Here is a 519,789-nt window from a genome sequence, read left to right on the forward strand (position 1 = left end):
TCCCTCAGAGACCCTAAGATAAAGGGTCCCCTGTCCCCCGGGAGCTCTCTCTCTCCCGGGACATCAACCTGGAATAAAGGACTTGCAGCTAAAAGGGTAAGAGAGCCTCTTTTGAATCCTTGTCCTGTCTTTCTTGATATAATCCTGTTAGGCCTGAGAAGGGCTGAGCTAGCTGAGACCCTTGGAGGGATACAGGATTGTGTCAGTTGGCCCCCAAAGTGGGTTTAGTTCTAGAAACCCATGCGGAGCTGGAGACCTTTCATAGTCTTGAAAGCTCTTTGGGAAGTTCAACTACCCTAGGCACTTTGGCCACATTTTGTGGCTATAGGTGGGTAGGGATAAGCTCGTAGCTTGTGGTTGCCCAGTCACGAGTGAGCTAAAGACAGGACCTTCAGTTGCCTCTGACTCAGCATATGATACCACGGACCAGGTAAAGTCCTCCGTTTGATCGGTACCGCAAACTGGGAGGGCGGCATTTTACCTTTGCTAGTAGCAGCGGGTGGGTTTTAGGACCCTGCTGCGGCGATTTTTTTTTCTTTTTTTTTTCTTTCGTTTCTGATTGCCGCAGCCCGCGGACCCGTGGGGCGGCTCCGCACAAGGAGCCCTGCTTTTTGGGGAAACCCCGGCCCGGGCACGTATCCCATCGGCCAAGCACGGCTGCGGGGACCCCCCCGGTGCCACCGGGGCTGGAGAAACGGCGCGGACGCGTGACCGCAGCCCCGGAGTTTTCCCCGCCTGTTCTCTCTGGTTATAGGAGACACAGGAGTTACATACAGCTGACTTTAGCAGCTGGAGGCTGGATTTTGAGCTAATAGCTTTCAATAATATCGAATCATGGGCATGCAGCTATCAGCTCCTCAAAAGAGTATATTAAAACAACTCCAGGACCTTTTAATTAACGTTAAAATTTCCAAAAGGCTGCAAAAACGTTTTGTTCGCTGGTTAGAACATGAATTTACTGAAGCTGAATTACTGCAGATAGATACTGTTTCATTTTGGGATTACGTGGGTACGGTAATCACAGATAAAGTCCAAAATAATGATCACGCCGTTTCTGTATTTATCCCAATATTTTTGCAAGCTCGTAACCATCTGTTAGAGTTAAACAAACCCAGCCAGGAGAAAAAACTTACCCCATGTAATCCCCCCTCTGATCCACCTTTATACCCGGGTTTACCTTTGTCCCGGGATCCTTTTAACAAAGCCAGTTTCTCTCCTCAGGATCACGGCGGGGGGGCAGGGGCGGCCCGGGACTTCTGCGAGGCGGCAGGGTCCCTTAGGGACCCCCTCCACGTGGCTGATAACAATGGCGGCTGCCATGTGCCCCGATCCTCCCCCCACGACCCCTTCCCCTCCCAACCCCCTCCCTCTGCCCCCGCCCCCATCCCATACCCCTGTGCCAACCCCTGCTGGCCTCCGGCAGCCCCACCCCACCCCTCCTCCCCATGCCTCCCTCCCGGCTGCTGCGGCGGCTCAGGGGGGGCCGGCTCCTCCTCCTGCCTCCCCGGCAGCAGGGAGAGGGCCGCCCCCCACACCCTGCACGGCCACGGCGGGGGGTATGATTGCCACACGGCGGGGGGAGGGGGACAGCCTGGGCTGCCCAGCCAGCACGGACAGAGCACGCTTTTCCTTCCCCACCCACAAGGGACTGCTAACACTGTAACCCCGGTATCCCCAGACACGGGGGGTCCGGCAGCAGCTTCCAGACCCTTGGCAAATACAGATGAACCCATTTTCTCTGTAGCTCCAGTAGCATATGTAGGCAAAAGGCAGGGTTCTCGGCAATACCAGCCACTCTCCTACCAAGACAAGAAAGAACTATGTAAAGTACAACGTGAGTTTGGCAGGGACACCCCCATCTTTAAAGGGATGTTTAGAGCCACATTTGATTCTAATGAAATGGTCCCTAATGATATTAAGGACTTATTCAGGTGTCTGTTATCTCCCTCAGAGTATGATCTGTGGGACAATATGTGGAAAAGAGCTTTAAGAACACTTTTACAGGAGATTCAGCAAAACCCTAATATGGCTAAAGACACTGAGAATAATGATATTACATTTGAACATCTGTGTGGTGAGGGTGCATGGGCTTGCCCTGAAAAACAAACCCGAGTATTATCCAAACAAATTTTACTTAGGATTAGCAATGTTGCAGAGAAAATGTTTTATCAGCTACCATCAAGGGAAGGGAAAGGAAGTTATGTCAATGTTAAACAATTTCCTACGGAGAATTTCTTACAGTTTGTTGATCGTCTGAGGACACAGGTGGAACACCAAATACCAGATCCCGTGGTGCAGGCAGAGCTGATCAAAGAGATGGCTCAAAGAAATGCTAATGAGACCTGTCGTAGAATTATCCTCACTTTACCCTTGGACCCACCACCTACTCTGTCCCAGATGATAGAAGCTTGTTCCAGACGGGCAGAATTGTTCTGCACAACTGAAAGACACCCTGGAACAACACACCCACAGCATACAGCCCCTGCTGGACCACACCCCAGCAGGCAGCAGATGCCACCAGACCAGCTGCAGCGCATCATCTGCCTCCGCTGCAAGAAACCAGGACACTTCGCCAGATCCTGCCCTCAGACCCAGAAGCAGAAGAAATCCAACAAACAAAAAAACTGAATTCACAGCGCGTGCCCGCGGTTGATACTACAACGCGCAAAGATATAAATGTAGCGGGACTCACATTGGCAAAAGCTTCTCTCTTAAAGAAAAAGGGGGGGGAGGGCAGGTCACGGGGTGTGGGGGTGCAGAAAAATGTAAATGTTAAATGCTCAACTAACAAGGTTTGGCAGCCACTTGGCCGTTTTAGACTTGTAACTACCAAAGGTTTCCATTTCAGATCTACTGAGTGGATGGTTATAACAGTTGACCTGTCTAACATCTCACAGGACCTGACGGTTTACCACGTGGGATTGGACAGTGAGTATTTTGTTATTGGGGACACAGCACACACACCCTTGGAAATTGAGATAGCTCCCATGACCATAAAGGGAAAAATAATAGGCCTCATGTTGTTGGCTCGTTGTTTGCACCCACCCTTTTATCTGATAGCGGGGCAGATTCTTGCCCAAGCCATTCCGGTTCCAGCAGAGATCACAGCAGACGGTAAATCACCAGAGGTCTACTGGACAGAGGTGGTGGGGGAACCTAAACCCTCTATGATGTGCAACATTACTTGTGGATCAGAGCGCCTCCAAGTGGCGGGAGTACTCGACACCGGAGCTCAGGTCACCGTATTGCCACAAAGCATGTGGCCTTCAAATTGGGAATTAGAGCCGGTGGCAGGCAAACTTCAGGGCATAGGAGGAATCTCAATGGCAAGGATTTCGAAAAACGTGGTGCAAATTGAGGGACCTGATGGAAAGGTGGCGAATGTCCGTCCTTTCGTAGCAGATTATAACGCCCCACTGTGGGGGAGGGACACCATGTCTCAGTGGGGAGTCCGATTGGTCATTCCTAAAACACCCCAGGATTTTTGCAAGTAGCCACTGTGGAGCGCCCTACCCAGAAGTTAAAGTGGTTAGAAAACACCCCCAGATGGGTAGCACAGTGGCCTTTGAGTAAAGAAAAGCTCAAGGCGCTGGAAAAACTCGTGGAAGAGCAATTGGCTCAGGGACACATTGTGGAGACAACTAGCCCCTGGAATTTCCCGATCTTTGTGATAAAGAAACCGGGAAAGGATAAGTGGAGGTTGCTCCATGATCTAAGAGAAATTAACAAAATAGTAGAAGACATGGGACCCCTCCAACCAGGGATGCCCACTCCAACAATGCTCCCCCGAGATTGGAAATTGGCTGTCTTAGACATCAAGGACTGTTTTTTCCAAATTCCATTGCACCCTGAAGATGCCCCTAGGTTTGCCTTCTCAGTTCCCACTGTCAATAGACAGGCCCCAATGAAGCGTTATCACTGGAGGGTCCTTCCCCAGGGTCTCAAATCGAGTCCTTTTATATGCCAACAATATGTAGCCTCATTACTGTCTCCAATACGCGCACAGAGAAAAGAAGCCATCATCCTTCACTACATGGATGATGTGCTAGTGTGTGGCCCCAATGACTCTATACTCCAACACACGCTTGACCTAGTGGTTAAAGTTTTAACCTCTGCTGGATTTCAGTTACAGGAGGACAAGGTTCAAAGGATGCCACCTTGGAAATACCTGGGCTTGCAAATCAGTGCAAGGACTGTAGTTCCACAGAGCTTAGAAATTGGCTGCAATCCAAAAACTCTAGCAGATCTCCACTCCCTGTGTGGGTCCTTGAATTGGGTAAGACCCTGGCTAGGCCTCACAAATCAAGATCTAGAACCCCTCTTCAATTTATTGAAGGGGGAGAAGGAGCTGACGTCTCCCAGGGAGCTGACCCCAGAGGCGAAGACAGCAATCGAAAAGGTACAAAAAGCCTTGTCAGAGAGACAGGCTCACCGGTGTGAGCCAAAGGTGCCTTTCCAGTTTATTGTTCTAGGAAAACTGCCACACCTGCATGGCTTGATCTTTCAGTGGATCGAGGAAGAGAGAGATTCACTGTTGATAATAGAGTGGGTTTTCCTCTCCCACCAAAGATCCAAGACCATCACAGAGCCACAGGAGCTGATAGCACAGCTGATTCGGAAGGCCAGGGTAAGATTGTGTGAATTGGCAGGTTGTGACTTTGCATGCATTCACCTCCCGGTCAGACTTTCAGAGGAGGGAAAGAACTCTCCTGAGAGATTGACCAAAGAGATGTTTGAGCATTTGCTGCAGAGCAATGCCAGTCTCCAATTATCTCTGGACAGCTACAGGGGACAAATATCAGTCCATGCCCCGTCCCACAAGTTGTTCAATGAGGAATTCCACCTTATTCCTCATGAGAAAAGGAGTCGGAGACCACTCAAAGCTCTCACAGTCTTCACAGACGCATCGGGTACTTCAAACAAGTCCGTCGTGACTTGGAGGAACCCACGGACTCAGCATTGGGAAGCTGATGTTGAGTTTGTGGAGGGATCCCCCCAAGTGGCTGAACTGGCCGCAGTGGTAAGAGCTTTTGAGAAGTTCTCAGAACCAATCAATTTGGTAACCGACTCTGCCTATGTGGCGGGAGTAGTGTCCAGAGCGGAGCAGGCTGTGCTCAAGGAAATAGAGAATGAACATCTCTTCAGGTTGCTTTCAAAGCTAATCTATTTGGTTTCTCATCGACAGCACCCGTTTTACGTGATGCATGTGAGGTCACACACTGATTTGCCAGGTGAGATCGCAGAGGGGAATCGCCAGGCAGACTGCCTTGCTGCACCAGTTGAAAAGGCACATCTCCCTGATGTCTTCCAGCAGGCAAAACTGAGTCACCAACATTACCATCAAAATGTGCCAGCCCTGATCCGACAATTCCAACTAACACGGAGCCAGGCTCGAGCCATTGTAGGTACCTGTCCGAACTGCCAGCTCCAGGTCATGCCATCGATGGGCATGGGGGTTAACCCCAGGGGCCTGGGCAGCTGTGAGGTATGGCAAACAGACATCACACACATTCCTAGTTTTGGTCGCCTCAAATATGTTCATGTGAGCATTGACACATATTCAGGTGCAGTGTATGCCTCTGCACACGCAGGAGAAAAATCCATACATGCCAAGCAACACCTAGTGCAAGCCTTTGCAGTGTTGGGAATTCCAAAAACAATCAAAACTGATAATGGCCCAGGGTATGTGTCCAAGGAGTTCCTAGAATTTGTCCAGCAGTGGGGAGTGGAGCATAAAACTGGCATCCCTCACTCCCCCACAGGTCAAGCTGTGATCGAGCGTGCACACCAAACGCTCAAACAGGTTCTGGCTAGGCAGAACTGCTCGGCTTCGTGGATGACACCACAGCAGAAGCTCTGCAAAGCCATGTTCACCATCAATTTTCTAAACTGTTCATTTGAAAACATGAGTCCACCTGTGGTACGTCATTTTAACAGTGGTGATCAGTTTAAATTGTCTCAGCGTCCACCGGTTTTGATTAGGGATCCTGAAACTTGGGAAACCAGAGGTCCCTATGAGCTTGTGACCTGGGGTCGTGGCTATGCATGTGTGGCTACTCCCTCAGGCCCTCGGTGGATTCCCCAGAAGTGGGTGAAACCTTTTGTCCCCAAAAATCCAGCTCCAGCAGAAGGGGACGAGAAGCAAGTGACTGATGCTTCGAAGAGAAGACGCCGCCGGATGGAAGAGAAAGATCCTCCTTAGAGGTGGATTCCTTCTGGCAGAAACAGGAACTTTTAACATGTTTTAAAAATGTTTATTTTTCCCTTCCAGAGAAAACCTACCTCCCACTCAACCCTATGATGAACCCCATCCAAGTTGTCATCCTGCTAATGCTGAACAGTCTGGCAGCTGCATGGATCATCCCTCAGCCACGTCAGAACGTCTGGGTAACCCTGGCACAGACACTTCAGCAAGAAAACATATGTTTGTCCACTGCAGCAGCTAAGAATCCTATGTCTACCTGTCTGGTAGGAATTCCTTTGCAGGCTGGAGAATTTCCAGCAGGCTTGGACAAATACAGGTCCAACGAAATTCCAGAGGCACACACTCCACAACCACACCAAGATCAGCAAAAGCAAGGTGTGTTCACCATGAACCCCTTAGCGGAATGGGTGCAGGGTTTGCCCAGGGTAGCTCATGAACCCCAGGAGTTAGAACTATTGGGTTCCTCCCCTGCCACATACTGCATCCATTTCTCTGTCATCCCAAAACCCTCTAGCACTGACGAGTACCACCTTATAAGGCAGTTCCGGGGAGAATTTACTGCAAAGAGGTGGTGTCATAATATAAGCCACATTGCATCAGACAACCCACCCCACTCCAAACCCAGAAGCCTCCCTAGAGGATTGTTCTTGGTTTGTGGGGATCGGGCATGGGCAGGAATTCCATCCCGGCTTTTCGGAGGGCCATGTACCATAGGGCGATTGTCCGTGTTGACACCCAACCAAACTTTAATTCGTGAATGGACACACAAAAACAAATCGGCTGACAAAATTCAAAAAAGGAGTGCTGACATTTTGGACCCAAATTGTAATTCAGACATTTTTCATTGGGCAAAGTCAAAAAGAGTTGCTGTATCCCTGTTTCTTCCGTGGGTAGCAGCAGCCAAAGCTCTAGGTGAATTGGGCCACCTAGAGTGCTGGGTGGTCAAGCAGGCTAATTTAACATCTATCGCCATCAGCTCCCTCCTAGAAGACGAGGAGATTACCAGACAGGCCACGATCCAGAACCGTGCTGCTATCGATTATCTCTTGCTATTGCATGGACATGAATGCCAGGAATTTGAAGGACTCTGTTGCATGAATTTGTCCTCAAAGGCTCCAAACATCCATGCTGCCCTCCGAAGCATGAACAACATGATCGGACAAGTGAAGCAAGAATCAGAAGATTGGATCAAAGAACTGTTCAAGGGCTGGGGACTCACTGGGTGGTGGACTTCTGTAGTCAAAACAATTTTGTTACTTTTTGTTATCCTTTTCCTTGTAACCATAGCATTCGGAATCCTACGCTGTTTGATTTTCAAGGCTATTAATGGCCTCATATCTTCTACCTCAGAAGTCAACCATATAGAGTTGGCAAATCTAAAGCGGTCCGGTCTCCCTACCAACCATAAGTGGTGGGAAACCCACACTCCATGTTAAACAGAATGTGAGAACTTCTCTCTGTATCTTTTTAAACAAAAAAAGGAGGAGATGTTACATCCCCCTGGGGAAATGGTTTCTTCTCCCTCAGGGACCCCTGGAACTCCTGTCATGTAGTCTGACCCTTCCTTCCCCTTCTGACCCCATTGGCTGTGTGCCAGCTAGCCCCTCCCTCAGAGACCCTAAGATAAAGGGTCCCCTGTCCCCCGGGAGCTCTCTCTCTCCCGGGACATCAACCTGGAATAAAGGACTTGCAGCTAAAAGGGTAAGAGAGCCTCTTTTGAATCCTTGTCCTGTCTTTCTTGATATAATCCTGTTAGGCCTGAGAAGGGCTGAGCTAGCTGAGACCCTTGGAGGGATACAGGATTGTGTCAACAAGTGTTCCCTGACACATGTCCAGTGTCTTTGTTCAGCCTGATGAGAATTTATATGGAACATCTCAACCCCTACCTATGAGTCACAAAACTAACAAAGGAAATGTTCCTATTAGAATTGTTTAAAATTATTCCTGAATTAAGATTAAAGGTCACTGTGAAAGGAGAGCATTTCTAAAATGAAACCTTCTATCTATAACCAGCATTTTTTCCCCAAAACTTTATAATGAGCAGCCTTTAATTTCCATTTTGAAAATGAAAATTAAAATGGAGTTCAAAAATGGAGTTCAAAAAATGGAAATTAAAATGGAGTTCAAAAAAAAGGAAAGTTTTGAAAAACTTACTGAATAGGGAAAAGATGTGGAGGATCTGTCATACCAAACAAACTCAAGCTGACTGACTCCTCTTCACAAACACAAAACTTTGACCACAGCAGAAAGGAACATCAGAAGCTTTCTTCTTGGTTTGGTAATAAGAAATGATGGGGGAGTGAGGGGGTGGGGGAAGATATTATAGTTATGAAAAAATAAAGAATAAATGTTGTCATGGTGCTGGGAGAGCTGGTGGTTCAGGGGCCAGGGGTGTCAGGGCAGCCTGGGCAAGGCAAGGCAGGCAGTGGGACAGACAGGGCAGCCCCAGCCCTGGACTTCAGCAACCTCTGGGAATGAGGGTGGGCTGAGGCTGGGATAGCCAGGACAGGTGGAGACAGAATCCTACAACCTCTGTGGGACAAGACCTGGCAGTCCCTGGGACTGGAGTGGGGTCCTGAGCTATGAGCAGGACAAGGGGAGTGCCAGTGACAGGCAGGGATAGGAGGGCCCTGAGCACAGCCAGGGTCTCAACAGATGTTCCAAGACAAAATAAATCTTGAAAAGTCAGAGACAAAGACAAAACCTGAACACAACTCAAGTAAATTCTAGATTCAATTTAAATGAATTTAAAATTTTAATAGTAGTAAAATCGATGCATATTGATTGCAAAGAACTATTTCAGAATTTATTCTTCCTCTAGAGAGGAACATGTCCTCAAGTTCTTCCATGTGAATCCTCACTTTTCATAAGCATTTGGTTTTAATCCACAAATCTTCCATGCTAGTCTCAAAGCAATTGCCTTGTTTGTAGAAATGTGGAATTGTGCTTTACTAAATGATGTAGAATAACTTCTTGAACATAATTCAGTTGGCTTTGTCAAGCAATTTATGTAACTTAGATATTTTCAGTATTTCAGAAATACTTTTTGAGTCTTTTTAAATCTTCTTTCGTTCCTTCTGAGGATAGACTTGATTTTAATTTATGGAAAAAAAAGTTTGGAAAGCCAAGATGTGGTGCTTTTGCACATAATATTTTATTCTCTGATGTAATCATAAAGGGGTGTTGACCCTGCCACTTGTGAATGTTTTGGGTTTCATTCTGATCCTAGATGAAGCACATATCAGATACAGTTATCATCATATTATAAATATATCTCTATATTCAATCACATAAATGTCAGGCCTGGTATACAATCTGTCATTTGTAATTCTCAATCCTAAGAGATGTGTCTAGACAAGTAATATAGATGCTGAAGAGATATAAAATCTAAATTCAGCTCCAGAGCACAGGCCGGGTATAGGTGTTCCCCACAGATTCTGAAGTAATTGGATGGAATGCCATTAAAATGCAACCATATTAAAATGTTCCTTGCATTTCTTTTCAGCTGCACAAAGACATGAAATAAGGCATCTAAGACTCTGAAGACCAAACCATGGCACCACATGTAATTTCACAGGAGTCTCTCAAACTGTGCTTAAATCAGAAATTAATTTCAATGTGTTCTCTCCCGTATATTTGCCATTGTTGTGCCTTTGAATGTCGTTTTAGGTTTTATTTTGAGAAGAGAAGGGGAATTAAAGGGAACCACTAATATTTTTAATGTCGGTTTTGGAAGCCTTTTTTTATGTTTGTGGTGTTCCTGTCTTAGGCACTGTATAAACAAGTCTCATCCCTAACTGGAGTTCTTGCCCTCATTCAGCCAAAGTCACAATGCTTTATAAATTCACTGGATTATTTGCATCTTCAAAGGCAGGCACTTGTCAATGGATCTTAAGTTTATGCTTGAAGTTAAACATATGTTTAATTATGGTCCCAAATGAGAACATAAGTGCTTTGTTACAGCATAATCTGCTCCTGTTCCTATTATGATGCTAAATAAATAATAATTTACAGTCTATCTGCTATCAGTGATTTTCCACAGGTATATTCAATGTTTAGGAATAATGACTATGCAGGACATTCTTTCTCAGTGCTTTGAACTTTGTGACAGGATTTGAAAATCCTGCACCACCACAGTGAAAATTGCTGATGTGATATGGGGTGGTAATGTGCAGATTCATCTCTTGCTACAAATATGGTTCCTGCTGTGGACTTTAAAGCTTGGGCTAAACCTGTTATTTATCTGGTGGAACTATCTTGCACACTATAAACTGACTTATTTCCTTCATGCAACTACCCTAAAAAGAGTTTTATTAAGATTCACATCAAAGATACCCTGTTAGGGCAAATATCCATGGTTAGAGAAGAAATCCATTTGATTCTTGCCCTCTTCCAGCTATCAAAGCTTTACCCAACTACCAGTCTCTAGGAAAAACATCTTAATTTTTTATTTATCTTCATGGTTTGACAGACTGCACTGCATCTGCCCAGACAGAAGAATTAATCAAATGAAATATCTGTGACAAGATTTGCCATCTGGTTTTGACTGCTACATGGTAGTGGAAAAGTTCTGTAAATACATTAATTAAAGACATTTATGGCAGCTCTGCCTTATCAGAGCCATGTAACAATGACAAAATCCACTGCTGAGCCTGACCTTGGGATATTTCATACTATTTTTATTCTTCACATCATCATGAAACTGTTTTCCACAGTGATCTATCTGTAGAGATCACATTATTATCAGATTGGTAGTAGCCTCCATCCTATGATTCAATTGATTTATCATCCATAACAAGAAGTCCAGAATTGTTTTGAGAGTAGACTTTTATAGATCATCAAATCTTAAGCAAGGTGACAGAAACAGATCCATTCTATTTCATGTTATTTATTTCAATGCAATAAAAATTAATTTTGGAGGGAAAACCAAGCCTAGTGAGTCATATTTTAAATGACTTGTCCTCCTTTGCAGATGTAGTTTTGTACCACATGACAAGCATGAAATCTGTTTCCAAAAAATTCTACAAAATTATGTAAAAAAATACTATCCTCAATAATGTGTAATGTTGGGCAATATCCTTTAGGCTATAAGGTGAAATGTTAGGTACATAAAGATCTTTTTAGTTCCTATAATCTGTGAAATGTTTTCTTTTCCTCAGAGCTCATATTTTATTTGTTTTGAATGTGAGACAAAACATTAGGAAAGGCCTGGAGGGAAGTCTAGCACACAAGTGACTAGTAACAGTCTAATCTCCTTTTACTATTGGAGGAAAATATGTTTTGGTTTCTTTCTTCTTAGTCAAGTAAACAGATAAATATATTTCCCCTGGCTTCCATTACAGCACGTTGGCAGTTACAGAAGAATCCTTTCAGTTTTGATTTCCTGTCAGCTTTGCTAACAAATGACCACAGAGTACAGTGTTCTCTTGGTGTGGTTTTTATAGACTCCATGCCTTAAAAGAAGCATTTTTGAATGAAATTGCTATATGTTCTCCCTTGGAGGGCTTGGCTTGTTTTCTGCATGAGTACATTTCTTCTTTTAATGAATGTGTGAAATTGGGAAAATGATAGGAAGGATGTGGCCTGAAAAAGAACACTAAAAAAAACCCAAACCCTTTTCTTCCCTTGATCTTCGTCTTCTGAGCTGGATTCAAAAGCCTGGCTAAATTCAGATACAGACATAAACTGGTTCAGGCCACTTTTCCAGTTTGTCCATAGCAAACAGAAAAACCAAACCAAACCAAACCAGCTCCATGTGCAAATCATGGGCTGATCTCAGGGAAGTCAGTGGTGTGCTGCTGAGTTTTTCAGCAGAGTTTGCTGAAGTTTTTACCTCAAAATTGAATTTCTTTTCTTAGATTTATCTTTCAAAGAAAGAGGCCTGAAAACAATATGGCTCATGAGTTGTGGTCAGAAGCTCTGTGGGTCTCAAACTTCTCAGTGGCCACTCTTGCAGGCTGGGACCTAAAATTATTGTGCTGCTTTCTCTCACCTAAAATTCCTGGAGGGTAGCCCCTAACCTTTGTGTTTGTCTCTGCAGAATGTCTCTGTTCCAAGCCAGGAATCTATTCACTATTCATGTGCAGGCAGACACACATCTTGAAGAGCAATCAAAAGCCTTCTCTATCAGCAACAGTGTTTTCTAACAATTCTTCTCTCTTCCAGAGTGAGTTTTCTTTGTCTAGTCTCACACCCCATAGCTGTCTTCACAGGGATGGTCTCTGGAGAGAGTGAGGCAAACATAGGAATGCCACTCTGCAAAGTGCTTTTGCTGTATTTTGTTCTTTGATACAAGTTTGCTCAAGTACCCCGTGGGTCAGGGTTTTGCAGAGGGAAAATGTCCTGCAGTGAGTTCTCCGTGCTGTGGCTGAATCGGCACCGAGGGACACAGATAGCGGCGTGGGGCAGGAGAGGGGGGAGAGACAGTGTGACTTCATCACAGAGAAGATAATGAGCAAAGCCCTTTCCAAACAGAGAAAGTGAAGCGTCTTCAGACAGCAAAGGAGGCCGAAAAAACTGCCAAGAGAGGATTGAAGAGAACTTTCCAAAAAGCTGTCCTTAGCAGACCATAAATCTCACCCAGAAGACAGTTCAATCACAACACTTCCACCAGCCCTGCTCTTCCCTGTTTATTTTCTTCCTGTCAGCGTTAAAATAGAATAATAAAGTACCAGACAAACAAACAAGACAAACAAGGAAATAAGCAAGGAAACCCAGTAGAGAAAAAAAAGAATTGGAGACCTTGTTTGTCAGCAGTGCTCTTGGATCACTCTTTAGAGCTGCCTGTGCAAACACCCCTGCCTCACCATGTCCGATCCAAGAAAGGAATTTGCAAACTCTTCTTAAGTGTCTGAAATAACCATTCAGAGGAATATGGGAATGCCAAGACTATATTTAAATATTTAACAAGGAAGCACATCCAGAGGTTTTGCTTTACACTCAAGTGAGGTGTTTCCCTGTAAGATTTGGCTGTCCAAAATCACTTCAGCTTCACTGATTCCTTCCTGCATTTTAGTTGGAAATTGCTTTAAGGGTAAGGAGTATTTTGCTCTCCTGAAGAATTTGACAGGGAAATGGGAAGAAAATTCCACCCTCCACAGGGTAATTTGGGAAAGATAGGAAACTCTGCTGCCAATTTTGAAAGGCAGTGTGCAATACATACACAAACAGGCAGGGAAATACCTCTTTGGAGGAAGCCACACAGAGAGTGAGCCTGGGGAGGTGAGCAAGCATGCTGGAGGGAAAACAAATGGATTTCAGTTGGAAACCAGCCTGGTCTCTGTCAAACATACCAATAAAACTGACATGTTCCTGCAGACTGAGTTGGTAAGATCTGCATGTCGTGATGGCAAAAAGTACTGATAAGAAAATTTAGCAGCATTCATACAAAGGCCAGTTAAAGAAAACAGAAAAGCCTTATTTTTTTTTTTTTTCCTCCTTCTATTTTCCAAACATATGGATAAATCAGGCAGGAAGGTAAGACTTAAAAAACTTACATAGAAAGCTAAAGGAATTAATGCTCTGTTCAGGGATTAGTGTTAGGGAGTTATATGAACTAAAAAGTTGCTAACACTAACTTACATCAGAAGGGATTAAAAAACACAGTGCTTGCAAATACAGACTTGTGTCTCTGCTAAAATAAAAAATAAAATAAAGTGAGAAGTCAGCCTGAAAAACCACAAATTTAGAGGAGACTCCTAACTAAATTATTTAAGATAACAGCCCCAAAAGAGCTCTGGCAAAGAAGCTGGTTTCTACAGGAAGAATATAAGCTTTTAAAGAAGCTTTAAAATTAAGGCCAGCCTCTGGTGATACAAACCAAAAATTAAAGTGTAATAAAAGGAAAGAGAAACTATCTAGAAGGATCTCCAAAGGCCTATGCACTCTTTCAATTAACAGTGTAGATACAAGTGCTTAACACTGATTCTCTAAAATGTTTGAGTATCTTAAGGGCTGAGGCTGAACTTTTTAACTGCTAAATGTCAGGGATTTCACATGCAGGTTACAGTTACAAGGATGTGTAAAAACTAGAACACAGATGGCTGAAAATTAGCCAGGTCTACTTTGTCTGCTTCCAGAACAATAAAAAGCAATCTTAGAGCTTGTACATTGTGCCAAGAAGAGCAGACACAAGACTCTGCACACATGGGCATGCACACACACTCACAAAGACATGTGCAAACATGCAATAGTTTCACAGAACTAAGTGGATTGGTTTGGATCCAGCTAATCCAGAGCATGGCCAAAGGATAAGAGGTACATAGGATTTTATTCCAGCTCAGGCTTACACTTAAATGTTTATCATCACAAATGTGCCAAATCAGGATATCAAAAATTCATGTCTCTGGCTGGCACTATTAAGCTTCTCCCTGTTATTCTTCGTTAGTTGGAAAGTGAGGTAAGTTGTTCCAGTAAGATAACCTCTCTTCTCATACTGTCTTGTTCCTGTACCAAGGCACTTGAGTTGTCACAGCACTGGGACAAGGAGACCTTGAGGCTATAATCCTTTGCCTGAAGTATGTGTGTAGACTGAGAATTTGTTAATTAGTCAGCTAGATACCATTGTGAAGGCGCTTTTGGGTGGGTGTGTTGTGCACTTGTTTCTGTGTCCATGTGTAATTTTTGTGCTTCCAGTGCTCAGCCACCCCAGACCTCTGGCAATGTATGGTTGGTTTGCTACAGAGGGCTGTGGAGCACCTCCCCAGGCTTTGCTGATGGGAGATGTGTAGAAGCCATCTACCCCACTAGAATATTCCTTTCCGTGAGTTAATGTTGATGGCAAGCTGGGAATATCAGGGTAGATAGCTGAAGGCTATGAGTTTTAACCTCCTAAAGGTATTTTGAGGATTTTTTTTCTGAGTATATGCAACAGAAAAAAATGAGGCCATGTGGAGACTTTGCCAACACAGAAAAACATAGAAACAGAGGCTTCAAAGAATTGAAGGATCAGGGAATAATTGGGACTCATCTGCTTTGTGAGGATGCACAGAAATGGAAGGCAGAGGTTTTCAAGTAAATACTTACTGTAAATCTTCCACAATTCACACCACTGTGAATAGCAAATTTTTTTGTGATTTCATTTTAAACATTTAAAAAAAATTTAAAAAGTAAATTAAAAAATGGCGAAGGAGTTCTGTGGTGGCAGTTTTGTAACTGCTCTGTGAAGTGAGAGCCCTGTTAAACACAAGGCTGAACAGCAGATGGCATATTTACTCCCAAGACATGAGACTCTTGTTGACATGGTTTGTAATAGCAATGTTGATGTAAATGCATATTTGCTCATTGTGTGTATAATGCTGACATTAATCCTCAAGAAAAGAAAACCATCTGGAATTTTTTAGGCAGTATAATATGAACTGAATTAAATACTATAAACTCATATATTGCTGAAGGCAAAACTTCTCTCTGTGGAAGAGGAGGGTTATATCCTTATTTGTTTTACACTAGCCTCATCTATTACAATGTATACCTCTAATCCTGTGTTTCTTGCCTTATTTTTGATAAGTTGTTATGAATTGCACTGTCCTACATATAATTTTTCAGTAGAACATATTAAATAACCCAATTGAAGTCAACTCTAGCTTCAACAGACAAAACTTGAGATGTCTCAAGCAAATGACATCTCTTGGACTGAAGTCCTACATTTTTTTGCTCTGGTGGGAAGTTTTTCCCTAAAGAATTTATTCTTTTGTGTATAAAAGCTAGATTAATAGCAACTGCATTCATCATGGGTTTTAAGACTGTTGCTGTTGTTTTTCTTCTTCTTAATAATTTATAATAATAAAATTATTGTTATTTAATGAATAATATTTGAATAGTAAGCAAATTAACCACGTTTCATCTTCAATCAGACTCTGAGCAAATTTGATAGTCTGCAATTGAACTTTGATGCCCAGCTTTGAAATAAAATCTATACTTTCTCCCTCTGACACTCATTAACAGTCTGGAACGTGGCCTGAGCATTTCCGTAAGTCAGGATCTAAAACAATGTCATGACAAGGGCCAAGGGGTTCAGAAGGAAGCTTTGGGACATTTCCATTAGCCCTAGAGTGGGCTAAATATTGTTTTAAAGTAGTGTTTTGACAGTGATTTCAATGCAAGTAGGATCAGGACCTCAGACACAGAAGCACAACCTGTCCTATATCTTCTGTGTCCATATGGAGAAGTCATTGCACCTTCCCAAGTGTTCTCAACACAGTAAAGTAGATTTAGCTATTAAGCTATTTTATTGCAGCCTTTCACACCATATATCCTATGTTTTAAAAACCAAGACAACATGAAAAAAAAATCCTTTTATTTTAGGGCTTATTTTGTTATTAATCTTTTTATGGTCTGCCTTTTTCCTCCCAGCTGGTTCCTTTCCTATTTATTGGGTTTTATTGGGACATAGCTGTCCAGAAATTGGTGCTTTTGAAGGCAGAGTAGATACACAAGTGAACCCTACTAAATGGCCTGCTCTGTTTACAGGAGTTTGTTAAATAACACAGAGAACACAAGCAGTGAGCATCAGTGTGAGTTTCCATCATTTATCATCTGCAGATCACAGTGTTCCTGCAGCTACAAAAGATAAAGCCACAACAGAATGTAATGTGAAGGCAATATCCCTTTAGAGATTTTTCTGGTGCAAATTGCTGTACAAGCAGTTAATTCTCATGGATCCCAGAAGACACACAGGTCACCTGAACATACTGAAAACTGAATGCAAAACTATAGCAAAGTATTGTTTTGACATATGGACTATTTATGGATTTTTATCACTTTGGAAGCATTCTTGCATGGTTGAAGTTATTGCAAGCTTCCCTCTGATTTCAGGAGTTCCCAATAAAATCCATTGATTTTATGGATTGATTAGAAAACCTCCTTTTTTGGAAAACAAAAACAAAAGGAAAGCGATGTTGGCCATGGAAAACCTCAGAACCAGACTTCAAACACTCTTCATATGAGTTTATTTGAAAAATGATTCACTGTGGATATAGCTGGAGAAAATATATACTTAAATCATCAAAATCACAGTGTTACCAGAAATGCTTACAACTTTGAAATTTCAGCTGGATAGTGACAAAGAAGTAGTGAACTTACTGTCCCTTGTTTGAACTCCCCAGAATGCTCTGATGTTATAGGAGCTTGACAGTACTTGGCACTGACCTGGTGGGGTTAGCAAGGGTGTTGCTTATTTCCTTTTCTGGTAGCTGCTGCCTGGTTGTGGTATTAAGTGTAGCAGCAGCACCAAGGTTTGTTGCAAGTTATCGCTCTCCTTTGCATCATCTTTTGTACCATCAGTAGTATTAAGTGATACTGACAGGGGAGCACTTTCCAGAAGTGTAAAGTGTATTTATACAAAGAAGGAAAATTCCAAGCCTCTCACACTGAAATTATAAGGAACTAAAAAGTCTTGGAAAATATATATGTTTAGCTTGAGAATATCCTTTCTACTGCAAATATAGTAATATGTATCTCAGTATAACATTAGAGAGTTCTCAGTGCAGAAATCATTCAGAAAGATATTGGGAAGTCTCGACAAGATCACTATGTATTTGGCTCCTTCTTTCATTTTCACTTCTATTTTCAATTCTGCAATTGGACACAAGAAGATCTTTAAAGCACCATTCCTCCTTACTTTGCACATTAAAATACCTCACTGGGAGACTTGCAGTGTGGTTCTGACCTTGTTCTTTTAATAAGAAATGTAATGCTAATTAAGTTGTTGTTTTTTATAAAATACTTTATTAAGAATAATAAGAGTAAACAAGGTTACAAAAATACCAACTTTATTAACTAATGAAGATGTTAATTACAGAAGATTTGTATTACAAGTTATAACCACAGTGTTCCCTTTTCATTAGGCATTCAGCAAGTTGTACTTAATGAGAGCATTATTTTTCCCACTTAAATAAGAAAAAATACTTTTATCATACCCTAAACTCCACAGGCAGCTCCCTGAAGTTAGATCCCATACAAGAAAACACCATACATAAATGCCCAAGGGTATGTTTAAAAGGAACACTGGAAAATTTTAGGGTGAAAAGCCATGTCAGTTCCTGCCAGCAGCCCCAACATTAAAAAAACCCAGTAATATACCAGTGCACATGAGGGAGGAAGAAAATAATTGATAAGGAGACAAGGCTAAATAAACAATCCAATAGGCTTCATACAGTCTCCATGGGGGTCTACTGGTTTACAACCAGCTTTCCAGAGGGATGATGACAAAGCCTCTACTCCTGCTGAGGTTGCCTTGGAGCTGAGAATCTGTGTACAAGGAACCTTGTGGAAAAGTATTGAACAACTCTTAGGCCCTGCTCTTTTGACAATCACATTCACTGAATTCAAGGGACATTTTGCCTGAGTAGATTTTAACCCCCATAAATATGTTTGGACCCTCATATGAAAAGCTCTAACTCAAGTGAGTAGCTCTGTCAAGTACATTGGCATCACCTGCAGGAAGGGATTGCAGAATGCCTCAGAGAATTTAAATCCTACACTAGAGAAGAAGATTTCAGCAGTAGCAGCAAAAATCTAGACCAGTACATTCCCAATGAGAGCTGTATTTTTCTCTGAGGGTCATGAGGTTAATGAGAGAAAAGAGATAGGGGGAACTTTTTTAAGGGAAAATGTTTTCTTTAACAAAAGGAAGAAGTGTTAGACAGTTCCAATGCCCAAAGAAAATAGTGATTAAATTAGACTAACTTCAATTGCACCAAATCAGCTCTCAGGTTTTAGTTCCAGAATTTTATATCCAGACATTACACCTTTTAGAGATAAAGGATTAGTTACAGCAAGGAGAATGAAAATGAAATTCAGTGAAGTTTAAGAATGTCCTTAGATAAGAATTTCGGTTCTGTACCCCTTATTCTAATCTTATTAAAATCACATTTATGAAGTAAAATTCAAATCCCACTGAGGTTAGTAAGAGGCTTTTCAGCAATTTAGATGGGCACTAGATCAGGTTCCCTTGTTATAACACAGAAAAAAAAAATTAGAACAGTGAAAAAATACCTATAGGGTGTCCTTTCTTAAGAGAGTCCTGTAGTTATAACAGTTGCCTGGTACGGTACCATTGGTACCAACAAGAAATATTCACAGGAATAAATGAAGTACAGATTCATTACCACATGTCATTATTCTTCTCTTCCCTTGCTCTTCAGGATCTCAGGTGCCCTCCATTCTGAGACAGGGAGAGCAAAAGTACCTGGTAAGCAAGTGCATACAAACTTGTTATGTTCTGGAGCATCAACTCAGCAAAATTTATTTTACTGAGGCACTGCCCAGAACAAACAGGTAAAAATCCTTACACACTGTCTAACAAAACCCAGTATTTTTATCATATATATATGTGTGTGTGTGATATATATATATATATATAAAAATCACAGTCTTCTGCACAGCAGAAGCTTATAACTAAAATATTTTAGGATTTGATTTTTTTAGATAGACATAACAAAATGCCTGCAAATATAATACAGTGAGCACATAACAATTCTTAGAATACAAAGAGTGAACATGGAATTGTATATTTTATCCACATTCTACTTGTGGCTGAAAACAAAACTCACTTGGAGTTTTTCAAGTCTTTCTTAAAAATGTAATCCTTTCAATAAGATATGGTCAGTATATACTTCGTAGGAATACACTCTTCACCTACATGACAATAATTAAGTGTAAATACAACAGGCTAAATCCTGCCCTCTTTAGGGCTGCTAAGTAAGAGAGGCCAAAGGTAGCACAAAGCCTTCAGAGGTGGCCAGAATAGATGGAGACAGACTGTCTGTGTAGCATCCACAACCTTGAATCTGCTGTACAGAGAAGTCACATCTTGTCCAAAGAGACTATTTACATCAGGAAGAATTTCAGGAGCTCTGCTTGCTGAAAGACGTCTCTTCCTGCGTGCCAGTAGAATCCGCTGGATATGTGACACAAATCTCAGCAAGCCAAGCCACTTAAGTGTGGGCTGAAACCCATCCCAGCTCACCAGATGTCAGCATACTTGGGTCCCATTGAAGTCAAAGTGCACTGCTGAAGAAAATTTGGTGAGCCAAGACATCTCCCCTGAAGTGGTTGCTTTCTGACAGGGCAGAATTCAAACCTGCATCTTCTGCATGAAATGTCCTTTTGTATGTTACACCATGGGGTCAGCCTCGTGGCTATGCAGTTAGACCAAACACTACTGGAAACATTTACAATTTACACAGTCTCAAGTGAAGCAACAGTGCTGTTACTTATGCAATTATATGTACAGTAGTAAAACTAACAATTGGATATATGTCATATCAATTTTCCAGAAATTAAAGGGTAATCAGTGCCACCTATTACAACATATTTGTACAGTATTTCCAGACATAAAACTAAATGCCTACAGAAGAACAAGCACTTTTTGTAGATGATGATTTTTTGTTCCCTTTCCCTGTCAGCATAAAGGAAAATGATTGTCCTATATATAGGTAGGAAACAAGCAACTAAACTATCCATGATGTTGTCAATATTAAATACAAGATCATAACAATCTCTGTAATTGATTTTTTTATTATCCTGAAAGGAATTATACAAAGGATAGGATTTTTTCCAAATCTAGTTAAAGTTTTATTAAAGTTCCCAACTCTCTGAAAAACTATTAATGTGTAACTTACAGTCTTAAGTCTCTCAGCCAGGTGCTAGGTTGAACTGTTCTTTTTCTTGCTGTAAATGCCGAGTTTCATGAAATAACTAGAACCAAGTGAATTTTTAATATTTGTCTGTTTAGAGAGATTTGGGCACATCTGATTTAAATTTCTTTTAACATCCTAAGTCTTCCAATAGCTAATCAGGATTACCTTTTCAAACTGTACAAGATGCTGTCTTTAGCATTGTAACTCCACAGTTATTTCAGGCTCAGACTTTAAAAAAATTATCAATAGTTTGCTAACCAAAATGGGGTTTGAGATATCTGTTAGAGGCCTACATATACAGGGAAGGAACCAAGTGCAGAACTAGAGTCTGTAAGCACTGAGTAAAAGAAAGTGGTAGTGACATCTACAAGAACTCTGCTTATGGCAGGCTTGTCAAAGTCCAACAAATAATGAAAAGTTTACTTACTAAAGATATGATTTTTTAATAAAATACTGAAATCTTTGACCTCTTATAAGGGGGAAGAGAAATATGATCATAAATGCTGTCAGTGACAGATGCATATATCTCTCAGTAGGGCTTTTGTTATATATGAAGAGAAATATATGGCTCATAGAAAGAATAAGATGTGTTAAGTAGAACTATAATGTGTTTGGCCTTCTAAGATAATCTGAAGAGCAGCATTAAAGAGGTCATATGATCTATTTCTACAAAACCATTTATCATCCAGTAATGTCTTTGCAAAATTGTTTATCCATTCAAGTATCTTCAGGAGATATGTCACCATACTTGCATATACTGTAAGTCACTCCAACATTTATAAAACAACACTGGTAGACAAAAACACCAAAAACATCCATAAATATTAAAAGAAGCTCAACAAACTTGACTATCAAGTACTTAAAAAATTGTTGACCTTTACATTACAGATTAATTACATGCTTTCCAAAGTCTTCCGGTGGGAGTTGTTGACTTTTCAGGGTTTTCTGTAGGTCATCATAATCTTGTGTATCCACCGGGAATAATACGAGACGCGAACAAAAATCCCGGGACGATTTCGAATGGCACATCCACGGCCAGGAACAATGACACCAATTACTATCTTCAGCCTGTTTTGTTCACAAACCAAAGGACCACCATAATCTCGCTAGGAAAAAAATAACACCATGAGTGTCACTTCTCAAAATGCTTCAAGACAGAGCCCCCACCTGTCTGCTACTGAACGGCTTCTTTTGGGGACAGGATGCACCAGGCAATGGTGTTCTTGCCATATGGCATAAACCAACTTCCAATACATTTTTTTTTTCCCCAACCAGAGCTTGTAAGAAACAATGCAGAGTTGGCCTCTGGCCTCTTCTTCCTTTCTATGCAAAGTAAGCTCTGTGATCCATTTTTACATGTCATTCTAGTGACTTCAGACTACCAGATTCTATCCACCTCTTTCAGCTACCTACTAGTCTAATTTGTTTTTATGTGAATATAAACCAGATGAACAGAATACAAGTTGACAGATAAACATCTTTGTTGTGATGACAGGCTTTGCATCAAACACTACTGGCAAAGTCAGGTTAGTATTGTTCTTTCAGTTGATCATCTTGCAAGGCCCTAGGATGAGAATCTGTATGTACTAATAGGCAGGGGGGATAACAAACGTAATAAAGGATTATATGTTTTAAGCTTTATTTTGAGACATAACTTGTTAAAATGATTTTTTTTATTATTTCTGAAAGACACCTATACACTAGTTTATGCATTCTATGAAAACTTGGAGTATGACCCACTGAGATCAGAGTTAGACACAACCACATCGATCTGGGACTTGAACATAGGTGCTGCAGTTTCTACCCAGGCTAAAGGTAGACTGGATCCAACTCACTGCAAAACTAGACAGCAACTGCTCATATCAGATAGTGAGTCATTGTTTCAAAAATGAAAGCTGACAATTAGCATTTCATTCTCTCTGGATCACCAGAGAAACAACAATGCTTGACCTTTATTTGGTTTGGGATTTTTTTCTGACTGACGGCAGACTGGTTCCCACATGAACAATGAACTGTGTCAGCGCCATCAGAGCGGCTCATAAAACACTTTCAGGAGTGGAGTTTCACCTGCCAATCTGATTTTGCTCCTTTGCCTGTTCTCTGCTAAGGAAAGTAGCTTCAAAGGAGAATTTAGGGAGCAGGAAACTGCTCGGTGATTAAGACTGATTGCTTATATTAATTCATTCCATTTCTTCTTGCACGGGAAAACAAAGTGCAGGATCCCCAGCAGACTTCCATGCAGATGTTTCATTTATAAGCCTTGACAAGTCTAAGACCTCATTTACAATTAAATATTTTATTTTGAAGAAAATACTTTGCAACAAAAAACAACTCCATGGAATATTAATAACAAATGGAAGAGGCCTCAGCTTTATGAAGATGACCTCTGTTCCCCATGATTTGGAAGTACCCTTGGGTAGGGAAAATTTTGCTACGTGGTTAATATAGGTATTAGGAAATCAAAAATTCTATTCCAGATAATAAATATTTAATAATGTTCATGAACTCCCTCCTTCTAGACAAATGCAGTCAGATTTTACATAAAAAGAAAGAAAAGAAAAAAAAGTTGTATCTTCCTGTAATAAATTATTTACAGCTTTTCTCTTCAGATGTCTTTTCTCCATCATCAAAACCAGTACAAAGCAAAACAACTGTGCCAAACTATATGATCACTGAAATAGTTCTCCTGTCCTCATCAATGTGTTGCTCAGGCTCAGGAGATCAAAATGCTCTAGCCTCCTAACTCATGAAAACCCTAGTACATTTTTGGATCTTTCTCCCTCCTTATAACTTTATCAACTCTCTTGAGTACTGACAGTTATGTATTTTGCATGTAATACCTAATCTAAATAAGAAGGTAAATTTTCTCCAGCCCTTGATTTCTATACTCAATCAAAACACACAGCTGTTGCTACTACCACAGAACCCAGCTTTGTCCTCAGTATAGAGAACACAAGTATGTCTCAGTCTAGTGAAGTGTTTTAGTATATGAGTATATATAAGATTCCTGTAAATCTTTCAGTGGTGTGGTAACACAGTGAAATTGAAGTAATTTTTGCACTCTGACATAACATAGAACACTTGTAACAAATAATTTTCCAATGCAAAAGTTTAGTGCAATGAGAATAATTATAAAAAATGTCCAGTAATTTATTTTTTGGGAAAGAAATAGCTAGGGTACTATAAATGTATTAGGAAATGCAATATTTACCTCACAAGGCCCAGCACCTATGGTTTCAGCCACAGCACAGATTTCAGACTCATTCACAGTAATCTTCCCTTTCAGATATTGGTTGCATTTCTCATTTCCCAAAATAAACAGGTTTGCTACTTGGAGAAGGCCATCATAATTAGCCACTACAATTGAAAAGAAAACAAAAAAAAATACATTTTAGGGGAAAAAAAAGTGTTTAGAGATACAGTCTAGATAAACTTATTAATATAATTTCATTTATTACACTTTCTCTCCAAAACTCACATTTTTGTCTATCCCCACTGTTATCATGTTTTTGCATTTTGGATTTCTTATATTTTCTGCAAATGAGATTTGCCAGACTTTTGTTTGGTTTTCATGGCTGTTCAGCTCTTGGAGCATATCTGGATAAGTTTTAGCACTAGAATAGAGGGCTGGGTAACTGGTCGTCCTCTGCAGCTCACCACCAGCTTGCCCAGTCATCAAAGAAATCAGAAAAAGAGCCTGAAAATGTTATCACACCCATCAGCAGAGGGAGGATTCTGCTCCCTGCCTTGAACATGAGTTAATGTGTAACAGTGCCTGCCATGGCCTAGGGAAGGACGTGTGACTTGAAAAATACTGTAGCAGAGTGGAGTTTTTCTCATTCTGTGCTGGCTCAGCTACCCTGAATGACTTTGTGCCTGCAAGGGCAGAGCCAAAGCCTTGTGCAATCTCCATTCACCAGTGTGAAGGTCAGGAAGCAGGAGCCCTGTGGAGCTTACTCTTGTTCTACATGACCAAAGACAAGCATGTACAAGCTGCAAAGATAAATGAAGGGCCTGGACCTGCCCATTCTCTGCACAGCCATCAAAAGAAAACGCCAAGCTTGCCCTCCACTGACTTATTATCTTGTTTTCTTGAAAAAAAGAATGGATGTTACACTTCTTCCTTCCCTGACCGGGATTCTGTGGGGATTATAATAAGTAGTGCAAAAAATATAGTACAAAGTCCTTGGATGACAGATGTTATGTATTTACTGTATTACATAACTCCACAACATTGCAAATTCCTTATCAGTTCTCTCAAGCTAAGCTCTCCTGTGGTGCTGTACTGTGCTCCAGCCTGATGTCCCTGTCCCCAGACAGCTGATGCCCCCAGAGGATGGCTAATATGGACATGCTGGGAACATCAAAGGCAGTCATTTGGGAGAGGGCTGGTACAGATTAATTGCCACCCACAAAGAAATGGCAGAGTAGTGGCTACAAGGAAGACAGCCTCAGAATTCCAGCCTATCTTCTGCTCTGCTTCCAGGACAGTGTGAGTACTTTGCTGCTGCTTACTCAGGGTCTGTGGCAAAACAACATTTAAGCACAGTAAATATTGAAGCAATTATTGTCAACTGGCAGCTATTAACTTTTTATCAACACATAATTAGCCAGATATAGCATTTACTAGACTAAATAAATGTCTGTTCTCCCACATATTTGTATTTTCTTCACACAAAACTGTGTTTAATAAACATTAGAAAGGTTGCAAAGTCAAGTACTCAAAAGATAGGAAATGCCAGACTTGAGGTTGCCTTTGCATCCCTAGTTCACTGTCACTGCGTATGTTAATAAAGTCTTTGATTACATGTTTCTGTATTAGTTTTTCTACAGGGGCCTGCTTTGGATTACAGAAAGAGACTGTTCAAGTAGATGAAAAAAGATTTGTCAAAAAACCCTTTTAACATTCTGCAGATCAACTTTGTTTGTCTTTTTTTTAACATGTAGATCAGTATTTTTCTCTAATTCACTCCTAGAAATGTTTGAATCATTTTGTTTGTCCCTGAAACAACAACAACAAAAAGGAGAGACTGGTGGAAAATATTTCATGTTAAATTAACTTGGATAAAAGGCTCAGAGATTTACAAAATTAGAAAACAACACAACAACTCTATTTTTTAACAAGTGTTGGACAACCGTGGCATCAGGCAATACCCACAGCCTCACCTATAATGACAAGAGGAAGTAAGTTGTCAACGTATTCATTTAGTTTTTAAAAATAGTTTCTTACATCCAGTGTATCCCCATCCATAAACACTGCAGCTGGTCTTCTCTGGAATGGTACATCCAGAAATGGGCAGTCGGATTATTTCTACAAAATTTGTCAATATAGCAGGTCTGAAAAGAGGAAAAATAATAATAGATATAACCTTCTAAAATGTATTTTAAAAATTACATTAAGTCTATTATAGACCACAGCAATTAAAAACGGTGCCAATTCTTTTCATGTTCTGTCTTGGAAGAATATGATGGATCCTTCTACCTATTTTTTGTACCACAGCTGCCAGCTGTCAAAAAATTCTTGAGATGCTGTCACCACTTTTATGCTTTTTAACTTGGGTTTTAATCTTAAAAGTAAGTAGCGATGGCATTTCATTTGGACATATAGGTTTGCTAATGTGGAGAAATTTTGAAAGCTTATAGATACACGAGGTTCTCAGCTACAATCTGGTGCTCATTCTATAAATTAAAACCATATACTAGTCCACTACTTTGTGGGTTTTCTTTAAATCTCCCAACAAACCTAACCATGGTTAACAGGAAGAATAATGTAGGTATGATTTCACAGGAGTAACATCTGTTTTCTGAGTGACGTCGATGGACCTGAATTTCTGCATATACCAAAAAAAATTTCTTCCAGTTGGAATTTTACCCCATGAAGACAGCATCTGTGGTACTGGAGATAGTACAGCAATGAACTTGCAAATCTCATTGAGGAAGAACCTCACCCAGGTGATGAGTGTCCCAAAATTCACAATAACCGCTACTAACCTGCTGAGTTTCAGTAAGACCAAATCTGACCCTGGGGGGCCGTACACCAACTGGGAGATATTCCGGACTTGTCTACGCTTCTCCTCTCCCTTTCCTTTGATGTTATGGACTCCAAGCAGGGCTTTGTAGTCTTTCAAATCTTTGTACCTAAATGAGGCAAAGTTGGTTAAGACTTTTCCGACTGAAAATAACTAAAAACTCTGCTTAATATGATTATGCTGGAAGATCTTAACTAACACTCCTTAGCAGAAATGTCTTCGTGCTGCCAACTGCTATTCCAAAATCAACATGCTTGGATGTAAGGTTCTGGCCTGAAGCCATTACATAATTTTATCTTTAACTGTTACTAAAATCTAATTTTTTTTCCTAACAGTATCCAAACATTTAAATCTTTGGATACTGTGAACCTTTGAACTTTTTTACATCTACCCAAGTTTTCTATTTTATTTTGTCCAGTTAAGCAGAAGCATGAGCTAATTCTCATAAAGAGGCAATTGTCTAACAATGACACTTGGAAGATGTATTTATGCTTCTATGTAAAACAGACAGGGCTATTTAGATTTACAGCAATAATAACAGAAAATACCACGGTCCCACAGGCCTTTTATATCAGAAAAGCAGTGTTAAAGCCAAACAGGAGGAAAAACTTCTGCATTCAAGTTGAAGAAGAGTCATGCTGATAAGTTCCCGAAAATAGATGCGTTTTAATATTGCAAAGTTACAAACTACAGTACCGAGAAGGGAAACACTGCCTTGCTGTAAGAACCCACTCTTCTTTTATCAAAGTACCACCACAGATATGCTTATTCCTGGGGGAAAAAAAGAAAAGAAAAAAGGTAAAAAAACCCCAAAAAAACACCAAAACACTAATATTAGTTTTTACATAGTCAAAAAGTTTAAAAAGGGTTTTGCTCCCCACACATGTTTGCTGGTGAAAAGTGGCAGACTGACATGAGGAAACTTGTCTCTGTCCTTTTGCTTTACAGTTTCAACACTTACAGTAACATGACTTTGCAGAGCTTTACTCCAATGTGCAAAAACCAGAAAGAAAGACAAATTCAGTTATTCTGTTCATTTAGTGGTTTCGAAGCTGAATTTGTAATAAGACATCTAATTTTAAATTAAAAAAAAAAAAAGGGCCTATTCTTTGTAACAGGAACTGAACTGAAACTTTCAAGCAAGTCCCCAAACTGCCACCAGATGTAAACAACATTTGGTCATTATTCATGTGAGTATTATTCAAAGCATTGACCTCAAGGTGGAGAGTTCCTATTTGATTACAAGCCCTAGGAGATTTTTGTCCCCACATACTTCAGTTGGAAACAATCTGCAGTGTATGACATCCTACATGTGATTATAGAAAATCTGAAGCATAATACATCAAGTAAAATTAAAGCAATTAAGCATGACAGTTCTTTAAAAAAAAATACTGTGGAATGTAGATTAATTAGTTTCCTTCTCTGAGCCTCCAAAATCACATTTATTTTCTGTAGCTCTTTGGAAAGTGGATGAGAACTGTCAGCAATTTGGGAAAAGCTTAAAATCTCACAATTTATAAATTCAAATCACATAAATGTTCAAAGCTTTGCAAAGAACTACTGGATGGATACCAGACTATATATGGAGTTCACAGACAGCAGGATAACACAGAGCTTTGACTTTTATTATTTTTTTAAACATATTTTCATTGAGGAGCAAAATATCTGGTGCAAAAGTTGGAGTCTACTCAAATGTAGGTTCTAGCTTGTTTTATTATAAAAATATCACATTCAGGAGCATAACTATATTCTTTCATGTTATGTTTTCCTCACTTATTATGTTATACAGAATTTCATCATCTGCATGAGAAGATTCATTAGTACACAGAGAAAGGTTAATTCCTCATTTAAGTGTGGGGAAAATTTGGAGCTGGTTCCATGAAACAAATTAAATTCATTTAAATACACTTAAATAGACTTGGTTACAGAATTTGTATTGGATATACAAGAAAATTTCATTGATCAGTTTAAGATTTAGAGGTGGGCTTTAGTTATCAAATACAAATAGTTTCTAAGTTTCATTTGGCCTTTACCATTCAGATACAGCAATTCCATTTTGGAGTGTATAGTTATGCTTTCTTGTAGAAAGGTCAGAAGTCATTAAAATTTGGTTTCAGACAATATTCTATTTGCTTCCTTGGTAACAATGCAAAATAAAACTACTTTTTTATGCCCACATGTAATACTTCAAGATCTATTTTGCTGCTGTATTATTCCAGGAATCCCTTATTCATAAAAGAATCTGCAATCATTTAAGCACTCATGTTTTATGGAATTTTATTACACAGCAGAAAATCCAGGTTCAACTACCCTAACAATAGCTATTTAAATTTTAGGCACCCAGGCATAATTCACCTTACCTGCCTGAAAGTTCATCAAATATCAAGGCTACTTTTAAAATAGTGCAAAGATTAACTTTCCCAGGGAGTGATGTAGCCCATCCATCTGTTTACTTAGTCTAGGAATTTAGTGATCTTCCTCTAGAAATATCTTTCTGAACCATGCAATGCACTCCCAAAAAGGTTGAGATCTGATGGCTCTCATAAGATGCAAAGGTTACCAGGGATGGGAAACCATCGCCAGCCCAAACTCCTCTAGCAATGAAGAGATGAAGAGAATATACTTTTCTATATTTTCTTTTACTCCCATTTCTCAATTAATACCTCTTTTACAACATAATTTTAAAGGAGATAATGAATCATGAATGATAAAGGAGATAATTTAAAGGAGATAATGAATAATGAAGCTAATAGAATTGAGCTTGACTTTAGTCTGGCCCAGCAGACAAAATGCTTTTTTTACTTCTTTTCAGGATAGAAGATCTAGGGTCGATGCATGAGATATATCCTGTTATAAATTAATGATTCACACTTCCAGCTGATGAGTTATGAACCACAGTAAGGAACATAGGAAACTGCAACTCTGTGTTCTGGCCTTCAAACAGCAGCAAAGATCTGCCATAATGTAATACATGTGTTATACACAAGTTGTACATGTCAGGGTCTTGTTTTACAGAATAAAAAGGATTTCCTTATAGCTCCTGCATTTGTTTTAATTTTTTTTTAATACTGATAAATTTTAATTGCATGCAATGACATAAGGGAAAGCTTAATTTGACACAGGTCAAAATCCTGAATCCTACACTTCACAACGAAATGCTCTGCCATCAAAGTGAAAATATTGTTCTGAAATTCATTTTTTTTCTAAGAGTCTCTAAAATAAATAGTTTAATGCTGAATGTGAAGACAGTGCTATGAAAAGTCCTGCAGTAGTTAATTGAAAGAGCAGAACACTATGAATGCTTTGCAGGTTCATGTGTACAAGTTAGTGATAATGAACATATAAAGTATTTCACTAGCAGAGTGAATACTGTGGCATCACCTGACATTAGAGGAATGCTGATTCTCTGCTTTTACAGAAATAAACTGCAATGTAGAAATATTCTTATTATGGTCAACATTTTCTACAATTTTAAAAAGAATATCCTAGTAGTTGCATTGGCCTTCTAATCAAAGTGATAGTTACCTGTACGTCAAGCTAACCACCCATCCTTCGTTAGTTTGTGTTGGGATTCCATTTACAACTCTCAAATGTTTTGTTGAGGCACAGGGAATGGCAGTATCTGAAAGCAGGTCCAGAGATCACATTTTACTAAAAACAGTGGTAGGAAACCTGCACAGTTGCACATAAGGACCACAAGAAGGTCAATATTTATTATGTATTAACTTTCCTGTGCTAATGGAATATATTTCTAGGCCATCAAAACTAATTCAGTGCAGCTGAGTAGGTCTATTTAAATATCCACAGGGAATATAAAATACATAAATTCAAATAGTTTCCTGAGACCTACATAGTTAAAAAGCAAACGTTGAAACTTGTTACAAAATTTCACCCCTAGCAGGACATGACAGTGTAAATAGATAAAGGAATATAATAAAGCTATTTCCCCTTTTTGTCTTGTAAAATTAATTTTTCTCAGTCTGTATGTTTTGTTTTTTTTTTTTATAGCTTTAACTAATCTTTATTTTGTTTCCCAACTGGAAAGAAATGTCTCGTTTTGGAGGATAGTCATGCACTGCACAAACACAAACTTACTTACCATCGAAGCTGGTTGTAGTAGGAGTTGTATCACCTTCACCTAGACAGACACAAAAGACAGCCATTATACAAAATTAAAATACATTTAAAAATTGAATAAAATTCAACAGCAAATGACATATCGTTAACTTTAATGGTTCACAAAGTTTTAAACTTCAATGGTTTCTTCAATACAGTGCAAAGGCAGTATTCAGTAAGGTTTAACAAGAGGGCAAAACTTTATTCCGATAGAATAAAAAAAGAAGTAAACATTTTGTAACAGGAATGTCAAGCATTTTTCTTCTTGGCTGAATTCTGAAGACATCAGGCTACTTATCATGTTCAATTTGCATATTTCATTCAAACAAGCAAATGCTGAAAAATGAAGTTATCACTTTTAAATAAGCTTCAGGAACTATAGAAGTCATGTGATTAAATCCAAAGACTGAAAGAATTTGTCAATTCCTCAAAAAACTCTGAAAGGCATTTTAAGTTCCTATCAGCAAAAAACTTATTCTCATCAAAACATGTTCCTCAAAATCTAGTTCAGTTCTTCCATCTAGTCCAATTAAAAAATAGTTACAAGTTTGTTTAAACTTGTTTCTAAATGTTTACCTTCAGTGAGATGTACAGATTGATCCAGCATTATGTGCTAGAGGTACAGGGGTAACTGCTGAAAACTTGCACAAGGAGAATTTAAACAGTCTTATCCAACTTGATTTCCATTATTAAGAAAATGTATGTATACACACACACACAAAGAGGTATATTCATTATATAGATACAGTTATATCCATAGGTAAATGTCTATGGGCATGTATACACATATGCATACATCTATGTGCATATATGTATCCATATGTGTGCATACATACATGTGTTTCTATGAATAACTGTATGTAAGTGCATATATATTCATACAGTATTGTAATACTGGTCCATATGAGTTACAATTGTAAAACTGACATAGTTCCACTCTGGTGTTTGATTGCAGAAATGTACCACTCACCACTTCTGGATACCCTACAAAGGTTTGCTGAAAATACAACCTTAGGAATTCACAGATCCAAATAATGAACTCAGAATAAGGGAATAAAAAAGTTTATTTCTTCAGCCTTTATGCTTCATTTTTACTGACACAAATAACCTTTTGCAAGGTTTTGTTTACTCTTCACATAAATGCCAAAATATCACCTGAGACTTCAAATACCACATTTTAGAGATGCTGCAGTTTAGGCTATGAGGAAATGAGCAGATTGCCTCTAGGAGTGACTGTAACATTATCCTTAACCTCTAGAGACCACAGACATGCCTTCAAAAGCCTGATTTACCATTTAAGTGTTCTCCCAGGACATACAGCAAAGTCACTCAGAAATAAGAGCTGAAGAGAAAGATTTTGAACATAAATGTGAATTGCTCATTTTTCAGCACAAAACTATCTTTTTCTTCTTGTCATCAGTTTATTGCTGAATTCCCTAGGATTCTTAATTCTGTTTATTTAAGCTATTTAGATTTAAACATTCAACTTTGGAGGCATGATTTTCCTAATTCTTGCCAGGAGTTAAATCATCTCATAAACATCTGAAAGCAGAATCTAATCTTTATAGCACATATACACTTCAGCATATATAGAGTGAGTTATTCTAACATTACAGAGACAGATCACACAAAGAGTCTCTGAAGTTTGTAGCTCAGAAGATAACTCTGCCTGGGTTTCTTGAGGCCACAGCCAGCATTTTGACCGCTAGACAATTCTTTGTCTCTGTCCAGCCCTCATTCAATAGCCAGATCTGCTGGAAAAATGTTAGACCATCTGTAATAGCCCCTTTGTGCTCCTGCTGCATAAATAAGCCTTGAAATCTCCAAGCTGGTCAAGGAAAAGAACCCCTTGTTCAAATATTGCACAAGCAGCTTCTGTCTGCGCCTCCTCAGTCACGCACAATTGATTCTTGATAGAATCACACATTTTCTGCTGCCACAAGTGACAACAGGAAGGTGTGCACAGGCACGTGGCACCGTGGCCTCACTGGCTGTGCACAGCTGGCAGTGCCAGTGGCACACCGAGTACTCACAGCGAGAAATAGGGCAGTAATCCCAGGGAACAAGAGGATCATCTGTGTAACACCAGAGACCGTGAAAGTCATCATCTGGATTGCGGCAATAGTTCTTCTTCAGTTTACTAACATCTGGTTCTCTGAATATTTGTATATGCCTACAGGGGAAAAAAAATCAAAGTGTTGAAAAGCTTTATACTATAGCCCAAATTTTCAGAGGTTAAATGTTGCTTTGCTCCACACTGTATTATTAGCTGATTGAGAAGCCTACAGGTCAGGGTTTAGGGCTGGTTAAAATCAAAGGGAAGATGAGACCCAAATATTTTCTAGATCTGGGCCCAACTTTCCTCTGGTTGGTATTTTAAGCACCGTGTACAGTGGACAGCTGGGAGGCTTCTAGATCTTCCACTCAAACAAAAATCTCTAGATACCCTCAGGAGGGATCATTATACTGATTAGAACATTGCCTGTGATGCCCTCAGCAAATCTGCAGGCCTCTCTGGGGAGCACAGATACCTTCTCCTCAGGTTAACAGCACAGGGGAGCATTGAATCTACAAAGCTGAATTAAAGGCAAAAGAAAGGTAAACTAAGTGAGCTAGCAAGGATGAGCAGCAGGAAAGGAGAAAGATGAATGGCTCAGACAAATTTGCAACCTAAGCTGCAAGCCTACATGAAGCACTTTAGAGGTGAAATTTTGAGGCCAAAATCTGAAGCGGAGGAAGATGTTTATTTTTGGCTTGTCTGATACAAGGACACAGGCTTCCTTAGTTACAGCTGTACTGCTCCTTCAGTTCATAACTAACCCCACATGCTGCCTCTAGAACACCCATAACCAGAGAAACTGCTGGAGTGAGACAGATAACTCCCCAAAGAAGTTCCCAGATGGAAAATGTGTGGGAGTAAGAAAAGAAAGGCTGATCTGTGCTCTATTAGATGAATGCAATTGCATCAAGCATCCAGTAGGTTTATACTGCCTCATTCACAGCTAAGACTTATCATGCTTCTCAGAAAGCATGAGCTTAAACCTCTGCTTCCCTTACATGGGCAGCACACTGGAATATGTATCCTCTCTATCACCACCTGTAATCCAGGTGATGATACCAGACAGGGCCACTGAAGTCTGCCTTTTGCAACATAGCTTCCCCAAAGGCTCACTTCCTGACTTCTAGAGTCCTCCCAAAGGACAATGGCTTATATGTTCAGCACTGTGACTCTACAACAAGCACCAAAGCAAATATTGTCACATTTGCATCAGCCTCAGAAACTACAGGAAAATGAAGGAGAAACTATTTTCATCACAGCCCCTAGTGTGTGTGGTGTCTCATACACAGCAAAATGTTTTATTTTTTATTATCCCTTATTTTATATATAGTCCTGGTAATTCACTTTGCTTCAACAAATAAATTAACTTGCTATTTCTACTACTTGAATATGAAGCCAAAGTAATGATAAACAACAGAAATTGCAGCTCTTTTTATTGGCATTCGACATCAGTGTCACTAGATTGTAGACTAAGGAGACAATTTCAGGCTGCAAGGGACATTAGGTGGTCTCAAGGTCAACTTCCTCCTTGGAGCAGGATGATCTATGAGATGAGGCTGATGAGACAACCATTTCCCCTCATTTCTGATATCCTCTCATTGTACCAAACTTTTAAGGACAAGGATGGGGTAAAACAGGCCAGTAAACTAAACACTAAGAAATATCTGAAAGCCTGCAATTACTGGTCAGCCCAAGCAAAGTTACATTGTGCAATATATTTAAATGCAAAGAAAAAAACAAAAAGATAAAAATAAAGATTAAGAAAATAAAGATATTAAAGGCTTCGGGGCATAGAGGCTACTTTGGAATCAATGCAGATGAAAAAGAGTTGCCATCTGGAGGCTGTATTTATTCAGGACCCACTGAAATATCTCTTTCTGTTTAATAAGTACACACCTACGTAAGTCTTCAATATTTTTGTCCCATGCAGAGCAAGTGAGCCCAAATCTTGTCTTGGATAGATTCCCCATGTAACTCTTGCCATTGCCACGATAACAATCTGGAAAAAGAATGTTGAGATAAAAGTGGAGGGTGACTGTGCAACACTAAGAAGAAAACTCTTCCTTTCCATCAGTAATCCAAACAAGGGTTCTGTTAACAAATGCTACACACTATTAATCAGACAATTGTATAAATCAGGTGAGAAGAACAATGGAAAATAGTTTTCAAATTCACATACATAATCTCCTGTTTGAGACCTTCATTCCCAACACAGAAGTATTTTAAATTTTGTCTTACTTACATAGACTTGGAAAATTTCTTTCATAAATATTTTGTTTATGATTAATTTAGAGGGGTCACACAGAATAGCCTAAAAGTTGTCAGAAGCTAGTTTATACAAAACCAAGTAAAAATGGTTCCCTACTCCTCCCTCCACAAAAAATAGGCGTTTAGCTTTGCGTAGTTTTCAGATATTGGAAACAGTATATAATTCTAGACTTAAGTACTTCTTCAGCAAAATCAAAAAATCATCATAACTTTAATTTTAATATAATTCAAAAACTTGCCTGTTCGCTCCAGCAGACATCATGTTTAATACATAAGCTTTTGTCACAAGCTTTTCTGAGACTTTTCAAGAGAATTGTTTAAAATGATCAGTACTATAAAGACATTTTGCATAAAGCACTTAATTTCATATTCATCAGTATTTTTAATTTTTGATAATTGATACTTTACAAGAAACACAGAATGACTATGAAAGTTTAATCCTTTCTCTGACATGTCTTGAAACTGCAACTTTTTCAAATTTACAGAAAAATTGTCTAAAATTTAAAGATGGAGATGTTAATGCAGCCTGATATAGGTCTGAGGTCTTAGCCTCAGTTTATGCTGTGATTGGCTTCCATTCAGGATGAAACATTACTCCTTATAGTAATGCCAAAACCTCATGGGAAAAACATTTGGGTGAAGACTCAGAATGAACCTCACAGACAGAGATAAGTAAGAACTCAAAAAGTAAATCCCTTCTAGACAAGGAGAAGAAAGAAAACAAGGACATGAAAGAAAATAAAAAGTGGGAAAAAATCACTGTTGGTAGCCTTAAATGCAATTATGAAAAGATTGTGAAGTAAGGAAATCATCTCAGCTGTGAAAAAAGACCTTTCATACTAAGAAAGGTAAAGACAGTAGAGCAGATACATAGATTGACCTTGTCTAAAAACCAGATCTAATCAAGTATTTGTTGCAGCTTTCCCTGCTGGAATCACAAATAAAACTGCAAAAGGAATCTCATTTACACCACAATGAATCCCAAGTATGCCAATAAAGCCAAAGTGGAACTACGTAGGTGTAATACAGACACAACTTCTCCAGTTTTCAAGGCTGTCTACTTGATGTTTAGAACAGTATGGCATTTACTTAAAACCAGGTTGTCACCCTTTCCTGTTACCTTGCTCGTTTGATACATCGCACTTGGGGATCTGGGAGCAATAAGCAGTGCGGGTTTTTGGGTCAGTGGTAAAGCACCAGGGTGATTCAGATCCATCTGGATTTCGGCAGTAGTTCTCCCTCAAATCCCTATAAAAATAAATATGTTAGCTTGCAGCAGGGATAACCTAAACCCACCAATGTGGTCCATTGTTTTTTTGTTATGAGTTAACAAAAGTAAAGGCTCACTCAGGTCTCTGTGTTACTGATCAGTGTCAAGTGCAAGGAGATAAGCCAGTAAGAACAGTGTCCAGAAAAAAATATTAATGTAATAAGAATATGTTTGTGGGAAATCATTTACAGCAGACATATATTTTGATGGGATATAAGATTTCATTTGAAGGTTAACAATATTTTAATTCAGGATCCTCCATCAAAATTTGCATGCAACTGACATTGGATACACCTGCAATACATTACAAGTGCTTTTAAATACAAACATTACCAGAGTGCTTAAAACTCTCTGTACTTTGAATGGTTTTGCTGAGTTTGGAGAAAGAGAGTGCTTTAGACTATCAGTAACTCATTTAAAAAACGGAATCGTGGAAAATAAAAAAAGCGTATATTGAAATTCTATACAGCTGTTACCTTTAAAGTAAAAGTTAGTCACAAGGGAATACCTTTAAATGTCTTTTGCAGCTTGCATGAAATATTCAAAGCTCTTAAATGTTAAGTTTTATTTCCCTGTCTCCTGACAGTTGTTGCCATGTTCTGTGCATATCCATATTTCACTCTATTTTTTGCATCTGCAGCACTTACTGATAACAGACTATGGAAAGAATGGGCCTAATACTTCAATTTTTACCCATCAATAAAGACATCTAGTAAACACTTGGATGTGGCTCCAATCTGGTCAGCAAGGTTTCCTCTATACTTAGTCATAAAGGACTGAACAAATATCACCAAGGTTTTTGCCTAAAATTAATGGATTTTTCACACCTTGGAAGTTTATGAGCTATACAGAAAGATTTGATGACCAGTGGTCACTCGAGTAAAAGCAGTCCTATTGATGTATGTATATTTAGTAATGAGACTGAAAAAGGATTTAAAATATGAAAAATTAAAGAAGAGCTTTCAAATATCATAAATGTTAATTATTACAAAGAAGATTACACTCAGGTAATATTTAGGACATATGAAATTAAATTCAGCAATCAAGATGAAAATAACTTTTTAGTTCCATGCTAGAGATCCAGTGATAATGTATCAGGACTGTTGGGATTCAGGTCCCAGCCTGGAACACATCCAGACATTTCACCATCAAATTGAAGGAAAAGTTAAAAAAAATCCCTATGATTTCACACAACTTTTTCTAGAACGACAGCTTTGAGATCTGAAGGACTGATTTTCCCAGGCTCAAATGGTTTTGAGCCTCAGCAGGCGGAGTGGATGCATCAGAGCATGGGGCAGGGACAAGGGCCCATGGTCTGCTCCAGCAGCATGAATTGTTGAACGTTCTAAAACTCAGCTCTTTTCCCACAGCAGTAACAATGCACACATGTCTCTACTCACTTGCATTTGAAGTTCTCAGGGGTGACGTTGTGCTTGTGAGGGAACTGGGAGTCCCACCTCTGGCACGGGGTTCCGTTCCAGACGGTGCTGACGGTGCCGCGGTAGCCCTCCCCCTGTCCCCGGACACACGTCGTCGTCTCTGCTGCTGCCTCCGTGCTGTTCACCAAGCTTTCCTCTGCAGACCCAGACAAAAAGTGCTGTTTCACTCTCTTAAGAACAGCTCAGGATGTCAGGTTTGAGCTGCACATAACTGGTGGAGTCGTGGATTACGTGATGCTCAAAACATGGTAATTGCCATTCTTTGGTGAAATTGCCGATGTGATTATGGCATAATTGTCTCCTCTTCACATTTACAACATCCACCAAAAATCCAAAATCAAAATAAGCATCAAACTTTAGGTAGTTTATCTGCTTGTATGCAAAGAGTCTGCAATATTTTCTTTCTGAGACACCTGGCCTGTGCTGTACCATTGGAAGTTAGAAGATATTCGTGGTTACTCTTTCAAGTTCAGCAAGTATCATTCTCTCATCTTTAGAAAACCAAGTGACCACCCACATGCACACTGTTAACATGGTAACACATATTTGTAGGATTAAAATACAATTGGGTTTCTTTAAAGAATTCTCAGAATATCAGGTCACAGGAAAAAAAAATCCAGATTAAAAAAAAGAAAAAATATATATAGATCCTATTTTAAATTAATGTGCTAAATTCTTCAAGAAGGTGTGTTTTGGGGTTTTTTATGCCTCATATGGTTAAAAGAAAGAAAAAAAAGGTCCAGCTTTTGAAATCAAAGATCAGTATTCTCTACAGAGAGAAAAATGTTTTAAAGACTAACAAATTCATCAGACACAAGATCTCTTACAGATGTTGATATACTCTGCACTCACCCTGGTGTGGGCTGTCTTGAACTAAATTCAGAAAAACAGTGGTTTTTAAATGACTCATTCACATAACTTTTAAGTTTCTTTTTATTTCTTATGCAATTTTCATAATTGCAAATTAATGGCACAGATATTGCATCAGATATATACAAAGTAGTACAAAATTAAATACTCTGCAGTAAGAGCAATTCTTCTGCAATATTCTCAAAAGTTTCCAATACAATATTTTAAGAGTAACTGCATATCTGTTGGTAATTGCTACTATTGTTCACAAGACCAATTTTATTAATTATCTTAAAAGTATTAGTTGCCAGCAAAAAGTATGTTAATAAAGATCTTTAATTAGTTTTCTTCACATGGACCAGTGAATAGAACAGTATTTGTGTGTTACTCATAATGTACTTCACTCCTGGTAACTTGAGCCAGTTCCATGAACTCAAAGAAAATATGGATCTTAAGGAAACCAAATGTCATAACAGATGGTTTTGGCTGATTTGCTGACTGATCTTTGACGTTAAAGATCATTTCCCTGTCAGATGATAACATCAAGTTTTGCAGTTGAATTATACATTTATCCATGCATCCCTTTTGCTCTTCATCTGCTTCATGTTTTTAAATGAAGTATTTCATGGTCAAATTAATTTCCTGTCCCTCCTTCCCAAGGCAAATGTTGTCCAGTTTCAATGGGATTTTGAGTTCCAAGCTCATTCCAAAGTCAAAAGGATACGACACTGGAAGTATCACAAGGAGGTTTTCTTCAGGCTGACAAATGCACTCTTTCTAGGGGACTCATCAAACAGTCTTGCAGCTAATTACTTTAGTGTTTATACATCACTTTTCAAATAATCAGATGAATTCATACAGCTTATAGTAATAAATAGCTGCAATATTTGTGTTTTCCATTACAAATAATATATGAAAACAAAAGGAGTTATACTCTAAAATAGCTTCTAAGCTGATTAGAGTGAACATTGATATGCCACATTCAAATGCATATTAGTCTTTTGCAAAAATGCATGCATTTCTTTTTATATAAATGAAAGACATCTGGGGAAAAACCTGGGAGGGCAGGGGAGAAGGGTAACCTAAGATGATAAATTTCAGCATACATTTTGGCTTCATAATATTTCCTAAGTAAATCAGTAAATTAAAACTACGTAACTCTAGCAAAAAGTCTTCTTATATAATACTAATAATATACAAAAAATCAATCTAATATAAGCAAAGACCTTATCTATACACAAGAAATTACTCTTTCAACTGTAATGAACTGTATACAGAACCTACTCTGTACTCAGTCATGCTAAAGAAAAAGTAATTAAGTTGGTGTTTATATATCATTATGTTGGATTTTTTTTTCTTTAAATTACATGCCTGAAATGAAATAAGTAATGCATCAATTGATTCAAGCAAGGCCATAGTAATTTGGAAGAGCATTTCTTCTTGTACGTCTGCAGTTGTATGTGTCTGGACAGTGACCTCTACCTGTAGATCAGATTTTACAACTTGGCCATGTCAAAATATACAATGTAAAGACACCAGAAGAGCTTAACTTTCACATTGTCATGAAACCTGCACACCCAAGCCACTTCTGGAAAAACTTACATTATAATGTCTAAGGGAAATTATTTCAAAATCTTTGATGTGATTATCTGCTACTATTTTGTGGCAGCTCTCAACAAGAATTCTAGTAATGAGAGGGATCACTAAAATATTCTTATTTCACTAATAAAGTGGTTTCATTTTTCCAAAAGGTCCACAAAACCATCCCCAAATTCTTCTTGCTCTACCATCTCCATATACTGCAAATGTCTCATTTTGAAACATGTAAAATGAGACTCCAAAATATTTCTGAAATTTAGTTCTGCAATTCTGAGGGCTTGTGCCCTCAGAACCAATTCCCATTCTGGCTATTGAGTCTCACAGAAAGCTCAAAACTTACCAAAAAAGGCTTGAGAAATCCTTCATTCATCTGTCGATTCCACAAACAGGCATGATGGGAACAGTCTCCCTATTCCTGTTAATGAAAGTTGGGCTGGATGTGCACAGGAACAGGCAAGAGCTTGAGGAGCAGAGCCTGCCTCACCAGACACTGCAGATTATACAGCACTTGCCAAACTAAAGTGCCCAGGATGTCCAAGCCTACAACTTGGTCATCTCCATTCAGTCCTGGTCTTGTTGTTGAGGCTAATTAATTATCACCCACATATCAAATTAACTAAATTCAATAACTCTGGTCATGAACATCAGATGTGCAGAGCATTGGTGAAAGAGCCCTAAGACCACACTCATCAGTTCTCTTACAAGGCAGAATCATGATGAAGATCAAAATCTATAAAATTGAATTCGCTTCCTTATCCCAGTAAATCCTATGAAATATAAATTAAGATCTGAAAATCCAAGGGATTTTTCCAATGAGGAATACAATCTGAATTTAGTTAGATTAATTTAAAATCAACAAACAATCCTTACTTTGTAATACTTACTAATATTGCATAATGGAAGTCCCCAGGATTTTTTTGCTTCAATTCACATTTTTTTAGTTCTGAACTGAGATTAAAAGTTCTATTAAAGAAACATCACACAAAATATCACCTTATAAAAGACAACTATTTAGAAATTATGGATTGGAAGTCACTTCTTACTGCTGTAGGAAAGTTCACTATGAACAGAGGAATTTGGAAATTGTTAGCAGCATTTTCCTACTTTTGAACTTTGTGGGTTTTTGTTTTCTTTTTAAAATTCTGGATGACTAAGATTAAACATGTAATTCAGACAGCCACATGAGGGGATTTCCCATTAGTAGTATTTCCACCTCCACATGTTCACTCTAAAGCCCCCAACCAAAGGGCAATAATGCAAATGCATCCTTTTTTCCCATAAACCTTCATTTTTTTGATACTTCAAAATACATAAGTTTAATAATATGTGCCAGCTCATGCCTTCATAGGTTCTTAAGTAAAAAGATGAAACATTATCCAGAGCCTTATGTGTAAAGCCACAGATAGTCTTCCCAGTTCTGGTTCTCACAGCAACGCCAGCATGAGGGAATCAGCAGGGGCCTTGAGTCATTTGACAGCTGAAGTAACCAGCTAGATACTATTTCTGACTATTTCTACTATTTCTGACCCAGAAGAAAATCCTGCACAAATTTTAGGTCAATGGTGAGAATCATATTGACTTAAAAGAGGGTAAAGATTTTGCTGGAGAAATCATGTTCTTTCATGACAATACAATATATGTATTTGTGGGAAAAGAAGCAGATTCCCAAATTATGTCATGAGGAAAATACCTGTTCTTGCTTATATTCATGCAATGTTTCTTCTACAGTGTCAGTCGACAGAAGGAAAATGTCTCCTGATTTGTAATAAAAGAATTTTAAAAGTTGCTTCTGAATGAAATCCATGCAATTCTGCATATGTTAGTAAGAAAGCTGAGTGATGTTTTGAAGCTGCTCATGCTCAGTTACCATGCTTTCAGGTATCCCTTCCTTGGCACTTCAATGGCACTTACAGTTCTGGGCACTAGTTTATTGGCAGTTCCTTCCTTTCTACATTTTCTTCTATGTATCATGACACAGTACAAGACTGGAAGAAAAAACCCACTGATTTTAAGAGTTTTGCTTTTTATTTTTTTTTTCAGAAAAGCATATGAGAAAGTAAAGAAATCAATTATAGCCAAGCTCAAGAATCACAGCACTGAAGAATTCATTGTTATCTAAAACCTTCACACATACAATTCATTTGTCCATGAGCACAGAGAGATCTTTCCAGGCTGTTTCAGTGTCTACAACAAGGCTTTAAATTCAAACACTTTTTATTTTAAATCTATTAAAAAAAGTCCTCACATTTAGAGTTCTTAAATTTCACTTTCAAATTATCATAGAAATGATGAAAAGAATTTGAGCAGAATCTTTTTTGAGGAAATATGAATTAAGCTGTTGTATAAACAATGAATGCTGGACCTATTCTTAGTCTCCTTGTAAAGCAAGATGGAAGGTAACACTTTATCAACTACTAAATATCAGTCTCTTTTCACTAATTCTTTTCTATAAACATCTTTATCTTACACAAATATTAACGTTAAATGAGTCATACTTTTACTTTGTTGCATACGATGTCTCAACAAGCAACTCTTTAATCACAATTGTGCATTCAAAACTGTGCATTCAAATCTCTATTTCTAAAGCATGAGTAATTTAATATTGGTGAGTTTTTTCTTTTCCAAAAGATGTGTGCACAACATAGTTCATTTTAGATGTAGATTCTCAATTTTGCTGTTTCATTATTTGGTCTTTCCCATCAAACTGAAGCCTATACTGAATTTTCTCAAGGCTTTTCAGGCTCTGGTCACCCCTGACTACTGTCTATGACTACTGGTGGCAAAGGCTAAGTCCATAGTAAAGGCATCTGGGTTGGCTGGACATCAGGTAAGCATCAATGAAACACTGCCCTTAAAAGAGTAATTCCAAAAAGCTCTGCAGTTCTCAAATAATTGACATACATAGTTTCCTTTATGGGCCTCAGCACCTTTCTAAAGCTCATCCATAGAGGAGCTGCTACCCACTGTTTTTTTTTTTTAGAGTAGTATTAGTTCCCTGCTCCTGTGTTCCCTGTAGTCAGTGTTCTCAATCATGTCAAAATAACAGTCATTTTCCTTTTTCATGTTAGCTGGAACTGCTTCCATTTCTTCATTTCATCCTACACTTCTTCATTGCTGTTAGTTGTCCTTTTATCCTCTCTTCTAACTAAAAATTGTCTCAAGCCAAAACCACAGACGCATATGTGAGCAACTTCAAACCAGTCCTGGGGTCCCCAAAGTCTTAATCCAAATCCAGTTTTTGCAGCTTGAGCCATCTCTAATTCCTAATTGCTCCTGTCATCTCTTTCTCACAGCCCTGGCTGTAAGCCACAATGTTTTATGCTTCATTCTGTGCTTGGAAGTAAAATTACAATGCCCTCTCTCTCGTCAGTCTTAAAATCATATTTATTTTCTAAATGCTTCCTTCCACCAACTTTTTTGACGAAAATTTTGTATATGAGCTGTTGTCAGCATTTTGGCTATAGAGCACACTAGCACTCACGACATGTAGCAAAAGCCACAAGCAGCACGCTGCCTTGTGGTCACTCCCCAGAGAGAGGACACCTACATTTTTGTATATGGTTCAAGGACTTGGATTTGCAAAGCATTTTTTCCTAATTAGTATTTCTTGTAAATTAAATAAACAGTCCTCAGCATAGGAATTAAAAATCTGTGTGAGAATCCAAACCACAAAGCTATAAAGACCTATAACTCATGATCTCTTTTTAGTATTCTGGGATTGCAAACAGCCCCAGCTTCAGAAACACAGAGCAGCCACCGAAACCCAGAATAGCCAAGTGTTTTGGGCTCCCTGCTAGGAGGTGGGAAAACAGTTTTTTATGAGCCTCAAGAAAGACAGAAAACTGAAAACAGGGTTTTGATATTTTCTGTTAGTGTTCTGGCCATCAAGATGGTGATTTAACAGTAGCATCAGCAAGAAATTCCCTCACTGGGTTATAAAAGAAAGCATTGAGCACCACTGCATCTTACATAGAAGATAATGTCATATGCCTGTGAGAAAAACACTTTGAAAATATCTGCTGGATTAACCTTTCAAGACCCCTACTTTTGTATTTTTTTCTCATATAGATTGCCTTATTAATTTCAAAAGAGATACAGTATTCTGCAGAGGAAATACAGATTTACATGTGAAATTTCCAGTGATTTAATAGAGTTTCTAACTGAAGGAAAGAAAATCTAGTTCTTTCAGTGAACTTTTGCCTAGAAGTGAGACAAAAGGCTTTCATCACAATAGGAAAATCATTGCACTCTGTTTTGGAGATTTTTAATTTCATTTTGATCTTTACCTTTTCTGCAGGGTTCTGCTCTGACTTGCTAGACAAAGGTGATAATCCAGTAGTTTTCAGGAGATCTCCCACCCAACTATTTTATAAGGCTGAGGCCTGACTGTAGATGCTGGAAGTTGCATGGGGCGTAAGCTTACGTGACCAACAAAGCCAGATGTGAATCCTCAGAACACTGACACATCAGCTCAGGAAATGCCAAAGGATAAAGGTTCATAAAAGTTGCATTTGTGAAACAGTCAGCTGTAACTTAGGAATACTTTTTTTCATAATAGTAACATATTTACCAGGGGAAAAGAACAGTTCTAGTACGCTACACATGATTCATACGTTATCTAATAATTGGAGAAGTGTAGGAAGCACAGTTTAGTTAAAAAAAAAAACCAAACCACAAATCAAAACAAAACCCAAACCAACACAGGCCAAAACTCCAAAGCAACAGCTCCTTACTTAATGGAGCAACTAAAAACTTGGAAGATGTCTCAGTTGCACAGCTAAGCAATCTGTGTTCACAAAGGAGAAAGTCTCAGCTCTCCCCTTTATCAAAGATTATCAGTAAGTCTAGATACAAAGACAGGGATTAGTCCTGTAGTTCACAGGTGAGACTTTCAACATGGGCCTAACCCAAAACAAGTAGTGATCCTGACAAGTTTATTTTGTCTCTGGAGAGCCTCATTAATGTTGCCCAAAGTATCAAAATAACTTTGCCTAGTTTACAGTGGAATAATTTTGATAATTTAACTACCTTGTACTGGAATTACAATGACATAAAATAGAGTAAGATAAATTACATCAGGAGGTACAAAATATTCTTATTCAACCCTTGGATATCAAACTGATTAGACCAGACTGAATCTCTAAGACATTAGATCTGGCCTAAGTTAAGAACAGGCAAGGAGGGAAAATTCTGAATTATTGGTGATTCAGGCAGAAAATGCAGTATAATTTGTTTGATAAGAATTCTAAGTGAAGGTGGAGAATTCCTCTTTGGGCAGCAACTGCTGATAAATAAAGTTTTATGACAGAGCTATTACATACTCTTCCATGCCACCCATCCAATAATAAAAACATGTCTCAACAAAACTGATTCTACTGCCTGCCTTAGCCCCAGTATTACCAGGAAAGTCTAGAAAAATTGCTTTGCACAAGTTGTCAAGGAATGTCCAAGAGTTTTACCTTCCTCATTGTCCCTTTATTTCTCATTTAGGACATCTAATTATCAGTAAAATAGAACTGTCAGAGCTGTCACCAAAATTAAGATGATCTGAGCTTTGTAGACATGCTGCAGTAAGCTGTAAAATTCTAAACAAGATCATCTCAAAGTAAGCATCCAATAACTGTACACCTTAATGTCACTTTGATTCAATTCCTTGTCTCTAAAGTGTGGTTAACAAATGCCACCATCTTGTAGCTGATGCATGAAAAGAAATGCATTGTCTGTGGACTGGTTTGATATGGAGTGCTGAATAACACATGAGAGACCCATGAGGAAATTAATAATTCTATCTTCAGCACAAGAGTGAATAAGGTGCAGGAGCCAAGACCTTGAACTGCAAAGCAGTGAAGGGTTCTTAGCAGAGGACACTGAGGAGGTGTTGTGTGTGTGCACCAAATGATATTTGATACTCTCATATGATAATACAAATGTTCAACCTGGCCAAACTAATACTGTACATGAGATCCTCATGATTTTCTTGCCTCATCTTTTTAGTTCTTGATTTTTGTACATTTTTATGCAATTTACCATACATAAGACATACACATATTCCAGTGGTAAGTAAAACACAACTCTCCTGTCCAGATTAAATATAAAGTGTTTATTGGAGACCCTCTTTGAAAGCTATGCTTTAAAAGCCAATGAAGGGCAATGAATGAACTAGAGGTGGTCCTACACTGCTTGAAATGTCTGTGTCCAGATTTTGGAAAGGAAAAGGAAGTAATAAATTGTGCTTGAACTCACCACACGTTTTAATTGCACAGAACTCCCAGGGGGTGTTAGGGTCAAGAGTGTAGCACCACGGTCTCTGCTTGCCATCAGGATTGCGGCAGTAATTATCATCAAAGCCCTTGTCAGGATATCTGCAAACCACAATGAGAAACGTGTCAGGGAAGTCTTCCTGGCAACACTGCACTGCCTTCTACAAGGTACTTAAAGGACAGACTTCAGCAGAGGCAAATGAGAACCGGTTCCTATTAACCTTGGGTCTGATCCTGCAGGATGGATGCAAATACTCCTTTAGCACTATTAGAAAGTTAATAACATGTAAACACTTTCCAAATCTGCAGCAGAATCAGACCTCCACTGAGGGGACTCCCTGCTGTGCTAATGCACAGGGTACCGGATAGGCTAACTCCACTAATTGCTAAACTCTTGCTCTTGCGTCTGTCAACAGATGACCAGACACTTAAGCCACTCATTTTTTTTTGAAACAGACCAATTAAATGTGGATTATCTAAATACTGCCTGCCATGCAGGACTCATTAAGAAAACAGGTTCTTGAGTGCAACAGCCCTGGGTTCAAACTGGAAGTTATTTTGAGTAGCTATGCTAGTAATGATAGCTCCATTTTTGTAACAGAGCTCATTTTTGGTCATGCCCTCATTTCAAGGATTGGGAGAAAGATGGAGAAATACAAGGAAATAACTTCCGTCTCGCTTTATCTCATTAAGGCTTGATAATATTGTTTTAGTGTGTTATATTTAAATGTTTCCACATTCTTACAGCCATCACTGATGATCAGAAAGACATCCAAGATATATAGGGGTTTTTTGTATAAATACGTGATAGTAACAACTGTAAACTTGAAAGAGATAAATGCATCCGGTTGGGGCTTTCATTCTCTAGTTAATACAAATTGTCTTGGCCTTCCAGGTTTATTGAAATGTGTTTGCAAAAGAAAGAAAAAGTAGATTTGTCTCTGAGGGAAACATGAAAAGTATGTAAGAGAACAATAAAGTTAACTACCTGGGAACCTGAATCCATTTACAACTGCAAGCAGATGTGCTTCACAAAGGCAGAGAAAAATATGATTTACAAGTGTGTGTTTTTCCTAGGATGCTTTTTTCTGCCAAATGATCAACCTAATTTTGACTCATTTGCAACTTGATCTCCCATTTCTTAGGAAAAGTCAGGTTCCTTCAACTATACAAGTGACAAGGATAAGATTTAAGTAGAATTAAAAAAAAAAAAAAAAAAAAAAAAAAAAAAAGACAACAAAATCACCAAGGAGAAACCTCACCAAACTGAGAATTCAATGGCAGTCAAGAGCATGTTAATGTCAGATTTAGCAGCAGTACCTTGTTTTCTTCTAGGTGTAAAACAAACTGTAAAGAACAAGTTGTGTGCAAGGATTTCCAAAAATTAGTTAGTGGGCTAATAATGAAGCAGAAAACGATATGGGTTTGGCCTCCCAGTCAGTGCAGTGAAGAGCCTTGATGTTGTTGGAATATGTTCCATGTCAAATAGTGTGGAAAGTGCATTTCTTAGACCTAAGAAAGAGCCTGAAGAACCAGAGACCTTCCACAACTCTATATATTTCTGTTTCTTCCCCCTTGAAACAGTAGTAGCTGTACTTCACTACCAGAACTGAAATGAAACATCAGGACACGTATCTGGTGTCAAAACCAAGACTTTGTCTCAGTCACTAGAGAAAAGGGAGGAGAGTATTACCCAAAGAGACAAAATTTATTCTTTTTAAAGAGACAGATGCTGATCTGCAGCTCTTCTGGAAATAAACTGAAACAATATCTAAAGCTCTTCACCAATATTTCTTTTCCCCTTTTTTTAAGACATGTAGAACTGGAAACTTGACTTTTTATAAAGTAAATTTTCATGCAAGAGGCATAAAACAGAGTACTAGTAAAAGGATATCTGCAGTTATTCACCTCCTGTGATACACTTTAACCCTACTTTCCTCCACATAATAAATATTTTCACTGGATGTTTGAGTTTGAGCAGAAAAGGACAAAAAGCTTTTCTCTCTTATTCTGCTCTATGCCCAAGACATTATGCTCAGTGGTCTTCCTTCCATCCTGAGGCATAACTGTGCCCAAGAGAAGTACACAAAAGAAATAAAGTTTCAGAATGTAATTCTGCAATGTAATTCTGCATCCACTAATAGCTAAAAAATGGGCCATGCAGGAGCTGTTTGGGGGGATTCCTTCTGCTCACTTTAATGACATCTGAGCACACAGCAATCGTCTTCAGTAACTGATCTCTGAGCGGAGTAAATGTGGAACAATTCATTGAGGTGACAGAAAAGAAAAGTGAGTTGCATTTACCCTGAGCCAAAAACACTGTCCAACCCCAGGTAGACTGGTGCATTTGGAAAGATTACCATCTTTATTCCTTTTCTTCATCACTGCAACTGATGAAAGCTTAAATGAAAATTGGTTTATGTGTCTAGATAATCCTTCCTGGTTTCCAGGTTATTTGCATTACACCTGGACTATATACTATCAGTGTCTCTAGAGACTGCTGTATTTTAATGGGTCATTTGTTCCAGACCTTTTCTCTTATTTTCAACTTACATGACTATAAAAAAACCCCAGCAAACCAAAACTTTCATCATTATAAAAACATGGTTTAATCAAAGTATAATTGTTGCTACTTTTACTGACTGCTCACAGAGCTAATTAACATCAGTATATCAGAAATATGCTGGACTACATTACTCTTCTGAAAGCCCATACAGGTCAATTCAGTCTGGATGGGTTGATTTTTAATTAACAACAACAAAAAAACCATTTTATTACTGTCTGAAAACTCTCAAGAAGATGTTCTCAGGAGGAATTATTTCAAAGAGGAACACGATTGTTAGTAAGACTGTGGTTAGTCTGAAAAGTCATTTTGCAAACCATCAGAAATTAATGGAAAAAAAAGAAATTTCCTCCTGACAGTAAAATTATTATTGTTTGTACCCAGGAGTTCTATAAATGTTTCACTCCCGAGGAACAAAATTGTTTCTGTGACTTATTCTAGAATGCACAGTAAGTGCATGGCAAAACTCAGAAACAGATTATCTTCAGTCCCACTCTGCTAATACAAAATATTTATTATGGAAGAACAATGGGATAGTCTGCTATTATTCATGAAGCAGATCATCCGAGGCAAGGGAAAAAACAGATTATACCACATAAACTCCAAAACTGCAGATCCTCAATAGTTTGCTGAACAATCAGGCGTTCTAAAATCTACCAGTACCCATATTTCTTCGAATAAAAATCATGTTTTATTTGGTGAAACACTTTAACATATAAAAAGATACTTTCAGTGGAAGGTCTTAATCATCCTCGTTTTGTTGATTCTTGCAGTCTTCATCTGGCAGTTTAAATTTATTCAAAACAATATATAGATTGAGTTAATCTATATATTAGAGTTAATCTATAATAATCTATATATTGAGTTAATCAAGAATAAAACTAAAATGAAACTTTAGCCCAGTTTGAGATGAACAGAAACTCCCTTCTGTGTGGCCTAACCTCTGCCCAACCCCTCCCTCACACAATACTTTCAGAAGTGTGTATTATAGGTGACCCTTTGTAGTTGGGTGAATTTGGCCCTGTAAGACGAATCCGAACAGGGATGAAATTTTTCTTGCTATTCATGACTCAACTTTTGGCACTGTGAATCAGTGTCTAAATTAAAAAAAAAAAAAAAGTCTAATAAAGAAATCCATGTTCATAAAATGCTAAACAGAATGAATAAATCCTGTCCCAGGGTGAAAAAACAGATGTAGTGGGCAAACAGTTCGGTCAAACAAACTGGATACTTAAATGTGATTATGATGGAAGGTCACCTATAGCTTCAAGACTGTTCAATATTGCAAAAAGGAGGATACTGTTATTTGACACTACTAGGAGTTTATATTCATTAATTGTGTTAAGAAATCTAACAAAAAATTATGACTTTAAATCATTATTTCCCGTGTGATTATTTTAAGGTATTTAAGTTGATTGCAGCTGCATATCAAGATATACAGAAATACTCAGAGGTTATTTATTTACTGTCAATGAGCTAGGGAAGAAATTTTGATCAATTAAAGTAGTAGCAGCATTAGTACACTAGTCAGGCATGGGATGTAACCAGAACTGTGTCTCCATCGAGTCAGTAGCCAGCCTACACCATGGGCCAGGAGCCCAAGCATCTAAAACTGGTGAACTCCATAAATTTCAGTTGTGCTAATGCTAGTTTTGCTCAACTGGTTCCAGAATGTGTGTAATTTTCAAATTATGACCACATGGTCTTGCCTGGGGGGGAAGGAGAGGTTACCTCTCTGGACGAAATTTGTGCTTGTGTGGTCTCTGAAGATCCCAGCGCTGACACTCCTTGCCTGTCTCGGTGTGATCCATTGGCCCTCTGTAACTCTCTCCATTGCAGGTCATGCATTCAACTAGGAAAAATATAGACACTAGACATTTATTACACTGATGACTAATACAGAAAAAAAACCCCAACAAAAAACCCCCCAAAAAACCCAAAAAAACTCCAAAAAAACAAACTCCAACAAAACAACAAAAACCCAAAAATACCCCCAAAACAAGCAAACATGACCATTAAAGAAATCAATAAAAAATACCTCTTAATGTGTCCCTGCTCTTATATAATGATACCAACCTAAAGAGGTATTAAAAAAGGGTATCTTTCTGTTGGGTTGATAAGTGTAATGCCCTTTGGAATATAATTGTATCTGGTAGAGATAATCCAGATGCTTAAATGTTATATCACTTTATAGGACACTTACAGTTTTGAAGCAGGTAGAGGGAAGCTACTACAGGCCTTCTTGTTCCTATCAGTCTTTTGGTTAGTGAGAGAGAGACACACATAGCTAAGGAAGAAGTATTTTTTAAAGGTGATATTATCGAATTAAACATCATTTTTTTTTCTAAATCACTCTAAGTCACAGTATAATTACAGGACAAATTTAGGTGCAAAATATTTGTGGAATCCCAATTTCAGTGCAGTACAGTATGTCTCTTTATATACCCATCCCTTTCAGCTATGTATGGTACTGTATCTTTTTGATGACAATGGGTTTTGGCAGCTTAAACTAAGATACATTTTCAGTCCTGGTTTGAGAAAGTGGTAGGGGGCATAGAAGGAGAGTGGGCAAAAGTTACCAAAGGAATTTGAAAGCATTGTTGAACAATATTTAGAATGAAAGGTCAGAAAACATAAACTAAATTCACGAGAATTAACTTAGACAAACTTCTCAAGCACTCCCTAATTAGAGTAATTGTAAGGAAGTATCATTTAAAAATTCTATTTTATGGAACTACAGACATCACAAAACTACCAATGTCTTCATCCTAAAGTGAGCTCCAGGTCAAATATCCCATTTGAAGTTCACATAAATTTATCTTTAAGGATAGATTTTAACAAATTCTCAAGCTCTGTGTAAATTATGCTATTCCTCCTTCGCTTCCTCTCTCCCGCCCCATCTCCTTCCCTCTCCTCTTCCTTCCCTAACAACAGCATAGCTATTGCATGTGACACATTAGCAGGAAAATTAAAGGCATCCTATCTTGAAGATTTAAATAGGTTGATTGACTGGAACTGAATTGGCTGATTAGCAAGATATAAAAGCTTAGTTTGGAGGTTAACAGAACTTAAAAGTCAACAAATACAATGCTGCATATAAAGTGTCTTTCAAAATCTGTGACTTGAAAGTCAAATGGGGTTGGATTTGCAAAGAGTTATACTTATTTACGGCATTTATTCAAAAAACAAAATGCATGCTTATCTTAAGCTTTCATTTTGTAATCCAGTATCTATATTTTCATCAAAAAGAAGATGAAAAGCTGATTTTACCATGGAATGGCACTAGATGATTTTATCACACAGTAATACTGAAATTGTTAATGGATTCAATACGGTCTAGACAAGCAAAAAAAAACCCAGGGTCACATTTGTGTGATCAGCACAACTTCATTGTTCAAGCTCCTCCATAACCTGAAAAATGCTGCTGAGCCTGAAGCCTTCCAGTATACTGGAATATCACAAGACCTCCTCTTCCTCCAAGAACTTATTCTCTTGCTGTGTGAGTTGTTCTCACTGAGAAATCACCTATCCTTTCTCTGAAGGCCATGAGCAAGCGATGGCTGGAAGCTGTGTGCAGCTGCTGCCAGCAGAGCAGAGGCAGCAGTGTGCAGAAGCTGTGCTGGGTTACCTTCTGAGCAGAGAGGGATGTCACACACTTCGTGGCGAGTCTCTGGACTGGTGGTGAAACACCAGGGGCCTCCCTCTTCCCCTCGGGGGTTTCGACAGTAGTTTTCCCTCAGGTCTTTTCCCCGATAGCTCGAAGGCAAAAAGCTAGTTTTAAAATGACAATCATTACAGTATAAGAGCATGCAAATGTTGGGGTTAATCATACTATTTTTACAAACAGTTAGAAACAATCACATTTCTGTCTCCTTCTCCCTCCAGCCTGCCTAAGCAAATGCACACACCCAAATATCTGTCCGTTCACAAATACACATCTTCAGTCGGGATTACTCAACCTAAATGGCCTAAATCTGGGACAATTTGTCTAGCCCATAGCGTGCTCTAGAGAGTTTTACTCCCATCCCTCAGCTGTCCAGAGCCAGCTATCTAGGGCAGAGCCAGAGGCAGTCACACACTCCCTGCCAGCCTGCGCTGTATTTTCCATAACAGCTCTGGGTGCACAGGGGTGGATGGGGTCTGTGGCCAGGTGAGACCTGCCTTTCCCGTGTGTGTTGGCACACACAGCAGATCCAGCTGGGCTCAGAGCTCGCCTGCTATGTGAAACCCACAAGCAGAGAAACCTATTTGCATCCCTGGCCAGGCAGCAGCAAGGACTGATCATCAGCAGCATGTGAGCATGACCAAGTCTGTGCTACACCTCTCTGAGAGGTTTCACAGCCTGAAACCAGGGACCGCTTTGCATTTCAGCACAAGAGATTTCCCCAGATGCCACTTTAGCTGTTTTTCCTTCATGTTCTGCCAAAATCCCCCTGTTGTCACCTCAGGGTCTGCTACTTACAGACCCACTCATAATTGCATTGTGTGTGTGTTAGAAATTTAACAGCTGACTTGAAATGTACAGGGTCAAGGTGTTTTCTTCTCAGCTATCTGTAAAAGTATGTGCTTAAATCTAGAGAAACTATGTCATACACAGCGACACACACACAAGTTATATAGAGATATATATATATTATACATAAAAGTAATGCTAGCTTGTTTACCCCAAAAAATAAGGAACAGTTAACCCCATAGTAAGGAGCCCAGCCCCAAATCTGGTCTGTTCAATGCCACCTCAACAGCTCATGACCACATTTAGGTTGCACACTGCAGACAAATCCAGTGGCATTTCTCTACCCGTTACATTGCAGCAATGCTAAACTGCATCTAAATCCCTGGGGTTAGAAACCACCTTAAAATCAGAGATCTGTCCCATTAAGGTTTTTTTGTTAATTGAAATACTGGGCTAACTACATAGGGGATCACATAAGACTTAGAATGTAATTAATTTATTTAATTTTTGAGATTATTAGGATTTGTTCCATTTTTTTTATCAGTATTTAAGTTTTAGTGGAAATATCATAAATAATACACCTTCTATTCTGAAAATATTTAATATTTTATTTTGAGAGTTTTGAGAGAGAGAAACAGGAAGAAAAATTTGACATGTGACATTTATTCCCATTAATGAAATACTTGAACTAACTGAAGTGAAAAATACTTTTTGTAATCACATTGAAGTTCTAGTCAATGCAATGTGGAAGCATTACATGAAGGTGCTTTTTTATTTTTCATGCTAGAAGAGATTAATTTTTATGTCATTCCTGCTGCCTATAAAATTAGTGTTTCTTTTTTTCTTCTGTAGTCTTATAATGTAAGTATCTTAAATTGCCTTTTTTTTAATTAAAGACCCCCAGGCAACCATTTTTGATGGGACATTCCAACCTGCATATGTGTTAAAGTGGTATGTCAGTGCATATTAGAACATTCTATGTAACTTTTCTGCTCATTAGAAAATATAGGGAAAAGACATCTCAAATTACATCAGATATGCTGTAAGAGCATTAAAAAAAGAAGAAGACTAAATGAGTAGCATTAGGGATACAGGATGGGTCAGATATACAAATGGCTTCAGCAGGTACTTAAGCAACATTCTTGAGAGAGAAAAAGATGAGTTGCAGTAAAGATATACCCAGAAATGGTAGAAAGGACCACTCCTAAAACTGATGATTTAGTTCATCTACATTAGGTAAGGCAAAAAAGCCAAAAACTGAAGCCAGTAAGAGTAATGGTAAAAACAGATTCAACCACAGAAAAGCCATGGAGACTAGCCAAAAGTCTATGAAGCACCATTTCTCTTTGAGCCTTTTTCACATTGAATTTTTTAATTTAAAACTCTCTAAGAGTCTTAAAATCTATACTGGGATGGATATGAAAATAATAGAAAGCTGGATTTTGCTGGGAATCTCTGTGTTCTGATGGAATAAAATTAAATAAAATATGACTTGCTAAATTGAAGCAAAAGTCCAAAGTTTCAAGATATTTCAATTCTTCCTAGAAATATAATTAAAATCATAAAATACATTTCTCCCTTAAATATGGAAAAGGGACTTATTTTCTAATGGCACTTTGTGATAATCAGCTGTTAAGAAAAAACTGACCTAAAAAGCTAAGTCTTTTGTACTAATAAGTTCCAAACACACCACTACTGTCTGCTTCTTCCCACCTCCCTCATGTCTCTGATGATGAAACCATATTTTCTGATGTTGAAAAACAAAATTAGCATGCAGCCACCTCATTTATCCGGTGACCTTTGAAAAATTAAACTTATTGCACAAGGCAGGAGGAGAGTCAGTCCCATAAAATTCATCATAGAAGAGTGGCTGTCCAAATGCATTGGACTAAACTGTGTGTATGATAAAACTGTGTATGCTGTGTATTAAAATGCAATTTAGTGATAATGTGTGCTATCCAGACACTTTCCTTTCTCTAATTGTATAAAGTCCCATGTATATTATGTGGAATAAATGCTCATTTTTGCTTAGGTTATAAAGATTTAGAATTCTTTCTTTTCTGAAAGATGTAGATATATACTTCAAGGTGTTGAGTCTCAAGCAGTCATTGCTTTGGGATCTGGTGGTATTTATGGAATGCTCCCAGTTAAGAGCAGGTCTGGTCCCAAACTGAAAAGCAGACATTGCTGTCTATACTGAAATAGCCAAGTCCAGTAAGTCCAAGCCTGAGGCTCAGCTTTGTAACACATCATAAGAGGACAGAACTCAACTACCCTTTGCCTTTTAATGTTGTTCCAAGATATCCTCTTGCACACTGGATTGATTTGGTCAGGACAGGACTGAGCAGTGCACAGCCCAGTTCCTCACCAGTGATCTCCAGTTTGGCTCCTCCTAAACAAATTACTGACCCTGGGTGTCTGGAGCAAAAGGCAGTAATGTGGATAGCAAGCTTATGGGTGAAAGGACATTTTGGTTTTGTCTCTTAAAGTTTTATTATCTGCGTGGCCAGTACAAAGCCAGTACAAAAATGTTTAGAGAAGTGGTTAAAGAGTAGACCAGTACTTTGCAGTCCTTTTACTGGTTTCCGGGAACATTTGCTGGGGATAAATCTGTTTTTGCCATTACTCTTACTGGCTTCAGGTTTTGGCTTTCTTCTCTTTTTCCTTAGCCAATAGAGTTCAACAAGATTTACTCTCAAGGTGTAGGTTTGGCCTCAGTTTCTCACTGTACCAGGTCCTAATCTGAAAAGGTAAGTCCTGTACATGCTCTCTCAGTCTTTAGTTATTGCTTGTATGAGGTGAAGGGAAGGATTTCAAAAGTCTCTTCAGTCCTTTCCATGGATTTGCTGCCTGGCCTAAGTGCTCCACAGAGTTTAACATATTCTATAAATAACAGAGATTTGTCAGTAACTATGCAAAATATACTAACAATATTATACACTAAGCAAATAGGTGGTCTAATATCCCCTGCTTCCTAATAATATGGTTTTCAAAATTGCTCATCCCTAGGGAGTCGATTAGAAAACAGTGATGAACTTCCAGACCCTGGGCTGAAATAATGCAGATGTTTTGTTTCTGCCAGTAGCTAAGAGATCAAAAGGATATAAGCAGCTAAAAAAGAACCTCAGCACAGGAAAGAAAGAGATACAGACACACAGGCTGGCATTAGGAGAGACTTCTTTGGAGAAAGTCCAAAATAAGGATTTTCTGCAATCTGGAGAATGGCATCTTTTGGGGAAAGCAAGAATATACCTGAGAGATTTTGTTGACTAAGGTTAGTTTTCCCATAAATTCTTATGCTTTATGGAAACTGTCTGGGCACTATTCCCACTGTCTCTGCTCCTGAACTCTTACCTGTGCTCATGGGGGATCATTGAATTCCAGGCCTGACACTGGATACCACTTCTGGTAACAGATACAGTTCCTTTATAGTCTGCTCCTTTTCCAATGATACAATTTCTGACATAATCTATTGAAATAAAAGAGAAAAAAATAAGGATTTGGTTAATGTAAAAAAAAAATAAAGCTCATCATCTGTTTTCATATAAAAATAATATATTAATTAGCTTTTACATACTGAATTCTTCAAAATACTGTTTATTTGTTGACATACATGCCTGTCTCTTTTTTTTTTTTACAAATATTGATCACTATCTGACCCCCAAAAAATCCTGGAAATGTTTCCAGTGTATCTGATTGAACAAAACTCCATGTCTGAGGACTTGAGTACCCTACTCATTAACAAGGTAGATAAGAGCAATATTAAGTAATAAATCATATCTCATACAACTGAGATGCTCAGTAGTAAACTGAAGTACAAAACTAAAACTAATATGCATTATGGTAGGCAAATATGTAGATTGGAAAACTGACCAATAGCAACTATGTAGATAAATTTGCATGATAGCAAACCCAGGATATGTGTAAATAAAACTGAAGGGTGCAGCTTTCAAAATGCATAAAGGCATCCATGCCCAGGATGTTCCTACAGCCAAGAAAATCAGACTGACCTCAGGGGTTCTTTTCCCCCTCCCTAGTTGGAAAAATAAAATCAGTAAATAAATCAGTTACCCTTCTTTTCATACAGATCAAACGCATGGTCTTGCTTCTTTCTCACACCATTTGTCAAGCTGTTGAAGGATAACCAATGGCACCGTTTTGTAACTCTGTCATAAGCAAAGGCCCTGCAAAGAAAATCTGGATGAGAAAAAAATCTCTGTGTGGTTTATAATAATGACACATGGCCTGCCAAGGAGCATGCAATGACATCAGATTTATTTTTACTGGGAAAGCCAGAGAAACAGTCCAAATTACTATTTAAACCCACAACTGTGCTGACAAGAGCAAAGAAACAAAGAAATTAAATTGATGTGGTCATTACATTAAATACCAGTTTGGTTGTTCACACTAATCTAAGAGTTCCCTTGTCATTAAAGATCTTTATTTTAAAACTTAGATAAATGTGACTGAGACATCATTTGTGTCCTCAGTTACGCTTCTCTCTGGGAAAAAAAAAAATGAAGACTAAAACATCATCTTTGCTATGCTTACAATATGTCTCTGAAATAGTTTAGTGTCTTACAGTGATGGATTGAGGAAAATTCAAGCACAAGGGATCTGTTTCTTTCCTAGAACAACAGAGCTGTTAAAAACAAGATTATTTTTATTAATAAAATAAACTGTGATAGTGTACCTAAAGTGTGTCCTTGCTCACTTTTTTTTCTTTTTTTTTCCTTTTTTTTTCTTTTTTTTTTCCTTATTTTTAACTGCTTTCCAGGAATGAATACAATGTGTGCTGGTTTGACTAGATATGGGGGAGGTCAAGAAAGACAAAAAAAAAAAAATCCACAGAATAAAAACACTTTCTTTCAGTACTTTAAATTAAAAATGCAGACCTTTTTCTTCTATAACAGTTTTGAAAGGGTATTCTTTAACTATAGGTAAAATATTTTTAAGGATTTTTAAAACACAATTGACCACCTAGGAGGAGGCAATAGTTATTCCATTAAGGAAATTTTAAAAAAAAGAAAAAAAAAATTAAAAACCCAAAACAAAAAAAACCAAAAAAACTCTACAGGTGTTTTTTCCTTTTTTCATTTGAACCAAATAACAAATAGCTGATATTATTTCCTCTAGTCTACCACAAAATCTACATTTTTTTTCACTCATCCCATGCCTTCTGAGATATTTTATTCTGATCTCAGATGGCATTTTAACACTACTTGATAATATCCAAGAGTTACACAGATTTCTTACACTTCATCCATACTTTGGCTCTGCCATATTCTGCAGCACTGCATCCTTCAACGAAAAGTTCCTTGATCTTCATTTAATTCACCACACAAGCTTTCCATGTGAGATCTTGCTGCCTTCAGTTAAAAAAGCTACAAGATCCTGTCCAATCTCCCCAGTCTTCTCTCTTTCAAATATCTTCTTCATTATCGTTTCCATCACCAAACAGATTTTTCATCCAACTGCTCTCTCTACTCTGTTGACTCCAAATGTTTCCAACCTGCTAACCTTCATCCCTCTGCCCTTGTGCAGCCTTCTGTTCTCTTCTGGCTGATTCTCAAATTCTGGCATATCCAAGTGCCTCTAACTCCATCTTCACAAAAATATCCTTGACCTTTCCTGCCTTCCCAATTACATTCTCGTTTCCGCTCCTCCCTCCTAAAGTGGGAATGCAGAATGCAGTGTTTACAAACTTCTTTCAGTTTTTGCCTTTCAGTTGCCTTTTGGTTTCTTTCCAGTTTGGCTTCAACCACTTCTGCATATAAAAGTTTGTAACAATCTTTTCTTGGACCCAAATCTGGAGGGTTTTTATACCTCCAAAGTCAACATATTTGAGCAAATTCTTGGACTTTCTTCTACTGATACTGCCGATCACAACAATTTTTTTTGTTTCTCTTTGTACCGAGATAGTCTGTAGATTTTCTTATCAGGTACTGAAATTCTGTTGTCTATACTGAAATCCCTTCCTGTGTAAATACAGACACTCTGAGCAGATAACAAAGGATAAGACAGATACAGCTTCGCAGCTAAGGAAAGGACACACCTCAAATTAACCTGTATAGCAAATAAAATAGTAACTATATTGACTTTATTTTTTTATCCATAGGAATTGTAGTGGGAAAAACTGCAAGGATGCCTGTAGGAAAACAGAGAGAGTAATGGAATGCAAAGGGTGGTGAAACAACAGAATAGAATAGTTCAACAGCAGCAGCAGCAGCTTGATAAAACTGATAGGGGAAAGCAGAAAAAAAAGGCACAGAGAATTTATGAAGTCAAAAACACAGCGCAAGTGAATCTAAGGAGTTCTTTGATGGAGGATTTTAGGAATAATATTATGAAAAAGAAACAAGTCTAGATAAGGATCTTGTAACTCAGTTGAAAATGAATGAGATCTGTGCAAGCATAACAGCAAGGGAATAAAGGAAATATCTTTTCTGAAAAGTGGCATATATTAGCTTCAACAAAAAAGTGTTGGAGTTAAAGCCAGCAAGGATTAATGATTAACCAGTAAAATACTCAAAATTTACTTGCAAGTGACAGAGGAACTTGCTAGAGAGAAGAAATAGAGAATTGTCTTAATTTCCCCCCGCTCCAGAAAACAAAAAGTTCCTGAACCTTTACAAGTCTGTAGTGCCTGAAATCTGCTACTTTTATCACTTTCTGGCAAAAAAGAAACCTAACACTGTTCCTGCTTGTGTACTTCACAGTGCACAGGCACAGATGTTGTTGGTCCCAGTGCTATTGTCACAAATATGTTACAAATTTTTAATTCTTATATAAAGCTCCTATAGAGAAAATAAAACATCAGTGCTGTGACCCAAGTGATGGAGAACTGCTGCGTGGATATGAAGTATAAGAATCAAGCCATGAAAATGTCAACAAACATAGGGAATTTCAAGTCTCATATTTCAAGCATTTAAAATGTCATTTTGTATTACTTCTTATTTTAGAATGCTCCCACAGCAGGCAGGAAGCTAATTGGTTTTCATTTAAGTTGGCAACAAATTTCACCTTGTAGTAACCATGTGCTGGTATGAAGTTAAAGACTGAGATCCCAGGAATAAATGGGAAACTTTAGTAAACACTGGATCCTTTCAAAGGGAACACATGTAAAATGTGTCTTTTCAGTAGCATCAAAGAACAATTCACACTACTACAGGACCCATATGGGGCCAAAAGCAAAACCACAAGAATGTTCTGAGATCCCAGAAAAGAAAATCCCATGCACTCTGTCATAGTGGTAGCACAGGCAAGACCTCATCACCTACACCTCTACTGCTAAAGCAGGTTTTTAGCACCTTCCATGCTGAAAGCCTGCCAGGGAAAACAGGAATTCAGAGAGGAAGTAATCAGGATCTGCAATTCTTCTCCATATTCAGTGCAAAGTAATTGCACAACAGATTGCCATTCTGTTATCTGTGAGCAGGGCTTTTCCAAGCTGTACTCCCAAAAGGCCCTCATGTCTCCTCTGTGTTGTTGTATTGATTCATTAAAGGAGAAATTGCCCCTTAGGATATCCATCAGATACTGTTTCCAAATAAAATCTTCAAAACATGAAAACATTTTAAAAATTCCGAGAGATTCTAGATTAATTTTTATTTTAGAAGAGAACAGACATATATATTAGCTTGCTTTTTATTTTCAGATAGAAAAAGATAGGATTCAGTGCAACTACAAGTGGCTTGAGAAAGTTTTCCTAAACTGGTGCTAGAATACAGAATTGTTGTTCGCTTTGCGTTATTCAGAGTTTGTTTTATACTGTGATACTAAATTTTGCAATACTCCTTGTTGCTTGCTGCTCATCAGAACTCAAGGATGTCTTGCTGTGTTGAAGACAACCTGATCCTCTTGGCAATGACATCAGTGGAAGCTCTGCCAACAGGGAAAGGTGGGGCTTGTACCACGTGAAATATATTAGTGCCTGGAAAATATTTTCTATCTGAAGAAAGTTAACTCTGCTCATTATTTACACATATAAATAGTCAGAGTACAGAACAATACAAATGAGATCTTGCAACAATGGAATTACACACTTAGGGAAGAATTTAATCACAGTTGAGAACCTTCTCTGCCAAGGAAGAACCTTTGTTGTCACATTTTGTCTAGCTTCAGTTTCTGCCAATTGTCAAAACTGTTTTATGTTTCAAGTTCAGGCTCACATTTAGCCCAGTACTCACCGCTACAGAATTCATCCGCTCTCTCCAAGACCCCTCTGCATTCATGGTGTTTCTAACTGCTAATGGTCTAGACTAAGAGAGGGCAGGGGGATCACATAAGTTTAATACTTCAGAAAAATGACAGTGATTTGTTCCAAAAAATAATAGAGCAACTGTACAAGGCAGATAAGTGATCAGCTGTGTGATGTGTTTCTAAGAGACTGCAGATGCTGAAGGATAGCTCTCCACAGCCCAGGTTTGGTTCCATTGTATCAGATTCCCAGCACTTGCCAGTGAACTTCAGCAGTGCGTGTGTCTGTGCTCCATGTGTGAGGTTCTCATTGATTTCAGCAGGAGTAATGTGCAAAGGATGAATACAGATTATGGCCCAAAGTGGTGCTGAAATTCTGCAGCTGTGATGTGTGACAATAACCATTTTATGATAGACATAAAAATCTCAGAAATGTTCACCTAATGCTATATTGCAGCCCAAGTCATCCACCACTTAACACGAGTACATTTTTTCTGCTATGTTATGGAAAAGATTACATATTGGACAAGCTAAGAAGACAGACAACTCAGATAAAGCCTCGGAAAAGACTGACACTCTCTGGACAGGTAGAGCAAGATGACTGAAATAAAAAATCACAACCTTTAGGTTTTCACGGTACAAGCTACCACTGATGACAATTACAGAGAGACCTTTGATCAAAGGTTGTTATACATGTTTCCTTAGGGAAAACAAACAAACAAACAAACAAATAATGATACATAACTTACTTGCAAGTGAAGGAAAGGCCCTTGTTCCTGCTGCATCTCTTTGCACATTGCTCTGTGGTATTTAACAGCTTCGTTTTTACTTCCAGTGTTTTGTTTACTTTAATGAGCATCAACTCTCCTGTTTTTTTGAAGTCATGAAGAGGATTTCTCTTTTTTCCTTTACCCTCTAAAAAAAGAAGCAAAGAAAAAAAAAAACCAACAACAAAATGAAACATTGTTAAGAAGAATGCTGAAATTAAAGTTGACATTAGATTTGGATAACACTTTTTAGGAATTATAGAATCTTCAGTAACTCACACATAGAGAATCTCACAAAAATAAGATGTAAGCATATACTGCAGGAGAATTGATTATTTAGATGGTGATTTCCATTTTTAAAACCAAAATAGTAGGAAATAGAGCAAAACCAATTTCAAAAAAATTACTTACATAATGCTGTAAAAGGGTAAAAGGAAAGTGTCTCACCCTTTGCAAATTTTTTTCAGAACCTCCAAAATATGCCAAATAATTATCTGAGATCTTGGAAGTATTTCCACAAAAAACTCAAGTGACAAACAGTATCATTTGCTGAATGTGAAAAACTGTTCCTAAAACAATACATTTATCACAAATTGTGAAAAGAAGTGGATTCTGGAAGTGACACAAAACAATCATTTGTCCTCTTGCTGCTCCAGTGAAGTCTCAGTGTGAGTGTTGTGTCCAGTTTAAGTGTGACTGAACTAGTTGCTAGCTCACAGAAAAGATTATAAGGTCAAACAGAGGCCATAGCATGGAAACAGATTCCTGCAAAAATGAACACAGTTATCTCTTTTCCATGTCTCTATTGAAAGGCCCATAGGAAGAGGTATAAAATGGAGGGAGGAAGATTGACTAGAGAAGTTTGGCTAAAGTGCAAGAGGAAAGGTCTTTGATATATGCAAGAAAATTCCTGAATTTTTCCAGTATTTATTTATATTTTTACTTTGCGTTCCATGAAAACCAGTCTCCCAGTGAAGGCTGCTCCATTGTCTGTGAAGGCAGATGAGCACATCTGGAGAATAACTGTCCCTATTCTGTCAGATGAGTAACAGGGAGAATAAATTGCCCTATGGATCTATTTCTCCTATTTCACTCAGTGATCCCAGATGATCTTTTTGGATTAGATGGCTTATCCACGTAAGGTTAGGTGAATAAATTCCTCCTTAGTATACAAAGTGGATAATAGTATTTTCCATAACTTATTTCCACGTAACTGGATTCACAGCTGTCCTTTCATTTTTCTCTACAGACTGCAACAATAATAAAACACAAATGCTCAGGTTAAATTTATTAAAATTTGCCAGAGTTTTTCCAATAGATAAAACCTCAGCCTAGTGCCCTGAACAGATCCTCATGCATGTGCGGAGTGCACTTAGGCCAGTAAAGTTTTGCTTGGTGCACTCTGCAGAAGCTCAGAATAACTGTAAATCGTACTTAGGCCACTAAAGTTTTGCTTGGTGCACTCTGCAGAAGCTCAGAATAACTGTAAATTGCAATAGCTGAGCTTCTGGAGGAGTCACTGACAGCTCCACACACTGAAAACCCAAAGAGGGCTGAGGGGTGTTCCCTTTGCAGAACTCTCATCCTCATCACTGAGTTCACATTTTCACTGGATTCAGCTAAATCACACCTCTCAGTGGTGAGTTATCCCTAAGACACCTAGAAATGCAGCAAAGACTTTTACATTGGATCTCATCAAGCTTCAGCTTTAAAAAAAACAAGAAAAACAAAGGAGCAGAATTTCTCTGCTATAACATTGCTATAAAATAATATTCACTCCATTCTCCTTTCTTTCTTTTTTAACTGATGAAAGTAAATTGTGCTACTCCTCAGCATCTAACAACTCACAATTTTAATAACAATCACAAAAACAAAAAAAAAGAGAAAAAAAGAGAATTTATTTACCTTTAAATATCATTATCATTATATGAAGAAGCTTTTGATTAAAAAAATCAAATGTTAATAATTTTGGTATTGTGTTAGGGACTCATATCATCTCTCAAGCACTTTCAACCTTCTATTTGTGCAGTGCACATGCATCCAAAATGAATCACTGCTCAGAGAAACATTATGATAAAGTTCTCATCTTAAGGATCTGCAATCTGCATCCTGTTACTGGAAATGGTTGTGTCCACATTGAAGCTGCTTTATTTTGTGTTGTACCTGTGATAGAGCCAAAGTGCTTCAAAAAGGATTGCATTTGCCCTTTAAGTCAACCACAGAAAAACAAATCTTCTATAAAGCTTTTGTGGTGTATTTCTCAATCTATTATCTTCCAAGACATACTTGTTAGTTTTATGTTGTCTCAGCCAAGACTTTTATGTCAAGTGATGGTAAGAATCTGTAGAAAAATATCAAAGTCTTTTCTTTCAGTTCCTAACATTTCCCATCTACTGATAAGTGTCATTATCTTAATTCCCAATGATAACAGCTTCTTAAACTCATCAGCCAGCATGCAAGAATATCATTTAAAACATCAAGAAATTCTGTTCTGCCTGAAAAATATGGTACAGAGTTCTGCTTTTTCTTTTTGTCCTTCTTTTCCTAGCAGTTGTCCAAAGAGGATTATGGGTTTGATCTTGCATTTAGCAATTCATAACAGCCTGATTTAGTTTAGCTTTCAAACAACAACATTCTATGTCTTGCCTATAATCCAAGAGGCAATGGGCCAAGTGCATCTGTGGTGTGACTGTTAGAAACATCAGAATAATGCAAAGCACCACTTTAACAATTCTAGCAACAAAACATATAAAAATAATATTCTTTTTGTGTTAAATTAGGTGCTTTTATTAATAAAATGTTGACTCAAATAGTGCCTTAGGCAAGCTCCACATTAAAGTTTAGTATGCTATAACAATGCAACTAATTTGTGATTGCCATTCATTTCAAGTTTTTAAACTTTATCAGGACTTCTGCTCATTTTGTGGGCCGTGTTCTCTGTAGTTTCGTATCACATTACGAAGGAAGTCTGACATTCCACTTAAATTTGAAAATATTAGCAGCTGATTCAAACACAAAGGAATCCAGTCAAATGTGAACCAACACTTTTTTCTTTAACAGAAACAACCACTAACTAAAAATATTTCTTCAGTCAACTTTAAAAAATCCTCCAAAAGGTGAGAGTTGTGCTTTTTTCTGGGTCTTAACATGAAGTTGAACAGAAAAGAGAAGAGCTCAGTCAGTGCCCAAGGAAATGGGAACTGACACATCTGCTCTGGTAGGATGCAGCATTGGACAAGTGCTCAAGTGCTCCATAACTTCATTTGGGAGTTCCACAGTCTCCCTGCTGGTGTTCCCCATTTTCATAAAAGACTTTGAATATTTACTTACAGGGAGTGACATTTATCTTGGAGCTCAAGAACTCACTTTTCAGATCCCTTACAAAATTTTCAAATGAGGTTACTGTACAATCTTGTCACACAAGAATCATTGACTGAGACTGCTCAAACTATAGGGCACCTGGAGGAAAAGATTTCCAACAATACCTACACTTGGAGCAGTTCCAGTCTGGGTCAAATAATCTCAATAATCAGAGATAACGAAAATTGACATTCTGCAGCATTTTCATAAGAAAACTCACCAGCAGCAAGTTGCAGTGCTTGCATTCTAGAACCTGCTCAACTTTAATTTTAATTATATTTACACTAATCAGAATGAGTAACACAGAGAGCTGTGAGCAATGGAGGCCACAGCATGCAATATCATAGAAAGACACATTCTTGATTAACAAGAGAAACAGGTTTGAATTGGCAAAGGTGCTTGTATTTTGATCTCTCTTTCTCTCCAGTTATTCTGTACTCACTGGGCTCATAGAAAAATGACAGCAAAATAACTTATTTTTTCTCTTCTGGCCTCATGTCCCACAGCAAAAAAGGGTTTGGGCTGCCAAACCACCACATCACTCAGTTCTGAAACTACCTGATTACATTCCATATCTCAAATTAAAACTTGCACCTTGCGGAATACAATTGGTCTGATACTCAGCTATGTGAGAGTAGAGAAATTCAGGATAAATCTAGTTTCAGGTTATTTAGAATTCAAACGTCTGAGCAAGTCACATTTTACACCCTCAGGTCTTAGTCTGATCACAGAAAGTACTTGGTTTTGCATTATGTCTTTAGTAGTAGAAAACCTAATACAGCAAATAAAATACTATTGTGGTAATCAAAATAGCACACAGGATGTCACCACAGGGCCCAAAGATCACCTTTGTTCATTATAATGAGATCAAAACATTACTTGGGTTATCTACAACAAAATTTTACAAGGAGATTGCCTGAACTTATCTGCTTCATTGGTAATCCCTTTCTCCTTTCTCCAGCACTCCAGCTTTTTCTAATAAGATGTACATTTTAGACTGTGTTATGGTCTTACACAGCACAACTGGAGCATACTGGCTGCCTTCCCTAGAAAAAATCCCTACTTCCATGGGTTGTTACAAACTCCACAAATCTTTTATTAAATACCAGTTATGATGCACTCAGCATGTCAGCTTCCAGGGTTTCCAAACTTCACTCTATTTTATGCAAAAGTTAGTACTTTCTTAAAGAAACGTATCTTGAAGTTTCATGATAATGTAAGAAAGCTTATTACTTTTGTTTCTTTCTAATTTTGCATCCCACTTTATTATACAGATCAAAACCATCAAAACTTAACACCAGGTTTTCCAAATGGGAAGATAAATACATTTAAAATAAATGTTTATATTTAAATTGAGATTATTAATGAAAACTTGGTGTTTTGTGATTGAGTTTTATTTCCCTTTTTTGTTTAAACTTGTAGAACTTGAGCATTTTACTATTTATTTGCTTTGTTGAGCTAAACTTTCAGCTGTGTGGGGATCTTTTAAAGCTTCCAGTTTTTAAAAGTATATGAACACTCATGTAAAAGTATCACTGTTCTTTGTTTGTCAGATGTCAGCAATAAACTAAATCTATGAGAAAATAAATCAAGAAAATGAAGATACCTGAATTCCTTAGACTAGCAGATGCTGTCAGGGAACTGCAGGAATCTACTGCAGTCCTTCCAAATGGAGAATGAAATACAAAATAACATGGCATGAGGAGAAATATTTGAAAGAGGGAAATTGTCCACATGCTGTGCAAGAAGTGCAAACAGGCTGATGATTCAAAATATATTCCAATGAAGAAAAATGGTCATAAAAAGTGACACAATAATTTCAGAAATGTAAAACAGACATAGGCTCTTTCTTGAGTATCAACTGGCATATTAGATCTCTATTTAATATTTTGCATCATGTTTATAATGAAATTAAGTCACTTGACCTTGAGCAGTTAACAGATGGACTAATTAGAGATTGACTTATTTGTGTTGTAATTGATAACCAGGTCAGAATGCTAAAATGAGATTAGCTATTAATTTAATTTTGCAAACAATCATCACTGTAAGCTAAAGTAAACTGAATTTTCCCGATAATCTAGGGGAAAAAAATGAGAGAGGAATATAATGTGATTTAAAACTTGACTGCAAGGGATGGGAAATCAGAAATCTACCATCATATGAAAAAACATTTAATTAAAAAATAAAGGTAAAAACAAAGAAAAAAATCCCCAAATTTAAACACACCTGAAACAAAAGTTGGAAAGCACAGTTCAACACAGTGAACATATCTAAAATTTTATTGAGGGACACCATATTTGATAAAAAATGCATAGCAACTTATATTCATAAGTAGAAACTAAAATGGGAAAAAAGTATAAAGCAAAAATCTGCAAAACAATGTATTATCACAATGTCTGATATATCAAAGCAGAATGCTTATATCTTAGTATAAACATTGACAATTTAATACAAAAATTAAAAACAAAGTATGTTTATGTTAAGTATGTTTTATGCATAAAATAGCATTTGTCAAAACTTGTGTAAAAAGAAAAAATCAGTGAATGAGGTTTGAAAAAAAGCAAGAGTTCTCGTCATATATGGGTTGACACCAGGATGCAAATACAGTGAGGTGTTTTACTTGTCTATAAAATATGATAGAAAGGATAGTTTTAATTATATTCAATAAAGTATTTCCAAGACAATGCTTTTTAAAGGATATAAAACATCAAGGGTAAACTGTATTCTGGTGTGTGCCTCAGTATGATAGCATAAATATAGTGGCTTCATCAAGAAAAACAGAAAAAATAAACAAACCCAATCTTCACCAGATGCTGAAAGTAGATGTTACTAAACACTTTTGGATACAACGTGCTGAAGTTAACAGTGTGGTCACAGAAATAAAGGTGAGCACACTTTAAAGTGTTAAAGATGAATATTGATACTAAAATCATTGATAGGGTCATCACAGTAAAAAGTGAACACCTTTTCCAAATGACTTCTCATTTAGGGGGGAAAGAGAAAAAAAAAGGAAGAAAAGCAGATCAACATAATGAGAAAATGGAACAATCTGAGTTGTGCCTAAGAAAACAACTTTGCAGATTGGATAGGCTTAAAATGCCAGATTAAGTTTAATGCGGTTATTTATGTAAGACAATAATTTGGCGTAAAAGAAGTTTACCAACCATACACATGAAATCTGCAGTCAGCTGTGTAGATGGAAAGTCACCAAAATAAAACCAGCTGTCCAAGGAGGCATCTCTAGCTTGTCAAAACTAAACAGTTTCTCAGAAGTACCTAGAGGATGATGTGAATATTTTAACTTCTGAAGTTTATTTTCTTGGCACAAGAACTTCATGGGGAAAAAACATACAATTTTTAGAAAGTGGTTTGAAATATGGATAACTATCCATATAATATCTATATATAATAGATAATTATTTCCGTATTTCTACATTGGCTCAGTCTGGTTGTTGAGCAGATTCAGGAAATGCAAAAAGATATTTCTTTTTGGCTTTACGTTACTACTGACACCACACACCCACACCCCCTTATTAGCAACTGCAAAGACTGACATGTAACTGGGAACCCAGCTTCATGTTTATGCTAAGTCCTGCCTTTGGAACCCACTCCCATAGTCAGCATGAAAGCTCAAGGAGCTAAGGATAATGCTAGCAACTGAGAGGATATTCTAAAATTGGATGGTAGCTGCAAATGGACAGCTCTTCTCCTTCCAAGAAAAGGTTATCTGCTCAGCAGGATGCTGGGACCCACTGGTAGAAACAAATGTGCTGCAGTTTGTACTCTGATGTACTGTATCTAACCTCTGGCTAAATTACTGAGAGGATTTTCCCTTGTAAGATTTGTCTTCTTGTGCATTGGGCATAAGTTTTAAACCCCCGCCATTTCCCATTGGGTTCCACAATCTTTACAAGCACTTGGTGTCTCCTTCAAGGCACCCAACGTGTGGTGCCCTTCCTTTGTGATGCTGTCCCAGCCAACTGGAATTCTGGGCATGCAGCAAGGGGTAAGGGGAAAAGCACAAGTAGGTAGGGCAGGGATTGGGCAAAACAAAGAAGAGCAGATGGCTGAGGGCAGCAAAACAGCCCCTGTGAGGAGTGATGAGGGCCTTGCTGCATGTTGTATACATAAAAATAGTGCTGCTGGCCAAGGCAGCGAGTCAGAGGAAAAGCTGGAGCTGAGGGGGGACAGAGGGAGCAGCCAGTCCCCAGCTGGGCCAGCAGCTTCAAGGACTGCCAGGCACGGCTGGGCTCATCAGACAGCACATGGGTGGAGGCCCACAGGCCACTGAAAACTGCAGCAAGATTTTGCCAACACATTTGACTAATCTGGAGCACGATCCCAGCTCTGCTTCGCCACAGTGCTGCTTTGCATGTAGGTACTAACCACATTTGGGAACAGCTGTACAACCCTCTGAGGGCACTGCCACAAAAACCTACAGGAAAAGATGGGGTAACAGTGAGGATGTCCTCACCTCTTCTTCCCAATTCTTTTTAGCTGCCATACTTTCCCCACAGCAAGGTTCAAATTTTGCTTGCATTATGGCAGTTGTCCTACTATCCTTGAAAGCATGGAGATCAATCCTTTCCCACCTTCATGATCAATCCATTCTCACCTCCATGCAGCCTTCCAGTCTCTGCCATTCCACCCCACCTCAATGCCGATGGGGAGAAAGTGAAATTCCAACACTCGTCCAGTACAAGTAATTGTAAAACATTCAGGGCATTGCTTTTATTCTCCACATCATGCTTTTACTCAGAAAGAGGCCCAGTTATCCTGGTTTCAAACCTCCTTGGAAAAGTTTGAAATGCTTTAGTGGCAAACTAATGTTCAGCATAAAGATCCAAAAGGGAGATATTCTGCTCTCCGAGGGAGGCTGCACATTTCCCTTCCAAGCCTGGCCTCAGTTGAAGTATTACAATAATGACAGATGAGCTCCTCCAATAAGAGGCTTTCCTTTCCTTGACTTCAGTGGTCAATTTTCCAGAGTTTTACGCAACATTTTAATCTCATGTCTTTCAACTCTATATTCTCCTGCTATGTTGCTTATGAAAATGGCATTAATAGAAACAGAAAATCTGTTAAGCAGGGTAAGTGCTGTATTACATGTGAGAGCAAAACAAGCAGCCCCTGGCACTGAGCACCAAAAGGATTCCATTAAACAGAAGGAATACACTCTTCCAACTGGCACAGTATCATTTCACTTTGTTGACAGTATATAGCATAATGGTTATCTACAGCTGGGATAGGAAAGTATAAATCACATTACTTTTTAAAAATATACTTAGCTATGCAGACCACAGGAATATGCAATGTTCAAAAATCGATTATGGCTATGGGATTTGATTTTATTTTTCTTAAAGTGATAATTATATATAGGAACTAAGAGCAACTCCCACATCTTCATTATCAACTTCTTCAGATCATCCAAACTACAGAATGTGCTTTAAATAAATTTAAATAAACACATTTTGCTGACAGTCCTCTCACAGAAAAATGTATCTTTAATTTAAATAAATCTTTAACATTCACTCTTTTGCATCATGCCAATCTACCTGTTGTTTTGACTAAAGTTATTTTTAGTTTCACTAGATGAGCATTATTAAAGTGATACTTCCCAAGAATACTGAATAATAAGACTATTTGAACAAGAAAGAAAACTCCTTAATAAAGTTATTAGCTACAGATTAATTTCTTTGTTCAACTGACAGAGACTTACAGGATATTGATAATGACTAGGCAAGCAGTCTATAGGAACCATGCACATTTATCTTTCATCAATCACTCTCTTATCTTTTATATATTAAAAAGAAACTCAGAAAGTGATAGCGTAGACAGCTTGCTGACATTTAAATTTCTTGTGTTTTCTTCACCCTCTTTTTTCTTTACCCGTTAATATAACCCAACTGTATTAGTCAGCAATTTCTGTTACACAGGACATTGTCTTTCCACAGAACTTAGGGCATGGGATTACAAACCCAGAATATTCATTCACAGAAGAAACTATTTTCATCATTATGTACACTTGAAATCAGATTTGGCAAAACAGCACTAGAAGTATGGATGTGCATTAGCAAAAGACTTCTCATGTTTTAATTCTCTTTGCATCATTTAGCTTGCTTTTCATATCAGAAAATAATCATATGTAGGCAAATCCTAATCTTTCCTAAAAACATCCCAGTAAAAAGAATCCAACATCCCAAAGACAACTTGTATGTTTACAAAGCTATCATTGTCAGAAACGATCCAGAAACTTGTATTTTCAAAAAGAAGGAGCACAACTTTCCCTTGTCTACAGTGTAAATATACAGATACTTTTGTTGAAGATGATGTATTTTTAAAAACAAGGTAAGCAAAATGGCAGCATGTGATAAGTGTCATCTTTCTTGCCAATAAGGTAAATAACAGGATTAATTAATATTAAGGAAGGTAGGGAAGAAAAATTAAGAAAGGCAGAGTTGTCAAGAAACTGTCACCATGAGAGCTGGTCAGAAAATAAGTCCTACTCTAAGAAACTCTGAAGTTTTGGAAATCTCCCCATCAAGGTGACCCATTCACTCCTAAACTGGAGAGCCCATTGGTTAAGGCACAACTCTGTTCATCAGCCCCTACTGATGCAGGCAGTACAGAAGGTGTCTCTCAGTCTCCCTCTCAAAACATTAGACAGATCCAACATTCATTGAACTTGGTAAACTACAAACCAGCACTAAGAGCCTACAGTCAGGGACAGCGAGGACTTTCTCTCACTCAAGAAAAGCACCCTGACCTCCCAGGAGAGCAAATCATGACCTATCTTCTTATGAACTTGGCTATAATTGTGTACCTTTGGCCCATGGAATAAAATGCGTGTGTGAGTGTGTCTGCAGTGTTTATTTTGTTTTCTTTTCTAACTATCCCATCAGTTGGTGAGCTTCTGTCACAGGTGAGGGCTTCTCAACAGCAAGTTACCACAAGCTATTGGCAATGTCTCCTGCAGCATACTTCTCTGTCATTTGATTTGAGGGAGACAAACCCAAGAAAGTTTCTCTTTAACAGGAATTATTTTTGTGAAAAGTTTCAATGCATCAGCATTTTCCAGTAAAATAAACCCAAAACATTTCCTCAGAAAATTCCTAACCAGCTCTAGTCATCACTTTTCAGAGAAGCTGCATGTCCAAAAAATGGAAATTCCAGTGTCCATGGAAAAGTAGTTCAGAAAAGTACAGTATCATAGTGTCTGTATCTCTGTGTCACCTGCTAAAGAATGCCTGTGAAAACAATATCCTCAGTGAGCAGACTGAGCACAGAAGCTGTAATGAGATTGTTCAGCATCCTACAGAACCACACTCTTGCTTGCAGGGGGAAAACAACAGGTTTTACTGCACGTGATGCTGCCAGTCTGTTTCTGACTTGCCCACTCAGATCACAAAATATTCCACTTTGAAATTTCAAAATATTATTTTTTTACCAGAAAACATAGCTACATCTTGGAAGCCATCAGCATTCCTTGCCATAATCTGCCTGATGCCCTCAGATATTGCCCCAGAGCCCAGCTGCCACAGTTCCCTGCCCTTGCTTTGCCTGCTCCTGGCAGATTCTTTCCCTGAATTATGCCTGTCCTTTGTTTCTGTCTGTGCAAAGGTCTGACCCTAACAATGTTGCCGGAAGGAAGGAAAGGTTTGTAGAAACCTTTACAAACTTTTTTCCTTAAGCGTCTTCCCAGAGGGCCAATAGAGAGCACAGAGTTGGCTCTTCAGATAACCAGTCCAAGGGGGACACTTCAGGAAAGAAATTCAGCTAAAGAGCATCCAGCACTTGATTACTTATTGTTTCTCCCTTGCCCCCCCTCCATCTCCCGGATTTCAGCGGGAACATCTAATGAAATTACAAGTATTTCAGTCTGGAAACAGCACGTTCATGCTGTTGAACTTCAGCAAGGACGCTCCCGTTCAGCAACGCGCTATCCCGTGCTTTCGGGTATTCCTTGTCAACTTCTGTTATTTAACATTAATCCTACCACTGGAGATTAACGATACACTGTCCTGTCCTGATAACGGCCAGGAGCACCTCCGGGCAATGATGAGATTTCCTTCCCCTCTCTCCCGGTTTCCAGGTCTGCCCGCGCTAGGCGAGCCCCTCGCCCCTCTCAGCGCCCGGCCGGGCCGGGCCGGGCCGGGACCGCCTCCCGCGGGGCAGCGCGGCCGGAGCGCGGCTCGTCCCGACCGCCGCTCGCTGCTCCGGGCTAGGCTGGGCTGGGCTGGGCTGGGCTGGGCTGGGCTGCCCTGGGCTCCGCGGGCGCTGCCTCCCGCCCGGACAGGCAGGGCGAGGCGCGGCGGGGCCAGCCCCACCTGCGGGTGAGACCTGCGGGTGCGACCTGCGACCTGAGGGCTGCGGGCTGAGGGCTGCGGGCTGAGGGCTGCGGGCTGCGGGCTGAGGGCTGAGGGCTGAGGGCTGCGGGCTGAGGGCTGCGGGCTGAGGGCTGAGGGCTGAGGGCTGAGGGCTGCGGGCTGAGGGCTGCTCCCGGCGCGCCGCCCCAGCACCCTCCCTGCCGCGGCGGAGCGGGGAGAGGGGACGTGCTGCGGCTGCGAGGCGGACGGGGGTCGCTGGGGAAGCGATAGAAGGACTGACCTGCCGCGGGGATGGCGGTGGGCAGCAGCAGCAGCTGGTGGAGCAGCAAGGCTGGCAGGAGGTGGGTGGCCCGCATGGTGCCGGCGGCCCCCCCCGGCGGCTGGCGGGGAGGAGAAGGGGAGATGGCTGCTCGGAGGGACCCCGTGCACCGCCGGTCACTCGAGGAGGCAGAGTGAGCCGAGGTTTTTATTGCGATGATCTAAGTTTGTTGTGTGATTAACTGGAAAGATCTGGGTCCCAACTCCCTCTTACGGTAAGAAACTGTTTAACAACATCCCCTCTCTGCCTCTTCTTCTCCTCCCCTCCTCAGGAGCTGCCTCCCTTCCCTCCCACCCCTCAACCAGCCCAGGGAGAGGGCTTCCACCGCCTCATCCCTCCCTCCCTTCCTCCCTCCTCCCCCTCTCTCTGTCTCCATCCCTCAGAGACTCGGGAGGAGCAGCCCGGCCGGGCCGGGTCTCTCAGCTCTTGCTCCGGGGCTGGTGGCTGCTGCTGCCCGGTCCCCTCACAGCCCCCATTGCCACCTCACCTGCAGCCGGAACACACCTCTCGTTCCCTGCAGACATCTCCCTTCACAGCGTCCCGCTTTCTGCACCTGCCCCTTGGCCTCATCCCAAGGCAGCACTTCCATCCATAGCCATTTCACTGGGGTTCTCCCACCCCATGGACAGCTTCACTGTAAGGAAACACCTTTCCTCTGACCTGTCCGTGGCTGCGCCCGGCCACCAGCCTGGCCTTTCCATCACCCTCTTTGGCCATCTGACAAATGCCACTTCCCCAAAATTGTGGCGGCTCTGGGCAATTTAAAGGTCAAGCATCAGCTGCTGTCTGTGCTCCATGGAGACAAGCTTCAGTCCAAAGCGATGCCTGACCTCCCTTCTGTTGGAGGCAAAGTCATTGTAATCCTCAGTTTGCACTTCATTTTAACCTCATGGAAGCAATGACATTGGGTTTTGTTTAAAATCATGAGACCGGCCTTCGTGACATGCAAGTGTTCGAAAATAAACACTTGAGGAAAAGTTTTGCTGTAATTTAAACTGTTCCTTTCTCCCATGCATCCACCTACCATCTATGGCAGGAGAGCGTGACAACAGCGGAAACTGTTTCCCTCCATCTTCCACAAATAAACCAGAGACCTACATGTGGTCCCATGCAACGTGAGTCAGAAAAATGTGTCTCCTTCCCAGCCTAGACTCCTTTGCCCATATTGATGATTAGCACCTTTGAGTGACACAGCTATTCTTAAAAATTAAGTTGTTTCCCAAGCCACAAATAACATTTAATCAAGTATTTCCAACATATATGAGCGGGACGTTTTATCCAGTTTGTGCCCAGTGGCAAAAGTTAAAATTTCCATTTGAAATTATTGCCTTACTAAATGAAAGTAAGGTGACAAAAGCAAGTTGAGAGACAGTCTGTTAAGAAAATATTTTGAACATTTGGTATTAAAGGAAAAACACATTTGTGCGAAAAAAATACTTTCTGTTGCGGAATGAGCATTATTTCTAGGTGTTTTAGTTGATTTCTTTTTGCTGTCCTCGTTTTTCTCCCAAGAGTAAAAGTTAATTTTCAGGAATTTCTTGGAGATGTACAACCTGAGAAACAGAGAACATGTATTCCACTGGCCAACAACCTTGGGTGGAATCCTTGTCCACTGCAACTGATAAAACATGGATTTCTCAGGTTTTGTCTTCTGCTTTTCTCCCTGCCAAAGATAGACATAAGTATAAACAAAAAGCAACAAAAATAATCATATCACCATTCTGAGCCCAAAATAGCCACATTCTGTTAAGCAGATGTATTTGACTTGTTGTCCATGAATGTGTTGAGTGACCTTTTTTGCAGAGGACAGGATCATGCGCCATTAAAGTCAAGCAGAATTTTTTACCACTGGCTTCCCTGAGGGGAATACTTGGCCCGTATTCAGATTCCTCCTAAATTTTAGGAAGATTGCTGTTGTGTCTCCTGAGGACCAGGGTGCTCCTTAATGGAGAAAATATTCTGCTGTATGGATTCATATTATTAATACATAATCTTGTGGGTTATTCATGATGTGTCTCAGTTCTGTAGGAGAGCTCAAGCCTTGGTCATAAGCTTCTTTAGCTGCATGTATTGTGTTGGGCAGGTGTAACTCCGTAGTCCTGCTTCTCCATTTGTCCGATTTTGGGGAGCTGCTTGAGGATGCCTCTCACTTTTACACAGGCCATAAATATCTCCCCTCAGAGGAAGTCAGGGCACACAGACAAGGGGGCCAGGGACAGAAGGTACATTGGAAATGGAAAGATCCCACAGATTCTGTATTCAGATGTTTTATTTGTAGGCAGTCAAGACAAAGATTTGCATCTGGATCTGTGAAAGGAAAATGCTTTTTGGTGTCACATCACATACTGCAAAATGTAGCATGATTCTTTTTTTGTGTCTTCTTGCCCCACATATTTTGAAATAAGAGCATAATAGTTTATCAATTCAATCAAATTTTACCTTGAAATGAATTTTCAATATGAAGGAAAGCTGCAAAAATTGCATTTTCATGCTTAAATTTTCAGAAAGAATTCCATGTTCAGCTTCAGTCTGCACATAGAGTAACTAAAGTTAAAATATAATATTCAAAAGTAGTAGGGTTTATGCCAGAATATTATGTTTTCTGACCTTTTGAGGGCATGTTTTCAGACCTATAAATCTCTGTCTCTATTTCTGTTTTTGGGGCTTATCTGAGAAGTGGGGATTTTTGGGTTGTTGGTTTTTTTTGATTATATTTCCTTTTCTAATATTTTGGCAGCTCTTCAAACTCCCTCTGATAACCTGGCTTTCAAATCAGTGTGGCTCTGTATTTGGAAAGTAGCATAATATTTCTGTAGAAGTTATCTAAAAAAAAAAGTTACTGCACTTTACCAAAGAGTTACACTTTACTAAAGATATATTTGATCTGGACTACCTACATGAGTAAAAAACAAAACAAAACAAAACAACTTTATTTTGGTTGGAAAAGTAAGCAGACATGACCAAACACATAGAAACTGATATTTTTATATTCCCTTTTCTGACTATAACCACATTTGAATCTGTTTTTCAGATGTAACTTGCTATTCAGAAATGCTAGATATTCACAGTTTGGGCAGGAATCCTTATATGTATACAAAATAATATTAAGTCACAATTAACTTCAAAGAAAACTTTTCTAAATGAACCAGCATCTTTTATATGAAGCAACAATTTTGCTCAAAATAAACCTTTTTACTTCTTGATTTATCTGGTAGAGGTATCACTGTGATAAAGTCCTACAGGAGAATAAGCCAAATAAAACAAGTGCTTGCAGTAACAAGAAAAAACACAGAGCTGATTCATGAAAAAGTCTCAGGCTGCCCGAGTAGATTAAACCAAGCAATTGTATTTCACATTTCAAGAAGTATTAAGCTTTATTGTCTTTTTTTTATAACCTGGTCTTGAGATTTGGAACAGAAAAGGCTGTGGCATGGACTGCTAGATTTGGCACTGCTGTGAAAGGCAGAGTTTGAGCAGTTACAGCACATGAGGTGTCAGTACTGCTGAGGCACCTCAGCCAGAGCCCAGCCTCTGGGAGCACGTGGTACTTTCAAAAATGATACTCACATCTTCTTGGTGCAGAAAGAGAAAGGGAAATAAGGCGTGAAAACTGGAAGGAGGAGCAGGAAGAAGTGGATAACAAGATCCACACATGGGAATTAATGTCCAGTTGAGAGCAAAGGCTCAAAAGTTCACGGTCTACTATTGTAGATTCAGTCCAAAGGACTTTGCATGTCATTGTGCTAAATGTTACAGATCTGACCTGCCGGTCCCAGAGGGCAGATTCACCACAGCAGTCAGGGGTGTAGGGCCCTGTGCAGTGAAGCAGGGGATTGTGGCACCTCACAGGTGCCTTTGTGTTGATTCCCCACAGGGAAACCCAAGAATGAAGATGAGCTCTGGAGTGACTTGGTTGGGCTTGGTTCCACCCATTATGGTTTACATGTCTTCATAATATTCCAACACACACAATTTACAATTCTTCCTGCACACAGAGTCCCAGGTGCTCAGGCCTGGCTGCTAAACTTGAGCCAGGTAATCCAGCATTCATCCCTGCAGTCAGGTAATAGCATAAATCCTTTATTCTTTTCCTTCATGGTAATTGCTTTTCTCATATTTTCTATATGCTAACTAAGAAGTGTTAAGATGGATAACCGAACAATTTTAAAGTTCTAGTGTGAAAGTCATTTAAGTCATTTATGGAATGGTACCCAAGGACAGCAGACGACAGTGGAGCCCATCACAAATTACGATTTCTAATATTTGGGAGGAGGGAAAAATAAAAAGAAAGAAAGAAAGAAAATGCAAGAATATATACAGTACATTGTTATTAGTAGAAAATATCTGTTAATTTTTTTATCTGATTGAAATTTAGATATTTGTGCACCTAAATATTTTATCTACATGGAGATGTGCATGCAAAATTATTATTTTCATAAAATTTTCAGTAATATCCTTTTGAAATTTTATGGGACTTGCTACGCCATGGTTATATGCATTTTGAAACATTAAAAATCCCTCACTCAACTCAAAAGAATTTAAGAATTTTGTTCCTTTTACATAATCAGAGTTTAGGTATATTGATGAAGAATGCTAAACTTGTGGTTTAAATTTGTTTTTTTCCTCTGCTATTACTGTCTATGCAAAGAATAAACATCATTGTTAGTACTGGTAAATAGATTCGAATGTACTTTGTATTACTCAAGACCTAATTTGAACTGCAAACCCTTTACATTTTTTTTGGTGCAAGAATGTAAGAAAAAATGAACCTCTCTGTGACCTCGGTCTACTAGAATTAAGTTGTGGTACTGGCCTTTGGGAAAAAAAACAGAAGCGGAATATAAGTTGATATGAAGCAACAGCCCTAGAAACCCTCAGTTTGCATGCCACAGTTAAAGTTATTTCTCTGAGGATGTGTTTTTTTGTTCAGAAAGTCTTCGTTCTTCGCATGTTTAGGTAAAGTACAAAGCTTGACTATGGTCAAGGAAATCTACATTTGTATTTGTACTTTTTTCTTTATTGTTGAAAAGCTTGAAAATATCCACCTAAAACTTTTAACCACTAAGAAAATCTCCAAGTCACGTTGTCTTTAGAATTATGTGACTTTTAAATCAATTAAATGATTTTAGTGCCTGAGGTAAGGTGTGTATATATGTCATTTGGACAGTATATTAAAGCTTTCTTTTATATGTACAAATAATTCACCCTCCTCCATTTTTTTAAGTCAGTGAAAACCAAGTGTGCGCTTAAGTAAAAACACTAAGCATCCCTGACTGGATTTTTTTTTTCATTTACCTGACTAAACCATAAAACCTAAGATAATTTTTCTAAGAACTTTTTACATTAGATCCCAGACTGGATAATACATTCTGAATTTCCTAGAGTATTTTTTATTTTCATTAATTGCTTTTATTTCAAAAACATAATAAATTTTTGATGGATTTCAAATCAGGACATAGTTTCTACTTTGAAATTAAATATATATCTATATATATATAAAATATACAATTAAAAAGTCCAAATAAACTACAATTATTCCAGGAAAATTTTGATAAAAGTGATGCAGACATGTTAATACAGGCCCATGTATTGGTTTGTTCAGCTTAAATGTGTGCTGTTAAATTGGGAAAAGTTTCCAACAGCTTCTCCATAGCATATATTTTATACCTAGAGGAGGTAAAATGGCAGCAAAAAGGAAAGGATCTTTGTCTTCCAATATGGTACTTCTGTAAAAAAGTCATTGTCAGATAAGCTGAGAAAACACTACCCAAACTGATGCTGAGAGATCAGATACAATAAAAAAGGTAACATGAAGTGGCTTAATAAAAGTGAGATATTGCTATAAAAATACTATTAATGTATCTCAGACTGGTATAAATTTTAAGAAGTGTTTTCAGTAAGTTTAGAGTACCAAAGAATAAAATTAAACTGGTCTTTGACTGTGGATTGCACGCTATGGAATAACTTCAGCAATTCAAAAATCCAGAGACAAAAGCCTTAGCTCGTCGAATTCCAGAGACTGAAGGCTTCCAGAACTTGCTGTCAAGAGTAAATTCTCTAGGATTTCATATCAAAGAGGAGAATTTCTACCTAGGGTGCTGTTAAAGGTTTTAGAAAGAAACCTTCACAGGGATTCATCAGTTTCCAAGCAGTGTCTCAGACATGAGGCCATATTAATGACAGCTCAGAAAAAAAACACAAACAAAAAAAGAACTCACAATTCATGGCCATAAAATACTGGTCTTTCCTGGTTTAGGGTTTGTAAGCCCAGAGACAGAAAGCTTGCCAAGATATCAGAAAAGATGTTATTAAATGAGAAATCTCAGCTTGACTTCTTTTAAGGAATAAGTTTTGGGAGCTTTGTTTGAATCAAAGTCTCCTTGTTTGGGATATGAGTTTGTAATGCAGCTACTGGAAAATAGTCAAGTAGGGAAAAGGGACATGTGGCTGCAGAATCAGGACAGGAACTCTCAAAGGAAGACCAGGACAAACTGTTAAATTTCTCTGCTGTGTCATTTCTTTATATCTTAAAGAAAAATCTTTCATCAAGCCAGCTTTCTCCCCTAAGGTCGTACCAGAGGTACTTCAGTTCTGGTAGTGAAATGATGCTGATAACAGTGTGATTGCTCCACATCTGTTATGCCAATAAATCATATTCACTTCTCCAGGCTATTTTTAGTATTCTATACCTCACAAGCATCCACAGTGTTTTTTACAAAGTGTTGGCCAACTTTTTTTCTTATACGTAAAATTTGAACATGCATGACTAGGCTTCACTGCACATTAAACAATGACAGAGTACATCCTTGCCTTACATATTCCTCTGCTGAGGTTTTTGCTACCAATTTATGCAACGAAAATAATACTGAAGCAGAATTTGGATGTCTATGGGCTGAAGCTACAATTCTAAAGCTGTCTCCAACTTTGCTGAACTTTGCTGAAGTTTTGATCCCATTCTTTATAATAAAAATTAAACTTACCAAATGAAAAGGTTTTGAATTTGGAACACTACTGCTAAGCAAGCTGGTATGATGGCCTATTTCAACGTGTTTTATCATATTATTACATAATATTTTCTTATTAATGAAATCATATTGACGTAAACATAGAGAAAACATACAGAAAAAAAGAAAAAAAAATTGCAGTAGTGGCATATAAAAAAACTATAGAAAAGTTATTTGTTTTTTTTCTCCTCTGAATAGCAGTTGTGCTGTGCTCTAAATTGAAACACATTATTTTTGACTTTGTATTATTACTAGAAGTTTTTTGAAGTCTTTCTTACAGTAGTGATATAAAGATTAATACTCACTTTATCACTTAACTCCCCAGATCAGTAACACTGGGTTTTGATTTAACAGTCTGCAGATCAGGTTGAAGGACAAGTCCAAATAGACAAGAAATTTTATCTGACAGTAATCAATGGAGGTTGTCCAGGGAAAAGTATGAAACCAGAACAACTTTTCAGTGATATTTCCTTAGAATGTTTTCCAACTTGCCAATATTTGATGGTCATCCAACTTTCAATGCTATGAAATTAATTATCTTCCCAGTGATTTATGACCTTTTCTCTCTCTGTGTGCAGAGATGTTTCCCATGTAAATAGCTAAGCAAAACTATTAGATAAATCAGCTGAGCAAGGGATTTTCAAATATACAATTTTGTGAGCTTCTTTTTTCTTCTGGTAAAAAATAGTTTTTTCATATACTATGGAGAAATGAATATTCAGAGCTGCAATATTATTACGTTTTCAAAAGAAGAAAAGAAGCCAAACTAAACCAAACCCTAATGACCCTGCTGTCCTTTACTTGTTTTTCATGTGAACCCTTGAATAAACAATTTTTAATAAGGAAGTAAAACCATCAATACAGAAAATATCTAGATTTACATACCACATATCTGATTAGCATTTTTTTCGCCATTCCAATGTATTTCTTCATTTATTCCCAGTAGATAAACCAATGTGGTTTCAATTCATGTATTAATGAGCAATGGCAATACTCTTTATTTTCGTCTGAGATTATTTTATACACATGTCCTTCAGTTATGGAAATACTTCAGATAAACCACTGATAATGTGCATTGAGCACCCACAGGAAATACAGGGATATGTCACTCAGGCTGAGATGAACAATGTTTAAACTATTTTTCTTATAACTGCTCCACAGGAAAAAAATCTGGTATTTGTTTCCCAAAAATAAAATAGCAAACACACTATTGACATTTAAGCTGTATTTTATTACAAGAATATCTGATAAAGTCCTACTGAAAGGGCTTTTGGTATAGAAACCTGTCTCTGTATCTGGAAATAATTTTCCAGTTTTTAACAGGAGGCATAGTTAACCAAAATGTTGAATGCTGTATATCACATTTTTAAATAAGTTGAGTGCTAATTACTGTGGTAAACCACTTTTATGCCTCATTGACAGTAGATACTGACACTGGATATGGAATTTAATATTTTCTCTTTCTTTCTTTCTTTCTTTCTTTCTTTCTTTCTTTCTTTCTTTCTTTCTTTCTTTCTTTCTTTCTTTCTTTCTTTCTTTCTTTCTTTCTTTCTTTCTTTCTTTCTTTCTTTCTTTCTTTCTTTCTTTCTTTCTTTCTTTCTTTCTTTCTTTCTTTCTTTCTTTCTTTCTTTCTTTCTTTCTTTCTTTCTTTCTTTCTTTCTTTCTTTCTTTCTTTCCTTCTTTCCTTCTTTCCTTCTTTCTTTCCTTCTTTCCTTCTTTCCTTCTTTCCTTCTTTCCTTCTTCCTTTCTTTCTCTTTCTCTCCTTCTCTTTTTCTTTCTTTTTCTTTCTCCTTTCCTCTTTCACTTCTTCCTCTTCCTCACTTTCCTTCTCTCTTTTTCCCTTTTCTCTCTTTCTCCATCACAATCTCCTTTTAACTTTCTCCCCACCTTTCTGTTTTTCTTTCCTTCTCCCTTTTTCACTTTCTCTCTTTTTAAACTTTTATTAAAACCCCACAGTCTTCCTGTGTATTCTCAATTTAAAAGTACAGTTATGTGGGCTAAGATTTATGAATTTAATTTTGGCTTATGAAACAAACATTAGAAGAGAAGTTTACAAGAAGAAAAGTTATCATAGAATCATGACTCTGAGGGCAAAATTTAGTGGCTAAATCCCAGACAGTAAGCATTTTAGGTGGCATACTGAGATATGCTGCCTGCCATCCTGTCCATGGTCATCTTTCCTGACTTGGCTCCTATCAGAACAACTGCTGAAATGCAATTACAGTTGAACCAAAGATACCCCTCTATGGTAGATTTTCAAGAAACTTTTTAAGGAGGTAGAAGGATACATAAAGCTCAAAATGTTCTATCACATCAGTCTATCCACCTAATACAGATTAGCACTGTAATTAGTGCCTGTTCAAAAATGGAACTTAACAGCAGAGATCAGCTTTTCTACTGCTCACAACGATCACGACGGAATAACATCACCTAGCTGTTGTTCTGGATGACCCATTTTTAAAGAGATAACAAAATATGGTCACAAATTCGGTTATCTCCCAGTCATATCTATGGGACTACTAATGTTTTTAGATACCTTTCCAAAAGAACTTTCTTGGCTCTAGGAATATGGGACTATTTTTATAAAAAAAGAGGAGGTGCTTCAAAGGGTGTTGATTCCAAAATAACTTAGAAACTATTGATAAAAAACTTTCAGAGTTTTATCCTGACTCAAAACACTCATCAAAAAAATTATATCAAATATAAATATTTGCCTTGTAAAATCGAGTCTGAATGAATAGCAAGCTTTTGTGATGGAATTCAAAGAGAATGTCAGGATGGAAAAATGCACATTCAGACTGAAAATCATAGGTCTGGCCAGCAAAAATTCCAGTGTAGTACTCATAGTGAAACAAGTATTCGGTCTATATGACATGGCTGTAACAGGAAGGAAAATAATTTTTCAGAGGTGTATCACACTGTTTAAGCCAAGACTGATCATATACTTGATGAATATGAAGACAATGATACAACCTTCTAAGTAGGTAAAAATCTCTGCAGTCAAGCAGGAACACCAACTGCAGCAAAGGGATAAAGTCATTTGCTTATTCCTTTTATTAAATAGGTAATGGAGAACAAATATTCTGTTTTAAATAAGAGTCACTGCGTCATTTCCAAATGGATTAAGTCAGTGAGAAAAAAAGTATAGTTACAATAGTCTGTAAAAAGTGTTCCACTTAGCATGTCTAAATAATAAATGCAGATGTACCATCTGTGTTTGGAATGGAAGGTTGCCTACCCACAAATCCATTTTAAAAGACATTTTTATATATACACCAGGGAACCAGAAGTGAAAATAAGAAACATAAGAAAACTTTCAGATATATTCTAGAGTCCAGGAAGCCTAAAAAAATACTACTAGAAGAGAGGAAAATCATTTGCACCTATGATTGTCTCTTACATAGGTGGGAAAATATGTATTTCTGCCTGTCACGCTGTATTTATGCAATGTTATACCCCACGTTTCCTACATAATTCTGCCTTGTAGTCCTCCAGCCCTGCCAAAGGAAGCCCAGCTTCCCGGGTGCACATCTCCTCCTGAGAACACTCCTGTTTGTCCCTGAGCTGCCTTCAGGTATCTGTCACATCCCGCAGCAACAGCTGTGCTGGTGGGAACAGCACACACACCATCTCACCATGTGCCATGGCATGCACGCGTTGAGTGGTCACAAACAAGCAATAAAACACACAATGACTCCCTACTAAAGGATATTTTTCCAATGGAAGTGTTTACATGGGCCTCTCACTTGTACCTAGTTATTAATTGTGGGCTGTATTCATTTCGTCTAACTCTAGATGTCCAGGGTTTGGGCATTTAAATCTGAGGTAATTGCTTAGGTTTCATTGCAGCATTGTTAGAAGTAGGGAAGTATTTGGTGTCACAATCAGTAAGCCTTCATAGGATAAATTTCAGGGCAACTTTCAGATTGCCCTCCAAGTATTCTGGAAGTATTTGCTTCCTCTTAGTCAAATGCCCACCTTTCTGAGTGTCTTCAACTTAAATATTTTTAGTTGAAATTTGCTCATTGATTTTGATTGAAAGAAGATAAGTTCACAGGAAAAATTTCTAAGAATTAAGGAAATATATCTCATGAAACAAAACGTATGTAAAGGACAGAAAATTTGTTGCTTTAATGCACCAGAAGTGAATTAGAAAACCATTCTGAAACCAGTGGAAACACGAGAACTCCATGTCCGTATCTTTGTGATGTAAGACAGAATCAAGAGGAATTTGTAAAAAAATCTAGAAAAATAAAAATAATAAAAATAATTCTTATGATGACGAAAAGCCATTCCCTGTGCAGCTAAGATTCTGATTGGACAAGCCATGAGTCAAGAACTCAAGAAGTCAATGAACTAGTGTTCTGGTCAAGAGGACAGCATCCCAAAGTTATAAATAAATCCACAATTACACATTACCCAATTTTTATGTATGTATTATCTGTCTGATGTTCTGTGATTTGTGTTGTTGGTGTAGGAATCCATATGGGAACATGTGAGCATAATATGTAAATCTGGATATGCATTATGTCCACGAATAAATTTCTTACTGTCATTCGTTTTAGTTACTGGTTCCAACAATTCTAACCCATAACAACCAGAAGGTGTTGTGAGGTTCTGTTCATTCATTAAAAGCATGAAATCTGCTGTGACAGATTTGCATGAGCAGTGCTAGGAGTCTATAACTAAAATTATGTGCTCATAGGATTATAAACCATACAAGGGTTTGCTTTTTTTTTTCTTTCTATTTGCATAATCCTGTTGCATAGATTTAAACCATAATTAGTTAAACTGGGAAATTTCTTGTCAACATTTTAAAGTATTAAAACTATTAATGTTTCCTGCACTAATATTATGACACTCATCCTCTTCATATTCTTTGATTAAATTTTCATATCTGTTGATAGCAATCCAATATTTAGAAGATATAAAAACTAAAAAGTTTCTTATTTCCTTAGAGATGGAATTTCACTCAGAGTATTTGTCTTATTGTACAAGGATTAAAAGATATTTTTCACCTGCTTTTCCACTACTGTTTTTTTTCTTTTCTTTTCTTTTTTTCTTTTCTTTTTTTTTTTTTCCCTCGTATTACTTTGTAAGATATGTTTTCAGAACTTTTTGTTTTGCTAGGTTTTAAGTCTTATGTAGGAGAGGAACTTCTGGGAAAGAGAAAAAAAAAGAGAAAACTGGGATACAAAATAAACACTTCTGAGCTGAACCACCCTCAGCAGACCAGCAAACTCCTCCCTTAAACATTCTGATATATGACTGTACATGAAAATCAGATGGGCATGAGGCAGTGATTCCATTTGCCAAATGCAGTTTTGATCCATATGGCAAACAGCTGCTGCTCAGATGAGCAAACTTCTGAGAAGCTAATTCGTTAAATCCAAACAGAGGATCTTGCAGTCAAAGGTAAATACATCACAGCACCTTGCAGCTTTTATTTGTTCCCATCACCACTGATAATACAGTCTCCTGTGACGTGCTCTTTCTTTCTTTGAGGGTAACCTGCAAGGCAGGCAACAAATACTCAGCACACAGGATCTGAGTGCGTGCCACGGCTGGAACATGCAGTAAATAGCAAAACAGTTCCTTGCAGTCAGCAAATTGCCACAGACATTTTTGGGAATTGTGAGAGTCCTGATCTTAGACAGAACACCACTTAAGAAAGACATGTTTTGGTTTTGTGGTGTTACCACTGCCACTCAATGCTAACCTGTTTCTGCCTCAGTGTATCTAGGGGAAAACTTGCCAATTGATTTTACTGTAAACATTTGCAAGGGCTGTTAAAAATCCCACCCTCAACAACTGAGAGTACCTATGTGAGCTGAGGTCCCTGCAGCTTTTGTATTCTTCTGCATTGCTTTCTGAGTCTGTAGCAATGTTTGCAAATCCCTTAAGGAGTGCTTCCTTTCCTTAGAACAACCATGTCATATTCCTTACCATGCACAGTGCTGCGTCGTGGAGGGCCAGGCTGGAGATGCCCAGCATCATATAAATTTGTGGGGAGTGCTGAGGCAGAAGGTTTGAGTTTTATCCTGAGACCCCTTGCAGACAGCTGAAACCATGAATCGAAGCCAATGAGCCACATGCCTTGTCTCAGGACTTAGGTCTTGAGTGTCCCCAACAACCCAGATTTATGCTATACCTTCCTTATGTAACATATAGAGATAGCTTTTGAAGAGATTGGAGTTACATAGCAGCAGGTTGTCAGGAACACGACTGGAAAACAGCAACTACCCTGATTAGTATGTGTTCCTCTCACTTTGTCTTGTGACAATATTTGATGTGCAATTTTTCTCATCAATTTATGATCACTTAGAGAGTTCATCTCTTTCATAATAAAATTCAATAATGGCGTATATTTTTTTTCTGTAGATGTGATGCAGATATTTTAATTTTAAAAAGTCATAGACTGGATAAAAAAGAAATGATGTTTACTGCCAAATTTGCTTTGGAATAAATCCATAAAAATTAAAGGAGGGATAAAATAGGAAGACTGAAGCCAAAAGGTTAGCTGTAAGGTTTTCCAGTTCTAGTTTGAGCAAGGCAACATCTGAGAAAATGGCTCTGGATACTTATGTAGTTAGGTCAGTAATCACTGCAGTTCATTTTCCTGTTGGTACTTTTTATAAAAAAAGATAAGGTAAGAGGATAAATTTAATTATGTTTAATTTTCATGTACATACTTGTCAAGAATATTTAAAAGTCAAGTTAAATGCCTATTTAGTTTTGCTTACAATTCCACTTAACAAATTGTTTGAATATATTCCTTTATCTTTCATTCTTCAACCAGATATAAATCTGAAGACTTTTAACCTTACAATGCGATAATATTTCTAAGAGTCTTAAATTCAAAAGTGTTTGTAATTTTTGTCTGCTGTGAGAGAATATTGTTCTGTGTATTTTCCTATTATGACTTTCTTAATTATATTTTTGTTTCTTTCAGCCTTTTTATTTTTGCTTTGTAAATTCCATTGCAGGTACAAATCATATTCCCTTCTTCACTTCATTCCTTTGCAGAAAATAACATCCAGGAAATTGGATCAGACCAGAGCAGGTGTTCAACCTTGTTCCCTAATCTGAACAACCAGGAACTGAGATTTTTACTCACATTACATTCACACCCACAATTCAGTTTAGAAACAACCTGTAAGACTGCTGTATTTATTGTAAAGTCTTTGCATCCTTCTAAATATTAGTGGTCTCTTAGAGTTTCTAAGTTGGGGTCAATGACTCCAAATCAGTTTTTATTTTGCCAACTTCCTGTTGCTAATAGACATGGGCTACCAGAGAACAGCAATAGCTCTCTGTCCTTCACCAGAACAAAAGGATTGGGTTTTTTCAAGTAATGTTCATAAAGCCTAAATTTAAGTACTTGATCTTTCTCTGCTTCTGTATTTATGACTGTTGAATTATATGATATTTTTCTGAGATCCACATGTAAGTTTGGGCATGTTGTACTGTTGGATTTTGTTTTATTCCTAACACTTCTAAGTCATCAGTCTTACATTGACAATGTTTGTATTTATTCTGCTTCATGTTAAGTGTTCTCCTAAGACTACCTCAGGGCAAGATCCAGACACACAGCAGCCTCGTCTCTGCCAGATACTCAAATATCTGGGTTAGGAGGAACTGTGATGTGCTCCACGTAGGTCACCAGTGCTCACAATTAAAGAACAGGGACTTCTGGCAGTTACAGAGTATAAAGTGACACCCTGTCTAGCTACACACAACATACTCTAACTATTGAAAAGCTCTATGGAAACATGTCTAGTTTTTATTCTGTAACCCTTATTAGAAATACTGAACAACATTAGTTCTAAAGAGTTACAGTGTCTCTAGCTTGACAGTTACCTTCACTACAATCTATTGTTCTCTTAATTTCACAAATCCTTAATTTTGCTATAGTAAAATTAAAAGCTTCCTATCTGGCATTATATCACAATGCTCTCTGGATGTGTGTACTGTCTGGAAAATCAAAAGTTCTCTGTTGGCAGGCTATGATTAACTTTGAAAAACTCATTGTGTATTATGTCATTTTCTGTTTATTGTGAAATCTTCAATTACATTTTCTCCAGGTGTTCCATATTACAAAGGTTAAACAATTGTTCCTCAACCACCCAAGACCTCATTTTTCTTCTTTTAAATACAACTTTTGTGTTGTACAGCTTCTAGCTATAAAGTAAAATCTTCAACCTGACAGAATCTTTATTATTTCTTGCTCCATTCTGAGTCCGTTTTCTTGAAGGTCTGAAGCGATGCTTTCCAGTCCTCCCAAATTCAAAATATCACTTCACAACACATGAACCAGAAACTGCCCAAAGACCTGTCTATGGAGAGACAAGAATTAGATCTTAGAGAGTTTGAGCTTTTGTTTATAGAGGATTTCTTTCCCTCACTGATTTTAGAGGAGCCCAGGAAAACCAGGCTTCTGATTACTCTCCCTAACTCTTAACACTTGGGAAACTCTGTTTGGAAGCAAATGTAGTGCATGCCGTGGTGCAGGATGGCATTCCAGCCCCTGGAGCTGTCAGTCCCTGCCCCAGAGAGGACAGAGGACACATCTCCAGCCCTGCTACCACCCCGTACCCTGTGGCCCCTGGCGGGCTGTCCCAGCCTGGCCTCAGCACAGCCCTGTCCCCTTGGCCCAGCCCAGCCACCCTGGTCACCCTCGCTGGCCTGGATCTAAACCCCTGCTGCTGGCCACAGCCCCAGCCTGGCCAGGGCTTCTTCTTCTCTCCAAGGAGGTGCCCAAACCCTGAGGCCGGGGGTGATCCCTGTCCCTTCCATCTCCTTGTTCCAACAGTTGCTCAGTTAAATACTGGAGTTTGGCGCCACATTAGGTTTTCTTTTATCTTGATTCCTCACTGAACAGAACTCAGGCTTCCATATTTCAGACTTTTTAGAAGAGCCTTCTGCTCACCTGTTTTACTTTTCTTCATAAAGGCAAACCCAGCTTGGCTTTTCAAAATTTTCACTTTGTTCTTGCACTTTTTGACCTTTAAAGTAAAACTTCCCTAAATTATCACTTGTTTTCCCATTCCAGATAAACTCCCTGTTTATTGCTAATATCCTTTTTATGAGATGGCTGTTTATCCACTTAGGCCTTTAAAAAGCTTTCTTAAAAGTTATTTTCTCTCTGTATGAGATGTGAATCCCAGATAATTTTTTTATGTTTGAGTTAGATAAATTCCAGTTGTGTTCCTTGATGAAGTTTTTGAGCTATTTGGTCCAGCTAACTTCATTAATTAATTTTCTTAATTGTCAAAGTTTGTACTTTGGAAACAAAAACCAAAACATATCCTTAGCTCCTGACCCATCCTGCTGAAGTCATTTAGAGGGGAATGAGCCCGGGATGGTAATGCTTCCCCCTGTTTGCACAATGTATTTGCAAAGTGATTTATACTAGTGCAGTCAGAATGCAAGCACTTCTGTTGATATTGAGTTTAATTGGGCACAGTAATGACTAAAGGCTTTTAAAGGTCACTGCATCCAGATGTTCAGCTATTAGTCACCATCACCCAACAAACTTTCTAAATAAAGATAAATAAAGATAAAATAAAGAAACACTGCAACCTTCAACAAAATTAGTGTCTGAGACTGGTAGGATTATATACTTCTGCTTTCTGGTCAGCTCTGTTCAGTTCCCTCAGAACACAAAACCTTACCAAAAATATTTTTTTTCCCCTTTAAGGAACAATCTTTGCTATATTTAGGCAAGTAGGCAGTACTTTCATGAGTACTGAAATTATAGTTTGAAACTTGCAGAGCTTACAATTCTGACAATTTACCCTTTGAATACTCAAAGTGTTCTGAACACTACAATGGGTGTAAACCCTTGACTTTTATCAACTCCTTACTGCTTCCACAGTGCAGTTTAGGTACTAATATTGAATGTGGGGATTTTTAGGTTTCAAAAATTCATAATTCATCCTAATGGAATGAAAGTTCTTCATATTCTTCATCTTTGGTTTGGTATTAACTAATATATTGATATTTTAAAACTTTTTACAGAAATTTAGTAAATAATTTCTAGCAAGAAGTTTTTATCAACTGACTGTCTAATAAAATTTCATACTTATACATCTTATGTTCATATTTTAATCTAAAATAATTTTCCCAACTTTTTTCTACTCTCTCCCTAAAGATGTACATAGACTTTTTGGATTTCCATAAGCTCTTTATATATCAGTTTCTTGTATTACTCAGGTTTTGAATGAACACAAATAAATTTTAATCACTTAGGAACTATTGCAAGGTTTAGTCTTTGGGGAACTCAAAAAATTCCATTAAAGTTGTTTTAAATTTAGGAGATCTTAAAATGGAATTATTTTAAATGTTCATTCTCAGCCTGCTCTTATAGACAAAAGTTGGTGAAAATTATTCATTTAGAGTGAATGGAAACCAAAGTAAGAGCTGAGGCTCCTGCTGAAAAACCATTCATCATTGAATTCTGTACAAATGCTTTTCATATGCAATTAGAATTCACATAATCAAGTGTCATGAGAAGGCAACATTTTATAGATCTTTTTTGCTTATCATCTCAGAACTTACAGAAATGTTATGAGAAACCTGTAATTTAATCAGACATATAACATGGAACATTCCTACACTGAAGCAGGAAAGCAGCACTATTGAATCTTCCTTTCAGTCCATCTCTACCATGTTTCATCCAAAAGGCTGTGCTCCTTATTTATCAGCACTCTGCTTCCCCAGTGAGATAAACAGCATTCTTTAAAAGATATATTGCCAGAATTTACAGTAGAATTCATTTGCTGAAGTGATAAATTTAGAGCTAAGACAGAATACAGTCTCATTTAATCTGAGAACATTGTCACAATTTATGTAATGGGCTGCTCTAAAGGTTAACAAGAAAGCATCCTATCTCTTTTTTCAAATGTCAGCCAAATATTTTATAGATTTCTCTCCATCCTCTCTTGTAGCCCCTTTAGTTAAATTAGCACAGCTGTCTGAGAGATCAGATTTAAGGCCTTTCAATGTTCCCTTGATCTGAGAACAAATGCCTCAGGAGTATTGCCAGGCAAAAGGTAAAGTGGGCTAGTGAAGTACATTATTTTCTGAGCATATTTTCTAGGAACATTACAAACACAGAATTGATAGGTGGGTAGGTAAGGATACACTTTCTATTAAGAGACTTTTAAAATCCTGGAAACAAGTTTACAGTGTCCAAAAGCAGATCCAGATAAAATACACTGGCTGAATGCTCTCCTTTATTTATAGAAATAACCGGTAGTATTTTGATTGGTTAAAAACCCACCAAAAACTACTTAATTAGGATGAAAAAAATTTAGCATTGATATTGAATGGCAATAAGTGCAATTTACAAAAGAAAAGTTTGTGACTTTGGGGAGCTCATATGAAAATATGCCCTCTAGGCACACAGCAAGGAACCGTTCTCTTGTTATTTTACCTTTGCTGGCTGCTGAAGGAAAGCTTTCTAAAATTACTCTTGTGCTCCAAGATGGAATCCACTGTTGTTCTTTGGGCATGATGATCAAAGATTGTCTGTCTACTGGTGCCTCCACAAACAAGACCCTCCAGCCACTGACAGCTTCACCAACCCGTTTGAAAACAACCAACCACTGAAATAAGGGAGGACAAGTTTTCTTTCCTTGAGCTTATTTCCCATAAAGGCTAGCTGTACTCTAAGCATGGCTCAAGGAACAAATCTGAGTAGGAAATAAGGACTCTTGACTGTCTGGCCACTAGTGTTAATGCACCAAGTGAAATTAAATAAAGGTGATATGAGCACTGCTGACACCACCTCCTGCAGGTGGAGGGGAAATCTGTCCTCAAATCTCAGACCTTTAAATGGAAGATGAGAGGCATTAGTTTCAAAAAAAAAAGTTATCCTCCTCCTAATCCCCAAAGAAGAGATGTAGTATTTCTCAAAATCTTTTTCCATGCCAAGACCCTCCGCATGTGGATCAACAATATTCTTGGTTCTCGTCTAGTCCCAAAAGGGAGTGGTCAGGGAGTCATCAGACTCTTGATCAAAATCTTTGTGTATGTAATCTTCCTATTGAAAATAAGTCAACATAGATGGGACATGTACTGTCAAGTGCAAGGACTGGAACAGATAAGTCTTTGAATTGACAGACCATAACATTTTTAATATGTCACAGATACAGAGCAAAAGAATCTTTAGGATTTTACAAAGGGTTTTGTGGGATCTAAGGTTTACTTGTCCATTTTCACTTGATCAGAGCAACTCAAGGATCAAGAGCCTGTCTATATGTTAAAAAACATGTACCCTTTGTGTTTCAGTTTTTATATTGTAGTATTGTCCCTGTTGAAAAATCAGTATGGATTTCATCTTTAAGGATGACAACTAGTAAAAGTATTTTACAAATTATTAGTATAGGCACAAATGTTTATACAAACATAAGATCTTTATAAATATGAGATTATCCTACCTAAGTAAATATCAAGAGATCAATATCTTAGAGTTGGAGCAGAGAGTGTATCTTGGAGGCACATACTGAAGCACCTACTACACATAAAGCAGTTAAAAATGTTCTACAGTACTGCTGTTGGCATGAGTCAAAATAAATGGAACCTACTGTACTAGGAATTGTCATCAGTTTCCCATTTGTGTTGTAAAATTAGCAACTCCAGCATTGTTGGGAATAGGGAGGAGAAGACACACTACAGTTTAAAGTTTTCTGAGTTTTAAAAATATTTTTTCAAACACTTGGTGTTTTACTACATTAGTTTAAGCATTGTGAAACATCCCATCCACCCTTGTAATTAAGCTACTGTTTATTTGTTTTTATGGAGTTTAAATTAAAACCATGATTTTTCCTACCTAAAGGGAAGCCAGGGTTGAGCAAACATCAAGAAAATCATAAAAGAGAAACTTCTGTATGATGTTGCTTGTTTTTTCCTATAAAATATAAAGGGTGAAATCTAAGCTTATTGAAGTCATTGGGAGATTTGTAATTGGCTTTGAAAGGCCAAGATTTCACCCTTAAGAAACAAGGCTAAATTTTCCAAAAACAGTCCCTGATTTGGAGTGCTTGTATGTGCCTCCTTGATCATTTGGCTGTGCTGAGTTTTAATGCTCTAGATCTCAGACTTGCTGATGCTCAGCACTTCTAAAATAGGATCTCACTTGTCTTAATTTGAATGCTTAAATCATCACTACACCAGGAATTAAATGCTGCCTTTGGAAATTTTTAGCCTACTTCTTTAAAATGAAGTTCAAAAAACCATACTGTGCGTATCAGAAACTTTGTTATTGCTATTAAAATCAGCTGTGTGGAATAAATTGGGAGCAGAAGTGAAAATTGGCAAGAGATATGATCATGCAAATAGCAGTTTTTTAGTGTTGCCCTGTTTTTTGTAACCCTGCTTCATTGGACATGTTGAAAAAGGGGGAAAGAGCTAGTGAGATATTTCCATCAAACTCTATTAAGAGATTAGAAGAGTCTGAAAGTAAAGAAAACAGAAGTGACATATTTACAGCAATTGCAAAAGAGAGGTAGAGAGGATGGATTCATTTAAAGGGCACATTTAAATTTGGCAGTTTCATATTGTTTAAATGGTTTCCTCATCACAGCCTGTTTGTTTTTTTCCTTTCTGAACCCACGTGCTACCACATTGCCATCAATCATTATCACCTATAAGAAGAATCATATGCAATTAGAAATTAAAAATGCTCAGACACTATGGGTTGAATCTTTGAAGTTCCAGAAGCAGTACATATATTTGTTTTGCTGTCTTTAACAGGTGTTACGAGTTTTTTCTCATGTTTCCTCTTTTGCCATAAACACAGGGCATGGCAGATGAGAAAAAGAGAGAATTTTTGAAGAAAGAACAAAAGGGAAAGAAAGTTCACAGTGCAGCTGACTTCTCACTGGGATGGATTTAAATGAAGAAATTTGCCATATCTCCATATCACTGGAAGCAGAAAAGTTCCAGGGCTGTTCAAGTATGTTTTTCTTCTGCTGGGTGTATGGAGTGTTTGGTAAACCAAAAAGTAGCCAATGTTGCTCTTTGTTATTTTGCACTGTGTGAAACATCTACAAAGAAATCAGAAACAGCCATGAGGATGGAACATACTTGACTTAAAATTCAGCTCTTCTCCTTTTGCTAAGTGAAAGAAGACACAGGCCATATACTGGGGTAGGTATATAATGACCAGGATAGTTATAGGGCACCAGATCCATGGGAAAACAAGGATTGATGTGGTTAGCATCACTTTTGATTCCTTCTCTCATACAACTAAGATGTAAGTACAAGTCCAGAGAGAAGCTTAAACTCGTATCTTCAACACCTCAGCAGATGGAACCACTAACTTTCCTATCCAGTCTTTATTACATTCCTATTCTATACTTGAAATGCAAATAGAGTGTTTCTGACATATAAAATGGGATAAATTTCTGGCTTTTCAGATACAGAATACTTCTAGGAGAAAAAGTATACATGTTATGGATGGCCTGACTTGATGAGTGATTCTTCTCATGTATTTTTTTAGTAGACCAGAAGTATTGTTCTGGAAAAACAGACAACAATATGCCTAAGCTGATGTCTCTTTTCTTTTCTGAAACACACTGAAGAAAGTAATTAGTTTCAAAATTATTTTAATTATGATGTCACCTTAGCTTAATGGAATGTCCTCTTGCATATCATTTCTCATCTCTTACACTATAAGTGTTCTGGGTTCTGAAAGGCAAGATTTTATTGACTAGAATGAAAATGCATATACATATACTTTTCATCCCATGTTAAAAATTTCCACGTCTTCTGTATTTTTCTAAAATGATCAGACGAAGAAATAGCTGGAGGTTAAAATTTTCAACATGACATGGAATTAGTAGACACTGTACTGCAATGTACAGTCTCATTCCAGACAAAACCAGATACATGACTTGAAAATTGCCTGATGAGCACTGTTGGGACTGATGTTCTTTTGGTTTTTTTGGTTGGTTGATTTGTTTTGGTATGTTTTTGGTTTTGTTTTTGTGTTTGTTTGTTGTTGGGGTTTTTTTGTTAGTTTTTGTTTTTAATCAACTTATTTAGGGCTTTATTCTTTTCTCGTTAATTTCAGATGGTCTTAAATATACTTGCAAAGAATGAAATTAATCTGGGAGATGATAAACCAGTGTCTTTTCAGCAAACTTTTAAGCAAAGGAAGCAAATCATACAATTAGCTCTAAATTCATTCATCATTAAGATTTATAATTCAGGAATATAGAAACTATAAAGACCCTCTGAAGACACTACTAAAACTTTTTATTGGGCAGTGCCCATTTTTGCACAACATAATCAATAAAAACCAGTTCAAAATGTCCTTATCTTAAAATTCTTTTATGTATGTTTATATCAGTTGCATAAAACTGAAATTTCCAAAAGTAAGTACTAACTTATTTTCTCCTGAAAATGTTGACTTTTTTCAATATTTTTGTTGGTTTTGTTTTTGGTTGTTTTTTTTCTTTTTTTGGAAATAATATTTTAGATGAAGGACAATCCAACAAGAACTAGCAATAATTACTATTGAAAAATGTTTTCCAGTATGCACTACAGAAAGATGTAGAGCTTGTGTATAACTTGAAAAATCATAATCTGTCCAATCAAATACATGCAGCTACAGCATGCTCTTGGTCTAAAGAGAAATGCTATGTAAGATCATTAAAAATGTCTGAAAATGGAAAGTTGACAAAATTGGACCCAGCCACATTACACACTCTGATACATTGGTGTCAGAAAGACCATAGCTTCTACAACAAATCCCCCACATTACTGCAAACCCTGGATGAAAATGAATAGGAGTGAGAATAGAAAAATACACAAATAGCAAAGTATTATGCATAAATATCAGCAACATTAAATGAAAAAATATTTTGTTATAGGAGAGGAATTTTTAAAAGCAACTAAAAATATGAGCCTGCATGCATTGGTTAAAGAAAATCTTTTATTTAATAACACATGATCTATATCCTGATTGCTGAATATGTCTGTCTGTATCTCTATGTTTTATTATGGAATTTTCAAAGGAAAACAGGTAGCAATGTTCAAATAATGCTGACTTTTCCTTCAACTCCTTTGAAAACCCAAAGGAGTTGTGCAATCTGCAACCCTCATTAGCCTGCTAATTAGTTTTGTTGAAGACAGACAGGAATGCTGTACTGGTTTTCCATAAAGGTATGAGAAGATGACATATTTGTGACTACATTCATGTTACCAGAAAGGATTTTCCAACTCAGTTATCACACTGATTGGCCAAACAAAAAACATATCAGCAGTTCATGTCCCAAAAGAGACATATTGCTATGGCTGGATTTTTTTAACAGCTTCATCCCAAAATCTGAGCAACTGGACCAAATTCTGGCCTTCATTATACTGTGGCACACTTAACAAAGGTAAACTCTGTGTGCAATAAGGCATTGTCAAGCCGATAATGGGCCATTCAAACATCTCTGCTTCAGAGATATTCATATATGTATAGGCACATGTTGGATCTTAAGAACTGTGATGATTTTAAGGAATAATATTAGCAAGTGAATAAACAAAATGACAATAATATTTATATCAACATTGTACAAGAGTGGAAGAAATAAAAATTTAGTTTTAAGCCATATTTGGAAAGGATTGGAGTTGGAAAACTCTTATTATGGAGACAGACTGCAGACAACATTTCACTGACATATTATTTTCATATTTGTAAAAACATAGATAGGCAGATATTTTCCTGAGGCCATTACAGATGTCATTAATCATATTTTTAATTGCATTCTTATAAATAAAATAAAATAATTCGCCATGTCAAGAATCATTGAGTGTGAAGATTCTTTTTTATTTTTTTTTGATTTTTGATTTCAATATTAGAATTTTAATTCATGTTCCTACAGCATCACGTGAACAACACTAACGAAACCAACTGATTAGTAAAATAAACAATAGATGACCTAAGCTAAAATGGCACAAAAAATACATATTCTTACTTTGGGTAGGCTATGCAAATTAATTTACTTATGTCTGTTAAAAATGAAGTAAATTCTAGGACTGCACTTGGAGTTAGAATTACAAAGAAATAATGGTGCCTTGCACTTTTAAGAGCACAGTTTCACTATATGTGAGGAAATAGGCTTTTTTTTTTGTGCAGTGGGTTCAAAAATATGTCTGCAGTTGAATAATAATAATAATTAATAGAGCTATTGGACAGATATTTTTAACAGCATAGAAGTTTAGACTTGCTTTGAAGGTCATCTATTCTAAGTAAACATTGTATTCTAGCCTGTCAGTAAATTTCCACTCTTAACTTTGTTTCTCAAGCAAAAAATTCTTCTTAGGCAAGATATTTATTTAAGCAAATCTGTATACTGTATGGTTTGATCTGAAATCAGCCTCAGTTACAATAGCTGTAAAAAAGCATCACATCAGCTGGTTGTGCTTTGTTCATATGTAATGTAGCTTGAGTTTGGCATCAGTCTTCATTCTTCCAGGAAAGTCATGCCAGGCTGTGCTATATCTGAGTGAAACTGGTGTGGTATTTTGCTTTCTGATTATTTTTCTCTTTTCAGTGATTGTGCCTCTATTTTATTGTGAGAACATAAAGACTAGCAGAAATCACAAAGGCAGATAGAGAACCAGTAAAAGGCCACCCATTTCAAAAAAAACCCAAATCAACAGAGAAATAAAAGTAATGGGATCCAGGGTGCCGTTTTTCCCTTCAATTTTCCCCATGACTTGGTATCTCATGAATCATCTCTGTAAGGCACACAGCTGATGTCAGAGGAGAGTGCTCAGTCACTTTTTTTTCAAATGGGACAATGAAAGAAGAGGGTTACATATTTTATATATAAACTTGGAAAGTACAGCAGAGTTGATCTAAATGAAACAATTCAGTGGTACAAAAAAACATCAATAAAAGTATTATCTTCACAGGAAAAAGTACCAAAGGAAAAGAAGTGTCTTCGTGTTCTAATTTCCCTTGGCAATTTCCTCTCCTTTTTCATGCACATCATGAGATTATTGTAATTGAATTGGGTTTAGGAAAGTTTTACACACAATTGGTAAATAGAAAAGAAAAGCAATTAACCAGAGGCCTAACTTTGGCCTAATGTTTAAGCATGTGAGCAGTTCCATAAAAATTCACTTTGAATCATGTGAACCAGTGGGATAGACAAGTAGGGCACTGAAGTCTTGGAGACAGAAAGATTGGACTTCCTCTCCCCCAGATGCATCTGCTGCCAGGATTATATAGTCCTACAGAGATCTCAGATCTCACTAAATGGATTTGCTCTTGATGAGTCCTAGTCTCCATATGCTGCAAGCATATTTTCTCATAGTAGCATCACTGAACTCCATATATAAGACTGTGGACATTAACTAAATGTGCCTACCAATACTATTTAGTCATTCTGTCATGTTCCATGTTTTAATATAAACTTTGGTTCTATAAAAAACCAACTATCTGAGTATTAAGTGAAACAAGTACTCTGTGTACTCCTTCACTAATCATGTACCTCTTCAGAACAATTAGCAGTTGGTACTAATACTTGTTGAAGATGAATATAGAACAACTAAATTTATGTTGTTCTTCCCTGTGTTCTTCCTTCATGTGCATTTTAAAATTCAAGATTTTTGTTTCTGTTTTTGGCATGAATTACATAGGACATTGGTATTTTTAGACTGAGTTACCATTACAATAAATCATTTCAAGGATTTTCAAATCCAAAAATATGAGATATGTGAAATCTGTTAGGCCAAGGAGACACCTTCTACATAATTCATTATTAAATGTAGACCAAATCTAGAGATACATCAAAATCAAGACAAAAACTCAAACAGCAAAGACACATTTTTGTTTGTGAATTTAATTATCCTCCAAGACCTTCCAGTGCCTTTTCTTTCTGCATAGAGTTCTCTGAGATCCTAATATTGTAAATGCAGATTGCCAAAAATAAGCTCAGATGAAGACTTCTATAGTTACGTGAGGTCAAGACCACCAGTCCTTGAGACGAAAGGACCAGGAGGTGAAACAACAAGAAAAAAAAAAGAAAAAAAGAAAAAAGAAGGGTCACTTTCACTCTGTTCCTTTCAATCTTGCAAGTATGATTGTAATAAGAGTTTTCTCTTTCCAGAAAATGTGTTTATTTCTCTTTCAGTAAAAATGTCTTTGGGCTTTCAGATATATTTCTGGCTTTTTGTCAAAGGCAACAAGGGAAACAAGATTTCTGTAGATCAAGTTTGCATCTTCTTCGTTCTCTCATTTTCAGCTTCCCAGTGTTCTGTTATTGTGTCTTTATGAGATTCACAGAATCACCAGGGGTATGGTGCTCTCTCTTTTCCATTTGCTGAACCAGCCACATTATTCTTCCTTCCTCCTTATTCTGCTGTTTCTTCTTTCTCACCATCCTTAAGCAACTATTCTTGTTTTCCCTCCTTAATATATTAATTCTTTACTTATCACTTACCTCCCAGAACTGATACATTTAGGTGATGTTGCAGAAGAAAAGAGATGGTGTGGAAAGGAACACATAGATTTCTGATTATGATCCAGCAGAGCAGTTAAAAAACTTAAAGCCCTTCCTTAAAGAATTGTGGTAAACTGGGCTGAGATTTCAATCATCTATTTTCAAAAAAGATGGAGAAAACATGAAAGGACAGAGAAATGCTTGTAGCTTCCAACCACTGACCTATTGTCTTGTTGGTGGCATTATCCTGTAAAAAGATCCTGGTTCAAGGTCTGGTTTAAAATTTGAGAAACACTGTTTTCTTACTAATTTAGGAGTCTCAAGCTTATAATTATTTGTAAATTTACAGCTGTTCCATCCATCATCAACTTGCTAATAGGCAGTTGTGCAACTCTCAGGAGCCTGCCATAAGATATAGGAGCAGTAGGTACAGCTGGAATTTCTTTCCACCTCAGGAGCTTCTTAACAACATTCTCAGATGTGTAAATGATCCATTAGTAACCAGAGGGAATTGCTACTAGCATAAAAAGCTACCATCACGGAATGAGATGAACCTTTCACATTGTGATGAGAAACTGCTGGAACAGAGAAACCCTGTACACCAAATCAGCACTGCACAGGTCTGCAGAAGAAAATTTGCAAACAATTATCAAAGACAGTTATCAAAAGCCACTGAATTTTGATGAAGGTCTGTTATCTCTGGTTTTTTTCTAAATCTTAGAATCTTTATGACATCTCAGTGTTGCTTTCACTGCAGAACAATCATTCAATCCAGCACATGAGGCATGGTAGCTTCCCTCTGAGTTTCTTTTTCTGGCCTGCCTCAAAGCTTATTTGATCTTCCTGTTGTCTTTAATGCATTTAGTCATTTCTCTTCTTCTTGGCAACCAGCTTCTCCCTGGTCCCCATGATTGCTCTTCACTGCTCATTTTTCTAACTGCTCTCTCAGCTGCCCCTCTGGCAGCTCTGTTTCCTCATTATCAACCACTACACCAAGACTGCCCCTTTTCCATGTTCACTTCTTTATTTATTTGTATGGATTTTTGTCTGCCATGCCTAGACTAACTACTCAGAATTTACATGTCTGTGCTCCAGAGCTTTTAGAATTATGGTCTCATTCATACTCTTCTCCTGTAGAAGATCTCATCTAGAATAATTTGTCCATGAAACCCAGTATAATCAAAGCAAGCTGTCTACAATCTTCCTTTAATAACCATATCCCTCTAAATATTCTGAGATGACTATTTCCTCTAATGCATCCATAATATAATTCCAACATTTCTTCCTGCTTTCCAGTCATACTTCACACAGCCATTGCCACCCTCTCTTTCAAAGTGTACATTCTTTGACAATTTCTTTTAAGTTCTTACACTTTTTTTCAGCCCTATTCACTGTCCCCATGCTTGCTTCTTGAGTTTATAGACACATTGTTGGAAAGTCAGACTTAGTGAAGACAAGAAGAGGAAAAACCAGGATCATTTAATAAGTTCTTCTCCTGAGTTATTGTATGACCTCATTGTCATGCTTTCCTCTCCCCTCATGACTTTCTGGCTTGTGATACATTTAGTATGAATGACTTTGTTTTTTTTTTTTTTAATGAGAATAGTAGAAAAGTCCTGGCCACATAATACAAAAATATGATAGAAGCATATTTTCTGGTTTTAAAATTAAAAGACAAAACTATTTTTAGACACTCAGATGAAAGTTCAGAATTAATTGGTAGACTTCTTGGTCGAGGTTGCACTTGTGCTATGGAATTGGGATTCCTTTGCAGAACCATGTTAAACAGTTATAAATTCTTAAGGACAATTATTGTAAGGAAAAAACCAAACCAAACCAAACAAACAAAAAACCCCCACCAAAACCAAAAAAACTTTTTTTTTTTTTTTTTTTGAGAAGACACAGACATAGTCAGATCATATCACTTGATCTTATCTGGTTGTTATTCTGGCTGGTTGCAATACCCAAGACTGCACTTTCACTTCCTAAACATTCTTCCAGGGGCAGAAATCTGTTGATGACTCAACATCGCCTCCAGAAACTACAACCATTGTTCTCTGAGGGGTTTAGTTCCTGTTCTTTTTCTTTTGGTTAGAAAATTGCAATGTGTTTTTAATCTCTATATCTAACTGATCCAACAATGTTAACAAATATTGCTTTTCAAGCATGAGGTGCAAACATCTCTGATAAAAGAAGATATTTTGGTTTCAAATTTCAAATGCCATTGCTTAACAAGTGTCCACTTTTTTGGTTTTTCTTTTATGTATGGAGTACATAAATTACAGAGGCAGCTTGAGCACCAAATAAATATATACTATGTTAGAAATCTAGGTGAGATTGACTAAATGTTAATGAATGCTTCCAAACTAGTTGCAAGGCCCTGGTCACAGTCAGTGCAAAGGAGCAGTCAAGTTCATTATAAGCTGGATATCTAAAACAGATCAAAGAAATGTGCCCTTTTCCCTCTATTTATAAGTATGGAGGTGTGGATACATTATTTCTGATGTAGATAGCTGTGATATACACATAAACATTTACTGATAAAATCTTATCTTTATAATTTAACCCTTTATTGGCATTGCGGGCCAAACTGTTGGCAAGAAACAATTCCAGAGATAATGGTGGCTTCCTCTGAGATCTTATTTTCTGAATAAAGTCTTTTCTTGAAAAACCAGATGACTAATCAAATGAAAGATGAGCAGTCATGGATTAGGTTCACTTTGAATTCACTAAATTCACTTAGTAATTATGATACAAAATGTAACCAAACCATGAAGAAGTGTCCAAAAGCCACTGCCAAGCAACCATAATAGAACTGTTTCCTCAATCAGAGGACAGAGGGAGAGTTAGATGTACCTGTTTTCCTTTTCTTTAGTAAAACTCACCTTTCTGCTTCACAACCCAGTATCACTACTGACTCAGATCTCAGAAATATATACTTTCCAGGCAGGAGGACTTATTTTAATCTCTCATCTGTAAGTTATTTCCTAAGATGAATTCACAATAGCCATGTAAACATGAATCATAAGTGATTCTGTCATTCAGTGATGAATTATATTCTATATGTTCAACCAAAACCCAAGTAACCTCTGAAACTGAATAAAATAATTGCTTGTAGAAGAATACAGACACATTCTTGTGGTAGGTCCTGCTGGAATGATGTCCAGGTTGCCTAGAAAAGCAGTATTGGCTGAAGGATAAGGCAAACTTTCTTCATCAGTTATCATGGAAAATCTACCTATTGTAGACTCCAAAAGCTGGAAACTACCAAACAAAATTTCTAGAGGTGATTTGCCACTGCACATGCTTAAATCCCTTATCTTTAAATCCCTTAAATATTTATATGTTCTGCTTTTCTTTCCATCTCTACATTCACCTTGACATCACATATAGTGGTGATTTAATGTAGATGCAGTTTGAGTTGAAAATATAGTAAATCATGTTACTGTTCTGAAACTTGTTCAAAAAAGCATGTCTGTTCCACAGACTTAGGGGATTTTTAAAAGGATTTGAAAGGACCTTCTTCTTTGCCATGGTTTATTTCATTCATTTTACCAGAATTGTGGGGTTAATGATGTCTTCTTGAAATGGGGAACAGATGGAGATAGGCTGTCTATGCTATGACAGAGAAAGAAAAAGGAAAAAAAAAAAAAAAAAAAAAAAAAAAAAAGAAAAAAAAAAATAAACTAGGTGGTTCAGTTGTAAAAGTAAACAAGTAAACAGCCTAATTTGCCTCTTCTAGCTGCACAAGGAGCATCGAGCTTCACAAATGATTCTTTCACTTAACTAAGTGTAAGCAAGCTAATTAATTCCATCAATGCAGTGGAAAAGAGAATAGGATTTTGAGTGAAAATCCATGAAAAATATAATATAACACAAAATTGAAGGAATTCTGTTTATGATGGTAAGTACCTTGCTCTTCAGAGTTCAGACACATGGCTAATTCCGAATGCTTTTGTTTTCAAAGTCTGTGTATCAGCATTTTTGTTGTTACTGAAGTCTCCATTTTTAAAGCTTGCACTTCTGAAAACTCAATGAAGTCCTAAATATGAATCTCAGAATCCAGTTCTAGCCATCTGGTTTTGAAAATGTTGGTTCAAAATGTTAGGTTTTTGATTGATATCCAGCTCACAGGAAGATTTGTTTGACAACACAACACTCATTCTCTGAAGGTCCTGTACAATTTTCAAACAGAAAAATGTTTTCAAAATTAATTTAGTAATTGGGCACATAATATCCATTAAAATGAATATGAGCGAGATGGCCAAATGATGTGGCATTCAGTTGCAGGGCACTTCTTTTCTTGTTCTCTTTTATTACAGGCAAGAATATCATACAGTACTATCCATCAACATAACAAAAATATAGGCACATTTCATGTCACCACAATCTCATTAAAGTTATCATAAAATCTCACTGTACTAGCAGTTGAAAACTTTTTTTCATGCCTAACCTGGTCATTTCATATTCACCTATTCTGTGTTCTGTCCACATCTCTTTATAGTATGTTTCTGGTCTCATGATATGCTTAAATGTCAGTTTGTACATAATAAAATAAATTTTAGACAAATTAGAAAAAAAAAATTGCATCAAAACCACTGATTTTAGGGAGCTCAGTCCTTTATTAAAAACACAGTGAGTGACTGTTAAGTTGTTTTCCAGAAAAAAATGACAGTATGAGTTAAGATTTTTTTTAAAAAAGAACTATTTCCATTGTTTTAATCAAAATTCAATTTATTCTTCCATCTAAAACACAGTATCCTTGTGGAATAAAAAGCAAAGCCCTTCTTCAGGCATCACCTACCTCACTAGTAATTCCACAGATTAAGCAAGCTCTGTGTCATTGTTTGGGGCCATTGCGACATCTAGTTTTGTATTCCTAAAGGGAACAAGCAAACTCGATTCTTGAAAACACTCATTTCACTTGAGTCGTAATCACTCAAGTCACACTTACGACCCTCCGCAGTGAAGTACTTTATACTCTGTGTGGGTATCCAAGAGCGAGAGGGAGAGCTGGAGAAATTCAGTGTTATATGGCACATTTTGTATTAAATTTGGAAAAAGCTTGAACTACTTTTTCCACTCAGCATTATGACTCCTCTAAGATGATTTTTTAGTAATTCTGATTACCTTCAGCAAGGATGCTTTTGAAACCAGGTAATCTATTAAAAGGTGTGTCTGATAAGTACTGCACACCATCCTAATGTCAGTCTTTAAAAAGGGTAGAAAATTCAAAAAGAGGTAGTGGCTGTACATGTGGCTATCCAGAGTATCATCCAGCTGGGCTGTGCGTGTCTGTGGGTCAGAACTTACTCCTCTGTGGATGTAAGTCTAGAGCAGGCTGTGCTGGGGGGACTACACCCCCCACATGTGTCTCCTGCCTGATTGGGGCCCTCATATTCCATGTAAATTATATCATTCCTGTCCTGGGGAAGAATGTAAGTCCTTCTACTGCTAATGAAACAACAAAAGAATCCTGCTATGAGGTCAGAAATACACTAATCCTTCCTACTAATGATCATGAGTGGGTCACCAGATAGACTAGATGATCTAATGGTATTTCCCATTCTTAAATGATAGGATCAACATAAAACAACAGTATGGGCCTGGGTTAGCCAGTGGTGCTACCATTAACTAGAGAAGACATAATAAAAGTCTGAAGGATCCAGGAGAAATCTAACTATTGAATTACTCAGCTTCAGAGATGGACTAATTGGTTATAAATAAATTCAAGAACACAAAATACTTCAAGAATTTTTCACATATAGGTATTCTAAAATTACACTTGGTTTTTCCATTTTCAGTGATTTTGCTCATTAGTGTAGGTGAAAGGCCCTTTATATGTAGACATTGAACTATCAGTGATAGTCCCAGAAAACTTGCTTCCTTATGGTCTTCTTATAGGCTGACACCCTGTAAACAGCTAAGAAAAAATAACCCTATTTCCTAATGAGTCCTTTTCAAATAAGAAATCCTGGAGGGATATCTCACAAATATGAAATCCAGGGAAATAATCTACATTTTAATGATATTACCAGAAGCTGCAATAAGTCATTTTCTCAATATGTGTTTCATACTATGATAAAGACTAAAAACTGCACATTTAAGTCATTGCTGGAAATCTTTCCAGAAAATATTATCTGCTTAGAGAAATACAATAGCTACTGCTGCCAGTTTACCTTTGAAAAATAAAGAAAAATTTGAAAGCATGCCTCTACGTTTTCACTCTCCAGTTCACAAGTGATCCCAGCTTTCAAGGTTTCATCTTCTACAGAAGGAGGCAATTTCCCAGAAGTGCCTATCATCCCTGTATCCATCCAAATAATAAAAAAAAGACCCTCATGATGTAAAGATAACTATGCTGGCCAAGTTTGAATTTGCTTCATATAATTAGGGCATTTTTTAAATTTAGTCTTTCACACCATTGTGTAGCATTTAAAAAAAAAAATTAAAAAAGCAGGTTTGTCTATATTGAGCTGAGTTATCATTCAGATAAAACCGCTGAGGAAACTCACCGGAAACCTTCTTCTGTGTGGTTACATCACTGACGTCAGTCCAGAAGTTCTGTGTATTTCAGGAACAGATGTCAGTTTTCAAATGTCTTGTATTATAAATAAATTGACTTTTGACCTGAGTAATGTGATAGCTGTACTTTGGCTGGAACTTATGGCTAAATAACTGCAAACTTCCAGCTCTGAGATGTGTTGACTCACGGAAATGCATGACAAAAAACCCAAAAAGGCATAGACCAAAACTTTTTTTTTTAATGATTCTTTTTAATCATTGTGGTCAGAATCATGACTGCATGTGCTGAGATACAATGAATGAAATCTTAGGGATTTCTTATTTTACCTTACATATTTTAATTCTTAGAAATCTAATCAGTATGCAAAAAACAAAAAAACCCAAACAAACAAAAACCAACCAACCAACCAACCCCCAAAAAAGAAAAGAAAATTAAAAAAAAAAACCACAAAAACAAACAAACAAACAAACAAAAACACATCAACAAAACTCCAACACTTCAAACTTGAAAGGAAGTGATCCAGTCTAGAAAAGTCCCTCTCTAACCAAACACTTTGTCTTGGAGAGCTGAAACAATGCTGCTTTCCTGTCACTTTCAGGTGAGTTTTCCTTTTTCAGAGATCTTAATGGAGTATTTAGTTGGCATAGAAAACTGTAGTTGCCACAGCAGAAGGACCAGTCAAGGGCTCTGGATCAGATTCCCAAAGACTTACTGAAATATGTCAGTCCCACCTCGTAGACTTGCAAGGCAAAATATGGATTAAATTGAGGGACAAAATCCAAAACTGATGTATAGACATTTCACACTTATCAGTGTCAAACTCTGAATGGACCAAAATTGGCCTAACTCCATGTCTGCCATCTCAAAATCAAGTGATTCTGAAAATTTATTGCCATCATTTATTGCCATAAATGATGCTGATACCTCTCTACCAGATGTCAGTCTTTCAAAATGGAGTTGTTCAGTGCTTTCTTTTATTTTGTGCCTTGGACACAGTCATCTGTTCATGAACAGATCATCTGTTCTTAGATTTGATGGTGCAGATGAGAAAACTGCCTCCTGAGTTCATTTGCCTTACAGTCATTATACCAGTTCTGAAGATTTGTACGGATGGGAACAAAACAGTGAGTGAATTTGCACCCTCCTGCTGAGATATTGCTTTTCCACAGTAGACTTGGCTCTTGCAAAAATTTTATCCTGGAAGATGATGAATCTGTTGGTTTTGGAAGTCCTTTGATGTCCTCCTTTTTTCTTTCTTCAGTGACTTCACAAGGGACTATCAGAGAAATGAACCAAATGTTTGTTGAGAAAAGACATTATTCTAAAAGCAATTACATATCTAGATTAAATGCTCTAAATACAATTAATAGATCTACTACAAATATTTAACAAAAAATGTTCTTTCTTTGAAAATAACTGCTTCAAGAAGTTATGTCCGTGGACCTATGCTCTACAATTCTTTTCTAATTTTTCTTTTCGTGGGTGGGTATTTTGTTTCCTATTGAAAGAAAACAAAGCAGAAAGACAGAAAAACTGAAACTGGATAAATCAATAGGAAAGGAATAGGAAAATCTTTGTACATCTGGCTAAAATGTGTTAGCACAGACTTTCAGAGATTTTCTGTCTCTTTCTTGTCCCAGAGACAACTCTCTGTGTGTCAGTTCTCTTTCGGAAGAAAAGTGAAGGAGGATTTATTCCTAAACTCAAGCAGATGTTGATGGGACTGATAGCTAGAGGGTTGCAACAGGCTACAAGAATACTATAATCTGATAAGAGCATCAGCTTGTTGGTACTGGATATCTCAGTTCAAACCCTAAATCCAAACCCACCATCCACTGAAGGTTATTTACTCTGATTCGTTCTGCAGGACCTGAAACTCTTAAGGTGGCTGAGAAGCCAGCTTAATTTCAAAATATCCTGAACACCTTGCACCTCCTACTTATTATGTTCAAAGCCTGAAGCACTGCATGACAAACACTTGATGGAGACACAGAGGCTACATGTACACTATGCCATGAAGAGGCAGAAGGCAGTTCAAAATGTTACAAATTCAGGCTTTATACATAAGAGAAGCTACTTTAGGATAAAACTGATTGTGAAAATTACTATAGAAGGGGAATGTAGGGGTGATTTGCCTGAATCTTTTCCTTGGTCCATGAAAGAGTGTGAACTTCCCTTAACTGTGTATCCACACAGTCTCCCTCTCACAGAAAAGAAGGATCTATAAATTATGAGGTATATATCAGCAGCTCCATTAGTGGAACTTTTTATACCTGAATTCATAGAAAACAATAAGGGAAAGCATAGTGGTGTTTTGTTTTGTTTTGTTTTGTTTTGTTTTGTTTTGTCTGGAAGTTTTTGGTTGCTTTTGGAAGCTACAGCTGGTCCTAAATAAAGGTGCTAGGAAGACTTAGAGGTAAAAAAGAATTAGAGATCTATAAGCTGGGAGTGCCATTTGGACCTTACATCAGTAGAAATGTTGTCTTATTTATATGGAGAAGAAATTAAGAATGACAATACATAATATATATTAACCTTTGGAAAATCCCTTTGCAAGGTATATGGAACTGACATTGATTAAAGGAGAAATCCCACACGTGCTTTTGACCTGTTCTAAATTATTCAGGTCCTGGCAAGACAGCATGTTATGCACATCCAAAAATAAATAAATCTTTGAAATACCAATCCATTTTTGAATGCTGGATTTTGAAAGGGGAAAAGAGAAATTGTATGTCCATCCACAAAAATTAGGAAAATTAATTTATTGTTGGTTGGAAGAAGATTTGTTCCTTTCTGGAAAACAGAAGGATTTGTCTTGTTATCTTAATAAATTCCAAACCTTTTGAAATGTCAGAATCACAGAGAGCTGCACTCTTCTGTTTAAATCAGTTTTAGCTTTCCTGCCTGGACTACCTTTACAGAATTCAATAATTCATATTTTTAAGAATCCAGTCATTTCCACTGAGGAAGGATAAAGATTCTTAGTAGTCAGACACTAGGTAGACCTAAAGCTATTTACCATAAAGCTGGACTAAAAGTGACACTTTTTTGATTAGAGAACTGCACAAGCCCTGACCTCCACTTTCCCAAGACAGTTCTCTCACTGTCCTCTGGTCCACTCATACCTTTTCTTTGTTCTCATTATTTTAACTTTAAATCATTCTCAGTATTTCACCTCTTCAAGGTTGTTTAAAGAAAATTAATGAATAAGTAATATGACATTTAAAATTACTGCAATCAGTGTAACACTTCATAGCTCCAAATAGGATTGTGATTCTTAATAGAAGATGATCACCTGCCCTGGACAACACCCAGTGTGACAGGGCATCAGACAGAGGGTAGCACTGCTGTCGTGTGATCAGTGAAAGGTTTAGACCAGCAGGAAATTATGAGATGTTTTGCCAAAGTTCCTACAGGATATCTGTGACTGAACCAGGCACACTGCACAGGATAGGTCTGAACACAGAGTGCAGCCTGTGCTACTGTGAAAGTGTACAGCTGTCTCTTAGAAGAAGCAAGCATTTTTGGGGTGAATGTCCTCTCATCCTAAAAGAGACATAAATGTCTAAACCTATTACTTTGAACCAAGCAGAAAGCCAAGTATTGAGCTTAACAGCAAACATCTAGATTATAGACACAAATTTGGGGAAAATGGATCTCACCTTCTGCCTTTATATTACAAACCTGCTTTTTGTTGGCTCTTCTTTAAAATTCCCATTTTAAAGATGAGAAATGGGGAGGGAAAGAAAAGGAAAGGAAAAAAAAACCCACAAAAAAAGAAATAATATGGATGCTATTGTAACTTCTTAATAGAAAAGAAATTATTTGAATGAGATCCAGAACCCTGATGGAGCAGTGAAAAGGCACAATTAGATCTCTCAGAAATTATTTACATCAGCTATATGGTATTGGGACATTTTGCATGGAATGCCTTTTCCTTTTCTAGAAAGAGACCCCTATATTCTCAGTGCCTAACTGCTCTCCACAAGGCTTTGGCTTTCTCAAATGCCATTTCCTTTCACTTCCCTTGGACAGTGAGTCTTATATTTGTAATGGCATTAGTGTTCAACCATGGTTGAAATATTTTTCAGAATTCGGAGATCTTTGCAGTGGTAAAATGTGGGCCTTTACAAGTCCCTTCAAGGAAAAAAGTACTCAGTTCCTAAAAAACATCTGTCACCTCCATCACCCTTAACTCTCCGTGGCTCCACAGTTCCCTGCTACAACCACAATCTCATTCTGCCTCATAAAGCTGCTATTTATCTTGCTATTTGCCATCTCTCCCTGTCATTCAAAAGCTTTAGGTAAAGCTGATGTCCTTGGACTGCAGGCTGTTGAGGACGTGGCATCCAATTAAAGCTTTCCATGACACAAGCTGTGGCATTTAATGATTCCACAGAGCAGAAGTGTCATTTACCTGGAACATCTTCATTTTCCTTTCTCAAGCATGAAGGAATAGATTGTGATAGCAGCTGATAGCACGAAAAAAGGAGGTAAATTCCCAAGTACTTCACACAAAATGTGCCCCTTGCTGTGCAGAATTGTTCTGACATAGGTGTTGTCAGGCTGCTGGGGGGAAGGCTCTGCAAAACGTTTCCCAGGACTTCTCTGACAACCTGACACTATATACTGCTTTCCTCTACTCAGATCAGCTTTGGACTGTGTTCATATATGTTCATTGTGTTCAAAATTCCATATGGCTATGGAATATTGGCTTTTGAGTAAATAAAGAGCTGTTAGCAACTTCCAGACATGTGGGCACTGCAGCTACATGGGGAGTCCTAATGACAAAATATTCAGGATTCTCAAGGTTTTCCTTTACTTAGTTTTTAATTAAGTAATTAATTTGAAGAATGAACATGAAAAAGTATTTATTCCAAGGGGTGTTAAATTTTGGAAGACTCTAGAACAAATGCTTTTTTTTAAAAAAAACCAACAAAACCACTAAGGAATTCAGTAGAAACCTGCATGGTTCCTGGCAGAGAAATCAACTTCAGAGCTGAGCTTTATTCACAACTCAAATCAGACCAAATGCTCAGTCTTCCTAACTCTGAGAAAACTTTGGCTAAGTTTCTATTATGTACTTCAATTTTGCCAAAGATGTAGAATACCTGATTTTTTTTTTTTAAACTAAAGATGTTTCTCCAAGACAACAGAAGCCAAAATTCTGTCCTTATGTCATGGCTGAACAACACCCAATTTTCCTTTCTCGTCTTCATGCTATTTGCAACATAAATGGTTAACATTAGAAGCAGCTGCAAACTAAAGTGTGTTTATCTAAACACTGGTTTATTGAATTTGCATTTTAAAAGCTCACAGTCAATTTGAATTCAAAATATGCAGTAAAGCAATTAAATTATCCTTTTAGCTTTCTTCTCCTCAGTCAAAAAACTGCACACATAGAAAACCAATAGCCTAGTTTTAAAAATGGATTTTTTTCCCCAGAGCTTATGGGATGTTTCAATGCCTTTGCAGGCTGGTAATCTGGAATGAGAAAGCCAAAGGATTGCTGAGCTGTGATTTCAAAATCAAAATTGTGAGTAAGAGTCATGAGTGCTGGTGCAGCCAAGCATAGACTTCAACAGAGTTGTAAAGATTTGTACTGAGAGGGGCTGTCTTCCTGTTTAACTGGATCATTGTCAGATAAATTGTCAAGCCTTTTTTTTTTTTCTTTCCCTATCCATCTTTCCTTTTATACCCTCTGGCATAAACACCAAGTTCTCAGAGACACCAAGGCACTGTTTTGGATGAGGGATGTTTCCACTTTTAATGATAGACTCCTCTTCTCTTGATACCGGTACCATGCTGACATTGCTGGAGGATGAGGGTGGATTTGACTTATTAATGGCTTTTGGTTTTTGTATCAAGACTGGAGTACTTGAGGCAAATGAGATGCTAGGCACAGTTTTGGACTTGCATTTTCTTCCAGGAGTGCTGCCTCCACAAGCTAAATTGCTGAGATGCTGCTTTCCAAATCCTGCCTCGTGGCAACCCAAGTCAGTGATTTGCAACAAGAAAGACTTTCTTGTGAGCCTGCACTCGCTCTGGGATGTGGCTGGTCTGCTCATGTGGAGTCCCAGCCTGTGCCAGGCCCAGAGCAGCTCACAGCTCTCATAAACTTGCACTGCAGTTTGCTTGAAGGCAGCAGCTCATCAGTGTGGCTGTCACACTGCTGGTATTTACTCCTGCCATGCACAGCTGAAGTGACTTCCCTGAGCTGCCCTCTTAACCTTTCCTGTTCACAATACCTGGGGGAGAAGGGACTTAGTATGTGCCATCATGGTTTAATATCATCTCTCAGCTCTTGCTGTCTTTTTAGGCAAACTCCAACTTCAGCCTGAGGCCCAAACAGAGCTCCTGGGGAGAGCCCTGCAAGTGCAGTTCACATTTGCTGTACACATTTCTAGCACCAAAATAAAGTAGCCCTGAGCATCCTGCCTGTAGATGAAAGTAGGCAAGCCCTGTGGGCAGGGAGTGCATTGTCTCAGCATTGACTGTGAAATGGGAGAGAAACTACACTCCTATGCAAAATACAAGAAAATACAAAAACCCCAGTAATTAGCTGCGTAGAAATGCCAACAAATTCTCTGACAGAGATATTTTATCCCAGATGAGTTGTGAATATGAACTGGGAGTGTGACCCAGAAATTTTAAGGCCAGAGAGCATATTATAAACCTTTGGGTCAGCCACCTGCACTACCTAGGTTGCACTGGTGCAACATGGTCATGCATATTCACATGGTTGGGTTTGGGCCCATTTTTTATAAGGCTTCTCTTGTTTCTTCCCTTAGGCTGATTGTAATTAGAAATGAGATCAAGGCTCTGAAGAACAGAGTGGAAGTACATCTAATGTACCCTGAGCCCCCATCCACAGGGCTTTGCAATTAGCATTTACAGCTGGATCCATCCACCAGCCTCGTTTTTAAATTCATTCTAACCTCACAGAGTAACTAGAGAATTGTCCCACATTAGGAATTTGGCTGGTGCTACATGCCTGGTGAAACAGCTTTATCCCTGCAGTCCCACTGTGGAGGTGAACTTTCAGCCAAGGCTGTAGCCTGTGGTGAGCCATAGATAATGGCTTAGGGAAATTTGCCTCTAATCTAAGAATTTTTAATTCTTTGCTTTAGTGTGCAAGCTTTTACCTGAACTAGTCTTGCCATTGAATTCCTACTTCCCATTCACTACAATTAAAAGAGCAAAATGTTTTGGTTGTGAGGCCCAGACAAACTGCTTCTGACCTACAGGAACCCTGCAGTGCCTCGGGTTATACACAGAGGACACTGAAGGCACTGGGACCTCCTCTGCTGCTCAGCACAGATGGTATTTTGGTTACAGACAGGATGTGACCATGCTGGGGAATTTCCCTCCTTTCTGATCTGCATGAAGCAGTTGTCTTCTGATACATCCCATAGCAACCACTCCAGCCCAACCTGCAATTATAAAAGTTTGTGTTATGAAACTGCAGAAGTTACTGACATTATGGACAAAGCAGCATCCAATAAACACTGACTTTTTGTTGGTAATAGCTCTTGATAGCTTAGCCATTCACAAATCTCACACCTGTCATTTCTAAGTGCTACACAGGTTCTTCTTCACTGCTAGGAGCAGTTGTCTACACTGCTATAGCTGGGAAAACATAGCAGCAATGTCATAAACCTGTCAGCATAGATGTAAACCAGAAAGGAGATACAAATCTCATCCAAAAGAGAAGAGAAAAATAAAATTTCAAATCTGCACAGTTTAGATTAAACAAAAGTAATTTAAAACACCTTCAAAAGCACTAAGCTAGTGCAAGGATAATAAATATATTTTTATTACATACATGCATACATGTGACTTTTTTTTCTTTCGGTCAACAAGAGAGATCATCAGGACAGGACTGGAAAGGAGAATGAAAGCTGATCCTACACAACAGTTCCCTAAGTAATCTAACAGGAATAAGGTCTCAACAAGGCAGGCAGAATTTACAGCCAGGCCTGGGAAGACAACAAGGGAGGTGAAGGTATCACCATACCCCCAGGAGGCAGGTTTCTACTCTCAGGACCATCATGTAACAGATTAGCTGTGACTGTCCTGCTGAAGAGCTGTCCACAGAAATTGGACAACTCTGGACTGTTACCACAGTTCTTTCAGACTTTAATATAACATCATGTTGGAGTTTGGTGGGTTTGGGGGTGGTTTTGAAGGCTTTTGTTTAGTTCTTAGGAAAGAATGGTCTTTCTCTAGTGTGTTGGAAACCATGAGCAGCAGAGTCCATCCTGGTCTTTGTTAAGTTCTGTGAGAAGAGAGGAGACTCACTGAAGTTCCCATGTTGACTATGGAGCCTTTTCTTTGTTATTTTACCATAAGCAGAGTATCGGCAAAGCTCTGGCATTTTCCAGGGAATGTGTACGAATAACTAAAAAAGGAATGATAAAATGCTGAACTTAGATCAATGATCTCAAAAGTATACAAATGAGTTTAATTTCTTTAAATTTTTATTATTAATATCTCCATGTATGAACTTTTAATAAGGGAGAGTGCTCTGACCTCAGTGTCACTTATGCAAGAACATGCAGAAAATTACGTACTTTAAAGCCATTCCTGTGTCTAATGCAAGAACTTTTGTTTGGATAATTCAAGAAATCACTCGAGCTTTCCACTGAAGTCAGCAGGACAGCTCACATGAGATGATCACGTGCTCTAAGTTTGCAAGATACTGATCTCATATATTCATTACGTATTTATATATTGTTATGACGCTCTTGTTTCCATCTGCTAATTGTGTCTTCCTTGCATTTTAAACAAAGCTTCTCTCCATTTTACGGGATTTTGCAGGGACAGCAAGATGAGTGTAAGGGCAAGGACAAGAGTAAGAAAAATATATCCTTAATCCATTTTCACAGCTCTCGGTAGAAAAAAAGAGACACCAATAAAAAAGAAAATCACATATGTCTTACACTATTCCACATTCATCTTCCTCAGATTGTAAATGCTGCCCTGTGGTTATGAATTATATTAATTTATTTGCAAAAAAAGTGTTCTGAGCACCCTCATGAGTCACTGAACATGGTGACATCTGGTGACATCTGGTGACATCTGGTGACACTGGGGAATTTGTTTTTGTGGCCGGAAACACTTAAACTACCAAACAGAGCTGTTTAAAAAATAGTGTAAAATATGCAGGTGCGTATTAAGGGAAAAAGGAAAAAAGCCCCCACCCCACCCCCAAAATTTTTATTTTCATAGAAGAATAAGAATAAAATTAACTTTCAAGGCTAAGAAACCAGGTTACTGAATGAGAATCTCAAATTTAGCTGATAATATTTTTATTTGTTATTTTATTATTTTATTTGTTAAAAATAAATAAAATCCACTTTGTTTTTATTGGACTAAAGTACTGAACCAGCACTCAGTGTGAGAATGAATTTAACCTTGATAACTACAAATCTGCATAGACAATAGACTATGAGTGTTTATATAAAGATTTGTGTTTTCGAGTTTATTGTATAGGGGTTATTTTCAACTGATTAACTGTCATTCAAACAATTTTTCCTGGTATTTTTCTGTAGTGATTCTGTTCAACAGAGGTTTAACACTACAAATCTCTTATTTATGAATGTGATAGTTTACATTTCCAAACCGAAACTGTCTTCTCTGTTAAGGTGGTGGAGGTCAGGCAGACCCTTCAGGGTGTAACATAGAATAACTCTCTGATACCAGGTCCAGTTAGCACCTCCAAGAAGATCTGCTGATGCTCTTTAAAAACATAGTTTTTATATCCATATATCCATCCTTTCACCTTCCACTGCATCAGGTGCTCAGAGCCCCATCCAACCCGGCTTTGAACTTCCAGGAATGAGGCACCCACAACATCTCTGGGAAAATTATTCTAGTGTCTCTCCACCCTCACAGCAAAGAATTTTACTGTACAATTTTATAAGTCTCTTTCTAAAAACAAACTAATAAGCAAGAAAACTGGAAGAGTTATTTCATAGCCTTTACCTAGCAAGTCACAAATGTGACAGCAGATTTGTTGGATACGTTATCAGCTTTCCTTACACTGTACTCTAATTTCACTTGTTCATCATCGTGCATTTCTGGATTACATCCGACCTCTGTACCCCATGCAAACAAAAATACATTTATTTCTTCAGATGTGTCTTAGTTGGGAAAGACAGGTATCTGTCAGGGAAAACTGGAGTTTCCCTCAGAATGGAGAATGTAAAGCCCCCTCCCTCCAAATTATTACAATTTTGCAATTAGGAGCTTTCAGACAAAAAAAATATGTGCATAGGAGTAATGGTTCTTTACTAGGAATATTAAAAATGCCAATGCAATAATAAAAAAAACCAAAACAAGCAAGCAAACAAACAAAAGTCCTAGAAAACCCTGATGGAGTCAGGAATACAACCTGACACGCTGTCAGCCATGGTGCTGGAAGCAGTCCAAAGCACTACTCCTGGAGTGACAGATGTGGTTCTGTTGGAGTAGAGATGATCCTGTAGTGGTGGCGAGATGAGTCCATTCTTCCTCTGAGAGTCCAGTGGAAAAGAGAATCCCTGTGGTCCCTGTATCCCCATTTTTATCTGGGTAGGGAATGGTTGGCTCCTCCCCACTGGGTGGAGCATCTCACAATGGGATGATGTAATGTGTCATGGCACTGGTGAGCCTTAGTGGCCCATTAACAGAAGATATCTCCTGGAGGGTGGACAGTGGTGGAAGAGATAACAAACACTGCCCCACCTGGTTTTAACAGCTGGCCTATTATCAGAAGGCATCAGCCCTCCCCTCCCTGGAGTTACAAGAGATAAAGAGAAGACAAACAAACAAACATCTCCCCAACTGGTTTCAACAGATGAAATAGAATACACATTTTTTTTTGGTTACATAACCCAAGACAAGATGTTATACAGAAAACACAATTTGCTTTGCAAAGTGATAGGAAGATGACTGGAGCATTTTCTTTACAATCTTTGCAATTGGAATATGGAATTTTCACAAAGAACAAGGCTCACAGTATTTCATCACAATTTTAGTCATTATTTCATTTGCTGATGAAGGTTTGATGTGTCACCAACTCTCACGTAAGTCCTGAGATGTGGTGGGATAATGATTCAAATGGGTTTTTATTGATAATGTTACCATTTGTTGAAATAACTTCAAAAATTCTTGAAAAGAACACACTTTATCCTTTTCATTACTCTTTTTTGGCATAAGGAAAATTGAAATTGAGAGTTTAAGATACCATTCTTAAAACCAGCTTTTAAATTTTTTTTTTTTATTTTTTAAGAATAAATATATGTAACACTAAAAAAAGTTTTTACGACAAAATTAGCGGACATATCTCAAGCATCCAGTAACTTCAAAAAAGAGAGTAACAGAATTCATACTGGAGACAGCAATTTGTAATTTTGTTAAACAATTTTATTCAGTGAAAGTATTCAAACACATACTTGGCTTCATGCATGTGCAGTGTTGCCCCCAGCAATATAGGGAAACAAGTGCTAAATTTAATTCAGAAGTTTCAGTTCTATGGTTTTCAGATAATTGGCTGCAACTTTTGTTTGCTGGAGCAACCAGACAGCCTTACCAGAAACCTCAGAAAACTGTTCTATAAATACCATTTATTCTTTCAGGACAAATATTTCTTGATTTTCTGCCACCAAAAATAAGATGAGAACTTTGTCCTTTAATTGTTATAACATACTACTAGTAATACAAAATGGGGAAAGAGACATATATAGCCTGCTACATATATTCTACCTCTACCAATCCCAGCTGTTTGGTCAAAAATTGTTAGTCTATTTGGCATAGTTTTATCATCCACAGCAGTATATTAAAAGAACAAACTTCTTCAGCTTTACCTTGCTAAAAAAAAAAAAAAAAAGAAGAAACCCACATAGTTTTATTTTAATATCTATAATTTATAAATCTACAGACTTTAATTTATGTTTTACTAATTGAAATATATTCTAAAAAGGCATTCAGCAAGTGATCTTCCTTCTCAAACTCTATCATGCTTTCTTAAGGTTAAATCAACAATAGTGGAACCCAAGACGAAAGATAAATCACCTTTAAAAATATTAATCATGAATTGTAAGAAAATATGAGACAAAATATCAGTGAAGTCATTTAAAAAATATTCAGATCATTTTATTATCTGCATCTGGTTCTATTTCATATAAATGCAAGTCGGACATCTATGACTTTTGGGTTAGTAACATGCTGTCATGAGGTTGATCATTTCTGCATAAGCAAAAGCTAAACAGAATAATTCCAGGCCACCAAATGTTTCCAAAAGGCAATTGCCTGGCACAGCCAAAGATTGCACTGGTCCATGCTAAACTGTATCCAGACACTCCAGACATACTTTTCAAATTTTATCATCTGTGGCTTTAATTATGAATTTAATGTGTCAGGTTTTCTTCTGACCAATGGTGCGAAATGCCTTCAGAGGCAGAGGCTGAGGGTATCTCCCTGTGTGCAGAAATGTTTGAAAGGGGCCTGTAGGTGCTGCTGGGCACAGGGGATGGAGTCTGTGAGCAGCCTGCATGGGCCAGGGAGGAGGAGAAACGAGTCAGGCATGCAGGTGACAGAGAACAATTGCCCTAAATGATGCAGAGAAGCATATGGATGCCAGCCTCCCTGGATATCAGCATGAACCTCAGAGTTCCTGCTTGTGCACTGCCCACTGTGCATCACCCACACAGATGCATCATTCCCTGGCATCTCATGGCTTTGTATTCTTAAGTGGCTCTTGCTGCATGAGCCCAGAGAAAGAGCAGCTATTTTCTCTAGTCTAGTTAGGATTCCCCTCAAAGAATGGTAACCTTAATTATGTCTGCCTTTTAGAAGTGCTCTTGAAGTTTCAAATCAGTCTTTCAATATTCCAAGACCAGTTTTTAATCTGCTCTTTAAGTTTCTGCTCTTGAGGGAAATGCTGGGCAATCTTAAAAATGCAAACTCTTCCTTAAGTGCATTATGATGCACAACAGTGTCAGAAAAACAAACAAACAAACAAACAAAAATAAACCCAAACCAGCAAATCCTCAAAAAAAAAAAAACCCCAAACAGAAAAAACGAACCAGTACAAGCCAACAAGTATTTAAATTTGGACAAGCAGACATTTAAATAGACAGTTCCTCTATCATGAGCAACATTAGAAGAAGAAATGGAGTTTCTACCTACAATTTTCATACAGTCTCCTTGGTACAGAATAATAGAATTTTTCAGGTTGGGAAAGACCTGAAGCTGTTAACCCAGCATCTTCATGCTCACCACTAAGCCATGGCCCCAAGTGCCACTCCCACAAGTCTTTCATATACCTCTAGGGTCAGTGACCCAACCACTTTTCTGGGCAGTCTCTTCCAATGGTTGACAACCTTTTTGATGTAGAAAATTTTCCCAATATCCATCTAAGCCTCTTCTGGTGAAACTTGAGGCCATTTCCCCTCCTTTTGTCACTTGTTACTAAATAGAAAAGACTGATGACCTCTACCTTGCTAAAACCTCCTTTCAGGCAGATGTAAAGTCTGAAATATATAGAGAGAGCAAGATACTACTGATTGAAGCACTTTGTTTTTCTGATTAGATCAGATTTTAAAGTAGCTATTTGGTTCAGCAGATCTGACTTTTATTTTACCAAGAATTAAAGCTGTGTCTAATAACCTATAAAGCTACAGCTATTACGCTCCCTGTTAAAGGAATTTTAAGAAAAGATTCTGTAGCTATTAGAGAAAGCTGCAGCTGTATGAGCTATATGAGTCCTGTATGGCACTCATTTCATGTTGCACTTCGACATGGAAGAGCTGGGCTTTGTTTTGATACAGGTTCATTATACACACGTCACAAACTTTGGAAAAAACCCCACCAATATATAATGCAGAAAGATACTAATATGAAACAATGGCATATATTGTGTTTCCTAATGGCAATCAGTTCAATCATACATATTTTTTCTACCTTTTGAAGGATTTATATTCTGGATGTTCTCGGTGGGTGGGTAGGTTTAGTGGGGAAAAACAAACAAACAAACAAACAAACATACAAACAAAATTATTCCACTGTCACTGCTGTCATCCTCATCTACACTGTTTTGGAACTTGATTTTGGGATCCACTGGATCAACTGAATTGCAGGCAAAAGCCTCAGATATGGTGAAGGTAGTCCAGGGTTAGTTACAGCAGGGTGAATAGAGCTAAGCTATAAAATGGAGCACTCCACACTATTCTGTTATTTTTAAATGGCTATTAAACTATTTAAAAAAAGGAGTTCTCTAGTAACAGGATATCCATTTACATGAGACAAGTTCTTCTGGAAGCAATAAAGGTACCTATCTGCACAGTGCCCAGGGTAGGTTTTCATTCAGAACAGGCCTATTTTCTATTTAAGGCATTTCACTCAACTAGAGATTCTAAAAGATCAAATATCACACTATAGGTTCCCCTTCGTGCTTTGCAAAGGAGGCCTTACATGCAAGCTGCTTTAAAGCACAGTTTTACTCATGTCATCTGCCAGAATAAAGCACAGTGGGCTCTTTGACCTTGGAAAAGCAAAGCACACAGGCAGGTTGATAGAAGCCCATGGGTAGCATCTAAAAGGCATAAAAATATTTATGTCTGTGTGCATAATTCCCCTCAAAGCGTTAATAGCTCAAAATCTTAGTTCAACACCTACATTCCCCAAGAGATGTGGAAGAATTTGAAAGCTATTGTGTCTGACTTACAATTTTTCTCAGTGAAATTTTAGGCGGCTAAAAGCTCAGATATTATGTAGTCTGTTGAATTTCTCGCTGCTAATAAACAGAGACAGGGAAACAGATACACCAGTTTGCTCCACTCAGGTGCAAAGCTCTTCCCAACACCCCCAGAGAATTATCATGCAGTGCTGGCATTGCTCAGCAATCACCTCAGCCTGGTGGGTGCACCTTGGGGAGGGCAGGAAGCTCTCCTGTGGTGCCTGATGTGCTCTCTCTGCAGGATGTTCTAGTAACAATTTACTTTCCTCTTGGCCACATTACCCTCACAGTTCTGGTCACACAGCAGGGCAGGTTCGAGGAAAGGAAACTTTATGAACTGTACCAGAATCTGAGAGTTAAAGCAATGTCCAATACAAACAATCTGTCATCACTGTTCTTCCATGCTACTGACTCAGCTCCAGGCTTATGCAAAGTTGGATACTATCACAAGTGGTCAGAAAATTTTTGGATGAATCAATGAGCAACACATTTTCCAAGCCATAAAATAGTCTACTAAAACCAAATCTGGGGTCAATAATACTTCCTATTCCTAATCCTAAATGCTTAGATTTCAGCACAGTTACTTTCCTTGTGGATGGTTGAGACCATCCATTCACTGAAAATAAAGTGATTTTAAAGATTGACACTGTATGACTTGCTAGATTACAACTGGAAATAAATATAAATAATCAAAAAATTCAAGTGATTAATGACATAAACACCCTTCTCAGAAATGTCTTAGAAACACTGCCTAGTTTCAGAATCCCAAATCACAACATTTATTAACCAAAATGTGACTTAGTGAAGCTTTGGGGCCCCAAACACACAAAACTGTGATATCTTGCACATAGTTACAAATATATAACCTTTCCAGAACTCTCCGGATCTTCAAGCTCTACCTATCCCATCATTTCGTCTCATTCCATAATGAAATAATAATGAAATCATTCTAAAAATCATAATGAAATTCCATTAAAATACTGGGAAACAGATGTTTAAAGGTGATTAGTCATCTTCTTATTGCAGATATATCTTCACCAGCCTGATGGTAAGACCTTCAAGGTACCCATCCAACCTGTAGGCTAGGTGTCATTGCTGCCTGTAAATGTAAGATTCTCTCTCTGTGAGAATAGATATTCTCAGGCTAAAGAAAGACCAGAATCAGACTTTACACTTTTCAGACAAGTATTATACATGGAAGGACATGATGCAATAGATGAGTAACATCCCCTTCACCACCACTACTATCTCCCATCTTCTTTGGAAGGCATTCAGTGTTGGCTCAGGCTGTGCTCCAACCACAAGCACCACAGAAGCTCCTCTCAGAGCCTGGAATTTGGCATCTCTTCCACTATGTCTGCATGGCAATGGCCTTTAAAGCAGATGTAGGGCTGTATCCTTCCCTGGTAGCTATGAGCCTAGATTTCACATCTGCCTTGATTTAAGGGGAATTTACTGAGCCCAGACGTTGATCCCAGGAACTAGGTTGATCCAGCAAAACAGAAGAGTCAAGCTTTGAACAAATGTATCTCTACTGTTTGCTTCTTTGGTTCTAGCACCCTCATGCCTCAATTTCAACAGAAAGGTGTGTATGCAAACTACAATGAGACCCCCAGTGGCTGGTGATTGGGATAGTTCTTCCTATTCCATGTCTATATATCCACTGTCCAGCCCAGGAACACACACACCTGGTGCTCATCTAGTGAATCCCACAATGTAGCCCCAGGTTCTCAAAGTTTCCCTGCCTGTTATTTCCTAAACTGGTATTCCCAAAAGATGTCAAAAGCAAATCCTACCATTATATGGAGTCTTTTCTCTTTTGTACAGGCTACAAACAAACAGGACAGGAGAATGCTCCTAATTTCCAACCCACTTGAAATTAGGTATTACAATATCTTTTTAGACAGAGGGAACCCTCAGTGTCTGCAACTTCTCTTAGAGCTAATTAATTTTTGTGGATTAATTAATTCCTGAAGATCCCAGCACTTACATGACAAACTGACTGACTCGTATTATAATGTGCAGTAAAAGGACTCTCAAAATAGCTAACAGGAATAATACATGCTAACCACACATACCAAAACATTGTGCTGTTAGTCAGTGTTGAAGTATGTTAATTAACATTTCCATAGCGTGTGTATTACAATGCTTAAAGCATGTATTTTTTAATAATCAAGCCACAGAACGGAGGCTGAAGTCACAAGAGTCTGGGTCACAAGAAGAGTCTGGGTTAATGCCACACAAGTTAAAATGGAAATTCTGAGCAAGATTTCATTTCCAACTCCACGTTTTATTTTGTTTATGAAATAACTAATTCAGTAGCTGAAAAAGTAATTGAAAGACACTCTTGGAAAGGAAGAGTGAATACCACTGAAATCCTATATTTCATATTTCCTTCTCAAAACAGCTGTCAGAAAGTAGCAGCACTAAGGACCCATAAAAAAACCCAAACGAAAAAGTAATGGATGAAGTAGAAGATGCAGTTTTTACTTAGTATGTTACCTCCTCTCTTTGAAAAGGCATACAACTGAAATAGCAGCAGAAAAGTCTTTTTTAAAGAATTCAGTTATTAAGGCAGATGGTTAAAGCCTGGCTGGGCCTTGCAGTGTGTCTAACCAGCCCCTAAACTCTGTTCACTGTACAGTAACTCATGAGCAGTTGACAACTACAGCTAGGTGAGACAAATCACAAACGTGTTTATCATTTCCCCAAAGGAAACACTTATTACCAAGTTCAAATACCCGTTCTACACAATATGGGATGCACACTTGAAAAATCTACTTAAGGAGTGATTTGCAGTATCCAGAGGAAAAAAAGGTTCAAAACCCCAAAAGGAAGACAGGGTGATCTATTAAAAGGGAAGACTCCACCAAATAGTGTCTGGGATTCTGAACAAGGTTTCAAAAGGAAACGTCAGCTCCTGAGAATGTCCTATACTCAATCTGACAAAGAGAGAAATTATTAAATATTTTTTAAAAATAGAAGAAATACAGTTAGAATTTAGATTCAATCATTCTCCTGAAAGTCTCATTTTTCTTTCGTCTTCCCCCATATTCATTTTGTGAATAAAAGCTCCTAAGAGGTTATTGGAAAGAGAGACATTGTTCTCAATGTCTTTTGCAACAGACAGAGAAAATGTTATACCATTTAGGTTGGGCATATTTTCAGTCAAGCACTACAAAGAGAACTGGACTATTAGATGCGACAATGAAGGTGTTTTATAATATTTGTGTTATATAATGTCTTGATTTCTGTAGATGGTTAGCAGCAATAGAGCTGCATTGGACAATGTGAAACCATCTCACAAAATAAGACAGTATGACAGGCCCAATCCATTCTGGTTTGATTTGCACAAGGGATGCATGTTGAGTATCTCTGCAGTGCAGCCATTCCCCATATCAAACTGATGAGGTCAAAGATGCTTACCAGTTACAGAAGGGGGGGGAAACCTTGTGTTGTTCAAGAATGTCTTCTTTACTTAATGACTAGTGTATTGCAATACACCAATTAAACCAAACATGCAAAAGAAAGGAATTTTGGGGATTTATCTGTTTCTACATCTCAATGGCAGTCTGCCTACAGAAAACATGACAGAGTTCAGCATGTGGGGATAATCATGTAGTTAGGAAGCAATGTTTAATCTAGTTGAGGCTGGTAATCTCTGGATGTTGATGCACAGTGTCATGCACTACACTGCCTTGTAACATTTCCACATGGGTGATCTATTACTTTGCAGCAGTAGAATCTGCATTTGATTTCTTATTCTCTTATCTAGTCCTCAGGGATTCAGTAAATCCATCACAATTTTACAACTGCCATTCTCTTTGGCCTGTGACACATTCACAGTCAAGGATTAAAATCAGGCTTCTAAAGCATTGCTACTTGCAGCTTTCTGCCCTTCATTTCTGACAGAGATTGCCAGTGCCCCTGCAGGAAGTCTGAAACCCAGCAAAGCACCTCCTGAGCACCCCAAGCCTGTTTGTTAAGGTACATACATCCACTTTAATTATAGTGCTCAGCTAAGAACAGCAGCGTACAGAAGCTGACTGAATCATGACTCAGTTTTGGTCAGAGGTGGGGCCAACAGCTTGGGCTGGACCCATCTGAGCCATCTGATTTTACTCTGCTTCTCCATGTGAATGAATTCTTGGACTCCATCAATGTTTACAAGTTAGCAAATGGCAACCCTTCCAACAGCAATTGTTTCAGGACAACAGGGATACTTCAACTGTCTCACTCTTATTTTATTAAGAGCTTTACAGACCCTCAGTTTTCATTGATTATATTTTTTTGCCTTTTTTTTTTTTTTTTTAATTTTCACAGTCACAAATGAAACAGAAATGAAGGCTGCTGTGCATCCTTCTCTGAACCCCATGAAGACCTGTGTTAAGTCACTGTTTTCACTTTCTTCAGACAGTTAGGTGTAATTATATGAAACTCAGAAGAATTATATAGCAAATAATACAGGCTCTTATTTGCATGTTTTTATTATTCAGAATGAACAATAAAATAGTTGTTAATTTTAAATGATAAACTTTTATTCTGAATATACTGTTTTTGCACAATAATTAACACAACAGTTCTAGGATTATAAATTTTTATAACATTATTGTACAAATTTTTACAAAAAATTATTTTTTTTTCCAGGCTTGTCAAGTTCCACAAAAAGTGTCAAGAGAACACAAGAAAAGGGAGAAAGACCTGCTTGCCTCGTAAGGGCAATCAAGCCTTTTTTTGCAGAAACGCACACTGAGCATTTCAATAAAAATATCCCAGAAAGCATGATCCAGACATTCCATACAACACAAGAAGAGAAGACAGCTTTGTCAGATCACAATCGCAATTTCATGGCATCTGAACAAGACAGTATCCCTTTAGCCTCAGTGAAATAGTTCTTCAAGATGATGTTTTTCTTTTAAACCATAAACAGGACAGATGCAAGTAGCTGGGAAGAGGGTGAGGCTAACTTTTCAAAAGTCTTCAATTGTTTTCAGACGCTTTGTTTTAATCTTTTTACAATAGTGTACAATGAGTATTAACAATATTAACATTGTGGTATGAACAAAATAATAATAAATCTGGCCTTTGTTAAAGGCTTGGATTTCTGATGAAGTTAGGGTAAAATTTATCCTAAGAAAGGGGTTATTAAGATTTCACCTTAGGTTGACATTCCAAAAACACCCGAGTGCATTGCAGTGCCTTCTGGCATTAATATATTTCTCTATAACAATTGTGCTAGCATCTGAATTTTTGGATCAGTGGTACTGAGGTTGTGTTTTGGAATTAGATCACACTAAGCATGTTTTTATGTGTTAATGGGAAAAAAGGTCTTAACGTCTCTTCAGTGACAGCAAAAAGCTCTCAACCACAGCAAGTAACACTTGGGTTGCAAAGGTCACTTAAAGGGATACTTCCTATTTGAAACCAGTAAGGCCAGGTTTTAAGTTAATAAAAGGAATATTGTAGGAAAACTTACAAATGGCAGCAACACTGTTGTTTTTGTCAAGTTAAGCAGTAAAGCCTCAAGCATTAGAAACATGAAAAAAATCATACTAAAGTCTTAAAGGTACAGGACCTAAAAATCTTGTCAATCAGACGTGCTATGTCATGTTAAAAACCTGTTACAAATATGGACCACAGTCAGTGTTTTGGCAGTAATGCTGGTTGTGTAAAAGAAAAAACTAGAAAGAAACCTTTCATGTTAAGTCCTCAGATCATGTTTTGCACAGTACCATGCTGTAACAACTTTAATGGTGGTTACTTGTCAGATGAACAACACACTGCATGACTTCTGTGTGAACTGAGCCAGTCCCAACAGTTCCCTTTGTGCTGCTTAAAGGATTTGAGCAACCATTGACAGAGGCTTTTATCTGGCTTTAAAAAACACAACTTTTTACCATATATCATATTTAAGAATATCTTAATTTGAATTTTAGGATCAAGCTTCTTTCAAAGACAAGAGAAGATGATGCACTGATGCACTGTGAGAGTAAGGATACTCTTCTGCGTGGGAGTTTGAATTTATTTGTGTGAGTTATTTCTATCAGACTGGGATTCAGATTTTGAGTTAGCTAAAGTTCAGACGGCATTTTCAGTCTGTTTTGCATTTTGCAGCTATTGGAGTATTTAAAAAAAAAGTCTTGATGGGCACTTTGATATATTCTAATTTCAAGGTATTTAAAATACTACTTTCTAAAGTATTAATAAGATGGGTATCATGTTGTTTTAATGTTTCTATAGAATGTTATAATGTTAGCTGAAAGGCTAAATGTTTATACAGAAACACATTTCTTCAGGTCATATAGAGGGCCGAGGGAGAGGAGTAAAGGACATTTCCCTGTGTGGATAACCCAGGAGGGATATGTGTCTGCATGGCATGGGCTTCTCCTTCCTTTTGCATTTGAGCACTCTAAGGGAAGTGGGATGAGAGCAAATGCCACAGATATTTCCTGTGGCAGCATGAATTTGTGCCATCTTTCTTTCTTCCTACAAACTCTAATCAAATGCTTATTAAGAAACTCTGAATATGGCCTATGAGCCATATTTAAAACAGAGTGTTTTAAACAGTGCAACTTGTCCATGAAGGGTTTCTTTTGGGAAGCTAAATGAAAACTATAGAGAACTTAATATACTTATATGAAATTAAAAGAGCACAACACAAACCAAGTAACCTCAGAGTAAAAGCATTGAGTGCAGTAATTATTGGCCTAATCCTAGAAAACTTGCTCCTCCCATAAAATGTCAATTGACCACATTAAGGAAAAATACTGGATGCAGTCTTGGCATTAGAAACACTCAAACCAATTTTTCTACAGGCGGTAACTGGTGCTAGGGTGAACAGAATTGCAGCACTATGGCTGGAAGGAAGAGCTCCAAGTTTATCTTCATCCTTATTATCAACATTAGCTCACCTTCCCTGAGGAGGACCTGAAGTCATCCAAAACAGTTAATTGTTCTTTTAACCCCATGACATTGTTAGGTTTATTTTTTCTTTAAATCTAGATTTTATAGATTTTATCACTGAACAAGAGGTCAGGATTTATTTTTTTCACTCACTGTATTCCCAAACATGAGTAAATACATAGCTGGAGCCAAGGTACATGAAAAACAATGAACCAGCCATGAGTACAACTACAGTAGACATCTCATCGTTCAAGCTATGCCATGGCTTTGAGTAGCTTCTTCAGTTTTCATAGGATATTAACGCATGCCCAATCATTTTTTTAAGCTTTTGGCATGATCAAAATTATATCAATCAATTGCCAGCATATACATACCAATGATTTGCATTTTTTTTATTTTTTAAAGAGCTAGTGTATTGTGCCATATTGATATTTGCATATTGCAGTTGTTAGCAGAACTGTACAATACCAGCAGAGTTGCACATTCATTGGTTTAGCTGTCTTGCAATACTGTTTAGTTCTGAAAACTAGAAAAAAAAAAGCGCAAATCATATTTTGCATCAACACTATGCTACACTGTAATATTGTAATTTACTGCACCAACCTGTATCACCAATGAGGTTGTATAAAAACAACTTCTAGAGTTATTATTCACAATCAAGTATCAATGTGCATACATATAGATTCAAGGCTCCCCATTTGCTTATATTTTTTCTAATCGCAGCAACCAGGTCATTTTGCTGTTAAATATGCTATTTTCAATAATAAATAGCAACAGCATAAGTTTTAATATTATGCGTGAGTTCATATGAAGGAAACAAGGGGGAACCTGATATGAACCTTAGAGAACATATACTTCCAAAAATAAATGTGTTAAATCTGATTTTTATATTTTTAAAATATCTGTACACAGATTTTCTTGTGAGATCGCTATTCTGTAAAAAATCCACCTCAACCCTTTTGTTACAATAGCTATATTTACCCTATTTTATCAGCTTTTTCATTGCACAGTATATTCAGAGCTCTGTTTCATAATATAATTTAATATGATTTGATTGCAACACATTTCAATGTTCAATTTCTCACACAATACAAGAATCACTCTGTTATCTTTTCAATGAACTATACTCTACCATCAAAGAAAACAAACTGAAAAACAATAACATAGCATCATCATCATGCAAAATACCCCTGGAAACCAACGTTCAAATATCACAAAGACATTTTTTATTCACAAGCATTTTTGTTTCAGCCTTCAAAGAATTTCTACTAGCTTTATATGTAACTGCATTGTGAAAAGGAGGTGAATATTATACTGAAATTAGCAGATTTTTTCTGACAGAAGATGACACCAAGTGTAAGATGAAAATCACGTTTTTAGTTACACTCTCCAGTACCTTTGTATTTTGAAAAACAGTAGTTTTCTCCCTTCCTTCCTTTCTACATACAGTATCAACCTACCAAAGCTTAGCTGGCTGTATGATTCACTTTGGAAGAATTAACCACTCATCATAAAGCATTCTAATCATGCTGAACATCTGGTGAAGACTGGCCAATATTTTCATTTTACTGAACTAGTTTGGACGAAACTGATGTTAAAAGCAGCCACCGTGGTGCTAGTAATGTATATTGGGGAGAACGTTTTCCTTTTCCTTTTTGGTTTTTAAACAACTGTTCATGTAAAAGAATATAAATCTTCGAGATATCCAAAGCTTAAAAGGAACGAAAACCATATACATAAGCTGTTGTTAGGGGAGCCCTTTTACATGAAGTCATCAAGATTACAACAACGAACAAATGAGCAAACAGAAGGTTGGGTTTCCCCGGCGGGGCACGCACAGAGACCTGTTTGGGTGGCGGGATGATGCAGCATTCACACGCGGGTGAGGATCCGGCGCCCCGGCACGCGCGGCGCCCCGGTGGTCTCACCACGCCGACCACCAGACACCAGCACCGCTCTCCTGCTGCTGTCTCAGGAGCTGACCCTCTCGAAAATGAAACTGAGGCTATCGTTTTGGCCAGGCCTTGGTTAAGTTACGCGGGTTTTGGTTTAGCAAGGTCATAACTGGCAGTGTCTGCTGCCAGGTAACAGCCAGAGCAGGACCAGCTGAGCCGCTGCCATGGGCCACAGGGACGGACTCAGAGCAGAGGCCCCGCCGCAGTCAGCCGAGTCCTCCTGTCGACAAGAAGAGGAGACATCATTTAACACACTGACCACACTGAAGCTGCCTGAGAAGTAATCTACAGCTTAGTTTTCAACGTTTTAAACTATCATTGAGGCAACCTTTTTGGTCTTGTATATGTTATTTAGCTGAAATAACAGTCAAATAATTCCTGGAAGTTCCTCTCATTTTTGATACAAAGAGTGGTACTATTACTTTAATTATAAATTTGGCAGGATTAAATACTTTCGAGGTTTACAGCACACACTTATGAACTACGTGGGATACTTACACCATCAATCAAGAAATGCTATGGAATATACCTGGGGGCCCCAGTAAACACCATCTATATTCCTTAAAATTACATTCATTTTAAGATTCTGAGTATCACATTATTGTGAGAAAAGATAGAAGAACAGATAATTTTGCAAGATTAGAAAACAAATACCACAATATGTATGTCATCAAATGATCACACAATAAAATGAATATGGTCTGCAGGTGAAGATATGATCAAAGAGAATGAAAATCCTTTCTCTACCTCTGGTGCTCTATTCAAGTATAAGAAGGAAAATTTCTATTGCACTACTTGCACATGCTTGATGCAGTTTGAAGCTCCCTCTGAGCTGCACTGCTCTGTCATGCACCAGTAACTATTCCTTATGCCACACATCAATCACACCACTTTTCCTCATTCCTCTCCACCATTAATTTCTGTCCTTTGGTCTCACTTTGCTTATAATGCTTAATACCTGGCACATGATGGACCCATTCATTAGTCTGGCTGAAATACATTTGATACCTGTTATGGAGCCTTAGACCTTGTTTCTTAAGACTGATACAAACTCTGATTAGTACCTAAAACACCAGGAAAATTTTCCCCTCACCACTTTGTGTGACAAGTCTGAGATTCAGGGGTGGCTCTGAAGGCTGAAAATATTTGGTCTTTCTCTTGTTTTCCCTGTATTGTGCATCCATGGTATAAAAAGACACTTTCCATTTTCCAAAAGATTCTAAGCCTCCAAGGGCAAGAAAACCGTGTATGTGAGAAGAAATTTAGGTATATTAGCAACTGGGGAAACTTCTTGAAAAGGAACAATATGTGTAGGGAAGGAACAATAAATGACTCTGAACACTTACAGAGACTAGCTGCTGGCACAGAAATTAAAAAAAAAAAAAAAATATATATAACAGAAAGCAGGGAAAAGCTCCTAGTTCAGACCGACATGCCACTGAGGCATGTGCAATTAAAACTTAATATACCCCAGAAAAGGCTGGTCTGTGTGAGTGTGTACAAAAAGCACAATCAGGATAGGTAAGAAGGAGTTATTAACCTATCTTTAATTTATTAGCAAATTTCCCTAAGCAAATTTGCTTTCCTTAAGCAAAACTTCCCAGCTTTGTAAGAATAGCAGGGCAGGACATCAGGTTTACTCAAATGGGCAAGAACAAGAAAGTACATAAAAATGGCAGATCAGATATAAACAGGAAATAAGGGGTGGGGGGGGGGGAATAAAGTATTTCCATAACCTCCCTGAAGATTGCACTGAAATGATAATAGACATTTTTGACTAAATCAAAAGCACAAAGCCAAATATGTTAGGGCAATTCCTTCATAACAGAAGTGTAAAGACAGAATGTGGAAATTACAGGGCACAGCAAAGGCCTTCAACGAGGTCTTTATACCAGCTTTAATGGGCGAGAATTTTAATGTTATTTATTCTGCACACAATGCATTCTTTAAAGCTGGTAGGTTTCCAAAACAGTTTGGAAAAAATATGGAAAATCAGATAAAGCAGACAAAGTAGACTCAGTACATTATCAGGATTTATAGCAGTCACTAAGAGTCTCCTTTAGAAGCGTGGATGTAAAAAACCCCAAAATCCAATCCCAAGCCCAAAAATCCCCAAAAATCAGCATTCAATTATCTTAGAAAGAAACAAAAATTCATTTTTTCCTAATCCTAAAGCAAATACCTCATGCTGGCTGCCATTCTTTATTAACAGTAGCTTTTTACAGACATATCTCTGTCATGTGTTAGCTTTATAATTTAGCTGTATAGTTTTGGCTTAGGCTTTTGGTTTTGTTTGGTTTTTTGTTGTTGTTGCTGTTGCCGTTTCATTTGGTTTAGTTTTTTGTTTTGTTTCTTTTTGGTTGATTGCACTCTACAAGTTCAAAATTCCTTGGGTTTCTGGTCAACAAGAAGTCCTAAGTGAACTCTGCTGCACCACATTTGGACCAGGATGCTAAGATTTCAAGATGCACTGAACATTCTGGTTTATTTAGTTTGGCTCTGTCACTATTTGCATCTGCATTGTGTCTTGTCATGCAGCTTTATTTCTATTTAAAACACTTAAAAATAACCCTGTTGCTTCTTCCTCACAGTGACTATCATTAAAACCAGAATTATCAGTAAAGGTTTCCTCTCACATGAATTCAGTGAAGCGCACTCAGTGTTACCTCTTGGTATTTGTTATTCTTATCACTGAAATTACTTAGAAGAGTCGTCTTTGAAGAAAGAGTTGAAAGCAAAGCAGGAGATTTAAAATTTCCAACAGACAGGAGAGGTCTGGAGAGTATAAAAGCAGTAAACTGAAGGTCTTAAACAAAATTGTGCTTAATATGAAGGCAAAATACCTTTATAGTGAAAATGGCATCCAGTGCAGATACAAAGCAAGTAGGCTTCCATATATAGAGTTATACAGGACTCAGCTTATGTCATCTTGCATTAGACCAAATATTGCAAATTATGTTGATAAATTAATCCTACCAGCATATGTACTTGAAAACACCCACATTCTGTTGCCCATTTCTATTTGCTCTATGAGAATTTTTTTAACTACACCACAATTTCTCAACTGCTCTTACATTCATCAGTCATACAATGTAATACTCCTTTTGGGTTGAAAGTATTTTAGTATCATTTTTCCTCTCCCTAAGACTACACAGAGAAGTTTTTAAAGGATTCACAATTCACAACAGTAGAGAATTTCTTGGAAGCCTCATGCAGGAGAGGCATCATCTCACTATGAACAACAGCATTAAACTGTACTACACAAAAGTATACAAGGTTTATACACATATTTCAAGGTTAGTGAGATTTTAGCCTCATATTGACCAAAGCCACATTAAATTTCTGAGGTCTGTAGACCAATTTTTAGTGGTAAACTAGCAGTTCTGCCAAGAACAATATCTAAATATTGTCTCTGGAATGAGTTAATTCTTTCATGTCCTAAGCTAAGTCAAAAATAGTAGTGGCAAAGAAGGTACCGTAAATCCCATCTAAATCAATTTTTTTCTCCACAGAATTTCACACTGTAATTTTCTTTTGTGCTTTAACCTGTTGTCAAAACTACAGGAAATGTGAAAATATAAAATAAAAACCAGAGGAGAAAATCTGATTATGTGTCTATTTACACAAATCAAAACAATCAACCGTCCCCTAGAAATAAGTGGGATTCCATCCCCAGTTTAAAACCAAATTGACAAAAATGTCAGTTTTGAATGGTCTTTGAAATGCCCTTTTTGAAAACACTTCCCCTCTTCTTGAACTTTAGGAAAACTTTTCAACTGTTTCATGTTAATGTTATTTTTGAGATTTCTTCTAAAGTATCTTACAACAAAGATATACAGCATCATTTTATCTTCTCTTTACATTATCTTATCTTTACCTCTTCTAGTGCAATTAGACACAGAACTATTTTTAAGCGGTTTCACTGAAATTTTCCAGCCCATGACATTAATCACACAAATCCTGAATAACAATCAGCTGGGGATGTCCTCTCTTTGTGGTCTTCAAAATTATGCCTGTATATTAATTCTCTTTGAAGAGAGAGAGAATTGCAAAAGAAGTTGGAAAGAATTGTTGTAAGTCACTTTCATTTTACCAGAAGTGTATGAGAAATTTCTTGCATTAATCACATCAAATTTCCTTGCATGCTTGAGGTAAAGAAGTGTCAAATCCAAATGTCATCTCCTTTGTGTCATGCCTTACTCTGGCAACTCTAGATAAGGCTGTTTTACAGCATCATATGCTATGAAAATTATTCAGCACTTTCAGAATGGAAATGAATGCTTTTATAAAACCATACCTTCATTTTTAAGTATCAAAACCACATATTCAATATATATTGCTATATATTGGCATTTCCTTAAGACACTGCCAGTCCAAAATTTTAAAAATACATTTGGAACTATAAATACATATATACACATATACCTATAGGCTGTAAACATATCTGTTACTCCTTTAGAAGCGCACTATAACTATTTAACGTACTAAAACTTTGTTTTTAAATTATAATAATTAATCAGAAAGCACTGTTCAACTCTGACTTATGAAAGGGTAAAACAACATCTGCACAAAGAGCTTCTGAGCTGGCCTTTGATATCAACTGATTACCTCAAAGTTATACATTTTATAAGCTTTTATTTTAAATGTTTCATATTACACGGAGAACACCTTTGCTTTTACTCAGGGGTCATTTTCAGTTTCAGTGCATGGTCACTGATAAACTCTGGATTTCCCTCCTTTGTCTGGAGCAGCAGCCAAAGCTGTCAGAGGTGCACAGCTGCCCTGGCACAGGCTGGGCACACGGGCAGTGCCATCAGGATTATCCAGTGCTCTGCACTGCTGATCACCCTCAGAGCTCCCATGACATACCTGCAAGCTGATTGGAGTAAGACATTCCCAGTGGGGGCTAAAAACTTGTACAGTTCTTTTCTTTATTCCCAGGCATGGCAAACAAAACCATTGTGCATGTACAAAGTAAGAGCAAGCCATTGGAGGCAGTGATAATGACTACTTTGTTATCCTTGATGAAAAGTAAAAAAACCTGTCAGGTTACTGAACCTGATCAGCTCGATTGTATCGGTGTTGGCTTCAGTGATTTAATATAACTATACAGATTAATGTCCAGAGAGAACCCCTTTCCAAAATCACAAAGTTATTAAAAAACAAGATGGACGAACAAAATTACCTTTATAACTTTCTGCTGCCAAAAGCTTATCAGCTAAAATTATATTCTGTGTGTTTCTCACCTTAAGTAGAAAGCACATTTTGGGCATAAAGAATACAGTTCAAGGTGAGTCTCTGCTGCTTTATGTACATTGGACAGTAGTTTTTTAATTAAAGAAAGCTATGTGCAGAGCAAATTGCAGGAACATGAGATGTTAATCTAGATTTTAATGTGAAATACTACTGGCTTAAAGAAAGGCCTTTCATATTTTCCTACAACCTTCTGCCATGGCTGTGTGAGTTCCTAGGTTTGCAAGAACCTACATCATTTAAATACAGAATAAGAAACTTCAAAATTACTTAAATAATAAACTGTTTAACAGAATTTAAAGGAGTTTTTTCACTTATGTTCAAGATATACAAATTAAACCTCCCCTTAAGTATAGAGAGCATATCAATTACTGTGAAAATTACTGTTATAAATTTTAATTAATTTCAACATTTCATTAATTTTCTTTTTCATTACACCAACTCTGAAAACGGTCCTGTAAGCTTTCAGTCCTGCCTGTTTGCTTTACTTTGATAGACATGTGAGCATCTCCCTCTAGTGGTTTTCAGAACAATGCTGATCAGAACCCTCTTCAGTCACACATTTTTTTCTCTTTAGCTCAGCAGTTCTCTTGCAGACATGTCACTTCCACAGTAACTCATGACACAGTCCCCCACCATCAAATGCAACACAGTCTAATTGCCAAGGCTTTAGCTGTAAACACCAGAGTCTGCACTTGGTCTTACAGGAACTTATGCAGTCATTTAGAAGGAAAACCTCACCTTCTGCTGTAATCAGGCAATTAATATGTTTAGGTCACCAAAAATTAAGAAGTAAAAAAAAATTACTGAATTCCTTCTTTAACCAAATTAATGCACACCACTATCTTCCATCATTAACTGTTGTGTTCATTTGAATGCAGTGAAAACTCCTTAATCTTCTCAATAACAACACTCACACATAACTCTCATCCTTGCACCCCCCTAAGCAAAACTTTACTTTCACAGGTATGATGTCCCTTCTATTTCTATTTTTATTTGTCTCTGTGAAAAAACTTTCTTCTTCTGCTCATTTTTACAAGGACAAGGGAAAAATGCTTAGAAGTGAAGGATGCAGACTCAGCTGGTACATTGCAATCTCAAAGAGCCAACCATATAAACCCAACAGGTTCCTTTGTCTTTGTATGTTCTGTGGGAGAGGCCCTCGTGTTTATTAATTGTGATTTATAAGGCTACAGACAGGTTTTTTTTTCATATTTAATTCCCCTTAATATTGTGACAGTAATTTACTCCAGATTGTTGCTTTTGGGACTCCCTTCATTCTGTTTTCTGTTGTATGCTCAGTAAGTCAAAAAGTCTGCTAATTTTTTAAGCCAAGAACAAAACAAAAAATTAGAGAAGGTAACTGACCATCCACACCACATGAAAACTTGCAGAAAAATGAAGATAGGAGCGGACGTCATGGCAGAGGCACGACTCGTTGTGCATATAGGCTGATCCTATTAATAACGGGCAAAGTAGCAAGTAGAGGAAAGGAAAGAAAACACAGAAAAAAAGACATACAAGATGAGATATCATGCAGATTGCTGGCAGTTAGCAGAGTTAATGTGAAAGCATCCACCCAAGAGCAAGAGATTCACAGCAAATTTTGCAAATAAACTTAACCAAAACAATCCACTGTTACAAAAAGACATGACTTACACACTGATCAGCACATCAAGCTAGTGAGCAAGAGTTGCACTTTCACACACAATCATACTGGGATGGTTTGGATCATTTACAATGGCTGGATAGATTTTGGATGGGTTTTCAACTTTATTTAATCTTTTTTGGCCAGTAAGAAAACTTCCTTTTTAAAGTAAAATTTGGTTACTAGAAAAATGCATTGAATACCAATTCTCTACACTTTTTAAATACTACTGACATCTCAGTAATTGTGCCTCATTACAAGAAAACTAGAGAACATACTGGAACATTTTGGTATACAGCAGTTATAGCCAACTAAGTGCACTGATTGGGGACAATCTTTCCACTGCAGAAATTGCAGAAATTGCATGAGGCGTTAAAAATGCATTTAAAAAGTATTTATTGTATCTAATACCAGGCACTTCCTTGTTCAGCACTTTTTGTCTTGAAATTTATTCTGAACAACTTGGATACATAATCTCTTTTGTATCTTTGAAAGGTAACCAAAGGTAATATTGAAAGAATATTAAAAATAATTTAGATATGCATCACAGTTATAAATTTTTCTCTTTCAAAACGAATGCATTCAACACAGAAATATCAGACAGCAGAGTTTTGGTGATTTTAGTAAAGCAATGCACTTTTAAACCTGCTGAGAAGATGACCTAAGGGCAGTACAATTTGCAGAATTACAAACAACATCCTAAAAACACATGTAACATTCTTAATAATTTAGAAAAACTTTAAATAAGATTTGGAAACATTATTATAAAAATACGTCTTCTAAGCCAAGATTATCATCTACTTGTGCAAGCCATTTTTGAACTGAATTTCACAGCACCTTACACAGATCAACAATTTTATGCTCACTGATGATATTTTAGTGGGAATCATGTGTGAAAGTGCAATGGTTATAGGAAAGGCAGATAAAAAAGCAGCTGCTAAGTTAATGTTAATTGAAATAAAGTGGCTATGGTCTAGAGTGAACAGTATGTTTTGTGATAAAAAGGTTACCAGGCACCAAGGTACATTTAAACAGTTTTCACTGATTGTCTAAAACTGTTCTACAACTGTTCATAAAGATAGTCCTAAAGTCTTACTACTTCAATTTTACCTGTTTGGCTTCATCAAAACAGATTTCAGGACCTTTTCTGTATCTAGGTTGCTTCACCATTTCACACGGATTTGGGCCTTCGTCTGTTTCTCTGGTTAAGGAGTGTCACTGTTTTTCATGCATCGTACATGAGCAGGATCAACATTTTGTTTTCATTTTCATGGCAGGAGAGAAATCTATGCTAATTCAGATAGTGCTGAAATAAACATCAATATTCACAGTTCTTTGTTTAGATTCAAGAAAACCAACCCAACTACTTAGGTAAAATGAAAATGAAATACCTTTTTTTTACACTGCTATAATCAGAAAGAAAATAAACATCCTGCACAACTTCTTAGAATATTTTCAAAACCATAAAAAGAAATAAAATAAAAGCTGAGTTTTTTAACATTTTCTGCATTTTTTTATTAATTGCATAAATATTTCAGAAAATATTTCATAAAGCAGTAAACTTTCAATGGTGCTGATTAGTTATAGTGTGTTACCACCAAGTTACTCTGCTGTGATGAAGATACACAGTCAAAGCAAGGAAACTTGTTTGGAAAAGTAATGTCATATACAGGCTGAACATAGCAGTGAAAGCCTATAAAAACTACTGGTTGCATTATGGATACACTTGTATTACTCCTAATATAGAAAAGATCACACAACTGTAGGCTTTGTAGTAAATGACAGGAGAACAACTGAGATCCCATTAGCATTTCAGTGATGAAGGCAGACAGAGAAAATGCTGTCCATACCACCAGCAGAACAGCAGGAGAGAAAGAGGAGCAGTTAATTAGCTAACTGAGTATATGAGGCACTGCTTTAGATCACATCTCTGAAATCTCTAATTACTGGTGTTAAAGTGTACTTCACACTGCACTTCACATGTGCCTCTGGCTAATGAGGGGCACAAGTCATTGCAGCAGACTTGAAAGGCTTGGATATGGCAAACTGCAAAACAGCCTTCTGGTGAAACCTGCTTATATTACCATTCAGTATGTTAAGCCTTTTTTATTCCACTCCAGGTAGTACACATGCTAAAGCTATTAAAAGAATCGAGTGCCAGAACTTATCTTAGTAGCTCTAATTTGCACTTGAAGCAACCCTGTTCATGCACTACCATGGAGTAGTGCAGCAGCTTCAGTGCAACAAGTGGAGAGGCCAAAGGGAAGAGAAGGCAAGATGATGGGGAATTTAATCTGCCTTCATTCAGATGTTACCACATTCATCTCCCCTTTTCTCTGCTGTGGCTCAACTGAAAGGGAAGTTGAACATGAAAATATTCTGAGACTGTGCATTAGCAAAGCTGTACCAGCCAAAAGTGAGTAAAGTGTAATAATAATCATCTAAATAGCACCCAAAGGTCATTTTGTCTGCTTGGGTGATGTTACGCTACATCTGCATTTCACTATGTACCTTAGTTATAGAGAAGAGGGAATAGCTTAGTACTGCATAGTTGAATAAAAATAAAATAGTGCCTTTAGTCAATATAAGCCCACCCAGCTGTTCTGACTGCCATTTGAGGTCATTTACTGCTTTCTAGTAGTTTTGGGCTCCACAGGGAAATGCAAGTCATGTGCCCTTTCCCATACATCAAGCTTCATTTTCTATAGTGAGTGCTGTCTATAAATGCAGACAGTGGAAACAGTTAATCAAACTGTCATGGACTGAAGCCAATTAGAATAATAGGCTGTGTTTACATAGTTCTGTGATGACACCCCAATGTAACTTCCTTTTCAGCCCAAGCGTAGACGGAATTCCAGTTTTATTAATGTGGCAATGAATGCATTGCTTGTGCCAAAGAAACAGTCATCTGTACCACCATCTGCTTTTCTTTCAGGAGTGGGAGAGGCTGTCTCAACCAACTTCCTGATGAGGACAGAGGTATTACTAATTGTTTTCTCTGTTCTGTCACAGTAATCCAAACTGTGGTTTGATTTACCACTTCTGGCATGCTGTCCTCAAGCCTACGTAGAAGAGAATGGCTGAGGTGAATTTCTCCTGACTTACAATGTGTATGTTGGTTTTATGTATTTCCATCACCATCACCTACAGATATCTACTGCACTCAACCAGCTAAAGCAGAGATTGGCGTGAAGGTGGTTGTAAATTGAAACAGTCTTTCACATGCTTTTGACTTCAGTGCTTGTTTTGCAAGAACTCTGCCTAACATGTAAGGCACCTGTGTCTCCAGCCAGCTCTGAGGAAATTCTATGCAGCTGGATGAACTCTAGCCTTTGATGGCTAATGCAGTTACCACAAGGAGTAAGCTGGTCTTTGATAATGAGCACACACTAAAGTACCTTCACCAACCAACCAACAGTGCAGCATCTCAAATTTCATGACCAAACACCCCTATCCTGGCCATTTTTTTTTTTTTGTTATTTCTCTAGACAGACATACCCTTGCCTTTTCTAAAGGTTGAACAAACCCAGGACATTCAGACTTTCCTTGCTTGTGCTCCCAGATGCCAACCTCCTTGGTGGCCCTTCACTAGACTTCCTCCTGTGTGCCAGTGTGGTGCTGGGAAGCACACAGCACTCCAGATGTGGTCTCACCAGTGCTGGAGAGTTGGGATGGATCAGTTCTCCAGTCTGCTGACTACACTTTTGCTGTCACAGCCCAGGATGTGATCAGCCCACTTTTCTACAAGGCACAATGCCAACTCATGGTCAGCTTCTTGCCCACCATGAACCTCCAGCTCTTTTCTGCAAATCTTTCTTCACTCTGTCCTTATCAGGTCCAGGTGTGCAATTACTCTTGTAATTGTCCCAGGCCCAAGACTTTGCATTTGCTTTTTTGAAACTTCATTAAAAGTTCCTGTAAGCCCATTTCTTTCTAAATTCTCACAAATAAAAGCTTTGCTCTCTACCTCAATGACTGCTGCTTCACATGATTTGTGATAACATCCACAAATACCTGATACTTCAAGTATTCCAGTGGCAACCATGGTAATAACATAGATAATTACCATGGTTGGGTCATTTCTCCCCAGATATATTCCAGTATCTCATAGCCAAAAATCAATCCACACTACTAAATAACATGATTTTTAAAGGATACCCGGCTTTTCTGCTTGCATCAGTGGCTTTGGGTCACAGGAACGGCACAAAAGTTGGCTGTCACTAATAATGAACACTAGATTGGTGTTTGAAATCTTCTCTGCATGATAAAGTCTGGAAAAAAAGACAACAAAAACCTATGTTTAAATGAAGCAAGGAAAATTGTATTTGAGAAGGACACACGGTATAAAATCATCCAGCCTCACAGATTTAGTCTGCCTGCTACTGCTTATCTTTTTCATTGACAGTAAGAAACATTTATAATAAATTTTGCAATCTTTTTTAAAATTTCCATCGTGCCCTCTTTGAACTAGACTTGTTAGTAGAAAAAATGGAAAAAGCATAAAATGACTTTAATTGAATTAATAGCTAGCTCTGTACTGCTACCACAGTAGCTGTACTGAGAAATAACATCAGTTCAGCATCAATTAACAATGAAAAAACCCCCAACCACAAAAACAAACAAACAAAACCCCAAACCATAAACCTGTCTGTAAGAAGTATGACAGAGAAGCATAGGGTATGCATATCATGTATTGGATGAGTATTTGTTGTATTTTTATGTCCATAAAGTTCTGCAAAAGGTCTTAAGTTAGTAGGGTCATTTTCAGTTTATAAATAAACCCAGTGCACACTAACAACATGGAGGAGGAAATATGGAGGTGGAAAAAATGTCTGCGTGTTTTGGCTGTCTTCACCATCCTACAAAGCTCTCTCTCTTTCCTTCCTGGCTTGAAATATTGTCTTTTTTTTTTTGTTTGAACTCTGGCTATTAATTCTAATTTCTAAGATGATTTCAGAAGCTCAAAATGTATGCAAAACCCCAGTAGGCTCTTGTATGAAACAGAGATCTAGGTTGAAGATGCCATGTTTCTGAAGAATACAGAATTTTCACATATTTTTAAACATCATCTTCAATAGGCCTCCTTATGGTGTCTGGAGAGTAATTCTTTTAATAAATTAAAAAAAAAAAAAGCCTTTGTTTGCTTTATAAGACTCATGGCTCTTAAATCATGAGCACTATCAACTAGAACATAAATTGCATAATCTTCTTGACTGTCAAAAATTTTGGTACATAACCAGATTAGAGAAGATCATATCCCTTAAGATATTGCAGAATGCTCTTAAGTTGACATAATAAATTAAAAAAAAAATTGTGACAAAGGTTAAAATACAATTTTCAAGGAGCAAAGACTATAAAACAAAAAACTGACTAAAGCATTTCTACAATTCCTTAATGATTAAAATTAAAATTAATTCTAAACAAATGAAAAGAGAATGCAATTTGCCTGCCTCTATTCTCCCCTGTCCTGCTTATGTAAGTTTGGTGAAATTAATCCAAAATATATTTTTGCTTCTTATGTAAGTGTCCCTATAGTTTGCAAAATAAATAAAATTCCCAAAGTTATTACTTATATTGAAGAAATTTTACCTGGAGCAGTTTATACAGTCTACAATCCCACCAAAGGATTTATCATTGTTTTCAAAGAAATATTGAGTTTGCTCAGTGATACAGCTTGTTTTAGGCAGGGCAGCACCGAAATCGTCATCTTCCATATCCGCTGACATAAAATAAATAAACAAATGAATAAAACAAACAAACAAAATTTTAAAGTCACAGACATAATGGGGAGGCCCAAATATGTCCCCTGGCCTACATTTTTACCTTCTACTTAGAGCTGACTCTTTAACATTCTTTTGACTTACCTGCTTCAAGGAACCGTGGAAAAGTCAAGCTCAAAAACAGCTGCTGTAAGATAGACCTGAACACAGAAAGACAATATATTTATTTTTAAAGGCTCTTTTTCTTCTTTGTATTTTATAGATACTTAAAAACTACTCATATATTAGTTATTAAAAATATTTTTAATGGTTTTTCCAGTTATCAAAGCTGTGTTTCTTTAAACCTTCTAGTTTGACTCTGGTTTTCTTTTCCCACATTCTCACAGGTCTTTCACACTAATCTTTTATTCTACTGTTCAGATTTGCTGTTTGCTGTGCCCACAACTCACATAATGGAAATGTTATCACACCATCCATGCCCTCCTTTTGTATTTCTGTGGGAGATGGAGGAAGCAGGTTGGTGTTTCTCTACCACTTAAAGCAACTGAACTCCTTTTTAACACACTCAGGGAAAATGCTCCTGAATTAGATACTTTACACTGATTAAGGCTCATTAAATTTCTAAGAAGGAGATCAATGCTGGAATATTATATTATAGAAACCATTACTGTAACTGTTGACTTTTAAAATCATCTCTATTCTCGCTCCTGAGTTATGAACTACATTTTCTTTCTATATGCTGCCAAAATACCTAAGCTTAAAGAGCTCCATTTTTTTCCTTCACTGATGATAGCATGTTTTCCAATCCTATTTACTTAAAGTAGGTGTCAGCTTGCCACACACACACAGACCCTTTCTCCTTTCAGCCTGTCACAACAGGAACTGTAACAGGTATAATCTCTGCCTCCCTGCTTCTCCTTAGCCTTCCTAAGTTGTATTTCCCAGCTGTCAAGTTTTAGGCTTGTTTCTACCCACAAATATTACCCAATCTCTTCTCACCTCCATCTATTCTAACACTTGTTCTGCAGAGAGAAGGGACTGTATAACTTCATTCAACCTGAAAGGCTTTTTCTCCTTTTCTAGTGTGATTCCTGTGTGAAGCAACTGAATGCGCTGTCACCTTCGCCATGGAGGCACTCCCTGAAGGAGTTCTGGATTCACATCCACGACTCTGTGCTTGGAATCATCAGAGGGACAGCACAGAGCAGTTATGGATCAGAAGAGACCTGACTCTATTCTATAGTGATGCAATTTGCTGACAGAAAATAGTAAGCCTTTTTAATGGCTTACCACAGGATTTACAGGGAATTGAACAAAAAGGGCAGCCTGGGAAAACTCCTAAATCTCCTGACTTAAAGGAGCGTGAAGGAGAAATGATACATACTCTCTTAACCAAATGCTGACGTAGCCCGTATAAATTTTGAAAATGATTGCTCACACCTTTATCCGACATTTTTTGCCTGAAACACTATAGCTTTCTTTAATAACCTGGTTTCTCTTATTTCCCTATACTTGTTTTTGCCAGGTGCCTCACAGAATCCATTTTTTGGTCATCCCTATTCACTTGGCTTGCTTAATGGCCTTCTCTGCCTGCTTCTGACCTAGATTCCATTTAAAACATGGCCATAGTAAAGTACTTTAATGTTGTGCTTTCAAGTTAAACATCACACAAAATAAACCTCAGGTCTAAATTGAGACCAGACCACTGACTCTGATTTGAACACTGATAAAGTGAAGTTTCTCTGTTTGAAAAGAACTCAAGTTTCTCTTCTGGATTATTGCCCATCTTCAATTTTTGAGGCTTGCTGTTGCCCAAGAAAACCAAGATTACTTTTCTTCCTGTTAACTAAATGTAACCAACAATAAAAAACAACATACAGTATTCATAGTGCTTCTGTGAGAAAATTACTGTACATTTTTTCAGCTGCTACATATTTTAAGTCTTAGCTTCATAAAGGCGGTAATTTATTCCAGTTTGGTAATTATCATTAGGAAAAGAAAAATAAAAATGAAGCTTTAGAAAAGGACCAGTCTCCAAGGGTGCAAGTCACACCAAAGCAAAAGCACCACATCAGTGCCAGTTACTTATCCCAGTGTGGTGCTGAGGGAAGTAGCTGATGTGAATATCAATCAGCACAGCTCTGAAAAAGGTAAAATACCCCACCCGAGTGTCAGCTCTGGAGTCCTCAGCACAGAAAAACACGGGCCTGTGAGTGGGTCCAGACGAAGGCCACAAAAATGATCAGGGGAATGGAGTAGTGCCATAAGGAAAGGCTGGGAGAGCTGGGGTTAAGTCTGAATAAAAGGCAGCTCCCAGGAGACCTTATTGTGGCCTTTCAGTACTTAGAGGGGGCTTTTAAGAAAGATGAGGGCAAACTTTATAGCAGGGCCTGTTCCAATATGATGAGGGGTGACAGTTTTAAACTAAAAGAGGGAAGATGCAGACTAGATACAAGAAAGGTATTTTTTACAATGAGGATGGTGAAACACTGGCACAGGTTGCCCAGAGAGGTGGAGATGTCTCATCCCTGGGAACATTCAAAGTCAAGTGGGATGGGGCTCTGAGCAACCTGATCTAGTTGAAGATGTGCAGGGGAAGTTGGACTGGATGACCTTTAAAGATCCCTTCCAACCCAAATGATTCTATGATTCATGTGTTTTGTAAAATGATTCACTGAAAAGCAAACATTGATTTTCTTAAGACTTTTTGCTAGAAAATGATGGTATTCTGACATAGGGAACCAAATCATCAATAATTCAAAATGTGATAATTTAGACTTCACTACTGCCATCATATTTAGACCATTAATCCAAACTCTGCTTCCTGAAGCTGATTTTGTGGTCAGAATACACCATTGCAAAACCTGGCAAGAGCAGTTTAGAATTGAACTGTTGACAAAACAGTCATGTTTGGAGACATAGCTAAGAATATTCATGAGGAGAAACTGCAGAAACAAAGGGTCCAGAGAACATTTATGGAGGAAAAAAATTGAAGCCAAATAGAGTTTCAACCTACTGAATAATTAAAGTTTGGATATAGAGATTTCCTACAAACTTGTACTTACCAGGCTGCTGCTGAAGCCCACCATCCAAGCTGCAAAATATCTGTTATTGTAGGCTGGGAAAAAAAAAAAAACAAACCAGAAGAGGTCATTTTATTTGTATAAATATGTGCAGACTTCCATTGGATTTTCAGCCACTGCACATGGGATACTGACCACATAAACAGAACGAAGTCCAGCTCCTTGCTTTGGCTCTTCTTCGGGATCACAGACTGACTGATAGTCGTAAGACTTGTTAAAGGCATACAGGGACATGTTAATCAGGTTCCTCATCAGGCCAGGATCAATTTCACCAAAGAATCTTCCAATCTGACGGGGGGCAACACAGAGAGATAAGGTAAAATATTTCCAAGCATTTTTTTCGTAACGAAGTGCACAGTTCTAAACTCCCCAGTTAGACAGTAGCTGTTAAATGCAGTATCAATGAGACCCTGCCTGGGGAAGAGCAAGAGGAATATGAGAAAGAAGGTGTGTGGGTAACTACTTGTCCTCACCATCTTAAGTCCATTAGTAGCCTACCAGCCTAATGGCAAAGCACAAAGAATGCAAAGAATGAAAGTTTGACATCTTCATCTACAAAGAAAACTGTAAAAAAGACTAACAAACCCCCTAGAATTTCTGATCCAGCAATATTTTTGTTATCTTCAGAGTAAGTTGAGATTTAAATGCTTTTTTTTTCTCTTTAAACTTCTTCCTATTGCTTTCCATGCTCTGTTCCTAAAGAATATACATACCTGTTGTGTATATTCATCTCGATTGGACATCAAAAGAAATCCACCATCATCAAGGATAACACAGTCCACATGCTATTGTAAGAAAGTGAAATATGTTTTACAGGAAAGATTTGTCAATAGAACACTCTGTAAGAAACTACATTTCTTTTAAGACATCAGAAGTATCTTCTAATCACAAACCCATAGCCAAGGGCCAATTTTTAGTTATAATAATTAGCATTATCAGTACAATAAAAATTTGAACAGATCAAAGGCTTATTTGTGGCTTAATTTCATAGAAGTTGTTTTGCAAATTCTTATTTGCTCAATACTTTGCTAGTCTCAAGACTGCTATATCCTTATTAAATCTGATTATAATTGGAATTCAGTTCATTATAAGGGACTACAACTTCTCATGTATTTCAGCCATGCTGAAAATATTTTTCCATTTTCAGCTTTCAATCATAAAAATCTTAAGGGCAGGCTCCCAGCTTGCTAGGCATGATTATTTTCACTTGCCAAGGACTGTAGTGGGATTATTCCAGGTGTCAGGTGCAGGAATGGGAAACCCACTGGTTCCATATGCTTTGCACTTTGTAAAAGATCCTTCTAGCCAGAGACTGGAGAGATAGCAGTGAGGTCAAATAGATAAATCCCCACAGTACCCTTTCTGCTGTAATTCTTGCATTTAATGATCTTCACATTCCTCAAAAGAACTCAGAAGACCTGAGCACAGGAAAGCTTTTAAGCACAGGGCAGAACCTGATATGGTGACAGTCCCTGGATCTGTGCTCTGCTGGGTGCCAGAGAGCCATGGGGTCCCCTAACCCTGAATGTGCTGGGAACCAATGACTGTGGAAAGGCACATTATGGACTCTGGCAATTCTAAATTTGCACTTGCCCTTCTCTGAGGTACTCTTTTTTTTTTTAAATTTTAAAAATTATTCTCTTTTTTCTCAGGATTTGTCTCTTCTTTGCAAATTACTGTTATATCTTTATCACATTTTTCTTCACATCATTCTCTATTGCTTTTCCTGTATATTTTTCTTTACACTTGTCCTCATAACTTCATCACCATAACCACTTCTACTTTTATGCCCCCTTTCCTCCCTTCCCCTCCTAATCTTCATCTTTCTCAAGACACAAACAACTAAGCCACGTTTTCTGTAAAATTAACACTCAAATAATAGTGATAGAATCTTAGATAGGTCTAGAGGGAATGAGTGAATTTCAATACTCTGTCAGATTTTCATAAACTGAACATCTTCTTACCATACTATTTTTTTCACAGCCACAGATTTCACTGTTGCACTAAAAAAGAGAAGTACGGTAATCGTCACAAAAATGTTACAAAATAAATTGTATTTTACAGTTACATTAATCATTCAAGACAAGAACAGATGATTCTATTTTCAATATCTGTATATAAATTTAAATTAATTTTCAGTGTGTGTCATTTATCAGAAATATCTGAAATATCTGAAAACCTGTATTCAGTAATTATCAACAGCACAATCTTGACTGCCTTTCCTAAAGACTCTGACACAGCTCCATTTACAAATATGCTCAATAAAGATAAATAAGTTTGCAGGACTTGTCAGGATGTCAGTGTTGTGAGCATAAAGTAAAACAGAAAGAATAGAAACACTTCCATGCGTTTGGAATTTGGAAGGAAACTCTTCAAAAGTATCTCTTTTGACCACAAAAAGTTTCAAAGCATGTGAATCCTATGTGATAAAGGAAGCCCACCAACCCAGCTGCCTTTTATGGCTTTGAATCCTAACATGTTTTTCTCATGTTCTTCCAACATGTGTACACATACACACACAACTGTGTCCTTGCATTACGTCCTCAGCAAAACAACTACCAGGTGATGCTGGAGTCAACAGCATTCTTTCTGAGATATTCATCTTACTTTCCATTTTTCACTTATGTATTTTTTTTCCTTAACTGTTCTGACACTTAGGCAACGCATTTGACTCCCCACTGAACTACAGCTCTAATATCTAAGCCAGCCAGACTCTTTTACTGATTCCCTAAACATACAACAAACCAAGCAACATTGCCTCACCCAGTAAGAAGCTTATGTTCTATAAGTTTCTTCATTTTGTGCCTTTCTTTTCACAATTCACTATCAATTCCACATTTTCTCTTTCATTTAACCTTTCCTCCTTCCCATTTACACCTCAGATATATTAGACTTTACATGTATGGAATGAAATGGTTAAGCACCTGCTTCATTAGGTTCTGCTACAATGCTGTGATGTTGATTGCAATACAAATCCTTACTGTTCACTGCTTACCCATCCTGGATATTAAATAGAAAAAGATCCACCAATTCTTTTGCAGATTTTATTCACTCCTACAGCACAGCCTTACTACTAGCTAGAATATGTCATTTTTCTTTGTGTCTATCCATGTTTTATAATTATGAAAGCAAGACACGTACAAAATACGGCCTATTTCAACATAGATTTATTTTGTGCATTTGGGTGATTTAAATACCACAACTACTTGGCAACTACGAATCAGTGTGACTCTGGCACAAAGAGACAGCAAACCTATTTGCATCTGAAACTTTGAGAAATGCAAATAAAGTTCAAAAAAGACTTGGTCAATTGCTTACCAGGCTCTTGATTGTGGTTTTTGTGAAATTATCCATCCAGCTGGTTGCATCAATTTTTATTCCAACAACTAACAAGAAATACATGAAAGTCTTTTTTAGTAAAATGAAGGAAAAAAAAAAAAAGGTAACTGTATAATCCTAAAAAAGGCAGGGGAAATTATAATGACATCTAAACCCCTGAACTGGAGAAGGATAAAATACAAGTTTTGTTCAGTTGTCCAATCACCAACATCGTTCATGAGACTAATAAATTACACACTCTTACTCAAATGCAAACAGATTTCCACTAGAAAGATTAAAACTGTCTCAGAGAAAATAATGTTATTATAAAGTGAAGTTCCTTTGAAATCACAATTAAATTTCCAACTCACTGTTGAGCAACAATGAAAGTTGTTGTAAAGTACTTCGAGTGGCAGCATCACTCTATCTTACCTGCTGGCTTTAGAAGCTTCCCATCAACTTGTATTTCCACAGCCTTGCTTACCATAATACCTGATTCATAGCTATTGGCACCACTTTCTGACAGTATAGAAGAGGAAAAAAAAAACAAACAAAAAAAGAAGTTAGGGTGACATAAAAGCCTCTTCCTCTGAAACTTAAATCTAATCTTATTCAAATACCAGAATGATTTTAAAAAATCCTTGTCCAAAAGCACTGACCCAGCTGTAGTACACACTTATCACCTGTGATAGCTCAGATCACTAACACTGGCATAACTAAGAAATATTTGTGTTTACTTTTCCTCTTTTTGTTCCCCGTTTGACTGCTTCATAAACTTACCTTCTCTTCTGCAAACAGAGCCATGAATACCTGTACACATGTGAGCAGCTCTGTTAAAACCAGGATCAGAGCCAAAGATTTTATCCTGATGCTGTCTGTGTATTTTTCAATGTGAGGTATACTGACACCACTCACTAATGCACAATTTCTGCTCTGACAGATTTCAAACTGTTTTCTACACTGCTTAGTATGAAAAGGCAAGTTAAAAGTACATTCCTCAGAGCTAACAGCTAACAGCTCTGACGAGCAAATAAGGCTTCAGGGAATTTTGTTAATTACCATATTTATATTTATATATTTTATATTTATATACTGAGAAAAAAATGCAATAAACAATTATGAAATAAGAGCAATGAAGGATCCCATATGTCTAAGAGAGGAGTATGCCATTTGTGGTAGCATCTGCTTTTCTACAAACTTGAGAAGGTTAATGTTGCTCACATCAATAACAAACACTTGCTTGTGCTTATATAGGTTTTAAATCTCACAATTGCTCAGACCAACTGGTTTTGGTGAATAAGTTCAATTGTAAATAGAATTGAAAAGGGAAGTTTAAATTATGTATGGTGCAGTGGATGCAGTTATGGCCTCTGGACCCTTATGCCTGGTCCCCCAAGTCAGTGCTGGGGGTGTCAAGACAGTATAAAAACTCTGCTCTATTAAGACTCTAGGTTGAGTTATTGTCTGTGAGTGCAATTTTATTTAACTTTCTGTTAAGATAATTCTGCCAAAGTATCTCAGTCAAACAGTGTTTCAATACACTGAATGAACACCAGTACTCTGTATGTTTCCACTTAGGTTGATTCTGAGCACACAGGGCCACCAGAGTAGTTGACAAATTATGATGGCCTTGTTTAATGCCTCCTACCTTTCCTTATTAATGGGTATTATCCCAAGATCTTTCCTTATGAAGTGTCACACTTGCAGTGTCAGTGACCCCATCTGGTATGGGAAACTTCCACTTACATTGGGCTAGCTAGCTCTGACATTTCTAAACTGTGATGACTTACTGTTGTAGTATGGAGCTGTGAAAATATAGTTGTCATTATCTAAACTCCTCTTATAGAAGCTGACTTCATAAGTTTCAGCATTTTCCAACCAATCTTCTCCTGCCCTAAAAAAAAAAAAAAAAAAAAAAGAAAAATAAAAAAAAGAGACCATTTAGAGTCTCATTAAAGCTGTGCTGAGGTTATTTTCTTTCAGTGTTTCACAGTTGAAAAAAATGTGAAGAACAGATTCATTCTTATAGTCCTCAGGCTCTGTCAGTCTTCCCTGGTTAAAAGACAGGTGTAAGCATTAGAAAAAACCCAAATAAACAAATGTTGGGAAAAAAAAGAATTAGTTAGTCTTTTTGGAACACCACTAATTTAATCTCATCACTTTTAGATTTGTTGTGACAAACAGAACTGCAACACTACTTACAACAAAATCTAAATGAACCTTTACAGCATATGTTATGCTTTACACTTAATCCTAGAACATTTAACATCACTAATAATCCCAAAATAGGAAAGAAACTCACTTGGGGAGTAAAATTCATTGCCATTTCCCCATTTTGGGGAAACAGAGAATAACCTAAGAAAATAGATACATTTGCCATTTACCAGTGGGTCTGTACTGGTGCCCTCACTATTCCCAGTCACTTGTGGGGGTGTGTCTAGTTTATTGTATGTCAAATTTCACATTCCCTTTTTGTCCTCTGATAATGATACATTTTTCTCTCTTGAAGTCCCTGGAACTTTAGGTCTGATCTTAGTCTAAAAAAAAAAATAAATCACTCTCTATTTTCCAGTACTTGCAGCCTGCCAACTGAGTGCTTGGGAATAATTAGGAATTAGCATTGCCCCACTGCTTTTACTGCTACTCTTCACTGATTAGAAACTTGTATTACAAGGGCCTGTCATGAAAATAATGGGACAGATTAGTTTCAAGCAGTGCACAGGTGACATTCCATTAATTTCATGGCTATTAGACCCTAGGAGACTGTTAGCTTTTCATTCAATAAAGCCACTCTTTAACAGTCCATCCTTTCAGGCTTGAAAATTACCATATAATATTTATTTTGTAATAATTCTTACCTTTTGGGGAACACCCTAGTGATTCCACCATCTGTAACAACAAATTGTGCAACAACTCCATCGCTGTAAATAAAAATAAGATTTAAAATGAAAACTGACTGAAATTCTCACAAATCCCTATGTCAAGGGTTGCAATTAAAGTGCATAACTGTGAATAAATACCTGTTCTCTGTAACATTAACTGCATATCTGTGTATACACACAGATGCATAAGATTTTGTTTTCAAACTCTGAAATGCATAAAAAAATCACAGTCAATAAAAAGAATACTTACAGAGACAGTTTACTCCAATAATTTTGGGCAAGTTCATTTGTAAATCCTGCATCCAGCAAAAGTCTAAGGACCATATCAGTATTACCTATTAAAAGAGTTAAAATGTAAGTCATCTGAAACCGTATGAGATAGAGTTTCAACAAAAGCCCAAAATGAAATTCTGAGTTGCCAAGCTGCTCCAGCAACATAAGTTGTGGCTGATAATATTAGAAATTCTGCCTAACTTCAAATTATGTCATGTAATTGGAGTTAAATAGATACTCTCACACTGTTGAGTTCATCTAAACATTTTCTTTGTATCCTAAAAACCTATCCTTGTGTCACAGGAATAAGGAAGTTAAGGGTAAAGGCCCCAGCTTTGCAAAGCTCCTAAATCTGCAAATAAACTTATTTTTAAAGCATGTGTTCATTAAAACACATTTTATCTTAGTGTATGCAAAGAAACAATTCCAAATGAAATTCAACTACACTATAAATATATTTAGATCAGTTAAGTGCCAGGCTCTCAGATAAAACACATTTGTCATCTGCAAATGGATACAGGGAAATAAACTAATTTTGAATCAATAGCTTATACAGAGATGCCATACTTAAATTTCTTTGAAAAGATGCTTTGAAATCAGTGCTTCTCAACCATCTTTTGCAGTAACACTTTAGAAGAGTTACTGAAGATTATTTGTGTGGGGCTTTTATTTGTTATTTCTTTTGAAAAGCATTTTTAGCTGAGATAATTTCTACAGCCACTCAGTCCTTTAGTTAACACTGTTTACTTATTAAGGAGACTATTTTTAGAGTAACTTAATTATTTGGAAAAAAAAAGAAAGAAAGAAAGAAAAAAAAGCTGCATATTCCAAACTGAAATACAGCAATAAGTAGATAACATTTTAGAATAATTACTTACTAAGCACTACTGTATACTACAGGAACACTAAATATGTCCTTAATATTTGCTTGTAGTGAATATTACACAAGAATTTTCTTTTTTTTAATTGAATTTAATGAAATTATCATTAATTGCTTTAATCTCTGGAGGTGAATGTTTTCATTTCCAAGACTGAGTCAAGGTACTTAAATGGAAATTCAGTCAGTCAGCAATGTATCAGTGAGTAAGATCACTCTATTAAATGAACACCCACAACATGCACACAAAAATATCCTTTTGTGAGAAGATGTTGTATCTAAGTGGACATTCCTTCAGTTACATGGTCTAGCAGAGATTTTTTTCTTGAGAACAAGGCTTTAATACCTTACTGATTGTAATAACTCTTCATTTATTCTAAATAGGGGTTAAGGCCCAATCTCAAAATATGAATTAATCCCTTCCCAAAGCCCAGTGCTCCACTGCAGCAGTTACATGGATCTGGAGTCTTAAGCTATTCAAGCCCAAGTGAGATCTCTTTAACCAATTTGTGAACCAGCAAAATAACTTCCTTCTCTTCTAATCTTGTTGTTGGTTATTTCGGTCTTGGACATCTTTTCTTTACTTATTTTGGAATAAAATGACAAGAAAGCAGGTTGAAGATTTCATTACAAGGTTTTGAGTATGTTTGAGACTTTGGCTGCTAAGCTCAAGCGAAGGAATATAAACTCAAAAATATTTGGAGTGTATTGAAATGAACCAGTAGTTATTTGATGCTTGAGCAAAATGCTGAGAGGAATTATGAAAAACACGGGATTCATAATGCCCTACATACTTTCTTACATAAAGACAGAAACTTGAAAGCTAATTTTATACTCTCTCCCTTGGATAGAAAATCCCGACATTAGATACATTTCTACTAAAACAAAAACCCATAGAATTTGAGCATGAACTCTCAACCATGAGAAGGAATTTTCCTAAGGTGAGAAGTGTACTTACATGATGAACTGCTTGGAGTATTTCTGTCAATAAATTCAGTGAAATTTAATAGAAATTCAGTGTTGTTTTCTGATTTTTTCACATCAATACAGTACTCTCTGAAAAACAACAAAACATCAGTCTTCTCTTTTTATTCTTGTGCTACTAAAGCAGACAATTTAGAAGTCCGAGCAGGCTTGTACAGCTATTATTAAGTAGCTGGTACTACTGTGTCAATTGGCTGCCACGATCAGTATTTAATGACTACCATATCAATTATTTCACACATTTACAGGAAATAAGGTGTTAAAACACCTGCCTAAGCATTTATTAAGATTCAGACTGTAAGAAAATTGCATGCATGAAATAGGGCATAGATTCCCAGAAAAAAACAGGAGTAGTGTAGGACATGTTAGGAGATCATAGTCTGTACACTAGAAGTATGCTCAGTGAATTTAAATTGCTCCTGGGTTAAACTGTACTGGAAAGTACCTGGACTGCTGGTGAAACACAGCCACTCAACTAGGACCAGATTTATAGATTAAGGTCATATCCTCTGAGAAGTTTTAAATCAATTGCATTAGAGCACAAACCACATGAACATATTAACAAAACCCTTTGTTGTGACATATGCAGAACAGATAAACAGTAAACTCCTGTCCCTTACATAATGTAATAAAGCAATCTGTCATTGGGCAATTCACTGAATGCAAGCAAGCAAAATGAAAGTCACTGGGCATTTTGGAGGCAAATATTATATGGTGAGTGGCATTAAACAACTTTAATTAAAATGTGGAGTGTTTAGCAGTAAAGCAGGGGGCTCTCTTTTTAAAATGAGCTTTTATATAATTTAATTTTACACACAAAAGGAGTCTGTTCAAGTATTTCATATGATTAAGATATCTTATTTCCCTTTATTTACCTTACCATAATCCAGAAATACCACAGGCAGAATTTACCTTACTATATCAATATTCACATTTAAGCTGAGCTACATATCAAACAAACTTTGTTCATGTAGGACAGCAGTGAATTACTGGAAGCTGCTAATTGGTACAATTAATTCTCAATAACTTCAGTCTTTCAGAAATATTAAACAGTTAAGCTAGGATACATTTTAAAAGAAAAGACTTTATATAAATCAATCTATTAATAGAAATAGATTTATTAATCAAAATTAAAAAGTATACAGAAACTTATCAGATAAAAAATAATGCAACAATTCTCAATTGATCCCAACTGTACAGAATTTACTTTATTTATCATAACTATCTTCTAAAGGAATTTAATTTTTCGGAAGTCTTTATCACATCACATTTCCCTTGCAAACATAATTTTAAAAAGGAAGCAAGAACTGCAGAATTTTACATTAAAAACCCTCAGGGAACTAATGAAATTAATAAAATTTCAATGAATTAATACATTTTATGTTCAATTAATTGAAAATTAACTAATACTTAAGTAAGAGAGAGCTTTGAAACCCTTTGTCTTGAACTTGGGAAACATGTTGCAGTAAGTATTATGAAACCTATTTTAAAAATAGCTGTAAAATCTTAGAAGTCAGAACCACAAGAAATGCCTAGACATGAATAAGTTTTCCATTTAAATATCAATATTGGTTTTTACAGTTCTCTGACTAATATGAGCAGAAATCAGAGCCTGAAGATGTTATTTATGTCCCATATCAAAAAAGACTGATAATTTTTTTACCAAATGAAGGTTGATTGGTCAATTCTGTTTTTTTCATGTGCCAATAACCAGATCAGAGGCTGAAACAACACTTATTACTGGGAAATCAACCAACCTGGGTGCTAAAAACGTATAACCAGCTTCATCAGAACGATCAAGCTTCAGTGATTCTGAAACTAAAAAGATGAAGAGTAAACACCGAGTAAATAAACTGGATTTTTTTGCCATTGTTTCTCTTCTCAAAATATTTGACTAACTTTTACATGCATCCATGAATTTAGAAAGAAATGTTTGAGACATTTTCCCCCTAATTAATTCTATGCTTTTCAGTATTTCACAACATAGGAAGAAATTACTTGATTATTATATACAACATACAACTGGCAACAATAAGATAATACCCAATAATTTATTTAAGGGGGACATTTAATTGGTGTAGCAATATGAAAACAAATGAGATACTTTCACTACAAGTAGACTCTGCTGCTAATAAATATTTGTTATGCTGAATTGTTAGAACATGAAGAAAAATGCTCCTAATATTTTCTGCAATAAAGTTCAACAAACTCAATTGTAGTAGCACTGTAAATCCTACTGAAAAAATGGCTTTAATAGCTGATATCATTGAACACTGATAGGAGCAGACAAAGAAGGATTAGAGATTCGCAAATATTGAAATGTGCATGAAAACAGAAAAATACTTCACTTTTGTTTTTCCCTTTCTATTGCTATGGTACCCAATGATCATGAAGAAAATCCTGAGATGAGGAATACAGAGGAGAATATCCAGTAGGAATAGAAATAGAAGTGAAAAATATCAACTGCAGTAAACAGAAGGAAATTGAGCAACAAGAATATACTTGCCCTTTTTGGATGGCGCTATCCATCAGAAAGAGAAAGCAGGGAAACAGAAAAAAACAGGGTAAAGCACAAGGGGTCACAAACCAATATTTTATTCAAACAGCCCCTTGAATAAAAATATTGTACATAGATTCAAAGGTTCAATTTACACACAGCTGTAGTCTGGAAAAAAGAGACAAACATCTCTGAAGACTGAAGAATAGGTTCTTCTCACTTATTTCTCAGTACCTTCTATACACTGTGGCTATTTCAAGGGTCTGTTTTGCAGGTTTTATTGATATAAGTACAAAACTAGATGATCTATTCCATCGAGAGAATCATACTCTCTGCTTAAAAATTTACTTTTAAAGTACTCAGTATTGGGAAAAGTTACAAAATAAATCACTGATTATTAGAAGTTGCTATATTCTTCTTCATGTGGGGGAGCAATGGTAGAAGAGAGTGATGTAGTGCTAACCAAGTTTCTCTAAACAGTATCTATGCTTCTCTGAAGGTTTTTTTGTGTTTTTCAAACTTTCTATTTAACTACATACTTGTTCTAAATTTATCATAAGACCTGGATGAAGTTAAAACACTGTGATTTGTGTACTACTTAGACTAAAGTTAAGCTAATAAACAAAAAACCTTTGAATACTGACAAGTATAATATTCATCTATCACTTTGGAATCAGTAAATGGTTTGAAATCAATCTAATCTAAAAATACCATGCAAACACCCACTAAAACTATTTGTAAAATGCAAAATAAAAACCTAACTGCAACCCAAACCAAACAGGGCTTTCATATTGTTCTAGCAGAAATCATTTGCTAAATATTATAAAGTAACTAAAAAAAAAAAAAAAAAAAAAAAAAAAGAGCTTTACTCTTACAGTCTGTATCACTAGATTTCACTAATAGAATGGAAAAAAATAGTATCCAGACCCTTAAAATGACAGCAATAGAGGATACACAAAGCAATGATTCTACAGGCACAGAGCAAGGGGTAGGGATTGTCAGTGGAACTGACATATTCTATTTTTATAGAATATTTCTCACACCTCAGATGTTACAACGGGTTAGAATCATTGCTGAAGATTTTGGGTACATCATGATAACATCAGGGAATTCCACCAAATTTATGAATTTCAAACATTGCTTTTTAAGTGAATCTGAGACTTGGCAATATCAGACAAAACCAGGGAATCTTTACAGTACTTACATCTGGCTTGAATTATTGGTTCATCTATTTTGGCTTTAATATAATAAAAGCTGTATGATGGTAACACCAGTGCCAAACTGCAACAGAAATGAGAAGAGTAAAGCAATTATATTATTTGCAGCAGCTCTCCAGATTCAGCTTCTTTGTGTTTGGAAAGTCATTAACAATTTTGGAATTTGGACTGTCACGAGATGAGGCAGGCACACAGTGATATACAAGCCTCACACTTAGTAACAGACACAAGTACTTTTTATGTCAATCCTGAGGGTCCCTGTGTTTATTTTGATTCTTATTTACACTTTTAAATACTTTTTTAGTAGATAAGCAAGGAATTTCCAAATAATTGCAAATAAGAAATGCATGATTTTTATGTTTTCCTCTGATACATTTAACATCCCAATACAACATGTCATGGTGATCACTGAATGCAAAAATATCACTCAGCACTGGGCTGATTTGCACACATCATATAATGAAAGACTCTCACTATAAAAACAGTGATCAATATTCTCCAGGAAATCCATCTGGCAATACTTGCATTCACATTACATTCAGGATCCCCCCAAAATTTTTCTTTAATCATGCAGTCACCACTAACAACTATTGAACATAATTGTGCAATAATATTTTTAGATTTGCAGAGCATCTGCAATGTTTTCTTTTATATTATACTTATTTTTGTTCAAAATATGTAGGAATTCTTTTTGCAGCTAAATTCTACACAAATGTGGAAGAGTTCAGTTCTAAAAATGTATGTAAAGGACAGGAGGTATGAGTAATCATTAAATAGGTATCATCAACTCCCAAGTAGCATCCTTAATTTTTACACTTGGATTTCCTCCATGCAGAACTGCAACAGCTCCTAATGAAGAGATGATGAAATTAACGTTAAAAATGTTGTACAGTTGAGCCATAAATGAGCTGACCTTTAATGACACATTTGCCATTTGTACAGAATATGAGTGAGATTGCTGAATATTTAGTAATAGCAGTCTACCAATTCTACTCTAGGGAAATCAGTGGCAGTTTACCTGTCATTAACAGTTACTGCTAGCAGAAATTGCTAATTAAAATCTATAATTTTATGTTTAATAGGTTTTCTGCAAGGATACTCTGAGGATTTATTGCTGTATCTCATGCCAGGAAGCTCAGACAGAATTAAGAAGTTGTGTAAACCAAATGTATTTCTCTAGTGATTGCCAGATGGCAGTTTGATAAAAACTTCCTTTTCTTACAGAGTATAAAGAGAGAGCCAGTTCAGCAGCAAAATGGGATAGTGAATAGAAGACCCTAGGTTTATGTTCTGCTGTTAAAACCAATTTGTTTGGTTTTACACTCAAATTAATGTTTGCATTCTCAGTGACTGTACACCTGTGCAGAAGACAACAGAAACTGGGATCCAACTTGGCTGAGGACTACTGTAATTCACCATAACAGAAATAGACTGTTGGTCAAAATTTGACTCAATATTTACACCATGTAGTTTTGAACTAGAGTAGTTTAACTTTCTGAGACTTGGAAAACTTTTACTTGTTCTGGGTAATGTTAAGGAATGTTTCAACATTCTTTCTAATGCTTCTACAATGCTGTGTGCTTAAATGAATTTGAAATAATATATACACCAGTGTCACCTTAGCTAGTATAGAAAGTGTAATGCTAAAAATATTAACCAAAATTAACCAAAAGGACACTTAGATAAACAAAGGAAGTCAACAAACAGAAATTAGTTACCTGTAATCAGTGCCATTCACAGCAGTCCATGTATACGTTCTGTTTCCTTTATCAATATACCTCTACAAAGAGATATTGGTGAAAAATTAAATTATTAAACTAAGGAGCTTCAATAGTTGTGCCCTGTCTTTGAGAAATCCTGTGTAGAGTCAAGTACAAATCTGTTGGATTTCTATTTATTATTTTGCTAAAGTAATGGGTTGAGCTGCAACTTCTTTCCTTAAATATTTTCCAAACTTATGTTTTGCAAAAGAATCAACCATACATTTTTTCTTGAAAATTAGCAAAATTTAAATTTAAATAAAATCAGACAAACCTGACTTGTAATTTTCACATCAGCCAGACCTATGCAAACCTTTATCTATGTGATTTAAATTTAATACAAAATGCTTTCTCTTTTATGTATCATTTTGCAGGTAAACTATGAAAAGATAAACAAACAAACAAACAAAACCCCCTCTCAGTTACAAAAAAACTTTGTAGGTAAATCTTAAAAAACAAAAACACCCAGAGCCTGTCCTTTCAGGACACAGCACCACTGGCTTAATGCATTTAAATTTGAATCATAACTACAGGCACAGCCTGGTAATTCTGATTGTATAGACACCCCCTGCTAAACTTAACATGTGTTTCTAATCTCATTAGGAAAGTCTTGAATTTGGGAAAAAATTTACCATTGAAATGAATGTTTATTTTTAAATAGCTTAATACATTAGGATAATCTTTACCATTTGTTTTCTTGTGGTATGAAAAATAGCATGATAGGCACAGTCCCACAGTTCCCCACAGATTTAATCATGAATCCACCTGGCTGACATAGTTTTACTCAGTTTTCCACTTTGAAAACGATAAGATTATGCCAGCTGCAACATATTATTGCTTTACAATCAGATCTTTGTAAGTATGCCAGCAATGAAGACTGTATAGCTGCTGCACTGCAACATTGCAAACACTGGTGAAAGGTATCACAGGTATAGCTCTAGGGTCATTCTTTCCCTGTGGTAAAAGCATAGTGGGAAAATTACCATGGCTGTGGAAAAGAGGTGACTCATATGACATTAATAAATTGAAATCTTCTCATTACCTGGCTGCTGCTTTTCAGTACAGCATGACAGTATAAATAATTTAATAGTCATTTTTGAAAGAAAATGAAAAAAAAAGATATAACCAGAAAGAGATGCATATAACAGTATCCAGTACCCTGATATATTTTATATTTAAGGTAAAAAGATCGTTGAAGAGATTTGTATAGAAGCCTATTTATACTTAATGTGTACTTCAGGCTAAAACTAGTCACTTAAACATAGTGCTGTCAGTATCTCCAGTGTTACTGGTCACACATGTCTACCTCCACAAGAGAAAAACAGAGCCCAAGGTGGGAGGGGAGGGAAGAGAAGAACTGGGCTGTAATTAAATCCTGTTGCCACCAGCACTGTCAGAGTGCTTGAAAGCAAATTAGCTGAAAGCTCCCTTTGAAGATCACCCAGCAGATAACACATCCTCAGCTCCCATCTACCTTTGCCTACGTCCTTAGTGGGCGGTCTGAGACCATCCCACCCCCAGCCGATCCCTGCCAAGGAGCTCACACACTACTGCAGCTTTTGTGACCCTCCAATTTGCACTGCTGCCCACCCCTGCTGCCGAATGTGGCAATGCTTTTGTTCCTATGGCATCTCCTCTGTTCCTTGGAAAGCCCCTGAGGCCTTGGGAGACTCCAGTGCACCCCACCCACATTTGCTACAAGTCCAGTCTCTGTGCTGCCGTATGAAGTCATCTCCCAAGACACTGCTGGGGCCAGCTGCAACACAAAAGGAAAGCAATGCAAACCTAAACCAAAAAGCAAAACAAAAAGAGCATAAATTTTAAGCCTGAAGACTGCAACTGTCAGTTCAGAGCAACCGACCACATCAGCCCTTTTCCTAAGAAAATATATGAAGCTATCAAGTGCTAAGTGATGCATGGCTCATGCGTGGCCGTGGTTTAAAGCAGCTTTTGGCTGGTTCCAGCAGCCTGCAGCTGGGAGGGTGCAATGGCTGGAAGCAGTCAGCATAGCCAGCCAGCTCTGGCTGCTCCTTTCTTCTCTCAGAGAGGTCTGGGTAGAGGAAGAAATCTTGGGCCGTGCTTGCAAGGGAAGGTGAGGATAATTAATTTCCTTTGGGATCAAAGGCTTGGGATATTTTATTCCATCACAGATTGTGGTCTGGGCTGTGTGGAACTGGCACATTCTCATGCACCCAGGGATGTGACATCCTCCCTCCTGCCCAGATACTGTAACTGACTTCAGCATTTGCAATACCTCCCTCCCTCTTTCTTTGGGCAAAGAGTTGCATGACCAACTGTTCCAGGTTTTTTGTAGCACAGAACCTGAGAAATGAACAAACAGCCTGAAATCTCTTCAACATTTTTGCCATTAATCCAATTTCTTGTACAACCCTTATCGTGTTACTGCATTTTTGTGACCTTCTAACCCTCCCTCTTCTAACCACCTACACAGAGCCATTTTCATCCACAGACCTGGAAAGGCACTCCTTAAAAAAAAACCAACATAAATCTGAAAATGTCCCAGCATGAAGTCTCTTCCTTCAGTAGCAGTTTATCCTCAACTCAGATGTCAGCAGGACTTTGAACTCTCTGACAGTGGGGCAGGAATGACCCAGTTTCCCTTAAGGGAACAGACTGGTGGCTTTCTAAACAGCATGGGCTCCTGACACAGGTGAGGGGGTAGAACTGGCATCCACTGGGGCTGAGCCTGTCTGCCCCAGAAAACACCTATTTGTGCACCATTCTCCAACAGTGGAACCATTCAGGAAAAAAACAAATTTTTTTTCACACAGTAGGATTTACCCAGAGATTGTAAAGCAGTGTTTTAAAGCTTGGTTTTAGCATTTTACTGTGAGAAAGAACATAACAGTAAATGGGGCAAGGGCACTGCTGATCCAGGTCTCTGGAAGAATATGGGAAGAGGGGAAAGCCAGTATGAATTAAATGTAAGCAATTCTAAGTATTGTTACAGTGAGCTTATCTATATGGGTCGTGCAGTGTCTGCTAAGTCATCAAATTAGATATCTTCAAACTGACATGTTGAGAACAAAAGAGTTTCAAAAAGCTGTTGTGGAACTGTAACTGTGGGGCTTACTCTGGCCAGAACCCCTTCCAGTCATGATTTCTTGTCACTGAGTCCCCAAGAAGGAGAGCACCCATGCAATGACCCATATCAAATCTGAGTCTTTCCTATTGCTAGGAAACATGTCTGCTTATTAGAGAAAACAGTAGCAATGTTTATTAGGAGTAAGTATTTTGGACGAGAAAATAAAGAACTCAACAAGCTGTTCAGAAAGTATGTGATAGAACTGTAAGATGAATTTGGCTATCTGAAAGAGTCTTCATTTATGGCATAAAAATGTTACTTTATTATTTTTTCTCACAACTTTCTTCCCGTTCAACCACAATATAAACTACCAAACCCATTCTCACACATCTCCGCAAGCAAATTAAGCACTTTGTTTTGGAATTCATGCACAGAAGTAGGCTGGGTCCATTTCCTGTTGAACAGAGTGTAAGACCTCATCAACAACTGCCTGATTAATGATGCACCAAAGAAACCGAGAAACAAAACAATTCTTTTTTTTTTCCTAAGTACATTATTTTTTACTATAAGACAGTAAAACTAGCAAATCTAGAGGGAAAAAAATGGTACAAATTGTCATTACAAAATGAACATCCCAGCATTTCACCATTTCACATTATTTTTCTGGTTTGGTTTATTCCTGTAAATGTAACTCTTTGGGTTTGTATCTTACCTCATCTTGAGACTTGACCAGTGTTTCAAATGTTTTTTCTCCACTTTCTCCATCTATCATTTTTTTCCGAATCTATTGGCAAGGAAGAAAAATGTGAAATAAAAAAAGAAAAAGTGTAGGTGTTGCATATAACATGAATAATCATTCAAGTGATCAAAATATTTCATGAAAACACAGAAAAAGCTAATGCAAATGGAAGTCACAACTCTTACAATAATTTTGTTTACAGTTTTCAGATTTTTCCAATTAGAATTTGGTTTATGCAAATATATACTGACTATATAAACTGAATCAGTGGAGTTATGAAGCAACAGTTCTGGTACACTTTGCATGGTAAGAGCATGCCATAAAACTCCTTGATGTTGGGCACTGACAGAGAGAGAATGAATTGTGTGTGCTTGAAAAGGAATTTTGTCTGGCATTTCTTGCGCCTCCCAGCACATCTGTGTGACTCAGGTAGCAGCACTGATTCACAGAAACACTTTTGTACCACTTCAAGAGTAACTCCCCTCTGAAGCAGCCATTTCAAAGAAATTTAAGGCAGAATTAAACAGATGCCAAGGCTGGCTGATTACTGTCACTATAAAAGAACAATTGCAGTGCAGAAATATGTTAAAAATGTGCAATGTTTTACAGGCTTTCATTTGATTTCAGAAAACTAACTAATTATTTTAAAAAGTTATCATTCCGGAATGTATTACAAAATCAGTAACTGAAAAATATACAGAGGAATGAATCTGTTGTCTACACTGAACTTTGTTTCTCAGTTCTCCTTCTCGACACAGGAACAGTTTTGCATTAATAAGAGAAAAGGAAATACTTTTAAAATACTTCAGGTAATTGTTTAATATTCTATTAAAAAGTATTCTATTAAAAAAAATAATTTTGCTTTCTTCACAGGAATTGTTACTTCATGAAGAAGAATTTAAGTAGCAATCACAGTGTTTTTCAAAATGAGAGGAATATAATGCATTGCCCTTTCCTGTAAATAATGCTGGTATTGTATTTGTCTAAATATAACTTCATCTCTATAAAGTCATCATCTTAACAAGTTTAAAATTCAGATTTATATTGAAATAGATTCCAATTGGAAATCTAGAACATTTATTGCTTTGCAGTTATTTGCTGTGGTGAAAGAATAGCAGCAACAGGCACTAAGAAACCAGGTAATCTCACCTCAACTTTAATATCATTTTCCAATTCAGCATCTAGAAAATCCAGCGTAACAGGTTCCTGGGATTTAGGATTCTGAAGCAGAAGATATTAAATGATCAAATAATAAAGACAGAGTACTGTAATACTACAAACCACTCTAATCCCTTAATTTCAAATTAGCCTGCATGACTAGTTTACTTACCCATCTATTTTAATCTCTTGTAGCATTACTAGTGGCCCTTTCTTATTTATTTTATTTTGTTGGATAGAGAGGTTAATTGGGTAAGTGAAAATCTAATTAACACTAATTGCCAGTGTCTGTCCACAGCCTGTCATATATGGGGCTCGTGCTGAGGTGCTGCTTCTCCTTCTCCTGGTATATCACAGACTGTACTGGTTTCAGGGGAATCAGAGGAAGCAGAGGATATGAATCTCTCACTTGATGTCCTGCCTCCAAGAAGGGAGACAGAAATTTGGGAGAGTTTTCCACCCAGTCACTAAGCTGGGCAACTGTACTCTTTGCAAGTTTACCACGAGCAGACAACAGACTTGCTGATATGAGGTGGAATTAACTATGGTTCAAGATTCCAAAAGGAAGCAATTACAGCAATTCATTTGGGGTTTATAAAAAATAAACCTCACTTTTATTGTCAGCATTACAGCACTTCTCTTGACATCAATACTGTTATCTCAGTTTAGAAGATGAAAACCTGTAGCACAGAAATACTGAAACCCAAAAGTTTCCACACCTAAGGAGCACTGAGGATGTCAACCCTCAACTCTGGAGCACAGAGAACTTAGGTGACCTACATCTGTAATAACCCTGGCCCCTCAGGAGTGCTGGAAGTCTGCTGTAGCTCTGCTGAACAAGATCACACCACCCCCCAGCCTCTGCTCCTTTCTCAGTTGCAGTCTGCATTTACTTGGCTCATCTTCCATATGAGTTGTTGGGAACCCAACCGTTTTCCTGGCAATTCTGCCTAAGCCCCATTGACTTTATATTGTGTGTGGTGTAAAAACCATCCATCCTCATCACCCAGTAGTCATTTAATGCACCCCCTAAAAGTGAGTACATTTCTTTAGACAAATGAGTGTGGGGATATATTACTTAAACATTTATATAGTTCAGAGTAGAAAATGAAAAAAAAAAAAGGGGGATTTCAGCAATTCTTTTGTACTAACATATACAGGGTAGACTAAAGTCCCTTCCTTCAAAATTACAATTATATTCCTCCTATTCTAGCACTCCCTGGCAAAGTTACATGATAAATGTACAAGTGACTGCTCTGTCAAGGAATGCAAGCATGTTTCCTCACAATTCACGTATGTACTGGGAGAAAGTAATATCCTGAACAAGCCTTCATACAACAGTCTGGGGTAGTAAAACCTTAACAGTAGCTCTTATTTTCAAGATTGTAATATAGAATAGTTCCAATAAAGAGTAATTTCTTTTCTTGAGGAAAAAAGGTACATGTCTCTGGCTATATGGAATCGTTCTTGTTCTTAACAAGACTTGCTAAGAGGAAAAAACATAAATTTATTCTCAGGAACAGAACATTTCGTGAAAAGATTGCAGGCAAAGATTCTGGATATTTCTTTAAAATATTTACTGAAAACCTCAGGAAAGTTTTTGCATTTCTATTTATATACGATAGATAAAACTAGCACCTTTGATATAATGGCATTAATGCATGCTCTGTACTAATTAAAAATTATCCAATTATTGCTATGCAATTGCTTTTCCCTCCCAACAAATCCACACTCTCAAAATAAATAACGAAAAGCTAAAATGTAAAAATAAATAAAAAATTACATATCTTACATGCAATGGATAATGAATAGCATGGTCAAACCCAAACAGCATGCATGAAGGCATTGGCATGGCAGAGGAGGCATTTATGAAGTTCACATTCCATTCCAACACACAAAGGAACAGAGAAGAAAATAAGTGGTAAAAATGGGAAAAAAAAAAAAAAAAGCCATCACATCAAATCAAGGTCAATATTTCAAATGATAACCTGGGCTAGTCATAGTCAAGGAGTCCCAAAGACAAAAATAGTAAACTTTAATTCTGTTAAAATTCAAATATGAATTAATCATTTGTTCTTCTTTTTAAGACTTGTATCACTTCATATTTCTTATATAATACTTATGAATAACTTTTAGTAGGCAAAAAACCTAACCATCTATAAATACATTCTGAGATGTGCCTGAGGCACAAAGAGAATCACTAAAAATTAGAACAGAAACTTCCTACACCAGTACTTTACATGGAAAACTATTTCCCCCTCAATGTCTCTTTCCAAGAACGTTTTCACCAGTATTTGGGCTCCATAATTTTTATTTCCAAGGTTGCCATTTAGTGTTTTTTTTTTCTAAGTCATGAAGAAACAAACTTACAGTTCAGTTTGCTCTTCTCTTTATCCAGTCATGGGTGTGACATGACTGGAATAAGCACACCATCACCACATTCACCAGCACAACTTAACAAAACAGAACAGAAGTAAATCACTAGCAATGAAGCATGCAAACAAAAGGATTGCAATCCATTTTCAGCAGGACAAATAAAGGCAAGGATCTATAATTTCAATGACAACTCATGAAGGAAACAAAGAAAGAAAGAACTGGTGCAGCAACATTAAAAAAGTTAAATAAATGTTGTTGTGTTTTTGGGAGGTCAGTATTCTCACTAATTCTATGGCTGACTTTCTTTGCTGTGTTGCAGGAGCCTAGTTCCTATTCATACCTGCAGCACTAATGAAGACAAAGGCTATTAGGCCTTTGAAAGAAGTGATGGTAATCACAGCAAAATCCTGGGCCACAGAGGTAAACTCAGGAGCATCTGGAGTGGATGGAAGCCCAGAGCCTTTCCAGTGCTGCACCTCCCTGGGCAGCAAGCACTGCCAGGCAAAGCCAGCAGCAGCCAGAACGCACCATGGCAAGCTGAGGAGCCAGGTGTGCTAAGAAAACTGAGATTTTTTTATGATTCTGTGCTGCTTTCTCCAGTGCACAAACCAAAAACCCAGCCCCAAGGTGGCCTTCTACACGTGTTATAAACACAGCCACCTGACACTTGGTGAAATCACTGACTTGGATCAGGATTTTACATCATGCTTTACTGGTGTTGCTATGCAGGCCACAAGTTTTGTATTATAGATTTCCATATGTGTAAAGAATCAAACTTGATATACTGTGTTTAAGTTTACTGTTTTCTAGTTACATGGTTAATCTATTCCTTTAATGATTTTTAAGTTTTCATTAAGTGTTTTCTTCTCAGGAATTGCATTACACATACAAGACTACTTATCCTGTTCAGGTTAAGGGCAGTTAATTCTGTGCAGTTGGGTCTGCTAAACTGAGAAAAATCCAGGTAAATAGCAGATATTCCCTATATATATATGTATATATATATATACATATATATATAGGGAATATCTATATATGGATAGATATATCTATATATAGATATATCTATATTTAGATATATAGATATATAGATATTGCCTACTCTAACTTCCCTAGGAAAATAAAAAAAAAAAAAAACTGAACAACTCATATTCTGTAGTTTTATACAGCATACACTGTACAATAAAACTTGGCAATAAAGTCACAAGAATTATCTTCTGATCTTTTCTTGACTTTGGGTTTATGCAAGCAAAGCCAGCAAAAGAAGTCTCTTTTTATTTCCAGTCTTCAAATGAATTTCAACATCTGAAGAAGAATTTTTACAGCACGACTCTAATTAGCACCTATTAGTAAAGCACCATAATTTAATGGAATGCCCTTCACTACAGCCAATAGCATGTTTTCTATTATTTAAACAGGAAAGGATGCAACCTTCATGCTTTGGAAGCTGTTTGTCACAATAAACAGATCTCTAGTTAGATTTTTCATAGTAAGCAGGGCAGAAGCTTTCTAATTATATTTCCAGGTCTATGCATTCTAATGCACTAATCACCTCCATCCAAAGTTACCTGTACATGGGGTCTCCTTTTTCTCAATTTAACTTTGGGTATGCCCACACCAATTTGCTGAAGTAACAAAAAAGCAGTAATTTATATTTTACACTATTAGTAAACAGCCTGCTTACAGAATGGAAGTGTTTTCTCGACATCTGTGCTGTCCAGTCCATGTTTACTACTGCAAGCAGAGACAACCCCTCATCCTGATCATGAGCTCTGAGCTCCCTGCCAGAATTACACACAGGTTTTGGACAGGAAAACATAAATCAGGCATAGGTTAATGTGAATAAAATTAAGAGAGAGCCCTCCCTTCCACATATTCTGATGGAATAAAATATAGAATGAGAATAGCTCAGTTTTTGCTTACTTTTATATTTGATCTTAAACCCAGCTCCTCTTAAGTTTCTTAAACAACCCTTAATAGTAAGAAAAAATATTGGGCCCATATGGAGTTTTAGGACTATCATTAAATGGGTTTTGATCAGAAACATATTAAAAATGAAAAAGGATTCTAATCTTTCAAATAGATTGAAAAATAGAACTATTTATTGTTTTCAAAATCTAATCAAGATTAAGCTTGTTGACACATGCTTAATGGACTCACTTCAATGACTATGTTTATTTGGTGGTTCATCCACCTGTTCTCTCCCATAACAGTTGGAAAAATACATCCACATATGCAGACACACACAAAGAAAATTTGCAATAAAACATAAAATGAACCACTTAAAAATGTAACTAATTAAATAAATATAAAAATGGTTTAAGCTGTTTAAATCTATATTAAGCTGCAAAGTAAAAAAATTCTCATTATGCTTTGGCAGAATTTTCATATAGTTCAGTAAATAAGAACATGATGGAGAAGTTTTAAATTATTTTAATATAAGTTCAAGCTTTTGAACTTGTTGTTTGTTAACTTTTCTCAGTTGTGCAAACAACTTAACTTTACAAATTTCAGAACAATTTCTTAAAATATTAATTGTGTTGAACCAGTTGTGATTTGAGGAAACAGATTTGCAGGAGGAAAGCAGAAGACATTCAAAAGAAGGAAGATTTGGAAGTCTAAGAAACCCTCACCTCTTCAAAGGTAAAGATGTAGTTATGTTTTAGTTTACAACTATTGAAAAATTGCTGGTGAAGAGGGTTAAGATGTTGTTTGTTAATAAGTTAACAGCTACTGGGAGGTTCAACTAAAATTAATATGACATGTTATAGAAAGTCCATGAATTCTAAACATATCTGTCTTTGTCATGTACCTTAGTTTTAAACTGTAGTTCTTGTATCAGTCTCAATAGCATGCACCACCCCACACAAACTGGGAGTGAAAGTCTACTCTGTGTAACTGTTGTAAACAACAATAACAATAATGATGCAAATGCTTAATATTACATTTAGACATTATTCTACAACATAAAAGTTATTACTTATAGAACAACCTGTTAAACATACTCTAAATCAAACTTTTGAGCATTAAGGGAAAGCACCTCTGGACTTCCATATCCTTTTAAGAAAACTACACAGAGAAACCATGAGAATTAGTATCCTAATAATCCATCTCAGTTTGCCTACATTTAGTTGGGATGAGCTGAGTTTTAACAAAGGTTTTTATCCTTCAGTGTTGTGAGGCAACACTGCAGGATAACATCTGAGATGAACAGAGTCCATATCCATCAGTTTCTCATAAGGTTAGGTCTAAAATAAGAATATTGCATTCCTTTTTTTACATTACTCCTGTGAATGAAAAGACAGTTTAATTTGCATACATAAGGGAATGATAAATAGGCCAATCACCCTCACCTAATTACTAAGAACCTCTAATTAAGAAAACATTGGGTCAGTAATTATGTGGGTATTTGCCTCTGAAGAATTCACCAAGAAAAATCATCAAATCAAAGCTTCCATTTTTTAAGACATGAAAATCAAATGCAGATATCCAGAAACTGAAGTCCTGCTCAGTTATGAAGACTATATAAAAACCTTCTTTTCCATGGTTTCCTTTTTATTTTTTTAAGTGTCTTTCAAGATAAATCAAAAGGGATATCTCATTAATAGTTCCAGTCAAGGTATTTTTCTCTTCTTCAGAAGCACTTTTTTCATTCTTGTGTTACACACATGGCAAAAGATTTCAAATGTATTAATTACTTCATGAGGAAATTAATTCAAATATTCACATAGCTGACTTCTCGCAGCTTAAGGATTAAATAATCACTAAAATATGTAGATGAACTCTTAATTTCTTTTTCTGTCCTTGAAAATTAAAAAAGTTATTTTAACTTTGTCTTTTGTGTAATATAACCTTAAGAATTCAAGAGACAAAGTTCACTGAAAACATGGAATTAAATTATGAGAATTTTTGAGAAGTCCACTAAACAGAAGATTGTTTCATACGGAGAAACCTTTCATTAAAACCAAGATCAAAGTTCTGATTTAAAAAATAAAAAAAAATCCCTTCATGTTGAAATTTCTCATCAAAGTCGAGGAGGCAAGTTATTTAAGCAGATAGAGACAATGTAAGATTCTCCACAAGGTAAAGACTACAGCTAATGGATAAAGAGCCAAACTGAAATACTTGGTTTCTATTTTCCTGAAATTGGATGAAAGTTGTGTCCTAATCATATTCAGAAAAACAGTTTCGTGTTTAAACATGAAAGACTCTTCTCAAATTAAACTACTAAAAATCTACTGTTCTGGGAAGAGGTGCTCAGCTAAATCCATCCCAACTCTGAGATTAGGTTTCAGATCTGGTAAACAGAAAATAAGTAAACAAATAAATACAAAAATTAAGTAAAATATATTGTTTTCCTCTGATTTCTTTGGTTTTGCAAGTATGAAAATTTCAATCTTTTAAATGAGAAAGCATTACAAAAAAAAATGCGCAAAAACGCCTCAGTTTGCTTCAAGATTTTTCACAATTATTATACTGTTTTCACAATGGTATTACAGCTACCACTAGTTGTTTTTATATTCATATGTGTATTAAAACACTTCACATATACAAATATGCATTTAAATATACTTTTTTAAATAATCAAATTCAATACAAGCCAAAGCTGGTGGATTTGGATGAAGCCATATATACATATATACAGATTTTCCTAACACCCACAAAACTGAGAATTTTCCCTATTTCTGTCTCATACCTTCAGCAATTTTAGTTTCTGATTTTTTCTGACAATATCCCCTTATTACAGAGAACTAAATTAGAAGGTGTTTCATACCTTTGGTTGGAGATTTGGATGCAGTAGCACATACCCATTAGGATCAATTGCAAAATAGTATCCATTTGGACAAAGCTGAAAGAAAGAAATGAAGTTTAGCATTATATGGTATTAAATAAAGAAGAAAGAGCAGTTCATGATTTTCAAGAAATGCTCACATTGTGGAAAACACACACCTCAGGCATCATGAAGTACAGGATTACTAACACAGACAAGATAATTTCTTAATATTTACTCTTTTAGGATCATAGACGTGGAGAATGATTAGGCTGGTGAGACTTCTAAGGTCAGCTGGTACAACCTTTCACTGAAAGCAAAGCTAACATAAAAATAAAGTCCAGCTTCAAAGTTGGACGAGGTTTCAGCAGGTCTTTGAACAACTCCAGTGGCAATTCTAAAACCTCTTTGGGTAGCCTCCTTCTCTCCTTTGGGTGCTCTCCTTCTTCCTTAATTTCCATTGGAATTTCCATTGCCCCATCTATGCTGGTGGCCTTTTTGAGGCAATGTCAAGGTCCATTTCCCACAGAATTCCCACTAGCTGACCCTTAGGCTCCTTCTTCACCCCAAATCTCTCTCTCTCAGCTTCTTCCTGTGTACAGGTACTGCAGACCTTTGTCCAACTCAGTGGCTGTGCACTGGGCCTCAGAGTATTTATTGAACTGAGGAGATCAAATCTGGGCAGTGTACTCCTGATGCGGATGTTTACAGCACAGCTGGTTTTCACTGCCAGGGCACACTGCTACCTTATGTTTTACATGTTCTCCAGCACAACTCCCAGGCCCTCTCCTGCCCTTTGAGGCAGCCTGTCCCAGCCTGAGCTGTGGTGTGGGATTATTCCATTCAAAGTCTAGGATTTTGAGTTTGCCTTCAGTCAAACTTGTGATGTTCCTTTTCTTCCTCAGCTTTTGTTTTCCACAGCACTAGTTATTTTCATAAAAATTCCACTGCTATGCAGCTACATGAATAAGTCAGTTGTACAGAGTAGGGTACAGACAGACACCTATATTAAAGGAATTTTCTATAGAGTGGTCCTAGATAAATGGCAAATATTCTCAGCTGAAATGGTTGTGTGCTCTACATTAAGCACCAAACACTTAAATTAAGAGCAGTGCCTTAAGATACAGGAAGATAATTACTTGTGATATATCCCCCAATGTAAAAGCTGAATTTCACACAGCACATCATGACAGAAACACACATGGCTGGAGAGAAAACCACCAGAAAATGCACAACAATAGAAAAGAATACATGAAAAGAAGCCTGATTTTGACTCAAATCCAGTAATTGCTGTATGACTTATGAAAGAGCATGCACAGAAATCCCACATTAAACATACATTACGAGAAACCTCCACTGCAAGCAGCTTACCGTAAATCGGGGTGTCAGCTTTTTTATGTCCTCCAAAGAGACATCGACCCCCATAACTCCAAGAATCAGCTGATTCTGGTAAAATTCCAAAATGTTACTATGTATTTGACATATTTAGAATGCAGAATAGCTGCAACAGTCAGTAAATTTGTATTTTTGCCTTCATCTCTTGTTTGACATACATTTGAGAAGTTGCCTGTTTAGTTATGTGTCTATTCTGAATATTTTAACAAATGTCCAAGTGATCTAAAATAAAATTTAATAAATTTAGAATTTAGGATACAGTATGAAAATTATTTCTGAAGATGGATAATTTCTGGGATGAATAAACAATATATGTATGAACAAAACAGATGAAAGCAAAAGCGATGCAATAATATTGCCAGTTATGCAGACACTAAACACAGCACTAGCACCAACACAGAGCTACTTTGGGTGCTTAGGTTGCGCAGTTGGTGAGACCTCAAAACAATTAACTCTTTGGGCTATAATATAATGAAGAATGAAAAACATTCCAACACAACCAAAAAACCCAGTGAATATAAGAATCATCAGCATCTGAAATCAGGAACTCAAGCACTACATTTATTTTCCTTATAATTTATTTTCCTACTACAGAAGAGGGGGGCAGTCATTTACATGGTGTCACCTGAATCTCTTCTCCGTATTAAATAAATTTATAAATTTTGTTGGAGGAGGTATCTTGTAGCCTGTTAATAAATTCAAGCAGAGATACAAATTGAACAGATTTGTGTTCTCTTCTTGCTCCTGTGTACTAGATCACGTCTGTTATACTTCTTAGAAAGACATCCTTTGATAATCAGTAGTTTGTCACTTTGAACTAGACTTAGACAATTCCAGGCATTGTCTAGTAGATAAGATTATGCAGCTTTTTTGATTGATTGTTTTGTTTTTAAAAGGAAACTAAGAGAACTATTCTGAAAGTAAACTAAAGAAATGGCAGTGATCAAACCCTGATTGATTCATTCTGAGCCTATGTAATAGCTGAGAAGCTGAACCTAAGAATATTTTGTCTAAATTTCTGTATATTTTGACCTAAATGGAGTACACCAAAGTACAATATTATACCACACATTGTTCAAGCATATCCAGGTCTCTTTTTTGTTTTGTGAAAAGGACATAAATACTATGTCAGACAGTAATAGGGATGGGCAATTGTATTTATTTAACACTTAGAATTTAATCTAAGTATACACTGCTCTTTTCTATTATCAAAACAACCTTTTTACCCTGAAATGTAATAGCCTCAGAGATTTGCTAGAAATTTATCTGAACATTATTTCTCAGAAAGGTCTAAGTAATATAATCATCTACTTGCCATCTATTGAGCACTTAATGCCTTCCCACCACCACTAAGGCACAGGGATAGATAGAGGAATGTCACACCCTAAAACTCAGCATGACAAAAGGGTAAACAATGCACTGCATTTTTTTGTTCCCAGGAGTTTATCAGGTAAGCAGATATGACCCCTTTGTTTCTGATGTACAAGACAATTATATTGCAAAATATTCTATGGAAATACACATTTTTCAAGATATTTAATACTAAATGTAATTTATACTACTGCTGCCTTTTTTTTTTCCCCTTGAAGGAACAGCTTACAATTTTCCCATTTTGTTCCCGTGTGAGATTGAAGACAGGCAGAGTTCCTGTAATCACAAGACCCAGCTCCTAGAAAACAACCAATAAAGAAGGGAGAAAAAGGCTTTTTAGTTAAAAAGCAAATGTTAAGCCATAATATGTTAGAAGAATGGAAGAATGCATGTAGTTAAACAATTACTTTCAGTTTTTGTAAAAACAATTACTCTCAATTTTGTAAAAAAATAAAATAATACTACTGACTTGATGAACATAAATTTGAAATTACAATTCTTTTGTGTTCATATTTTAATGGGATTAATATACTATTTTTAAAAAATAGATGATTGTCAACAACTCAAGATATAGAAATTTCAAAAAACTTAAATGTCATGAAAACATTTGTAGATACAGTATTCACTATGCATAAAACTATAGATAATAGAGAGAGGAAAGGAAAGGAAAGGAAAGGAAAGGAAAGGAAAGGAGAAAGGAAAGGAAAGGAGAAAGGAAAGGAAAGGAAAGGAAAGGAAAGGAAAGGAAAGGAAAGGAAAGGAAGGAAGGAAAGGAAAGGAAAAGGAAAGGAAAGGAAAGGAAAGGAAAAGGAAAGGAAAGGAAAGGAAAGGAAAGGAAAGGAAAGGAAAGAAAGGAAAGGAAAGGAAAGGAAAAGGGAAAGGAAAGGAAAGGAAAGGAAAGGAAAGGAAAGGAAAGGAAAGGAAAGGAAAGGAAAGGAAAGGAAAGGAAGGAAAGGAAAGGAAAGGAAAGGAAAGGAAAGGAAAGGAAAGGAAAGGAAAGGAAAGGAAAGGAAAGGAAAGGAAAGGAAAGGAAAGGAAAGGAAAGGAAAGGAAAGGAAAGGAAAGGAAAGGAAAGGAAAGGAAAGGAAAGGAAAGGAAAGGAAAGGAAAGGAAAGGAAAGGAAAGGAAAGGAAAGGAAAGGAAAACCAAATCAAGCTTAAAAATAGCAAATTTCAATTTGGAATGATGTGCTTGTGATCCCAAGTCATCTTCAGTGTGATGGAGCCCTGCTCTGCTGGAGATGGCTGAACTCCTGTCTGCCCACGGAAAGCAGTGAATTAATTCCTTGTTTTGCTTTGTTTCAGGGCACAGCTTTTGTTTTCTTATTAAACTCTCTTTGTCTCAACCCACAAGTTTTCCAGCTTTTACCCTTCAATTGTCTCTGCAGTCCCAGCAGTGGGGGAGTGAGTGAGGGGCTGCACTGGCTTTGGTTGATGGCTGGGGTTATTCCTCTTCTTTTTCTCTCATCCCTTTTGAGGGGTGTGCAATAATGTCCATCACAGGCTTGGCAAAATCTCAGTCTCCCCTGGTACTGAGGTAACTGAGGCAAGGAATTTGCATTTGTTTGGAAGATATAAGAAATCTGTTTTTCCTTAAGTAACCTTCACAAATCATACTGAAAATAGGATCCAGAACACCATACTTTCAGATAGCCAGGAAAGTTTTGTTTTCCATTCCAAATTGTCCATAGGGAGATTTCTACCTTTTCTCTTTTTTTGACTGGGTTTAATCTCAAACTTTTTCCCTTCATTCATGCTTACTCTCCTTCTATTTAGTTTATTGTGGAGTCATATCCTTTTTCTCTCTTTGCTTCATTTGGAAAAAACAAAACAAAACAAAACAAAAAACTAGAACACTGTAAGAATGTCTGTTTGTATTCTTTGTATAAGAATTACTCTGTTGTAATCTGTTCTCTATTTTCCCAGTCTAGCTGCACCTTTTTCAATTTTAAACCATCTTTCATGAACCTACATTTGTGTATCAGGTGAAAGGTGATGAGGTCAGAGTTAGTAAAGTTACGAGCAAAGTGAAGTGGATTTTGTAGGAAAATAAGAGAAATAGGGATAAATCAGTAGAGAGCACATTATTGAGAAGAAACACTGAAAATATACATAATGAAATAGAAGGGGGAATATACGGGGGATAACACAATCTCCCCCTGCAAAAAATGTAAAGTTAAAGAGGATAACAATTACGAATAAATTACGCCTAACTGGTAAACCTAAAAGTATGTGAATATTCTGGGATTATCTTGAAAATGAAGCCAGAGCGACACAATAATACAATCTGAAGGAACACGGCTAGAAAAGAGGTGTGAATTGCTGCAAATATATCAAATTATTAAAGACAGTCTTGAAAGCCAGACTGAAATGAAATTCCTCTTCAGAATTTTATAACCTGAATTTATGCACTAATGTGGCCTCATTAATACACTTTGCATTACTTTAGTCTTAGCCACAAAACAGCCACTGGACAGTGAGAGCCAAGCGATAGGAACGAGTCCAGTAAGCCACAAGCAGGAGAACTATAAGCTCTAAATTAGGGAATTATTTTAGGGAATTTAAGATAGCAAACCGATGTGACAACTTAGACACACTCCCTTATACAACAAAGAATCAGGAAAAGGCTTCAGAGGGGGTTAGATACACCCATGCCTTTATGGTCTCAACTGTGATGAGAAAGTCCACAAATTTGAGCCTTTACCTCAGTACATTACCTAGTGTGATCCTACTTTATTTACATATAATTATGCACATAAATATATGTGTGTGTGGCTGTACATTCACAAATATATGTATATATAATGCTATACACACAAACACACATATGGAACACATGAATGCAGAAAACCTTGAAGAAAAGACTGAATGAACCCACTGAGTATATAAAGCAACACGAGATGCCTGCAGGTGTCACTTATTTTACTTGACTAAACAGATCTCTATTCCTAGATACAAATTTATCTTTGGTGTTACAGCACGATATGTACAGAGCATAAGAACTTTTGTCAACACATCCTTTATGTTTCCAGTAACTGCAACAGTGACAAACAACACATGGTTATTGAACTTCTGGGCATTGAAATGTTAATGAATAACTAATTCCTCTGTGTCATGCTCAGTTATTTTGACAGTAAAAATGAGATGTGATAAAAATTTCACAGAAATGCTGACTGACGGGAAGATGTGCATTTCGACACGACTTTGTATGACTACGTGAATTTGGATAAATACATGATTCCAAATGACCATTTTGCAGGAATTTTTGCGCTGATGCTTGGAAGTAGGTTATTCAGAGCAAGAGATTAGATTTCTGCTAACAATACTTTTCCTCTTGTAGTTTCCTGAGTATATTTGTTTTACAAGACCAAAGTGATAAATTCAGAAGTAAGGAAGTTTTTCATATATATTTTTGTTTATTTCCTCATTATTCACACTGTCCAATTAAAGGTTAAAGAAATCATTACCTTGAACAAGGAAACAATTACAACAACATAAGCTCAAAATTTATGCAAATACTTAGTAATACTGACAGATTTCATTCTGCCTGGAATGTTCTTTGGAAGGAAAAAAAAAAAAAAAAAGAAGAGGAAAAACTAAGAATTCTAAGAATTCCCCACCAGAAACGTAACAAATGACCTTTGTTGCAGACTGGAAAACTGTTCATTTTTTTCTTTTTTTATTCTTAAGCTGAGAACAGCAGTGACCTACACTTTGAAGTCTGCAGAGAATAAACTGTTTTTCTCTGTTAAATTTCAGGACGCTTAGAAGGATACAAGATATTGATGTGTACAGATGTTAGAAACAAAAGAATACCATGTTTGGAACTGTAAGAAATTGGATTCTTGGGGAAACAGACCCATGTAGTTACCGATTTTCTAAAATTCTTACTTTTAGTAGAGATAAATACAGATCGTACCAGAGCATCCAGATAGACATTTGTCCATTGGACTTGTTTGGCTTGCTCTCCAGCTAAAACCATTGGTCTTCCCAAAACATCTAGGTATTCCTGCCAAAAAGTGTAATAAACTCATCAGAAGGCAATTATTAGATCAAAGAGCATACACAATATTAAAATAAACAATAATTAAATAATAGAATATTAAAATATCAGGGGGAAAACTCACCACTAATACAGGAGAAGCATTTATTTACTTCTTAAAAATTGTACCACAAAAAAATCCAGTCTTCAGTTTGCAGTATTTACTGAAAAGGTAATTCCTGTATCTTACTCCCAGTCATACAGATCTTACACACCCATAACCACCACTCTTTTTGCACAAAACGAGAACCACAACTATTTTTATTCCAAAATTAATTGCTAATGACATAAAGAAATTACAAGCAGATTACAGAACCTTCAACTCAGAAGAAAGAGTGGACAATGGAGGGTGAGTGGTGTAACATTTGGGTATGTTAAGCTCCTACAGCCACAATTTGCCTAATTTCTATTAGAATAACAAAAATCAGAGTTATAAAACCTCTGTTTTCTGCCTTTCTTCATGAGTATGAAGCCATATGTTGTGAGTATGGCTAAAGCGGGTGATCTTAGGAGATGTCAGATTTCTGCACTGATTTGGGAGTGGATGCCATCAAACTTTTTCTACTTGACTGATCTTATTAGGGATACGTCTTGCCAGACACTGTCTGGAAGAGTTTAACAGAATCAAAGGCTCTTATTCAAGCCAAAAAAAGATTCTTATTTTCTGCCAAAAAATGTCATGCCTGGCCTTGGAAGGACAAAGAACTGCTATGATATTTCTCTGCTGCTCTGGACACGTGAGTACCTGGAGTTTCACGTAACTGAAAAGAATAATTGTTCTTCTACCCTGTTCTTCTTCAGTTTGGATCCCATCATATAATCCAGGACTCCTGTGCCTTTATTTATCTACATGCACATCTGCTAAAATGTTCCTGCATCCTTTTTGAAGGAAGGAAGTGCAGTCTCTCCCCACGGGGTTGGATCCATGCAGGTACCTCTCCTATAGAGCAGGACTGCAGTGTGACACCCACATGAGTTCCAAAGCTCTGGCACTGCCATCCCCTCACAGCAATACAAACCCTTTGGATTGTTCAGACAGTACAGCAGAAGGTGAGCTGGGAATGCTGTTGGGGGCTACATTTGTTTCTTTTTTACTTGTAGATTTTTTCCCATAATTTGCTAGGAAACTAACTACTGGGTACTTGTAGGTACTTAAGGAGAAGGGACCAAAGGAGAGGAGTTGTAGCACCTGGCTACGTTTCTTTGGGTCTCGGGGAGTTTCTCTCAGAGGGGGAGATAATGCCAGGTTTTGGGGCAGGTAGGGGGAGGACAGGGCTGGGGGCAGCTTCAGTCTCTTGCTCTGGACATCAGGGAGGATGGTCAGGCTGCTGCTTGCTGTGGGAAGAGTTCACGGTCATCACCTCATCCCATCCTGGGGAATCTACTGTCATCTGCTCGTGTGCCCAGGAATCCTGAGCTCACCTCCTCCTGCCCTCCTGGGCCAGCCCTGCCCCGCTGCTTCCTCAGTGCTGCTTTGAGGCTTTCTGCTCCTCTGTAGCCCAGCACTGCCCAGCCCTGCCGGGACACCCCTGCCAGAGCTCCTCATCTCATCCACCAGCCCGGGACTTTCCTCCCTTCCAGTTCGGCCTCTCGGAGCCCTGCAGGGGCGCTGAGATCAAACTGCTCTGGGCTTTTGTAAAAGAAAGCCCTCAAGTTCCTGGTTCTGTTTATTATTGATGCTGTAGTTGTTGTTTGTTTGTTGTTTTGTCATATATACTAGTAAAGAACTGTTATTCCTACCCCCATATCTCTGCCTGAAAGCCCCTTTAATTTTCTGAATTAGAATAATTTGGAGGGAGGGGATTCAAATTCTCCATCTCTAGGGAGGCCCTGCCCCTCCCTAGCAGATACCTGTCCTTCTAACCAAGACAAGGGCCTCGACACATTATAAAACATTACTGGATTTATAGAACCTTACAATAAAATTGCTGTCATGTCTCAGCATCAAACTTTGAGGGACCATGTAAGGGCCAGAGGAAAACTGAGCCAAAAGCAGAGTGCTTGTGCAGAGGCCTGCAGGACACAGAGCCCTTCAGACACTCCCTGGTGTGCAGGTGGGCAGCCTGCTCTGGAGGATGTTAATAAAATGTTCTACTTCTTCTTTTTAAAAAAAGAGAACAATCCCTTAAAAGTAGAAGAAAGCCTTATTTTTTTTCTCTTTTATTAATGTAGTATATATTAAAATTTAATTTATTTTAGCAGAGGTTTACAGCAAATATATCCAAGTATATATATTACTCCACTTTCTGTGTGTTAAAACTGCATCTGGATTTGGTCAACTCACTTACCTGGGTGTTTATTCTTATGGCTCCAATAGATGGAATTTCATAATAATAACCTAAAATTTGAAATAGAAATAATGTCATTTCACCATAATAGATTGCTGGCCTCTTAATCTTGAGGAATTTAATCTATCTTCCAATTTCTAGTCTAAATTTTATTAGAATTACTGTTTATGAATGAAATACTTTTTAGTAGATGCCACCACAATGCATGGCCATATGATGGGTCACCATGCCATTCAGACCAAGGTAGTTATTCTTAAGCAATGACAGTTATAATTTGTTTATTTTGGCTGTTTTGTTTAAGGCTGTATTAAATACTGAGTTTGTACTCATGAAATCCCAGTTACTATGATGTGTAAGCATATTTAATGTTTATTTTAATATACTATGACAGCAACAGAATTATATGCTGAATGCGTATAGGAATGTAAGAATAGCTATGGTCTGCCACAAGAGTGAATTCATAGTATAAAAGTATAAGGCACTCTGTGGAATGAAAAAAAGCTAATGGGTATTTCTTCCACACAAAGAATGGACATCAGAAATGTCTTTATTTAGCACTGATTTTATTGCTCATTTGTTTTAATTAAAACTATTTAAAATACTGTTCATATAATAAGATTGAAGCCAGGCACTGAGATGCATCTTCGGTCCAAGAAAATTTTAAGTCAGATTGGAAGGAAGAGGCTGAGGATTAGAGAGGTAAAAGTAAGGATATTAGCAATTTCCTTTGCTGTGTGCAAAATTTTTAATTTAGGAAAAATGAAATAAAACTCCTCTGGACATGCAAACAAATAATCACAGGAATTTTGGGCAGAAGATTATGATTATTTTGCCTCAATAATAAGATGACATAGGTGGCTATGCTTTAAACCAGCTGGTCCTCATTTGTTCTAAAACAATGGAGGTAACATGCACACAGTATTTTTGAGATACAAAGATGTTAGTAAAAAAAAAAAAAATCTGTTCAAAACCCAGACGTCAATTTTCTGTTATTATCTGACAATACAAGCTGCTCCTCGTGAAGCTGCAGTATCTTCTGCATGACTTGTCAGCATGCTGAGGGTTTCTGGGGTTGTGATACACGTGTATGCTATTCCTCCAGCCAATGGATTCTGCTAGTATTTATTTTTTCCTTGTATCTATGCCTTTCTCTTATCTCTGTTTTATGTTACTCTTCTGCCTGATCTATCTTTATCACCTTCCCTGGCAGTCCTAATTTTTGAGACCCTTTGTAATCCAGCTCACCTCTCACCTGCTTCTCACCGATTTGTAAAATAGTTTACACAACTATTTGTAAAATAGTTTTACATTTTCAGTCAGGCCTGGAAATTACTCTATTTAAAATACAAACAAATGTTTGACAGATTACATATTTTCTATTTATCTCTATTATTTTCTATTATTTCTTTTATATTTTCTGCTATATCTCTATATCTTATGCCGTGTTGTACGGTTATAAGATGTTTGAGATTCCTCTTTCCCACACTCTTAAAATGTTTCTGAGTACATTTCTCATTTAAAAAATTAATTTGGAAAACATTTTACTTCTTTATTTGCACCTTTTTTACTTTTTCTTTTTGTCTTACATACAGAAAACAGGATAAAAATAGAAAATATAAGATGCTCTCAGAAACTAAGAAATCACAGAAATCACAGAAATCACAGAAAGAATAATTTCGATATTTTCATTTAAAAAGGGAAAAAAAATCTGATCCCTTGTAAGTTTTGGAGAAAAACAGAAAGAAATGTAACCAGCCAACTAACCAAACAAAAATCCCTTTGTCCAGACCGCCTAATTTAAAACAGCTTTGCCTAATTTCTTATCTGTCATCAGTTCCAACTTTATATAGATGGCTATTACAACAAATATTCTCAAAACTGAACCATAATGGCCTATTATTATAAAAACCACTGTGGTAATTTTTATAAAATATAAAGTTTTAAATAAAGTAATGAAAAAGAAACATTCTAGTTTCTTGTTTACATGTGATTTTCTTCATGAATATATTATGTAATAAATTAATTATGGGAACTTTTGATAACAAATACAATAAAGCTAAAAATCAAGCTGGAAAATCTGCCATTTTTAGAGAAGAACAAAGATATCACCAGTCCCAAAGCTGTAGTGAAGATCAGTTTGAAAGGAAGACACAGTACCTTTATTTTCACAGGCCATCCACTGTATGGGTCCCTTGTCATAATTATGTTGGCCAACAGAAAATGTGAACACACGTACCTGTGCAAGCCAAAAACCAATGCATAAAACAATTATAATCAGTTATTAGTTGTGACCCTCAAGTCAATTACACACAAATTTTCCTAGAAAAAGAACACAATGGATTTTCTGGCTTTTGTCACCATAATAGGTATACGAGAGATTAAAAAAAAAATAACAGATTATGGCATTTTATGTATTCCTATTATTTCTTCCATGAAGTAGAATCAAGAATGCTCTTTTACACAGCCTTCATTTTTAAAAGTCTTACATGGGTGACTGCTCATGAAGTATTTAATTTTTTTTTTTCCTGTGGTGGCAATTACAACTCTTCAGGTTTTGTTAAATTAGTTGACAAACCATATCAATATTAGATGCTTACCAATGACTTAAAAAGAATATATGCGTGGCAGTAAAATTCAAAGCAATGCAAACCAGCAGTTTTTTAGGATATAAAATAGGAAATTTTCAGAGAGATACTACACAAAACAAATTCTCGTTTTGCTCAGACTCAGTCTTCTTTATATAAAACCACTAAATTAGCTCAACAGACTTCCATACAGCTTCTGATCTTTCACCTTGAGCTCTTGATAGTAATTTAAATTGTGTGGGTTTTTTTAATCATAATTCCATTATTTTTACACAGTGCTACTCTAATCTGTCTCAGCAACTGTAAGGAGTTATGGCTTCAGAAGAATTCACCAAAATCTCTCCAAGTTTTGGACTGAAAAAAAACTTTTCAGCTGAAATGATTATTCATGCAGATTTTCTGATTTGAATGGGAAAATTTTAAATCCAAAACCTGGTATTGCTTTAAAAATATTAAAAATCCTAACAGACACATAGAAAAATTAGAAATGCTATGTTTCAGTTCCTAGCTGAATATTTTGCTCTAAATTTGAGTGTTTCTGTTCAAAGCTGGGAAAAATGTTTTCCCAACAGTTACAATGAGCTGCTCACTATATTCATATCCCTCTGTTCAAGGGTCAGACAGCTTTTCCTTTTTAGGCATTCTTTCTTTATGGATCTTTACCATTTCAAGGTACAAATCATAGATCACAACATGAAATCAGAATGAAAATTCCTTTCTATGAATTTGATGCTTAAAATTAAAATCCTACAATTAATTTACATGCAGGCTGTGAGTAAGTAATAAGGTAATGTTTTCTTTAAATAATACACTCTAAAAGTGCAGAGACTCATTATAAACTACTGATCATTGCTAAGTTTTTTAATGATTATTTATAAAAATTTTCACCACATTATTTAACATGTGCAATTAGTACCCAAATCTTCACTTCTCACATAGTAAAAAAAAAAAAAGGGACATAATCATAGCTTAAATATTAACCAAGAGCTGTAAGAATGGCTTTACATCATCCATCAGCAGGTAGCAAATGGTGAAACTTTATTAGTGTTGACCCCTATATGCAAGAAGGGCAAACGAAACTGTGCTGGATGCCCTTTTTAATTAACAATATGTTTTGATTTGCTTTATCCATACAACCCCCTTGTTTCTACAGTTAAAAGGAGAATTAAAGCAACTATTCTGCTGCACTGAGCACTGATTAAAGTGATTTTTTGTAGTTTAATATAGGGTAATTCCCCACTAGTAAGTCAGGCCAATTACATTTCTGGTTGCACAGACAGGTATGGGAATCATTATGTCTGCATGGTGGCAATTTTTTTCCTTACAGTTCATATAGATAAAGACAGATGAAAAATACCTTCTATTACCCTGAAAATATCAGTATTGACAGTGCAAAAATGACTTCACCTGGCATGTTTACATCTCATTTATTAATACTGTACCACATTTGCCATATCCCTTTTATTCTTGACATCTTTTAAAAAATGACAGCTATAATTCTTCTAATGCATCTTTCTGCTTCTAGTTAATTAAAATCTGCTTTTTTCTTATCTGATTATCACCATGTTATTTTATATTGGCACCTCTCAGCTCACAGGGTCTCTGCTATACTCCTGCTCTTTTTAAATTCACACAGTTTATTGTCCACTAAACACTTGACTCAGAATAGATTCTCAAAACCTATGGAAAACCCCCACTGATGGTCACTAATTGGACACTTGAGAGACCTGATGTTTTTTTCTGGATTAAAAGCTACCAAGTCATGTGGGTTCTCTTGTGTGTGTAGAAAACACATGAGTCAATTAGACTGGACTGCCTAGCATTTGATCTCAAATGTAAAAATGAAACACTGAATTGGATTCAAGTTGCAAAATGCTATGTAATTTAGGGACAAGCAGCAGTGTGTTAAATCTGCAACAAATCTATAAAGAATTTAGAATTTAAATTATTGACAACAAGCAGGAGACAATATATCTGATTTACTGTTCCTTGGATAATTAACAGAGATAAAGAACTGCAATGAAAATTGGAGGTTTTAATTGTTACTTGGTTTGGCAAGAGGGTGGGATATTCAAAGGAATATTCTTTTTCCTATTGCCTCATCTGGAATTGAGTAGAATGACAGACCAGCTGGAAAAATGAGTCAGCAAGTCAAATTAAACAAGCCAATTTTAGCAAAAAAAAAAAAAAAAAAAAAAAAAAAAAAAGAACAAAAATCAAACCAACAAAAAAACCTCTGTGCTAAAATTATCTGTGACAGGACCCAGAGTCAGCCAAAGTACTGAGATGTATTTGTCTATATGTTTTCCTTATAGACACCTTTCCAAAGAAGACAATAGGCTATTGAATTTTAAAAAGAAAAAAAAGAAAGAAAAAAGAAAAGAAAAAGCACCATAATTTTTATATTACTTTTAAATAGGGAATTTCTGACTACAAATACTTGAAGCAACTAGATCAGACACAATGGGTAAGATCACCTCTCCCTTTGCTTGTCCTTTAAGCTTGTTTTCAACTAAGTGGGTGTACGAGTTGAAGCAAACTGCCAAGTACACTGCCTTTGATCCCCAGAAGTTGTTTTCCATCACCACTGAGGCCTGATTATTTCTTCTCTCTGCAGTCTCTTGGGTTCTGTGCAAAGTGCAGCTCCTGGGTGGTTTTGCCATGATAGTTCCTCTCCACCACCCTCCCTAGAGGATGGACATTTGTGTTCTCCAACCCATTTCCTAGGGAAAGGGCAACCTTGCCTCAAGGCAGATCTATTTATCCTCTTCATAAAGAAACATAACTTCCAAACCAGTAAAAACTAATGGAAAAATAAGATAAACAAATAGGAGCTGTCATGCTTTCTGATTTTCAATGGAACTATTCAAAGTAAAGAGGTTCTAGAAAACTTGCACCCTAAGAATTGGGCACCAGCCTGCCCTGCCAGCCCATCCAGGCACTGTCTTGAAATATATTTTCTGAAATATAACAGTCCTAACTTTTATCAAGGGAGTTCAAAACTAATTCTCTGCATTTTCCTCACTAACCTTAGGGAGAAAAAAAATATTCTTTGTTATAATAATTTACAGAATATAGTAGAGGAATAATTAGCAATAAAACTGAGTGGCACAGGCTGCCCAGGGAGGTTGTAAATCTGTTTTATTGGAGGTTTTAAATACCAGACTGGATATGGTCCTGAGCAACCTGGCCTGATCTTAGACCTGATATTGAACTAGAGACCTCTGCAAGTCACCTGCAACCTGGCTTATCCTAGGAACCTGTGAAGGACATCAAAAGAATACACACAGAAAGCCAACTCCTAATCAGAGTAAACGACAGACAGAAAAGAATGCTACAAAAATAGAGGAAGAAGTACTTTACTGAAGAAAATATAATTGTCAGAGTATAAAACAATGTTATTTATTTGTATTTCTTTCTAGTAGAAGAGGATCATAAGCACCAAGGTGAGTAAAAAGAGATTTTGACTACTACAGATTTCAAGAGATTTGTGATGAAGACAAAAATTAAGAGGAACCTATGAAAAGGCTGCTTTCCCTACAGATCTCATTTGCTTTTTTTCGTATTTTATTTCTTTGTTTTGCTATGAATAAATTTAAGAAAGATTAAATTAGAAGCTTCCTTTGGGTATATCATGTTATGAGTATTACAAAATTTAAGGCTTGATTGAAGTTAATTCAAAAGGGTAATTAAACACAAAGTACTTGCTGTTTAGGCTACTGCCTATACGTGTAGGCAATGTAGAATCACTGAATCATGAGAGATCATCTCATTCTGACCCCCCTGTCACAGGCCTACAAACCCTGCAACCACTCTGCATGCCCCAGTGGAAGAAATGCACATTTTTTGAGTTATTTGTCTTGAATTCTGTGCTACTGGAATGAGGGAGCTCTCAAAACCAATTTCTGTGCATCTCTTCATTTCTCTGTTTAGGAAAAGATTAACTAAATTTTGGAGATATATATGTCTATTTTACTAGACACCGAGAGAGCTATAAAATTAATTCACTCAATTGGATGCAGGCAAGATGAATCCAGTCATTTTATGCCTAGCATGTAAAAAGACAAAGAGTGCATCTTTCTCTACCACTACAAACTATGACCAAAAACTGAGCTCATCAAATCCTTCAACTTTGGTTTTCATGATGACAGTGAGATTTCAGAACATTTTACTCTGGCCTTTATAGCTGCAGGTAAAGATTCACGGATAATCTTTTTTACTACACAACAAGAAAAGCTGTGATAAAGGGGAATAAATAATTCAGTAATTCCAGCATGACCAAGGAAATTATCTTTCCCAGTAATGGGTTTACAGATTATCAGATATGAGGAAAAATTGTTTGCAGTTTATATTTAACTGTGTACTTACACATCTGAAATAAAAGAACAACATAAGAAGCCTATCATTCTGAATAAAATCATAAAACTGCTCTTCTATTTTCCATTATGCATTCTGACTTCTAAATCCCCTGTAAGCACAGCTTGTAAATCACTTAATCATTTTTGTGTTTTGTGCCATAGGCCAGGGAGATGTTATGTGGTTTTCAAGTTGCCCCAGCTAAAACGGAATACATCTTTTTCTTTACATTTTTACATCTGTGGACAGAAATTTGAAGATGATTTTGGATTTTTCTGTGAGTTAAACGAGAACAGAAGATATTTATGACTGATTTGAACTGAGAACAGAACTTCTGAGGACAATCTGAAAACACAATATACTAATTAGGAAACCACTCAGGATTAGCCAATAGGATATACCAAATATAGAGTGTCACCTAAATTCTGGTCAATAATCTGTCATGCTGAACTACTCAGTTCAGGACTTCCAGGGACACAGTTAGGTTGGAGCTGTAAGTGTAAAGCACTTTTTTTTTTCCTTAGAAGAGAAACAGAAGTTCTGAGTTTAACAGCAAGGGCAAGACTCACAACTATGTGCTAGGGGAAAGTTTAAGGATTCCTTAAGCCATCTTTCATGCATTACATAAAATGGGACATAACCCATTTTCCTTCTCAGGCCATGGGGGCAAGTGGCACAGTATGGCTCACATCTCAGTGCCAGCCTCCCTCCCTGCCTTCCCCACCTCAGGTCATCCCATTATGGAATTTATTTGCAATAAGCCCTAGCTCACGCTATTGCTGAGCTGAACACTGGCATTGCTAGAAGAAATGAGTGCCACTGGCCAGGAACCCTACTGCATGGCCTGTTAGCAATTAGAATGATGGATAACTGTGGACATTTCTCCAGCCTGCACCTTGGCCCTGGATCATTTATTAGTATGGGCAGAGCTGTCTGCTTCACTCCTGCAAGTAAGGCTCGCTTGCTTGTGACAGAGCCCTAAGGCTCAGCTTTTCAAAATTACTGGGACAGTGGTGCCTCTAAATTTATAAATGAGAGTTCAGTAGTGGCACAAAAGAGGGATGAGTTCATGATTCTCAGTTGGAGCACATTCACAACTTCCCCAGCTTTGAATGCCAGGCTCAGGAAAGCTCAGAAGCTGGAGATTCAGGCTTTTGTATGTAACTGTCAGGCTGCTGATGCATTTTGCCCTTAATAGAAGTCAAGAAAAGGAAACAGAAATGACCTAAGCAGCAGGGTATGACACCTAATCAGGTGCCAAGGTTCTGAAGTTTGAAAGGTCTAGAACTCAGAAAGTAGAATTCACAATTTTATGTCAAATTAGGAAATAAAAAGAATGTCATCATACACCAGCAGATATGTATCAAGCTATATTTTTGACATTTATGACTACATTAAGGTCTGTCCCTTGCTCTGGATATTCTCAAAAAAAGGTGTACACTTGGGATAACTGGGAAGAAAAACCTACATGAGAAACAATGAGAAGAAGAATATAGCTCTCACATATTTAAATGCAAAGATAATTGCAGTCTGGACATCTTTGAATTTATAGACATGAAGAAAGTGTAAATCCATGTGATTTGAAAATCCATTTGACACTACTTGAGTGTTTCCATAAGTGACCCTCTATATTCTGATTCAGTAAGGCATATAGCTATGTAAGTGTCCCCTTTAAACCAAAGGAAAATCCTTTCAACTGAGACATGTGTTTAAAGAGAAATAGAGCAGGTCCTTGGAAATACTATTTTGGACATTTATCTACAGCAAATAATTTCTTCTAAATTTTCCATGTGTATTTGCAATCTTTCCTATCATTAATATCTTTCATTCACTACAATTCAACCTCAAACTTTAAACTGCAATGCTAGCTTATTAATTCACAGTCTAATTATAGTCTGTGTAATTACAGCCTAATAACAAAAAGAAATAATGACACTCTAAAAATTAGCTCACATTACAATCTAATGCTAATCCTCCTTCTATCTTAAAATAAAAATTATGCTTATTGCATATCAGGAGATTATTGGAGACTCTCACTTTCTTTGGCTATTATTCTATACTGATAATATAAGCCCTGAATCATTTAATGGTCTTAATATATTGCGAAAATAGGATCAAGAACACCGATGCATGGTGTAGTTGTAAGAAATTATTCTAGGACAGGAATTAAAAACTGAGAACTTGCATGTTCATGGAAGCTGTGACTGCCATGAATCCATGAAACATGTTTTGCTAACTGCAAAGTGTTTAAAAAATGACAGAAGGGTTTTGATTTTTTTTCCCAGCTTGTTTCATTCCCTCACAGAGAAAATATACCGACATGAAAATGGGGATATTTTCTACTGCAAACTAATGGTCAAAATACTGTTGTAGTTATACTGAAAAATTTCAGAACTAACGTTCTCACAGAACTAAAAACAATATACTGATTCAGTCACACTGTTCTACAACTTCTTAGTGCCACCTTGTGGAACCACAGCACCTCATTCCTCATAGAAGGGCTGCTGTGAGGTGCCCTCTCCTCTGCTTCCACACAGCTACAATGAAAGGATAAATTCCCTGCTGATGCCTCCTAATCTGCCCCAGGTAAATTGATTGTAATTAGATAGAATGGAGCACTGATTATGTGATTCTTTAACTCTTTACCTAGCTAGTTTAGACACAGTCTTTGATGGGTCTCAAGTATCACAGTTTCCTATGCTCACAGCAACATAATGTTGGACTATTACATAATGACAAGGAGACAGTGCCCTCTGTACTGCACAGTCTTCTCAAGTAAAATGAAGGTTTTGATCTCAACGTTTTCTAGGTGTGGGTATAAATCAGCTCTGTTTTATTAGCTTCATATAACATATTGCTTAAGAACAGCAATAAGAAAGAGAAAGCTGTACTCACAAAAACACCAGCAGGATTTCACATTGATGTGCTTGAATTTTATGTTTGAGAGTCAATTTGCCTACATCAACCCTGGCAAAAAAGTGGGCTTTGGTCCCACTCTCCAGCTTTTAGAGGAGCTGGCAGCAGTGCCCACATACACACACAAATCAAACCACTGCTCCCCTTTCTTTGCTGCCACAGGAGCAGTCCCAGCACTTTGTCTGGGAGTGTGCCAGCTGGCAGAGGCCAAAAACCTCCCAGATTTAACTCAGTTAAACCTATAAATTATTGAATAATTGTGGGTGTAGAACTAGCTCAAAGGCTGTGGACACACTGGTTGCTTCTCCCAGGATTTCCAGCAGAAGGGCTGTCTTCATCACCCCACCCCACCTCACAAATCCCTGAAATCAGGTTATTTTCTAGCTCCTCATCCTGCCTCCCAGACTTCAGATAAAGAACATACTGGCATCTTTTTAACAATGCATCTGTTGAATGTTTTACTTTGACTACCCATGTTCTATTTACTCAGTTGATCTATTTGCTTCTTTGGGGAAATTTTGCCTGTTGTAATGAAAAACAATTAAATTCCTCCTTTCCCTAAGCTGCTTCTCCCTGACGCTCGTCATTTAGCATTCTCTGAAGAAAACAGTTTTTTCTGAGAATTTCTTGTAAATTTGGTGGTCCATATCAGGAACCAGACAAGGGAGTTGACAAAGTAATTCCCACTGTACTCTGGATTAAAAGCATTTTAGGCATTTCTTTGATAGTCAAAACAACATTTGGAGGCAGCTGAGCAGCTGGAAAGGACTGGATTAATTAGAGAGATATTTACAGTTCATATTGTGACACTAAACCCTCTTTTCTTTTTTTTCATTGTCCTTGTAAATCCCACGGAAGAAGTATTACAAATATCATCCAAGTATTTAAAAAAATATTTCAAGATGCCATTTAAAATACTAATTTTAATCACGTACTTTGCCTTCTTCTTTCCCACACAAATAGTCTTGTGTAGTTGATTCCTCAATTTTTGCTCCCATTTACTCTTGTTTTTGTACTACTCAAAGTTCTTGTACAGCATGGAAAAGTGACTGAATCTTAACAGCTGCAAATGCCAAACAGTTATACTAGAAGAGGGAAAAGGGCAGGTGGGAAAAGGAAGGACCCTCAGAAGCCCTCCTTTCCAACAGAATCCATTTATTTACTAGAAGTCTCCCTGTCTGGAATTATCAATTACACAAATCTCATACCTAATTTTATAATTGGCTGATGTTCACAGGAACATGAAAATTCTAAACAAAAATGATTCAGTGAGCTTTAGAAAGGGCATGCCACCCAAACAGGTGAGGGGACTTTGTCCGTGCTCACATACTGTTTCTTGAAGTGACCTGGGAACAGAACGGTGCCTTAGAAAAGGAAGATTAAGGGATGAAAATGCTGCAAGTTTGGCTCCCTTTCCTTTTCTAGGTGGAAAAACCCTATCAGCTACTGCATACTGATGGAAAGTTAGCAGTGCCAGGTAGGGCTGTGCTGGGGCAGCCTGACCTTGCCTCTGCAGCAGGGGGGACGTGCCACCACTGCCACGAGCAGGCAGGGATGCTGCCAGCAGCTGCCAATGCCCGGGCAGGGCTGAAGGAGAGAGGCTCCTGTGCAGGCACGGAGCAGAGAATGTCCTTCACAGGCAGTGATTAATTCAAGCAGCTCATGCCCACTCGGACTTCTTGCCAAGCTGCACCTGAAATCTCAGGGCTGTCTGTGAGAAGCATTGAATATGGACAGGCAGCTGCCACCTATCCCTCGGGCTGTTAACGATAAACATAAATTTAATCATGACACAGTTCACTCATACGCTGAATGATATGCATTTTCATTCCTTTTCTGATCAGCTAAATAAGATAATTTTTCAGAAAGAAAATGCAAGTGATTTTCCCCTGCAATCCACAAGTAAAACCACCTTGAGGGGTTGGGTGTCTATAGCCTTGGTGTATTGAACAGTTTGTACCAGAATGTTCTTAATAAATTTAGATTTAAATTTTGCATTCCCAATGGCTGAAAGAGAAGAGCAGAGAAAACGTACTCCAATAAATCATACTTTATGTGAAAAGGTGTAAGCCATTTCTCAGTCTATAATGTAATATAAATGAATTTTAATAATTTCTGACAAAGTGGTTTGGGTTTTTTTAAAGAAAAGAAATAAGGAAAAAAGAGATCTTCAGCCCTAATTAGAAATATGCTTCTTAGACAGAAATTTATTATAGACAAAACATTGCCTTAGAGGGTTTGTCTTTGTTTATTGTTTTCAAATGAAATAGCAGCTACAGACTAAGTTTGCGACTAAAAGCATTGAGGTTATTTATTTTCCTGTCTACACATAGGATTGAGAATACAGTATTTTCAGACTGCATTATACAATTCAAAGTGATGGCTTCAAAAAAGGATTTGCAAATAAAAATCTTCCCTGTAAAGAAAATCCATATAAAAAAATAAGAATTAATAAAAAAATACATTTGCAGCCAGCACTCCAGGTCTGTGGTCATTATGAATGAGATGTTTTTGTTTGAATGTGATTTAGGATGAGATTATTAAGGACAGAATTCCCATCTAAACCTCAGTAAACACTGAATACATTACTTTGAACTTGATACAAGGCTAACATGCATATGAGTTCAACTGAAATTACTGACATCAAATAAAAGTTGAATATAGAAATAGAGGAATGGAAATACATAATAGCATAAGAATTCAAAGACTGCATATAGGAACTGATTCCCTTCTGAAGAAAAAAAAGAGATTTCTTCTTTTCAGTTTTATATTCTCTATTTTTTAGGACTAAGACCTACAAAACTGTTTGTGAAAACCTCGAAACAATTAGAAATTCATACTTCCCTAATCATGGAAGTACAGGATTATAAAGTAAGTTTCTTATTCTTCTGTTAAAGATAATCTATTCTTATAGCACATTCAATTCTATCCCCTACTATGCAAAAGATTTCAGAATCTAACTGTGCTTCCTGGAGATATGACAGAGCAGATTTTAGCCTTTTCTTTGACACTAATCAGGATTCTGAATCCAAGTCAATTCTAAGTAGAGACTGGGGTATTTTCTATTTACCAGCATACTCATTCCCTACTTGTAAGACTTCACTTTTTTCTTTGCTTTTTTTAAAAAAAATAAAGGGTGTAATTATTTTTTTTTTTTTTTTCAAAATGCTTCAGAAAAAGACCTTCTAAGTGGCATTTAGTAGTTCTTATCCTGGATAAGGCTTCTCAAACAGAGCTCCCCCATCTCTTGCGCTGATGTTCTCTCCTAAAAAGCATCCCCATCTGCATCAGTCTTTAATACTCTACACTGAAGATGCACAAGGTTCCCACTTGCCTGTGTGAAATGCACAGTTCAGCTACACCTGCACTTTAACTTCTCATTTCACATCCCTTTTCTCTGCTATGCTTCTTGCATATACAAGCACATACTTCTTCCTATCCAAATGGACTGTAACTTTATTTTTTGAAATGTTTATTTCCTTCTTAACCTGTCATCTGTTTAGGCTGCTGCATGCATACAGCTTGTGCCACCATCTGCTTGTTTCAGCTGTTCCCTTATTCTCTTGCCCCCTAAAGAGGTTCCTATTCTGTACTTCCCTCTTGGAGCCCAGCTGTAAATTCTCCTTTCTGTCCACTTTTTCCACCTGTGCATTGGCAAACCTTTCCATCTACTAACAGACAAATACTCAACATCTTAGAAACTAAGACTTCTATCAAGTTTTAGAGTCACTAAATGATAACTATTTTAAAAATATTATTCAGTTATGCTACCTTTGTTACATTGTGTATTCTCTGAAGTGGACAAATTCTGCAGTTTCTTCCCAGAAAGCTGCATTTTTAAACCAATGTTGTAAAGTTAACCTTTAGAAAACTCTAGACTCAGTGATCATACAAATGCCAGAATCATGTCAGAAAGGACAATTTTACATGAAAGCATTTCTTAATCCTCATAATCATATTTTTTCTTACATTCTTTTTGTATGCTTCTCTATCTACAGAAAACAATTCTTAACTTTTAAGTATTCTTCACGCTTTGTATTTTTAAATGAAGGGAAAATGTGAGCCTCTTTTATGTGGCTTTTCCAGTAAAACAACTTAAATCTTCTGTCTCTGTTCTCTGTAACTGACTCATCACAGTCAATTTTTACTTACTTATTGCACTTCCCCTAAAAAACACCAGAAGCATAGAAAAATTATTTATAACTGTAAATATACAAGATCATGCAGATAAAACTTATAATGCGAGATATAACTGAATATCTTGTAGCAGGTTAGGAAAATTTCTTATTCTAGAAGATGCCAAGAACAGTTAATTTATTTTTGAATTTTAAGGTAGAATTATCTGTAAGTCTAGGAGAAAGAAAATAATTTGAGTGAAAGTTCAAGAAGTGATTTTTATTACTGGGAAAGGATGGTTTCATAGCAGTAAAAAAAGGTTAACAGATAGACTCCAATACACATAGAGAATTAGCTACCTGAGTGAGTAATGTAGGAAGATAATCTAAAGAATGAAGGATTGAAAGAAAAATGGCAATTCAGGAAGAAGGAAATAATAAGTATACAAGAAGAAACAGTTTAATGTAATGTAGGATTCTAAAGACTTGGAAAATCAAGGATAGATACTGAGACTGAAGACGAACTGTTAAAAAAAACCAACAAAACATACAACCAAACCCCCCAAATATCTAGGGAAAAGAGATTCAGAATAAAGGAAAAACTAGATATGGTTCTATAATATAACACAGTTCTAAAATGGTAAGTTATACTCTTTGATATATTTACCCAAGTGTTGACATGCATAAGAAAAAAAAAATTCTCTTGATACCACTTGAGTTTCTCTCACTGTTCAAGAGTGACAACATGCCTTCATACACAAAAGAAGAAGGGTAAAGAGCACAGAATGAATATAATCTCAGATAAACATTTGATGAATATGAAAGAAATTAGCTTTTTTAGTTGAAAAGATCAAAGCTGGATAGCAAACTTGGATTAAAGTTTCAACATAGAAATTGTTTCCTAAACAATTGTTTAATAATTGTTTCATTATTCTTTATTTGTTTAATAATTGTTTAATTGTTTAATAATTCATTATTATTATTATTTAATTGTTTAATAATTCTTTAATAAGAATACAATTTGTGTATTCTTATTAAAGAATGCAAAATGAAAAGAAAAGAAGAAACCCTAAACCCTCTAAGCCCACTTTGTCTTAAGGAAATCTAGGAAAGTCTTCTAAACAGGTAGCTGTTGAAAGAGAAGAATGTAAATACCTAAGTAAGCTGTGGAACTGGATACTTTAAAGAAGAGGTTACATAAACATCATTAGGCATGGCCTAGCTATTAAAAGGCTCATGGCAGAAAGTCTCAGACCTCCAATTCTTGAATTACAGAAGAACATAATCAAATCATAAGCCATTTCACAGCAATTGCAAATTCCCAGGAATGAATGCACAGTTAATGTATGGGGAGGCTGAGACAGGATGGACCCTCTGATGTCTAGCCTCAGCCAGCTATGCCATATGTAACGTTTTGTTTATATAAATAAGCAAAATGCAGTCTGACTGTCTTGCAGTTGTCCCAAAACAAACATAATGTGCTTTCTATATTAGCTGATATTCTATCCTTGTTGCCTTGATTAATCATTTTATGCCATCTGCAGAATCAGCCTCAATGCGATGCACTGAATCAATCGCTATTAGTACAGTGTTTGGAATTGAAGATCAACAAAAATAGAAGTATCAAATAGCCTTCTCCATGCCAGATTTGAAGGAAACAAGCTGCCAGTTGGGTTTTATGTAACAGATACACATGACTTTATTAAAACTGATAAGGTTACTTTTCAACAAAGCTATATTAAAACTTTCATCAGTCTTCTGCAGCTCTCAACACCTCCACGTGGATTTTTATCTTGCACGGGAGATAAAAATGCCACGTGGCAACCCAGAACCATGCTCATAATGAAACAGCAGCATAAAGAGAAAATCACATCAACAAAGACACATACATGAAAAAGTTCTGCAAGCAGATCTTCTTAAAAGAACCTCCCTCAGCCCCACTGCACTTTCTGCTGCACCTCTTTAAATCTGCAGCAACCCCCCAGGTGTCCACACACAGAACAGCCCAGGGGATGCAATGGCTGAATGGAAAAGTGAAAAAAGTAGAAAAATATAATGGATATTACTTCCTTATTGAAGTAATAAGGCTTCAAGAAAGGCTTGGTGATGTTTGGTGATGTCTAAAGATAAAGGGGTCAGTGGAAGGTGGTGTAGGAAAGATGGGCTGAGTGCTGTACTCAAGAGCGTTGCCAGGCATGGACACATGGTAGCCTGGCAGGTTAGCTGAGAAGATGACTGTTGAAAGAACAGTGTATAGATATTTTTGAAAATGAGTATCTTAAAAAACCTCTGAACTCAGGCTCCTAGTGGAGAAACAGCTTCACAACCATCAGGTAATTGTGGTTCAAAATCTAAGTTTATGGGGAAAAAATGTGTGCCTAATATCATACTGAAAAAGAAAAAAAATCCCACCAACCTCCCCCCCAAACTGTTATTGCGTGGATTTATAGACTCAAGACTTACATAGCTTAGTATTGTGCAGCTTGACTATTACTGAAGCATATTTGGGTAATGAGTGTCAAAGGAGGAAGACTGCTGATATGGTATATTTAAATTCATTATTGTAGTGGAGTTAATTTATGTTAGGAATCCAGAATCTGGGACAGTAGGTATATTGCAAGCCCTTAATTAATAAGCAAAACTAAGAAATAAAAAAAAAGGTAATTTGCCTTTAGAATAAGATGTTTCTTCTGTGAATACTCTAATAACACTTTCCACTTTTTATGTTGAAAGAAAATGTAATGGCTTATAGAATTTTTAAATACTGACCCAAGTTTCACCTAGAATATTTTAGGTTTACCATTTGTGCATATCGTGGCACATACGACAAAGTATAATTAACAGCTGGAAGGTGACACATTCTTAAGGCAGAAGTGACCAGGAAAAGGGCCAGGGAGCCAGTTTAACCAGCTTGCTGAAGCTTTGTTCAACTGTTAATTTAATTACTTTGTGTTATATCCCATGTCACAAGTCTACCACACACTCAGAAATGCAAAACCTGTGGGGATGCTCTCTGACAGCTGCTCAGCTCTATTCAAAGCTGATACTAGTGTTGTGAAAGATGCTGTTTCAATTTTAAGATCTGTAAGCAACCATATAAAGTTACATTTGGTCAGTCTGATCCCTAATGAGATTTCCACAGTGACCCAAAGTGCAAACATCATGGGATTTTTACAATGGTCCTTTGAATTCAGGACCAACATTCACCTGGAACTATAAATACACCACTGCCTAAACTTACATAATTTTTATTTTACTTTAGTGACTTGCAGTTATGTACTATTGGATTGAAACAAAAAAAGAAAATGGTTCCCTCCACTGGTAATGACAGGAGGAGGCTTGTGGTTCTTTTTTTTTTTTTTTTTAATGAAAGATTTACAAGTTCTTTCTCATAAATATTTCATTTTATCACTCTATTGACATGCTGAATGTGTCTCATTTGGAAGAAGTCAGTGGCAGCTGTGAGCTTCCCAGTGGAGTTCCAGCAAGCTGGAGCCTTCTCCCATAGGATCCCTAGCATTGTATAAATTCTATGCCCATCACATACAGATACTCTTACTGGAACTGAGTTGTTAGAAAACTTCACATCATTTCATCCCAAATGATACTGTCAGAAAAATCTACAAAAAATGAGGTTGTACTAATTATGGCAGATAATTCTGTGAGAATGTCTCTAATGTGTAAGATCCTATTTATAGTTCTGCTCCTACCTGAGGGGTCAGACTGATCCTGCCTCTGTGTGTCAGGGCAGTTCATCCAACCCACACAAACCTCTTCCAGTCTACAAAACTTCAAACAACTAAAAACACACGAGGTATGTTTAAGGTCTTTTCCTACTCACATAAATTGAGCAATCTTTCCAAATACAGATTCCAAGGGGAAAATTTGCCCCAAAGATCCGTGGTTTTCTATTTTAAACCCGAATTCAAAATTCTCACGATAAACACGCACGGGGTATACATTTCAATTAAATTTATATTGCTATCTCCAGTGAAGCCATCTGTAGGAGGAGTGCAAATAAAATGAAATTTAGCACCCTCATTCCTGAAATGTAGAGCATGTGTGGTATTTTACACATTTAATGTGAGTGTCCCAAATGTCACCATAAAGGTAAACACACCAGTTTTTAAATATCAGGCTTAGCATGTTGTTGCAATATGTGACAATAAAATCTGGCTTTACAAAGGGAAAAAGGCATGCAAAGGTGAAACACAACTGTGATTTTCCACTTCAAACAAATAAAATGTTCCTCCCCAAATCTGTGTTATATAAGTTTTATAATAACTCTCCTATTCAAACTGTAAATTATTTATATAGACAGAAAACTATTTTCAACATATCTGTATGCTACTTCAAACAGATTAAAACTTCAAATTTAAAAAGACTACTTTTCAGCCTCTAGATTCTAGGCTGCTTTTTTAGTATTTTCCAAGTTTTATTGCATTATTTCACTTAACTTGAAGGTTGCACCAATGACACTGCAAACAAGTATACTAAATCATGTTATTTAATGACCCAAAACTGAAGCTTCTTTCATGGCATGGATTTACAGATTAACTGACATGAAAAAGAAAATACTTATAGAGCTGAGGAAATTTTACATCAGGAAGATGGAAACAAGGATTAAGAGATTTGAATAAATGGTCTTTTGTTAGTGTAAGAAAAAGTAAGTTTAAAACTCAGTGTTGCCTAAGTGACTGTGACAATAAAGATTCATCTTTTATAAGCTTTATGCAAAACACAAAGACAAGTGGTCAAATAAATGCAGAGCAGGCAAGAAGATACATATGATGATACATATTTATACCATGAACTGTTTCTATCTTAAAACACAGACAAGTTTTTAACATCTTGTATTGGATAGTCCCTCTACAAATCATAAATATCAACACAGTCCAAAATTCACTGGATAAATAGCCAGTCCAAAATTCACTGGATATTTATGAACTAAATTATAAATTAACTGCAATAAAGACAATAGAAACTACACCCACACCTCTTTGAAGTCTCACCATTTAATATAAGAAAGCAGCCTACTCTGCAATCTAAGAAGGTAACACAATATTTGTGATTATGACATAGCAAGATTAAAAGTGTATGTGTATTTTTCATGTTGGAATGTGTCCACCAATTATGCTATTTTCTACTGATAATGAACTAACATTGTTACATCCTGAGTCAAAAACAAAAGAGCTCACATGTCACAACTCTGGAATCACGTGTAGCCTTACTAAGGAGAGCAGTATCACAAGCATATTTTGTATAAATCTTATTTTTAAAAATATTAGAATGTTATGAAATATGTTGGAAGATTTCATTGTGACTCCTTAAAAAGAATTTACTGGTCCAGTCTCATTAGATGTTCTCCAACCATGAATTTCTATTCAACACTACAAGGATTGTTACTGATTGAAAGTGATAAGGGGAAAGAGAATGGTTCTTCAAATTACACCTGCATAAACTTGGTACTGCAATTTCAATGTCACCTTGGAGAAAAAAACAGCCAGGACTGATACCTAGCAACCCAGTGTTTCATTATACAAGTGACAAAATATAAGTATTTACTAAGATTTGGACTTGTAGATGCACAGACCATAACGTGTAGAAAATGTGCTTTGCATTGCATTGGGAATGCATTAAATTATATATGATAATATACTGACACACAATGACCATTATTACCATTATATATATATTTGCTGTGTACAATAAAAGCCCCAAACCCTCCTTCACAAGAGGTAACAAGAAAGTGACTGTGAATAGTATTTTATATATTACAGTATACGTAAAACCACCCCAACCCTTGGCACTGAAAATTTACAGTATTAAATTATACAGTAAAATAACTATTTAAAATTAGTAAATACTACATTTCATTTATTATACTTCACAGAATAACCAACCATCAGGCGTGATGTGATTAGGATCACAAATCTCGGCACTCCAAATCTGCTTTGTTGTTGGGACTGAATATTTTATTACACTTTCCTCCTAACACAGCAAATTAAAAAAATAATAAGAAATGAATCATACATCTCCCCCCTTTTAGATATATTTCCTATAGCTGATGGCTGTTGTTGTAATGTGATAAAAGCTACCACATCCAAATTTGAAGAGGAATCACTGCATATATTTTCAGAGTGGAGCCTTGTGTGTCACAAAAGGCTACAACTTCCATTCTCTCTTCTAATTGCCAGTTTAAAAATACTTTCAACTCAGGCATGAAGATTAACTAAACCCCACCATATCATTCTCTGTGAAGCACCACTCTAAAGCAGCCACAGAATGATTATTCAAGGTCAGTGATTGAATCACTGGTCAAGATACAAACTGAGAACTGCATTTCCAGCTCTAGTTTTGAAAGGATTAATTCAAACATATGAGGATTTCCAACAAAATACTTCCACTGCTTCATACAAATACATCCATGGCAACTGCTAAAGTGCCTTCATGAATCATACTCTAACTTTTGTTTCTTTTTTGGAAACAAAACAAAAAAACAACTCACAAAACCCCACAGATGTAGCACATCCCCAGGCACTAAAAAAGCTTAGTTACAGTGTGAATCCAGCTCATATTCTATTTAGAATGTCATTAATCTTCTATTAATAATAAATAATAGTTTGCACTGAAATTTAGTAGGAAACAAAGCTGCTATATTTCATGCACACACTCCTGCATTTTTTAATCTTTAAGTATGCAAAACCCAGATCAGAAATTTGATTAGATTCAAAAATTAAATCCAAAACCAGCAAGCTAATAATCCAATTTAATCTAAAAACCAGAATTCATCCAGGGATTCTCATGTCAAACCCATAATTCTGCTTGAACCAGAGATCAAATTTCATCAGCAGAAAGCCATCCCACTTCTTGCTCAGACATTCAAAGGTATAATTAGCCTCACTGGGAAAAATGTGGGTTTGTTCCAGCCCAAATCTATTCAAATTCTGATTCTAACCCTGAGTTCTCATTTTGCCTTTGCCTGGCAAACAATGAAAGCACATAGAAGATATCTGCAGTGAGGAGACAGATATACACATATATAGCCTGTCATTTAACTACCTATGTTTCTGCTGGATAATTCAGAGATTACAGTAATGCAAGAGAAGTGTCAGTAGAAATTTGAGTTCTTTATGGCTTACAGTATATTTCTGCATCACTTGAGACCAATGAGTCACAAAGTGTAAAACATGAAATATATTTTATGATTTTTTCAAATAAATTATATAGATGGAAAAAGCTTTAAGTGTCCTAAGGATCTGTACCAGTAAGTTGGCTTTTTAAAATACTTTATATATACAACAAATCCTCTTCCACTTCCATATTTAAATGTTTCTCTTTATGCTGTTGTATTTAATACAGTATTTTTTTTTCATATATCACTTACTTTTTTGTCTTCATTATATTTGTGGAATATTTCTTGTGCTCTTTCTTCACCACCATCTGTAAACAGCATAATAATCTTATTGCAGTTAGCTCTGGAGACACTGTGCTGTAGGAGATACAAACAGAAGAGTTTTTATATTTCAGGCTATAAGGAATAACAACTTTTACATCTGATGGCTTTTACAGCAACACACTTGCTACTTTTATATGGTAATGTCAAAACATAAAAAATGTTTTAGAATTACCTTCAATATCCTCTTCTGAATGAAAAACAAAACAAAATAAACCAAACCCACTTTTCTGTTCCATGATACTTAAATATGGGTCATTTCAGATCTGGCCCAAGAGACTGGAACAGGGATTTGGTATTTCCCTTCACCTCCACAAACACGAGGAGAGCTCTTTAGCTCTTACTCATCACATCAACCCCAGTGTTCCTCCACAGACGGTCTGCAGGAGACTTGCACAGTGAGGATCTCTAAATATTCTTTTTTTTCCCCTTATCTTTACTTTCCTTGTGGAAATTGGGGAACAATGAAACTGTAATAAATTACTCAATATGTTTATTCTTTTTCTGTTGGACTCTTATTCACAAAAACTTTCCAGCTCACTGACTGCTTGAATAAAGATTTAATTTAAGTGTCCTATAGAATATCCATCTTATAAGGTTTGAAATATTTGTATCATATATCCTTAAAATGAGCTTCATCTTCCAAATCTTTAATTCTTTCATGTTGTTTTTTAAACTATTAATAATCTCAAGCAAATAGCTAATCTTTAGAAAAGTATTTTAGAATAAGGTCTTCATAATGTATTGTAGCCAAGATATGACCACCTAGATTATTAAAATCTCTCCATCATCTACTTTTCCAATTATGTTGCATCTCAGGGGCGAAAAACAGAGTATGTTCCATTATTTCTGGAGAGTAAGGCTGAAATATAATTAAGAAGTGCCTCTGACTTCTAACTCATCAAAGTAACTATTAAAGCCCCTGAGAAAAGCAGTGTGTTTTGCAAAGAAATAAAAACACTGTTCTATAAGCCAGATCAATAGTGGTGAGCATCAACTTTGGCTTCTCTTTCTTTATTCTCTAGAAGTTAAGAATCTAGTCCAAGAAAATTGCTTTTTTTTTTTTTTTACTTTTGCAGCCATTTCTTGCCCTTTGTGTTGCATACAAACAGTCCCTCACCTTGGTACCTCTGAGTAGTTGGATGTGACAGAGTAAAACCCTTAGAGATCCAGTGAAACAAATACAACTTCTCCTTCCACAAGCCTGAATTTTGCTATGTGAATTTACACTAGAGTCAGGAAGATAAATAGAAGAGTTGTCCTTACAAATTCCCCAGTTCCCCCTGCTTTACTCCTTGTGGCTACAGAGTGATTGTCACCAGGCTGGTCTCCTGTGATGATCCCACTCCCCTCTGCCACTTTTCATTCTAATCACTGGTTTAATTCCTGTCCAATAGTCAGTGAAGAATTACTTCTTTTCTTACTATTACCACTTTCACATTTAATAATTTGGAAAAAAAAAAAAAAAAAAGAAAGAAAACTCAAGGCCAAAGAATCAAGCCTAAAGAATCAAGCCCAAAGATTCCCTTAGATGTAACAATGTATAAAACCTGCTTGAAATCAATACCTTCTGTCCAACCTCATCAGCACACTGTGTTTCAGTTGGAATTAAATAATTTATGACCATTTTTTTACTTGTGAAATATAACTTGCAAGATACTGCTTTGGGCTGCAATTCTCTCGATATTAAAAAAGTAATAAAAGTGGGGTTGGATATATCATAAATAAAGAAATTCACCTAAATTTACAGTGATTTAATATATAGAACAAAATAAGATCAGAGGGACAAGGAAGGTGTCCAAAATTTGCTCATATATGGAACTTTCAAGAGAAGCACTTCTATGGGCAATGGCAACTTGAGCTGGACTTTGCTTTCACTGACTAAAGCAGGACTTTTCTGTGGCTTACTTAGCCACTCTGTCTTGCTTAAACCATGGACATCTAATAAGTGTGAAATTGTAGGTTAACTAAGCATTGCTAGGAGATGATGTGGTAAAATTGAAATAATAGCACAGTAACACAGATCTTTCCATTTTAAAATTAAAGGCAAGTCAGCCACTACCACATGCATGTGTCAACTGTGAATCACACATTAAATGGAACACTAGCTGAATGAATGAAGTAAAACAGTTCAACAGATTGAAAACCAAATTAATTCCAAAGTCTTAGCAACCTGCTGGGGAACCTGCAATGAAAAATTAACACTGTTGAGATAAATTTACTTGCTAAATATAGGTTTGCACTTCTACCACTTAGTTAGACAGTGAAGGAGCATGCAGTGGCCCTCTGAAGGTTCCAGTTCTCCTTCACTTGACAGCAGAGAGATCTTCCTTAAATACTTACATTTAGCAGCTGTTCAAAAGCATAGCTAAAGCCTTTTTTGTAATCTGTAATTCCTTTAGCAGAGATTTTATAGACAGCTTCTTTCAGTTTCTTCTTGTTCCTCACATTAGCTTGGACAAGATGATTAAAGCAGCTTACATTCTGAGCATTATTATTAAACTGCAAAATAAATAGAAATAGTATTAAAGACAGGTAATTTTCTTTTCTGTGTACTGCAGCAGTAAAGATTTATGTTTTCTGGATTTTCATGAAGTAAAGAATGTCAAACATAGATTTTCATTTCCATTATGCTGAGAGCAACTATTAGTGACTGGAGATTACAAAATCTGACTATATATTTTTTAAAAAAACAGGTATTTGATACTTCATTCTGTGGCAACTCAAAAAAATCTACTGTATTGGAAAAACTCCCACAAATTTTGTTTCAAGTTTACATAAAAAAATAAAACTCAGAAATGCGAAGTTGAGGAAACAACAAACAAACAAAACAACCCCACAAAAAAACCCCAACCAACCAAACAAACAAAAACCACCAAAAAAACAACAAAACAAAACAAAAAAACCCCCAAAAAAACCCAAAACAAAACACACCCCAAAATCATAGATAAAGATATATTTTAATTTTTTCAACCCTCTGAAAAATATTGGTTGTCAGGTGACTTCCATAGTGCATGTATTAGTTTGGTAGTTTACAATGTAACTTTAAGATCAGATTCAACTGGTATATATAATTTATGGAAAACAAAATACACTCTTGGAAGCACAGGAGAGTATAGCTGCAAATACAAGAATACTGATAATAGCAATAGAAACTTGTGTCTTGAGAACACATATACTTCTGCTGTCTTACTCACATATCCATAAAGACTACTCACTCAAAAGTAATTTATATGATATTCTGACATTATGTAAAACATACACAGAAATTTTTTTAAGTGCAAAATGTTGTCTGCACAAGTGAAAATCAGTCTAGGATTGCTTTTAAATTTGTCTCTGTATAAATATACATATATTCATGTGTACCAAAATACGGACTTCACAATTTACATTTCAACCGAAAACAGATAATTATTCCTATTCCTGATTATGGATGTTCAGTGAAAGTAAACACAAATGTACTTTTATGCTGTCAACCTGGTGCAGAGCCTTAAAATAACTTAAAAATAAAGCTTCATTGGCTAAAGTCTCACTACTGCTAACTAGTACAATAGTGCTCTGTAGATTAAAAGGTAAATAAGGTCACAGGTTTCAATAAATGCTCAACTACTTACACGCCTAAAATAAATCACTAAGTACCAGGTACAGAGCACAGAGGGAGAACTGCTTTCAACTGCAAATACCAACCTGTGACTGTAGGACACTTATAACAAACAAAACTTAAAAGGATAAAAGGATTAATAATATTAAACCATTTTAAAGGATAAAAGGATTAATAATATTAAACCATTCAATAATGTTATTAGGTGGTCACACTGTATGTTCTTAATGTATTCCATATAGCCCCAAGAAGAATATTTTTGAGACAAAAAAAACCCAAACCCATTATGTTTTGCTCCTTAAGGAAAACCATGAGATGATCACACAAATGTAACCAGTTCACTTTGATTCAAAACACTGACACACTCAATGGTACTTCTAATAAAAGTTTCTCAAAGAAGTAGCCAGTAAATCAGCTAATGATTACTGGATACATAAACCATGAGGGAGTGAAAACAGTTATTGTGCTGTGGAATTATTTCAGTTTGCCTCAACTTAAATTTATAGCCATGATGAGAAAATTACAGTCATAAAGTAATTTTACAAAGACAAGGTCTGAAAACAAATTCAAATTTGGAATTGGGGTAAAAGTACGGAAATTGTACCTGGAAAGCAAGAAAAAAACATTACTTAGTAGGCAGCACTGTCATACAAACATCAATTTCATCTAAAAAATAAAGTCAAAACACTCCTCTGCTTCACCAGTAATATTATATAGAAATTATTTAATAACCTAATATAAAATAAATCCTGAGTTCAATCCTATGGCCTGTGCATATCTTGTCTTTGCTATAACAAACAGCAGTTTAGACATTCAAGTGAAAATTTAGTGACAAGAGAAAATTTCTCCCTGGAATGTCACTAACTTTCAACTGCCAATGTAAGTCCCTTCCTAGCAGTCCTGCAAACATATCAGGATAATTATTTATAAGAAGGTCAAGTATCCAGCACATGGATTGGTAATTATGGCTGTAAAAATGATTTTTAAAATATTGTTAGGAATACTGGTTCAAACTGTGCAGGCAGCTGACAAGAAGATTGTGCAATACTAACCTGCACTGTAAAATGTATTGCACTGTACTCACATATGCTTTAAAGTGAACAAAGGGTCAAGCCAAAGCAGCTGCATCCCTAGATGCACAAATGCTGATGTAAAATGAGGGAGAGAAATGACACATTTGTAGCATGGAGAGTCACATCAACCAAAGTCTGCAAATGCTGTAATTTAATTAAGCAGATATATGAGCCAGCTGTTTGCAGAGACATCAGTCAACATTAATGGTAATGCCAGTCAGAAAAGCAGATGAGCAGTTTTTGATTAGATGAAGGAATCAGTAGATGGAACAGCAATCCTCCAGAATGAACATTTCCCTGTTTGCTGGGAGATGAGGGCAAGGCTCAAATCTGACTGATGAAAATGCTCAAAAGGGGAAAGAAAAATCAGAGGTGAATTTAATTAATGTGAACTCCAGTAAAGTACTGAAGTAATGCAAGGATTTCAACTGTAAAAGATATCAGATCATCCTTAAACTGACTTTCCATATGTGACAAACACCAGGACCAATCAAAATGCAGAGGAAGCCAAACCAAGCCAGCTTTTAGTTATGCTCATCTGAAACACAATAGCAACAGTGGCATTATAATTTTTTACATATTAAGATGTGTAAAAAATGTACACATCTTAATTTAGAAGCCAAAATAACTCCTGTAAGCCTTTACTGATTACTGATCACATTGTCTGTCCCATAAGTACCAAAATAATGCTTATTTCAGTTCACAAGATTTTTATGAAAACATGATCACTTAGTATTTAACTGAAGAAAGAACATGTAAGCTTTCAAAAAACAGTTGCCACTTCAGAAAGTCCATGTTCTTACAAAATCAAATCCTATCAAAGGTGTAAAATTAGGTCAGTTGCAATCTATACTTTATTGAACAAAGTATTCTCAGTGATTCTATATGAAATATGGCAGTTGGGTATTTATCAGCCTGGCATTCCCCTTAATTACTGCAGTAAATATAAACATATGCAACGGAAGTGCTGTTGGTAAAAAGGAAATAAATGAACTTTTCTGTCATGCCGTGGGCTCAGTGATCCACTTACAGAACAATATATGACATTTAGAGGCAAACCATTAAATATCTAAAATATAAAGCTACCCTATGGAGTCTGCCACCACCAATGGCAGCATTTATTTTTCAAGTATATGAAAAGCTTATTCCTTATCTAAGCTAAAACAAGAGAGGCTTGCAGCAAAACACTTGTAAATCATGGAAAACAGGATAACCTTGGGCATTTTATTTTAAAGCATCAGGAAGTATTTATATAATTAAATCTGTCTTGTAGTTATACCTGCAGTTTCCAGTGGATTATTTCTCATTACCCCATTTATTTATATCCTTTTGCAGTTCCAACCTTTGGGATGTCCCAGAACAATCCTCTGTTCTGAGGAAAATAAGACCTTCTCCTCAAGGTTTGGGCAGGAATAGCTAAGCCCTCTACTGGGGCACAAAATGTGTCAAGAGAATTTGATCTCATTGGCCTCAGACCACCAGAGCAATTATAAGGGGCAACTCAATAACCAGAGAGATAAGAAAACCAAATCAACTTATCATGAAAGTCCAAACAAAGGGGTTTGAGCCTAATGCTGCTTGAACTTGGTCATTCTGGAGGAGGTCTGAAACAGAAATACTAATCTGACAGCATTACAAGGACTTTATCTTCTGATCCACAAAAGGATCAACTTGTGAAAACCAAGTGAAAAAAGCAGTGAAGAATTATACAGAGCTGCAGCAAAAGATTTAAGCTCGAGCCCTTTCCCCTCCCTTGGGCAGTTCCACTGAGCTGTGGGCTCCTCCAGCCACGTGGACCTCTGCAATCCACAGTGCCCCAAGAGCTGGACTTGTGGAAAACAGGAGGCTGTCATTCTGAAATTCTCTTCTAATTCCAGAACAGCCACTTATGCATTGCTAAAAGCCTCCTCTTTTCCACAATCTCAACCTGGAAATCCTTCTAGTAACACTAGTAATACTGCTACCACAATGTGAGCTTACTGGGAAATTCAAGGGAAGTGAAAGAGAAATATTGATTAATTGCCTATATCTGGTCCCACACTAAGCACTTTGTGGATATGCAGATCAAAAAAGGAATAACAAGACCCTACAGAAAGGTGTTTTCATTAAGAGGGCAGTGTAAGGAAAAAAAAGGGGGATGAACCCCCTCCACCCCCTACCGCGAGAAAACATCTGAAATAAAGAAATAAAGTATCAGAATTCAGAATTGGGATATTGAAAAAACATTTGAGATATTTAAGTAGAAAGATCAAAGCTATCAAGCAGCCTGCAAAAAAATCAGGAAACAAAATAACATCAGTAAAACCCAAACCAAATAATTTATAATTTATTGTTGGGTTCTTTTCCAAAATGACGTTCTTTTAAATACATTACCTGCTTAGCAGATAGAAACTACCCTGTCTATTGGGAACTTTTATAAATCTGCCTTTTGCAGATACCAGCCAACCCCTCCCCAGATGACAAACTTCAGGAGGTTACACAGAGCATAGAACTCCCAGGGCCATCCACAGTTTAACATCAAAGTCATTTTCAAATATTACTCAGTATCTTGGACTCCCAAAATTTCTCACCAATGAAATGAGAAAAGTTCTGAGCCAAGTGAAGCAACAGGAAATAAAAAAAATAAATCCAAGGCAAAGGCATGGCCACAACCATAATCTTAATTCCCCACTAAAAGAATGTGCATTTCCCTTTCCTTTGTGCAAATAATTCCAAGTCCTCAAATTTGCCTTTTAACTTGTTATTAGTTATTTTGCTATAAGCCATTTAAACCACACAGTCAAACAGGGCACACATTTTTAAAGCCTGAATTCTCATAAACATTTTATCACTTAAACTTCTTCAAAATGCACGTATAGCTAATGCCATTTATTTTGAAGACTACAGCACTGTGAGAGAAAAATCCTTGGTTTCACAGGCAATGTATGAACTGATGAATATTTCAAATTCTCTTCTGTATACCCATCTATCACTCTCTATAATTCTATATAGATCTCCACCTCCCAAGGAGATATATAAACGATATAAATTTAAGGCATATAAATCCAAAATTCAATGTCAATCATTCTGTTGGCAAGTGTAGGAGGTTTTTTAAATACAAATAAAACATCTCAATTGCTTTTGCTTCTTTTTCGAAAGGTAACACAGAGCATTCCCTTTGTTGCACTGTCTAAGAATTCACATTTATGTAATGCCAGCAAAACAAGCAGGCTTTGAAAAGGGCATCAAAACAGGAATTTTTTAAAGAAATACAGAATAATACCCCGGAGCATCAATTCATTTTTTTTAGAAAGTGTTTATTACTGTTTCTGAAACTTTTTTTTCTGCTGTATCTGACATCTTCATACAAATCTATCTATATCTATATATGCATGTATAAATATAAATATGTACAGTTGTTTGTTTAATTGTTTGACATGATCAAGAATGCAAGCTTCAGTCAACATTCATTGATGCTTTCCAGACAAAACATTATTCCACTAAGGAAAGCCACACGTCTCAAAAAGCAAAGCAATAACTTAACATAAATCCTCACAAGAAGAAACAGAGGAAATCTGCATGAACTCTGTGACTCAGTTTGAAAAGGACAAAATCTTCTTACAAAAAGTAAAGCATCTCATTACTGCAAAATGCAAAACCAAACGCCAAAAAATTGAAAAGTTAAAAAATGTTCAAGTTTTAGTCACTAGGTGGCACTAAAACAAAAAAAGTTGAACTGGTCTTGAAAGTAACATGAAACGTGGAATTTTACATTTCTGGTGGAGGACACTGGCGCTCTCTGTGACCAACATAAAATTCTCATTTCAACTAAACCAACAAAATATATTCACCTTCTAAATGACTGAAAAAATCCAAATATTAAAATCTAAACTTCCTCCTTAAAGGAAAATTTCCACGTTTCGAACACAAGAGGTCCTGACTCTAGGTGGATAAAAATTATGGAAAAGATGCAAACCAGTCTAGTTTGTGAATGTCCTTCTGTGTCTCTAAAATCTGTAGAAGTGATAAATAAAGTATGTAGGACCAGATCTTTGTAAAACTTTGGATTTTCCCAATCATCCTTACCTACTGCCTCCCTCTTCTGTCAGTATTGATTCAGTATATCATGTTTAATCAGAATCTTCTGGAATTGCCTTTCTAAATTTGTAGTAGGAACAAACCAAACCAAATCAAAACAAAACAACAACAAATCAAACCCTCTCCCCAAAAACAACAACAACAACAAAACACCCAAAACAAAACAAAACAAAAGAAACACAACAAACCCCTAGGAAAAACTCCCTTTCCAAAATTTCTGACATGAAATGAAAACTTGACTTAAACTGCATGAAAGATGTGCATTTTTAAACATTCATAAATGTTTATCTTCTATAGAAAATCATATAAACTTTAACAGGCAGTAATTCCTACCCTTAAACTTGCTATAGAGATCAAACTTACACATTAAAAATACCAGAATCCCAAGAGCTTAATAAATCAATAACATCATTCCAGGAAAACTGAAAGTTGAGGAAAACATAATGAGTTTGCTGAAGACTCAGCTACTACAGCTGCTGACTTTCAATCTGCTGAGGTTTGTTGCTATGCTACTCCTACCTCGTGGCTAAATCAGCTTGGTGACCCAGTTGTATCTATACGTATTAAATGAGCAATAGTGAAATAGATCTGATTTCACCAGGCTTTCATTTTGTAGCTAAATCCGGCTTTGTCATTTTCTTTTCCCTTTTTTTTTTTTTTTTTCTTTTTCCCCTGCTGCTTTAGGCTTGGTAATAGGATTTCAGGGTTAATCCCAAGAATAACTGAATCTTGAATAAGGCCAGTTAGAATCTGTATTTGAGCAGTGAGAAGATATTATAAATATTTATCAGAACCCATTTAGAGAATAGTATGAAGGCAATTTGCAAAATTTTATTCCCTTGTGAATTCTCAGTACACAGAAAATCTGAGGCAGTTCAAGCAATAAAGGTTTGTAATTTGACGTGAGAGAAAATAATATGCGATATCAAAGTTCACCATTCATATCTTGCTATTGAATAACTTATTTCTCTTATTCTACGACTTATGTACAGTCTTCAGTACAATCTTACAGATATACAGTAGAGAAAATATAAGAAACTTACTCTAGTACCGAGAAAGAGAACTTCTGCATTTCTTAAACTGTATTTCAAGTATCAATGATACAAAATTAGGATTATATGCTAATTTGCACTATTGGCATTTCCTGATTGAAATGTATCACATTTCTTTTCACTGTTAAATGTATATATGTCCATAATACACCAAAATTAGCAGAGTTCAACAACAATATGACTGTTAGATCAATAAATAGCTGTTGAAAAAATATTGCAGGATAATGTAAGTTAAAGATTAGGGAAAAGACCAAATACAAGGCCAAAGTTTGCTCTCAGTTAGCTTTGTTAACCGTTATAACCAACATTATTATCTGCACATAAATCAGTGCAAATCTCCCACTGAGTACCCCAGGATTAATGTTCAGACCATAAAGAATAATGCTGCACTGCCAATCTCAGAGTGACAACACAGAACGTCAGTCTAGGCTGAAGGATGAATTTGCTTAGCAAGGTGAAATTTATGGTCTTTTTATGCTACTGCAGCTAAGTTAGCATGTATTATTTACCTAAAATCATGTGTTTCTGACTCCTACTGAAAAATTCAGTACTGTAAGCTTCAGCAGGGAAAAACCTTTTCTCCCAGGGAAAGCTGGCTGATTTAAATTACAGCGTTGCTGTAGTGCTGCAGCCCTGCAGCCTGCTCTCCATGGCACTGCTCCCTAGATTCAGTGGAGAAGAGAACCATAACAGGAAAAAACTTCCTAGAAATTGATTTTGTAGATGTTTTCCTGTCGTCACTTGACAGGGAGAATCTTCACTCAGTCAAATTCAAGGTTTTTAAAGCATGAAGCCCCCTTGCCAAAAAGATGAATCATGAGAATATATCAAGTTGGAAGGGATCCACCACAAGGATCATCAAGTCTGCCTGCCTGCTCCATGCAGGGCTGCAAACAAAACTAAACCACAGGACTAAGAGCATTGTGCAGACACTCCTTGAACCCTGACAGGCTTGGAGTCATGCCCAATTCCCAGGGGAACCTGTTCCAGTGCCAGACCACCCTCTCAGTGAAGAACCTTTTCCTAATGTCCACACGGAACTCCCCTGACATTCCTCATGCCCCCTCACTGGTCACCAGAGATTAAGTTTTAAGTCTTAAACTGTTACCTATAGATTCTCTTGATATTAAGATATTTATACCATTGATATTCATACCCTTGAGACTGATACTCAGGGTATGAAGATGAATGTTTAACTGGTGCAAGAAGTTACAAGACAGGCACACATTTTGGCATCAGCTCACACGGCAGAGGGACAGCAGGGGCTGCAGTATCACCTCTGCATTCTCACATCTTGACTGCAGAGTGCCTGTCCCCTTTTAGGGCAGAGCACTGTGCCTGGCTGGGCAGTGCCTGGAGTTCCAGAGCAGTGAGGAGGCTGCAGCAGCACACTGCTGACATGGGAGATGCTGCTGCTGAGGCAGGAGGGAAAAGTGTGAGCCTTGAAAGTGTGAGACTTGAGAACTCGATGAGTACTTCATTCATGCTGTGCCTAAGTTAGGAGATCCTTTAGATTCACTCCAAACTAAGACACTGCCACACATAATTCTTACCTAACAAATAGATGACTATTATAAAATGCATATTTTTAAAAGGGGGATCACAGAACCAATGGCCTCCATCTCATCTCAAAACTTCAGAACAGCCTGCATTTTCTTCTTTTCTCACATGGTGAGTCATGCTTCTCTAGAAGAATCACTAAAGCCAGCCCAGGCCAGCCTCTTCTGAACTGGTAAGGAATGAGGTTGTTGTTCAAGAAACCATTCTCCCATACAAATTTTTAATGATATTGTCACAACACTTCCTGGTAATAGTCTCCTAGTTGGAAAGCTGACTCAGCCATGCATTTTTGGTCCAGCATCTGACAAGCCATTAAGCATCCCAAGATCAATGAAATGTCTGACAAAGCAGGGGCCTCTTTAGTAAGATTTGTGGTTTGCTGAAAATTAAGAAACTGGAAAGAGCCAACAGATTTATTAGCCAGTGGGACTGTGAGGTAGAGCTATCAAATCATTTTATATACCACTGAACCACACATTTTAAATACTACCTTTTATATACTACTTTCTATAAACTACTCTTTTTAAATGAGTAGTTTAAAGTTTAAATGAGTAGTTACTCTCTAGTACTAATATACTAGAGAGCTCAGATTTATTCTGGAAATGCAGACCCCTATGCCATGTCTTGTTAGGACTCTGACTCCCTGACATTTGACAAGAGGAGACAATAAAAATGTGTATTGATGCCCAAAGCAATCCCTCAAAGTAGGAATGGAGGTGACTTCTCTAGTCATCTGGAGCTGTCAGCTATATTGTACAGTAATAAACGTGGTTTCCAGCAATACTCCTGCTCCTGACAGCCTAATGCAGAATTTGAGCTTCTAATTTCCATCCCCTTTGGCTCTTCATGGACTCAAGCACTCTCTTACCTAAAATTAACACTTTGTGACAGATCCAAAATGAAACAGATCTTGGTTTAAAATTTGTACTGTTCCTTTTCCAAATCTTTCCACCTCTTTTTTTCTATCTTACAGACATTTTGAACATTTTCCTTCCACAGTAAGCGAAAGTCACAGTTTAATAACTGTAAGGTGCATTTCAGGTTTGCACAGGACTTAGTATGGAAAATTTAAGAGAAGAACCCTTAAATAAGGGTAAGGAGATGAACTTAGTTGGTTTGGTGACGAAAATTTGTGTAAAACAGAGGTGCTGATCCTAGAGGTCTCTAATAGTGAAACTTGTATGGGTGTTTACATGAATGCTCTGCATTTGTTTGTGTTATCTGTGTGGATGGCCTGATTTACATACATACATATAATATATATTATATATAACATATCTATATATGCATTGTTTATATGTATATATACATGTGCTCCATGTATATTGTGCCAGTTGGGAAGACATTTGGTAGGATATATGGCACAGATCTGCAGCAGCCTCAGCTCTCTTGGGGTGTGGAATCTGGCATGATATGCTTTCCCCTAACAGGTAAAATAATGGATGTATGAACAAAAAAATTCCAGAGTTCAGATGGCTTGGTTATTGATTTGTAATCCTAAAAGAAAAATAACTTAAGCTTTTAAAGGTTTGTCAAATTTATTTGTAGCAATGTAAGGCTTAGTTTAAATGAGAAATTAAGGAAAAATTGTTGAAGCATACTCTTTCTAAATCCTGTAGCAATATATCAGGTCTGTCCAGATGGTCTTTGAATAAAAACATGAGTAGCTTCTGTGTGGGATTTCTCTGGCTGTAGTGTTACAAGGGCTCAGCAGCTCCTGCACAGTTCTGAGGTGAATGTGGCAACTTGGCTTCTGGAGATGGTCCTGGTCTGAGCTGCATTTCTCAGACAGAGAACTGGCATGAGTTTTATGTTATATTGGTTTTTACACACTGATGTTATTATTTTAAGACAGATATTCCAGAAGAAACGTAAGCAAGTACCACAAGGAATATTATCACTGGGATGGAAAAGTAACACTTCTTTTTCACCTCTCTGTCACAGATTATTCTGTGTATGTCTGCTTTATGTTAGTATTTGCCATTTGGTCTTTTCGCACAGACAATATTGTAGGGCTTGTTAAAATGAAGTTAAGAGATTTTTACTTACACAAAGGATAAGAGAAAGTTTACCTGCTGAACATATCTTTTGCTAGATAGACATGGGAAAACTGTTAAGTATACAGAGAACAGAAAATAGTAATTGGGATGTGTTCCCTGTTTGCAAAGAAGAAAGCTTTGCAATATTTACTGTTTTGAATATTTGTATCACACAAGGGTCATGAAGTACTTACCAGTCCATTAATAACTAAGGTGGATGAGGAGCAACTACTTGGGACAAACATGTAAGTTGGCAGGAAAAAACAAAAAGAAAAAAAAAATAACCAACGAACCAAAATCTTTGCATATTCTTGATTGAAGGCTAAAAGGGGCAATGAGACTCTCCAATCTGACCTCTGTCATACTGTCTCACCACCCACCTATCATTGGTCATTAAAAATCCCTTGGCTACTCCTGCAATAAACCATAACAATTACGTTTAGTGGTAGATGTTTGCTTAAAGTGCATCTTCCAGAAAGGCATTAAATATTGGTATAAAGACAACAAGAATCTTTCCTTGGAATTTTTAAAGGCCTTTTACCTAGTTATATGCCATTCAAATTTATTTGGCTTCAACTGGTGCTTCTTGCATTTTTTTTACTGTCTCAAACCGGACAGGTTTGAGAAATTATGGATACAAGAGCTTCCCCAGGAACAGCACTTCTGATCTGTGATGACATCAGTCATTAGACTATTTATTTCTGTACCCCAGAACAACCAAAAAAAGCCCTCGAATTGTGTGAGTTGGAGAGAATGCCTCAAACCCAGCTTCTCAGATGATGCACTCAGGTGTGTGAGAAGGTGCCCTCTAGAGCCAAGTAATCACCTGTAAAACTTTCAACTCCTCAGAGGATACACCTACAATATTTTTCATAAAATCTGAGCCAATCCTTTTTATGTTAAATTACTGATATGTTCCACATAAATGTAACAGGATTCAGCCACAAGAAAGGAGTCATAGAGTCAAAATCCGAGTTCAAATACTTTATAATTTGCCTTCCAGGAGGGAAGGTGAGCCATAAATCCATACTCTGTCGAGATGAAATGTTGTCTCTAGCCATGACACTGAAGCTGTACATGCATTTCTAGTTCATCACATCTGATGAAGATTGCAAGAAGCTCGAGTCCTAGTGGCCCCTCACTTCTTTTCCTTGACACCAAACTGTGTAATTTGCTTTCCTGAGGATCAGGGTCCACTGAAGTCAATCTCATTTCAAAAAAGTCAGCTAATGTAATATCCTCCCGACTCTAATCTTCCTCTTAACTCCAGTTCCACCTGAGAGACTTTTAACAGATATTTACTGGCTCCTTTCTTGACTTTCATTTTGGAAAGAAGGTAAAAAGAAACACAATTCTACAAGCAGATGAACATTCCATGATGCTGTTTATACTACTGTAACTCCTGCTGCTAAAAATAAATTTCTTTCCAACTTCTTAATAATCCCTTGGTTCCCATAATTTCCAAATTTTCTCCATTGTTATTTGCAGAATATTCATTTTCATTACATTTGCTAAACGTTTCCTTCAGCTTTATTTCCCCTACATTTATTTCCATAGATATATAGCCTTGCTTTACCTGTAATTATTAGAAATGCAAAAATTGAATACTAGATTTTGATCTGAGCTTTTTTTAACCCTGCACCTACAGTGCTTATTAAATATACCTGTATGAAAAAAAACCACATTTACTTCACTTGCTCCTTGAATATGGAGGATGCAAGATAATGACCTACCATTAAGGAATGCTAATGATTTTCCATTAAGGAACATTGCTACAAAGATGTCTTTATCTGCAGCTATCACTGTTCCCCTTTTCTTGAAATTGAACCATTCAGTTTAAAAGAAACTGCAAGGTCAGCTAGATGGATTGCTCTTAAGGGAATCAGAAAGCTCAACACAGACCTAAACTTGCCCTTCTATCACTTTTCAGTGACTAGGCAAAAAACATCCAAACCACATCCCCTGCCAGAAAAAGGAATTACATGTATTTGTTTACTGCCTCACACAGATATGATGCTGAGGAGCCTGTACACTAAAGATTGCAGCTGCTGTGATTCATTACCTGAAATGCTTCAAGATTAAATCACTAAGGGAGGTTCTTATGCAGACATACTTATTGCAGAGGGAACCTGATTCTCTATCTGGTTTTTCATTTGTCAAATAATGAAAAAGGTGGCAGGCATCTTCATGTTTTTTTCCTCGGTATTGTTCATTAAGGAAAATGAGAAAGTAAGAAACAAAGCACATTGGCAAACCCTTTCATACAGAAGTCCTTCTCATTTCCTCTAGATCCACCAACAAAAATACTTCAGTGCCATTGACACCATGATCATGTTTAATTTCTCCCTCACTTAGGGATGTTGTTTGGAAAAACTTAGCACCACTAAACTTTGCTGGGCCAAAATTCAAACACACAGTAAAAAAAACCCTGTCACATCATTTCAATGTGCAATTTAATTTCGGGTGCACTAAAACATTACATTGAAATAATAAAGGAAACAAATTTCAAATTATTTTTGAATAAAATTCCTCAAGTTTCTGCCCACTGAACAGAAGTACACTCATACAAAGATAAAATTTCTGACAAAGATAGTATAAGCATGACATGCTACCTGGCTGTAGAATCTAGTATCCTCCTCCCTCCACTAGGACTTCAGGCTAAGGTTTCCACCCATGGCATGTTAGTTAACTTTAAAAATAAACCTAAGAAGAAATTAGTTTCCAGAAGGAAAGAACATCTCCTTGTACTTAAGATAATATAGGTACAGTATGAACTGCAGAATACAGGATGAATCGTGCAGCAGAAAGGGAAAGGAGCCCTTTGATATATTGAAATGACTTTTACAAAACTTTCTTTTCCCTTTGTTAGCATATTTAAATAATTTTATTAGGAAGATGTAGAGATTTTAAAAACTTAGGAATAAGAAAGACAAAGTAAACAGGTCTGTAACCACTGAGCTGTAGAATAACATGAAAAACTGCTGTTAAAGATTAATGGGAAAGGGGGTGTATCATCCACAGATTTTTTTTAATCCCCAACAATAATTTCATAGGCTGGGTGCATAGTTTTTTCCTTGAAATGAATTCATGCAGAAATCACTTTCCCTCTGAGTTTACTCATGGTGCAGAACTGCACAAGAGCAGGAGATGAGCTTTCAATTTTCCCAGAATATGATTCTGTTCTATCTCGTATGCTCATGACATTTAATTTCCAGTTCCTAAACAGTAAATACTAGTTTGGATTTTTACAAAGGCTGAGTGAATCTAAGAAGTCCAACAGCTCCTAACCTTTAACACATCTGCTGCTGTAAGGGAGCCTTCTCCTTTGTGTGGTTTTCTGCACCTCTGCAGATTTGAAATACATTTCTCCTGCGCACTACCCACAACCACAAACAAATTACACTCTCTGTGTCAACATCTGAAATCAAGTCACTAAATCACAACGTGCTGGGATGGAATTGCTGCCCCCCTCATCTCGGGCTCGCTGCCATCAAAGCCCGTAACCGGATTAGTGGGAAAACAGCTGTATTACTCAGACATTTAAGCCCTTTCAAACAGCAGGTTTTCTCCTTGCAACAAAGCACAGCACTTCAGATAAGGAACGTGCAAATCCCAAAGGAAACCATGATGTATTAACCCCTGGTTATCTTTTTATGACTTTATAGTTCATTCAACCTTTCATTCCCTGGAAGTAATTGCAGGAACTATGTTTATTCAGTAGAACTAATGCTTTTAGCACATCTACTTTTAAGCCTTTTTTTCCCTAGGATTTCCTCATGTACAAGGCACAATTCCTTAAATCCTCCTGTCACTTTTAAAAGTGATTGACATGAGCTTAAATCCATGTCTTTCAGTTGTGGACATGAATCGTGGTGCATGTGGGCTTTGTGGGACAACATCTTGGCAGAGGTTAGCAGTGAAACAACTCTCTAGTTAACTCAAAACCCCAGACCAAAGACTCCATGGTTATTAAAGCTAACAAGCCATAAAACTACTGTCACATTTTAGGCCAAAAGAACCATGAGGGAAAGAAAAATTGTAGAAAACTTCCAGTTACTGTGAGTGTTCATATATTCATATGCTAATGTGGTATTAACTGAACATTTCACCTAGTCCTTTTTGGACTTTTTGATTAGCCTATCATGTCTAGTACTGGGATGCTTCTGGAGAAAATGTTTTTAAGCAAAAACATGCAATATATTGAATAAATTTATAAAAAATATTGAATAAATCTGCATTTATTTCACCTAGAATAAAATATTTAAGTTGATATTCTGAGTGTTGAGTTTACTAAGAAAGCACTGGAGTTGGACTTTAGGTATACCTACTCCATTGTGGAATATTCTGTGAATTAAGATGATAGAATCAAAGAATCATTTATGTTGGAAAAGACTTTAAAGTTTATCTAGTCCAACTGTTCAAATGATTCTGCCAAATCTTTAAAAATCTAAAGAAATCTTAAAAAAACCCCCTTCAAACAAAGATCAAATTTTTGTGTTCACTTCTCTCACTTCTAGAATGCTTTATAGTAGTACAACCATTTGTTTCCTATCTGTAGCATATGAGTTTCTGTCTATTAGAGAAATTATACATATATGTATGTCGTAACACCTCCACCACAATTCCATTCATAAATTATCTGAATACATGAAAACACAGGCTTTACAAAAGTAATGATAATACTGAAAAGTTTGAATAAAAACTTTTAAATTATAAGGGCACAGGACCAAATAGCACGTTATGGAAGATTTAGAGATGCCATGTTCAATTATGCACATTTCTTGATGCCCTCCACTGACGATGACAATAAAATGACCAAAATGTCCTCTTTGGTTCTGCGAACAAATTTCTGATGTGAGCCTCTAAAGTTCATTCAAATGGAAAAAGATGCCCTTATATATTAAAAGTAACAAACACCTGGGAAAATATACAGTAGAAAAATATTTAAGCATTTCTTGTCTTTTTTTGACACAAATCCCAGTCTCGAGGCTTCATTAGAATAATAGTGAACCCTAGATAATAAAATACTGAGAGCCTAAGGAAGGCTTGGCATTAAGAGAAATGATTTCTGGTCTTCTTTGAGCAAATGTAACAAAAGAGTTTGGAAATATGTGAATATGTGTAAATCAAGAGGTAGTAGGGGTCCAGATTTTCCAGCAGTGAAAGCTGGCACAGCTCCACTGAACATAGTAATCAATTTCCATCAGTTTAGGATTACAAGGCTTTTTTTTTTTTTTTTTAATCAGTGAAACTAAGAAGATTTCAACACCCCAGTACCATTACAGAAAATCTTATTTCCTTTAATAACAATAATAAAAAAATAGTTTTTTTTTTTAATTAACTGAAATTTGGACCAAGGAAAACTGTCTTATCCACTTTTAAAATCTTTAACAAAGGAAACACCACTGAGAGTAAGCACTTGTCTGCTCCTTGCAGAAAGTTCTAGCTAGACTGTCAGCAATCCATGAAGCAATACGTGGTTTGAGAGAAGATTTCTTTTATTTATATTTCAGGTCTTTCTCCCTCAGGCTGGCTACAACACGACCCTACAAGTTGAAAACTATCTCCAAAGTCATTCCAGTTACTCATCATTGAGGCTGTCTCTTGTTATTAAGAATATGTCAGTGTTCTCATCCTACATCCTTAGAATAAAAACTATTCAGCTTAACAAAACAAAACAAAACAAAACAAAACAAAACAAAACAAAACAAAACAAAACAAAACAAAACAAAACAAAATAAAATATAAAATAAAATAAAATAAAATAAAATAAAATAAAATAAAATAAAATAAAATAAAATAAATAAAATAAAATAAAATAAAATATTAAAAAGCTTTCCCTAAGGCTAGAACTTGTTATCCAAGGTATTCACCTGAAAATGGAAAATTTCTCATACCTTCTTCATGGATTCTTCCTTCTATTTTATTATTTATTATGAGCAAATATGTTTTGCCACCCATCAAGTGGCAAAGAACTATAGGACTTCCCAGAAACATTTCTGGGCAGGTCAGATATATGGCCCCCCATCTACTGTCATTATGCATCAAACAACATGAGGAATCCAAATATCTTCTGTGTAAAAAATCTGAGAACCACCAATTATTTCAAGAGAATTTGCATATACCAATAAAATGGGAGAGGTTTTATACAGACCATAGAATTATATTGGAAAGGAGAATTTGGCTATGCAGGAGTTTATTTAAATTACTTTTCCCCTTCACTCAAATGTATATATAATATCAAAACTAAGACATTAATTTTATTTTATAAGAAAACAAATACAATCTATTTTAAGCCTCTTTGCAGCTTAACATTCAAGTATCTCACATCTGGCATTAAAAATAGTTTGCTTTTAGCTTTGTTGACAATGCAGATTTTGTGGAAAGGACAGATACTCACTGAAACTACATTCACAAAGTCATCGTCAGACAAGGTCTCCAACATCTCAATGACCGACGTGCGGATCAGCTTCAGCGTCAGCCCACTGACACTGCCACTCCTAAGGAAAATCCACAGCAGAAAACTGAATTCAGCAAATATTGTGTAAAACATAAAAAGAAAATACAGAGCACCCACCAGGACTCTCACCAACTTTCACACTAAAATTTAATTTGATTCCTGACTTTGATTCCTGAATTCTCCAACTCATCATTAATGTTATTGAACTATTTATAATTATTAAAGAAGGTCCAAAACTGGCATACAAAGTCCCAGTCCTGTGCTTTAGATGAGGTCACAATGCTACATCCTTTATTCATTTCCTTTTCAAGAAATCTGAGTTTATCACCTTCAACCAATGCATTATCCGAACATTTTATACTCCTACCCACAGATTTACAGCTCTGGATTTCCAGAGCAGCAAATAACAGCTTCTTTGATTCAAGGCAAAACCTAAGCTGAAGTGAAGAAATAACAAATGCTGATAAAACTCACTGCTGATGTGAAAGAACTTCACCACGTGTAAAAGCATTAAATGCAAATTCTATGCCCGAGAAGCTTTTTAGCATAAAGCAATCTGACACATCAGCTTCAATGCTCCCTTCAGTCCCTCAACCTTGCCTACACCACAGAAGTCTTGTTGAGGCAGAGAGAAAGCAATTTTATTCATTTGCTTGCTTTCTAGCAATGTTTTATAGTAACCAAACTTGGCAATTTCTAAATCTGTATTGTAAAACAAAGTCCACACACTTATCTGTCAGGCTCATTAAATCATTATCACATCTATTGTAATATTTCTAGACATTTTCTTTTAGGTTTGGGCTTTACAACAAATCTTGGCATGCACATGAGAAATATTCACTTGATTGCTGCAGTAATTAATAAGTTGAAAACAGAAAAATATTGAAGTGATTAAAAAAACCCCACCAACATTTCCTTGCCTCTAGTTTAAATAACTTTCATGTTTGCTTTGGGCTTTATGGAGCTATTTTCTAGTATGTATTTATTTTGCTCATACCAAGATTTTTGAAACTTGCATACAAGGACCTCTTAATCCCCTCTCTATTTTTCAATGTATCAAAGCATTTTATCCTGCTAATGTCAATATTCAGACATTAAACACTTACGCATCCACTAAAATAAGCATGTCTTTGGGAGATGCAGCTCCTTGGATATACCTGAAATGAGGAAATGGCATGAATTACACAAATTTGCATAAACATATTTTGTGTGTGATGGAAGTCACTGTGAACCAACAAAACCCACTTGTTGTAGCTAGTGCAAAACCCATGTGCTGTTATTTCCTCTCTTGCTGTGTCTCCTAAGTAAATCTAAGTCTAAATCACATTAGGGTAGTCTGGACATAGGATATACTAATCAAAATTCACTGTGTTCACATTACTGAAAAACAGGAATGCTATTTCAGAGCTAAAGATTCTGATGCTAGATGAATTATTGCTCAGCCCAGCTTAGGCAGAAACACTCCTTCGAAAAAAATATATCCAACTATATCCAAGTATCAATATGCTTTATGTCTTGAGAGGCTTACAGAAAAAAATCAAGAGAAGTAACCCCACCATTCTCCCATTTTTTACACATCTAGTGATGTTATTGCTGGTCTAAACCACTGAGACATATTTTTAAATATTTGCAAAAGTCTGGAAGAATGTTTCAGTCAAATGCTCAGGATTATAATTGATTTTGGCACATAATCAGAATTTTTGACTGTCTTACACCTATTTGATAGTTACCCTCCTATGAAAAGTCCATGTAATAATACAACAGAAAGTCCAAGTCAATAGTACAACTGTAGTGGATATTGCATAACAAGGAACATAATTTGAAAATTGTTTATTTTTATATATTTATATATATATACACCAAATCTTTAAGAAGAAAGCTTACCATGGTCTTCTGCGTACATCATACAGATCTATTTTGTTAGGAGTTCGACTTTTATCTACCCATGGGGAAGCTAAAAAGAAGGAAAAAAAGTATGGAATAGTAAATAAAAATATCTCAAGTAGAACTATGTAATGAATCCGTATCACAGACTTTGCATTATATAAATGTCAACATTTCATATGAAAAAAAGAGTCTATATTTGTGTAATATATTGTTGAAATACTTAGACATCTTTATACATACTACCACATACAATGCAATAAAACTACATTTATGTATGTGTATATGTATATGTAAGGCCAGTACTGACTATAATTGACAACTGATTTAAGTAGAATCAAAAATTCAACAAAACCACTTCAGATATGAATGAAAGAACTTTTTTAACAACTTACTTAATTTAAAAAAGAGTTAAATATTGCTGCATATAATAATGGTATCTCAATTATGAGCCTAAATAATTGTACACTAACTCAAGAGCTTTACCTAAGAATGCATACTAGAAAAGTAACATGAAAGTAGCATATTCTCTGAGAAAAAAGAGCTGCAAATATTTATTTCTCTGTAAAGAAAATGCTAAGAATAATGACCTTTTTCAAGTGTTTAATCTAGGCTTTACCATAATTTTCAACAAAGGCAGGAATTTTTTCCTTACTGAAAAGCAAAATGAGCCTTTCCAAACCATGTGACAGCTTAACGAACACAAATAAAAATGTGAAAAGTTACAGGGAATGATATAATGGTCTGCAATTTGTTCTCTCACTGTGTGCCAAAAGCCTTGGGGGAGCTATTTCCTGACATCAATCATTTTTCTGTCTAGGAATTAAAAAAAAATATATATAGGCAGCTCCAGGATACTTCCTGAAAAATCATATACGTAAGACAAAAATGGAAGAATTATATCTCCACTCATGAATATAAAAGAAACTATCAGCTTTAAGTAGCTGCCTATTTTTAATTTTACAGAATGAAGCCTTCCCTAAGAAACCAAACCATGAGCTGTACTATCACTTCCTGCAGCCTTTAAGCTGAGTGTAACCCACATTTAGCAGCACACATTTGGGAGCCACAGAGAACACTGTGTATTGTTGCATACCAGGAGAACCTCAAAATCTCTACCAGTACTGTCTGTGATTTCAGACTAGATAAGTCCTTTGGGACCTGGCAGGATAAAAGTATTTGGAACTTTCAGAAAAGAGAGAATTTAATTTTTTTTTTGAGATGGGTATATGTCAAAATTCTAGCTTAAGTATCATTACTTAGATATGCACAGGTTAAATTCACCAGTATTTTATGAGGCTACAGGGTTAGCACATGTTCAATGATGGGATACTTGTCTCTGTCCTTTAACTATCCTTTCATAGGAATTCCATCTGAAAATCCACCTTTCAGATACATTCCTTGAGACTTGCAAAATCTGCATGCAGTGTGTTTATTTCAGTTTGTATTATGAGTTGTTTAGGTAAAATAGCAAATATAAATCAAGACACTGACCAAGGCTGCCACATCTTTGCCAAAATTTTCAGTCTTTTCAGTGACACCCAGTAAAAAGGCTGTGCCCTACCATGTATGTCCCTCTTAACTGACACATATCTTGGATAGCCTTGATGGATAAACAGGGAATTATCTCAATTTGTGATCTGGATTTATTTCAAAACAACAGAAAAAATTCAATTTACACTGGTAATTTGACTTCATTTCACACAAAAGGTAAGTTCAACTCCTTAAGTCCATCCTCTAAAGCAAAAGGATGGTGGTTCAAAGAGAATTTGAATGCAGGAGCTGAAGAAGGGTCCTTCTAACACCACCTTCATACACTGCTGTGACAGTGGATGCTGACAGAGGTAATCACTTTAAACTGAATCAATTTTCTGCAGACAGAATGACAGAATGGCCCTCTAGCTAACATAAATTATCTACTGAAAACCATCAGAGGAACACTTAGAACACTTAGCTAGAATTCATCTGATATCACAATCTTCACATCCTGCTTTAAACTACAGGGTAATTTTTCTAAGTGCTAAGCTAACATTTACAGAAATATGGATTAAGATTTCATTTTAGCTGTGCAGCAGAAGACCATGAGAAATAATTCAGCTACTTTTCTTGGCAAAATTTGAGAGCTACAAACACATGCTAATGTAATACCACCTGACAGGTAAGCACATCACATCCTTGAGGCCAACACCAGTCCTCTCATCAGAAAGCCCTTTAGGACCCTTTAGACCAAACAGTGTGTGGCAAATCTTTCAGAAACATGAAGAGGCAAAATTTATACTAACTTAAACACTTAATAACAAAATTTGAAATGCCTGAAACTTTCCCTAGTATTTTTAAAAACACCAAATGATTGTATAACAACACCTGAATGGTTTTTAACTGGAATCAAAATCGAAACAAATTTTAAAATTTCCTTATTTTCTTTCTTTTATTCTTTAAATATGGAGACGATGCTCCAAAGTTCTGGTTGAGACATAAAGTGAAGGATGGGAAGACAACTTTTTCAAACTGATTTACAGTAAAATTCCTTCAGTTCAAACTTTGAGCTGCTAAGCTTGGACTGAGTTCTACCACAGTTCTGACAGACTGGATTGCAGTGAGGCCCAAAATGTCCCTTTTTGCTACATCTATATTAACAGGTTAAAAAGAGCAATGGAAAGGAAGCCATTCACCAGAACTAGGCTGAAAACTATAATAACAATCCAATTAAACACTAAATAAACTGAGCAGAAGCCACTCAGCACACTACTTACAGCCCACCTGGTCCTTTTGGAGATTTTTGGGAATGGTAACACAGTTTTTGTTTTGAGTAGATAGACACAGTGGTAAACACAAAAACTAAATTCTACTTTTTGCTCATTAGCATGGCTTTTTCAGTACATACAGTCCTGGAATGAATGCTAGCAGCTTCAGAGAGATCTGGAGAAGGCCTTTAAAAACATTATTTATTACCATGCTCATTTAAACCACTATTTCCTGTACCACATGTCAATGTGTTTTGTTTTCCTAATAAATATATTATTTTCTTTCCAGAAAAAATATAATAAGCTTCTACATGCTTAAGTTTCCATGACTGCATGATTTATCATAGGATATTAATGGCTGCTGGATCATACTCTAATTAGGATATATAATGTGTAATGAGAAAACTTGTCCTATTGATCTTTCTGATGATTTCTACAACAATTTACATAATCTAGTAGAAAGCCTCTGAAAGATTCTGTGTAACATAAATAAGGACTCAGCCCTTAGTAAAATAAAATTTCATTCACACCAAGGAAGTGCTGAATTTCCTCTTCAACCTCAAGAATTAATATGACTCAATTACCCATTCATCCTAGTCTCTATCCAGAATAACATTTTTAATTTTAGATGGTTTTGAATGTATTCACTTGTCGTAAATACATTCTGAGTATTTATGGATATTATTGAAATTGTTTTTAAAAGGAAACTGAAATTCTCCTGCTATGTTTGATTTGCCCTAATCAATTTTAATTAATCCCGATTTAATATTTTTAAAACAACCTTTTTAAAAGATGATAAATGCTTTCTATGCAAAAATAAGTAAGTAGGCATTTATAATTATACAGGAAAAAATTAGAAGGGATGGAGACCAACGAAAGAGACGTGTTGCTTTTTTGGTCCATATACAGAACACACTATAAAGCCATTTGGGGAAACTGGCTTATATCTTACTCACAAAAGTAAAATTATGTGGTCTAAAATAAAAGCAAAATGAAAACCACAAAGAATATGATTATGCTTTTCCATCAAAAACTTAAACTGATCAATGACTTAGAGACTAACAGTTTTGTTTATATAATCTATCATTTAATACACCTTTATAGGGTGGTTTGGAACGTGGCTCAGCAATATCTTCAAGAAATCAGCCTCAACACAGTTCATTGTTGCATACAAGGATCTTTGAACTATGTCAACACTGCACAGTTCTCTGGTGCATACATTAGGCTTTACTGATATTTCCCTTTGATGATTTTCTTGTTTGGCATGTGGATAGATTTGATACTTTATAAATTATTCATTGGGTTTGATATCCCTCCCACTTCTGTTTGCATTATTGAGATGGATATAATTCAAGGATATATAGCAAGCAAGATGTAACTGGATATAATTCAAGCAAGAGTAAGCCATGCTTTTCTGTTATTTCTGAACATTTAGAGTACAAATCCTCAGGCTTGTTGATTACAAACAAAACTAATTAATGCACTTTAGAGACACAGGGTAGTGCCTAAATGAAAACTTTTGTTAGGAAAGGCAGACCTTGGCTGCAATATCCCATTCTGAATTCATGAGATGATTCCAGAGGCACAGGTGAGTGTCATGAGGGAAACTCTCCTGAAAGTTCTGCCCTGTTCTACTGGTTAGGTATGTATGTGCAAGGAACAGAGAGGCAGAGGTGAATTATTAACAGCTTTACATCCCTTTACATTATTAACACATTTGGAAAAAAGAGGCTAAAAGCTGATAATAAGATAGGTAACAAATACCAATTATCAAATCCCAGACTGCATCATTTTATTTTGACTCAAACTCCAAATTTTATCTTGCTATCTCTCAAATTAACATTCATGTGGATATACAAAAGGATCAAACCCATGGATTATTCAATTCCCTGAGCCAAATTCAGCAAAGTCTTCCTCAGATGGAGCAAGAGGACAAGATGCACCATATACTTTGCTGATATTTCTTTTAGTGAACTTATGTGAAAAAAACTGAATTCAGAAATGTGATGGCCCAGACTATTGGAGAAATGTGATACTCCTGAATTTTCTACTCAGGAAGAAGTCAGTCAAATTTCAGTGTAGCAGCAGCACTTTTGTAGAATTCCTTTGCTGTTTTTCAGTGAGACATAGCAACTGAAAAAATAAACATCCATAACTCTAAAAGACCCTAACATTAATCATCAAAAAGTGTTTTCAACTGCTATAATTAGTATTCAAGATAGCTGTATCATAATAATGCTTTGGATTAATAACTGATTAGTACCATCCTACCAAGGCAGAGACTGTTACTGAGCAACTCTGTGCTACCACACCAGATGTTCAGTCAGGACTGAATGCAGCCATTCCCTTAGGATTTTCTTCTTCTAGTAACTGAAAATTGCCAAGACCTTAAAATGTGTTCAGCTAGAATCTGTCTATCATAAACAAGTCTGTGCAATGTCTTCTGTAACTTTCAGAGAATCATCACAATACAAAAAAGAGAGGATAATAATCTTGAAGGTTTTTAGAATGTATTACCCATGTGGTAATGGGTAATTATGTTATGGGCAATACTGCACTCAGTTTTATCACAAATCAGTTAAGCAAAGATTTGATATGGGAATAGAACATACACAAACAAATCTATTGATTTTTGGTCCCAGTGTACCAAAAAAACCCCAAAAGCTATTAGAATGTGCAATACATACTGCAGTCTGCCATTTAAAATGAACCTCTTTCTGTTATCTTATTTCAGAGGCAAACATATCTCTTTCTGCACGTATAAACTGAATTTCATCCCAAATGTGTTGCTTGCATTAGTTTCACCTGGGCTACAGACCATGTCCCTAGAGAGGGCTGGAGTATCAGAGCTTGAGAAGAAGAAGCAACATGCTCTTTTGTTGGGTCTGTTGTGGTTTTCCTTTTTCTCCTATAAAAGCAAATTCTGGAGATTTAAATCTGTATCATAAAGACACAGAGATGGCATGAATTTCAGCACAAAGGCATGGTGAGCTGTGCATGTAATTTCATTAACTCACTACAAATAGCACATTATCCTGTAACTTGGTAGGTCTTATTGTGTAACTGTAGTTACAAAATTCAGCATAAGAGTTTTGAAAAATGAGCTGTAACTGAACTTACTGTGAGATTTTTCATATCATGAAACAAGGTTGTAGTAAGGTGAGTGTCAATCTCTCAAGCAACAAGGAACTGGGATGAGAGGAAACAGCCTCAAGTTGTGCCAGGGGAGATTTAGATGGGATATTAATAAAAAAATCTTGCCAGAAAGGGTTGTGAAACATTGATACAGGAAGTGCAGGGAAGTGGCAGTCACCATCCCTGGAAGTTCAAAAAAATGTGTGGATGTGGCATTTGAGGACATGGTTTAGTGGTGAACATGGTGGTGGGGCTGGGTTGATGGATGTTCCTGGTGATCTTAAAGTTTTTTTCCACCAACAATTGTGTGATGAGTATGGTTAGATCCAAATCATGTCAGTTCCTCTTCCTCCCTCCCAGATTTCAAAGAAAAAAAAAAAAAAGTGAACAACATTCAAAGAGGTTTATTTCTATGAAAAAGTAGAAGTATCCGACTCACACACACTAATTGCACTAATTGATAATTTATAAGCTGCATTACCAGGAAAGTGTTTGTGGTTTTACTTTGTTTGTTTACTTTAAAGGCTCCTTTGAATGCTGAGCTTTTAACAGGAACTAACAGCTATAAAATAGAAAACCTTTTTCAAAAGAAAAGTGAAGTTCTCAGTTTTTCAAGGCTTTTTGATTCATTTTGTATGGATTTTTTAGGCTTTCCACTCTCTTAGTATCTGCTTCAGTAATTACTTTCTCTGGAGAGTTCAATATCATGGCCACAACACTATTGCTTGCCATTAATTGTTAACACAAGAGCAGCTGTGCACAGCAAGTTCTTCATTTGGAGAGATACCATTTTATTTTATTAGAAATTGATTTTTAAAGTTCTTCTATTATTAATTTGTCTAAGAGAACGCTCTAGTAGCTAAGTGAAACTTGCTTCACTAACATCTGGAAACAGGTTGGTTTTGTTTTTTAGGGTTTTTTTGTTTGTTTTTTATTTTAATGGAGGATAGATAATCCTTATTCCGATAACTCTTTTCTATCCATATTTTTAATCCAAAAATTTGAAGACTTTAAGGACAAGATTATTTTTCTGCAAAATCATCACTGAAGTGCTGCTTTCTTTATCTGTGAATTTTTCTATTTCATACCTCATGAGCTCAAATTCCACAGGAATATCCTAGCAAAATATTAGCATGAGCAATGCAAAGAGATTGTTTTCTTTGATTAATTAAAATTTTCATCATATTATACCTGCTTATTATATAGATAAACAAAGGAAGACTAAGTAGAAGGCAAGTCTACAGCAAAGAGAGGGAAGAATACAAGTTTTTTTCACTGTGCTCTCCAGTACTGATATTACAAACATCCAGAGGAGATTGCCAGACCTGCTGATATTTAAAATTAATTTAAGTATGAGTTAATGAACATAAATACAAACTCAATTCCTAAAAAAAATGTTGCTATGCATACCCCTGGCTTAAATACCTAACCTTCAGACAATCACTGAAGAAGCCATTTTATCTCTCTATACCTTTTTTTTTTTTTTTTTTTTTTTTTAATCTGCAAAATGATGACAGTGATGTTTTTATTAGTTTTTTTCACCAGGAGTGTTTTGCAGATGAAAACTTGTGTTTCGTATGCCACACAGCATATATATGACATGCAGTACAGCACACAATAATCCAGGTGTCTCTGAGAACATAAAGTCTCCTGGAACAAAACTGGAGAACTTTGTAGTATTTAAGAAAGCCAACAGCATTCAGTGCTGCCCATGGGGAAAAGCTGCCAGCACACGTTGTCCCTTCAGTCACACCGTGGGGCTGTCTAAAGGATTCCAATAAAAACCTGACTCACCCTTTTTAATGGCACAGATACATCTTAAAGCTGACGGGGCAGATGAACTTACCAAACATCTGTGTACACGATTAAGACATGATCAGATACACTAAAAGTAAGAATTCTTCTCCAATGCAAGTAAGGTCAAATGAAGAGGACAAGTATGTGTGTCTAGGTTATGTGATAAGAGAAGAGTGTGGAGCTGCAGGTTGGGCTTCCTCCTCTACTAAAGACCCCCAAGAAAAAGACTCCACAAAGACAACAGAGAGAATTCACAGATCTATGCAGAAGCTCTGGAGAGTGATACATGTGCCTTTTGCCAGAAATAACACATTGTGAACACAAGTTTGAAGCTGAACTTTCCATAGGCCCTTGTTAAATTTCTGGGTAAAACTGGGAAGATACAGAACAGCTGGGGTTAGGATAGTATTTCTTTCTCAGTTTTATTTTTGCAATAAATGGACTCAACTTCTGGGATCTTGACCAAGCACATTCCCACCTTGAGACCTTTGGTCGCTGCAGACCAAATACTGTCCCACTGAGCCTAGGTCCAGCATTTCCTCATGAAAGAAGCTGAATCTACTCATGCACCACCATGCCACTGTTATGGGTATTTGTATCTCACTAGCTGAAACCTGAAACTACCAGTACTATCAGTTTCCCTATCAGTATTATTTTCTAGTATAACCCTTGAGAAAATTATTATTTAGTGTACTTCCTGGAGAGAACTGAGTCAGCATTGCTGATCAAACACCTTTTTACTAAACATTCATCTATTCATCTAAATCAGATGTGTTTTCGTTTGAGTAATCCTATGCAACCAATTATTCTTAAGCAGATTTATTACTGTAACTAGAAAGCCTCCTGTATCATATTTAACTGCAAATAAATGTCTGCTCCCTGCAGTCCAGAAAAAAAACCCCACCCAAACAGACAAACAAAAAAACCCCAAAATACCAAAAAAAAAAAATCACAACAAAACGAAAAAAGAGAGAGGTGGTATCTGGTAAAAGGCACATAAATACAAATTTTATTAAAGTTGGTTTAATTAGTAACTGCTACAGTGGAAATAATATGCCTCCCATTTCAGTATTTTAATGAAACATTGATTAACAATTATAATCCTAATTATGTCTATAATTAAAAAGAATTTCATTATTAAAATAGGAGCTGGTTACTTTATACCTGCACTTCCAAGTTGTCCACCAAAAAATTATATTAAATTGTTCTTTTAGATAGCTGCTTTCTAAAACCTTGCATTCAAATTACCTGGCTAGATGCCTCACAAAATGTAAGTAACTTAATATCTGTCAAATCATATTAAACTACTTTAATTAAATTAATTTATTTTTGAGCAACAGATTTCTCCAGTGCTCTATGGTTAATTATAAATTAAATCTGAAACCTGATCTATATTAAAATGTCCTTCTGTCTACACAGCACCAACCCAACCCTAATTGTGCAAACCCACAAGAAATGGATTCAAGATTTGTAAGAAAAAGGTTCAATTGGATTGGAATAAATTGCTAATGTCAACGACCTTGAAAAAACACTGCCAGACTACTGCTTTTATTTTGAGTCAAAAACTACTGAAACTCTGTCTGGACTAGAATTAGTCAAGTGTCATCTTAAAATGACACCTTAAAAGCCAATACAGAGTTCTGGAGTTAGACTTCTAAAGTCAAATAACTAGGCAGGTAGAGGTACATCTACCAGCACTAAGGAAAAAGCAATTCAACATTTATAATAATTTGTGCTCTCTTGCCCTATCACATAGAATCCAAATTTCAAAGTTAATGACTCACAGTTTTACCTAAGAAACTGCTCTGGTATTGTTTACTGTTTCCATAATACCGAATTTCAGTAATATTTGCATTAAGAAGTCCCATAAAATGCATCTCAGCTTCCTTTCACACACTTTTGAAAACTGGCTCTTACTCTTGAGTTGTACATTAATGATGGAAACCTTTTTGCTTGCAGGACAAAGGCTGTAAATTTCTATTATTTTTAAATAATATTAAATTTATTTAAATATTAAGTTATCTAACATTTTGAAATTTTCATTTTTTTTGTTTATTTCAATGACTTGATAATTTTACAAGTCAGTTCACTTGTTATAACTACTTGACATATTTTAACTATAGTTAAGGGTCATTAAATGTAAACAAAAAAATGTCATAAAATATCCAAATTTTGTGCAACTGTTTATTCTCTCTGCCCTTGAGGGAGTTGAGAGGTCATCCCAGTTTAGTGCCTCTGGCAAACTTACTTGGTATTTCTTTGAGTCCAGTTGTTTAAATATTCCCTAACTCGACCCTCCTCCAATGGGAGCAAGGTATCCTTATTCCAGAATTTCCTCTTGATTGTAGAGTCCTGTGACCACTGAGGACTGATCTTACAGTGGACAAAAGACTAATTTGTGGTTTGTGCCTTTAAACATATGAATGAGCATATATTACGTTCTTCCTAAAAGTTTCATGTACTTTTTTTTTTTTTTTAAGCTTTTTTTTTAGCTTTTTTATTAAATTACTGTTTACTTGCTCTTGAGTTGTTCAGAGCACATAGAGTAGCTAATAGAAATCTCAGAATTGCTCTTGGCATCCTCATATCAAAATGGATGATTGCCAGTAGACTAACAGAGCTTAGCATTTCTCATCAAAAATATGCTGCCATCGAAACTAATGAGAATATTGATAGTAATGTGAGAGACTGAAATGGTAAATGGCTTAAACATTGCTAAAATCATCTAAGAACCTTTGCACAGCTGTCCATCCACGCCCACCAAAGCCCATCCTGATGCCTCAAGTTTTATCTTTCATGTTTTTCAGGTTCTGTGCTGCCCAGGGGTGCAGTTCTGAGCCTCATATTAAGTGTCAGTCAGCTCTTCACAGAGCAGGGAGACAAAACAAATCCTTTTCCTGCTGGAGACCAAGGACAGCTTTCAGGCCCAAGAGAACAAAAAACAGTGGACTGAAGGGAGAAACAAGAAGGATGGGACGTCACAACCTGAGGCTGCAATTGGACAATTAAACCTCAGTATGCAAATGGACTAAAACTTCTAAAAATGTAAGATCTCATGACTGGTCATCCATTTTGTGACCATTCCTAGTCCATTCTGGGTGTAGCCCTGGCCAGGCTCTTGTACTGCCCAAGGTGGATCCTAAAGGCCTTTCAATAAATATCTACTTTATTCTCTAGGTCTGACCAGTCTCTGTTTCAGGTCAGCCTTTCCAAGGCATCAGTTTCTCCTGTCCCATCTGGGGTGCCAGAAACAAATACAGCTACTCACTGGAATTTGGGCTGCAGCAGGAACTGAGGATAAGATGAAGGCAATACTGTGGTCTCAGCAGCCCAATTCCAGGGAGAAGGATGTGTCCACAAGTGACAGAGGACAACTGGGATGCTGGTGGCTCAAACATTCATATTTTACACATACTTCTTGCAGGGCTGCTCATTGAAATATCCCTTCATGCTGCTGGCTACTATGGTAAAAAGGACAGCCCAAGAGCCTCCTTAGAACAGAAGTGATGTACCCTTATATACAAGTAACATTTGCACCTGCAAAACAGAGAAAAGCTTCTCGCATTTTATACTAGTGTTTTAAAGAAGAATACATAGAGATTTTGAGGCTCCTATGTTGTGTTGGTGAACAACTGGAGTAGACAGGTTAGCTCTATATAAGAATCTATTTTTCAATATATGGGATTAATTTTCTAGTGAAATATTATTTCCTGGATATTGGCAGAGACATACATTTAAGAAACATCTTTTTCAGTACTGGAAAAACATCACATAGTAAGCCATGACAAATGCTGACCCCACACATGATGCTAGATCCCAAAAGCATTGGAAGAGTTGGAAAACAAAATAAATACTAAATTTGCATTTTCAATATTTCTTTCTCTACAACATCCCCCTGTATTTATTTCATGATCATCCAGCATGACAAAACAAACAGGATTCAAGTGCTATGAAATATTCTTCCTGTGAACTAGCCTGAGGCAGTTCCTCCGCCTGTGCTGCCACTCGTGCTAATGATACAATAACAGCCTTAGAAAATCCCCTTCGCCCTCAGAAACACAAACAATCTTGTATAAACAGAAGAGAAAGGCTCTCAGAATTCTTCTTTAGGCAGTTGTAGGCATTAGTCAACACGCTCCATACAACTGTCTTGTGTGCAGTGGGCACATTATTCAGGCATTGGTAAGAGCATCACTTAGCAGCAGCAGCAGCAGCAGCACAGGCCTTGCCATAAAACAAGGCTTTCCACTAAATAGAAAACAACAAAAATCAAATTCAGGCCACTCTTTATCTAAATACACTAAAATATACATCTATTTAAATTAATTAGTGCTATCAAGTGATGGGATTCTTTGACTGGTGAAACATGCTGGCAGAAGAAATCAAGTTGAATTGACCTTAGCTCTAATAGCGAAGATGTACCTGTCAGAGGTTGTGGATTCTGAGAGACATGAACATGGTGCACTCACATTTTCACTGACATTAAATATGATTATATGTTGACTTTCAGGGTCGCTGTCTTTAAAAGTAGACAACTCAAAAATCTCACTTGAAAATATTCAAATGATTATTTACACAAGATACAGAAAAAAATAGAAAAGATAAAATTAAACTCTTCAGCTTTTCAAAGGACATAATCTTCTGTTCTTCTCACTGGAAAAAAATACTAATTACATTTTTCATTCCCAGTTCCTTCCCCCTCATTTTAGCTTTATGTCAGAATAATTTCACAGTCCTTGTGTGATATATCCTTTATTCTGACATAAAGAAACTGTGCCTGTGTAAAAAAGCAATTTTTGATTATATTTCACTGCTCGCAGATAATGCAGAATATTTTTAATGCAATGTATGACATAGGACAGTTGCGTAGGACAGCTGAGTTACCTGGGTAATACCTTGCGAGGCCAGTGGCACTACCAAAAACCTGCCAGAGCAGAGTGGGGTCCTCCTCCCTGTTCCTCTTGAACACATCATCCAGCGCCGCAGTCCAGTTCAGCTCATTCAACACGATCGTTGCTGGCAAACACAAAACAAATTTGGTATTAGAAAGTCATATCCTAACATGGGAAGCAACAGCTACAAAAAGCAAACTGGAATATTGAAAGATGGTTAAGATATAATTTAACTAACCCAGAAATTAAATTTTAAGAAAGACACTACTTTTTCTTGGTCATTTTCTTTAAATTCCTCACACTCTCCTCTTCTGGTTACATTATTTGCATGCCACAACTCTTAGTTTATTTGCACAGACAATATCTTCTACAAACACTTCCTTTCTGAGATGTCACTCTAATTGCACTTCCCAATCATAGAGAAGACGGTTTATAGAAAAATAAAAGCAAGCATGTAAAGCTGATGCTTGTTAATTACAGTGCACTGCAACAGAAATAGAGCAACATCAATAAAAAAAGGTATAATATAAATGTAACAAAGATGTCCCTTTTAAAAAGAATTATATAGGAAAAAGACATTGATGAGTTATTGCTAGTATTAAGGTGGGGCTGCGTGAACAGTAGTGCTCATTAGCAAACATTAAAAGGATCTTAATGTTCATAGATCTGGGCCCTGACAGTAAGGACAGCACAGTCAATGTTAACATTTATGAGCTGGGTCAGCTGCACAATTAACTTAAAATAGAAGAAAATTCACATTTCAGCTAAACACTATGTTGCCAGTTACACAGAGACATTCATAAAGAATTCCTGTAGCAATACTTGTTTTAATCAAATACTTTATATAATGAATTATAGAATACTTTAATATATAGAATACTTTAACATGTTCTATACCTTCTCGAGAAAGACATATACTGGGAAAATTTAAACATTAAATGATGAACACTGCTACACTGAAGAATAAATGGTCTAGACTGAGTAATCAATGAAATTTTATTGTGACACAAAACACCTTATGATACAGCTTATGATAAATCATGCTTTTCACCTCAATCAGCTGTAAGTGTTTCATTAATTCCCCCCCTACTCCCCCAATTTAATGCAATTTCAAATGCACATTTATTTTTGAAAAGCAAGGGCTTTTTCATGGTGTAGTCACTAATTCTTTCTTTTGTGTTGCACACTGGGATTGAAAGCAATGCTTCTTAAATTGAAACACCTAGATCAGCAAGCCAAGAGTCGAAAGGAACCTAGAGGGGAAAAAAAACTTTTGAAAGGAGCTAAAGATGTAGCTATAAATCCAATGAAAACTGCCACTTGTCACAGGCATCCCGTTTACATTATGGTATTGCACACAGGAAAGAAAATCCATCTTCTCTTGTAAATGGGCAAGTCAAGCTGAAATAAAACCAGTTCACATTTAAGAGACCTGAGTGGCATTACAGAGCAAAATTTGGTATGTAGGTCCACATTCTAGATACCTGCTACAAAAAAAAAAAAACAACCAAAAAACCCCCCCAAACCCCCCACCAAAACCCAAAAAAACAACAAACAAAAAACCCAAACAAACAAACAACAAACCCCCCAAAACCAAACCAAACAAACAACAACAACAACAAAACAACGCAAAAAACCCACCAAAAACAAAACCAAAAACAAAACAAAAAAACAAGGATGGACTGAAAGTTTATAGCCCATTTCCAAAGTAAGGCTCTTAAAAGGTACTAGAGAAATGAGATCACAACATTAAATTTTATAGGCTTGTTTTTAAAAGGTTAAGGAGAAAATTGCTACACCGTGTATTTTACAGAAAGGTTTATCTGTTTCTCTCAAAGTAATTTCAAGATATTACCCTCTCAAGAGATAGCTTTTTGAAGAAATATCAGATTAAATTTCCAACTCTTGAGATTTCCTATAAGCAGTAAGCTTGTATTAAATACCTCTCTTTTTGTCAAGTAGATAATTATAAATAAATATATGTTTACTTAAAGAAGAAAAATTCCCTGAGGCACCCTGAGATGCTAATTATAACTTTTAAATGGTTCCTGTTCAATTATGTCTTAGATCCCATTTGACCTTCTGTGCAGTTAAAGATTATGTACGGACAATCTAAACTTGACTTTGTGTCAGATCTTGCTTCCAGAAGTGGCTGCATTAAGTCATTAGGAGCTCTGTCACTTAGGTAGATGAGATGCTTTGTGCTTGATTTTGTTTCCTTTCATGTTCCTGTTTCCTATTTGGAGGGACAGGTCCCAATCTCTTCACTCTTGTGACAAGTCCATTCCCACTTAGCATAATTTATGATTCTGTGATTGCAGTATCACACAAAAATATATTGCAAAGAGCTACGTATGTATGCACACACCTCTGCACATATACAGTCATATATATGTAAAATATATATCTCGAAAAAATACATACAAAGAAAAAAAAGATATGGTCTACAGACAGCAAAATAACTAAATACTGAAGTGCCAAATCCATATACTAGAACTGCTAATTTTAGCACTTTAATAGACTTGTTGAGATTAGGCTATAAAGTAAGAGATAGGGATTACTAAATCTTGTGTGTAATATTTGTGGAGAAGTAATGCTTTACAGTGAGATTTAAGAATTTTATGATATTATTTATGTCCCACTTTCCCTTCCTCTTCCTCTATAACTTTCTCCTGGAAACAAATATAACAGCCTGAAAAAATCCAAGAATTTGCAGCAAGGGGAAAAAAAACCCATCAAATGGCCCAAGACATGAAGCTGGAATTAAAAAAAATAAATAACGTGGAATTCAAGAAAAGCAACAAGTACAGAGCATCTTAACAGAAGGAAACTGTAATAAATCTGGGAAAAGGCTACTAACAATTTGTTATATATCTGTTCTCAGGCACTGAAAAACAGATATTCCTGAACCCCAGAAATTCACAGTGAAGTGCCCAAGTCTCATTTCTGTAATAAACCATAACACATGACAGGTTCAACATATATCACTTTCTTCTTAATTCACTTTCTCATTATGACAAAAAAATTTTGTTTGGAACAGAAACGCAGTTTATTTGGTGGGACTGATATGCAAATAAATGATTGTATGACCATTAAAACAATCATCCCTGGAGCAGTTTGCTTTTTCTAATTCAAACTAGCAAACTGTTCATTCAGTGTGGGTGTTTTGTTTGTTTTGTTTGTTTGTGTGGGGTTTTTTTGTTTGTTTTTGTTGGTTGGTTTTTTCCATTCTGTCTAAAAGTATATTTGATATAGAATGCACCCACATCTGTGTTAACCAATCCAGTAACCAGTAAATGGGTAAAAGGGTGCTGGGAAATTTAGTTTGAATAGTTCATTTTTCTAAGTCTTTTACCACAGCTTCTATTAATGTTTCTCTTTTGCTAAAGGATACACCCTGCACTTTAAAAAACAAGCTGTAAATCAAGTCCTTGGGTTTTTTCCCCCTTTTTTAGTTTTGGAATGTAATATCACTGGTAATAGGAAACTTCAAACCAATACCTTTGAGTTCTGATTTAAAGCCTACAGCAATGGATTTGAAAATTTCCAAAGAAAAGCAAGCAAGTCCTAATCAGCAAAAAATTATTCTTCAAATGGTTCCTTATAAATATCCTGATTCTCAACTGGCACATAAAAATCAAAGCTGTGGTACTTTCATTAGCTCATAATAGAGAACATAGTACCTGTCAGAATACTCTAACTGGAGTATTACGGGTATTTGGAGCTTATATTAAGCTCATTTACATAGTGAAAATTTATTTTCTGTTTGAAAAAAACAAAATTCATTTTACTAAATAAAATACTTAGAGGTGTTACAGTCATACTTCTGTATATCTACTTGTCTTTCCTTGAGTTAACTTACATACAGGAAAGAGCTTTGGACCGATAATTGACAGAAAAGCTAGTTGGAGAAAACACTCCAATAAGCTTATTTTCAATTCTACTAAAAGAAGTCTTTGAAGATTACTACTTCAGAGTACATCAGCTGCTACCTCTCACATGATACAAGCAAAAAATGAAAAAATAAAATTCATCATCACACAATATGAAAGATCATTCTTTGTGGCTAATTCCACTGAAATCCATCCATCTTTTCATTTTTTTTTCCTCCTTCTTTATGATGTGAGGTTTAGGGGCCTTGACAAGGAATGGATTCAATTTTCCCCTACAAGTGCAATCAATAAAAAATAGGGAGCACTGCTGTGCCTTCTTTAAAAGAACTGGAATACACTTCTGATGATTTATTCACTGTAGAGGCTCTGGCCTGCATGCAAGGCAGAGAACAACTTTATTTGAAAAGCCTGAGAGCTATTTCCTATTTCTGAAAATCTGTGAGCTGCTGTTCCCTGACATGGCAGCTACACAGACACAGAGGAGAAGAGAAGGGAACTCCTATGCAGTTCATTAATCTTTTAATCTCTGGAATGTATTACCCTTCCATATCACTCTTAATGAAGTTGACCCATTGATTTCTTTAAAGATAACACTGAGTAGTAATTGTTATGATTTAAATATATATTTTCAATCAAATATTATGGTATTTAAAAGTGGGCAAAGAGGGACAATACTTTTGCAAGTGGCTATTTTTTGCATATATGTGTACAGACATAGATGCTTCCATCTGCAGCCATGCTAATCAGATAATAGAGAAACTCTGCTGAAGGTATAAACTAGTTTTCTTTATGACTTGTGTGTTTCAGTAGTTTTTTTAAAGACCACATTCCTTCATGTTTATGTTAAATTACTCAGAATTTTGTTCACTCTCCACTGTCACTGGAAAGTTGCACTTCTGTCTTCTCTTACATGGGAAAAGGAAAGAATGGACATTTTATTTAAAGGTACTTTTAGATTAGATTTTTGCACTGGCTTATCCATGTGTGTGTTTTTATTAGTATATACACATACTTGTATATACACACAAACACATGCATTTTCTACATAACTCCCAAATATAATTTGAAGAACTGTTCCAGTAGTAACTTGAACTTCAACCCTTTGAATTTAGATGTGTGTTATAAGTCAGCTTCTTCTCCCTTGCAACAGCAAAAAGGCCAAAAAGAAAAGATTTATAGTGGCTTCAAAACAAACATTTTCTCCAAAGTAACTGGTCCTTTGAGTGGCACTGGAAACTTAAATTTAGATATTCATACTTTTTATACAAAAACATAGAAAAGTGTCCAACTCAAAGCAGTCACCCAAAGAAACTTTACAGCTGATTAGAAAACAATTAAAGGAGAGGAATAGCAAAATTTTGAGAGATAAGGAAACTGGGTAGTATTTTATCCACCCTCTCTTTTAGACTCTCAACTTTTATCAGAACGAGTGTATACAAATGCCAAGGCAATTCATCCTTTTCACTCAAAGCAAAGGAGGAAAACCAAAAATAAGTCTTTGAATTTAACAAACAACAGTTGTTATATAGTAGTATTTCCAATAGGATAGGTCATTATTTTATGTGACAGCCTGCTGGATCTTGTACATATTACATATCTTCAGATTGTTACAAAGTCTTGCTTGGAAAGAAGCATTTCCATATCCCAGCATATCATAATTTCAGATTACTGGATAACCAGAACTGTTTGGATAATAAGCATTTAATGGTGAATAAAACCAAAGTATTAAAACCATTTTTTAACATATGGAGCAATTACTGAATGAAATAATTTCAAGATCTGTAGAGTAGATATTTTATGCTCACGATTAAAAGCATAAATGATAAAATGTCATGTATTTTTTTTTAAATGAACAATTTCTTCACTCCTCATTAGATATTTGACATTATGTCCCAGACACTTCTATAAATAATTCCATGAAGAAGTCACTGAAGTCTAGAATACTGTTGTGTCTGTGTCAAATCAAGCAAATTAATTGGCAGTGCTGTATGTTGTGTGCTGCCTGGCTTTGCTGCCATGTACCGACAGCCAGAGAAGCACAATCTCTGTGTACAATAAGTAAAATCTTATTAAAATAACACCCAGGAGAAGGAAATGAGAAAAAATATGTCAAGAACAGAAGATGAAGAAAAGTTTATATTATAATTCAACAAAAAAGAGTTAATGCAATGCAGAGACAGAGACTCTTTAGTACACACTCATAATTTTTCAACAAGCTGTTTATCTCTACAAAACACAAAAGACACCCATATTCTAAATTGTAACCCATTGCTGACAACAGCACTTGTCCATCTCACATGTAGGTGCCTTGTTTTCTCTTATCTCAAAATCTGCCAGGATGTATTTCAGAATGGAATAACACCCGTGTCAGCCATACAGTGCTGTAAGATTATTTTATGGGAAGATGGCAAGAAGACAAAACGTGTGAAAGATATTGTTCATTGGAGAGGTTCTAGAGGACTTTTCAGATTTTGTGCAGAGATGCACAATCTAAGAAACTGCTAAACCTTTATTATTATTTTTTTGTTTTTAAAATAATAATTATGTTATTCACTGTTAGTTTTACAGATTACTTCAAAGTAGGGTCTCTATTTGGAAGTAATTCCTTCTTTAAAAACAGACAAACAAACAAACAAAACCAGAAAAAATACAAAGAGATTATTGTGTTGTATTTTTATGGAAATATAAGGGATTAAATATCAAAAAAAGCCCACATATTTCATATATTAACTCTGCTCTTCCTTCACTTTGCTCTAATTTTTTGTTAGCATTTCAAAGGATATCCTAGTGACATTCAGATTAAAGTAACTACAGAGATATGCTTGATCTATAATGAAGACTTCTCCCTCTAAAAAAAAATTAATTAGGTGTTAACAAAACCAAATAAAACCAATCAAAAAGATGTCTGTAAATGCTGTTCTGGAATAATTTATTAAACTCTGTCATCATTCTGTCACAGTACCACCACTTCAATAACTTTCTAATCACTAGAGCATTTTAAAAGATCAATAAATCCTAAGCAATAGCTGGGTTAAGTGAGAAGGAGAAGGAGTAGGAACAGACAAACTCATACAAAAAGGCTCTCTTACTTCATGCTTTCTGTTTTTTTTTAAATTATTTTGCTGTTTTGCATCATATTTTCTTTTAATTGTAGTCTGAAAACAGTTAATTCAGAATTGGATGCTATCCTGTTTGGTTTTATGTAAATCACCTCTTAAAAAGTTCTTACAGTTCTTCTTAAAACATGCATAACCTCCATCAACATTTCCTTCTATCCTCTCCTCAGCCATGGCAAACTGGAAAGTGCATGTATTTCCAGCAAAAATAGAGATGGTTAGTACAATTAATAAAGACCATTTATCATATTGCTTGGGATTCTGTAAGTTTGTTTTGTCCATCACGACAAGTAAATGAACTGCAAGTGCACAAAATGCTGAAAATGGCCACCAAGATGGACTGTGAAGAGGAGAAAATCTGTCCTCTGGAAGTAGACAGAGGTTCAGTGATGCAATCTAAAAATGAGTCAGAAAGCAAGCCCACACTCAAAAACGGTATGTAAGAGTAAAGATGGCATTGGTACAACAAATGGGTAGAAAGTACTTCAGAATAAATTAGAAAAGGCAATAAGAAGCTCCTTTTTTTCAGCAGAATGTCCTAGAATAGTCTTTTGCTATAAGATAACAGCAAGCAGCCCAGATCTTTTAAGACTGAGCTTGATCAGTTTATTAAAGGAATGGCATGGGCGAGCTAGATTAAGATTTGGATTTGCCAAGCAAAAAGGCTGCTCTACTCTGACATGTCACCCTTTGTTACAAATAAAGAAAATGGCCAATTAGAAGTTTAAATTTAGTAACCACAAAAATGCACTTTTATACAGTGTTAATAGCAGAGCAATAATTGGAAGTAAAACCACTTATCTTTAATTAATGAATATTAAATGCTTGCAAATAAACTATGGATATTTATATTGACTTCATATATATTTCTAAATAGACTACATACATGTTGTTTATATTATGAAATATTAAAATTAACTATTAATAAATTGTGTACCATAAAATATTTTCTTATATAGGTAATATAAGGAGAATACATATTTTAAGAAATATTAAAGTAATACAGTGGATTTGGTTAATGGATTCTAATCTAATCCCCATATTTATAAAATATTAACCAATAGCAGGCTGGTTAATTTTATTTAAATATATCTCTGGCAACAGAAATCTAAGGCACCAAATGTGAGGGGAATATAGTGCACAAGCAGAAAACATGAGAAAAATGATGATGAGACAAGGTCTGTTCCATCACCTGAGCTGGTAAAAATGTGACAGCTCCTGCTCCTCATCAGTATTTGTTCTGGGGTGACTTTATGATGCTTGTATCCCCAGTTGTCTGCTCTGTTTATGCTGGCTATTAAGTTCTACACCTTGAGACTGGTTCCAAAGAGCAAAGGGGGGAGAGGAGGTGCAGGGTTTGTTTGCAGAAGCTGCACTCGCTGCCCCACATTCCTTCTCACAGAAGGTGCTGTCTGCAGCACGGACAGCAGGGACAGCTCTCCTTTGCTTTTGGTTAGTTTTTAGCTAGCTGAGGCAGAGAAGTTCCCCAGACTGTGGCTTTTCTTTTTTTTGGAACTGGTGGGCCCTGCTCTGGACTGGAAACCCAGAAGAACACCGGGAGCTCCCATCTGTGGCCCACCAGGGCCTGGGATGTGACATTCCAGAGCAGGAGGGACTGATAAGAGACTGAGAGAGCCCAGCAGACCCCACAGCAAAGACTTTCTGAATTTGCCATCCCTGCAGAACAGCAAGAGGTTTTATTGTCTAATATTACTCATTTCTCATGCTTGTGAATACTTTGCTTGTCAAATAAACAGGTTTTTTCCACTTTTCTCCAAGGAAATCTTCTCCTGATCCAGCTAGGGAGGGCCACTTGAATTTGCTTTCTTGAGGGTCTTTGGAAGTTTCCTCCCAAATTTGCCCCAAACCATTATAATATTCCAATGGATGAGTCTTGTGAATTAAAAATAATGAAATTTCCAAAAACATTATTTTTTGTTGTTTCTCTTCTTGTTATTGGTCAAAGGCTGGTTCGAAGAGAAAGTGGACTGATATTTTCTGAAATTCAACTACCCAAGGAAAAAATCCCCCTCTCTCTAACAGATGAAAAACTTTACCATATGCAATTGCATTATGCTTTCTCAGAATATAAAACCAGAAATTGTTATTCTTGACCCTAGCATCATCATAGGTATTGCACCTCGACTGTTAAGTGTGATTTGGTGTTGTTCTCCAGATTATATAGAGGGAATATGAATAAAATTCCTCTGTCTTAAAGATCACAGGGCTACAGAGTACAGAAGTTGAGTTTGCTGCCTGTATAAACAGATGTGCTTCTCACTCTGAAGACATTTCTATTTCTTGCTATAAAGATGTTCCCTGTCGCTTTACAAAAGGAAAACATATTAATTTTTTTTCTTCTGTAACATTTTCACTATGAGGAAGGATACACAGACTCCCAGTCCTGTTCTTCTGAGATGCCAAATCGTGTTCCATTCTTGGAGTGAATCCTGGCCTCCCTGAATTTAATGACAAAAAATTTTACTGCGCAGGGAACTGATTTCATCCTTCATCTTCAGAACACTGTAACCCTGCAGTGTTCAGACACTCTCTCTGTGCAAAGTATTTTGTCAGTCTGATCCAATAAGCAGATGACAACATTAGGAGTTGGGGCTTATTGCTTTAGATGTTTTAAGAAAATGAAAAAAAAAATCCTTATAAATCACTTCATAAGAATCCAAACCCCTTTGAAATAAAAAAAAACCTCAAAAGAATTCTTAAGAACACAGTAAAATTAGGCTTCTTTGTAGTTGTTTTTGTCTGCTTCCATGTCATGGGTACTCTCATGAGTATATATTCATCTGAATTTTCTCCATTCGCTGCTTTAATTACTCAGTACAGAAGTCCTTTGTTCTACAATGTCCAGACAAAAAAAAAAATTAAAAACATGCACTGTTTTTAAATGATGCCTTAAGTTTTAGCTTCATATTTTCCAGATTCTGTACTGCATTAGTATGTAACACTGAACTTCACATAAAGTGTGAGCAAGTTCTCTGCACAGCTTAGTCAGACAAAGCAATCCTTTTCCAGTCTAAGAACCAAGGACACGGTAGCAGCTTCAGGCCCAAAAAGTGTAAACAACAGCAAATTGAGGAGAGAAGACTGGGACCATGGGACTTCATTACCTGAAGCTGTAACTGGACAATTAACTCCAATATTAAATGTAAATCGACCAAAGTTACAAAAATGTGAAAACGTGACCAGGTGTCCATCTTGGGTATAGCCATGGCTGGGCTCTTGTACAATCCAAGGTGTATCCTTTGAAGGCCTTTTTAATAAATACCTGCTTTATTCCTTTAACTCTGCCTAGCCTCAGTTCCAGGTAGTTTCCCTAGGCATCAGCTGAAGGTCTCCTTGTTTTTAATTTACTTTGTGAATATAAAACCACAGGACAAAGCAGTAAAATTGCAGAAAGCTGTAATGGGATCAAGAAAGACATCTTCCATCTACTTTACTGTTTAAGAAATTTTATCTTGTTATAAATACCTACCTTAATGGCCTAAAGTGTACTACATTTTAGTTACTTTAGCCTCCCATACTTAACTAAGGCACATAATCCTTCCTGGATGAGTTAATATTGCATAAACAGAGCTTTCAAAATGAGAGAAGTTGCTGAGTTTGAGGTTTCTAAAGGCTTCTGTATGGATTGTTTCTAATACTAGGGAGAGAACAATGTGTTAAGGAAATACAGACACAGCTGGAACAATTGCTGTGGAGTGGAAAAATGCATATAGAAACAAATTAGTTAAGAATATATTATACAAAACCCTGAAGTCATACAGTATTTAAGCAGCTATTTTCAACTAAAGCCAGGGAGTAAGAATAGAGTGCCATATTTCCCAGGATAAAGGAAGAGGATATAAAAGTATGAATCTGGATTTAAAATAAAGTATAGGAGTCACATGACACAGCAAAATAAACCAAAATACAGACTCATTCTTACAGGCATTTCCACACATGTTTAACTTTCATATTTTATAAATGAAAGAAGCAAAATGGAATGTCAGCAGCTCGGTACCTGCTAAATCCCACTGTGCTCTGACATTCTGCATCAATTCAGGATGTTCTCCAGGGAAATAATAGCCCAATCTGCTAACATCCCATTGCAGCAATTGTTTCAAAAAATGAAGAGGAAAGAGCCTTTTTTTTTTCTTTTTCATATACCTTTCAAGAAAAAAAAAAAAAAAAAAAAAAAAGCAAACAAAAAAAAACAACCAACAACCAAAAGAACCAGTGAAGCAACAGAAAGCTTCTTGTAAGAAACTCCTTACTTTGCTTTTCTAACAGCACCCTGGTTTCAGAGACTTCACCTGCATCAGCCTGAAGTGCAGGACAATGGAATCAGCAATGTATATTAAAAAACTGCTGCTGTGATTGCAATATTCATATACAGGATTTGGAGATTCCATTTTCTGCTCCACCTGCCCTGTGCTGTATCCTGAATGCCCCCCAACAGCAGATGGGGCAGGGGCACTGGCAGAGTGCAACTTCTGTCAGGCTGCACCAGAGGAAATCCTGCTGCTGCTCGCTGAGGTGGCTCAGCAGTGTCAGCTGCAGGAACCTGGGCCAAACTGTTTTTTACAAAGGGCATTTCTGATATGAATTACAGTCCTAACATAGACAGGTCCAGCTCTCATGAAGCAATAACAGTCAAATAAATTAGGTAGCTGAGAGTGAGAACAATTTGCTTTCCAATGGCAGAGAAGTTCAGAGTCAACTGGCAACACTTCACACTCAGGAGTGTCACTCTGTCTCATGCACACTGTCACCTCACAATTTTCATTTATCTGCAGCAGCAGATGTATTTGGAACATAGCAATATCTTCTGTTATAACTGCAAGGAGAGGACACTCAACCTACTTAAGAAGATGGGTCTGAGCATGATAAAAACCATGCAAAAGACATATTTTAATAGACATACAAACAAACTGTAACACGTTTAACAATGAACTCCTCATCTCAAAACCAACTGCATCCTTGATAGAAATATTCTGTTAGACTAATGGTCAGCTTCCCACCTATTGCAAGTGGACATATTTTCCCTAAAGCCACTGCTGTGTTATTCCAGTGTATAACATGAAAATGAGATATAGTTTTCGGGGTTTTGTTTTGTTTTGTTTTGTTTTTTCTGGTCTTCTAGCTTCCTATCAGTGGCAGAAGATTCAAAATAAAAACCAAACACCAAACAACAACAACAAAACAAAAAACCCCCCACCCAACAACACCACCAACAAAACCCAAATTATATCTTTTGAAGTCAGGAAAAAAAACCATGTCAAAAATACTTCTTTTATTAAAATAAGACATAAATTTTTTTTCAGAAAAAAACAACAAAAATACCTCCGTTATTTTACAAGAGAGAGACAAAAAGCTGGCAAGATACAAATGTTCTGGATAACAAGTTCCTACATGCTTGCTTCAGGAACTACATTTGAAAAAAACATTGTAGGACCAACCAAAGACAATTTTTTTCATAGCCAAAGACAATCTTTCTTGCAAAATGAGATTTCAGGTGCATGACCTAGTGAGTAATCATTGGGTATCTATCTCTTGTCTCCCTTCTTGACAGCTTATGCCACAGCAAAGCATAAAACACTGTCAAAGGCATGAAGTTCACACTTTGTGACAACATCCAAGAAGCTGAAAAAGCAGACAAGTTATCCATCATCTGCTGAGAAGGGTATAACCCCCAAGGCAAGGCAATGGAAGAGACAAATGCTGCAGCTCCGCAATTTGTCACCATTAATTAGTTCATTATTAATGTATAATGATTCCATTTTGTTAAGCATGATCTAATCAAACAGGTAGGAATATTTCATGTCTTGAAAATTTTAAAATGAGAATTAAGGCTCGATGCGTTAAGACAGACGTGAGCAGGGGGTTGAGGGAAGAACTCTATCAGCAGCAAAACAGAAGTTATTGCAGAGTTCTGCCAAACCCTTCAACTCCCTACTGTCCTCCTGATTTTGGAAAAGTAAAAACAACTACTGACCATGCCTCTGCCTCTGACCTCTCTTTCCCTGTTATCTGTGACAGTCAGATCAAATTAAGGACTAGTTCTGAAGACTGAAGGAAATTTTACAGACTACAAATGGAAGAGCTCAAGGAAAAGTGGTGCAAGAATGAACCTGGTACAGAAATGAAGACACATTCATGAAAAATTAGCTGGACAGGTGTGTTCTGTGCAGATATGTACTGAGATACCAAAAAATGAAAAGAATTTTCTTGCGAGATCTATAATTAGAAGGAAAAAATGCTTTGTTTTGAGAAAGTAAGTTGAGAAAATTATTTGGTAGACAAAGAAAGCGTTTCATGAAATTATCTAAAAAATTAGCTATGATTATTCTGAATGAAAATAGAAAACAAAACAGGAACTCCATACAATCAACTAAAACTGAGCTACTTGCAGATGTGCACAAAAAAATCTTGGAAAAAAAATGTATTTTGTACTATTTTACCTCATCAATCAAGCAAAGACATATAAAAATTATTTTAAAAGCACAGATACATAATTTGCAGGTAAATAAAATTTAAATATTCAATATAATCTGGATTACATAGTACATAATTTTGTAAATACATGGTAAAGATATGCCTACATATGCATATGTGTTTTCAAAAACAGTGAGTAAACAGTTCAATCTATGGATGAGACAAAAAATACAGTTCTTACACTAGAGTGGGAAGAAGCTGAGATAAAATTTTGCCTCAGGTTGTGTTCAGCCCTACTCTAGGCTTTCATTATCCATTCCAGCAATTTATATTTTGCTCATGATCTTGCTTCATCTGCCTAGAGCTTTCAGTTTGCATCTAGCAAGATTTTGCTAAAGATAAAATTTTAAAAAAATGAAAATAATAATTTAAAAAACTCAGATTAAACTGGAATGTTTTCTTGTTGTCTGGAAAAATGTAAAAAATAGGCTTACTATTTTACTTTTTTTAGATATTTTTGGCTTTGCAGTTAGGATATAAATCACGATTCCATCCAGTGGCTATATTCACTGAATTAGTTAGCATTGTATTACCCTAAATATTGCAAATAATGTATTCTTCAGTGGGATCTCAGAGTAAAACCTGAATCAGCAGATACATCAGCAACATAAAAATTTACTGATGTGTGTAGTCTCCCTGATATTAATGCATATTGGAATGCCAGGTGAGAGGGTTTTTCCTCCAATGTGAGTAGACAAACTGAACACTAACACTGTCAGCCACTATACCAGCATTGCTAGCCTTTAATTATTTGTTAGGTCTTTTGAGTATATTTAAGAGAAAAACAGTTCTAATGCAGGAACTCTGGTTTGCTCCTCTTTAGACTGCCACACAATCATGGAATCAGAAAATGGTTTAGGTTTGATGGGGACCTTGAAGATCCTCTGGTTCCAAGCCCCTGCCATGGGCAGGGACACATTCCACTGGACCAGGCTGCTGAAAGTCCCATCCAGCCTGGCCTTGGGCACTTCCAGGGATGGGCCATGACAATGCTCATCTGCCTCAATGTTCAGTTTAGTGATTGCATTATGACCCCCAGCTCTCAAACACTCAAGCAGTATTTCTGTCTTTTGAAAGTTTAACTACCACAGTGCATTAAAAATGCTAATCATTCATGAGAGACCGTAAATCAAATAACTTATCTGAGCAAGTTGCAAAGAAATCTCAGCACTATTACAATTCTAATCTTCAGAGATAAAAGATGAATTTAGCTCAGTGACAATCAGTCCCTTATTGAGAGTTCAACAGAGTTTATTGTATTACCTTTTTTTTTCCTTCTCTGTATCTCTATCTACACCTATTGGTGATATTTGAATTACTTTCCAGTAGTCAATACTAGTGTTAAGAAGTCAGCTCCTCTTTCAGAGGAGTGAGCTTGAAACATGAACAGCAAATAAATTACTTATCCATGCTATAAAGAACAGACACACATCTCCTGAAACGAACTGTGTTATTGCTCCAAAACTCCAGATAACAGCTCCTCTCCAAAAACTGTATTTTCTAACAGGAAATTTCTATAGCACCCTTGCAAAAGCCTCTGGAGCACAGATAGGGTGGTGGAATAAAGGCAGACATTCTTTTTAGCCAATATTTTCTTGTGACTTTATTAACATGGAACATCCTAATTTTCTTCAACTCTGCTGAAACAAAAGGTCCAGAAAGCTTTCTCTTGTGCTTCCCATTCTCTAATCAGTACTATCAAACAACGTATTCTTGCGAGACAAAGGATTCAATTATTTTTAAACAACACAAGTGAAAGAGCTGTCTAAGATTTCTAAGCTGTGCCTTCATCTTTGGAGACACTCAAAACCCATCTTGTCTTGAAGTTTAGTCCAGAATTTCTTGCACACAGCAGATGTGACTTTCTGCAACATTCTCATTAAAAAAGCATAAACCACTGAAAAGAGATGATGTGGAGAACAAGAATGTGGATCTTCCACTTCTGAAGATGCATAAAATATTCTTTAAAACTCTATACCAAAATACTTCCTTCACTTCCCTAGCACCTTCCTGTGACTTCCCTAATTTACAGAAGCTATTCAAGAAAGAAGAAAGAACTAAACATTTGCCACAAGGTTATCAAATGAGCATATTTCAATGAGTAACTTAAACAAATTAAAGTCATAGAACCAAAAGAAATTAACACAGCATTGTTCTTATTTACATTATCATAAGGCCTAATCTTTCCAATGAAATGATCTCTATTTTACTTATTTTACATATTCCCATATCAATCTTATTCTTGCAAGAACCTTATTTTTAATTTCTTTAAACTTCTTGTGTGTCATTGCATCGCATTTGTTTGCATACCAATATTTGTTTACATATCAATCGTATGCATTTACAAATCCTTCATTTATGGGTCAGATTTTATTTGTGTCTGATTTATATTCATCTTATTCTAGCAAAAAGCTTTCACTTTTCTTGTCAGCTCCTACTGAATGTTTTTGTATTGATTTTCTCAAAGTAAGAGCTTTCCACTTTCCTTTCATTTTCACAGCTATCATCTTCATTTTTTTATTGAAGTCATCATTCTGATTTTCCACTGCTTTATTCTACACTAAAGCCTTTCTGCTGCTAAAAGCATTTTAAACACTTGATTTTGACATTATTGTTATAACTACTCAGGAGGACAATCCAAAAACCTGGTGATGACTTTGTTCAGTGTCTCTTACAGTGCTAAATTCAGAGAGCTCTTCGATGATATCTTTCTACCTTCACACCAAACATCTCCCCTCTTCCAGTTATCCTGATGCCTCAATTCCAGTTCTGAGCCTCATTTTGAGTGCCACTAAGCTCTCTTCACAGAGCAGGTAGATAAAATAAATCCTTTTTCTGCTTAAGACCAAGGACAGCTTTCAGGCCCAAAAGCACAAACAAGGGTGGGCTGGAGGGAAGAAAAAAAAGGATGAGACCTCACAACCTGAAACTGCAATTGGACAAATAAGCCCCAATATGCAAATGGACCAAAACTTATAAAAATGTAAGACCTCGTGACTGGTCGTCCATGTTGTGACCATTCCTAGTCCACCCTGGGTATAGCCCTGGTCAGGCTCTTGTCCTGCCCAAGTGTATCCTAAAGGCCTTTCAACAAATATCTACTTTATTCTACTAGCTCTGTCCGGTCTCTGTTACAGGTCAGCCTTCCCAAGGTATCCATCCCACTGATTTTGATGAGAGGAAAAATAAACTAAAATTTCATAGTAGTGTAACCTTGTCACACAGACACACAGACAGAGCTGCACATCTGTTTTATGGCACCAGTAGCTTTTTGCTAATTGGCAAAGCTATTTAGCTTTTTTAAAATTTATTTATGAAGCCTTTATGCAAGCAAAACTTTCCACAATGGTCAGAAAATATGTCTCCAAAAAGAATTAATGCTTCTTCCCTAGCACTTCATTTCCACACCACTTCGCTTCCATTTACCTCAGTGACACACATTCTTCTTGTGGCCTGAAAATGCTAATTCTTACTGATTTCCAGGTCTGAGCCTTAAAACACTGTATCTGCCCCCAGAAATCTTCTCAATTCCACTTCAGACTAAATTAAAAAACTGTAGCAGTACACAGCACATCTGCAAAGCACTGTGGGTATAAGAAGGATGAAGCAGGTGTCACCCTCCCTGGGTCATTGTGGTGACACCTTTGAGGGACAGTAAAAAATCTCAGCCTGGCTAGATATTAATTTGGCTAGAAATTCAATTTTTAGCCATACAATATTGGTAAACAACAAAAAGAACGACTGGCAGTTAGAGGTTGCTACAGCGCAGAAGCTCTAGCCTAAGACTTAACTCCTTTTATCACCACTGTTTTCTCAATAAAGTAAATACATCACCAAACTTTCTGCAAGTGAACACTGAAATACCACATCAGGATTTCATAATAACTGTATCACGGAGTACAACATTTTAAAAAAGTCAGATACAAAACTCTAGCTATGAATTGACTGAAAGAAAAAGACATTATTTTTTCATTGAAAAACCCACAACAGAACACACATTTTCTACCATCAACAAATTTGATCTCAAGTTTTTTACCTCTCACAGTATGACTCTTAGTGGCACAAAGCATCTTGAGATCATCCCACTGAATTCTTGAGTAGCAATCAGAATAACAGATCAGAAACAGAAAATTAGCAGAAGTGAACTAAAAGAAAGAATTTGATAAAATTGGAATACTAAAGGAATAAGCAGGCAACTCTTCCAGGTCAGGTGAAATCTCAGAACAGAAGAACATTAGAGAGTAATTAGTTTTCTAGAACAACATATTTCAGTTTTGCAGGTAGTCAAAAATGCCTTCCTTCAGCCAGAAGTTATCTATACAAATAGTGTCAATCCCACAAATAATCTTATCAATTAATGTAATCAATATTTGCCCTAACAAATGTATTCAAAAAACTGTAGAAAGCAATTATTCAGAATGAAAAAAAAAATCAATACTGACTTACCGGGCTACATTAAAAATATATTTAAAAGGGGGGAAAAAAAAAAAAAGAAAAAAGGCATGGAGAGAGCTACCCTGATTTAAGAGTTAAATAGTTCCATTCATCACGACTGGTGACATACGTGCAAAATTTCCAAATAAATTTATTTCATACACTGTGAAATTACATACTAAAGCAATTTTCTTTATTTTTCATCCAAGTTAACCTCACTGTAAAGTTACTGGGACAATTGGTCCCAATCCCCCAAAGCAGCCACCTCTTTGTACTTTGGCTACATGCTGCACCTGAAATTGATATTATACAGTAATGTCAGGCTTAGGAGCAGGAATGTAGGTTCTAAATCCTGTATCTGCACAGGCACATCGGGAGCAGAACTTTCCACAGGAAACATAATAATGCAGCTACTTCTATCATCTCTCTTTCAAAACATCATCAGAAATTTATCAACATGAGAAAAACAAATCAAAGACCTACAAAAAAAGGAAAGAAAAAAGGGGACTTGGCCTAATGGGATCTATATGTTCTTCTATTTTATTTCTTCTTCTAAAAAGTATGATAAATAGACAAGTGTACAAATTTTAGGCTGCTTTTATTCCTAATGGAGCACTGTCATCATGTTATCACTGATTTGACGTATTAGTAAGCACTCAGTATGGCTCAAATGATCCTTTTATAGTGGAACCTGAAAACATTCATTTCCATGCTGAAGCTATCACTAGAGTTTTATTTTACCCAATTTTCTGCTTACTCACAGTGAACAAAGTATGCTATTTATTACAATGTGGCTGTCATTACTATTGCATACACATTAAAGAACAAAAGGTAGTTCTTGTTATCCATAAATTTCAATTGCTGGTGCTTCTAAGCCACTGCATCTCCAGTAACTGTAAATGGAGTTTTCTTCATAAACAAACTGTGCATATCTCTGTAGAGAAAATAAAACAAGGAATCACCTCTTGTAACAACTGTCTACACTTGCAGAATTTCAATTACTGAAAACCCAAATGGTTTTCTTCTGAATTTGTTTCTGAATGAAGCTAGGTACGTATGTGTAACCTATATTAGGTACATATATATATATGGTGTATATATAGGTATAATGTGAGCAGAAGTTATAACTCCTGGCTGAGAAAACCAATCTTTAGTTTGGAAATGTCAGTGAGAGCAGCAATTAACATCAGGCTAGAATCAAAGGTGTGATGGAAGGAAGGAGGAACGAGACTGGACATAAAGCTGCTTGCACTGGAGCAACTAAATCAAAGAACCAAGTGATGCACTGGCAATCAGTAGAAGAAATGACTTGCAAAAACAAGCAGAGAAAGACCAGCAAGTGAAAAAGCAACAGTATAAATCTGATATCTTCGAAAATACAAAGGAAAAAACAAGCAGTGACAAATGAAGTAAACTGGAGAAAAATGGGCAAGTAATTCAAAATGGAAGGATGCCACTGGAATTCCTCTGAGACTGCCTAAGACAGTACTCCTTTAAAACTTTGAGAGAGATGTCAGGACTATCTCTATAGTAAACTGGAAGTATATTAAGAGTATATGCTAGCTTTGTTTTGACATCTTTCCTGGGACTCTTCCAGTAGTTACTGTTATTAAACTTTTTTTTTTTAATAAATGGGTGATCTTTTCCATTTCACATTTTGACTTAGCAAACGTACTGCTAGTATGGGAATAAAATGCTCTTAATCTCTCCTGCATTTTTTCCTGTGACAGACTTTAATGGTGGCACTGATTTTCTACTTAAGTTCTTAAGTTTACTTCAAATTGAAGTTTACAACTGGAATATAGTTTGTGACCTGTATCTCACAGTGTCAAAAGTGCAGATGATTTTTAGGATGTGGACATTTGAACTGGACAACTGCACCTCTTGGTGACATCAGCATGGGTGACAGAGAGCCAAGGCTGCAGGGAACTGACCTTAATTGTGCACTCTGCCTCTTTCAGCAATGTACATGCATTATTTGTACATGTATCCTTCTTTTCAATAGAAGCTTTAAGTATTTGGGTTTTAAAACAAGAAATTTAAGTTGTCATCCTCATAGCTATAATAAAGTATTCCATTTTGAGTATCAAAATCCCTTAACTATCAGAAATTATTGTGTCTTTGTTTCTACCTTCCTAGAAAAATTATTAAAATGAAATGGAATTATTCTCCATTATCAATCTGTACCTTCATTCATAGTGGCAATAATGAATTAATCTGAATGACCAAGTGATCAATAATTATTGACCTAGTAGTAATGAAAATGGTAGATTGGCTGTGATGTAGAAATAATAGGAAGAAATTATCAGCATAAAGTATTCTATATGTAAAGCTATTTAAATAGTACCTTCAGATGAGGACACTCTATAATGTAGTTTAGTGCTTCATAAACCATCCCAGTAAAAATTATTTTTCGTTGGCAGTGAAATATATTGCCTGTAGGAAAATTCAAGCAGTTTTTCTCATTTTTAAACTGTGAGAAAATGCACCTCCTCCAAGTAGAATACACAAAATAGTATATATATATTCTTGTTACAGAAAATTTGTAATACCTGCTCCTTATGCAGTGTAGTGTTTGGTACAGCAATACTTTGCCTGATCAAAATTATACCCCAGAGCAAGAACTTGGTGTCTTCAGTAATCCAGCTAATGAAAGATGACTCACCTCTGATACTGAGAAGGAAAATGTATTCTACCTCCTAGAGAGGACTACAGCTGTCCTTTAATGGCCATCAGTATTTTCATTAACATCTTCCAGAAAGCAGTTCAAAGCTCAGGATGATGTATTGCTTTACTCTGTGAAATTTACTATCATATATGTCCTCTTGTCTGTGCCATCTGAAACACCGCTGGTTTTCTGGTTGTTTTTAAACAAAAAACAAAACCAACCAACTGCCTAAACAAACCAAAACCTAAGCCAAAAATAAACAAAAAAATCAATAGAGATAATTTTGTTTTAAAAAATAAGAAAAACCTCGAAAGTTCAAAATTATGAACTTTCTAAAGCATAGAAAGGGAACAAAACAAAGTCATTGATAGGCTAAGTGTACATGCAGGTTTATGTGATATTAAATAATACACTGCCTGAGAAATGCACACTGCTAAATTGCCTCTCTGTGGATAAATTGATGCTTTAACACAATGCTTAGTTAGCACTTTGGCAGAGGCAAGCTATCAGAAAGTAACTCTCAATATATACCTAACTAAATGTCCTACATATATTTTTCCCTACGGTGAATGCAGTGGTGCTTAGTGCTCCCTGCAAAAGGTAGATTACCTTATTTTTAGAGTGGAGAGCATGTGTTCAGACAGCTCCATTCAGTAGATGGATTACTTTATTTTTATAGTGCAGAGTATGCATTCAGACAACTCCATTCAATAGATGGATTTGATATTCTGACCAGGGCTTGCCTTTTTTCAAATGTGTTTCAAAGGTGTTATCCTTATTTGCAAGCCCTCTCAGGACTCCCTAAAGGGAGATCAAACAATGCAATTGCTTGACATAAGGAAGAAAAGATTTGGGTGTGATCATTGTGCCAAAAGCTATTAAGTCAAGGTAAAAATAAAAGTTGGCAAATGCATTGCAACTGATGTTTTCCTTTCTACTAGTAGCTCTATTTCCTACAGCAACTTTTTGTTTTGTTTTGTTTTGTTTTTTTGGTTTTTTTTGTTTTTCCTTTTCAGAAACACAGGGATAAAGATTCTCAGCTACTCTAAATGGATGCAGAAACAGAAATACTGCACTGAGTAGAAGTAAAAGCATACTGCATAACAATCAAGGGAATTGGTAATCTTTATCAGTAAATTCTGAAAGAAAGGGAGTGTGAATTTACAGGAAAGATTTCTAACTATAGCACCATAGCATACACAAATACAGGGCTTACACTTAGAAGAAACAAGAGGAAACAGTGACATATATCAAGAGACCTATAATGAATGCTGTTAGAATGACCAGCACAAGAGGAAAAACAGAAAGATGAAGGGAAAATCTATCAACTCTAAATATGCATTTATTTGATGTTTGGGAGGTGGAGAGGAAGAAGACATAATCTATCAGGTTGTCAGCAAAACATCCAATGTTATGTGCATAAAACCACCATCAGTAAAAGTGAAGTGTGAAGGTGGATTCAATAAATGTAGACTGGATGATGACCAACGAGGAAACTACACTGGTAAAGTGAATATGGGGTTAAGAAGACATTGGAACTGAAGCTTGTAAATCAACAGTTTTAAGCACAATTTCAGTATTTTTAGTAGTTTATACTAATGACATTAAATCTAAAAAGTCCTATCAATGAAGAGTGAGGGTCTGAAAGACCTGTGGAGAGAATAACATCAAAGACATCAGCAGTAGAAATGGGATTATATTTAAGTGAATCTTCTCTTAGAAGGTGCACCTTCTGACAGCTCAAAAAATCAGAAGCAGAACGGGCCAGATGTACTTCAGTATTAATTTCATTGCACAATTACTGATGTTGAAAGAAAATACTTGTACCACAAGCAGTGCTGGTGAGTACATCCACAGGGATTACACAGAAAACCCCAAACAAACAAGCAAACAGAGAGGAAAAAGGAGTTCAACACACATCACATCAGCAGTAGGCAATCATACAGTCAGAAATAGAAGTGGTATGGAAGCAGGCAGAGCCTGACCCCATTGGCTGAGATGCAGCATTGGACAACTGCAGCTCACTGCAGCTCATCTTGCACAGGATCATTCCACTGCTCCCATCTGATGAATTGGAAACTCAGCAGTCAAACAGCTCACCTTGACCAAAGCATCTGCTCTGAACACACAGGTAAACACCCCAAATACACTGAAATCCATTCCAGTGCCCTAAGCTTCAGCTGATGCAAAAATAATGTTTCTACAACTACACCCAGCCACATTAAGGGGTTTGGGGCAGGAAAAAGGGATCTGTTAGAGTTGCTGGGTTTTTAAAATTTTTTTCTGGGATTAATAATATTGTAAGATGGTCTGAATTTTGATTTTAATTTTTGCTTTGCTTTTGAAAATATTTGTTGCAACAATAGGTAGGAAATTATAATTCACAAGATTTTTTAGAACTCTTCCCCACTGTGGTGGACAATTATCCTTATATTTATCCCTATTTGTATCATAAACATGTTTTGCATTTTGTCTGTTCTAGGACTCTTGGTATGGTCACCCCAAGCATCATTTCCAGAGACCTGAATATGAAGCTATTGAGACCACTATCCTTTCAATGACATCTGTATTCACATTGAGTTCCTGGTAATGGGTCTCTGATACAACTTCTTGTGATCTAAATTAAGATTTTTTTTTTTTTGAATATGCTGAAATGGGATAATTTAAAAGCAACTTCTTTCTTCCCTTTGAGAAACGAAACATCCCTATTCCTAAGGAGTGCTCCCTATTCCTAAGGAGTGCTCACTATAAATTGGTTCTTTCAAAAACATGTTGCTAATGTCCAGTAATCAATAACAGACTGCAAGTGAACTAATGGGCACCGTGTAACCCTCAGGGATGAAATGGCATTTGGAACTGAAAACTGAATTTTCTCTCAAATATATAAAGACAGATTTTTAGATGTGGTGTTTCTCTCTACCCCAAATATACAGGAAGTTTTCCTTTGAGGGATTTAGAGAAATAAATATCAGCAGAAACCTGAACCTTCTCTTTGTGACTTACCGTATTCCTTAAATGATATAAAAAGCATGCACTGATTATTACCATATGAGGGTAAGGTACAGGTAAAGTGATAAATCTTCTTAAAGCACTGCTGCATCATGTCAGATTTAAGCTGCCCTGGATCAGGATGTAATTTTTCTAAAATATGAATATTGCTAGAGGGAACTTCTAACTCTATGCTGCCTTAGAAAGATTGTTCAAGTTTTCTTTCAATATTTAATGAGCTCTCTATGATATTTCAAAAGAATTGCTAGAAAGAGACTATTACAGAAGTACTCTTTTATGGGTGACATGAAAGGGATCTGGACAGTTAAATTAACAGTTAATCAGGGCTTCTAAGACAACTCAACTAATGCATTTATCATTAGCTTTACAAACATGTTCTTGCAAATCAAGGAGGTTTTTTTCTTTTCTCTTTTAAAATAGCATCTTAGTACATTTTTTCATTCATCAAAGCAAAAGGTTCCTGATACCTTTCAAGAACCCTTATACTGTGAAAAAAGAAATTAGTACTTGTTTTTTTTCTTTTTCTGAGAGAAATCTTCCTATTATTATTTATTTTAATATAATTTTTAAAAATCTGACAGCTAAATTAAAAAAAAAAAAAAAACACCTCTTCCTAGATATTGTCTAGGGCTCCATTTGGAGATATTGAGAAGTGACAGAATAGAAGTAGCTAATGAAGGAATGAATCATCTTTTCATGGATTTTATATATTAGTTAAAACCAGATTCTGGCTCTTCTCCTGTCCTTCTTGGTGAAATTTATTTGAGATCAAAAGAGCTTTTGTCAGACCAGGTATCAAAAAAACCTCAACAAAACCCCACAAAAACAAACACAAACAAACAAACAAAACACAACCCCATTATGGAAAAATGATCAAAATCCACCACCTGATGAAAACCCACTTCTGATAATTCAAATCCCATTACTACTTTCCAAAGAGGAGGCAAATCCATACTTTTGAAGTGCACTTGAAGAATACTTTCTGATGCATTTCTAAGAGTCTGGGAGATTAACTGTGCCCTTTTTATTTTGAAGGAAGCAATTTCTCCACCCATTTTTGTGGGTGAATAAAATTTCAAATACTCTTAGCCACAAACACTCCTTTAAAAACATAAAAGGTATGTTTTGTTTTTAAATAGAGAACTCAGTCATATTAAAAGAAAAACAAGGTCTTATATCTGTCTTATTCTTTCAAATGCTACACAAAAATATAAAATAACTAACACATAAAAATGCACACAACTGCACTATCTATAAACCTGAATAAATTTATGTAAACTAGCTATTTAAAAAGAGCACCAAGAAGTATGACTTGTGTACTGTATGGAATTTTAATTCTCTGATTATCATTAATTTATGTAGTTCTACAGAAGTTCATGGTGTTTCAACAAAATGTATTATGAAAATGTATTCAAGGAATGGTATCAGGAAATGATTAGAATTGAAAATTCTAAAAGTTAAATATTTCTAAATTGACTAGTCGTGACATAAAATTCAAAAAACCAGCACAGAAGGTAAATGCTCCAAAAGGCTTTCTTCTCTATAGAAGATCTATAAATATGTATTTGGAGAATCTCTCATACAGATTTTTACACCATAGAAAGCCTCTCTGTCATTGCTATAAGGAGCAGGTGAATCTTTAGCCTTTCAGAGCTTTGTGTTAAGTTACCCTAAAGGGATCTACATGGATGACTCCATGTATCACTTTGAGCAGATTAAAAAAAAAAAGTGTTTCCCAGTTTTCAAGACTAGAGAAATCAAAACATTAATGAAAACTTGTTGTCTTCTACATCAAGAATCTACACTTTTTAGGGATTGGCAAACAAACAAACCACCCACAAGTCATCTGCCCAATTCACCCTTCATCCCCTTGATTTTCTTATTTTACATAAGAATTGTGCTCCAATTTTGAGCTGGATCTGATAAAGCTGATAACCAGCACACTGAAGTTAAGGTTTATAGGAGATAAAACTTTTATTGTCTCTGATTTATTCTGTCTGCTTCCAAAATGTACAAAGAAGTTGTCAGAGATTGAACTAAAGAAGCTACTTGCTGGATTACATGCAATCATTATACATTATAATATATTAATTATATTTTATTATATTATTAAATGTAGTCAATATATGATGGGCTATTTTTCATATATTCCTTAGAACTTTGGATCAATTTATTATATATTTATGTATATTTATGCATTATGTATTTTACCACAGTTCAATACTGCTGTTTCAAACAATCCAAGAAACTCCAGGGAGTTATCAGTCTCTGAGAAATAGTCCAATTTTGACATTGCTGTCCCTCTTTCTCAGCTTCAACAAAATAAACTCACTCCATAGGAAAAGAATAGTTGGAAACACCCTAAAATAAACATTGCAAAAAACATTAAAACTCTATTTTTTCATATCTAAAAAGAAAGAACAAAGTTTTGCTAAACATGCAACAAAACTCTTATAAAACAAGCAATAATCACAAAAGATGAGATACTGGAAAATCATAAGGAAACAGATCTGTTTTCTTACCATTTCCAGAGTGTGCATGTTCCCCTCATATCAAAGAAAAGAAAAAGGGTGAGAAGGGGGATGGTAAAGAAAGAAGCACTCTCTTCTACAATAATAACTGTGATTTTATATTCCCAGTATGTGTGGTCTATATTTTGGATAAAAAGCCTGTTATTGGAGTCAAACAGCTTTTAGCTGCTGGAGCGTGTAACTCAATCTGAACACACCAGGCTGCTTCAAACAGGGGGAAATGCTAACTTCTATATCAGTAATTTGCAGTAATAGAAAGCTGTTACTAAATCAATGTCTCATCTGGAAAATAAACGTTTCCATTTCAGCTTTCACTTAAGCCAGTGGCAAGAGGCTATTATCCTGTGACTTCCTATTAGACCAGCACCACCTCAGACACCCATGTACAGCAAACACTGTCTAAAAGGCTAGACACTATTTGCTAAGCTTGTCTTAAAAACCCCACAATAAATAGAAAGAAAGAAGAAAACTAAAAACCCCAAACCAACAACCAAACAACAGTGCACAAAGGTTCTTTTGCTGGTGACCAAGATTTTTGCTACAGTCAGTCTTGCAACTTGTCAGCCTGGTAATCCCCAGGTAACTCCACATCTAATTTGTTGGAGATAATCTGGATGCCTTCTGCAATTCTTAACCAAGTAATTAATTCCTGTAGTACAAATATTTAATTTAAGATGCTGCCTAATGTCAGATAACTGTTGATTTCATGGCAGGCTTTCACAAGATAAGGATAACCACTATTACTTTAAAGATAAAACAAAGATGGGCAGGGACTCCTCAACATCATGGAGCTTGTTGAGGGCAGCTGTAATTGAGACTGACATTTCTCAAGGACTACTAGAAACAGTTGAGCTTAAAAAAAGCAGACAAACAATTCAATAAACTGTGAAAAATTTTCCCACTTCTGTAATAAACCATTCATTTTTCCATTTTTTCCTCTTTTCAAAACTATTTTTCAGAACACAGAGAACAAGCTAAAATCAGCAGAAGTACATACAGGGAGTGGATAAGAGGAAAAAATATCCTATAGATGATGAAATTATAAATATGCCTCAAATAGGCACTCTTACCTACAACTTAATCAAATGCCTTGTCTTTAAGTTAAGAATTACAATTTTTTTTTGGAAGTTATTATCTAAAGAACAAAAGCATGACAAATCCCAGCAAGAGCTTCAATTCATTACACTTGACAAAATTGTAAAAACAAAGTGATATATACCAGATCTTTGTTCACTGGCAAACACATTTGCACAAGTACCTGGGCAAACTCTATTCCATTCTCAAACATCATACCATTTTCTCTGCATGTGAGAAAAAAAAAAAACCCAAATCATTTCAGATACAAACCCTATGATTAAAATCAAGTCAACAACACTCTGCATTTGTTGACTTAACAATACAGGTTGCATCTATCCAGACTAAATGTCAAAAAATGGTCTTCACATTGCAGTAAGATTTGCAAAGCAGAAAGATTTTCCCAGTAAAGTAATAAACATTTCTCATGCTGGTGAGAAGTCCAGGAATTGGAATTTAAGGTCAATAAAGAATTACTTAAGCAGGGACACTATTTCTGGGCTGATTTTTTTCTAGACATAGAGCAGGCATGAAATATCATTTATTCACTGTCCATGCTATTACATTCAAGTTAAAACCAATGAAATCTCCAGGACACAATTCCATCTCACATATAAGTTGAGAACAAGAAATCACTTGATTTTCCAATTCTTTTACTATCAAAAGGCATCCAGAACTTTAAACAATGTGTAATTTTAACACTAATTTAGGATTAATTTTATTTTTCCTATAATTTTACCAAATAATAAAGTTCTCACAATATTTGTATTCCTGTATATTCATAGGAAAAGCAGCTAATATACCTAAATAGAATAAAAACATTCCCATCCTTTTTTTATTATTTAGATGCTTCAGGGGAAATACTAGTCCAAATAAAATCAGTACTAATTCTAAAAAGCTAAAGAAAATTTGAGGCACTTAATAATCTTATTGTATCTACATTTTTAGGTTTTCTTAAAAAATCAGACTTAGTGTTATATCCAGGTTGAAAATATATTAAGATAAAAAATTACCCTGACCTGCAATTGCTGCTAACAAAATCCTCTCAAAATTCAAATTCAGATCAAACCAGTTACTATGTGAGAAGGGAAAGCAACATGTCATTGACTGGAAAGATAAAAAAATCAGTACAAATACAGTAGATATTTTACAAGATATGCAACTATCTGAGAGCATTAGTGAGCCTTTGCAAAGTGAGAACAAAACCAATTGTATTTGATATTTATGATGCTGTCCAAGGAGTTGAGCACTTCTGTTTGGATTTAACTAAATGCCACTGAAGCTATGTAAAAAGCATGTATTTGGTATGTCCAGGCTGACTGCTGAAACTTCAGTTAAATTCCAAGTCAAATGCTGATTGCTGAGATTTTTACTTCAAATAAAGCAAAAGGACAGAGTCTCCTCTCATTCTCAGAATAAAAATTGCTAGGAAATACTAAATAAAACATCTCCTGGAACAACCTTCCCAGATCAGTAGCCCCTATGTTACACCCTTCTGACATAATTTAGTTTCTACTGTCTCACAAAGGCTTTTTAACTGTGAATGAGGTTCACATAATCCCCTTTGGTCATTTCTAGCAAGGAATGTAAATGTTGTTATTCCATAAAGAACCATGGGAATATAGCAGTTGTCACAGAATCACACAATCACAGAATGGTTTGGGTGGGAAGGGACATTATAGATGGTTTAGTTCCCATCCCCAAGCTATGGGCAGGGATTCCTCACCTGCAAACATCTGTAACAGGCAGTGTTGCTGCCAAAACCTCCTAATAATGTACATGCCAAAAATTATAGTATAGAATATATATTTCAATGCATTAATCTACTCATGATTTTACATGTTCTTTCTTGGTAATCAACCACGATAAATTTATCAATACGGATATCTCAATAGTATCCAGATTTATTGCCTTTCTTCTTAATATATCATCTATCATGGTTAGTATTTTTCAAAATAAAATACTTTGAATCTTAACATTTATGTCCTGTCCATCTAAAACTCTGCAACTTTATTTCACTTTCTTCTGAAATAAATCAATGAAGTATATTTAGAGTACATATTTATAAGGATTCATTATGTAAGTCTTGTAAAGTGCAGTAACACAGGGATATAATTTTTAACCAGTAGAAGTTTAAAAAAATCATAAATTTGAGATAGGCTGCCATAAATTCAGCAAAATTCCCAGCTGTGGTATTACAGGCTGGAAATACAAGACATTCTGAAATATGAGGGCCAATTATTAAAAAATTAGTTTTACAAAACCAAATTTCTTTTGCAATATTGCAAAGCTAAAAACCAGATTTCTTTCTAGGGGGAAATCTTTCATAACTCTGTTGATACTAAGCATATTAAACCTCTTAGATATTAAAACCAACACAAAACAACAAGACGATTTTAAAAATGTAATGAGTAGAGGGATGGTTCCATACAAAATATTTCACACTGCCCAAGTGAAAAAAATTAACAGTAGACAGATATTTTATTTCAGTTCCTCATCATTTATGTGGGTTGAGTAAAGAATAAACAAACTCTTGTTATTTGAATTCATTATTTTTGTGTCAGAGAAGATTTCTCTGTATGCATCAGGCACGTGTTCTTGGTAATATATGTTAGTTATTTTCTGCTGTTTATATTATATTCCTGTTCATAGGAATATAATATTTTCTATATTTATATTATATAAATATATAATAAAATATATATAGAAAATGATATATAATTTCTATATATAAAAATATATTTAGAAAATTATATATCATTTTCTATATTTATATTATATAAAATCACCTTTAAGTCCCCACCTTTAAGGACTTACACAAGCCCTCAAATTGTTTGGCTCAGCCACTTTCAGCCAACACTATCAGATGATGCCACGGGGGCACGGAGGTGGAGGCAGAAGTTGCCTGCACAGGGACATTTGCTCTTTGCAGCTTTGCACAGGGTCACAGAGGGTGTCAGAACAGAGGAAGAAGGAAAAGGGGGCAGGCAACAGCTTCCCCTTCTCCTGTCCTTCCTCTTTCCTCATTTAGATCTCAACACACTGAACTGAAAAGAATGACTGAGAACAAAATAAGGCAAACTTGTTTGAGGAGAGGAAAGAAAAGAATTGACAGGCTCTCAGGGCAACCAAGAAATATTCAAAAGCTCTTGCACTTCCATTTAAAGAAGGTTTTAAGGTCCTCAAGACAGAACATCTTAAATCGTTTTGACAAAAAAATAGTATTATCTTGTTAGATATAAATTACTTCAAGCAATTTAGCACTTTTTTTTTAGTAGTCAATTTAAAACGTCATATCTACTTGCTTAACAAACTGAAACACACCTAAACATTTATCGGTGGATGTTAAAATTGTCTTATATTTTTAGTATGTTGAAAAATGAAGATCTATTGATATTCGGTGTTCTGCTTAGCAGTCTGTATTGCAAAAATAGAAAGGCCACCATTAGATATTTTTACCATAAGAACATTGCCAATCTTACTGCAGAGCCAACTTTTCCCTCTTGGCACAAGAGGTTCAATACTAATTGCTATTCCAAGCTGTGCATAAGGGAGGAAATACAGCAAAAGGAATGGAAAGGGATCTCAGGAGCAGCAGCAATCATCTGTTCCCCAAACTAGATTTTGGCAGTGTGTACAGCTTAAACATTTATTACTCAGTCAAGCAGCCTAACAGACACTGGAATCTCAGGACCTGCTATAAAGTCCCAGATAATTCTGGATGCACATCACATCATTGGTCAAGAAATCTGCAGAGAGAGGCAGCTATGATCAATGATATTGATCATCACCATTCCATTATTAGAAAAGTACTTTTCACACTTTGGCTTTTTTACAAACGATGCAAATTAATGTTATACGGTTTGGGAAAAGAAAGTAAACAGGAACACAGAGGTGTTTTGGCATCTTTCTGTTACACTCCTGAGTTTTCAAAATCAACAGGAAGAAAAATCCCTTCACTGCATGGTATTCCAACTTGTTGAAGCCCAACCACAAGGACCAGCTTAACCAGGTAACACAACTTTGGCTTCTGGTATGGCTGTTCACACCTCACTGTGATATTCAAAATTCTAAACATGTGGGAGATCATATCTTTTGAGTATTTGAGAAGATTGTATCTTGTAAGAGGTCCATGCAGGTGAATTTCTGGTGGTAAGAACAGGAAAGACATGATATAGAACGCTTGGCAGCTGATGGTGCCCAGAGGGGTCACGGTGAAAGAAGCCACAGCCACGGGTTAGGGCCATGCCTAAGGCCTGTATTGTTCTATTGAAAACCCAAACTCAATGTTTTATAGGTTTTGCCTCTTTTTTAAAAAGAGCATGAACAACAACAACAGCAAAAAGGAAATTTACTAACCATTTCCTCGACTTAAATAGAAAAGAAAAATGATATATTTTGTTCCATTTAAAAAGAAGACAGGGTTACCATACTAAAATGTGATTTGTTTTTGTGGAATGTTTTTACTGTGGAAACATGTATCAGTACAAAACCCTGACATAGTTACACTTTAGCAATATGGAAGTTCTTTTGTAATTACATATTCTGTAATTTTACAAAATATTTTAATTAGGAATTTTGTAATTAAATTAAAGGTGAAGTAGGCTGGAAAAAAGTTGTTTTTTTAAAAAAAAGATATCAATAAGAAGGTAAATTTCCGTATCTGAAAAATAGGAACCTAGAAGATCAAGAGACAACTATTCAGTGCATTTCTGTTATGAAGTACAGATGGTAACTATGAAGTTTGGGATTATCTGGAAGCAGGATTAAAACTGAAACAGAGAAAACCAAGATTATACATGGATGCAGATATGTTTTGTTAATATGCTTACTCATAAAAAGAACTTTGGCAGTGAAAATGAAAATATTATTTCTGCCAAAATTAGATCTATAGAAAAAAAATATTTGGAAGTAAAAATAGTACCTGGTAAGAGAAGAACAACACAAGAATATGAAGAAAATTTCTTTCTAAGGGATCATGAAGTAAACCATATAACTTCTTTTCATCCCTCTAACAAATTACTGTATAGGATAAAAGGCTTCACCAAGAGAAAGAGAAAATTCCCATCATGAATTTCTCGTGAGCTGTGACTGTTTGCTTGAATATAGTATTTAATTTCCCCAGAAAATTATTCTCTAAATTATTATCTAAAATTATTAGAATAGATGTAAAATACTTAAAATATAGCTCTAAGCTGTAAAAGTATTTCAACTGATAGCTGAGAAAACTCTTCAACACAAAATAGCAAAAGAAAATGTAAAAATTAGTATCTATTTTTCCAACTCAAGACAAATAACAAAGCCAAGTACGCTAGCCCACCTATTTTGGGCATAATTTATTCTATTATAGAGCTTCCTTCAGATATTTCAAAATAAAAACTTATTTTTCGAAAAGATAAAAAAAACCCTAATTAATATTCCAGGAAAGGTTCTAAGTGTTATATATCAAGAATCTCATTATGCTCTCTTTCAGTCAGTTCTCACACTAATACATACAAATAAATAAAATCAATCATATTGATTGTAAATAGCTAACCCTTGATTCACTTCAAATATTGATTTTTCACATCAGATGTAGAATATTTCAGAATATCCACTTTCAGTACAAATTTGTGTTTGGACAACTGTGTCTATGAAAGCCAAAGGTACTGAGGTTCCAAATTTACTACTGGAAAAAAAATCTGTTTTTATTTTGCAGAAACATCTGAAAATTCTATTTAAACATCTCAATTCAAGTCTAGAAGGATACCTGGAATTGTAACAGAAGTGTGTTTTTTTTCAGATTTGCCACTATTTCTTTTCCCATTAAAAACCTTATGTCACATTTAACAATTAGTTAGTCTTGGATAAACTTTCCAGGCCAAAATGGATTCTCAAATATTCAGCTTGAGAGTATACTAATATTTCATTTTTGTGATGCATCACTATTAGGCAGCTTGCTTTAAATCTACATTGAGAATTCCTTACCACATCTATATTTTCAAAACAGCATATACCTAATCAATTTAGTCTTTCAAAGAGGAAAAAAATTACCCTTGGCTACAAAAAAAAGTCTTTCCTTATTTTACCTTATTATCCTAAATTTTGATCACTTTAGACAGAAGTCATGGCCAACTTGATGTCAAGTGATTGTTAGACCCTCCATCCAATTGAAGTAATGGTACTAACCCCAGTATCAAAAGATAAATACCTCCTTGCAATGGAGGAGACTGTTCAAGTTGTTTGGCCTGGATTGTGACAGAAACAAGCTTCTTCATCATGTTAAAAAAGCTATTTCTTTTTGCTGATTATTCAAATAAGAATTTAATTCAGGGAGCTTTAGAATCTACTTGGGGGGAAAAAAGAAACCAACTGTAATTGTCAGAGCATAAAAAGTAATACTGACCCTAGAGTTCTTTACTTAAGCTTCTGCATCAGTTTTTTTCCTTCTGGGCTTAATATTGAACCAACCAGGCAGTGCTTAGGGACTTAGCTGCAACTAACATTTGCTTTATAGTTACCCCAAGCCATGGTTTTGGTATTTAAAACAGGCTGACACTGAAATTATTTAAAGGTCTACTTCACTCATTATATGTTTTCACAAATACCTCATTGATTAAAATAATGGAGAATACAAAAAAAACCCCCAAAACCTCAGAAGTTACAGTCACATGCCATCTGCACGAGAAATACTTAATATCTATTTCCAAATTTAAAGTGTGAACACACACAAAATCAGAGACTTGAAGCCATTCTTTTTCAATCTCCGATGCAGTAAGCCTGCACTATTCATTTATCCCTTACAATAAACCAGGAGAAAAATATATCAAGAGAACTAATCTTAAAATATGCTGAACTAGTTAAAGTAATAAAAGTGTCCTACCTGGCTGTAACTGTTATTTAAACTAAACAGAAATAAAACTCCAGACAAATTATTTCTGGTCAAGATAAAAATCACTATAGCATCTAACTCAATTTTTTAAAAACTATTTCTAAAAGTTTATATTGTCCTGGAGTTATATACTGGAGCACTAGAATGTCACAATACTTTATCAATAACTGATTATTTACATATGTGATGCACCACCAGAAAGGCAAAATTTATGTCCACTGCCAAACTTGATATCAAATAATATATAATAAACACAAGAGTTGAGAGAGCAGAAAAAGTGGGACTGCCATGAAAGGAGTGTATGAAGCAACAGCATTTATATTTTACTATTACTATGGTATATGAACCATCAATTACTCATAACCCAATATTTATGCCTGTTTTGATGGCTTTGGAGCAGAGGAGCCCTTTTTTCTGTCCAAATATACTCACAGTTATGTTGTCATGTTCATGACACATTACTTTCAACCTGACACTTCAATCAGCTCTTCCATGCTAATCAAGCAGTGACATGTGGAAGCAGCATTTCTGATTTAAAGGGAGTAAGGCAGGAATAACCACCCAGAATAAAAAGCAAACCTGGTTTGTGTGCTTTGCCTAACATCTCACCTCAAAGCATGGCACCAGGACAGACACACGCCAGAGGAATCACTGCAGCAGATGGGGAGAGTGAATCCAGACAGCGAGGGCATGTGGTGGTGTCCACTGGGGAGATTAACCTTACTGTCCTTGTGCCAGGAATTTCCTCTTACTTCTGGCCTGCAGCTCCTATATTCTGCTTAGGGATAAGCAGGGTGCAGTTTTAATGAGGATTTAGAAACAAGACTTCAGCTATTACTAATAGGAGATGCATGACTAATTCCCAGTGCATGTGGTAGAAAGAGAACCTGAGGGTCTGTTCTGTTTTCAGCCACAGATTGATTTATTTCAAAACCTAAATGAGCCTCTTGAAAAAATACTGAATTAAAAGCCTGATTTGATTCTATTTTATTGGGATTGCCCCCTCTCTTCAATCCTCAGAAACAGGCAAGTACATTAACTTGTTAGACTTCTTCCTGTCTCTGCACAGGTTTTAGCACAAGATCCAGGGAAAGACAGAAATAAAAAAAAAAGTAACAACGTTCATAATATTTATTTCTACAATCAAATAACTCACAAATTAATAGCCTGGATGTAGTAAAATGGATATGTTGTAACAATGTATCATATATTTTTATGGTGAAATACAAGGAACTACTTCACAAGAAGTTCATCACTGTATTTCAAACAAATCAAATCAAATCACTATATATGTAGGAAGACAAAGGATATTATTTTATAGACCACACTAGATTTTAAGTAGATTGTGCACCACCATTACAGAATTACTAGACAAAACGGTTTCCCACTTTCAAAAATCTAAGTGGATAGAAATTCATTATTTGATTTAATTTTAAAATCATAAATGATCACAAGTAATAACTACAACAGAAATGAAACAAATAGAAAACATTTTAATGGACAGCATATTGATTCTCTTAAAGGTCTCTTCAAAACCTAATGATTCTATGGGTAAGAATCAAATTCCCAGTTTCATACAGAAAATAATTAATTAACATGACAAAGCCTGATTGACAGGCCCAAGTGAAATCACTTGTGATTTCAGATCACATGTGGCTCTAACAGTAATTGTCCCTCTGCCCTAGAGACAACAACCTGCTGCTGGGGGAGGCAAGAGAAGTGAAAAACCAATCTCAGGGAGGAATAGGCAAGTCAAATATCTTGAAATTGAAAATTGTTCTGTGAGATCCAAAGAGCAATTCTTTGTTTCTCTTGGCATCCTGCAAAGCACATACACTAAAGGAGAAAAAATGAAATCTATTGCCAAGGCATAATTCCGTCAAAAAAATTGGCTTCCAAGCCATAAAACTTGTGAACTGTGTCTCATCCACTGTTTCTCAGAAGGATTCACTGTAATACCTGTGCTGCAAACGCTTCCAAGCAGATTGGGATTTAGACAAGGAATTGCAGGTTCTATTTTCAAAAGTACAGCTGCTCCCTGCTATAGTGGACACTGAAACCTCTACCAAGAAATGACAGGTGAGCTCCTGTGAACAGGCAGACAAATGACAACAGGGTTCAAGATACATTATCAGCCTTTCTAGAGTTATAAAAATTGCTTGTAGATCATAGTGTGAAAAGAACAACACTAAATTCTACTTTTGGAAATCTGCTGGTGAATGACTACCTCACAATTGCTCACTTGTGTTTCAGATGACACATGAACTTTGTAACTATAAAATAGAACCTGGTGTACATTTTTGTTTATTGATATGAAATCTGTCACTTTTAGGTATTCTCAAGCTGTTGTCTCTGAAAATGCCATCTGTAAGGAAAAGTTAACCAAACACACAACAACATGATTTTTACGACACAGAATTGCAGACTTCCTAGTATTTTCTAGGCTTCCATTTCTCTGGTATTAGTATAAAAACCAGACCCAAAAACCCATGAACCATATATGCTGCATACACAATTACCTCTGTCCAGAAGTACATTTTTCTGTTATTATCATTTTATTTGATATTAAAGTTGTACCTTTCCTGTGGAAGGCATATTCTGTCTTTCTTTTCACGTTTACGGGCTGTACAGTAATATTACATGGTATACATTTTTAAGGGATATGTGTCCTCAGGAATTCCGTTTAAAATGTTAAATTCAACATGACAAGAAAACTTTTTATGTACTGTTATGATGACATTCTGATACCAAAGTTCACACAGCATTTACAAATATCCTAATAATTGGACACAAGATTTTTAAATGTTTTAACAGTGAAGTATCAATGCTGTTAAAAAAAAAAATAAATAAAAAGAAATGGCCTCTCACTTCTCTGTAATCCTGCAATTAAGGTGCACTTTAGCACTTATGAAAGCCAGAAACCCAGAATAATCCTTTAGGTCTGTCTGTCAAGCTCACTATATAAGAATACAAGCTACTATGATTCTTTCCCCCATCATAGTGACATTTCCATTTTCATCCCTGTGCCATTTATGGAAGCTGCACACAACTGTGGCAATGAATTTTAAAAAGCTCAGGTCACACTAGGGTCTCTTTCCTCTTGATGAGACTTCAAAAGAGGAAAACACTGTATACTTGAAATTAGCACCTTAAATTGTAAAAATACAAATCCTATTTAATTTTTCTTCCTAGCTTTTAAAAAATATTCAGTCCCTTTGAATGTTGAAATGTTTTTTTATTGTATAAAGATTTTTGCTTGCTGATGAGCACAGGGAATTATTTCCGTCTTGAAAGATAAATACCTAATTTTGAAATACAATTAAAGAATCCTCATCAGTATATATATATATATTTTTTTTTTTTTACAGTTAGAAAGACCTTATGTAAATTCCCTGCCAGTCTGTTACTGCAATTCTAGAAATGCATGGGATGTGCTACCAGCTCACGCAGCATGTTATTTCCCTAAACTGTACCAGCTTATAAGATACTTAAAAATATTTTCAGAACTCCTCTCTGCCTAAGGCCAAACAGTGTGTAAAGAGGAACTGTCAAGAATTGTTTGTATTAAATGCGAACAGCATGGAGAAAGAACGGATCAGAAAATCAGAATATGCAAGAGTTTTGTTTCACTCCAGTTACATTAGTGAAACTCTGATCCAATCCTAATGGACCTCTTTAACTGTGGCACCTTCCAATTCACAAAATGAATCATATCCTTAATAAATCACATCTCTGAAGCAGCACTGAAAGAAGTAAAAGTGGCAATAACAGCAAACCTGTACCAAAAATGGTGACAAGCATTGTTTTAAGAATGGGACACAAACAATGAGCTCACTGTTAAAATATAAAATCACTTTTTTCACATGCTACTTACAGCCTTCGTAAATATCTGTTGGTATGTGCACTGCTGCATGTTGGTAAGATGTTTGCCGTCGGAAAACAGGATCATCTTCAAATACTGGTTTGATTCTCTGGCTGCCGGATTCAGTTTCATTCTTTTCAGGCTTTTTAAAGAAAAAAATGTAAAGGGCAAAATGTTAAAAAGTGTGCTAAAAACAATGCCACTCACATTTTCTCTTTTTTACAAAAAAAAACAAAAACAAAAAATCATAGCTTTTCTTTTATTGCTAACATTTTGCATTTGTGTATAAACACAGTTAGTTTCTCCAGGTCAGTGAATACTTGTGTATAGTTTACTTTCAATTTTGATTTACCCAGTGCAATTCAGTGAAATGAAGACCTGCAATTGAAAAGTAAGAGCCTGACGCCTTACACAATTAAATTTCATAACTGAATGCAATTTTTACACCCATAACACAAGGCAAATTAATTACCTTTTATTACATGTAATAATTTACACCAAATCTAAAATATGACTTTTTTTTCTTCCTGCAGATTATATTGCAAATCACAAACCTAAAAATGATACTGCCCATATACATTGCATGAACAGATTTTTCAGAAACTGTGTTGTTCATCCAGAGAAAGCAAGGAAATTAAGCCTTCTTAGAATTTCTGACTGAATCACGTTTTGCTCATTGATTTATTTTAAGCATGTCTCAGCGAAATCCCATGTACTGGCTACATCTGTCCAAGGGGAAAGGCCCCCAAACACTCAGGTGCTCACCACCACCTGCCTGCCTTGGGTTCCCATCCTCTCTCACCTGTCTGAACCCCGATGCACATTTCCTTCCAACACACTCAGTCAATTTGTACCAGTTCTTAAACATTTTGAAAAGCAGAGGAATTTTTCTAACTCAGCCACAAAACCAGCATGAAGTGTGGAACCAAGGAGGTAGTGAAGGCCAAAGAGGAGGAGGGAGTGTCTTCACCTGTCTCAGCTGCAGCTGGAACAGGAGGCCAGAGATCAACTTGCACTTAAAGCAATAATATAGCAACTATGATACTGAATTATTATACTCAGGCCAGCTATTGGAGGCAATTAGAACGATATTTTTCATGCTACAGAGTCATCAGTTTTTGAAAATGTGCTATGCTTGATAAACAGTGCTGGCAGTGAAGTACCTGATGGTCAGTGGGGCATGTGTGTGCTGAGGCCACTCTGTTTATTATCCTCTACCAAAGCACAGACAGACACACTTCAGCTTATCCACAATGCCATGTAATAAAACTGCCCACATTTTATCATCTGATTCATCTCAAGGTTACAGAACAATGCCATTCTCAGTATAGGTTCAATGCTGCCTGAAGTAAGCAGCAGTCCTGGGTGGGGTTTAAAGAGCTGGTTTCCTCTGGGAATACAAAGGGCAGAACTCATCTGACCAGTGACAGCCACCAATTTCGACAACCCAGCAGTGTTGTGCTCATCACTGCAGGCTGCCTTCACAGTGAATGAAGAGAAATGGGAATGTTTAGAGTGCAATCCATCTTCTCCTAATTAGACACCTATTTTCCCATGACATGAATCATGCTTTAGAAGTGCCTCCTACTTTTGATTGATTGGAGAAGTAGCTCTAGTGCAAATCACCCAGATGTAGAAGTCAGCAATACAGCTGTCTAGAATTAGGTGAGATGAATCTCACAAGTCTATTAACTTCTGGAAGAAAAGAAGGTGGATACTCTTTTCGATTATTTTTATGCAGCATAGCTGCTACATCTTATGTTGAGAAGTTCAATTTTTTGCTTAGAATTCAACCCCATTCTGAGAATGGGCAAGAGTTTGGGAGGGGATATAGCACAGCTGACTCAAGATGATCAAAGAGATATTCCTTTCTAATGATGCTCTGCTCAGTATTACAAGCTCAGAGAAACGAGGAAAGAGGGGACATTCATCATTAAGGTGGAGTATTTGTGGAGCAACTGCTGTGTGTCTAAGATCTACTTCCCAGGAAGTGTTTGGACATTGCTTGCAGGTGGGAAGAACAAATCTTTTTTTATTTACATTGCTTCAAAATTTGGACTTTTCTTTATCTCAATCCATGAGTCTTTTATGATCTTATTTTCTCACTCCTCCATTGCTGGAGGGGGGTGATGATACAGGAGAATGTGATAGACAAATTTGTGGGCAACCAGCAGCCAGACAAGGCTCACAACCATTATAACTTACTTTGAAGGGTGCAGACTAAAGCCAGGATCAGTAACAGTTCCTGCACTGCATGATTTGAAATGACACAGCCTTATGACAGATTCAGACAATGTAATTGGGTTCAATTTTTCAAAAGTTTTTTGTTGTGTTGTTTGCTTGGGTATTTTTTGGCTTCTGTATTATCCCACACATTTTTTTTCATGCCCCAAAACTGGAATGCAAAACATTAAGCAAATTCTGGAGTTCTTTTCACAAGTACTTTTTAGCTTCATCTTGCTCAAAGTAATGACTTTGTCTAATTATGCAAGTGCAATCCCAACATTCAATCATTCGTGTGGCAAAATCTCCCTTCTGTTGCAAAGTCATTTGATTAACAAAAAAAAAATTCTCTTGTTTCTAAAAATTAGGAGCAAGGACTCCAAACCCTCAAGGCTTTCATAGTACAATTTAGAAAAGAATTGGGGATCACCGGGCCACATAATCACACTAAAACACCAGAATGAGTGAATGTCAAAAGATTTCTCTAACTAAATTTCCACAAGAAATATTTGGGAGGGAATGGATATGACAAAAGAGAAAGGACATGAACACAGAATCAAAGAATATCTCAAGTTGGAAAGGACTGACTAGTCCAAGTTCATCAAAGTTCAACTTCTGGCCCTACCAAAAAAAATCCCAAAAATCACATAATGTTCCATACAGTCCATCCTAGCAGGCCTTGAACAGAAGCTTTTATATTAAAATATATTTAGATTTTTGAATGAAATTCCTTAAGCACCACAGCATAAAATGACTATGTTTCTTCTACTTGATATTTCAATTTTATTCCAATTAATAAATACAACCTTTCGGTCATTCCATTCACTCATATACTATGGAGACGACATGTTTCCTGGCAAAATCTGGTTAAAGTTTGTTGAAATTGAAAACATTTAATTAACTTAGACCTGAATATCTTAAAATTAAAAAATAATAATAATAAAAAAATCTGATTTTCACATCTCTAATAGCACACACACAGAGGTCCTCCTGGAAACGACTGTGACTGAGTCAATTGTTATTCCTACCAATACATGATACCCAAGCAAAAAATCTAAATCTAACTCTAAATCTGAAGACCCTTGTTGTCAAAACTCTTCTCAACTTCATTAATACAGGGCAGTGGATCTAAAACTACATAAAGTAATGTAGATGCTTTCACCCTGCTCTTGTTGACCTTCATGGGAGCATTTTGTGATGTACAGCTCTGATACTGAAACAATGTGGCAATGTGCCCAAAAAACAAAGACAACAAATGACAAAATCCTTTAAAAATTTCAAAGTTAACCTTACACAGGAACAATTTGTCCTGTAAAACTAAAACTGTCTAAACTGGTTCTGTACAGAATAGGTATCAGAACCATTACTGGCAAATTAGTGCTGAACTCACTTGGGCCACTCCCTCCTGACCAACAAGACCAACAAATGCTGTACCAGGCCTTACACATCCAGATTTATAGTACAGTGGATCCTTCTGCAGAAAATAAATCTATTTGGTTTTAATTTGCAAAGTTTTGAATTTCAAGTAGCTTAAAAAAAAAAAAAAAAAGGAATTATTAGAAAGAAAAATCTCAATGTTATTAATTATTTTCATCTGGCATTTCTGTGAAAAGCCTGACAGATTGTGGTGTCAGTTGATACAGTTTTATACCCAGTTAAACTTTGTTTCCAGAAAAGTAGCAAAACACATATTTTGATGGAAAGTGATCCAGAGTGTGAATATAATTAAAATCCAACTCCAACCAATTTCTCTCTCAAGTCATGAGCTGAAATGCAATCAATACTGGCACATAAAACTCCCACAGGAGAGAGTGGCAGAAGCTTAATTTTCTATCTATTCAAACCTGGCCTTCACTTATTGTATTACATTGTTGCCTACCACTGACAGTCAGCAAAATAACTCACTCATTTTGCTGCAATGAATTTCCAGACCAATTTCTTCCTCCCTTGAGACGCAGATAAAATTCATTTCTCTTTTCAGTTCACATTTTCGTTGGTTGGTTGGTTGGTTGGTTTGGTTTTGTTTAATAAAGAAAGCTGGGCTTTTTTCCTGTGTCTACTGTTCACCATCAGGATAAAAGGAAATTGATACAGCAGCTAGAACTCAAGAAATTAGGGGTTTTTTGCATCCATTCTTTGTGATTATTTCTAAATTACTTCGGTATCATCTCCAATAAACTGGAGGGTACCTTCTGCATCTTTTTATAAGCCAAATACACAGCAGAAATAATGCAACTTCTCTCTAGAGGGCTTTCTGAACATAAATTAATGTATTTACATGAATTAACTGGAACCTTTATGCCAAGAAGTATTACTGAAAAATGTGTCTAGAAAAGAAAATATGCATTAAAAAATTGATAAAGATAATTTCAAGAAATCGTGACATAGTCTAGCTGCCCATTTCACTGCAGCCAAACTTATCTTGATTCTTTTCCACAATATTCAGTTACTTTCCATCATCACAGCTGTAAGAAGATGAGTGGAATTTCTCTCTACTAATAAATTTTCATTTAGTTGAAAAATATTTGTTTCTGTTGAAATGCTAGGGGGTTTTTTGTTTGTTTGTTTGGTTGTTTTTTTTTTAATCATTCATAAAACACAAAAAACCCCAAAAAACACCTCAACCACCAATTGAAGCAATCTTCAGTTTTCCAAAAGCAGATTGTTTTCAGGAACAATGTAGAAGTTGCTCAAAGCATCATAACAGGTTTAGTATCATGATGAAAGAATAAAACTAGATTTTGTTCAATTGCTGAGCTGATATCCAGCCAGAAACAACGACACCTGCCTGCTTTCATATTTATGTAAAACAGACAGGAATTGGTTGCCAGTATTTTCCATTGCCTTCATCCAGACACTGTGCTCTGCACAAAACCTCACTGTCCCTACCAAAGCCATTTTAGAGAATGAATGTAGATATGTAATTATAATTGCTGTGGTTTTAGGGACATCAAAATTCTTCCTCTGTGATTCCTTCCTGTCTTACTTTGCAGAATTACTAAACTTTTATATTTTCAATTTTAGGTTTCAGCCCAGTTTCTTATTTCTGAATATCTGCTGAAATTTCTAAATGTAAATTCTTCAACAATTGAGGCTCAGTTCTTTTAATTCCCTCCCTGATCTAATCTGTATAAATGGAACTGTAGCATACAAAATGAGCACAGAATTTCTCCTGTGATCTGTTCTGTACTCTTTTTTTTTTTCCTTTTTCTTTTTTAGTTAGTTTTGCTGTTTTCCTGGGATATTTTTCCTCCCTGAGGAAAATACTCCAGTAGAACTACATACACAGCTCCTCTGAAAATGCTTGTGGCCCCATTAAAAAGTTAGACCTAACAGAGAGAGTAAAATGGGATGTTGCTTGAAGCACACAGCTCAGCAAATGCCTGCAGCAAGCAAAGGCTGGGGACAGCTTTTCTAAGGATTAGGAGCATTTTTGAAGAATGCATTTCTAATAGCCACAGCCTTTCAGTGCATTTTAGGTAATGTAATGAGTGCATTGCCTTCTGATAACATTTTTCATTTCCTTTTCACTGGCTGTGATTTTCCAGCTGCAGGAAGAGTGCATTCAGGTGGTTGTGACAGAACTGTGAAGAGTTTATTTTGTTTTCACTCTGTGTCAGTGGGGGACTGTGGGCTTCACTTTGCAACATGATGATTTCAAGTGACATCCTTCTGTCTTCTCTTAGGGACAAAACAATTAAAATATTTACAAATAAAACAAGAAAAAAGTTGGCTCAGAATCAAAATATTTTTCTGTTATACAATAGGGAGGTGATAATGTACAAATATATACATATGCATATTCACATATATAAACATAGGAAAATATATTTATTTTTCAAAAATAAGCAGGGTCTGGGTAGCTTCAGAAAGTGAACTAGAAGGGAATTTAGTAAGGAAACAGTTTATATTAGCATCTGTCAGTGTGTCACTCTCAAGAGCCATTATATTTAATAAAGATAAGAACTGCTTTCAGTGCTTTTAATGTTTCCATGTACTTCTAATGGATCAGTTGATTACTGTAAGTCAGTGATAAAACAAATGGAACTCTGGATTGAGTACTGATATTTAAAAGAAGATAGATAAATTCTCTTACAGAAGTCATTTTATTTCCAGTGTTCTGCCAATTGAGTAATATCAGTATGTACCAAATAGAGAGTCAAAATAATTTAAAAGTATTTGTTTGTCTCTTAGGCTATTTTTATAATGCAGCTATTTTCTGTCTATGATAATTTCTATACAGCTACTCACAGGCTTGTCCCTGTCTACTGTATACAGGACTATATGATATTTTATGGATGGTGCAAAACCATGTGGGGAGGTTATGCATTCATTTATCTGACCTTTATAATTCATGGCTTCTGATGAGAACTTTTAGATATGCATAAAATTATTACATATCTCAAACATAATGGTGTTTTCTTTTTATTCATATTTTGACCTATTCACACAATTCAATGTATCATGACATTGGTTTCATGAATAAATGAATCCTTGATGTAATTAATTGATCAAAGGTATAGACCTGGAAATTTGGGGGACAGATTTTTCAGCAGGGTCTCTTGAGAGAAGAAGAAGGGTAATGGTTTACAACTAAAAGAGGGCAGATTAAGACTAGATATAAGGAATAAGTTGAGAGATGAGGGTGGTAAAACACTGAGACAAAGAGAAGTGGTAAATGCCTCCATCTCTGGAAACATTCAAGGTCAGGGTGGCTTGGGCTCTGAGCAACCTGATCTAGTTGAAAAACAAGCCCTGCTTATTGCATGGGCTTGGAGTAGATGAATTTTAGAAGTTCCTTCCAATCAAAATTATTCTATGATCCTGTGAAAATATTGTAGCATTTCAATGAATTATATTCTAGAGAAATAGATGAAACCATCTGGGTTTTCCTAATTTCTTCAGTTAGAAAGATTTTCAAAATAGAAATCCAAGCTTCTGGAAGTCCTCTTCTGTTTGAAAGAATTTTCATTCTATTAAAGAACATTACATCTACAAGAGTGGCTTAAATATCATAATTCAGGTAATTATGTATTTCTATATTTTTCCTAATTTCTGACAAAAAGGAACATTCTTAAGGTATCATTTTTCAATAAACAAAAATAGAAACCCTTAAAAGACAGTAATAATTAGTGAAAATTTCTTATTTTTAGTTGTTACAGATTATATGTGACCTTCACTACAAATTTACACAGAGCCTGCTGTAGTAATATCAGTATGCAAAAAATCATTTCTGTCCTGTCCTATTTTCTCTTGAGCCACAATGACAAGTAAAATGAAATGTGTATTTAAATATTTAAGCACATAAGAAATCTAAGACTTATTTATCTTTCTAAAGATAAATGTGGCTTCCCCACCCCAAGGTCATCCAAAACCTCTCCAATCCCCACAGTGTTTCGGGGATGATGGAGAGCTCCCTCATAATGACATCAGCAGCCCTGGGTCCATCTCATCTGTTCCCATGGACACAGATATGTCTGATTATCCTCAGTGGTTCCTAATTCCATCCCTGCCATTCCTGAAGGCTCAGGCAGTATCTCCACATCCCTCCTGGGTTGTACATCCCGGCCATGAGGTCAGGAATCATGAGGTGTAATCCCATCTGAACATCCTACCCTGGTCCTCTTCAACAGGAGGTGATGGTCTGGGAAAACTCAGGGGTTTATGACAAAGCTGTTCACTAAGAGTGATCCTCCTGCCTGCCCTGAAATTATCAGGTGTTGCACAGAACCACAGACTGCAACAGTGGCTTGACAGGATAAGATAACTAGACAATAGTGGGAATAGAGGATCATATTAGAAGAAACACAGATCTCCCTTTTACTGATTGAAATGCTACTAGGAGTTCAGAAAAATCCAGTAAATTATTAAACAAACAAAAATTTAAATTTCATGGCCTCCTTCACTGACTGATCCTTCACATCCCATGAGAATACTTAAAAACATGTAATAAAATAAAATTTAAAAATCCATTGTTGACAAAAATCTGTGAAATACTTAGTCATCTAATTTTCAAGACCAAAATGCACTCTAGAGAATTTATATTTTTCATACATCACCCAATTAAATTTCAAACTAGGAACTGTGCTTCTCTTATTGGAATAAATTACCCTGTCTACCTTTTACTATCCCCACATCTGATTAAAGATCATATCCCTGGAGAACAAGAACTGTTAAATCATCTTAATGCTTTATTGGGAATTAGTTATAATACCAACTGAATGTGAACATTTAATTAATTTGATTTTTTTTCATCTGATACAGTTGTCTTTGCCATGCCTTGCTAAGCCATCAACTGATCCTGTTTCACAGTTCATTCTTATATTCAGTCATACTGAATTTAATTCATACTAGGTCTAAATTTTGTACATCCTGCAGCATATTAATTTGTTATCTCTCCTTCTTCTTAATTTGTACCATCTTCTCTGTCAATAACATAAATAACTGGACAAACCTGCTTTGAGAAGAAGGTTGGACTCCATGACCTCCCAAGAAGGCCTCCTAAACTATTTTCACCTTCAGTAATGGGGCTTAAAATATTATATAAACATCACACACTAATTCATGGTCACATTAATGCAGTTTTTCACTCATTAAATAACAGGTGTATCTAGGCAGAAAAAGGCTGTAGGTAACACTAAACCATGCACTGGCCTGTGGACCACTGCAGACTAAATAACATACCATAATTTAAGTAAAATGCCAGAACTCTGTGTAAGACTATTTATATGACTTCAAAAAATGCTAGTATGGTGAAATGCTAACAGTGCAATAATGTAGAAGAATATCATTCACAGGACCTAAGGGGATAGTTGAGAAAGATGATTTGGCCAAGTAGAGAAGTATGTCAGAAGAAAGCAAACAAAAAAGAAAAGAAAAAGAAAGTACAACCAAAAAGAAAAAGACACAGTTCAATCTGTAGATTTTGAAAGACTTCTTAAAAAGTCAGGAAATTAAAACACTTATGTAAAAAGTCAGCTGGAGTTTTAGTTCAAAAGTTTTTAGATCTGGACAATGTGATTTCCCACCTGATTAAAATTTATTTTCAATACACACCATAAAGATGGCAGTAAGAATACCTCTAACACACTGTTTTACACACTGACACTAAAAAACTCAGAAGATTTCAATTCTGTTGATGATATGATAGATGATATGAGAAGAAAATCTTCAATCTGTTTTTTTCCCCACCTATTCTCCAAAAAACAAGAGGAACAGATCATGTTGAGAATGGAACAGATCATGTGGAAAGGCCAGGGAAGGTGATGTGGCCCTTTGCAGAGTGCATCAGCTGGCTCAGAACTGCTCCTCTTTGCAGTCAGGGGCAGGGCAGGAGCAGGACCTGCACTCCATCACCTACACTACACCACACACCCCACCACCACAGAGAGCTGCCTTTAAATATTAAACTATTGTAAGTGGTCCTTTCCAGGATTCTTGATCTTGGAATTTTCAAAGCCTACCTCCACCTTCGATCAGTCACATGAAAACATCAGATTGAGTCATTTGGTTTGTTTTGTACAATTTAGAAGTCTCAACGTGACCCACACATTTCACAGCAACACATTAGAACACTCACACAGCATTGGGATCTGTAATCAGGCAACAAAGTGCTTGCTAAAAATCACTGCCTCAAATGCTATAAACGTCCTGTGACAAGTTCAGCTTTTGGTGCTGCTTTTATTTACCAATAAACAATTACACTACCTTCACTGTGATTGTTATCACTCATGCATTTGATATTAGTAGGAAATATCCTGAAGCAAGAAATCTTCCATTAAACTGATGAATCACCAGCTTTAGGGCTGAATTCTGATCTTTGATGTGGCACAAACTCAGCCTCCATGGGGAGACTTCAAGCACTGCTCTTTGGTGCAAATTTGCCTTCAAGGTAGGATTCTCTGCATTAGGAACAACCTCATCTTTTTTAGGACACTGGCAACTACAGTTATCACTCTTGCCATTATTATTTCATAACTCTGTTTCACAGGTAGGAGATAGCTTTGGGGCAGTCATTTATTTCATTATCATGTATTTTTCATTTCAAGCTTGGACATATATTCATTTGGGAGAAGGGAAGACTTGCACAAATTTGAGTATCAATCTGACACCTTCTCTAATCATAATACTAGGGAAAAAAAAATCTGCTTCCTGTGGCAATAGATCACTATAATTGCAATAGGAAGCTCAAAGGAATGCTTTTTCTTTTTCTGTGAGCTGTACTCAAGCTTACCTGTAAGACCTTGAAATGGCAAGACCTAAATGTTTCCCAGTGATACTTGCTAAAAAGAACACATTCACTTTTAAACAATGCAAAAAGTCTTGGTACTAAAGCAGACAAAGTCAATCATGCCCTCACTTTCAGTTCCAATGATTTCCAAAGAATGGCATCCAAATCATTCTGTCAGGTAACACAAGATTCATGATGTGAGAGAAAAATGAGTTCAGCAAGAACACTCAAATTTTCCTAAAAAATCTAGAGGTCAAAATACCATGAAATTACTAAAGTTAGAAAGTCCTCTTGTATATAAAGAATGATAAAAAACAGATGAAAGATAAAAACATAAAAATATGGGTTTCCTGCTATCTGACTCCTTCCCATATATGAAAGATAAAACATTGTGTGTAGTCTTGTAACAGAATTCACATCTATAACAGAAGCTTCACTACAGAAAGAAGTGTGTATTTTGGCCATAAATACTATTTTTATTATACACCACAATGCACAAGAAACAACCCTTTGCAGTACAAGTAAATTGATACATTAAAAAAAAATATATAAAATACAGATCTACCTATTTATGGCAGTTCATTTTAAAACATGTTAATTCAAATTAAAATATTTTAACATATGTACCAAATTATGTTCTATCTATCTAGAATACAGTAAGATAAATAAGAGAAATATCTGTGAATATGTTGCATATTTGAGAACCATGGGAAAGAGGCTTGGAACACTCTCAGGAACCAAAAAGTACAACTAGGAAGTTCTTTCAGAAATAGAATGAGTAAGGGAGTCTACGTGAATATATTAATTTTTCTGTTCTCATTTCATAAAATGTTATGTTTATTATAGACTTTAAGTATTAATTCCAAACAGTACCAAATGATATAGGTTCATTTTCAAGACATATATTTAATAAAAATTAAAATATAATTGAAAAACATGACATTTACTACAGATTAGAATTTTTTGTTCTAATGAAACTTCTTTAAGGTTATCAAAATGTTCCTTATACAGGTCCATCAAAAGTCCTACTCTGACAGTCTTTCATAATGAAAGATATAATTTATACTAGCAAAAATTTATCTTCCTCTCATGGTCTAGGTCAGTCTACCCTGTCAAAATATGCTTGTCTATATTAAAAAAAAAGGCTAGACTAAGGCATTGTTCTGTGCAGATAATTCCCCATTACAATGAGGAACCAAAACAAACAAAAACTCAATGGAATCCATGCCATATTGCTAAGAATCAGAGTACCTGGCACAGATGCAGCTCAAGTTCTCAAAAAATTCAAATTCAAAATATCTCCACCAACCACCACTCCATTAATATTTCAGTCTATTTACAAATTTAGTCACTAGCCCACTTTAGTATCATCATTCTCCAAGAATGTAAAAAAAAATGTCTAGAATAAGTGGTAAATTATGTTTTCCAGTAAATTTTTCACATACCTAATTCTACCACATATCATCAAGACATATGACAAACAGAAAATATGAGAACTAGGTATGTAAATATGCATACATATTACTTAATCTGACATATGCAATATCTTGGCCTGGTTAAAAACCTTTGTAGGTTCAGACAGAGAAGAAATTAAATCTAAAAATAGCAGCAATTTACACACATGAAAAATTACAAACATAAACTCTGAATAGATATGCTGTATGTACAACACCTACTTGTTGGCACCTTCTTGCAGGGGTGAGCAAATCACAGTTATTGTGGAGTTATCTAACTTGATTTTCCAATCTTTATAGCACAGACTGGCCCATTTACTCATCATAAATGAGAACAGCAGAAATTCTTTATGACTTATTTAGAAAAATTCTTCAGTATTGAAGCAGTGAAGGACAAAGAGAGATGAAAAGAAATACATCACATCACGGCTGTGACTGTAATGACAAACCACATTTAATGTCATACAATGAAAGCAGAGGGAATAAGAGACCTAAGGGAGCTAAGGGAGTTAGCTGGTTACTCTGTAGGCTGCCCTATTGTAAAAGGAAACTAGATCCTCTATAGCTTAGCACTTAAGCTCATCCTAAATGATTTGAGACAAATTTCTTATTGGAAACACCTATCTTTCACCGCCTATGAAATACTGAAAAGTTAGTAGCTTTAGCTCAGAAAAAACCTGATGCTTTGAAATCCAGAGGGTAAAATATTGATTTGGTTATTTGCATGCTGGCATCCAGACACAGTGAAAGCATGGAGACAGAACTACTCTTACATATGCAGATAAAAGGGAGCTTTCTTAAGGTTCTGTCCTAGCAGAACCAGGTTTAAAAACCTTGAAAAGCCAGAGGAAATCTGTATCTGTTGGATGCCATGCAAAAGCAGTCCCTGTCCCAGCTCTCTGAGCAGTGTCAGGGCCAGTCATTACAATGAGTCTCACTCAGCTGGCACCTGCTGGACTTGCAGAAATCTGGCATCACTGTTTGAGTCTCTAGAAGTTTTATATACCTGTCAGTGTGAGACTGGATGACTGCAGTCCCCCACCTGGCCTGCCTCAGCTCCTGATCCTCTTCCAGACTGACCACATCCAGGTGCCACTTCCCCCTCAAGGGCTCTACTGGCCCAACACGCTGCTCCTGAAACACTGGCTACAGAGGAAACTTTTGTTTTCTCATGTGCACCTATAAACTACATAAAATATTCTTGTATAAATTAAATTCCTCTGCCATTTTCAATGTACATTATAAGGAGAAAAGCCAGGAAACTCCTGAATTCTTGTGGCTGGAGTGAAACAAAAAAAACAAATCAACATTGCTCTGATCAAACCTACAGTAGGTTTAGACTTGTCTACAAGTAAACCTGGGATACCTCATTAGCAGACTTCTTTTTACTAAATTAATCACAGGTGCAGATATAAGCAGATTTTCCAACCTTGATACCATAAAGCAGTACAAAAGGCAAGATTTGGTAAGGCTATAAGCAGAGACTTAATAAACTTCCAAAGCCACTGTCAATGCCATTAACTCTCCAAGTCTCCTCTTGGGAAGGGGTAGAGCCACAAGGAGCATGCCTCTTAGACAACCATTCTGGTCTCTGCTTACCTCTGCCAAGCTTTATTTTTCACTTCATATTAAAAAAAAAAAAACAAAACAAGCTTGCAGGGTGGAAATTATTTTGTTTTCTAAAATGTTTGTTTAAACACACCATGATTTTTCTGAAGAATTTACTTTCAAAACAAATTATCCCTTCATATTTTTACAATAGTTTTACAATAGGTGCAGATATAATTTTTATTAGTATTTATAAAACCCCAACTTGATAGCTGCATTTATGCTGCAGTTTAAACTCCAAGAGAGATAATGTTTCACAAATTATTCTAAAATAAAAAGGCATCACTGAATTAGGAAAAAAAATCCTATGGCACAGACAGCTTATTCGTTTTAAAAGATTTCTCCCTTCTTTTTTATAAAGTAATAAAAATGTATTTTTGTTTAGATCAACCATAGGCATGTTCCAGATTTTTGCCTCTTGTGGAACCCACACATTCACTCCTAGTCACATTCTGAATTCATGCTTTGTGCAGAATATTTACTGCCCAAAGGGACCCATAATTTTACACCCTCCACGTTAGTGCAGTAAAAGAAAATAAAAGTGCTACAATCACTTAGTACGTGATCAATAATTGCAGGAGGAGCACAGCTCTGTTAGCCATGACTGCAAGCCAGTGTGAGACTGCATGCAGGCAATGTCTAATAAATCACTTGTGCTAAGCAGGGACACAGCTCCTGCCAGGAGATGCAACTGGCTGCTCCCAATTAAAGCCTAGGGATTGCAGGGAAACTGGAGACTTCCAATGATGCTTTCATGTTAGAGATGTTTCTTTATTTGTATTACTTACTTCTTTCCATCAAATCATTGAAAAATCATTTCCTTAGGCTGTTGTAGCTTTTGTAGGAAAAAAATTATAAAACCATGACAAGAAATTACACCAAAAATTTGGAAAAGGAGCAAGATGTAAAGAGGAGATGAGAGAAACATTTGGAAAGGAATTGAGGATAAATAAAAATTAAGCAATTGAGCAATTCAGTGCATAGCTGAGTTGTGGATTACTTGGATATAAGGAAACAGGGAAAAAATAGATTTAGGAAGAATCTATAAACTAGATGTGGAGTCACAGGAAATAAAATGGAGACTAACATAAAGAATAGGAAAGCATTGAGCAGTGGAGATGATTTACTATAAATAAGGTGGGGGTACAAAGGACAAGATGAGAAAACAGGGAAAGCAATATGAAAACTAATGGGAAAGAGCAGCTTAATGTGGGACTACTCAGTTGCCCAATAAAAGCACTGCAGCATTTGTCCAAATACAACAAGCTGTTGACACCTGCAAATTAAAGTGCACAAATAGGCTGCAATATATCAAACTGAAAGGGTTCTTGGGAAAAGGACAGTGAATGAAAACCTGGGAGACCTATAGTAAATTACCAGTTTGGCCATTATCTTCCTATGAGGTATAAAAAATGGAAATACAATACCCCCTACCTTGTTGTGCAGAGAAAACTCATTAATTATCATCAAGTGCTCACACATTACATGGAGCGCTGGGGGGAGGGGGAAATAAGCAAGCAGAATATAATTGCTGTTGTAAGATAAAGAGTACAAAAGGTCTATTACTGATTGATGGACTACAGGGTTACAAATTGATCGTTTTATCTGAGAGACTGAGAAATCCAAAGGCCAGAGAATGATTTGTCTTCCTGTGCTTCTTTATTTATTTTTTTTTTAAGTACAAGCAAGCCCAGTCATTAGATTCGAAAAGGCCCATCAAGACAGCAGATGAAAAATGAGAGAAGGATCTCCTGAATGTGGTATGGAAATGGGAAGAAAGAAAGAAAAGTGAACTGCAGCATACAAACATACCCCAGAAACATACACAGAATTTAGGAGGATTGCTCTTCTGAAAAGGCTGCAATATTCAAAGGATGAGTGGAGACGAATAAAAACTGGCAGGCAAGACCTGTGAGATTAATATCTTCTAATTCTTCAACATCCAAAAGTTAAGATTTAAAAGGATCTCGTACAGGGACGTGGTCAACACAGAGAAACACACATCTAGAACTGATTCAGTTCAGATAACCTTAGACATCTGTCTCAAAACAAACTGAACAGCTCTCTAGAGATCCCCACAGTGATTAGTTTAGATGTCTAATTTTAATAAATTAAATTCTTCTGCTAATTATTCTTGATTGTACTCAAAGATAAATATAATATCATTTCCTGTGAATAAATGAAGGCTCACAGCATGGAAGAGGAAAAAAGAAGTGTGGACTTGTAAGTGACAGAAAGGAATGGATTGCAAACTGAGTTTTACTAATCAGTGCTTCAAAGATGATTCCATTAACATTTCTCAATATTTAAAGAAAAAATCTGTCTCAAGCATTTTTTCAGGCAGGAAGAGGGAAGAATCTGTGGTATTTAAATATAGTTGAGATCTAGGTGAAGATCTCAAAAAAACTCACTATCAGATCACTGACTGTTGTATCCTCATCACTTCTTGACAATGAACATTATTATAAACGTCATTGTAATGAAAGTTCAAAAAGACATAAAAAGAAATAAAACTGAAACAGAAATAAGGCTGGATATGTGGTCTAACAAACTTTGTTTTAGTGTGTGTGTGTGTGTACTTTTTTCTTGAAGGGAAAAGAGTATCCTGAAGAAAATCATAACAACAATGACTAAACTCTGAAACAGTATTACCTTTCCTGCCTTGCCTAAGAGATTTGGATTTTGTTTGTAGGAGTAGTAATCTCAAGACCTTTCTCAGTACTACTTAATCATAACAGATACACCACAGCTTTTACTTCACACTACAATCTACCATTACTATCTTGTATACTTAGATTAAAAATCCAAAATCTAAGCTTTGTAATTCTGTTTCCAGAGAAGATTAGCACCTGACTTTCAGTGAATTTAATGAGAACAGAATAATATATTTCAAATTCAGGTTACTTTTAATGAATTTTATTTAAATCATGCAAACTTGAAAACTCAGGACAGTATTTTGTGGTATTTGAAACATAGTACTCATAACTTTGTACAACCTTATAAAATAGTCTGCTTGACATGATCCATGTACCTTCTTTAATTGCCTTACAGCAGAAACATCAATTACAATAGTGGTGCCATCAATCTCTAAAGTATACTTGATTAAAAAGTGCAAATGAAGCATGCTGGCAATTCTGATTAATACATTTACAACATTTTTTTTCTGTGGCCTTATAAATTAAATCTATAATGAAGACAAGCAGTTGTGTTATCTCCAATGAAGGTGAGGATAACTTTTATTGTCTCCAGAAAAGATCAAGGTTTTTAACAGTTAATGGCAGACAGGTGACTTCAAACCTTTATAAGTACAGTTTTAGCAAACCAGGATCATATTTTTAGTCTAAATCTTGTGATTGGATTTTCAATTTTCCCAAATCTTATTACAGTCACATATATGATCACAAGCTGAATGAAAATAATTATTCTGTAGCATTTCACATCTTCTTTCTCCTCATGTAAAATATTTATTACAAAGAATACAGAACAACATCATATGATCTTGGAAAATAAGACCAGAAAATGGTTTCTTCAGAGTGAACTGAATTATTTACATTTATCATTTTGATTCTCCAATCCTATAATTATGATTTTATTACATTTTAAAAAGTGAATTATACTGCTGTCAGAATCTTTATTCTCCCAGCACATTTTCTGCCTGACCAGTAATTCAAACTGTATGAAAGGATACAGACTTTGAGAATTAAAACATAAAATATTGTTTCACTCTTGAGGAAACTTTTGAAGACATTTTTAAGCTTCTTACTTTTTTGGTTCTGCTAAATCTTCAAATAATAGTCTTGGAGTTTCATTAGTATTTTCATTCCCCTAATTTTCTGAGATTACAAGCAATGAAATTAAATGAAACATATTACTTACATCATTCTGATCGTCTTTTGCATTGTAATAGATTATATCATTATTCTGTAAGAGAAAGAAAAGTAATTCTGTTAGTTAGAAAGCAGGGAACGAATCTATGTAGCAACAATCTCTATTATTGCAAGATCTGTTTTGAAATAAAACACCAATTATTTATGTATTCTCTTTGAAACACGACAGACTCTGATCTGTGCTCGTTCTCTGTTGCATGCACAATTTCCCATGCTGGTGCTTAACTTCATTTAATGAATGAAACCCTCCTGTTCCATGGGAGGATGCATAAGTCACTCAAAACACAGCTAGAAAAGTAGGGATAACATTGGACAAACTCCAGAGCTCATAAAAAGCTTCCATAAGTTGTTTCTGTCACAGACATGTGACTTTGACTGTGCAATTAGGGGATTTATGCACCGTGACATCCAGCAGGCAGTAGATACAGGCAGGCACGGGCTTTGCTGAGTGGGGGGAGTATTTGCTGTACACGTATTTATTGTTTTATTCACCTCCCACTGCCAAAATAAAATCTGTGAGAATACATCACAGGAGAGTCTGGCTGTTGGAGTGCACAGCAGATCCTGGCAGCTCTGTGACAACTCTATACATGTAATTCAAACAAAGCATAGAAAGAGAAGATTGCTTGTTTCCATTCCAAAATCAGTCTGGAATTCCATTCAGTGTTAACTTCTGTAGCTTTTTGAAAACTGGGGTATGTCCTATGGAATATACAGGGATTTTTCCTGTTTAAATATTACTGAAACATTTAAAAGCCTTGAAGGTTTAGGTTCACTGGAGGAACTTTCCACCACATAAATTGCTGCAATATGACCAAAGCATTTTACATACAATCAACTTTATATGCATTTCTGTATCAAATAGAGACATGTATGAACACAGTCTATTTAATTACCTTTACTGATTTTGAATAACTAAAGAAAAGGAGAAGTTACATTTCTTCATGTCCAGCAGTGTGCTTAAAATAGGTGATTGCTGCTGACCTCCAAAAATTGTCTGAATTCATTTTTCCAGTTCTGTTTGTGATAAAACCTTTTATGTATCTAAATAAAAGTTGAACACATTGAAGTGTTTTCTTTTATAAATACCACCAGGACAGAATGCCTTCAGTAATCATTTTTCAAGTGGATAAGCCAATGTCAATTTTTACTTTCATTACAAGCATGAGGTATCACAAGGTAATGCACTTCATCTTTACAAACGATCATTTTACTCACTCCATAAATAATGACATCATTTATTCTCCTTTGTGACCTTTTAGAGAGTCAAACATGAAATATATTACAGATGAGCCAAATGCCATTTTGAGGTAAATGCTATTAACAGAAATTCATCCTTTTCCCTCAAAATGAACTTTTTCCATTTTCCATCAAGACACTCTTCTATCCATAGGTCAGTTGGTTGTGTTTCTGTATCTGGATAACAAAGCCAGACCTCAAGGCATTACAGACACAGGAGGAAATTATTTCATCATTAAAGACTGAAGCTAATTGCTTATTCACTTGATCATTGTAAAAAAAAAGACTACATGCTTGTGGAAGCCTTTGAGTAAGTTAGAAGAAGCAAAGGTTCTATTTTCTTTGGTTTCTCTTCACTTTGTAAATAGCTATGTATAAAATAACAGTTGTGTAAATAATGTGACTGGTTCAAAAGACCCTTTGATTCTTTAGTAGGAATATTTGAAACTGCAAAGGATGCAGCTCTGAGTGGTACTAGCCAGAAATGTTAACACAAGTGTTTTCATCAAAAGTGAGCTGTTTAGTTTAAAAAAAAAAAATTACATATTGTTCACCACAACTCTTGATATCAGGTTGTATTAACGCAGTTCCCTTGCAATTTCATCCCCAGAAGGTTTATTAAAGAAAAAATGAGAGCAGGAAAAGCAATACTGATGTAATTAACTGGACATATTGTTTTTGTTTACTGCTTTTGTTTGTAAAAGGAACATTTTCATAAAATACAATTTCTAGTAGCCCCTCTTTTGCATTGACCCTCATCTAGATATGAGTTCATTTCCTGAGCCTCTCTCCACTGCTCTTATTTATTCTGCTATTAAGTCATTATTGTATAGGATTTTTAACACTGTCATCAACAGACACAACTCTGTTCATCTACTTCAACAAAATGACTCTTTATTTTCACAATTATATTGTCATTATCTTTTATATTTTTATATATTTTTGAAAATTTTTCAAAGCTGGCACAGCTTTACTATCTATCTCTACTGGACAGTATTTTTTAAATCACTTTTAGAATAACATTTCAGGAACATGATATATTTACAAGTTAATGAAAATAAACATTCCCTGCCCAAATGACTTTGATATTTGTGTTAGGTTATTCCTATCTTGTAGTCTATTACCCTGCCTGGAGATATTACCTATATAATGCATAAACTGACACTGACATTGGACATATCTCACTACTCTTAATATAGAAAATATGATATACCCAGTGCTACAACACTGAATGCTGTATGGTTCACAAATTAGATTCATGGATCACTCAGATCTTTAGAGGACAATTTTTCATAATTTAACCAGCTCTAGTTGGCAAGAACAAATTGCTTTGTTGCTGGCTCTCAAGTGAGTAGTTTAGTTATTTATTAACATCTTGACACAAAGAATTTGAGTCTTTCCACTGCTGTACACTTTTGCTACCAAGTAATACTGCAAACTTGGTCAGCAAACCACAGTTACAGTGTAAATATCCGAGATATTTATTTTAGTTCTTTATCCAGTAATGCTGTGTGAGACAGGGGGTGAAGATTCACTATTTCATCTGTTCACCAGGAAGGGATTTGGTAAGGCAGCCCTGAAGCTGAACCTATACAAGAATGACTTTGGGAGAACATATGCACAAAGCAAAAACTGTAGTGTAGTAACAGTATATGATTTTATGGTTTTCACCATCTTTAATTCCCCTCTCAAAGCAAAAACTTTTAGTATCTGAGAAAGATGGGCAAGCCATGTAAAAATGACATTAAGGACCAAATACTAAATGTTTTATTTTTGACTCTTACTATTTTCTTTTCTTTCCTATTCTTAATTTTTCTTCCACACTTTCATTGCTAGTATTATCTGCTGAAGTGAGATTATTCCACTGTCTTTACATTGCTTTTTCATTTCAATAGCTCTTTGTTTTCTAGCTCGGGGTATAAAAAAATTCCAATGTGAAACATTACATATTGGGTACTACTAATAAATTCTTCAACTTCACCACACAAAATCCGAAGTTGATGGTCTCTATAATCACTTTGTCTAGAGGAGAAAAGCATGGGAAAACATCAGCTTTCAGAATACCTGCAGATGAAATTTGAGCTCACACCAACACTAACTTACACTCATATTTTGCTTCTCCACAGAGCAAGTCTACAGACAGAGTCTCTTGATTCAACAGGTAAATGCCTAAACTCAACTCAGGATTACATGAATGGAGCTGTAGTTGGCTTTTTATCTCAGGAAACAATGCTTTTTTCAATCAAGTTCTTTCAAGAACAACAAGAAGGGATTACATTGCACCAAGACATATGAGCACTACAGATAATTATGCATAGCAAAAATTGTAATAGCATACTTATGTCATTTTGCTGGTAAGCAATCTACAACCTCCTCTACAAAGTGCCAAAATGAAAGCTCCTGGTCACTGCTGCCATGGGATTGTGTCTACAGGAACACCTCCTCTCTAAACCTTGTGCTAGGATTCCAAGAATTTTCATGCAGTATGTGCTCCACCAACTAGCCTGAAGACTCTTTTTTGAAGTCTTTTTCAACAGACATCCAATGCAGTCTGTTCAGAAATGCTGCTTTCCCTGAAGCTGTGGTTAAAGCTACATAAAACCTCAGATCTATCAGTGGGTTTCCTAGAGACCCTACAGGACCCACACCCTGTGATGCAGCCTAAAATAGTGTTAGGCCTACAGGGGAGATTGGCCTGAAATGAATTCTAGACCTTTATGAGACTCTATAATAAACTACAAGAAAATAAATAATTAAAAAAAGAAAAAAGAAAAACAAAGAAAAAAAAGGAAAAACATAGAAAAAGAAAGAGAAACATAAAAAAAAAGAAAGAAAAATAAAGAAAAATATAGAAAAAGAAAGAGAAACATAGAAAAATAAAGAAAACTAAATAAAAATAAAGAAAGGGGGAGGAGAAGTAGAAAAGGTTTTCTGCAGCTTTTCATATTGTAAGAAATTAATATAATGCTATAATTTTGACAGATATCACAATTATTCTTTTTTCCTTAAAAGCTGTGTTTCTACAACAAGTGTAGATAAAATGCTAAAATAAAAAACAAACAAACACTTTTAGCCATTAAAGAGACACTTGAAAATAATTAACTCCCTCAGAAAAGAAAAGAGAAAAGCATTAGTTAAAGGTCTCTACAACTCAAAGATTTTCTTCAGGAAACCCCTGGGAGAAAACTTAAAATTATTGTAGCAGATTATATTGCAAATATATATCACTGCATAATTATAAGTGCATGTTTTAAAATCTGAAGTTACAGTCAAATATGTTTATTTGGATTTTGTTCTAAAACAGGATACTTCCCATGACTTCTAAGTATTTTACCCAAGAAGTGCTAAAGCACTCAAAATGAGTCAATGGTAAAAAGCTACTTTGTATTGCAGATAATCTGCAAGTAGTGAGGATTCTTTTAGTTTGCAGGTAAGAGGTAGAGAAAGAAATCAAAATCAGGGAGAAACCAAACCATACAGCAAATACAAGTCTGATTTTGACTCTTCAGTTGAAAAATAACTTCTTAGAATTACAGATAGAAATTTGGAGAACATTTTAAAATCATATTAATCCCACGCACCTGGAAAAGACATTCACATTAGTGAAAAAAACTGGGACTCCTTTTGCTAAGCATAAAGCAATAAAAATATTATTAATAATACTGGTCCATGTCACTATTTAGGCAGACTAAAGGAAATTATTGTAAATCCCTAAAAATGCTAAAAAAGCATTTTATTAGATGTTGGCAAAACATCCATTTTCATTTTTAAAAAATAGTCCTTTTATCTCCTTGGATAAAGAAGTGTATTAAAAAATAAATTTCACTCTAATACCTTTGGGGTAATTAAGATTTAAACCCATCCTAACAATTTCTATGACAAATAATCCAGGCAGTTTTAGTTTAATCCTTTATACAGTCTGACATGCAGTTTAAGGCACAATTAGACTCCTCAGAAAAGAAAGCTAAATATGGCCTACCACACATTAAAAATTACATGTATTTTTAAAGAGGATACCATTAGGGAATAAAAGCCTGAAAATAGGGAAGAAAAAAAAAAGAAAGAATGTCACCTACTACTATCTCTTTTGTTATTCCCTTTTGTTTTGCTATTAAGGCTTTTTAATTTTACGTAAATGAAATTACACATATAAAATGAGGGGCTTAGCAACTAATGACTTCTTTTTTCCCTTCAGTACCCATGTGCAAAAATACTGATTTACTATTTGTCCTTAAAGTGAACAAAATTTCAGGCACTAAAGAAAATCAGTTGCAATTATAATTATAGTGTATGTGTGCAATTACAGTGCCTAAACATGGGCTGTAAGAAATTGGTTAGAATGTGCATTCAAAACATGAAAACTGGACATAGAACTAGGATATCTTAAAAATCAAATTATTAAAATAAAAAATAAAACAGTGGAATTTAATTCCTTCAAGAAATACGTCACTATATTACCCATAATGAGTCCTTGGATTAGAAATTTTCCCCCCAAACATAATTCGATTAAATAACTGCTTTGTCAGAATATTAAATTTCATACACTAATTAAAACCTTCCAGGTCTGCACTATAATTTATGATAAGCCTTTTTCATCAGATTTGTGTAAAGGGCTTTTCTCAAGATTCCACTGAGACCAATAATTGAAATGAAAAGATGAAGGTGAAGATCACAGGAAATAACATAGAGGAGCATTAAAGGTGCTGCACACTCTTTGTTATTGAATATTCTTTCTTTTAAATGGTGAGAAAGATTCCCTTTTTCAGCAGCCATTTACAGGTAATTCCTTCACTGAAATCATCAGTCCAGAAACCTTTAAAATTTACTGGCAGTTTTCATGAGGGGGTCACTTGACCATTCACAGATGCATCCGACTGATAAATCAAACAAGTAATTTATTAATCATCTGCATGCTCAACAGCAGGACTAAAACATGTAAGTTTCATCTAAAAAGATGTTAGGTAAGTGTAATGCACACACACAGAATCCAGATAAAAATACACTAGAAGGAAGATCTGCTTTCAAGCCCTTGACATCGATCCTGAGGAATTTTGATCCCAGATTAGATCCACAGATTGCAGTGCTGGTGGTGCTCAGATTTTAGGCATCTGAGTTAAAAACTGAGACCTTGAAAGAGTTCATTGAAGTCTAAACTTGGAAGACGCTAAAACTTTGGCAATATCTGAGATTCCACCATGAATATCCTCCAGGTACATCCCACGTACCCAGGGTGGGCTGTGGCACTGAGAGCGGAGCTGCTGCTGCCACCCATCCCCTCCTTGGTCCACCCAATGGCCTGACCTTCAGAGAGACACATCCCCTCGTGTCCTTCTGCTCACTGCCACAATATCTGATTATGTGCTGAATTTAACCACGCTTGATTCAATTTGTCTTGAGCAGATTATAATTAGAAAAGCTGAGTAAGAAGTTTTTTATGTCACATTCAAATCTCAGGAGGAAACCCTCTTATTTTTCAGAGGACATAATAAGTAGCTGTTTTCTTTTTCCTTTACCTCAGTGCCTGTATCATGCTACGTTATACATTTACTTAGAAAAAAGGGAAGTAGTGAAGAGCATTAAGGTTACCTGCATAACCTCAAAAAGAAGGATAAAAAACATTAGAAAGATTACTTATGTCTTCAGATCTCTAGAATTCATCAAAGAAACTGTAAAGAATAGGCAATACTACTCCATGTAAAAAAAAAAAAAGAAAAAAAAAAAAAAAGAAAAAAATCCACAAAAACACCTCCACAATTTTGAGGTATTTTTCACTGTAAGAATAACTGTTAGAAACTTCCATTGGACTACTTAAACTGCCAGAACAATACTTAATTTCATAAACAAAAGTTAAGAATATATTTCAAGTACTAATTGCACTTTAACTATAGAATTAAATGTCAAAATTTAATTAAATGTGTGAGGTTAAATGTAATAGAGTCCAAAAGATGATGAGAAATACACGTCAGACAAACATACATCCAGATTAGAACTACAGAGCTGTCTGTTCTTTTGAAAGAATGCAACATGCTCCACAAATAACTTCTGCACAAAGACATCCTCTGGTGCAATGGCCTGCAGTCAAACACCAATCCCTGTTGGACATACAGATAATTGTTAATGTAAGAATGGAATTTGGCAATTTGCCTACTGGTAAGGATAGGTTTGTTTTTTCATTTTTTTTATGAATCGTTTTCTATTTCGGGGACTTTTGAAAATTTACTTTGATTTTTTAGTGCAATTGGTAAACTAAGCATATTAAATGGGGCAAACAAGCGTTTTTTTTGGTTTCAAAGGATCAAAGGCCAAATATTTAATGAAGGAATGAAAAATTAGTAACTGAAAATTTCAAACTGCAAAACCATATTGACATTATTCTCTGGTATAGTTGCCTACATCACAGACTGACAGTCATTTTAGTTAGTCAGGCTGAAAAATTATCCTCAAGAATGGTGTTTTGATCCACAGTAAACCCCAGGATTTTATGTATGTGCATGTGTGACAAATGACCAAGAAAGAAAATCATAAGAGAACTCTCCTGGAGTTACCAAAATTAAAACAACCAGCTACATATGAAAGAGGTAGGAATAACCATCCTCTCTATTCTTTCTCTGATCCCCTAAGCCAAAAGCAAGGAAGACAGAGGGAACCCTGAGAGACAAAAATATTTTAAATCCATTTTAATTTTGGTAAATAAATTCTTCCAAAAGGTCCAGGAAACTGCTCATTTTCTCATCACAATAACTTCCTCAAAGTAGAAGCAATTTTTTTGTAAGGCAAAATGCAAGTGATTACAAAGCAGATTTCCAGGTGGGAAAATGAAATTAATTTGTTAGCAGCTAATTAACCTCTATATCACACTATCTGATCAGTTTAATTAAAACAGCAAAGTATGTTTATTATAATTTATTCAGCATTACTTTCTTTAGTTGATGAAAGAATAAAAAAATAAGATAAATAGTTGTGGTTTTTTTAAAGTAAACTGATTGCATATTATCTAGATTGTGAATAGAGCAACCAGTAGAGTATAGGAGCCTAGTTAAACAATTCAGACATAAGTTTCCTTTGGATTCACAAGAAATTGGCATTCTGAATTTATACTTATGTAGGTGCTGGGATGTAGTGAACCTCTTGCACTGTCATAACTGAATATAGAAAATATGCCAGTCCTCCAACTCCAACAAATCTTCAAAAGCCTTTGAGAAAAATATTTTCTACAAAGCAAGAAGTAAACATTTGGTAGAATTTGTCTCAAAAAATTGTGTATGAATTTGTTACATTTCTTCTGTGTTCTATCCATACCAACCAACAAATAAGGCCATATTTAGCAATGCTGCAATCAGTCGTGACAAAAAGGAATAAAATTTTATGCAAATTACAAAACTCAAGAGGGTAAATTCTTGGTGATCCATCAGAGTGGCTGAAGTTTGTACACTTTGGGGCTTATCTTCACAAAAAGAAAGAAAGAAAAAAAGTGTATCACAAGAAATATCTACATAAAGTCACTGCAACTAAATTCTAAGCAATACTACCCAAATAACATTAATGTCTTCTAAGAATCTCACTGGAATAGAAATGTGCCAACATTTTGCATAACTTTCTTTAAACTGCAACAGTAGAGAGCCCTATACATCTTTTTATTTTTGTAATGTAAAACTAAAATATAAGAAGATTCTAGGATATTTCTAGAGGGTATTACAATTGTGTGCAACACAAGAAAAATGAATTTTCATATGAAAACTATGGAAGTTTGATCCAAAATTTGGATCACATTTTACAATCCTGACACTGGCCTGTAAATTCAGTGATCTCTATTTTTAAAAGCATTGATTTCTTTCCCTATCTAGATCAATTCTTCACTGAGTTTATTCAGTAATTTAAAATGTGTCCTTAAACCCCAGAGTTATACCAAAAAAAATAAAATAAAATAAAATAAAAAAAAAAAAAAATCCCCAAAACAATTGCTATAACACATCTTACACAATTTGCATGAAAATTAGGAAAAAACACAACCAAATCTCTCAATTTCCTCCTAAGTGTGAAAAGTACCTTTACAAAAGGTAATAAAGTTCAAAACATGTCAGGCTACATTTTCTTTTCAGATTGCTTTGGCTTACCCATGTAACAAATCTCGCATATTGACTGATAATTGTTTTAATGGGCCTCTTATAAAGACAAATCTTTCTTAATACTTTAATCTAAATTACTTTTGCTCTATCTCTGATGTCTTAGAAATAAAGCAACTCTGGACAGCAGTTGCCAGGCTCTAAGAATTATCCCAAGCTCACCTAATTAATATAATTAATAATAACAAAAGGAATAATAATTTAATTATTCAGTTTTGACAGCTGTTTTGTGCATATCTTGCACTCAATCACTGCATTAAAGCAAAGCTTCAGGATCCCACCTTATTTCAGAAGCAGCTCAGTAGCATGAGGCAAGCCAGCAGCTGGAAAATATTCCTTTTACTATTTAGTATGAAATGATGAAGACTTTTCCAGTTAATTATGACAGAAAAAAGGTCCATATCAAAAATAATTAGAACAAAAATTACTTTTCTTCTTAATTATTGATGTTACACTGGTATGCTGGAAGCCATGCAGAAGAGAAATAGGATTTAAGAGTTCTATCAACATCTTGTTATTATGTTTCTCATTCTCTATCTTAACAACTGCACTAAATGAAAAGGCGTTTGTGTTTCCTTACACGGATCACAACAGGGGTTTTTCACTCATCAGGCATTTGATGTTTATGCCACAAAATGAAAGAAATACAGAGAAACCTTTTGAAAGCCAGACTGATGGCTGCTGGCTGTCAGTGGGATGGAGAGAACAGCAATCTGTCCTTGGGAACCGTCCTGGGCTGTAACATCTCAGAGAACGAATCATCTAGTGAGGATTTGCACATCCTTCTAGTTCAAAAACTGCACACAGTTCAAAAAATATTTTAAGTTTTATGTAGATTAATCTTATTCTAGGCAGAGACTTATTTAAGTTTACAGCATTTTAGCATTCCCATCAGAATCGATGGTAACACATGTAAGTTTGGGCCTTTACACTGTATTATTCACTTTCAAATTCTTGTACAAATCAGCACTTTGAAATTCATGTCTTTTTTAAAATTCAGGGTGGACAGATAGATACATCACAGAAGTGTGAAGATGTGAAGAAAGACACAATGTGAGAAATTTTGAACAAGCGAAATAGCTCTCTCTTGTAAAAAAAAACAAAAACCACTAAATTAAGGCAGGTGTTTGTTAGAAAAGACAGTCAGAAAGAAAGGCTCCTTCAACACTAATGAAGAAGGCTACTGAGGAAAGAGCTTAGCACTGGGAAGAAGAGAGTAAAAAGTAAATTGCAAAGCATGTATTAAACTGGGTTTAGTTGAAGAAATGCGTTATTTTGTTCCCTGAATTTATGCCGTGTTGCTTGAGACTATCTCAGCTCAGCTCTCCACAGCACCATTACACAGTGCTACAGAAGCATTAACTGAGATTGTGGAGAGCACAAGAGGGAGAAACTACAAATTTAAAAAGGGATAATGGAAGATGGGAAACTCAGGCTGACAAGGAAAGAAGGAATGCTGCGAAAAAGTGTGAAGGGCCTTGCCAAGGATGATGCCATGTTCACACCTACAGCAGACATAGCAATGAAAACTGGGGAGAAAGGCAGGAGACTATTGCAGCAAAGGAACCATTCCAAACTGTCCCTGTCAGTGACCTCTTTGGCAACAGCCAAAACTTCCTGGGCCTCTTTCCCCTCCCTTCCTTCCCATTCCCCTTTCTCATTTTACACAGTTCATGTTACAAACTTTGAAATCCACCTTGCTAGAGATCGTTTTCTTTCGGTTTCACTTTAGGAAGTTCACTGAACGTGATGGCCTGACAACTCTTACAGCTACAGAAAACTATATGAGCAGATATCATCCAAATTAGCCACTCTTTGCCTAGAAAAGTCCTCCAGAACGACTTCAGCAGCTGATCTACTAGAAATACCTCTAAACACTTGTCTAATGATCTAACACTTTTATCAGCTCTGTGCTAAACCCCACCATCCTGATGAGATCAGCACAGTCTGTGTGTTATTTGGCCACAGTGAACTGAAAATCACAGGCATAAATAAACCATGCACAGAGTGAGCATTAGCCAACTGCACAGTGACCCCAAGGGCCAGGACTTATTTTCTGCAGTAAGCCACAAAGGCTCTGCTCACACTGAATATGAAATATTCCTGGGGTTTAAAGTATGAAAGAGGCAAAATTTCAAAATTATAGGCACATACTAGTTTAACCACTTGAGAACTGTTCTTAAAGTATCTGAGCCCACAGTGTTACTCCTTTGTAGACCTCCAAAACAAGAGACTCAGCTAAAAATGTTCATAGACATAAAGACACAAACACTATTGGATGATCTCTTTCAGCAGATATGCATGTAGATACATATATAGATGCATGTGTAAGTATAAACACAGGAAAATTTATACAATTGATATCTGCATATAACTCCTGTCCATTTAAGTAGGACCAGCACAATCTTAAAATTTGTCTGATTGCTAAAATATCACCTAAGTGTTGTTTACGAACCCTGAGCAATAGGGAAAAGCATATCATTACATCTCAGAAACCTGTAAGCTTTAATTCATTATCTTCAAGCAATAAAGAAGATTATTTTCTGTTTCATACTAAAACATTTAAAGCTCTAGGAAATATAGTATTGCAGAGCTCATGCAGAGATAATAGAATGTGATGAATTCAGTTGTATTTATCTTAATATTTTCTTATCAGTATAGAGATGACACGAGGAGCTGAATGAATTAAGTGCATTCTATTCTTGACAAACATACACAAGTTCAGTTAGATATATGGATTTATACTGCTCAGCTCTTACTAGTACATGTAACCACTGCAGTGAATTATCATGTCAGTAAAACCCACTGATGCTAATCTGTAAAGAAAGTCCTGTCCTGTCCATGTCATAGTTATTTTTCATAAAAGCAGCATTCATAGTTCACAATCATGGCATAGTTCATAAAATTTAAGTATTTTCACAGAAATAGTGTGATATTTCCCCACTGCTGTTGGTTGAATGTCTGAGGAACTTATTAAACTGATGGATTTTTCCTTTCAATTTTCAAGGTTAATATTTCGATGTTATATATCTATTGCTATAAATAGGTTTATTTTCTCTTGAACAATGTTTCCTTTTGGTGCTTATTCTTGACACAGGATGCCTACTGATGTGTAACCACAGGACTTTTCAGGACAGAGCATGCTTTATTCTTCACAGAGACTATGATGTCTGTGTTTCAAAATAAAACACACATCAATCCTGAACACACTCTGCTTTCATCCATGTTGTGCTTGTTACAGCTGTCCCCAAGACACCCAAGCAATGTCACATCCTGTGGCACACCATGCTCCAGGAACATCCTCAACTCTCAGGTCTCTAGGAGGTAATACCCTGTCTGGCTTTCTGCATGCCTGCAGCATCATCTCAGCAGGTTTTACATGCTCACATACTCCTACCAGCCCTGATGTAATTAATGCAGGCCCAAAACATTAGAGATCGAGAGAGACTGGAGGTATTTGGAATTAAATCACCCATTTGGTGTGATCCCTATAATAAGGGAAGTAAAGTCAACCATCAGCAGAAGAAACAGCAGCCATCACTTGGGATTAATAAATATATTAATAACATGGTCTTGAAAAAACGTCAGTCTTAATCCAGCATTTGGGTTGTTTTTGTTTTTATTTTTTGGTTTTGTTTGGTTTGGTTTGGGTTTTTTGTGTGTGGGGAGCGTTTTTTTGGGGGGGTTGGTTTTGTTTGTTTGTTTGTTTGTTTTGTGTGGTTTGTTTGTTTGTGGGGTTTTTTGTTTCTTTCACCAAACGTGAAAAGAAACCCAACCACAGTTTTTGCAGCAACACAGATTTAGTACAAAATATCTGCAAATACTATTAAAATAAAACTGAAATATTCTATCTTATAGATAGGGAAGTGCTATGGCAAGACTTCTATGAGAATTTTAGAATACTTTAAGTCTAAAGGTCATTTAAACTATGATGCCCATTGCAAATTAGATGAAATTAAACTTGCCTACATGGAGAATATTCAGTCTGGTAGAAAACTTTTGCTGGAAGTTTTTCTTTAAATTTTTATGTAGGAAAAAACCTCACAGACAAAGCACAAAAAGTTTTATGAGGTGAAAACATCAGAATTTTGTGCAAGTACAGAAGAATATCAACTGAGCCAACCTTCTTAGTTTTACTGTACTCCTGTGTAACTCTTAAGAAATGCAAAACTGAAGTTACTCTCCTGAGAAGTGGTGATACCCAAAGGAATAAAACAATCCTACCTGAATTAATAATTCATTAGGGATTATTCACCCACTTTTAAAAGCAAGGATCTGTTCTGGACATTTTTATATTTATTCTCACATTTTCAAGAAAGTTACAATTCACAGAATTTCAATGCACTATAATTTGTGACTAATGAATGGGAAAATTAAAATAGAATGATAGTGTGTTCCATAAATTCATTAATCACAGTCATAGAGCTGGCCCAGACTGCTCAAGACTTGCTAAATCCTAATATCCCTTCAATGAGACCTAGGGTTGTTTGTGTATTTATTTAGAGTTCTTACGTGCTCATAGCAAGAATTAACTGGGCAAAAAAAGAAAGAAATACTTAACAGCTACATTTCTGGTCAAATCTGGTAGAATTTTTAAGTATTTCTTTGCATGATGTTGGCACATGTTAGGATATTGCTAATTTTGAAGAATTTCTCTGCTCTGTGTTACGTACCTCTCTTGCTTTGTGGCTAAGTCTACAGAAATATCTGACACTACTTCAATCACACATCATCGTTTGAAGGACATAAAAGAGACACACTTTCACCTTTTGTTTTAATTCTAATGAGAATTACACTATACTCAGGAGATGGAGAGATAAGAATTCCCAAATCTCTTGAGCAAAATGAAGCTCTTAGTAATAAGATTGTCTTGTACTCCCAGAGCATTTGAAAGTCCAGGTAAAATGAAACACCTATTAAAATTTCTACAGTATTGCAACTGCAAAAGAGTGCAGACATCAAACATGTTCTGTTCACATCCAGTGCATAAGCCTCTTTTCTAGGAACAGGGCTTCTTGGGAGTGTAGAGGTCTACAAACTTTTAGATATGGAAACTTTCCAACTCCCCTGTTAGGTCCTTTTTTAAAGGTAATAAGCTTTGACCAAGATAAGCTGAATTTTCATCTAGTATCTTACAGGAATCCTCAGACAAAAGAAGGTAAAATATCAGGCCTGCAGGACAACTCTGGTTTTGCTATTTGAAAAAAAAAATAGAAGTAAAGGAAATTAAGAAACACACAAATATCCCTATCTCCAACTCATTCAGAAAAATCCAACTCATTCAGCTCAGACTTTCAGAAAAGTTCTATTTTTAATATGAATTAACACATGTAGAATTCCATACATATATATATTCACAGGATTTGCTCTTTCTGGCAGGAAATATTTCAAAAATATTTGGATCTAATTTCCTTTAAAAAAACCTCTAAGGTTTACTATTATGGATGGCATTCCTTCTCTGAAGTAAGAACCAAGCCTTTGTAATATTTTCTGAATTTCTCAAACTTAGAAGTCTGCCTCCATTAGGAAAAGTCATATTTGAGTCTTATATTATTGATCAACTTCCTGTGAATATTCAATCAGGGGTTTTGTTTGTTTGTTTGTTTATTTTAATTAAAAAAAAGCAAACAAACCTCTCTCTTCCAACTGGCAAATATTGACAGCAAAGTTTAGTTGGTCAATACTCCCTTTTCCAAAACATTGGCACATTTCCTAAATTCAGTGTAAAAAGGGTCAGAATAATATGTGACTTCAACAGGAGAATGAGTTTTCCTGGGAAAGTGAGGAAACTAGTCAAATCCTAGTTATACTGGCAAGGAAAAATCACAGAAAAAAAATATTGTTAGTTTTGAAATGAAAATATTCACAATTTGAAATGAAAATACAGACAAAATAAACAACCCCCTTGAAGTCCATTTCTAATTGATTTTACTGATTCGCCAAAGGTAGTAAAGCAGTGCTGTGAATTACTTATCCCAGACTGACATGAGAAACTGAATTTGAGGGTGAAAGGTAACATCAAGAAACCAGTTAGGTTCATCTGTGCCACAAATTCAATGAACTCTTCGAAAATGTGCACAATAGCAGCCTGCAAAAGCTTTTCTTAGCATATTGTACTTCTCAGTTTTAAACTGAGGAGCCTACATGGTGTTAATAAATTGAGTACAATGGTATATCTTGCTTTTAATAAGGTGTTTGTTCTGAAAGCACATTAAAGCCTCATTCAAAATGAAGGTGATAATGCATACATATGGCAGCTTAATAATGGAAATCACACCTTTCTTTTTCTTCCTACCTAGATCCTTCTCTCCACCTCTTTCAGAAGCTGCACATTTTTTAAATGAGTTGCCTGGTCAATAAGTAAAAAGTGTATTAGATGTCTTTAACATATTTGATTTTTCAGATAAAATGGAATGCTTGAAAGCCCTCAACAATGATTGAAGGTGTTTCTTTGCTTTACTCTAAAAGCTTTTTTGGCAAGTTTCCAACCAGTGAAGCACTTCACTGCACAGATGAGATCTTTGCAATGATTTATATTATAAAGTTACACTCCTTTACTGAAGGTGAGCATATTAAGAGATGGTAAATAACCAGTATCTAAAAACCAAAAGCTGGCTCCTCTATAGCTACACATTTAAAATCCCTGCTGATATATAATCTTAATTCTGATCGTACTGCTACCACTGTCATTCTCATCCACTTTCTATTTGGTTTAAAATTCCTGAAGTGTAAAAAAAAAAAAAAAAAGGGAAGGGAAGGGAAGGGAAGGGAAGGGAAGGGAAGGGAAGGGAAGGGAAGGGAAGGGAAGGGAAGGGAAGGGAAGGGAAGGGAAGGGAAGGGAAGGGAAGGGAAGGGAAGGGAAGGGAAGGGAAGGGAAGGGAAGGGAAGGGAAGGGAAGGGAAGGGAAGGGAAGGGAAGGGAAGGGAAGGGAAGGGAAGGGAAGGGAAGGGAAGGGAAGGGAAGGGAAGGGAAGGGAAGGGAAGGGAAGGGAAGGGAAGGGAAGGGAAGGGAAGGGAAGGGAAGGGAAGGGAAGGGAAGGGAAGGGAAGGGAAGGGAAGGGAAGGGAAGGGAAGGGAAGGGAAGGGAAGGGAAGAAAAAGAAAAGAAAGGAAAGGAAAGGAAAAGAAAAGAAAAGAAAAGAAAAGAAAAGAAAAGAAAAGAAAAGAAAAGAAAAGAAAAGAAAAGAAAAGAAAAGAAAAGAAAAGAAAAGAAAAGAAAAGAAAAGAAAAGAAAAGAAAAGAAAAGAAAAGAAAAGAAAAGAAAAGAAAAGAAAAGAAAAGAAAAGAAAAGAAAAGAAAAGAAAAGAAAAAAGAAAAGAGAAAATCAAGGATTACCAGTATGATTAATTAACACTCATTGGTGTAATTCTTATACAGGATCGTATCAGATATATAATGGGACAGAAGCATGGAAGAGCTGTCCTAAGGCAGCTCATATTTTAGAGGAAAATCAATGATTACTAGACTGAAAGACTCACCTGAGAGACTCTAGGAAGTTATAAAAATCCAGGCAAGGTAGCAAGCAACAGTACTCTTACAAAGATTTCTAATGACTTGTATTTTTTTTAATTGTCTTTAAGATGTTTTTCTTTTATCTAACTAGTGCCTGCTAGATATTCGTAAATCAGAAGGCACACTGAGACTTTTTGAAACAGGAATCCAAACATTAGGGGACAGGATGTTGGGGGCAGACAGGTAAAGAGGGATCTTGTTCCCCAGGAGGGAATGCCAGACAAATTCTGCACTAATCTGGTGAGGCTTATGCCACATCTCCAAAGAGGCTTCAGCATGGACATGTTCACAGTGGATTTCTACACTTAGATGAAACTCTCCTTTCTGATGATGGAGATCCTGGGAAGGTGAAGTCAATGTGTTCCAAAGGCTGTAACTATCTGTGTCCTGTATCACTCAACAAACAATATAGAGAACAGCAGAAATGCTTGTTCCTGCAACATTCACAGCAAACTTCTATGACTAAAAAGGTATAATGTGATTTGATAAACATCAGAGAAATATAAGAACAACGCTTAAGCCCATCCAGTTTCAGTAAATATGATTTATCCTTATTTCCTCTTTACCTTACCTTCTTACTACTCCCAGTGCACACACTCAGAACTCCATCGCCTGGGTAGAATGATGTCCAAGTGCAATCACTGGCAGAAAAAATGGTATTGCATTCCTTTCAGTGAGATGGGGCACATTTAATTTAAATTATACACAAATGAAGGCTCCGGGTCACAGAAGAGGTGGCACACAGCCCTTCAGAGAATAAAACATGATCCTCGCTAGAAGCTTGACCATCTGTCTATTTAAATCTGTCAATGGAAATTGATAAATTGGATGGGGTTTTTTTTCAAGTCACCAAGGCTTTAGAAATGTGAGGCATTTCCAAAATGAATCGAAATGAATGGAAGATTTATTTCACTGAGTTTTGGATCAAAGCACTGTGTGAAGATACAGACAACTTAGACACTTTGACTGTGTTTAGTGTTATTATAACTTTCACAAAGTTACAGAGTATATATGACTTACTAGGAAAGGATCCCACACCTACTTTGCACCTGTGAGGACCAGCTCCCCGTACTGCAGGTCTGGTGCCAAATCTCAACTGTATCATTTCTCACAGAAGCTCTTTGAACAAAAGGAAATTATCAGAGGGGCAAGTCATGAGAGAACTGCATCATCTCTCTGAAGAGATGAGAGAAAAAAGAATTCTAGTTTCTTCTCTTTACAGAGTTTTCCTTCTTTTAAGAGACAAAATATGTTTATAATGAAACCATGCCAAAGCTGAGAGTTTCATGGTTGGTTTGTTTCTTTGTTTTCCAGCTGAGACTTTTAAGAGACAGTGTTTTAGGATTGTTGTGACATCCATGATAAATTACAGACAGTCCTGAAAACCTTCAAACTGCAAGATACAACAGAGACACCTACTACTGCTCTGCTCTTGCAGGTCACTGCTTGGATCAACTCTGGTGATAGGAAACCTGTTTTATCTTAGTTATCCTTTTCATCTTCTGCTTCTTTGCTGAACAAATTTTCACTACAGTTTTATGCAGCCAAAATTTCTACTAGAAAAAAGATAAACAAACAAGCCATAACTCCAAAATAATATTCCCATGACCTTCTGTCATTATTTTAAGCCCAGTTGGTACATGAATACCAGCCTACATATTATCACTGGAGAAAATTATGTCTCAAAATTACTAAGAGGTAGAAAAGCATCATTTTCACTGAAGAATATAAAATGACACTACTGTTTAAAAGATAAGGCATATTGAAAGAATTCTTCATGTGGCATTTTTATATGATAAGTAATTGTTAAAAGTCTGAGCTTCAGTTTCTGTATAAATAAGTGGATGTTAATAGGCCATCCATAAAGACTCCCCTTTTAAAATGCCAATGAGGTATCCCTTATGTTTATACATGTGTAAGTACAATTAAAACAGCAACCCAATTGGAAACAAAATTGCTTTAGTTAACCAACCATTGCAGGGCAATCAAGTGTGGTATCAAATGTAATTGTAGACGATTCATTAGGGGAATAACAGCAATTACTTCATACAGAATTCTCCCCTCTTTCTTCTAGTTTGCATACGTTTTTTTCTCATGTGTCTCTACGCCAGAAAAGTAATTGGACAATCAAAATGTCAGAAACATCCCCCTTTCAATCTGTAGTGTACAAGAAATTTCAAACTGACAAGGCTGTTTCATTTAGGTATATTGGTTTGTACCTCTAAGTTGTAACTGCTTTAATCTGAAATATTCAAGCAGGCTTAATTCCTCCAGCTGTACAGGCAGCTGGGGAATTGGGCAGTACAAATGGAGTAGGAAACAGAGAATGGGATTTCTCTTTTTGCCTGAAGATAAGCACTTTTGATTTGCCTTCATAAACTTCACAAATATTCTCTTAGTACCTAATAGTTTTCTAACAGGTAAGTATTATTTTCAGGCCACACAAGTAAACTGCAGTTCAACTATTTTAACCAGCTTTGTGCTTCATCAGGAATAAACACATCACAATCCAATGTATCTTTTTTTTTTTCCTCTTTTTTACTTAGAAGGTATTTGGTATTCTTAATTGCTATTCCTAATTAATACTGCTCTGGATAACTTTGTACCGTTAGTAAATTAATTAGTAATTTCCAAAATATTTTGATATTTAATTATCAGTTAAAAATACCCATAAAAATCATGGTATTTTTTGGTCACTTAGCTAAAACTAACAGTAAATATGTAGGATGTGAGGTTTTAATTAATTTTAAATTTTCAAAACGTCCAGCTCAGAGCTGGATAACCGAGTCACAGTGGATGAGCAAAGGGCTCACAGGTCAGGCACAAAGGTTACAGTGAAGAGGGGACACCAGGCTGGGGACCTGTCACTGGTGGGGTTCCACTGGGCTCCATCCTCAGCCTGGTTCTCTTCAGCACGTTCATCAATGGCTTGGACACAGGACTTGAAGGAATACTGAGTCAGTTTGCTGATGACACTAAAGAAGGAAGGAACTGTCTACTCCATCAGAGGCAGAGAGGGCCTGCAGAGACACCCCAACACATTGGAGGGATGGGAAACCCCCAACCTGATCAAGTTAACAAGGGCAAGTGCCAAATTCTGCACCTGGGATGGGGCGACCCTGGATGTGTTTTAGACTGGGGAATGAGAGGCTGGAGAGCAGTGCTGGGGAAAGGGACCTGGGGGTCCTGGTCTGTGGGCAGCTGGACATGAGCCAGCAGTGCCCTGGCAGCCAGGAGGGCCAGCCCTGTCCTGGGGGGATCAGCCACAGCATGGCCAGCCAGGAAAGAGAGGGAATTGTCCCACTCTGCTCTGCACTGGGGCAGCCTCGGGCACCACAGTATAAAAAAAAAGGACATTAAGATATTAGAGAATATCCAAAGAAAGGCCAGAGGAGTCCTTATAAGTAGCATCTGAGGCCACTTGGTTTGTTCAGGCTGCAGAAAAGGAGACTGAGGGGACACCTCAGGGTGGTCTCCAACAACCTCACGAGGGGCAGCAGAGGGGCAGTGCTGATCTCTTCACTCTTGTGACCAGGGACAGGACTCAAGCAAACAGCCTGAGGCTGAGTGAGGGAGGTTTAGACTGGATATTAGGAACAGGTATTTCCCCCAGAGAGAGGCTGGGCACTGGAACAGGCTCCCCAGGGAGGTGGTCACAGAACCAAGCCAGGCAGAGTTCAAGAAGTGTTTGGACAGTGCTCTCAGGCACAGGGGTGATTCTGGAGGTGTCCTGTGCAGGGCCAGGAGCTGGACTCAATGATCCTAAAGGGTCCCTTCAAACTCAGCACAGTCTGTGATTCTGTGAAACTGAGAGAAGGTAGGTTTAGATTAGGCATTAGGATGAAATTCTTTCCTGTGATGGTGGTGAGGCACTGCCACCCGTTTCCCAGAGATGTTCCCTGGAAGTGCTCAAGACCAGGCTGGATGAGGCTCTGAGCAATCCAGTCTAGTGGAAGGTGTCCCTGCCCATGGCAGGGGGATCAGAACAAGATGAGTTTTAAGGTCCCTTCTAAAACAAACCATGCTGTGATTCTGTGATTTATAAGAGACTCAAAATTTAAGTTTTTGTTTTGTTTTTCATTGTTTGGTCTGCTTGAAGGAGTTGGAATTTATTATACCATAGTAACTAAAATATTGGAAGAAATTATACTCTCATTCAATTAGAAATAGTACAGAAAAGGGATTTTAGTAGATGTGGATCTGTACGTCTGTAAATAGTTTCGTCTCCCTACTATTTTTCTAAAAGACAAGCAAATTTTTTTTTCTTCAGACAATTTGGACAGTCTTTACACTAAATTATGAGGTGAAATTAAAAAAAAAAATATAGTCAGTGGGAGTAAATCTGGTTTTTTTTTCCTGTAGTAGCTTACTTCAAAAGACCATATCTAAGAGGCTGAATTTTTTATTATACTGTGACATTAACCTAAAAAATTAAACCCTTTAATGCTTGCACAATTCTTTTGTTGTGAACTGTGCAAAACCCACTCTTATTTAGAATAAGGTGTTAGAACAGGCACCCTGGTGGTCTTTTGACTGACACATCCCTTGTAGCTCTTTACATACCTTGGTCTCACAGTCAGTCTTCTTTGCCCCCTTTTGTGTATGTCCCATTCAATTCAGCCCATACACACATCCCCAGAAGGAATGCTTGTGATATTTTCTCCTTAAAACTCCACAGGCTATTATTTGGCTGCAACCTGACTGCCAAGGACATTGCTGATCACATGCTCATTAAAAGCAGAAATAGCTTGTCCCATGAGTTTCATTCTACAGTGACTCATGTGCAATGCTGCTGGAAGGGTTTTCATCACCCAAACCCAAATCCTGGATGAGAAATGAACCTTGTGCAGCATGATATAGACCATTCATAATGTTATCAGAAGTACTTAAAGAACCCTTAACTGCAGAAAGTTTTACGGTCTATCTTTCTATTTTCCATCACAGACATTAGGAGAATGAGCCTTCCTAAAATTAAGTTTATCAGAAAGATCTGTGTGCAAACTAATTTGAGCAGGCATTTTCTAAAAAGTAGGCCAGAAGAGAAGAAAGATTACTTCTGGCAAAAATGGAACAAATTAAATTATAAGAGGCTTAATACATTTATTTTAAATTTAATTGCATAACCTATGTCAAGGTTATTATATGGTGCACACTGTTCTGATCCAAATTCAAAACAGTAAAGGACAATCTCAGTTTGCAGTTACTTTATTATAAATCCAACAGCATTTTTTTCCAATACTGGCCATAGTCTTTGCCTGAACCACAACATTAATATAAAATCACATTTCCAAATTATTTTGAGATGTCTCCTTGGCAATGAACTCAGATAAAACCTGAAGCCTCTTTGGTATTACTCGACTTCTACTGTGAAAAAAAAAGGTAAAAAAGAAAAACAAAAGCTGAGGCAGTGTTGACATTCTGCCAGACTATAGCACAGAAGCAAAATTATTAGAATGAGATTCTGACTGTATTCACACTGTTCTGCACTGAATCCATCAAGACTGCAGGTTTTGTTTTCTAGTCACAAGAGAGACAGATTAGCAGAAAAGGTCGCTGCAGCATTCTTGTTACAGCATCTCCCTGGAATATGCATTCTTGTTTTACCATGTACTGGAAGCAGTGCCTGTGCAGAGAGCACACTTAAAAGCATTCAGGCTGTGTCCAGACACTCTGTGCTTCTGCAGTCAGTGACTCCTATCTGAATTACATGGCCTGACCTTAGGAGCTTTTTTATCTCTTTTCAGATCTCCAAGTGCCTGAGTAACACTGGATCAGAATGAACACTTCTGCTGGTTTTGACTGGGTTAGACCTAATTTTCTTCATTGTACCTGGCACAATGAAGAATGGGCTATATTTTGGATTTGTCCTGGGAACACTGGACACTTCTGATGTGGTTTTTTATTGCTGAGGAGTGCTTTAGCCCAGGCAAGGCCTTTTCTGCTTCTCACACTGCCCCCCCAGGGAGGAGCTGGGGTGCACAGCTCACCCCAGCTGACCCAAGGGCTATTCCATACCATGAGGCACTGTGCTCAGGGTATTACACTGAAGGAAGAAGGAAAGGGTGGAATTTTTGAACAACGGTGTTTTGTTGCCCGGAACGCAAAAATCAACGACACGGAGGCAGAGGTCTTCAGTGAAAAGCTGCTCCCCACCAAAAAAAGGGGCCAGCCTGTTTATTTCTTTTCCTTTTATAATTTTGTGGGTCTGGTAGCAGATTGGCTCCTGGGGTTACTACCCCTTCACCCCACTGGCCAGACCAGCTGTCAACCAACATTGTTTTCAGGCTGGAAATACGTAAGCAAAGGACAGTGAACAAAAACAAGAAAGGTTGTTTATGTTCCAAAGCGCGAGAAAGTGAAAAACTGACCCTTAATATCACAACAGTAGCTAAAGAACTGACTCCATCTTATAAGCAAGTAGAAGGCTTTACAAAAATCTCAGAAAAAACAGGGCAACAGTGTTTGTCTTCACAACTCATCGTTAAGGGCCCCACTTTCCTGAGGATGGATGAACACCTGCCTGCCCATGGGAAGTGATGAAGGAATTCCTTTCTTGCTTTCCTTCTGCATGCAACTTTTGCTTTACTTATGAAACTCTTTGTATCAACCCACATATTTTCTCATTTTTACTCTTGCAGTTGTCTCCCCCACCCCTGTTTAGTGGGAGTGAGCAGGTGCCTGTGCAGTGCAGGTGCTTCTACCTGGGTTAAACCCCAACAACATTCTTAGAAAACAGTTGAGCATTTAACAATGTGCCACTGTGATTCTTGTGGATGTGCAAACACAGTCTAGGTTTGTAGCAGCATCACATAAAAGTGCCATCTGCTTTTATTTCTGAAAGAATGAAAAGCCATAATAAGTAACTTTGACTCTCAGACTGGGACTATAACTAAAAATTAAGAGGCTTATAATCATGCAGCACAATATTAATTTGGCCAGATTGATAATAAAATAATCAATATTGTACATTTTAAAATTATGTCACTTGTTTTTCAGTAAAGCCTGAAATGACTAAAGAAGATCATTTAATGTTTGACCTGGTTGGGGCCTCTTTCAGCGGTACTAGAATATTGAAAGAAGAGATGAAGTTATTAAAATATGGAAAGGTATTCTAAAAAAAAGTTTATGACTCCCAAGTCATGCAGATAACCAAATCCTTCGATATTGTTTTTTTCCTTTTTGTTTGTTTGTATGTTTGTTTGTTTGGTTTTTCCCTTTTCATAAGAGAAAGACAACTTGTAAAAATCTTTTCTAGGATTCTGTTTCAGTGTTGGGAATAAGCACACTTTTAACTGATAGCAATCATCACTCAGATGTCTTCTCTGTAATCATTCCTTGTCTGTCAAAACAAACAGATGTCTTGTGTACAACTCAGAGCTGCATCCCTGGGTCTGTGAAGCTCCCTATGAGCTTCTGAAGGGAAAAGTTCACTTTATTCTCTAGACACCCTGACTGAGACTGTTTACTGAATTAAACAGCATGCCTATTCATAGCCAGTAACCCCTTCTGCAGCAGACACATAAACAACATATTTGTAAGACTACAGTTAACATTTCAAAGAGGAAAAATCCAAGAAGGTTAAAAGGAGAAAAACTGAAGCTTACCCCAAACTCATCCCTCCACTGATGCGATGCTTGATACTTCTCTGCTTCTTTAGCAAGGCGCTGAAGAATAAAGAGAGAGAGGACATAAATTTTAGTCTTTACTGACTCTTTACACAGAAAAGTCTTTCTCTTTTACTTTTTTCCCATGCATGTTTTCTCTCTATAAATTTTATATCTATGCTTTTTGCATTTATTTGAAAATTGTGTATATTTGAGTCAAGGTTAACCATCTCATCCAAAAAATGCAATTTTCTGTATTATTTGATATTTAAGTACTCCAATGCATTACAAAATTTAACCCTCACTCGAATATAATTTAAGAAGTTCAACTTAAGTTCAAAATCCATCAACATCCTGCTAAAAATACTCTCTCTTTACACACACTACCTTGTCTTATGTGCATTAATTTAATTCACTATCTAATGACAAGTACATATTAAAATATTAAAACACCATGGTATGGACATTCATTTCTCTGTTATATCATTTAGCTTCAATTATAGAAACTACTGACAGCCTTGTGATTATTAGGGATGCATAAAAAGTCCCAAAAATTTGGGACTAGCTGGAGTCTGATCTCATGGATTAATTAGTAGCTGGAGAGTAACAGACACATTCCTAGAGGGCATTTTTCCCATATTTAATACTTTGAATAAAAACCAGTCTATTCACTTAGCCCCACAGGAAGCAAAGCACAATGTACAGGAATTTGCTTTTTCAAGTAAATCTCTTGTACAGATACATCCATTAGACTCGACAATGTGTTCCTCCTCATACAGAATTTGAAGTCTTTGAAAAAGTGCTGTTTGGACACAATTCTAAGGACTTTACTACAATTTTGCATATAGAAGTTGCCAAGGTGATGCATGTTCTCCAGGTAAGCTGCACACCAATCCCCCACCCCACAGATCCACCCCTCCCTAAAGCAAGCAGCTCACTCTGATGCAGCTACCTGATGTGAATGTAGTTTATGTGGACTCATCCATGTGCTAATTGTTGTGTGACTTACTTTTAGAACTCAATTATTTTACAACACAATAAAAAAAATTTAGCAACTGTTTTCAGGGAGTCATTGTCCCCTTCTGGCAGACATGGCCTGTCTATGTCCACCAGATAAGTAGGGATGAAAATGCTTACTGTGTAACAGTAAGTCTGATGAGCCTTTTAATATTCAGACCAATCCCTACACAAAATGACCTGGTGTCCAAGTCACACTTTCAGTTGAGCCACCTTGTCAGTTCTTGCTAAAACCAAAAGAATATTCCCACCTCCATGAAAGCTGGAGTTCCAGACAGGGTGCTGTCAGAATTTCACCTCAGAACTGTCCCAGATTGCAACAGCCTGTGCTACCTCATCCCCTGAGGGCAACCCCTCTCCCTGCCCCAACAGCTCTCACAATGATTGATACACTGTCTTGGGTTGAAAAATGTAACCAAAGATAAGTATTCTATTTTCAGCTGTTGAAGCCAGTTGGGAGATATTGTTCTCTATCTCTTGTAACTCTAGGGGTGGAAAGAGGGCAGATGCCTTCTGTTAATGGGACACCTGATAACACCAGATAAGGCAGGGCCTCCTTATCTCTTCCTCCACCCACCCTGCTCCGAGGGACATCCCCTGTGAATGGGCCATTGAAGGCCTCTCACATGACTGATAACATCACCTCATCCCATTGGGAGATGCTCCACCCAGGGGGAGGAGCCAAAGCCTTTCCACTGAGATAAAATCTCCAATCCCAACTAGCAAGGTAGCCTGTTTCCACTGGATTCCCAGAGGAAGGCCAGACCTGTCTCGCCAGCACTGACCCTTTTTACTACAGGATCATCTCTACTTCACAGAACATCTGTTACTCCAGAAAGACTCATTTGGAGTGCTTCCAACACCCTGACAACAGGGTGTCAGGTGGTATCTCTGACTCTGCCAGGGTTTTCTAGGGTGTTTGTTTGCTTGTTTGTTTTTGTATACTGCATTTGTTACTTTTTTTTAATATTCCTAGTAAATAACTGTTATTCCTATTCCCATATTTTTTGCCTGAAAGCTCCTAATTGAAAAATAATAATAATTTGGAGGGAGGGGTTTTTATATTCTCCATTCCAAGGGAAACTCCAGTTTTCCCTGATAGATACCTGTCTTTCCAAACCAAGGCCTACACAAATCAGAACTTAGAATCTTCTCCTTTTTTTAGGTTTCAAATCATTCTTTAAAACCAGAAAAAAACTCAACAAACGTGTGCTCTACTGCCATAAAATGTGTTGTCACTCAATTGTTTTATTGTCAATTCAAATGATTCTTAGCTAACAGAAAACTACCAGCACCTGACAGCCCTGCTTACTGTAGTGTTACTGTGTTACATCTACAGTGACCAAGCACCACATTAACCAAAGAAAAACTATGATGTAATTTCATACATTAAACTGGAAAAAAGCACAGGCTCTCTCTTGACTGCACTGGACAAACATCAACAGCATTTTCATTTTTTTGGTAATATACCAGAACAACTTTGTCCATCTAATTTATTCCCTCAATTCAGCCTGTTCTGCATTTAAATTTATATATCCTCTGATAAATTCAAGATTATTAAGTTATATTGCACTACACTGTAGCAAAGCAAGATACAACAGTTATTACACGTGTAAATAGCTGCAGTTAATATTGCCCTCAGATTTCCTTCATACTCTGCTTCATTGCCTTAAGGTACTCTGAGAACCACAAAAGACAGCAGAACTCAAATGCACAAAATAATATCTGGATTATGGAGAGAAATATATACTCATCATTAACACTACTAAGAATTTTCCGTGGAAAGAACTCCAACCATTCTTGAAGCTCCTCACCTCTACTTGGAGATTTCTTAGCTAATCTGCACTATAAAGTGAAAATGCTTAAAGCAATTTTTTTTTAAAAAAAGTTGTTTTGGATTGCTTACTCTTGTCTCAAATTAAGAAAAAAAAAATAGATACTGTATTCTTATTCTTCTCCTTTAGATTTTTTCATTCCTTTTTCAGTTAGAACACATCCTAATTGCTGAAGCAACCTTCTAAAATAACCACAAAATAGCTACATGCAATATCTACAGCACTTTATACCTTAAAACAGCCTCCAAAATGATAGGCTGGCATTCAGGGCATCTGTACAGAGCTCTGTTAAAGGTAATCAAGCTCATACAAAAGTCCAAGTGTTTAAGAAACAGTAATAACCAAAGAGAAAACAGCTGTTCTTTTACTCCTAGAACCTCAAACCCAACAACAATGAAAGTACACATTACAACAAGAGAGAACCATGCATACAGGTTCCAGCAACTGAGATACCTTTTTGATTTCGTCATCACTGCTTACATGAAGAATCTTTGCCTTTTGCTCTACTGTCCGAAAGTCAGTATTTTGTTGTCGTTGCTTCAGTTATTTGATCAATTGTTAAAAATTTTATCTGCAATGTATCCAATACTTTAGCTGAAATGTATATTTAGAGTGGATTTCACATTACCACGTGTCAACAGTCTTCAGCCAAAAATAGCTGTGCAGTTAAGCAAACTCAAGTTACTTGTGCCTTTTATTGTGACACAAGGAGAGATTAATTTTTTCATCTCTCCAAGAAATCACACCTGCTTCTTTTTGAGGTATGCAAATGCCAGGTCTGGCCTCCCCTGTTTTGATGGAAGAGTGTCTGGGGAATGCTGACAGGGAAGATGCACAACAGCCGGCCGACACCTGGCGCTTCCCATTTTCCCACTCATTGCCATGAGGGTTTAATAAGGCAACAGCTTCTTTAACATCATGACCCACTGCAGCTCCCTGAAGGTTTCTCCAGCAAATACTGAGATATAAATCTTTATATCCTGAGATATAAATGTTTATGTGTAAGAAACTAGGAAGAAATTGTTTAAAAAAATGTTCCTGTATATTAGCTTTTAATAATTTCTTCCTCCATGCCCTCTGTGTTGATTGCTGTGCAGATGAAAGCTGTGAGATATTTTCATGCCTTGAACGAAGCTCCATTTAACAGCATCTTTTTGAATACAGGATAGGAAAAGTAGAACAACTCTAAAAATGGAAAAAAATCTCCCAAAAACTAACGTGTAAAGAAAGTGTTCTGGCTTACTTCCGTGTATTTAAAGAACCCTACTTCGTGCAGTCTGCTGGAGAACACAGATTTACTCTGAAGTAGTAAATAAATTGAGAAACCACGACCAGGGAGAGAGGGGTAAAAAGGCTAACAGAATGCTGTAGCATCTCTTCATGCCCTTTGGAGGATGCCTGACAGCTGTGTGATGGTGCTTTTTAAGTAAGGGATCAGAGGAGCTGATGCCAGATTTAGCCAGTGTGACTGACACAGTAGCTGATGTCAAATTTAAGGTGCTTGGAAACACTTTGATTAAACATGCAATTTGTTTGATAAACGTTCCTAGATTAAACAATTACTTCTATTTTTTTATTATTATTTTAAACTTCTTTTCTTAGTAGGGTGCGTATTCATTATTTTCAGTAATTTCCAGAATATTTAGCTCATCAATAAAAAATTGAAAATCAGTCACTGCTCACAAATATGCACTTTTAACCAAATTTGAAATGAGTCAAGAGGCACCTTCCACTAGATTTCCTTATATCTTTAAAAAATAAAGGTTACCCTCCAAGGAAGACAGCTATCAAAAAGCTAGATAAGGTCCAAGTGATAATTCACTCCACCAGCCTATGAATCTTTCTTTAACTTTTAAAGGCATTATAAAAGATTATGCACACATAAACACACATACAAATAATAGAAAAGCAAAACAACAACTAAAAAAGATCCAAAGCCCAACTGCTTGTCAATCACAAACCCTCTATTTTCGAAGGTCTTGTCCCCAGTTTCGAAGTTCATGTTACTATCTCTGAAAGGCAGCCTTTGATGCAGCACAGACTGCAAGAATCTTTATCTGATCTGTAAAGATCAACTCCCTAGAAGGCCTATTCATCTTCCAGCCTTCATTTTTTTAACTTATATGTCATATTTTTATCTTGTCCTTGCCAGCACAGGATTCTGTCAGCAAATGGCCCAATTAGATTTATAATCAGTACAATGATTTTTTTTTTTGCTTTCTACTCTCCTTTAAGTGTTTAATTTGAAAATAATATTCAACCAATTATTGATATATTAAGCTATTATAAAATGTGTAATCTTAAGAGTTAATAGATACCAGTAGCCTCACAAACTTTCTAAAATAGAAAATCCAAGGATATTTTAGGTTATTTTAAGAAAATAAGTACCATGGTAAAAAATGTCACTATCAGACTTATAAAGAACAAGACAGAATACACAATGACCTTCAAGTCCTGATTGTAAAATATTATCCAAATATTCAAACCTGCTTTCGCATGAACAGCACAAAAGCCACAAGAATTATGTGTAAAAATGTGTTTAAGACATAGCTTTCATATATGTGACTGAAATACAAAGAGTTTTCTCCCATAGTTGACTATGAATTGTATATGAATTACGAGATAAGGAAGAGGTTTTGTAAGACTCATATCTTGGTGCCTGAAGTGCCAATACAAGACTGATATTGCTATTTCACTACAGGTTTAATACAGACTGACAAAGTCTAAAGGATTACATTCTCATCTCAGTAAGCTGTTACATTCTACGTTAAACCAAATTAGAACTATTCTACCTTGATTGTAGTGTCTCTACATGCACAGCATAGGTTGTATTTTCACAAGAATTCTTGGTAATTAATTATCCAAATACCCATTAATTACCCTATTCAATAATTGCACACAATTGTAGAAAAAGACCACCCAGTTTTTCACACTGAGAGTGTGAGTTCAACAAACAACTGTAAACTGGAAGGTCAGTGACCCAAAAGTGAGCATAGATGTGCTAAAAATAGCAAGACCATAACCCTCATATAAACACATGTGGAATCATTTTCTTTGTCTTATTTCCAAAACTCCAGTGGGGCACATGAGGTGTTAATAGGGCCTGACTACCCTTTTACATGTTACTTATAAAGATATTTCCTATATGATCTTTCTAACAAGTGGGCACTGATAATAATTGCCACCACAAAAGCTGACCTAGATTTGATGAAGCTGAGGCATGTCAGTTTGGATAAGACAGTCCCAACCATAGAACAATGTCTCAGACTGAACCAAAGACGTCTAATTTTGCTGATTTAAATTGTAACCACAAGTTTTAATGTTTCCGCTTTCAAATAAATTTGTTCGCTTTTAAAATTATTGTGATTGATAACACTGAAGCATAAAAGTTTCCATAATCATTTATATTTCCCTCTGTCAAATAAGAACCCTTTTTTCCCTAAGCTTTGCTTTATTCCATTATATAAAGGCCATAGTCTTCAGCATAAGTGTAACCAGAACTTTTTTTTTTTTTTAAATATAGTGCCCAAATATAGGCTTTTGCTGATCTGCAGCTTGGTTATATTTTAGGTATTTACACTACAAAGTCACAGCTTCTCTTTACTCTGACATCTGCTGTGCCACATGATGGAAATGTGATCTGTGCTCTGTTAATGAGGATATCTGAAGCATCTGAGGTCACAGAAAGACTGTGTTTATAATTGGTCTCCTATATTCTATACAGAATCCCTCAGCTACTCTCTGGGGACAGTTCCACTTTTGTCATCTAAGGCAGCAGTTGAGTCTTATTCATATGGAAAAAAGTATACCAGGGGTCTGCTGACACTGTAATGCTTACAAAAGCAGTCTTCATACAAAATTACTGGCCTTAATATATATATATATATATATATATATATGACAATTGGGAATTAGCACAATTTTTTGAAAAGCTAATGTTATTATACTCTAGACAACGCTTCAAAGTAACACCTCAATCCTTGTCTTCCACTTTATAAACAATTAACATGCTAAAATGCTACACTTATTTTTTTTTAATTAGGATTGCAAAATTCAATTTTAATTAAATAGTAAGCAGAAAACTACTTTTCACAGTTTATCTGTTTTTTGAATGGATTTCAAGAAATTTCTGCCTTATTCACATGAAAAGTGATTCTACTAAAGACCTTCTTAATCAGTTTTTCTAATAAGATGACCTCATATCCAAAGCAAGGCTGTCATGTTGGCTACAAAATAACCTAATGAAAAAAAGTTATTATCACCTTCCATGTATTTAGAAGACAGAGCTTTAAAGTTTTTCAGTCTCTTTTAATAGTTACAGTGAAAACAATTCTTTGTCATTCAAGACAATCTTTATTCCTATAGTTTACTTAAATGAAAGAAGGAAAAAAAAGGCTGATTTTCTACAGAGAACTTTTACTTTTCTTCATGGTCTTCTAATTCCAAAGCAAATCAAGCCACTGCTATAAAAAAGGTTAGAAATCAATAGGAAATCAAATCTGAACTAGAGTACTCGAGATTATAACATTGCAGGTGAAGTTAATGCTTTCTGACATAACTAATCACATTCATTTTAACAGGAAAAACTGAAATTGGGATGCCATAAATAAATGCATCCCACATGTGCTTCTGACATCTAAAGCATCGTGTGCAGTCACCTGTCACTGACAAAAGTGTCATGTAAGAAAAGTAAAAAAGGATACAGCCCAAAGAGCATTTGTCACAGTAACACTTCTCCATTACATAAAAGCAGCCCTTCTCTAAAACATGAACTAGAAATAGCTCTTCTCTTCTATTTGTTCCTTTCTTTTAATGTATTTAAGAATTTTCCTAACCCTAGCAAATCAACAAAAAGAGAAGGAAAAAGTGGCATAGTGGCAGTACTTCAAGGCCTAAAAAAGAGCTGAAAGTCTTTTAAATATATTATAATATACAAGAATTCTCAGTTAAGTTTCAGAAAGAATCTAAAACCCTTCAACAGCAGTACAGATATTGTCAAACACTTTTTGTTTACATCCTGGAAACAAATCATGGAAAAACTGGAGCTATATACACCACTGAAAATCATTGCTGGTGAATAAATAATTAAATAAGAAAATAAATAAATGGATAAACTAAACCTCATACATTTAAACTTTTGGAAAAGTGGTACAGCTCGATGTGCACTTAGGTGAGTGCACAAGCTGCAGAAGTTGCAGAGGAATGATGTCAAGTACTACTTTGTAGATTTCTGAAAACTTACTTCAGCTTCCTCTGTAATCCACAATCCTAACTGGAACCAGCAAGACCATTGGTACCAGATGAAAAGAAACCTTACATGAGCAGTCAAAGGAAAAGTGAACCACAGGTCCAAAGGAAATCCCTGGAGGAGTACCAGAGAACAGATCAAATACAGCCACCATGAAGAATGTAGGGAGCATAGAATTGCCTTCTCTGACTGGAGCACTGAGTCCAATCCCTGAGGCAGGAAATATTCTTGTGTGAAACACCCTAGATACTTAATATGGTGCAATAGGGGTGTACAAATTAATTATATTTAACTAAAAATAAACAGCAAAAAGGAGTGCAGTAGATTCACATCAGAAGGTAGAGAAGCAGAATTTCCACATTTCTGGGGAGAGAGAAGGAGGGAGGAAGTTCAGTTCCCAAGCCAGAGTATATATCTAGGATGTCTGCAATCAGGAGATGGGAGAAGCTGGGCAATATTATGACAGTTTGATACTGCCAAAAATGTTTCACTAGACAGGGGAGTACGATAGAGACAACTAGATAAAGGCATGAAGAAAAACTATTAGAAGAGTAAGATAGTCTGTCAAATGCATCTTGACATCTAGCAGTGAATTTCACTAGAGTGGTGTATAAAAATAGCAGCAGACCACTTCTTTTAAGACATCATTCATCCTTCTCATTTGCAGAGGTTTAAACCCCTTAGAGCTTATTACATTTTCACTCTGATTATTCATATGCCTTAAATGTAAGTCACATTAGTGTTATATTTTTAAACAGGCTCAAAGTGAAGGACACACTCTGAAACCATTAGACTGAAATTGCCAAATGCTCCAACAAATCTCAAATTGCATAACACCACCAGCTCCAGATCACTGCCTGCCTCAGGAAACTCTTTTAAGCTTCACAGCTGAGCTAGTAACTTCACAGGCATGAGTAGAAAATTACATGTACATTGAGTAGGCGTGCCTTGTCACCCTGGTTTTTTCACATGCTTTGTATCAATTCAAGGAGAAATCAGAACTACATAATTTTTTTTTAATAAATACCAAAATTAAGTCACTTCAAAAGAAGTGTTCTAAATTGTTGAAAAGGTAATTTTCCTCTGATTTAAAAAAAATTAACTTGATACAGTTCAGATTGTTTTACAACTCCTTTAATACATCCTCAGTAAGTCTCCACTTAAACAATTAAAAAGGAAAAAAAAAACCCACAACAACAAAATCCAAAACCCAAAACAAAACACATCACAAACAACAACAACAACAACAACAACAAAACACCACAAAATATAACCTATCAATTTATACATGTTAGCAGATTCACAGAAATCTGACTAATATCCAAACACAGGACATTAGGAACAGACACAACTGAAATATGTATATGCCTTATTTTAAAGGGGAAAGTAGGAAAAAAGAATGAATCAAGTAAATACCTCCTTGCAAAATACAAGGAGAAGAAAACATTGATACAGACTGGCATCACTTATGCAAGAAAAACACTATAGTCAGTTACCTTTAATCAAATAGGGGATGCAAGAGCAGTTGCATTTTGCCTCATCATATAATCAAAGAAATTTCACAGAATGCTAGTTTCATATGAGTTTAGTAACAATATATCAAATATAATTTTACTGTCAATACAACTCAATAACAATATTAAAAATATACTGAATATTCAAAACACTTAGCTTAGTGTTTTGGTTTAGCTTTTAGTTACAGCTTCTGCTAAAGTCACAAAAGTGGGGTTCAGCTAGGTAGGAAACACTAAGAGCAGTGTAGTGAGTTCTAGATTTACTCACACTTTGTGTGCTACAAAAGACATCTGATGTAATGCTGTTGTAATCCCAAAAGAAGATCATAAAGCTGGAGATTTAGAATTAATTTTGCTGAACTGATAAGCAAATATCTGTTTTGGCCATGTCACTAGAAGCAGCACTAAGCTCTCTCAGAGTTGGATGAGTATTTATAGAAAGAAGAGCAAAATCCAGAATTTCCAGAAATAACAAGAGTGAACAGAGCTCATTTATCATCTCTTTCTCTGCAGAATAGGACAGAAATGTTTTATTTCATTAAGACACGTTCATAACCAAAACCATAATGATAAATTCCCTGGTAGTTAATGATTTATAATAAAATCAAGACAGCACTGAAGTCTGCAGCAGCATTTCCAGAAATGGGCCTATGAACAATGCAACTATATTAATAATAAAAGATAAATGAATAGTGGAACCAAATTGTGAATTTTAGAAAAAAAATCAGCATGTTTCACCTCAGCCCTCCAATGTATAAGACAGAATAATGAATTTTACTTATTAGAAGTCTGGTCAAAAATTAATCCACTTCTTAAATGTATATATATTTGCTTAAAACTACAACTGAATACCAAATGCAGCTTTAACAAGGCAAGATAGTGTCTCAACAGCTTTGCATGTCAGGGAAAAAAAAATAGAGCAGGTGGTGGGCTATAGCTGCTGAATAATCAGCTTGATCTCATCAGCAGTCAGGGGGCGAGAGCCAAGGAAACGTGTTACTGTTGGCAACAGCAGAAACAAATGATACATTAATACTGCTTGCTATTTTCAGGCAATGTTTCCCTAATGGAAATAACTCTAGTCAGAAGAAATAGAAAGTGTTTAACTGAGAGTCCTGGAGAAAACTGGGTACAAGGGAAAAGGACCCTCCCCTGGCAAAGTGTGATTTTTATTTTCCTGGAGATGCTGTGTCGGCCCCACAGCAATGCTGGGCACACCCCTGCAGCCACACCTGGATTTGACCAGGGGTGACAGGACACCCCAAGCCCCTTCCTTTCCCTCTTATCATGTGCAGTGTAACAACATCCTGCTTCTAAACTTCCCCAAACACATTTTAAAAGAAGTGCTGCACTCCCAACATCCTCTCTCTACTGGACAGGCTCAGGTTTTAATGTTCAAGTGTAGATCTGCCAAGTTTTTAAAGCAATTCAGGTCCTTTGTAAGTGACACCTTTTGTATAAAGGACTAAATGGGATTTACTATTTTTAACCCTCCAACAGAACATTCTTCCAGACTGTAGTGTAAAAATACCTTAAAATTAAAAGTAGACAAAAAGGTAAGGTGAAAATGCTGAAAATGGCATATTCTACATTTCCATGCATTGTGTTGGTTGTGATTTCTCTTCAGCAGCTTTTGTCATGTACATGTCATACACTGGACAATTTATGACCTCTTTGTTCCAGGCAGAACAGTCTCTGTCAGGGCATTCTTGTCATATACAGAAAATACAACAGAAAATATACCTGTTTAAGGTATACCATTAACCACTAATCATATTTCTGCACTGTAAGACTTTTAAAATGGAATTATATGTGAAAAGAACCCTATTTTTCATTGTAAAATCTCCAGCTGTAAAACTAATGCATATTTTCATGGCTACAGAAGTATTTAATAGCTTTTCCCATCCATTGTGAAGTAACTAATGTTAATTGTATTTAACACATAAAGGAAATAAAGCAGAAGGGTGACATAATGAGACCAATGTCACACAGAACATTAGTGTAAGGTGCTAGTACCAGTGAAGTCCATAAGATTTATCCTCTGGGTGAATATACTATATTTTCCTTTTAGTAATTTTCCTCCTTTTTCTATGACTATGTACATGAACTACAGCTATGCTTAAGGAATGTATTTCATTGGCTGTCTTAATGACTAATGCACAGATCTGAACCAACATTCAAACTATTATTTCCTTCCAATTTTTACAAAAAGAAAAAAAAAAAAAACCAAGCAAGATTGTTTTTAGTGTTACCCTCAGGGTTGTCAAATTTGAGAACTACTACAAGAGGTTTGGGTTTATGTATGATCACTTCCACCAAAAGGTGTTTAATTAGGATGTCTCACACTTTTCTCTGTATGAAAATCTAATTGCCACCTTCTAGCTCAAAGAACACAATCATGAAGAATTATCCCATCTCAAAACTGTCTAAGCATCTTCCTCATGTCACTTTCACATCTGCTGTTTTTATTTTATTTTTCAGTCTTGCATGCTTCTTTTCTATATAGGTAATACTGAACCACACCAACAAACTTAGCACCCTCCAAAAAGTCTGGTTACTTTTATTTCAATTACAGCTACTTATCAAAAATCATCATCAGAATCAAATCATGAAGAGCAGAAAGAAATAAGAAGCAGCCAACTAAACACAGTCAGGAATGTCACAGTACAAGGAAAGCAAAATCTGGCAGTACTTTGCCAGACTGGAGGTTTGCTGCACCTAACTCAGGATGATGCAGTTGACTGCAGTTGATCTGAGCTGCGTGTAAAAACTCTGCCCAAGAAGAATTTCCTCCACATTCCTGTTAAGCTGGCACATCAGATACCAGAGATCATTTTCAGAAATCAGTCTGAATCTTAAATTAAGACACCTGAGCTGATACTTAAGGGACTGGCAGACTGCTAAAGGTTTAGAGTTTTTTTAAACCCTGCAGGATGTTCTTGTAGGATTTCATGGAATTGCTTTTGGGCTATATTCTCAAGGAATACTGGAAAATAGGTAAGTTTTATAAGTGGAAAGGCTGATTCTTCTGGGCACTTCCTTGTCACATGAAACATTAAGATTTGAGAAGTCAGAAACTTTGTGCCCTTATTTAATTCACTGGAAGCATTGAAATGCTGAATCTCTGCTATCTGAGCTGAAAAGTGACTCAGTGTCAAGGAAAAAAAAAGCATCCTGCACTTCTGTATGAAACCAATGATAGATTTCAATGCATCTTTCAAATCTATAGATTTTGATGGGTACACTGCATTAGTGAAGACTAAAAATGCACCTTCATGATGCATCAGACAATGACTCTTGACTCACCATCAATCAGTAGGGTAAATGACATAAATGACAGTAAAATACATTTGCTTGCATATACAACAGAAGTTTCAAGCACATAAACCCTGAACTTTAAGCCTTATTAAATTAACCCCAAACTTAAAGTCTTATTAAATTAAATTACAGCTAAATTCAACCATACAGTGAACTCTTCATTTGTATCCTGTGGTCAGGTGGTTTCAGCAAAGTTGAACAAGGGATGTAAGGAATGGGTGCAGTGAAGAAACTTGGTGAGACCCAGGTGAGAAGTGACAACAAGAATTCCTTCCACCATGCTGTCCCATAATAATAAAACTACTTAATTTAATGTTCTGGTTTATAAAACCAGACAGCTGGACACTCCTTGCCAGCTGAACAGTTACATGGCTCAGTTGTGTTAGACTGAAAAGATAAAAAATAAGGAAAATTATTTAATAAATTAAAACTGCAAACTGCATTTTCAAGATTTTTATGTTTCTGTCATTAATCATTTGCCAAGTAACACCTTTAGCAATCCCTTTCTCCAAAACTTAGATCTTGGACTTATTTTTTAACCTCTGCTACCCATCTTCTTACTCTCCAGGGAAAACAAAACAAAACAAAACAAAACAAAACAAAACAAAACAAAACAAAACAAAACAAAAAAGCCCACCTCAGATATATAACCCACCTAATTCTGTGTGGGGGATATATAGTAAAAAACAAACAAACAAACAAAAAACCAAACCACCACAGAAAACTAAAATCAAGGCCCCCCAAAAACCTCAAAACCCAAAAAGAACATCACAAAGAAAAACAAATCCAATAGAACTCCAAATTTTTTAAAATCCCAAGCTTGCCAAGATCACGATAAGGTGGATGGCATATGGCTTTTTACTTAAAACAAACAAACAAAACAAAATCTCTTTGGGACTGGAAATTCAGCAGGCACAGGCAGATGTGTGATGATGGCATATCAGAAGCCATGGGGCAGTGCAGCAAACTGCCAGCTCATGTTTTTTAAACTAAAATTCAAAGAAAAGGTACTTAGTGCAAAGCTGCTGTGGATCCCAATCCATCAAGTCTGCTGTCATCCAACAAAATCTAAAGAGGTTTCTCACATAAGCACTCAGTTGCTGGGAGGATCACAACTTTGATTAGCAATTTAACTGGAAACAAAGTCACTGATGTTCTGTGCAGTGTAAAAAAATGTGGAAGGGAGATTTACTTGCACACTCTGTGCTGGAGTTTTACAGGTACTCTATGCTCAATAAACTGCAGAACATAGCACTGAATTATACTACATATGTTCTGCTGAGGTTGTAGAAAACATTCTTATATTGTATTTACATAATAAAGTAAAAAAGCATCGTAAAACATATGCTCATTTTCTGAAATGTATATGTAAAGTACAAATATCTTGCTCCAAGTGCTTCTTCACATAAAATATATACATACTAAGTAATGAAATACACAAACAAACAAAAATTTTCAATAGAAATAGTTTGATGTATCATTTTGAGCCAGAGTATAAGCCATAAAGATCATGGGGTTTTTTTACAGTAGCATAATGGGGTTTGGTGTTTAGAGGTTTTCTAGCTGTTGAATCGTTTAACTGATTAAATAGTTTATTTGTTTGCATCATTTTTAATTCTTGTGCTTTTAGCCTCAGCAAAACATAAAGAGACAAAAAAAGGTCAATAAAAACTTCAAAAGTAAAACTGACAAATTAAAAAAATAAAACAAAATCAAAACCTTTTCTAAAGTAAATAAATTCGAAGACTGCTTAAATTGATCCTAGTGAATCCCTACCTTTAAAAGATCATGATATTCTAAGAGTAATATCTCTTTATAATCTGATGCTTTAGTCATTGTCTATTGTTATTTTCTTGCATAGGCAATTTTTTGCATAGTTTTAGCCCACCATCAGCAGACAGCTTTATATATATTTGTGTATAGAGTGATGGAGTACTCCAAGGTGAGTTGATTGTAGTCAATATAGCTATGGTTGTTAAAATGGTAAAACTATTCTTTTTAGTTATAGCAAACTTTTTGATCCCTTATTTACAGAGAAGAAAACAAAACAAACACAACAACAACAAAAAATCCACCTTCACCTGGATTAAAAATTCCTTTACACTTTGAACAATACGAAGGATGAGACCTTTTAGGAGAAAGTTGAGAAAATGGGGTCTTAGTGTTGAATAAAAATCTCTTTTTAAGGCCCTCCTTGCCTCTTCTATGATTTGCACCAGTGTTTCCCAGATACAGCTGTGCCTACTTTTTTTGTCAAGTATAAGCAAAGTTAGTTCAGTAGTGTTTTTTAAGCAGAAGTTAAAGAAAGCCTTTCCTCCCACTTTGGGCAATACCTTGCAATATTTGCAGAAGGTTTTCTAACACTTCTAGTCAATCCAGAAGAGTGAATATACCAAATAAGGATTTTACTTCACAACATGAAAAAAAAACCAAAAAATAACCAAAAACCAAAACCCTTGTTAAACCAAATGTTTTCCAAGGTTGATATAAAGTTTCACAATAATCAAGCTTATTTCAGTGGAAGGACTTCTGGCTGATCACCTTGTGTATTTCATGTGCAACCAGAAAAGAATTTGTATTGGATTGGTATTTATGCGCTTGGCTTTACATACAAAGAAATATTTATGCTTTCCTTGAGCGCTAATATTTGCAGTGGGCTAAGAGCTGAATCTTCAATATATACTTGAATTGTCAATACATGTTTTACTACCACCCTCCCTCTCTCGCTATAAACCTAGTCAAAAGTCTCAGAAAGAAAACATGTTCCAGTTTGGAATAGGAGGTTACATTTCCTAAAAATATTTGAAATGTTTGTTTTTCAAATATGCAGTTTCTAGGTACAGCACATTTGACAATGTCATAAAAATACTGTTCTTCCTTGCTTTTGAACAATCAAGTTGTCAGATTTGTTGTAAGTGGAATCCACAGCATTGTACCAAAATCTTCTCAGTCAGCAGCAGCAGCTTATTAAACAGATCTAGGTTTGTTTGGGTTTTGCTGTTGTTGTTGTTTGATAGTTGTTTTCCTTGTTTGATTGTTTAAGTTATGGAAGTAGCACTGCTCAGATGATACCCTGAATCCTAAGCAAGGAGTGTTACTGGTGCCAATCCTAGGTTATCTGCCAGGGGGATGAAAGGCAAATCTGAGAAGCTGCGGCACATGGCAGTCATGACCTTCTTGCCTGAGAGTTCCAGGTAGCTTTCAAAAATCAGTGGGATTTATTATAATTATGTGGCATCTACAGACAGTTTAATTCTGGTCCAAACATACTCCTTCCCAAAAAATCTGGCCTTGGCAGAATCTTCATGGTTTTAATTAGAGATGTAAACATTTCTTACTACCTGAGCCCAGACCCAATGTTCACTGAAACATCATTTAAGAGCCTGACCTAAGGAGGTCTTTGGCAGAAGAGATCCCAGAAATTTATCCTCTATAGAACTGTTTCTCTATATAATTATGATCAAAATTAATTGCTCTGTTGTCCCCTTGCAACACTCTCTTCTCTCTCGCCTGAGACAAAGCAGCCCAATTTATGTCCAGGTAAAAAGGATCAGATTTTTAAATGGCATAATTTTACTGATGTTCTATGCAAAACACCAGTCTTTCAGGGGTAAATCCACAGCATCTAGCAACTGACAGGGAAAGACAAGGTACATGGAGGTCTCAGTGCCATCTCATTTACACTGTTATTATTCAGTTTTACTCCCTTGTCAACTATAATTTCATATTCTGCTGTTAGAACTCTATCATCCCTCAACACACAAGGATTTAATGTCTGTCACCAATAAACCAATAAACCATATGTGTTCATGTGTATACAATGCCATCTCTATCTCAGACAATATATATATGCTAATATATCTGGGTTTGAGAGCTCAACAGCTCTCCAAAGTACCCAGATTTGGTACTTAAACAGCTTTATGAAATCCAGTATTGCCTTACAAACAAGTAAGTACTTTTATGCATATTAGAAATACTCCTTATTAGTGTATGTTAACAAAACCATTCTGTGCTATAAAGAAACCTATTATTTGTTCCTACAGCACGTGTGCTCAGCCTCATTATCAGTCAGGGGACCCATTTCTGTGCAGGCACCACAGCAATCACTGCAGAATTGGCATGGAACAACACAAAGCAAACTTTTTCTGCAGCCAAAGCCTTTGGATACCAGAACAGAACAGGAATCCCTAAAGAACAAGTGCTCAAACACAATATTAGAGCCCATCTTGAAGTGTAGCTTAGCTAATAGCACCAACTGAGCTGAATTGATTTTCTTCAGTTATTTAAATCTCATTATATATGCTCTATTTAATTCCTTCTCCACTAAATTGATACAAAATATAAAACAACCTCTAAATAATTTAGTGTGAGAAAACGTACAAGCTAATTAAAAGCTAAAACTTGAAACCCAAACAGTCTAAACCTCTCTTTTTTTTTTGTTTGTTGTTTTTTTTTTTTTAGGCATCTTCTTTTTTTATCCTGGAGATGCCTTTTTGTTTCTTTGTTTGATTTGGAGGGACTATGAATTTTTGTAAGGCTTTTATTTTTTTCTACAGTGAAAAGTGCTTACAAGGAGGCTCCCAGGCTTCTGTTGCTTTGATTTTATGTTACCAATAAAGGTTTGTGATTTTTGCATTTCTGTTGAAATTGCAATTACAGTAATGAAACCTAAATGTTATATTCTGTAACCATATTATGCAACTTTCCATAACTGCAAATCAAAATAAACCTCATTATGATTATTAATCACTTTCTTTTAATTATAAAGTGGACTTAAATGTCACCTTACAATACAAGAGTAAGGTCAGGCTTTGCTCAGATGTCAAGGGGAAGGTTGGAGGGGGCAGCAGAAAAGGGCACATTAATGCAACAGCGCATTTCATCAGCAGATCCCAGATATGTGTGCCTCAGATGTGCAGAAGGCAATAATAAAAATTTAAAAATCACCTCCTGTAATTCATGAATTGCACTTCTGTACACTTCCCTCTTGTGCCAAATAGCTCTTACTATGGATAGTCACACACTCAGAGCTGAAGCTCTTTTTGGTCTTAAGCCATTTTCAGGTAAAGCTCTTCCTGAGAACACAACAAATAAAAGGAATATCTAATTAGTATTTTCAATTAATTTCTATCTTCTAGTTTCAAATTTAAAATAGTTTCCACAGAAAGATTTCTGATCTTGTGTTATTCTGACTAAAACCATATAATCTTCAATTTGTTTTCTTCTTACTTTTGCCTGTAATTTTTAAAGTAGTGTTTGATCCTTCAAAAGACCAGTCTACAAATGCACATTAAGATCCATATTTTCACATTCTTGCACAGCATCATGTATAGGGCTTTGCAAATAGTACACAGTTCCAAAACTTTATTTCTACTCTATTTATACTCTATTTGAAAAATTCTATAGAATTTATCAAATCTATTAATGAAAAGCAATCTATTAATCTATTATTTAATCTAGTAATGAAAATCTCTTTCTGAAATATGAGCTACATTTTTAAATGTCACAGTTTCTGATAAAATAAATCTGTTTATTATTTCAGAGAAATAAAGGAATGCTTCAGTTACATCATTCCCAATACCACTATTCTTGCTTAGCTTCCTACTTAAGACCATCCTGAAAACAAAACCCTTCTTGAGGCCATTCTCATTTATTACTCAAACTATCCTCTGACATTTCCTCACACACACACAGAAATTGTCACCTGCAATTGTCTAATCTACAAAGCCAAATCATGCAGAACCTGGCATCAGCCCTGCTTCACACTGTCAGCTGGAGCCTTAGATCTCAAAGGGGAGAAGAGCCACCTAACATGTTTTTATTTGGAGAAAAGTTGTTTTGTAGCCTAATTAAAGCACTGTCTGACAGTTCAGAAGATGGGAATTTGCTTCTTCTGCAAGGTTTGACAACATCTTCAGCTAAAATGTGATAATGCATCTTATGCAAGGAATAGTGAAATATGACATTAAACCTTAGCCCCCAGCTTTTAAAAAAATCAGCTTTAATAATTTTATCTTGCATTTATTTCCACTAATTTGCTTAACAGAAAATACAACTGCCTGCTTAGTAAGTATATGTATCTAGAATCTTTTAATTGCAAATTTAATGTACTTTAAAAGAGTGCCCACAGTGAGCTTTGTAACTATTAGCAAACACCAAAAGAATTTTTTTCCTATAGTAATACTATACATGCTATACACATACTTTGGATGTATTTTACACATTCATAACTGAATATCAACTGTAATTCAAAGGGCTCAGATGTTTTTCAGCAATTCTTTGTGGGAGTTTTTGTTTGTGGTTTTGGGTTTGGGCTGGTGTTTATTGTTTGTTCATTTTGCTGTTGTTTTAATTTAAAACAAGCCATTTTGCTTTATGAGAAATGGCAATATTGCCATTTTTATTGAAAATGGCAATAATGTTAAAAAATACCTCCTCACATCCATAGTACAATTATTGGCCAAACAGGCCTTATAGCAAAGAAAAGGAAAAAGTGGCAAGTGTGGATCTGACAGCAAGACTCACCTGCCCCTGAGAGCTGTTTTGTGTGTTAGCCACATTAAGCAATAGAATACATTTCACATGGATGCTTCCACACCCTTCAGTGTAATACAGCTAAATCAGAGTTTTCTTCCCTCTGGCATGTGTGGCAGAAATAAATATGAACTTCCATTCACCCCAGTTTATATGAAATGAGAAGAGACATCCTTCAGCAGTTTCCACAGCAAGAACATGGTGTGTCTAAAGTTTTAGTCCTTTCAGGTGTGGCAAAGAACAGCCTAAGGATACACTCCTGCAGCAATAATGGCATTTGCTTCCATTTGTCTTCAAAGGATGATCTGCATTAATTTTCCTACAGAACATACAATGAATTATAATCCTTTTATTTTGTCCTTCAACTACCTATCACACTGAAACACTGGGAAAAAAATAAAAAATAAATAAAAAAGGAAAAAAATTCTCTTGTTGTATCTGCTCTCAAAACGGTTTTGATATTTTACCTATTTAAGTTTTCCAAATTCTGCCATTTTCTAGACTAAGCATGTGCTCACTTTCAGCTTGCCAGCTGTTGAGGGATGACTCCTGTATCTCCAGCAACACAAGGCACACAGTTCTTTTCCAGAAACAACAAATGGAGAAAATGCTGCAGCCAAATCCCCTGAGGAACATGCCAACCCTATAACTCAGAGAGCCCCAGGGACAGACCTGTTCTTGTCAAGTCTCAGTGGTCATCTCAGGACTCTAACAAGTGCAAAAAAACACCTGGCAAACTCCAGTGAAGTGTAAAAGGTGGAAATATCACCAAGACTGCATTTTATCGCCCCTCTAATGCTGCCTGGCAGAGCACAGACATAATGAATAAGGCTTTGACTCTGCTCATTCCAGTCCTTTCCACAAGAAAATAATTGGCAGCAAGTTGTCAGCTCCCTCTACACTGCAATTCCAGCCAGGACAAGGCTGTCAGTACAAGAAGGCAATGAGTCCATCACCTGCTTTATGCTCCACCCCTGCACAGCCTGATGAATTTGCCTTGCTTTAAATTCCAGGCACCACACAGGCACTGTGGCTGCCACTGGAAATGCACATTTAAATGCTACTGGGTTTTCTGAAACAAAGTTCTCTTTTCTTAACATGCATGGATGGAGAAAGAGGCCAGATTGAATGTGAGATTAAATTATAATAAATTTCCCATTATTTTTTAAATGAAATATTTTGTTTATCAGTGAAACAACTAAGGATAAAAATGATAATGAATCTCCCTCCCATGCTGCATGCAATCTCTTGGTAGAAAGCATCCAATGAAAATTAAAATGAGAGATGGGAGCTGCTCAACACTGCTGAAGGCACGCTCTCCTGTTTCTTTTTATACAGCAAAAGCTGTCAAAAATCCACATCCTCCAATGTACTTGCATTTAGCATAGGGACCTGTCAATTATTTATCACAGAGAGTTCTGTCAGACTGGGATTAAGATGTCCCAAAACTCCCACGAGGGTAATTCATCATAACACAATATAGTGTGTGAATAATGGACATGCACAAAAGGCTCAGCTGACATGATGGAGTGAGTGAAGGTGGACCGAGGTCACGGGCCTGACGCCGACACATCGGACAATGCACGCCCAGCCTGTCAGCCAGGGCACTAAAAAGGAGAAAGGACATTTCATACATAAATATCAAAGGGCAAACAAGCAGATTGGCTTTTGTTTCCTTGTTCCTAACAGCTCAAAGGAACGATGCTGGAGCTAATGAGCACATCCATGCTGTGGGCCAGTACACTACAGTGGCTGCTACAGCTCCAACTCAAAGAGAAATATCCTGTAAAAGTTCTAGGTATGGATTGCTAAGGCCAAGTGCTGGGTTTTCTTTTGCTTGCTAAAATAGGTAAAAAGTGTTTTTTCCACTGTGTTTTTCCACTCCCAACATACTTTTGAAGACTATGTTTCGGGAAAAAAGAGCATCTTAAATCAAAGCAAATTTACATTACATATGCTTTACTACTTGTTTTACTAACACAAAATTCTAAATCTAGAAATACAATTGACCCTGAACTAGGGTCCAAAAGTGAAATAGCAAATAGCTATAAGTAAATAGCACCTGTAAAAAAAACAGAAATGAAGTGAAAATTTTGTCTCATTCCAACCAAGGTGACAAAATCCCTGGTGTTCCAGTGAGAAGTGGTCACTTCACATAGGAAGACATTATGTATTAATTATGTCATTATGTCATAATTAATGTTATTCTACTTTTAACTGTAATATTCTACTGGTGCACGATTACTGCTGCTGTTATACACTACATTCAGTGCACTCATCCCCTTCAGGTGCTTTTGTCCAATAACAAAGATCTCTATCTCTTTCCCACAAACAAAAACAGGAATAAAGAAACCATTGCAAACACTAAGTACAAGTGTTCGCAGGATCCATCTGTTGTTTTGTCCCGGTCATCTCACTTCATCCACTTATGTATTTCAGTGATTTAATCTTTGGAAATAATAACAAATTTTCATAGAATGACAGAATGGTTGGGATTGGAAGAGAACTTGAAGATCATCCAGTCCCAACCCTGCTGCCATGGGTCGGGACACCTTCCATTAGCCCAGCTCGCTCAGGGCCCTGAACACTTCCAGAGGCTGGGCATCCACAGCTTCTCTGGGCCTGTTCCATGGCCTCACCACTCTTACACTAAAGATTTTTTTTCTAATATCTAATCCACACCTACCCTCTTTCAGTTTGAAGCCATTCCCTGGTGTCCTATCACTAAATACCCTTGTAGGAAATACCCCTCCATCTCTCTTGTAGCTCCTTCAGACACTGGAAGGTGCCTCAAGGTCTCCTTAGAGCCTTCTGTTTTCCAGGATCCAGCTGTCTCAGCTTTTCCTCATGGGAGAGATGCCCCAGCCCTCTGACTGTCTTTATGGCCACCTCTGCACTCACTGCAGTAGGGCTGTGTCCTCCTTTTGTTGGGGACCCCAGAGCTGGATGCAGAGCTCCAGGTGGGAACATTTACAGATAGAGAAAATGCACATAAAAAAGAACCTTTTGTTATTATAGCAAGCACAGTATAGTAATTAGATTAGTTTAGTCTAGTTTAGTCTAATCTAGTCTAGTTTAGTCTTGAACTGTATTCTCAAAATGCCTTCTTTTTCCTGCTCTTTTGTAAGTCAATAGATCAACCAGCCAGGTAGGTGTGGCAATGTGTTATTCCTGTCTTCAAAGTTACTGCAAACTAAAATAACTCAGTATCAATCAAAGCTGGTGAAACAGCTTCCAGCAGTAGCTTCTGCAGCTAACTTGCCTTCAAACTGTCCTGTATATCAGTCTCACTCCTGAGCCCACCTCCTCAATTTGCTTTGTATCTGAAGATCCCTTTCAGCAGTCTGCACAGCTTCCAGTCCTTCCTATTCCAGCCTGTAACAGAGCCAGTCTGCTCCTTTTCACAGACAAACACATTGTTTCCACCTTTTCAATCACCCACAATTCTCAGTTTCAGACATAAGAACTGTAACCTTTCCTGAGTAATCAGCAGTCATTATGGACTATGCCCAGTGCTCAGAAAATCAGTTATATGAATTATACCTTGATATCTTTTTCTCAATGGGCTTAATTTAGGATTCCAAGTTTTCCCCTTTGACTGCACACTTGAAAACCCTAGTTCTCAGAGATCATGAAAAATTCAATAGAATTTTGCCTTTCTGAGGAAAAGTAAATTGCTATTGGTCTTTTCACTTCTCTTATTGAATTCTTACTGTTTGTAAGTGCAACATTTACCTTTCTAGGACTCTCTTTTTCATGTGCATAGCTTTTAACAAGGGGGGGAAGAGAAATATGAAGAAACTTGGATTAGAGTAGTGAAAGTTGTTTTAAACGTCACCCTAACCTAGGGGAATGCTAATGCAACACTGGAGATATTTCTGATTTATGGCGGACTGATGTAATGACCTGATCATATGTAATGGTTATGAAATACTCCCCCTGGACTCTGACAAAATGCACATGGATAACTTAAATCCCATTTATATTCCATATGTAGATCCCTAGTTTTGTGCTGGAAAGGGATGAATGTCAGATGACAAAGATGCCTGCTATGAAGTTAGAATGAATAAGAACATGAACTCTAGTGGGGAGGTTTCAGTTTGGTTTGGATTTTTAAGATTATAGGGGGAAATTACAATATGGTTGTCTTCTTTTGTGAATTGTCTGTACTTTGAGAGATTTGGTTTCTTCTGACAGTTTAACTTTGATTCTGTATTTTCTGCTTTGTGAGTCTAAGAGGTAATATTGATCTGAGCCTTCAGAACTTACTTTTCCTAACAATGTTTGATATTAGTCATTAAACTGAGACCATTTGTCACTTTCTTTCACTAAAGTGAGTCATCCTCTGAACATATCCTTTGTTGTTCTTAAGGTCTAATATACCTATTGATTTATTGTCAGCACATCTTATCTTCTCTGTTAATGGAATCTATAGACTTTATCCTTCCTCACTCTCGTCTTCAATTGGCATCTAAGAAAGTTGCAGCCTACCCTGAAAATTTTGAAAAGCAAATGCCTGTTGTGATAATCATGACACTTATTTACTTTCTTACTCCTGTCTGTGTGCTTTGACATCTTTTCCCACACACTGGATAATGGTTCCTTTTTGGGAGTTTAGGAGAATTTCTTCTGAAGGGGCTATTTTGTTTGTTTTAATATAACAATCTTTTTGGTAAGCAGAGAGGCATATTACACTCAGCCAATTTCAGACTGATTTCAGGAATCAAAAAATAGTGTATACACTCAAAGCAGAGCCACTTCAGAGTTAGATCAGGAGTCTTGGTCTTATATCCAGTTGTTTTTTAGTTTTATCTCCAGAATGATGATTCAAAAATCTGTCTGGGTAACCTATTCCTGTTGACCATCTTTCATCCTAAAATTATTTTTAGTGATTTCTAACCACAGTTTCTCCTACTGTAAATTTTATTCATTGCTCCTTTTCCTTTTACTGGGAAAATTTTTTGAATAGTGGAAACGAAAGAATTTGCATTTCAATAAACATCATGAATTTGTTCAAAATTCAAACTAAGCAAGAAGCCTCAAGAAAAGCAAGCTTGCCACTTTGTGTGTACGTACCTTCTATAACAGTATTTTAGGAGATCCCTTTCTTCTTACCCTCATTCTCAAAATATCCTGTTTTATTGAATTAGGATTATTTTGTTCTGGGCCCTTTAAGGAGACAGTTTAATTACATACACTATCAAAAAACTAACACTTGAGAAGACCAAGTGCAAATTAACTAGTAAGTTTCTATAATTAAAATACCTTCCTCTTAAAAAGCTTAACAAAATAAAGATAAGATTAATACATGAAAATCTGAATAATCAAAAGAAAAATCAGCAGTTTTCAGATAGAGGTTTCCAGAGTATGTCTATGGCCACTGCTCCATTGAAGGAATAGACACGTGACAGCTGTTTATCCCAATTAAATTTTTATGGACAAATTCTTTGGATCTTCTGTAGAATTTGCGTTTGTAATTTATTTGAGGTAATTTTATCAATTAATTTAAAAGTCACGATAGACACATGTAGTTTGCACACCTGAGTCTGGCTCCAACTACAACCAAAGGGAAAGAGGCACTGTAGCATTTTAAAAGATACACAGCTTTTAACAAACTTGTCTCTTTCAAGACAAGGATTTTTAAAAGGGAATGAAGAAATCTTCCTGGCAAATGATTCTGAGCACATACCTCTTCTGATTTAATAGAACTGTTCCATTATGCAGTACAGCTTGCTGATATACTAGGATATATCAATATATTAGTAAAAAACTAAGCAACAAAAAATATTTATATTATCTTTCAGGTACATGGCTTGGTTTTTTGTATGAGCTCAGACAAATCTTACCAGCAATAATAGTTAACTCATCTTTTTACCTGCTCTGTATTTTTTTTACCATGTAAGAAAATTAATGCAATTTTTATTCTTGCCTGACAGGTAGGTTTCTTGTAATACCCTAACAAATGAAGGTCAGGAGAAGAGCTGGGGGAAAATTGCTCTCTTGATGCATCCAAACTTCATGGCATTTAAAAATACAACCACTTGCCCCTATTGTTTCATCAAAGAATTCTCTCTTCTATGTTCCAAGGCTTACATTTACCTAGGATTTTGAAAATTTTGAAGTCTACAAAATGTTTCCTGGGAGATAGGATGATATCATGATATGAGGAAAGAGGGATTCAATAGCTCAAGTCCACAGCCTGTATGAGAGTTCAAGCATTTTTCTCTCAATTCGTAAGAGAACTGGCAGTGAGGCAGTAAAAGAAGCCAGTGCTGCTTCTAAAGGCGAGTCATTACATAATTACCCATGACAGGATTCACATTCTAAATCATTACATTAAAACACCTTATAAAAAGAAAAAAACTCTAGAAAATAAATGAAGAAATTAAAAATTCCAATCCATATATCATACTTTGAAAACAGGGACTCACCAGATGCATATTTTATGAACATACCAATAAAAGTACAGCCAGTGTTCCATATTCATGAAAAGCATTGCTGAAAATATTCATCGTATTCATCTCCAGGAAAATGTAAATTATCTGTATCGCATCGTGCAACTTCCATAAAGGGAGAAAAGTAAAGGCTTTTCTTCACTTGACAGTTTTCTCATCTAGTTTGTCTTATCTGGGCAATCCAGCTTTTTCATCTTCATCTGACTGTATTAGGCTATTTAACCCTTCCAGTCTGTTCCCAGCTTTGTGCATGTAACTCCTGACTGGCAGCAATGGCCTTTCAAACAGACTCTGTGGAGTTATTTGAAATATTTAACGACAGTAAACTGTTCAGAAGTTTTACCTAATAATTGACCTCAACAGTACAGTTAAACACTTTTTTTTTTTACTTTGCCTTGGGACTTTTAGCTGTCTAGGATATTCAATCATTCCCTCTAATCAGTGTTTAACTATTAATATGTCAAAGTATTTAAGACTTTAACAGGAAAATGGTTGAAGAAATTGCTGCTTTAACGTGGCATGTCTCACAGCCACCCAGGGCACCTCCACTGTGTGGCTGTTCAGCTAGAGAGCAGCCATCCTCTACATGTGGGGAGCCAAAGGCATTGCTCTGAGGAGGCAAATCCTCATTTCTGGATGCTGCTTACAGGCTGAACTGACACAGTGGCTGCTTCATGCCAGGCCATGCCACTCAAATGTGCTGAGACATTCCTGTGAATCTTCTCCCTCTGTGGATTTCCTCTTTACTAGATGATCCCTGAGATCACTTTCTAACCTGGTATACTAAGATTCTTTTGAACCATCAACCATGATAAAAAGTAACTTCCAAAGCAAAGCAATACTTCAGAAAAAAGTCTGCTTTTAGGGAGACTGGTCCATTTTACAGTGGATTTGATAGATATGTTCAAGTCTTATGAGAATTTAGCTTTTTAAACATTCTCCCGCTCATAGTACAAGTCAGCAACAAAAGTTACCTTATCATCTGAATATCCCATAACTGCCTGTGAGTTTTCCTCTGAAAAAAGAAATGGTATCAATCACAGTCAGAGACAGGATTCTGCAGAGAACAACCACTGATTCACCCAAGATTGGCCACTGCTGCATTATGGTTCAGACATGTCTTAGTCTGCCACTCAGAGATCGCCACTACAGCTCCCACCTTAGGACAAACGTCCCAATTCTTCACAGCAAAGGAATATTCCTTTCCTTGATGAAAAACTAAATTATGACTTTCCCTGAAGATTTGCACACACTGTCAGTGGAATATTACTTCCATCACATGATTTGCTTATTTCAAAAAGCTTGGTATCGTCTTCTGTTGCTTTGTTTTATTTTGATGTAGCACTAACAGGCTGCTGCTGAAGCTGCTAGTCAGAGCCCAAATTAATTGTGCTCCTCTGTCTCTCACTCGATTCACAGTAATAACATGCAAAATGGAAACACCAAAGCATTGGTCAGAACTCCTGTAACCCAATCACCAGCCTGTCTGATTTAGATGTGTCAGGCTCCTGTTCAATTTATCCATTTCTAATTCCTCTAAAACAGCCTCAGTGGCACTGTCAGCTGCCATCCACCCAAACTCAACCTTTCAAGACAGCAGAAAGGTCTCAAGTCAAAGCAAACCAGGAGAAGACTCTTGGCATCTGTGAAAACAGCTGCATTCACAACCTCTTCACTCATGGCATTGTCAAATTATGCAAATTAGCTGACACTGAAATCCACCTAGGAAATAAATTTCCCCTTTTTAAATCTTCACAAAACATTCTAGAGGAGAAGCATCCCAGCCTTGCACTAAGATTTCCATTTGCATTAGTAATTCTGCTGATTAACTGCACTGCTAGTTCTTCAGGTAAAGGAAGCTGTTCTTCCTTTGAACCTCAGAAAAGGTACCGAGTCAGTCTGACTCCTGCCAAATCCTCATTGTGTTAAAAATCTTCCTAGTAGGAATCAAAGCAGAAGAGATTGCATAAAACTAGATCTGGCCACTAAAAAAAAAAAAATATTCCATTCTAAGTAGTAATGCAGTCAAAAAAGCCCCAGTCACATGAGTTTGCTGTAATTATTTGTAAGGAAACAAAATCACTACAGAATAATGTCCTAAGAAATAGCACAAAAAAAAAGAGAGAATGGAGTTACCTGCCACTTGAGAGTGCCTGCAACAAATTCCAGCTGAGAGAAGCTGAGTTCATCTCTGCTTGGAAGCAAAGAATATCTATCATAGCTATAGACGCTGTTATTTATCAATATTATAATTATGATACTTCACACAGCTTTTTTTTTCCTACTGTTTTCTTTCCTCGAGTTTTTTGCACTGAAAAATTTAATTTTCAAGTCCATCTGGTACAGCAGGATGTTGTGCACATAAAACAAGCATCACATGTAGCAACAACAATGCCTTTATGTGTCTTCTATGTATTAATCTTTGCTTTTAACATAGCCAGGCTAACACAGTCTGTTCTTTACCTGTCATTTTTTGTTCATCTAACAGTTCTGCTCTAGATGCATCTGATTTGGAAGTCAGAAAAAAAAAAATGGACTCTTGCACAAGTAAAGCACAAGTTGAAGGCTGATTTACTAGAAACAGCAAATAAAATATGATATGACTACAGTCAACTGAATTGGCAAGAACTATCTGGACCCTGCATTTAACCTACTCTCAATCTTCTTTACAATGCACATATATAGAACAAATATTTCATTAAGTTAATCATTATAGCAGTGCCTCAAACAGAGCAGTTTCTACAAGCTTCTACATACAAACCAGGATCAGTCCATATCACAGAAATGGATCCAGTTCTCTTTATATTTCACAGGGTTCAAAAGAATCATGCTCAATTTTTATCTAAATTTATACCTGAGCCTAATTCTAACCTTTTATTCTGTTGGAACATATTGATGGAACATATTGATACTTCTGGCAGCAAACTGCAAGTCCCACTAGAAATAGCCATTAGGCTGGATAATAAATCAGTGTCTTGACAATGGCATTGTATACTCATCACAGTAGAAAGCATCTGAAAATGACTTTCAGAGTCTGCAACGTGGCCACAAGTTATTTAGAATGTGCAGTGATATTTACTCATACAACTGAGGGGGAACAACCTCTGGCAGACCAGGCCAAGCACCTCAACTTTGACAGGAAGGATGCTTTATTCAATAATAGGGAAGTTCACAGAACTTTCTAAGTCAGGCAATAAATAAAAACAGATGGCAAAATACATAGGAAGAGACAGGTGGAGAGGACACATCCCCATACCCTCTGCACGTTCTTCATGACTGAAGTGTTTGGGGTTTTTTTACTTTTCTTTTAAACATGCCACTATTTAACAAAGTCTATGCTTCTGACTCTCCAGAGTTGGCTCAGTGACAAACTTAAGCATAATCCCATTGCTCCCTAGGAAACAGATCTTGAAATCAGGATGAGGTAGCACATTTCCTACTATAATGTCAGTTCTTTCAGATAGAAAGGTATGTTTTTTCTGTGTTTATTGCACATGCTGAACCTCCAGTCCCCTGGATATTCAACAGTGGAGCTTTATAATCATATAGAAAAAATTCAGCTATCCACTGGCTGCAGTATAGTCTACTGTCTTTTTTCATTCCAACTACTGCATACATATATAGTATTTACTATAAATATGACTGATTCAATCCACTGTGTTGTGCTGCTCACATCCTGTTTGGCCCTGCCACATTCCTACTGGCACTACTGACACTTTCTATGTCTTTGGATTAAGGGCATGATTTAGATGGTAATTTCTATCAGTGTAATGAATTAATTGCACTGAACATGCTAAGTACTGTAATCCTGGTAAGCCATAGCTGCATTTTGCACATCTCAAGAAAAGTAAGTTTAAGAACCACCACTGAGGTAGACAGCGGAAAATCACACCACAGATCTCCCGTTACACGATGTGAAGGAAACCAGCACAGCTTACTTGTGCCTAAAGAACGTCCCCCCAGTCCTGAGCCATTTTCTATGCACAGCAGGTAGCACACATTTCCATCCAGGGGAAGCATCTGACGACACCTCGCGCTGCAGCAGCGCGGCCGCGGTTTATGGGCGAGCCCTGGCTGGAAGGGCTCCCCAGGGAGGCCCAGGGATTACAGGCTCCTGATAAAAATGCTGCTAGAACAAACACGCTGCTGCTCGGCTGCAATATTAAAAAGTGATGCCTGACCAGTAATTAAAGAAGCTGCCAGATAACACAGAATGTGTTGGGTTTAGTTAATGTATACAGATGTCACTACGGAGAGTGATCTCGTGAACAAGATGGGAAACAATTCACCAGCGTGACAAATTAACCTTTATGGGTTAAGCAGCCTGTGAGCAATGAACAGGGATAGGATGTGCGTGTGTTGTTTGGGGTTTCTAATTAAGCCACAAAAAGATCTTAATACTTTTGACAAACAGGATGAACATGAGCCTGTCATTAGAGCTTGTGACCCCCAATTGCTCCACAGCCACTGTACAGCAGCCATTATTCTAATTTCTGTGGATTAGGACTGGACATTCTTATTGAAAAGCTGTTTCTTATGCTTAGTGCTGTACAATGTAGTGTTATGGTTTGTTGGCAGCATTTTAATCAGATGCCAGGTAATTAAAAAAATGCTGATAGTACAGACTACCAGCTCTGCTTTTGCATAACACAAAAACATCAGGATGCTTCCTGCTTAGTTAGGCACTCCCTAACTGATATGAAGGACCTTTTGTTTTCCTAGAGCTAAAAGCAAGACCTGGCACCCCAAAGGGTGCAGATTAACACCTACCACAATTTTAAGCTGGAAAGTTTACAGGTGTTGCTGCATACGTACTAAAATTAGGGTTCTTCTGAAACTTTTCTAGGCTCCTTGTTTTCTGTATCCTTCAGCTAGCTGCTAATTCTTTAGGTTAATTACAGACTGTATCTGTGAATATTCTGCTAACAGTCATATAAAATAAATAGTGAGTCTGATGTGAATCATTTCTAGGTGCTCTTTGAGGTGACAGACTCTTGAACCAATATATCATTACCGTCTGCCTTGTCAACTCTTCTTAGCTCATGCATTATTTACCTGCTAAGCCATGGTGACAGTGGTGAAGCAATAATGCTCTGTTTTGAACCTCCAGCTGCCATCTATGCAAAACAGGCTGAATGCCAAAGAGATATGAAATATTCATGCTTTCACTTCTTTTTGTAACTGACAACATCCTAATGCATAGGTGACTTTATAGGCTCAGAATTTTGGTCATTCATACCTCCTCCACTCAAAATATCAAAAAGAGGTGTGAAGGGCAAGATAGGTACATTATCTTTCTGATAATATCCCCCTATACAGAGGTTAGTCTTTATGGATTAGTTTATTCTTATTATTTTTGTTACTAATTTAACTAGCCTTTAATTCACTGATTTCTCTGACCAAGTCATGCTTTGGCTCTTCAACAAAACCTGTAACCTTTGCTTGTAACTTCTTCTATGTACCAAATTCAAAAAATTCTGAGATATACAGTTTTAATCTAGATGAACAAGAGTTTTTTCAGGTGTAGCAGTATCAGCCTTATCAGTCATGTCTTACGGCATACTGAGAACTCAAAAGCTGCCTTCCCTCAGGTATAGTTATCATCATTCCCATTTGCTCCTCCAAAATTTTCAGTCTTTCTCCCTGGCAGGATGTTTCTTTGTGAAATTCATTGTGCCACAGACAGCTTCAGCACAAAAGCAGAGGATGACAAATGTCAATGAAGTTGCATATGTCTGTATGTCTGTACCATGAAAGCAACTTTATTTTTGAGCATTACTATCTCCTCTTGAAAGAAATATTTTAAATATTTCAAGTACTGGCTTACAAATTTTTTTTTCCGTATGAAAAACTAAATGCAACTTTTAGTTGCAATTAAAACCTACTTTATCTTACTCCATTGTCAGTAAAGACATTCTAGTGGATTCAGACAAAAACACTTCTTTGTAACAGAGTAATCCACAGTCTACAGTTAGTCTTCATTATTTCCTAAGTTTTGGAATTTATGGCTTTATGGACTTGTAATGCTCTCATGTTTGTTTGTTGCACTGATTTGCAAACACTTTGAACAGGTACCATGCTGTACTCTGAATTTAGTAAAGTACTTTGGGTTCTTTGCTACAGTGCTTATAAAAAAGGTTTCATCTTCTAGGGAAGTCGCAGTCCCTATCTGAACACAGACATAATGGAGTGAAATGCATAACAAAAATATATCCTGTGTAAAGTGAGTTTAAATTTGTAAGTGCATTAACTGTTGTTTTTATAGAAACACTGTAATTCTTTTACTATTTCATAAGCAGAAAAGGATCCCATAATTACCACTCACTACCAAGCTCAATGTCAGAAGTGTCAGACAGATTTACTGTAACATTCTGACTGCATTTAGCCCCAAATGTCCCATTTCAAACTGTCATAAAAATTTCCCCAAGTCACTCTCACAGTGTTGATACAAAATACTCTTAAAGGAGCTTTCAAGGTTTAAGAATGTCAAACACAGGGCTATAAAGAAATATTCTGATTGGAGATGCTTTGTAAGCCATAACTTTTTTGCTCCTCTAAGTTCGTGACATTTTTGAAAGACATGTAAAGGTCAATGATCTGGTAAGAATATATTCTACTATATTTACATTAATTGCTAATGTTCATTATTCTGTGAATAGTCTCCCTCTTAGGCTTATGCCATTTTTTTGCTCCATCAAGAAACTAATTTACTGAAATTCTTTTTCAGCTCGGTATTCCTTTGCTGTTGTTCCAGCTAAGCTCTGCAGATGGTCACATTTGAAAGGGACTATGGAGTCATGACAAGCCTTCCTTCCCTGTTTCTGTTCTAGTAATAAAATATCACCAGAACTGTGAGCAACTGAGGAGAGGATTGTAGACTTCCTTGTACCCCAAACTGACAAAAGTACTTCTGTTAGAGAGAAGAAAAGCAAAGTGAATGATGGAGGAAGTTCAAAACTGAGCAAGGCCAAAGAAGAGCAAGAATAACATTTCAGCAATAAACAACTGAAATATTGAGGTAACAAGAAAACGTTCAAGATGGTTGGATGGATAGATAGATATAATTCAACACTGCAGGCTAAAAAGCAGGGAAACTTAAAAAAGCTGAGAGATCAAACTGAAGGAGAGGTGGAGGAAGGTTTTCAAATAATATACTGGCAATTTTTAATATTCACTGATTTTATACGTGGGGCAAAATCACTACCACAGGAAATAAGGAAAGAAAATAAACAGAATTTAATTATTCTACAGCTGATGTCAGTCAATAAAATGGCTACATTTTCTACAGAAATGTAATACTGCATATCCAATAATCACATAGCTGTTAGCAAGCAGCAGAAAATAAAACCCATTTCTGCAGTAACAGAATTTTGGAATTCTGTGTAACAGTGTTTTGGAAAAATGCGTGAGGCAGGAGTCTGATAACAAATTCACACAGAGGTTTAAACATTCAGCAGTAAAAGGGCACTGAGTACATTTAAACTTGCTGAGTGAGTTCTCCTGTGTATAACCTACTATGGCTGCATTGATTTCACTTAGGAGTTTATGGACTCTGACATCCACTGAAGTCAACAGAGAGAAACCATTTGGTATCATCTACAGGTCTTGGCCTGTATGCCTAAAAATAAGAGTTACTTTGCCTGCCTGGGTTCTGCACTGCTGAAAATATTAGCTGTCTTTGGACACCTTTGATGTACACTGGTGGACCTAAAATCACAAGATCTTCACTGCTCTGAAAAAAAAACCATGGTTGCTCAAACAGCAAGTATCTTCAAGAAGGCATGGGGGAGGAAAAGGGAAAGCAAATGGAGAATGGTTGTATCTCTGAACCTCCTGCAGTTACCAGAGCATGCCTTGCCATTCCCAAATCCAGTATCTCATTTCTTTCCATCTTCCTCAACATAACTGACTCCAGAAGCACTCGAATGTAACATCTTCAACAGTCAGGGAATCCCAGGGTTTGTGCCCTAACCTCCTCTGACAAGATGTGCTGGGGTGCAGCCTCCAGAGAGGAAGGTGAGCACTCCATCTCTTCTGGATCAGGAGCAGGATGAGGGGGAAAGATGCTCAAAGAGAACTCTGCAATGGCAGACCACCAAGTGAAGCAGGCAAGAGAGAAACAGCATTAAGCAGTGGTCCTGAAGACTCCAGAAAAGACTGAGAAACTTCACTGAGGAGTAGGAGCAGCCTTCCAGGCCTCTGAGACAAAACATCCTTCTTAGGAACAGAATGGACTAACAGAGCATCAACAAAGCAAAGGGATGCCAAGGGAATTGAAACTAAGCATGGAGGAAGGACTTGCCTGCAGGAGCACAACAGGCAGGCCAGGAGATGTCTGACTACCTTTTTAGTCCTACTAAAAGAAGAGTTATTTTTTTTCACTAATCACACTTATGAAGTTTGACTTTTTCAAATGTACAAGCCTTTTTGGATTTTATGGAGAGAGTATACAGAAAGAATTAAAGTTTAACATTGTAGGTAACAAGGGATTCTTCCATTAGGCAATTGCAAACAATTTTAACTAAAAATTGCATTGATAGAAAAACCCTCAACTGATACTGCTTCTATCCTTCCACACTTTTTCCTTTAGAAAAGCAGTAGGCAAGGAATCCTGCATGGGCAGAATCCTTGAAAAGACATCACAATTTAGTCTGAAAATTCCATTATCCAGATCCTGAAAAGGCAAAGATTATGGCAATAGGGAAATGTTTAGAGCCACTAAGTGGTTCTAAATACATTATATATTTTTATATATATATAATTTTTTTCCCCCCGGTACATGGAAGAACTTCTAATCCAATTTGGGAGGAACAGGAGAATAAAACTGGACCTATCTGGCCCCAGGTCCCCAGGCAATATTTTATGTAGATCTGAAACTGCCTCCATCTCTGAGCAACTTGTTATCCATCATGTTGTTACTATTTACTTATCATAAGGCCATCTGCTCTACTCACTGCTCCGCATCCTCAATGTGACAAAATTTTCCAAGATTTACAATGACAAACGAGATCCACTTCTGCTCCAGAAAATTCAGAATTCCTAGGGGACATAGCAGAAATTAAAAGCTTTGTGGTTGCACTGGTATTGCATTCAGTGGAACGTTTTTACAAAATGTAGGTACAATGTGAGGGTAAACTGGGAGATGGACACTAGTGCCATATTGGCCACAACCAGCATCAAACAGAAACATGTAATTGTCTAATAAAACCAGTTCTGTTCATAGGAGTAGAATTAGTCATATACTTCAACAACCTAATTTTTCTGGACTACCACTAAACATTCAAAAATGGTCCTCATCATGAAAGAAATATCTCAGTTAAAACAAGATACTAATCTGTTGCATGCTCACATACAAATTGCTTATCTTTTGCTTATATTTTTTACCCTATATTCATTTATTTTCCTCTAGATTAGGTTTTTGTGTCAAGGGTTTTTTTGGGGGAAGAGGGGAGAACACTTCTACTGTATAATATTGTAGATGAACTAATATGGGGCAAAGCAAGCAATGGATATAATCTGATTATTCCCTTCTGGAAGCTTCTTTCTGTATCACTAAAACCGGGTCAGGTGTAAACTGATTTCAATCTGAAACTGAATTTCTTTTTATCACAAGATTCAATCACAACCTTGGTTTCTTTCACACTGTTTTTCACCTGTTCCAAGACACGGAGATACTGATATTGAAGAAAAAACAAATTGGTTGTTAGTGAGGCAAACATTGTACAAGTACACTAATATATAAAAATGTTAGGAATTGAAGTTATTTTTAAGTATGTATGTCTACATGTATTTTGGAAGGGAATAACAAATGAATTATAAAAGATAATGAAATAACCTTTTATGTACAACATTAACTTCAAATCATGTCACTTCACATTGCCCTTGGAGTTGATGTTTTGATGCATTACTTAGGCAATTAGATTTTCCCACTCTAAATGTTATTCATATATGACCTCATTATTTAATCATTTCCTATTTCAAAATACAATCATTTGTCTCATTATATAACAATCAAAAGAATAACTGATTTAAAAAAAGGAAAACTAAATCTAAAATCAAAGCTGTGTTGATTTTCTTAATTAATAATATAGATTTTGTGCAGTAGCAATCCAAACAATAAACTATTCAAATATTTACATAATAATAATTAATATAATTATTAATATCATATTTTAATATAAGAAATCTGCACAAAGTTGAAAGAAACCCTAAAATACTTTTAAGTACTGCAATTACACTGGGATCAGAATATTCCATGCCAGATTTTCTAATTTGATACAATAACAAGAAGGGGGACAGCAAACAGAGAGTAACACCCAGGAGGATACAGACCTAGAACTCCTCCCATTTCAACAAGGCACTGCCTCATTTTCATCTCCTTTCAGTCTGTACATCTGAACACAGACATGGGGCTCACTGGGAATGAAATAAATTTACCCAGCTGTTAAGAGATTAACACTTCATTCTTCACCCATTATCACATGATGATGGACTAGGAATCTGACTGACAGGAGAAAACAAAAGTTAAATTATTTATTTAGCCATATCTCTATTACATATTTATAATCCCTAAGTTAGGCAAGACTGGACCAGATATCTTCATGAATTCCATGCATCCTAAGTTATTCTACATTTCTTAGAAAGCCAAGTATTTGACTAATAGAACTTTAAGTGTCTAAAGCTTTTGAGTACAGTCAAAGTTGAAAACTATTCAATTGGCAAAGATATTGCCTAGTAAATAAATATAGGGGAAGATCTCCATATATCATTCACTGAATTTCTAACTTAACTGTCTCATATGAAATCAATGAAGTATTCTCTGTGGGATATATAAAATATTAATGTTTATCAAATTTACATAAACTCTGACACCTGTGTAATATTAGAGCCAAGAAATCCTTTCTCAATCAGACTTACAGGTAGATCACCAGTCCTAATAAATATTGCTGCTTTACATTAAAAAACAAACAAATAAACAAACAGACAAAACACAGGGCAAACAAATTTCAGGTTTTCATATTTTTTGTATTGAACATTCCATTTTTCTGCTAAGAGTAATGTTAAGGAAATCAGTTTTAAAAACAGAGGAAAAGTACCTGAGTAAAAAACCCAAAATAAATCTTAAAACCCCTCTGCAAATCCATATCTCATTTATATAAAATCAATAAGAGTCTTTAAGCATACACTTGCTACAGCCAAAATCATTTGGATTTTTCATCTGATGGCTAAATGAAAATGATGCAGCTTTAGGAAAAAAGGTTACTTTCAATCTTATGACAATTGTTATTTTATTCAGTATAATTTATTCCAGATAAAGGTGACAATTCTTATTTTCTGGCAGTCCAGGTTAAACCCATGTAGGAGTATGTCTTCCTCCTCAGATTTCCTTTCCAGCAGTGTCACAGTGTAGTGCATCAAGCCATGACAGCAATATCTTCTGACTTGCCTTGAGCATCTATTCTCCCGTTTTCAAGTGTCACAGCTGACACCAAAATATTGTGTAAAATATTCCACTGAACTCTGCATTTCCTTTTCATACAAGTTACACCAGGAGAGGGTCAGGATCAAAAAATACATGTTATGCATGCAGATGGTTTGACACACAAATATTTTAATTAGACAGCTACTCAGAGCCAGACCTTGGCGATGCATAGGAGAATAACTCTGAATGTGAAATAAAGCTGGGTGTTGTGGAAGTACTACAGGAGCATTCAGCATGAAGCACAAAATACCAAACTGAAGTACTAGGCGAGGAAATTTCCCAAGATAGTTAAAGATATTGTTCCAGAGCTCAAGAAGCATGAAGATGAAGTGGCTTTCAGCAAAACCTGTTTTATCCACCATACAGCTTCCCTGTGCATGTTTTCCTTTTCCATATATACCTAGCTCTACAGGCAGCATGCCAGATTTGGGAAAAGTAAATAAAGCTGTTGCTTTAACAGCAAGTTTTATGATAGAATTATTCTATTGTATAATTGTGTCTCAGCAGCATTAAATAGTAGAGAAATTGGCAATACAAGTGAGCATGGAAGATGCTTTATTCTACAAGTGAGCCTCATGTATTCTGTAGATTTTGTAAGTATCTAGGTAGCAAACCTTATGGCAGAGGAATTTCTAATGAGGTAAGCCAACCTAGGTTTTTTTCCTGCATTCTATTTTTATGTCTTGAAACAAATCACCATAAATAATCCATCTCTGAGCCCAGTTGACAGCAAAAGAGCAGCTCCCTTGTTTCAAACCCTGCTCTTGATAGGATACCTCTGAAGATGATACTGCTCAGCCTTTAGGCTACATGATCTAATAAAGAGGACCAGGGTGAGCACCTGTACCTGCAAAGTCACCACAACATAGCATCCCACTACTTCCATAATTTTAGTGTCTAGTTTACTTTTATTTTTCCATCAATACAAGACAAGAACAAAATGAAAAGTTTCTCTCTGAACAACCAATTTTCCCAAAGGTATAAACTGGTGACTTTAGTTTCTGTAAACAGTGGAGCAGCTGCTGTGAAGCAACTGTTGAAGAATCAGGTTTGGAATTTTCTGTGCATTTTTTTAAATTCAATTTTTATGGGCATTGATTGAGGAGAAAAGGAGACTTTAATACTGATTTCTTCCCATCTAAAGAACAGGAGAAGGATTAAAATCACCTTGTAAAAATGAAAAAAAAAATCAAGTGTTTCAAACATTTGCTTATGCAGTTTAAATATACATGTAATTTGTCTGCTGACATTACCTATCAAATGAAATTAATCACATGAAAATGAGGATAGCTGCTGTGACAACAGCCTCAGTGCAGAGGCAGAACCTACTGCAGATGTATTAAGCCTCATGAAATAGTCATGAAATGACTTTTTATGAAATAAAAGACCTTTATGAAATAAAGGCTTAATCAGACACTCATAAAATATTATGCAAACAGAACCAAGTATAAACTGATATTGTGGCTTAGGAAATAAAGTACTCATTATAAATAAAATTTCCCCCTCACGACAGGATTTTTATTCAGATATGATAAAACCAGACACACTGCTTAGTGATAATTAAAAACTAAAGGGATGATCCTAAATTTTCTGAAAAATCAAATTTATTTTCCAGACTTTGTCTCTAAGCTATTTCTCCTGTCCTTTGCTATCCTATTAAAAAATTTCAATTTCTCTTTAATTTGTTGCTAAACTTCCCCTGGCTTTTGATACTCTTTATAGCCTGTTATAATGGGATACATTTCTCATTCACTTTCTTTATAGAAAACAAGATTTTCCATGTTGTTACCTTTATGACCAAGGCATATTAATAAGACAAACCTACCTAGTATTAATTATATTTCTTGCTGATTAAAAAAAAAAAGTGCTGACTTTTAATTAGCCTTTCTGTTCCTCAGTCTTCTATTATTATTTCATAATAAATTTGGTAGAGAAATTTAAGCTAAGTAAGTAGAACTTAAATTTAGTTTCTTCTTAGTAAGGTCTGGTGATGTAAGGCTGATAAAACACTGAAAACACGAGCCCAGCAAATAACATACACTCATAGTGACAGGAAAATGCCTATTAAGCTCAACTCTAAATGAAATATTGTCCCAATTAAATTAATTTTCCCATTCTCCTAGACAATGACAAAAAGCTTAGAATTGCCAAGTCATTAAACCTTCCTTAGGTGCTCCGTAATGCTCACGCAGTGATTTTTGCTGACAGTAACAGCTTATTTTCCACTGCAAACTTCCTTCTTCTTCCGAGGGGTGGGCAAGGATACAGCATGCAACAAATCCAGCTGCATGAGAGCAGTGTGGGCAAATTTACATCACAACAGCAGCAGCACCACAGCAGGGAGAGAATACCAAACTCTTAGCAAAGATTAGTACCACTTCCAGAGGTGCCCTTAAGGATACCACCATTCTAGAACTGTTTTTTTACCTTTGGCTATCACATATTAAAATGGAAAATAATGCTAAAACTTAGGAAATTTTGCTTGTGGCATGTATTGTGGTGATCAGCATGAGTATTTCAGCCATAATCAGGGACATGGGTAGCACAAATACCCAGTGTGATTTTAGAATTGTTCAGGTTTAGTGCATCCTTGGGAAAGGTTGTGCTACAAGGTTTTAAATAAGGAAAAGACCATAGTGAACTTATTGATAAAGGTGGTAACTGCAGAGAAACCAACAATATTGATAAGCTTTGGGTCTTTACATCAGGCTGTGTCCTAAAGCATAATACAGAACCCTGGGGAAGCCACATCCTTCCCGTGGCTGTGGTGGGATCTGAGTACATGCTTTAACTGGAACCCTCATCCTCACTAAACCAAATGCTGTCATTAGGCCAGAGATTAATTTTCAAAATCCTACATCATGGCTTTTAGTTTCAGCTGCCTTCCATCCAAACCTTATACCATTTCTTTTCCCTCACTCATGCATTTTCAGAGTTAATCATTACTAGAACAGTTACCCAAAGATATATTCAAACAGACAAGCATCACTTTTCAGCAGATGAAGAATCCTGGGCTGTTAATTACAACTCAGCCCATGAATTAGTGGCCATGTTGAATGAGAAGCTGTTTAGGGACTTGGCTTGTTTAACAAGTTTCATTTTCATATCTGCCCATTTCCCCTGAAACCCACTCTATCATTAAGCATCTCTCAAATAATCTCCCAGATCTAATTCTAAATAGATATTTATTATTGAAACATCTTGTTTATTTTAATATGGATCGCACAGCTCATACTATATTTAATTTTAAAGCGATTTACAGTATTGCTTACAGACAAAATGTAACATTTCATAAAGCCACACAAACAAGCCTGATTTCAAACTAAAACTGTACATCACGTAACACTTCAGTGAGCTTTTCTGTTCATGTGCTTATGAACCAAAACCAAGGCCAGTCCAATCAACAACTGTAAGCTATCACATTGCAGAAGATAGCCTTAGGGATGTTGTTATAAAATCAATTCTGTATGTGTTGTTACAAACCTGTAAAAGACAACTGATTAAACATATGATTGAAGCCTGCAAAAATATGGCTGGGGGCTGGGGCAGAGGATGCCCACAGATTTTTTGAACCCTGTGAGACACAGGGCAGCAAGTGTGTAAAATAGCATTTCTCCAGCAAGTACGGACTCATGAAGCTCAGAAAAGGTGCAGGAAGGAAGAGGGAAGAGTCAATGACCTGAGCCTGCCCTGTGGCAATGGAGCTCTGCCTGTGCAGGAAAATCCATTTGCCTTATCAATGCCTGTGGTTTAAATTACCTTTATTAGTCAGATCTCTGTGGTGAAGCAAGAAAATGGTTATTTCAGAACTGCACTGACATCCTCAGTCACCTCAGAGTCACAGCACTGCAGAGTGGGAAGGAAATGTAAATATACATACAAAAGAATAATTAGTATTTCAGCCAGCCCATATGCATTTTCCATTAATTCTCAGCATGCTCAATATTGTGTATAATGCCTCTGGTAGCCTCTGGATAACATTCTGTCTGTTAGCTCCTATTTTAGGACTCTTTTTTTCCTGTGGTTTAAGGCTCTCTGCTAAGGCTGATTTTGATTATATACATTACTTCCCACCAACAGAGGGGCTGCTCTCACACAGTATGCTAAGAATGATAGAAATTTGCCTCAAACCACAATGTGTCTCTGTTAATTAATAGGGGTTTTATACATTTTATTGAGGACTTAACTAGCTGTTTGTTTTTACAAATCATGAGATTAGCTAACAGATAACAGATGCTGATTTTGCCAACTTTATCCTTCCTGCCATTTGTTATATTGTGTCTTTTAAGACCACATCCATTTAGCAGCAGAATACTGAGTCCAGTTTTTAATATTACATTTGCATCATATCAAGCATAGAAATATTTTAAATGCAAAGTGAAATCTGTTTATACTATTTGGACAATTTCCTACCAAAAACATCCTTTACAAGAGATTCTTAATTAAATGTTTCTGACTCATCTCATTAAAATATAAAAACCTTCCACTCCAAGTTCTCCACAAATTTCCCAGGAAAAGGCTTATTTTTGAGACTCACTGAGTCATTGCTTTTCAATTTATGTGGGAACTTAGACTGCAAGTTGAAAGAGGACTCAAGAGTGAAGGCCAAACACCTCTCATTACATGAACCAGAAAACAAATTAATTCAAGAGCAGAACAATCATTCCTTGTCTATAGCAAACAGTCAGTGAAATGCATGTGAATCAAAAATATGTAGATGAAATAAAAAGTTTAGAATATCATGGTAATTTATGAAATGCTGACAGTGTTTTGGAGCACATGCTCAGCACATGTTTAATAATCTTATCCCTCAGATGCAAGGACCTAGTATGTTTAGTATTATTCTGTACTTATTTTCAAGCTGCAAGCAAATAAAAAATGAAAGTTATAGTTTCTGAAGCATTTCTTCATGATGGCTTTTTCTCCAAGTTATACTTTTGGATCAAAATACTGCTTTCAGAATTGTCTTTGCCAGATAGGCTCACACCTAGAAATACATATTTGTGCCTAAAGAAAGAAAACAAAGCCCAGAGGAAGAAATTACTCTCATTCTGGAGGACAAAGTTAGAGGAAGAGGCATCTCTCACCAGCAGAGAGGCCTGACCTCAAACCAGTGTAACTCCCAACCTGGCTGCCTCATCCATTATCATATGCCAATCTTTTCAGGGTCTGTGACTGGGAATAGCATCCTAAGAATTGTCTCGTTTCCTAACTGCCTCTGACACTTATGAATAAATATTTTCTTGTCTAACCTTGCCACTTTTATCAAGGATGTAGACTGCAGGAGGGTGCTTTAGAGGTTCTGGACACTCAGCTTTGAAATTAAAAAAAACAAAATACATCATGTGAGCTAAGTGCAGTTCATTAATGAGGTGAGCAGACATGTAATCAGATTTGCTCCTTGCAATGTGCTCACTGTAACAGCTTTAATTCTTCTAATAATTTCTTATTAGACAGTCTCAAGAATCCATCTTCAGACTTCATCTTTCAAACACATCACTTGCAGCACAAAGGGTCTACTTAGAGTATTTTTTCTCTGATGTCATCCTTTCCTAGCTCTCCCTCCACTAGTCTGGATCTTTGCTACATCAAGATGTCATTTCTTCTGCAGGACTTTTGCAGGAGTTTCGTAGAGCTTTGACTACAGTATTTTTATTATTCCCCTCTACATTACATCTCCTGGTTACATTGTTCATAGCTGCACATTCCACTGTGATTCACCAGCCATCATTGATAATTTACTATCTTATGTGTTAGTCACAAACCTGTAACTTGTCCGAGTTTTCTGTGGGTGAATGACAATTGGCTCAATTTCAGTGCCTAAAATCAAATTCAAACTTCCTTCTTCTCAGTGAAACGAAAGGAAAAAGCCCAAACTCTGAGAAAAGCCAGACTCGGGCAGTATCCTGAGGCAAATTCCTGTTGTCTCCAGTGACACTTGTTTATCCATTGTTTGTACAACATCTGCTCTCCTCAGCCTCTGCAAGTGGGCAAACGCCTTCCCTGAGCTGTGTGTGCGGCTCCTGCACCAGCACGGCCGAGATCCATCCACAGCCCGGGATCATCGGCCCCGGAGCTCGACAGGGCCCAGCAGGGACCGGGAGGGCCCGGCACGGCTCACACGGGCCGCTCCTGCAGGGGAAACACATCCCATTGCAGAGCTGAGCCCGCTGCTCGGGGCTCATCCCATTGCAGAGCTGAGCCCGCTGCTCGGGGCTCATCCCATTGCAGAGCTGAGCCCGCTGCTCGGGGCTCATCCCATTGCAGAGCTGAGCCCGCTGCTCGGGGCTCCGCACGCCGCCGGTGCCGCTGCGGGGACCGCGCGGGGCCCGGCGGGGATGCGGGGCAGGCGGGGTGGGCAGGGATGCAGGGCCGAGCAGGGATGCGGTGCAGGACAGGGATGCGGGGTCCGGCGGGGATGCGGTGCAGGACAGGGATGCAGGGCCGAGCAGGGATGCGGTGCAGGACAGGGATGCAGGGCCGAGCAGGGATGCGGTGCAGGACAGGGATGCGGGGCAGGACAGGGATGCGGGGCAGGGCAGGGATGCGGGGCAGGGCAGGGATGCGGGGCAGGACAGGGATGCGGGGCAGGACAGGGATGCGGGGCAGGACAGGGATGCGGGGCAGGACAGAGATGCGCGGACGAGCGGCGCGGGGGCCGCGCTCCGCCAGCACCACCTGCCGGCAGCGCCCACGGGACGCGCCCCGCGGAGACCCCGACAGCATCGGGACTGCCAGAGACACTGAAGACTATTATTATTATTATTATTATTATTATTATTATTATTATTATTATTATTGAAAATATATTAAAAATAAAAATGGGAATATAAACAGTAAAAAAAATTAGTATAAATAGTAGAAACTGTAATACTAAAAACACAATTAAAATGTTGATAATAATAGAAATACCACTAGCCAGACTGAGTGTCCGTGGTCCCTGCCCTGCCCCAGCCCCTGCGTGTCCCTATTCCCAGGAATGCCAGGGCGATGAGCCACCCCTACTTTTTTCTCACACTGGTGGAACCAGGATAAATCAGTAAGTCCCTCACTGTCCCCTCAACCCAAAATTTCTGCATTAAGCAGTTTTTAAAGGTCAAATAACACCCCTGGCCCTGGGTGTTTCAGAAGACCTCAGGCTGATGAGGCACCGTAGCAGGTTTCTCAGAGATGTGGGCGCTCCATCCCAGAAGTGTTCAAGGCCAGGCTGGATAAGGCTCTGAGCAACCTGGTCTGGTGGAAGCTGTCAGAGCTTTCAAGTCCCTCCCAACCCAAACCATTTTAAGTTTCTATGAAAATCTGTGGCCAAACCTCCCCACCCTCACAGTGTCACAGCTACAGAGGGGCAGCTGCCTCTCCTGGTGCTGCATGGGGGTGGAAAAGCAGCCTGGACACTGCTACAGGAGAGGGAGAATTAAAGACAAAAAAGAAATCAATTCAAATTGTTAAGAAAATCGCTAATAAATAAATAAACAAATCACTATAATAAAATAACCAAATCACTGTAAATAAAACATTGTAATACATAAAAAAACCCCTAGCAGCAACACTGTAAAGTAACATTAGCAAAGTATTGTGTATACACACAATCACTCTGTAAGCAGTGGACTCAACCCAAATCATTGCTGTGAATTCGATTTTTTAAAGTCCATTTTAATATGCTTACCAATGTGCTCTAATTGAAATATGGCCTTAAAATTGTTCAAATACATAGTTTCAGTTAAACCTTTCCAGTAAAACAGAACTGTTCAGCTATAATGCCTTTTCTTGAAAAGTAAAATGTAATTTTCATTTTTTGACATTAGGTTGCAATTAACAATTATAATACAATTTATTATGTGAATTACGCCAAAAATGAAAACATAATCTAGATATTTTATTTTTTAATACAGAAATAAAAATATTTTCATTTCTATTCCATTAAGAAACACCAGGAGCAACTTAAAAGTATTATTTTGTACTTTGATTTTCAATTTTATTATTCTTCTCTTTTTACAAATTTTTCTCTTCTCAAGGAGGTTTTATTACTTACCAGTGTCTCAGTGCAGATTTTATTTGACAGCAATTTTTAGGTAAGCACTCCAACATTTATGCCCGATTTATCTACATCTGGCAGGAAAAGAATATTCTGATTCCTACATCACAAATAAGCAGCAGAAGCACTTCTCTCAGTTTTCCCTCATTCAACAAGCACATATCAGTGAAAGAGCAAAACTTGTCCAGCTACTCCTTCATTTCACAGCAGTAATTGTAGCATTTATTTTAGCACTTCAAACCTAACAACCACTACATCACCCAGATACACTATTCCCACTGGCCTTTAGACCAGAATCAGAATTCCAAACATCATTAATGTGTTATAATTTGAATTATACTTTCACTGCTGTTAGTTAGAGAGCATTTTTAATAACCACTGCAAGCAATAAAGAATATGTGCATTTTAAGCAGCAGCACTGAAAACACTGGGTTTAATATTGCACATGGGGAGGATTTTTTTCCCCTGTGCATAAGGCTACAAAAGGGCAGCACAGTCTGCATATATTATTTCATTTCTTTCCCAGGCTGGACATTTTGACTTGGCTGTCCCCCAGTGTAGCCAGGCAGAGCTCAAGTCACAGAGCCACCAGCTGAGGACAAACCTTTCTGCTTGCTTCTGCTGAGAAAAGAGATGGAAAGAGATGGAAAAACATCATGATACTCACACTTTATCTAACCAGTAAACAAACCAATATAAATTACCATCTACCTAACCAGTAAATAAACCAATATAAATTACCATCTACACTGATGACAATACTGTTAGCTCAATTAACTCAAACTGAAAATTAGATCCTGGATGTGTTCCTAGGAACAGGGTTGGGTGGATATAATTTTTTAATTGTCTTTTTTATTCTCTTCTCAAAGTTTTTTGCAGCACTACTTCAATGACAATACTGCAGTACACCTGCATCATCAGGATAAATTTCAGATACATACCTATATAATCTCTTTTACTAAATGAGTTATGCACTTAAAAAAATAAACAAAAAAAACCCCAACAAAATAGTTGTAAAATCTGCCAGATCTTTTAAGCTTGTGGCATCAAAAAAACTACAAAAAACACAAAAACACCTCTATCAGCTGACACAGATCATTGCAAATGCACGAGTGTGAGCTATAAAACATTAATTTGTGCAAGCACAACTCTCAGAATCTGGGGAGTAGCACATTAGCTATTTTACAAAGTGATTGCATTACTGGCAGATTATGCTGGCATTTGTTTCATAACTTGGTGATGACAAAGGTTAAAGGAATGAATATTCTACTTTGCCCACCACAACATGATTTTTATCTCAGTCTTCATTGTAGTGTGAAAAATTTGTGCAAAACTATCCATTTAAATATCCTAAAAATACATTATCAATGCCATGATCTAGGTATGGGTTATAAAACATAAAAGTACAATATACTTAATGGAAAGAAAGTGTCAAAGAATTAAAATCAAGCAATGAATGTTTTATCCAGAGAACATCTTAAAAACAAAAGTGTAGGTTAAGTATGATAAAAATCCTCTTAATTAATAGCTAATCAAAACATATTAAAAGGCACTTCAAAACAACTGATCCTACATCAGCCAAAATTAGCTGATTATGTGGCTTTAAACAGCAGTGAGGCTGCTCTACTGATCTAAATCTGAATGCTGAACTGCTGAACCCATTTTCTAGGATAAATTTAGCTGTTCTTTCGTGTTCCACTTTTCTTTGGTACTTGGATCAGTTATGCAGTGTATAATTATGCCAGTGCAGTTAGACAGTGCTTTCCATCTGAATGTCTTAACATGCTTTTCAGACTTAATTACTCTGGGCTTGGAAATCCTTCATGACGTAGATACTAATAGTCAAACTCAACAGGGAAGGAAACAGAGTCAAGGAAGGACTGAGATGAAGCCTTGGTCTCCTGGAATTTGTTGCCACCTTGCTTTTACAGACATCTGAAATCAAGATGTTCTTCAATTTTAGCTCCTGGACATATCAGGAAATACCTTTTGGCAATGGTGAGTAGCTTGGCACTGACCTTACGTGTAAACCCAAGTAAAATCCAGACACTAAATATTTCTTCAGCATCCTCACAAGTACTTTCACCCTTGTGCATTCCCAAAGGGAGCCTAACAACCACCCAGAGGTCCAGGGAAGGCACAGGGGTATCCTTCCCACTCCTCTTAAACACACAGCATCACTTAGTACTGGGAATTAGGCACTTACACAGAACATGAAGCCAAGCTCCATCTTTTCTCAGCATGAAAGAAAACTCACACCTTGCCTTGCACCTCTGTGGAGAGTGTCCTATGATTTTATTTTATATGAAAGACACATTTCTCTTTGAAGCTATTTTTCTTAGCAGAAAACAGACAAAAATATTTCCTTTTTTTCCCCTGAAAGAAATATAGAGAACTCCCTTCAGCAGAAGCTCTTGGCTGTAGATGGCTTTAGCTGAATAGTAAAGAGAAAAAGGTTTTAGTCATACCTCTGTTGTCAAAATATTTCACCAAGTAAATGAACTTAACGTACTTGAGAGACTGAATATACTTGAGGACTGAATTTCCTTATCAGCTGGCTACCTTTAAGGCTTGAATAGAAGGGAAAATAAACTCCACATGCTTATTTTTACACATTTTATCCCTTTCTGCACGCTGAAGAATTCCTAAAGTGCAACATAAACTTAAGAACTGGGGAAGCCTCCTCTGTTCAGCCCTAACCTCTCACTGTTCTAGCACCTTGGTTTATTAGGGGGACTGAAAATTACATCTCTGGCACCTAGAACCTTGACACTGGTTTGTCAAGACTGGGGAGCTTGTTTTATTTACAAATCTATTTCTCTGGGCTGTGGGACTTGCACTGAGAGGACATGGCTCAAACTCAGAATAGATCCTGTCTGTAACAGCCATGCCCAAGCTCAGGGATGAGCTGAACACAGAACAGCTATTAATGCTGCACCCTGCTTGTGCTAACAAGCCTAGCTGAAATGCAGGGCTTATTAAGTGGAATCCAGGATCATAACAAGAAAGGATATCTGCAAAGCAATGTGCTGTATTAAATGGAAAATCAGCCATGCAGAAAGAAAGCAGAGAGGTAAAATACTTATTAGCATTTCCCAGACACATCTTGCTTATCTAGGCCACTATAAAGTAAGTAGTCAACACTTTTTCTGACAAAGCTTTTAATTATTTTCTAATGTCTAGAAACACATAATGAAGTAAAATAATTAATTGACTGTTAACATCTGAGTGGCATCATGTGTCGTTCACGTGTGCCTATGTAGTTCTGTGGTACTGCTTAAAAAGATGTGTGTGGTGCAATGGAAGGAAAAATAATCCAGAATACAGACTCCTTCTCACCCAACTGCACTTGCCTCTTTAAACAAACTTGTATTTTGCTTTTGGCAATGTACGCCCGAAGTATGGGCTGTCACCAACACAGAACTCGAGGTGATAATACTGGCAGAACTCAGCAGCACAGAAAAATAGAGTTGCAAAGAGAAGTGTCCCTGGGAGCTGCAGGATACTCCTTCAGCCCGTGTTTCCACACACAGGAACACTTGCTCCTCCTCACTGAGCACAGCCGTACAAGGCTGTGATCACCTGCAGGATCAGTTGCATCCTGCTGTTCTCAGGCAAGCCCAGGCTGCTGTTTCCTCTAGCTCACAGTTCTAGTCAAGAGTTAGGGGTACCTCAGAAGAGAAAGCATTGACTCCTCTAGGATGTGTGAAGAAAGTCTTTTAAGTGCCAATTATACAGAAATCATTCTCATTGCTATTATTGTTCATTTTAAGCATTGTGTGCTAACTACAATTCTTTTGATCCCTGCATTATCATTTAAATTCTTGAATATAACAGCATGAAGAGGTATGAGAAAACTGAGTGTAGAGATAGACGTCCTTAATTCAGTAGTGCTCAGCTTATCCTTTGCCTCCTGTGGTGCACGTGCAAATATAATGTTTTTCCCTTTATAGCTATGCAAGTAATTCTCAGTGACAAAGAGTAATCTTATTACTGGCTTCCTCCATGTTAGGATGGAGAATGGGACATACACAGAATGTTTAATGATGCATGTGGCATGCAAGAGAAACTATGTAATTTACTGGGAAAGACACTGGAGGAAAGAGTGCTCAAGTGATACATCACTGCTCCTCTTTCAAGAATAAAAATTTTGGTTTTTCGTTAATTTCCTTAGCCACTGACTAAGAATTCTACAGCAGAAAAAATTGCATCAATGTAAAATATTTGTTTGAATAGCAAGGGTCATATAAACAAGCATAAAGTTGCATTCTTTTGGCACTGTGATATCCCATATCTGAGACTGAGGTATAGTTTGCTACAAGCCTACCTTGTGGATCAAACATTGTTAGCTGCAGTTTGTGCAAACTGCACATTTCAGGATCACTGAACATTATCTATAAAAAGGATTTAAGGTAGATACTTCTGTGTCTCAAGTCATTCACACACTTCTGAGCACTAAAGATAACTTGTGAGTGCAAAGAGCACATTCAATATTTAATACTACAGTGGTAAAAACAAAACCAGTCTGAACCCTGTGTGAAGCCTGGAATGGAATTTGGTACAGAGACCACAGTGGAAGGCAAATTATATCCCAGCTGTCCTGCAGAACTCTGCCCTCAGACTCTGCAAAATGAGCTGCAGCACCCAGGGAAACTTCCTAAACACCCCTCCAGCCTGACCAATTAAAGCAAAATGCACAGGCTTAGCACAGTGTTTCATCTTTTAAAGGAGGAAACAGAACCTCAGGTAGTATAAATTACTCTTGTCACTTCAATTCCAGCACCTATTTAAATCAATTTACACCATTTGCCTTAGTGAGCAAAGCAGAAATTGACCTGGGAATAGGTATTATGCTGTATTTGCAGATTAAAACCTCTTCTTCTCGTGCCTGTAAGAATTGTGCCTGTAATATGTAACCCATTTTGTCTCTGATCTAGCTTAGACAGCTTGTGACAGATGTGTTTTGTTAAACATGTAATAGCACTACTCACTATGAAAACCATATCTACACAAGCAACCATAACAGATAGGAGACACAAGATACTTCCCATCCTAAATAACAGTTTTGTCTAAACATACTGTTTCCTTGGCAGAATGAGAATCTTCTGGTTTAATCTTCAGTTATAAGAAATTAATAGCAGAGTTAACTATTTAGGAATTAAGTAAGAGGAAATTTCCATTGCAAAGAAGTCATGTCTTCTAAAGCCCACTAAGTACCATTTCTGAAAATACCCACTACAGTCTAGGGAAGCTGAATTATTCAAGCATTAAGTCTTGTTCGCCAGGATAGGTGCTTATCACAAGTATACAAACTACTTTCAGGATTATTAACTTCCTAGAACTCAATTTACTTGTTTTAAAAGAAAAAACAAAACAACAACACAAAACAACACAACAAAACAAAAAACAAAACAAACAAACAAACAAAAAACCAAAAAAACCCCACCAAACAAAAAACCCACCAGCAAATGAATAAAAATCAAACAGGCAGAGAAGATACCTCCAAATGCTTTGAATTTAGAATGAAAACTCTGACTGGTATTTCATTACAAATTTAAAGCATCAATCCTGAAGCACAGGCAAATTATATTATGGACATATCATGATATGATCTGTTTGGAATGCTTTTTTTTATTGACATACAGGCCTTTTGTTCCTGATAGACTCAATAAACTTTTTGTAGACACATTTTTCTCCCTGTGCCTGCACTCTATATTGCTATCACTTCACAGCAGGCATGTGAAGTAACTGATAGAGTGACTATTTTAAAGAGTTCATTGTCACCTTAGATTTCATTTCAGAGTTGACCTAAAGCTGAGATGCTTTGTGCTTCCACAGTTACAGCTAGGCACAACCATTTAGAAATGCTGATAAAGAGGCTTCTTGTATAAACACAAGACAAAGCACTTTGTACACACCAGGAGATTGATAATAATCCTTTCCACTACTCTTACTACAGAGTTTGAAGCTAGAAGATGTGGACCTGATATTTCTGGGTCTGAGGGATTTTAGCCTGCTAACAGCTGCCAACTTTTTTCCCAAGGGAAAATTTCTCAAGAAAGCTTCTTCTCAAAACAATCTTGGCAAACAACTATACTTTCTAAAGACAATGATTCTCCAAGTGATGTTCTGCCTTTCTAGTCGTCAAAAAAACCATTTTAGCTGTTTCTCTAGTTTAACCAAGAGAGGTGTCGTTCCTGTTCACCGATCATGTTAAGTCTGTATCAGAACACCTTATAAAAAGTGGTAAGAACCAGACAATAAAGCTTTTTCTGTGCTCCTTGCCTTCTAAAATATTTGGAGTCTCTCATCTTTTTTTTTTTTTTTTTTTTTTGTCCTACAACAACAAGAAGAGACCACCTAAAGTGGAGCAAAGGGCTGAAAAGAGGTGCAGGGGTGTCAAGAGGATGGGTCCAGGTACTTCAGCAGAGCCCAGCAACAGGACAAGGGCAACAGGCACAAACTGAAACAGAGAAGCTTCACCTGAACATAGGGAAAACCTTCTTTATTCTAAGGGTGGCAGAGCACTGGAACAGGCTGCCCAGAGAGGTTGTGGAGTCTCCTCCTCTGGAGATATTCAAAACCCTCCTGGGCACAACCCTGTGGAACCCGCTCTAGGTGAACCTGCTTCAGCAGGGGCTTGTTGGACTGGATGATCTCCATGTGAGAGAGATTTCAGTCCCAGCCATCCTGTGACTCTGTGATTAAGTGTAAGTGATTAATTCAATTACAGTGTTGAATAAATTACAGTGTCTCAGAAATTATCCTTCTGCTGGTACCACACATTGCTGACACTCAGTTGTTAAGTGCCTATACAAATAAGGGTCTCCAGAGTTCTCATTTCTGATATAGTAATTACAGCTTAAAGAGGTTAGAAACAATTTATAGGCTTTAAGGACCATGTGATAGCAAAGAAAAAGAAAATTTATTTTACAAACCTTAAAGACAATGAGTAATAGCTGCTGTTTTGATTTGCTAATGTATTCAAGTTGGGTATCTAAAGCAGGGATTTTATCTTTAACTTCCATCAAACCTTCCTAGACACGTTCATCACTGAAAATTTAAAAAGAAAATTAATTGAACTGAAACACGCAGACAAATTAAAAAGACTCACTAAATTCACTACAGCAGCTGATGAGGCTATCACTAAACAGAAGATACTAATGAAGAAATATTTCTTGCAATAATATCCATCATCCTGAAATTGCTCTGGAATAAAAGAAACACTGGTAGTTTTCTTCTGAAGCATTTATTCCTAATTTCAACTAGATTAAAGAAAAAATATATTTTCCTTCTTCTTTCCAATAAAAGTAATTATTCAAAAGAAAAAGCAAAACTGGACAATACAGGGGCATACTGGAGGCAAAGCAGTCTTTTAAAACATCTAGTACTTTGAGATACCCGCCTCATTCAGGGTAAAGAGTAGTAGAGTCACCAGATTCTCAATTCTAGAAAAGAAGATTAAAAAAAAAAGAAAAATTACAGCACTTCAAATTTGAGGCTGATGCAATAAATGCAAATAGCTTTAATTTGAGGCTTCACACTGAAAAAAAAAAAAAACCACACAACCAAAAAAACCCAAAACCACAACAACAACAAACCAAGCTGAAGGCATGTTTGCTTTTGTCTCTTGCAGGGAAATGTTCCCAGACTCATCCCTTGCCAGTTGCAATCCCATGACAGCTCGGTGGCAGTGTCTGGAAGCATCCTTAATACCCCATCAGGTAAATGGGAATAATAAACAGCCTTTGTCTATCTCACAGCAGTTTGGGGAGAAAGATATAAGAGAGAGGCTAAAAGGTACAGAAATGTTAAATCCCAGCCATCCTTGAGGAAACTGTTTTCCAGGTGAACACATTTTACTTCCAAGATATTTTCCTGATGCTCAGTTTGAATCTTTGGTGCTGTAATTCCATTCCCCTCGCTCCAGTGGTGGTACACACATCAGCCATTTTCACATGTGCACCACAATATTCCCAACACCTTAACTCCACACTGAAAATATATCTTACCTCTGCTACTTTGTCCACATTTTTCAAACCTCTGCTCTGAAATCAATCCCCTTTCACTTAATGCTATTGATGGATTTGCAGGTGTTCTTTTGACTTCCTTACAATCTCTCAATATTTTAACATTTCCAGAAGCCTACAAAGTATGTCTCCCTGTTTTAAAAAATCAGAGGAGTGATCCCAGTAATAAGACTGTAAATGTGATTTTAATCAGTTTATTATTACTTTTGGTAGATGAGAAATCTTTGTCTCATTCTGCATTACCTTAACTTCTCCTTCCTTCATTTTAATTCTGACTATTAATCATTACATTTATCAACCTACATTTTGCTGAGCTGAATCTCTTCTTTCTCGTTTTTTTGGGGGGGACGTTGGGGAGTTTTTGGTTGGTTGGTTGGTTGGTTGGTTGGTTGGTTGGTGTTGGTTGGTTGGATGGCTTCTTTTTTGTTTGGTTGTATTTTTTTTTTAATTTTATTTATTGGGTTTGTTCACTGAAGTCTCTTTCAGCCCCACAGTGATTTTGTACCTTCAATAGCATTTGAAGCCAACCTTTATATCACATGCAAATTTAGTGAATGTGCCGTCTGTCTCCTTCTTCCAAATCATTAAAGATGATGTTAATCAAGGCCAAAATTAAAATCTGTCCTGTGGTACTTCATTAGACACTCATTCACAGTTTAACAAATCTGGTCAAATTTACTCTTGTTACAAAGGCTAATTCCAATGAACAAGAAAACTTGCACCATGGTACGCAAGCAATGACTCACACCAATTTCCTTTTGTCATTAGCCTTTATTTGTAGGCAAGTGCTCAAGTTGTGGCATTTATTGAAACTGTCAATAATTTGCCATTCAGTCATAGCCTGAGCCCCCTGTGATCTCCTATTTAAGAGCCTTGATGGTTTTGCTTTCTAACCTGGCTGAGCACCTTTAGCTGTAACCTCAAGGTCCTTCCAGGACCTGCAGCCCTGGAGCCAGCACAGCTCTATGGTGGGTCCTGTCTCCTTGCTCCAGCTCAGCCCGTGTCTGATAGCCTCAGATGATGTCTCCTGCTTCTCCCAGGGGAACAAACAGGCTGCTCTTACCACATCTGCACAGTTTGCACAGATGTTAGATGGATGTGGCCCCTCAAGCCAGCAGTTGAAATGGATTTGCTGCCTTGAAATCAGCACGTACTGCAAAGATCAAAAGAGGTGCAAAATGCAGTGGGGGAAGATGCCAACATATTTTAAGTCCAGAAAAAAAAATAAACAACCAAATTAAACCAAAACAATAAACAAAATAACCCCAAATCAACAAAAAACCATGTAATTTTATCCATTTATCAGTATAATTGTTATGAATACATTTGACTCTACAGACCAAATAACTTTTAAGTTTGGAAATCTCTTTAAAATAAAGGATGGGACTTGGAGCCATGTGGTCTAGTGAAAGATGTCCCTGCCATGGCAGAGGGGTTGGAATTTAATAAACTTGAAGAAACTCCCTCCTAGGAAGGAACTCCCTTCCTACCCAAATCATTCTGTGATTCACAACCTTTCTCCTCACTTCTGCCCATGTACTGCTTTTTACTGTACTTCTTCAGTGGGTCTACAAGATGTACTCTGGGCCAAATATTCTGTTCTCAGATACTCAGATGTACTCTAGACCAGTAGTGCCCAGAGAATAAAAGACAACAAAACAGTCCTCCTTTTCCTTTAGGAAAAGCATTTTGTCAGTTGTCAACATGGCAATGCACAGAGCGTGCCAAGGACAGTAAATGGAGCTTTCACAGAAACAATGAATTTTTTTTTCATGTTGATGGTAAGAAGGGAAAATGGTTACTCAATATGAAGTGAAACACGGAATAGATTTGCAGATAGAACCAGCTGTAGTTCTGAGCAGTCACAGTATCTGCTTCAATTAAAAGAGGTGAAGCTCTAAAGCACAGAGGGTTTCACTAACCACCAATTAAATAGTTCTGCAAGAGGAAAAAGGGAAATGAGGAATGAAATATAAAACATCACCCATGCCCTTTGTTACACGGAGACATTCATTTCTTATACAATGAAAGGAGATCTATCTCAGTGCAATGCCAGTGTCCAGCCCATTTGCAATTATTTTGTGGCTTCTTTTGCTAAATACAAAAGAACATTTCTTGCAGAAGGGAAAAAATGGTATTTCTTATCCCCTTTCATAAAGTCTATAACTATCCTGTACACACCATGGGAACTGCATGTCTTCTTTAACAGTTTACAAACTGTACCACTAATGGATGCTTTGAGTGCCAAACAAAGTAAATTCCTTTTGTTAACCCATTTCCCAAGGAATTTCACACACAGCTTCAGTGCTCAAGGTCTTTGATTTCCTGCACATCAATTTTTGGCCTGGTCTGTTAGTAGCACAGTAACCCTTATTTCACCCCATCAGATCCACAACCAGTTGCTTGGAGCCAATACAGAGATGCATTTATATTACCCTCCTGTCTCATTTTCAGCATTTTTAGTATTTTTTCCTCTGTCAATAAGTGCAGGGTTGGCCCCTAAATACTTAGTCTTGTATTTCCCTGTCAGATTAACTGCCAATTAGTGATAATTGGACCTGGCAAAATTTTTGTTGATGGACACATATCTACTGTGAGACAGAATGAGAGTACTAATTAATTTCAGATAGGTCACTTCTGGCTGTCAGTTTTTCTCTGAACTCTGGATGTGTCCACATAATGCTTCCCTTCAAATTAAATTGGTTGGAAGCTGTTTACTCTCAAATGTAAAAGTGGACAGTATAGTTAAAACTGCTGTAGTTAAATCTGAAAAACACTGACTTCCTATGTGTGAGTGGGTCCAGTTGCCAGGAGAAATCTCTTTTTTTTTCTCTGTTCATCTGCTCTGGAAGTCAGTGCTCAGGGATGAAACTACCTGAGTCTGTTTGCTGGTCCTTTCATTGCTCAGTTCCTCTGCAGGCTGCTGCGCCATTTGAACTGCAAAGAGTTCAGGGTATAAATCAAATGATGTAGTGAGAAGGAAAAAAGGCTTTAATTTCTAGTTTGATAGAATCTATACAAATATTTCTGCTGGTACTGGGGCTTTCAAAGGCTAAACAAAACTATAAAATTTAAACACCTTTAACAGTTACTGCACTTAGGCTTCATGGAAGTGAATGAATGAACATGCCAGACCTTGGAGACCCCATAATACTTTTAAATAAGTCTAAAATGTAGCCAGCCATCTTTCAGTGAGAAATTTTAAAAGCTGTTTCAAGAGGAGACACCTCTAGTTCTGTGAAGCTCTTGCTGTTAGTACATTTTAGATGTTTCTCCAATGTGAAATTGCTCCTCTCTAGTTAAATTCTGATTCAGAGGTCTTTTAGCTCTTGCTGTAGCTTTTCCTTTCACTGAAATATTGCTCTTTCCTAGGAGAGAAAAGTATTTCAAACCTTCTCAGTCAGAAAATTTAAGGTAATTTCACCTTTCTGATCAGGCTTTCAATAAAAGTCATGAAAGAATGCTAGCAACAAACAAAATAAAATGAACTGAAATAATACAAAATGAACTGAAATAATAAAAGATCCGTAAAATTGTTTTAGCTGATTACTGGGTTTTGCTCTAATATTTTGAAATCTGGTAAATGTACTATATGCCCAAAAAGGCTTTATAGGCTCCAATTATTAATTTACTTTCAAAAAATACAGAAATTACCACCATAACCACAATGAAATTCAACACAAATATTATTACTATATGATAATTTATTGGATGTCATCTTTTCTTCCCTTCAGCCGCTTCAATAAGTAACGTGACTATTTTTTAGAAGTAAATATGCTCAAGCTTTTAAGTCAAATAACAGGTGTGTGAAATCACAATCCATTATAGAACTGGAGATTTTTTTAAATTATTTTGAACTTTGAGAATCTATTGCAATTCTAATTTTATATCTGGTAGAAGAAAAGTGCAAGTCCTTGATTTCCTCTGCAGTGAATTCCATTTTGTCACTTCAGCAGTCTGAGTGAGCCCATCACAGGCTCACTCATGGATGGTGAGAACTTTGACCAAGATATTTCACAGTGGGAAAAAAATACATAGTTGATAAAAAATGATTGAGTTTCGGGTTTTTTTGTTTGTTGGGTTGTTTTTTTTTTGGTTTTGTTGGGTTTTTTTTTGGGGGAGAGGTGGGCTTTTTCTAAGTGGTGATTTTGTTCCACTGAAAACAGGGAAATACAAAAGTGATTCACTTCACTTATCCTGCCTTCCTTTACTGCTTTATAAAAGTTTCATTCTATTTTATTTTGACTTTTAATGTCAAATATATAAAAATACACTTGAGGTTCTGAAACTTTCTTCAATTTTCATTCACAGGAACTTAAAGGTTTGAAAATTTTGTGACTTAAATATACAGATAAAGATCTTGATTTCTTATCACCTTTAACAAGGACATAGGCCATAGACATAGAGTTAGGTGACAGTCAACTTTAGAGTTTCCTCCCTCTCCTCCTCCAGGAAAAATGGATCTGTATTTTGCTGTTCCTTCAGTGACTATACCAAGATAATAATGCAATTTGATTTGTTTAAGAACGTATATCAACAGAGATGATAGAGTCACACACCCTACAGAATTTACGATGCAAACTGATGTGAATGCATCACAGAAGATAAAAAAGTGCAGCAAAACAATTGTTGACTGATGAAAATGTAGTCTATGTTTCACTTTGATCCATTTAAAGGTGTTTTTGTCATGTCATTCATCCTTTGCCTGACAAATTAAAATAAAAACCAAAGAGCACAAATCTTTTTTCTTTCTTTTCGTTTTTTGCTTAGAAAAGAAGCTTTTCCTGATATATGGTTTATTATTTATGTCTTACAGCTAAATCAGCCTGCACTCAGCAAAAAACATTGTAAAGAAGAAGAAAGTGGGTATTTTTTTAGTTTATTTGTTTACTTTAAATGTGAAATATTTTAGTTCTGTACATATATCTATAAATCTGTATAAAACTACTGGATGAAACCCAGCCCACAATTCAGGTTCTGCTTCATTGTATCTTGTAAATCTGAACTTTGAGGATGGGACAGGAGATCTAGTCTACCTAACATTTCTGCCAGACTTCACTCATAAACAAGGATGGGCAACCAAAGAACTCTTGAAGGAAATCCACCCCATGCAATCAAATTTCCTTGTTACATTTGCTGCAGTGTCATCTCTAGAGAGCTGAACACTTTACGTGTATGAACTGTGCTTGCCTGCACTGAGGGTTTGCCCCCCTGCTCATCTGGGATCCAGTTTGCTCAGTAACCCTTAGAAGGACAAACCCACACATCCCATGACTGCTCCATCCTGCTGTCTAAGGTCTACCTCAGATAAAGGCACTTTAGTCCTCCTCTAGTGGATGGGAACAGTCAGAGGCACACATCCAGCAGACATGGGGCCCAAGCAGCAAAACTAGAACCCACTTTTAACCTAAGAACTACATTAAACACGTTTTTGAAAAGACAAAGCTTTGGACCAGAAAGTATCCCACACTTCTTTAGTTTATTACCCAGCCTAACGAGAGACAAGGAACCTCCTCAAAAGCCTTTCATAACTTGCTTTTGTTTGATTGTTGAAAATAAGCATCCGTGCCAGGAAAGGTTGTGGAGTCTGCATTGCTGGAAATATTCAGAAAACATCTGGCCATGGCTGCAGTCAGCTGGCTCTGGGTGGTCCTGCTGGGTCAGGGAGCTGAGCCAGACAATCTCCAGAGCCAATTCCAGTCTCAGCCACTGTGATACCCCTCTGCCTGCCCATATCCATAGCACCAATGGATGCTGATGGCATTGAAGGAAACAAAGCTTAGTTCATGAACGCCAAACTCCTTAACAAAGTCATTGTGAATTCCCTACATACACGGTCCAGATGCCTTCAGGCAGTATGGGAAAACCTTGGGAAAGAAAAAATGTATTTCCTGGAAAAAAAAAATCTCAATAAAAAAATCAAATTCTTAGTGAGAGGCAATAGTATTCCACTTTACTCTTTTCGTTCTGAAAAATCTCAAAGGCTTCAAAAATATTAAAGATGATAATCTGAAAACAAAACAGAGCAAAACAGATGTCACTGCAAAATTAAGGCTCCACAGGCAAATACACAAAAGCCCTAAAATGCAAACCTAAGTCTAAGTGTGTCACTTTGCAACCTCCCCCAGTGAATACCTCTGATGCATAATACATTTTCACTCAACACGTAGAAGCTGTTAGAACTCACTGCACAAAATTAACTTGGAATTAAGACCTTGGCCTAATTCCAAAAGATATTGGGCATTCCTGTGTAAGTATTGACAGAGACTATTCAGTAGCAGTGCTCCACTAACCCATCCCAGGAGGCAGGAAAATAATATTATTCTTCAAGCTTATGAAAGTCCAAACATTGAGCAAATGAAAAGGGCTTGCCCAGAGTCAAATAGGAAACCTCTGGAATAGCAAGGAGTTCTCAAGTCTTGTAAGGGGCAGCAAACAAACACAAAGTTTTGTCACTGTGCATAAGAAACCTTTTTTAACCTTTGACAGCACTGCCACTGAGGCTGCAGGGACACCGATTACTTGACTTTTCTGAGCACTGATTGCTGTGTGGGAAGTGCTGAGCACCCAGATGGGCAAAAGCAGGGTGAGATGATTGCAACTGGGCTTCATAAACTCATGGCCACTACCTCTCTTCTCCTCCAGAACCACCCTGCTGTTTCCATCACCCTGGAGTAGCCCACTTTCATGAAACCTTTCTTTGGTAGCCCAATTAGATGGGCTGTCACAGTGGACACGGGAAGAACCACACGAGGACACGCTGGTGAGCGAAGCAGGAAAAAAAGGCGAGTTTATTTACAAAACCCAGTTTTATACATTTCCCATGGTGCCCGTGGATTGGAGGATGGAATTCCACCTCTCAATCCACGTTGGTTGAGCTAACTGTCAATCACATTTCTCCTTCTACCTAGAAATATGTAAACAATAAAAGACAGTTAGCAAAACATGGCCAGTGTTTATAGTAGAAAATGTGATAAGGTGAAACTTCTGACTCCAATATGAAGAATATAACAGATGGCTTAAAAAAGTCTTCAAAACCAGGGTGACAATGGGCCACCTTTGCCTCCAACCTTGCTGAAAGCTCTGCTCTGCACCCACGTTTTGCCTGTGCACAGACTCAGGGACCACATGGAAAGGGACCTTTCCACCCTGGAGGACATCATCACACCAGCACAAGTGCTGCAATGGTGCAGTGGAATAGCTTGTGATGGGCTCAACCTTCTCTGTTAAAAACAAAATGCTTTTTTTGATCAATAGAAATTAAATTAAGGATGAACCAAGCAGCAAAGCTGCTGAGTCTAGAGAATAGAGTTGTAGTGGGGCAGCCCAACAAAGTCTGCATCCACAAACAACAAATGTGCCCAAAAAGACACCTGTGCCACCTTCTTGGAGTTTTTTGACTCTTCAGTCCGGAACTGAAAACTGAACTTACTCAGTTATATGCAATTTTGTGCTATTTTTTTTTTCTATTCATAACATCAGAAAATGTTTATTTCAATTTCAATTTGTAAATCAAAACTTAACTCTGAAATCTGTAAAGCTTTAGTTGTAGCTGTTTCTGAGATTATTTTTATGTCAAGTTCTCCCTGGTCACCAGACACTCTATGGCCATTTTGCTGTGATTACTAATGAAAGTTCTAATGCCATTAAACAGTAGCTGACACTCAGCCTTGCACATTTAAGTTGTGAGAGATATAGAAAGTATAGCATCTATATCTCTTTTCAATTTTCCAGAATAAATGTCCAACATATCCTCAGAAAAAAATACGGTTCCTTTTATAGAAACAGGGAAAAAAAACCAAACAACAAAAATCACAACAACAATTAACCATACAAACCCCACAAGCAATATAGTCTAATTTACAATTGAAAATCAATCATTATTAAAACTGGTAACAGCATGAACAATAGAGGATGAGTTTTGGGTTCTCTAAGCAAACCATATGGTAATGGCAACCTATAATTAAAAAGAGTTATTAAGAAATAACCAACAAAGCAAGTAAATTTTAGTTATGCAAACTAGCAATTATTCTTTTTTTTTCCCTGTCTGCTCTAATCTCAGGGTCTGACAAAAAAAATTCTACAGAAACAGAAGGAGATAGGCATGCTCATTTGTCTATAGAGTGAACTAAATCTAAGTACTCCTATCTGACAAATAAAATTGCATTTTTATTCCTGTATTATTAGGTATTATTCCAACAAGCTCACCCCTCCCTGCAGTCCTATTTCCCATCTGCACTCACCTACAACACCACTCAGACTGTAACTTGCTACTAAACTGCCTTTTCCCTTTCTGTGGCTTATACCAGAACCTTTAAATTTTTTTGATTTTTCCAATATTTTCATTCAGAGATTCAAATGACTAAACTAAACCATCCTACAAAAATATTTTGTTCTTTCACTCTTTTTTTTTCTTGTTAAACCCTTACCTTTGTGAACAAAATTTTCATACCTTCTTGCTGCATACAAGTCTTTTATCTTGCATCATGACTGCACTGACAACACAACAAACTCATAAAATGCATTTAAATAAAGAGGTTAGCTCACTTTTATAGTATTTTTTTATTTAAGTTTAATTACAGAGCACCCCAAAAAAGTGAGAGTTTATATGAAGAATATTTCATGAACCAGAATTAGGAAAGTCAGAGAAAATAGTATATTTAATATATATAATATCCCCTGTTAGTTTATTTTACTGAAGCTAAACAGATCAAACTGTCTCATCTCTGCCTGCATTTAATGTGCTTCTGATTAATTTTAGATTACCTTCTGGTTCATTTTGTTTAATTTGGTTTTGCAGCAGCCATAAATAAATGTGTATGCATGTGTGAATACACACACACACATATATATGTATAAAAATATATATACCAACACACACACACACATACAGATACATACATGCAAGTTCTAGTTCCAGGAATGACAGAATACTCCAACATCAAAATCCAAAGGGCATTATGGAGCTGCAAGCTGTCACTACACACATCACTACCTGCTCAAGTGTGGAAACAACATTCAAGTCTTCAAAGTTTTCTACTTCAACACTGGAGGAATAGAAACAGCCAGGTTTTAGTCTCACCCATAGCAAGAGATAGCATGGAGATGTCCCACAAAATGGGAAGAAAACTGGAAATGAACACTATTTAGTCCTATTTCTTAAGTCCTACCATTAAGGTAAAAAGTTATGCCAACACTTTTCATGAAATGGCTTTTCTTTGCATCTGGTTACTCATCCTCTGCAGCAAAGGTGGGAGGAGCACTCAGTGATCTCACTTATCCTGTAAATTTGTCAGAGCTGGATGGAGCAGCAAGGTGGACAAGCAACACAGAGGAAGGTGATAGGGACTTTCCTATGCCCTCATCTCGTAGGAAACATCCCACACCATGAGATACTTACCTGTGGCATAACTTTCCTCACTGCCCTGTATTCCCATAGTGTAATCCTGCTGAGACTGTGGTAAATAACTGTCAAGAAGCCACCACAGACATTCACAATCAGCAAGGACCTGAAAAAAGCTCTCAGATATGATTTTATTCCCATTTAATCACTGAGGATGGGTGAGTAAGGACAAATGAAGACAAAAGGAAAACAAAAGCCATCCAAAATGAGACTGTCACAATGGAATACAGCATTCCCATGGTTCAGAAGTTATTTTGTGTCACTACATTTGGTGTCTCTTTTCTGCAGCTACAACTGAGAAAATATGCGAGTGAACTAGAGAACATGGTAAGCTCTCAGCAAGGCTTGGCATTGCTCATGAGAACGCTCTGGCACCGAGCCGACAGCAGACTATGTTTAACAACTAATGATATACATTACCACAGCCCTGACACTAAAAACACATATCTGGTGACAGTCATTCTGGTGCCTTTTAAATTCATATACGTCTTGGGAGGGTTTCCATCCATGCTGGCATACAAACTGTAATGAATAAGGAGGCTGCACTTTGCAGATAAATAAAAGCAAATGTGGGATGTACCTAAATGGATTTGACAGATTGTAGGAATAATTTAAAAACATGCGTATAACACAGAAATGTTGGCATTATCTGTAATGAGGACAAGAATTCATGAATTATATACTATTGCTAGACCAGAAAAACAGGAATAAGTACCAGAGATGTTCAAGTCCTTCCATTTACACAGTAGTAAAGTAACAAAGCCCTCTTGCTTCATATTTAGTAAGTGCTTTTTCATTTATAAACCCCTAAGCTTCCTATTAAAAAAATAATAATAAAAAATAAAACTAAAAATAAAAAATCTGAGCATGAAACAGGGCAAAGAAATAACTGGTTTTGTCTCACATGGAAAACCAGCACATAACTAGGAGAGATATGGCAAAAGATGTTGGAGGCCATATCCCAATCTCTGAAAGAGCAATGCAACTCATGCTGGGACTGTCCCTGAGGATTCCAGGGATTGCATCCCATTAAGCAGCACTAGGCAACCTTCCTAATATCCACTACTTGTCATCCACTTGTTAAAGGCACAGTTCTGGCACAAAGCCTGGAAAGGATGAACCAGCTCATAAACAAAAGCTAGAAAGCGTTTTCTAACATCTATAAATTTATTACTTTGCTTACAAGCAAATATTTACATTATTTAAAGGCTTGCTAGGTTAGACAAGACACTTTACACATCTCAGTACCAAAACCAGAAGGGTACTAGAATAAAGACACAAAAAATATTCTAAATAGATATGATTTTTTGTTCAAAAAAACCCTCCCAAAACCTTTAACAGCCACCCCCAAATTACCAACCAATTCTTAGAATATCCTACTGGTTTTCCTTGTACTTTTTTCCATTCTTCTTTTTCCTTGTATCTTTTCCTTCTTTAACAACTTCTTTTCATCTCTTATCACTATTAAACTAGAAAAAGGCACTACAAGTTTTTTTACTAGCTTTTTCTAATAAAAGTATCATAGACTATGCCATTTCAAGAACATAAATGTAAAATCTTGGGAAAACAAAAAAACTATCAAGAAAGGTGCAAAAATCCCACCCTGCCTACTTGTAACATGGCCCAGTATCTTTACAAATAGAAATAACACTATTATATTTACACAACATTAATACATTAAATGGATATTAGTGACTCCAGAAGTGACTGTGATCCGAGCTGTGCTAGCCAAATAACATGTATATGGAAGAGGTTGTAGTTAGTTTATTTAGTTTTGTATTTTAAAGTGGTTATTCACAGAACCCTGGTTTATGGGTAACCAAAGTCATACACCTTGTGCAGGTATGTGGTTCTCAAGAGGATTCTTCAACTCTTTTTGAAAATCAAGTTCCTTCAATGCTGCTGCATGTGAGAAACCCAAAGATCACAAACACTCCAAAGCACAAGTCTCTCTTGAAAATGTTGCTTAGCTGCAAATAGTAACAGCTTGGGAATTCTATGGGAACATCTCACTGATGAAAATGAGTACTACAGCACCTGAGCAGGAAGTGACCTTTTAGTTCACTGTGGCAATTATTCATTAATATAGACTAAAACATTAATTACCATGGGAGCACTCACTGTAAATCATTGCAAACTATGAGCATGCAAGGGAAGACCATCAGAAATTATTTTGCTTGTACATCTTAATCTTGAATTTAAACAATTTGTATTAATGTGATGATGTATCTCTATACTTATTGAACAAAATAATACCACCACTAAGCTAGCACGGGCTTAAAGCCCCTTGCTGGGGTTTCCTCTTGTACATTCATACACTTCTGCCAGTAGAGTAACAGAAATACATTGAAATGGATGTTGGAGGTTTACAGCTTGTATCAATCATGGCTCAATGAGGAATTTAAAATCTGCTTAAAGAAATAGGGGTGGTTCTGTACCTTCTGCCCAGCCTACACATGCATATGGATCCATGTACATTCACGTACAATGTACATTCAAAGAGGAATGAAGGAAGCCTGAGCTACAAGCACTGAAGCAAGGTACTCATGGAATTATGTCCCTTCCAGATGATATCATGTAGGGTCCCCTTTCATGCTGACTCCAAACACCAGTGCAGCAGGTGTACTTGTTTCCATAGGGGATGGACTGTAATTATGATGGATGACCAAACTTAGTAAGTACAACCTGAGCAAGAAGGAGAACCTCATGGGAAGGACCTCAGCTCCTCCCTATGCCCTTTTATTATTGTTGTTGTTGTTATTAACCCTCCCTCAACAAGCTCAGAGTATGAAAATACAAAAAAATTTAAACAAACAAACAAAAAAGTATGGGTAAAAAGAAATATGGAAAGCTATTTACTCCAGATCTTGCTCCCTTTTCATCCTTTCACCACACCCAAATCCATTAAAGCTACAACTAAGGCCACAAGCACCTCTAGTAAAAGATAGGGACTACTTATCTTCACTAATTTAAATTACCAGAATTCACCATCAATTGTGTCAAAACCCCCACGATTTCTTACAGTTTAAAGAACAAGCTTTAGAAGGACTAACAGCAACAGCCAAATTGCACCCATAAACAAGCAAGAAGCCAGCATTAAATAGATTATTTCAATGGTATCAAAGTGTGTTTCTCAGAACACCTTTGTGTAGCAGGAGCAGGATGTGTTATGGAATGAAGTTTGAGCTATCCCAAACTGGGCCTCAGATTTGGGGCTGTGTAGATGTAGATAAACCTGGTGGCACAGTTAGAATTTAAGTTAAGGTGTGTGCATGCTTTAGCTAGGACAGTTAGTGTAGAATCACGGTAGCTGCCTTAAGCTAAGATTGTTTGCATTCTTTCTCATGCTGAATGCCAATTAAAAGACACCTGGAACTGTAAACTATTTTGCACTGTATAAAACCAGCCATTTCAAAAATAAAGGGGAGAACGCATGTTTTAACCATATTCATTGTATCATGTGTTGCTCTGTTCCAGCTCCCATATAGAGACCCTGGGTTCACCTTTGGATAAGTAACTTTTATAAAGACAAAAATAGGAGAGCAGTAAAAATACTCAACTTGCTTTGCCTTGAATTGCATTTATTAGAGGGATAGATCTTATCCACTCAGAGATATGCCCTTATTATTACAGCAGGAAATAAATAAAGGCCTCTTATGTTATTTTTAGACATACTCCTCATAACATTAGTAGAATACTATATGTCTTAGTGCTATTCAATGAGCTCCCACTGATTTTAAATTTCATTAAACTCATAAGCTTCTCCAGTTGGCAGAGAAATTACATTTTCTGGTTTCCAAAGCTGCATAATGAGTCATGACCTACCCCTTCCCTTTGTCACTTCATAATATCCTTTTCCTGGCTAATTTCCCCCATATTTTCAATTTTCCCCCAACACTCAGATGGATATTTACACACACAAGGTAATTTTGCAGAGCATTCAATTTTTTGTTACAGAACTAGGGATGCTTTATATAGGCTTCCCTGCAGCCACTATGAGTGAAAGCAGCAGAAGAAAAGGCAGTTTCATATCATATATCTCCTGTTCTTGATTAATCTGCAAGCCACCTATTTTAATGAGCACTCATAAATAATTCAATTTCTAATTATGCTATAAGCCCCCTAACCTGGAGAAGAAAAAAGAAAGGTAGGAAGGTAGGGAAAAGGGAGCGGAAAAGTGTGCATATTGGATCAAACAATGCCTGCAGCAACTGAGCTACTCTTACTTATTCTGGCCCTACAAAACATACCTTCTGCCTAAACCTTGAAGTGATTCTCTAATAAAAATGACAGGATTACATAAAAAGTTGGGAGTTTAAGGCAGTAATTCTGGAATCTGCTTCTTTTCCCCTTACTTTCTCTGTCCCACAAGGTACACATATACTTGAGACATGCTCCTACTTGGGTGAATTGAGCATGCTGACCCCTCCCTGTCCTTGCACGTTGCCCTGACCACTGGAAGGGAGCAAACCAGCCACAGAAGAACCTCTGCTCTTTATTCTTGTTCCTTATTTCTCCTCTTTGAACTCTTTGACAGGGTCTAGGAAATCCAGTATTAGCAACTCTGTTTTCTCCTGCAATTCATTGTTGGAACTGCCCCTCTGCCCTCCTCCAGGAAATATTAATCTTTTCCTAGGCACAGATTGACCAGGATTTTGGGAGGAATTTGGATTTTGCCTTCTCCTCACAGAGAGGTTCTGAAGCTCCCTTTGCACCCCAGCCTCATTTTTTCACTGCAGAAAACATTGCTGCTAAAACTCTTTTCTTGCTTCAATCAAAACTCATTTGACATACAAAAAGCTGGTCAAGGCACAACTGACAGCACACAGACAGCTGAATGATCTCCTCCTACCTACAACTATTTTTTAATTGCAGGGAGGTCTCTCAATGCACAGCAGAGCATCTGCTCATTAGCACTACAGCACTATTTCTCCTACTGACACTTCCTACCCCTCCTCCTCTCCCATCTTTAACAACTATTCCTAAAGCACATGCAAATTGCAAACTTTCTGTGACCTGTGGGGTTGGATTTATATTGTGCATATTAATGCATTTTTCTAAAACTTCCTTAAAAAAAATAACAGGCAATCCCAAACTCATTGTGGCTTTGGTCCAAAATCAACAAGATTTCCTTTAAATGGCAGCTATTTGGTTTGCCTTGGTTCCTTCCTGAAACAGTATTGTACATTGTTACCATATACAGAGCTTGTGGACTTCCACAGTTCTAATTTTAGAATTCAGGTTAGAGAATTCAGCCAGCACTGTTACACAGGCCAAAGCTCATTGTGTCAAAGCTGCTGCGATGGTATTTTATAGAAGATAATGATAAGTTGCTACAACTGTATTAATTATTTAGTAATCAGAAGCTCATGGGAACAGCATGTATTACAGAGGGCAGTGCATTTTATTTAGGAAACACACTTCCTCTGAGACCACATATTTTGACTTTTCCAGTTTGTTTACATCCAAATATTGTAGTAATAAATAAAAGCCAGAGAAATACACAGGTTGGTCATCTTTAGTTTTGCTGAATCTTGTGATACATATAGTCAATTATCCTAGCAATTAAAGCTGGAGCTAAGCTGCTGACAAGAACACCTACGAATGCTTTGGTCCATGTCCCAACCTGTCCTGGAGCAAATCTACACCAATGTTGCCATTTCCTCACCTGCAGACTCCTAGGAAAGGAACAGGATACAACAGGAGAGGAGTGTCACATCATGCACCCATGCCCAGGCAAGGTGTGTGCCATGGGGCAGTGTCAAATGCTCAAATCTGCACCAAACCTTTGCAAAGTAACACAGAAGAGCATTTACTCCTCAGAGAACAACTGATGAAGAATTGAAATCTCTAGACACACTTGACCTGGCTTGTTCCAGAAACATCTTAAAGACTAGAAAGTCAGCCTGAGATCAGCTTTAAATCAAATCTCCCAGGGATTTCTGTGCAAGCAACATGATACTGCTGTACCCCATGGCATTGGTGAGGTGAGAAGCCAGACAAGGCTCAGAGCACTGGAGTTACATGTGCACCACACAGGCTGCCCCAGCATCTCACCTGTGAGCACTTCTGAAAAGAAAGAACGTGAAAAAGAGGATGCGTTCTAAGACTTCATTTGTCTACACATCCTGCATAGCTATAATGCATCAGACAGAAGATATCATGATGAGGAATCTAACTCCAACTACTGAATTGTTAAATATCTTGCCTGAACTAGTTATCCATGTTTCCTCTACAAAAGTACCTGGGAATACCTACCTCTCTTCTGAAGAGGAACTATATGTGACTAATTTAGAGAAAGAGCTTCTTAGACAGTCCTGAAAATAGCTGGATTGAAACCACACAAGAAAACTGCAGCAAAGCAAATCTTCCACCACCATTCCCTATGTCTGAGACTAAACCTCTAAATTCGGGGCTGCTGTTCCATTTTCTCACACAGGTCCACATCCAACACAAGTTCATGTATAAACCCATGCTTCCATTTTTTATATATTATTACAGTTTCACATAGAATTTTTATGTTCATAAGCATAAAATTAGCATAAAGCACACTTGGCTCTTTTCAACTCCAAGACCCAAGTGAAAGCCAGTAGAAAGAAAAAATCTGTTTAAATTTATTTATTTCAAAAATTCCATAGACTATGCTAAAGCCATGACTATAAATACCATGTGTGTCAGATGGTTTCTCCTGGGCTAGATTCTTCACAGAGGCACATACTAAATAGTCCTAAGCCCTCAATGCTGTATTCTTGAAGAATTAACTAAAAAACTAGAGCATTCTCACAAGCTCAATTGGTGTTTTGCATGTTCTGTGCACTGGTAATGCCCTAAACCAATGAACATATGTAGTTCCAAGTTTGCACAAATCTCATGTTTTAAGACTTGGCAAAACCCTCCCCTTACAAAAACCCCACACCTTCTTAATTCTAAATTTCAAACAAATGCATGCCACCAGAGGCAGTTCATTTTTCTAATATTGTTCTTCAAGTGCATGGTAGCTTGCACCCAAGACTACTCTCATTGCCAACAGAAAGATCTGTTCTGAACAGCAAAGGAGCTAATATGTTCTGCATAAACTTTAAATCTTCAATCCCTCATTTTCTTTTGATTAAAAAAAAATAATAAAAAAGACCCAAACAAAATCAAACAAAAAAAGACTCCACCAAAATAAAAAGAAAAAACAAAGAAACAAAAAACCCTCAAACAAAACAACAAAAAAGCCAACAAAACTCACCAAAAAATCCTCATGGAGGAAAATAAATGCTTTTTAATCTGCATTTGTAGATTTGACTTGACATAATTTTTTTTCCAATAAATGCCAACAAATAAACATTGTGTTTTTGGGAGCTGTCTCAGTGATTCAGTGCTGAAAGTTCATTACAAACTTTAAACATTTCTCACTATAAAGGTAAATATAAACTTTGCACTCTGGAAGAGCTTGCTACAAAGCTCAGTGCCTAAACCAGAATATAAATTCCAGGTGGCTGGAAGATCATGTTCCTGAAAAAGTTCCCCTCATCTCATTATTAAAATATGAGAACACCCAAGACTGTTGTATAAGTCATCTAAGGCGAATATGGTGAACTCCATGTGTGTCCTCCTTTGTCTATGTGAACTTTCCCAGCAAGATTCCAATGCAGCATTTGAATTTTTGATTTTCCACATAGGTCAGATTTACCCAAGGCTGAAGTCTCATCATCTGTTCAGAAAATATCAGCTTTCAATGGCAAAAACTTTTCATTTTTAACTTTTCAGATGGTGAGGGAGAGTGCAGCACCCTGGAGGCATGAATCTAAATGAAGTCCTCTCTCTCCCCCAAAAAAACTCGTTCACTTCACGTGAAACCAAAATCTGTACAGACAGATCTAGAGCTTGTTTACACAGACACAGAAAGGAAGCTTGACTCCAGGGTACTTTTAAAGTGGGTATGTTACATTATGCTTAACATTCATCCAGAGAGAATCAAAGTAGGCATGGTTAACATGGCTTTTTGATTTTTTTCTTATTTGATTTATTTATTACTTTGTGAGTCTTTAAAGGCAATTACCCCTATACAACATAAGCCTGGGAGAGAGTATATTCCTCCCACTAGTGAGAACACACAGATTCCTGGTGATAACCTCCTCAGTCTCCCTGGGTTTAGCCACCACAGAATGACCTGAAAACCACAGCAAGCCAAGAAATCACCCACCACAAACCCACTTGGCTACTGCTACCCCTCAGCAAGGCTCCCTGGTTTCAAAAAGTTAAGAGGCAAAAATGTAACTCAGATCATATCTCATGGTAATGCAAACATTTTAAATGATTTCAGTATTTACCTAGAATGTTTGCCACAAAAAAAAAAAAAAAATTGATGATTTTGCTAATAACAACCTTAAAATTTGAAGTAAGATAAAATACATCAGAATCAGAGAGAAAAGGCAGAATTAAGCAGATTATTTAAAATTGTTCTGACTTTGTAATCTAAAATATGCAAAATGTAAAACAAAAGCATTTAAACAAGAACCCTCTTTAAATGGTTATTTGAATTTCTTGGCCCTCCTGAAATGATAACAGCCCCAGAAGCAGGGAAAAACACAGCCACAACACGAAGATCAGACATTTTGGTCCTCATCCAATAGTAAATATTACATGTACAGTGGGAAGATGATTATGAGGGCAGAACATACTAAAGTGTGCACAAATTAATGTAAGAAGGGAGTTTTGTGGCAGTAGCAGAGCTATTTCTGAGCTATGAGCCTCAGAGGTGGGGTTTGTACCAGAGCTGGTGCTCCTGCAGGACTCACCCTTCAGAGGGATTTCACCTCTGCAAACTGTTCACAGGTTAGTGACTGTGACTTCTGGAAAGTTCCAGCACAGGCTGTCAGAGTGGGCTGTGCTGACACAGGGTTAGCTGCTAAGGAACTGGTGCACCAACTCGGGTTTTAGGTGATCATGAGAACTGAAGGAAAAGGCAAAAAAAAAAAAAGTGTATTCACTAGGAAGCTATTACAATTTAGTGGAAAGAAAAAAATTATTTACAACTTTCTAAAAAAAAAAAAATTGTAATTGTAAACACATCTTCTAAAACAAGCAGATGAATGATTTCATCTGAAATCCACAACCACATTCCCCATCTGGGTGAATCCTGTGCCATCAGTCCGAGCCCTATCTGGCAAGTTCACCAGGCATTATAAATGTCCTTTTCCTCCACTATCTAGTTGGTGTCTAAACAGCTCAGACTCCAACAAGAAGGGCTGAATGAAACAAGTGCACGGCTGCCTTTGCCTGCCAGGACAGCCTTTGCATTTTCTGACATTTCAGATCTCACACAGTGACCAGAGCCTCATAAATCTGTCTCCTGCTTTCTGCTCTCACCCATCTTCCCAGGGCAGCGCAGTCCCTTGCCTCACAAGAGCAATCTGGGAGCATTAATCCCCCAGCAAATGAATCCTGCTGCTGCTGTCTCTGGCTGCACAGTCCTGACACACAGGGCATTGTCCTTGCCATGTGTTCCACTGGAAGAGAATGAACTTGGAAGAGCTGCATGAGCTGAGTTCACCTACAAGGTTTAGGGTCTCAGTGTATTCTAGAAAAAGAACGTGATTTTTACGGATATCTACCATCCTTCTTTTTCCCTCGATCTATTGCTTCAGTAATAGATTGCTTCTATTGCTTGCAAGACCTTATTCTCATGAACTCACACAGTCCCCAATTAGACTGGGAATGACAAATATACATATTCTGAAGAAAATGCAACCACATACAAAAAACAAAAAAGGCCAGATTTGAAAATTATTTCACTAGAACTACTTCTCATAAAATAGCTATAGTAATTACATTTGAATTATATGTGAAAACAAATTTAGCTTCTTTATTTCTCATTCACTCTAATTCAGTTCCAAAAGCTCTAGCTTCAAACTCATGTTTATTCTTTTTGCATAATTCTGGAGCATAGCCTGCAGCTGGGACATATTCCACAGGATACTCTTGGCCTCTGGCTGTGAACTTCATTTGAAAAATGTTAAGGGAGACCCTAAAGCTTCTGCTATGAGCTGGGCTGGGACCATGCCATCATAAAGGTCTGATTTAGACTCAAAACCAGTGAGTTTTGCCTTTACAGGGTGAAATCAAATGTAAAATTTATTCTTATTTGCTGTTTGGCAGCAATGATAAATTCAGTTCTGTACTGAAACAAAAAGGACCATTTAGGCTGAATTTAAAAAGCAGAGTTTGTAAGATGCTATACTTTTCATCTTGAAAACTGTAATTGCTCCTTCTGCAGCATGGCTAGCTGTTATAAACCATGGACAGAAAGGCTTTTGGGTAAGGTGCAAAATAAAAGCTTCTGTTAACTTAATATTTAATTATCTCATCCATTAATAATTTTTTGCAAACCTGAAGTAAAAACAATTGTATTTTGTGATTAAGTTCCAAGCTACACAGTCACAGCAACACCTTGGGAATGAGCACAAGGTGTTCTCTTACCTTTGCAATTCAAAACTGGGTTTGCATTCCTACATGGAACAAAATGCTTTATTAATAATTCAAGTAACAAAGTCTGCTGGGTATTAGCTTACAACTGGAAGAGTAAACAAGCACCAAAGCTTAGCAAAATTGATTGACACTACATTAGCAAGAGGATACCATTCTGTCGTATTACTGTGGCTTTATTTTAAGTGTGAGATATTATCCCATGAAACGAGGTCCTAGAAATGCAGTGGTTCCAAAGAATACAGCTCACCTTCTCTGTCGAAGGTTGTCAGATCACAAGTCTGTGAGATCATAGACCACTATGAAAAAGGAGTAATTCTCTTCCCATCAAACTCTTCATGAGAGAGACACAAAAAAATCACAAAATTTGACCTAATTTGATGTTCTCCAGAATGAGCAGCCTTGCACAGCAGCACAATCCCTTTACACCTGAGGAATGTGGTATGATGAACAACTCAACTTTGTGAAAGGACTTAAAAGGAATGAAACAATTCACAACACATGTATCCCAGAAAAAAAGTCAGGGACTGAAAGTTTCATTTGTTGCAAGGAAAAAAAAGGTCTGTGAACAAGAAAAGTACATTCTTGATGAATGCACAAGAGAGAGGTTTTGAAACCTAAACTTAAGAACTTAAACCAAAAGCTGAGAATCATTTGGATGCAGGCATAAAAAATTAATACTAGTTTAGTCTGCTTTTCCAGGGACAGGGAAAGAAGACAGAGTCCTTTTCTTACAAAGGTTGACTTCGTGATATAACCAAACTACAAATTAGTTTGTACTTGACTCAGTGATATAACCAAAAACTACAAATTAGTGATCATGAATGAAGAAGGCCAAATAATCCATATTGAATTATCTGTGAATTCCAACATATCTATTGAAACCTAAGGCAAGCCTCTTTGAGGGTTTTATGTACTTTATTATTCTGTCAAAAAACAATTGATACTGAGCAAGATTTTTACAGAGCTTTGGGCTAATAACAGCTTGATCTGCTGTGGAAATGAAGCCTATGCTACCTTGAAAAATGTCTCCAGATCAATAAAAAAAACAATAAAACAACAAAACCTTGTAGCTACAAGCTCCTTGGGGGAAAAAAAATTGTCCACTCTTTGCTCTTCTTATTATAGGTTGAAAGACAGGATTTGGAACTCTGCTTTCTATCTCTCACAACTCCTCTTCAAAACTTCTTTACATTTCCCTTCTCCGTGGGGATTCTGAATTTTTTCCTTCCTAAAAACAGAAAATGAGCATGAAGAAGAGAAGCACAGTTGTATTGTATTGCAGACAGAGGGGCTGCCATGCTGAAAGGCAAGAATTAATGCTTGCCATCTAACTGATGCATGGTAAAAAGCAGAGCAATGAGCCCAATGAGCCAAACCTTCACTGACAGACTGGAGGATGAGACAGAGTGCATCCTCAGCAGATCCAAAGGTGACACTAAATTTGGCAGAATGGCTGACATGCTGAATGACCGAGCTTCAAACCAAAGAAACTTGAGAAGTGAATCAAAAGAAACTTCCTCTGGATCAACAAGGAGAAGGTCAAAGGTCTGCACCTAAGGTGGGATGACACCATGCAGCAGCCCCAGGTGTGAGCACCCTGCAGGAGAGGACTTGGGGCAGAGGACACACCAAAAACACACCAGCACTTGTATCCCACTGCATGGAAAGCAGCCTGGCTGTCAATGCACCAGGAGCAATGTGGATTAGTAGATGTAAGGAAACTTTTATTCTCGTCTGCTCAGCAAAGGTGAGGCACCATCTGAAATAGAGTGTCCACCTGCACACTTTCCAATAAGGATGTCATTTCTAATTAGAAAGTGTTCAGAAATGGGCTACCAGGATGGTCACAGGCCCAGAGTACATGGCCTAGAAGGAGAGAGCGAGGTTTTTTCAGTCCAGCAAAGGAGAGGCTGAGTGGTCTAGTAAAATCCTACAATCATTTGCCATATTACAACACAGGCCACTAACTGCTGCTCAGTAAATTCAGCATAAACATTAGGGAGAGGCAGGTAATTGGGAGAGCAGCTCAGCTCTGAATCTAGCCTCTCAAAGAAGCCACTGGATCCCCATCCTTGGAGGTTTTTGAGGCATGGCTGCTCTGTTTGTAATGCTGGCAACAATCCTACTTTGAGCAGGAGCCTGGATTAGGTGAGGTCCCTTCCAGAGGGTCAGAGGTGCCTTCCTACTGACATTTCTGTGATTTGATAGTCACTGCAACAGAGATATGCTGGCATATGGCAGAAATGTTTAATCTATGAATTATTCAGCCCCAGGGAAAGGAGCCAATGAGGTCTATATTTCAAAGCAGCGTTTAGAGAAATACGTAGCATTCTCACTCTTGAGCTGCCACATGGGAGTGGCACAGAGAAAAAAGGAGGACTGAAGGGGCAACAGTGCCATGGGAGTACTGATTCAGAGTGTGAGAACAAAGGATGGAAATCTCTAGGAGCAGAAATAGGGGAACAGAAGTCTAGGAAAAAAGGGAAAAGATAAGAAGATAAGGCAGACGGAAGATTTGGAACTGTTGATGGAGGCAGATGGAGGGAAACCTCTGGAGATTCCTTCTGATCATGAGGACTCAGGCTAGGATAAGTAGCATAAAAGAGAAAGGCAGGATTTTCTATGCTGGGAAACAGAAATATAATGAGGAGGCAGGTTAAGGGTGAGAGAGAAAAAATAAATAAGGACAAGCAAAGCAAGGTAAGTGCCAATTATATCTGGCAGTAATTAGACAAAAGACATTCTACCTAAAATAACACATTTCCCTACAGAGCCCTAAGGAGAGTTCAAGATTCAGAAGTTTCACTAATCTGCTGTGAGAAAGGATTTGCGTGAAGTAGCCAACTTGGAGAGTCAAATCTGTGAGTGATTTCCAGAGAACAAATGGAACTGGTTTAAGAGAGTTTCTGGGTTAAAGAAAAAAATTATATGGCAAGACACAGATGGAAGCTGATGCTTAAAGACAGAATTTGTTTGCCCACCTTAAATGCTACTGAGGGCATGATCAATGAATCAATAGCTTTCAAAAAAGCTCAAAATAAACAAAAAACCCAGAAGAAGCCAACACATAATTAATGTGTCAAAGCAGATATTGAGAAACAATTTTTACATTTTGTTAGTAACACAAATCGACAGACATTGATGCAGAATTAATTAAGATACTGCTAAATTACTTCTTCCTAAACTCCTAAATGATCAGTCAGAATTTCTAAGTAAGTTAATCAAAGAGAAAGAATTTATTTTGACTATTAAAATCATGCCTTTAGGAAAGGCCACAGGATCTAACCTTTCCCACCGAATGCTTTGCATATGAGACAGCCCAATTTAACTCAGCAACAGAGATTTTAGGGTGCATATTTGATCTAAATCTATGTATGGAATGGATTTTTTTTCTTTTTTAATTCTAAAAGAAGATTGGCTTAATCAATATGGAAAAAGATTGACTTTTTAGTGTGATTTTACTAAATACATTTTTTTCAATACAGAATAATGTTTGCAGAAACTCTGAATTACTTTTTTTTCACTAGAATCTGAAATCACATAGCCAGTTGACAAACATAAGCTTCTCAAACTGCTTTTGACAGACAAGATTTAAGTACTGTTCAGAAATTTACCAAAGAATGTTCCCAAAAGTGCCTTTGCTATTTTCAGGAGTACAGTGCCATGTGCTAAGATACTGTCAAGGTCTTTGATAAAATAGTCTTGGAGACCTTTTTCTCCTTTCCTTCTTTTTCATTCATCTTCTGTGATGAAATAAACCCTACAGATTTGGCTTCTACTTTTCCTTTTGTTGGATTCCTTCAGCCTCATAGGAATTACAGCAGCAGATCATTGTGTCTGCAACTTTTCAATCATCTTTTTCTATCCACCTCCTCTGTCCTTGAGCTGATGTGACAGTCTGAAGTCATCTAGAGAAGCTACACAAGAGGCAAGAGATGCAAAGGCCTGAATTGACATCAGATGACCTGTCATATGTTCAGTGATTTCCAATTAATTTTATTCTTCAATTATGCAAGTTTTTTTTCCACATCGCTTGGAACAGCGCTTTGGTGCCTATTCATCTTTTTTGACAAGAAGCTTAAGCTAGTACCAAATTAAGGAATCCTAAACTTTTTGCTAATTTAAAAACTCATTTAATATCAACGTTTCAGCCCTAAACAACAATTACTGCATACCATCACATCCTTACACCAAAGTTTTGAAAACCTGAGACGTGCATCTTGCAAAACAGCTTCCCTTGGGAGGTACAGCATGCACCCAGATGAGAGCCATGAGCACCATGTATTCCCTGTTGTTTATGTTTCCCAATCTAATAGATCCTAATGCTTGAGGATCATGTATGAATTCAACCAAAAATATCCTAATATAATTAGATTCAAGGGTCAAGTTGAGGTAGCATTAGGTATGGATCTGCAATGGCCTTGATTCTTTACTGAGCACAAATATTCCATTTCAAACCAATTCGCCCTGTCTGGCTCTAAATGCTGCCTATTCTCTCCCCTTCTCTTGTCATGTGCACTTTTGTTATTTAGGCTGACCTGACATCTTGTCAGTTGAAACACCTTGCTAATTAATTCAAAAGAAGATTAGGGTAGAAATTGTTCTTACAGTCCAGTCTTCTTCTCCTGACACATACTCCCGTATAGTTGTCCATAATGAATATTTTTATCACACCGCCTTCAAAATAAGCATTAGCAAGACAGGTAACATCACAAAATAAACAAGAGAAGCCAAGGTTTCTGTAGCACAAGCACAGATACACGGCACAAAGGCCTTTGCAGCTGTTATTAGATTGTCCTTTGCTGTGCCTTCCCACTTCTGGTACGAAAGAACGAGCAGCAACACATGATTATATATCTCTGGATTTGCTCGAATGGGGGTTGGCAGGACAGGGAACTTTTATTATCTTGTGCACAGACTGTAAACAGAACATCTGTCTTCTACACACAAAACCCATCAAGGCTCCCTGCCTGAAGAGAGTGTCTGTGAAAACTGACAACTTGTCGAACCAATAAGATTGCTTCTGATTTTGCTGCTATCTTAGGTACTCTCACAAAGAGAACTTCTCTTCTGTCTCTCCAGAACTGAGAAGACTTCTCCAGCATTCATACCAGAAATGTGCAACCCACCTGGCAGTGATTCTTTTGATTTCATTTCTCAGGTTGGTTTTGTCTGTTTGTCTGTGGTTTGTGTGTTTTTTTTTGTTTTTTTCTTTCTTGTCCTTCCTGCATTGTAACAGATTATTTGGGAAAAAAAAAAAAAAAAAGCTGATCATTGGATCTCAAATTCTCTGTTTGTCTACTCATAATTTCTGTACTGATTCACTCCTCTTTCATATTAAATTCATGTATGCTTTCTGAAAGCAAACAGAGCTGGTAAATTGTGGATATATGATAATCTGTAGGCAAATGCTCAATCTTAAAGAGAATTTTACAGAATGAAAGCTGTGGTCTTACAGCTTGATGTTTTTTCTATCTGTCTGCATTTGTGGCAACAAGAGATTTTCAACACTATTCTGTGTCCTCTACTCAGAAAATTGTAATAAATACTGAAAACATAAAATGAAGTTTACTCTTAAATTAAAAAATAGAGTATTGCAGCTTTTCTCACTTGAGGATACAATTCCTAATGCAATAATAATAAACACAGAAAGACTTTCATGTAACTTTGAAAATAATAAGTCCTCTGGACGTGGACTTTAATATCCTCTGCAATTTATGAGTCAAATCCAGAAAGTTCCACTAATTTCATTTGAACTTATCCTGATACTCATCAGCTGAAGATTTGGTTCAGTAACCATATCCCTGCAGTGTGATCACTCTAACAATAACAAACCAGGCTTTAACAAAGTCATATACTCAGACACAAGCACTACACACTGTTCTAGCCACCAAGCAGACAGCTCTCAATGGCAAGACCAATTAAGCAGCAGTGTAAACCTTGCCACGTTAATTAAACATGAGAATTTACAAAGGACCTCCAGCAAGAGACTTGTATCTCTCAGAGCAGCTTTCTAAAAGAGTAGTGGAGAATGTAACACTTTTGGATATTTCCCAGAATATCTCCAAGCCAACAAATCCCTTTTCCTCAGAGTTTTTTGGAATGCAAAGATCCCCAAAAAACGAGGAGCTAGTACAGGCTGCCTGTTGTTCAGCATTCCCTTTTCAATCCTGCAGCTCCCTGGAAAGGCTCACACAGCCAGTCACATCAGGTAAAGCTGCAGATCCCACACCAGGTTCCTAACCAGATCCATCATTCCTACACAGAGCTGTATCATTATCTCAGGAGGGAGCCCTTGTGCAGAGAATACCATGGCCTCTGAGTGTTTTTTGTGCTCTTTCCAGCGAGACAAGTACCATCTAGCAGGGTTTAACTCTGCCATTTTTGTTGAGAACCTGTAATTATCTTCCAAAGGCTACACTTCAGCCTGTTTAACTGATGAAAGGACAAAGACTCTCAATGGCACAAAGTGACAAGTCACAGACAGCAAGGGGAGTGTCTCATCAGGGCTGATTCCCATAAAGACACTGCATTTAAGGGCATTTGCTCAGGACTGAAGTTTAATGCTCATCTGTGACTCTGTACGCGTATTTCACTTATTTAATCAGTCCTACTCACTTTTTTAATATATAGCTAAATGTCCAAGACATTTTCTCATAATGCTGTAGGAACCTTTATTGCTCCCGACCCAATGGACTGCTCTTACAATCAGCACTGGGAACTACAGGGGAAAGGTGCAGTCTATAGGATATTAATATTTATCAGGATCATCCTTATTAATAGAAAATTGAATACAAATTGCAGGAACTCACAACAGTATATTCTCTGTCTTATGGTGGGAAATAAACTGCGTCAGGTTTATAGTTCTTTCACTTTGAGAACAAAAATACTGGTTTAGAGACTACTGAAAAAGAGCTATTTCCTGTAATGGAAAATGTTTTGAACCCTACTGCCATACCACGGCACACCATGATGGCATTTTTTTAGGGGTAGAATGAGAGAAGGTAAAAGCAGTGTGGCCAGCATCCAAGGGAGGTTATTCTCCACCTCTAGTCCACTCTGGAGAGACTCCCCCCAGTGCTGTGTCCTGCACTCTGTCCAGTCCACAGCATGAGAATTATGTAGAAATGTTGGAGTGGGTCCAGAGGAGGGCCACAAAAATGATCAGAGGGCTGGAACACCTCTCCTCTGAGGAAAGGCAGAGAGATGAGGTTGTTCAGCCTGGAGAAGAGAAGACTCTGGGGACATAATTTTGTGATCTTTCAGTACTTAAACATAGAAAAACAGTAATTAAAGAGGGAGGGAATGTTGATAGCAGGACATGTTGCAGTAAGACAAAAAGGTAATGGTCTGAAACTAAAAGAGATTTGGACCAGATGTAAAATAGAAAACTTTTATGGTGATGGCAGTACAACACTAGCACAGATTGCCCAGACATGGTGGATGGCCTAACCCTAGGACCTTCAAGGTCAGGTTGGAGAGGGCTCTGAGCAACCTGATCTACTTGAAGATGTCTCTGCCCATTGCAGAGGGCTTGGACTGGATGGCCTTTAAAGGTCTCTTCCAACCCAAATTATCCCACAGTTATTGCTCCTACAATAAAATAGGGTTTGCCCTAAAAGAAAAAAAAAAAAAAAAGAAAGAAAAAGAAAACAACAACCTGGAATTTCTTCAGATGGCATCTAATCACACACAAGGACCAAACCAATACAGTGGGTTTACAACATGAGCACATGCCCAGCACAGCACAGTCTAAAAAAAGCATTCACATTTTTGTCAGTGTTCATTTGCCAAGACTCCAGCTAGGTCACCTCATATTTCACTCTTGATAAAGCAGTATCCATACCACCATATCATTAAAAATCAATACCAAACACACAAGGCAAGTTCCCATAGTCCTAAAATAATATAATATGACTCTCAGTGCCTGCTAATCATCTGTTTCCCCATAAACTCTCATGAGGAGTTTTAGTATGGAAAAACACTTAGACTTATCTGCTGCCTCATCTATTGTTTCTACAACCTCTCCTATATGTGGATAAAGAGAAAGAGAAGACACTAGAGTCAGTTCCTACATTTTTGGGCTGTAGTAGTGTCCCATCAATACCTCCCCATCTTCCTGGTTTACAGTCTACTAGTAGAGGAAAGAATGAATAAAGGGAGGAGAAAACAAAAAGGGAAGGTGATTTTCATCTCACCACAGATCTACACTTGAGGCAGTCCTGACTTTCTCTATCTCTTCTGTCAGTAAGTATCTAAGCTGGATCAAATGTATCATGTTCTAGAAAAGGCTGTTTCTCTCTACTGCTTGAAAATATTGTATATACAATTAGCTCACAACTAGACAACTATATAACAAAAACCAGGATTTCTTCACAAGAAAGCATGAGCAAACAGTCCTTAACTCCTTAAGAAAGGAGGCTGTGCATTGGCATATACATTTAAATCCCGGACCACATCAAGAATGGTCATTCAGCTGACCATAAGGAAAACACTGAAGCACGAATGAAGTGGTTATTATACAGACATTAAAACTTGCTGGAATTTCCACTAACAACCTTTGATGCTTTGTGTCTCCATAATACTGCTAACATATTGCTGCGTTTCTGTATTTTAAATTTCCTGACAGCTTTTTGACTTGAGCTCTGAATTGAACAGGATTTTTGTTTCCCAGAATTCAGAAACAAAACAAAAGTGAATGCAAGAAATAAGCTGGAGTAATTATGTTTCCCTACAATACATTCTCCCTCGAGAGACCAATATGCCCACTCTTATGAAATATCAAATCACAGTAACATTTATCTGTAGGAACTGAAATCTTAGGGCATCAGTCCTTGCTTCAAAAATCAATAAGAAACTATGATGTTTAATATTTTACTGCTTTTTCTAGGAGTGACTTTCTTGGGTTTGAATGAGTTACTAGCTTTTAGTAAATCACAAAATCCAGATAAGCCAAGAAAGGATTTAAAGCACTATTTTGGTCTCTGGTACCACAGCCTTCATCTAAGTTGCAGCAGAGAAGACTCTATCAAAGTCCTGCCTAATAGATGAAAAATAAGGCTTCTAGTTCTTACCTCTTCAAAATATCCTTCCTCTTCAAAATATGTTTACTGAAAGAAAGAGCTTGCTGGGTGTTTGATGTTTTTGTTAAAGGGATCAAAAACTAATTAACATGCTAAAGGCTCACTCACTGTTAAAGTTAATGAGATTTACTGTTCCATCAACTAAGTACTGCCATGCCACTTATTCTGCATGACAGATTAAGGTTGTGGTCTGTATTCAGAATATACTCAGTTAGACTTAGTGTTTAGTCTTATCAAATTATGGTGGACTAAATTAAAAAAAATCCTTAACTTATAGGGTATAAAACTGAGTTTATTCCTCATTTCTAAGCAAGAAACAATATAGAGAATATCAACTCTATGCCAACAGAAACCATGTCATTCCCTGATCCATCATCCTCCACCAAGACTACGTCAAGGCAATAAAATGTCATGGGAGCTCTGTCTTTCTGGTGTGCAAAGCACAGTTTATTCAGGTATTAGTTTGTCAGTGCCAGATTTTTCAACTGTTTACTGATCTGTATTCATCTTCAGAAACCCCCTGGCTGCTAATATGCAGGTAAACCACCACCAACCCTCCCCTATGGCACACAGAAACTACTTGGCAGTCTGTTTTCACCCATCTCAAGCCCATCTCAATAGGGTTTATGTACAGAGTCCCAAGGCTGCGTTCTTTCAAGTTCAAGATCCCAAACCTAATCATAAAATCTTTAAGCCTCCAATCAAAAGTTAATAAACAATCATTTACTGATCAGTTACGAAAGACAGAACATAAGGATCAAGAGAAATATGAACATGGACAAAATAATCAATTTCTGTGTGTTTTCTTCCTTTTATCTTTTTGGATTGATCTTTCGTATTTCAAGTTTCATCTTGCTCTTCTTGCACACCAATGAACTGTTGTTTCTACCCAAATCCACCATTGCTGTCTACTTCTTTTGTAGTGTCCTCTTTGTTTTCAGTTCATGTTTCTGGCTTCTCTTCTGTTTTTTTTCTCTACCTTTCTGGTAGTTTGCAGACCTTTGACACAAATTTTAATTATATTTAACTTGAGATTGATATATATAACCACTGTTCTGAAAGAGTCAGGTGTTCTGCCATTCTGCCACAGGATTCTCTATTTACTTAACTCCTGTGTTAATAAAATAATTTTTTTCTCTGACTTAAAAAAAAAAACCCAACCAAAACCTACAGGTTGAATTCCTCTATAGAACAAAAGACCACAGCATGATACTTTTCTTTAATTCTTTAATTAGCATCTTACTGTTGTTTCAGTTGTCTAAATGCATTTCATCCTTTTAATGATAATGCTGTTCTTTGACTTCCATGAACAGAAGGCAAACAAATTACCTGAAGGTCTCTGGTGTTGTTGTAAAGATCTGTTTTATTCTCAGAACCCAGATCTTTGTTTCAAATAAACAACATTCAAGGCCGTTACTTTTACATAAGATTGCCAAAAGTGAACATGAATTGCTGCAGTGATAACAACTTTGATTGTTGTGTTTTTGTGTTGTTTTGTTTTGGTTTGGTTTGGGTTTTTTTGGGTGGTGGGATTTTTTGTTTGTTTGTTTGTTTATCAATTGGTATTAGAGGCTTTCAGAAACCAAAGAATGATTTACAGGACTGAAAAGTATTGCTCTACTTCAAAAATAATTCATTTTATAAGCTCATACTAGACACAAAAAGTAAAATATATATTAATATAATTCATGTGCTAATTTAGGGGAACATGCCATTTCTCCTTTTTATTCCCTAAAATAAAGAGAAACATCCAAATGACAATATTAGCTCATTTTCCCCATATCCACTTTGTAAAGTTATTTTGAGCAATCTGAAAAACAGAAATGGTGTAGGACAGAAATATAGTCCTCAGGCTGAATAATATCCAGTTGACTGTTGTCAGAGCCACCAGAGTAGAAAAAAACAACCAAAACCCTCCTCCAAAGCAGAGGAGCAAAAGAAAGAAATACATAGAGAAAAACAATGAGGGAAAATAGCAGCTAGAAATAACTACTGTGCTCTGGTTTTGAACATGGAGATCAATCCTACCTGCCCTCCCTCCAAACAGGGATGGCATGATGTCCCTTAGGCTAATTTGGGGGAATCTGCAACCTACAGGTGCCACAGCACATCCAGCTCTCAGGGCAGCACAGGGAGACAGCAGGGACAGCCTGGATAACTGGGAGGGAGAAGGGCAAAAACATCAAAATGTCAACTAATTTACAACTCATTTGCTACTTACTCAGCCTATCCTTTACACACTGGGGTTTTTTTCCCTTTTCACTGAAATACCACCTTCATCTGAGGACACGGACAATAAGCATGGATACATGTTTCACCTTCCAGAACATGGCCTCAAGAGCAAGTCCCCAGGGTCAGATGTGCACATCAATTAGTGTATGGCTGTGCAGCCTTCTCTGGTTTCCTGCATCCCTGCCATGGCTGCATTTGTTCATTTAAAGAGATTAATTTGCTATTAGCTAAGTTCCTATAAAGCAGGCTGATCAGACAAAGTTTTTTAATTGTTGTTGTTATTTTGTTTTGGTGTGGTTTTTATGATTGTTTGGGGTTTTTTGGTTCAATAAGAAGCAGTTTGCTCTACAATGTGTGGCAGAGGCAATAGATACATCACACTTGGACTCCACGACATAGCAATGGTTCAGCAGGAGCACAAGTACTGACACAAGTGTCATATCAGGATTCATTCTGAAAAACGTGAGAAATGGAAAAGTATCCGTAATCTTCCTCTCTGACAGTTTATCTGAGTCCCCTACCTTCAATATGCTCTGGGCTGCTGTGAAATGCTTCCAGGCAAAACTGCTCACGGGGCTGAGAAAGCAGCTAGACACAGTTCCTAAGCAGTTGCCCTTGCCAGTGGAATTTATTTCCTGATCACAAAAGTTTTCCAATGCTTTTTACTGTAGTGCTCTGTTTTATCACAGCCATTACAACTGCAGATGAAAAAAGAAATAGCATGGGAAAATATCAGAGCCAGACTTTTATGTAGATGCCATAATGCTTCTCAATGCAGATCAAAAAAAGTTTAATTTCAATGCTACTTAAACTTTGCATTTCTATGTAAATTGATTTTACTAGCATTTTCCCTTGCACTAAGTGACTTACAAAGTTACCAAGATTACTATCAAAAATTTTAATTCATAACATGGGAGACTTTCACAGATGCAGAAATCCCTCTCAAGGGTGATATATATCACTGCTCCATTCAAACACTCTGCTTATAAGAAATAAATGAAAACTTGCTTCCAGCAACATCTATTACCTTCTCCACTCACCTGCCTGACCTCTACTGCAATACATCAAAAATGCACCAGAAAACTTTCCCAAGACTAGATGCAATTTGAAAGGACAGGAGTGTACCTTAATGTGGTAAAAGAGCTTCTAATTATACAGTTATTTACTATCATTAATCTAATTCTATAAAATAGAATGTAATTCTGTAGCTTTCTAGCTGACCAATGGTTGTCAGTAAAGAAAATATCAGCAGTTTAATGTTTGTGTGCACATATTAGGTATCAGAAAGCACAGAAACAAATTTAGAACAGTCTTATCTAGGCATTGAGACCACTGAAAATACACTGTGGAAGCAGTAGCAGCATCTAAGCAGGAACAATGTCCAAGTCACTGCACAGGAGTAACTTGACACAGAGATCTCAATGGAACTGCAGGAAGAAAAGCTCCCCTGCTGAACTTGACATAGCTCACAGCTAAATAATAAATCAGAGCATGTAGTCAAGCATTCTGCAAAAGCACATCTTGTTCCCTCATCTCTGCCCCCTTTGTGTCCTTCCTGGAAATTCTAATCCATGGCCAATGGCTGATGCAGATGTAGTTACAGCTGAGACCACAATGAGGACGTCTTAACAAAAGTAGTTCAATTAAACAGCATAACCAAGAATTTTACTAGTAATTCATGAAACTATGCACAGCATTACTAAAAACTGAGACAAAAAAAAAAAAAAACCAAAAAACAAACCAAACCCATACCAACCAAGGAAAAACAAGCACAATATTTTGTTGTGATAAAGCTAAGAGAAGCACAAAGTTGATGAACTGTTTTATAGCAACTTTTGCAAGCCTCCCAAGCTCAAACCTGCTCTAAAGAATGTGAGTGTGTCACAGTACCAATCCTGGTAGAGTTCTAGGAGCACTTGAATAGTCTAAGGCACATGGTGTGACTCTTAGGTATAGTGCAGGGCTGGGAGCTGGACTCTGTGATCCTCATGGGTTCCTCCCAACTCAGCAGATTCTGTGACTCTGTGATATATATAAAAATTCTGAATCACTTGTTCAGTTAAGATCCAGACAATCTAACAAAACTATAGCACACTAGTTCCATTCCATATAAACTCCTTTGATATCCCTTTAGAAAGCCTGAGTGCATCAAGGACATGTGTCATATCCACACTCCTCCCTTACCCTGAGGGTGAAATTTTATACTAATAGGGAAGGTAATCCTGAATAGGACCAATATTTAGATACAAAACATCCCCAACTGCTTTCAAGATCTCCAAGCCAAAAAACACCAAACCCTAAACACTACGACCAAAGGTGTCTCCTACATGAAGTGATTTTGCAGAAGCTAAAAGTAAATTTTTTAACAGAAGGTAAAAAAGGTGAATAAACATAAAGTAATCCCAAGTAGGAAATACTCAAACTGTTTGCAGACGTACATGTTTAGAAATACTGTGTCCATTTAACAGAAGATTTCAGTGAGAAACTAATAGAAGCTCTAAGTCTAGAATAAACCAGATGATAGTGTTTGCTTGCATCACATGCACATAATTGTATTTTGTACTTCCATTATGTTTATTGTTATATTCACTATTATGATTTTTTTTTCAATTCCAAGTCATACCATAAACTTTGATTAAAGAAAAAAAATGTCATTAATACTATTACATGCTTAAAACTAAGTGCATACTTTATTCAGAACAAAAAGAGGAACATAGCCTGCAGCCATAAACTTTGCCTACAATACAGCAATAATTACCTATGCAAATATGTATCTTATGTAAATCTATTGCTAATTCAGAAAGCTCTTTTATGAAATATTAGAACAGGATAACAGCAGTTAAAAGAAAAATGTACTTCATTAAAAAGTTAAAACCATGAAATCAAAAAGCTAAAGCACCTTGTAGTGGTACCTATGCTCCATTCTCCCAGCTACATGGCTAGAGCTATGCTATGCCACAGTTTCTGCTTCATAACATTAATTGTTCCTCATTTTCATCCTCTATAGTCACCTCTATACTATATTCTTGGCAGATGAAAAGGCTGGCTGTTGCAACCACTGGATTTAGAAAATGAAATTCTAAAAAGAAGATGCATATTGAGGATGAAGAGTTGAGGTTGTAATATACAGAGTACAGGGAAAATATACGGAAAAACCAGAAGATACAGAAAACAATAACTGAAGGTAAAATTGCACCATCTGGATTTCTACTTTGGGAGAAAAAAGAGCAATAAATTATTAAAGAAAACTCTTTTAGATTAGAACCTTAAAACTGAGTTTATATTACTTTCATTACATGCACATATTTGTACCTAATATTGTGTTACATTTGGATATGATGCCATCTTTTTACATGGAACTGAAGCCCATGAAATGGTCACGAAATTAAATATTCAATCCCTAGACTGCAAAATGTCATGCACTAGTCCTTTGACTTCCATTCCCCTCCACTGGTTATGAAAGGAATATCCTTAAGATGCATGCAGGCTCTGGGGAGGGAAGCAGGGGGAGGAAGGAAGGATAGTTGGGGGACCAGAAGGGAAGGACAGCTCTGCTGACACAGTGGGAAGTCTGGCATGTCATCAATGCTGTGGAAAAGAGGGGTTGGAAGTGGTGAGGAAATGCCTGGTGGGACCACATGGTTCACACATGTCAGTATATTCTATGTTGCTAAAGGCTGATTCTATCTGAAATCGACCTGAAAATACTCACCACCCCTAGGATTTCAACTCAATCTGCTTTTATCACCTTGGGAACAGGTAAACATGCTCCTCTAGCATTTTCTGTTCATTCGCATTAATTTTTTTAAAGACCTGGTAAAAAGTAAATACATCCTGACAACTCCAGAATATATGTCAACCTTTACAAAAAAAAAAAAAAAAAAGGGAGGGGGAAGAAAAAAAAAGTGGCACAACAAACGTCAAGGGCAATTGCTCACTGCCTGCTCAGCACTGAGAGCGTTACCGCCGCCCACTCCGGCCCCGTCCGCCCAAACACATCCAGCAAAAACAAAATCTCTGCTCCCCAGCCTCTGACTCAGAGAAGGGACTCAGGGAATAGCCGCTGGATTTAGCAGCAGAGCCTGTCTGTTTAGTACTTTCCAGTGCACTGAGCATTAGTGAGTCACTGCTGCTGTAACACAAACCAACTTGGAGACGGCATGAGGAGCACAGGAGAGGAGCGCGGCCATGGCCAGCGTGCAGGCTGCAATTGAGGCTGAAGGATTATGTAAAAAGGGCTTCTGTACAGGAGGGCAAGAACTAAAGGATCTTCATGACCTTTTCAGTTTGGCAAGCGTTCCCTGCTAGGTTCTTTGCAGGGAAAAAAATCCCCTTCTCAATGAAGTGCAACCTGCTGACATCTGCAACAGGTTGCACCATAAAAATGAAAAAATACTCTTGAAACATAACTACTGATCAATTTCAGGTTTGTTAACTAAATGTTAAGAAATATATTCTTTTTTCCTTAGAAATGTCAGAGCTGGATGTAATGAAGATACTAATGGAAGAATCTAGAGAGGAACACCACTGTCCCCTCCTCATTGGACCTGCTGAACTCCAGGACCCAGATGCTCTCACCTTTCTTTACACTGCTCTTGTCAGCCCACCACTGCACAGAAAAATCTTCCCTGTACTAATTTAAGAGGACACAAACCAAGAACTTCCTATCTTTGGTCTGAAGATTATTTCAGAATTCATGGAATCAGGAGTGTGCATTGTGAACACAGGCTCAAGGAAAAGTACAAATTCTGTTGCTCTTTTTTGTTCTGACATTTGAAGGGAAAAAAATCTAATTACTTCATCACTTATTTTAACACCACGTGAAAAGGAGCAATATATGAACAATTAGATTTTCCATAATTATACCTGTCATATTTGCATAGAACAAAATTTATTGCCTAGGGGCAGTTTTAATTACAATCAAATGGAGGATGATTGAAGTTTTAATAAGAAATAGTGAATTGAAAATAAATTAAATCCCCAAACAATTCTATAAAAAAGCAGTATTTGTCTCCAGGTGTATTGAACCTAAAGATTGGCAGAACTTCTCTTGTTATTAAGAAAGGCAGGCTTGAAATAGGTTAATGATGTCACTGTTAACTAAACATAGGCAAGGTGATAAAACCTCAGACAATGTATTTCTTTCAGCTTGTAAGGAATGAAATGGACTCCAGCAAGGAAAAGGAAAAGGAAAAGGAAAAGGAAAAGGAAAAGGAAAAGGAAAAGGAAAAGGAAAAGGAAAAGGAAAAGGAAAAGGAAAAGGAAAAGGAAAAGGAAAAGGAAAAGGAAAAGGAAAAGGAAAAGGAAAAGGAAAAGGAAAAGGAAAAGGAAAAGGAAAAGGAAAAGGAAGTTTAAAGAACAACCAAAACACCCAAACCCCCACAGAAATTCAAACTGCTTTTTTGTGCAGGATACAGACCATAAAAAAAGTAAACAAAGTTACAAAATTTGTATTTTTTCATATTTAAACTACATATCACCACACTTTTTTTTTGTTATCTTCTGTAATCACCTAACAGCAGTGGCTCACATATGATTTCTTTGAGACAAGTTTCAAATCAATATTGATTTTTAAACAATTAAAAAATGAATTAAATAAAAGTGAATTTCTTTGACAGTCACAACCTAATGCAAAACTTTGAAACATACGTGGGGATTCATCCTCTCCAGCCCTTCTCCCCTTGAGAACTAGTGTTCTATACCTTCTGTTAATGGTAGTTTTGTTTGACAAAGATCACATCCATCAACTTCAAATAAGAAATTGATGGCTTTGTGTTTACAAAATATGAGCAGAATTTTGTAAATACAGTGTAAAAGGTATAAAAGACATAATTTATAAAGAGAAAGAGTATTTTTTAAAATAGAAATTAAGAGACCGGAATAAGACTAAGGAGAGGGTAGCCTAAAAAAACCCCATTACTTTGGGAAAACCTAACATCAAAGGTTCAAAGAAGCTGAGCAGAGGCTTCCCTAGGTTCACTGTATGCCTGATTTTTGGGCATTAGCAGAAGTGCCAGAGCAGTTACCCATGCTCCAAATACCCCTCTGCAGTGCCTATCCCTGAGGTGCTCTGCCTCACACACCTCCCGACACACTGCCACGCTTTTTGGAACTGTCTTGTAATATAAAGAAGATAGTGATGGTTTTTGAAACAATACAAGACCCATGGGAAAGTGTTTTACTGTCATAACTGCAAAGACTAAGATCCAAGCCCTCCTGTGCTGCCCTGCCTCTAGTTCTGTGAATCCTCCATTCCTCACACTGACTCAGCACTGGTGAGATGAAGGAATATCCAAGGACAAAAAGAGCATTTTCATTCCATCCAGCTTGCAATTAAATCATCAGAGAAGTCTTTTAGGAGGTAGGAAACGAACATAAACTTTCTTAGACTGAAGATAAATTTCATTGCAGATCCCCAATTTCTTAGATAGCCATTTAAGTTACAGAACCCTCTTTCAAACATATAAAAAACTAGCAAAAAAACCCTCTGACTAAAACAACAACAAAACAAAATAAAACAAAACACACACAATTTCTCTGTAGCTACCAATCCTAGGCAGAAGATTTCAGTCTCTGATCCTAAAGAAATTACAGTGTCATCTTGCAACACTGACCCAAATGCAATGCCCCAGACAGAGGATTTCAGTTTCATCTATTCAAGACATCTTGTGCTTAGCACAGATATATCTGTCCTTCAGCTGTGCTCCTCATATGTCCAAATGCCAGAGGTGGAATTTGGACCCAGGTTGCTCCACAAGGACAGTCAGCTGTGTTAAAATTAAGCACACATGGGAGACTTTTCAGTCTTCAGAGCTCATGCAAAGGGGCTCCTATCCCACTGTGCCATAGGAAGGGACAAGTGAACACATTTATAAAGAGTTGACTGAGTATCCCTTCCACATCTATGTGAATTCATAAATCAAATCCCATACATAATAATAATTATAATAAATCTGATTCCTTTAGGAATCTAGTTGAAGAACATCAATTTGTATCTGTTAAGCAGCTTCATAAAAGGGGGTGAAAAATATTCCTGGATAGTCCTTGGAATCTGAAGAAACCATATCTTCATCACATTGACACATCACAAAATGTGTCATCGCCTTGTTTCTTGAAGCTTCCCCATCAAAGGAAATCCTTTAATCCAACAAAAGGATTAACATAAAACACATATGGAGAACCTCCGCCTCTACTGATTAATAAAGCTTTTTGAAGGTGAACATTTGTTTATCAGCAAATTCACAGCTGGATCACAGAAAGTTAGACTGTGAGAAAATAGCAAAAATCAGTTTATGCTTTCCCTCAGTATATTCTGCTTTCTAAGTTTTGCCACTGAGATTTCTGGTACAAAGAACTTACTAGGTTCTGTGGAATTTTGCCTTTTGTACTAACAAGTACCTAAAAAGCTAGCGTTGCAAAGAAAGCTGACAGGAGCTCTCTTAAGAAAAGTTTTAACTTGGGAATTTCACTACAAAGCCCGGAGGTGTGACAAAGGTGACAGGTGGACACCTTAAACTGATAAGGAAGAAAAACATGAAAGAAAGATTCCAGGTGAACACACTCCATGAAACTGCTTCATACCCTCATGAAGTTCAGTATTTCTTAACTAACTCTGCAGCAAGCTGTGTCCAGGGATTGGGAACAGCTGATCTGATCCCTTTAAAGCTTACATGGAAGAGCCCCAGATTTACCTGCATTTTTTCCTAAGGGGTCCAATTAACTATGCTCCTGAAATACCAGCAAAAAGTGTGCTACCAAAATGCTTGAAGAAAAATTCAAATATTACAGGAAATGTCTTACACTACTAACAGACCTAACAGTATATTTAAGGATACTGCAGCTATAGAATAAGCATTATAGCCAATCTGCAGGTAGGTACCATAACACTCAGAAAACACTACCCTATACAGAAAGGAAAAAAAAATTTAAGAAGCCTGTTTGAAAGAACAGACTGTTCAACTCCTCATTCTTGAATGCTAATTTATTAAATGATATGACCAGCAACCAACCCAAAAGTGTAGATCCATCTTTTGTTTGTGCAAAGGACAGATTCTGATGTTCATTATACATTTCAGTAGTTGTTCATTGCAGCAAGAGTTCTACTGAAGTTGGAAGTCTGATACTTTCAGATACTTCATCAGTCAAAACTGGCATTTCTAAATTCAATTCTACTCTGGTGCCACAGAAACAATTATTGCATTCAGCTCAATCTCACTAAAAATTTGACCAAGAAAAGGCAGGAAAAAACATTTGAGCATTTTATCAGACATGTACATAATGATTAGGATTATATCATAAATTGATATTTTATACAATATAGCTTTAATTTTGCATTTGTGCTTTAATTCTGCCCTGTGAAGTGGAAATTGAATTGAATTACAATTGAAATGTTTTGACAATTTACTAAAACTCTCTAACCCAGGAATATAATGATTTAATAGCATATTTTAAAAACACTGACTCAAACACAGGTACTCTGGAAAGCACTTAAAGTCAAATGGGATGAACTCAATAATGAGTTAGTGTGATGCTGCTGCAACACAGTCTAATCTGGACTTTTAATATGGAGAATGTGGAAAAAGACAAGAAAAGGGTACAAAGAATTCCACTGAGACAAACACTGGAATTGTGCATACAGTCACGTATCAATGCCCTTAAAGCAAAGATTCTGAAAGACAACAGAAGTTTGAGAGTCCCAAATTTAACCCAGTCTTGGGGAAAAAAAAGCCTCACAAAAGCAGAATGCAGGCTTGAGGTTGTGTACAACACACAACTATTGCACCACTGTTTATGTATAATGTTTGCATCTCTAAAAACAACACTTGCATTTTGTTCTTCTCCATAATGTTTAATAGAGCTTCCAGCAAGTAAGAGGAATTTTCATTTCAAAGAGAATTTATTAAATTTGAAAGTTTATTTTTTGGTGGTTGAAAATGTAAATGTAGTGACTGAAAAAAAAATAAGGAGTCTTGAGAGGGTTGACTAGACAGCATGAGGGTATGGAAGCCAACACTTGCTAATTAAAGTACTTCTGTGTAATATTATGATTTGAAAAATGTGGTTTACCATGGAAAATCATTCTTCTGTAAAATTCCCAGCTAGCCACAGAGAACAACAGTCTCAATGCACACAAACACACACAGAGAACCCAAATAAACAAACAAACAAAACCCTACTAGCATCATCAATGTGGTTTTTGGGCATGATCTGAATGGAAGCCATCAGACCAAGAAATAAAGAAGAAAACAGTCCTCTTTGCCTATCAGGCAGAAGCTCATACAAGGAAAACAGAAATAACTTCAGGAGAAGAAGCTGCCTGAGGGTAAGAAGGCTAGCAAAGCCCTTGAGACAAAAACTGGAGCTAATCCAAGAAAAGGAACTACAGAGGTTTGGGTTGCATTGTTTTATTTTCAGTATTGAGCTTCCAAAGCTGAAAAGGAAACTTTAAAAACAAAAGAAACTAAGACTTGTTTGAACAGTATTTCACTTTTCATAGTCAAACCCCCAGCTTAGGGTGATGCTGGCATTAATGAGGTCATGCACCTGCAGAACATCTTTCACAAATGAAATTTCACTATCCATAAACCTAGACAAGGAAATCTGCTTGTAACAAACCCATGAAGAATCTCTCTCAGGGAGTAAAAAAAATCTGCAACAAAACTTCTGCAAAATTAACCATGGCCATTTACTTCGTAAGTGAATTTGCACAAATGAATATATAAAGAGATCTAAATGGGAAAGAACTGCTACAGCTATCAGTGCTCCTTATTTTTCTCCAGATGAAAGGGGAATGCAACAAAACTATGCTAACAGTGATCATTTATTGTGTAAGGAGAAAGAAATGTCACATTGTGAAGATGGTCATCAAATAATATTATTTGCCACAAGTAGTTTTTAGCTTTCCTTGTCTCAGGCACAGTTAAAGCTCCAAGTGCAATGCACTGTGCTGGCAGGATGGAGATTCAGCAGGTGTCTCTCTAAGCTTGCAGACTTGATTCCATTGCAGCACTGTGTACAGTTCAGGGACACAGAAGTCAAAATGATGACTGGGGCTATCTATGAGGACATAGAAGATGGAGGGACGACCCCCTGTTTATCTGTCAACAAGAATACAAGATCTGCAGAAGGCAAATCAAGTCAAAGAAAAGCATGGAAACAGGCAATATTCATAAGAATGTTCACTGCAAGCCCTCTGATTTATTTTTCCAGACTTTTATGATGACTTGCAAGGTGTGTGAGTTATGAGAATCTATCCTCTCAGGCATATTGTTGCATCCACACAACCTGGACTTCAGTTAATAAAATAGAACTCTAGGCAAGACAAGCAAAAACAAATTCAAACATCTGACATGTGGACAAGTTGACAAATGTTTGACTTCACAAGTGTTGTGTCTCACTAGCTGTCATTCCAAAACACATTTGCTCCAGCAACTACAGCTGACTTTCAAAATAGGTTACATTCACATCTGGAAATTTAAACAATGCTCATACAGGCTAATAGATTCAGTAATGCAGTTTAAAAGAGAATATGTAAAACTTTTTCTGCTAGTGTGTAAATTTCCAGTGAGATTAGTTTCAAAAATAGCAAAGCATTAGTCTTAAATTCACCTGTGAAGTTTCTGCCATGTCTGAAGAAGTTATTTAAACCAACTCTAGCCATGGACTGAAATCTAAATCTAATGCTGCAACAAGGAAATGGCAATGTGTATTTTAAACACTCACAGAAAGCATCCAGAAATAAAATTTTAAAATTTCCACCTCAGTGAGCTACTCAGTATGTTGAGAATTGATGGAGATATAAAAAGTAAACACGTGAATACACTTGGAGTCCTAACACTGTAAAATTCTACCAAATATGTAACAGAAAAGAGTTAAAGAATCAAGACATTTTGTCATGTAAAAACATAAGGCATGCATGTATGATCTTACAGTCCTTAGACAGAGGAAAGTGTATTTTAGTTGTACTTTTCCAAAGGGTAAACATTTTTCTGGGAGGATCATTGCAATGAAACCCATTTGCTTCATGATGCCAGTACATACTTTGTGTAATTTTTTTTTTTCCTATAGCTAAAGAGCAATGCCCAGCTTGAAATTAAAAGTTAATACATATTAAAGAGAAGAAACAGGCACAGCCAAACAATTTCAAGGTGAAAATTAAAACATTAGAGTGAAAAATAACATAAGACCTCTGTGAATGACACAAAAACATGCATAGGCAAAACTTTGTTCATTTTTTTGATCAGTAATTTACTCCAGTTAATTTGTTCTTTTCCATCTCTGTAGACTTCCTCTTCTTAGAAGTTATCTCTGAAATTATTTTAGCAAACAACTTAGCACATACAGTTAACTGCCAGCTTCCTTATGATGTTCAGCTTTTCATAGAACTAACAAAAAAATACTCATAAAATGTAGAAAATTGTTGTTTGCTGGGACACTAAGCACAGTTCAAGCTATTTTCCCTCTCTGAATTTCTCCAGCATGAGCCCTTTGCCGTAAAATTGTCCAACATTGTCTGAAACTGGAAGAGGCAAAGGAATAGAAACACCTGAAAATTAAAAATTGAATAATAGCATATTTGCCAAGACATGGTTACATGGTCATGCTTCTTTTTGTATTGATACCTGTTTTCTCTATTATAAATCTATTCTCAACAAGGCTTACATTCTTAAAATCATCCAGGAAAGAAAGAGAAGAAGGCAAAGAAAGACATTTTATCTTGATTAACCCCTGATATGACCACAATTCAGGAGTAAAACTCTCTGGATTCTATGGGACATCACATACATGCATAATAACCAACAGGAAACATCAGATCCCTCCATCAACTCAACCCCGAGCTCATCAGTGTCTCCTAAGGACAAAATCACAGTTTTTACTGTGTCCCTGTTTGAAAAGTAATGAGGGAAGTCAGAAGCACAGATTGCCCTCAACTTTAGGAGAATCTTTTGATTCCCCTAAATGAGAATTACCTTCTTTTTAGGCAAGGACTTCAGCCCTCACAGGCTGAGAATAAAAGTAAATGGATTTATCATTTGGAATTGAAGGGGTACTGGAATAGCTGGGAAGCAATTCCAATGCAGCTGTTAAATTGTGTCCATCTCAAAATATATATCCACATGTACACACAGATATTTTCAATTTAGAGACCTGGCCCAAGGCATCGGAGAGTGATCAGCTCTAAACTTCAGACTAGCATGTGGGAATGGTGGACTCAGCTATGAGATGTGACTGTTCAGGCCCCTTGGAATTCTCAGTGGAGCTCAGGAGACTGGTGACTGATTGTAACAGAGCCCAAAAGCAAGAGGTGATGTCAGGTTAAAGTTCTGCTAAATGAGTGGACAACTCAAATTTATCTAGAGAGCGTTTTTAAAGAATGGAAAGCTATCTTGTTACTATAGGCAGTTTAAGATTAGCAGACAGACCAGAAGGTAGGTGTCCCTGAGTGGTTCTGAGAATGTTAGGTTGGTTTTAGATATCAAAACAAAACTCAAGCTACAGTGAGGATATCTTTCTAAAAACAGTAATACCAAGCACACCTACAAAATTTATTTTACTTTTATAGGTCTTTCAGGCTACACAAAAATTCCCAACCCTATTTAAAGTGCACAGGATCTCTGCCTGGGAACCTCAAAATATAACACATTTAAGCTTCCCAGTTTTATTGTGAGACACTGAAGCCTTATTTCAGGCAGGCAGGGAAATACTGAGAGATCTGGACACACTTGCACAGCTGTGTTGAAATTGCATCTGAAGCAGCAGATAAACATTCTGAGCTCCTCATTCAGAGACACAGTTGTGCTCCTTGGACATTTCCCAACAGCTCAGAGAGGGAACCTGTCTCCTAGCACACAATCTGTGCCTCAGTTTCCATGGAAACTCAGCTTCCTCTGTTTTATTAAGAAATCAAGGCAAGGAGGCTAGAATGAGGATATTATGCCTCTGGTTGAGACGTCTGAAGAATCTAGACAATAAGGTGCAAATATGCATGTAATTCATTTTTATCTGCACACAGCTCAAGAAGCCAGGGGTACTGACTAGAGCTTTCCCCTGAGTGACCTTAACAGGAGTGAGTTAAAAACAGACACAAATGACCCCAAAGCAAAACAAACAAATCATAGGCAGGAATTTGGCAGTGCAAGTATGACTGTCTCCAATTATCCAGTGAAATGTATTTTAGTGGAGCTTGAGTGTTTGCTTTACACTAATGGTTATGCTGTTGCCTTACAGTGTGGGCAGTAATATAAGAAAAGTGGACTAATAAATGCACTGTGAGTGTACAACATAGTGTTGACAATAATATCCTGACACTGAAGCTTTGCAGAAAGAGGTATTTTATTGTGGGAAAGACTTGCAGGGGAATATGCACAAATTCTAATTTTGGATAGGAGGATAATTAGTATTAATCTCAAACTATTACACAAACAGTCAACATTAAATGATTTCTGGATACAGAAAGGGATCTTAGCTAAGCAAGAAATAGGATGTTTTGGTCCTTATCCCTGAAACTTCTGCAGTCTGGGCTTGAAAAGACTGTAACTAAGTATCTGTTATATTTCGTTTTCTTTCTTCGATTTTCTTCTACCTAAGAGGTACAAATTGCTGACTATCTTCAATTCAATTATCTGAGCAAAAAGGAGAAGTGGTAAAACTGCAGATTTGCCTGCTGTAGAAGATTCAGGATGCTCCCCAACATGTCCTGAGCAATGGGGAGAGGAAGGCCAAGAGCTGCACAGCCACCAACTTCACACTGAACAGGAGTGAAGCTGCTGTTTAAACTGGTGTACAGCACTGGAACAAATATTACTTTTTATATGTTGAATATATTATATAAACAAAATTATACTTCATTCCCCTCATGATACCATGCATAACAGAAAACAAAACCCGAGAAGTATTTAAAATATACCTTTCTAATTTTAAAGTGTGATTAAAAAATTAGGATCTTTGCAAATCTCTAAATTACTACAGTATTTTACATAAGCAATAAAAAGTATTATTAATCCATCTTGCATTTTAATAACTTTAAAAGAGTTTAATTTTTATAGTCAATGAGGAAACATTCATAACTCCTCAAACTATATTTTATAAATATAGTACAATGTCAGGTACTCTATTTAGTATTTCTAATGATACTCATCAAATAAGTATTAGCATCTTCCCAATTTTCCATTTGAATGAAAAGATTCTGATCTTTTAGTAGGATCAACAGAGCTCCAGCAATTCATTGTACTCATGAATGGGGTAGGAATGCTAAAACTGAAGCAAAGCCCAGCAAAAATGAACAATTTGGGTATCAGACAGCCCAATGGCCAAGGCATACTGTTTGCTGGTATCCTTGGAAAGACTTTGTAAGTTTTGCCAACAATTACTGCAGGATACATTTCCAGTGAAATGTCCACCCATCTGCCAGCATTCCGACAAGTACACACCTGGGGATGCAGGCTGCAGTGGAGCACAGCTCATCTGTACCCACCATTTAGCACGGTACACAGAGACAGAATATTGTCTCCTCCACAGTATCATGAAATTGTAGAATTATAGAATATCTTGAGTTTGAAGGGACCCATAGGAATCATCGAGTCCAACTCCTTGTTCCTTGCCAGACCATTTGCATATGAGAATCCATTATACTGAAACAAGGGGTGTTCAGTAGGGTTAGGCCAGACAAATACACAATGGTAAACAGCAGTAAGCTATAAAAGGCATGTTCACTATTTCAACAGGCTCCATTGGAAGAGAGTTTTTGACATCCTTCACTAAAAGGCTGTTGACTGTCTCCCTCCTTACTACTCATTCTGCTCTCTTTCTCCACTGCACCTTGCTGGAAAATTATCCATTTTCTTTTCATCCTAACTTTTTCTTCTATGCATTACATTTCCTAACATTACATTTCCATAACAGGAAAGCCCTGCGAGTTCAGATCAGGATTTCCTCCTTTCCCCTTCCTCAGCTAGGTACCTATTTCAGCCACCAGTTTTAAGCTTCTGTCAAACAGAACCTATTATCTCACATCCATTCACCTGGTAATTTTTACTCTCACTGCTGGAGATATTTTTAGCCCATAGTTACACGAAAACACAAATAATTCAAAATGCAAGAGATCTTTCTTTCTCATTTAAAGGTGCTCTTATGGCTCAAGGGAAGGCAACTTATTATTAGAAAAGTCATCTCTAATGTTTGTTTATTATAACCTTGCCCAAAGGTCGTTTGTGTCTCATGCCTAGAGGAAATCATGGCATCCCTGAGGTAATTCTAGTCTCTGAACAATAACACTGTTGATGTAATTCACTGGCACCTTCCTCATGGCATCACTGGAGGATGTCTGATGCCCTTGCATCATACTCTTTTCAGGATACAGGTCTTAATTAACATTTTGGGTCATATTAGCCCCAATGATAAAACCCTCTGTGCAGTCATTAGTAACAGTTCCGTTTAACTCCACTCCTGATTTCAGAGGAAATGTGATCCATCAGACTTAAGAAGGCTGCAACTTCAAATAAATAATTCAGCCTCATTACGTAAAGTTTATAAACTGACAGCATAAAGGTAGTTCTTGAAAAAAGCAGAAAGAGAAATATATATATGTGGAAAATGAAGAAATCCTCTTAGTAGAAATCAATATATCAGGTGCAGGAGATAATGAGTGTCTCCTGTGTATAAAAAACGTACAGAAAGGTTTAAAATCAGAAGTAAAAATTGAAAGTTCAGGTATACATCTGGGATAACTGCAAATAGAAAAGTCAGTATAACTATCTGAGGTGTTAGGAGCTGCAAAACCAAAGGACCATCCCTCTCCTAATTTAGTCTTCTTTTACTTCACAAAACTAAATCATGTCGCCCTTTTCAAAATGTGGCCATGTGATTGCTTCAAGTGAGGTGGCATCTTTCTTCCACATTCACAGAAAAACTGTTCTGGAACATTTCTTACAGTAAGCATGAGATGCTTATTTAATTTTCTTAAAATTTTAAGATCAAACTACCACAGTCACACATAAAAACCCCTGCATTAGTCTTGAGAAAATATAAGCTGTTGCTGTGATAACTTAAAAACATCAAACTTATATTAGTTGAAGGAAAAATGGTGGAAAAATTGTGTATTCACAAAAGTCTGCAAATGACTTACAGTACCCTGAAATGGTAATATAAAGTCCACAGAATGCCACATAAACACATGCCCACTGTGGTAAAACAGGAAAACAAGAAGAATATCAGACCTATTTTCCAGTAACTCGAATGAATTAGAGAAGTTTTGGCACAGATAACACTGATGCACAATGCATATGAAGCAAACAATGGCAACTGGAAGAAGTTCCTGCTGAGAACCAAAGGCAGGACAATGGGTACCTCTCGTGGTACCCATGCACAGACAGCAGACTGTGCAAAATTTCATTGCCTACAAGAAGGTGAGTCCTCAGGGCAGCAGCAGCAGCTTCACTCACGCTGATTCTTCAGCTGCATGAAACTGGACTGATAAAAGAACTGTTTGGGTGGGACTCATCTCCCCCAGCTTTACACACTTACAATACAGACATTTAGATTTGAGGCTTCTCCAGCTGAGAAAGAGAAGTAAGTTCTTCTCGGCTATAGTTCATCCCATTTTAAAGTCTTACTCAGAAAATGTCAGGTCAGTCCTGACTGAGGAGTGCCTGTTTCATTCTGAACAATAAAAGGAGCTTAGGACGACCAGCTGAGTAGATGTCTACAGTTATGTGAATTAATCCCTCTTTCTCCTCTCTTTCACTTTAAATGACACATCCAAACCAATCTGCAAGCCTATGTGGATATGCAATTGCCCAAGGAAATCCAGTCTGCTTTTCCATCCTTTAAACCTATTTCTAACAGTTCTACTCTGAACAAAGTATGTTTATCAATTCATCCAGATCCCTCCATGTGTGTTTGGTCAGTATCTTCTGAAAAGCACCTTAAATTCTTGTACTGGTCAGAGTGATTGAGCAGGAAACATACACAGCAATTACCCAGGTCTGGTGTCTTAGGACACCAGACAGAAGAGAAAGAGACTTCTGGAAAAAGCACTTAAAAAACCCAGATACTTCTTATTTAATGCATAAAGAATTGTGAGGTCACAATGAAGCATGGTCTTCACACAAAATATGATTTAAATACAGGTTCAATTAGCAAATCAGAAAAAATAAGCCCTGTTTCTTGTTTCCCCAAGCTCATTACTGACTATAGAGTACAGTGATCTTCAGGTCATAAACAATCATGTGCGTCACCTAGAGGAATATTTTCCAATCTATTTATAACTCGATTTCTTACTTGGCCATGGTTCCTGTCTGTCGGTCAATATTATAAACATCTGCCCTGTGCCAACAAACGAGTTCATTTTTACCATGAAGTCAGGAGCCATCTTTCTGCTTGTCATGTCTTATACAAATCACACTGACACTGCCTCTAAGTGCACAGGCAGCAAAAATAACAATGAAAGCATGTTTAATAGTAAATAAAGATCTTTTAAAATACTGAATAGAAAACTTGACCCATTAGTACTCACCACCAAGGCTTTAGACCTGTTACTTAGAAGTTTTTCAATGTCTCTGGCTGCAATTTCCACTAGCTGACGAGGGTTGTTTGCTTGTACAGTATACAGTGCTGTGTTTTTCAAATAAATCTGCAAAAGAAAAAAATGGAAATAAATCAAAATGACAGTAAAAATTCAAAATAAGCCAAGTGACTTGACAGAAGAGGCATCAAGATGTCATCTGTTCTTACTGGAGCTTCATAAAGACTACTGCTAGGAAAATCCAAATGGGCCCTGTGAAAGAAGTACTTCACCATTTTGTCTGAGAGGTAGAAGCTGACACTAAAAATCATTTATTAAATCTTCAAAACTGACCAGTTTTAGTGATGAACTAACCAACTGTAAAATGCTCAAGGAATCTGATTCCCACAGTGTGAAAAAAACAGCAAAATAAAAACCCTTTAAAATTACTGAATTTCAAATAATATTGTTAATTGCTGAGTTTTTCCTTGAAAGCTAAAATACAAACACACCAATTGAATTAATTCAAGTTATGCTAATTTAATCAATTTAGTCCCTTATCTATTTATTCATATCATAGTATTAGTATTCACAAGGAAAGAGAAGGAGGAACAAATAAGAGGAATAAAGGGAGAAGTTAAAAAATACAAAAGGGGAAATAGGGAAAAAAGATGAGGGGGAAGAGGACAAATACAAATGCGTTTTATTCCTCTATGAATAAAGGTTATCTCTGAGAAGCTATTAACAGTTTCCAAAGCAAAACATGTATACCAAGGTGATCATTTTATTTGTTAAGAAATGCTTATTTGTTTATTTGTCTTATTTATGAAAGACACTACAGTGAAATGCATGTAGCCCTAAGAAGAAAGAAAGAAAAAATATGCAAAAAATGCATTTGCCTATGTCTATGTCCTAGTAAAACTGGATAAAGAAATGTTATTTGGAGCAAATAAAGGGAAAAAAAAAAAAAAAAGGAAAAGAAAAAGGTGAATACCATATAGCTAGATGGGCAAACGAGGAAAACTAATTAATGCAGCCAACAGATGGCCTGAGTTTACTCAAGCCCTTGGCCTCTGCAGCAGTGCTGGTGGGGGCTGTGCTGTCTCCAGGGAGCCTCTCCAGGCAGAGGCAGGAGCAGGTCCAGCACTGCTGCTCTGCTGCCACCCAGCACCAGAGCCCAAAATCTGCCCAGCACACTGAGCCCACCAGATTTCCTGGGTTAAGGCTGTGAAGACCTCAAAGAAACTCACCACAGTCTGTCTCTGGTGCTTGTAGCTGATGAGTACCACAAAAACCTTCCTGACAACTACAGCAGATACAAATTTTTTATCAGGCACGTCCCATGAGCAGCCACGGCTTTTCAGCACTGACGAATTTTACGAAATTTAAATTGCGGCTTGGTTTGTTGTTTATTTTCTTTCAGAAGTACAGTCATTCCTTCCCACCAGTAACTGAGTAATTAGAATAAGTTTTATTCCTCATATAGTAGTGATTACTTTTTAAAAATCAGTGCACTGTGAGCAGAAAACTGCTACAACAGATGACAGATCCTAATCAAGTCAGATTGTATTTGGATACTTTTGAGGACCTTGGTTTTCAAAATAGCCCCACTGAAAGTTTATCTCTGGTTAAATCCAAAAATTTCATTTTGAGGAGCTTGTGGGTTTTTTGGGATTGTTTTAGTTTTGGGAGTGGGGGATGTTTTGGTGGCAGAAATTTTAAGGACATATCTTAATAGTAGAACTGGCCTATAAGCCAATTATTAATCAAACAAATTTGGAAGTAAAGACATTTTATTCTACAATTGGTCACTTCCAAATTTCATTCCTTTTTTCTGAAACACATTAAATTTCCAGTCAGCAAACTATTTTGGAGTTTAATTGACTGTCATGACCAGTCCTACAGACAAGGCAAGAGTAGAAATCAGTTCTATAGCTCCAGAAGGTTTGAATCAAGACTGGAAATTTCAGAGGAACATCTAAATTGGAATGACCATCAAATCTTGTAAAACTTTAGGTTTTCACATTGTCAGCAAACATTCACCCTGGTCACACAAAGAACAGACAGTGTAATTCACCACAGACTAACATAATTGGTCTTTGAAGAGAAATGTAATGGCAAATTCCTTAAACTTAATTTGTGACTGCATGAAGTACACCTTAATCAAAAGTTACTAAATTTACAAAGGAATGGAAACAAGATTTTGCAAATGGGCTAAAAAATGTAAAGTAACTTTCAAAGAAGCTTTAGATAATTGTTTTTATAAAAAAATTTAAAACATTCATATATTTCACTTGTGAAAATGTTTGAATGTTTGGTTTCCTTTGTTTAATTATTTCTGGTCTCTTTTTTCACAGATTTTTCTAAATAGTTACTCTTCATTTGCAGTGCAATGGTGAAAGCAATAAAAAAAAATTCAGTACAAACCCTTTTCATTTGGAGTTTCAATTAGGCAAAAAATCTAAAATTTGGAGAAAGAGGTAGTTCATTGCAAAAATGCCATTTTATAGTAATTAATCTTTTCACTCAACATGATAAACAAACACTAAGCCACAAGAAAAGAAAATTCACATAGAGGCACAGTGAAATATGTGCTCAAGTAATGCAGGTTCGAAGCAGATGGATGACAGGAATAACTTGAAGATTACACAGATATATAAGGTATATATAAGGATATATAAGGATATATGCTGTAGTGCTGATTCTCTGATATTTTTAAGCACTTAGTGAAACTTGGTTTCTAACAGGCTTTGATTGAACAGCCTCAGTCGAAGTTAAGGGGATATCATATTGCATTCACACAGCCACCAACCAGAAACAAAATATCTTATTTGACTTAAGAATCAGAGAATGACCCCAATTGGAAGAGACCTTAATGATCATCTGGTACCAACCTTGGTACCAAGGCAGGGACACCTTTCACTAGACCAGACTGCTCAGAGCCCCATCCAAGCTTTTCTTGAACACTTTCAGGCATAAAGGATCCACAGTTTCCCTGAGCACCCTTTGCAAGTGTCTCACCACATTCACAGCAAAAAAAATTATTCTTATCACCCAACTTAAACCTACTGATTTTCAGTTTAAAGCCATTCCCTCTCATCCTGTCACTACAAGACCTTGTAAAAAGTCCCTTTCCCACTATCTTGTAGACATTTTTAGATACTGGAAGGCCACCATAAGGTCTCCCCAAAGTCCTCCAGGATCAACAGTCTCAGCTGTTTCAGTCTCTCCTCACAGAAGAGATGTTCCACCTCTCTAATCATCTTTGTGTCCTGCTGGACCTGCTCCAACAGGTCTTGTCCTTCTTGTGCTGTGCTCAATGTACAGTTACAGCCATTCTGGAAAGGGATTGAGAACCTGGATGGAAATTTTGCACTTTTATCCCTGTACCTAATTTGTTTTTCCAGCAAATGTATGATCCTATACAGCCCCATTTGAAAGCGCTCCCATTTTTCACATACCCAAATCATAAGGGAAATTATTCCCATATCCCCAAGCCTGAATTATTTGAAAGCTGCAGACTATCAAAGTGTTGGACAGTGGGACAATTTCAGGAAAAAAATAAACATTTTCATCTTTCTTCTTCAGCACCAGCTATCAGAAAAATTCAAAAGCCTGAATCACCTCAATCAAAGGAGATGATTACTACAGGAGGCAGGAGCACTATTAAAATCTTTATAAAAGGCATTGTGGGTCCTACCACCAAGAAAACCTGACTTTGAGGTGGGCTTCACAACTTGTTTTTGTCAGTGATTTCAAAAAAATAAAATTCAGAACAACTCCCACCCAAAATAAAACCCTTTGAGATTTGCACAAGATTTCACATAGAAGATCTGAGTCTGTGACTTTCCTTCTCCCCTTCTTTGTTTTACCCCACGGCAGGGCTCAGAGCACTGATCTACCCTGCTTCTACTGCCAGTGAAAGATTTATACTACAAGCTCCTGAACAAACAGCATCAGAAATTACTTGGAACTTCACACACTTCTTTATTTTCCCGAAGTGTGAGACCTGTCTCAACTACCATGGAACAGTCTAATATTCATTAATTATTTAGGAGGTGTGTACATAATTTATTTGTTGCCTACTACTCTTTTCTTTAATTCACCGTAGCACTGCAGCAGTTCAGCACAACACTGCACAGGGAAATGATACACACCTCAGGATTTGGCACCCTGGGACAAACTTTTCCTTCTCCAACACTCCCACCTAGCAGTCTAACAAAATTAGCAAATGTTCATCTCAAACAGCCATAAAGGGTGTTATTGGCAAAGTTGTGCTCATTTGTCTTACAAAACACAATTTGGCAGGCTCTGTAGCTTGTTAAAAGGAGCTGATTTGAAATTTGAATTTATTAAATTTCTTTAACTAAATTAATACAAATGTCTATTGGTTTTTACATGTAAAATATTTTTTTAGTACTTTAATCACTAATATTTTGCTAAAAGATCTCCAAATTGCCAGTGAAACACTGTCACTTCTCACAGAATAAGGCCTCATTGCATGACTAAGAAAAACCTGTAAGGTCATAGCAAAAATATACTTTAATTCTTTTCTGATGTCAATAGTCATGCATTTATTTATTCAGGAAAAAACTGTATTAAAATTGCACATAATGAACTGCAAGGTTTTAGGGGAGAGAGCATGATGGGAAGAGTCACATTAAGGTGAAACAACACAACAATAGTTGAATGTGACAAAGATTAGACAATCTGCCAGCCGCTCAGCAGAACGTGCCCCTCTCTGTTCATTCTTCAAGGACATGTTTATAAATCTCTCACAAAGAGACATTCTCCTTGCTTCCTATAAAGCTCGCCAGGGCAAGTCAAACACTTCTGCACAAATTGAGAGAGAATGAAAGATGTTATTACGTGGCTCTTGCTATATTGTGGCAGACATTGGGGCTGGCCCTAGCATTGAAAATTTATTTAAATGGCCCTCATGCTAAATCACACCCAGAAAAAGAATTATTTTCAACTGCAGTAGAACTCCTTTGCCTCTTTGTTTGTTTGTTTGCTCTGAACATGTCAGTCTCCCAGTTTAAAAAATCAACAGAGCCTTTCCTCCAGGCAGTGGTAACTTGGCTGAGGGCCCAAACATAGGACAGGAACATGCTAATCTAATTTCCATCACCAAATACTTCCATAGAAAGTCGTGGAAATCACACCAGCCAATGTCTTCAGAAGTTGAAAACCAGAATTTCCAAAGTTAACCAAAATCACTGTAATTTTCCCAGCTTTGGAAAAAAGAAATAAAATAGCTCAAAAATTCCTGTAATACTTATCTGCACAAGGTAAATCTATGGATGTTTTTATTATTTCAATACTCCTTTCAAGACCACTTAGTTGAGACATCTCTGTTAGCAATCAATGCCTTGTCACCAAATGTTTTGTTGTCAGTCTGGACCAGCTGGAGACTGCCATGATGGCAAAAACTGCTGCTCAAAGACAGTGCTGAGCTTGCTGTAAAATCAACTAAAACTTTGTGGTGGGTTCTCCTCCATCTTTCCTGAAAGCAACCACACAAAACTACTAAGAGTACGTGTGAAATCCTGACCTAGGCTTTACAAGCTTGTGTACTAAAGTATTTAACATATTCAATAAATTTTAAAAATCCTTTTGAACAGAATGATACTTAAAAAAAAAAAAAGGCTCAGTAAAGTCCTTTCTGTCCACTTCTCACTTTTGGAAAGGGCCTCTCATTGCCAATTCCCCCTGGTCCTTCCAATCTCTTCCAATTTCTATCACTTTGTGGCACTACCAGGACTCAGTGATAAAGACCTGTCTCACCAGGAACCTCTGCCTGTACTCTGGGCCATCAGCTCCATTTCAGCCCAGTCCTCAGCAGAAGAAAAAGTTCATTTCTTACTGAAATTTTAGGTAATGTTAAAACAACAAACAAACAAACAAATATAAATAAATAAATAAAGTTTTATTAATAGTACACAATGGTTTAAAGAATCAAAGTTTCTGTTTCAATAACTTCATTTAGCTAACAAAAAAATCAACCAGTAACATATATTTAGTAATTTTAGTTTTTGTTTCTACCAATGCCATGAAGTTACAATATGATCTCATTTCTGAGAGAAAAACAGAGAGGAGGGGTTATGTGACAGACATCCAAACGTATGATGAGATCTTGGGAGCAGGAAAAGTCAGAAAAAATAAAAAAACCCCACTTTCTAATTTTATATTATATTACACTACACTCTATTACATATATAGTATACTATACTATACACTATATTATATATATAGTATAGTATAGTATAGTATAGTATAGTATAGTATAGTATAGTATAGTATAGTATAGTATAGTATAGTATAGTATAGTATAATATAGTATAGTGTAGTATTATTGCTAATTTTTTATTGCTGTAGATATTCTCCTTTAACTGAAATTTTAGTAGCCAGAAACAATATGATCTGCCCAGCATAAGAAAATTCAATCTTCTTACTAGTGTATCCTATTTCTAAATTTATATTAATACTTTCTATTTCTAATACATGCCAGACAAGTTTTTCTTTCTCACAAGACACTTCTTTTCTTTGAATCAGAAGCAATTCATTGTGAGACACATTGAAAAATGCTCATTTCTGAGAAGCATTCTGTGTGTTCAAAGAAGTCACTCAGTATTTTATATGTCTTACTCTCTGCTCCATATAGTGTATAAATAAGATTACAGCTGCTCCCTAGCAACTCACAGATGCCTTCATTCCTGAAATTCATGGCAACGACACAAAGGAGGAAACCATCCCAATAGTTTACTGTAGCTGCTGCCTTTCAGAATCACTTGCCTGATCACTGACTGCTCTAAAGGGCTGGGATGACAAGTGACAGGGCAGCTGATGTGCCAAAAACCAGGACTTACCACAGCAGTGACATGCATGTTAGGGGAGAAAAAATTATCAGAGCAAGTTCATTCTTCAGTAAAACACTCAGACTGAATTGTGCAAGATGCTGGGAACGTTCATGGCTCGGTTAACATCAGAGAGAGGATAAGCAGTGCCACAGTCAATGGGCTCACTCAGGTGCCCACTCAAAGGGAAGGATATAATCAGGCACACTTTGTAGGAATCATCAGCCCCTTTTGACTGCTGATAATTAATAGAGTAGTCCGAAGGACTTTCAAATTAAGAAGCAATTTTTGTAATTGCCACTTTGTATTTAAACCTTGATAAAACAGGAGTTCAGCTTTGTACTTCTGCCACTTTACAAACATCAAAGGCAGACTTTACATCCCCTTTTGTTAAGAAAAAAATGTATTTTAAGGTATTCTATTTTGCTTCCTAGTGATAAAAATACAGTATTAAATAACTAGATGACATTATTTATTTGTTTCATAGCAGTTTTAACTCAGGCTTTTAGCTGAGACTGAGTAAGAACTCAAAAATCCCTATTTATGACCACAAGTGGATCTTTCTTGTAATGGAAGAACAATAGGAAGAAAATGTCTCACACTTATTCTGCACTTCTGGTATATTTGGAGATGGGCAGTTATGTAATTTCTCAAATTCAGTTATTCATAGGAAATTTTGGCCTGCCTGTTCTTAATGCGATTTATAATCTACCAACTCTCTCTCCAAAAGTAATTTTAAATCTCAGGGAACTCAAATGGGGTTTTTTGGCATTTTACTAAGCACAAGACTTGGAAAATTATTAGCTCTGATTTTGGGGGTTTTGTTTGGTTTAGTGTGTGAATTTATTTTAAAGAAAATATTTAATTTTATTCTCAGCTTCTACAAAAACCATCTGAATATAAGTACCAATAGGACAGAATTTATTACAGCTAAAGCCAACAGAACATTATAAATTAATCAAGAACAATGCTTTGATCAAAGATTATCCAGATCATCTAAAGTAATTAATGCTATGGTAATATTAGGCCATCTCTTCCCTTGAGCTTGAGCAAGCTTTGTTAATGCAGCCACCTATTCTTAGTGACTTACAGCTGCTTTTGTTTGCTGGAAGAAGGAACGCTTCCAAATGTCAGTTTATTGCTGAGGGAGTAGACAGAAAGTGGCATCTGCAAACAGTAAATGAGGCTCTCTGTGTTTTGACAATATCTTAATTTCCATTTGGATTACAAAGAAAACTTGCAGATATGTATTCATATTTCCCAGCTTGCATTTTTAAAAGTGATTTCATTTTCCTGACATCTCAAAGGTCAGCAACGTGTAAACTCAATAGAATTTAGTTTGGAGAATTCCACTTTTAATGCCTGCAGCCTTGATATTTGGTTGCAGACACAACATAGCAGTGGCAGTGGTATTCCTCAAATGGGACAGACATTGTTAAAAACACTGTTAACAACTTTGGAGGTCCCTAACCAGGCTAACCCATCTCACACATTATTATAATTCTGGTAAATGCACTCTGACTCCTCAATAAATATCTGCAATGACCGTGTTTCACTGTACCAACCCCCTCATAATTCCATTTTAAAAGTAATCCTGACTTCCCTTCCCTTCACCACTCTTCTCAGAGACAGCAGACTGGTGTCCTCATCTTAGGAGTGAGGGAAAAAGTGTCAATAGTGTGCTATAGCCTATTTAAGCTTAGAAAGAATGCAAGTGTTTCAGAGGCTGGCTTCATATACTTTCTGATATCTACTTTATTACACATTACTGAGATAATTTACAAAATTAAACAGAGTTACTCCCTTTTTTTCTTTTTTTTTTTTTCTTCTTTTCCTAAGAGAAACAACATAACAAAATTGCCCTTTAATGAAAAAGTTCAGTTGTAGATGACCAGAACCACCCATTAACATGGCCTGAACTCAAGGAAGTTTCAGCAAATATAGAACTGGTGACCCAGTGAGGATAAAAATGCATCAACAATGTCAAAATAGTTGACTTCTTTAAATTTTCATTTCAAGAAATTCATTTCAAGAAAATTATACAAAAATGTGGTTTTGTTTTATACAGGTAAAAAGTCTCCTCCCCCTAATGTTTTAAAAAAAGTTGCTTTGCATTTTGTTTCATTGAGGACAACAAAAAGAGACGAAAGGAGAAAAGAAAGAACATAACACATTTCTGATTTTTGAGATCAGTCATAGTGAACCTCACTGACTGGAACAATTTGAATGAATAGAAAAGTTTCTTTATTTCCCAAATTTAACTCATTTAAAGACTTGCCTTCCTTTCTTAGGCCACTGGAGAGTACACCCAGAACACACAGGAGACAGCTTCATAGTTACACCAGCTGTGTCTACAAGTGTTGTGGTATCAGTTACATTTTCCACTTTCAGGGGTGAAGAAGGATGGACTGCACAACATATTCTTATTTTATATGCCAGAAGTATCTTGAAACCCAGGGTCAAAATACTGAAAAACTCCTCAGAACCTACGGCAATCATAACATTTAAATCAAATAATTCCATTTTCAAATGAAATTCAAAGTTAAAAAGTCCACAGCCAGGACCTCCAGAGAAATGTCCACATATATATTCATTTGGGTCGTTATTCTTAAAATCAACAATCTTTAAAAAAATCCAGTTCTTGTATTTCTTCTTTATACTTTTCTTAATCATAAAACTCTCAATTACTTGAACCTTTAACAAGGGTAAATGTAGCATATTTTGGAATGTGTCCATAAAACCCCTTAGGTCCATCTGCTAGCTCATCAGACAATAGCACGAGGTACAAAACTCTTTGCCTTTGGCTAAAGCCTATAGAGAAATACAATCCAACTTGATACATACAGTAGTTAAATGCATAAATGCATAAATAAATGCATAAATAAATAAATAAATATGGTAAAAATAAATAGCAGTTTCACCTCCGTGAATCTGTTTAATGTTTTCAAAAACTAATTTCGAATTTTTATAAAGCCTTTGCTAACGCATTTAATTTACTTTATAACTGTGAAGAAAGAACCACATAAATATCATACCAATCATTGAGAAAAATAGTAAGAATGGATCTGTTTACTGCTAAGTTACCTGCCAAATCCCCTTCTTAAGCAGGAATTGCAGGCTCCTGTGACAATAGGGAAGATCATCCAGATACAAGTCTTAAGTGCATTTTTGGCTATTAAAGTCTCCCCTTGCACAGACCTCTACACAGATAATGAATGAACAAGGCAAGCTCTGTATGACAGCCTCTATAGGTCTAAATCAGCATCTGAAGAGCTCCTAGAACAGAGCTTCCAAAATTAACTTAGCCACAACCTGTAGAATCCAACAGAAAGTTACTCCAGGTAATAATTCCTTCTGGCAGAAGGAAGCTTTCCTGAACATCCCTGCTCCAGGGCAGCTCAAAGCAGAGACCAGGCTCTCTTACAAGCCACTCATCTCAGTTAAACTCCAGAGGCTGATCCAAGACCTGGAAAGCTGGAAGTGTGGCCTGGGAAGCTGCTGCCAATGTGAGTGCTGGAGCAGACTGGCACCATCTGTGCATTAGGCACACAGACCTCACACTGAGCAAGGGATGAAATGGGCTCCTGCAGAACTGGGCTGGGCTCTTCACTAAGAGCTAATTATTATAGAGCAGCATTCAAAGGACAAAATAAATAAAAATCTTCTAACAGTTGCTGGTGGCCTCATTTTGTGAATGAAACTCATCACCACATGTCACATACCCATACCTAGCTGGCTCTCTTTTTATTTTGTAGGAAGAAACTGTATTTTTATCTGGGTAGGAATATCCTTTAAAGGCCATGTCAGCCTACATGGATTCACTCTACAGCTCCTGGAATGGTAATAACAGCATGCCTCATGAACATCATGCATGGATTGTTTTTGCAGAGATGTATCAAAAAGGAAACAGATTCAGAGAGTAGAGAACCTTGGAACTGCCTCTCTATCTGCTGCTTCGTTCAATTATGCTGTTGCCTGAAAAGGTTACACTGCACAAGATGGCATTTTTTTTCTGTAACAGCCATAGTGAAGCTCCAGTGTGTTTGTCACATCAAAGCTCTTTACATAGACCCACATTTTTTAATTCAGTGTTTCTGTAAAAGAGGATTCTCTTCAATCAGTTTGGAACAGACATTGTGCATTGCTATAAGGCATATTCTCTAATCCAAGGCCTTCCTTTCTGGGTACTGCAGGGTTTCCCTCCTTCTCTCTCCTGTCCCTAGAGGTATTTTAGGAGCTGGAGTCCAGAAGCATACTTGCAGTAGTTTATTAGATTAAATGAGCTGTCAATTAGCTTAGTCATGAGTCTTTGCTCTGAACAGTCTATGTAAAAATGGAAGTTGTGCATACTTCCATGAAAATGGAACTATGTACTTACTTAATTCTGTAATTCAGTAGGCTCTTCACACTTTTTTTCCTGTGTGCTGAGGTATCTAGCTTTAGACCACAATGTGAATTTGATTTTTTTAAAAATATTTCTGTCTTTTCAAAGATAAAATGCCTATTGAGAAAGATGCAGTTAGCGAGATCAGCCTCAACATTTATTTTGCTACATGGCTTTTAAAATTCTATTAACCTGCTGTCTATTCCTTCCTATATTTTTTCTCTAACAGTTCTATTTGCTCTGTAGAAACCACACATCATTCACATCAGAGCAGCTTCATAATGCCTGAATGCACATAGAGTTCATGGGTAAGGTGAAGTTACATGAACCTTTTTAGTTGAAATGACAATTACATGACTATTTGTTGCTGTTGTTTTTGTTGGGTTTTTTGGGGCTTTTGTTGTTTGGGGTTTTTTTAAACATAATACTTACAAAACTAAAAATATACTGAGTTGTGCTTTGTGGAGAGACAGTTAAAGAAGCACACTGGACATGATTTGACTGTGTGTCCAGCATTCCTGCTTTCAAGTCTCAAGTTGTGCATACAATGCCTCCTTATAAATATTCCCTTTGCTCTTCTAGAGGAAAAAGAATCCTTAGGAAGGACTAAACAGTATCTTCTACAGCTTGGCAACTACAGCAGCAATAGCCTCTGCTTTTTGTGTAAAAATCTGTCGGGATTTTTTAAGACTTTTTACCTGCTTGGCTTCTAAATTAAATATTGTTAGTCACGTTTCTTAGCAAATGTAAATTAGTGTAATCCACTGTAGTCAGTGGAGCTCTGCCAGTTTTCAACCAGCTGAGTATTTTGGCATCTTGAGTCCCGACTTCCTGCCTTGTTGAAGCAATCACAGCATTACTGAAATGGGGATATTACACTGGCATTACATCCAAGTTGGAGTTCTCCCAGATCTCACCTAAACTCATAGTAATGTCCAAAAAAGCAGTATCTAAATATGTGCTTTAAATCTACTTTTGGAAGGCTATTTTGAGACCATTTCCAGAGAGTATCACAGAAGCAGAGAATGTGCTGACTTGGAAGCACATTCCACAAGGATCACCAAGTGCAGTTCCTGGACCTGTGCAGGACACCCCAATCCCATCATGTTTCCTTTTCCTGGACCTGTGCAGAACACCCCAATCCCACCAAGTTTCCTTTTCCTGGACCTGTGCAGAACACCCCAATCCCACCAAGTTTCCTTTTCCTGGACCTGTGCAGGACACCCCAACCCCACCATGCTTCTTCTGAGTATCACAATAAAGAGCTCCCACCTGTCTCTCCATCTCCTTGTTTCTTCTGCCCAATTATAATGCTTTGCCTGGTTAAGGTTGTGGATAAGGATAACCTCACTGTAAAACTCCTAAATTTTTATGGCATCCAAGCTTTCTTGTGCAATTTTTCTTATTACAGGCATTTATTGCTGTCATCACAAGAGAAAAAGGGTATGAAATATGCATCAGCACAAACATATTCATATTTTCAGAAGCAGAATCACTAATGAACTAATTAACTCCCAAATATTTTGTTCTTTTAAACACTGTGGAATATTCATTAATATATTATTGTGTGTCCTCGCTGTACAGGTATTTTCAAAAGTTGTGATTAGTGAGAGTTACAATGGTTTACAATGGCTACATTATATATGCAAAAGTAAGAGAAAGAGTGGTTAGTCACTAGGACAAGCTCATGATTCCAAATCACTGTAAGAAAATTGTCAATGAACAAAGAAAAAGGAATCCTTTTCTGAGGAGGTTCTTCTCCTTAAATATGATTCCATGAAATTTAGTACATGTTGAATGCAAACACCTTAAATACAAAAAATAATTGCCCTGGTTATCTATGTCCACACTGCAGAATAAATTAGACTTTTACCAAGGTACTGATGTCAACAGGACAGCTATCCACTTAACACATATCTCACCTGACATTAATGGTCATGCACATTTTAATTTTTTTATTCTTTTGTAAGTACATATTACACTCTGAGTTTTACATTCCTTCTGAGCAAAAGCTCTCCCAGTCCAAAATCAAAATAATTGAGAATTAAGGTAGTACTCCCATCCCTCTCCCTTATGGTCATAAAAAATATATTTTATGGTTCTCCAGAAATTGGTGTAATTCCCTGCAGCACAAAGGCTCCAGACATCCAAGGCACATCCAAGCACAAACAGCACTGACGAACCCCGAGATACTTTCAGCAAGTTATGGGAGCACCATTAGCACTGCAGCTAATTGGAAAAGCTCTGGTTTATGTTAGGTGAGAACATATTCATTGTGCTACTTTGAGAGCTGTCTTGGTCACTTTAGAGATCTTCATAAAAGACTGATTGCACAAAGCAGACACCGACTGTTACTTCAGCTGAATCAGTGGGAATTCTTCCCAATCCAGGGAAAGGTTGACCAGGCTGTGAAATGGTTATAATCTGTTACATGTTTTTGCTAAGAGCTTTAGCCTCACACTTGGCCAAATTAAAATCAATTTTCCTTAGAACAAGGGAAGACATTTCTCCTACCAATATGATTATTACAGCTTTTGACAGAAAGTCATGATTGCTATTTTATAATAGGAGCAATCTGCTCCTTCTTTTTATATTATTCATTTTGCTTTTAGAGCGAGAAGAGGCAGAAAACCCAAACAAATTATTTCCTTTTTCAAGTTTACATGAAGACTACAGGTCTGGTCCAAACAATTCTGGAATTGGAAGAAGAAATAAATCACAAAAAAAGCTGAAAATTCAATCTGACTGTAAGTATTTTTAAAGCTTCAGCAACTGAAGGCAAGTTCTGTGAATAACAGTGACAAGCATGCAGGCATACTGTTTTTCATGTCTTGTAGTCTCCATTTTTCCAAAACTGTGGTTCATTTTAGAAGAGATCTAACTAAATGTTAATAGGCAGTGAGCAGGGAAAAAAAAAAAAGGATGTCATTCAGAAATGGGAAAGTGATAATAGCCTGTAAACAACAAGAAAATGGGAGACTGCATGCCTTACACTTTGCAGGGCTTTGAGTTTTCTCTTGCAGCCAAGAGAGCTAATTAAAACCTCATCTCTAGAAAAACCATTGTGCCACTTAGGTCAAACACATGGCTTTGAATAGTGGGATATTTTACATGGAAACATCGCCCTTTCATGCTTTTAATCCTAGGATTACAAACACATATTGACCATCTTGTGAATATCCTCTGAGATAGCATTATTTGCTTGAAGTCTATTGTAAATTCTGGCTTTTCAAAAAAAACTTACCTATAGTATTCACACACTTATGTTTTTGTTTTTATCCACATAATGTCACTGTGGCCAAGCTGGTAGCTCTACAGATTATTAGGCCTGCCCAGCAGTTTTCATTATAAGACTGTTCAGCAGCTTGTAAATTTTCAAAATAATAACTATATAAACTAACATTTTCCTCAGGGAAGAAACAAAAAAGAATGGCAACATCAATCTCTTGGCTTTTCATTATCTATTTTACTGTGCCGTCCTTGCACAGGAAGGCATAGCAAAGTGGTTGAGACATTAACTCATTGTTTAGCTCCAGTTAGAAATCCTGTGTAATTCATTTTCCTATTGCCTATGCATCATAGAATAAAACCTCAATGCTGTGTATTCAAAGATATATTTTAGTCTTTAGTGTTAAAAAAAAGATTTAGCCTGAAAAGAACCTGCAGATCATTGCAGAGATTTCATCAGCTCAGTTGCTGAGAACACAGGGGTGTTCCAACTCAGAGTACATCACTCCGAGATGTCCCACCTCCTCTGCAGTTAAAGATCAGACTTGCTGTTGACTCTCAGGTCTACACAGTGGGAGAAGGAGGAGAGGAAAACTGAATGAAGGACAAAGGGCAAGAGACTGAGACATGGAAACAGGAGATAACAGACTGGAAAATGGCAAAGAGTGAGGAGAGAAGAGACTGCAAGAGGAGGAGAAATAGAAAAATAATACAGGAGAAAATTACAGGTTTGGGACTGAGAAATAGTGATGGAGGGAAATGTGAGAAAGGGGAAGAGAAATTCCTGTTGAAGAGTATTGTGACAGGCTGGCCACACATTCTTGGACAGAATGTTTTGGAAATGCTAAGAAAAATGAAAGAGTCCAGAGAGCTGCTGATCTGGAAAAAGGTGAGGAGACAGATCCTAAAACAGAGACAAGAAACTAGAGTAAAATAGAAAGGCAGACTGGCCAAGTAGCAAAGGCAGGAACTGAGACAGAAACACAGCATAGGTTGAGGAGAAATGAAAGGCAGCCAAGCAACACAGCAGAAAAGGAACAGAAAGCTGAATGGTGAAGCATCAGTGGTAAGATGCTGAATGGTAGGGAAAAAAGAGACACTGCAAGTGCAGAATAGACCAGATCACACCTAAATTAGACAAGCAAAAAAGAACTTGTAGCAGATACTCCCCACCAGAACCTAGGAGTGGTGATTTGCAAGTCTTTTGCTCTCTGTCAGCAGATGCATGTGAAATCCACTCACAAAAACTCCAAGGAGTGTTCCATGCTTCCAAACCTTTATTTTCCTCAGGAAGACCAAGTGCTAGACATTTCTCCAATGGAAAACCATGCTTGTAGAAATCTGATGATTGAATCTTGAAATCAGCATTTCAATATTTTGCTTTCAGTTTGCTTATGGTTTTTAAAGATTAAAATGTGCATCTAAAGCATCTGCCTTAAATTGTGTTGCAACATGACACAGTCAAATATTAGGGAAGACCAGCACTAAAATAAGCCCTGCAATCTTAATTTATGTTCATCATGAATGCAGTGACAGAGCCCTTCCTTTTATAAGACAGTGGTGATCTCATCTGAGCTAATGGACATCGGAGCTAATTATCTAACCTCCTCTTACAGTGAGTGAAGACAAAACGTCCTTCTGGGACAGGATACACACAAGACATGAATGTCTGGGCAAAAGTTCATGAAGGTCAAAGGGATACATTAACACACAAAGCTACATCTGACCATTTCACACAGGATTTTTTCTGTGTGTTTCTTAACAACTTCAAAACCCCTGCTATCCATTTCATGGATCATTTGGGATCATTTTCTGAAAACCGAATCTCAACGCTTCACATTCAGTTCCCCAGCACCATGGGCTTTTGCTGACAAACAATAACTCAATTTCCTGATGCAGCAGTGAAATTTCCCTGACCTCAAATCAGACATCCATCAGTTTAAAGAAAGAGCCACAGCACTTGTGCAGGGATCGGGAGAAGGAAATGTATGATCACATGGCTGTATATACTGGATTGTGATGTATACACACAAAATTATATGGGTAGTGTAATTCTGACATATTCTTAATTATGCCTTCATTTTTCTGCAATGGTACATGTTTTGTCACCATCTATAAACAGAGTCATAACAAAAAAATCTCAATGAGAGATTTGTAAATTCTTCCCTAAAACAAACTTGGTGTTAAATTTGAACAGCTGAATAAAAGTACTTTTCATTCTCCTCCATGTTTCTGCTAACCAAAAGCTGCCTCATTCAGGAAATACGTGTCAGAAAGACAGGTTCCCTCGTTAATGGAGAGCAGAATTCTCCACCACTGTGAAGGGTTGCTTCCTGGATACCGTATTTGACAAACACAGAACATAAAAGTGCTTGCTTCAGGTGGAAATATTGCAACAATGGCCAGCCTTATGTCTGACACTGCAAAGCTGATTAAATATTATCAGTGAGGAAGCACTGCAACACTGACAGTGAATTGATGGAGGTCTGTTCTTCTATTTCTCTCTCAGTAAGCACTGCAGAGTTTAATCCCACAAAATTTTGTATGTTGGGATGAACTGATTGTACAGCCTAGAAGATGCAAGCCCTTCCCTTCACTTTTAGTTACAGCAGCCCAGGACACCTCATCTTACATCAGCGAGCCGGTCCACTCCGCTTGCGGTCCGTGCCAGCGTCACCAGATCTTCTTGCATCTTATCCACCCATGCTTTTATCCTGCACAAAACAACAGAAAAGACAACAGAGGCATCCTGTCAGATCACTGGCAAGTGGAAATGGCATACAAGCATATAGCACAGAAAAGGGAAAAAAATAAAGGGGATAAAGTTGAATACAAAACATATAAGACTTGTATTTGAGGTTTTTCTTCTACCCAGCCTTGTTGACCTGAATTTGTTCGAACAGTTGTCTATGGTGGCCAACGTGCTATGCTACCTGTAAACCCAAGAGTGCCATCATATCTCTGTGGCCAAGCTGCAGCAAAGATCCCCACAAGAGACCTGCCTGCGCTGCAGCTCACTCCCAGAAATGCCTCTCCCGAGTGCCCAAATGTCCTTCTCCCAACAGATCATGCAGGCAGAGAAAAACAACAGCTGGGAGTAGGTTTACAAACTCCACTAGATTTTCTAGCCTGTGGCCTCTCTTCAAGGAAGCAACAGCAGGAGAGGCACAGTGGCCACAAGCTGTTTTGGAAAGGCACGTTTGCTCCTGGCTGCTGTCACCAGGGAACGAGTGAGTTGCTGCTGTGCCTGCTCTGCTCCCGGTGCCAGTAAACCTGACTCTCTGGAAAAGCACTGGATCCAACACAGTTTCTGTGCCACGTCACATTCTGTAGCAGGAAAAGAGCCATGGTGAAAGTTTATTCCAGGAAGATCCATCAACCAAGAAAAATGTTGTCTGGCTTGCTTAGCCAGAAAGTTTCATGTCCAACTCATCTCTCACATTACCCCTGCCATTATGCCAGCTATCTGCTCTGAAACCAAAAACAGATAAACATATCTATCTTTGCCATTTCCCAGCCTTAATCTCACACTCCAGGGATTACAATTTAGATTATTTCATTAATAAAGACAGGAAAAAGGGAGATTCCATTTTTGCTTCAAAATGGAAAATTTGGAAATCTAAGAAAGAAGATGAAAGACTGATTTTACTCCTTTCCATGGCTTTAATGAACACATTTTCTGCAAATCCACAACCAGTATCTTCAAAGAGTATCATCTCTATTACGGTTGCAAGTTGACTATTTTTATTAAAAGACCTTTCCTCATGCTTCTTCCTCCCATGAAAATCACATTTGCAGTGACTATAGCAATTGATTTCATTGTTGGTATAGTGCTCCCAAACCTTCCCTTCTATACTTTGTTTTTCAAAAACTGAAATAAAATAAACTAATTTCCTGGTTAAAGTCTCCACAAAGCCCTATGTTATATAAACATTTAGCTCTGTATAGAAATCAGTTTGTTTAAAACCATGGTGCATTGTGCTTACCATGTCTTTAAGACCATCCTTTGTATCTGTGCAAAGTGTATTGACTCAAAAGCACAAGTACAAGCACAAACAAGAAAATGCTATCATTCTCCATTTTTTAATGGTTTCCGTTTTTCTGTGTGAAGGAATGAGGTATATGAAAGGTGAAAAGATGAAACCCATTACCCAAAAGTGTTTTCAAAAGCATAAAATAAATAATTGAACATCCTGAGATTTTTTTATGATCCATTTCAGTTATAAAAATTGTAGGTGTTATTTCTAACAGATGTCAATAGAAAAAAATCAGGGAGGATTGCTTTTTAAATTGACTTTTTCCACTTCCTACTGCTTTATATTTTCACTGGATATATTCCTCTCTGTCTTTAAACAAAACAGTGAAAACATGTATTAGTTAACTAGTTAGTTAGCTACATAGTTAGTTACTTAAATTTGAAATTCTGGAAGAAGCTATCCTTAAAATCAGTAATCACTTACTATTACTTGTAAAAGAAATATGAATCATATTTTCTCTTTAACATGAAAAAATCTTGATTTTTTTCAATAAATACTTCTTATATATCATCTAGAACTCCTGCCTGCACACGATTAGCCCACATCTTGCCTTCTGAAGTTAGTCACCATGACCAGTTAGTTTTTGTTTTATTTTTGGTCTGGTTTTAATTTATGTTAGCGCTAGGCTTCTGCTTCAGTCTCAGTGGGAAAAGGCATGTCCAGAGCTGGCTCACTCTCTCCTCAGCCAGGTGAGCTGAACCTATATTCTACACATCTCCTAGTGGAGCTCTGGACAACTTTGATTCCTAGTCCAAGTTCTCCAGCTTGACTTTTAGTCAGGTAAGGGTAGAGAGTATCAGTCTGTAAACAGGAATAGGAGGAAGTACACCTTCTTCCTAACTTAATAGCAATCTCCCCCCCAGCCTGTAATTATAAAAGAAATAATAAGGCTTTTTCCAATATACTCACTATATATTTACCTTAAAATTATTTTCTTGCATATTAGAGTTAGCCTGTTAGACCTTCTGTAGTGAAAACTGTCCTTTTTTTTTGCCTTCCTGTACATCAGGGTGCAAGATCATCACAGAATTATGGAATAATAGAATAGTTTGGGTTGAAAGGCACATTTAAAGGTCATCCAGTCCAATCCTCCCTGCAATGAGTAGGGACATCTTCAACCAGCTCAAGTTGATCAGATGGCAAAAACCAAAAGCATCAGAAGTGTTGAGCTAGATTACTGTCAAAAGGACAAATGATAAAATCACTTTCTATCACTTTGAGGAAGCTCAGTATAATTCCTCTTGCTTTCCCACAAGAATTTGAATGTGATTAGTAGTATTTATAAAGTCTAAAATTAGGATTTCTGCAGGATTTCTGCATCTCAATTTCCTACCTTACTACCAGACAAAAGCATACATTTGAGACATTTCATGTTCCACATAGACTTTTTCTCAGAAATGAACACATTCTATAAATTTCAGAAGAAAATTTCATAGAGTATATAAAATAAAAGGGTTTTTTTTTTTTCTTTCAGTTAAGGACTCACATTATCTCATTGTGGTTTAAGGGGGTTTTTTTAAGTGTGTTTTTAAAAAATAAATAAGGGCCTTTAGGCACTGAAATGCTTGTCTGGTGCTCCTTTTAACTGAAGCCTGCAGTGCAATATCTGTGTGACAGCTGCTCATGGTCAGAGTTTATTTAACAATTGGAAAGCTGTCACAGCAAATGGGAGCTCCCATGACTTAAGAAGCAGCAGTCATTTTTTTTTCTGGAAAGGGCACCAACAGAAAGCCTGTACAAAAGGCTGGTTTGTTCCTATCATTATTAGTTTGGCACAAACACGGCAATGGATGTCCTATTGAAAGGTGATTATGTTCTGCAGGACAATTGACTGCAACCCCCTTCTCCCACACACAGGCTGTCCCTGTATGGAGCAGTGACAAGACAAAAGGAGTGTGCACAAGCCTTCCCACAGAACTTCCAAGTGATCTCAATGATGGAGGGAGCTGTCTGATTAAAGACAGACAGACAGACACGGGTCATTTACTGAGGGATTAGAAGGTGCAACCCTGCTCCTGTCACCTGGGCTGTGATCAGACTGATGATAAAATAGCCAAAACACTAAAGAGCCATCCATTCATGTTATGTGCTTAGCCAGCCTACTGAAACAGCTATTTTTAACAGCACAGGAAGATTTTGTTTTCTTTTCTTATTGTATTCTTTCTTTCTTTCTTTTTTTTCTTTTTTTTTTAAGCAGGACAGTTATATTTGCTAAAGTCAAGGGATTTTCACAGGTACATCCCTAGCCACACTCCAGACAGATCTAAATATAGCAGGTGCTAGACTAAAAAAATATTTCTTATAATTTCATTAAAACCTATTTTTATATTAAATCTGTACCTGCAGAACAGAGCACTGCTCAATTACAAGGGTAAAAGAAACCAAGACCTCTTGATGCAGAGTAACCTGCCTATAACCTTTTTTTTCCCTGCTGAAACCGATGCAGTATTTTTCTGCTGACTTCAAGGAAAATAGATTCATGTAATGATATGCCATATCTTTGTAGACCACTCACACTAATTTCAGGTCCATTAGCTGACTTCTGCTTGGATAATTTATTATAATCTAAAGAGGCAAGGATAAACCTTAACTCTGACAATCGAAGTCGCTTGGTACGTTGGTGATCCACATCCAGTTCTTTGCAGTTAAGATTACATCCACCTCAAGTTTCTTTATAGTTCTTGTATATAAAAATAGCAACAATTGAAGTAATGAAAGCTGTCAGCAGTGAGAGGAAGAAGTGTTTTCAAAATAGGTCAATATTTCTCTGATTATCAGAAAGGAAAAAAAAATATATAACACACTGCTCCTGATTCAATTGAAAAGTGGTGTTTGGAAAATGAAGATAAATGAGATTGGTTTCGGAAACTAAAAGAGTAAGCCTTGCTATATTTTTTTCAGGCTAACCCCACTTGGTTTTCTTGCTCAGAAAAAACCTTCACTTTCAGGTTTAGATATTTTTTAGATTTGCGGTTAGTGAAGGAAGGGGGAAAGGCTACAAAATTACCATAGCAGCAGGCTTCACAACCATTCTTTGTCACTCTTAGGCAACACCAAAGGGCAAATAGAAAATCTTATAGTAATTTATAGAAGGCATGTGAATGGAAGTTACAACAGAATTACTAACTTTCTACCCAGAAATTGCCCATGTTGCTGCATTTACACCCCTCACTGCACAGAGATTTTAAATACTATTTTTTTCATGACTTAAGCTGACAGCACTCATCTTTCAGGTCTGGGGACAAATTGATAAATTTACAGACAATCAGACTTTTAAAGGAGAAATTAGGATGAGTTTTGTGAAATACTGAAGAAATTTTCATAATGTGCCAAAATTCCAAAAAGAATTCTAAAACAGAATGAAAAGGGGCCAGATATGAAGAAACTGAAGCAAAGATCACTAAAATCGCATTGTTATCAGATCAACCTCTCAAATGTCCAATCTGTCTCCATAGCCAGAAAATGAACAGAAGAGGGTTGTATAATTTAGATGTGACATAAAAACACATGAAGGCAAAATAGTCCGTCTAAAGTTTTCTGAATTTTCTAGATCTTATGACAGTGTTTGTAACAGTCTGAGTAGATTCCACAGAGGGGATTCAATTTCAGCATCCAAAGACAGGCTCACCTCATTCTATGACTTTTATGGTTACGAACACCTTGGGGTGATGTGCAGTCCTCCAATACTCATTTTTTGTTGGTTAAAAATTTGCTAATGCGCTATTTGAAGATACTTATAACTTTTAAGTATTATATATAGTAAGTAAGAGTTTGAAATGAAGGTAAGGATTCAGAAATTTAAGTGCAGAGGTGTGTTCTGAAAGTTTTGAAGACCTTCCTTTTATTCCAATGCAATAATGGTACGGGAATATATATCAAGTGCTAACTATCTGTTAAAAATGTATCACATAACTTTGTATAAATGTTTGGAAGAATATTTGTGTAATAAAAGCAAAGGAAATTAAATCATGACATTTGGCTACACTGAGTGAGGAAAATACAGAAGCTATGTGATCTCTGAGCATAAAATGGATGCACAAAATCTATTGCATCTTCTGCTCCACAGGCATAGATATTTCCTTTGTTGGCAAGAAGAAAAATTAGTACTTTGTTTCTTTGCCCACTTTGACCGTCTTATCTTCCCAAATGGGACAAGCTGCTGGCCACGTAGTCTGCAAGGACCTTCCAGAGATAAGACAGCCATAATGGCCAAGGCCAGATGGCCCCTCCTGTTCTTTCCTGTTTTCAAAATGTGAAACTCTTGCTTGGATTAGTTATTTTACTTTTCTTAAATGGAAACATTTGAGAAGCAAGACATAATTTCTCCGTCATTTCTGTCATTCTGTAGACAGAAAATGTCAATGTAGACGGAAATCTCTTCAGGATACATTTGATTCTTAGTAGCAGACATCCTAATGTTCAGACTTGGCGGTTTTAAGCTTTTAATTTATGTGGTTAGGCCATCCAGCCACAGAAGGTACAACATTTTTCAATTTCTTCTCCCAAACACTCTTTCTCCATATGAACATAGTTCATCTCCATCACAGTCTTCCCAGAACAAGCTCTCAGGAGCATTCACAAATGACTGCTCTACCAACTGTTCTTTCAAGGACTCCCCCTGTACCACAGATAAATTGGGAGCAAGGAACCTAGAGATGCAGCATTGGTACAGACAGAAGCAGAAGGAATGGCCCTTTGACTGGGCCAACAGCTCAGGATATTTAAGTTCCACCACAGACTTCCATGACAAACTCAGTGGCAAGTCAATTGTTCATGGCACTTGCAGGGCACATCTGTCGCATACCCTTCTCTATGTATTATTTTTTGAGAAAAAACTGCTTTGAGAAGAATTCTGAGTCCTAGTGGCAGATGGAAATAGTCAACTGTGAATGGCACCATGAGTTGGTTAGCCTATGCCCCATTGCCCAGAGAAGCAGAAACCTTTCTCCATTCTCACCCAGGACTTCTAGGCCAAACTAAACTTCCTTCACCCCAACTTCTCTTTTGGAGCACAGCCTGAATGGCTGTTTTGCTCTCACCTTCCTTGCCTAAATACCTCCCTCACAAAGCTTCATGGATGAATCTGGGAAGAGCTCTCTCTGACCCAAAGGCTGGACTCATTGACTGCTGCTCATTCTCACTGAAATAACCTCTCATATTTTAAATCTTCATCTGGAACTTCACTTTACATTTTAACAAATGTGTAGCAGATTCATCAAAGCATCCAGATGTTAAGCACAAGTGATCAAGTAATTCCTTCAATAGGGTGTCCACTGTCAAGAGCATGGTCCTATTCTTTTATAACCACATTCAGTATGAGCCAAGTGCCCAAGAGGTACTTAACTACACGTGTTCATAATTATAGTTTCTGCTTCACAAATATTTCCCTTTACTTTGCCAAAAGTGCTCTTTTACAGTCGAAAGCTTCCTAGCAAATAACATGAAAAATATCCTCTCATGGAAATTACAGTTGCACAAAATATCATTTAATAATTTAAGCTCAATCTGTAAGGCAAGCCTGACACAGTCAGCTGCATAATTGCTATAAGCTGTAAAAAGGACTCCTTAAAAATGATTGTGCTTTAATTATCAAAGATTATACTGCTAAAACAGTTCAACAGAGAAGACATAACAAATTTTGAGCTCAAATGACTGCCAGGAGAGCTCAGATACATTTCATTAAAGGCTTTTACAACAAGATATACGTGTAGCACCATTTATTGCTTACCACCGAAAAAGCAATCAAACTTTCCAAATCTAGTTCCCATTTTTGTGACTGAGAAATATAAATTCTGAATCAAGACTCCCTAATTTGTTTCTAATCCGTACCAGATAAAAAGCAATAATTTAGTTTTAAATTGCAGTGGTCTAACATATGGCCAAGGATATAGATCTCAGGGAGGAGCAGGCATTGCTGGAGACACCTGGATGTATTTGCACCCACCAGAGATCCCCTAAAAGAGCACTTAATATGCCTCTCATTGTCTCTTTGCTTTACCTCTGATAACTATAATTTAAAAGTGTCCCATGCAACTGGACATTCTTAAATGCAATCTGGTCTCAGTTAAATTTGTCCAGTAAAAACACAGATATTCCACTAAAATTATGCATGCAATGTGGTAAGAAGGAGACTGAAATTGAATCTCACATACATCAGTGCAGTTTTTCCAGTACTTCAACAATGGAACCTGGATGAGAAGCTAGTGCTTATGCAAATTAAGATGTAAATGCTGCTATTTTTGATGGTTCTGTATTATATGGCAAATCTGTTAATAGCATAATGACTTTGGAGAATAAAAAAGCATGTCTTAAAAAATGATTGAAAAATAAATCTTAGTTGTAATGGAATTTTACAAAGTGCTTAACAGCACAATTTTGCTAAGACATTTCAGGCAAACAATTACTTTATCAGTTGTGTTTAACATATCACACTCATACTTAAACCATAATTTATATTGAAATTACTTCTTCCCCACACTGATAAGCATTACATTTTAACACCAGAAAAAAAAAATAAGGCTATTAAAATATGATACATTGGATACCAGTAAAGAAGAAATTAATGGAAAAAACAGAGATTCATACAAACCAGGAACATATTCAGAATCACGTATGTGCACTGATCCAACTGAGTGAGAATTTCATCTAAGCCACCCAATTTGTGCCCTAACAACTTCAGTATCTTTTTTTCATGCATATTTAATACAGAAGCTGCACACATGGACTGGACTTTTCTGTTCTTCATGCTGAGTAAATTGTACAGGCCACCTCAACAAGACACATACATTTATCTCCTTAAGGCATGCATTTAGTTTGATCTGTTGTTTTGGGTTTAAGTTATACTTACAGGAAAGCCAAGATAAGCTTTGAGAGAAATGACCCCATGTTCACCTCATTATGTCATCACCTACACTTCTGAGGAGCTGAACAGCAAAGCTTCCCTTGATGCAACACATGGATGCAGTCTTCAACCAGTGTTCTCACTGACTTTCAGAGAATTGAGGTATAAATTAGCACCCTTGATAAAAATCAAGTTTGTTTGCCTTTTTCTTTTTAATTTGGGGGGTGGGGGTTAGTGGGAAAAAATAGCACTAAAGTACTTTGCCTCTCAGCATATATTAGGCAAGTGCAACTAAGGCGATGGCAGCATCATCAGGGAGCCGAGTTACTCATGCCTCTATTTTTATCTGATTGTCTGATGTAGATTTTGGCTGTAGCAGCAGAAGTCCAACACCCAGACTGACTCTGGCACCAGCAAAACCCTGGAGTACCCAGCCTGTGCTTTGCTGCAGCGAGGTACAGGAGCAGGCAATTATTTCCCCCTATGCAAGTCACACTAATCACAGAATTGAAGGACACAGAAGAACTGGGAGGCTGCACTCAGATCCTGGACAGCAAGTCTTTTATTTGACACTTGCCTAAATGTAAAAGCTAAAATTAAAAATTAAGAAATGCTTAAAGATAATCAGGTGTTTATGTGCTCTGGAAAATAGGCCATGATTGCATATGGAGAATCTTCCTTATAAGTTTGTATGAAACTGTTAAAATTACTAAAAAGATACATTATTTATAGCAGTTATTTATTATGGAATTCATACTGAGAATATTCTATGATCATTTAAGCACTAAAAAAAGGAGCAAGGGTTGATAAAAAATATGGGTTTTTTCACACAACTATGAGCTGTTTGCTACCAAGCTTCAAATGTTATAACCTCCTTTCAAATGCATTTTTCTGTAGTGTTGATCCTCATTGTTTAATAATGTCAAGGCTTCATAAATAAAACATCTATTACATCAGATATCAGAATGTCACCTTATGATAGTCTAAGAAAAAAATCCACCTGACTCCAAATATACACCATCAATGTAAAGCTACTCTTCTTCTAATTTATTATATTCTTTTAAATTAATAAATACTTTAAAAAATATTGTTGTACAGTGTATTCCAAAGCACATTACTTGAATGCTGCACATCCAAATTAATCAGCTATTTCCTTTGCAAATATATTCTTTCTCTCAAAGCCTGACTTCCAATGTGCAAAGCTGTCACCACCCTAATGTGCCACTGCTATGGCATGTGCAGTAATAGCATTTAGAGTAATGAAGAAACTTTTTGTTTTGGAAGGATCTAAATTAACTCCCTATTCTGAAAGATACACACAATCTGCATTCAGTGCTGCCATTTAAAAAAAATAGTAAAATATCACTACAGAAGTTGCGAAGCAGAAATTATTGCACAGGCAAAAGAATGACACAGAATATTAAGTTCCTACAGAAATTAACATCCAAATTAGCATAGCCACACTGTCTTTAAATTCTTCCCATTTCACAAAGTCACGCTGAATTACACGGAGTTTTTGCTAAAGGCGCAGCTGGCACGCCGTTGTTCCTGGGATGCAGATGAATATTAATGGATGTGTGAGAAGGATAACAGTATACGAGAAATAAGCAATGTCTTCTTTTCCTCTTGTTCAAGAGGTTGTCAGTGTGTTCCCCTCACACACACTGCAGTTTGCTGTCTTGAAAACAGGAGGTCAGGACTCCTGATGACAGGATCAGGACAATGCCTGCACAGGCTGGTGCAGGGAACCTTAGATGAATTAATCCCATGGCTGTTTCTCCAGGGTGTTAGAGCAGCTGTGTATCAGAAGTAATAGCATACCGTAAACTACCAGAAAATTTCAATGCAATTACCCAGTAAAGAACCAGCAACAACCAAAACCATATTGCAGTCTTCTGCTATAGAAAATTAACCCTTAGAAATGGCTGGTGGTAGGTGTTGCAGGCCACTTCAGTCATAAACAACTCTGCAGGTCTTGTATTTCTGCTGTAATCCTCCATTTGTGATGTATAGTACTGTTCTTAAATCTGAAGAAACTGGAGATTTGAAGGATAGTGTTTAATGTCATTATTTGAGTGATACGAAAGCCTTGGCTTCATTCTTTTTCTTTTAAAGAACTGTTATAGATAGCTCATGGATTACTTACATAAACCTTAGAAAAATAAGAGTTCACGTTCATGATGTTTGGGTTTCACTTTTGAAAGGCTGTTTGAAGAGACTAGAAGTGTTTGATTCAGAAAGCTCAGGCACAGAAATGGTTTCCAACTGTGCACACGGGGCTAAAGGGCTGTAAGGGTCACTTCACAGTAAAGCTGAACAAGAATGACACTAAATGTAATTCAGCTCTAAAACAATTCCTTCTCAAAACAGCTTTGCTCTCCTTTCTCAGGCAGGGGTAAATGCTTGAAGGTCAGGAGGCCACAGTGCTTGTCAGTGCATTCAATGCACATTAAGAAGACAGGCTATTAAGGAAAGGTCTCTGACATTTACTTGGGAGCCAACCCTCCCCTCTTCCAGTTGTCCCCTTCCTCAACACATTCTCTAATTAAGCATCAATACAATGCAATATAATTGATGTAGTAGTCATTACTGGGAATTGCCCATTCTCCTATCAAATCAGAGTGTACAGAAAAGGCCGTGCTTGAAATGGGTGAACTTAATTGCCCGATGGTCCCCAAGAGGGTTGTACAAACAGATCAAGACATCACAGACACACAAACTGATCTCAGCTGTGACACAAGCTTTTTGTCACTCCCTCATCCATCTTTGCTTACTGGGGATAATGGTGGCTGGATTCGACACTGGACAATTTAATAAATAAGAGCATCGGGTGTGTTTCAAATGAAGCATCCCAGAATGCAGGATTTAGTGACATTTTGATTAAAGGTTCGTACATTACAAAAGCTTTTCATGAGGCAGCTGCTTAAAAGACAATCTATTTGAGCAAAACCAGAGCAGAGTAGCTGGTATCCCTTGGCAATTTACTGTGAAACATTTGTTTGCTTCACAACGATCTGGTTCACAATCAGTGTTCTTGCACGGTTGGTTGATTAAATCAGTATCTCTAGCAGTCATTACACAGAGAAAAGGAAAAAAAGTCAACTGCTAAAGTAATGCCCCGTTGTGTTACGCAAAACAGACATGTCAAGAAGCTGCTTTCCTTTTTCTTTTCCAGCACTTTGCTCTTTGTTTCTAATTCTCAGTAAAAAGCACTGGGATTTTAAGTTTCGGAGGCATAAACAGTATTTGATTAAGAAAAGTGTTAATCCAGAAAAGTGGTGTTAGCTGTTCTGAAGGAAGTGCATTACCAATAATTTACTAATTGACTACAGATTCACTGATCTAGGAAGGTACTGAATTCATATGAAAAAAGAGAGGGAGAGAGGAGGGGAGGAGGGGAGGAGGGGAGGAGGGGAGGAGGGGAGGAGGGGAGGAGGGGAGGAAGGAAGGAAGGAAGGAAGGAAGGAAGGAAGGAAGGAAGGAAGGAAGGAAGGAAGGAAGGAAGGAAGGAAGGAAGGAAGGAAGGAAGGAAGGAAGGAAGGAAGGAAGGAAGGAAGGAAGGAAGGAAGGAAGGAAGGAAGGAAGGAAGGAAGGAAGGAAGGAAGGAAGGAAGGAAGGAAGGAGGGAAGGAGGGAAGGAGGGAAGGAGGGAAGGAGGGAAGGAGGGAAGGAGGGAAGGAGGGAAGGAGGGAAGGAGGGAAGGAGGGAAGGAGGGAAGGAAGGAAGGAAGGAAGGAAGGAAGGAAGGAAGGAAGGAAGGAAGGAAGGAAGGAAGGAAGGAAGGAAGGAAGGAAGGAAGGAAGGAAGGAAGGAAGGAAGGAAGGAAGGAAGGAAGGAAGGAAGGAAGGAAGGAAGGAAGGAAGGAAGGAAGGAAGGAAGGAAGGGAGGGAGGGAGGGAGGGAGGGAGGGAGGGAGGGAGGGAGGGAGGGAGGGAGGGAGGGAGGGAGGGAGGGAGGGAGGGAGGGAGGGAGGGGATATAAGGGGGATATAAGGGTTTACAAATAGAAACAACAACAGTAATTTGAATGTGATCATGCAAAGAACACACGCCTCCACTGCAGGCTGCCTCTCCCATGCTGCAATCTGCACTGTGACAAGTAAGGAGATGCCTTGGTTCCAACCTGGGTTATCAGAAGTAGCTACAGAATATTTAAAAGACACAGATGGGAAGTATTCAGGCAATAGAAGAGAAGAAAATAAGAAATAGCTTGACAAGCAGGGAAATGTCAACTCTGGGGGGTCATGCTGCATTTATTTAGGCCTGGCTGGGTGTCGGTAAGTAGAAGGGAATAATAGATGGCAGGGAGAGAAAGTGGGAATGAAGGGACAGCTCTTATGTTATAAAAGCACAAGCTAAAAGATTGAATTGCTTAATTTAGATAGACCTCTATGAATAAGTGCATTTCAACTTTTTAAAAAAATATATTTATAAAATGCTATGCTACGTAGTTTCCAAATTGCTTAGTGCAAAAGCTGTCGCTATCATTAGAGGAAGATGAAGGAATCTTTTAAGCTAGGTGCAGTTTCTGTATTTCTCTTCGTTGTCAGGACTGCAATACAATTTTGCTGTGACAACATACAAGATTCCAAGGATACACTGAATGCCTCAAGAGCTCTGAATATGTAACATTCTCCAGATGGGAGGGAAGGCAAAAACTTTTGTACAACTGTGTTCACTATGAAGACAGCTCTGAAACGGCAGAGCCATCCATGTCTTTGCCAGACACTCATTCACAATGTCACAGTCTGTACAGTTACCTTCTCCATAAGCATATTTTTCATAGTTTTCTTTTTACTTTTCTCTGCATCTGACATGTTAAGCTAGCATTTCCTATATCAAAGTTCCTTCTTACCTCTTCCATTAAATGCATGTTAAAATAAAATTCACAGCATGGTAAGGTGTGTGCCATTTGCTTATTATGAAATACTCTCACACAGAGGTATTTTTCATTATTCATAGTACCTGAACACCTTACACAACATGTATAACTCGAATAAAACTGCCTGCAACCAAGCACTAACCCAATTAGCTGAATTTCTTCTAAGATTCTAATTAGATTGCACGGAAATCATCAATCAGGCCTCCGATTCAAGGGGTTTGAAATGTATTTATGCTTACATACAATATTCAGATTTTTTTTTTATTTTTCCATGACTTTAATTGGGTCATTTGAGAGGGCTGACAACGGCCCTTTAAGTATTATCCCAGCTTCAGGAGGTACTGAAGGCAACCAACCCTCTCAATGATTTTACTGTCTGAAAGTTGAGCAGCAGTAACAGGCAGGTGCTTTGTGTGCAGACAAGGTACATTAATCTGGCAAGAACTAAGAGTGGTTTGTTTGACTGATACACCTTTAGTTCTCTGTTACATGATTATAGATAGAGGCTGTATCTGTATTGTAACTTTACACAGTGCTTAGTGCTCAAGAGAACAGATGACACCTTTGAATGTTTTCCTAGTACAAGGCTGAGATATTTTTTCAGTATCTAAAGGATTTGTGTACCCAACCTCCATCACATGAATGACAATTGAAGGGACATTTGTGTCATCTACTTTAGATTCTTGCTGTAGGTTTTCTAAATTTCCTATTTAGAAGCTTCTGCCTTTTGCCATTGTGTGGGTAAGTGGAGTGCCTGACCTGGGCTCTCTGAGCTGTGCCTCAGGATTGTATCACGGGCTACACAGGACAGCAGCTTTCACAAGAGACTAAAACCTCACTGTTGTTCTGCACAAAAACCCATTCCTACACTAAATAGTCAATCTGCCTCTCTCAACAAAATCCCCCTCTCAAATTCAAGTGAGAGTTTGAGAACAGGCCAGTCTGCCACATCCACAACCACGGGATCTGTGTGGCTGTGGAAGAGGGTAAACAGAGACATCAGATCAGCTCCTGTCTGCAGAGCTGGCACGTCCTTTCTGTGTACAGCAATCATGATTGCAGAAGGATATCCTGAAAGCATTCTGAGATCAGCTGATGTTTAAAAGGCCCTTAGCACAAAACAAAGTAGCACAATCAAAATTTTATCAATTTCTTCCCCTCTCTAAGCATGTGGCTGAAACATAACCTCTTTTCATTTAGAACACAGTGCAGTGCTATGTGAGATCTGCTGCCTGCAGTACAACTGATGATACTTTAGATAAGAAGCATGAGATAGCTTTCAGTCTTACAAAGGTAACAGACCACTCTAATGAAAGTTCAGAATTTGTGTTTAATATTTCATCAACTTAATACTTTGATTTATGTAGGCTACTGTATGTCCTCAAAGGGAAAGAGGAGAGTACTTTCACAGAAGAGCATTTGGGGAGAAAAATGTTGATATTTCGAGTCAAGTTAAACTCCTAATTGTGTATAAATCTTTTATTGTTCTCCTGTTTCTCTCAATAAATTACTTTCCCACTGCAACAACAAAATCAGACATTTACAAACCGTGGTTTATGATAAAAACTCATCATGAAACACTAGCTTCTCATCATTTCCAATAGAGAAACAGCACTAGTGTCAGACATCGAGAGAAGCAATACTGCACACACAATACTGGTCTATTAGCACATACTTCAACACTGTAGAAATCCTTTATTGAGACAAGTAATAGCAATTCTTGATAAAATAAATGGAAGCAAAACATGAAAAGGCCAAATAACAGAATAAAAGATTCCAGCACAAAAGTAATGAAATTCTTAGAAATGCTGTCATATTTGGATATCTGCACCCTAAGTAGTGTTAGCTGAGAAGAAAGCTCCATGTATACAAACTTTAATATCACAATACAAAGGGTTTCTCCATATACACTCTCTTTTTATAGTTTACAACAATGAGATATTGAAAATGTGTTGTGAAAGTATCTGATGGTTACTGGCTTTCCTATGCAAGCAAGGTATTGGCAGATCAGTTACCAAACCTTGACAATGCCAGATTTATTTATAATCAATAGCATGTTCTGGACTAGCAAACTGTGAAACCTGTCACTACTCACTGTTATCAATAATGAGATTGCAGTATTCTTTCTTCTCCACATCTGATGGGATACCCTAAAGCTGTCTCTTGCTCCACCTAAAATTATTTAACGTTTAGCAAATACACATTTATGCCTTTGACTGTTGACTTTTGCCATGCCCTTTCAAATGCCAATCCAAAAAGCATGTCAGCACAAGGAGTCACATCATCATTTACACAGTCCATTGGTAGGGGTCTGGAGGAGGGAAAGTGGGCAGTTCGACTTTGTTCCCACAAAAAAAAGTAAGTGACCTATGAAATGTGAAGTTGACCTTTTATTTATAATCAGTCATTTGGACAAGGGAAAGGGACCACCCTCTTTGTTATGCTTATTGGTCTTTTGTCAACACTACAAGCTCCAAATAGGTATTTCCTGAAAGGCTAAACAAATTACAACTGACCTGCCAAATCACAAAGGAAATCATGGCAGAACCATGAAAAGAATCACCATCCTGGTCATGGATTCACTCGACTTTTGGGCAAATAAGTGGGAGCATACATATCTTAGTTGTGCAAATTCCTAACCTCACCAATCCCCTGATACTCAGAGCAAAGCAGCAAGCAAAGACATTCCGAGCAGTTGTACCTCTCCACATCCACTCAAATCAGCACTCAGTTGATGCAGTAAAAGATAAAAGTAAAATCTTATGCTGCATTATTCTGCAGTACATTTACTCTGGTTTAAATGGATTTGGTTTAACAACTTCCACAGCAAGTGTGACATGGCAATTCCAAAAGCCAAGTCCTACTATTCCACTGTGAAAAACTGTCATTAACCAACAAGCCATTTAAAATTTCAAACGAAAAGCCAACAAATAGCTTTTTATGTGCCTATATTTAAATGATAAGCCATTGTTTCTTTCCAAAGCTATCTGATTATGGATAAAACAAAATGCTCCCTGCTCCTTTCCAGGCTTGCCTCTCCCACAAGCACAGGACAATTCAGGGACAAACAGTTCTCTGATTTCCCCATGCCACCTTCAGGCACTCCAGGCCAGAGGATCTCATGGAGTGGTGTCAGCTAATTCTTTCAGAGCTGTGTCTACTCACACCTCCTCTAGGGAAATACCACTCCTTACACAGTCAGAAAACTTAACACTTGATTTCTCATAAAGGGCTTTTTTATTCATGGCACCATGCCAGAAAGCCTGAAAAATGGAGAAGTGCTGAGGTTAGCTGTCTTGTAGCCTGATCCGAATAATCCAAACTATGGCTCTGTTTTAGACAAAATCATGAAGCTCCTCATGCACTGGTTCATGCCCTCTTCCAACAGTTCTCAGCTTCTATCATACAGATACCACTTAGTCCAGTGGTTTAGCCAAATGCTAAACACACTCCCAAGCTCCAATTACTAGCAAACAGCATGAGCTTCATTTGAGCTATGTGCTTTCATACTCCCTCTGAGATGCCTCCTGGTCTGCACATCCTCTGTGCAGATTTATGTTTGTGTTACAGGTGTTTTGTGTGGACTTCTGTTAATCCTTTGGTAGTCATTTCTGTGACTATGCACAGCCTACCCAACAGTTTAACTGCCTCATCAGCCACATACTCAAGTTCCCACTACTTAAGAGACATATATATGGTAGAATTTGTATTCTTTTAAGACTCATGTTACACTGTCTTAGCCTTAAGCAAAGAAAAAATGGATGATATGACTCGTTCCTTTCAGCCAAATTCTACTGATCCAGCAAAAATCTTACTGCAAATAATTCCACTGTTTAAGGGCTTAAATGACAGGATTCTTTCACTGCATTCACTGAAGCCTATCTAAAGAGAGAATAAAGGAGTTACCAGTAGGTATATTTCAGTGAGTTATTTTTACTTTTTAAAAAATCATTTTGAAAATGTTACAGCAAAGTTACATGTGTGCTCCAGGCAAAACTTAAACATTTTCATTCTCCCTAAAAATTCTTTTAACAAAGTGAAAGGAGGAAGATTAACAAAAGACCTTCAAACATGGTAGTAGAGAAACACAAAAATGTTGTTGAGAGCAAACATATAATTTCTCTTTTGTCTGTCCTTTTTTCACATAGCTCTGTTTCCAAAAGATGGAAAGCTATAAAATACTTTCACCCACATTTTTTTGGTTATCTACTGCCTTCACAATCATGATTATTTCCATGATTCTATATAACACATTATTTTAGGTAAACAGCCACTCTAACTAAAGATACACATTAAAATTGCATCACTAAATAAGGAAGCACCTCAAGGAAAACCACAGCACATACTCAAAATGTTCAACATAGTCTTTGGGTGTGAGCAGTAAACAACCAGAATTCCTTGCAAGAGAATGAACATTTTACTGCACGAAGCAAAGGCATTCATAATATGGAGCTTGACATGCTGGAAGCAAACAAACAGTAATTGCAGCTTCTGTTTGAAATTCTTTTGGGGAATTTGATGAGTTTCTGTTTCAATACTGTGTGCTTTAAGATAAATTATGGATGGATATTAAGATGGATATTTGCACTCAAGTGTTCATGTAGGACAGTGACCACTGGATGGATATAAGAATTCAGCAGACACTACTCATTAGAAAACTATAAAATAGCTCTTACAGCTGTTTTTCAAAGGTGTTTTTAAATGTGATGTAAGTATAAGCAGAAAAGTAATAAAGAATTTCTAACTTTCAGTAGCAAGAAGAAACTGCGTAAGAAATGTTAGTATTTTCATAGTAGTTTTAAACAAATCTCTGAGTTCTTTAAATGTCTGCATATGTCTGTGTATGTATCTGTATATACACACACAACTTTTCATATAAACACAACTTTACAGAGAAGTCTTTTGCAATGATTCATGAATATATCAAAGGACTAATTCCCAAAACATTTTAGCAGTAACGAAAGAATGCAATATTTACACATCTCAAATTCACAGTTATTCTGGAAATTGTTTAGAAACAAATATAAATAGTTAATGGATACAGTTCCACTACTTCTCACTCTCTTTTTTTAATAGAATAGTTTTTCTCTTCTCTCATAAAAGGGACTTAGCAAACTCATGTCTTTATTATTTTTTAATATGTGTCAAACCACTGCTTAAATAAACCCACATGAATTTCTATGGGAGGATGCAGGGAGATTTAGAGACACACCTTTCAATACGTCACTCTATCAAGAGAATAAGGAGCTAATCTTTTTCTATTAGACTATTAAAAATCCATTTTAATATTTCCCTGTCCTTAACTTAGTCCTTAATGCTGTGAACTGTTCTGTAAAGAAGCCTCATGTAACTGCATGGAAACCAAAAAAGGTAATGAGAAAAAACAACTTGCACCTTCCCACATGGAACACAACACAGAACTACAGACCAAATCTACAATTAATAGAGCAAAGATGAGACAGTGGCAGCATCAGCTTCCCTGCACTAGCTAATAAAAATGGCCAAATTTGGCCAAAAATGGCCAAAAATGGCACTGCAGTGCATGTATCTACTCATCATCCCACTGTGTATTTCCCATTCATCCCATCCACAAGGTCCACTCAAGGCAATAGAAATCCAGTGTAGAGAAGAGCTCCATGGCAAGAACTTGAGACCAGAAATGCAGAATGGTGAAAAGAACTTTGCTGCTGCTTCAGCTTGCATTTTCTCATGTAGATACAGATTTTTCTGATAAGCAAAAGAGTTATCTGAGGCAAAGTTTGAGCTGTGATACACCAGCTTAATGAAGAAAAGGGAAGAGCTCTTACATGCTTCAAAAGAAGTAGCTTTAAAAAGTTGTTGAAGCACACATAAAATTAACTATAAAAATATTGCTAAGACAATCTCTAACACACTATTATGAAATTTTTATCTATGTAAGAAATCAGAGAAGTGCTCCAAAAAGCCAGAATAGGTTGCATTTGTATTACAGCTGATAAAGCTTTGCCAGATAGGGAAGAACATAAACATTTAATTTATTTTTTTTTTAATTTGCCTCTTGAAAAGAACAAGGCTATCCCATGGCCAGGAGGGTCCTTTAAATCAATGCAGGGATTTTAAGAATTATAATTATCTTCCACATCTAATACTGAGGAGAACCCATAGCTGACTTTCGTGTCGAGAACTCAAAAAAATTAGTAACTTAATCACTGCATCAGCAGAGTACTGATAACAAGACTGACATCTTACAAGACTATCAAATTACAGTACTGAAGCAGATAAGGTGTGCTACAGGAACGCTGACTACTGATATGAATGAAGACCCAAGAATTACAGAGGGTTTGAAGACAAGCCACAGAAATAAATGAGACACAAGCTGGGAGAAGGAGGCTTGGAGAAACTTGGCACACACTGGTAGTAAAACAGCTTGCTGACTTGGACAGATATTGTTCTGGGATTCTACAGCATGCTACAGCAGCAAATAGTGAAATTTATTGGAAATAATTATTTCTTCTGCAATAACATGTGGCAAGCCATAACCCACGCTATCTGACAACAAAACCAGGAGTACAAAGATCATCTCTGCATCAACAAGTCATCAGTAAAAGTGTGAATCTTCTTGGGAAATTCTGCTTCCAGCTGGCTGGAGAAGAGCCATTTCCACCCTAAGCCCGTGTCAGCCCTGCCTGCTGGCCAGGCTGTCACAGCCCAGGAGCTGTGACACGCCCCAGGAGCCAGCCCAGCCCTGCACACTCTGTCTGCTCCAGCAAAGTGAGCTGGTGTCTGCCCACACACACCTCCACAGCCTAAGGAACACCTCTGACATGCAAAACTCCGGTGTTTCTGTCAGCTTTTCACAGCTCAGGTGCCAGGCAGCACTGCCCTGTGCCAAGCACAGACACAGCCCCTGTGACAGAGCTGTCCTTACAGGGGAGCACCCAAACTCTCTGGCACTGCAACAATCTCACTTCACTGCACCCTCCCAGCACAGGGGTTTGGACAGATAGCAAAACAAAAAGAATCAAACAGATGTCAGTAACAATGCAGATGTTAAGCAGTTAGGAAAAAAAATTTAAAACCACACCAAACTTAATGCTCGCAAAGGGTTAGCTCAGATTAGAGTTTGGCCTGCAGGCTCACAGCTTTGTTAATTATTACAAACATTATCAACCTTGAGAAGTGATACTTGGGCTTACTGAGGATATTTTATCCACTCCTTATGTTAAATAGAAACTCAGTAATTTTTTTTTCTTGGTGAGTAAAATAGTGTTCAAAGTGAGAAAAGAAAAAAAAAAGAAAAAAGAAAAAAAAAAAAGAAGAAAGAAGAAAGAAAGAAGAAAAAAGAAAAAAGAAAGAAGAAAGAAGAAAAACAAAAAGAAAAAGAAAAAGAAAAAGAAAAAGAAAAAGAAAAAGAAAAAGAAAAAGAAAAAGAAAAAGAAAAAGAAAGAGAAAGAGAAAGAGAAAGAGAAAGAGAAAGAGAAAGAGAAAAAGAAAAAGAAAAAGAAAAAGAAAAAGAAAAAGAAAAAGAAAAAGAAAAAGAAAAAGACAAAAAAGACACTATCCTGCCAGAAATCTGCACCTCAAGCAAGATAACTACTCTGCTAACAAATTACTCCACTGGAACCTCACCATATGTTGCTTGCACAGTATCTGTTGATATTTAGGCTTCAGGCAGCTGCAGAGAGATTTAGAGAATCCTGATGCTGCAGCAGAGGTGTAAAACTTTTATTAAATACCATATTTAAGAAAATGACCTTCAAGCAAATTGCCTGGCACAAACGCTCACCCTCATGCAGAGTGGTCAAGTGTCTTGGCAAGCCAGAGCCCCAAGACTGAAATATTATTGAGTGCAGAATAAAACTTCACGAGCAATATGATTTTTTTCTGTCTTTCCAGAACCTGTGCCAACATTTTACCTGTCACAGGAGAATAAGTGTGAACATCACCTCTATCCATTTAATTTTGTCTTTCTGGCATCTCCTCCAAAGGGCCTGCAGTTCAACCAGCTCAGAAACCAGCAGCTTCTTTATCAGTGAAGACATGACACTGCAACTCTCTGATATTGGCCTGTCAATATCCTATAACCTGTGGCCTGAGAAACCATTTCTAGAGGCAAAGGGACATTCAGAACACAGTGCTGTTCACTCCTGAGCCTATTTATTGAGAGAATCATGCTCTGCCCTCCAAGTCTAGTGCCATCCCTTCTGGTAAGGGAATGCCTGGATTAATGCAGACCTCCAGTTACCCCTGCTGCTGGGAGGAACCAGCTGGGATTGAGCACAGGGACTAAGGGTTGTGGTTCCTGGGGATAAGGTACCTCCATGTCATATGAAATAGCCAAATCTCCCATCTTCATCACATTCAGAAGAGCAACAACCTCTCTACTGCATATAGGCAATCACTCTTTAAATTTCTGCCTTCAAACAGAATTTTTTCTAGAAGTGATAGATCAGGTTTGCTTGGAAAAATGTCGCAAAAATTCACTAGCACCATAAAAAAACCCCATGCAATATCTGGACACTCATTTCATGAAAGCCTTTGCACAGAGATATTTCTGACAGCTATTTAGGTTTAAAAATTTATTCTAAATCCTTCATTTACAGATAATATTTATTCATTAAAGATAATGAAGAATTACGAAAAATAGAATGTATCAGCTATAAACAACATTGAAAAAAAACCTGACATGTTTTGAAATCTAAATTTCTTGTTAAAGTTTCTTTTTATTCCTTTCCAGCCTCATTGGTTTTCTGTCAGTTATGGTCTGTTATATGGAATGTAAAGTAAAACATATCAATCTAAAGAGCAGTTTAAAATTTTTTAGAAGTTTAATAAAAAATTATCTTACCCTATTTACTATTTTCAAACAAGTACCTATTCACCTTCAAGTGTTAGCTGAGACTGACAATTTTCATTTAGTTGAGGGGTTTTTTTACTAAGGAAGGAAACCTGAAAATTGAATTGGGAGGAATAGCTGAAGATAAAGAAATTCTTTCCAAAATTCTTTGGACAACAAAGTAATCCTTTTCAACTTACTATTACACAGCAGTTTAACTGCAGTTCCAGTTGATACAAAAGATGCTAATTTCCTAATTTATCAGAAGACAAAAGAAAAATTGCTTCTGCTTATTTCTGTCTGTGCAATACAATGTGGAACTTATTCCGTTTTCTGTGGTGAAAAGTTCTGGTCTTTACTGTGAAGACCCAGTAATTTCTAATTCCCAGAATTAACTTTTGTTTCTTAGAGAGTCTGACACGTAAAGCTTTGTGTCTTACACATTCAATGCTTGTCTTGTATAAAGTTCTGTGATCAAAGCCAAGACACATTTACAAGTTAGATCTTTCTGATTCTGAGGACACTGCAAACTTGTATCACCATTCTGAAAAGGACATATATAAGCAGCTTCTGTAAGGGTCAGTGACAGATAAAAGAAAACCTGCTAATAAAATAGAGGCAGAAATAAAAAAAGGAATAATAAGTAGGGGCATTGTGGTGCTCAGGCTCTGACAGCCAGAAGAACAATCAGTACAGATTACTGGCCTCTTCTCTTCCAGTCTCTTCAACACAAGGCTTGAAAAACTGATCTTATTTAAAGAGGTTGAATGGAAATAAAATGCCTACTCCATGTGGGTAATCACTACTCTCTTCATCCTTTGAATCTGAGTCCTTACTGAATTATGTCCTTCAGCTGGTCAGGAAATTCTCTACTGCAACACAGCCCCAGAGCTGGAGGAGGGGTCATGTGCTGACTACAGAAATTCCTGTGCAAGGTGTCATATGAACCAGAAAGTGAAATCAGGCAGCCACACTAATCTGTGCTCTAGGTCACCATACTACCTGCTGCAAGTCTTGAAAGCCTGATGGTACAGGTATTTCAAGTTCTTTATAATTTTTCCAGGAAAAGAGAAAATTCAGGTCATATGATTATGAACTTCACCATCACACTATAAATACATCAGAGTGAATTTCATCCCATCTTCCAAGAAAATTATTATAGGGTCATTGTAATGGTAGCACAGACTCTGTTATGAATTACCTGCAACACAAATCTCCACCTGCAATTGGCTCTTGCCCCGTTGAACCCACATGGAAGACAAGGCCCAAGGAGAAAATAATCATCTGCCAGCTAATTATGTTACTTTTGTTCTGATTACTGATGTTTTGTGACAAAGTCACGCTGACGGGCCGTGAGCCACATTGCTGCTCCCTGCCTGCAGTTCTGCCATCCCTGTGGCACCAGAGCTCCTGTGTCACAGCACCCATAGATGGCAAGGAACTGTTTTGATCTTGCAGATGGGGGATAAGTAAAACAAAATATTGCAATAGTAAAGATGGTGATGGTTGGTGGAATTTTTTGCATAATATGGAGGTCTTTAGAAATTACTCCCGCCAGTGGTTGTCTATTCCACTCTCTATTCTCACTTATGATCTGAAACTTTTCTGTAAATATATTTCTCCTCCCTCCCTGCTCCTTAGTTTAAAGATATATTTTTACTACTTTCTTCTGGGAACCCCTTTTCCTTGTTTATATCATTATGCTGAAGATGTTTATATATAGAGCACAACTACGGTCTTCCCTCTTCTGAACTACATAAACTTAGCTTTTTTAACCTTTTCCAAAGACTTACACTCCAATGTTTAGATCTTTAAAGAGATCCTTGCACAGTGTTTGCTTTCCCCATTAAACTGTCTTTATTTCAACCCATGAGATTTCCCAGTTTTACTCCTCAGATTCTCTCCCCCATCCCAGCAAGGGGCAGGGTGAGGCTCAGTTGCTGGCTGGGGTTAAACCATAACCATCACTTCCACAGATTCAGAGGCTGTCCCCTTAGAACTCTAAAATATCTACTGCCTGGACCTGCACATTTACAGACTGTGTAAGTCTAACCAACACTCCACTTATGCTTCCTGGGGGATGTGCAAAGGTGACAGATTGACAACTGCTGGGGGATAATGAAGTTCAAAGGTTTTGAGGTTGGGGACATGGCTGGCTGATGAAAACTGAGTAGTCATCTTTTCTATCCACCCACGGTCCTAAAGACATACATTAAAATCAAAAGAACTGGAATTTGTATTTAATTTTTCAGAATTCTGTTTGATGGATTCTTTTTAAGTTTTGCTGCTGTAGGCCCTATAGTCTTTGAGGGTGTTTTTGATACTATTGTACCAATATCTGACATTTTTCAAGTATGGAATCTGAATCCTATCATATTCCCCAACTGCTGTGATAGTGTGCCATCTCCTTCCTTTACTTTCCCTCTTTTCCCCACTTCTTGTAATTTTTTTCTGTATAATCTTTTGAGACACAACTGTCAGACATGTGCAGCTATACTCTATAGCTTTTAAACTCTTACTGATTACTAAAATCTCTGTGATAGATGTGCCCCTTGGGATAAGTTTATAAATCCAGAAAAAGAAAACACATTTTAAACAAAACAAAACAAACAAACAAAAAAAGCTGAGCTGCATTTATAGTTCACTCATTCAAAATATGTTATTTTTTATAATTTTTATCATAGCAGCACATTCATATAAAAAACCTTCTTGAATTCTGTACTACAAAAAATCAGAATGCTTCTGTGAAATGTTGAAGTCCTCATTGAGTCTATTGATCTGTTCAGACTGAGGTGGGATTTTAGTTTGACAAAGCTCCTGGAAACTTCTTTGTATCAGATTTCATTTCCAGAAAAAAATCTTTTTATATTTAAATTAATTACTAGATCCAAGCTCAAACTGCAAGCAGATCAGATGAGCTGCTCCCTTAACAGTTTGACACTAATCTCATTATATTTACAGTATTTTGCTAAAAAATGGTCTCATTCTCTTGGTTGGACTCCACAGCCACCTATCAGTCTTGATCCATGAGGAATTGTCACAAATTTAGCAGCAACAGCGTAGTCCAAGAAGAATTACCAGGACCGCTGCATGCCTGAGGAAGATGACAAGCTGAGAGTGAATAAATCCAGAACTAGGTACCAGAACAGTAGTTCTATGATCAACTGCCTTCCAGTGTAAATGGAACAGAGTGCTTCTTCTCTCTTTTATTTATCTGTGGAGAAAAGGTACTTAATCTTTCCAGCTGCTGAAAGCCAAGGAGAGGTTTCAGAGAAAAAGTGGAAGTTTGTACAGGAGTCTCTATGTTTAGTAACACCTGAATCACATTGCAACTGATCTTCCCCACTGCTGAGGAAAGCTTGTGTCATAGAAATATATTATTTTATATATTTTATATATTTTATATATTTTATATATTTTATATATTTTATACATTTTATGTTGGAGTTTTTTAATGTTGAGTATAATGGAATTGAAGAAGACAAGTATTTATATATATATACACATGCAGTAGTTTATGAAACATTTAAATACTGCCCACTACTTTAAAATCTTTGTGCTTGACAATCTGAAATTAATTTAGCATCCCTGTATTTTTAGTCTTTGCAGTTCAGAGAAGAGACTCAAGGAAACCAAGTTCCAGTTTAAGGCTATAGAGGAAGCACTTGTATCTCTGCAGATTCAGGCAGTTGTCATTACTCCTTCCTTGCAGAGATAGAACAAATACATCCTTACAGCACAAAAGAAGTGCATGACTTTTTCTGTCACGATGCTCGATGTCAGAACTGGGCGAGAGCAGTTGCTGTGAAATTCAACTTTGTACTCCACACGCTAGTTCAGGAATGAATCTCATCTGTCAGCTCCCTTTACTGGCTCAGCTGCATAACAAATGCACTGAGAATGCAGCCAAGGTTATCCCCTCTCACCTCTGCCCTGGTTCATGTTCCTTGTGCAGGACAAGGGAGCAGCATCCAGAGGAACAGCAAGAATACTGCAGAAATAGTCACAGTCTGGCTGGCTGGAGTTAGCTCACATCTGCAAGAGCTGACAAAGCACATTAAGGAGGACAGAAAAGATGGAGAGAGACAGCCAGTGACACCTCCAGCAAGTATTTAGGAATGCCTCCAGCCATCCTTCAGAGGTGGCCATGTGCACATCAGACACTGCAGCTGCCTCTCCCAGCTGCCCTGGGATTGCTCTCCAGCAACATCAGCAACCCCTGCACCTTGTCCAGAACTGACACTTTGCTCTTGAAAGACTTAAGAATTACAATGGGTCTGGGGGCCACTAAAATTAATACTATTGTCAATGCTAGAAAGCATGGATGGAACAGCTGACAAAGCCCTGCCCATGCTGCTGTTCTCAGTGTGCATTTCAGTCCTTCTAGATGTCAGACTGACACTTTGACAAGCAGCAAATGTCTCCTGAAGAAAACCATTAAAACGTGCTGACTGTTTAGGAAGTGCTACGTTTTGGCATGTCAGCCTAAGCCACACTGTATCAACAGCTCCAGAAGAGAGACTCTTTGGGGCTCTTGCTGGAACTAGGAATAGAAAAATCTTTGACACCTCTTTAAAAAGTTGAATGTTCAACACCAAAAGCTCACACATAAAGTGCAGTGAACACAAAGCTGTGCTGTCTTGCCACCCTTTTTCAGCTGTCCTTTGAGAGCTACACAGTTCTGGAGTGCCAGGGCTGCACTTCCAGGCAGTCCTCACATGGCCTGTAAGCCTGGGAGAAATGCCTGGGAGAAATGCATTTACTGGCTGTTGCCTGCTGTAACATCATGACTTACAGACAAACAAACCTTCCACAAAGGACATATATAAGAAGCATTTGTGCTGCTGTGTGATTAGTTTTAAGAATTTGACTTCTTAATGTGAAAAAAGCATCTAAATAATTGAATTACAGAAGTTACCTATATTTTTATCATTAGTTTCTTAGCAATTTCAGATATCTAGATTGAATACCTTAAGCAACCCAAGATTAGTTTGAGCACAATTGATTCATAAGATCTTACAAACTTCTGCTTAGAAAGTCTAATTGCAAACTTGAGATGCTCAAGCTGCTGCACTGCCAGGTGGCAACTCTCCTAGCAAGGAGAGTTTAATCCTCCTTTAATCCTCCCCGTCCTTTCCCTACAGTTACAAGGCATGTAATAAAACCAGGTATGTTTGGAAAAGCCACAGGTGGGAGTCTCTGTAAGTGCCCCACTGAGCACTCTGCAGAGACACAACTCTGGCATATGCATTCTTCTCTTGAGAAGATCATGTCATTTGAGGATTTGCCACTCCTGTGCTTCAGCCACCAAGCGATTAATTCTTGAACTGGAAATGGCATGTTGTGGTTTGCAAACAAGGCAATAAGTATAAAGGCCATCAGGGGTTTAAGGTGAGTGGCTATTTGGGACAAAGAGTACTTTCCTGTGGGGTTCTCAGTTTCCTTTCCCTGACGGAAGCAGGGCCCAGTATTGAGTATTTCAGTTGTTCTGCATTTGTGTCTATGCAGATGTTGACATTTGAGTTCAGTATCCCACACTGCACTGAGCAGCTTCCCCAGGACAGAGGCACACACATGTCAAGTACAACTTATGCCTGCACTTCCAGCTAAGTCTTCCCTGAAAAACAAACATGGTAGTTCTTCCAATGAAGTTTTGCTGGGGAGAGCATTGTTTACCCTGCATTTGAGATGTCCTGGCCTATATGAATGTATACTCACAGGGGAAACCTTGACCCTATAGCAGACTTGCTCTGCCTTTTGCAGCCTATGCCTTCCATACCACTGCCACACTGGAACAGCTATTGGACCAGCACTGGCCCCCAGCACCTGAGAGCAGGATGGCAGAGCTGTAGCCAGCCACCCTTTGCCACACTCAGGGACACTTGGCTAGATCCTGCCCTCTGACCATCCTCTGGTGAAAAATGCTGTGTACATGTACACCACTGCCATAGGATTGAGATAAATATTCTAAATAAATTTGCAGTTAAATACTCAAGACTCTGGATCTATAAATTGTTTTTTAAAAGCAAACATAATTATATTATATGCACACAGTTGTTTGCTGCTTTATCTTAATAGAGATAATAATTTTTAAGACCTATTTTCTTGAAGTACCAACTCTTTCATTTTCTTAGGAGAGGTATCTGAGTTTTAGCCTGGAATGCAAAAAGTTTTGTGTATGAACAACAGCTTTACAAAAAAGAACGAAGGGAGGTGTCAGAAGAGACCTAGGGTAGAACTTTTTCATCAGAGTAATGTTCCTAACAGCTAAACTAGCCTCAATCTTCAACATAAAGAAAAACATTTAGAAACGTGAGTTTTGAAAAATTCTTTTTTTCCTGAAGGAAAGGAAAATGGGAGGCATATGTCTGACTTATAGGTTCTGAGAGCCTGTAAATCCCAAAGCAGAAATTACAGAAAAATGATACTGTGTAATTGCCACAGCGTAGGTTTGCACTCAGACATGAGGATCACAGTTCTTCCTTGCTTCTTAAACCGCCATCCAGCCCATCTGTTTTCTGAACCTTTCACTTTGGCAGCATTGAATTTGGCCTATTCCATGGAACTCTTGCCATGCAGAGCTCTATTTCATGGGATACAAACCTAAAATACTGCTGCACTAAAAGTATGGCACCTCACAAGAGGATAAGTTTGTTCAGCATTACCTTTGAAAGCAGTGACTAGAATTCAGCAATGAGGACATATACTACTTTCATGCTAACAAAATACTTGGTATTCCCCCAGTCTAAAGGTGTGAAATTGCTTAATATAAAATTCTAGTAATACAAGTACTATTAAATGAGAGTAGGGAAAACCTTTTAAAAACTATCCATCCCTTTGAAAAACAAACACTTTGTTTGCTTAAGGAACTGCCATGTAGCTTGGGAGGATAATTCTTATGTATCACATAAGATGCAAGATCTCCATTATTTATACAGCTAGCTGTTAGTCACAGGTCTGTTTTGAAAACAGTGAAGGGCTCCTTCTCTCTGTGAGAAAACCATAACTGACTGTGCTTTTGTCAAGATTTATACTTCTAATCTTTAACTCTGCTGTCTGAAAAAGCCTGAGGCTTGTGCATAATCCCCCCAGCTGCTCTGGCCAGGTTCTAATGACCAGCATAGAAAAGGGAGATAAAACCTTCCTTGTACCCAAAATATATATATAAAAGTGAGTGTCACTTCAGAAACCAGCTCAGCATAACAGGTTATCCACTCTGCTTCTGGAGTTCCTCCTCTCTTCATTTCGACAAACATATTTGTGTCAATATCAGCCCTGTAAACCATCCCTAATGCTACAGAATGCCTGTGCCTCTTTTTGTTCCATATATTTGCACTTCAAGCACAGTATTACCATGCATGTAACATGACCAGCTGGTTTATTTTTATCAACAATCTTAGTCATTCTGCTCACAAAGTACCCTTACATCCTCTTTGTAACCCTCTTAGATCCTTAATCCAGTTATAGGTACGGTTTCTTATCCCCAACTTCATCCCAGTAAATAGATATATGGATAGAAATATCAACAAGATAGATAGACAGACAGACAGATAGATAGACAGATAGATAGATAGATAGACAGGCAGATTAAAAAAAGGTTTTTTTATTAGAAAGACAGTTTCCTAACTCATACAAAATAAATGGTTTTGTTTTGTTTTGTTTTTTTCTTTATCTTTTGCTGGGAGCTGTTTCAGTATGTGTTTTCCTGAACAAGCATTCTTCTTTTATTTTTTTTTTATTATTTTTATGATATACAGTACAAAATGGAAGTATTTTCACATAATTCTGATATGTACCTGATTTAATGGAAAAATCCTTTTTTTTATTCTATTTATAAAAAGTATCTAGAGTATGAAAACAAAAAGGTGAAAGTAGAATACGTGGATTCTGCCCTGGATAAAGGGCAAAGAAGAACCATGTAGACATGCAGCCACAACACACTCCTGCATGTTGTGACAATGCTCATGAAAGGAGACTACCACCTTTTCTGTCTAGTAAACACCAGGATGGTAAGATCAAATTCAGCAGAAAAGTTCCTCTTGCTGTATTCATTAAATGATGTGCCAAAGGCAGAAAGAACCTAGCCAGGTCTCTAGCAAGCTAAAAAAAACCATCAGCCTACAGCAAAAATAAATTTGGAGGACTGAGGGAAGAATAAACTTCTAGCTAAAAAAACCCCATAGTGCTACAGTGAAAAATAAATTTGGAAGACTGAGGAGAGATTACACTTCCAGGTATTAGATACACAAGGATTTTTAAAGAAGCAGTTTTGCCTTCCAGCCTGGTGGCTCATACCACAGCAAAGATATGTTTGCCTACACCTGTAAGTGCTGGTTACAGCTGGAACTCTCACAGCTCTGGCAGCTCATGATCAGCTCAGGGCAACTCTGGTTTACTCCTTTGAGAAGTCACAGTCAGATTACATGAGTTTACACTGAAGAATAATCAGTTTTTCTTAAATGCAAAATCTAAAGCTCATAAGCAAAACTGCCAGATTTCAGTGGGTTCAAATTCTGGTCTGTGCAATGTAAAAGAGCTTCCACCCAGAAGGCGCACTAGATGCAGTTTGGATTTTCAGGTATAAAGCTTGAGATATGTGTACTAAGAGAGTTAGACTTACCCCAGAATCCCTTGTGCCAAATCTGAAAAAAGCATCTTTTCATTGGAAACATGTTCTCTCCTATACTATTTTTCCTTTTCCCGGGGCCAGTCCTGCTATTTCACCTAGCAGCCCTCTTATTTCTTTCTGGGGTTTGAATCACACTCCACCAACCACAGAAGCAGATGTCCCAGACATGGCAGAAGCTTCCAATAAACTACACCAATTTATAGAACAGTAAAAAAAGAAATAGAGAAGCAGGTTGGGCTTCTCATGGCTGGGTATAGAAAGCACTGGTTGCCAAAAATAAAAGCTTACATAAGCATAACAAACACATGCTATATTTTCCTACAGAATTCTCACAACCAGACAGACCACATGTAACCACTACAACTATCACAAAAAAGTACTACTGCCTTTCTGAACTACATAGAGGCACTGACTTCTCTTGTGTCCATGTTTAACACAAGGTTTAATACACTAGAATATTAGAATTGCATTAAATAGTAGAAGTGTATCACAATCATAAAACATAAAAACTCAGAGCACATCAGTATCAAAAATGCTCTTCATCACATGCAACTCACTTGTCACAATTAGATACTGAATTAGTATCTCCTCCTCTGTAGGCTGTGAAGGATTTCTATGAATATTAATGGCAACTGGTCACAAGGAGGAGGAAGAATTTGAGATGCCTGCCTACAAACTAACAGAAAATGTTAAACTTGGCTTTAGTGTAGTGTTGCAGCTCTTTTTCCCCCCAAATACTCTACTTAAAACTTTTTTCAGTGGTAATTTATTAAATTTGGCCAAGCAGTTTTTGAGAATCAGTATTTTTGCACTGATCTCAACCACAGGATAAAGGAATTAACATAAAGAAAAATATCTTTGTGTTAAAAATATTTTTGGTGAGCACTATAAATGTTCAGTACTAGGACAACTTCATTTCTCACCACATGCCTAATTTCTGTGTATAGCAAAGTAAATCCCAAATAATCAGTACATTTGCATTAAAGATTCTTCTCATAAGGAAGAATTCTTAGGAAAGCATGTAGCTACTTATGTCTGAAAGTGTGTTCATCTAAAAACTGGAGACCTCGTCTCAGTGTTTTCCCCAATGAGGCACTGCACCATTGACTAAACTGCTAAAACAAGGGAGTTCTTTAAGAAGCATTTTTTCTCCTTTCCATTGCAGGAGCCTTTCTTGACAACCATAATTTCTGAAATCTGACTGCTAATAGCATTCTTCATGCTGTAGGATAATTGGGTTTTTTAATAATTTTGAAGAAAGCTTGCAGTGGAATAAACTGATAAATGTTTAAAAGAAACACCCTTCTGGAGCTTAGCTGGTTAAGAGAGATACTAAATCAGTGCTTGCTGATTGCTGAAGCCAAGTGACGGGTGGCTTCTATATTTAGGATCCTCCTTACACCTGTCAAGAGACAGAGAGAGACAGCCAGCAAAAAAGAAAGTGTGTGCACCAGAGCAAGCAATCCAGAGACCCATCTCTTGCAGCAAGCAGCTAAAAATATAAGAAACAAAGAGCAATAAAGAAAACAGAGCAAAATCTTATTATTTGTATTACACTGCTGCTCTGTGACATGCTGTCAGCAAGCACTCTGAACAGGGTACAGGCCTCATTAGTTATCAGCAACTCCAGCTCCTGCAGGAAGGCACAGTGACACTCCAAGCTGGATGCAATCCAACTGTGTCAAACCTGGGCTCCTCAGGTGGATCCCTTTCCCTGCTGCTCCTCAGCCAAAAGCCTGAGGCCTCTGCAGCAACATTTGCATTCCAAAGTGAACTCCTGCAAGTCCATCCCTGTGCTTAGCAATGTCACTGGGAATGGGCTTGCCAGCTTTGAGTGGCACCTGCCTGAATGCAGGATGCTCTTCCTCAGCTGATCTGACTGCACTCCTTTCTAAATTGATGAATCATAGGTACATACGTGAACATAACAGAAGAAAAATTAACTAGGTTTCTTTAAATAACACTATGCAGCCAATTACTGAAACAATTCTATTGCAAAGGCTTCAGATCCCTTTGTTTTAACAGAGTAACAGCACTGCATTTCAAATGGAGGAGCATCCTTTCAGCTGTAGCAAGAATTTGTTTTCAACACATGGATGCAACCTTCCTCCCACCTGAGATCCACCACTCCTTTCAAAGTCTTGATCTCCCAGCAAACAGAAATATTTGAGTTTATACAGATTAGGGATAAAGAAATAGCATTGCTGGGAAGTGGAGAAAATAATTCTCTTTTTACTCCTATATCCCTTTCCAAATGGTACATGGCAATTCCTAAACAAAGAAACCCAACGTCACTCCACCTTCCCTGACTCATAACAACCCAGGTAACCTTTTAAAAATATCTGATGCAGCCTGCACTCTTTCTCGGAAAAAGGAAGGCAAATGGCCTTTAAGTATTCCCCAGTGTTCAATAAACTATATCTATTGCTGGCCAAGCTTAATTTATGCTCCAGTGACTATTATTTTCTCAGAAAATAAATGGAAAAGCCTTTTTTTCCCGTCAATAGCAGATTAAATCCATATTTGTTTGTTAAAAATTAACGATGTGGGTGTATGAGTGTGAGAAAATGCTCAGTCCTCATGAAAAATGTTTAATACTTTTAAATATAGATGTTTCAGTTTGGACACAGCATAGGAAGCAATTGCTGAAATACCTCTGACTCTTCTCATAAGTAACCATAATTATTTGCCTACCACTAGTAGCAGTTTTAACCACTAGTCAGTAGTTACACTTATCTGCTAAGTGTATATAACTAATTTTTATGTAGATATTAACTGTAATTACACAGAGGCAAGAGGCACATGAACATAAAAAAACATGGAAGATAATGCACTTGCATTCAGCTCAATAAAGAGCTAAAGGCTCACAGAGGAAATCTGTGTATGATCCACACTCACATACAGTAGTCCTGTGTACTCTAATGTCACAAGAATAATTTCAGACTGCATAGGGTAAAAAATTATTGTTTTGCCTGTATCAACTTGAAATTTGCCATCTACACCCATGCATTTCCCCCACAGTTTAAACGACAGAGGATTAAATGATTCAATACTTGGGGGAAAACAGAAGTCAGACCAAGGGCATGGTGCCTGGCATGGTGCAGAGTGGCAGTGACATGTGGTGCAGACCAATTAGCAGAGGCAGAGATAACCATGCCACACATCTAAGGTCACACCTTCACTAGCTGCTTACAAAAGGACTTTATAAATTTAGGTTTGAAGCACAGATTAAATTTTTGAAAAAATTTTGTGGTTTTTTTTCCTTTTTTCCTTGGAGGTCATGCAGATTAATATTTAACCTTTGCAGTTAGGAATATCCTACTAATTATCCCATATTTCATAACAGGGAAGTATGATACTGCTGTATAGTCTCAAAACTCAATAGTTTTGCTGTATTTCTCTGTGTGCCAGCACAGAGAAATACAGCAAAACATGTATCAATTACAATATATCACATGCTACTCCCACCCAGACCAACGGATCTCAGTGTACTCATACCTAGGATGTGAGCCTGAACAGCTATCAACATTTCATTGAAACTGAGATACAGAAATTTAAGTCTCTTCCACTGATCACAATCTGAAGACAAAATGGTTCCACACTTCATAAACTGTAAAAAATAATGTAGCTTCTTTAAAAATTAGCTGTGCCCAGTGCTACAAATATTTTATTCCTGTTGCACGGCCTGACTGTTCAGAAATATTCACATGCAAACACAACTGCAGCACAACAATGCTAAGAGAGAGATCTGTGAAGTTTTATGAAGTCCTAAAGGGCGACAAAGTACGTTTACAAAGCACTAAGAGCATTGTAGTAAATACTGGGCAAACTACTGCTCTGTCCTACCTGTCCCTAATGGAGTCATCTATGACAGACATTACACCATTCTCCTGGGTACTAAACCATGTCTCTCCTATATTGAGAACTGCATGGAACACACAGGAGAAAAAAGTTATAGAACAATTTGGCTGTCTTGCATGATGTTAGAGGTGCATACACATCAGTATACATAACATTACCTCTGCCATTACTTATTCTCCTACAGGTATTATTAGGGAAAACCCTCAGGAGACATAAAATATATTGCTTTATCATTACTAGGGATGCTGTTTCCCTAAAAAACCCTCTGTCTAAGGATCTGTGCCTCATTCTCATAAGTTTGTGTCACACAGGATCTGTAGTGATGCAGGGACTGTTCCTTTTGTTTGGAGGTTTCAAGCACTGTGTTAATGAGAACAGAGACAGGCACACGATGTGTGCAGTGCTGCTGTTTGAGATGTGTACACAGGAAACTCAGGCACCCAGCCTGACATGCTTCATTCACATACGTCCAACTGAATTGAACACAACAGATTCAGCCATATTAGAGAGCAGAACCAAAATTCACCAGAGATATAAAAAATGATGCAACGGATTATATTCTGCATATAATTTCATGAATTTTTGAATTTTTTTACCACCACTCAGAAAACAGGGGTTCCAGACCATGAAGCTTTAGCAGTTTTTTTCCACAGCATAAGAACAGAAAAGGTCAAATTTAACATCATTAAAAGGTATTGCCTAAGACAAAAGTGAAAGCTAGTCAACATCATTGTGCTTTACTGGAGTAGACTGGCAAAAAAGATAACATCTATAGAAGCCTTTAAAATAATCCACAAATCTGCTACTAAAAGAAGAATTCAGAAATTATGTAAAAACAGATAGAATCACAGAACAGTCTGGGTCAGAAGGAACTTCTAAAGGTCATCTAATCCAACCCCCTGGAATGGACAGGGACATCTTTAAGTGGATCAGGTTGCACAGAGCCCTGTCCAAACTGACCTGAAATGTTTCCAGAGAATATGTTTTATCAACTTTATTTAGTAATACTTTCTTCAGATCAAATAGCTAATTCAGTACTTGATCAAAAAATCTGAAAGACTACAGTAGAAATATTTTATTTAAACTCGTATTAACACACCATTCCATACTTACACCTTTTAAGAGAACTTAAAAATGAAAAGATTTTTAGTTTTTTTTCCTTTTTAAAAACACACCAGTTGAAAATAAAAAAGTTGGGAAATGGAAAAAGTACTGTCCAGCTCTTAAGTAATACAGAAGAGAGTTTTTGCTCTTTCAGATTTGACTTCAGTACAAATTTAGAAGCTTAACATTTCAGAAGCACCACGACAGATTTTAGAGAATGGATCCACAAGATACTTAGTCGTAATATCAAGGCATTTTTTATATTTAATCTGAATTTTCCTTACCTTAACTTGCAGGCCAAAGTCTGTGAAGTAGCTGATAGCCTGAATATGCCTTCATCATTTTAATAGCAACAAGAATTCAGCCCTTTATTCTGCTTTGATATGAAATAGCAAAAATCAGCACTTACACAGCATATTACAAAAATTGTACAAGCAATTGTCCATGCCTCCTTGAAGAATCCACTGATGAAAGAAAAAAACTGGGCAGGAATAAAAAAGAAACAGACCACAAAACTCTCGTATTATTGTAAATAAATGGTTTGGAAGCTTTAATCCAATCCCAACTCACAGCTTTGAAGCCATGTAAATTGAAATCAAGTCCAGTTTTGAGATGCATAGAATTGAGATTTTCTTCTAAAAAGAAAAGGTTTTCTTTTTAGAAATGAAAAGTATTACATTTGTATGGCGGCAGATAAGTAGTGGTGAATTACTTGAGCTGAGAGAAAAATCAGGTGGCCTTTAGATTGCTGGTTTTAAAGCTCCTGAGATTTTTTTTTACTGTATCATTTCAATATAATTTCAGATTCTCAGAGAACTACCCAAACAATGTAAAATAATGATACTTCACTGTAAATAGCCTTTATTTTTGCATTGATTTTGTTTAGATAGACGTTGAGTGCTAAAAAGATTGTGTAATTGCTACACTCTGAAAACAGACAGCATTATCAGCCAAGAAAACCTTCATTAGTTCATTATCCAATTTTCCCAGGTGAAAGAAATGTTGCATGGAGAGCGTGTGGCTGTGTCAAATCACATAGTAACAAACCACAAACTGAATCTATCTAAATTACTGTTGAATTAGAAGCTCTATTTCACAGCAACAAACAAAACTGTGTACCTCATGCAGCCTAGATTTGCCTACCAAATATTTGTTTAAGAACTTTGGAGTAAAACACTTTTAAAATACTGCAAGTTTTGTGACGTTTTTTTGTTGGGTTTTTTCTTTGTTTCTTTTTTTTTGGGGGGGGGTCGTCTAAAAAATAGTGAATGTATTACTTTGCAGACACTGTATGAAGGCTTCGTTATAAGTGATAAATGAAGAACTGCTTTATTTTAAGCAGTCTTTGAGTGATATTGAAGATTAACCTGGTTTGCAGGTTAACTTTTTGGCCATTAAGAAAGCCTTAACTAAGTTCTATCCAAATACAGATGTCTTAGTATCAGTGTAGAAAATGTGGATCGGGTACAAAAGAATCTAACATGAAAAGTACTGGAATTTGTTAAATATGGATGTAGTTGCTCAAAAAATCACTGCACAATTAAAATACAAAGCTAGACACATAAGAAGTTTGATTTTTTTTTAACCATGTAGGTAATTAGAACAGTGAGTATTTCTCTGACATGTTGCTGATATTAATTTTCAGGAAAAAATCCAGCTAGAAAATAATTCCTGCCCAGTGAGAGGCTGTACCAATTATTGAAGTCTCACAGCATAAAACATGGCAGCAATCAGCACTCTCTGCAGTGAAAAAGTCCTAGAAATACAAAAAAATCCAAACATCTCAAAATATCTCTTTGAACAGAACATCTTTATCATAGTTTTTGGGTTCAGAGAATAGCTTTGGCTGAAAGTTTACTTCCAATTCCCAAAGGCAAATGCTCCTACACTCTCTCCATGTAGTGGCAACTTGTTTTACATTCTGAAACACAAGGTATGTCCTATGCAGCTTTACCAAAGTTATCTACAAAATCCATCAGTTTTACAGTGAGGTTGCATCTTGAGTAATATTCTCAATGAAAGGTGTTTCCAGAAGAAAAAAAATACAGTTGGTTTTATAACTGAAGACAAGATCACAATGAAGATATTATAAGGAAAAACAATTCAAGGCTTAAGGCATTTTCTTATCTTACACTTCCTAGTTTTCAAGTGTTTAAGCTGTGTAACTAGATTACTAACTTTTAATTTTTTTAAAAAAGTTTTTCTAAAGGCTTTTTAAAACATTGATCATCATTTTATTCTATAAACATATTATCCCCACAGAGAGTAATGGGACAATTGTTGAGTTGAATACTATTCACAAAATGAAAGAGAGCCCCAGTAAATGAGATGTGTGGAACAAAATATTCAGTCATAAATGTTTAACCTGTATTTGCAATGTTGAAAGCATCCCTAATAAATACATAAAGTGTTTGTAGAAGCATGGATACATGCAGGAATAAGTGAGCATGTTTGTCCAAGTCTACCTTGCAGGCCATAAAAGTACTTTATTCTATCAATAAGTCGACTAATATAAGAAAAAAAATGCTATCAGCAAAATACCTGCGAGCAAATTATTGTTCCATACATCCACTACAATATTTTTTATGGTCATTTGTTAACCAAAACCACTCACCATCCATGCAAGGAAGCACTTTTATTCCTAATTTTGCAGACTGGGAGACTGTATCTACACAAGGAATATATATAGAAGTTAAGACACTGGCCAAGTGCTGCTATTAGCAAAGCAGCTATCATATTAGAATTTCACCTCCTGTCCCATAAAGCATCAATATCATCTTTCAGAGTAAATCCAGCTTCACTGGAAACAAATATAAAGTTTGTCTGTAGATTTCTTGCTGATTTTAATTCTAATTACCCAAAAACTCAAGACTTCGTACCCAAAGATGAATGAAGTACTCTGTTGTGCATAATGAGGGGTTAAATTTAAATACTTCTGTCACCCCTACCATTCCAAATTAAGCTCTAGAACTAATTGCTAAAGAAGAAGAAAAACCCCACAAAACCAAAAACAAAACTACAAAAAAAGCACATTTGTGAAAGCCACTTAGAGTAAACCTGTACATTACTAGACGTTGCAGTACTTGAAAAGGAAAGTATTTCTTCCTTACAATTCCAGATTTTTATTTAATAAAATTGTGTTTCTTCCTAATCTGGGGTAACATTTTTCAGTGCCTTCCAGCACATTAAGAACTTCTTTTTTACATGGACGCTTGCTCAGTGTGGCACAGACAATGACGTGGTGTCAGAGCTTATCATTCAAAAGGAAGACAAATGACCACATCTGATATCACACATGGTTTCATTGGGATATCTTACTATTCCCTCCTGCAAAGCCTAATAAAATCATGTACTACATTTTGTTTTATGTAATTTTCACAATCAGGCCTTGACAGTGATGACTCATTCTGTTGCAATGAAACCTATATGTGTTTAATCAGATTTTTTTTTTTTTTAATGTGGATTCATCCTTGCACTCAGGATTAAAATGATACAGGACTGATACTCATTATGCTGAAATTACACTGGTGGAAAGAGGGATGAAATTGGGTACCCAACCATTTCCAAAGGTATTTAGAGTATATCCTAGACATGTTCTTAGTCACGCACAGATCCCTCATGTATTTCTAATCAGTCAAAAGAGACCAGATTCTGCCTTCAATTACCACAAACCTTTTCCCTGTGTGTTCATTACAGTGAAATCTCCTTAAGATATGTTCCTGCACATATTAGTAATTCTCTCCCAGCTTATACACCAACCACATAATCTAAAATATGTTCACAACAGACAAAAAAAATCTCATCAAGAAGATGCTAAGGCAACAAAAGTGGTTCAGTAAATAACAAAACAATGGTAAGAACTACATTTGTATTGCTAGTGGCTGTAGCAAACAAAAATAATTGTATTAAAAACTGTGTTTCTCCTGCTTGAAATCTTAAGAGGCTTGGTGATTGTCAGGTAATTAGGGATTGCTGATGATCATCTTACTGCTACTAGTCTGTAAACAGAAAAATTATGTACTTTTCTTACTATCTTTCTTACAGAAACAGGCCAGTTGCTTTATTAAACACATTGATTCAAGCAGGATGACAATTTGGGTGTTATTCCCATTTTAGAAACGGAATAAAACCAGCAGTCGCCTGTGCTGCCAAAGAAGCAATAGGTCATGTTAACAAACCCGTGTCACAAGCCCTTGTCTGGTACTGTACCTAACCACTGCCTCTTTTACAAGTACGAAATATTCACAGTACAAATTCCAGAGAATCCCAGGACACAGCTCCCAGTGCTTCCCAGAGTGGAAAAGGAGCTGGCACGGCTGGCGAAGGAGCGCGGCGAGCGCGGCGGAGGATGAGTCACACGCTGGCTTCTCCTCACCATACTGTCTGCAGATTTTTGCTGACTCCTGTTAGTTTCTAAAAATGCTGTTAAGCTTATGTTTTGCAATCTGTGTACATCCAAGAAGTGCAGATCAGTGGGGATTAACTTCTTCCAGATCTCCAGATCACAAGTTACCAAAAGAAGCAGATTTGGTGGTAGCTTTTCTCCAGAGATTCTATTAAAAAACCACTTTGAGAACCAGGTGAACCAGAGGTACCATCTATCCAGGAAAGGATTGGTCATGCAAGTTTCTGAGGTAAAGTGGGAATATAGCAAACACCCATCTTAATAAATTAGGCTTAACAGCTTAACAACACTTTTCAACTACAGAAGGCTTTAGAGGCATTAGCTAACAAATTAATCTTGACAATAAACCCTTGCCTGACTAAATGGTAAGACACTGAAGTTTCCCACTTTACGTAATGAGAGAAAGTAATATCAAAAATCTAAGATACAAAATTTGAGAAATAAGGCAAGGCAGATAAAGTGAGGAAAATACTAAAGAGAGGCATTTAATGATAAAAAGCTCAGCCATGGTACACGCAATCCAGGATCTACATCACAGAAAAAGATTTTAAAAATTGTAATTAAATTACGGAGTCTACTGACTCTTTTCTTTTTTTCCAAAATTGGTGCCACTGAATTAATTTCTAAGGAAAGTTTCATTTCCAGAAATAGCTCCTGTATTAAGAAACACACTCACAGCTAACAAACCTAACACAGGATTCTTTCAATCGAAGATGAGGGTGCAAAAAGGTTCACTGCTCAATACACGTACTTTTCATCCCTACATGGATTATTCTTCACTTTGACCTGTCTTTGAAAAAAATCTAAAGAACTTGTTACACCCATATGCAAAAATAATAAAATTACAAGTGAGGCTAACAGAAAAAATGGATGTTCAATAAGCTTTGCAGAAACAACTCTGCTTACCAGTGAATAGCATATTACGTATTGTATTTTATTCTACTTAAATCAACTGTAAGAATAGTGCCATATACTGCAAAAAAAGAAGCAGCTTCTACATTAACATCTGCCTAGGGCTGTATTTATGACCCACAAGACTTCTACCACATAGATTACCCCAATTTTCACTGGGGGAAATGATTACTGTGAGGCTTCATTTAGCCATTTACAAAATGAACCATATTTCTCAACACTAGTCCTCATCAGGATATCATTAATTAAAAGTTGCCTTTTAGTGGACTGTTGTACTTATCCCTCAACATTTTGGCTGGTCTCATGGGACATTGGATCTACATGTGCTGGAGTGACCCGTAACACTCAAGGAAGGAATAATAAGAACCCTAATTTGGGAATTCATACTTCCTGTCATCTCTTTTTCATTACTTTTGTCCTTCCTGCAGTGTTGATAACACAATTCATCCATTTCAGAGTGAAAAATGTTTCACTTCAATAATTTTCGACAGAAGAGCTCCCGTGACTCAGTTCCCTCCTATGGAAAAGGCTGGAATTTCTAATCAAGAGTCAACATACACCTAGTGTAGCAAATTTCTGTTCATTCCAAGAATAAAGAAAACTTCCCTTTTACTGGTTTGCTTAAGACTACCTTAGTGCATAAAGAAAAATGCAGCACGGTATTAATAGTGACAATTTGGAACAGTGGCATGACTTGATTTAGGTTTTAGTATTGCCACCACCCTTAGTCAAAGATCTTTTGTAACCTTATTTTTATGCCTACCTGGAAGGATATTTAGTCCATGCTATCAAAATATAATTAAAATCCGATAAAAACAAGGGTGAGAGGGATATAACTGGGGAACATTTTAAGCTTCTAGACCAGTCTAGTGGGAACCTGCACAGGGAAAATAGGAGCATTTCAGTTCAAATATTGTTTGGATGAACCAAGTCTAGCTTTTTTTTTAAATAAGAATTCACACAATTTATCATCTGCTAAAAAACTAGACTGTGGACTCAGCAACTATTTTATGTTCTTATTTACTTCTCGAATCAGGTCAGAAGTGAATCAGATTTTATCATAATGAATAAATTTGAGAGACTTTGCTCACAGATTTCAACTGAAGCATTTATGCTGAAAAAAGGACGACTAATATATACCTCCAAGTTACATCTAATAAAGACTGTGCAAAAATTATTCTTAGTTCATAGGATCAGGAGAATGCCTTTTTTTTTTTTTTTTTTTTTTTTTTTTTCCCTATCATCTTCCTTCTGCATTTCTGGGTGAACATTCATGGTCCTGGAGAAACAAAGGAAATTTCAAAAAAGGAAAAGTCTTAAATCATTATGTAGAATATCTGTTACAAAATCAGACTATTGTTCTTACCCTACCCAACTCTCAAATGAGAGGGAGTAAGAATGTAATTTAAAGAGGGTGGAAAAAATCCAACAAATCACTTTTTATAATAGTCAGCAATATTACAATTTCACATTCACATTCTATGGTTATTTCAGGCCTGCTTCAGATTTAAAAAAAAAGTCTGATTTTGAATTACTGTAATTAACTGCAAAAGCTTGCTGATTTGTTGATGCAAAATAATGTCAATCATTTTCATAAACTTGTTAGAAACTTCATAAACAAATAGGAAAAAATGATACAAGGAACAGAAATTCACTCTTTGTCATCAGTTTGCTGTTGGCATAAAGAGAAAGGTGCTGTAAGGATGGGCATAAGCAAAACCCGTGGTCCTCTCCCTGCCATCATTAGTGCAACATTCTCAAACAGGGAGCCATATCTTGCCACAGGGTGGCTGAAGAGAAGTTTTACATTTCACCCTGAAAACTTGCTAAGTCTGTAAAGAACGAGGAAAGGAAGGAAGGTATGAAACACTGAGTTTGCTTAGAGGCAGAGGAGGTAAAAAAATAGTTTGGAAAGCAGTGGAAAAGAAAAAGAAAATTCCTTAAGCTGAATAGCTGCAGGCACATGCCATTAATTTTAGCTATTAAAAAGTGCTGAAGTGTATTTTGAAAATCTTCAATCTTGCACAGATTTTTCTGAGAGTATCAGTGGGACTTTTCACTCATTCCAGGGTACAAGCAGCACAGTGTGGCCCTAAATTGAGAATATACAACCCATGAACACTAGTGAAGCACAAGTGCAGTTGACAGTACTTTCGCTATCAGTGTTAGGTATTTTCACCTTAAATATGAGCCGCCCCTGTGCATTACACGGTACTGGGTAACATTTAAATCATATTCTGCAAACAATATTCAATCCAGTTCTCCTTACAACTGGAAATAGGAGGGAAAGAAGAATCATAACTCCCCCTAAAAGCAATGACCAATTTGGTACAGTAAGCAATGACGTAACTGATGGAAAACTCAGCTCTTGGTCTGATCCTACAGAACAGAGAATTGCCCTCTGCATGTTTGAGGAAAGTTGAGTAGGATCAGGCTCTTTAATAGATTCAGCAAGAGAGATAAATCAGAGCTGTAATCTCAAATGCAAATCATTTAAGTATTCATTGATACCTGTCTTGCAGCAGCTGTAGGGGGAATGAAAAAGCTGATGCAGGAATGGGCTAAGAGTGATCTAAGACAGAACACACTGGGCTGGGGGCACAAATATAAGTTATTGTTTTGTACTTCTTATTTTCTGTGCATTTTCAAGGTGCGAGCAAGGGGGTTTTTTTACCAGAACACTAAGGACACTAGGCTGTCATTCTTTTTATCAACAAATCTTGTTCAGCATTTGTAAAAGATGTAAATTAATTATGGCGTCTGGCTTTACTAAATTATAGCTATGGTCCAGTAATTTTATTCCAGGGTGTTTTCTAGTAATTTTTTTCTTCTATTAAAGGAAATTTGTTAACAAGGCACTAGAAAAAAAAAATTCTGCCATTAAAAATATCGCCCTTTGTCACAAAGGTCTTTATGAGCACTCTAAACACAACACACAGTTCGAGCACAGGGGATCAAAAGCCCAGATACTGCTGCAAAGAAGCACAAAACAGTCTGGGGCTCAATTCTACTTCTACTATGACCAGCAACAGAGAGAATGAGTCATTTTCCTCCACTAAAATGCTTCTGAACTGCAATCCCTATCTCACAGAGGTTTAAGTCAAATATTGGTGTAGAAGATAACACTGCCTTGGATACGGGATTCTCGCAGAAGGCAAGAAAGGATCAAGGCACAACCATGTCAGCTACCAGTGGGCAACCAGAGTCTGGGTTGTTTCTTTGTTACAGAACATTAAAGCAATAAGAATTTGAACCTGCTTCCATCAATTAAAATCTTCTGCTAGATAAATATTTTTAAGATCTGTACCACAGGCCTTCTATTTAACAATGAATACATTTCAGGCTAATGTGCTGCCAAGCTCCAGCTCTCTTTCTAGCAGCTGAATTCTTGGATAAAATCATTTTGCAGGGTATGAGCAATGCAGTTCTGAAAATAGCATCACTGCAAAATGAAAGATGGCAAGAACCTCTATAATGCTGATTTATTTCAGTGAAATTTCATCTTTTGCGATTAGTATCTACTTTGATGTTTTCAGCTGAATTTTCATACTTAATAAAATTTAAATCTATAGAATTTGTTAATTCAGAGGCTCCCACAAAAATACCTAGGAGGGAAACAAACAAAGAAATTGCCACACAATCAAAAAAATCCCACCAAAACACCAAAATAATCACCACCAATCAGCAAGCTGTTTCACACTTATTCTAAGTATGTTTCAATGAGAAGAATGGATTGAAACAACACTCTCTAAAATATCAGTGGGTTTAAGCATCTTGCATAATGCTCAGCATTTAGGCATGTGCTGCTGAGAAAACACGAAGAGGTGATATTGCACTTCCCTGATTCCAAGTAGATTACATCTTTTGGCTCTCTTTCCAATTCCCTGATATGTAGGTACACTTCACTACTTTTGTTTTCCCTAATAGTGAATATTTTTAAATAGGTTGAGAAAAAAAATCAAACAAGAAAGAGCCTGATATTTTATAACCCATTAATAGAGCAGTCTTTTCTATTTAACATCAGCAGCTAAACTGGCATTCTTCTATCACAGACTTTAAGATATAAATGGGATTTTATGCATATGAGAGGTATCAAAATCCCTAAGTCTGACAGTAGAAACAGATGAAAACATCCTAAATGTCCGTTGAACCTTTGTTCACTGGTGAATAAGAAAGTGATGCTGAGACCAAGCCCAGCCACACTCTCAGCAGGACCTACACTTGTTAGGTCCATGTGCAGAAGCCAAAAATATGAACGTCCCAGTTGTGCAAGCCCTAATTCATATGACTCATATACACTTCCCTGAGTTGTCCTAATGACACCAAAACAGTAAAGATGATTCATGCAAGTAAAAAAAAAATGGGAATACACAACTTCTTTTCTAAAAATGTCTTGTCTGCATACATATAGATGTATGTTCATATGTATACTATTTTTATCTTTATCCACCAATGTTTTACACCAAGTTATGTAAGTGTCAGATATGTCTTAATATAATATTTAATGTAATAGGTACATACAGAATAAGTGACTGAGGAGGAAGAAATGTTAAAAGATAAAGGAACGAGAGAAAAGGAGTGGCAGAATAAAATTAGAGGGGAGATAAAAGGAAAAGACAGTAAGATATAAACACAATGATGTCGTAACCGTCCCATTCATTTTGAAAGGCTTCATCTGTAGTTTTATAAAAATGAAAATTTGCTTCGTTTAGTTTTTTTTATTTTTCTTTTTTAATCAATACAAACAGGTTTATTATCAGAAAGGAGAATGTATGTCTTTATGTAGTACATTACTCACTATCAGTAACAATAACAACACATGCTGTGCCAAAGGGATACTTAGGAATTACAAGATATTCCTAAACTCAAGACTATCTGTCTTGATGCAGTATAGAGAAAAGAACAGAAATAAACTGAGTCCTCTACTATCATTATCAGGCAACATATAAACCTTTATATTTAACAGTATGTTTTTTCTGAAGTCTGTACAGATGTGAATGATAAATAAATATATATGGCTAGAAAAAAGAAGTGCTTTGCATACTGTGACAGCAGTAGTGTGGTTATAGTGCCTGGAGTACTATATACAATATTCTCATCCAAGTGCAAAATAGCTGCTGTGTTGCAGGTGTAATTGAAGGACTTGGAGTTGCTGTGTTAAAAGTAAGAACATGGTATCTTGTACCAACAAACAGATCCCTACCACATGACACAATTAATATGATACATTTAAATGGAATGCAGTATGCACCAATCAGCAGTTAAGCCTTATAGCTCAGATATACTCAGTATACTACTATGCTTAAATAGTTTATTAAAGGACAGTCTTCAATATTTGCAGCGAAACATTTCAACACGGGAAGCACAGAATGCAATACCACCTGCTCAGATTTTCAATGAAAAATTAAAGCTGCCATTTCATACAACACAAACCTGCACCTGAAATTCTTTATATTTTGCTGTGTAAACATATCAGGGCCTTTTTGCCTTATCAGAGAATTAAAATTAATCAAATTACTGAGTTTCTGTCAAACAGGCATTGCATAAACCTTCAGCATTTCTCCCTAAGAATACTACATGCTTCTACATTATTATATTGGTGTTGGGACTTCTGAATATTTTAGTAATAGCACATGTTAAAATATTTACTAATGCAGAAGAAACAGATGACTGAAGGAAAAGTGATGAGTTGCTGAGGAAATCATCTACTCTGTAGCCCTGAATATGCACATTTTTCACACAGCAGCTGGGAAATCCTGCTTCCTCAGACCAACTTTTTCACCAAGAGAAAAAAGAGACTGAAAATAACGGGGAGAAAGCAGGTAGCTAAGCACATAATATCAGCAAACCTCCAGTTTTTCAATTATGTATATCCTTTCTTTCCTTTATTCTCCTCTCCCGTCATTTTTTTTAATTCCTATTTTTAATATTCTTAATATATCATATATTTTACATTAAGACCATTTGCGTCACTTCTTTGTTCTTCCCCATTTGTAATTTTTAGCAAGAAATGAAACACTGCTGTCAAGTCTTAAAAAAGAATAGAAAAATTGTTTTCTCCTTCACCTGTTACATCATTACTTCTGGCTAAGCAGCTCTCCCTGCATCAACCTGTTGTGTGCTGCCTTCTAAACAAACTAAGCCTTGCTTGCACTTTGATTCCATTCCAAAGTGGAAACAGTACTGTGAAGGATCCACAGTTGCTACAGATTGTTTCTGCAATATTTCAATGGAATAACAATGAGAAAAAAACGGGAGCCAACAGTAAGTAGATTGTGAAGAATATGGAAATGTGGATGACTAACATAACATTCTGAATTACTTCATCATTGGTGTAGTTATAATTAAAGTTATATGTTTCACTGTTGTCAGTTTCTATTATCGTGACTGTCAATAAAGGTAAATTCAGAAGGAAATCAGCAAAAACAGATGGGGAGACAAAACCACTTTTAAAAGAATATCACATATTCTTATGTTAAAAAGCAATCTGGACTTCTATTTGAAATTATATATATTCTTTTTATATGACATTCTTTTAATTTTACTGGAATCCATTTTTCTGTTTCTTTTAAACCCAGAAAAATCCCCACAGAAAATAAATAGTAATTAGTTGTGTATGATAACCTTACCAGCTCAGTGAGAAACCGTAAATATCAGAGCTCAAAAAACCGTAAATCCGGGAGCTCCAACACAAGAAAACAATGAATTAAAAAGCCCTGGGTTTGTATTTTGCTACACTTGCAAAATACATGGCACATCTTTATAAACTGCAACACGAGAATGTTTTAAAAGGTAATTTTTCCTACAATGAAAGGCTGTATTTATTCAACTGAGAAGATACTAAGTGGTTATTCTACACTTATCTTTGTATTCCTTTCATTTAACAGTGCGAGCATCCCTTTGAGTCTTTCATAATGGAACCGATACTCAGAACTGAATCCAATTATAACAACCTACCAGCAATACTAATTGGTGAAAATGCATTGCTGGTAATTACTGCAAGGCATCCTTCTGCCCAGAATGAACGACACCAATAAATTCTACCCAGTGTTAAACAATAAGGAAAGACTACCATTAGCACTGTTTTTCTTATGTAAAATGCATTAAAGTGAGTCATCCACTTAAAAGTTACCTACTGGTAGCTTTAACCCAGATTCGAGGACTAAGGTAAGTGCTTCAAAAAACCAACCAAACAAAAAGGATATAAAAATAACGAGGTGAGAGAGAAGAAAAAGGAAGAAAATACGATCACACAGTGCTTTGTCGTGGATTTTTTTTTTCCTATCTGTAGGCGAATCTTCAATATGATGTATTGGCTTCCTTTTGCCTTCCTTTTATTGCATCATTATTATTTGATCTTTGCACTGCTCTGGGCAACACTTTCATGCTAATAATTCTGCAGTGCTTTAAAGATTTCTATCTCAGGGCCAGGCAAGGCACCGAGCTGCGCGCACCGCGAGCATCCTTCAGCTCTCGCGAAGGCGAGAGAACTCAAGGATCGTTCCTGAGAAGAGAACGATCCGCAAGGCCAAGGCTGGAGGAAACACTTCCTCGCCGTGTGGCTCGAAGCGTGCGGAGCCCCTCCGGGAGGAGGCACCGCAGCCCCGGGGGAGCGCTGGAGCCCGGCCCGGCAGGAGCCAGCGGGAGCGGGGGCTCGCAGCTCCCGGCCCTGCCCGCCCCGCTCCCCGAGCCGGCCGCGGCAAGGAACGAAATCCGCCTTCCCCGCGGGTTTTAATAAAACCGCAAAAGTTTTCAGATTTTGGGGTTTTTTTTACAAACAATGTTGAAACTCCATCCAGGCTGGAATAACCTCTGCGGGAGGAAGGGGCGGGCTCCGGGTAACTGGAAACTTTCTTCTCCACAAGGATGACCTGCCGGGGTGTATTCGGGAGCCGCTCCGGAGCGGGATTCCCAGGCGAAGCCTTTACCTCAAAAGTCCCGCCGCCGGCCGTCACCGGAGCTTCCCCTCCCTGCGACCGCCCCGGCGGGACCTTCAGCCACCCTCTTTTCTAAGCAAAAGCAGCCGAAAACCTCCGCTTTTCCCCGATCGTCACTTTCCGCCCGGTCTAACTTGATTTCCCTTTGTATCGCCGCTGTCGCCGGCGCCCCCGCCCCCGCCGCGCCCCCGCCCCGGACCCCCGGACCCCGCTGGGACTTACGTGGTGGCCGAGGGGAAGGGTCCCTCCGAGGAGTGGTTCATCACCAGGGACTGGAAAAGTGTCAGGCTAAAGACCAGCAGCCAGCCAGCAGCCATCTTCCTGATCGAAGATCGATCCCCCTTCCCCAAGTCGTCGAGACGGCAATAATAATAAATTCAATTATCGTGTGTGGCGGTGCGGGGGGGGCCGTGGTTCTTTAAAGCCTCCTCCGCTCCCCCCACCCGCCCCCTCGCAGGAGGCGCAGCCCAGAGATGCGCGGAAAAGCGGGAGCGCGGCCGAGGGTGGGGAGGAGGAGGAGGAGAAACGATGGAGATCTGTGGGTGGAGTGGGGGAAGAGGCGAAACAGAGAAAAGAGAGAGAGCGAGAGATACTCCACTCTCCGCTACTCCGGCAGCAGCTCCAGCTCCATCCGATCCGCCGCCATCGGCGCTACTTTTGTGACAGATCCCACTCTGCGTGTGTGTGTGCGCGCGTCCTTCCCCGATTTATTCCACTGATTGCAGAGCAGAACGAGGAGGAGAGAGGCAGGCGGGGTGGCGGCTCTAGAAAGAAGAGGAGGGAAGCAGGGGATGGAGTTGGAGACGGGCAGATCGCTGCCGGCTCCTGCCTTCCCTGCCGGCGGCGGGGACAGCCGGGGCGAGCGGCGCGGGCGGCCCCGGGCCCTGCGGCGGCCGCGCTCCATACAAGGCTCCCGGGAACTCCCGGCCGGGCCGGGCCGCCCCGGGCCCCGCCCCGCCCCGCGCAGCCCGCACGCTATTTTTAAAACGCTTCGTGCCTTATTTTAATGCCAGCCCCCCTCCTCCCTTCTCGGCGGCGGCGGCAGCAGCAGCCGCACACAGCCCGTGTGCCACCAGTCTGGGCTGCGATTTAAATAGCTGTTTGTGGATGCGCCTCCAAATGCCGCTCTCGCCGCTCGGCCCCGCGGAGCCGGCCCGGCCCCCGCCCCGCCGCCCCCGCCCTCGGCAGCGTCCCGGGCCCGCCGCGCCTCCGGGAGCCGCCCCCGGGCACGGCCGGGGGTCCGGGGCTGCGTCCCCGACCCCGCATCGCCAGCCCGGATACTCATTTCGTATCATTTCGCATCCCTCTGGAAATTCAGAGGGCGCGTTCCCTCTCCCCTCCTATCGTTTGCCCATGTTCGCTCACACCAGTCTCTGTGGCAACTATGCGCTCTCGGTATAAATGTGGAAAGTAATCCAGGAAAATATTTCTTAGCTTGTTGTCAAAGCAGTTAAAAGTTCAGTGACAAATTTGATTTTCTCTTCGATCTATGAGTGGGTTTTGTTTTGTTTTTTGTTTTTTGTTTTTTTTTTTCTTTGAGTGTGCTCACATATTTATATTTTAATATATTTACTTAGTTCAACAGGTGAAAATGAAAGAGCAGACCCAGTACTCATTTTGTTTTCATGTCCTTTGTATTTAAGGATCACATCTTGAATGTATTAACTCACAACGATTTCTATAAAACAGGAAAGTGCTCATCTCTATTTTAAAGGGATCAAAACTGAGATGCACAAATGAAGAATTGAGTGCTCGCATTGCCCGGGCTCAAAGCCAGCACGATATTTCAGTTGCAATCTGTAAAGCATGCAGTCACTCATCCACATTGTTTCTGGATTGGAGCTGGCACTTGGGAGCTGGTGGGAAGAACTCCCAGTTGTCTTCACCTATCCACCTACCTATAGGTACGTAGGATTCAGGGTTTGGATGCAAGTCTGAAATAGCATTTTCTAAAATGATTCTGCAGCCTTTAGACTCAAACAGTCTGAAGAGTAGCTATAGCTCAGGTTTTGTAGGTCTCCACAGGCCTGACAGTTTTGCCACGTGAGTACTTCTGCTTCCCCACAGGGATGTCAAGGGGACCAGCAAGTCACGGCCCTGTGGCACAAAAGTCCTGCTTCACATGAGATATATTATGGGGATATCTGGGTAGAAAGATGGTGGGGAGTGGATTAAAGTGGATTAAAGTCTTGGAGAAATGCACAGAGGAAAGGGGCTGGAGATGTGAACTAGTTGCACAAGACCATGACAGATTTACTTAGATAAAGTAATTTACTTGGATAAAGCTCCTCATTCTTGAGCTCTCACACTAAGAGCAGCATTATCAGTATCAATTTTACATCAGTTCACTTATGAACATGAATATTGAACAAAAATACTGCTTGTTCTCCTTGATAGGACTCTGAAGTTTGGCTCAAGTGCATTCCTAAACTCTGCTGAGTTACCAGGAACCAGATGTTCCTCAGTTAGTTGTTTCCCAAAACACCAGTTTTGCAGTGGGCAACACAGTAATGGATTAGCACTGGCACCACCCCTTCAGAATAAAAGAGAATGCCCCACCTGCCTCCTTCCCTACCTGAAGAACTGAGCATATGCCCATTTCTTCTCTTCTCAGCAGGAAAATGTTTATGTTAAATTGCCAGCAGTGCTGCCCCAAGGGCCTGTTGAGCAAGCAGCGGGCACTGAGCTGGGAAAGAGGTGGTCTCCCAGGGGAGAACCCCCTGGAGTGGGCAAACAGAAAAGTACTGACATGTTGATGTGAGAAAGAGAGAGGGTGCAACTAACTATAAAAACACACACAGGAAATTATTTCAGTAGGTGAGAATAAGCAAGACCACCCTAACTCACAAGTACCATTTCAATATAATATAAAGGAGACCAGGAGATCAGGGAGTGATAATGTAAAACAATAAATAGATAAGTAAAGGGTTACATGGGAATATTTCTCTCATCATTAGTATCATCTTCTGTAACCCTCCACTTCTGATGTAACTTCTTAGGGCAATAATTACAGCTGCAAATAGTTCCAACAACAGAAGCACATGGCTAGCAATGGAACTGTGCAATGCATTGGTGCTTGACACCCCACCTAATACTGTAAGGTCTGGATTTGTCAGTACTAATATACTGAATAACAGATGAAAAGTGAAAAAGATTCTACAGAAAATACTGCTATGATTTAATAAAGAAGTATTCAAAGCTTCCAATCTACTGTGCTATTTACAACTAAATGACAAGACCCTCTGCAAGTTAATCCTACTGTGAACAGTGGAAGTGAATGCCTGTGGAGCTCACTGAAACTTAGGGATGAAAGAGAGAAGATGTCTATTATGTGGCTCCAGCATAATGGAGGAGAAATACACAGGTTAGCTCCAAACAAGCTGGTTGAGGTGTGGAGGAGCAGCCAGGGCTGGAAAATGGAGCTTGACAAGGGACGTGGCATTTTGAGAAGGTCTGTGTAGACAACTCAAGATCAACCTCCAAGGTTTCCAGGATTTACAAGTAAACTCAAACTGAAGCCCCGTTTTGAGACAAGGTGGAATGAAATTACAGTTTTCCTGTAAAATTAAGTAAGGCTGGAATTGACGTTTTGAAGTTTTGTCTTTTTTTTTTTTAATCTGAAACTCAGGAATGCAATGCCAGCCTGAAGCATGGGGAAGAAAAGAAAGCAGAGCTTATTTCATGAGCAATTTGTTATTTACTAATCACCCAGTCTTTAGTTCACCTAATTATTTATGGCCTAAAAAGTCATTAGTTTTCCAGGTATTTAATAAAGATGCAGAATGCGTATAAATGGTGACCTTATCCTACAATTGTGTGTGGACATGAGTAATAGGCCTCAAATGAGTTCCCACTACCTTCAACAAGAAAATGTGATTGACTTAAAACATAAAATTAGTAGAGTTAAGTTTCTTTGTATGTCTTTACCCTCCCATAATGCAGAAAAAAGAAGCACAAATGTAGTGCCATCATGAAGTTTTAAAAAGCCATTAAAGCCTCCTAAACAGTAAATTCTTTGCATTTGCTGATTAAACTATTTTCTTATATAGTTTTAAATACATGGCTTGCACTTCACAGTAACACTGCACTGCAGAAATTCTTATCATTTATCATTTATCTGCTTTGAGATTCCTAAAGATCTTTTACAGGTGACAAGTCTTTTTCTTTAAGCACTGAATGACAAACAATGAAAGTAAATCTTTCTTCATTCTTACTTCACTTCATTCTGAATTTTTTGCCTGTCATATCTCACTGAGACCTTTCTGTGAAGGACAACAGGAGTGACAGGTATTGATATAAGGAGGCATCTTACAGAAAGTTTGCTGTGTTGCTGTTTGGTGGACTTGGCAGGGTTGGGCTTATGGTTGGACTCTTACCTTAAAGATCCTTTCCAATCTAAAAGATTCTGTGATTCTGTTCTATGATTCTACTGAAAGTACTGGAAATCTTTCAACTGACTATGGTAGTCCATATGTCAAAAAAAAAATCCTATTGCAAAACTACAAAACTTAATTTGCCTCAAAAGTTTCTTCTCAGTTCATTTAATCTGTAGCAAGTATTAATTCATGATCAAGCTTTTCTCTTTTATTTCAGTTTCTGGATATATTATTTATGTTTTCATGCATTATTTACACCGTTGCAAATCTAGCATAAAAGACAAAAGAGCAGGGCCCTCTGTCTTGTAACCACTTTTTAAAACTCCTAATTTATTATGTTAGCACCAGAGTCAAATTTTTATTAATCTGGTTTTGCGCTTGTATATAAACTCATTCTTCAGTAATCAGCATTTTCAGAAAAAAATTTAAGCCAGTGACAGGTTAAGACCACACATGCAGTGATTGCAGCTCTTGAATAGATGGGGCAGTTACCAAGTGCCTTAAGTGTCTTTTGTGGGGGTGTTATAGGCAATAAATCTGTCCTGCCTTTATTCTTGCCAGCCCAAATCAGCATTTTGGTAAGCACTTTCCACCTTTGTGCTTGGTGTAACTCATACTTTGCTGGATGGAGCCCCCAGATGTTGCTGGGTTCAGCCAAAATATGCTTGCTGAAATACTGCAAAAAGTGTGTGCATGGCCCTGGAGAAAGGTGTAAAGCAGAAGTCTGGTGGGGAGCAGCTGAGGGACTTGGGGATGTTTAGCCTGGATAAAAGGAGGCTCAGGGGGGACCTTATAACTCTCTCCAATGGCCTGAAAAGAGGTTGTAGAAAGGTGGATGTCAGTCTCTTCTCATGAGTAACAAGTAATAGGACAAGCAGAAATGGCTTCATGTTGTGCCAGGGAAGGTTTAGATGGGATCTTAGAAAAAATTTCCTCATGGAAAGGGTTGTCAAGCACTGGACAGTGAAGTGGTTGACTCACCATACCTGGAGGTGTTTAAAACATGGGTAGAAGTGGCACTTAGGGACATGGTTTAGTGGTAGACGCAGCAGTGCTGGGTTAGCAGTTGAAGGATGTAATATTAAAAGTCTTTTCCAACCTAAATGATTCAGTGGTTCTGTAGTTCTATGATAATCAATGCCACATACCAAAATACTATTCTCTTCCTAGCATGTAATATCTTCTTTATATCTGTGTTTACACAGGGAAGGAGGGGGTAATCTTGCTAATAGTTCTCATTTCATTTGCTGGTGCAGCACTGACTAGAGAGTACAGACAGCCTGATCTCAATTCCTAATTTCAGGGGTAAAAATGTTCTTATTGAAGTCTATACCAGATGGAAATGCAGGATCCAGCCCACTGCAAGTGACATGCATTGTTTTACATATTTGAATTTGATAAAATTTATATTGCAAAAACTTTGTGACCTACATTCAGCAGCAAGATAATCAACACTCTTTTGTTCTCACCCTTGCTTTTGTTCATATTTGAGTAAGCATGCTGGATCTGGTACCAAAACTTTCACTCTCTGATATATCAGATGCTTTTCTTGTTATTGTCAGATTTCAGAAAAGCTTTCATTCTGATTCTAGTCATTAGAGCAGGGTTGTATGCATTGTCACACTGTCACACAAGATTTTTATTTGCTTGGATTTTTTGATACTGCAGTTAAACCAACAATAATTTTAGGATACTTTAATATTGAAACTTGGAGTCTAGGAAAATAAACATTCTCCCAGTGAATACCAAGAAAAATATTTTATAACAAAGTGCCATTCTAAAATTTCATCCATGGTGCTGATTTTGCTTGGTGTAGAGTTGATTTTCTCCAGAGTAGCTAGTATGGGATTTTCCTTTGGGACTATGTTGAAAACAGTGTTGATAATACAGGGATGTTTTAATTGTTGGAAAGCAGAGCTTACAATGCAGCACTATATGGAGATAGTAGTTTGATTCTGAAACACTCTGTGTTCTTTCTAATATTATCATGAATATGTTTCTGAGTTTCAAAGGATTTTTTTATGTTCATTAATCACTGTGTTATATTTCACGGTATAATGTAAAAGTGTTCATTGTAAATCTCATATTGTTTTTGTGACATTATTCTCAGAAAACCATAAATGTCAGTCATCTTGCTGGAGAAAACCCTCAATTATAAATGTTAAACTGTGGTATGTTCTGAACTTGTAAAGAAATATAACTTCTAAGAGCATTCTTATACAAATAACATATGTTTTATAAGGTTGAAATTGACATAGTATTTTTGTACAACCTTGTCTATTTTCTACCAAGTCCCTAATCTATTTTAACTTTGTTTATTCCATCCATTCCACTGACTTGAAGCACATACTGTTCTTTCTTGAAATCAAATATATATATATATTTCTTCTTTAACCTCATAAATCAGACAATTTTCCCCTCTTTCTTTCACCCTCTGAGATACATTCTTATGCCAGTAAATGCTTTTCTAAATGTAAGGATGGGTCTCTCCTGCAATCTGGTCTCTTGCAACTTTATAGGACTAAAAAAAAAGGTACATTGACCTATGGAGAGGCACTCTCTGTGATGGCAACAGAATAATCATAGCAAACCACTATCAGCCAAATGGAATTGAGCCATCTCAGCATCTCATACTTACCTAATCCATCTAACCTAATTATCCAGGTGGCTACAGAAGAGCCAAGGTTCCAGAGTTATTGCTGAGATTTTACTGCAATATTCCCACAAAGGAATGGGTGCTGTTGTGCCATCCAGCCACTGCTACTTTTGGAAGTTCAACAGGGTAAGCTGAACTTTAGCAGGAATGTTGTATTTGTCTCCCTTTTTTGGAGCCCAGTTGTTGCTCTTCCCATTCTGTATTTCATGAGATATTCATCAACTGCCTACGAGAAAAGGGTTTCCTTTTTTCTTGCCCAGTCGTGGTCTGTGGGCACAGACCAGAGCTCCACAGAATGGTTCATCCTCTCCTAAAATATCAGTTGTTGAGATGGAATTGGTATCCTCTTTGCTTTGCTTTATAAACTAGTAGTAAATACAAAAAGAACTTAGAAGGCATACTGGACAGGGGGATGGAGAAAAAATAAGAGTGAAAGATAATGGAGCAAAAATAAGAAAAGAACAGGAAAGCAAATATCAAGAAGGAAGGTTATGGGTTATGCATGTGTAAATAAGGACATGCATATTGTCTTCATTACATATTATACAAGTAAAATAATTTTTTTAAAAGAAAATAGGTGGGGAAAAGTAAAGTGAATCAAGAAAACAAGAAGTTGAGGAGGAAAAAAAATTGTTTGGAAGATGCGATAGTAAAGGGAAGAAAAAGGAAGAGATGCCAGTAAGTAGGAGAGGTAACAAAGAGGAAAAAGAGGAATGAGCTCACCAAGAGAGGTATGATCTACACAAACTGATGTGTACTTTCCCACTAAGTTTTAAAAGATGGCAGAAAGAATTCCAGTCCATGATGCCAGGGGAGCAGAGCTCAGGCTGGCAGGGCTGTGCCCCGTGCTGGATCACAGCCAGGTGACCCTGTCAGCTGGGTCAGGCCCCTGGGGTGTGCCCTGCCCCTGAGCAGAGATCACAGAATCACAGAATCACAGAATAATCACAGAATAATGAGGTTGGAAGAGACCTCTAAGATCATCAAGTCCAACCTATAAGATGAACAGCTCAGGTAACAAAGGCCACAGAGCTCCCGGCTCAGGAGCACAAGACCCAACCCCTGTGCTCAGGGTGAAGGCAGAGCTCCCTCCTCTGTAACACAGGTTACCTCAGGCTGATGAGACAGCTTCTGCTGCACATTTTACACCAGCTGCAAAAATGATTTAAGGAAAATTTGAATCTTTTGTGTACTCATAATTTCTAATGAGAGACGCTAGTGGGATAGATGGTAGACTTTATGACATGTAGCCTTAAGAAATAATAAAATAACAAATAAATATTTATAATATTTCTTCTTCAATAAAGCCTGAGGACAGATAAGTTCTCTCATCTCTTTCATGATTTATTAAAAATCTTTAATTGGCTGTTCTTAAAAAATTCCAATTTGACTTTTAAAGTGAAAAGTCAAAAGATAAAAGCATCTGTAGGTAAACTTCCACATCTGATCTGCCCATGTCTCTATAATTCAAATGAAGGAATTGATTTTGAAGCTACATTTCTAGCTTCTGCTCTCATTTCAGCAGTGAGATTTTTATGTTGTTATATTTGAAAGGGTAAAGTAAATTTTTTCCATTTGCCCATAGTATCTATATGGGTCTAATTCTTTCCTAAATCATGTGCCACTAAGCTATATAATTATAATGTAATATATTTAAATTAGTTAATGCCTCAACAGTCCGAACTGTTTCAAAAGCCATGGTACATCACTGTGGTAATGTTAAGCCCCGTTTTTATAATTGGGTCTGTACAGTCTGCCATTCCATGCAAGGCAACAAAGGACAGCTCTGCACAAACCACTCCAAAAGCTGGAATGAATTGTGTTGTAGACTTCATGTTGCACTTGCAGATGTTATTAATTACTGCTACTCTCTGTTTAATAGCTGTTTCCATAGTAACTGTGGGTTTTTTAAGAGGGTGTGAAGGGAAGGAAGTTGAGTAGTTGTTTTGTTTGTTGGGTTTTTTGTTTGTTTTTTTTTCCCCTAAAAGGAGGACAAAGGCAATCTGACTGTATATACACTTATAGGAATATATATTATATGTATAAATACCCAAACTCTAAGCAGTGCAAGAAGTGTAAGATAAAGTAATGATACAGAGGAATATGAATGTTTTCAGAAGATATCAAGCTACTTAAATGATCAATTACTTAAGTTAACCATCTGCTCTCACTTGATCCTTTTAAGTTAGTGACTTTTGGCACAATCTAGAAAGTCCAGCGAAGTCAGAGTGCATGCAGTGCAAGCAAACACAGATCTATGTCTGTGTCCAGCATCACAGATTTACTAGATACAACCTACCAGTGATGCTGGCTTAGGACTAAAAGGCTTAAAACATATGAAAAAAAAGAGAAAACTTAATAGTAAATTTATTATCTTATGTGAATTATAAATTAACCATGACTGTGTATCCTGCATTTAAAATACAGTTTTTGGCATCCACTACCCAGAATACTTACAAGAACAGAGCAAAGTAGTAGGATATCAGCTAACACACCAAGTATCTGTTATCTTTGAGTCATCTCTAAATTCTGCCTTCATTCAACAAATGCTGTTGGTTAAGAAGTATTCTAAAAACAGGTAGAATGTCCTGGTAACTGGAGATGTGAATAGTTTAATATTTACTCCCTATATATATCAGAAAATAAAGTGCAAATAAAGATTCATAAATAAGATTACTGATAAATTAAAAATTATCATCTCTTGAATGATAGGGTTCAAAATTTTCCACTAGGGGTGGAAAATTAGATTTATTTTGATATTTCAAGATGATACACTGAAATAACAGAAAAAAACCCCTTTTAAAGTGTAGCATTTATCATATTCTAACTCTTAAAATAGCATATGAACACTGTAACTATCTAGGCTTACTTCCATCAATAGCTATGATAGAAAACATGACTTCAAATGTCCAGTTCTCCCTCCCCTGAGTACAGAAAACCTTTCGTCCACTTTGAAATGCAGATCACTGATTCCAGGAGTACCACAAGAATTTTTTCATTCCTATGGAAGCTCATTGCCAAGTCCCATGAGTACCCATCTGTCCTGTGGGAGTGAAATATAACCTTTTAAAGCAGATAAGCATTTGTCCCATGAACTGATGAAATCCTGGGTTTACAGTTTAAGTAGATCAGAGTGATGCCCATTTTGTGACTGATCTTCAGAAGGGCACACAGCACCTCCACTGGTGTATGCCTTAGTAGCCCAGATTTGAAATTGTCACCAAAACACCCACATAAAGCACAGAGTAAGTAAAAATAGCTCAGGGTATAATAAATTAATTAAACATTAAAACAGAGTAATGAAAAAAGAGAGGGATATCAATGTGTAAGAGGATAAAGCTGGACTGAGAGTTTTCCTTTTATACCACAAATCAAGGTTTACCCTGTGAGCTGGGAAATTCTCATAAGACCTAAGCGTGTTGTGCCTCCCACGCGACACTTTGCAGCAGAAAATGTCTGCTGACACTTTTGTGTAGCCCTGATTTCTGTCTGGAAAGTTTTGGTTTGTGAAATTTCTTGCCCAGGTGATTTGCTGTAAACAAAAAGAGGTATTTTCTTAACTATATCTTTGTTATTCATTCCTTTTAGAGGAGGGACTTCTTGATAGCCCTCTGGTTTAACCAATGTGGTTGAAGAGGTGTCAACTTTGCCATCCAATCATATTAATCTCTGTAAATAGTGTATAAAGAAATCGTACTTTAAATAAATATTGTGATAAATGTAGTGGGTTGATTTGTGTTTGTATGGATTATAATATGTTTTGATGAATGCAAACTGTAAATATGGTATGTAGAATATAACCTAAATTCCAGCCAGCCAGGAACTGAGGAATTCCGAGGCAGGCACCACCCAGTAACCACCTTTTAGGAGGACACAATGAAATGTCGGGAACTGGAAATGATGAAATTGGCATCAGAAAGGAAGACACATTAAGATAAGCAATCAGTTCTCCTCCCGTGGGCAGCAGAGCCATCAGAGCTTCATCATCACCCCGCTCTCCAGAGGAGAACGTCTGTCCATTCAGAATTTCATCCTCCATTCACTCACCTGCAGACCAACGACATTCGAATTACTGTTCCAGGGAAACAAAGAACTGTGGGGAAATCTTATGCCAGGGGCAAAAATAAACTGTATAAAACCTGGACCCCAAACAGGGCCAATTCGTGAACTTTGGGGGGTTACAGTGCAATAGAGTCTGCTTTCCGTTCACCCTCTGATGATCCCGGGTTATCGTCACCATAACTCCGCTTGTTGGTTTTACTGAAATTCTGTAATTTGATTTTTTTAATAAACCAAATTATATTTCAATTGGCAACGTGAATTGGCATTTACAACAATCTCTCTTTCTTGCCTTCTGAGAAATCACGGGGTCAGTGTGTTTATTTCATGTCCTGTAGCACCACTTTTGCTGACAAAAAGCCAGCCTCTCTTTGAGGAGAGGTTGCTCCCTTTCCTCACGGCTGCCTTGGCCTGGCTGCCCAGGCGGTGTCCTTGGGGACACTGAGTGCTGTCCCACAGAGGAGCCACCTCCAGAGATCCACGGGCCCACACTGAGGAGCCTGCTAAGAGAAACCAGCAGCTCTGCTAGGTTCCATCAGTGCTCCCTGGAAACAGAGTTCCTTTGTCTCTTTTTCACTTCCTTTGACCTTGACTAGGCCTTTCTTCAGGCCAGTCTCCTGAGGTCTGTGTTTTGAAGGCGTAAAAAGAGATGAGAGGAAGATCATTTTTTGAAAGCATGAGCAGTCTATGGGAGACATCAAATGGAGGACATAACCTCGGGAGCACAGGGGTAAAGGAGGCAGAAAACCTAATTCAGGGTCAAGAAATTGAAAGGAAAAGGATTAATTAAAATATACTAAAGGAGTTTTGAAGATGAAAAATGAATATAAGTGCTAAGTATTTTGCTTTGTAACAGAAGCTGTGCTGAAAATCAACAAGGGAAAGCATGGCTTTTATTTGAGAGGCAATTTGCATATTAATATTATGATAGCATTATGCAATAGTATATAAGACAGATTGGGTAAATAGAGGCTGTGACCAAACATTTCAGCTTCTTCCCCATATCTATTGAAAATAAAAACTGGCAGAATGTCACACTGTAGGATTGTCCTTGATTTGTTTCCAGTAGAACATTAATTGATGTGTTCCCGTGTTTTGATATGTGATTTACAAGCTCAATAACTCGAAGGGTGATTACAGCCAGACAGGCAATCTGGATGCCAAGCCTCATTTCAGTGAACTGTCCTGGATATTTCACTCTGAAAATCATGGCTTTCTAAATGTGTGGGAAACAATATTAAGCAGTGGCAATCAACAGTGCAGTTTTCTCTTGGTGTAGCAGGAGGGATTGTTTTGAAATAGCTAGTGCATCTGTTTTGTAGCTATTTTTCTCTTGAACTGGAAAGATCTACAATGTTTCAAACAAAATCCTTACAAAATATTCAGAAATGTAGAAATTTTTGCAAAGAACATTTTTTATTTAAAAAGTCAGGTTTTTTTTCTAAAGCAACCAAAAGGAATGAAGAATATGTACAACCAGTAAAAAATAAATTAAAAAAAAATCTTGCCATAGCTTGCTTTGCAAAACTCTTGGCAACTCAGAAATTCTAAGCTATAGTTTCATTCCAATCCAATCTACAGTTACTCAGCTGTGATCCCTAAATACCAAGGCTGTAATGGTAACAGTGAAAAATGAAAGCTCATTATTGTAATACTCCATGTTGCTAAAATATCAATCCATTTCATGTTTCATCTCATTTTCTAATATGGCTTCATTTAGTGAAATCTGCTTAACAGGAAAAAAAATGAGCTCTTTTTTTTTAATAACTCTATTGTTAAATGAGTAATAGAGAATTTGTGTTTCAAAGAGAAGGTAAAGTGATATATGTGATATATGTTTATTTGATTGAAAGCTACTTCCAGTACAGCAGCTTTAAAGGTTGATATTTCAGCTCACACATCAAAACCAGCAAGGAGATGGCACAAGTATTGAGGAGCAGAGTACTGGAGTATGGATATGGCACAATATAACTTTGCAGAGTGAAAACTGGCACATGTTGCCAATAATCCATGGAAGCAACCATCAGCAGTAAATTTGTGATATCAAAATGTTTACTATATTAAGTCAACAAATGATAGCTTATTATTTCTTACGTTGAACCCTCTGTCTGCAGACTGTGGGTGTGAAGATTATGCTTTATCCAGTATTTAGGAGAGCATCGTTGCCCTCTTTCCACCTGTGGGATAAGCTGGCTTTTCACTGGATCCTGTGCCAGTGGCTTTCAGCATCCTCTCTGGATTTGTTGCACAGTTGCTGTTTTAGAGGACAGTGATCTACGAACTCCTTTTTCAACAAGTGTTTGTTGTTGTAGGAGGGAGATCAAGTCTATGGTTTGTTACACAAATTCATATAGTTCATTCCTCATCATAGTTCCTCATGACTGAGTTTTCTAAACTTTAATGGTATCAAGAATGCTTATTCTTATTATATATACTTTATTCTTTTTCATCTGTTGCAGTAGAAAGTGAAGCACACTTTACTCTGTGGTCAGGTGAGAAGAGCAGCCCTGCCTAGGTCTTTTCAGTCCAACAGGAAACATGTTTTGATGTAGAAACAAAGTGATTTCTTAGCAGCTGAAAGAACTAAAGAGAGTATAAATAAGGAAAAGTGAACAGAAGGATGGAATGAGTTTTTGGTGTGGCAACAAGAATGGGATAATTCAAAAGAGGTCATGTTTTGGAGACAGGGCTTACAGGAAGGTGAACCTCTGCAGGGTCTGGGGAGGAGAAATGAGACCAGAGAGTTTGCAAGAGGAAACAGGAGATTCCATCTTTGTCTGATAATTCTAGTGATCATATGGCTGTGTCTGAGAAATGAAGTGGCCATAATTCCAGGTATTTAACTGGTCACCAGGTATCTTTGAACCTCTTTATCCAGAGATGAGAGCGGGGCTGGAAATACGGCTTCAGCATTATGTACACTAAGGGTCCAGCTTCCCAAAAGCAAAGTTTTCTTCTGTTTGTATCTAGCTCAGCAGATGAAGATGTAAATAATCCAGAAAGTCATTCTGTGGCTTGGAGCTTCCTGCCAACTAGATTAATTAATTTCTTCTCAATTCTGCTGTACAAAATGAGATGTTAGAAGTTAGCAAAACATGTTCAGAAAAAGCAGCATTGCTGAAGTCAAAAAGTTGAAGAATAAAGTAACAATTACCAAAAATATCACTGATTTAAAACTAGCACCAGAAGCTTCACTGCTTTCATAAAAGAGAGAAGCAGAGACATTGTGCAATAAGGTTAAGGAAAAAGAAGATAGAGCTATGATTATGTCACTGGTTATGACATGGTCCTTAAACAAAAAAAAATATATTCTTTTGTGTTTCTGGCCTCGTTTCTTTATATTCTAGGTTTTAAAGGTAATTTAAGGCAGAAAAAAAAAGTGAAAAAATACAACATGGATTTACAAAGGCTTACGTGATTGTGCTGGATTAAGATTCTATTTTACTTTGATTTTCTGGACTAAGGAAATTAAATACATCTAATCTACTTAGACTTTTACAAAGTATCTGATACAATTCCACATGGAAAATTATTAGCTAAATAGAGAAGTCTGGGATTAGCACAAGAATTTTAAAATGAATAAGGAATAGACTTAAAAGAGAAAAAGTGAAATGTTGACAAAAACTGTTAATTAAACAATTGTCTTGAAAACTAGATTAGAGACTTATTTCATCTAAAATTTTCATTAGTAATCTTGGCTCATGGCATGTGGTTGATCTGTTAAAATTTAATGATGACACAAAGGAATTGCCAATATAGGGGAGGGTTAAACATCATACAGGATGAAAAAATGAATGATGATGGCAATAACAGAGTAAGAAGAAAATTATGACTTTAGGGACTAATAGGAAAAAAATTACTTGCTGCTCATGTTGGTTGTTTACACAATGACTATGATTCATTAATATTATGTAGATACAAGATAACCAAATGTGATCCTGTAATCTGGTTGTGTTCCCCTGTATTGCTTTTATATCCCCCTGAATATTTTTATTGTTTTCTGTTCTTGTGTATTGTTTCCTTCAGGGGAAATTTAGAATAAATATTAGGAAAAATTTCTTCATTGAATAGATGGTCAGGGAGGGGGTGAAATTGCCATTCTTGGAAGTGTTAAAAAAATGTGATATTCAGGGACAAGGTTTAGTGGTGAATATGGTGGTGCTACCTTGATTGTTGGACTCAATTATCTTAGAAGCCTTTTCCAATTTAAATGATTCTGTGATCCTGTAAAGCACTTTATTTTGGGCTGAGCATGAAAAACTGTGATTTTGATCTGTGCGTCTTGTGTTCCTATGTATACATAGCCTGTGAGGGCCCATCCTGATTGTGGAATATCGTTCTGGCCAACCATGTGAAACAAATAAATTTGGACTGGAAAAAGGGCTAGGCAGGGGTCCTGGGACTAAATGTGCTTTGCTTTTACAAGCTGGGGGCACATAAGGCATATGTTCACCCTCTGGAATTGTAAGAGCAGTCAGAAAGAGAGAGAAGACACATTTTAGCAAATGAATAATGGTGGTAAAGGATAAACAGGCACAAATTAGCCATGGTTATGTGTGAAGTGGAAAATCAAGACCATCAGAGCAGTGAGAGTCTATAAGGGCAAAAGGGGAACATTTGGTTCTAGCTCATGAAACAGGAATAGCAGTGCCCCTTTGCCCAGATCAGTTTCTCACTTAATTTTTATTTCTGCAGTGAGTAAGCATTTCCCTTAACATCAGTAACACCATTCTTCACTAGCAGATTACTTTGCTAAGCCTGTCCAGGCTGTAGAAATTAAGAATCATTCCTCTTTTAGAGTTTGCATTTGCTGTTCTGTGACTATCCTCCAGTTTCTGCATTTGTTCTCTTTTTCACTGTGCTAGTTCACCCTTTTAGAGTTTCTCTGTGCTTCTTCACATGCCTTTCTCCTTTTGCTGCATGATATTTTTAGGCATCTTGATATAATTAATTTTATTATTATTTTCTTTTTTTTCCTTCTTTTTTAGCCAAACTTTGCACTAAAGCAGTTAAAACATCATTTCTTGCTTTAAAAAAATGAGTCTCTCGCAAGATTCTCTGTGATTGTCATATATAGCAGCCTTAAAATTTACAAACATAAGACTGGAAGAGGCAGGCAGAGTGCATATAACTTCCTGGACAAGCATAAATCTTTTAAATTTCATTTTCTGTTATCCTAATTATCTAATTATAGCAGTGACTCAGCATTAAAAAAAAAAGAAAGCTCTGAAACTTTCTTCTTCAAGTATGCCAGCCCATACTGAGCCTACAAAACCCAAAGATCCCATCTCCCTTAGATGCAACATAGAGCAACCAAACCCTGGTTTGCTCTTAGTAGCTTCTGATATTTGCTTAAAACAAGAGAGATACAAAAATTTCTTGAAAATCAACCATAAACTGTTCAGCTTTTCAGACTGAAGTCAGAATGTTAAACTCACTAATATCAGATACAATCTCTACCTTTATTTAAAGCTAATATATGAGTTATTTAAACCCAGATAAGAGTGATTTTGGGGTTTTTTTTGCTTTGTGAAGATTAGATGGTCAGAGAGGAACTGCATGCTTGCTGTTAACCCATCATGAGTTACAAACTGTTAATAACTCAGGCCTTGTCAGATCAAGGTCTCCACTCAGAAAAACAATGAAGACATAGATATTTCCCTTCAGAAACAGTTTTCATAGCTGGTTTTGTTCCAGGTAAGCATGAAATCCTAATCCTTCTAAATGTTCCATGTAAATAAAGCAGTAAATTTGAGCCAGCTAAACAGTGGTTTGATTTTACATCTAAAATGTTAACACGGGTAATAAATGCAAATGCAGAACTGAGGCAGTTATCACAATTGGATTAAATTTTCTAAGTGCTTTGAACATTTTGCTGGGAAAAAAATGGAGTGGTATCTTTTAGGAATATGTGTAACAATTTCAATTCTCCACTCCATGCTCTATTTTTAAGAGAGCTGAAATAAAACCTAAATGATTTTGCATCAGACTTATTTAACTACAAAATTAACTAAATATCTTTATTTAAATGAAACCATTAAAAAAATCTTACCTTGATTGCATAGTTTGGGCATTTTTTGTTTTCATTAAACCTCATCTAATTGGTTCTCTGTCAATGAACCTCCCAAGTCCAATGTTCCCTCAGCTCTTTCCCTGAAATGACCTTTCTTGGCGATTTATGGAGAAATGAAGCTACCTCTAGCCCTCTGCAGGTGGAGGAACCCACCCAATAAACACAAGATCCTGAAGTCAAAGGAATAAAAAATGAGCAGAGAAAAAAGAAGACTAACCACTGCCATCAACAACAAAAAATACAGAGGGATATCAGTTTACCACCAAGCTGCAAAAGCTGTTACTGCAGGTTTTCACCCAAATAAAAGGTGTGCTATTGTTCAGGCTGGAACTTCCTTGTGATATTAAATCTTCAGGGCAGGATACCCATGAAATAATTGGGGGATATCTGTGCATTGTCCTTGCTGCTGCTGCTGGCAGGGTTGGAGGTGGTGGAGAAGCCCATCACAGTGTGGTTGGAAGCAGACTTAAGAAATTTGTGTGTTTTGTCAAAGTCAAGGCCAAAGGAGGAAAGTAGACCAAGAAGGACTGAAATAGAACCTGTAATTTACACAGCTTCAGTGCCATGAAAGCGAGTGTCTAATGTTTTGTTTTTCCTTGTTGCTTCCTCTTTCTTTGTACTTTATTTCTCTTATTTGCTTCTACACTGGACTTATTATTTTTTTGACAGCTTGAGTCTATTTCCCAAAGGAAAAATGAAGAATAATATGGGGTAAAATTTGTAAAGATGTAAACAAAAAATCATGAAAATATTTTATCTCACAAACAAAAGGCATTTTATTTAGTGGAAATCCCATAAAATATTTGTCAGTTTTGGAGTTTATTGTATTTGAATTTTTTTTTCTTAGGTTTTAAAGCAGTAGGCCTTGTGTATCTCTGAACCCTAATCCTAAGGGTACTTAAAGGCTGAGGTCCCCAGCATTGTGAGTGGCCCGATTAGGAACCTGTGGAGGGAGCAGTGTTGATGCAAATACCACACTCACCTTGGCTTTACTTCTTCAGCCCCAGTGTCCTGGAACTGCAGGCCTGGGGAACTCTGAACCTGAACCCTAAAGGCAGCTGAGGGCCAAGACTGAGGCCCTAAAGACCTGGATAAGAAATGTGTGGAGGGAGCAATGTTTGTTCAATATCCCCCATAGTGGTCACAACATAAATCTGAGAGGTGCTAACCCAGAAAATATAATTCATAATAAAAACTGAAAAAAAATAGTAGATGTTTCTAAATAGGCTAGGCTAGATAAAGGTTGCTGCCTGTAAGAAAGAAGCTTATTAAGAAGACCACAGAGTGCTATATTTAAAGAGATAAAGATTTGATATGCTGAACAATGTAGTTATTGTTAATAATCATAAAATATTTTGGGTTGGAAGGGGCATTTAAAGATCATCTAGTCCAACATCCCTGCCATGTGCAGGTGCACCTCCCACTTGATCAGGTTAATCAAAGGTCCATTCAATCTGGTCTTAAGCAATTGTAGAGTTGGAGCATCTACCACCTCTTTGGGAAACCTGTGACAGTGTATTGCTACCCTCATAGTAAATTATTCTTTCTTTATGTCCAATATAAATCCACCCTCTTTCAATTTAAAACATCACTACAGGCACTGCTAAAAATCTGTCTTCACTTTATCTTATAAGCCCCTTCAGGTACTGAAAGGCCATAGTAAGGTCTACCCAGACCCTTCCCTTCTCCAGGCTGAATGGTCCCACCTCTCCCAGGCTGTTTCCATAGGAGGTGTCCCAGCCCTGTGATCACCTCCATGACCCCCCTGTGGACATTCTCTAACAGCTCCATGTCTTTCTTGTGCTGCTGACCCAGAGCTGGATGCAGAACTCCAGCTGGGTCTCACCAGAGCAGAGCAGAGGGGCAGAATCCCCTCCCTCAGCCTGCTCTCCACACTTGTTGTGATGCAGCCCAGGATGTGTCTGGCTTTCTGTGAGCACAGGGCTGGCTCTTGTCCAGCTCTTCATCCCCCAGTGCCCAAGCCCTTCTCCCCAGAGCTGCTCTCAATCCCTTCATCCCCATTGTGTTGTTGTTGGGGATTGCCCTGACCGACGTGCAGCACCTTGCATTCGGCCTTGTTGAACTTCTTGAAGTTAATTATCTGCTTTCATAGTGCTAAAAATAGGTGCCTAATTCCTGGAGCCTTTAGTTACACTGGAAGGAGCCAAAAGTTTCTTTAAATAAAGGTCCTAAGGCATAAATTTCCAAGCTCTGTTCTTCCAGAGGGATGTTATCACAATATGACAAATCAGGAAAAAGAAATTGTTTAAGTACATACTCAATTAGTAAAATCTTTTGACAAAGATGTTTTGACGTAGCATGTCCTCTCTTTTGGCTTTTGGTTTTCCTGTGGTTTTTGTTGTTATTGTTGTGTTACAAAATTATTGTGACCAAATATTTCTGCCTGTAAGTTATTCTCAGCTAATGTTTATTTTGGCTCATGGACTAAAAAAAATGTAAGGCCATTTTGGTTACCAGAGCTACCAAACTTGTTCTGAAACATACCATGAGGCCTGAGGTAAGAATTTATCAGTGTCCAGCTGGCCACAGTTCAACCTTTTAATTTTTTTTATTTTTTTTTAACTTAAGATAGAGATTTGACCTAAGAATATCAGAGAAAGTGGTATAAAACCTGTGACAAAAATCCCAGTCAGGAGCTCAATCACATCTTGGAAAACTGCTGATTTAGTGAATGGTCATGGCTGCTTTCACCAGTCCCTGTAGCTTTTGCCAGTGGGTTTTCTATTCAAACACTGGTTGTGTTAAGAAAGGCTTAATGATGGAAATGTGTTAATTCTGTGACTTCAGAAAACCTGACCTGATGACAGTCCCCTTCCCAGAGGGTGCAATTAAGTTGTAACTATAGTAATGTCTAGCTTGTTTACTGGCTTGTAATGAAGTTTTCTGATAGCAGTAAACATACCACAACATTTATATTGGTGCTACTTTGGCAAAAATAAAGCTTATCAGGGAAGGGAATATACCTATGCTCATTTGAGGGGTAATAGCCTTACTTTCTCAGTGACTTCAGATTTTTTAAATTGAAGTTAAGGCAATTTTTCCCGTTTATTTGTCTCTTTACAGAGGAGGCTTTCTGTTTCAGAATTAAATGGCAAGTCACTGCTCCCTGTAGCTGGAGTTAGTCTTTCTATTGCCATGGAGAGCATAACCTGCAAATCTAGGTGCCTCACTGAGACACCTAAGGGACTCTTACACTAGTCTGAGTCAAAAAGACAGGGATTAAGTGTGAGCACTTTGCATGTTGTTCGGCAAATATATCCTGGGACCACATATTGAACCATGAAGATCAACCCAATTATGAACAGATTGTTCCTGTGTAAGCTCTTCCATACTGTACATGTAATATTTTCTACAAGCTCTTGCCCACTGTTGTGATAGGTGAACAAAATTTACTGTAGGGCAAATTTATGGTGTAGAAGTATTAGTCTAGTATTATGTATAGAGTCTTGAGAAGAAGGAGAAAACACACAATGGGGACTGAATTAAGGCTTCAGAAGTAGCTTTTGAATGCTTGACTCTGTAACCTCTGTAACCTTAATAATGTTATTTTAATGCATACTATGTTTTATTTGTTTAATGCCTCAGCGTAGCTACATTTGGAATGAACTCCATCACCTCCACTAAAGGAAGCAACTCAATAGGTCCCGACCCAGCATGGCCTGTTGTGATCAGCCTCTGTAAGGTCATAAGCATCAGCCTTAGCCCTGAGAGCTGATGACAGAGTGCAGAAAAATTCTGTCCTCAGTTCCATGAAAGCCTAATTGCTCACTTTGTCATGTTGATCTTGTAACATGTCTCCTGCTCCTACTGCTCCTCAGTAATTTTCTGCATAGAAATACCCTCTGTGCACTGTCACCATTCACTCTGTGACATGGTGAAACTTCTGTGCAGGCTATTTCTGTTGGATTTCACTAGGGAATGTGATTTCTCCCTGGAGCTGCTCCCATCAGCTTCATGCTATTTCTATCTCTTAAGAAACAATTCTAAGCAGCACCCTTATTACTGATATCAGTCCTTCCCTCCTCCCTCTCAAGGCTGGCAGTCATAGTCAACCGAATGCCAGATAAAAATTGGAGAGGGTCACTATCCAAAGTGTTTGATATATTCCAATGCTTCAGGATCTTTTCACTGCAATGTCATCCTACACTTCAGCAACACATTGCCCAGCTGCTGAGTTCCCCTAATCCAATGTGTCCAGAATCCTGGAGCAATGCACTTGTGTTAGGGCAGCTCTGTCAATTATAATGTCAGTCTGCAGCATGCTACTGTGACTCTGTGATCTTGGGTGTCCTGGTGAGCACAGCAATGGTTTAATGAGCTGCCCCTGTGTAGTCCTGTGGGCCATTTGCTTGGATGCAGCAAGCATCCAAGGGTGGGGAGATGGGGAGGACAACACATTAACCTTCTCTGTGCCTTGGATTGTCCTGAGCTCTAAGTCTGAATCTAAAGAGCAGCATTTGACTTTTGTGATCTTCTCACCATTGTTTTGAAGGGCATTTTACTTAATTAGAAAAGCGCACCCAAATTATGTCCACATCACCAGCATCATATGTTACCCTTGGTTGCCTGATAGAAAAGAAACATCATTAAATATAAACTCAGCTCACAAATGCTATCCTGTCACCAGTTGTTTTATGCAATGTTACCTTCCTTTCCTCCCTGTTTACCTAATGACTTGGTCTTGTTATTCATACTGTTTCTGTGCTATTTGACTTACCACCATATGTTCACTCACTTTAGATCTTGTGGTAATGATCTTTTGTGTTATATACACTTCCATGTTTTAATTATTGCTGAGATTCAGATGTTTAGGCTTCAGAAATAAAAAGTAGGTTTTCTGTATTTTTTAAAACTCAAATGCAGGCTTCTTTTGCAAAAGCAGGTAAAAAAGGGTGAAGTTTTAAAGTATTAACTTTTAAATTAGCATAGAACAATGGCAGAAATAAGGATGTTGAAAAAATTATTTGACAAAGAGTTTCTGTTTCTAAAAGTTTGCTTTTATGGTTCTGACTGTTAAATACAACTTGTATAATATTGAGGATATTCAAGTAGATAGATTCCAGAACCTGTAACAGGAGGAAAACATCTAGGCAGATGAAGAAGGATGTATAGACAGAGCTGTACATACTTAATGCTGGAAAGTAGCTTCACTTCTTACTGATACCTGCAGCTATAATTCCTGTGCATGATGTACTATGTTATGCTGGTATGTTAGGAAGTGTAAACCAGCTGTCTGATACAATAGCCACAGTGGGTTTTGTTGGTTGGAAATTCATAATTGATGATCTTCATGGGTTTTTTTGTGTTCTGCATTCGGTCTATTTTGCAGGATGGAGCGCCAACAATGAAGATTTTGGCTGTACAGAAAATGAATTAATTAATTCACTTGTGGGCAACACAGGAAAGCTTTGTTTTTTCACAATGCCAAAAATCCTGGCCTTTAGTGGAGCAAGACATCAGAGATGAAAGCCACAGAAAGCCACCCCCTCCAAACTTCCTTGTGGAGCAGGGATGCTGTTTTGGCTGATCATACATTTCTGAAGAATTGGATTTGTATAAATTTGATAAATTTGGCTCCTTCTGATATTACCTGGGAGTTTTGAATTGCTCTGCAGCAGTTATCAGAACTGCATTATCCCTGAAGAATCACTTTCCTTCACTGACCCAGCATTAAACAAGATGCCCTTTGTATACAAAACTACACCAGAGTATATACATTAATGCCTTTAAGTTGAAAACAGTATCCTCAAAATGTAAAATAATGAAAACAAGGACCACAGGGAATGGCCAGAAGTTTGGGCTGGATATGAGGAAAAGGTTTTTTGGGCAGAATGAGCTCCCTGGGAAAGTGTTCAGAGCACCAGCCTGGCAGAGCTCAAGAAGCCTTTGGGCAATGCTCCCCGGCACTGGGTGGGATTTTTGGGGATGGAGCTGTGCGGGCCCAGGAGCTGCACAAGATGATCCTTGTAGGTCCCTTCCAACTCATCATATTCTGTGATTCTGTGATTAACTGAGCAACCAAAACATCTGCCTCAGTTTTGTCTATAGAAAAAGTTTAGAAAATAAATAATCTATTAGTCAAATGCACATTTAATCAGAAATCGTTTAGGTAATCTAGCTGTGATGCACCCGCTCTGAAGAGAAACATTGGGACATATTTTATTTCACCCAACTGAAATAAAAATATTTTCTTTACAAAAAAAATCCTATAAAAATATGAAACATTAAAATTTCAACTTTTGTTTTATTTCAAAGTATAAAATTGAGGCTGGAAAAGGAACCCTATTGATTTTGTGCATGTTGAATAGAAAATATTTTAGAAGTGTAAATTTATATATCAGGGCTGAAGACGTAAGTTCCATGCAGATACCTATCAATATTTGGCCTATCTGAAGCTGTAGTTTTTGAGAATTAGATATTTATTGATTTTTTAAAAAAAATTCGGGCCTCCTATAGCATAAATTTTGCATGGGCTGGAAGTCTAAGTACCTTTGAAAATGTGACAATAACCAGAACAAATTTTCTTTTTAGAAGAGTAAAAGAGGAAAAAAAATCCCCTTTAGTGTTTCTATTTGTAAGGGTTCCATGAGCATCCAATTTTTTAGTCACAGCCTGTGATTTGTGCATTTACATTATTGTTATAGCTGAATCAATAAATTTCTGTCCACATCAGACTACACCTAAGTGGTAATCTAAATGTTTAAATGCTTAGAACTTGTGTGTTTCACCTTTCTGATTTTATAATTTTCAGTTTGTCTCCTTGCAAGAGAGGGAAGCACTGGCTTTTCCATGAGATGAGAGAATGGAACTTCAGAGCCCAGACATCTTGTGTCTGTGAAAGAGAAGGGGAGAGCAGTCAGTGTTATTGGGGTGTCTGACAGCAATTCCCATCCAGCTCTTTGCAGAAGAGCATTTTTCAGCAGCAGCTGGGAAAATGCTCCATGTGCTGCACGTTTCACCACCCAGAAACACAAGTGTGAGAGTCTGCAGGAGAGCAAGGCTTCAGTGTTGGACTGGACCCATTGAGTTTTCCATTTTTATCAACAAAAGCAGTCTGTTGGAGAGATGGAGGGCTCTGTAGAGCTGTGTTTTGTCCCTCCAAATCAGCTCACATGTGGTGTAGCCTGAGAGCAAAGCTAGGACTGGAAAGACATGTACACTCTAAATTGGCCTTGAGAAAATGGCTTTATCACTGAAATATATGCAGATCCATGTGCAGTCATTTTCAGAAAAACCTGTTGTTTTGGAGACTGGAAGTTCTACTATTTGTAGAGTTCTTTTCAATAATGGTTTTGGAATAAACTTCTGGATGAATCCTTTCTTCCATAAAATCTCAGGAGAATTTTCTTTCATAAAACCTACAGGAGAGTTTCCCAGTCTCCCAGTTTTCCCAGACAAGGAATTGGAAGGAAAATGTCTTCTACTCAGTTATGATAACCAGGATACCTTTAAACAGGAAAGTTCCTGAAACAAGAATTAATGTGAATAACATTTTACAGATACTTTAAATCAAGGATGACATATTTTTACTTTTGTGCTATTCCTGTAATTTGTCAGGTTTTTTCACTTCTTCATTAACTAATTTAGAGAGATGTTGAAAGCTCTTTATAAAAGAAATGTACGTCATATCACTTGGATGACAATGCTGAATTTCTTCCAGGATTTAATATAATGGCTGCATTTAGCACTCTATTCCTTATCTGAATGGATAACAAGCTTTCCCTTCAGCCATCACAGCTCCTGCATATTTGAAATACACATGTTGATGCTTGAAAGGTATCTCAGAATATCTCTAATGACTAAAAAGCCTGATCGAAGAGGTGGGTGGTATCCTATTCACTGAGGTGTTACAGGAGCATAATCAATAGGGCATGGAGGAAGGAGATAATTTTTCTTTCCTAAATTGTCTTGTTCATTTATATGTGAAACAGACATCCATTATCATTTAAAGTCTTTTTGACATTTAAGACACTCCCTTATTTTTATGAGCTTTTGACACAGTTTCATTGAATATATTTTTATAACTTGATTTAGAAAATTATCTTAACAATTTCTACAGATTCTGTCAGCCGTGGGTGAATTGTCAAGAGGTTTGCTTTTATTTAAATTCCTAAATGTAGATATTTGCAAGGAGCTTAAGCATAGATTTGGGCCTGAACAAGGCATTTGCTGCCACATTTTTTGAGGCAGTCAAGGAACCCTCTGGAGAAGGTGGTCTAAAACTTTCCCTAATAGTGCCTGCTGCAAACAAAATCCAGTACCAAACAGGGAAGTAGGGAGAAAAAAATGGAAGAAACTATAATATTGTGTCTGCCTTTCAGGCTGGAAGCTGAAGGGAGGATTTCAGCTCCCCAGAGGTCAGGAGGGGGAACCTGCAGTAGACTACTTGAATATTAAAACTTTTATTTCTAGATATTCTTCTCTTTATGCAGATTTAAATTTTATTGAGAGACCTGCCGCCAATAACAGAAAGCAAGTAAAATCATGGAAAGGAACATGACAAGTTGAATCTTTTAATCTAGATTGAATCTTATCTTTTGGACCTGACCTCAATTTGAAAATAATGTTCTTCTAAGAAAGGGCATCTCTGGTGCCAGACGAGTACCTGAGCAGAAGTATTGTGCCAGGTACAGTTTGCATCTGGGTTTCTGAAGGAGTGAGAAATGTCCAACCATTTTAATGACGATCTGGTACTCCTTCCTTTTATCCCAGCCTGCTAAATTACAAACTTCCTACAAGCACAAGTATCTACTTGAATCTCTATTTGCACACCTGAGTGCTTCTCTCAGGGTTGGCCCAAGGCACACAGTGCTCGTTTTACAGGGTCTGTCATTGCTTCTCTTTGTTTAGGATCAGCTGTCTTGTGAGCAGGGGAAGCAAAAATAGGAGAAACACGTTCTTTTGTTTTATAAGGAAGGACAAAGGAAACAGCTATGGCATAATAGACCTTGAAATACATTGGCTGCAGCATCTCTTGAGAGAGACTTCAGCATGTTTCCTCTAATCAGCAACCCACTTCTCCCCCTGTGCCTCACTGCAGCTGTATGAATAAAAAATTCTTTTTTTCCTAGAGGTTCTGAACATGACAAAAACAAAGCACCTTTTGGGGCAAGCCAAGATTTATTTTAGCTTCTCAGTGAATCAAGAGGATTTTTTTGAAAAACACTCTAGATTAAACAAAACATTGCTTTTGACAGGGAATAAAACTTTTTTTTTTAAGAGAAGAAGGCTTGAAAACAAAAGTATAATAATGAAAAGCATTTTGACTATAAGAAGAAAATTGAAAAACCAATGATTGCTTTTGTTTATTTCTAATCTCAGACTTATATGATTTTTTCCAGTTATGTTTTAATGAAGTTAATTTATCAAATCAGTTCACTTTTTAGAAATATTTTTTATGTTCCCACAACTGTAGTTTTCATTAAAAGCAATCCATTTATCAGCCACAGGTTGCTTTTGCTCCTCCTCCACTCACTTGTACTTCTATAGACATTGTTTCTGACTGATCCAGTAATTGAAAGAATCTGCTCAAGAAAACCTACTCTTCCCCCACTTTTTTTTTCCTTCAAGGAAAAAACCACCCCAAACTCTTTTGTTTCCAGTACTTCAAAGAAAATCATGAATCTCTGTTCTAGAATAACAGGGAACTTTTGGTGCATCTTCCAACCTTTTGCCTCCAGTAACTGACAGTTTTTGATACTGAAGTGTTTGCAGTCTCTTGATGGATTTCTGCATATGACCCTCCCTTCTTCACAGCATCCCAGCACCAGCTGCCTACTGAGCAGAGTGGGATTGTCGAAGTGGGCAGCTGAATTCTCTCAACTCATTTTAAATTCCCAGTATAAGAACCCAAATATAATGTAGGACAGTGTAAAACAGCATTAAATATTTCTATTTTTATAGGATATAAAGTTCAATTTTAAAAAAAAGTAAAATAGTCAGAGGACTGAATTGTTCTTGATTCTCCACAGATGAAAGCTACCCTCCAATACCTGCTTCCAAGCCCATTTACTAGGATTTGCTTTTTCCTGAGGTTCAAACACAGCCTGCCTTGCCTATTTTCTTCAGGTGTGGATCTGTGGAAGCCAGCATAGGCTTTTCTATCATCCTTATTAGTCTTATATGAAGCAGCTGCTACCTCTTTCTGAGCAGCAAGCAGGTTGCCAGACAGCCTGAGGGGCCACCATCTGACATCCATATTTTGTTCTCAATAGGTCTGTGACTCATGCTTTCAGGGGAATACAGGAGTAGGTAGGTTTTGTCTCCTTTTGTGCTGATGATAGATGCAGTTTCATTTCCTACTGCAACTGGACAACCAGTATAGTTGTCTTTATTTTTCTAACAACTCACCCCCCAAAAAAGCATTTAGTGTATCTATTTCATTTATTGGTATTACATACTCACAAAACATTACAGAAATAACACTTCATTTTAGTACCTTAAAATGAAAACAAATGCAGCTAGTTTAAATTAGAAATAAGAAAAAAAACTAATCTGAATGGTCTTCCTGGTGAACACCCTCAGTGGTTTTTAACATGGTAGGACTCTGCTGGTTGAGGAGAAAGGGACATTATTAGTATTAGTATTAGTATTAGTATTAGTATTAGTATTAGTATTAGTATTAGTATTAGTATTGTAGTTGTGCCCCAATGTGAATGCACTAAACCTGGGGTGGATGCTGTGCATTTGTTGGTCTCCCAGCAGCAGCAGCAGCAGGAAAAGCCTGGTGGGAAGCAGCTGGGAAGGGTGAAGGGATGTGCCTAGGGGCAGTCAGCAAAGCCAAGCATAAGCACCCAGCTTTTGATTCCTCTGCCTCATATTCACTGCCTGGAAAAAAAATTCAACAAAAAGGATGAAAAATTAAAACACTGACAATCCTAAGGAAAAGATAGTTGAATTCTGTAGAGAAACTACCAAAATCAAAGCTCTTAGAATTGTAAAGGATTTTTTAATCACTTCCTAGCTTTGTGCAAGCTCCTAAATTCTTGTCATTACTTCAGATCCATCGAGTTTATTCTTCTCAGAACTAACAGTTAACTTAAGAAAATGAAATTCGCACCTTTCTCTACTGAATTTTTCACCTCTGACTAAATTATTTTGTTTATTTTCACTTGCTGTCCTGTGTACTTCATACATTCTTTGGCCTGGAACATTGTCTGGATTATAGAGTCTATATATTGTTATAAATTAACATAGGCAGTGTATGTAATGTAAATTTCACTGATTAATTGCTTCTAAACAGTCTTCTTTGGCTAATGAGATATGCACATTGAAAAAGAAACCAAGAATTGGTTTTGACTTTCAATATGCCCAACTGTGTTCATGTGACTGAACTGCTGAGAATTGTACCCAGCTGTGGGATTGCACATTCAACACTGATATACTGAAAATGAAGCAATAAAGCAGCCTCGTCAGTGCATCCTCACTCTAAATTAGTTCAAGAGAAAAAAGCATCATAAACAAATCACTGTGAATAATAAGGTACTTCAAAGCCCTGACAGGTTCATTTGATTATTTTTTTTAATTGTGTTAATTAGAAAACATGAGGAGAACTTAATGATGGGTGCTATTTTAATACAAGTTCACAGTCCCACGTCCACCTTGCTTCTGAATGTCTCCCACTCTCCCACTGCGTCAGAAGAATGAGTGGGTTTATTCAGTGTGGTAGTGTAGAAAAATACCCATTTTCTTCTTTTCTCCACATGCCAGCTGTACATTTGCACGAGTAGTTCTAGCTTTGGTGAAGCAGACATTTAGAATACAGGCACTTCACTCTCCATCTCATCACATTCCTGGAGCAGACAACAATTCTCGGCCCTTTTTTCAACTTTTGATTAATAAATATGATTAAAAATATTGAGAGCCTCTTTCCTCACCCGCTAGCTGTAATTTCCAACATTCTGCTTCACTTCAGACAATGATTTTTAAGATGAAGTGGGTATAGCATTGTGTAAAGCATCAGAGTTTTAAAAGGTGAATGCATAGTTTTCTGCAACAAAGAATTGAGTTCTTGGTATGTTCTGATTGAAACTTTCATCTCTTTTCCAATCCAGCCAAACATAGCCTAATATCAATATTAGATAACTCACTTTTGGATCCTCTAGAGAATATTTTTATGGTCGATGTTTAATGAATTCTGTCCAGTAGCTGCATAAATATTTAAATTATTAGGATCCTAGGCATGCATATAGGATAGGAAGTGCAATGAGATTTCTGATAGTCTCTGCTTAGGAAAAGAGGATTAAAGATCCTCTATTGTGACTATTTCCTAAGAGAATCAAGCTTTCTTAATGACAAGCTCAAAGAGCTGGTAAACTAAAAAAGAGCTATGGGCTGTTACTAACAATTATGTTTCCCTGTCCACAGGTGAAGTCTAAAATATTCCAATTCAAAGATAATGGAGGGGTCCATTGATTTCAGTAAAATTTACATGCATCTGAGGATAGCTGGATCTCCAAAACACCAGTAAACAGCACTGGAAGAAACTCTAAAACTGGGAGAAGGGAGGATCAAAGTTTTAAAGAGTGAAGTATAAAAGCAAGTGTAAGCAGAAGTGAAAGTGGTGCAGAAATCAAAGGTTTGACCTCAAATTCCTCAATTAAATGCTATTTATTATAAGCTATTGATGTGTCCTTAGCATCACAAGTCTGCTTACAGTACTGCATCTAGAAAGGGAAAAATAACTACGTTATCATTTGGATCTCTGCCACAAATCGATAGCATAAAAATAAATTAAAACTGCAGTTCACACTTCAGGTTCTCTTTCCCAGTTTTTACTTCTCCTCCATCTTTCAAACTGTAGCTGATGTGAACTTGCTGCAGCAAAAACTCAGGATATGACCTGATGTGAGGTTTTCTTGGATTTCTTTCTCTCAGTTTAATGTCTGAAATCAATCTGTCATAGCACAGCACACAAAGAAAGGTCCAATGAGTCCAGTTTTCGTCATCCTGAGCATTTGCTCTGTGCTCTAGATGAAAACACTGAGTCTGTAATACCCAATGCTTGGCTGGTGGTTTCTGAGAATGCTTCATATGTTATTAAACTCTTCATAACATTTACAGTAGTTCAGCTGCTGAAAGAAAATGAGTAAGTCTTGCAATGCCCTGAAAATGAGTAAAAATGAAAAGTGAAAGGAAAAAAGCAGCAGCTGTGAGCTGTGGTTGCTGGGTTGCTGGGAACTCCCTCGAGCATGACATGCAGACATGTCAGAAAAGGCTCTTTTTCTTCTGGATAGGTGATGTGTAGTCTTGCACTGGAAAAGAACAAGGCAGGATTATCTGAGCTGAGGTTTATCCAACTAACAAAGTGTATGAACAGCTTCTGACTGAGCAGCAAGATTTTTCTTGGGACCATTCTGTAGTTGTGAAGAAGTATTTGATGCATGTCCTAACAGCCACTTAATTGTACTTATATATAGTTTCCATAAGATGCCTCCCTCTACTCCCTATAGTAATCAGAAGAATGAAATTATGGGATCGCAAGACTTTTAATATTTTTCATCCATCTTAGCTGTTTATAAAGAGGGACTTTATTAGGCTAATGGGTAAGGCTGAAAACATGGCACCTGGCAGGACTGTATGACTGTCCCCGCTCAGCACAATGCTTGGTGCTATAAACTGAGAGATTAACATATCAGTGAGAAAAAGAAAACAGTTAATGCAAATGTCCTTACAGCTCAAGTGGCAGCAACTGCAGATTAGTGCCTTTTTCTTCAGTAGGAGAGGTAGCTTCTGCATATATACATTGGCATATAAATACATTTATTACATTGTTATAATGACATCCTGTGACAGTTTGTTTGTCTGGAAGCGCAGAACAGAGTATTTTAAATGCTCATTAAAGAGGAGATGTGACAGCTCTACCTCTTGCCTGGTAGTTAGAGCACTGTTCCTGCACTGGGAAGCCTTGGTTTGAGCAAAGCAGATAGACAATCATTATGAAATTCTGAGACAGGTTCCCTAACCACCCTTCATCAGGCTGTGCAGCAGAGCAAAACAGTTCTCTTTGAAATACTCCTAGGTATAAAATACAAAAAATATTCACTGACAAAAGGCAAAAGAGAATGACCCCATGACTTTTCCTTTGAATACAAACATGAGAAAATGTTTTTTCCGGAGTTCCATCCCCATTGCCAATTGATAGAGCTGCAGCTGGAGCTGACCACCCTGAGCCCTTGCCCAGTTACACAGAGACTGGAAATTTCAGTATCCTCATTCAGACAAAGGAAATGAACCTTTAATTGCTGCAATGAATACCTTATCTACAATCTTTTCAAATAAAATAGAATGCTTCCTCACCATCTGTCATTTCTTTCCAAAATACTCAACCCAAAACCTTTTAAGTTGAATCAAAGAAAACGTGTAACTTGTCAAAACTGTGGTGGTTTATTTTTTTTGTTTGTTTGTTGTGGGGATTTTTGGGTTTTTTTGTGGTTTTGTGGTTTTGTTTTGTTGGTTTGTTTTTTTGTTTGTTTGGGGTTTTTTTGTTTTTGTGGGGTTTTTTTTGTTTGTTTGTTTTGTTTTGTGGTTTTTTTGGTTGGTTGGTGGTTTTTGTTTTTGTTTTTTTTTAACTTGAGAAGATTGGTATCTATTTCTCTACATCCCTGCAAAATCTCAGGTCAGAATGAACTTAAATTCTTCTGATTTCTCTTAGTCAAATGGAATTTGGAGTTATCTCTTTATGTGTTTCACAAGACCGATCTTGGATCTTGTCATTTGGGAGAATGTGGTGGAGACTATTGTAAATTTGCCATGACAACATTAATCAATAAAATCAACAAAATTACTGCAGCAATCCTCAGTAGCAGGAACAACTTCAGTTTAATAGGAGCAGATCTGGAGGGATTGTTTTGACTCAGGAATGAGGGTGCTGTGAAGGCTCTGGCTAATGCATGCAGAAATCACAAGTTCTTTTTCATGAGACTTGACTGTCTGGGTGGAGCCAACTCTTTGCTCTATTTTCATCTGTCAAGATTTGAAATTACCTGTTCACCTCTTCAGTGTGTGATGGTGCTTTGTGTGTCCTGCTCTTGGTTCTTTGTTTTCCTTGATTGTGGGCAGGAGGGGTGCATGGGCAGACTGTGGAACAAGTGCTCAGTAAGATTTATTGTTTCATGGCTGGACACAATATTTTGTTTTGGAGGACTACCAATTCTAAATTCCCTTTGAAGGAAAGCAGCAGCACTTGTAGTTACTCTGATTCTCCAGGGACTCTGTGCTATCAGATATGGTTTAAAGAAGTACTTTATGTTTTCATTTGTTTCCAGATACATAAAAAAAGATGAGGAAGTTCTACATTTATCATAGGATTAGGTTCAAAGGAGAACTGTACAACATAAACACCAATATCAGTCAGCATGACTCTTCCTCTGAAGAGATAGATGTCCATAAGGCACAACAGAAACAGAAATTTCCTCATTTTTTGAGGATTCCAGGGAGAGACTGAGTTGATCTAATGGTAACCTGTGTCTAAATCTTTCTCCAGTGGCTGAAGAAGTTTTTGCAGCCAGAATTCTTGAAAAAAAAAAGAGATTTGTTATTTATCAAAACTTAAAAATTAAAGTTTTAGTTACATCTTTAACCAAAACTCCTTTTTTTGGCATTTTCTAAAGGGCTTTGCGAGGCTTTTTATTTTATTGATTGGTTGGTTTGGAGTATTTCAGGCGTGGTTTTGTTGTTTGTTAAAGAATTATATTTACTGTATGAACATACCTCTTTTTATCCAGTTGTAAAGAAGACCAAACATTTACCTTCCAAGCTATGCTAGTAAAAATATGAGGTCATTTTCACCCAAACACAGTAAATAAGTATGCAAAACAGATCTCTAAAACCTCTAAAATTGCAACTGGACACAAAGTCTTTCTCGAGGAGATGTTTCACCCACTCCAGACCTTACAGTTATTTTCTGATTCTCTCTGTCTTATATTCTGCAGGCAATTCATCTACAGCCATAGAACTAAAAGGTGAGCAAAGGCAGATGCTTTCCTTTCTTACCACCCAGCTTGGCCAAGAGATTTCCTTGTGCATGCAGAAAGGTCCACTTTTACACATACATGGCTCTTATGGGATACTATTTCTATGGTAATAATATTCCTATGCTTAAATGTAGGCTTTTTTAGGTGTTATCATACTGAGGAAAAAAAAAAAAGTTTAATTAAATGCAGAAATTGGTTGTCCTTCTGAACCAGCACCCATTTGGGCAACATGTTTTGAAATATCTGCTCATAGGTACTCCCCTATCATCACCATTTGTGTATACCTTGCAAGCACTAATGAACACTGAAATTAGTCTCCCTAAGATATAGGACCTCTGAGCTCTTTGCAACATTTTTGACACTTAATTTCATTTGCTGGTATAAGGTTTTGAACCAATATTTTCTCTTCTTTCTCTACGCCAATAAACGACCTTGAGTCCTTGTTCAAGATTTCTTTAATTAATCTGGGACTCAAAACACAATGTCTGCTCTGGTCTCCTCACAAACTGACCTCACAAAATGCCAAATCAGAAGTGGACTCATTAGCATTCAGAAGCACCACAGATGAACAAAGGAGGAACACTACAGAAAATAGAAGGAAAGGTATTAAAAGAAGGGCATTGCAGGGAGAAGAACATAATTTCTTAAGTGGACTGGATAGAAGGGGTAGGTGAAGGAGGCCACTCTGTATCAGAACATCTTTTCAGTGATTCAGACATCTTTGCATTTGTCAGGTAGAATGAGATTGCCTGTAAAATTTTTCATTTTAGATTGAATGCAAGGACATATTGAGAAGAATGTTCAAACAGAATGAAAAGCATACACAAAAGTGGACATAGCTAATGTCATCATCTTAATGGACACACAGTGAACTGGTAGATTTTTCTTCATAAAGTTACCAAAGTTTTGAATCTTTTTTTCCCTAATGGTATATGTCTCCTTCTTCCTTAACTTACCAGTTAAGCAACCTTTCACTTCAGTAATTTGCCATAACAGTTCCCATCATTAAAACAGGTAACTCATTATAGCACCTG

At 37.0% G+C, this 519,789-nt stretch overlaps 2 protein-coding genes across 5 annotated transcripts; both read right to left on the bottom strand.

Moving 5' to 3' along the window:
• Positions 1 to 17,917: 17,917 nt before the first annotated feature.
• On the bottom strand, positions 17,918 to 76,499 carry HGF (hepatocyte growth factor). 2 transcript variants are annotated; one of them, XM_063396982.1, is made up of 18 exons: positions 74,683 to 76,499; positions 62,698 to 62,863; positions 57,821 to 57,933; positions 57,104 to 57,218; positions 52,925 to 53,052; positions 51,028 to 51,148; positions 46,717 to 46,835; positions 37,987 to 38,161; positions 36,437 to 36,564; positions 34,945 to 35,047; positions 33,023 to 33,162; positions 30,973 to 31,011; positions 30,399 to 30,495; positions 27,570 to 27,644; positions 26,836 to 26,982; positions 26,075 to 26,181; positions 24,056 to 24,201; positions 17,918 to 21,950 (listed from the first exon to the last, which is right to left on the bottom strand). In XM_063396982.1, the coding sequence occupies exons 1-18, from the start codon at positions 74,756 to 74,758 to the stop codon at positions 21,780 to 21,782; spliced, it is 2,166 nt and encodes a 721-aa protein (XP_063253052.1). In that variant the 5' UTR covers positions 74,759 to 76,499; the 3' UTR covers positions 17,918 to 21,779. The 2 variants fall into 2 exon arrangements, with proteins under 2 accessions (XP_063253052.1, XP_063253051.1); XM_063396981.1 differs by having other exon boundaries at positions 52,925 to 53,067.
• Positions 76,500 to 126,934: 50,435 nt separating this feature from the next.
• CACNA2D1 (calcium voltage-gated channel auxiliary subunit alpha2delta 1) lies at positions 126,935 to 485,949 on the bottom strand. Of its 3 annotated transcripts, none has more exons than XM_063396985.1 (38): positions 485,819 to 485,949; positions 436,810 to 436,891; positions 419,721 to 419,837; positions 317,547 to 317,606; positions 293,060 to 293,104; positions 275,681 to 275,810; positions 237,711 to 237,842; positions 225,151 to 225,220; positions 224,373 to 224,423; positions 223,207 to 223,306; positions 205,748 to 205,906; positions 203,336 to 203,440; positions 184,134 to 184,212; positions 181,977 to 182,026; positions 179,566 to 179,655; positions 175,877 to 175,945; positions 174,253 to 174,327; positions 172,885 to 172,959; positions 165,726 to 165,782; positions 164,550 to 164,621; positions 160,750 to 160,811; positions 159,019 to 159,095; positions 157,075 to 157,135; positions 155,292 to 155,389; positions 153,434 to 153,518; positions 153,160 to 153,222; positions 152,092 to 152,195; positions 150,734 to 150,820; positions 150,302 to 150,369; positions 148,948 to 148,986; positions 147,697 to 147,768; positions 147,119 to 147,271; positions 146,966 to 147,018; positions 144,045 to 144,100; positions 143,770 to 143,899; positions 142,339 to 142,451; positions 139,291 to 139,373; positions 126,935 to 131,499 (listed from the first exon to the last, which is right to left on the bottom strand). In XM_063396985.1, the coding sequence occupies exons 1-38, from the start codon at positions 485,911 to 485,913 to the stop codon at positions 131,383 to 131,385; spliced, it is 3,234 nt and encodes a 1,077-aa protein (XP_063253055.1). In that variant the 5' UTR covers positions 485,914 to 485,949; the 3' UTR covers positions 126,935 to 131,382. The 3 variants fall into 3 exon arrangements, with proteins under 3 accessions (XP_063253055.1, XP_063253054.1, XP_063253056.1); XM_063396984.1 differs by having other exon boundaries at positions 165,726 to 165,797; XM_063396986.1 differs by lacking the exons at positions 126,935 to 131,499; positions 139,291 to 139,373; positions 142,339 to 142,451; ... (15 more) ...; positions 164,550 to 164,621; positions 165,726 to 165,782 and adding an exon at positions 170,106 to 171,008.
• Between the last annotated feature and the right edge of the window lie 33,840 nt (positions 485,950 to 519,789).

This window comes from Prinia subflava, chromosome 4 (genome assembly GCF_021018805.1).
Source record: "Prinia subflava isolate CZ2003 ecotype Zambia chromosome 4, Cam_Psub_1.2, whole genome shotgun sequence".
Lineage (NCBI taxonomy): Eukaryota > Metazoa > Chordata > Aves > Passeriformes > Cisticolidae > Prinia > Prinia subflava.

Excerpts from the sequence above, each read along its gene's own strand:
- HGF (XM_063396981.1), bottom strand. The coding sequence starts at position 74,758 with ATGCGGGCCACCCACCTCCTGCCAGCCTTGCTGCTCCACCAGCTGCTG. Across the intron at positions 36,565-37,986 it reads CCTGAGAACTTCAAATGCAA|GGATTTGAGGGAGAACTACT; the intron begins GTGAGTAGAGAC and ends TTATTTTTATAG. Across the intron at positions 31,012-33,022 it reads TTACTGCCCTATTTCTCGCT|GTGAAGGTGATACAACTCCT; the intron begins GTGAGTACTCGG and ends GTGTCTGTCTAG.
- CACNA2D1 (XM_063396984.1), bottom strand. The coding sequence starts at position 485,913 with ATGGCTGCTGGCTGGCTGCTGGTCTTTAGCCTGACACTTTTCCAGTCC. Across the intron at positions 419,838-436,809 it reads GAGTGGACCGGCTCGCTGAT|ATTTATTTGAAAAACACAGC; the intron begins GTAAGATGAGGT and ends TTTCTTTTGCAG. Across the intron at positions 293,105-317,546 it reads AGTGGAGGGATGAGTTTGGG|AATAATGATATAATCTATTA; the intron begins GTAAGCTTCAGT and ends TTTCTCTTACAG.